At 36.6% G+C, this 424940-nt stretch overlaps 4 protein-coding genes and 1 long non-coding RNA gene across 7 annotated transcripts; 1 reads left to right on the top strand and 4 right to left on the bottom strand.

The window, feature by feature from the left end:
- Positions 1–1496: 1496 nt before the first annotated feature.
- Positions 1497–11669, bottom strand: GCG (glucagon). Its single transcript, XM_064718557.1, has 7 exons — positions 11635–11669; positions 7960–8058; positions 7400–7561; positions 6482–6535; positions 4799–4936; positions 2564–2707; positions 1497–1521 (listed from the first exon to the last, which is right to left on the bottom strand). The coding sequence occupies exons 1-7, from the start codon at positions 11667–11669 to the stop codon at positions 1497–1499; spliced, it is 657 nt and encodes a 218-aa protein (XP_064574627.1).
- A 5123-nt stretch (positions 11670–16792) lies between these two features.
- FAP (fibroblast activation protein alpha) lies at positions 16793–55952 on the bottom strand. Of its 2 annotated transcripts, none has more exons than XM_064718551.1 (26): positions 55769–55952; positions 54776–54860; positions 49309–49404; positions 47357–47451; positions 47175–47249; positions 46932–46984; positions 45903–45975; positions 45184–45304; positions 44519–44673; positions 43298–43401; positions 42827–42962; positions 39946–39990; positions 38140–38244; positions 37984–38054; positions 37330–37383; positions 36874–36998; positions 35630–35677; positions 32857–32955; positions 32070–32139; positions 30683–30877; positions 28259–28313; positions 25755–25854; positions 22714–22778; positions 20685–20757; positions 20354–20427; positions 16793–19025 (listed from the first exon to the last, which is right to left on the bottom strand). In XM_064718551.1, exons 2-26 carry the CDS (start codon positions 54801–54803, stop codon positions 18924–18926), a joined length of 2217 nt encoding a protein of 738 aa, XP_064574621.1. In that variant the 5' UTR covers positions 54804–54860; positions 55769–55952; the 3' UTR covers positions 16793–18923. The 2 variants fall into 2 exon arrangements, with proteins under 2 accessions (XP_064574621.1, XP_064574620.1); XM_064718550.1 differs by lacking the exon at positions 55769–55952 and adding an exon at positions 55127–55278.
- Positions 55953–58271: 2319 nt separating this feature from the next.
- On the bottom strand, positions 58272–84894 carry IFIH1 (interferon induced with helicase C domain 1). Its single transcript, XM_064718549.1, has 16 exons — positions 84339–84894; positions 82427–82583; positions 80528–80698; positions 76612–76692; positions 72981–73201; positions 72022–72232; positions 68784–69001; positions 67191–67307; positions 66586–66709; positions 66268–66498; positions 63989–64245; positions 62393–62542; positions 61522–61683; positions 61036–61226; positions 60170–60263; positions 58272–60072 (listed from the first exon to the last, which is right to left on the bottom strand). The coding sequence occupies exons 1-16, from the start codon at positions 84786–84788 to the stop codon at positions 59890–59892; spliced, it is 3018 nt and encodes a 1005-aa protein (XP_064574619.1). The 5' UTR covers positions 84789–84894; the 3' UTR covers positions 58272–59889.
- A 5623-nt stretch (positions 84895–90517) lies between these two features.
- KCNH7 (potassium voltage-gated channel subfamily H member 7) lies at positions 90518–297533 on the bottom strand. Of its 2 annotated transcripts, XM_064718538.1 has the most exons (16): positions 296602–297533; positions 294396–294626; positions 171559–171714; positions 156389–156817; positions 152747–152770; positions 149457–149671; positions 131847–132272; positions 126949–127348; positions 126281–126480; positions 116057–116309; positions 113093–113298; positions 110481–110580; positions 101247–101510; positions 96333–96498; positions 92749–92941; positions 90518–92095 (listed from the first exon to the last, which is right to left on the bottom strand). In XM_064718538.1, the coding sequence occupies exons 1-16, from the start codon at positions 296675–296677 to the stop codon at positions 91832–91834; spliced, it is 3603 nt and encodes a 1200-aa protein (XP_064574608.1). In that variant the 5' UTR covers positions 296678–297533; the 3' UTR covers positions 90518–91831. The 2 variants fall into 2 exon arrangements, with proteins under 2 accessions (XP_064574608.1, XP_064574609.1); XM_064718539.1 differs by lacking the exon at positions 152747–152770.
- A 36401-nt stretch (positions 297534–333934) lies between these two features.
- On the top strand, positions 333935–346649 carry LOC135450373 (uncharacterized). Its single transcript, XR_010441056.1, has 3 exons — positions 333935–334091; positions 335056–335107; positions 346474–346649. It is a non-coding gene; the product is annotated as an uncharacterized LOC135450373 (long non-coding RNA).
- The last annotated feature ends 78291 nt before the right edge of the window (positions 346650–424940 follow it).

The following is a 424940-nucleotide window of genomic DNA, read 5'->3' as shown; positions in this document are numbered from 1 at the left end:
GGAAGGAAGGAAGGAAGGAAGAAGGAAGGAAGGAAGGAAGGAAGGAAGGAAGGAAGGAAGGAAGGAAGGAAGGAAGGAAGGAAGGAAGGAAGGAAGGAAGGAAGGAAGGAAGGAAGGAAGGAAGGAAGGAAGGAAGGAAGGAAGGAAGGAAGGAAGGAAGGAAGGAAGGAAGGAAGGAAGGAAGGAAGGAAGGAAGGAAGGAAGGAAGGAAGGAAGGAAGGAAGGAAGGAAGGAAGGAAGGAAGGAAGGAAGGAAGGAAGGAAGGAAAGGAAGGAAGGAAGGAAGGAAGGAAGGAAGGAAGGAAGGAAGGAAGGAAGGAAGGAAGGAAGGAAGGAAGGAAGGAAGGAAGGAAGGAAGGAAGGAAGGAAGGAAGGAAGGAAGAAGGAAGGAAGGAAGGAAGGAAGGAAGGAAAGGAAGGAAGGAAGGAAGGAAGGAAGGAAGGAAGGAAGGAAGGAGAAGGAAGGAAGGAAGGAAGGAAGGAAGGAAGGAAGGAAGGAAGGAAGGAAGGAAGGAAGGAAGGAAGGGAAAGAAGGAAGGAAGGAAAGGAAGGAAGGAAGGAAGGAAGGAAGGAAGGAAGGAAGGAAGGAAGGAAGGAAGGAAGGAAGGAAGGAAGGAATATAACACAGATTAGAGGGCCTTGGCTTGGATTGGCAATCTTACAAAATTTGAAGGAGTTCTGGGGGCAGTTTCTACACTTTTGGAATATATTGCACTTAACGTTTTCCAAAGCTGTCCTCCTGTTCTGAGCCAGAATTTGTGATAATGAAGAATAATTGTCTCTTCAGTCATGTTTCCTCCTCTAGCTTCATCTTACATGATTTATTTTTCACCTAAAGATAGTTCAGAGTTCACACAGCTCTTTTCTGGGAATTATTGCAGAGAAAATGTGACCAAACAATGCTGAGTTTGTCATTCCAAACAAACCACTTCTAAGATCTCAGAGACACTAAAATATTAGAATAAAATGAAATGGAGTGCAAAGAGGAACATGTCATATACACAATGAGAAGTCAACAGAAAAGAAGCTTGAAAAAAATTTATTTAAGGCTATCATTTAATACCCTTAAAGCTTAGCCTTTTTATAACAAAGGTTTTAAGAGGGATATTTACTTCTCAGGCATTTGTAACTGCCAGCCCCTTATGAATAACACATATAATTGGTAATTGAATAATTTGTGTGTAGAAGTAAATTTTTTAGAAAAATAATTTTATCCTTAAATATAAATGGAGTTACTTTAGTCCTAATAAATGCAAAACATGAAGTTATAGAACTTTCACATTCTTAAAGCTGTTAAGAAAACCATCCCTTAGACAACAGGTTTTCCATATATAAACCTTTGGCAACACTAAACTATAATACAATTATTTCCTGGCATGCAAAGTGACATAGCTTTGTTACAACAAATGTAAATGACAGAATACAGATTTCAGAATCTCTTAACAACTGGCAGTTGATGAAATGAAGATCTTCATTTATCCCATTTTATTCTTCATTTTTACTGGTATTCTTCCAAAAGGTCTCTGGGGGAAAAAACAAAGAAAAAAAGCAGCAGCAATTAGGACAAATTCTAAGTCTCCCAAGATTTCTGAAATATGTGTGGAACATTTTTTTTCTGTTTAGGAGTGAGCAGATGTTAGTTTCACAGACCTCTCAATGCCTCTCTCTAATAACAGATTGAAAACAATTATTCCTAAAGGAAAAGCATTTTAGTAGTTTCTAATAGATTCTTTTCCTAAATTGTTTGTTTCAATGCTGAACTACAAACATAAAAATAGTAACATATTAATAAAAACTGTATTTTAACTACACCTTCTAAATTTTTTGTTAATTTTGTTTCAGCTTCCCAAAATCAACTATCTTTTTGGATGCTTTAATAATGCAATTGGGATATCTAAAATGTTAAAAAAATCTGGCCACTCACATGTGTCTTGTGTTGGCATTTAATTACTTCTTAAAATGCTTAGTCAATTTTAACAAATAATTCCCAAATATTAACCTGATCACAGCGCTCAGTTAGAAAATGTTAGTTTGCTTACACCCAGGCAAACTAAAGCAGGGCTCCCAAAGAGTCACCTGCCAGGAGCTCAGATTACAGCACTCTTCCCTAATGACAAGCCACAGATTAAAGCAGTGTTTTATATCACAGTCTTTAAAGAATAACCAATTTGGTGTAATTTTGCCAATAAATGTTTCTGATTTTATAATGTCCATGCAAAGCAAAGTTTTATTTTTCAGTAAGTTAATATGACCTTCCTTCTGGTAACATTCAGTGGCAGCACTACTTTCAAGTTAAATAGGAAAATATTAGAGAGGTTCACCATTCAAATAATATTTGGAAATAAATATTGGATATAAATTTGGAAATAAATTTGGATAAAAATTCAAATAATATTTGGAATGAGTTCCATTTAGTGTCTTATCCTTCTTCATCTGTCTGTAACAAAGTTTGCAACATACTACAGATATAACAACAGCTAACAGAAACATTAGTAGTATTTTCCCCAGGTGTGACAAATGCATATAAAATATCAGTATATTAAGAATAGTATAAAATTTAGTCACCTTTGGGTAACTTTTGTATTAATGAGCCATTTTAGGAACTCTTTGGCAGCCATGTCATCAAGGACTTTGTTGATATCACTGGTGAAAGTGCCATCTGCATGTCTCCGACCCATTTCTTCAGCCACAAGAGCTTTTTCTGGGAAACTTCAAAGGTAAGAAATTATCAACACTGTGCAGATCAAAACAGACAAACCATTTAAAAGGGCCTTGTTGCAGGGTTCTAATACACTGCACATTCCCTGTGATTTGAAGGAGTTGAGGGTTGAGCCTGATGTTATGGCTCTGTACAGCACGACGTGTGCCAGAACATCTTTTGAGGCATTATTTTCAAAACACACAGCCATTCCTTCCAGTGAGCCTAAACTCCTCTCCAGCAGTTTTCAAAAAGCCATACATGCAAAAAATATTTCTTAGTCAGCAGTGTCTATGCCATGTATATTAGGCACCAGTCATTTACTAAGAATTACTATTTAAGAAATACCACTATTAAAACATTACAGTCAAATTTTCATTCTTTTTTCTGTTTTATTTGGACATAAGGCCTATTTATTTACTTGAAATTATATTCCCTAAGAATGCTTATTCTTAATAAGAATTATTAAGGGCAACTTTTTTTGGGTTTTTTTTTTTTGTTGCAGAAGAGTTGTTGAAATAGGTCACTTAAAGCACCTGTATAAAACCTATGTGCTTGTTTGATGTAAAATCATAGAATGTTGCATTTTATACTTGGAATCGGATCCTGATTCTTTTTCCATTCTTTTTTTCACTGCTGGAAAACCAGTTTGTCAAAACCAGAGCTTGATTTAGAAAACTTTCCTCTTGTTTCATCCCATCAAATATAGGAAGATTTTGATGGATTTCATTAAGGTGGGCTGATGCTGAAGCAGCCTGGGTCCTGGATCCAATGACAGGCAGACTGGTTCATTTCAAGGAAGGCTATATACAAGTTCAACCACAAATAGTACTAAATGTTGGTTTCTAAGTTCAGTGAGGTTGTATTTCTCTCAAATGGATACAGAAATACTCTATTTCTGCTCATGAAAAGAAAACATGACAGAAAAACAAGTGGATGTCTGAACATAACTAGGAAGGGGAACCAGCTTTTCCCTTCTCTGTGTAGCTGACCTAATTTATTTAACTCTGTTTTTTTCAGGAAATTGTCAATATTCACAAAATTTACTTTTTCCTATTTAGTCTTCCTTAACTACAACACACAATCTTGTCTTACAGATTGTATTTTATTATTATTTATTATTATTATTTTTATGTAAAGTGAGAGACTTGCATACTTTACAGCTGGTAGAATATTTAATCAGAGGATGGACTGAAATCCCTGCCCCAAAGAGCTTACAGTCTAAAGGCACAAATAAGTACAGAACAGTTGAAAGGTGGGCAGTGGCAGCTGCATGGTGTAGCTCCTCACCATGCAGAGTTGGAAATAGATGAGCAGAGGATGCCTGCAGGAGGCTGAAGGCAATGCCACTCTAAGTGTAAGACCACCATGACAGAAGATGTAAAGTCATGAGGGGGTACATGAAGTGGATAGGACAGAGAAATCTGCAATGAGTATGTGGAGAACAAGGTAGAAATTAAAGAAATCATAGGTAGGCAAAACCATTGGTGGAGCTTTGTGTTCAGGGTACTGCAAACCGTGGCAAAAGAATCAGAGGCATCTTAGAAAGGAAGACAAGCTATAGCAAATGATAGTTATGGCAGCAGCAGCTTGGGGAGACTCTGAGAAGCATGGGAAGAGGAAAAGAAGTTTTTAGCTACTGCTGGGAATGATCATCAGCACACAGAGTACACCTGAAGACATTGGTAAAGATTTAATCTTGGAAATATTGCAGAGGAAAAGATGGACTGTACAAGGAAAAGAAGGCAATTTAAGATGATAGTGACTTGAATAATCTCAGTGACAGTTAAGGAGACTGTAAGCAATGTTATGTGAAGGGGAAGATCATAGTTAGAGGAAGAAAGTCTGGTTTAGTTTTAGATGTGTTGACCTTAAATAAAACTTGACCTTTTAGAGTGTAACAGCATACTGAACAGATTTTAATCTGTATTTGAACTTAATAATGTAAAGTGGTAGTCAATCACCAACAGAATATCTTCTAATACAAATGAAAGACGTAAGTACAGCGAGAATGATCAAAAGCGCATCAAAGTTTCATCAGACATGATTTCCAACCCCAAATACTAGGCAAAATTTAATAAGAGGAACAGATGGATTCTTACTCTCTTCTTCCTCGTCCATTCACTAACCAAGCAATGAACTCTTTGGCAGCTTGACCTTCCAAATAAGAGGTGATGTCACTGGTGTAGGTGCCCTCAGCATGTCTCTCATACTCAGCGTGGCGCTTGGAGATGGCATTGCTGGAAGGAGAGCAGTACCACAGGAGCAGACTGTAAGAATTGAACTTCTAAACAATCTTTATTGATTTCAATTTCCCCTGTGCCAGACTAATGTTTCTATAGGAGACAGGGGTTCTTTTTGTGCCTCAAATTGATCTTGACATATTTTTTTATTGCTAGGTTTCAGTTCTGAAAGTATGCCTGTACTATGCAATACAGTTTTGTGCAGAGATTCCTGAACTAGTTCTGAACAACTCACTTCAGGTGTGGAAAGCAATTACAGCTGTATTGGAATGGTCTTACTAATTAAGTATGAGCTAGAAACTGTATTGTATTATACAGACATGCTTTTTGTTGCCCTTTGTTAAATGCTTCCCCTACTTCACCTTCTTTATTTCTGAGCCAAACTATTCAGACTTAATTCCTTTCAAGTTTACATTTTGAGTTGTTGTATAAACACCTTTTAAATCATCTCTCTGGCCAAGTCATAATCTTGGAAAACTTTCAAGACTGATCAACTGCATCTTATTAAAGGCATTCTCCCTCCCTACACCTCATTGTGGTTATTTCTCTGATATAACACAAAATTATGTTGCAGTGGCTCCTGAGAAGGCAAACTGCACTAAGAAGTAGACATACTATGGAATATTTTCCATGAATAAATTCCCTAGCATTTCTGTTTCAAAATTTGCTAATTTCTGCCCAAATCTAGCTCTTTCTATTATTTTTTCTTCTTGGGATGTCACCATTCCTCCTAATTTAGTACCATCTGCACTTTTCATCAGCATGCTAACTAGAGTTGTTTGGAACATTTTTAATGAAATGCTAATTTTTTTTGAGATATGCTGTTACAATGAAGCGGAAACATTATTACAAATTTGTTATTAATATTGACAGTGTGAATGTAAGGGTCTTTGTGATCTGGGCTATCCTTTTTGGATTTTCTGATGAGAGAAAAATTCATATAGGTATTTCAATCTGTTTTGCGAAAACACTCAGTATCTCATTTATTTAAGATTTCCAATTTCTCTAACCTTTTCTCAAAAACACAGTCAAGAAACAGAATTCTGGCCTTCAGCAGGTCTTGTCCTTTCTGTAATAAGTGGTTTATGAAACATGGGACTGAGTGCAGAGGGCTGAAAATTACATCATGTTTAATCAGCTCTCAGCAAATTTTCCTGGCCACCTTCCTCTCACTAATCTTCTCACTGGTTTTTTGTTCCTCAACATAATGTGTTGGTTATTTTTTTTCTTCAGCCTTTCTCCATACCAAGTTTCTCTTTTTATGTTATTCTCTACTCTCCTTGATTACTTGAAAATGTAATCAAGCTTACATCATAATCAAGCTAAAACTTATTTTCATCCTGTTGCATTCCTTGCATCTATAGCTATAGAACACAGGTATAGGAATAAATAACAGAGATATATCTTATTTCCTTGTTAAAAACAGGTGTGAAATAATGTATCTGATTGATATTTCTTTGGTTGTTTTTATTCTTTGGTTCTTGTTTAACTGGAAATGAACTCAAACTGGTTTAGAATAACAAGTTGTGACAAATAGAATACCTTGAGAGCTGGTCAGGGACTTTGTTATTTTCTGTGTCCTCCTGAGCTTGTTGGCTGTAGTGAAATTGCACAATCATTAGATCATTAGTACCAGTACACTGCAGAGTCTGCATAAGCTTTATTGGTTATTATTTGAATATTATAGTGAATCCCCATGACTCATAGATGAATATTATATTCATTATATTTCAGACATATGAATTTAAATTAGTACAATGTGTAGAAATTGTTACTTTATACTATAAAGACTTCCACAGAGATTTAAAAGCATTAATGTAATAGATTCTTCTGGATATTTCTGGATTCTTTTTGGGCAGATTTTCTCTAGAACACGAGACTGACACACTTGGACATGATTCTTGCTCTCAGCTTGCTAGCTTGAGTTTAACCAAAGTATATTTGAAAAAAACATGCCAATTTATATTGATGATACTGGTAAATTATCCAGTGGTCAAAAAAACTTACACATCAGCTGCCTTTTCACAAATGAAACTTCAGGATTAGAGTATCCATAGATAGGAAAGTTTTGATGAGGCCTAATGGCCCAGAATTGTGCATTATATTTAAATATCTTATTCATATTGAACTTAATTGATTCACTGAGAAAATCTGCCTCAAAGGGGCTAGACAGTCTTTTTAGGTGGCATATAAGACAGTACATTTGGATTTAGCCAAATCCTTTTGATTGATTTTACATGTTTCTCATTTCTAATAATATATTAATATTCTGTTAATGGCTGGACTAGATCTTAGAGGTCCTTTCCAAACAAAATGATTCTATGATTGCATACATAAATTTACTTATTTGAGGTTTATCCATGGTCTGGGATGGGAAGCTGATACCAAGAAACTGAATTGGCTAGACTCTTGGCTGTTTTTTCTTGTGGAGATCTGTATCAATGTGACCAAAATGCTTACCCATTTCTTTTAGTGCTCATTAACCATTGCACAAAGTCCTGAGCTCGTCTGGTGTCCAGGTACTTGGTGTAATCACTGGTGAATGTGCCTTGTGAGTGACGTTTCACTTCATTCAGCGGTCTGGATTCCTCTATTGGCTCAGAATGGGAAGCTTTGAATGATCTGTGAAAAGTTCAGACCTTGTAAATCTGCACTGGTTGCAGTACAGTCTACAGGTGCATTGATTTTTCTTTCAACAATACTATTTTTTACTCCCACAAAGTGAAAGCAAGTGGCATATTGCTCAGTAGCTGTCTGTCAAAAGGAATCTGTACAGCAGATTGGACACTGCCCAGTTACACAGTCTTCTTGGATAAATAAGGTAGCCATTGTTTTAATACCCCAAATTTCTGTGCTAAGCTTTGCAATATTAAAAACCCTGTCAATTTCAATGGTAGATCAAGTATGCATGAAGGGGTCTTTAAATTATATATGTTTAAATTATAGTATGTTTGGCTTCAAAGTGTAAGAAAACAAAGTTCACGCCAAGTATTTCTTAAAGTTTGGTCTAAAGAATTTACCTTGATTTCTCCTCTGTATCTTGAAGAGGATTTTGCCAGCTGCCTTGAACTATCATTAAAAGGAGACCAGCAACAAAATAAATGCTTTTCATTTTCATTGCCTGTCGAAACAGAAATAAAGCAACAAAGAAAAATGTTATAATGTTTACATATGTCTGAATCAATTATACCAAAAAGAGACATTCTTAGTGCTGATTTAAACGTGAAGGTTAAATATAAGGAGCCTTCTAGGATGGGTTTAATGTCCAGGGGATGACATTTCAGGGCCTTGGGTAGGCATTCAGAAGAGGTAGTTTCTGTTCCAGTCTTTCAGCTCTAGTCTGTATTCTAGAATGCAAGGAGAGCTGAGAGCAGCTGCATCCTTGCTGTCTTATGCAATGTGAGGATAAAGGTCTGTTCTTTTCTCTGGGTTCTGCTGCTGGCAAGCATTAGATTTGTGATACTGTTCTATTGCAAAACTGGGGTAGTGATGTGGCTGTGATTCCTTTTCCCAGGTCATTCACTAGAGAAAAAACAAAGCAAATCTTTGTCAAGAATACTGTCACATTAGCAGCTCCCCATACTTTCTCACGGAAGTTGCAATGAGTTCGCATCAGCAAAATGTCATTGGAAATAATTTCGTCATGTATTGGGCTAATACTTGTGTATTTGAACAAGCCCTTCTGCCATCCATGGCATATAATAAACCTATGGAGGTTTATTATACAGTGTGGAAAACAAAGGGAGATAGTACACATGAGTGCCTTGACGCAAAGTGGTAGCAAAGTAAGTCCCAGTCCCAAAACACCCTCCCCAACAAATGTAATTTGTACCCTATTCCTGTGGCTCCACTGCAGGAATTTCTTACTGAAGCTGATTTACTTACTGCTTACTGATTTATAAAATAAGGCAGTCTGAGTGAAAATATATACCTTCTCTATTTTAATGCCTTGTCACAAGAGGCTGAATTTAAATATACTATGGGCTTGAGGAAGTTTTAGAAAATGATGAGGGAATGATGTGTAGTGAAGGTGCAGATTATTCCATTTTGAGATTGAGACTTGGCTCTGCACTGAGCAATGCAAACGAGGGGGCTATATGAACACCTCTGAAAAGGTGATCTCCTGCATCAAAAATCCTACTGCTGTAGGACCTCTACTCTGCCCCTGTAGTCTGCTCCTTCATAGCAGATTTTTTTTGAAACCTGTTTCTTCCATCTGTTTTAAAATAACTTATAGTTGGAGATGCAAAGCTTGACTATTGGCAGGCATTTTACCAATGGTTAGGAAGAATCTATTGGACTGGTACTTTGTGAGGCCTGATTTTTAAGAGAATCTTACTGAATAATATGAATATTTTACTATAATACCTCAGTATCTGCACCCAAATACTTGAGGCAATCAAAATCTTAATAAAATATTGATCAAGCTCAGGAAAATAAATGTGTAAGTATAATGTTTTCTGAAGTATTTTACTATTAGGCAATGGAGTCAGTTTTTCTCCCTCCACCAGAAGCCACTGCCAGTGTTACTCATTTTTTCATCAATGTCTGGTTATTCTGCCTTGTGCAATGTCCTGGTAAATAAGAGTTGACCCCTTCACTTGAACATACCCTGTTATAGTACCAACAGATACCACAGTGGTCATGTAGTCAGCCTTATTAAAACCCTACCTCTAGTGCTGAAATCTGTTTTCACTTTCATTTGGAGCTGTAATTTGGTGGTGCAACACTGACATCCAATGTTTATCTCAAGGAATGCATAATTCCACATTTCATAGTCTTCTAGCAATGGAACAAAAGCTCTGCCTGTTCTTTGGGAAATGACTCTGTTGTGGTTGTTTCAAAATGGTTTGACTGACCCCTCTGGTAGCTGATACAGCTGTAAATGAGTTAACCTGGACTTGGACACCAAAGTCTGGCTATTACAGCATACATAAGTGAATTTGCCCTGCTTGATAGTCTTAGTGTACAGCTGTCTGTAGCTTTATTAAACTGTGATCCAGATTAGCCATAAACCCAAGTCACTGAGGTGGAATGAAATATCGAACACCAAAAGCTTTTCTTTTATATAAAAGTTATTAAAAGATAATTCAAAGTCACTGTAGTCAGTAAAGAGATAATTTCAGTTTATCTTGGCTCTAACTCTAATGTCTCAGGCCTATAGAACTTTCAGATGTGAACAGTGCCATTGGCTACTTTATTCCTTAAGTATTAAGATAAAAGTTAAATCCTTTGTCAACTGCTTTGTAAAATTTTCAGAATCAAAATGGTGAGATTATTAAAAAAGAAATATGTATAAATGCAGGTTTTGAAATTTATAAAATTTTTGAGAATCCTTATTAATAAAATAAGCTTTTCCAAAAACTATTAACCTTCTGTCAAATATGTTCTTTAAAAAAAGAGCATCAGTTTTGTTTTTCAAAATTTAGTATTTGCTATTGGTAAGTTAAACCAGCGACAGAAGTTCTTGACAAGTTAAACAGGATACAGTTTCAAAAGAAGAAGTTGTAATTTTATTCTTGATAATATAGACATGTGTTATAGAGAAAAAGTGATAATCAGAAAAATGGTATTTTCTTAGTTTATGCTGGCTAATCAATTAATTTCTCAATCAGAAAAAAGGTTTTATTTGCTGTAAGCTATTTAGGTCACCAGTAGATACTGCTGAAAGCCATGGAAACCTATTGTCAAGGCACAGGAAAACTAAAGCTAATGTCACACAGAAAATTTTTATTCCTATGCATATTAGACTAATGAAAATATTTTCATATCTTTCTGATTAAAAATGAAAAAATTAAGACGTCTCAGTTTGAACCACCAGAAATAAGTAACAAATATACCTCTCAAATCTTGATCAGATATTTATTTGAATATTATTGCCCTGACCAACCTGATTTTTCTAGTTTTCTAATATATTCTGCTACAAGTGTAGAAGATTTTTTGGATCTATGTACAATTTTAACTGGCTTAATTTCACTGAGTTTTCAAAAAAACTTTCAAAAGTTACACTTGTATCTCTTTCCAGTTAAAAAATTATGTAACTTCATAAAAAATTATGAAGTTACATTAAAAAGGCAGTAGAAAAAGGAAATATTTTCATATGAACATGGATGAATGAACAAAATAGATTTCTATTGAAATGAAACTGTCTGCAAATAGCAATAATTTCTAGAAATAAATAAATTACTTTTTTAGGTAGGTGTGTTTTACATCTAATTTACCCACCACATTATAATGCCTTGTAGAAAGTTCTGTAAAATCCAACAGTTCTAGTCTTAGGAATTCCACAGTAGGATGGAAGATTAGATTAAATTTTATGCAATAATCCCAATAACTATTGAATGGCTTTAATTTTACTTCTGTGATATAAAATTTCCTTCTCTGATCTTACAGTGATAGGGAAATAGTGGTTGCTTGAGACAAACTAATCTAAAAGTGGGGCAGTGGAGTGACAGTCTGTAGGGTGACAGAGTGACAATCTGTCTTGGACAGTTTTAAATCAGTGTCTACATAAACCCACTGAATTTGTTTCCATGCTTCTAGCTTAATCCTCATTGATTCATATTTAGGCAGTATCTACAAGGAGTGAATAATTTTAAACTCACATAATCTATCGTAAATACCCCACATTAATTAAATATTTCTACAGAAGGTACTAAAGAAGATAAAAATATAAAAAACAATAATTGTGTATCTCATTTAAATTCTTACTACAATCCTTGTCTTTCATGTTCTCATGGTTAATCTTCCTTCTTTCAATTAATTCTGCAACGCAAAGTGTTGATTTCCATTTATCGGATCATTCTCTGTTGCAGTAATCAATACATCAAAATATTTAAATTATGATGTCATTAACTCCAAATATCAGTGAGTATAACCTCAGAAGAAAACACCAATTTGCTGAAAGATCTGCACCTCTATTGCAAACTTTGGGCAGCACAATGCAGATAATGCACACGGCTTTCTCAAACAAATAACTGGTAGTTCATATAAATCTTACCTTATTTTACTCAGAGGTGATATGTGGCAGCTGCAGAAAGAGCCACTCTCTCTTCTGCAACTATGGCAAGCCTTGAGGATCCTGAGCTCTGCCTAGCTGCCTCTTTTGCACAGACTTATATATATACTGTTCAGCTCTAGTAAGCATTACAGGAGTGCATCATTGCTGACAGTTTCCTTATTCAACTTTAAAAAAAAGTCATCATATTTGCTATTCATTTCATTTGATAATTTTACAAGCAATTTCACACGTTCATTCTGCTTACTTTATGACATCAATGCTAACATGGATTTGCAGAAGGACTGAGGTAGCAATGTCCAAAGTAGTAAATATCAAACAGAAGGGCATTAACATGACAAACAGTGGGCAAAAGGTGCCTGGGATCAAGGCAGCAATTTCTCCAATTTCTGATTTGCCACATTTAATAGTTAGAATCCTGATTCTATTGACATCAATAGCATTGTTTTCACTTACCAATTTTAAATCAGAGTTTATAAATTTAATTCATTGTTAAAAATAAGCACAACTTTTCCAAAGCCCTTGAATGATTCTTCAGGTAATCTTGTGCCAGTATAATGAATATGAAGAGATGTGAAATATTGCACAGAAGATGGCTACCCACTATGCTATGCCTAGCACAGGTGAAATTAAAAAAAAAAATGTTTTGATTAGCCCTGGATATAAAATTCTAAATTTGTAAATGCTACTGTAAGAAAATTCATACTCACTTGAGAACTATATGCCAAACATTCACTATACACTGAGTTTCACACCGTGGCCTATAGATTTATTTGCTCACATTTCCATTCCCTACAAGGAAAAAAATTAAACAAAATAAATTTGAGATGTGTACTAGTGCCTGTTCAATGCAATTACTCGTGTTCAGTGGAGACAATTTCATAGCTCTGGTGGAGCAGTATTGCCAAAGAAAGCCATGGTCATCCATGTGGTGACAACAGAGAGACTGAAACAGGTAGGGGAGATAGTCAGGTAGGAGGAAGGTTCTGGAATCACAGCAGACATCTCACTGAATGTTAATGACAGCCTGTGTTCCAATCTAGAGTGCCTCAGTGTCTGGTTTGTGGCACAAGGCACATACTTATTACAACAAACCTTATTTCCCTTAACACTGCTCCTCAAAGCCAGCAAAGAATGTGCTTCAGTGATGTAATTTTCTGCTGAATGACCAGATTGGCATCGCCCATAAGATACAACTGAGGTAATGTATAAACTTAATAACGACATTAGAGTGGCAAACAAAAATTACTGGATCCTTCCTAGTGCTCTATCCTAAATACCTGGCTGTGGTACCGTGGTATGGGTTCAGGGAAACATTAAGTCTCACCGCACAGTCCACATAATCAAGTTTAATTTTTGCTAAGTGTAATTTTTCTATGCTGTTGAATCAATCTGTGAGATTCATGATTTATTTTTTCCATTTCTGGTCCTGGGGGTGGGTGGCCCGCGGAGGCCAGCGGTGCGCCCTGCAGTACCCGGGCGGGGCAGCAGATGGGGACCAGAGGGCCCTTGCAGGGCTCCTGTACCGGGACTGACACACGCACGCTTGGCAGGGATCGCTGCAGTCATCGCTGTGCACGCTGAGTTACAGATACTCTGGAAAGAGGCAGTACGGAATGCGAGACAATATCCTCTCCGCCAGGAAACAGACAGATTTCTCTTTTTATCTCAGTTTATTTTCTTGTGTCATATAAAGTTCCTTGTTTACGGTAGGATGATTTCAGGAAAAAAAAAATAAAAAAGAGACAAAGCACCTCAGTGCACCTGGTTGGGCAGGTTGTCACAGAGCTGTATCATCTAGCAGGTCATCTAGCATCTAGAAGGTGACTGGTTACTTGTTTTTCAAGTTGTACACAGAAAATAAAATGTACAGGAAAGAAGTGAACTGCCATCAAGAACCAGGCAAGCTCAGTTGCCATAAGTGAGTCTATAGTATATATTTCAGGAGCACAGCAGAGTTTCCAAACAAAAGCAGAATATTATATCAAGTGTATGAGACATGCACATACACTCAGGTTTGTTCCTCTCACATTTTAAAATACACCAGTTAGATGGTACCTCTTGGCAAAATCAAAGGCAACCCCACTGTCCTCTATATCATTGCTCTCAAATGAGACAATACTTTGAGTCAGACTAAGAGACAGAAGCTGAAAAAGGCATGCCTTTGGGAAATTTTAATGTTTCTCGTGATTCAGTTGGAGTGGTTGAGTTCACTTTATCTGGAATTTATCAAAGTTTCCTGCACCATCATCTGATTAAAATTGTTAAGATGTGAACATTTTAATGAATTAGGAACTTCCTGGCTTTTGACAGTAAAAAGTAAAAAAAGCCTCATCAAATGCTTTCAAAAAAGTGACCTCCCCAAATTCTTCTGTGTATTCCTTCATTACATATTTATTGCTATTGTATTATTATCCATTACATGTCTAAAGGGAGGAGTATGTATCTTGGGGTATGACTACAGGCCCACACCCTTTACTTTCTTGTATTATACAGAAAGCATTCTCTCCTAACCTTGTCAGCTGTGAGTTCAGAGGTCTGGGCTCTGCAGCCCCTTTCGTTTTGCTATCTTTGTTACATGATAATCACAAAGAGCATCCCCTCCTGATAACGGGAACCAATAGAGGAGGAACATATGTGTAAACACAAGCACACATAACAAACCCACCATGCTGACCCATAAACCTGTGCTTGTACATAGCACACACAGTGTGTGCCTGTGTGTGTACACAACTCCACGGCCACCATTTGGGGAGCACAAATGCCTTTCTGAAATGGAGGGTGAGTTTGGGGTCTCCAGGCCTTTCCACAGCACCCAGCTCCGTGCTCTCTGCCAGGGTGATGAGAGGTTTGTACCTCAGCAGCCGCAGCCATTGTGGCTGAGCTGCAGCCCACACTGTCTGCTCAGGGAAGTTGGAATCGCTCCACTGCGAGTCAATGGAGCTGCATCAATTTGCGCAAGCAGAAGAGCTGGCCCAATATGTACTAGTTGTTTTACATTCTGAGAAGACAATGTTCATAATTGAAAGTAATACCAAATGCTCTTTGCAAATACTATGAATTATTCAGATTAAATATAGAGCCTTCAAATGACTCTATAAAATGTTCTAAACAGCTGTGCCTTGTAATTGGAACTGCCTGGCAAACTGGGAAGTATTGAATGCAGTCTGAATTGGACTTGATATCTGAATAAAATGAGTATAACAGCAACCATATTCAAGAACCTACTGGTTTTCTGCTAAATTTCTCTTCAGGACTTTTCTTCTTTACAGCTGCAGTAATCCTGTGTGAAACAAATCATGTAGGTCTGTGTTTGAAGTATAAGGATTGCAGGTTCTTTCATGTGCACAGCTCACATAGCATGAATAAGGTAAATGATGAGAACAGGTTTGGAGTGGAATCAGTGACTTTCTACTATTTATGTTTACTTCAGCCTCTAGAATAAAGCAATTTTTCCTTTTCAGCTCTAGTTTTAATTTTTAAAAGCTAGAAAGAATTCATAGTGGAAACTGACTTGTAAACAACTGTATTTGTGGCTATTTATCAAGGGCCTGTCTACCTAATTCAGAAAAAATATATTTTACCTTCAGAGGCTTGGATACCTTGTTTATATGACAGGTATTTGAAAACTCATGTTTCATTGTCTGAAGTGGTATGTTTGAGTATCTGAAGTGTGAGAGCACCATCTAAATGAGAAAAGAACACAAAGTGCTCAGTATTTTTTGAAAACCAGATCCTCTAAAACATTTGAAAGCGGGAAGCAAAACTTTGAGGATGTTCATTCTTGTCATAGGAACCTAGCTTAATTCAAATTGCATCCTAGTGTTGGCTCTTACACACCACATTCCGTGCTTGCAGTATAGTTATATATATTTTTATTCACATACTTTGTTAGTTTCACCTTGATACCTCAGGACAAGCCCGTTCACCTTGAACTACTGAAGATGTGTTACAACAGAGCCTATCCTGTAGCCTCTTAAGGCTCTTCTCTCTGACTGAAGTGTAGTGGGGCAAATACCTGCCCAGTGAATGCTTGGGGTAATGCTTGTAACATGGATTGTGTTTGTAGACAAGGCAGAATGGAACATGTTCTCTTTCTAGAGAAGAGAAGGCTTGGGAGAATCTCATCACCGTATACAAATATCTGAAGGGATGGCATCTTCCAAAGAAGACTGAGCCAAACTGCTTTAGTGGTGCCCAAGGACAGAATGAGAAGCACCAGGCACAAACTGAAACATAGGGAGTTCTGTCTGAGGAAAAGGAAGCACTTTTTTACCATGGGGTGACCAAGCACTGGCAGTGGTGGCCCAAGGACACTGTAGAGCCTTCAGATGGCTTTTAGTTATTCAAAAGCCATCTGGACAAAGTCCTGGGCTACGGGATGTAGGTAGGCCTGTGTGAACAGGGAAGTGAGATAAGTAGGCCTCCAAAGTTCCCCTCCAACCCCAAGCATTCTGTGATTCTGTTAGAGTACAAGGGCAGGTTTGCAGTACTCTGCACCCTTTCTAGTGACTGACTCTGATATTACCTGTTATAAGCACAAGCCAGCCAGCAATCTGATGCTGATGTATTTTTAAAAGGGTTTTTTGACACTCAGAACATCCTAGGACATTTTCTCCCAGGTCATCAAAACACATGGTTGCTCTATCATAAAGCTTTCAGGTTAGATATTATTTCAGCAATTCAGTGTAAATGTCACACTCTGCTGGAGACATATTCCCATTCTTTGGCAAGAACACTGTGTAAGGCAAAGAAATTAACAACATGAAAAACAATGAAGGAAAAATGTTGGCAGCAACTACACTTATTTTTAATTTTTTTTTTATCCCCACAACTGCTGCCTACAAGCCAAAGTAGATGGTGAACAGTTTGGAAGATGTGTACTATGATTGCCTGAGGAAACAAACAGACCTCAGGGCAGATTAATAATGAAATAGCTAATACACCACTTGAGAAAGAGGTACCTTCTGTTATTTTATTCAACTGATTTTCCTGAAATGCCCCTTATTTAAAATACTTCCAAAAGCTTCAGACAACAGACCTGTGGGCAGGGTGTGAACAACACATTGCATCATTTTATTACTTACAGTACCAACAAAGGGCCAATCTATCTGCCCAGATTTCCAGAACTTAGAGGATTTTCAATAGAATAAATAAAATAAAGGTGAGGAAATTGAAAGTGACCTTAATATATTGATATTTATGTGAGACTGATACCATGCTTTTTTGGGAATTACTTAGGTTCTCATTGAAATATTTAGGTATCTTAAACCTATTAGCATCTCAGATAAGAGCTTAATTTTTCTCTCTTTCACCACAAGATTACAATTATTTCCATGGTGTTGTATCAATATAACAAATTGAGAGTTAAATTTCATTATTTCAACTGAATTGTATTCCTTATTTGTAAGATAACCATATTTCTGAGACTACTGTTGTGTGCAGCAAATGCACATAGGACCATATAATCAACATCTAATTAGGCCCACTTCATGTTATATTTGCTTAATTTTAACTTTCTTACAGCTATAATTTTTTCCTTTAGCCATTATAGCAGTTGAATTTTAATTACATTACCAACAAAAAGCTCATTAACATCACGTAATTGGCAGCGTTTCCAAAAAAACCTGAACTAATTGAGTATTTTCTGAAGAGTTCCCATCAAAGTATAATTTAACCATTACAAACAGCTTGGCAACTACATTTGCATAAAGATGTATCTAAGGAATGTTCTCATGTGTGGAAAATCAGATTTGATATTGCCATTAACAAACGAAGGAAGCTGTTACATAGCAAATCACTTCCACATTTTAATTATTTTGGCCAAACCCCATGTTTTTGTCAAGAAAGTCAAATGAAACCCCTTGCTTTTCCACAAAGAAGCAGCAACTGGTCTCTGACTGAGAGTTATGAGGCAGCTTGCTTTGTGGGAAGGCAACACAATCTATTTTAGGTTATTTTGCACTCGCAACAGCTAATAGCAGAGATTGTGTCAGAAAGACCATGGTTCTTATGCAGTGGACTAATTAAACACATGACCAAGCAATTGTTTAATCTACAAAAGATCTCTTGCCAATTATCTTGTTAATATTCTTATATTGTGACAGGACTGATTTAATTACTAATGAAAATAATGCAAGTATTCCAATCATTTTTAGCTTCCACCATTTTTTAAAGACTCCCTAAAATTGTTGCACTAGAAACAAAGCAAAGAAAGCTTGCACAATCCTTTGATCCCTCCCCTCCAGTCTGAGATGAATGACACTGAGATCAGTTTGAATGCTGAGGTGATGATTAGAAATTAAAACAGCTCAATATGGCTCACATACTTTGAATACAGGTGAAAAACCCACTGATATATGATAGTTATTATGAGTGTCCTGCTTTCATGTTTAAACCTGAACACAGAGTTTTGCAGAATCAAGGTTTCAAATAAGAGTTGAATAAAATTTGAACACATTCAATACTGTCAATAGGTACCCAAACTTCAGGGTTAAATATTGTGTGTTCCTATCTCTTCTTGGATTCTTTACAAAAGGATGGAAATAAATTTTGAGAAACTGGTTATTGTTAGAATGCTAATTAGGTATGTGCACTGCTTCCTTTGTCCTTTCCCATTTTACAGTTCAAGTTAACAAATGCAACCATATTAATCTGACAGTGTGCATTTGCAATGAACCACCACTCTTAGACTGCAGAATGTAAATTTAAGCAAGTTTGCAATAGATGCACAAGACCCTTTACATTCTGATTTTATTTTTTATGTCAAAAGATATCAAATGTGTCAAAACATTTGTTACCGTAACATTTGCTAATATACAACATCAAAAGTGGATGTAAACATGAAGTTTAAAATTTCAAAGTTCCTGTGATCAATTCACCTGAACACCATACAACTTGGGCACTGCTGTCTTTTCATTCTCCCAAAGATGTCTCAGATGCCTTAGCATGCTCTGGGTAGCCTATTTATTCTGACAAAGAAAAGCATTGCTTGAGGAAGTGGGTCATATGTGTGTAGAGATGTTTGCTGGAAAGGCCTGGAATTCCATGGTTCTGATCAGTATACCACTGAAAGAAAAAGCAAAAACAAAACATAAACCCCTTATGTCATGTTTTCAATTCTGCAAGAGTCAAACAATACAAAAAATGTATTTTATTGCTACACATAAGAAAGTGGATGGGTCAAGAAAAATGAGGAACCTGATAATTTTCTTTTTCATCAGTTCCCAATATTTTCTTATTCTTGCTGAAAAAAAAAGTTTCTAAGCCTTCTGTTATTTAGGAGCAAGCATTACTGCCTCAGTACTTAGAGGCCAGTTGTATCAAGTCAGGTCCAAGAGCCTTGAGATGCTGTTAGGGATGAAATCCCCTTGGCCTGCTGCATGGCCTGGGTAATAAGGGTAAGGCTCTTGCTTAGGAATAAGTACTGAGCTCTAAGCAACAAAATTTCGGCTAAATGTTGTTTGAGTTCTATGCAAAATGAACCTTGTGATGATGTGGAAATAAAACACACATATGAATTATGCTAACTCAGAAATATCTGCCATTCCACTGTAGCTGAACCAGAATGACTACATCTGCATACAGTATTCCAGATACTTAAGATATAACCCAGATTTGCTAAAGATCAGCAAAGGAGGCAGAATATGTGTAACACACAAAAGGGCCTATAAACCCCTGTTATCCCTTTTTGGGGACTTCATGGCCCTGTGAAACCAGACTCGGGCAGGAGATCAGTATGTTTGATAGCAGGAAAACACTTTGGTTATTAGCCCTGAGGAAAAAGGTTTGGAAGCAGAGGTTAGCATACAAATCAGATCTACATTTCCCCTGTTTATTTATCCTTTATATCCTGCAACCTCTTTCCTATGTGTTTCTCTCTCTGCCTGTGCCTGCTATCCCATGCAAGTTTTTCAGAGAATATTTTTTTCCTGATTCTGGATATATATTTGGATACCTTACACCCTTTTTGCTTGTTTCACTTCTTGTCTGTGGCAGACAAGTCCAATTCAAGATAGACTCTCCCACAACTAGTGACAATTTGGCCCCAGAACTCGGCTCTTTCACCTTCCTCTTTTACCTGGTATCAAAAACACTCATAAGGAGGCTGAATTCTTATTCTTCTCCCTGGCTCATTTTAAAAGCCTCCAAGTTATTCTTGACAAGAAGAAAATCCTGCTAGCATGCAAAGGGCAAGGAAAAAAAAAAGAGCAGAAAAATCATTTGGGGAAGAAATTGAGAAGTTGTTTATGAAGGATAACAAATGCACTAGCAATTGCCAAATTTTGAAGCATGTTCAGTTGAACAGGGTAGTTAAAAACACTGCCAAATGTCAGATAAGCTTATTGATAAAGTTATGAACCACTTTTCAAAATGAAAAATAGTCTAATATTTACCATTGCCTGGAAATCCACCTGTGCATTAACCAGAGCTTTTGCAATTTGTGCTGAGTTCTGAAAATGTACATTATCTAAAAAGAAAAAAAAAAGAGATTGTCTGTTGAAACGTGTTAATACCACAAAGCATAAAGTTATAGTGCATTTAGCTGTGTCCACTAATTATCAAGTGATACAGTTGACATTACTAAGAACGAGTAAGCATCTTATGATAGGTCATATGGAAATCTACCAAAGATCTAAGTCCTGACCCAATCAAAGATAGATGCTTAATGTTTTTCAAACAAAGTGATTCTGGCTCTGTGTTTGTTCTGCCATTTGCAAACCTCACCATCTGCTGTTCCATGGATGAGAAGATACTCTACATTTTGGAAATTCTTTGCTCTTGCCATCACTGTTGAATTCTGTTGAGAGGAAAAAAGAACAGTTCAGCAACTTTAATTTAAACCACTTATTGATAGTGCTGAAAGGCTTTCATTACCTAGTAGAAAAACAATCAAACGGTTGAACTGACATGACAGCAGTGACTTCATATCAATCTGAGAACAGAAACCATGTACAAGGCTGTATATGTGTATATATATAGATATATACATATCAGTCTCTACAGCGGGATCTGAATGATCTGGATCAATGACCCAAAGCCAGTTGTCTCAGGTTCAACAAGGCAAAGTGCCATGTCCTGCTCTTGGGTCACAACTACCACTATGCAGCTCTGGGGGCCATGTGGAAGGGTGGCTGGAAAGATCTCTGGCAGAAAAGGACCTGTGGGTATTGGTTGAAAACAGCTGAACATAAGCCAATGCATCCCCAGGTGGCCAAGAAGGCCAGAGCCATCCTCACCTGTACCAAAAGTAGTGTGGCTAGCAGGACCAGAGAAGTGATCATCCCCCTTACTGGACACTGGTGAGGGCGCACCCCAAATCCTGTGCTAAGTTTTGGGCCCAAGACAGACACTGAGGTGCTGGAGTGTATCCTGAGAAGGGCAATGGAGCTGGGGAGGGTCTGAAGAGTGATTCTTCTGAGGAATGGCTGAGGGTGTTCAGCCTGGAGAAAAGAAGGGTCAGGAGGGACCTTAACATTTTCTATGACTCCCTGAAGGTATTTTTTAGCCAGGTGGGGGTTGGCCTCTTGTCCCAGGCAACAGTCAACCAGACAAGAGGAAATGACCTCAAATTATGCCAGAGGAGGTTTAGACTGGATATAAGGAAAAAATTCTTCATGGAAAGGGTTGTCAGGCATTGGAACAAGCTGCTCAGGGCAGTGGTTCAGTCACCATCTAGGAAGGTATTTTAAAGATGTGTAGATGTGGCACTTGGGGACATGGTTTTGTGGTGCACTTTGCAGTGTAAGGTTAATGGCTGGACCTGATGATCTCAGAAGTCTTTTCAAAATAAATTATTCTGTGCATCTGTGATCTGTGACTTTGGCTTCAGGACAGGAATACCTATAAATAAACACTGTTTTTTTCTTACATCATTTGCACGTGTTCTGAAAAGCACCAGCAGAAGAAAAAATATTAATCTGCACCATATTGACGATATCTGTCCATAGAAGGTGCCTGTGCAAGCTTGGCTTGCAGCAGGTAGCTTTCTGTGCTGTCACAAACGTCTCTACACTATCAGAAACAGATTTGATATTTAGTGTCTTTTCTATGGGCCAATTCAGACAAAGAACAGCACTAGTCATGTCATTCCCAGAATGCTCTAATTCCTGGCGACCCAGACAGCTCCACCAGGGCTGTTTGGTATTGAGTGTTTCTGTTCTTCGAGTTGGGATGGAAATACGTACCAGAACACGATCCAAATCTTTAACAGAAGTGTTTCCACTAAGTTCTTGGATGTTAACTCAGGCCTCTCTGTATCCAGGGCTGGTGTGTGCTGCTAGAGGAAACTAGACTTCCTATCAATGTGAAAAAACAATGGCAACCTGTTCTAGGTAGGGGAAGCTGCTCTGATCATTTAGTACGCTTATGATCTTATTATCAGAGAATTAAATTTGGATGAAGCAGTTTGCATATCTCAGCTAACAGTACCAAGCAAAACCTTACTAACATCAACATTTTAATCCCTCTCACGTCAGATCTTTTCTAGGGTAATGGTTAGCACTGGCAGAACAGTATGATTTGTCCAAGTAAGAAAATAAGGACTTCTGTTTAGCTTTTTCAGGATTTATAAATTAAAAACCTACAATTAAAACCTACAATTAATTATGGAGATAAGAATTTCATGGCAGTAGCTTTGCTACAAAAGGACTGTACCATGAGAGCTGGTGGGCCACTTTCTTTCATCACAGTTCCACTTACTCATAGAAGTGTTATTCAAATTTAAGGCAGAACGGCACAGAAACGGAATTCTCACCTTATAGTGCTCAAGATTATCGGACTTTATAGGAAGACCCATAAATCGTTCTGTGTAGATTGATGCTGAAATTAAAGAAGAAAAAAGCTACAGGTAAAGAAAGTGCAGATATTTTGTGGCTTCAGTGACACATAGGAAATTAAATGATGTTTAACTGTGTCTGTTCTTGGCTTCCTCATAACACATAAAATTTTCACATATTTTAAAAGTCAGCTATGAAGGCCAATTATTATTTACTGTTCTCCAAACCATCTTTGCAGAAATAGTGGTTTTATACTCATCTAGGTTTTGGGGATAAAGGCAGTTAATTTATATGACTTTATGCTGTTGGTTTGAACTCCAGAATGCAGCTGAATAAGGCAATGAGCCAATATGGGTGCATGGTGGAAAGATGACACAGACTAATTATGACACCTTAAAAAGAGGAGCTGAGGATTTGTATGTGTATTTACAGTAAATATGGATATGCATGTTGCCATTTTCCTATTGAATGCATATATGCAGCAACTAGAGAGAGCAGGAAAAGATGCAGGCATGAATGAAAAGGTGGCCCATTGCTTTCCACGTCTCTGTTCAATTTCTTTTTCTAACTGCAATAAAGAGTGGTAACAGATTTGACAAAATAAATGTGAATAACTGAACAGTATCCATCACCAAGAAATCAGTGGAAACATCTCTCTTTGAGCTGCCTTGATATTTGTACTTTAACTAGGAGCTGTTATGAAAATTTATGGAAAACTGACACAGCAGCTGCTACTACCAGAAGATTACTTTCTTTATGACCTTGCCTTGAAGGAGGAACTGACACATATTGAGCAGTCAAGCTGCAGAATTACAAGGACTTTATTTATTTAAGGAAGTCAGAGCCTTCTGACAAAGAAGAGTTGTCATCTTTTCCTCTCAAAAGACAGGTGATGGCCATTGTAATCATTAAGGAATTGGGATTGTCTATCTTGTTCAGTTTGATACACTGTATCAGAAAAACTTTGCTAAAAAATAGAAATGAGAATCCTCCCAGGAAAAGAAAATGAATCAATATACTCATGTTCCCATAGTTTATTATGTATCATTTACATGTGCTACCTCTGAGAGCTAAAGACATGTACTATGTCTCCCACATCAGCCAAGCAAGGCTTCTGAAGAGAATTTGTAATATAAGTACCAAAAAAATTAAAGTAGCCTATCTTTTATCAAAATCCTTTATCATTCCATGAAAACAGAAAATGTGCAATATCTGTTGTCAACACAGTGTCAAACAACCATATTGGGTTTAAGTTTTCAATAAAATAGACTCTTTCTGAATGGCTGGCATTTCTACAGTATTCTGAGCCAATTTTTCCACCCTCTTCTACCAGTATAGCTACAACAAGTCCACAAAGGTCAGCAGAATTGCATTATAATGACTAAGTGGAAGATTCAGCTTGTCAATTATTGAGGAAGGAAAAGCAGATGAATTTAAATAAATTTTAATAAAACAGTCACAGATATAATGCTTTTAACTATACATTGTCCCTGAATGGAATCTTCCTTTCCATCTTATAACTGTTCAGCTCTGACTCAAAATAGAGGAGGGTGGGACAGCTTCTGATGAAAGATTATGGCCCAGAATCTCTTCTGTGCATCTAAAAGAGGGTTGGACAGAATTTAGAAGCTCTAGGGGCCAGTACATCCTGTGACATACTGATACTGCTTGGAGCCTCAAGGAGGTAACATCCTGCAGTTTTACCCCTAACACAGTTCACCCTAATGCTAACTTGATGTGTTTGCCAAAACTTATGACTCATGACTTCCTTTTGTGTCCTTCCTTCCTTAGTGGAGGTACATTTGCCTGTTTGGATTTTACAGTGTGTTTTCAGCAAGATCCTTTAATTGCCATCTGAAAATTCAGCTGATGTAGAGATTGCAATGGTGCAGGTCTAATCTGCTTAAACTTAAAAACGTTGTTTGAATTTTGATACTGGGACAAATTTTTATAACACGTCTTTTATTAAGGGACTTCTGCGAAAGCAGTGCTTTATGCCTGCATTCTAGAAATAATTTTGTGATCATGAGTAAAAATGCCTTAAAAAAATCTTGATGCCAGCGAAAACACGAAGACTATGCTTCCTGTGTCATACAAATATTTTCCCCTTTGTTTGCAAAACACCATAAATACAAGGAATGTCTGTGCTAGCAGTCAGGGAAGGAATCTTTCCCATTTAACCAAAAATTTTTCTCATAACCAAGACTTTTCAGAAAACGACCATATGCTAAGTAAATGTGTTCAAAGTGCTACATTTTACTCATTGAAAATATTCATGCCATGATTTTTTTTTACACTAAGGTTCCTTAACACCATGCCAAAAGCTTAACAGGTCGGCAAGTATGAGTATGTGCCTGCTTTATTCACACAGGAAGGCCTTGGGAATATACACCCAGTGTTGTTTCCTCTCAACAGTTTGGAGCCTAATTCCATAAATATAAATAAGAATATGTGTTGTACATATTGTACAACAATACAGGCATGGCTGAGAAACATTTAGAGGGAAAAGTATTAAATTAAAAAATATTATATTGAACACAATAGTCTTTCACTTTTTCCACAGCTTTTTGGAAACAACTTTGCAGGCATCAGAAATACTGATTTCTGACACAGGTCATCTGTGGTTTCAGAAGTTGAAATGTACTATGATTCTGTTGCTGGCAGATAAATCAGTTCATCTGTTTCCGAATTCAGTGATAACGCTTTAATAGGACTTTAAGGCAGATCACTCCTTAATAGCAGTTTATTGAGAGGGCTTTATGCACTTACTGTTTTAGAAGTGCATATGGAATTATCCAGACATACCTTCTTTGTGACAAAATCAGTTCCAAACTGCCAGTTGCACTCAGTTATTTTCAGCAAGAAAAACATTAAACTTAAGGTCTTAAAAGTTTTAAATCTAGGTAATTTGAATGTCTTTATGTTTCAAATTGCCAGTCTCCTGCAATGATTTAATTTAAGAAGTCATTAAATGCTACATCTTGCTTTCCAAGTCAGTATTTATGACAAGTTTCCATACCGTAATATTCCCAGCTGGAAACAGGAGCCACAGCCATTCCACATTTAAATACTCCACTGCCAGATCCAAGTGCCAAAGAAGTTACATAGCCACCATAGGACTAGGAGGAAATCACAGACGGTTTAAAATTACTGGTGAAGTATCATTCTGTTTTCTGAATCAAACTCATATAAACTAATTCCAAATGAACTAATTTTGCTTTGCATGCATGGAGGACAAAATAACAAAAGGTTGAGGGTGTTTTGAAATTAATTTATTGATATCAAATGGATCTGATGTCATTTCTTGTGAGACAGATTAGACAAATTAATAAAATAATTTCTCTTTTTTTGCTGCTTCTTCAATGTTTATCACAAGTGGTTTTCATTACCACTTATAGTCACAGAGAAATTGAATTTTGTAGCGTCCTTCACAGTAATCTAATGCAGCCTATAGCTCAAAACAGGGCTAACTTCAGACAGAAATGACACTGATTGCAGTCTCATCCATAGTGCACATCCTCTCCACTCCATCTGCTTTAACAGTGATCAATTTTGTCATATTTTTTTTCCCTAAAACCAAACAGAAACTTTCCTTCTGGTGGCTTGTTTTCATTGCCTCTAATCCTTTCAAGGTGCACCTCCAAGAAAAGTTAGAGGTTTTTTTCCCTCCCTTAACAAACTACCTAGGTTTTGCTAAAGATCAGCGTGCTGAACTGACCCAGTCATCAGTACTAATATACTCATTACTTCAGGATGGAGCAATTCCTCCCTATGGCTGCCTGCCACTGTCCCTGGTATTTTCTGGCCTGATTCTTCAAACTGGGACCCAGAAAGGAAGAATAAGTTCCCGGCCATAAGAAGGATAAAGCAGTAAGTAAACCTGGATATAAGAATAGATCTGGGAAACTGAATGGGGCTAGTTGCTGAGACAGAAAAATAATGTAAATAAAAAGCCTTTGGTTTGGCTCTCCACAGGATGTGGAACTGAGGCTGGAAAAACTCATATAAGGTCTTTGCAAAATAATGGGTTTCTGTTTACTTTGGAATGGAGGAAGGGATAAAAATATGGTGTGTCACGAAAAATTCTGAAGATTACTTTAGTAGTATATGAAAAACTAAGGGAAATAAGCAGAATTTTTTTTTTTTTTTTGTACAGAAGTTAACTCAGTCCATCCTCTTGATTTTCCAGCTTGAAATGATAGTAAGGGATATAGTGGTAGAAACACTACTTAGTAGAATTTTTCCAACTCATCTGATTTGCTCATTTGATCTTTCAAAAAATCAGTCCACAAGGCTAAAAAGTAAGGGATTAGGATTGGGCAGATGTTGGGAATTTATATATGTTCAGTGTAACAGGCTGAGAGAGTTCACAACCCAAATTACTTCAATAGTTATTTAAGAGCTTTTGCCATTTTGAAGAGTTTCTTGAGTCTGAAAGCACGAGTTCATGCACACTCACCAATCTGCAGCCTACAAATAAGGAAACAGCTTTCAACTCCTTTTAAAGCTTACAGACTAGGAAATGGTATAATAAATTGGAAATAAATTGGGAAAAAAGGTTGATAGGTTTGGCAGTAGTGCCTTTATTTTAATATTATATCCCCTACTGGAATACAATGCGTCCAACCTCTTAGTTGGTTCTGGAAACACTGTGGTGAAAGAAAATATGATGTGACTTAAAAAAGAAAATATTTTCTTGAGACCCTAAATTACCTAATGTCACTTTAGAATTATTCACTTCTAAGCATCTGTGTCATTCAATTTCACCATATGATACCCATTTTATTCTGGTGTTACAGTAGTAACTCTACCAAAGTACCTTAAATATTGGTTTGGTAGAAGCTTCATAGAAAGATTTTTAGCAACTCTGCTCATGTGCTGTCTAAGATGAGGCAATGTATCTGGCTATTAAAGGTGCTGGGAGAATTACAAAGAGAAATACATGATAAAAGCAAACATGAAAAATAGACTGGCTAATAATTTGGAATGACTCCCATACTGCCCAATTTTTCCATGTCTTGGTGAAGCTGTCAATGTTGTAAAGCCCTCAGATCCAGATTCCTCCCAGATGACCATTGTAAAGCCAGCCAAGTATACAGTGAGTCAGGATGATGCAGGGGTCACATTTTCTGATGAGAGATAGTCATACGACTTTTCTCACTATGTTAAATTCAGATCAGAAAGGACAATACTTGAATTTTGGCAGTAAGTCCCTAAGTTAAAACTAAAGCCAAATAAAATGTCTTCATTTGGCTTGACTTCCAGTCCAAACAATGTATTAGACATGAGCTTTTCAAAATTCCCTCTTCAGCTGCCAAAGATTCATTTTTGGGGACTCGAACTGTTGCAATTGCATGTATATAAGTACCAGCAGGAACCACCCCTTTGGCAATACCATCATACATTTGCAGAAGAAATTTTATATATACTTAAGACAGAACCAGGAATAATAATAATAATAATAGTAAAAAAATTATACTGCAAGATTATTTAAAGATAGATCTAAAAACTCCAAATACTTACCCAGCCCCATATTGCTATTCGTTTCTCATCAATAAAGCCCATTTCTATAAATTTTCTGTGGAAAATAAAATCACAGAAATAAATGCATTATTACAAAAAATTGCTAGTACAATAACAAATTAGCAAAAAATAGTTTTTCTTGCACTTTTTTTTCCACACATGCCACCAATTTGAGCAAACTGACAATCAACATAGCATGTCTGATTTCTATGAAGAATCAACTATTCAATCAATAGGGGTTGAAAGGGAAGATTTCAGGAAGAATTTTTCCTGAAAGAAAATACTGAAATCAATACTTTCATAATAATAATTTTTATTCCACTGGATGAGGATAATTTTCTTTGCTTTAATGCCAGTAGTGCAGGATTACCATTAACATTCAGACTTTATCGTGCAAGATACACAACATACTGATGTCACAGTGAGTTAATACCTTCATTTCTTAACAGGAACAGTATTGACTTCTGAGGAGATTAGGGATTCCCTGCAGAAATAAGTGGTTTTTTTTATGGGCCTGAAAACTAAAAAGCTCTTATGGCTACTTTAATAAAAAATAATAATGAAGGAATCATCTACTAATGCTCCGAGTAGGTAATAAGTTTGAAATGTATAAAAGATGCAAAACTTCTTATGCTCTCAAGAGTCAAACAGGTCAAAGAGAACCATAAATATTATGTATCCTACAAATACCCTGAATCAGAATGTGGAGACTGTATTTCTAAGGAAATATTAGCAGCGGCAAAGAAAAGAGGATGAGGCAAAAGGATTGAGAGTGACAGATAAACACAGTAGGTTCGATACACATCAGAAACACAGTAGACTTATTTACCAGGACAAGGGCAAGTGATTGACAACACCCAAAACGTGGGATACTATCTGGGTGGGACAGAGTTAGAAAAGCCAAAAAATCATTTAATTTTGTTATATTATTGTGCAATCCCTGGGGCTCCACCTACAGTAAAAGCACCTCCAAGAACTTCCCACTAGAGTATAGAGGCTCTCTAAAAGTCATGCATCTTAATCCATGTGTTAGATCAGGAAGATGGAACGCACCACATTTAACTGAATAAAAATTTAGTCTAGGTGCTGACAGAAAACTGGGAAGTGTGAAGTCTGAGGTCATTTTTTGATGGCCTGTCTCAGCAGATTTTGCAACTGCAGAATCAGTTTAGGTTCCCTCTGATATTCTATGTCTGAGTAATGATTCAGAATAATATAGAAACATTCTTCTTATATTTTGAAGTATACCACTCCTCCTAAAATTTTCAAGATAGAAAATAAAAAAATAGAATAATAGAAAAACTTGACATGATATACTGTTCTGTTTCATTTACCACTGAAAAGGATAATGGTGCATTTATACTTATAACATTGAGGAAGAAATGAATTATCATAAAGCAGAAAGAGGAAGGAACAGATATCCTTCCCACACACACTTGTAAGTACAGGCAGCGCTCTCAAACAAGCAGAGAAAGCTGTGAAAACCTGGGTTGCTACATCCAATTTTCAGCTAAGATACTCGAGTATCTTCGTGGAGTCTGGAGGAAATAGGGTATTTACTGTTGCACCTGGAAATCTATCCATCCATCCATCTATCCATCCATCTATCTCTAATATCGCTGAAATCTATCCAATCTATCTCTGATGGACCAAATTCCATACCAAAGGCTAGGCCAAATTCCTGCCTTGCAGTCATCTCTGTGGGGTTCAAACTAACCCTTCAAATGCTCACTTTAGCAGTGCTAATGCATCTGTAAAATTAACAAGGCAATCTCTCTTTGCAATACTCATCTTTCACTTTCTCCCAAAAATCTCTGCATAGGGAATCAGTTTCCCCTGGAATACTTTCAAGTGTTTTCACGCAAAGGAGCAGCTGTTGGGGAACACTTATCAAGGGACGTCAGGTACTTTCTGTGCTTAACTATCCTACAACAGCACAGAATACAAGTTTGTGACTAATTGAGCTGCAGAACATTTGTGTCAGTTTCAGTTTCGCTTCAGAATTCTCATTTGACCTTCAGCTAATCAGTGAGGTAAATCCCTATGGATCTCTGGCTAATCTCTATGGCCACCGAGACAAGCTTGCCCTACAGGAAATAACTTCAGAAAAATGGATAATTGGCTTAACTTTCACCACTGACAATTGTATTTCTTTAGGCTTAGGAGTGAAGCCTCTGATGATTCTCTCATGCAATGCAAGTGGTGAGGTCCAAATGTGGACTGAGTGGTATAAGGACTTAATATACCAGACAAAACCTCACTGACATCAAGCAAACACTAATATTTTATTTTTACAAGTGTTTTTGGTTTATATCCTGGAGACCTCCAGTCTTCAGAAGAAAGGCTGAGAATTCAATATTTCTTTCACCATACTACTTCTTGGTATGCAAATACAACAGCTATACAGGGAGATAATCTACTTACTTAACTGCTGAGATTTGGTCCTCAACTTCATAGACTCCAAGTCTTCGATATACTGCATGCAAAATCTTGTCACCTTGATAAGCTGTCCCTCTGCCATCCACCAGAGCAACAATAATTCCCTCTTTGCTTGCAAGATAGGTTATCCAGCTAATGCTAAAGGTTGCCTTTACATTCTGAGTGCAAGGTCCTCCATACCTGAGGGTGAAAATTCACACGTTTTCAAATCACAAATTTATAAATGGTTATTGGACACTGGACAATAGCTATTGGCACTGACAACATTTCCTCCACATGTATTTTGCTACATGGTTCAGAGAGCTCAGTAGACAAACAGTTCTATTACTATTTTCAAGTAGTTATGAGATTTTGCTATCTAACATCCATTTTAATCATTTAGGTCTTATTCGTAAGGGAAATACTTAGTTTCAGCTCAGACTAAATGGTGCAGTTTCAGCTGCTTGTCCTAAGGGGAATCCTTGGAAAAGCCATCCCTGAAAGATTCAATTCGTTGCTCTCTCCAAATTCCTTAGGAGTAACATCCTTTTTTGGTGCTTTTCTGCTTTTTTGCATTTGATTTCCACATGCAGTCAGTAATGCCAAAAAAAGAGCAAGATTAAGAAGTACAGCTCCTTACACTTTTTGGCTATCCCCAGACCTTATTTGTTTCAGTAGGGAATATCATGTGCTGTTGAAAGGGAGGGTAGAACACACCCCACATAGCTGAGCAAATGGAGACACTCCTCATGAGAATGGCCTAATGCAAATTACACATTTGATCTCAAGGACAGGACTTTTCTACTCTAAACTTCAAACATACTTAGCATTCTCGGACATTCGGATCATCACTGGTTATAAAATAAAAAATGATGTAATTGTTTATTACACCCACTCAGCTCTCCTTTCTCCATATTTTTTCTTTTTTCACCACTGCAATTTTTATTGCTTTTCTGCCTGCAATAAATTATGTCAAGTGCTCTTAACAAGCAAGTCCACACAGCTTAGTTTTCTTTTCATCTTAAAAAATTAAGCAGGCTCTTGTATTTTTTCACTAGCAAAGCTGAAATCAATACTACTTCAGACTACCTCCTGATAAACAGAAGAAGCAACAGAGCTAAGATCTACAAGGAATAACCCACATGATTTTAGCCTTTCTCCTTCTCTGAGAAAGTAATCCTTACCATGCTAAGATTAACATTAAAATCCTCATCGATCTCCCTTGGGATGAATTTCTATTCCAGAAATACATTGAAAAAAACACAAAAAATGAAACAGAACTAAGTAATCTCGCTTTTACTTTATAAAATGCTGCAAATGTCCCAGGTTTGTTAAATTAGAAAAAGTATTTTTTCTAATGAAACAAGATTCAAAGAAAGGAAGAGTTACATACACCTGAATAAGCAGAGGGTACTTCTTGGATCTATCAAACTGTGGAGGTAGAAGCATTTTGTACCACAAAGCTAGAAAAGACAAATTAAAATTAGATTCTTAATGGTTGAAATGATTCCTCTAGGCACAATCCAGAGTCTGGGGTAACAGTATATGAACATGAATCAGCACACAGTAGACAACGCACAAACTGTGAATCACAGAACTGATGCAATTAACTGTTTATATTGAGCTGTTGAAGAACAGCTTTGAAGAAACCCACACTTTAATTTAGCTATGCTAAATTACTACTTCACAAAAAAGTCTAGGTTCTCAGTTTTTCCAGGTGCCTAGAAAGGTATAACCATTTTAAGATTATCAGATATTAGTTTTTGAAACTTTATACTGATTTATTACCATGGGATACTGTTGGTAAGTCACTACTGAAAAGAATAGTGCAAGCAAGTCAATATAATGCATAACACATGAACAGCATCTTACATTTCCCATTTTATTACCACCATATTATATTGTTTTTTACATGATATTGAAACTCTTTACCAGTAGTATTAAAGATTTTTTAAAAACGTGCGCTGTGAAACAAATGTATTTTAACTACTATTTTACTGAGAGATAACCTGAGGCATAGACAAACCAGCTGTTATTGAACAGGGCAGAACCAGGCCTCTTCCCGCTCCGACAGGCCAACAACCTTGTTCTACAGAAAGACAATATTTACTATAATAAAATTCAGGCAACATATTAAAATGGTAAGAATAAAAAGTACAATAAAGACGTGTAATTCTTACTTATACCATCCACTTCAAGCTTATTAATTTCTTCTTTTGGCAGTCTGACATCTTGCAAAGCAGACTGCAATTCCCAATTGTCTTCCAATACTTTGAGCTCTAAGTAAAAGAAATGCCTGAATTATTAACTGATTTATTGTTAATTTCTCTTCAGTAATTAAGATTCTTTTACTTTGTGTTATTAGAACAGAAAGGAAATCTGTGAATTTTACAAGCAGAGTAATGAAATCCACTCAGACACTTCTAATTGGGCTTGATCACATAGCTAAATGAAAGAAAAGCACTGGCATTGCAGTGCACAAATACTCGTTAGATTTTTATAGGATGTACATTTTGCAATGCAAATCATTTCACATGTTGCCTCTGAGTGTTAGAGTCCCGCATGTTAAGAGGAAACAGCTTTCTCCTGCAGATCCCTCATCCCAGTTTTGTAAAATGGGGGAGCTAGAAATGCAAAATTCATAGCTCTGTGCAAAACACAGTCCTGTGTCTCCGGTATCTCCTCTCTTGCCCACCAGACTAACATCAGTTTAACCTCCGAGACCCTTGGGCAGTGTGGTCAAGCACATGGTCCTCAGGGAGCATCTTGGTTCTGGGTAATGCAGGAAATTCAATTTCTCAAGGGGTTATGGCAAAGCTTCACTTAACCACTGTACATTCCTACACAAATACACCAGACTTACTATCTCACTGTCCTTATTACTGCTCACTTGGTAAACATTTTTTTCCTTTTTACTTGCTTTAGACCAAATTCAGTTACATAATTTAAAAATTACTGTTTAAAATTTAATTAACTTACAGGACAGATTGCAGAACTGTATATTATTAATAATTTGGTTCTTGTTTTTTTATGTGTTTTCCCGTGAATACTGTGGGATGAAGAATATTGAAAACATAAGGGAAATCTGTGACTTTTACCTTCACTTTCAGAATGAAAGAACCTTTTAAAATGGCAGGAGATTTTTCTTTTTTCCTTTACCTTTCCCTTCCACTTGTTTCTGGAAATGTTCAAAAAAGTACGAGAAGTATTCTTCTCTCAACATATATTGAGCTAGGTAGTGCTTAGGACATGCCAGAAATATAATACTGAAATTCGTTCTTTCAAAGTACTCTTGACAAGTTTTGCAGATTCAAGTGGGTTTTTTTATGGCTGAAAGATCATCCTGCTTTTGGATGCTCATGCAAACTCAGCTGAACCCTTTTCCAGCCTTCCCCTCAAAACTCCTGAAACTTTCCCATTACCACAACTGAATTGTAGGCATCGTGGAAGGAACTTCCAAACTGATCTATGTCAGTTTAACTGTCTCCTACTAAAATTCATGGGTGATATAGTTTCAAAATGCTGCCAACTGCAATGAAAATGGATTTACTAAAAATAGTTTTGCACCACAGAAGAGATTATGAAAGCAAGGAACTGAAGGAAAATTAATTCTAAAAACGTAATGAAGAATTTAAAGAGAAGCCTGAATTTGTTTTTGTTCCTGAGAATAACATCACAGAAGAGAGAGGCATGATGAAACCTCCATCCTTCAACCTCCAGTGGTGAAAATCCATTACAAGAAACTGTTCTCTGCTGCAGAGAGTTTAAGAAACACATAACTGCAGTTGGGCACTTTGTTGTATTTCAAGCAATGCATAGTTTGATAAGATAGTAGGGGCCCTTTACATAAAAGGTAACTGAATCAGAAAAAACAGAGAGGTATAAAAATGGATTAAATTAAAAAAAAACAACAAACATGCATGCATTGTATTTAAACCTTTAAATCTATTTAAACCTTCTGCAAAAGAAATACCAGCACACAGTGTTTCTATACTATAAGTGCAATTCATATGTTAACCTATCTTTTCCATTTGCAAAAATTTTTAAGTGGTTATAAAATAAGATTTTCCAACTGCTACTGGAGTCTAAATAATATGATGTTGCAATTCACTGACTTCTACATGAATCACCACAGATTAAGTTAGTTTAACAATATTGTAGCATTTGTCTTCCTTATGTTTTTGCGTGTCTTTTGGTCTGACAACACAGTTAACAGTGGGTTATCCACGCTGGCTGAACTGAGAAAGAGAGGATTCACTGCAGAACAATTTATATTTTCATAGTTAGAAAGTTCCTGCTTGGCTTGGTTGCAAACAGTCTTCACTAACAGGCTACTTAAAGAATAAGAGCTCTGAATATTTCTTGCTGAAGATCACACTTTGTATCAATAATTACACCTTGTCTGAAGCAGTTATTTGAACTGATCATCTGAAAGAGCTTCTGCTCTTCTCTGACATCTCTACTGTTGGCTGAAGAAGTCATTGATCCAAATTCTAATTAGTACAGCACAACAGGTCAAAGTGTAAACTAAATAGTACGCTATTGTCTTTTGTTTAAGGTAGTGTTGCCTTGTGAAAAAGAAAGTCTTGTGTTCATCCAAACGTGAAAAGGAATATTCTGGAAATCACAATAATGCTTTCTACAAAGTTTCACTCAAAATTTGGTAGACAAACTGTTGCCCATGTTACTTTTATCTATATTGTGTAAACAGGAAAAACAGCAGGATGCTATGAAAGTGCTGGACGGAGGAATTGAGATAAATGCATCAGTGCGTTCATTCCCAGTTGGGTTTTACTCATGAACATATCTAGAAAGACACTAGTTATTTTAATACCAAACAAGATGAAAGGTTTCTTGATCACAATCCTAAATATTGTACTAGAAGACCTTTATCTGTAAAGGAGGTAAAGGAGTAAACCAATTGCTCAGGAATAGGCATGACACTTGCAGTACCTCTATCACCACGGTTCTCAAAAAGAGTAGAAATGGGAATCCCAGGACCTGTTGAAAGAATGATAAAAAGTCACTTTACAGTTTGAAGCTGGAATTTGGTGATGCAGTGTGTGTTACATTAACATTGATAACTGACAGGAGTTAAAAAGCTCAAAGCTGATGCAAAAATCTGAATCTTCTCTGCTGTATAAGTCACTATCCCTGCTACAATACATAAGGTTCTGTGTGTACAAAGACTTGGCATTGCTCAGCAAACGTAATAGAAGCAACTTTAAATCTACTAACGCTTCCTCCCTAGAGATGGAGTGACATCTAGTTAATACCTGAGATGTGATTACATAAGGTGAACGCAAAACTACCAATGTGAAACATTCTTCTGAGAACATGTCGCATTGGATTTGTGAAGGTGAGTGCCTTTCACATGGTGATGACCTTACTGACTATTTTGTGCAAGAATGATTGAAAGGTGTTGTTATTTGCTACATTTGGTTCTCTCCTCCACAAAAGTTCTAAGGAACTTTTCAGCTGATCAGTCGGTGCAGAATCACAAGAATAGTAAACTTTATAAGAAGTACACAAAAGGAAAACCTTGGATCCTTTTCCTCTTTTTTTTAGATTGCGATGTCACTGTTTTTTGAGTACAGCAGTGGATGAAACCTCAGATCACTGAAATCACCTAATTTATTACAAAAGAGCTAAGACTTCCTTTAATACTTGTGTCTTGCAAGTGGATTCAATGATCACATATTTTGAACTGAATTTTTCTCAGATCATTTATTAAAAATGTCCTCAGGTGCTAAACAGCCAACATTTATGGCTGACACAGGTCTTTATTTTAACTGGGAAACAAAGTAAAGTAGTTTCTCACAGCTAACTTTGATCACATAAACTGGGAAACAGTATATGTTTCTAAATCCTGCTCTGGCTGATGTGAGAAAAAACATGGCTTTCATGAGCTGGATTAAAATCTGTTTTGTGACATGAAGGACATTCACAAATTCATTTTAAATTCTCAAAATCTCAAGCTTTTTTTTTTAAAAAGTAAAAAAAACCCCTGAATGTATCTGTATTTACTGAAACATCACAACATTTTTGAACATGGGAAGTCTCTTTCTGGAAATCTTTTCTGGTTATTGTGAAATTTCTGAGTCATACAAAAATCATTTGGGATAAGCAGCATAAACTACAGTGCTGATAAATTCAAAAGAACACTGATTATATGTTTAGTCCCATGCCATACATACCATAACAGATCAAAGCATAATACTTTGAATGTTCACTGAATCTTGCTGTATAATACTGACATCTCTCTTTCCTTAAATTGCAGGTAATGCATTGTTTTCTCATAGGTTTACTTCCAATGCTGATTCTAAGAGAAAAATCAAACAAAGCAATCATTATTTTGCTAAAATTAACTTTATATTTGTCTGTTTCATATTCTTGGATGCAGGCCCTGTACTTTCAGAACAATTAATTTAAAAATAAATGCTTTGGTTTTTTTATCAATTTTCCCCCAAGCATATATTTAAATGTTAGATGGCATTTCTCTCCATTGTCAGATAATATCTGAGGTTAAGTTTTAGTTAAAATAGCTTGTGAAATTACACATTAAACATCTTGAAATGAAATAGTTTTATTGACAAGTCCAGAGACATCTTCTATTAACCTACTATTACTAAGATAATGTTGATAAAACTTACTTGTAAATATTCCTTCTTCCAGGATAGCCTTCAAATTCATTGCTTGAATAAAAACTGCAAATTCATTTACATGTTAATAAATAATCCATAAAGTGATGACCTATGAATCAGCATCAAGATGAAAAGCTGTCTTGGAAGTTAATTAAGACTTTTTGAGATTTCTGCATGCAATGGAAGAATAGTTAAACTTATACACCTTTCATCTTAATAAATTTTTGCTTAGACTATGATTAAGTGACACATAAGCCATATAAATAGGACTTCTATCTTCATTCTCATGAGCTAATCTCTCCAATTATCTAAGCTGCCTCTATCTATACAGTAAGCTGATTGAGAGATCATAAAAAGACAAGTAACTGCAAGTTGTGTGAGGGTTAGCCACATGATTAAGTTAAGTGTTTTTAAATAAGCCTCTCTAAGATGGGTGATGTAAATAAATAGCAAAATTGAGGGCCATTTGCAAAGAATCCTTCATAAGTAAATAATTTTTACAAACCTATGCAGTACCTTAGCATACAAATTTGTTGTGGATGCATTCAGATAAAAAACTAATTACACCTAATTATAATCTGACAAGTTAAAAAATGGTGTTCAAATTATTAAGTGTTGCTTTTACTGACAACACTCCCAACCTTTTTACTCCATGACACTTACATTGCATCATTTGTTACTCTGAAAATGTATATTGCCTCCCATTCTCCACTTGTAACTTGGATTGCATTCTCCTGTGTAGGGAGACATTTAAGTTACTGAATATTGTAGAATTCCTTCAGGACAGTAGATCAATGTAGAACACTTGGCTTGACTTACCACAGAGCCATTGATGTAATGGATATGCTTATAACCATTTTTGTCACTAAAAATTTTGTAGTATGAACTGCTGTCTGATGTAAAATACGGTGCAGAAACAAAGAACTGAAACAATGGAAGAAAAACAGTAGATGAGACATAAGACTGTCCAAACTGTTCAGCAGATTATACCTCACATTACTAAAAGTAACAAGACCATTTAATCAGTTCAAACAGGACAAATTACTTTGCACAGGTTTGTACCTGTGATATTCAATCTTCCCGTGATCACATGTTACAATTAATTTCATTTAGTATTTCTTAAACCTATAATATAGATACCTCAAGAACACCACAAATATGAACTCTTCACTTGCAAGTGGAATAATTTGTATATTCTCAATTACCTTTCTTTAGTTATTTAAAAACAGGAAGAAATTATTTTTAACAAGTAACTTTCTGAATAATGCTGATGTTCATGAAAGGTGCCAGACTGAGGATCCTGTGAACCTCAGTTTGTCTGCTTCACTGAGCAAGCACAGCATCAAAGAAATGGATATCTGAAGTTTCCCATACTATTCCACTAATTTTAAAGAACAGATTATTCCAGATAAGATCTTTCAACTTTTACTTCCTTTCAAAGAATCACATCTTTACTAAAATTGTCAGTCAAGGTTGAATTACTGCAACTCTAAGTTTTATTTTCAAAACATAAAGATATGAAGATATAGGAATGACTTGCAACATTCCTGACTGAGTATACCTTTTGAATAATATTAACTCAAGCTCAACTAGGACTTGTGACCACAAGTTAAATTCCCCTGGAGACTGTATCTGTGATTCCCAACACTTGAAAGCCTATAAAGGCAAAATCTGGGATTTATGCATGTGTGCAAATTCTTTATCTCTAATAAAAACCTGTCATTAGAACCTCAAGTGAAGTGTCCAAAAAAAAAAAAAAAAAGGACCAAGTAAAATAACTAATTCTTGTAAATATATGATCTTCTCATTAAAACATCTCTTAAGGGACAGCACACTGAAAATTGAATCTCATTGTTAAATCCACTACAGGACATTTAGGCAGTGTGAGGTTCACACATTTAATTCTGTTAACTTCCCCTGCCTGAAAGTAAATATAAGCAACACTACATATTCACTGTTGGAATACAGTCTGTATGACTGTAAATACTGATCTCATGATCTTACAATTTCCTTGCAGGTTTGTTTTTACTGCAAGTTGCTGAAGGTATATGGTTGTCCAGGGTTACTGGGCAGAGAAAATATCTTTTGCTAAGAGGTAACTCCAAAGAAGTATCACCTGCCATTCTAAGGAGCATATCTTACCTTGAAGGTTCCCCCTTAGCTGAAGATGTGCAGCACCTGGCACTAAAACTGTTCTGAGTGGACACCTTTATTCTTAAGATTCTAGATAGCCCATTTTATCCCTTGCTCTAATGCCACCAGAGGAATTTTACATCTATTCTTAGGCTCCAGAATGCTTCTAAGGATTACACTGCACTGTAAATCTACCTCTTTTCATTAATTTCCTCCCTTCATTAAATTCTGTCTCAACCAACTTTCCTGTCTAGTCAGTTGGTCAGGACAGAAATAGGTTTTTAAATTTAGAAAGCAGATAGCCAGATACTTCGTCTAGCACAGCATTAAAAGCTTCAGTCCTACAGTGCAACAAGTCTGAGCAGTAGTGCTGTATGTCTCAGAAGGCTGCTTCATGTTTCAAAACACTGATGGCAAGATGCAGGAAGCTGTAGCTTGTAGCTGAATTCAGCTTGTTGCTGAATTAAAATAGAGTACAAGAAGAAAACCTACTCCGCCCGCCCATCCTGTTTGACTCTCTTCAATGTGCTGTTGATTCTGAAAAACAAAAGCAACATTACACTCTTTAAGAAGATTGAGTTTAAGGAGATTGAAAAACTTCAAATAAATCAGTAGCTGCCTGTAAAAGGGAATTTTAGAATATTTGCTATGAAGGTTCAGGCAGTTGGAGGCTGTCTAACTAAATAATTTTGCTGTATTAAGGTCATTATGTTAATTAAACTATTGTTTTTAACAGCTGACATCAGACCTAAACAAAATTTAAAGCAATTATGCAACTTTTTCACTGAAAACAAGAATGAACAACTACTTAATCTCATTAATTTTTTGGCAAAAATCCAAGTAAAATAGTATCAGGAATATTAATACTAAAATTTGGTTTAGATTTTCAGCTTGTTTGTATTTTCTTTGATTTCAGAGTTGAGATGTTGATTTAGAGCAGTGGTGATGTGACTATTAGGCATTCTGAGACTATGAATATAAATTTAGAACATCTTAACTCCTTGTTCTTAGAGCTGATTTGGAAACAGACTTATACCGAGCATGAATGATGCAGCTATAAGTGCTTTTATATTTGTACTTATGTTTTGCTTGTAAAGTTTCTAGGGATATATTTAAAAAATCTGCATTCAATCAATGTATTTCTTTTTTTATCTTGCAAACTTTTCTTTATACTCTTCATTCAATATAGCATTTCTTCACAGTTTGAAACAAATTTAACAAATTTGTTTTTTAAGGAATATGATTCGTATTTCTTACCCTCAACATAACTTCACTACTATTTAAAATCTCCCTTCTAATTTGTTCCCCACAAAGTAACTTGAGGAAAAGTTGCAGGTCCTTGCCCCTTAGAAGACTAGCACTTTGCAAGGGCTCCACTGAGCTACTAACTGAAAAGATAGATTTTATTTCTTTTTAAGGTGATAAAAATGGGATGTATTGTTTTATATCTGCATCCTTACATTATTTTGCTTTCTTTGAACTAAAACTCAGATCTTGATGACATAGTACATTAGGGATATACTTAAATTCTCTCATTTGAGTAGCCCCTATTTCACAAAGACATGCCTACCTTTTACTCATATGAATAGTTCCACTGCTCATATTGGTTTCTGTGGTCTAGTCACATGAGAAAGATTTGAACATGTGAACATTTCTGATGAATCCATATTTTGGGAACATCTTGTAGATTATATTTTGTTATTATTTTCAGATACATAAAACATGTACAAGTTTATTGTACATTAGAGACTCAATGCAATCTGAATTCAACAAGAGAACTATTTTTGCCAAAGGAAATGTTCAGAGATATACTTTCTGATGGCAAATAGAGCTAATGCAGCAGTCCCATCTGTTCACACTCCTTCGATTGGCCATTTGTGCAAACTTTAATGTGATAAAAGCATTGTATCACTGTTTAAATATAGAATTATAGAAACGTCAGTAGTGACTCCATAAATAAGGTTTCATGGAGAAATGCAATTAAACAAGGATCATGAACAAAGTCCTGAAAGATGTTAATTGGTCTGGTCTGGTCTGGTTCCAGCAAAGCAATTAAGCACATGCTTAATTTTAAACACATAAACAGATCTACTGAAGTAAATAAAACCGGCTATGTGCTAAAAGTTAAGCTTGTGTTAAAGTACTTCACTGGATTGTGGTAGAATCCGAGAAACCTTATATGTTCTTTCTTTCCATTAAAATATGCAATTATTTAAATACAGTTTACTTGCAGGCAAGGTAGAGATTCAGTATTAATGAACCTATAAAATGGAACAATTACTTAGGAAATATAGCAAATGCTGCATGGAACATGGCTTTTTCCCTACTAAATTATAGTATTTCTCTGTGGACTGCTACTTCAATGACAATGTTTTTGAAGTAACAGGACCTTAAATTTTCTTTAAATTTGCAACAGTTTTCATGTTAAAGAGGAGTAAAAATTATTTTCAACTTGAAAAGACTGTGTCAATAAACTCTGAATTTATAATTTATTCAGAATGCTTTAATAAATAATCTTGCCTTTTATTTCCAATTAATTCAAGGTTTCATCTAATGTTAGCCTTAATAGGTGTTCTGTACCACGAACCCTAAGAACAAGACAAGCCAAAAGCACCAATACCAAAAGACAACAAATGAGATCTCTGTACTAGAGTTACTGAAATTCAGGGTTGTCTTTCCTTCAGGATCTATATGAATTTATCTGTGTGTACACTTCTTAGGCTTTACAAATCTCTGTTCTGTTCAGCAGAGCACAGTCTTCCTTCCAACTGACTAAATCACAGAATGACATATTGAAACCAAATGTAGTTACTGCTGCAATTAGCCTGAAGTTTTCTTTTTCAGATCTGATCGTGTTTCTGAAAACTTGCCTACTGTCTAGAACTGTATGGTTTGATAAAACAGAAGAATTTCTTCTTCCAGAAAACTTGCCTTACAATTAATGTGTATGTTCTTTCAAATAATCTAACATTAATCTAAAAGAACATGGTTTAGTGAGACTTAGTATGGAATTTCAACACAGCATAATAAGATTTTCTTTAAAAAAAAACCAGATCCTATATGGCTTTACTTTTGAAGATGCTAACACAAGAAGGAAATAAAAAACATTACTGAAAGCCTCTCAACAGCATTTTAGGTGGTTGTTTTTGTTTTGGTTGTTACTTAAGTTTCACAAAGAAAAAATGCGGTGCTTTTATTTCCTGGAGTAATTAGTATTTTTCACCCCTCTTCCAGCAATTAAAATATTAAAAAATGTATCACTACAGTAAAATATTTTAGTGATAAAACACAGAAAAATATAATTATGGCAGGGATTAAAAAATGCTAATATCAGATTAGTAAAATTCTAGATTTATATTTCCAACTTCATTACCTCTGGACAGTCCCAAGTATTTGAATGCTCTTTGAAGTCACAAATAGCTAAGACTGAAAAATTCTGTATTCTCTTCAGCCACTGCACACAGACTCGAGTATCTGTTACCCAAGTAAGCCAAGTAAAATAGTGATCACTAAAATATAAAAAAAAATTAAAAGGGAGAAATGGCAGTTATTAAACAACAGGAGTATAGAAGCATTGCTACAGATTGCATTCCCCACATTTCTCTCTGAAAAACAACAGCAAAGCTTTCACTGTTTTAGGGCACTTTTTTATCCTCTGTAACAATGTATCATATGGACAGCCAAAAGAAAAATGCAGTATTTCTAGTTAGCTTCTGATCCTTCCAGGGGTTTAATATGGCAGTACACTGATAGATAAAGTACAACTCAGAGGTTCAAGCATTTAAAACAAATAGACAAAACCTTTTTTTTTAACCAAGAAAATATGTATTTCAGGGCACACTACCTGGATGCTATGATTGCAGGAACTGGCACCTCCTTAGGACCAAATGCTTCAGAGTTAATAGTGTCTACAATAAAGACTTTAACAGTAGGATTTTTAGCTCCAGCCTTCAAAGAAAATGTTTTAGGTTATTAAAACCAGGATCTGAATAATTCAAATTGAGGAAAATCAAAACACTTTTTACAGGAAAGTAGACAGGTAATAAAATATTAATTCAGTTATATATAAGAGCAAATAGTTATATATAAGAGCAAATAGTCTTATAAGATCTAAGAGTGACGCTGCAGCAGTAGTACATGCTTAGTTTTCCATCATTTATATTTCTATATATAAAGAAGAAAACCTTTTAAACATTTGATTTTAGTGCCTTTCTCTACAGGAATGTGCTTGGTGGTAACAATTGTTCTGTTTGCAGTGGGGGGTCTTTGCAGCACACATTACACTGACTTCAGCATAAAACTCCACTTTATTCACATGATTGCAAGGGCTGTTTGACATCCCAACTGGGAAATGGTTGCTTAAACTGATTTCATGGTTGCTTCTTCACTGCATACATTATCAGTTTTTTAATTCTTCTCCATGTGTGGCCTAAATCATCCAGTTTTACTTTAGAACTGTGACCCAGCTGACAGGTGAGCAAATTCTTTAAATACATTAGCATGATCCCTTGCAATCATGTGAACATGATAAGAGTCAGGAGAGCTCTCTAATGCATGCTGAAGAAATGCCAACCCCAAACCTTGTTGCCTTAGATCTCACACTTGAAAGCAATTAAAATCCAAAGCCCCTTCAGATCAAAAAGCACTATGAAGTGTGCAAATAAAGTGAAGCCTTTATTTTAAAAATATATATAGAAAACACCTTAGTCTCATAATTTATTTACTATAATGAAAAATAACAACTGCATTGTTTACACATGAATAAGTAAACTGAATTAAAAAAAATTAAGTACTTTTGCACATGCTTTTTACCTACATGAGTAATAACATTTATTTCACTGATATTATATTTAAAATATATAAAACATAGAATATATTTTAATATTATATTTAAAATTTTGTATGTACTTACAGCTGTTCCGAGCTTAGACCAAGCTTGTTGTCTTTTATTTAAGTCACAACGGATTTAACCACAGTAATACTTAAGGAATTAAGCACAGTTGATTTTCTCATTGTCATAACTAATTTCTCAACAGAAAGGAAATCAAAAATTGATAAAACATACCTTTGGGTAAGGGATAGTTATTTTTCTAGGATACTGGTCCTCACCAAAATATGAATATTCAATAACTGGTATGTCAGAATCATTAAATTGTACATATGCTAAATATCTTCCACTCGGAGACCACCACAGTGCATATTTTGTTGCTAGCATCTCCTCTGAGGAAGAAAAAAATTGTTTATAACTGTAAACTACCTTCCAATCTATTTTAGCACTCTAATCAGCAATCTGGACACATAAAGACAGTTGCACTAAATAAATAACATCAAACATCTCCAAACATGCACACAGATCCCACTTAATTCACTTGGGATTTTCCTGTGTGAATGTTTTTGTTTTTTTTAATTTTGTTTTGGATGCACTGAAGTGCCAAATTTTCACTGAAATTAAAAGTTTAAATCCTAATTCCCAGCCTCTGCCTTTGCATCAGAAGGAAGACAACTTTGTAGAGTTCTCATACAGTTTCAGTAACAAAGACTCAGAATTTTGGTTATGTGTTATGAATACAAAATTCATACATTGTACAGTAAATACAATATGGAAACAAAGTAATCCTTAGGGTTGAAAAAAAAAAAGTATCATCACAGACATTTTAAAATGGATTGTGAAAACCAGAACCAATCTAAACAAAGCATTTATCATGTTGCTGCCCTGCAAGATTTACTTACCTTCATAGACCCAGTCAGGAATCCCATTAAATATTTCATTCTGTTTTCCATCAGTAGTTATTTTAACTGGTGCCTCCCTAGGACTTTGTTTCAAATAGATATTATTCTGATATACATATACCTAAAGACAAGAAAGTTTTTCTTAAGAGTACAGGCAATAACAAGATTAGAGCAAGATCTTCGGCAGTCAATACTCCTACGTTACACTAGCAAGACCTAATGTATACAAAATGGGAAATGGTACACTAACAGCCCTTGTAAATTCTGCAGGAGCTGGCACCTCAGCAAATAAATGATGCATTGCAGGCCAAATTCTGTGTTCAGTAAAAATTTTAGAACAGATTTTAAATACTGCATCTGTGAATCTCCACTTTAAATTCATTTGTTACACAGCATCAAAAGGAAACCAATTGGTTTTCAGGCCTTGAAATTGCATTTAATCTTAAATAAAATTATGTTGGTCAATTCTGGATAGACTGGTGAGCAAACTGAAACACATAATGTACCTGAGAACATGGATCATTCTTCTCTTGAGACAGAGACAGTAAAATCTGAACAAGTTAAAACTGTTTTCTTTGTCATTATTTCTCATAACCAAGATTAATAAACAGGCCTGTCAAAAATATGGTCTAATATTAAAAAAAACCAGGCAAGCAAAGATAAATGTCTTTAAGCCATACAAAGCAAATTCATTCTAGGACTTAATTATCTTTACTAACCAATTTGTGTCCAACGGGTGACCAGGATATATACTGAATTTTATGTGGAAGCTGATTTTCTGTTACAAAACCACTAAAAAAAGGAAAGAAGTTGAAATGGCGTTTTGTACACAGTGCAAATGGATCATTATACTGCACATTAATAAAAAAGTCACAAAATCATTTTCTAACTGCTTATTGTTTCTCGAGCAATGCACAATTAAGGCAGGCAGAGACATGCAGTTAACAGGATGGTGTGCACCAGTGCTGGCAAAGGCTTAAACCTGCTCCTTTGAAAACCTATTCAACAGCCCAAGGAGCCAGCCTTATCTGTTTCCAAATGCTGCACAAGCACCTGCAGTCATTTGCTGTAGCTGCAGCGTGTGTTACAGTCTCAGCAGTTATTGGGAAATGTGAACTCAGCACGCACTGAGGCCGGGGCGACAGCAGCGCGTCCAGCACTGGGTGAGGATCCCAACTCCCATGCAGCGTCTCTCTACTCACAGCAGCTTGCAGCAACTTCTTCCTGTCACCTTGAGCCAGCAGTTGCCCAGGAATGATGCAGCTCAGTGCAGTCCCTGTCGCTCAGAACTAAGCACATTTGGTCACGCTGCTGCTTTCAGCATAAAAAGGGATTGCAGGGGCAGATGGCCTCCTTTGGATTTGGTTTGGGCAATCTTGAGAAAGAGACCAAATGCCATGGGACAAGCTATAGATCTTTGAGGAATGCAGGGTTGGCTGTTAAAAGAGTTTTAGGGAAGCTGAAGATTAGATCAATGATAAAAAGAATGAATTTGTAGAAGGGGATGGGGACAAAAGGGAACATTGAGCAGTGTAAGTTTCAGGGCATGAAACAGAAATCAATCCAGATGAAAAGAATGTATGGTTTTTCCTAGAGAACATTTTTTTTCTCAAGCAAGCAACTGACCTGACAGATTTAGGCAAAAGCAAAGCAAGTTGGTAGTTCATTACTACAGTTTTGGAGTGAATGCTTGCAAGCACATCACCAGTGCATGCACCACAGCTTTCTGTAAGAAATATCGGCCTTACCCATTTATGAGATCATAAATGTGATATGATGCTGTATAAGAGTATCTCCACAGCTGCATTAATGAAAAAAGATAATATTATTAACCTTGAAAAAGATAATCTAATTACAAATAATCAGCTGCCTCTTCACAGTCTATCCCTTTCTCAAGAAAGTACCAAGTAACATTTATCTATGGTAAACACAATTAACAAAATGCTACATAAAATTAAACATTACATTAAAAGGTATATTAAAATAATTACCTTTGAATAATTGCTTTCCAGAGCTATGAAATATTTGTCTGATGACATCACATAATTTGAAGCATTAACTTGTTTCTGAAAAATTAAGAAGTAGATTATATTCTAGTCTCACTCACTTTTAAACTATAACTTGAAATACAGCAGCACTTTTTTGCTTTTTTATTAATGAGAAAGGTACATACCATTGTGCTGTTTGTCATGATGGTGGTTGCGTAGTTAATTTCAACATTGTAAAGGACAATATCATCCTCTGCAGACTGGTGAAGATATTCATTATCTTCATAAATAAGATAAAGTGTTTGTTACCTTCACAGAAGATACTACACAACATATCTGTTTATCAACAAATTCACACTTCTTTCAACAAATAGGTTTTAAGCAAATATCTTTTGGCATCTACATAAATGTTTTCCTTCTAATGATGCTGAGGTACAGAGTTATCAAGAAATTGTCTTCAGGGTTCTTGAGTACATTTTTGAGACTATACACTGCACAGAGGATCAACTATTTAACATCACAAGTAAATGCCAGATTTTATTTTCATGTCTGATCAAGAATGCCAGTGACAGACCCATTAGAAAGTCAGTATCAAAATGTAAATGTTTTAAAGAAAAATATCTTTGCTTATAATTTTACAAGAACATTCTCATTTGTATATTCTGCAGATAGAAGCAGTACCACACAACTGACACTGCATGATTCTGCCCTTACTCACAAGAGTCCTACAAAATAAAGGTGAGTGGGCTTCATTGAAAATAAAATTTACCTGGCCTTTGCTCAAGATCTGAGCTATAGTTCAGTAGAGAATAAAGATCAGAATTTTAGTTTCAGATTATTATTTTCACTGCTATAAACAGGAAGATTGAATTACATATTTGGTACAGCTAGAAAACAAGACTAAAAGTTAAACAGGAGCCTGAAACATTGTGAAGATGTTCATTTTTAGGAAATTAGATCACCCTTGAATCTTCTGAGCACCCTTGTGTGATTTTTGTAACAGTATTTGTGTTTAAAATCATCCTTAGGATAAGATATACAATTTTGACTCCTTGTTTCAGAAGAGAAGCAGACATATGGAATGCTGTAGGCATGGCTATCTATGGAATCTATGGCATGACTTTTGTGTGAGTTTGTGACTGTTAAAAGGAAAGATAAGTCTAAGTGAGAAAGCTATAAAGAGAGAAGAAGAATATTAGGTTTAGGTGACATGCTGCCTACATTCTTCAGACATTCAGACAGAATTCTAACAAACAGTGACCTAATTTTAAAATCAAACAAGTGATATCTACGTACTTCAAACTGCTCATCGCAAAAGTAAAGCCCCATAAGGCTTTACTTCAGTTCTAAAATTGTGGGCTAAAACTAGCTTGGTGAGAGTCCATGTGCATGGGCACTGTGCTTGTTGCCACTGGCAGAGAACAGTGCTTGAGGCAGCACAGAGATGGGGTAGCATGTGTGCTAGAATGGAACCAGGCTAGCTCCAGCCTCCCTGGGCTGTGCAATTCAATGACAACAAGAGCAGCACTTCAGCCACACACACACAGACACATTTATATCAGCAGCAATCAACTTCATGTCTCCACCTTAAGGAACTTAGAAAGTCAGCTTTATTTTCTATGCAACATCCTGGAACTCAGGAATTTCAGCAGTGTCAGCACTTCCTTAAATGAAATTAGAACAGCTGGCCTCATGGCAGAGCCAGGTACTACTGAAAACAAAGCACAGAGCCTGTAAGACAGACTACCTCAATCTTTACAAGTGGTAACTGAAAAAGTGCTGTGAAAAGCATGAAAAGAAGATTGTTTAAGGAATGACTGACACATTGACAAATTTCTTTCACTTGCTGCAGTGAATATGACAGTAAAAGAAATAAAACACTGAAGGCCTCTGTAAAATTATAGTTTATACTTGACTCAGACATGTCTGTTGAAACATCAAATACCTGGATTTTCTAGAATGACTGACAGAACAGTAAATTTCAACCATAAGTTTTGACTAACACATTGTTTAATTTCATAGTTAGCATTCATTCAAAGTAAAGCTGGAAGGAAAATACATTTCTAAGTCTGTGTAAACCAGTCTGGAAATACATGTTAGAAAGTCTTATCTATGTTTGAGAAAAGGTTTTACTTACCTGACACCCAATATGGAAAAAATGTTTTATATTGGAAGTTTCCATTCAAATAATCTTCCAAGGTAAGAGCTCTAGGACCATCATCTGTATTGACAACTAAGCATAAGACAAACATTTTCTGTTAATGGCAAGAGGGAAAAAATTTTTAGTCCCGTGTTTTGTTTTTTCTTCATTTAGTGTCATGCGACAGTGAGGATACCATACTCCTGGAGATATGCAAATTGTGGGTACAGCAGAAAGGAAAGATCCCTGTTGTTGTTCTGATAAATTCCTTTACTCTCTGAAAGACTCACCTTTGGGAATGCAAAATTAACTAGACAAACCAATTTATTTCAACCATTTATTCATGCAGACACATTTACCTGAAGATCCTGTGAGTCCAAATAAGCCTTTTCCACACAAAAGACAAATTAAAGGCTGCTTAGGTTTTTAATTTTTTTTTTTTAAGCATGGGTTTCATGAACTTGTAGAGGGAACTATTTAATCAGGACCTTCACATGTCAAGCAAATGGTCAAACAACAGGATACAAACCCTAATTTAAATTTTGTACATGCCTCATTAACCACTGTTGGAAGATAGCTTGCAAAATAATCACTATCCACACATATTTCTTAGTAATCACATGAAAAACAATGATGAAGGAATCCAGGTAAAAATAATCCTGAAAAGTAATGAATGAGTGAACCCAAACTTGAACTTTTTATTTAATGCTGCAAATGAAAGTTGACAATGATTCTCATAAGAAGAGAGGTACTCAAATATTTGATTTCTAAGCAGGTCAGATAACTTTATTAAAATAATGCAAGTGGAGGCTGGTTTCCTGGATATTGTCTGGCTATATTTTTCCCCAAAGCTAAACAACTTAAGCTAGGGCAGATTGTAAAAAAAAAAAAAAATCAAGGTCAATCAACTGGATAAGGATTATGCTGCGCAGTTCCTGTGTAGAACCTATGCAATTCACAAGAGTCAGAATAATCAAAATATTTAATCCTCAAAAGACACATGAATTGTTCTGATAAAGGCCAATCTTTAAAGTTCAACAGCACAATGATGGCAGCTTTCAGGTCTCGGCATTCTGGATGCTATGCTTTCTCCTTTAAGATCCAAGGGACTTCTGCCAGGGTATTCAGAGGTAGTGGAGATGTCACGCTGCAGTTTAGAGATCTTTGCCACTTCCCCTGTTTGTTCCTTCGGAGCTCTCAGATGACAGACAGATAATCAAGATGACTCGTTGCTCTCAGGTTTCATATCATGCTCCATCACTTGCTCATTAGTTGCCCTCTCTGTTAAGATCACACTGACTTCCTGGGAAATGTTTCTTCATATTGCCTTCTATGGTGCTTTGTAATGACAACACATATTTTCTTCTGCTAAGTGACTATTATTCACTGTAGAATACACATGTCAGGTTGACTGTTGACACAAGCCTTGTCTGCACTAATGCAGAAGAAAGCTGTCACAAGGGATAAAACTGAATGCCAATCCAGAGGCAAAAACCTGCCCCTATAAACTCTGAGCTAGCAATATGTCCAGAAAATACCCCAAGAAGTTCAATAAGAAGTTAATCCCTCTTGCTAATACTATGACTGCATATTACAGATCTTTGATACATTAATGATAAACATAGAAGATGGCAGACTTAAAAAAAAAACCGCTTGGATGATAATTCCAAAGAATCCAGTTCTAGTTATGTTGAATGATGATTACTAAGCATTATCTCTCAGTTAAAATTCTCTAAGTGAACAAGCTTATTAGCAAAATTAATCAAGATCTATTTCCAAGGTTGTTTGTATAGAAAGCTTAAAATTTGCAGTCCTTTTTGATACCTTAATCTGTTAAAATTACCTGGTTTCTTCTCTCATCTTAAGAGACAAGCAGTATTACAAACTTCCATCACTGGTCTAATTTTCACAGTCTAATTCAAATCTTCCCTGTGTTAGATATTTCACCCTTACATACTTAATATTCCATAAGGATTTATTATGACTGCTTATTTTCAAAATGTGCCCACTAAGATCTGAACTTCTACCACTGTACTGCCAAAAAATTTGAAAACAACTATTTCTCACTGGAGTACTTACAATTCTGAATGCTTGTTTTTAGGTAACAGCTTTGTTTGTATTGCCAGGATTATTCAGTTTCAAAGACTGGATATGGGTAAACCAGCACCACTATACCAAAACCAACACACACACACCAGGCTATGAGACATAAAGCTTTGAGCTTTGTATCTCAAAGCTCTCCTGGCTTATGGCTTATTCCACATGTTCTAATGTGCATCCTTATAAATTGTGTCTAGTCTTGCCAATTACAGTAAGCATACATAATAATAAGAAGGTATTATTGTTGTTTCTGTATATGGTTATTTTTATATGTATATATATATATATATATGCATTTTATATGTATTTAACATATATGCATTTATATAAGTATTTTATTTAGCATCTACTGCTAAACATCAAGTAAAAAACATGACAAATGAAAACTGGTTAGCACAGTGTTATTGTCTGCTTCTGGACTAGAATTTCCATTCTCATCTCTGTGGGCTGATGCTGAACAGCTGAAGCACAAGCTCCTCCAAAATGAGGAAACATAAAACTCAATTTAGCACCAGAAATTAATTCAAATACTCCTGACCCTGCTCCAAAACTTTGGTCACACTCAGCATCAACTCACATCAACTGAACCTGCTTTTCCACTTTGTATTTGGCTGAGGTGTTGCAGAGAACACAACGTCTCAGTAATAAACTGGCTGCTCACCACTTTGTGGCTGAGCAGTCAGCTCTATGACCTCACCTGCGAAATCAGAGAAACAGGGATTGGGCCTCAGGCTTAGGCCAAGAGTACACAGGGAACAGGAACTTTGACAGACATGCCTTTGGACATTCATTAAAAATAGCAGAAGAGATTAATTCAAAGCCTAAGCAATGCATACAGTGAATTGTAACTCTGTCTGTGGTTCCACTATTGCTTCTCAACTGCAGAAAGGTATTTTCTTTCTTTATGCTGCAGAAGAAGAGGACTAGGTACACCAGTGTACAAGTGAAAAGCGCCTTTCTGAACCATTTGGAGTTGCAGTATCATAGCTGGGTTATCACTGTCAGGTAAATCCCACCACACATTCCTAGCTCAAAGATGTGTCAAAAAACGGTCAGAGATTTCTTAGGCATGGATGCCATTTGCTACACTGATATTGCCCACCTTGCTCTTCTGAGCCCCACAGAAATTGTCTAATACTTGCAGTTGCAAGTATTTGCCTCTTAATATCCTCTCAAAAAATTATTTTCCTGTTAACTTTTGAGAATTTTTTGACATTTTTATACACTTGCATGTGTAAATCAAAACCACCTACCACATTTTGAGAAGTCTGAAGAACATGAAATGGCTAGAAACTTAGCAGACAAAACCAGAACTAAATGCTCGTCCATTTTTCTTTGCAGATTTCTTAAGCAGAAATTTATTTGGTCTGTGTCTATACATTTCTCATATGCAATTAACTGTCCTAGATTGCCACATCCTTTCAGCTGAGCAGTGGTAAAGTCGGAATGTACAAACAACATTCCAGCTGTGTAGCCATTTCCTGTCTGTCTCCAGCTTGCAAAATTTGAAACTGCAAAATTAATTTATATTTCTTCTATTTACAACTGATCAGTAGACAACTTAGAATTCCAAAAGGTTAAGACATTTGAACAGGTAACTGCAGCACTTGCAGTTCTACCTGAGAATAAGAAGGCATAATCTGACACATCCAACATAATTGTCCAACATATGTGTTGGACATAACTGTGTGTTTGTCAGTTGTCTAAAATGCTCCTCCAAAAGCATCCTGTGAAGTAAGATAATTTCCTGATCATCCTACTGGATCTAAATATGATGTTTGGTATGACTGGTTATTGGTATGACTAGTGTCACTATTCCAAGAGACACTACAAGAGTGTGGTCAATAATTGCTGAGGTACTGAAGAGGCCAGAGAGCGGTATCTGACAACAAAAAGCATACATTCATTTTTTCTACAGTACCTTCCATCATCTTTATCAACTTCTTCAGGCTGCCAAACTGATCCTTGGTCTCCAATCTATTTGTTCCCTCACTGCTATTTTTTAAATTTAAATCTCATGAAAATATTCTGCCTTCCCTGTCATAAAATGCAGATCTGATGGGAGTAAGTCTGACTTGATACCATGCACTTACCTTGTAGTGAAAGCTCAGATTTGACCATGCTTAGCTAGACAAAAAATCTGGCACCCCACTATTGACAGTAAAAGTCAAATCTGTCACTCTGAGGTGCCATCTCTTCCAGCACTGCATAATATATATGCATATCTATATCTGTCTACAGATATATATAACTGATATGCATCTATCCTCATATTAAAATGCTGCATAACAAAATAATCCCTAACTGTTTCAGAAACCTTCAACCCTTCTCTCAACAGCCCAGGATAAACATTAGTCACAGAAATGTCAGATATGAAAGAGTTTCCACCTTTCACAAAACCTGCATATTAACTGCAGGACTTAACTTTCACCAGACTTAAGCAGATGGTTGATTTTATAACATTTAGTTGTAAATACAAAACTGTTTCTCCATCTCAGTCCCCCTGCCCACACACATAAAGAAGAATAATAACAGAAAAATATCCTTTAAATAGATAGTGCTACTGGAGTTTAAGCCTTTTATTTATTTTATTTAATATTTTATTTATTTTATTTAATATTTTAATTATTTCAGAGGCATTAATCTGCTATAGTGATAAGGTCATGTAAATACTTCTATTGCTCTTACTATCTTGTCATAGAAAAAAATAACCACCAAGTCAGTGCCACTCATGTTCAAAATTTCAAAACTCATTTCAAGCTTCACCAGAGCACTCAGCAGACCACACTGGGTTGATTTACCAACACCTGGCATTATAATACTGGAGCAAACTACCCATCCATTTTTTATACAATGCTGACTTTAATTTTCAAATGCAAGCTTGAATATATCCACAAGTAATTCATCATACTCTATCTACAAAAAAAGGGAGAAGTTTAACTTGTAATTGGATACAGAACTTCTGTAATTATTGCACAAGCATTTAAAACCAAATACAAGTTCACCAAGCTAATGAAAATTACTAACAGTTTGGGAAAGTCTCCTAACCCCTCAAACAGAAAAATAATACGGGAAGATCTGAGAGTTATTTTTGCAGCAGTGACTAAGAACATTATATATCATGCACAATGAAGTGAATTCAGGTGCTTTTCACTTCAAGGAGTTCCTTGTTTCAACATCTGCTGGCATTTCAATTCTACCTTCAGGATATTTCAGCTGTCAGTACATTTCTGTAAAGTGATAAAGCCATAACAATTCTGACAGGACAATCCTAAACATGATTTGATAAACTTTTGTGAACTTCAGAAGCCACAATAGCCAAAGATACTGCATTTTACACTACATTAGATCAGAAATACCTTACCTCTTGATGGTAGCAGTACAATACACATAAGTAATAAGGAAAGCAAAAGACATATAACCACGCCAAATATGATTTTTAGCCGGGTCTGCAGAAGAGAAACAAACAATAATTACATTTTTAATATTGTCTGAAGTTTGTTTCCATGGCTGGTAAATAATGAAATCCTCCTTCTCTCTAACTGCTGTAATCGGTTCTAGCAACAAGCACAAAACATCCCTGCAGTACATATGAAAAGACTTCCCTTTCCTTCTTTAAAGCAAATATTTTCACATCAGAGCCTTGTCTAGCAGCTGACAGTTTAAAACAAAGGATGTAAATGCTACCAAAAGCTGAATTCAGGAGCATACAGACCTTCATTTTCCTGTCGTATTCTAAAAGAAAGTGAATTCTCTCTTCTGGGTGTTGGTCAGTAGATCTAGGAGAGGAGTTCGAAAAGGCAGTGTCTGTTTTCACAGTTGGAGGCCAAACCTCTGGCAGACTTTTTTTTCCTACATACTTTTGGAAACTGTGCCAAATTTCAAAGGCTTTCCATAAAATTGAAACCACACTTTTGGGGAAGTTCTTGGACAAGAAATGGACAGTGGGAGGCTATCGGGGTGGTGATTATGTACTTCCCCTCAATGTGAGCTGTAGCCAACATCTGCTTACACTAACTTGAGGTTTTATGACTCATCAGATACTTGACATGCACTGTTTTTCTCTGAAAAGCATCTACTGTGTTTTTTGGCACTCCCCACTTTCTCAGGACATAGTCATGACCGTATTTCTACTGTCTACAGAGAAATTAAAAGAAAATCCCATAGCCTTAGTGCTTATGTGGAATTCACATATGTTTACTTTTAGAAATAATAAATGATGGCACAAGAATGCAAAACAAGCAGCAGAAACAGCGCTGTTTAATGTCTTCCACATGTGAGAAGAATTGCTGTTTTCCCCTGAAAACCATGCACATCTATAGGCTACGTAGGAGAGCTTACAGAAGTAAATACATACAAGCCCAGCGGAAATTCTGAAATAGTTCTCCAACCTCCAATTACACCTATTTTATTTAGCCCACTGAAATGAGGTCAGCTGAAAACTGGGAAAACTCCGGAGACCGCAGTGTCAGGTTACATAATCCATCCCTCCGGAGAGCGGAGCAAGGCTGGAAAAGGGAAGAACGAGCCCGCCGTGCGCGGCTCCCGACGTTACCCACACGGCGCGGCCGCCGCTGGCCCGGCCCGGCCTGAGGGAGCTGGGCCCGCCCCCACCGCCCGCCCGGCCCGGCCCCGCACCGCACCGCACCGCACCGCGCCCCCTGGCGGCACAGCGCGCACACACACGGCACGGGCACGGGGATGGGGACAGGGACACACACACGGGGACCGGGACACATACAGGGATAGAGACATGCACAGGGACAGGGACAAGGACAGGGACACACACGGGGACAGGGACACACACACAGGGACAGGGACACACACAGGGACAGGGACACACACGGGGACAGGGACACACACACAGGGACAGGAACATACACAGGGACAGAGACACACACGGGGGACAGAGACACACACGGGGACAGGGACAGGGAAACGCACGGGGACAGGGACATACACACGGGGACAGGGACACACACGGGGGCTGGGACACATACAGGGATAGAGACACGCACAGGGACAGGGACACACACACACGGGGACAGGGACACACACGGGGACAGGGACACACACGGGGACAGGGACACACATGGGGACAGGGACACATACAGGGATAGACACACACACGGGGACAGGGATACACATAGGGGCAGGGATACACACATGGGGACAGGGACACACACACGGGGACAGGGACACACACACGGACACACACGAAGACATAGACAAACACACAGGGACAGGGACAAACACACGGGGACAGGGACACACAGGGAGGGACACACCCGGACACAGACAATACATACACATGGGCATACACGCAGGAACACAGACACAGACACACCAAATTTTCCACCAGAACTTGGGCTAACTATGAAGAATTTATTACAGAGTATCATAATAAATAAATAAACATCTAATTTATTGCCCCTCAAGTGGCCAAGTTACCACCTCAGCTTAACACTATGGGCTGGAATTTGAATCCCAACTGTTACACCAGACTTGGTGAGGCAGAACTGATCTGGGCAGTATTTTGGCAATGTTCATTGCATTAGACTTGGAGAGAGAATTTCTTGAAAATATTAAAATTTATCGTGTGGAAAAAACAATGATATGAAACATGCCTCATTTTCTCATAAAAATTCAGTTCCCCTCTCTCTGCAGTTCTTGTCACAACAATAAATTACAAGTTAAACAAGATGAGGTTTCTGAACAAGATCCATGTTGGTCATGTAGGACATGCAGGACAAAAAGGCTGAGAAGGCTAAAATATATTCTTTATGTATATATTTGTTTATACAATGTTTGTATATACATTTTTTGCATATACATTGTTCATGTATATTGTTTGTTATGCTAAAATACACTGTCTAATAAGGGCAGAACTCAGCTCAAAACCAGTGGTTTTCTTAACAAGATAAAACTGCAGCTACTCAAAATTTCCATAACAGAAAAGAATTGTGACAAAAGAATTTTTCCCCTTGTAACTCGTGCTTCATATTCATATTTCCAAACTGCTACTTATTTCCTAGCATTCCATAATTAATGCTGTTTGTATTTTCAATAGCATGGTTTAGAGAAATACATTTTTTCCTACCAACATTGGTTATTTCTGACAACCAGAACATCACAAAATTGCAAATGGAGGTTTTTGATCAGGCTAGTTTTCCATTCCAAATATGCAGCTTCTTCTAATGAATGCATACTTAGAGAATGCTTCAAAGGAAATGATTCAATCTCACATGATCTAAAAGGCTTTACAAAATGACTTTATGCTGCATACCATGTATTTGTCTACTTCAGGAATCAAATTATTTAGGCGTGAGTTTAAATAAGATTCACAATGGCTGCAGATTGGAAGAAAAAAATTCCCTGTCAGAGAATGACATTTACAAGCTTTGCAGAACTGCTGCTAATTCCTGAACTCCCTTCTCTGGACTGTTTAGACCAGCACCAGTGAAGAAGCAAACAGCAATTCTTTCAAAAGCCGAACTCTTCCTAACTTCTGCAACATGAGGAACCCATAATGTAAGAGAAATAAAAGTATAGGAAGGGTAGGAAGAGGGTAAGTCACTTGGTGAAATGGACAAATTATGGAACAGAAAACACACTCAGTTTGGCCAGCAGCTATTCAAGCAGTTATGCAACTACTCGAAGGTTACTGAGGTATTTGCTGTTCACACGTGAGGAAATGCAGATTTACAGATGTAGGTCGTGCATGACACCAGACCAAAAGGAGACACAGCAATGAACATACAACTGAGGTTGATCCAGTTCTTAAGCAGCCATACACATAGCTAGACAAATCCCCAAATGACTTTCTTCTTTCCACATTTGTGAACTAATAAAAACTGTAAGTAGTAAATACAATCAGGATTTGTCACACTCCCTGGAGGACATTGGGTCCCTAAAGGCAATAAAAGCAGAGATAAGCAGAAGATAAAATACAGCAATTTAGCTTGTTTTTTACAAATTCACACTCTCTGGATGGGCAAAATGGGTGTCTTTTACAACCCCATTCAGAGAAAATAACTTGACTGGAAATTCATTACCCTACACACCAGCAGGATTGATTTGAGGTTCATTATGCATTAGCTGAAGTGAGATTGTGCAAACACTCTTTAAGCTCTAGTGACAATGTGGCAGTCACGCTAGGAACTGGGAGTGTAACAGCAGCACCCAGGTGAACTACAAGAAGTCCAGGTATGTTTGTCACACAGGTCTGTAGCACGTGTGCAGAAATTCATCTGCATCTACATTCATTGCTTCGGTAAAGGGAAGTATAAAAAGCTCAGATTTCAGAAAATCTACTCACCATGGAAATTTATTTGATTGAAGATGCAGCAGAAATCTGTGAAATGATGTAGTATTTTTACCAGTGTTTTACACTTATTTAAAAGTAGTGAATAAACTAATTCAGATACTTGAAAATGCTATGTACAGAGCATTATATTGCATTTATTTACCTGTAACAACTCATTAATAAAGAAATCCAGAGATGACTCAGAGGATGAATGATATCTGGATGATTTCCCATGAGGCTATTCTAATAATTAATTCAGTTACTGTTGTAACAACAAATAAAACTTCCTTCCACTCTTCAATATCTTACTTGCAAAATGGGAGGAGAAATCTATCCATGAGATAAATATGGAGAAACATGCTATTTTTACAGTCAGAATATTACCCTTTAAATTTCTAGGATGAGGCTATGGTATTATTACTGTCTAAATACTTCCAGTGGAAGAGAATGAACAGTATCACGGTTGGTAAATGTTAGTTATAGCAATTTATTGAAAAAAATACACACCTCATTATGTAGCCAGGCTAACATTCCCATGAAACCGACACACAGAGAGTCACTTTGGCAATGTGCTTCTTGGACAGTAAAATAATCAATTTCAGGTTGAGGGCTTGATTTCTGGAAATGTCTTCTAAGGGAAACCTAATTTTAGTCTGTCAAATTGTATGAGCTTTCAGCTGTATTTATGAAGGGAGGAATTCAGTCATGAAAACACTGATGTAGCAACAGTGATTCAGAAATAAGGGGTGACATCTTCTTTACGTGGCTCCTCTTTTGAGACCCTTTACCTTCAAAATGGTAATAGCATGAAGAAAATAATGACCATGGTATCTCTTAAGCTCTGTTTTCAATGTTCTGGGATTGACAACAGGTCATCTAACACACTTTTGACAGTGTTGTCATCCTGTAGTGAAAAGAGACAGGAGTTTGTTCCATAAATACACATGACTGCAATGCATTTGCCATCTTTGTCCAGGAGTACAAATCTGAGTGCAGATAGCAGCTGTGTGACTTTGTCCTTCTCCTTTCTTGTTTCGCTTTTTGTCTTCAGGACAGTTTCCTTATGTCCAGGAGCTTTCACAGTGCTTATGATGCAGCATGCTCTATAGGACACAGGAGCTTCTGATCAACAGAGGGAAGTTGAAAAGGGCTTTTATTTTCATTCCAAATCCTTAATCTTCATCACTTGAAGGACAATGAGCTGCATAATCAAAACTAGGAAACCTGATGGGCAGGTCTCCCCATTTCTTAAAAATATTGTTTGTTGTTTTCTTGTCTGCAAACACAACCACAAAATTTCTGATCTTTAGACAAGGCAGGTCAAGACCTCGGTGAACCATCATATTTCCCCAAGCCTGCAAGTAGAAGGAAAGTGCATTTCAGGTAAAAAAAGGCAAGATCATTAGACAGAAATAAATACAGACAAGAGTATGAAAATAAGATGTTCCTCACTTGTCCACAGTCTTTGCATATAATTTCCCCATTTGTCTGGTAATCAGCATGCTTATCTTGCAGTGTTTTATTTTCTCTTGTATGATAAAGACTTCTGAAAAACAGACAGCACACATCAGAATCCACTGGTTATTCCATGCTACATACAGACATATATAAACAGTGACTAAGACTGCTGAAATCAGGTACGAAACCCAAAAAGCCATAGACTCTGACTGTCTGAGAAAATGCAAGGTCATGCTTCATACTCCTAAGTAAGGATGAAATACACATGTACTCCCTGTCCCTCTTCATTGCCTATCAGGAGCTGCATCCTTCCTCACACATCTTGAAGTGGGAGTTGCAGGCTCTTGTTCTAATAACAGACAGATCTAGCTTGTTTTTTCAGGTGCCATGAAACTGTCAACGAAATAATACCTGAAAATTAAAGGATTTCTTTTTATTCCCTGTAGTTCAATCTTAACCCTTAAGAGAATCATTTGGCTCTGACTACCCAGACCTGCAGAGTATGTGTACATTCTTGAATCATTTATTTAGGGAGTACTTGATCCTGAAGGTTACTATTAGCCTGTGCAGAATGGAATATATACCATACTACATAGTAAGTGACCTAGTTAACAGTACCACAGAAGCTGCATCTCTTTTTTTGAAGTCTTAAACTCAATTCACCTTGAAATCAGGAATAAGAACAAACATTTTGTTCAAGCTCCTTAACTGTAAACTCCGTAGAGCCTAGGACCCAACAATATTGGAATAATCTATTTTTTTTCTCGCAGGGCCTAGAGGGTTACAGGCCCTGTTACAGCCTCGATGAAAGGAAAATCTGTTTCTGCCTGAAAGAGATAAAGTAGTTCATAAACACTTACTGGAAATCTTTTTTCACACTGACATGATGCATGTCTTCAATAACTTGTATGTCTTCTCCAGAACATATCGGCTTGGAGCAGTTTTTGCATAAGAATTTTATTAGTGAAGGATTTTTCTTGTATGTCTTGCGCTGATCTCTCACCACCTTCATTTGTTTTTCCACTATACTTTGCAACTGGAAAGTCTGAATCTAGAAACAGATCAGTAAGAGCACTGTAACATTCTGCTGGAATGACAGTTATAGTTTTCTTTCTCAGTTATTTTACTGAGTTCACTGTCAATATGACTTCTAGTCAATTTTCCCTTGCTCATGTGTTTTCCCCTTACCAATAGAAAACCAGACTTTTCTAAAGGACAAGAAAACAGATTATAAAACAAATATTGGCAAAAGAATTCAAAGCCATTTGTAGATTTCAAATAGAAAGTATTCCATACAATATAAATCAGTATTCTTTAAAGGGAAAGTGAAGAGTTGCAGTGAATACCTTATCTAAATACTCTTCCTGTGGCATCTTCTGGACACGCTGAATGGCCTTGTACATCATTTTCTCACGAAAAATATTAACATTCTCACGTTCAACAGCCCCTGAGCCATCTGAAGCCACAAGAGCATAGGTGCTTTCATCAGCTCGAGCTCTACCGCGAGCCTACAATTTGCAAGGAACACAAAAATAAACTCCACAATACTCCCTATTACATCATACAACAATTTTTTTCTAGTTTTGTAATGGAAGATATGCACTATTCCACTTGCACTATCCCCAAAATGCAGTTTTTTCCATTTAACTCAGACAGATAAAGAATCAGTGAATAACACATACTATTTCTGCAGTATCATCCATGATACCTGTGAGAACTGCTCAGGAGATTTGGGACTAGCCTGTTTTGCAATGCCAAAACTACATTTTGTTGCCAAAATATAAGCATGCATTTAAATATTAAATATATAAATATTTGTGTTCACAAGTTACATGAAAGCATGTATCAAAGTGGTATTCTGATATGTAATAATCTCTCTTTATCTGATGATGGTGTGGTGTCCAGACACTGGTGGCACAAATGCCTCTTGTATCAACTGGTCTGATGACCATATTCTTGTATCTCTTCTAATAAAAGAGCTTAACATTTGTGTAGAATTTTGAACTGATGCTACACCCTTACAGAGAGAGGCATATTTTATATTGCATATGGACTGAGGATGGAAATTGGAAATGAACCTTGTTGCAAGAGCATTTTCTCTTTTAGCATTCAAGTATTTAAAAATTATTTCCGAATGCCAGGTATATGATTCACCATTTGCCCACTGCAAAAAGAAAAGCATTATTAAAATAAGGTATGTATGCAGAAAACTCCTACCTGCACCATAGCAATTTCATTGGTGACAAGGCCGTAGCGAATAACGATGTTACACTCTTTGATGTCCAGGCCTTCCTCAGCTACAGTAGTAGCAATTAGTAAATTTACATTTCCACATCGAAATTTATCAATAACTTCCCTTTGCTCATTCTGCAAATTAAAATCATCAAATTAACTTTCAGTACTAGTTTCTGTTACCAGTTTATTCTAATTAACAAGTTTCAGGAATTAAAGTCCCATTATTTCTGAGCTGAGTGCCAAACATCAAGTGGCCTTAACAACCACATTTAAGCATCCTGCAAAAGAAGGAGCTTCTATTGAATATAACATGAGTTCAGCACCATATTTTGAGGGAGGAGGGAGCAGAATCCAATCCTTTTATGGTAACTGGGCTTGGAACTTCATAATCTATGTCATAGGTACTAGGAGATTGGATAATATAGTTGTTCTATTGTTTTCAAATTTTTAAAGTACTTACCCATAAGACAAGATTTTTATCACTTCAGTAATTTCTGATTAGAATACAGACTTCCAGCTCTAGTTCTAAAGCACTTAAAATTCTCCATAATAAATGGAGACTGTAACTCTGGTGATCTCAGTAGCACCAAAAAGAACAACAATGATACACTTAAAAAGAAAATATCTAAATCACAGACTTCTGAATCAACTGGATGTTTGTCACCAGCTTGAGCAGAGGAACAGAAACTTGCTATTTGCTATATTCAGTTTCAAAATACAGAAGATATTGGTTTTGTTTGTGTAATGTTTCACAGAAATTAAATTCCAAGTTTGATAGAAGTCAAGCAACTTTTGGAGAGAATTTTTTGGGAGAATTTTGCCTTGAAACTCAGGGCAGCAGACAAAAATGGACTCTGCCTTGCAGCAAAACACACCATTTTTGCTTAAATGCTGATATGGGGAGTAAGGACGAGAACAGAAGAGACACGAAGTACTTTGATTTGAAAACGTTTTTAGTGCAAGTGTAAATCACCAGAGAGATGTGGTGTATGGAATCAACGTAATGCTACACAGATGGACACAACTGAGTGATATTTCCAGTATCAATTTTGGCAAGTTTTCTTTCAATGGTTATGCATCAGTGTGAAGCATGCACATAAACTGGTGTAATTTGATTTAAGCAATGATAGTACAAAAAGACAGGAATAATCGCCTTTGTAATCTTATTTTTCAATTCAGCAGCTAAAATATAATGTGAATTACTGTTATCCTGATAAGCTTAAACTCATTTAATTGCATTTTTACTCTTTCCATTTTGTTTGCTTTTGCTTGCCATGCCTTGCTATAACTTGGGTCCTTCTTGACTACATACTACTCTAGGCAATGGACGCTGGCTACTCCTATTGCCATAGAATCCAAAGCCAAAAAAGCTTGCTGCTTGTGGAAATAAAATTATTCCAACATTATTATTCACTTTTAGTCAACATTATTATTCATTTATCTTTATGAAGATAAGTTGCTGGCTGGTATGAAATCAGAACTCTGGGCTCTGAACTTCAGTTCACTGGCCTAGGACTAAGACGAGCTGTTTTCCAGAATCATGTACAAGAGGTAATGTTGACATGCATTGTTCTATACCTGAGTCATGGGCTTTGTTTCGCTCTTATGTCCAGAGCCAATAAGATAATGGGCCTTAATTCCCACTTCTTCAAATTTTGGGTTGTCCTTAATCCACTGGCAAAGAGCAGAGGCACTTAGACGAGTCTTTGTGAAAATGATTCCTCGAGGTTCTTCAGTCTTCGTGAACTCCTCCATTAAAGTATTTCTCAACTTCGTTAGCTTTTCATTTTCATTTTCTGGATTTCTAGTCAACTCTTTCAGCTGTTTCTTTTTTGCTTTAAAAAGAAGAGATGTAAATTAAGAAAATGTAGCTATGTAAAACAAAAGCTCGAACCAAAATAAACCCTAAAACCTACAAAGCAAAGAGCAACTTTCTATATAATTCTCCCAGCATGGCTAATTCACATTCAGTTTGAAGAGCTGGGGCATACCAATTATTTCTGAAGTGGGTTTATAGTCACTAAATACATACTAATCAACCAAAATAAATCACCATCATCATACACTTTGCCTGTATGTCATAGTAAGAATCAGTCAAAGGAAAAAACCTGCCTATACACACAAAGTTGGTACAGAGTCAAATGCACGGTAAAAAGAATTAAATCACAGCTTATAATATTTACAAAACTATTTTAAAATAATAGAAAAATGTCTTACAAGGAGAAACAGATTAATATGTACAGCCTTGGAGCTGGTAATGGTTTTATAAATTTAGACATCAATTGTCCATAGGACATGAATTAAAGTAGGAATCCCCACTAGAAACATGCAGTAAAGCAGACACCAGCATGGGCATGTCATTGATATGCAGCTCCAAGACATTACAATGCACTCAGTGAACTGTCAAATGAATGACTCTCTTCAACTGGCTCTACTGACCAGAAGGAAGGAGGATTCCTCTGTGTTTTAAATTTTTAAAAACTTACCATATTTAAAAACCTATGTCATTATCAGATGATTATGAAACACAAGAACACTTCAAGGCAGGGACTCGGTGTGTTCGTACACTGATGTCATGACCCTGTGCAGACTATTGCAGTGTACCTAGTCCAAGGCAATCATACTCAATGTACCACAAACTGTTACTCTACCTAGATAGTGACTTTATGACTAGTCTTATTCATATTTTTGAATCCAATCAAACATAGAAACACATACAAAAAATAGATAAATGTAACAAACTCCCACAATTTTCCACCTTAGTTAAACCTACACTAAGTGCCCCATGGCACTTATCACCCAAAGATGAATTCTGCTCTTAAAGCTGAGAAATTTTAGACATTCTTCTATTAATCCTAGCACTTTCAGTGGTAAAATCCTAAAAAAATGGAATTTATTTTTCATTGGCAGGTTCTTTGGACTTCATTTACCTTCCAAAATAAAAGCAACCAGAAATTACACTTATAAAACTGAGTTTCATTTTTAGTTGTTTTAAATTTTTGGTTCTCAGCAACAGCTCACTACTGAAAATCTAAACAAGGAAGCATAGACATGTATGAAGAGTCATTAAAACCATGCTGACATTATCTAACTTATAGTTTTCATTCTTTTTTTTTTCATTTCTCAACAATAGTGAGAAAAATTTATAGTTCATTGAATACACGTAGCTGGGTCACATTCTGCAGTATAATCTATTTCTGTTTGTACCACCCAAGAGCCATGGGTGATGGGAGCAAACTTCTCTAGCTCTTTCTGCTTGCAAAGGCAGTAAAGGAAAAAATCTGAGTAAAAAAGATTAATGAATGAAGCCTAGTTCCAAAGTGACTGATCTGAAAAAAAACTGTGGTCTTTGCAGTTTGATCTTTTGTTTAATTCTCTAACTAAATGTTCTTTGCCTGAAACTAACTTAAAGTCAGCACTTTCCTTTCTTAGTACATAGACAAACGAACTTTGGCAGAAAGGGTTGGTTAAGAAATCATAAAGTCATTATTTTGTATTCCATTTGCTCAACCTTTTACGCCCCCAGAGTGTCTACTGAAATACATATTTTATGTATCTGCTAAGAGTGTCCTCAGGGACACTTCACTGGATAAAAGCAGAAAACAGCTTTTACTTACAGGCAGCAAAAACAAAGGTGGCATTGGGTGGGAGGTGAAGAACCATTGTTACTTATTATGACATGATCCCACTATGATGTTTAATGCATTCGAAAGTGTATGAACTGGGATATCAAGGCACTGTGATAATAAACAACACAGCAGTTTCCAGGAGGCAATAACTAATGGGCCCATGTAAACCATGTTAGTGCACAATTATGGATTTCAAATATTAAATATCACAATGTATTTCAAACTCACCATGAAATAAACCTATTAGAAATTCATCTGTTTCATCCTGTTTTGATACTGCTGGTTCATCATCATCATCATCACTCCTTACTGTCTTCTTACTTTTCTCCTCTTTATAGAAGTTATTTAGGTGATTGTAGGCATCCACCATTCGGATGGTGTCATTTATCTGGAGAGCATCATTGTATTTCTTCAAGTGCTCTGCACAGACACGTTCCCTCCGTTTTTCTTCTTTCGCAGCTAGAAGGGAACAAAAATACAAAAAAGGTCTTAATATAGAACGACAGAAAGAAATCCAAAGCTGGTGTATATTTGCGATGCAGTTACCTCTTCTCTCTTCTCTGATCACCCACTGTTCATATGTCTGAGTTCCAAACTCAGACTTCGGATGCAGCTGGCAATAGTTCTGAATTTCTGTCATGATCTCAGTGATTCTCTCTTTAAATGGATCCTAGAAATAAATTGATCAGGAAAAGTAAGTAAGCACACTCTGGCAACAAAAACACTGGCTAGTACCACACTGAGTAATTTTTTTATAACTTAAACCTTAAATTAAAGAAGTAAGGCTTTTTAAGTGCGTTTAGTGATATGGAAATATACAGTTCAGAATATCACAAAAATTGTACTGAGAAACAGCACTTAAAAAAAAAAACAACAACTGAATATAATATCATCACTTCAATACAAATATTTCAACTTTAGAAGGCCTTTTGACCAGATAACTCAAAATATAACTGACATGAGTAAAAATTTAGAGCTATTTAACTTTACTGTTACTTTTTGAAACAGAGGAAAGTAACAATATTCAAATTAGCACTCTGGATCATCTAAAGTCCATAGAAAAAGAGCATTAGGCAAAAGTTTTTGATACCGTACAAGACATATTTAAAGGAGAATATAACTTTAATACTGATTTTTTGTAAAAAACATACCCTTTTTTTATCATCTGCAATCACAGTCTTCTTAGATGGTTCCTTCACCTGATTCTTTAGCTGGGAGGCATGCTCTTCAACAGTCATAATCCTACATGCATCAAGATTGGCACAGATCTGGGAGAAGACAAAATGTTATTTCTTTAATATTGAATGAAATATTTCACATGAAAACTGAATTAATGCAACAGAGCTTCTTATTTAGATGTTGAGGTTTAGATAACTTGGCTTTCTTCCCACAAAAATTGGATAAAGGCAGTATCAGCACACGAAAGTCCAAGTCTTTGAAAAACATCTGAGATAAACTGCACAAGTTACTTTTTAGGCCAGAAGTGATTCTTGCATACAGGAAAAAAATTGTAGATCAGGATGCAAACCAAGTATTTTGAGAAGGAAAATAGAGCATCGATACTTTGGAAGAATAGATTTTAGAGCACAAAATAAATAAATATAATGGTGAAATAGAAAAAATAGAAGATAAATATTAGAGACTAATTATAATAGTAAGAGCTGTTATGAGCTAATTTGAGATAATCTTTTCTGGAATAGGAAAACATAGAGAGAATTTCTGTGCTAAGTACACAACTGAACTGGACCTTTTTGCTTTTGACCTCTTCCAAGGATAAAATATGTACATGTCATTAAGTAATAAGGGAAATGATAACATTATTCTGAGCAGAGAAAATGGTAAAGGAAGACTGACAGGGGAACTTTTTAATGTCTTCAGTGGTAATTGTATATTTCAGCTTGCGTATTCAGATTGATCTTCAGATGCAAATCCCAGAATCCTATTACTAGGAATTCAGAGTTGATGAAAAGGAATTTTCTTTTTCTTCTAAGTTTTTGTTTCAAAATTCTGTCTGCTTCAATACAGCATAAAACATTCTTGCAGGCCTCACTAATTCAATATCACATTCTGTTCTGGTACAATTTACCAGTCAGGAGTTTTCACTGCCATACTGGGCTAAATTCTACTTTTCTATTACTAATGCAAAACCATTTAATTTCAAGTAAAATATAGTTTCTTTAAGTATAGAATTTAACAGACTATCTTTAGTCAGGTGTTCATGCAACCTCAATGAGTAACTCCAACTGAATAAAACAGAACACATTTGTATGCTACCTGTATCTCACAAGTGGTTTCTGCTTTGTTTAAGTATTAAACATTGTTTTTCATTTTTTTTGGACTCACAAAAATGCTCATCTTAGTCACTCTAGAAATACAGATATAAAATATGTTGTGTCTCTAGTATTTAGAAATACACAGTAAATTATAAGCCATCAATGGAATAATAGGAATTTCAGTAACCTTAAAACCATACTACATTGTGGATTCCTTGCTTCTGATCTTGGGAATTTTTTTCAAGTGAGGCAACTATTTAACTTCCCTTTTCAGTAACCTTACTCCTCCTGTAACGTAACCTTTATTTGTATATGGATGTCCATTATTTTTTAATGGTTATGAGCTGGACTTCCATGTACACAAGAAAAAAAAAATCAGATTGTCTATTTGGAGCCTAAAACTGACTTTAGAAGTTTTACTTGAAGAAGACAATATCCCTTTGATGGTTTGTAAGTGTTAGGGCTATTTACTTTCAGAATATGCTCTTCAGCTTTTGAGTAGGATGTTGCACCTCCTACACCAGGTGAGGCTGTAAGTCCCAGAATCTGAGGCTGTGGGATCAGTGGCTTGTTTTCTTTTGCCAGCTTCCTGTTCTTCATCTTTTCTTTTAAGTAACGTCTCATTATGTTATTGTAGACACCTTCCTTTTGAGTATGATGACACTCATCGATGATGATGAGGGAAAAATCTGGAAAAAAAAAAGACTCCTAAAGTGAATAATTCTATTTCATATGCAGAATTTGCATGACTAAATCTTGTAACAAGTAAGGATGGTGTTGAAAAGAACCCATCAGTTTGTCTGAGAACTAATGTACTAGGAAATTGAAGTATTGGAGAAAGGTGTGGATGGATGCTGAATATATTTAATGGACTTTGGAACCTTTGCTACAGTCCTGATGTGCCAAGTAGTTTTACATTTCATGTAATGGAAAAAAGACTTTATGTTTTTGCAAAACCAATCTGATTATATAAAGAATTTCAGAGAAATATTGTTCATATCTTACCAGGGGTAAGAACATTTCATAGTTGAACTCAATACTATCTTTTATGTCCATAACTGTGTCTGACAAACTACATTTTGTTTGCTTTTGAGAAGATACATAATATGTTAGAAGCCTTTCAGACATTCTTGAAAGGCTTGCTGTGGTCAAAATATGCTTCATTTTGTAGCAACACAGAGATTTCCTCCCTATTAGTGTCCAGTTAAAAGATTTATATTACTTTATGGATGTGTTACTGGAAAGAACAAACAGATTAGTGGGAGCACTAATGCTCATCTCTCTCTTGTAGCGGAGGAAACTGATGGAAATTCAGACAGGTGTAATGTACTTTTTGGTCACAGTATATTTACATGCAAACAATATACGGTACAACGAAGAAAAATAAAATTATTTTTTGTTTCAAATTTCTCAAAAGATATAGAAAACATATCTTTAATCTTTCTGCACTTGCAGCCAGTGACATATATTTCAAGGTTCTGAGCTGAAAGAATCACGAACATTTTTCTGTTTCTCTAGCAGCAAAACTGGTTTATAGGAGCTCCCAGTCCTTCTGTAGCTGGCCAGTAACTCTCTAGTTTTACATTATTTCCAACAATTTGAATTCAGTTTGTGGACATGACTGTAAAGAAGATCACTGAAATGATCAGAGTTAAACTCTTCTACATAATTTTTTAATGTGGACAATTTCCATGGTCTTGTTTACACATTGTGTGTAAACATATTGATGTGCTCAAATTGTTGCACCACTATAAGTCAGTTCACAACAACTGGCAGCAGGAGCTGGAAATTAACAGAGAGCTAAATCAGTCTCAGCTGGTATTGAGGAACCTAAAGAAGGATGGAGACTAAACAAAGGAAATTATATTGGAAAGGCTACACCAAACACTTCTGCTAGCAAAGCCAATGCTCCATGTCACAGGGGAAAGCTGATTGCCTTCAGAGTGATTCAGGAAGCCAGTATGCACTGAAGTGATGTAGTTTCAAATCTAAATTCTTATTTATTTTCAAGATTTCTACACACTGCAAGATTTCAGAAACAGTGCTGGCAGTTGCTCAGTTCTTCTGCCAACATGAACTTACTGCCTCTGATTTTGACCATCATCTCCATCATGCATATTCTATAACTACTTGTGTAGAAACTAACCTACCAGAAAGGATGTGTTTCTTCTACTAAGGAAGTGATACACAGCTTTTAGAAAGTCCATACAGTGATTTCAGCCCTAGGTAAAGAGAGTAAACATTTGATAAAATGCAATTAAGAGAGCCCCCATCATTTCACTGAGGCTGGAATTCCATATCATGTGTAATGCAGACCTCTGTGGAAACAGATGAAAAAAGTATGCAGAGAAATCTGAACAAAAACTTGAAACTAATTAGGATGATTTATAAAGGCTGTGAGTTACCCAAGTCACAGCCACAGGAATGGAGCTGGCTGTGCTCATGCTTGCTTGGCTTTGGTCCAGCTGAACCTACGAGCACAGGTGTAATAGAACGGAAAAAAAACCCCTGAGGTGTAGGGCAGCCCGAGTTCTGGAAAAAATGTAGCTCCTTATGAAGGAAACTTCACAAAGTGTGAAACCCATTCAACCCACTTCATTACACAATCTGGTTGGGACTCAGCCCAGTTCCAAACAGGCCAGCAGTTCCAGTAGAAATGTTCAGATGACTCCATACAGCATTCCAAAATGATTCAGATGTAGGAAAGTTTATTAACTTAAGATGCAGTGGAAAGAAAATAAGTACAAGAAAATTGCTGGTACTCTGCCTAGGTTAATAACAAGGCATTCTGAAGGAGGGAATGCAATTCTGAGGTACCAAGTGGTTCTGCAGGAGTTAGTTTGGATCAAGCAGTACCCCAGTCAGCACCAGGCACTGACAGACCCCTCAGCTTTCTCTGCTGTCTGTGACATCCAGACCAATACTTTTATCTCAGGGCCGTTATTTTGAATATCACAGTACTCCCCTACATTCTTCACCATCTGAAAAGGAGCTGATTGCAGGCAAATAGAGGGAGAAGCTAACATCTCACAGAGGAAGGTCACTGCAGCCCAAGCCTGGAAGCTGACCTCATGGGCTGCTGTAATTGTACCTCTCTGACAGATTTGTGATCTTCCAGATCACTTGCCACTTCAGCATTCTGCGAAAACAATCTTTCCTTCTTTATCTTTTGCTTTCTTCAACTTCCTTCATGTGTTGTAGGAGAATTTTATATCTGCTGAGCTCAGAGAGACACAGTTATAAGCCATCATATTGCTGTATTTTAGCAAAATTACAAGAGTTTAAAGAATATAACTTTTACGACAGATTGGCTTTTATCTTTTGTTCCATTGTACTTCTCAAACTACCAAGTGCATTTGAGTTTTGACAGTTTTTTTTCTCATCCTGTATATGGCTTCTGTCTGACATGATTTAACGCTCTGCCAAGCTTGGAAAGTGGAACCAGTACAACTGCATGTGCACAAAGTTGTGCTTAAGAATTTATTTAGATAAAATAGGAAGCATGACAAGTATTTAGTACAAATAAAGCACAGAGTCTAATTTTGGCCTGCATGCTTGTTAATTGAGATATGATTTTACTACAACTTGTATTTATAAAACAAATAAATTGAAAAACCCTACTGATTGTGGCACATTTTTACTCTGCAACTTTCCAGAATAGAGACATACTTTTATACCCTCTGTAAAAATTTCAGATTAAAATACTTGCCTGATAAGTGGACACTTTCCTCATCTTCCTTGGATGCATTTAACAGTGAATTCTCAAGGATCTGTGCTGTACTGATGATGACATCATTTCTTCTGACAACTTCAGGAAATGAGATTTTCAGCTGAGAATCACCACTTAATCCAATAACCTGATACCAACGCTTCAGGAATGGACTAAACTCTCTTTTTAAATGCTGTTCTACCAATGGAACCTGAGAAAAAGTTTTCAAAGAGTTTAAAACATATTAAACACAGGATTAAAAATACATGGACGTTTGCCACAAATGTTGTTAGATGAACAAAAGAAAATTAGGCAGCAAAAATCCCCAAACCAATTTTCCCCTGCAACTTCTCCTGTGGAACCTTTTTGTCCCAAGAACTTTGGCTTAACTGAGCCTTTGAAAAAATGAACAAACCATGCATGCTCTGGCTATTTAACTGAGCTTATAAAGTGCTTTCACATTTATCTTATAAGATAATATGGACATTGTTTATAATTTCAGTAAAATTCTTTAATGTATTTCTATATTTTGATATTACAATAGAAGATTAATTTATAAATGCTAAATTTAACTGAAAAAAATAAAGCAACTATCAGAAAATCTGACAATATATTACTACTGTAAGACTCATCAGGTGGCCTTCATTAACAAACTGAAACTCAGAATGTGAAAAATATTTTTATTTTTCAAAATTCATTACAAAATGAAATTGTACTTTTCCCAATAATATGGTTATTACAGCACATTTAAATTTGCACTTGCACTGGGGTACACTAACGTAATTTGTGCTTACACAAGGCTAATAGCACAATGGAGATGACAGTCTAGATCTATACGTCTTTAAAACAAAATATACCTGGAGAAGCTGAGAATTGTCTTTATATTCATCTTACAATGTTTGTATTAACAATGCATGATGTTTGAAAAATATTATTCTTTAAAAAATGGACCAACTTACCTTATTAACAAGTACTATGACTTTTCCAGGCTCTGATGCTCTTCTCTTCTTATCCAAGTGATCTTTGGTAATGTAAACAGCCACTCTGGTCTTACCACTGCCTGTAGGGAGACATATGATAATATTCTCCCCATTCAATGCTGGCTTTGCAACTTCCATCTGGTAATCTCTCAGGGTCAGATCTGGCTCAGGTGAGGCTCTCCTCTCCACTTCATCTTCATCTAAGGGTACAATGAAATATAAGCTTCAAACAGGAGGCACAGAACATGTATTAGAGGAGTGAAAAAATGTCAAAGGGAAAAATATTAATTTACTCAGAGGCATCTTATGAATAGAAACAGCACATTAGCATAGACAGTGTTGCTCTGAGGACCTGTGCCACTCTGGATCAGAACTGCTTCCATCCAGTCAGCACTCAGGGCAGGAGGAATAAACCACAGTACAGTTTCCCCCATCTATGTTGAAATGACTGCTATTAGGTATAAATTCAATTGATACAGTTCAGTAGCACTGGGACCAACAAAGGTTGTGTTTGGAGCTGTGGTATTTATAACCTAGCCAAGCTTCTGTGACGTTCTCCTTTATAAATACTGAAATTTATTTGGTTACAAGGGAGTTACCTTTATAAATACTTCCCAGAGAATGAAAAATGGAGCCATAGAAAGAAAAATAGATATGGAACATTTAAAATGATCAAGGGAGTTATAAAGTATAGAGACCAAATAGATAAAAAAATTCAATTGCCCATACAAGATGGAGCTAACTGTAGAATGTGTCACACCTACTCATGGTAGATTGTGTTGCTTCTTAGTCTGACACACACATAATGCAACTGGATGTTCATTAAAAAGCCATTTATATCTGCCACCTAAGGCCAAAGCCTTCCATCTCTTATTGGAAATGCGGCTTGCAGAAGAAACCAACTATGTTCTAAATGTAAAAGTGAAAAAAAAACCTGTTGAATTATTTTGAGCCTTAAGAAAAGCATATCAAGTCTCTTGAGTTTACATATATTTAGGAAGTCAGAACTTGTATATACATCTCAATATCAGAAAGATGTATTTCAATTGAGTTCTCATGGGGGTTTTTTGCTACAAATAAATTTAGATCACTCTTCAAGTATTAACTTCCCTCAGTGAAGAAAATGCAAATTCATTCTATTAGATTAAAATTAGGGGAGAAAAACCCTAGTTTTGTTTCCTGATGATATCATTCAGTGCAGAATCATGAGGATTTTATTATCACTGATACATTACACACAAAGTAAGTATATTTTTCTAGTATTTCTTATTCCATTAAATAAAATTAAACTAACAAAAAGTAATGAAGCTTGATAAAACACTGCTGATGGAAACATCTGAATGCCATTCTAAAGTGTTTTTTGCTTGTTTTGCCTTTTAGTGTGAGTGCAGTGCTACCTGGACACAGGGACATTTGCACCAGAGAGTACTTGCTGTTATTTATCTGACTCTACTGCTCTCTTTTGAGGAAGAGCATTTGTTTGCTTTCTGGTTGGCTAAATTCAATAGCTCAATCATATTGAAACTAGCACTTTATCACCCATCTGTTTGGTTAAATTTCAGTTCCTTAACATCCTCAATTAACAGTCCAGGCCTGAAAAATATTTAACTTAGCTCTCTCCTAGCTTCTTCAGCCCTTGTTTAGATAAAGGCTAATACAGGAATCTTTTCACAGATTAAAGAATTAAATCCTTAAAGATTTTTCATCAAGCAGAGTGTAGCATTAGGGAAGTTGTCTGCCTTCATACAAGGCTCATGTGAATTGCTGCTCTGGGCTAAAAGAAACACGGTAATTATTCTATTGTCCTAACTACACAATTCTGTAAAATGTGAAATGAACCTTGCACATAAAAATGCAGCTGAATCCACATGATTCTTTGCATTAAAATCCAAATAATGTCAGTGTGTAATAATGAACTTCTTTGTTAATACAACAGCCTTACTGTAACATTTGAAATTACAAAAACCCATTAATAGTGCATCTGCATCTTCTTAGAAATTTTTTCTCATTATTGCTCTCACTGAGTTTACTAGACATGATTAAAAAGCATGGATGTTTTAAAAAACTTTTAAACTACTTGCTTTTAAAAACCACATGAATACAGAACATATAGCAAGTAAACACTGAAAAAATCTGTTCTCCATTCTTCACAAAACTGCAGTGTTTGGGTTTTTTTTCAGGATTACTGGACACAGCAAATGCCTGTTTTGCTTACTGAGAAATACTTCAGCAATCTCAAAGGATGAGGCCATACTCACATACATATGTTCTGCCAAATGTCATGAGCCTGGCTCAGCCTGAGCAACTGATACAGTGTGTCTGTCTGTCCACAGAACAGAGAAGTTCCAGTGCCCAGACATTTCATGTGACAGAGTGAGCAAAAAAATACAATGTGACTGATGAATTTCCTCAGTTGCTAAAGAAGTGCAAAGTAAATTCTCTTGAGTTGGCAACATACAGACTAAAATCTTAGCTGCAGTGTAGCAATTTAGATCTGAGCTATCCTGAATTTTCTGTGTACTTATAAAATATGTGGATTTTAATACTTTAAAGCTTCAAAGTATTTAAAAAGTGTTTATAACGAACACTTTGCAGGTATAAGAAATATAATATTTACAGTGACCTTACTGATGTGATACTAGGTTTATTAGGCCCAGCTGGCTTGAAAGGCATTTGGAATTTTTTCTAGCCCTTGTACAAGACATAGTCCCAGCACAAATGTTATAAAATCTAGATTCCAAAAAGTAGTTCTTGAATTCTGTATAGGCAAACAGGCTCATCACAATAGTGGACACCTCCCAGTTTGCTTTGCCTGAGGTTTGAAAAAAAAAAAAAAAGACAAAAAATACTGGGATGTCTTTTACAACAGCAATGTATAGTTTCACTCAGACTTCATACATAGCAAAATAATACCTGTCTGCTAAGTATCATTTAAACACAGTCCAATATCTAGTTTAAAACTGTATTTAGAACATGCACATGTGTTTAAATGTGAGGTTCACAAAGATCCTCAGATAGCAACCCCCACTACTCAGGTTGCTTTTACAAATAGGGCTACTAAAGTACTTGGGCTCAAAGTGGACCTTCATTATTGTTCTGCAGGCACCCAGGAGATGCTTCTGCTCACCTTCACTGCCTCTAAAACATTCCTATTCCCTCTCACCCTATGTGGGGGCCAGGCACAATCTAGCTCCTCTCTGAGAGCAAAAGAAACACGTCAGTGTGGCAGCGTTACGAATATCTGTCCAGGTGACTGCACTGGCTGACTTCTAGTCCCTTCAGCCTGTGTGATTTCATCATTCTGCCTCACTGACCAGTTAGTACGATGATGATGTCTAGAGCCCTGTTCAGATGATCTCAGTAAATTGACTGTTTTGGGGCTAGGACTTAGGTCCAGACCATTACCAGACGGTTGGGACCTAAAATGCCTAAAATGGCATCTGTTTTCCAACAAAGTAAATTAATTTGAACAAACTGGCATCTAAATATGGTGAACTAGAGTTTACAGTGAAAGAAAGCCCTTCACTGAGTTTCATTTTAGCCCATTCACAGAATACTTCCCCCAGAGCTTACTCTGCAATTACTAAATAATAACAGAAGGGAAACGTACCTGAATCACTGGTTGTGCAGCTCTGTTCCAAGTTTCCATTCAAGTTACTGACACTTCCATCTCCTATGGAGACATCTGACTCTAAATGAAAAACACAAAGAAATGTAGCATAATACATTTGCTGTACAAATATTAATGGCAATTGTGTATTGTTTGCTCTCCCCCTGAGTTGTTAAAGTAGGTTAGATGAATGTCAGGTGGGGATGGCTGAGATCTAACTTTCTCTATTTTTGGTAGAGATTAAAAAAATGAACAATATAATTCATTTTCTTGTGTAAGAAAATATGGAGTGGAAGATCAATATCCAAAGCATGGCAGAGGTAAGGCACTATGGGTCATGATTTCTTGCCTAAAACCAGGGGTTCCAGACATCACCACCTGCTTAATCCCCTTTAGTCCTATTTTACTGTATCTTTCCAGAAAGGTGAAAAGCCAAAAGAAAAAAGAGTTGCGGGCAAACGGAACTTTCTCTTTTACTCACTGCAAGCCATGAAAACTACACCTGCAGCAGAACAAAAACAAAACCAGAATTGCGATTTTTCTTTTTCTAAGTTTCTTGGTATTACATGGAAAGAGCAAAGCGCAGTTCCCGACAATTGCAAGCAGCGACGGCGGTATCGAATGGCGCGGAGCAGCAGCGGCGGCGCCGCTCGGGGATGGCCGCGCTCCGCTCGCCCTCTGCCGGGCCGGGCCCGCCTCGCACCAGCGCCGCTCGGGAATCCGCGCTTCCCAAAGCTCAGCCCTTCCATGGCATCTGAGGAGAGAGACACCCGGCTCTCCCGGGAAAACCTGCCGCCAACAGCATCACCCTGAGCTGCCAGCTTGCCCTCTGCAGCTGAGCCCACAGCGTCAGATGGAAACAGCCACAATAATAGTGTTGACCAATGTTTTGCTTAATTAGCAAGAGCAATTAACAATGGGCCTGTGTTTCCATCAAGTTATTTCCAGTGAATATCCTATTATGGTCCATAGACATTTTTCATAACTTATTGTCCCCAAAAAATATTCATAAGGCAAAATAGATTCTGTGAATGAGAATTTAGCACTGAATGGAATTCAGCACTTATGGAGTCCTAGAAGGGAATGCCTGAAATATACACTATAAAGTCTTGGTGAGTGAGGTGGAAATTGAACCTATTCTGCACTCAGTAAAGTTATGAAGCTATCTTAGCTACCACTAGGAGTCAGGCATTAGTAGTTTTTCTAACAAATGAATGCAATCAACTGAAAGGCACAGTTACAAGCCATGTTCAAAGATCTGTGACAAACTAATTAGTAGAATTAGTAAGAACTCCCAGCTATGAAGATGACACTGCTATCTCTTGCTTTCACTTTCCAGAAATCCACATAAAATAGGGAAAAAATAGGACAAAATTAAAATTCTCTGTATCTATTCCATATGGTGTCCCATCTAAAATGAATTTCTAAAAGTCCTGAGAATATGAATCTATAAAGTGTTTTGTACACAATTATCTGAATTACAATGTGCAGCATGCCTTATACAACAATCTCTCAACAGAAAACGTCAGTGATGATGTGAAATGCAAAATACTCATCTTCCAAAAGAAAGGTAAATAGAACAATGTTCTCCTTTTTCAACTGTAGCAACTTACTTGAATTATTTTAAAAGAAAATAAATTTTAAAAAACCCAAAGCAGTAAGCATTTTCAAAAAAATGAAAATAAAAGAGTTATTATCCTAACAGCTGTTTTTACCACTTCTGCTAATCTTCCCTTAGAGTCCTGCTTGCACATTGTAATGTGGAATTTCACAGGATGATTTCACAGGAAGATTTTCAGTCACTTTACACTGAGTACTAAATAAGTAGAGAGACAATGGAATGGAATGCAATGACAAGCAAGCCTTGAAAAAGAGAGCTGCTATTATTTAAATTGGTGTTTATATAGGTAACTGCAGCAACTTAATCCATGTTAACCTAGTGAATTTACTTGATTTTGTGTAATTTTGCGTGTGAAGTTTCTCATCTGCGTTTTTGCATGCTCAATTTTTCTCTAGTTATCTCTTAGGCTCAATGATCTATTTCTACTTGTTTTTATGGCCTTACTGCTCTCATACCTTCTGTTTCATCTACCTAAATAAGAGGGTTAGAGGAAGCTCCAGATACAATGCAAATGGCAGTAATTTCAAATTACCTGAAAAGCTTCTTCTTGAAATATGTCCTTTTCAGGACATAAAGGAATTGTAGGACTGTACTGCAAAACTGAGTACACTTGACAGCATCAAATTACAAACTAGGTGGGTTCCTAGCTCACTTGGAAGTAGAATCTGGGTTCCATTTGTATTTTAATCTTCCTGGTCTAAAATTACTCTCTCATGAAATCATGAGAAAGGATGGTCATAGGAAATGAAAAAAGACTGGAGCACTGTTAAGTCTGAGTGTACAAGTGCATTAATATCAAAGGCTGCTGCACTCGAGGATGGCTGAATGTGAGGCAGTTTCTCTGCAGAAATCTCCAAGCAGCGCTGCCTCATGGCAGCCCTTGTTACCCTGCATCTACACTGCTGCTTTGGTTCATCTCAGAACTGCATGTTTTCAGGTAATCTGTCAGTTGTCCCCACTTACACCACTTTGGTTCATAGCACAGAGCTGGTGTAGATCAGAAGGAATGAACTGTCAGCAGAAACCAAATGAGATTTGTTCTAATTACTTGCAGGTGCACAGTCCACATGAGACTGAAGTCAATCTGAACCAAACTGATGGAATACATGTACTCTGTATCCCCTTAGCCATTTCACTGCACAGATCTGCTCAAGTGCCCAGACTGCTAATACCCACTCTATTAATTCCAGTTCTGTGCTGAGAACAGTTTTTTATTCACAATTAGCTTGTGGCACACTAGTTAATAACTGATAGATCTCATTTTCTGTAATTCTCAACCCAACTAGTGGCAAGTAGAAGATCAGGCTAACAGCAATGAAAACCTACCCTTAGTAGGCCCAATAAGACCCTTAGCTTTATCCAGAAAGAATAATCCAGTCTCATCTACTCTGAATTATCATTAAATTTTTGGCACCTCTTCTTTATACTGACATATTATGTTCTAACCCAGGAAAACCAAGTTGATAATTTTGCTGTACTTGCTACAAAGCAGTGTGACATCCTGTTAATATCATGCAAAAAGAGAAATAGGCTACTACTGTTGCACATTGAAAGGCTCCAGCTTTTCAGAGACATTTTAAAAAAGTTATCCATGTTTGATAAAAACAGAGCAGCCTTAGCTGTCCTACTCCTTTGGCTGAGAAAGCCCACTATAATTTCAGGCAGGATTAACCTTAGCTGTAACTATTGTTTGAGCTCCATGAGAACCTGGAACACACACAGTTCCTGAATCATGCAGTGCATGTTTGAATCACTGGTTCACAGCTGTGTTTGGGCATTGTTGCTGTAATTGCTGTCACTCATAATCAACTCCCAAGGCATGTTTTTAAGAGTGGTCTAAATGAACAACAGGCCACACCCATTCCGAAACATTTTTACTAAAAATGTACTTCTGAGTGTGTATGTGACATGAGAAAGGTTGTCTGATATTCTGTAAGTTAAAAAACCTTAAAATGAACAGAAAAAATTACTCGTCGGACAACACTGAAGGACTTCTCAAAACAAAAATGCTTTTCTATACAGCATTTCCAGCCTTCTAGAAAGAAGTACTTAATACAGTTGCAGTTTTAGTGGCATAAAAACATTCCTCTTATCTTAAATTCAGTCAACACTGTACAGAGTTGATAATGTTAACCTAATGTTGTCACTGGATAGTATAGGCCTACTATGGATGGGTGTGAAATAAAATACTAACCTAATAATAGTAATATTTCTATCAAAAGTATTGAAATATATTTCAAAACTACTCATTTATTCACACAGGTACCAGATCATAATACCAGTTAGTGGACAAACCTGACATCACAGAATTCTTTTCTATGGATGTTTCCAACAGACTGTTCTCACTGCTGAAACTGTCATCCACATTTTCTTCCTGTTTCAAATTCTCCTCTGTGACGTATCCTGGTTGGCTTGTAACTTCTGTTTCTTCACTCGTAGTCTGCTCCATCCCATTTTGTTTATTCTCTGTTCCCAGAAAATACAGAGAAATTCTAAGGCAGTTCTACAAAACATTTCATTTCTTTTAGTGTGGAGCCTAGAAAACACAGAACTAACCTGTATTTATCAGGCACATAACAGTATAACATATGGTCTTGGTCTTGACTCAAATGTTATAATCTGGAATTTTGACCTTCATATAAATATTTGCTAAGAATTTACTATTAGAAATTACAATTAGAAACTAAATTTAAAGAGGTTAATAGATTTATTTTTATGAAATTCCCAATTTCTGTGCTAATAACAACATATCTTACTATAAGAAATCACAGGGGGTCAAGCTGCAATGACAAAATGTAGCAGCAGTGTTCTTCATCCACAATGCCTAATGAAGCTGTTTCTTCTCTAGGACCTTATGTCAGAGCATGCTCCTGCAACCATACATTTTACATTTCTAGACACATACAGGGCTGTGTACATGGAAAATTACTTATCCTCTGGTAAGAGCAACACCATTCATGCTTTACACATCAGTCTGTAGTTTGTTTTGGGGCCTACATCACCCAAGATTACAAAGAAATTGTGGAATAAATGTATTCATTCTGTAGTCCATCAAACAACTGAATTAAACTTCAGTCCGCACTATACTAAAAATTCAGAAATGCAAAATGTGAAAAGAATAGAAAAAAAAAGAATATTAATAATTTATATATTTGTTACTTTGTTTACTTTAGTGATGGCAAAGTAGTGAAAACAATAATTTAAACCTCACACAGCTGCAACACAGAATGAAAATTAGCTATTCCCAGCACCTAAGTTCCACTCAAAATGATCTCAGGTTCAGACTTGGCCTGCAGACTGCAACACTCAACCAACCATCTTTGAACTGCATCCTCAAATCTCACAGCTGCCTGTGTGTGTCTGGGAGAACACTGTCTGATTTCTGTCCAAAGCTGGAAGAGACACCCTCACGTGCCTCCTACCTCAGTCTTAATGCTCTGACCCATATGCAGCAACTAAAAGCACAGAGACAGCTCTGCTCCTCAAGTGAGCAGGCTGAAGCTGCTAAATGGGAAATCTGTTAAAGTAATTTAGTCACTAAAATTTTATAAAACATATGGGGACCAAAAATAACGGATAAATTATTTGGGGGCTGCTTTCTTTTTTATATTTAAGAATGGGATAACTTTACAGTATTATAAACATTATACAGGAATGAAAAGGAGTAGCCCCTTTACTAGTTTATTGCATTATTTTTAGTAAATTTTATAATGTTTTGAGACTTTTGAATGTCTTAACGTATGCAAAGTACTTTAAAATGACAAAAATATTTGTAAACTGTTCTGTAAAGAAACCACTTGTACTGAAGAAGAAATTCAGGTAAAGTCTGTTTTGTTTGTTCAAATTAATTTTTAAAGTATGTTTATGAATGATTATAAAAATCACACTGAAAACCAATGGTTTTAAAAGCAAGATTCAGTTTAATTTCAACTAAATCCATACTGTTGTAATTCTCATATTGCTTAATAAGGATTTTCAGTATTTAAAAATCTACCAATTAAACTGTTACATAACTTGATTTTGAAATCCCTGGACAAACAAAAGCATCAGTCCCAGTGTCTCATTAAAATAATATGGTAGGAATCCTGCACTGCTTCCTAAGTAACAGTACAAAAAAAAAAGAAAAAAAAAGAAGAAAAAAAAGAAGAGCTATTAAAAATCCACACATCTGTACCAGTGAAATAAGATGATTACCTCCTGTATTTCCACTTAAATCATCTGCAAGGTCTTCATGTTGGGTTTCACGGAGGGCAATCAAAAAAGAAGAGAACCAGTCTTTCTTCTGAACTATTCTGCTCAGTAGCTCCCTTGCACCATCTCTGTTCCCACGATTGTCAATAACAGTCTGGATCTGGCAAAAATAAAAGACCAGAAACAACCCTCACACAGACTTTGGAAATGGTCTGAGGACGTTCATAAGAATAGTATAGGTGCAAAAAGCATTCCCCTGTATAATTAAAGCATACTGAATAATAAAGATATAAGGTAGACCTGACACTCATCAGAAGAGAATTCTTGCCATTTTGTCCAACCTCATGCTCATCCCATCTGGTTTTGGGTAGGATATATGAAACCTACGAGATCTGGAACTTAATTGGAGAGACTGGTAGTACCAGACAATGGTTACAACAGTAACCACTATATAATAGTTATTAGTATTGTGGAATAACAACTAGTGTTTAGAACGGCTTAGGGAATAGGCAATCTTGATTAAGGAGAAATGGTGTCACACAGTTTATCAAAGCTCAGACTTAACCTGTAACATGACCTCATACATAAAATAGAACATTTTCCTTCTTAAACTCTGGCTTCATCATCTCAACTCCCACTTAAAAATACAATAGCTGAGCCTCTAGAAAGAGGCTACTGCCCTCAAAGAAGCTATGGAACTTGTCCCAAGGCTGTCACAAGCAGAATTTGACATGTGGTTGTATGAGGAACAAAACCACGACCCCAAGAGCAAAGCAGCTTGAGACAGGTGATCAGTCTCAAGGGCCATTTCCTCAAGGCTCAACAATGACCCATTCTGATATGCAAGGAAATGGGCAGGCATAGAAGTGGGAACACCTGACTGAGATACATGACCAAAAGGAAGTGTGTGGAAAGTGGGAGACATGAGAAAGCCTAAACTCCACTGGGGTTTAAACTGGCAGGATTGTGAAGGGTATTAAATTGTTTGATGGAAATACCAGCAGCAAAAAGGTGACCCAGGGGAACATGAGGACCTATTACCAGGGAACGGAGCCAGTAGCTTCCTAAAAACCTCTACATCTGCCTACTGTGTTACCACGCTTGGCTCCCTCATAACAAGGGTGCGTCTGATCATTGCTGCCACCTGATGGTCACAAGACAAAATTATGTATCTTACAGCCATTTAACTGAGATGGAGCATAAAACATCCTCAAAAGTGAATGCAAAGGCTCAGAGTGCAAATGTGACTAAGTTCCACCCTTAGTTTACCAGTTTTCCCCTTATTGCTATGGCAATTATTATTTTAATTTGTTCTAGCACTGTTTCAGGATATAAGTTTTTGGTTTTTTTAGTTTCAAGTAGGTTTCACATTCCAGGCAAGACATTCTTAGCCGAGTGGAATAAACACTGGACAATATTCTCATCAAAGGTTAACAACTGGTATTTCTGCAAACGTCATTGTCTAGTGTGATAGTCCTCAGTGAACCTATAGCAAAAAAGGGGACAGAAAATCTTGCTTTATTTTAACTCAGTATTATTTAGGACTTCACAGACCATCACTACTTCCTGGTATGATTCAAGGGCCAAAAGACAATGATCTTCTGAGCCTAAGGTCTGTGGTAAAATGATAAGTAAAGTAAAGTCTGACATATTTCTTCACTTAGACACTGTCTTGGTCCAGCCCTCTGTTCCTGGCATTTTTCTTTGCCAGGCTCTTAGCTGGCATGCCACCTGCTGGCCCACTGTCAACAATCTTCACCGGCTTACCTGGACCCATTATCTATTTTCCCCCAAGTCTGGGAACTCCCCTTTTATTTTTTGCATTTACTCTGCCATTTGTAGCTGTGGCTCCCTACCTGCCCCACAGCCCCTGTGGCTGGCCAGTGTCTGTGGCACTGCCTGCGCCCGTACTCACCCGCTCCACGTCCTCCTCCTGGAAGATCTCCATCTGCAGGCACTTCTCGGCCACCGGCCCGGCGCGCATCCTGTCCACCAGCGTGCCGTGCAGCAGCTGCACCAGGTGCACGCAGAGGTCGTGCTCGGCCTCCTCTGCCGGCGAGGGCAGCTGGCTCAGGCTGGGGTTGGCGTAGCAGGCGGCCAGGCTGCAGCCGCCGTACTCCAGCGCCTGCAGGAACTCGCGGATCGGGCCGCGGCCGCGGGGCCCCCGCTCCACGGCCTGCAGCAGCTCCTCGGCGCCCGCCGCCGCGCCCCGCTGCTCGGCGGCCGCACGGACCCTGTCCCGGTCCTCGGCGCTCAGCGAGGGCAGCCGGTCCAGCACGGGCTGCACCTGGATGAACTGCTTCAGCCGCGGCCTGAAGCAGGAGATCATGTAGAGGAACAGCTCGTCCCGGGTGCCCTCTGCCATGGCGGCGCCCGCCGCTGGTGGGGCTGCGCCTGGGCCCGGCGAGCAGCGCGGCCGCGGCCCCTCCGCGAACCCTCCGCTGGCACTGCCCGGCCCGGCCTGCCCAGCACCGGCGCCGCTTTCGGTTTCGCTGGGGAGGGCGGTGCGTGAGGGCTCGGCTCGCCGGGACCGGGCTGGCGGGGCCGGGCAGCTCCGCGCCGGGCACTGCTCAGTGCCACTCCTCAGTGTTGAAAACGAAACCTTTTGCCAGTAACGAAACCTTTGCCAGTAACCGTGGGCTGAAAAACACAGTCATAAACGGAAACATCTCTTTCACTTTCCACTCATGAGGGCTCACTTCCCGGGCTGCTCACAGCGTGTCAGGGTTTTGGGTGCTGGCTGCTGCCCCAGCACGCAGTGGCAGCAATGTGAGGTGCTTGGTTGGTGTCTGAAGCCATGGAAGACCTCTCCCTGAGATGAGGTTTCACCCATGTCGTACATGGCACTGAGCTTCAGAAGCAATCTTGGTTTCCATGGTGGGGGTTTGAGGAACCTCAGTGTGATTCTGGGGTAAAGCAAAATGATAAACAGAGAGTGTCTGGATTACTGTGTTCAGTTTTGGTCCGGGGCAGTTCAAGAGACTGAAACATTGTAAGTTCCAGAGGCCAACAGGATTGGACAGCCTGCCATACATTTGAAAGAAATACATTTACAAAGCCTGGAGAAAATAAGGGTCAGGGGAGATGCAACTGCAGTGATATTTGGGCGTTAGAAAGATAATTTATTTGTCGGTAAAATTGACTTGTTAAGGTCTAGGGCTTAGGCATGTTTCAATGATCTCAGACCTAGGGGGAGGTTAACAAAGCCTGGGAATAAGGATGTATCACTGATAGCAGAACCAAAGAACAATTTATGAGCCTCAAGGACATTTGGCAGAACTCCCAAGGTAAGGAAAAAAATAATGAAGACATTTCAGCAATTGTACTGAGATTGGCTCTGACTGCATAGAAGGTAATTCTGGCATGAAGAGGTTCTGACCACTGATTCACAGACCACCAATCCAGGAAACCACTGACTCAGAAGAAGGGAAAGGCTGGGGATGTGGACTAATCAGCATAAGAAGCGAGGGAATAGTTTAACCAATAGAAAAAAAAGAGTACTGATTAATGTGAAAAACTTTGTAACTTGTAGCCAATGAGTGTTAATGCCTTTTTCTGATAAAATGTAAAAAAATGTTGACAGTCATGTTGCTGACTTTGGGAATTTTCCACCAAGCACCTCCTTCTGTGCAAGGCAGAACTGTAAATAAATCAAATACCTTGATTCTCTCTGCAGATCAGTCTCTTGCAAACTGGGTGAAAGAACCTGTCTTGGGACACCAACAGTTCTTCAGCTCCTAAAAGTTGGATGTTTCTTCACTACATCTCCACTACTTGGGGTACATAGGACAAAGGGGAATTGGAATATGTTTCTCTAGAGGAAATTATCTCTAGGTGTCAGAAGAAAATATTATCCTCTCTAGAAACAATTAGACATTGGAATATATTGCTCAGAGAAGTAGCAAAAATTTCCTCAATAGAAGGAAGTGTTGAAGAAAATTCAACGCTTTGCTTGACAGTGTCCTTGATTAAATGTCTTGCTTTTAAAAGAAAGCCAGCTATCTCCAGAGGTCCTTTCCCAGCCTAAAGTATTCTGTAGTTCAAATTGTACCCTCAGCTGCTTGTCACGTTGAGATGTGCTGCAGTAGTCTGCTCTCAGAGGAGCTTCCTTTAGCTGGAGGCTTCTTTTGTAGAAGAACTTAATTTGTTTTTACTTTCATTTCATCATTCTTATGCTTATCTCTAGTTTCACTGTTATTTCATCATTACTTTTTCGTTTCTACTTTATGCAACTTTCCCTTGAAAGATTTCCTTCCCCCTAGTACTTTTTCTTCTGTCTCCAGCACCTTCACTGGAAGGCACATGAGCCTTTCTTGCTCAGTTTTGGGAGCCCGCAGGACATTCAGTGTGCAGATGGATTGTTTGTGTGTTTGCTTTTGTTGTGTACACTGTGGTGGTAAATCAGGCTGTATGTTAATTCCAAAACAATCCTTTACTGGCTCTAAGAGTTTGCAGACATTAAAAAGACATTTGAGACTTCCAGAGATAGAGAATGTTACATGTTTATTTCAGGTAGTGTGAGGTTGCACAGATGATGGCTGAGCTCCTGCTCTGACCATGAATAATGGAAATACCCTGACTATCGCTCTCCTGGACATTTACACCGATTTTTGAGACCTTTGTCCCTTTCAGATGTAATTGAAATTGGTGTCAGGGTTCATAGCAGTCGCTCTGGCAGTGCAGGGGAGGAGCACTCGGCTTTCCCCTCGGCTGTGACAAAGGCTGCGCAGTGCCACCGCCCGGCCCTGCTACAGACCCGACGCCGCCCTTCCCTGCTCGGCCGGAGCGCAGCGGGAAAGCCGGGACGTGGCCCAGCCGTCGCGGCTCAGCACCGCATCGCACCTCACCGCACATCAGCGCCCAGCGCCTCACTGCACTGCTCTGCACAGCACTGCACATCACTGCACAGCACCGCACTGCACATCAGCACACTGCACTGCACAGCACAGCACTGCCCATCAGCACAGCACTGGGACAGCACGCCATCAGCCACTGCACTGCACAGCACGCACAGCCACACTCAGCACACAGCACCGCACGACTGCCATCAGCACACGCACTGCACAGTGCCATCAGCACACTGCACATGCACGCAGCTCTGCACAGCACATCGCCGCACTGCACCATGCAGTGTACATGCTTCCACGCTGCTCACAGTGTGTGAATATTTATAAAGAATATTTAACAGAGAGGATGGGAAGATTAAGGGTGCTGATCTGCAGGTGTGGTATTAAGTACACCAGTCATGGGAGGAATCGTTCCTTCTGCTGTACTGGTGTTGCAGTCTCCTGAGGTTCTATTTGTGCTCAGCATTTTAGAGCTCAGCAGCTCCAATAAGAAGACTTACAATTTATCAGTGGGCAAGACTCCAGTTGCTTCACCTCAGCAGGCAGCCAGAGGCTCTGCCAAGCAGTGCATTTCAGTTTTTTGTATGTTACTTATGATGCTGGTGAATGAGACAGGAACTTTGATGAGTGCTCACCAGAGAGATGAAATTGCTAGGGCACAATTTACAGCAGGAAAAGGGAAGAGAGGTCCGTCTGTGGAGAGCCAGCAGCGAGGTGGGAGATCAGAAAATGCATTTGCAAAGTGAACAACAATGGAACATGGAAGAAAAGAGACATGCAGCTGGGTGTGTGCTTCCAGGAAACAGCAGTTGGGCCAAGACACATGACTGCTGTGTATTACAGTAAATCTAAATCTGTGCTCGTAGATGAATGTGCACATCCAAATAGTTCAGGTTGCTGCACAGCTTAACTATCGAAAAGCATCACAACCTCTCCTTTGCTTTAAATGTTGAACTACACCTGTAACTGGTAGGAGCCAATTAGCTAGCTCCATCAAGAGCTATGCTGATCTGTACAGTCTCACCTCTCACATTTGAAGTGATTGTCCACAAGTAGCTTTTGTACTTCAGCTACTTTAGCTATTCCTGAATTTTCAGGAGATTTCTCTATATTTACAGCTTATAATTTATATTTATTTTTAGCCACAAGTTTTTAATATACATAGCCAAATGTTCCTAAGCTCAAGCAAACCCAAAACTTGCTCCTAAAGTTCTGAAAGCTTCTATGGATCTGTTACAGCTGTGTTGGGTATACAACCCTTGACATTATTATTCTTAGTTTGATTTGGATAACACAGACCCATTTCTATTGAGTGAAAACCAGACCAGACTTATAGGGAGGCTCACCCTTCAAAAAACCCTCCCAAAAACTCCCAGGAAAATCACCTGCAAATAAAAGGGGCAATTTTTGCTGTTTAGAAAATTAATGAATTTCCATACTCACTGGTTTTTACCTGTTTCTGGAAGAAAAAAATGTTGAAGCAGTGGGTCTTCATTGAACCTCAACAAGAAGTTACCTGAGAAGCCAGATCTTTTGGTGGCAAGGAAGGGGTAGCTAGAATGTTGCAACTACACTTTAATCCACTTTTCTGGATTCCTTGGCAGGGAGCTTAGAATCTCCATAACTTTAAGAAGACTCCCTTATTTGCACCCATTTGAGATTTTTTTTTCCCTTGGTACAAGGACAAAGGAAGAAACAAAGTCTTTTTGAGCCAGAAAATGATGTGTAGCTTTTCCTTCACTTTGACTGACTGCAGTAGTTGTCACTCTTCCTCTTCCCTCCCCAATGCTCCTTCCTCAGGCCACCTGCTTTGCTCAATCTCTTTGCAGTAATGAGAAATACCAGGTGACAAAATTGGACAGAAGGCCTTTTGTAAAGCAATGCTCATGCATTATATTTTTTCATTAATTTTATTTTTATTCTATACCAGACTTTTTAGAAAGCAGCATAACAAATGCCTTTTTAGAAAATGTGCTAACTTGTTTCTTGCAACAGACATGAGTGTTACCAGGCTGAGATAGAGGAGAAGTCCTTAACACTTGCTATTTAAAAAAACCCAAACAACAAAACCTCACAGAAGGTATTTGTTATCCAACACTCGTTTCCACTGAAGTATATGCAGGTAAAGTTTCTGACTGGTCCCTAGTGGGAGGAAAGATGTGTGCTAATGTCTTCACAAACAATTCCACGGGTGAGGGTATGGGTGGTAAGGCCTTTGAAATGGGTCTCAATGTCTTTACTAACCTCAAGCAGCGAGTTTGTTGCAGAGCCCAGACAGCTTTGCTCCTGAAAGAGGCAAGGGTCTACACAAGCCTGAACATCAGGGTAAAATGACAGGTTCAAGGGGGGATATGTGGTAGGGAGTTTGGGAAGGCTGTACCTTTCTGGTACCTCAGCCAGCGGGGTAAGGAAGGGGGCAACGTGTGGCCGGGAGTCCAGGATAAAAGGAGGCTGCACCTCTGAAACGGAGAGAAAACCCCACGGGCGTGTGCCCCAGGGACTCTCCCTCCCTTTATTCTAATCAAGTTGCAGGAGTCCTCTGTCTCCTTTTTGGACATAAACCTCTGGTATTTCTGGATTAATTTTCCTGATACTAGGATCTGACCCTGCAAGGCACGGAGCAGTTCAGCCCTCCTGTCATCGCGGTAGAACAGTCAGCCTGTTTTACCATTTGCACCTTTCAACAAACAAGAGCAGTATGAGGCAGTAGAAAATTTGATCTTGCATGGGAAGGGTTGGTTTATCTTTTGAGTGACAAAGGTATTGACTTAATTTATTTTGGTATCCTTAAAAACAAAGGTAAAGCAGAGCCATGCTCAGTAGCTTAACACTCACACTAATTTTAAATGAGGAAAGATTTACCCGCCTTGGGTTTATCTACCAGCTGTGTATGACTGAAGTGTCACGTTTGATTCTGACCCCAACATACAAAGAATGTATCTATGTGAGGGACAGTCACTATTGCATCTCTCTGTAGCACTGATTTTGGACAGGGGGTTTAGCTTGGTTATAGGTAAAATTTATGTGCTCCCACTCTAACTGGATTACGTGCTTTTCTGTAAACAGTACTCATGCTAGAGGAATTTCACATTAGAACTATAAGATTAGAAAATCATAATGGATATGTAAAAATATTTGAAAGCAGTAATAAAAGCATAATTTCCTTCTAAAAGAAACACAACATTTGAAGCAGAATAATATTTTAATAAAATTAAATCTAAGTATTCACAAAGCATTATGCACATACAGTACATACTGTATTTAAAGCCTACAGACCTTAGATCATTTTATTCTAATGTAGTCAGCTTTGGACACAAGCTAAGCTTACTCATTTTGTAATAAGAAAGTTTACAATTGTTCCTGAAAGTGATTTTACATATATACATATATATATATATAGCTCTATATCTATACTCCTACATGTAAGTGTAGGTATATACACACACTTGTGTGTATGTGTGTATATAAATATATATACACATACACATACATACACACCTATGTACAGCTATAAAATACACACATGCACACGTCCACAGCACCTGTGGGGTGTGAGTGTGTGTGTGAGCATTGTAGAGGGGCCAGTCAGTACAAAGAGGTAACTGCAAACAGCCACCCTAATAATTATAAAACAAAAATGTGTAAAATATTTTTAAATTAAAACATTGTTAATAATTTGTATTGAACAAAAGGAACATAGTCTTCTGCATTACATAGAAATTAGGTTTATTGCATTTGATTATGTTTGTGTGACAGATGAAGAGCACCTGTCTGCTCATCACACCTGAATTCTATGATGCAATTTAAAAAATAACAGTACAAAAATCAAAACCCAAAATGTGATGAAAACAAATGATTCAATTTAATGCAGTTTGTGGATGTGACCTATGGTGATACTTTGCACCATATGGCAGTTTTCCTCTCTGTTAAAATACTACCCTACTTTAACTAGTTTGAAAGGAGGCTGTGTTCTCTGTCCTAATTGTTTCAAACTCAGAAGATTTGGTTACCCTATTCTTTCTTCAGATTCAGACTCATTATGATGTAGTAGAAAAAGCTCACTACAAGAAAGATAAATCAAGTTTCAAAAGTGAGCTAGAAGAGCGTTTTTCTTGAATTTTAGCTTGGTCAGGTAGGAGTTTTTCTATGTGAATTATTGTTATTGGTCTCCTATTTGCTCTGAAGACATATCCACAGTAAAATACTATTTCCATGACAGCAGTAAATGGTAATCTCCATGCAACGTAAACTGTAATTTCAGAACATGCATGTTATTAAAAAAAAATAAAAATATAAGGTGCCTTGAGAATGCTGGCAGTTTTACATTTGGAACATACAGTTAGTGTGTATATATATATATATATTTACATCAGAACTGCTCAACTTTACCTTACAAGCTTCAGATTTAGGAAAATATACAGTACTTTTGCATATAATGGTATATTCCTTGTAGCCCCTGAGTCAAGTATAGAGGATTTAAATACAAAAAAAAAAAAAAAAAAAAGGAGAAACAGCCATTAAAAGCACTTACATTTTTATGTGAAGTAATAGTATAAAAGTACTATTTCCCAGGAAGACCAGGATCAGAAACATGCCTATGAAGACTCAAGATTCCTACAGTGCTTAGTGAAGATTCTGGCAAGGAAGGGTGCCTAATTGGAGGGAGACAAGTTTTACAAGGCTGTGGGGGTGGCTCTACAGACTGGTCACGTTCTTGGTCTAAAAAAGAAGCCAGGTTGTCTTCTGAGGCTGTGCTCAGATGCACTCCGCTTGAGGATTCTTTGGATTTCAGTTTTGATTTTTCAACATCTGAAATTTCAGGACACTGTAAGGGAAGAGAAAAAACAAGATGGTAATAATTACATTGGTCTCTTCCAGGCCCCTGTTCTGTTCAAAATTAGCACATTCAGATGGTTGATGGAAAATAATTTTTGAAAATTAAACAGTGTAGAAATATTTTTTTACATGGTACTGCATTTGATTTAATGTAATTGAATGCAATTCTGCTGATTAATTGTAGAAGTCTGGATATCTTTTCCTCCTCTCAGACCTGCTAATATGACATCAAGATACACATATTAGCAGCCCTTTCTGAAGGACTGATTACTCTTGAGACCCAGTCTAAGAGTATGGAAATCAACATTCTGGAGTAGGAAGTTCTGTTTTAGAGCATAACTTCAGAATTGCTTAATTCTGAACATTCTAACCACTTGGATTCCTTTTCTGCTAACTTTTATTTAAAAAAAATTACAATTAAGTAAATCTGTCTGATTATAAGATCATTGTATGAATCTCTACAACCCTCATAGAAAATGTGGCCTCTGAAACTGTGGTGTTTAAGTCCACTGTGGAGGTGCTAGGTCAAAATAATAATTTCATATTCCTTAAACTAGTGTACCAGCACCAGATTGGTGCATTTCTTCCTCATAAGACAAGAAGACTAGGAAACCTCTTTTGATCTTATGGACATGTACTTACCTGAGATGAAGGACTGAAACTTCTGTCTGTTTTGATTGATGCTGCAGGCTGAAGCTTTTGTATGACCCGGACTGCTGGCTCTTGATACTCTGCACTTGCTGTCACCATGCTATAGGCAGGTGGAATGAGTGTTGACTGCCTTTGCAGAAGCTGCAGGATGGTTTGGATATCAGCAGTCATTTGGGATTCAAGCCTAGAGAGGGAACATGAAATCAGTTAGCTCATGGCCAGGAACAGGAGCATTTTATGCACTGAGAACAGAGATGTTCAAGAGGGACCTGCAGTTTCCCAGTAAAACCATTGCTTGTTGTGGCTTGAACATGTCTTAAATAGGAGAGAACAGTAGAGGGAGTACTGAGCCCTTCCAAAGCTTCTGGCTCTCCCTTTCCCTTGCAGAACATACCTGCAAGCTTTTCTCTGGTTTTTGCCATACTAAGAATGAGTTCATCACTGTGCCTTAGATTTGCAACAAGAAGCAACACAGGGGACTGCGTATCTGGTTGAAAATAACTGGAATAAATGTATTCTCTTCATTGTAACTAAAGTGATTTGTGCTGGCTGGGCATGGGACATTATTTTGATGCATCTGACAAGGAATTCTGACATGCTGATACAATGCACTGAACTAAGCAGAAACCGCATTTGTGTTTTTCCACAGTTAGAAAAAGAAAGATGCTTCCAAAACCATTAAAAATCCAACTGCCCAATTCTCATTACTGTGAAAATTTATTCAAACTTATGCAGGCCTCAGAATTAATGTCAGCATTTCTAATGTTCAAATTTTGTACATTTAAAAACATTTTTCATCTTTTTATAAATTTGTATATGACTTCTGAAACCCTCGAACTGATTATTTTGTTCATACTTACAACTTCATAGCACTGAAATGATTTTTAAATGGTCTTGCCAAAACCTATGACAAACTCAGGAAAAGGTAATGCCTTTTGTACCTTCCCAGCTGCTGGAAGGCTACAGCACATGCTGACAGATGGTAATGCAGATAATACAGCCTTCTGTACAGCAACTGAGCTTCTGACAGAGTAAACAAATCTTTGTCAGCAGCCTTTAATGTTGTGAATGTTACTACTTGGGCTCCCTACAGTAGCAGAATTGATCCCGTGCTGTCAGATTTTTGCTTTTACCATGTGCTGCACTGATGTTATTTTTTACCCTGTTGGAGTTGTCCATTGCCTGTATCATTTATTTATAAAGGCATCTGTGAAATGAATCCAAAAGGTATGACTGAAGTGTATTTGGGATGCTGTTTCTTCCTTCATCAGAAAAAGATGATTTTGTGGCATCAGCTCTCAGAAAAAAACAGTCCAAACCCAGACTTCTGACTGTTAGAGTCAGAGGTGCCCTACTTGCCCTCTTGGTCAGCGCCCTTGGGTTCTTTGCTACTTGCCAATGTGCTGCTCCCACACAAGCCCAGGGCTGATGCCACAGGGTGAAATGCTGCAGGAACATGCCACCATCCAGAGAACTTCCATCTGCTACACCTGGGCCTTAACCCGTCAGTGAATAAAAGGTAGCATTGGAGGATATCCATTCAAAATTATTTTTGGCTTTGAATTAACTCTAAAAGTGCTCCCCTCTTACTTTGTTAGTACATGAATGTTTCCTTGTACTTCAAATGAAAGAGTGTCTCTGGTAGTGTTAATTCATCATGATTGCATAAATCCATGCTACCTAAACAAATAGGAGAACTGGCCTAAATACTTGGCCCATAGTGTCCATGAAATTCCAATTGCTTAAAGACAAGAAACAGAGATAATTCTAGGGACATATTCCTTGTACATAGAGGGCTTTCTAGCCCTCTATGTCAATTCAATAATTGACTGTTATGCCAAGCCTCTAACTTGGCATGGAAAAATTCAGGGAGAAGTGACCATGCTTTTTAAGCCAGCAAGTCAGAAGTGACAAAGGCAGGAAAGGATATTGACTGTTATATTAGTAGAGAATCCAACAAGGCCCCAAATACCAAAAGCATGAAAAGCTTTTAAAACATGAGAATAGTTTAAAGAATAAAGTGATATAATAAAATACATAAAAATTTAATTCTTAGTTTATCAGCAAAAATTATATTTTCTGACAGAAGAAAATACTGACAACTTGCATGATAAAACAAGGGTAACTTTGAGGTATAACTTCAGCTTTGAGAGCTTAAGGTTTCAGAAAATGAATTGTTACCAAAAGACTATGTACTGTTGATGGGGATCCTTCAGGCATTTAGTTATGTGACATTTGCAGCTAATTAGATTACTTGATTTTAACTAGAAATTACAGCAGTTTAGGGTTAAGTGTTAAAAATGTCCTTTCAATGCATTATGCCATATTCAGGAATGTAAAATATTGTTGTTTGATTGGCTTCTGGTGGATGAAGGAATCAATATGCAGTTAACTTGGCTTTAAACTGATTGCTAAAATATTCAGTGCAGAATGCCATTGAATAGCTACTAAAGTATGATTAGGACTGAGTGTGTGTCATATTTGCCATGGAAAAATATTTAAAGTAATGAAATTACAGAGTGAAAATAATGAAAAAAAATCAATGGTCCTGAGCGTAGGGCAATTTAAGTGAAGTTACATGGTAAATTGCAGTGCAGGATGGATCAAAATTTCGTAACCATATTTTTAAGATGCTGTAAGCTGTGCTGCTTAGCTGCCAGTAAAGCAAGATATATTAAGCATAATATCTATTAATAATAATTTCTATTAATAATATAATAAGATATAATAATATCTATTAATAGGTAATAATTAATATATATTATGCTTAATATATATATATATTAAGCATAATATATATATTAAGTGCCATATATTAAGCAAAACTGATATTGGACTCTGATGAAGAAAGTATAATTTTTCTGTTGTAACAGGTATAAGTATTGTGCTTTTGCATATTCCCATGTATTACTTATTATAGAGTTGCAAAAAGAGTTAAAGCATCAAAAAGGGAATTCATCTGCAATACATTTTAAAAAGCAGGCAGCTGTTGTACTTTGAGTCTCCAAGAAAGAAAATGTACTTCAGATCTTGAAGGTACTGAAAACTGCTGTTTTGTGTCCCTGCCCGTGGCAGGGGGTTGGAACTAGGTGATCTTTAATGTCCTTTCTAACCCAAATTGTTAGATGGTTCTGTGATCTAGGAACAGCACTATTGATGAGGTGAGATTTAAATTTAACAATTCGAGGCGTCTCAGTACAACTTCTTGGTTAAAAAGATGGTCTAAAACAGTCAGCTGAGGAAAAGAGCTCTACTGCAAAGCCACTCAGAGAAGCTAATGTGCGTACCTAGAGGCAAAAGACATGAATATTCTGGCAACTTTTAAAAACTGTGTATCCAGATTTCCCAGAATTGGTTTTTCCAAGATTCTGGAAAGCCTAACTTAGCTGATATACAGCCTCCTCAGAATACATACACACAAAAAAGTGATATTCCCATTACACATATTTTTGAGCTTCTGACGATCTGAATGCTTTTGGAAACTTCCTGCACAAACTCATTCCTTCTGTAGCATCTTCAATATCAGTTGTATTATGTACTCTTTCACACATAGGCTATTTTCTATTTGTTTTTACCTGTTAAGTTGTTCTTGAAGTAAATCTAATCGATTCTCCACTTCCCCGTATATAAAATCACTTTCAGTTTCACAGATTCCCCATGTAACATGGGATAATGCTGGCTGAACTGGGGAGTCCTGGTACTCCTGGATGTTCTCCTGCTCCCAGTTTCTTTTGTTGATGTCTGATTAAAAAAACAAAAACAACATATAAAAGTATAGTTTTATGTACATAGATTTAGAGAGGTTGACACTTCTCAAGCATCCCATTTACTGAGTTTCTCAAAACATTGGAAGTTAAATTGGTACATTAGCCAGGGAGACTGAACATCTCTCTTTGTTCCTTAACACTCCTTAAGGAAACATAAAAGTGGTCACATACATGCTAACATTTTGAAACTGCAAATAAACAAGCAGCTTTTTCTAGTCAGCATCATCAGAGTTCTGCCACTGAATGGCTTCTCTTTAGTTTTGTTTGAATTATTTTACAAATGGATCCCAAATTTTCTCAGTGTATTCTTTAGGAATTTTTTTATTCACTGAAAATAGAAATTCTTGTTCTAACCTAAAGACTTTAAATTATGTCCTTGAATGTCTTTGATAGTGTGCTTCAGAGGCCTAAGATGCCTTCTCTTGCCCTTGAATGTGCCACTGAAGTGTATTCCCTGCTTAGTTCTTTGGTGTGAAAGAAGAATTCACTGCACTGAAATTGCAGCACTGAGCATGTGGTACAGTGCATTGGAATGTCCCCTCTAGAGAAAGGTGCCAGGCCTCAGGGAGCTGCCTTTCTTACCCATAACTGCAACACTTCTTAGGTTGGTGAAGTGTAATATGTTTTCTCTGAGACAAGGGCCATTTAATACAGCTCATGCTGCTAGCAAAAGAGTACTGCTTATTATTCTCATAAAGGAAATTGATTTTCATTGATGTTGCTTTTAGCATCCCTACTCTCCCACCCAATCCGTTCGCCTCTGTTTAAAGCACATCTCTGAAACTCCTACAGTACTGTGGGGTGAAAGGTGCCTGTTCATTTTGTTTAAGGATTTCAGACTCCTAAAAGAATAAAATATTCAGCATTTCTGGGTCAGCCAGAGATCACTTTGATATTAAATGAAGCCTCATGGTAAACATGATGTATCTAAAAATACTCCTTATGTGATGAATTTATATTTTTTTCTTTACCTCCAGCCCTTTGTAAAAAAAAATGATGATTATTCCAGGTCTTACCCTATACCTGCTGCACCCAAATTTCATCCCTCTTGACCCTCCCAGTTCTTGGATCTCTGTGACAAAGCACTACCAAACAGAGCTCAGGGACACTCTTTCCTTTTGCTTGGACTTCTGGTTTGGGCTTTTTCTCTTTCCTCTCTCAGTTTACTTAATTTATGCATCTGTGGATTTATTAATTAGTTATGTTCTTGGCTCTATGCCATTTATCCTGTTCACCAAGTTGTTGAAATCTTACACCTCAATTATCATGGGGATATACTTGTTGCATAGTATTATTGTATAGAATGAAGATCTTGCTGTCACCTTTGCAGAGGCTACAGGTGACATAGGTTGAACAGTGCTTTTTCTACAGCAAACCCTGCTCCCCACAGTCTTTGTTTACTCTGAGTTAATCAGTCAATCAAACAGTAAAAATGGTCAGAACCACTCATTCTTCTTTGATGTGCTAAAAAAAGTCTGTTTAAATTTTAACATCTGCTCAATACTATTCCCCTTAGAGTTGTACTTGTAATTATTTAAGTACAGGAAGTTATACAATAAATTAAACTTCTTGTTGCACCCAGGCTGCTGCTTCAGCATATAGCTGAGCAAAATCCTTGACTGCTTACAAGGCATCTGCAGTTGGATTTGAATCCCACATCAGTCCCTGAATGATTTGCTCAGAGCTTCTCCTTACACTTCTCTTGGCACTGCACGCTATTAACTCAGCATAGGTTACATTCATTTCACACTTGTGAAATTTTTCTAAGTAACCATAGCAGCTAGAGCCATGTTTCAAAGAGAAGAGAAAAAAATCCTCACAGTGTGGGTGACATGTAAGAGCTTTGTCCAAATGCTAATAGCTAATCCTTTTCAAACATGTCATTGAGCAGTGTTTCTCTAAGTAAAGAAAAAAAAAAAAAAAAAAAAAGAAGTTCCCGCTCAGATTTAGTATTTCAAGTAGATTTAGCCAGGAAGGGGAGCTCTCACTACATGATTCCAAGTGTAGGAGATTTTCTTCTCTCTCTTTTTTTTTTGTTGTTGTTTGTTTATTTGTTTGTTTGTTTTTATCAGACAAAGGTCATTATTGTATTATCTGATCTTTGGTTAGCAGGTGGTAGAAGGTTTCCTGGAGCTGTAGAGTGTTTGAATTTCATGTGACGATCAGTAACTGATTTCATGCACTGGGCAGAAGCAAGAGGAAAGAGATTGCATCTTGGCTACACAGAAACCTGTTCTGCTTCTCAGGAACTTAAGCCAATGGAAAGAAAGAGATAAAGGGTGTCACAGAAGCATTTGGCAATTTGGTTTTAGGAGGCACATGTGGTACAATGTGTAGTGTCCAAGGAAAAGCTGGAAATCTCTCATCAAACTGAATGAAGCATACTATGAAAAATTGAGGGATAAAGTTTCAAACTATGAGTTTAGGTGCAATGGGTTTTGTAGATCTAGTAGACTTATAAGCAGTGAATTTCAAGAGCATTTCACTGCTTTTTAATGTCCTGTAAAAACATCGATGTTGTAAAAAAAAGATGTTGATTATTTAAAACAATAAGTCATTCATTAAAATCACAGATTTTCAATGCCATGGATTATCCTGGGGAAATCACAGCTGTTTTTTCCCCAGAATATGTATTTGGAGACTATTGTAATAGATGCTTAATTTGTGACAAAGCAAATGATTTGGCACTGAAACAACAAAATAAGTTCACACACCGTAAGCACGTTAATACCCTATAAAATATGGTGTAACTCATCGAAGCGTCTTTTCAGGTATTACATATTTGTTAATAACCCCAGAAAACCCCATCAGCAGCTACAACTGTATAACCAACTCTGATCTTCCAGGGCTTGAAGAATCTTAGACTGAAAATGAAGTCAATAAATGTATCACTAGGTTCACCAGAAGAATTGAAGAATCAGTCTTTTAGCCCAAATAATGACCAAGTGAAAAATTTTTCTTTTACATAGAGCTAACAGCTACAGAAAAATCCTCAGATCTACACAAAAGAGCCATATGTTCAAAATTTAAAAGTTGCATTCTAAGATTATGAGTGAGACGTTTATACTGCTTCTGCCAAATTATACAATGCATTTTTCATTTTCTTTCCATTCATTGAAGTAATGACCAAGGATTAAAACAAAACAAAAAATAATTAAATACGTATCAGTCACAGTGGTAATGAATTAGACCAGCTTTATACAAGTGCATTTTTATCCAAGATTAATAAGACAATGAGGATACATAAAAGCAGAGTTTTTTTTCACAAGTTTGTTATGTTTGTAACTACTCTTATGGTAAGTTACAATCAATCTCTAATAGCAGAAATAAAAAATTTAGTTTAAAACATTTATCAGGAAAAGCTAATCTTATTGACCTTGAAGGTTTTATAAATGTTGCAAGAAAGCTCATTACATTGCATAACATTAACTATGCATAACATAGGGCTAAATTACAAAGTGGGGAAAAGAGTGTGGTCTTAATCAAAATTTGTAACCTTTAGATATGCTAAATTTATCTCAAATAAAATCTGCAATAGGTTGCCTTGGAAAATGTTGCCATAGCTGCAAGGACACATTTCTGGCTATTGGTGGGGGAAGGAAAGGTTTCCAATTGCAGTCTGTATGCAACAAGTTTATGTGGTGAGGATTTATAGGGCCTTAACTTGAAGAGATGACACTTCACACATTCATACCTCTGAGACGTTAAAATCATTGTTTGGTCTAATTAATCATTAGGCTTATTTAAAATGATAGCCTAGAAACCTAAAGTTTATTAAATGATGGTTAAATGGTTAAAGTGTCTCAATGGAAACTGCTGAGGAAAACAGCATTAAACAATAAATATGTAATTCTTCCCTTCAGACTGAAAGAATTACAAATGAACTTGCAGCAATATTTAAATTGTATATTAATACAGGGTTTTCCATTAATTTCCTTTCACATCACTGAGAAAATTAATATTTTAGTATATTAGATGTAATTTTAATTATGTGATTTAAGTCTATGTAAAAGTATCTGAGATTGTTGAATAGTTCCTGATCATTTGTCATATACAAAAGCTCATGTCTTTATTCTTGTGTGTTACTTATGGAAGTCATGATTTTCTTCTGCGTGGTGTAATGGCACTCCTTTAACCAACAGGTGCAGCAAGACAGGATAGCCTTCTTTCAAGCTATTATGATTTTTTTTCACTTCATTTTTGTTGTACCTTGTCAATGCAGTGAATAAAATTAGTTATCTGAAAACATATTTTTGGTGCATGTGCAACTATCACTAGGTTTATCTAGTTTGACTCTCACTATCTATAATTTTATACCGTCATCAACCCTGGCACATCAAATGTCCTTTGGGATATACTGTATTACTTTGAGGGCAGCTATCATCAATGGGCACTCATTGAAGTCCAACACTAGTGGACAATTTTGTAGTTTTTAAAAATTATTTATGTAGTTCAGTTACAAGATTATTTGTAGCAAAAGCTATAATGACTTTTTGGAGGCTGTACAAGCCAGTCCCACAGAACTGGAATCCAGTTCCCACTGAATTAAACTATATTAATCCTCTTGAGAAATAATATTTTTTGATCTAAGATATTTTTTCTTAAGATTTTTGGAATAAATATTATGTAAAGAATCAAGAGAACCATTCAGAAAGTTATTTTTGTTAATCAGACTAAAAAGATGTTTGCTAAAACTTTACTAAATAGAAACAGCTGGATTACCTTTGCAAGAAGTGCTTCTTTTGTCAATAAGAATTTCTTCTGTGTCATGATCCATTTCTTCAAAGTCCATCTCTGTGGTTTTCTCTGTTACAGATGGGTAATCAGCTATCCCAGAGAACAGGGGCTTTTGCTCATCTTCAATGGAGGACACAAAAGATGATGACCCGCTTTTTTTCTCCTCAAAATGTTTCTTAATAGACTGATAGTATCTGGTACTGTCTCCTGATGGTTCAGGATCACTCTGATCATTCTCTTTGAAATAATCTGTGAAAGAGAAATAATTGTATCCAAAAATAAGCAATTATTGAGAGTTTATTCTAGTTTATTATGATCTGAGGATGGACATGATTCTTATATCAAGTAGGAAGTTCACTGTCTAGTAGAAAAAAATACTTTAAAGCCTTTTTTAGATTCTTCTGTCAGAGGAGTTTTATGTTTCTTTTGAAGTCCTGGAAGACATTTGTATGTATGTATTCCTAGTCCATAAACCATAACTTGTCTTGCAAAACTTGTTTGTATCAAAACAACAAAGGCTTTATCCAACACAACTTTCCTGAATACTCTTTTTCTTTTTTTATAGTGAGGATGAAATTCAAAAATGTATTCCAAAGTTTACAAAATATGAAATATTTCATCCTGTCTTCTAATTACTCCCATTACTGGGCATTTATTACAGTCTTGACAGGCTAACAGTAATGTGTGTTAAACTTGGTATCAGAAATACTCATTTAAGTTATTCTCACATGAGAGAATATTTGTTGATATTCTTTTCCCATAAGAGGCATTAATCAATTACCTGTAATTAATACTAGAGGTATTAATCAACCACTCATCCCCAAAATATGCTCTCAGAGAGCATATTTCTCTATATTTATTACAGGGCTGATATGACCGGGAGAAATAAAAGGAGGGAGTTCCTAGTCTGACTTAGGGGATCACTTCAAAACACCTTTGCAAAGTAGCCCAAATTCCCTACTCTTTAGAGCTGGAATTCTCTGAACATCCAATCTTTTGAATAGCAAAAGTAAACAACATTCTGTGATACATATGGTAGCAGTATACCAGTCAAGTTGAGAATGAATCTTTCATTAATCATATTCAAGGTCTGTAGTGAGCAGGAGCAGATTTAGTCCTCTTAAGAAATGGCAAGTAAACCTAGATTTAAAGCAGATATCTTTAAAAACATATTGTAAAAATTAAATAGGAGTTAAACCCTGGAATAATTATTTATTAATATAAAGAAGTCTTGATCTCTTTTCAGCATAAACTTGAAGCTGATTTCCAATTCAATATTTGGTTTTACCTATTTTTAACTGAAATGTCAAGATAATTTCAGTTCTGCTATTTATTTAAAACACATTTTAGCAGGGTAGTCTCAACATCATATAAATACTGTAACTAGTTTGCATTAAGTTCCTGGGGAGACAGCATGATTTCCCATCTGCTTTGTGCTAATTACTAATCAACATAGTTCTAGAATATCTGGAGTCTTTATAGCCTACAGCAGTGGCTAATTCAACATTCTGTATATTCCCTAGGTTTCCTCTCTGTTTTCTGGTAACTATAAGGAAATGAAACTGTGGCTTCATCTAATTGTCTTTGTCTGCACCTAAGAAGAATGCAGTATCAGTAAAATAGCACCCTTCAAGTGTCCAGAAATCTGTGAGCAGCGAGGACAGGTAATGGTAAAGAAAATAAACCAAATAATAAAGCAAAATAAACCCAATAGCAAAGCAGGCCTTCTGTACCCGTACCCTCTAGAGTCTCCAAGGGCAATTAACACCACCCCAAGCAGAGATGACATTACTGGGCTTTTGTTAAGCAGGATCACTGGCTGTAAGTGATATTGGTGATGCTCAGTTGCTGCAAAATTGTCAAAACAACTTCAAATGGACTGGCACTGTAAAAGCTCTTGGGGGATACTCAGACTCAAGTGCCATGTTCTCAGCAATTCCATCTCCAAAACAGTACAAAAGCAAAAGAAAGCTTCATAAGAATACGTTATTATAGATGTCTCCCATGGCATTTCTTGTGGGAATATATTGAAAACATAGTCATGCTACAGTAAATTGCCTTAATTACTTAATGTTTGACTGACTTCAACCTGTGAAAAAGACCTCCTAATGAAAGCTTGAAATTATCAATTTTTAGGGTAATTTTATATGTTCATGGGATTTTGTGCACTAGCAGCAGCTGTAATGAGCACTCTGTGGAATACAAATCAAGCAATGGACTAATTTTAAGAAGGGGTCATTGAGACTCTAGTGAAAAAAATCTTTAGCAGCTGAAATATAGTAGACTGTGTTTTCTCTTATATTCATAAAATACTAAAATATTTAGAAACATGAAGCCAGATTCTGCTAATAATTACTCTGCTGTAAAACCAGGAAAATTCAGTTGATATCCCTCCATCTATATCAGAACAACAGAACACATTATTTTCCAATGCTGTCCAAGTATTATGAACTCACTGGCACGAGAAGGAAGGCAGAGATCTGTTGAATGTAGGCTCCTGCTTATTGAAATCAGATTTGTTCATCAGCTGACCTAATTCAAAATGGACATCTTTGGCTTTACTGCCATTGCTTTATCTTCTAGGCATCTGGCTATACTCAGTGAGTCAAAAGTTGTTTCCTCTTTTAAAGGCTCCTATTTAATGCTAAAAATTATTCTCTCTGGAAGATAATCTTGTGACACTTTGCACCTAGGGTATGAATTAAAATAGAAATGGCTCTATTTTATTGACTCTTCAGGACCTGATAACGGTACAAGTTCTGTACCTCAGCTCAACACCTTAGCAGTGCCTCTGCAGCTCAGTGGAAAGTAAGTTACAAATAATAGATAGGTAGGGCTTTTTTTCAGAATGTGAATTTCTCCAATTTCTCCTTCCTTTTGTAATGAAATTTAGTCATTGGTTTGGAATAGATTTTCCAGAAAAGAAGACTTATCTAACTGTGTATGTATGGATATGTTCACTTTCTGCCACACAGAAAAGTGTTTTAAAAGCTTTATTTATCCCTTTCTGTTCTTCTTCTGAATATAATCATTAAACCCCATCTTCCTCTCCTCCCCCTGTACCAGTTCTAGTGTTTTCTCTTTCCTTTTCCAGTAAGAAAAATTGCACTTTCTGATTCTGAAAGAGCTAGAAACTGTTTTACTGAAGATGATTATTTTCGTAACTTCCTGCTTTACCAAAATGTATAAACATTATTTACACTCTATGGAACTGTTTTGGCGTGCTATGTGTTTTGAGTGCTTGACAAGTTTACAGGCAGTGTCCTCTGACCTTTGCTGTCTGGAAATTCCAAAATCTTCAAAGTAATTATCAGAAGGTTTTGTGTCCTGCTTTTTGCACATACATGGTCAAAGGAAGGGAAGAAGTGAGGTTGTAACGAGTCTGGGTCAGAGAACTATGACAGTGACTCACAGATATACTGGCATTAAAATCCTACTTCTGCTTCATGGGATGGTGACCAGACATCAGACAGGTTTCCTTTGTGTGATATGGTTTGCATATGGAAATTTTGCATTACTCAGGTAGGGCCAGTCTGCATGATCTAGAGGTATTTTCTCTTCATATATTAGTCTGCTGCAAACAATATTGGTGAAAGTGTCAACAATACATTACCTATGGAGCAGCATTTTTAATACTGCTGTAATTTCATTAGCTGGAATTTGTCATCATTAATCAAGCCAGCTATATAGCCTAGTGTTTCAGAAGGTAGCAAATCTTTACTCCCTCTTCAGCTAACCAATAATTTGCCAGAAGTTCCACCAGGCCCTTGAATTTGTGTATCTAGATGTCCTGCTTCAGCACTTTCAATTTCATGTTTGTTGACCTGTCAGACCCCAAAATCTGAAACAATACCAAAGATTTACAGTGGCTTCTGAAACCTGAACTGTGAAAGTTCTTGGATTCTTTAGCACATGCTTGTTTTTCTCCTTCTTCCTCACTTCTACTCATTATGGTTCTCTTCAAATATCCCACCTATCTTTAGGACCCCCTACTTAGAAATGTACTGTCGGATATGTGTGTGGTATTTGACTGACACCAAGGAAAATGTTGTCTGTTTAGTAACTATGCAGGAATATCCCTAATCCTAAGAAAAGTGGGTTGCTGGAAGTATTTTGGGAAAGCTTAAACATTTTGTCTTTCAGTAGTAAAAAGGTTTATATGCTTTTTTGTGATTGTTTTTAATGATGGAAAATTTGTTTAATTCCAATTTCATTCATAATTTGGGAGATTCTAAGTCTACTATGGGTCGATATAATAGATTAAGCTAGATATAAATATAAATACAAACTAGTGAGATTCCATTGTTATAGAATTTCTAGCAATTTTGCTGAAAGTTTCCAGTAGATTCAATAGTGATGGTGGAGGAAATGAACTGTACTGCAGAGAGTTTGAATTACTGTTCTGTATCAGCACTGCTTGGGAGTGTTTGGTAAGTTAATCTGTCCTTTGCCATGTTTTGTCTCTGACCCATGAAAGTTTGGATGATTTTGGAAATAGGGAACAGCAGAGGGTACTGAAACCTCCCCATCATGATGAAGTCCTTATTGACTTTTCCATAAGGATCCATGTCCCTATTTTTACAAGGGCTTAGAAAAGAGCTAGGTTTTGAATAACCGAATTTGAGACACATTTAAAAACCCAAGAATTTCAAAGATCAAGGGAATATGAAGTCTTTCATTTATTCTTTTGTGCCATTTTCAGTACAATGAGATGTTACGGATGGAGTGACAGCCCTCCATCTCCATTTTCTTTGTTTTGTCTGTTTTTGTGTCAATGGTAACGAGATAACAATAGAAGGACAATTATTAGTTTGTATTTCAGGAAATAATGCTATGGGGAAAAAAAATCAGAAACAAATAATTCTAGCAATGCACCTCTCAGAATGGATTCAGGGCAGAGATCAAAACAATTCTCTTATCAAATTTAGAATTCTCTTATCTTTTACAAGGGATTCAGCTTTCACCATAGTACTATTATTACTATTTTTTTCAAAGGATAGCTATGGATATGTGTGACTGCACATAACATTTTGCAGATTTGGCCTTTGGAAACAGCCTCTTTGGGAGTAACTGGAAACAAGACTCTCCTGTGAAAGCTCCCTGAGGGGGCACCTAGGCAATGTGATAACAGCAGAAACACTAATAGGAGCAGATGAACACTGCACTGGGGGGCTCTCTGATGACTAGGCACTTTTTTGCTAGGGGTTTCATGATTAAGTAAGATTTTGGGGACATGAAGTCTTGTTTCCAGCCTTATGATGCCTGCCAACACGTTAGTTGTTTCCTGAGGGTTTAATGACCTAACACTCCAGGGAAATGTTAGAAACTCTTTGCTAATTAAGCCCAAGCCAACTTCATCAGCAAAATACTAACAGTTTAACACAGTTAAGTAAGAGCTTCAATTTTTCTCTACATTCTTACCTGACTTTCCTTCTGGGAACATGGCACAGTGCTTGTCTGAGCATCTATTAATAAAGTAAGCATTTAGATAAGTAAGCTGAGGAGGGGACAAGAATGGGAAAGAACAGGGCAGGGGGTGTTTCCCCATTCTCTTATTACACCATAGTTTCAGGCAGGAGAATCAGTTCCTGAAACGTTTTCTTGTCTTCTCTATCTAAATCAAGAGCCATGGGCTCTAGATACTTTGTGTAATAAAGCTGTGTTAATATGGCTTGGCTTCTTAGCCTGAAAAACACCTACAAGCAATGAACACTAAAGGTAGTTACATTAATCAAGATTCAGTTAGAAGTTTTTTAGAATTCTGGCTTTTGTGCTTACTTTGAGAATTCATGAGTAGACACTTTTTGAAAAGTCTGATCAGGAAACATAACTCTTCAAATTAAGCAATATATGAGTTTACTAGTTAATACTGGTTAATAATATTTTAAGTTAATAATATTTTAAGTATGAAACAAAATGTATTTTATATCCCACTTGGTTGTTACAGTCTGTGTCGACATGGACAAGTGCAAGCCCCAGGGTAACAAGAATCTGGGAGAAATTTGCTTAGTGACAACTTAACATCATATCCATGGAGCTAAAATTTTCTTGTTATAAGTTTCCTGGCCCAGCTAGAACAGTCACTAGAACAGTCCCAAGAAGACTAAGATTTTAGAGCCAGGATTAACAAAAAGTTAAGTTGCTAGCAAAAATGATAATGCTTGACCTTCAGAACAGTCTTTTCAAAGCCCCAGGTTTTCAGGCTTTCTGTGAGTCCCCTTACACTGTGCATTTTCATATATGGTGAAACGCATATATTGGATTTTATATTGATGTAAACAACTCTAGAAATGCCCTATTCATCATGGGATAATAGAACTGCACATGGGATAATAGAACTAGCAGAGCTAAAGAAAGTTCTTGCCTGAATGTGCTTCCCTTGAAATTAGCTAACTCACAGAGAACTGCTAGAAGTAAATGAGAAATGAGCAAGAAAAAATTGTATTCTGCACTGCTAAAAATGACAACTGAGTATAGATGGCACAGCTCATTGTCACAAAGTTTTCAGCAGGAGGCTAACTTGCCAACCCAGCTGAGAGCTTTGTTTGGAACTGCCAGGCTGGAATGCTGCTAATTTTAAGCAGTCTCGGAGACTTCCTTGGCTCACTGTCAGGGATCTATGGCAACTGGCTAAGTCTGCACCTGCACCTGTGCAAGAAGTACCATCCATTATTCTGAAAAACATGCAGTGAATTTCTTTAGGGTGGGAAGCAAGTGCAAGCTGCTACACAGTGTGTATGTTCATTTTTGCAGGGGACTTCTTCTGAGACTGCAACCGATTCTAGAAGCCAGAGAACAAGCTGGTCTCTCAAATAGTCTCGTAGCCTCGAAAAACACACTATGACAGAGCCCTTATAAGCCTTCCTAGTTAAGATCACAGGATAGAAAAGGTGGAATTATGTATATGTGGAGTGAGATCTTGTGTGAAAGTGGAGAACCAGGTACTAACTGCAGATGCATAAAAGAGAGCTGTGTTGATTTTGTTTAACCCCTGATAAAACTTGTGCAGGAAGAGTTACCATGGAAACAAGGTCCAAATCAGGCTAGCATGAACTAAAGGCTGAGATAACACAATCCCATTTTTAGCACTCCAAAACAGAGAAAACATCATGCTCACACTAAAGATGGAAAAAATGCAATTTCAAGCTGCATAATATGCTAGTAGGTCAACAACTGAAAGTAAAGAATGCCAGCAAGAAGAGCATTTACTAAGTGTGCCTCTAATAATTGCAAAATAAAATATCAAAATATAACAGTAAGAATTCTGGGAGTCTCTATCCTGTTTAAACTATAGTTCTGAAATCAAAATATGATTTTTATACAACAAGTATTTTTTTACCTTTTGACACACTGTGGCCAGAAATGCATTTTTCAGCTGTTTGTTCAGAAACTGTGTCTTTTCTCCTCCAGTTCTGAAAAACTCTGCAGGATCATCTCCAAATATTTATCATTATAAACTGACTATGCTGGATCAAAATAAGATGCCACTCCCTCCTACATATAAAGGGTTGAAATCAATAGAACATTACTTTAAAAACCAGCAGTACCTCTAGTAGAACCTACTTTACAACCTCAAAGAGGATGTGGGAAGGGACACAGAAAAGTAACACGGAAGATCTATGACTATGAGGTGTCTGCTGTGGCCATGGGAACACGTAGAGAATCTGAAAAGAGACCAGAGAGGGGCAGTAAGCCACTGGAACAAAAGTGCACTCAGTACTTGGCAAAGGACTCCTACTAGTTTTGTCTTCTCCTCAGATGGACTTCCAATGTACCTCACTTCTGCCTAACCCAGTTATTACCAGGTGCTGTACAATCATTGCCAGGGCTAAGGAGCCTGCCAGTCTTGCCTCTTCTTCCCCAACAATGAAAGTATTTTTTTCAAAGAGGAAACTGTGGGAAATTATATTCTTTCAAAAGTAATGCAAATAAATGTTTCAAAGAGGATGTTCAGTGTAATTGACTGGGCAAGAGCCATAAAAGCCTAGGGGTCTTGGAACCTCACTGACACCTGAGTAGCCTATTTGTAATTCTACAGCAGGCACAACATAAAAGATCACTTCCATCTTGTCTAGGTAGCAGCATATGTTTTTCTCATAAGGAATGTGAAGGTTAGTCAGGCAAAGTATCTCTGTCAACAGATTCTTTGTGAAGAGCAGATTGAATATTTCATGGGGACATTTTCCTGACAGATTTGTTGTCGGTCTTGGCTTCCTGCCCTAAAGATGCTTCTTTGATCGAACAGGGATGTCATTGTTCTGAATAGCCACACTCTGGATTAGAGTCTCTTCATTGAGCATTATACCTGCTATGGATATTTAAACTGTTCCCATTTATTATCAGCTACTCTGCTACTCCATAAATTGGTTATGCTGCATTTAGGACTGAGGTTTAACTGTGGAGTGTGAAAGACAGGCATAACAGAAACAGTAATTTGTCAGACAAACCATTCAACCATAAAAGTGCAATGGTATTCAAGGAATTGTGTTTTTCCTACATAAAAATGAAAATCCATGAGTATCAGTTTAGCTGTCTTCATGACTGTTGCTGTCTGACCAGATCTACTGTCTACAGTTTCCAGTATTGAGCAGTACTTAATAGTGGTAAAAAAGTTTAATGTTTCACTGAATTTTCGTTCATTAGGTTTACTCCCAAAAGCTGCTAATGTAAATGTAAGCACATGAAGTATTACATAAACTTTTGCCAGGACAACCTTTTACACATTATCATATGGATCCAAATCAGACTATGGTGAATCTATGGTGTCCTGAAATATTTTAAATTTTTAATTTTTAAAATATTTCAATTCCAGGGAGAAACACCACCTAGAATCAAGTACAACAAAGCACTTTGCTGAGGAGATAAAATAATCCACAGACTAGGTTGTCCACACAGTTTTAAACATGATGTCTCAGAAAATAGATATTAAGAGATAATTTACATATATATATATGCATGCCTCAATGGCAGTAAGGTGGCTTAATGTTGGAACAGCTCTTCATAGACAGATGTGAAGTCATAGAAATGTAAAACATACATGTTCTAGTTATACATAAGCATACAGGAGTTAATGCACAGAGAAGTTTTGCTGCCCAGCTGGGTTCTCAAGGGCTGCTCCAGTAACAGCCAACATGGACCACAATGTACCCAGCATTACCAAGTGAGATACCAATGAATAATGAGGCAGTGCTGTCTCATGTAAGAAATGAAGTTAATTACCTTTCTCTATTTCACTTTGGAAGGACAATTTCCGTCTCCGTATTTTGCAGTTATCTCCATCCGTATCATTGGTAGTTTGTGATCTTATTACGAGGTCAGACTTGATGAATGAAATATGAAACAAAATGACAGATTAGTCCCATCTAAAGAGGGCAGATTTGCAATAGGTGATTGACTGTTAATCATGTTCAAGCTTTAAAAAAGGCAATATTAAAGTCAGCCTGCATCAGCCTCTCCATCACCAGCTAATGAATGGAATTGCCCAAGGCTAACATGAGAAAAGTTTATGCAAATTGAGCAAAACCAACACTGTCATCACCTAATGGTGAAATAAAATTTTACTGATAATAAGTTTACATGGAAATACATGTGTTCATGTGTTATCAACTTCTCTGAACTTGCACAGACCTGGTTTATGTAACATTAGACAAATTAATGAAAAAAATTAAATAACCTCTGACAGAGAATGCATACTATTTCAAAAAGTAAAGTGGTAATTGATTGCAATTATATTTATATTTAACTGATTGTAATGATTATAAAAGTTACAGTTTGCAATGATTATAAAGGCTATATTTTACAATAAATATAAGCCTGACAAGCATCAGGCACTTTACCTCATTATTTTATCTTTCTAGACCCTCCCTTCCTCTTTATCAGATTTAGATCATTCAGATACTTATTTCTGTACCAGAACACAAGGTTGTTTTTTTAATCCATCTTAAGATGATTGCAGTGCTTTTTTTTTCTTTTTTTTTTCAGTAGGTAAAAGATGCATTTAAGTCTTGGTTTTTTTTACTTTAAGAAATTTACAAATTAGCAAATATAACACCGGTTTTGCTCTTTGTGTACATACCCATGGCATTGGCTTCAACCTACTTGCATTCCCTGTGCTAGTGAGGTTTCCCAAACCACTCAAGTAAGCAGATTTGCATGTGGCAGAAGGGCAGAGGGGAGCTGGGAAGCATTTACATCTTTCTCTATCCCTTCACTTTAAACCTAGTGAGTGATGAACTTCTGTGGTGGCCCACTGGTGGAATAACTGCAGGAAGAAAAAGGTACTTTCATACAAACAAGAGGGCAGGGGCAGAACTTGAGGCAGAAGCACCTATTATTCTGATAACAAATTTACATCTGACTGGTGTTTTGAAAATCAGAATGTGCTCAATGCTTCTTTTGGGGGCATGCATTTCTGGATTGCAATAGACAGTGGAAAGTAAGTGAAATTGTTAGAGAAAAACTGTGATTTTGCAAGCTCAGAAGCATGGTTAAGCCTCTCCTGATTTTCTTGTCTCTGATCTAAGGAAAAAAATAATGATAAAACATTGATGACAATGTAATTGCAAGAATAATTTCTCAGACTTAAATCATTAATGTGAAATTATCCTCAAGAAATTATTCAAAAACATTCTGTTTTAACTTAAATTTATCACTAGACCATACATTCATTTTGTTGTGTTTAACATGTAATTAATAATTATGACCTTTTCAATGCACCAAAGGGCATGACCGAAAAAAAAGATATAATTGGTTATTTATTTTTGGAATGATATTTTATTAAAAAATGGTCATAATAGAAAGAAGTGACATTCCTTGTTAGAAGTTGTATTTGTTATAATTTTTTTACAAATAAATCCACACCCAATTAGCAAAACTGTCCCTATGATTTGCAGCCCACAACTTTAGTGTTCTTTTTCTCATTTTTTCTTAGAAGGCCTGTGAGGCCAAATTATGTTAGTTCCTTCACACTGAACCTCTGTTTTTCTTTAAGGGAGCCAAAAAATGGCATTATCTCAGAAATAATGAAATACAAATCAGTCATTCTGTGGGCAGTCTAGTCCCTGCCTGGTGGCCAGAGCTGGAGTTCCTGCAATCTTCTGGGGGAGCCAATAGCCTCAGCAGCACAAACTGCGCAAGAGAATTTCCACTCCCCCTTTGGCCAAGTGCCCACTTCCTTTCCCAAGTCAGAGTAACCCTCTCAGTCTTAAATTGGGAAACATTGGTAATATTTTGACTTTTCCCGAAGATGTAATTTGTGCAAAAGGGGACACTTAGGACAGTCACGGTGGGAAAAGAGACCAAGAAATGCCTGCAAATCCAAAGACTGAGTGAAAGTTGAAAAGTCTCTTGTAAGATTTTAGTCCCCTAGGAGGTAGAGTGCATGCTAAGATAAGGGAATTAACAGTTCATATTTGAAAGGCAATTAAATATATTCTATTGCTAGACACAGAAGGAATGTGGATAATCTGATTTATCCTTATTTTATGGATGTACAACTACATTTAGTGTCAAAAGTACCCCTTGTGGTGACCTAGGCTATAGTCATCTAATAAAACCATATTTTCCATGGCTTTAACAAAATCCCCCTGGGTGAAGCCTTAATACTATTTAAATATAGAACCAAATCCTGTTAGATTAACATCATCTGAATAATTTCATTGACTTCTGCTGAGTTTAACTGACTTTAGTAGAAGCAATGAGGAGAGCATATTTTTTAATATAGGATTTTAGCTTTTCATTTTGTTAGTTTTTCAAATGCTATTTTCAAGTATTGTTACTGTGGGACAGATTTGGCCCAATATTAAGAAAGAAAAATCCCTTATTATATGTACCTTTGCAGTTTCATCTCTCAGGTTAAAAGTTAGCTCCAGATTGGTAAGGAAGAGATCAGAAAATTCAGGGTACATATCCAAAACTTCAAGTAGATCTTCTCTCTGGATCTTATGTAAGTCACAGTAAGTTAAAGCTCTCACATCTGCATTTGACTTTCCTGGTTTTGCATAAAGATGTACCATCTCTCCAAAAATATCATTTTTCCCTGCAGAAAAAAAAATTAAACAGAGATTATTATTTTAAACATGAATAAGCCTTTACATTGAATGACGTATTTCTTTATGACAGAGGCATAGAATACTTGGTTTTACATTAAGTGATACAGTCAGATTCCCATCGCACATATATTTAAAAAAAGCAGTATTATTACGTATTAAAAGTGAAATTATTAAGATCAATGATAATACATGAGCATATAACTGGACTAAGTGAACGTTTCATCACAACTTTTCTTCAGTTTCACCAAAACAACATGATTTGAGCAAGTTCCTTTTTCCTTTCTTCTAAAAGCATTATTTGGTAATTTCAATCATATTATGATGGCAAAGGTGTAATTTCTATTGTCCAGTCTAGTACAGGACTTGTCTGGTCTGTAATACCATTTTGTTAAGAATTACATGAAGGAACTGACTGTACTTGAAATATATTTTCGTAGAAAATTACTTAGGTTTTATATTTTTTGGAGGGAATGCAAAGCTCCTAAGATGCAGGAGTTCTTTTGAACAAGCTCTTCAAACACATCTGCCTCTGTTTTGATACCATTACGATTCTTCCAATCAGTGTTGACACATTTGCAATAGGGGTTTGTTAAGATTTTCATCTCTATTTAATTGCTCATTTTTGCCGAACTGCACCTAAACTTCATCCATGCAAAGCAGCTTCAGCCATAAAAAAAATGAAAATATGCTATACACTAAGGGTTTCAGGGTTACCTGCAAAATGGGGTTGGGAAGGCACTAAGAAAACAGTTGTGGAAAAAAATGGTGATCATGGCAAGGGAGAAACAGAAACTGGTAAAAAAGAATGCAGTGATGATTTTTTGGTCTCTGTTAAACATTTGTCCCTTTCACATTGGGTTACTAAGAGCAGTTCTGGTTTTTCTATTTTCTAAAAGGGAAGGTGAAAAGTGCAGCTTAAAAATGTAAAAGGTAATTTAAGGGCTGATTTATAGTGAGGATCTTGAACATGGGAAGATTAAGAGAAAACCTGATTATATTGCATCTATTCTTTAGAGAGGAAAAATGACTTGGTATTCAATGCCTCTAGAATATAAGAAGGAAAGCATAGGAACAACCAATGAAATTAAATTGAAGCAAAATAATTTTATGGAAATAAAGCAAACATTTTAAACAATAAAGGTGATTAAATATGGAAATTGCCATCAAAAGTGATCTTATTTTCATCTCATCACATCTTCAGAGCAAAACCTATAGTTTTTACTTCCTAAAACAGAGCTCATTAGATATAACGGATAGTCACAAAATATGAAATGCAACAGGAATCAGTGACAAAACAAGGGTTTGCCAATATACTCCTTCTGCCCTAAATGTTTATGAATTCAGAGGTCCCTATTTAAGGCACATAAAACATTCTCTGCAATAAGAATATTAATAAGAATATCGTGGGCTGATATTGATGGGAAGAGATATAGTGGCATGGCCCTGAAAATAGCTGATTTTCTGCTACAATGTGAGAGCACAGGGATCTCATGTGCATGATATGAAAATCTTGTCCAGTCTGCATCTTTGGCCCAGGAAAAAATTGGTGAATCCATATAATTGTCAGTTTGCCTTGATTGTAAGTGCAATAGAAATAGTACAGAAATGTACATGTTTTTGGTGTGAGAGATGAATTCTTTGATGAACCACACTGCTCCTAATCAGGGCAAGACTCTTACAGTTAAGTAAAAACCTCACAATGTTATACTTGCATGCTCCCTACTTTGTTTGTGCCTAAAGCTGGCCCAGCTGATGAGCTGCAACAGCAGGAGATGATAAATTATCTTGATAACACTATCTAAACCTAGGGAAGGATTGCTTTAGGCACACCTTTGTTCTGCTCACACATTCACCCTGCAAAGCATAAACAGAATAATCAGTCAAAGTATTGCAACATACTGCCCCCAGCCCACATCTTGCTTCAGCTGCTTTTCTGAGTATAACTTCCTACAGTGGCCAATTAACAGAAAGACAACATACGAATGATATTACAGCTGGTATATGCTTCTGTACATCAAAATCCTTACTCATCTACTCAATTATTCTCTGCATTCTTATTATCTAATACAAAATTGGGAAAATCGGTAGTCATGCCATGCAAGGTTTTAGTTATTTTACTTTCCGTACTGCTATAGCTAATCAGCTCTAGGTGAGCTCCCAGCTGGACTGAGCCAGCTTTTTGGGAAAGGAAATGAGTAACTCATCATGCTATACAAACAAGGATGTGTTAGTAAGACAGATCGGGGAAACACTGGTGTCATTACTTCTAGATAAAATTAATCTGTTATTCTCTTCTTTCCTTTATGCCTAGTGGGCAGAAACAGATATTTCTGAAACTCGCTAGAGGACATTTTGAATGCCCAGAGTAGATTGCTCCAGTTAGCAAAGAGAGGAGTCTATGTGTCTCAATACCTTAATCATTGTTTAAGAACAGAGTGGCCTTGAATTTTGATCTTGCAGCATAATCAGAACTGGAATAATTAGATATCTGCTTGCCTTAACTTGCAGCTGGTCCTTCACCTAGGGATTAATGTGACTAAAGACGAATCTTTAGAAATCCAGAGATCTGGGCGCTGGTGCATGTGAATTATTGCAGTAATGTAGATTTTTCTTCTTAAATTATTTCTTTGCTTGATTAAAAAAAAGTAGTTAGTAAATATTTACAAATTTTCTGTCCCAGGAGCAACAATAAAATGGTTTTTGAAAATCTAACTGTTTTAATATGCCTTGCAATAATGTACTTACCAAGAATGGCTACAACAATGTCACTCTTAAGGATTTCAATGGAGCCTCTTGACACAAAATAAAGAGCAGTGAGAACATCTCCACAGTGCACTAAAGTGTCTCCAGGAGGTGCATGTGTTGTCTTAAATTTCATAGCCAAAGCTCGAAGACAGCCTTTACTGGCCCCCCGGAAAGCTTTGCAATTCTGAAGCAAATTTTGGTTGAGGTGCAGACAAATGTCAGCTTGTAAGCATTCTGGAAATCCCTTCAGGACCTGGAAAGACAAGCATAAAGATTTCATGCGAATGCTATGGAAGTTCTTGATAGAATTTTTGTTTTCTTCCTGGACAAAAAGGAAGAAGTGACCTACAAATAGACATAAAAGGTGTAGGAGTATTAAAATTCAACAAATTCATAGTGTTATTTATATTGCAAAGCTTTTACAATGTCAGTACTCCTATAAATACTAACCTATATAGTGTTTACAAAATATGCTATTAAGATTTCTTTGATTGCAAGAAATGGTCTCAGGGTACACAAATTACTATACTGCAGGAAAATAACAAATAAGACAGTGAAAGGGAAAGCCTTGACCAAATTTCCTTTTCCATTATATATTTCCATATATCTATTTCCTTTTTATCAATTGTCAAAGTACTAAAGTTATTAAATGAGAGGTTTTTGCTGAAACAACCATGATATTTGTAAAATGAGAGCTATCTGAAGAAGATCAGATATTATTCAGAGTGAGGGCATTTTATTAGGATTTTCATGTTAAATATAACCCTCTTGCAAGTGTAGGACTTTGATTTTTATCAGAAAGAAAGCAACATGACCTATTGAAACAACAATGTTTGCAGATTTACATAGACAGATGATTTGCTCAGCAAACAACAGGGCTACTTGCTGTGGTTCTTGCTCATCTTTTACTCAGAACAATGGGAGCTTGCCTGAAGTAGAATCATGGGATTCCTCTTGGGTACCATGGCAACATGTTAATTTTGTTTAGAAGGAAAGGAGTTATTTACAACATGGTCATTATCTGTGATCTTTTCTAAATTCTCTAGGATAATACAACTCTGATTGTTTTAGAATCTATAAACATTTCTGCTACTGACTTCATGGGAGTACTGTGAGTGACTCTGCACATGCTGACACAGCATGACACACCACCTTTCTTTGTTATATCCTGTTACCTGCTGTCAGTGATGTGATTGGGTCAGAGGCTTTCCCTAGGGACAGCTACAACTGCTGCATGGTACTAAAGGCAAAATATGTACTGATGCTACAAGTCTTATGAATATGTGAACAGGATGTGTCTCTTTGTTATTAGATCAGTCTATTATTTCATCCTCGTTTATCCTCTGCACTGTTTTAAAATAAATTTGTAAACATTTCTGCAGTGAAAAGATATATCCAAAATCCATTCACTTGTTGCTATATTAATTTCTACTTCAGCACAAAAAATCCTGTGTACTCACTCTCATTGCAGAAATTATTCATAACTCATATCCCTTGCTGGTGAAAATGAACACATTTCTGATATGAGGCTTCTGTCTGCACAAGCCGAGTTATGTTGTAAAAGTGAGATATTAGAACCTTTAACAGTATTGAAATGTTTTTTTAATTGCTAATGGAAATCAATGCTGTGAAATAACAAACAATATTTTAACACACATATAAGAACAATTTTTTGAGTCTTATGGCATTACCATATGAAATCTATACATCATGAGAAAAAGCCAGCATTCAACAACAGTAAGCAAAATGAAATAGCATAAAATGAAAAGCTTCTGTGGCATCACTCTGTTTTCAGCATCTACTACATCACTAGAAATAGCTTAGTACCCAATTATGCTTTTTAGTATAATGTAATTATATTGAAATAAAAAAGCTGTAGTTTGTGGGAACTTATTTGCTCAATGATAGTGAAAAACTGAGAAACAAATATGTACAGCAGTGAAACAGGAGAAAAAGAATTGTGTTTATTTTGAAATTGTTCTCTAGTCGTGTGAGTGCAAAAGACCTATTTTGAATTAATTTGTTTGTTATGTATGTATCTGAATACAATTTAGAAGAGCTCTATTTTTTATAGGGTATGAAATAGGAAATGTATGTTGAATTCAGAACTACTTACAAGAAAAGTGTATTTGAATTGTTAGGAAGTCATGAGCAGTTAGATTACATTTAGAATAAATAGTTTTAATTTTTCACATCAGCTGTTTATCTGATTTTCAAGGGACTGTATTTTACCATTAAGCAAAACCCATGCAGACAATGCGTGTTAGTTTATATTTCTGAAGATACTTTGGATATTCCCTTATAGAAATAATTATTTTTACAATTAATTTATATTTGTCATGAAACTATCCTAAATCATTGCATATCAATTGACAGTTATTTAAGTGTCAATGACATCTGAAAGATACCAGCCTCTTTTCAAGCATCTGTGACTAAAAAGGTCCTGCTCCATGGAGCTTACACTCTAAAGTAGTTTTATACATCAGAGACAAAAACCATCTTCTCTTTAATATCACAGTTTTAAAATGCCTAAAAGGAAGACTAAATAACATTGGTTCCCAATTGAGATTATTCCATTAATACAAGCTTAGAAATTCAAGAAAGAAGCTGATTAGAAGATAAATTTGTTAAAACAATGGTAAAACCTACATTACCAAAAAGAGCTTACCATATTGCACGCATTGTGTGTGGTGAGGTGTTTAATCTAAGTCCAGTAGGTGACATAATAGAGAATTTGATGTTTCCAGATGAAGTTTTATGCTGTGCAGTACAGACATTTTGCCAGCCCAAACTCTCAAATATTTGTTACATTCACTCTCATATTCTGATTTCATTACTGAAATTCTATTGAAAATTATGTTATGCTGTGAGAATCAACATCAACATCAAATTTGTACATGCTCTGCCTATTCTAAATATTAGAAAACCATCCATGCAGTCTTCAAAATAAAAAATTGAAAATTATAAAATTAGAAGTGCTATTTAATAATATTATTATTAATGAAAACCCAAAACTAATAAATCATTTAAATACAGATTTGACTTTCAATTGTTCCATTCTTTCTTAGCATATTTCTATTGTTATACACAATATCTCCTCAGTTGTGATTCCACGGGGCCCTGGTGAGAAAAATCTTGGATTCTTACGGTTAGAATAATGTTTGGAATCAGAAGTCATGCATAATTCAAGAAATACACACAGATATTTTTAAAAAGATGCGTAATAAGACATAAAATCAGCTCTAGCTCTCCTGCCATGACAAAGCAAAAGTAAAGGAAAATCAGTTAAGATGCTGTGACCACAGGCTTCAGTTGTCTGTCATTGGTAGTTAACGAGTCCAAGTTCAGTTACTTCTTCCTGTTTGGAATGAAACTTACTCCACATCACATAACGTTGATTTATCTGCGTGGCATGCTTACAGATGAGGATAACGCCATCCAGAGAGATGTAAAATATTTTACACAGAATAAGTAATTGCTTGTGAGGACAGTAGGGACATGATTCATACTGCCTTGAAGAACGTGACCTTTTTATGAGGAGAGGGAGTCCAGCTTCATTAATTTCTTTTCTCCGGATGACAGCAAGATATCACACATTTATCAGGCACATTTGTGACAACGGATTTGGACATATCTTTGTGCCTTAATCTCAGGCAGCAAGCAAGTGTTTGGGCCAAAGATAACCTTGGGGTTTTTTGGATAAGTTATAAAATTCATGACATTTTTTAGATTTTTAATTCTCAGTTCCGGAACAGGTATTGATATAGGACTCACAGAAATATTTAGAAAGTATTTAACCTGAAGTAAACCATGATATTAGTTAGTTTTTATTAAACATGGAAATACCACATTCCATACCAACAAAACCACAGAATGATTGAGGATGGAAATGATCTTGTTGGAGAGATCATCTGGTCCATCCTCCCTGCTCAAGGAGGTCTACTTAGAGCTGGTAGCCAGGGTAATACCAAGGGCTTTCAAATACCTCCAACGATGGAGATGCCACCACCACTCTGGGCAACTTCTACCCGTGCTTAGTTATCCTCACAGTAAAAATGTGTTTCCTGGTGTTTGGTCAAATCCTCCAGTTTCAGTGTGTGATCATTACCTCTGGTCCTGTCACTGGGCACCACTGAAATTAAACTTTTTTCCACATTTTTTACACCCTCCCTTCAGGTATTTGCTCACATAGATGTGATCCTCTGTGAATCTTCATTTCTCCCATCTGGCTGAGCAGTCCCAGTTCTCTCAGCCTTTCCTAGTATGAGAGATTCTCCAGTGCATGTTGCCTTGCAATCAAACATACTCTTTAATTCTGCATATAATCTTCTGTCACACATTTTCTCTGCTGAAATATAGGTGGGATCATTAAATACCAAACAGCAGCTGAAGAGAGCACAAAAGTGCTCTTGTGTGTTGTGCTGTGTTTGGGATATGTTGAAACTAGTGACTAAGGCTTTCTTGTCCTAGAACCAGTTTAGACATGTTTATGAGTGGCAGGTGCCCAGCATATGGAGGGAAAGATAAAGGGATACTCCCAAGTTCCTCTGAGAATTTAAGATGGCATAAACTGAAAGAATATTCTGGTCTTCTCCACTTTGTCAGATTATTCCAGCCTTGTCATGATCTCTCCTTGTGAAATGGTTTGAGAAACTGATCCATACAAAAAATTAACACAGCAAAAAATTTGAGCAGCTGAAGGTACAAAGAGGCAAGAGTAAATTCACTTTGTGTCATGACCACACATACTTAATATGTATTTGGTTCTCACCCTCATTAGAGAGATCTCAGGCTATGTTGACATTGGCATCACTAAATGCTGAATAAGGTTCTCAAAATATTTGAATAATAAAAGTTGAACTTCATATTAAAACCTTTCATTTTTATTAACCTTTTGTCTTTGTTCAGAAAGAATTAGTAAAATTAATTAATATTAATTCATATATTTGGTGAAATAACCTATGTATTTAATTTTTATCTTTTTGCCAGCCACCTAATTTTAAGGCTAACCTGATGCTCTTTAACTGCACAAATTGCACTGCTTAGATTTTGAATTAGGATTTCTGTCCTCCAGCAGCTGTTTCCTCTGATGGAGAATAGTGTGGGATTTAGTTCCATCACAGACATTTGACTCTTGTAATTGAATAATATCATCCAGGCTAAACATTTCTGCAATTCAGCAATTTTATTTCTAGAAAGAATTTAGAATTTACTATTCAATATTCCTGTGATAATTAATTATAGAAATTAATTATTTCTGTAAGTAGAAGGTTGAAACATTTCCAAGCGTTTTCAGCATTTACAAAAGAAAGAACAGGCTCACAGCTGGCAACAATACCGCTCCAGAAGCTCTTGGGCTCCACATAGAAGAAAGAATATTTCTGAAAAATCCTCTTTGTAGAGAATGATTTTTTAATATGTTCAGTATGTTTCCTTTCAACAATTGAGAGAGAAGCAGTATGTGATAATGAGCTAATTCACCTTTCAATGGGATTGAAGCCTCACAACCTTATCAAGAATAGGATCTTTTGTTTTCAGTCATCACCACAACACAGATGTGTGACATCTTTATGCTGGACTTAGTGAAGCTGCAGTGGACCATTCTTCTACAGTCCTATTACAGTTTCTGAGTATATCTGAATAGTGATCTCTGTGATATGATACATTGATGAACAAGGCAGATGGAAAATTATTTCGGTTTCTTCAACTGTTGACTCCCTTACCTAGAGAAAAGTTTTAAGTCTATAGAAGTTGAAGATTGACCAGATCTGGGTATTTCAAAAAATATGATAGTTGAAAAATTAATTGCTCTTCTTTTGATATTTTAGACCACAAAATATAATGCACTGAGAAACTGATAAAGGATCATTTAGAAATAGGCGGACATCCTTGAAAATATTTTTTAATTTTTTACACTCAATTCATTGGAGGCGATCACGTTCTTAAAATTGCCTCTTTTAGAAAATGAAAGAACAGGTTTATGGCTAGTCATAAGGTACTTTGTGGCTGGTTTATATCTTGTGATTTATGCTCTAACATATAGGCAAGTAGCAGTGCCAAGTTCCAACACGATTACATATTCCCTTGGTTTAAGGATTTACTGCTAGATTTTGTTCCAAACACATCTAATTTGCACTAGTCTTTTGATGGTACAAAGAATTTCTCCTTGCTGTTTTTGAAATTCTAATTTACTTCTCTAATCCTCTGCTTTCAAATACATTAGTGGCACTGGTTCTATTGCTAAAACTGGTTTTGTTGTAAGAAGTGATCACAGTGGGAGGAAAAACAAGAATGAAAAAGTGTAGTGATGTAAACCAGGTGTCAATGGCCAATTTCTTACAAAAGAAGCCTGTTCAAGGCAATGGCGAATCTGGCCTTTATTTGCTACTATAGAATTACTGGTTCAAGATAGGTGTGTGTTCTACTGTACTTGTACGATCACAGTGGCCAAGACAGTTATCACAACAGTAAAATGAACCAATTGCTTGAATGCTTGCAGGAGAAATCATACACTCATTCATAAAAATTCCGATTTGTGCTCCCCTTTCATGCTATTGGACAAAACCCAAACCAAAAGGATATCTGTCCCACACCCAAAATTTTAATTAATGTTTACACTGGGCTAAACACTTTTCAACTAGTAACAAGAAGTAACACTTAGTTACTTCTTCGAACTCTTTTCAAATGTAAAACAAATCAATAAAGCTATTCAGATGCATGGAAGATCCATGGAAAGAAGGGATGGGACAGGATTGTAAAAAATACATGCATAACTTAAAAAAATATCTCAAACACTAAATAGCTAATCTTTTTAGGGTAAGCATCATAGGCATGCCATTATCAGTGCTGGACTGATAACATAGGAATAAATAGGGGAAAAGAGGGCAAAAAGAATTTAGAAAAACTAGAACAGAACAGTTAAAATGATTACAAGAATTGGATTCTTTGGGACTGGTGACATCTTTCATGAAACAATATGCAATGTAAACATTTTTTTTTTGTAATTTGACTTTGCCAGTGTATATCACAGGGACATAATTTAAATTATACTTATTCTATAGACTCAAGATTTTTTATCCAGATTAAAATAAATCCCAAATCCTGTTTATCCAGTCCATGCATAATTATGTGAAACTGTTTTTAACCAAAATACATTATGTAATGAAATATAATCAAAAATATGTAGAAATGGAGCAGAAGGGAGCAAATGAACAAATAAACAAGGTCTCAGCATATTTCACTTGCAGGTCTTTAAAGCTAATTTTAATTTTAACCATTTCAAGTAAGCATACAGTTCTGCTTTGCAATCTAAGATGTAGAATTTTGTTTAGAAAATCAAGTTTAGTCTTAGTGCACAATTACTCCTGAGATTAAAAGGGTTTCTGTTTAATCTCTTTTTTTGTATTTTGTTTTCCACTTTACCTGGATTCTTAAATATATTACTGAGGATAATTTAAAACATCTTTTGAAACATATTCTCCATGTTATTTATATATGTATATATATATATGAGTATGTGTGTATATGTTGCATGTACATATATATATATATATATATATACAAATTAAATTATTATGCACTTAATATTTCAAAGGAGATTTTTGATTTTTTTATCAGCTTTCAGTCATGAAATGAAGAAAAAAGATATCAGATGAAATTCTGTCTTCAGAATTCACAAAAAACTCCAAGTAGACATGGGCAGAAGTCAAACACATTTGTTTGAGGACAATATTAGTCCTTTATTCTAAATGCAAATATTTCATGCAAAATTAAGTAAAAACCACATGCAAGTCCAACTCATATGCACATGGCTAATAGCCAAGAAAATGTCATTGGTGCGTTTGTTAACATGCATATATGGTGTAAACCAAGAGCATTCACACAAAGGAAAATGCAGAATGATCAGCAGCATGACAACTTTGTCAGTGACATTCCTACAGAGCAACTATCTGATGCAAACCAATATGCACATGACCTTTTTTGGGCAAAGAAGCATGACTTGAGTTGTGGGGTAAAACAGTGATTAATAAACATGGTTAGATTGACATTTTTAATGTCTAATTTTTAGTAACCATTTTGCCCCACATCTGATTCTGCTTGGATTATTTCCCTTTGCTATCTACCCCTTCATCATGCAAAAAGTTACAATTAAAATTAGAAAGCACTGAACAAGCTCTAAACCCAACAGATAACATGGATATTCTTCACACTTTATACTGGAATTAAATTTGATATAAATACCTCCTGCTCTTACCAGTGGGTGGTGTTATTCCATGTATTTAGGTGTGAAGCAGACAGGAAAGAGATAAATCTTTCATAAGTACAATGTAAATCACACAACTCTTATATTATCCTTGTACTAAGTGTAATTCATTCTAACTCTTAAAGGAAATAAGCTGATTGACATAACATGAGGGATAGAACTGTGAATAGAATAAGGAATGAAATACAATGAAACAAGATATTAAACTTGAGAGTTTTTCCAGACTTTATTAAAAACAAATCCTCCATACTGCCTCACAATCATATTGCAGAATATGGGCTATTTAATCCATTTAATTGTTGTTTCACATTCATGACAAATCCAAGACTAATTTCCGTACACCAGTTTCCAAATTATGCAACTTTTCATGTGACAATATCCAGTTATAGTTACTATTTCATGTGAACCAGGGGGTTTTAGTACATCCATTAGTGGTAATGAATTACTTAAGGCACATATGATTTTGTAATATCTTCAGAAATAATTCAGTGAGCTGCTTTAGGCTTAGGTTGAACACACCTGCAGCTTAAGGGCCTGATCCTGCAGAGTGCTGAGTACCCCACAATTCCATTGCCATCAGAAGGAATTAGGGCTATTCAGTGCCACACAGGATGAAGCTATTGATGCTGCCTTCCACTGCAATAATCCCCAGCAGAGGTTTATACAATTGTCCTTGTCCTGCCCTGGACATATTATTCCTTTGGAGGGGACACATGGAAGTGGCAGGTGAAGACAAATATATTAATTTTCTATTGTATTTTCAAGATCTGCTTTACTTAATGGTAACCATAAAGTCAAATTGTCAGTGATTCACCTTAATAAAAGATTTTAATTGAGACCATTTTTTCTGTTTGCTGCATAAAAATGTTGTACTCTGACAGTCATTCAGAAATGTAGTTATAGATATCACATGAAAGCTGTTTGAATGTATGTCAAAATTTTGGAAGTTGATTTCTAGTTAAATTGTTACAAAAGTGTATAGATTTTCTTGTTCTTGACAGCTTTCTGGAGAGTTCTGCAATTTCTAATCTACAGCTCTGAATACCTCTGGAAAGGAAAGCATCCCTACAGAGACACAGATTCACAGGTCTTTAAGATGTATAATGCCCTCAGTGTCTTCAATCTGATGTTGACTTTTCAGAAAAAATGTTTCTATCTCCAGAAAATCAGAGAATGATATAGATGCTTACTTTTTGCTCACTAACAGATTGTTATTCCTTTTTAGCTAGCCATGTTTTATAGAAGGAGAGATTACAGGGGCTTTTTTTATCAAAACCAGAAAAAATGAGTGTTATTCCTTGTCAGAAATGAGTTTCTGTGGATGGCTAAATGGTTAGTAGTACTGTGTTGATTTTCTGTGCAGAATTACATGGCTGTGAATGCAAGAAAATTATTCAGACTATCGTGTGATTTGAAATTTGTGATTCTGCTCTTTGAAAAGAGCAGAAAAACCTGCCTGCTCCTCTCTTCAACCTGTTCCCAATATACCTGTTCTAGATTACATGGAAAGATGTGGAAAAAGAATTGATCTCCAATGGTTTTATAGAACAGTAGCTCTGTAGACATCAACAGAACACAGATTCTCTTGTTTGATACTGGAAGTGGAAAATCAGGGCGAAGAACAAACAAAATTCTGGAACACCTACTTCTGAAAGAAGAAACCTATATTTTTTTTCCTGTTTAAGCTTACAGAAGTAGCCTACAGTTCTCAAGCTTTCCTATACACAATGAGAATTCCGATTACTGATATACCTGGCAATAAGCTAGGCAGTGAAATGTTTGTATGCCAAACATGCAGTGGCTTGATTGTAAACAACTGAGATATATATGCACCTTCTTAAGTTTGTACTTTTACAGCTTACAAAAAATACTAGAAAATACTAAAGACTTAAAATGCCTTTCTAATTTCTCATGCATTTATCTATTGCTCAGCATCTTTGCCTGAAAACAGAAGATCATACCATGTTCATGTCAATGCCATTGGTGTATGTCCAAGCATGCTGGAAGTATTCCTCCAGGCGCTGCCGCAGAGGGTTTGGGATCTGATGGAAGCGGATGAACTCCTTCACTCGCAGCATCTGCATGTGGTACCGTGCAGTTCCCGAGTAGAGCCTTTGGATTATTGCGGATACGTTTCCAAAAATGCTAGCGTACATTAATGCTGGATTAAAGAGAAACAAAACTTAAGTCATATCACTGGGCTTTGCAGATGAGTATGGCTAAGCAAAAGTTAAGAAGAAAGGGAAGAGTTAAAAAGGTATGCATACATTTATGGGTTCAGTTTTAAAAAGAAAAATAAAATGTAATTATGATTATATAAATATGATGGGATAGAATTTCCTAAATCCACTCCAAACTCACCTTCTTACCTTATACAGGATTTGCTTACAGACACTGATATACAACACAGATATTCTGACAGTTTGGATAACAGATTTTGAGTAGTCAAGCAACTTGATTACTTCCTGACACTGGATGAGTCACAACATATTTTTGCATACAACATTCCTTTCCCTAGGAATTTGCCCTTCCGGCTGCATGCTTATAATCTTATTAGTTTAGAATGTTAAGCCATTTGCTCAAACACAGAGAGAAAAAAAAGGTTAAAATCCACGATAAAATTACTTACAGCCAATCAACATGACACAGATGGAAAAGATTTTCTCTGAGTTGGTGTTTGGAGACACATTTCCAAATCCTACACTTGTCAGACTGCTGAAGGTAAAATAAAGTGCTGTAACATATTTGTCCTTGATAGATGGTCCAGAGCTTGCATCACTCTTATTGTAATGCTTTCCTAGTTGTTCTCCTAAAGAATCCAACCAACCAATCTTGTGAGCCAAGTAAGGTCTTTCTACATTTCCAATGGCATACCAAATGCAAGCAAGCCAGTGTGCAATTAGTGCAAATATGCACATGAGGAGCATCAGAACTGCAGCACCATATTCGGAGTATCTGTCCAGTTTCCGTGCTACCCTCACCAAGCGCAGCAGTCTAGCTGTCTTCAGAAGGCCTATTAATGTGGTTGTCTGTAAAAATAAGATAGGAATTGATTTTCTCTGTTACCAAATGTATTCTCATAAATTGTAAGCATGAATAAACCACTACAAATTCAATTTTTTGGGGAATCAACATAAAGAGTAGAAGAACACATTTCAATGTAAATTTAATTTCATTATCTTTAAGCTATCAATTTCATTATAAAACCAGGGGAAAAAATAAGAAATGTACATTTAAAATCAAGATATATTGAAGTTGTCATTATGTGCTAAATACCCTTTCATCTGATCTGGACTCTTGAGTTGACCATAATGGATTTAATGATCCAACAGATTAATGATTTTTTAACATGATAAAGTGTGCAAATTATTAGAACTACTCATAATTATATGACTACATAGGTAATAAGTCCACACAGGTAATAAGTATTCTTGAAGAAAGCTGTGTGACTGTATTTGATCCTGACTTAGAAACTCCTTGAAATGCCCTGACACACACAGTCTAGAAAAGTGAAGTATTAGGGCAGAAATGCCTCAAAGAGTATATCTACAAGATTCCTCCTGTTTGTAATGATAAAAGCATTCATACAGGTGAAAGAAGATAAAGCATTGTGAACAGAATATCATGGAAAAGTTCCTTCAGACTAATCTTTTTGCATCTTGTAGGTGTAGTGGCAAAAGCCAGTAATAAAAGTACTACACCATTCTACAAGTAAATTGGAGAATTTTAGAGAAGGAATGTGTTTCAAGATTTTTAGTGCAGATGTGTGCTATTATCCATTGCAGCTTCTTTGAGGCTTTGACCTTTTTATAACAATGTAGAGGTGATTAATATAAGTTTTCATATTTAAATTAGTAAATATGCTAATTCCTTGTAGAAGGAATGGACAACATTGTTAAGAGGAACAGCTGGATTAAAAAAAACCCCTCAGCTACCTTTTTTCCTTGAATTAAGTCTGAACATATATTAAACTATTCAGTAAATGCCAAGACTGCACACATTTTAATGTTTTGTGTGTTTGTTTGTTTGGTTTGGGCTTTTGTTTTAACATGCATGTATATTACATGACGTTTAACAGGAAAAGTTTTCCAAGCCTCACAAACCACTCTGACAGTAGTATGCATAACAGTAAAGCTTTTTTTTTTGCAACAAGTACTAGACTAGTTTTTGTTTTATTAAATCCTTGCATTTACCATGTTTCTGAGTAAAACCCCAAAGCTCTTGGAACAAAACAAGCCTTTCTTGGCTGCATTTCTCAGTGGAAAATTCAATGAATTGTTCATATTTTCTGAGTAAATGAGCAAGAGGATAATGTATGGTAACATTCCTTAGTTCAGTTTAATACCCCAAATAATAACTTTACATAAAGAAGGTTAGCGACCTCAATAGTCTGAAAGACCACACTCTTCAAAATGTTATGCCTAGGCTGAGATTCAGAAACATGTAAATATTGTGATTAGGTTATTTTTTTCTTTGTAGGTAGATCAGGTTTATAGATTTATGATTCCTTAAGAAAAGCTAAGATTTGTTTTTAGTGGGGTGTTTGAAACATTCTATTACAGATGTAGTCATATCTCTACATCATGCAAGAGACCACATATTCTTACAGTGCCTCTTAAATAGATCAGACGATAGATTGTTAATCTACAATATGTCATCACTGTTCCACTGCATTCTTAAGATTAAACTTGCTAATAATATTCATACTCAGTGTCAATCCTATACTTAGGTACATCAATTTGAGCTCCGGAGTATGTGGAAGGTACATAACACAAGAAAACTTCTTCTCGTCAAGGGTAAAATCAGCATGAATGAGACTAGATATGCTTCAAGCATCAAAAAACTCATCCTCAGTTTTAATTTTCTTTAACACAGTGAAGAGGCTTTAACACTAAAACAGAGTTGGCAGCAGAAGTGAAAAGCATAGTCCACAAGTTTTGATGTGCCTAACATGCTGTCCACTTCTCAGCATAGATGTAGCCTTCACATAGTAACAGTACATCCTCCATGTGTCACTTGGCCAGGGACAGAAGTTCTTGGTTTCAGAACTACATCTAATGGAACATCATTTTGTTGCTGTGCTGGAATACTTTGATCAGCACAATGCCCAAGGAGGCAGGGTGCCTATTCTGTCAGTTACCTTACTCCATCTGGTGCCAGCCGTTAATATCTGCAAAGAACAACCTGATAGATGCTGCTCTCTTTTCTGGATTGCTTGCTTCTCTGTTTCCATCATACCTATCTGCTGGACTACAAGCTCAAGAGTGATTGGATAATCACTTAAGATTTTTTTTCTTTTCTCTTCTTTCCATCTACTCATTATTTTTATCTTCCCAAATATCAGGGAAGCCACCTAACTTTCACAACACACACACAAAAAAGAGAGAATTACTTACTACCAATCATCATCATTTTGAGTCATTAAGCAGAAAAAAAAAATTAAAATTACATTATTTCCCTATTTTAGAAATTGGAAAGTTAGCAGTCTAACTCTGTTGCTTTCTTATAGTTGAAAAAGTATGGCTCAAATAGAAGCATTTGGAGAGTGCTGTATGTGGTATTTGGATTATTATCTCCTGCCCTTTCAAGACTCCACTTGATATCAAGGTGTTTTAAAGCTGCATGAGCACACATGGAGCTCTCTTTAGAGCTTATGTTGTTTAACAAAAAGACTATTCAATACAATTTTTCACTAGGGATCTTCTTTGAAGAATCTCTAGATAACAAAAAAGAGCTATTTTACAAAAAAGATAGCTTTCATGACTTAAGAAATTCTATTAAATGAAAAATGCTCCATTCTGTCAATTTTACATTTGCCTCTTCTTGCTAAACTATGAAAAAGGGATCATTGGCGAAATATTATAGTTAGCAGTGTAGGAAGAAAAAGTGCAGTAAGTAGCAGCTTAGAAAAGTGATTGGCATGTTCAATACCATGAATGAGAGAGAGAAGCTATGATGGCATGGTGAATGGAACATAATCCATATAACATCATTGCTGCTTAGATAAACAAAGCCATTTTTTCCAGCTAGAGAAACTGGTCAATTACTAGATTTTGAGGAAATAATCAATTTACTTATATCTGCAATAGTGAAAAAGTCATTACATGGTCCAATAATTTCTGTTTCAATTTCCACATTTTTAAATTTGTCTACTTATCTGCAAGAATGCACTGGTTTGTTACTGTAATCTGCAATGTTATTTTATGTTAAAGTTATCCCTTTAGCAGGACTTTAGCACCTGGCACCTTACTCTTAAAAGCACCTGTACCAGGGGAGGTGGGGAAGAATGATGTTCAGGGGCACTCCTTCAATGAACTTTGGGACTGATCCCTGTTGTAACCCTTCGTGTTCCACACTTCTAATAATTGAAAATAATTTTTTGGCAATGACAAGGGATCAATGATCAGAAAGGAATGCAGACCATGCCTGGAGGGCAAAGTTGTAGTCTGAGTTAGAAGTGATGCCATTATGAAAATGTTGGTCTTTCATGTATATGGGCTTTCAAAACCACAGAAAAAGTTACCAGCAGAAAGATGGACACCTATCACAGATAATGAATGCAAAAGGTGATCAAATTTTCTCTTAAATCTCTGAGCTTTTTAATCACCTGCTGACTAAAAAAGTTCTCTTCTGGTAAGAGAACTATTAATATGTTCCCCTTGTCCTTTATATTACTCTCTGTCTTCTTATAGCTTTCCTTAGTAACATTTATTTTTAGTGCAAGGTTTAATCTCATGTTTCATTAGACTCATTTACGTTTTGCTTAGTTTGCTGCTTTAAAAAAAATTCTGTATTCTGTGCATCACAGAAAAGTCAAACCCAATTCTCTACTTTTCAGAGAAAATATTATGATTTTATCCCTTCTTAAATTAAATAATTTTTTTGGATGAGCTGGGTCAGGAATCCAGAATATAGCATATATTTTATATACCTTTAGGCCAGTTTTGGATGCATATATTGAACAATTTTTTACTCTGTTGTGTAGATAGATTATGCATGTCATGCTTCTTTTGGTAGTTCATATTATTCATAAAATTTACATCAGCCAAATCTCTTTGATAACTACTATAGTTTATGCTACAACTAACCTGTTTTCTGCTAAGTAAACATCTGACCTAAATATTTTGAGCAGAGAAAAATTATTTTAATGATTCAATGCCAACACAGTACTTACATGCATCATGGAAAGTTTTTAAAAAGTAAGTGACAAATCAAAGCAGCAGTTCCTATAAAAAACCATTTGACCAAGTTCTTCACACACAATATATTTATTATTTCTCAAGACAGTGTCAAATATGGTATAACTGAAAAATTCTAGCTGAATCATGCAATGTTTTCTCTTCTTAATGAAAGCTAACATTGTGCCTTATTCTACAAAGGAAGATTTAATTTTAGTTTAACTTTGAAAGATGGGATGGAAATACTAAGCAGCTATTAAATGACAAGCAAAAAGTACTTTAGGATACACAGAATACTATTGTGAAGTAATAAATTAAGATTTAAGGTTTCTTATTCATTTAAGCTTACCTCTTCAGAGCCAGAGCCAAAAATCAGCAGGTCAAAAGGTATTGCAGCAACCATGTCAATTAGGAACCAGCCTTTGAAGTAGTGAATTGCTATTTTTGCTGGATCACTTACCACTTCTTCATTCTGGTTTACATATGTTGTTCTGAAGTTTATTAGAATGTCAATGATAAACATAATATCCACAATTAAGTCTACAACATTCAGTGGGCTGCAGGAATATCCACACTCTCTCCTCTTCCGATCCTCACTGTCGTTCAGAAGGAAGGCAGCAGAGTAGGGGGTGAATATGGCAGTGTATATGACCAGCAACAAAATGAGCCAGTCCCAGACGGCTTTGAAAGGACTGTAGTGCAATATAGTAAACTTGTTGATGCGAGGTGTCTGGAGTTTATATTCTGGTAGAACATCGGCCCCTAAGGATAGAACCTAGAATAAGAAATATCCACATCAATAATCAGACAGTGTATCTACTCCCAGTAAACATAGCAAATACAGGACAAAAAGTACTTCATTGTAGTTTTGAGAATTAAGCTTCAATTATTTAGTGTTTTGGCAAACTAGATTTCTGTGAAATTCATGGTGTCTGCCAGGTCCAATAAATTCATTGATGATTTTGCACAGTCGGTTGATTCTTGTCCCCTGTAGCAAACATTAAGAAGCATATCTTATATCCATAAAATCTGCATTATTAAGCATGTCATGAAATTCATTTATCCACCACATGATAACCTTGCCAGCCTTCTCAGGGCCAGTGAATGACTTTTGTTGCAGTGATGCAGTGTTTTTCTCCCACAGCAAACCTATTATCATTGGCTTTCATTCCCTACAAAAGAGTTTACACTCATTAGAAAGTGTACACAACCAAAATTTTAAAAAAGTTAGTGTCCTTGACATCTATCTACATTTTGAGTTTTGTGGTGTTAGAAACCTTCATGCACAGAGAAATTACACTGAGGCTATAGTTCTAGTTCAGCTAAAGGTGTGACAAAGGATACCACAGGAGTATTGCCTTTTCCTCCACTTCTACTTTTGTCAATGCTTAAATCTTATTATTCTTTTAAAAGTATGGATTTGTTATCTGCTGGTGTTATCTGAGTTGGATTTCAGTTTTATTTGGAAGGATTATTTGTAAGCACTGTTTAATTTGCTGGCTCTGGAAGCTGAAATGTTTGCTTTGTTGCAAAGAGCAAGCATTGTGTGAGCACCAGATAAAACAAATTTCCTTTGGCTGCTCTTTCAGTCTGATTGAATTCTGTCAGAAAGGAACAAAACCTTTAAGGATCAAAAGGTAAATTATATTTTGTCTCTATTCAGTGTTTAGGATTGTCAGCAATGATGCTAATTATTGCCTTCTGTGCTGCAAATGATCTCCAAATCCTATGGGACTCAGAACACCATTTCATTTTACACAGGCTGGTGAACAAACATCAGATGGTGACAACCTTCAGTTATTACTCAGCTGGCCAATATTCATTGTTCATGAAATCTTATACCCCTTTTCCACCAATTACTTCTGCTTAGTCCTTATTCTCCTGCTATTTAAAAACAATTCTATTTAAAAAATAGGTCACTTCAAAAGCTATTAAAATGAATAATTCTACTCAAATGAAATGGTGATTGGACGGGGATATACCTTTTCAGTGATATTGCCTGCTTTTATTTGCTTTCTTTTTACAGTTAGAATTCTGGGATTTGAGAATTCAGCTTGTTCAAGACTGAGGGAATCCATGCTCCTTAAACATAATCTTAGAAAATTCTAAGGGTCAGTGCAGCATTTTCTGTCTAAAATTCCAATAGAAATAGTTGCATAAATCTTAGACCCTATCCTTAGTAATATAAGTGACACTAATCTTACCCAGTCAAATTCTACTCTGAAAATATTGTGAGAACATGAGGGTTAATAACCACTCTTCTTTGGTCTCTTTCACTTGAAGAAAGAAGTGATTAAGTCATCCAAAAGAATATGTGCTAGCTCCAAGCAGCCACCAAGCACTGGGCTGAGCACTCTGCTGAGGTAGAGGCTGTTCATCAATTTTTTGTATTGTAACTAAGACTTGCATTTAACTAATGGTGCCGGCTACTTTTTTATGCATTAAACACATTAGCTGACAGCAAGCTGAAGCATTGCTTAGTCTCTTAAGCAGTCTTAAAATTTTTAGTCCCCTACCTGATGAGTTGACAAGGTTTTCTTAGTATTTGAGAACAGTGAGTATATGTGCCAAGTGAACTGCTATTTATAAAATTTATATCACTGTTCTGCTGGATTTTCAGACAATGAAGAAAATGGATTAGGCAACAAGGACAATAAAGCTTACTTCACATGTTTCTTTCTGTTGCTTGAAAATTCCAGACACTCTGCTTCACTTCAGAGCAACACAGAATGTAAACTGGACTAATTCCCCTGAAATCTGACTCCAAATCTAATTTTAGTTACATTTATTCCTAAATTGGTTTAAATTGATTTAGGCAAAACTGGAGTTTAAAAATCCAAACAATTGGACAAAATGAGGGAATAGCAGCATTCCCTCATTTCAGGGAGAATTCAAGGCCGGGCTGGATGGGGTGTGAACAACCTGGAGTAGTGGAAGGTAGCCCTGCCCATGGCAGGGAGATTGGAAGGAGATAATCTTTAAGGTCTCTTCCAACCCACACCATTCTATCACTCAATGATTCTACTATTCAAACTTTAGTTTCAAGACAGTCTGAGAGACCCATGCTGCTATCACATGTATATTCATAAATTTCGTTCTGAGGCATTCTCATTCTAAATTTATTAAAGAATGCAAATGCACACAGTAAAAACCAAAGACCTAGAAACAAAGAAGCATAATAGCATATGAATAAATTATAGCAGAAATAATAAATGATTAATGTCACCATGAATTGTTAAATAAATATTTCTGTCAAACCATTGCATGGATTAACAGTATGGTTTCCTGGTTATTCTACCACTTGATGAGAGCAAGTCTAGGACAGGGCTGCATCCAGGCTCTTTAAGTGACTATAGAGCTAAGCAAAGCACATGAACATGGAAAAGAACCAGGAACCATTCCCAATGCATTCAAGAAGCACTGCACTCATCCCTCGAACATATTGCAATTGCATGGACCAAATGCAAAATGCAAGTTATTCAGAAAATATTGGACCTTTTTCACCTCTGCTAAGAAGTCACAATATTTTTTGTGCCGTGTATTTCCAAACAAACAGAAGATAGTTGACTAACGTACACTCACAGAAAGAATATGCAACATGTTTACAATCTAGGTAACACCTTTTATCTAAAACAGAAATACTGCACATCCAGAAAATTTGAACAAAGAACAATGTTTACAGGTGACAAAATATCAAAAAAGGTATCAGGGCTTGAGTGAAACTGAACAGATTTAAGGTAGATGGACACAGATATCTGTGTGAAGAGTAGATGTGAAAGTTTGATGGTTGCAATCATTAACAAATTAGATGGTACTTTGCTATGTCTCATGACCAAGTGTGCCTCATATGAAGTGTATGTATATTTAAATGGTGTAGTTATATTCAGTACTAAACACTGTTTTGTCACTGCTGCTTTTGCAACAGATGAATTAAAGTAAATCTTGTACTGACAAGGTTAGTCACGCATAGCACCTTTTATGTTAAGAGAATTTCATAAACATTTAATAAAGTTCAAACTATAAATATAGTCCCAAATTACTTTGGGAACTTTAAAATAAACATTTATCTCATCCATAAAACATCTTGTGTAAAACTATGTACCTGTTCAAATACAATGTTGAAATATTTATTTCTAAGAAATACTATATTACATGAAAAAAATATTATTTTGCCAATGTGTTGCTGCACTCACTCCAGTAGTAGTCCAATGCTAGGCACACAGCCCTGAGAACTGAGTGGATGATCACTCCTGCATCCTTAAGCCAGGAAGGATGTAGCAAATCTAGAAACACCTCAGCTCCTCATCTGCTGAGATACTTGAATAGCTACTATGATTTAAGGAGCTCATTGAATAAAGGATATTCAACACCAAAATATGAAATGACATGAAAATGTAAAGAAGAAGCTGAACCATGATAATTGTGTTGTAATCATTATCATAGCTAGTGGAAAAAAATGAAGGAATTTGGAATATCTGCCTCTTTAGATCTAACCCAAATACACAATACAATGTCTTCCTTTTTAAAGGTAGTTTTGAACTAATTTTCAGATCTTTATCAACAAGATTAATAACAGTATTGAACAGGAAAAACTTGGAAAGGAAAATAAATGAGAAGCATGAATCAGACTTGTAAGCAAAGGCCATATTCTTGTAATTGACGGCTTTTGTCCTGACCTTAAATCAGAATGATGGAGCACTCAAAATGAGGGAGTATTGCTTCAGCTTTAAAATGGTTTTAACAGATTTTATGGAAATTTCTTCTCTTGAAGCAACCTCTCCTGCCTCTCTTTTCTCCTGTGTATTAGTTCTATTGAAGCTGCCAAGCTATAACTAGCAAGTACTTTTCCTGTCTATTCATACCATTACCACGAGACATCTACAGACTCGACCTCCTAAGGAGATTTATGAATCTAAAACCAACTAAAAATAAATATTACACGAGTATTAATGAACAAATGGAATTTAAATTAACATTGACTTTCTGATAGTAGGCATTACCTAATTCCCCAAAAGACTTTAATGGATTTTCATATTTCAGTCATCTTGATGATTGTCTTCCTTATGCAGACATGAACAATTAAGAAGATTACACCAGTACTGAAAGAAAGCTGAAGTGCTCTTAATTTGGTGCAAACACAGTATTACATAAGGCTTTCACATACCAGCTTTACAAGATATTTTTACATGTAAAAGGTATTTTTCCATGTAAAAGATATTTTTACATGTCTTTCAAAGGACAGCTACCAAAGAACATCTCCTGAAATACTAATGGTAGGGAATGTTAATAGTACTTGCCTTCTTGTCTTACTCTCTTTGTCTTTATTAAAGGTTTTAAAATCATGTAATGTGACTGTTTGTATATAATGCTGAATGCTAAAACATTCTCTGTCAGACAGTTTCTGGTAAAGTAATGAGGTCTTATACAGAAGTTTTTATTTTTTCTTCCACTACATCCTCATATTCACCAAATGTAATTTTAGATAGATATTGAAACAGAACTTCTGCTAGTAGTGGTGGAACCTGAAAATTTAAAGATTATCTGAGTGTATTTTAATTTTTTTTTGTTCTAGATATCCATCTGTCACATAGAAGCTTGTTTGAGGGAAATGGGACTTCCTCAGTGTGCCAAGTGCCTTGCTGAGGCCATGAAGGGCTGAATTTTCATGAAGCTATCAAATAATTATATATCTTATTCAGCTAAACATATTTACATACACAGCAAGGTAAAATCTTCAAATGGTTAAAGAAACATGCATATCTTATGATCAAAACAGTAGAACAGCCTTTTTCTCCTGTTTGTTAAGTAAAATTGTTTGGGTTTCAGGGAAATAATATATATTGACTTACAAGTCTCTTTCACCAAAATTGAATACATGTAATATCTCTAACCTATAATTTATTTTTATTAAGCTAGATATTAAAAGAGAGTAGGTATTTTTATAGTTGATTTTCCATGAAAATTTTAAGAAATGGTATGTAATCTTAAACCTCAGGGGCCTTTTCCTGCCAGTCAGTATATAATTACTTTGACATTCGTCAGAGCAACACTTTGAAGCACATAGATTTACTAAGAGCACTTTACTCCTCTTTAAAACTGAAATTAGGGATGTACAGATTATTAAAGATATTTACAAAGAAGATATTGACTTTTTTTAGCAAAAGTTAATGACAGAATATGTATTAAAAGTTGCATAACCCTCTTATTTAAAATTCACTATGAGATAATATTTCAGAAGACAGAAAATGCTATCCTTCAACATTCTAGTGAGTTTGTGAGTTATTCAGTGCTCTTCTGGCAACACTAAGCTGCTGACAAGCATTTATATGTCTGAAAAAAAATATCAAGGGTCAAATTTCTTATAAGGGCTTAAATTATTGTGTGGTTTTTAGCAATCAAGAATATATTTTCTAGCATCTGTTCATAGTGTGACAAGAAAAGAAGCAGATTTTGAGATTTTGTGCTTGTTGATGTTATCTCATCCTTACAATATTTATGAAAAAACCATTTTTCATTATTATACATTTTGACTGGTTTGCTGGCTGTCAAATACTTTGATTGGATAAAGAAAAGAATAAAAGCTATAAGAATTTCTGAAGTGCATGGAGAGATAATGAAGTAACTGCATTCCTTGTCTGGTTCTATGATTACAGTACTTACTGACATAACTGCCAGGAGTACAGGAGAAAGGAAGAAAAGATCCTTATGTATATCTTCATATTTAAGTTTAACTTTCAGTTTCTTGGTAAATATTTTTCCCATAATATGCAAAAAAAAGCAAACTTTAGAGTCTAGAAAATCTGCATTTTGTAACTAGACCCCATAGTGTTTAAAAATATATGGACTGCAATAGAAACTGTTCTGGTAGGGAGAAAACCTTACTTTAAAAATTGCCATCTTCCCTGTGGCTCTCCTTGTTTGTGCCTAACGAGCACATCCCAGCCTTGTTCACTTAAAGGAGATATTTAGTCTTAGCATTCTGACCAGGTTGCCCAAGTACTGCTCTCAGCACTACTTTTAGGAAAGTTAAGTGCATTACCCAAACTTCTATACAATTTGGCCATCAATATTTTAACTAAAAAGCCATTTGGCAAGGCTAGATGGAGCAGATTGCATACATAGATACAGAAAATCTAATGATACAAATTACATTTCATTAGTAAAACCAACCCATATAAGCATGATCCAGATTTTTAGGGCCACCCATTCAATTAATGCTGGTTAGGCATAGAAAAAGGGTGGATTTGTGACCATGGAGAAATGAGCAGAAAAACTTGCCTTTGCTCAACCAGTAGCTGGATCTTATATTTTTGCACTGTAAATCTTTTATTGTTTTACAATGCAAGAACTTATTTTAGTTTTGAAGAATTGTGGCAAGACATGGTATGATCTTCATGGTGATTCTTCACTAAATACTCTGATATTCCATGAGAATCAATAACAAAACAAAAATAGCACAGAACCAGTGAGAAAAAAGTAAGTCCTTGAGAAGCTCTACCTTGCCCGTGCTATGCTAAATGAAGCTCATGTTTTGGAGAGAACAAGAGGTTTTATTTATGGATTTAACCAGTGTCCTGATTCTGGCTAAGGGAGAGTTAATTTTTGTTCTTAGTAGCTGACACACTGCTCTGTTTTGGATTTGGTATAGGAACAATGTTGAAAACACATTGATGCCTTGGCTGCTAAGTGATGTTTACCCTAAGTCATGCACTTTTCAGTTTCCCAGGCTCTCTCAGTGAGCAGGTGCACAAAAAACTGGCAGGAACCATCAGGGCAGTACAGCCGACCTGATCAGGCCAATGCATAGTCCACAGCATAGAATGTCATGGCCAGACTAAAAACTGAGGGGATCACCAGGAAGACAGACCTATCACGGCTTGGGAATGGGTTTGGCATCAGTCAGAAGGCTGGGAGCACTGTACTGTATAACTTGTTTTTCTTGGGTCTTCCCCTGTGTCTCTGTCTCTCCTTTTTTGTCTTCCCCTCTCCTTTTGTTTACACATTAGTACTAGTATCTCTCCTGACTTTCTCCTCCATCCCACTGAGGGTGCAGGAGCAGCCGGAGCAGCTGCTGTATGATAGTTTGTGGCCAGCTGGGGTTAAACTGTGACAACCAGGGAGATACAAGAATCTTTTTGGTGCTACTGCAGGCGCTGAAAGCTCAATCCAGTGGGGAAAAAAGCCTAGAATAGAAGCCTGTAAGCCTTAATGCTCATTGTTTTCTAGATATATTGACTAATTTATCACACAGTGCAAACTGCAGTTTCCTTTCCTTACTGGATATTGTGGGTGTAAAGAAGTGAGAAAACAGACAGCACAATATATCTGCAAATAACTATCCTAGACAAAACTTATTTTTCAAGCTTTTTTTGAAAATCTGTAAGGAGGCTAGAGTCTGCATCCTATCCTAACAAAATTTGTCAAAATAAATTAGCCGGCCTCTAACAAGTTCTGCAGAATGGCCATGAGCCACAGGCTCTGATTTTTTTCTCAATTCCAAACTCAACAACTAACAACATCAGACACTAAGATGTAGCAAAATGTGTTATTCTCCTTTGGTTATAGTCTTCCATTTGTAACTCATCTACAAACCCAGTGAAATGAAACTTCCTTGAACAGAACAAATTGGTACAAATATGAGCCCATATCATTCAGAAGTTATTTGGCTTCAAAAGAAAGGTTTCTTCATAATTGATAGAATTCATTTAGAAAGTAGAACATTTTCAAAGATGGATACTTAGAATAGAAAAAAAATGCAAAGCTGTGAAATGAAGAACTTTTCTTCCCATTTAATAAATGTTTCTCATTTATTAGTAGTAGTATACTCCACACTCTGTCTAAAGCTGAACGTACCATTTCATGCCAGCTTCCAAGATATTGAGTAGTTACTCGAATTTCCATATTTAAAAAGATACTTCCTTAATGTAAAACTGGAAATTCTTTGAGTAAAAAAAGAAATTTTTATGCTTGTAAATAAACCTAAAGTATCTTAAGGACAATTTTACCATGTGCTACAATGCAAGATTTATTCAATTGTCAAAGAAAACTAGACTTACCTAAGGTAAATAAAATATCAAGAAGAAACTCTGTGTTTTCTACGTATCAATATCAGGTAAATATTAATATAATTTCAATACTTTATTTCAGATAGATTTTTATTTTATAGTACAGTTTTACACTTTCAATGGTGTTGGAGATAGAATGTTATAATTTATGGCTTAAACATCTTCCTTAAGGACTTTTGCCTATTAGATTGGAACTGTACTAGCAAAGCTGCAGAGAAGACCACCACGCCCTGAACAGGCCTTCTGACTGAGGCCCAGAACTACTCCTTGATGAAGACAGTGACTCAGGCCTGGGCTAGAAGAATACATTCACAGCTGGATCATCCTTAGCACCTTCAGGGTGGACACCACAGCCTCAGGGCTATCAGCTGCCAGGCTCGAACAGACCCTCGAACGGAAGGGTGGGGGGAAAGAGGCATTGGGTGCGTAGTGAAAAAGCCTCTGGTCAGAGGCGGTGAACACCCATCCTCCACTGTGCAGAGCTCAGATGTGGGGCTGCTTCACCCTGGGAAGGACAGCAGAAGGGTGTCATGGCCCATCAAAGCCTCCTCCAAAGAGGTCCCCAGACTGCACCAGAGCACTGCAACATGATACAACATATCCAAAGTGCTGCAAGGGACAGTGTCAAACTGGTCCCCTTAGGGGAGGCGCCTTGAGTGTTCCCACCTGGTCTAACATAGATCAGTCCACTGCATTCTGCACTTTTTGGTGCAGTGCTGCGGGGCACAGAGAGGGGAGACTCACTGCCAAGAAGACCAGATGGAGTGGGACAATGAGATATAGTTGGGACCCCAGGAAGGGTGATATGTTTCACTCTCTCCCTGTCCCCCCACTCCCCATGCACAACTCTTTCTCTCTTTCCTTCTCTCTTCTCTCCCTCTCTCTCCCCTTCTGCCTCTTTTACTATTAAATGAAATATCCCATTTTTTTTGGTGCCAACATCTAACCTCATCTGGTTTTAATCATGTTTTTTGGGTATATTTCAAACCTCCCTGGGTCTGATCTGTGTTATTCACAGACACTTCATTTCCCCCACTCTTCTGTGTTTAAACTGGTTCATAACAGATGGCTTGAACTAGCCACTTTTAATAAATACTTCCTAGAGATTTTCGTTGTGCTATGCTTATTGATTTTATGCTCAGTAACACCAACATCATCCATAAATATAATTTAAGGAGTGTTTCTCCTTTTTACTCCCTTCCTCTTTTTTTTTTTTTTTTTTTGAAAAGCAATAACTCTGAACTATTCTGGGTTTGCCCTTCTCTATTGATTCTGTTACCAGTTACAAGCTGAAAGCATTATCCAAGTTCTAACACATGACAGGGAATAGATGAGAAAAATGACCTTCTCATTCGACTTATTAATTTTGAGGGCATTCAGAATTCATCAAACAACACACTGTGCTGACTGGGGTTAATGGTCTTTGCTTTTTCTTACTATTTCTACTACTTTGAAAAAATGCTAAACCTTATCAGGCCCTAACTAGAAAACATTTTCCTCAGTTGCCACTACATCAAAAACAACTAATCCACATGCTTTTTTCCTCCCCTCTGCCCAAGACAAAAAAATAATAACCTAATTGCTATCTCTTGCTAATATGCTTAAGGATCTCATTTATAATTAATGTTAGAACATAATTGCTTTATAATAATCATCATAACACCTGCAAATTGCAGGAACTTTCTTTTTAAAATTTAGTTTATTCATCAATTTATTTCATTAATGATGTGTGGGAGAGTAAAAATTTCCTTGAAAAAACTAATCTTTAGATTACCCACAAAAATTTCAGTTTGTATACTAGCTAGTATTACATGAAAAGAGAAAAGAATTTAAATTGTTAGCTGATCACACTTGCCTTTTTTTTTCCTGAGGAAAACACTTTTAAAAGGTGGGACTACATAATTTCAGGTAAATGCTAAACATTGCCTGTCCAGCTTATCGCATTTTGTGACTAGATCCAACATTGGTCCTACAGTATGTACATGTGAGTTGCCTGGCACTAGAGCAGAGTTCAGAATCCAGACCATTTGAGGGTAAGGGCACTTAGAGAGGGAGGGAGTCCTGAGTCTGAATCCGTGGTGCCCAGGGTTATTTTTGTGCCTTTTTTAACAGATGGTCATTTATGTAAGATAAGTAACAGTCAAATTACTCTGGAACTACAATCCAGGATTGCCTCTTTCTAAGAGGTTGTCCTGAATGTTAGCTACACCAGCAGTGTTCTTGAAAAATAGCAGCTTTTTGTGACCCATGATATCCACAGCATTCTGCTCTCCTCCCTTCCTCTTTCCCCATGTCAGCTGCTATTGCAGTCTATCTCTGGGAAATTATATACTTATGCTCTCCTAAAGATAGAAACTGTCCTGGGTTAACACAGTAACTACTGGACCCTGATCTAACTTTGCAGTCGTGCTGTTTTGCATAGGAGGCTGGGTTAGATGGCCTCTAGAGGTCTCTTCCACACTACATTTTTGTACAGTTCTAAGGTTAAGTGAAAGATAGACTATGACTTTCACAGCTGTTTTAAGGCAACTCTAACTGCATATGTGAAAGCTATTATTCCAGACTGCCCATGCCAAATGCATCAGAGGATCTCACAGCACTTTGCATTTTAGTGGGGCTTGACTTGCTGTTTGTGGTGAGACTGTTCTGGTGAGTGTCAAAACTGTTGATTTCAGCAGAGTAACCTACCAAGTTTAGAAACTTCCAAGGTCAATCCTCATGAAGTGGGAGTTTGGGTGTTTATAGCTCTAGACCAGAGAAATGAGGCTTGCCTAAATGCTGCCAACACCCTCATTTCTATAAGCTTTGCTTGCTTTGTAGAGTATTAGTTCTTGCACTCAACTCCTTATTATCAGAACAAATTACAATGCCATCTGAAAGTCTATTTTCTCCTAGTCCTTAACATTAGAAGAGGAATGTTGCTTTGGCAAATAAGCTAATATAAACAAAGGTCATATGCTTTATTCCATGTTAGCATCACGACAGTAAACACAGAGATCACACAAAGCTTTGATTACTCAAAACTGTAATTCATAGAAGATAGTGGATACTTTTTCCCAACTCAGCAAGATCAGGTAATAGAAGAGCAAATCTTGGGGGAAGGACATGGACTAATTAAGGATGCATCCAGGTTACATGCTGCAAAGCAGCTGGGCTTTCTGACTGCTCCATTTCTACCATATGTTGTGAAATCTTCTTGAAACACTGCAGCAGTTCAGATGCCTAAACCTATTCAGCTGTCACAAAAAGAAGAGGCTCTACTGTAAGGAAGGAATATTTTATCTTTCACAATTGTTTTGAATCTCATTTTTATTACTTGATGCAACAGCAAATAATTATAATGAAGATACAATGCTTTCTTCTGAAACTGATCAAAACAGTGGGCTTTAATTTCCGCTTCCACACACTTGGAATAGCTGTTAGTTCTGGTGAAAAAGATACTACTTTACAGTTGTGGTGACACCTTGGCACAGGTTTAAATGGCTACAGTGGGACTGAGGTATTTTTACTGGTTTTAACCATGGCCTTTGCTTTTCTTGGTTTCACAGTGTGTCACACTTTCTAAATTACAATGAAATTACTCACATTTATACTATTTCTATAATTACATCTATAGTAATTACAAAGCCTAATTATGTAATGACAATAAAAGATGAAAATTTTTTGCATGAGGGCGCTAACTATTATTGTAAAGAAAGGGAATACTCCTGTATAAGATGTGTCAATTCCCAAATAACAGGAAAAAGAAGCATCTCATTTCAGAGTAAATTTAAACTTTCCATACATTAGGAAATGTGGGCCCTGCTTACCCCCTAATTTCACTATTATATGTATCTCTTGCTGTGTAATTGGAAGGCATCAAAATTGTTTCCCCTTTATTCAGTTTTCTGCATTATGCAGAATGCAAAATGAACAGCCTTGAAATGTTGTGTGTATGTGAGTTATTGCAGGATGTAAACAGCACAGTGCATCAGCTGAATCAGACTGCTGAAAACGTATAGATCAATAATTTGGTTTATTTTTAGGTTTTATATTGCCCCCCTCTGTCCTAGATGCTGGTAGTCTTCTTTTAGCCTGAAAACCTGAAGGTCAGTTTGAAGTCATGATCATATAATAGTTCTTTTTATATCAGCAGCTTTATTGGCCTTGGGAGGATATTGTTACTTATTTCTTAATCTTTTGGGGAACAAAATAGAGTCTGGCCAGATTACAAAAACATGCAGTGAAACTACAAGGTCTATCACTTCATACATGGTCCCCAGCCTCCCCCCCACCCCCCTCACCAGCAGCTCTATTTTCGGAAGATTTGTGGGTGTTCAGCATGTCTGCAAATCAGATCACAATATTCTGTGTAGCCTGTCAAGGTATATATTTGTCATTTCATAAGCCATATGACCAGTTTGGGTATATATATGTTTTCTAGAGGTGGGTGGATAATGAAACTGTTCTGAAATCTATTATTACAAGAAGTTAAAATATTACAGAGTTTTACTTTCCTGTAAGTCATTTATTGAGATAAATAATGAACAACAGATATATATTGGGCCTTTCAACCACATTCTGTATTCCTTCAGACGGATGAATTGCAAGGAGATAAATGTTCCCTGGACACTAGTGACCAAAGCGACAAAACAGTTTTTCTTAAACAACACAATAAAGAGATCAGTAATTTGCAGTTTATTAGCTGGGACAATTATTTGTAGACAGTATTAAGTTATGGGAATTCAGGAATTCTCTCTTTTCTTTAAAGATAAAGCACAGACACTGACTATTCTAGTCTTCATGAGTCTGTTTACAATGGAGTTCACAACTTTGCAGCTGTACATCAGTGGAAACTGGATGTCTAAAAACCTTTAAAATAAATCAGTATTTAAGCAAAAGATAAAATCAGTTCCTGTTGTGTCTTTGTACCTTGAAATTTTAAGGCCAGAAGTCCCCTTTATGAATTCATAAAAAATGTTAAGGGACAGATGTCAGACTTTTGCCCTACTGCTTTCTTTAATAAAAGTCTACTTTTGTGCCTCTAGGAAGACTTGTCTCTTTCTAACCATCAGTGTCAGGACCCCAACTGAACCTGTCAGTACAAAAGAGTGCAGAAATTGCACTGTCCTCCTGAACAGACTGTAAAAAAGAAATAATGGAAAAAAGGAAGCTGAGATTCTTCTAGCAGAGAGTGACATTAACACCTCTGGAAATTATAAGGAAAAACATTTTAAAAATCAATTTTTTCTTAAGTGGAATGGAAATGTAAATATAATTTAGTCACAAAAATCTGCACTAGGATATAACAATGCCAATTTATCAATCAGGGTTATCTGGCAGCTACACCTGGACTAATTCTCTGACTAAAAGTCAGTTATGCAGAAAGTGTCCAGAAGATGTTATGCTTCTTGGCATTACACAAGGAGTTATGATCAGTGAAGCCCCAGGTGAAAATCCAGGCAAAGCAATCAGGGAATCTACTTATTCAGGACCATCACATGTGCAGCACTTCACTGCAAGCTGTATCTTAAGGCAATTTTCATCTCTACATAATGTCCTGAACCCTCCTGTTAAGTAGAAAAACAGTATTGGAAGGTTTCTTGCTGTAGAATGTATAACCCAGGTTTTTCTCTCAAAGTATAAACTACTGTCCCACAGCATCTCCTCTTTCTTCTAAAATAATTGTCTAAACTTTATTCTACTTTCTATTTCTAATTTATTCCACTAAAATCTTTTTACTAAAGTATCTTACTCCTCTTTAAATGTTTTCTCAAAGTGCAGCACTTCCTCTAAACACAGTGGCCAACGACTCATTTATTTATTTTATTCATTATTCTTCCTCTTCCCTCTGAAGGTGGCTATGTGCCATCCTTTCCTTTTTCACTCTCTTAAAGACCCAAATTACATCCCCAGCTTGCGGATATTAAAGAAGTTATACAGCTGTTGTCTTTGGAAAGAACTTTTTGCCTTCTGTGATGCTGATACTTGATTTATAACTGTTGAGAGAGAATGAAAGAGAATCCAGGCTGCATATCCAACAGAAAAGCTCACTGGTATATTTTGCATTCCACCATGAGGAGCCACAGTAGTTGAATTGTCAGATTTTAACATCAGGATCACATTTCTCAGCAAAACTTAGGAAAGGGAGAAAGATAGAAAATATGACTACAAAGGGAGAGATGGATGGATGTATATTTGAATGGTACAATATGTGACCTTTCATGTCATCAAGTCCTGCAATCCCAGAAAATGCAGCATCTTATGTACCCCTCCACTACATCCTCAGGGTCTTTCTAGCAACACTTAGAATTGCTGCCCTAACTTCTTTCATTAGAAGACTGTTTCAGAATGTCACAGCTCTAATTAAGGGTGATCTTTGAACTTACCATGGCTGTTTTATACTCATTTGCTCTTTTACTGATATTGCCCCATAGATTAAATAGGTCATATTGCCCTCTGTGTATTTTTGATGCTGTTTGGCAGATTTCCTTATCAGAGACTGTGCCAGCATGAGCATATTTTTACTACCTCCTTTAACATTTCCTAACATTTCCACCATATTATATTCTCAACACTCTGCTCATATCTTCCAAGCCCACTTTTGCACTGTTCTGCAGATAGATTCCTGATGGATCTATGGCCCAAGAACAGACTTACAAATAAATTTATATTCAGACATGAAGCAGAAGCTTCAAAGAGCTGACTCTAACAAAATATATTAAAATCACTGAGAATAGAAACATAAACAGGACTAAAACTAGCCACTTAAATCTTCTAAATGTCTATTTCTAATCTAATTAATGAATCTCTAGTTAACTAGATCCTTGACCACTGTAACACTATAGACCTACATTTATTTATACCTCCTAAGAGCTTCTACCTGTACCTAATTCTACCATTTAGAATGCAGCAGCAACTAAAAATATTGATAAGTGAATGTAATAACAGAAAAAGCAGCAGCTGCAGGGAACTATTTCCAATTATAATGAATGATATGGCATCAAAGTTTGCTATGCAAATTGTGCTCTGCACAGTGGCTGAGATTGTTCTACAGAAGGACATAAACCAATGTCAAATTAAATTGGAAGGCTTTTTTGAAGTGTAAAGATTTTATAGAGCATTTCAAATTTAATTTTGAATTTAGTAGGTATCAATTTTCATTGATAGATTAGCTGATCCATGCCATTTCCATTGGATTTTTTATAAAATCTAAATTATTTGGAGAATAAACATAGATTTAAAAAAAAACCTTCTGCCCTACCTTCCACCCTCAACAGCATCAGTAGAACGTAGAAGCTCAGCACTCTGGCACTAATTAGCCAGTCAGAATTCAAAAAACAAAAAAAAAACCAAAAAAACCCCAAAAAAAAAACCCCAAAAAACAAAAAAACCAAAAAACCAAAAAAACCACAAACAAACAAAAAAAAAAAAAACCAAAAAACCCAAACAAACAAACAAAAAACAAAAAAAAAACCAAAAAAACCCCAAAAAAACAACCCCAAAAAACAAAGAAAAAACACCCCTGAAAAACCTACCTTGTCTCATGCTTATATAACTTATAAAAATTAGTCTTTTTTATGTAACTTGACTTTTTGCTGTATTATCTATGAAAAGATTTCTATATATAACTATTATGAATAATTTAAAACATATCAAAATGGATCCAGAAGAGATTATATCTTTCAAAACTGACCACAGAAGAAAGGACAATGGTTGCGGATTCAAGCTAGCTATTAAAGACAAAATATATGAAAGATAAAAATCCAATTACTTTTTAGGCACTAACTGATCTCAAAATAGAAATGATAGAACTTTTATCTCTATTTCTTTAGGAGGGTGTACAATACATCCCTTTTTATACTGACAAAGGGAGTAGGAACATGGACTCTGTCTGGCAAAGCACCAATGTAGGGAAGCTGCAGTCTGGTCAGCACTTGGGGACATGATTTAGTCGTGGACTTGTCCATGCTGGGTTAATGATTGGACATGTTGGTCTTAATTTCTATCATTCTATGATTCTACGTCCAAATATACTCTTGGCAAGATCTTCCTTATGGAATATCTATCTGCATTCTACTGCAAAGCACTTTTTACCTCTTTTAGTCCGTCTAGGCATTTAAGGGCCAACCCTCTGCCTACTAACCTTATAAATGTTATTTGGGATACTGTCATCTCTCGGTATTTTTTCAGTATGTTCCACATTCCTTGCCTGTCCCTGTCACTCTCCATATAAGATTGTAACACAAATGAAATAATATTGAAATTAGCTGAAAATTTCCTTTGACTTCAGAGGGCACTGCATCTGTTTTAGAGTGAAGAAACCGCTATTTAAAATTATTTTAAATTTTGCTTCAATTATAGGCCTTGTTCACAAGATATATTGTACATCCAGTCCAAAGGTATGTGCTTTTCATTTTGACAGCCTTATGGAAGCACAGATATGGAAAAATATACCAATAAGAAAGAGCATTACAAAAAGCCAAAGAACTTGAACAGAAATTATGAGATATAATTATGATACAGTGGCACAATCACCTACCATTTGTTATCATGTTGTACCCTAACTAATCAGCAATTCATAATGTTGAGAAAAAATTATGAAGAATGAAACTAACATTTATGAATGACAGGAATCACTGAAATTAATGGTCTTATTTGGGACACGTGGTGCATACTAGATTTCTTTTCCATTAAAAAATAGGGAGCAGAAGAGTTTTGTTTGTTAGCAGTATCATCTGATGTTGTAGACTACCTCATAAACAACTGAATGGAAGGTAAATTACATAATGTTTTAAAGCCTTCAAATTATTCTGGAGATAGCCAAGCCACTCATTAAAAGAGTAAGAATCTCTCGAATACAGTGGAAAAAAAAAAAAAAAGAAAATGAGCTAAAATAGCATGTATTACCTTACCTGTGTAACTTTTTCTGTTACATTGTGCGTTCGGTCTTTCACCTTAGGTGCAATAATTGCTTTCTCTGAAGAAGGAGGAGATGAAGATTTTTTTTCACTTTTGATATCTGAAAAGTTCAGTGTGAGTTGAGGAATTTTGTTGATTGTACTGTATTTGTTGAGATTTGAATCCGATGTGGATCCCAACAGACTTGACTTGATATGATTAAAAGGCCCTGAAAAATCAGAACATATATTTAGTATCTGGGAAATTGAAGGAAATAAATTATCATTAATATTTAGGTGGGATATGTTAAAAGGGTGATTAAAAACTAATTTTCTGTATACTAGTTGTTAATAATAAAATTTATTTACATTTTAAAAATAACTCTTTTACTAATAAGATTGAAATCTAATATTGGCTATGAATATGACATTTTCTTTACATATAACCCTCTATATTTTTTAGAAAGTTGATGGATTCCAAATTGCATAATGCATCTATCCTTAATTATTTTCATTTTACTAGGAATTCTGGTGAGCTCTTATTATAGTTCTGGCTGAATATAAAGTCTATATGCTCATTTGTTTATGAGAGCGGAAATAGGGCACATGATTATGTAAGAGTGCCTGGAATTAGCAAAGGCTCTATTATCACATCTCTACCTTGCTCACGCTCACATGATAGTTCAAAGAAACTGGAAAATTGAAATGAAAACATGTTTCTTCAATTGTCATTGCAAATAAAATATAGGAAACTATAGGGATGCTGTATATACTTATATAACCTATATAAAGTATAGGTAGAATATCAACAAAGTATATAAAACCTTCTTATACTATTTTAGTGTATCATTAAAACTATATAGAATTTGCATACTTATGAGGTACATATTATTTATAATTATTCTTTTCATTACAGACAGAGTTGTTTGAACAAAAAAGCAATATGAATGATCAGAATACTTGTTTTGTACTGTCATCATAAGTCATTGGGAAGACAAAAGTATTCATTGCAAGGAAAAGTTGCTTTTCCTTGCAATGAATAATATTGGAAAAAGTACTATAAAGATGTTTAGACAGTGAGAACTAAATCCTCTTAGGTATTTAGGAAAAAAAATCCAGGTCTTGCAGTTGGTAGTAATGTACATAAAGAGTGAGATTGAAGGGTATTTCTTAGATCCGCCTGAGAATTTTATTTAAGGTTGCCTTAATTCTATTAAAGGCAACAGTCTGATGCTTTTCTCTTTTTCTTCTTTTTGAGGTTTTCTTTTGTCTTCCTGAGAGGAAAACAAGAATGTGTATGTTGATTCAGGGACAGTCAATGGGTTGGATTAGGCCTATGGGGTAAATTGCAAAGTCAACAGTGGAAGAGTTGATTTTATTTGCAATGTGAGAAAAAATGAAATTCAAAGCAACCAGCTGCTTGGGGATGGCTGCAGCGAAATGCTTTATGCTGTGTTGAATTTTTTTTTCAAAATTCTTTAAGTGGGGGCTGATTTTCCATCACACCTGGCTTCAAATGCTTGTTGAAGAAGAAGACATTTCATTTTCTTTTGAAGCTTTTAAGGATCTATACATGTTTTCTTTCTCCTAAACTCATAATAATTGCATGCTAATCTGGACCACAGATAGAAAATCTCTATTACTCCATTTCAAATTTTGCCACTGTGCAGAAAGGAATTTAAGATGACAAGGGAGGGCATGATGCTCTAAACTAAAATTTTGGGTACAAAAAAGAGTTTGTGCCTGAGTTCTCTAACCATTAAACTGCAAAACAGTCCTTCTTTTTCTCCTAGTATATTTTTTTGTGGAACAGATTCACAGGAAAAGGGAAGAAAGCGCTACCTTTCATCTGCAAGGAATGGTAAAAAAGCCTGCTACTGAGGGCACCACCAAGGGACTGTGATACTATATTTAAATGCCTTTTTGCCCAGGTGGGACCTGACTCTATCACATCATCTATATGAGTCTACTAAAAATTAGTGCTCAAAATATATCAGGGCACACAATCTCCTCACTAACCAGTGAAGTGACTAATCTGGCTGGTGTGTGCTAATGGACATGTGGTCACACTAGAGTTTTCCAGCCCTGCTTCCCTGTTAGCTTGAGCAACAGTTTCTGAGTATTGAATCAGTTTAGATGTAAGCAGGATTTCAAGTTAAAACCTTGAATCAGTTGGTCAGATTAGCACGATTCTTCATACCTTAGGAATTCAAATGTAAGAGGAAACTAAAATAGCTTAGGCAAATCTGCGATTAGATAGTAGGCAAGATTTTGTTTTATTAGTAACTTTGTAGATACTTAAATTGCATTGAACTTTTGGTTTCTGGGATTTACATCTTTTATCACTTCCATTCCAAAGGGGATTATTCTCTCTTTTGCTACCTAATACTCATGCTCTAGAGCATGATATTAGGCTTAAGCTCATTGCACAAGAGAATAGAACCTTGCTTCTTTTCCCCCACCATCTGTTGCTCTAGAAAGTGGTGAAAAGCATAATGCACCTCATTGTCAATGGTAATTGATTGAAAGACAGTATTAGTTTAAGAACAGCCCAGGCTGCCAGAAATTGAGCTGATACTTGATAGCCAGTGGACCATTGCTATATTGTCATAGCAGGGCACAGGAAAAGGGGGCCATAACAAATCACAATCACAATTGATACTAATTGGCACCCTGATTGACAGTTTCAACAGACAGGCAGAGAACTGAATAAGCCGGGAGAAGGACTTGCTTCTGCCTAGCCAAAAAGGAGAATCAGGTTAAGCTTGAATTCCCCATTTTGATGGTAGGACTTCACTGTCCGTGCTTACACAATGCATTGAGAAATTATTTCACTCTCCTGAGCTGCCAATTCATCATCTTTCACCAGCAGTAAATACATTTAGAAAAATTATTGAACAGCACAGAAACTGCATCTTTTCCCCCCAAGATTTTGCCAACATACACATGAAGCAAATGCAATGATTTTTGTAGTCCACAAATTGTTTTACAGAACCTATGTCATGCACTGCATGCAGTTTGGAGAGATTTTACCAGGTACACACACTTTTTGCATCATGCATGAAGTCACAAACCAGTCCTCCCACAAATACAAATATGGCAATTAAACTGAACACTTTAGTAAGTGATCTTCAGAAATGGAGGAAGTAATTTACAGATTATGTTCAAATTGCTTCTAAAACATATAGCTCAATGCTGGTGAAAAGAAACAGTTTTCAAATTGCACTAAATATTATTTAAACATGAAATTGGCAATGAAGTTCATGCATGCACATTTTGATGCTACAGGAAGCTTGAAACCATACCCCCTGCCATCCAGGAACGTGAAACTAGTTTTAAAGAGACAAAAGAGGAATAAGTGAAGATACTTCCACAAGTGTCCTGATTATCAGTTATTTATTTTTGAGAGAGTTAACTGAAAACTGAGTACCTTGTAACAATGGATCTTTTGCTAATGTCCTCATACAATCACACATCCTTTTGCAGGTAAAACTCCTGGTAGCTTCAACAGAAGTTTTGACTGCTTAAGGACAACAGCACTGAGTTAAGTAACTAAGATATGTTCTACCTCCCTCCCTTTCTTTTTTTAAATTAGCAGATAATGAAATCAAAAGGCTGTTTAACTGTTAAAGGCCTTCACTTTTTCCAGTGATTTATAGTTAGTGTTTTGAGACAAGAGTTACATGAGTAACTATGTGTTTAACAAACATAATTTATGTAGTAGAGCTAGCACTTGGTCACATGAGAGTGTTGCATTTGAACATTTCATACAGCAGGCAAAGTAACATGCCAAAAAGTGTGGCTGATTGAAACACTGGAAGGTACAGTCTAGATGTATACTTTACCTTTGACATTGCGACCATTGTCTGGTTTTCAGCATATTAAAAGTGGAGAAAAAGACAAGAAAAGACAACTAAAATCTACACCAGAAAAATCAGAAAATACAGCTTCAAAGTGTGCATGATTTGAATTGAAATATTGTTGCACCTCCTTGACTGTATTACGAAGACTTCCAGTGAAGGTGAAATCACTCCAATGATTGAGATAATGTGTCAAAGTGTCTGGAGTAGATCATCAGGCAGTAGGACTGGCTTTATCTAACTTGCCTTAATAGAAACGTGACAAAATTCTTTCTCCACATGTCTGGCAGTGGGCTGCAAGAAAAAATTATTTCTTGGCAAAAGTGCCAGGAAGAAATAAGTAGTCCCACATAACTGAGAGAAGCTGAGGCAGGAGTGCAGGGTTGGTGCATGGCATGGGGGGCTGCACAGGAGGCCCAGCACAGACCCCCGGGCCCCCCATGTCTGCCTACACTCATATGAGGAAATGCTTTTGCCATGGCAGCAGCCTAAGCCATGCCCCTCTGAGCAAGTGCTGGAGAAAGATACACCTTAAACCTTTCTTCAGCTCTTAGGTGCCTTTTCACAAGGAAACATTGGCTAAGCTTTCTGTCCTCACAGGCTCACCTGGCCCTGAATCCTCTTGTGAGATCAAACCTTTTCAGGAGAATATTATAATTGCTGCTGTTATCACTATTTTAAAGGAGCCACACAGGTGCAGAGGTAGGTGCCACGCTGGTTCACATGATAATAATGTGATCCACAAGGCACCATCCCCTTGTGTTGTGCCCTGCGGCTCTGAGGGTGTGAGGCGGGTCTGGCAGGGAATGATGCCTTCCTCCTGGTGCCACCTGCTGTGCCCAGGTTACCAGCTCTCAGATGTGCTTTGGGCTCACACAGACATTCACCTCCTTTGGCTGGGCTCACAGGCCACCTCTGAGCTGAGGCTGTGCCACAGCAGCCTGTGGAGAGTGGTCAGCGCTGCTCTGGACAGAGGCCGTGGCCTGCATGGGGGATCGGTCATGGTGCTGGGCCTTGCCAGACCTGCGGCCTCGCCGGCTTCTCCTCAGCTTCCCGAGCACCGGGCAGCACAGCACATCAGCCTGGGCCCTCCGGACCGTAGCTGTTTAGTTCCTCCCAGCCCAGTGCCTTCCTGGGACAGGCATCTGTAGCAGTGCTGGAGATTAGGCTAAGCTGGGCTCTTAAGCCTGCTGCTGTTTCAGAAGGCTGCATTGATCTTGCTGAGTCCACTTTCTGAAGACAATAACATTTCTGAACTTGCACCTGTCTGCAGAATCTGGATTGCTGGTGTTTCAGATGAGGCTGGCTTGGCTGCATTTTGGATGGTGAGTGTAGGACACAGTTCCTGCCCTGTTGCTTTTGCTGTCATATAGGCAAATTTATAATGGAATTTGATCCAGTACACTCAAATGAATTTAAAGTGCTAAGCTGTCATTTTTACTGTAATATCTCTTGGCATATAATGAGCACAGTGAAGATAATTTTAAAGCGATAGACAACAAGGCTACATAAATTAATTTAACACATGAAATAATTTCTATTCTCAATTGCATTATCTTAAAATTTGACTGCAGGTAAATTACTGTAGTTAGTATTAAGCTAAGTAATGTTATTCTCTTCTTTCAGAATTCTGCTTTACTGATTCAATTAATATTTTTTGAACTGGAAGGGGTAGGAAAAAATTGAATCCTGACTTGCATTTTCAGGTAGAGTAGTAGTTTTTGAATGATTTAGAAAAACTCAAAATAAAAATGGAATGGGAAAATAAGTTAACCGTATGTTTCCTTTGGTAAGAGTTGAGCCATTTGGGACTGTAGTTTACTTTTACTTGTTGTATTTAGGGTTTTGCATTCTCCCTGTTCAGAAACTGCAAGCCTGGAGCAGATGATTTAAGCTGAATCTTGGTTGCCTAACTTGCATGGATAATTTTATAACAATAATAGGGTTTTGTGGCTCACTGTTGAGTTAGGCAATTAGGACTTGCTTGATAAATTTAAGCATCTTTTCAGCATACGGTGTCCAATTCTAACATGATTGTAAGCAGATGGTATCAAGGATGGTTACTAATCCTAATGCCTTTCTGAGAGCCATCCTCTCTTCTGCTGAATTTTTCTAGAATGACTATGTATGACATAAGTTAGGGCCTGATTCTCTACTATTTTGTAGTTTATGCAAAGTGAAATCAGAGTAAGAGTGTTTTATCTATTTACACTGTAAATGATCACATCGCAGGAGAGGCCTTAGGAGTTCAATTGAATTATTGACTCCTCATAGTAGAAATTATTTTCATTAGTACTTAACATTTGAAAAAAGCTTTTCCATAAAATGGAGATAGAAAATTTTGCTCCTCCATTTGGCAAGTATTAAAATTATGTGGTAATTTATGCATTAGCTTTCTATTACTGTAATAAAAGATACTTAATAGTCAAACTGATTTTTACACCTTTCCACAGATGTATAACTGGATGAAGAATGACCATTTGGGAACTACTACAATGAAAAATTAATATAATAGCACAAGGAGAAAATCACACTTAAATGAAGTTTACACTAAGCATTTCACCATTTCACTAAGGATTTCACTATTCATTACACAAAGCATGGAGTTGCTGAGGATACTTTCTTTGGCATGAGAGAAAAAGCATGTCTCAGTGTTGGATCAGTGAATGTAAAATCTGCACATTACAGATTTAAGAGAAATAAACTTATCAGTCTCTGAAGTAGGATTTCATACAATCAAAGACAATCTAATACCTGTAAGTATAGGAGAGAACAGTATATGCAATTATAATTTGATCACCTGATTTTTTTTCTCCCCAAACCCCAATATTAGCTTTAGGAATGCTGGCCCCAATATTTGCTATATCCCTATAGAGAAGATCAACACCATGATTCCATTAGTCTCCTTGAAAATGGAAAACAATATTTAGTGTACATAAGCCTGGCATATTTGAGCCCTTAATATTTTCAATGCACCATGGATTCATTCTGTTTAGCTTTGTTTACAAAGTGATGATTATTACTATGAAATATTGAAAATATTCCATTTTTAGTACATCAGAGAATAGTGATTACTTTCTACCATACCTTCACTTGCATGACGGTCCCTAAAAACGTTCTTGGGATGGACATTAAAGCCTTCTATGTCATGTACTGAAGAGGCTCTCCGTATACTACAAATACTTTCCTTTGATCTGGAATGGGTTAGTGGATTGCTTGTCTGTATCATGTCAGGGTAAAGTCTGTCCCACTGCTGCTTGGGTGATGAGTGGTCAAGAGGTCCAGATATATTAACCAAAGGTGAAAATTTACTGTGTTGAATCAGTGCTTTTGTATCATCCACTTCTGAGGGACTGCAGCTTTCTTTTGTAGGTGATTTAAAGTGCTTCATTGCCACTGAGTCGTCGCTGTGCTTGGATGAATCGATTATGACTGCATCGGGGTCTTCCTGGGGTAAGGACTGCTTTCTGTAGGTCAGAAGTCTCAATCCAGGTAGCCGGAGCCCAAAAAGTCTGCCTACATGTAAGTACACAGAAACAGAAGAAAATGTTACACATTGGTGTCTGGTCACTAAAATCAGCTTTTTTTCACTTGCAATGAATGATAGTAGCCATTTCTAATAAATTAAAATGCTTAGTAATGAAATGTGTAAATATACAAATACAATATAACTCCAAGTTTGTTAGAGTTGGGATGTTAAAAGATTTCATAATTCAATTAGACCTAAGTTTTTGAACTTAGAATGGGAATAGCAGCATTAATTCTACAGCCTATTTTAAAAGCTATGAGGTACAGATGATCCTTTCTAAATTAAAAATCTATCTATCTATAAAAGACTGCCAGAATATATCTAACACTTTACTTGGTAGTTGTTATCCTGAAATAGATATTTGTGGATTCTAATACTAGTGGAACTCCATGTGCTTATAAATGTACTGCTGATATATGCATTTATTTGCTACAGGTTAAACAGGAAGATACCAAGGCTAATTTCTTAGGACAGAGAAATAAGCTGTATATCACTTTTGTTACAATCATCTCCAATACCTACAACTGATGATTAGGTGAAACAGTTTTAACAAGTTTAAAATGAAAAGTAAAGGAGCAAAGCGAAGAAAAAAGAGTGACACAGCTCTCAAGCTTTAGTTGCACCTCTACAATTATTGTTTACATTCGCATGGGATGGGCTGAGTTAGGTTTGATGTGTTGAATGGCAGGAGAGACTACCCTGAGTGTGTGGAAAATTAACACTTTGTGTAATGGAAAGAAATGTCAGTACCTGAGAGGAGGAGTATAACATGGTGCATAGAAAGAAACTGTAGAGGAAAAATTGCAAAATTTACAGAATGCCCTTCTAAAAAAACAAACCTAAATAACAAATATTGTAAGGTTTTGTGTAATACAACTCACAGATGGAGGTGTGGGGACCTCAGAAGTACAGAAAACATATTAAACAGTTTAGGAAAAACAATGTTAAAGAAAGTTTAACAAAATAAAATAATTTAAAATTTGCAATGATCAGGTATGATTGTATAAACAGTTTGACTTATTTAATAACTTTTGTATCTCATTTCTTTGCTACATAAATGTTTTCAACAGTGAATCAATAGTGAAATGATTTATTGGAGAATATTTCAAAGTATATTCTTATCCTCTCTTTCTGGGATAAGAAGTTCAGTTCGGGAAAAGGTTTTTTTGTCAGTCAGTTTAAATTGCCAGAATTTGTAGCTACCTAACATTTATTAATATTTACCACTGTAATCTATCATTTGATACTGACAGGTTTTGAAATAGTCTTTCTTTTATGCCTATGGCAGACAGTAATTGTAAAACAATAGATGACCCAGATCAATCATTTAATGTTTTAAAATGGATGTCCTATATATTTAGTATTGAATATGGAATTGTATTTTGAATTCTAAATGAATGAAAGTGAGAGTACCCTGCTCAGGAAAACCTATCTAAGACCTAAAGCTGCTGTACTAGATGACACCAAAGGTCCATCTAGCGCACTGTTGGACCTTGATACTTTCCAGTAGTGGATACACGAAGAGTCACTACATTGTGTTATTTAGAGTCACTACATTGTATTATTTCTCTCAATAAATTTACTCAGTTTCTAGCTATCTGAATTTCAGAAAATTCCTAAGCTAGAAGTTTTTTGCTCAAACCACAAACTGAATTTTTGGTGTACCTTTCTTCTATGAATTTGTCTCAGTGTTTTTAAAAAATGGTTGTAGTTTGATCTTCAAAGCATTCTATACAATTGAACTCCATAATTTTAGCATATGTTTGTGAAAAATACTTTCCCTTACTTGCTATACATTTGATGCCTTTGGGAGGGTTCTAGTTCCTATAGAAACCAGCTAATAATTATTCCCTTTTTACAGTCTCAATATAGTCTTAATATATTTACAGCTTTTCATGCATCAGCTGAATTGCTCTCTGTATACCTGTTCTGCAAGCTGAAGAATGCCTGTGTAACTGTATTGTGTACCTCTGAGCATCCTTCTCACTCTTCTCAGTTACTTTTTATTTCTAATGTAATCCTTTTGGACAATGGATTACACTACTGAGCTACTCCCAGACTTAGGGATCAATGCACTGAAAGAATGGCTTTTTGTTTTGACCTTAGTTCACTTCCTTACAATTACCAATATTTAATTGCATTTTTGAATTATTTTTCTAACTGTGCTAATTGAAGATATTTTTGCAACAGCTAAGAAATTTTTTGTTGTTTGATAATAGATAATTTAGTCTCTAATATTGTGTCTGCAAAAAATTTGCTTTTGCTGTTTTATCACTTGGCCACTCAGCATCCTTGGATAAGTCTTTGAATCTCATGTAATAGTCTGAATAATTTTTTTACATTCTCACCTCATTGTTAGAACCCTTTTTATCAAAGTAATTAAAAATGTACTCTAAAATAAAAACCTGTGAGACTATTGATAATATCCTAGTGTTTAGAAATCAGGTGATTTATTTCCAACTTTTTTCCCTACTTTAAAATATAAATCTATGTAATGATAGTACTTTTTTTCCTCGACAATTTTTGAAAAAATTTGTTGAATTCCAAATATTTAGCATTGAATTTATCACTCCAAGCATATACACTCAACAGTAAAATAGACAGAAATCTCTGTTACATAAACCAGAGTCATGCATCTTTAAAACAGCAGTTAAAAGTGCCAATTGTCAGTCTACACAGTGATATTCACCAGAGTGAATCTTGGGAGTGTGTAGATTTCTTCTAACTTACTAAGCAAGCTTGAACACTACAACTGCTCACAGTTAAAATTAGTGAAGAATGCTAAAAAAAAATTTTTTTAATCCATGTAGAATTGAGCTGTAAAGGTGCTTATAAATAAATTTTGAAAGCTTATTGCATCCCAAGTGAAAAAAAATACTATAATTCTCTTTTTTATCAATTACGCTGAAATTCTTAAAAACACCATTCATAACGATTTCTGGCATTAGACACTATTCAGGGCTTTTTGTTGGCACTCTATTTTAGTCATATTCATGGTGCTGCAGATGGTCTTTTCTGCCTCACCACGTTAATATGACCACGTTATACTGCATTACTGATTTAGCTGTCTAACTGCAGTTCAGCTGGAAAGAATACTCAGTGAGAATTTTGCTTCTTGTTAAGACTTTTGTGCATAAAATAGAAAACTTAGATGAGCAGTTTTTTGCTTTTCTTCTATATACTGTAACAAATAGTCTCAAACCCTATTTCCTGCTTTTTAATTTGTATATTCCTAAGAGAAGGAGTATTGCTATTCTTCAGTGAACAGGTAATGAGCTACATGGTGTGTTGAACATTCATCTCTCTCCTGTAGCTAAAGTTATCAGGGGGCCCATTCAGAATTTGTGTAGTTTACTGATCTGAGCTGAGCAAGGAAGTGTAATAACACAATTTGTCACAAAGCAAAATTCATTCAGGCCTCAGGCCTGCTGTCCCAGTATAAAATAAAAGTGCCAGTGGAAGCTTTCCTGGCCTCCTGCCTATTGGATAAGATCTTTTGTTTTGTAATCGACAGCCCCTGCTTTGTCTAAGTATGATGTCAGAGCAGATGAATCTCGGGTTACAATTCTCAAACACGTTTCAGATGCAACTGGCTATTTACTATGAATTCAGAGATAATATTACATCAAAATCCTATGTTTATTAAAGACTAGATTGCCAAATTCTTTCTAATGCTGAGTCAGAGATTTGTATGATTGTGTCTTCCTAAGATCAATTAAGGAAAGCAGTTGGGTCTGAGTCACAATTCCAGGCGTAATTCCACCTCCTCCTTTATACCTCACTTTACTGAATAAGTTATTTGAAAATTAGTTAATCTGTTGGTTGCACTTATACTCTGTGCCATCTCAGCTGTTAAAGTTTCTAAATAGTAGAACTCTGTCCAAAAATATCACTATAGGGCTCTTCTAAACTGTTTGCAGATAGAATTGTCTCCAAAGTCTCAAACACAAATCAACTTTTTTTGTGTTTGGGAACCCTTTTTTAATTCTGTCTCATATTTTGGGAGATCAAAGGAGAAGACTTAGTATTCATGGAAAGACAATGTTTAGATTAATAGTTTCAGGGAAAAAATGCAGGGAAAAATCCTATCTTGATAAGAAAAATTAATATCCTTGGTTTTCCATATGTATTGCAATAAGAAGTGCTAACATTAGTAGAAAATTGTTATTCTTAGACACTGAATACAACCATATGGAATTTTGTGTCAGGAAAAATTAATTCCCAAAGGACCTCATCAACAGCTACAATCATGATTGCAAATTTTCTGCCCCATCAATACAGGACGATTCCAGCAAAAATATCTGAACAAGGATTTCTTTTGTAACATAATACACTTGCATGGCTAGTTATTCTTGTGCCTGTTCTGTGAAAATATTTCATAAAAAGAAAAGGAAATTATATTTGGCCTGATCGTTGCATTGATATAGTGAAGGTATTCCCCAAATTTCTAGTGATGAAAATGTATATTTATATACAAGACACAGTGGCTAAGTCAGAGAAATGCCTGCAACTGAGAGAGTTTTACCTTCTCTGTAATTTCTTTAGTGGTCTCTGGGTAGTGGTAGATGCTGTGTTATGTCCCAAAGTTTGTTTAGCCCATGTCAATGGGATTCCTGCAACACTATCCCAAGCACTGAAGAAGGGTAATCCTAAGAGATGGCTGCTGAAAAATTGGGATGGCTCCTCAAAGAATTGCTCAGCCAGCTTTTGTAGCACCACTAGTAGTATTGTTATTTTCATGCTGATGCAAAGCAGTTATCCAAACCCCAGAATGTGAAAGCAAAAGGAAAAATATTGGCTGGTCTAGCTGGCAGCTAGATTTAGTGTATTTGTCTCAACCTTCTCTAGATTTAGACTTTCCAAAATCAAATCAAAGGAGCTCAAATACACAAAGAGTTTGCAGAAGGTTGTCTATGTGAGGTGTAGAAACTGTCAGAACTGTTTTCTGATGTGATATGCCACTTCTCCTAGGCTGAGAGCTTAACCAAAGTGAGCTGCTCATGTTTCTGTACAACCTGTTGTCTGTGGTAGGATGTTGAAGAAAATCAGATCTTGGATAGTTGTACAATATTGAATGACTGGTCTGGTTATAATATGAAACACATGTTGCTTTTTCAATATCTAAGACTAAAGAATAGAACATACATATCCACAATGATCAACCTATTATAAACAGATTTCCTGGACAGGGGTAGGTAAGATAGGTCAATTATGACAGATTGTCCTCCAGAGCATGGGCTAATTCCATAATACTTTTATTCTGAAACCTTCCCCAAAGAATAAGCAAAATTACTCTCACAATAGTAGCACAAGTCAGACCTTTGCTGAAATATTTTCTCATAATTGAATGTCACAGAATTCCAGGATTTAGGTTATCAGAAATATGTCACAGATAGTTATTGAATTGCTGCTCAAAGGCTTGGAAATACCATCTAGCAACTCATGTGATAATGCCTTATTTTCTGTCTGGGCACAGCAGGCCTTGGGACAAAGAATTACAGAAAGAGACAATTAGGGGTTTTTTCAGTTCTTTTTCCCAAAACGTATTGAAGTGTACTTAAGTGGATAATTTTCTTGCTCTGCTCATTAAATAATTTTTTTCAGAAGGAAAAAACAAGGCATATGCAATTATTAACATTAGAAGCTAGAACTCATAATCCTCAGACACTGAATACCCTTATATTTTTTATCCTCCGGTGTGGTCTCCTTTAATTTTGGCACTTCTTTTAGTTTTCTGTAAAATTTAAGGTTGCATGTGTTTTCTACCAGTATAAGAAACCAGCAATCTTTATGATCTCTTGTAAGTGAGAAAGATTTTACTTTGATATCTGCACATAGGATTCTGTCAGAATATGAAAGGAAGGGAATGAAGCCTCTGACTGCTTGTGAGGCTCTGCTGTGTGTGGTTGATGAGTGAATTTAGTCAGAACAACTGAAACAGGGTGTCCCTCAAAAGTCATAATCTTGATATCCTTGAATGTTAATACTAATTGGTACATTTACATGTTTTTCTTCCACTTGTCCATAGAAATGTCATTTTACTTTATCTTACACATTAACCTACAGGAGTTGAAGTGCTTTTGCAAAAAAGCTGTATGAAAAAATAATTTTTTGTCCTCTCAGAAAGAGATTTTACTTCTTGCATTTTTATTTCTTAAATATGATTAGAAGTATGAAAGAAAAAAAAAGTAAATAACTGCAATGAAATAAAAGAGCAAACTTCACAGAAAATACTATATCTAAATTATTTATTACCTAGCACAATATTTAGCTGTCTTGGTATGACTATGGTGGTTTTTTCGGCAGCTGGGAAAAAGAATTTATTCTGTCTATTAAACCAAGCTCTCAAGAAGTTCTCAGCCCTTCATCACCTTGGCTGCCAGGCTTCATAGGATAAAAAATATTGCTTTTCTCTGAGACAGGAAGCCTGAAGATGTTTTCTATGTTTTAACACTGAATTCATAAACCACTATCCATTTCTGCAATGTGTTTTGTCTCATATATTGATTGAAGTTTTTTATGCTCTGCATACTGCAACTTTCAGTAATAACAGGAAGAGAAGTACCATTAAATTTGGATTTTATATGTCATATAATTATACTAAATTTAATAGTTTACCTTTTATATCTATATTTTTGCAGAAATAAATATTCAGACAGTGAGAGCAAGAGCCATATTATGACTTGCACTCTTCTAGAAATATATAAAATGTAATGAGATCTTGAAATAATATAGCCAGAACAAAGCAATAAAAGGACTTCTGTAGACAGAATTTTAGAAGATAGATTTACCTGAAGAAGAGCCACTTGAAAGGTTGTTACCATCTGAAATACAATTAAACTAAATTTACAAAAAGCTTTTGCTTGAAACAGATTCAAAACAATAAGCAGACTATTAAGAAAAGAAGGCAGAATATCAAATTTCCACATATTTTAGAAGGAAATTCAGGTAGCTTAAATTCAATATATGTAATACGCAGAATAATTGTTCTGAAAATCCATTGACTTTTTATTTAGAAAATTTAAGAAGTATTCAATTCAAATTTAAGAAGTATTCAATTAAGAAATATTTAATAATTACTAAATCAATATATGTTTCCAATTACCAAGTTTTGAAGTTAGCTAAGGTTCCAGACAGAAAACTAAAGCAGGTGTACTAATATGCCATTTCTCATGGAAAGGAACTTCTAATTAATGGTAAATTTTTTGCTTGACAATGACAATTTTATTTGGATGAAACTTACTGAAAGTTGAAGAATTCATATTTTTCGTCAGAAGAATAGACTTTATTCACTAACACTTGCTCAGAATATGAGCTTAGTTTAATTTTCCTGATAGGCCTCACTTATTTCATCTCTTCATGGCAAGAGCTCTTCAGACTATGTGTCCTTGCCAGTTGGTCTCAGGTTTTTGAAATGCCCAACTTGCCTGGATGCTTAAAACAATCAAGTAATAATGATAGGATTCTATACTTGAGAAGTAAGACATGGTGGAGGTAAACTCCCTTATTTTTATCTATGGATCTACTTTGTTTGCTTATTCTAAAGCAAGGCTTTTCAGGTTGAAGGCTATAAATAAAAAACCATATTCCTTGTAAATATCCATCTAAAATCTTCTCAAATCCATTGGAAATCTTTCCTGCTTTCTAGTAGAGTCATTTTTGGCTAAGCTTGATATACGTTGATATTCTGATTTTTTTCCTCTTCAAGGTCAAAAACTGTAATTCAATTTGGCAAGTGCACAGATGTCTTAAGCTCTCTGTGCTAATTCTTATTATGAATAATAGAGACGTGTCTCTTTCTCTCATCAGAGAAGGAAGTAAAACTCACTACCTTTATACTTTCCTGAGGGTATGTATTATAATGTGGGATGACTTCAGAAAATCATTATCTTAGCCTTCAAATTACCTCACAGAACTCTCCTGTTTTAAATGTCTTGAAAGGAACAGCTAGATAGGAGACCAGTTAAAAATTGATAAAAATATATCATTGGAAGACCTGTGTGGCATGCATAAGTTGCCTCCACTGAAAGCTGTGTCACTCTCTCATTTTCAATCTCTTTAAGCAGAGATTGGTTTTTTTTACTGAATGTTTGTACAAGACATAGCAAAATAGCTCTGTGATCGTAGCTGGGTGAGGCTGTAATTTAAACAGCTGATTACAGTATATGGAATCCAGGGAGGCTTCCTTTCTGAGCTGAGCCCCAACAGCAGCCATCATGAGGAAACAGAAGTAGAGCTATCCCACTCATAATTCTCTGCAGAAGAAGACTAAGAAAAATTATTTATCTCAGTGGCTGTTCTATTAATTTAGGCAGTTAGGCATTTGTGGAGCATTGAAGATGGTAATAGCAGAGGTTCTTCTTGTCTTTTACTGGTGATTGGCATGTGGCCATATTTCTTTGCTAAGAGTTCAACACTGTTTCAATTTGCCTAATATTTACTGTAAGTTAACTTGGAGACAAATACACATAATTGGCACTGGGGTTTTCAGAACCATGTTGCTGGTTGGCTAAATAGAAACCTCTGTCCTCCTGAACACAATTTTTCTGGACTAGCCCTCACTGAAGATGAATTTGTTTCCAGTGGTGCAGCTAAAAATAAGATCCTGGGCAAATTTCTCATTACATTTTGGGCAAAGTCAGAGGCTTACTCTTACTTATACATGCTATATTCTACAAGGCAAAATTGCATGCATCAAGCAGTATGCAGTATTTCATGACAACATGGCAGTCCTAATATTTCTAGGACTAAAAATATGTGTTTACCTTTCACTAAACTGCATCATTTACTTATATAGCAAAGTGCTCTGCACAGAGGAAAGCAAATACTGTGTTTTTAAGCTAGGTGTTTTACTGGTAGGAAAATTTAAATTGCAATTGTGTTTGTTTACATCAGTGTATAGCGTGTTCTCTGCTTCTCAGATGTAATTCCATGGCTAGGGCCAGGAAAGAGGAAAACTTGCAGAAGAGTAAGCACCTTGAATAAGTTGTTTCAGAGGTTTTCTGATTATAGTTTTGGCTATTTTAAGAATATTAGTAGCCTCTTCATTTTATTTGAACCTTCTCCAAAAAAGGTTATTTTCCATTTATCGGACGCATAACAGATCCTCTCATTTCCTTCACAGAAAGAAAGCCAAGGAATTATTCTAGAGTGTCTTTATGAGGCTTATAGATTTTGAAATGATAAAATGATAAGACAATCCTGAAATATCTCTCTTTGGCAGAATGCAAAGTTTAATCAAATAACTTTTAGGGCTTTCTCCCATGAAGTAATAAACATGGTGTTTGGGAACCAATATTTAACTTATAAGTTAGTAGTTCTAGCTAGTCAAACTGTTTTGAAATAAAAAGTATAAAACTTGTGATAAAGTTACCTCATCTGACTGGCTATTTTAGCCTACTGATTAATAGAAGTTGTGATCTAGACAGGACTGGATTAAATGTTAGAAAAAGCATTATCGGTCAGTAAAAAGGCAGAATGCTCTAGGTGGAGCAGAAAATGAAGACAACTCAGAATTAATTTCTGAAAGGTTTTTCTCATTGCAATCCCACAAATGGTCTCTTTTGAGTAGAAAATTGTAGCAACATTCTTCATATTGAATTCAGGATCCTCAAACTATGGATTTCTTCAGTTTGAACTGGCTGTTGATTTTCTGAGTTCAGTATATGTCATGGTTGATTTTGATATCTTGTAGTCATTAGTTTTACAGACAAGAAGTGTTTCACAGCTTTGAGGAATAGAATCAGGTGCCATGAGCAAATAGTAATTTATGCCACTACTTCTGTAAATTGCTGTAAAAACTCCTCATAAAATAATGGAGTGGATGGACATGCCACAGTGGAATGTTTGAGAGATTTGGGAATAAAACTGGACACTAAGGGTCCCTTTCCTCAATCTTTCATATAAAAGACGTATTTACACCCAGAAGTGATAGCTTAACACTTTATAATAAGGATTTTAATGAAGTTTGTACAACACACTGAATGGGAATTCATATATTATTTTGGTTAACAACTGTTACTAGTTGATAAATTTAAATTATAATTTGCTAGTGTTCAAAGAAGTTTTTTGCTAAGGTGGTATAAAATCACATCTTTTCTTCATTTAGTTCATTGTAGAAAATCTACTCAAAGCTCTGTGCTCATTTTTACAGTGAATCTAACAGAAAGGAGTTCTCTTTTACCACGAGTATCTTGCTAAATATACATTATTTATGCATTATTTCAGTTGGAGTTCAAAATTTTGTACAGCTTTGCAAATGGGTAGATTCACGAAAATTTATGAACTACATTTTTGGGAATAATTTTTTATCATTATAGTGATAATCAAGCAACTGTTAGTGTCTTAGAAGGTGTAAGAGAGAACAGTCCATAAGAACAGTTAGAGATGAGTAAAATCCATTTTTAGGGCTTATGTAGCTCAAAACTATCAGTCTTAACACTTCAATGCACTACGCAAATATTGCTTCATTGACAAAGCAGGTATTTATGTCTTCAAATGTTCCACATGAAGTGGAGTAAAGTTATTAAATGCTTTCATCTTTGGGTATAGATGTTAATTTCCGGAACTCTAAAATGTTTACATGATCAAAGAAAAGGCAACACAAAAGCCAAGCAAACTTATCAGAAAATAACTGAAGTAATAAAAAGTAGAATTCTCAAATACGGAAATGAGACAAAGCTTAGAAAGATTGAATGATGAATGGGCATCTCTAGCAGAAATCAGTTTCTCTAAGTTTCTCCTTAAGTGCACATTGTACAAATATATTCTTACTGGAAAAGAGGATGTTATCCAGTTGTGGGGTAAGTAAGAACAGACAAAATTTCTACATGTCTCTGAACACAAAGATGGAACAGGGGTAGTATTAAATTAAGTTTGATTAGAAGTTTAAAAGAAAAGATGTGGCGAAAGTTTTGGGCTATACCCTTTTTTCCTCAAAAAAGAGAAGAATTATATATGAACAAAGGCTTCCTTAGTTTTGCTAGGGAACTGGCATACACTGGAAAATAGAATTGCTGCAAACTGCAGAAACAAAACAGAAAAGAGTGAAAAATCAGTTGGCTGTGATTTTTTTTACAGGGGAAGTGCATGCTAAGATCTTCTGAAATTTCACTATTTGGTTATGCAAAAACTGTTCCAGCTGCCAATGAGAACTGGTGATAAATTCTTGCCAGCAAATATAAGGGGAAGAAAAGGACCAACTGAAAGAACTTTTACACTGCTATTGTGAAGCCACTATCTTCACTTTTCACACTCCTGTCTATTCAGACATTTGCTGCATATAAGACAGGAACTCTCGAGCACCAGATGAAAAAGAATTCTATTTATACTCAAATGTGCTCATCAAACTCCTGCAATATACCTTTTCTTTTTAATCTATTATTATCATCATCTGCCAAGCCCAGTGCTGAATCAGAACCTAACTGTGTTAGCCATCATCCTGGCACATAACAAAAGACAGGATCCTTGTACTAGAGAACTTACAAACACTGTTGGAAATATCTGTCAGTATTCAGCTGATAAATTTTTAAATTTTTGCCTATCTAGAGCTAAATGCAGTCATTGAGCTAAACCTAAAAAATGCTACTTGTCTTCCATAGGTCTTAATTTTTTCAGAGGGTCCTCAGACCTTAAACAGATTAAAATCCCTATTTTCTTCACAGCATGAGATGCTTTTTTATTACATTGAATTATGTTATACAGAATCACAGAATGTTCTGAAATGGAAGTATCGCTGAGTCTAACTCCTAAGTGAATGACCCATACAGGGATCAACAACCATCCACAACCTTGATGTTATTAGCACTCTGCTGCAATCAACCGAGCTCACCTCAGTGGCAATTTCTGTCATGAGAAACCCTATGGAAAGTGGTAGCATTCAAAACTGTTGGCTGCAGCTTGCAGAATAGATGCTTTTAGAAAAAAGGAAAGGCTTTTCAAAGTTACACTTGATAAATTTGATCAACTCTTGATTAATCCATTAGAGGAAATCCATTAGAGGAAGGTTGAGAATATGAAAAGTTATCTTATTTTCTAGGGACTGGAAAATAGCTGCAATCTATTTGCTCCCTAATAACTTTTACTTCTTTCCTGCAACCTGACTCAGTCATTTTTTTTCTTTTTTTTTCTCCCCTCTCATGTTGAAAAGGCATTCTAATTTGAGAAATCTCAATCTGAGGAGCTCTGGAAAGAAATCTCTCATGATATGTGTGCTTCTGGGTAGTAGATGTTAATGTAATCTGAAATCTTTTGTCTTTTGTCATTAGCTGTTGCTTTTCCTGGTTGTCAGAGATGCATTGCACTTGCTATGTTTCTGGTTCCCTCTCTATTTTTATTCTCTAAATTGGTTGCTGGCATTTGAAGGGATTTTGTTGCTCCCCCCTCCCCCTGAACCAGTACCTATTACTGTCCATTTTGTATGTGATCCAGTGAAAAGAGATCACCTGATTTACCTGTTTTAAATAAAGTATGGCGATGAAAAACTGTCTCCTGGAGAATCTGCTGTGTACCTTTCTTACGCTGGGAACACGACTTTAAAAATATGTTTTCACTGGTAAACAATCCACCTTTTTTGACTTTTTTTTCTGGCTTACTGGTCTCTCTCTGCCTTTTCTGTATCTCAAGGCTTTTTTCTGTTTTAGTTTAAAACAGCTATTGAACTGTACACAATATCTTGCAGTTATTTCTGGATGTTTTGCATAGCTTGGCCTCTTTCTTGCCAAGAGGAATTTTTGGCTATGTAGCATATTTTGTATCCCCATCCATCCCATCCGGCCCACATAACAGTCTGCTCTGAAACCATAAGCAACTCGGGAGAAGACGAAGCAGCCATGTGCCTGCTCTAGTTTCTGCCAGTTTCTGGCATCTGGCTGTATCCACTAGCAGGAAAATGGTTCAAGTCACCTTTCCTTGCCTCCTTTTGCACCTTGATCTCTCTCTGAGAGAGATCAGTTATGTACTGAGCTTGGAGGTCTGCTTATTTTTTTCAAGAACTCTCAGCCAGGAAATCCCCTGTGTACATGAGGTGTAAATACCATAAAACAAGAGAAGAATGTTTTGACGAAGTGAGGGTATTTTTTGCAGATTTCCTCTTTAGTGGCTTTTCACATTAAAATGCGTCAAGTGATAACACTTGAAAGGGTACTGTGATGTGTCACAGATATGAGAACAAAATGTTCTTTTTCAAGACATGAAGCTCTGTTTTTTCTACCCAATTGGTATTTTACCTTCTATTTTGTCCATAAAACCAAAGTAAGCATGGCCAAGCTGAACAATTTTATCTATGTTATAAAATTGCCTTCTAAATAAAGGAAGGAAGATGTTTCAATCTCAAAAAAACATGGTATACTAAAACATAACCAGAATATGGGTAGGGTTTACGTAATGTATTTATAATAATTTTTTTCTGATGTAATTTTTAAATTTTTCTGATACTCTTTAATAGGATTTTAACAGTATCATTAGCAGAAAAAAAGTGTTATCTTGGTATCCCAAAAAAATCCCAACAAAAGCTGCTGTATTGGTTATTAAAAAGCCGCCACCTCAATACAAAACAGAATAAACAAAGAAAGCATAAAAGCACAAGGCTTTAAATATGTTCTGTATAGACTATTTACAAAGGCTTTTTTAAAAATTTAATATTTGGGGAACAATGATTATTTGCAGGCTGCAAGGTTCCAGTAATGGAAATTTCCTTTGCTACATTCTTATACACCCTGTCATTGTAGGTTTCTATGGATGCTTCAGACACTGTGTTTGCATCAAGAAAGTTCTCTCCTTGCTTCTCACAGTGAGAATTGTACCAGTCTTTATTTCTTAAATAGAGAATTCTGAAGTGTTGATTTAACAATTAGAATACTTATGTTTCTTTATTGTACTAATGTTAAAGATTATCTCACTGTGAAAAGGTATTTTCCAAGTGTTAATGCTCACTGTTAGAGCATGCTGTGCTTGACTAAGAGCTTGTACATGCTCTGTGTACAGATGTGTTCTCGCAGCTCTTGTAGTAAGAGTAGATTACGTGAGTGGCGACGTAAAGCAGAAGGATTGTGTGCTGTTGCTGAACACAGTGAAGGTCAGCAAACGAGCACATGTTCTGCAGATAGTGGGGCAGAAAGCTACACAGTGCAATTGTATAAGAAGTGGACATTTATGTTGAGTTGTCTGATTTTGACAACACTTATGCTCCAGAGTGGAATGAAAGCAAAAGCATTTCCTGTGTATCCACCCATCTACCCTCCATCTTCCAAGTCAATCTAAATACTTCAGTTTGATAAAATCAGAATATTTAATTATGTTTTAACTGATATATTTTCTTATCACATTTCACCAACTATTAATCAAATGACACCATTTAAAAAAATAAAATATAATTATTCAATTTCAAATAAGCTAAGATGAAATATCTGGGCTATATCACAATGCTTTTTTAAGTTTTCCATTTGTAATTGATTTTTGTGAGGGATAATGCATTTCTGTGAAAGATTCTAGTTTTTATGAAGTTATTTGTCCTAGTACTATTCACGAGATCTAGGCTGTTAGTACTACCAAAGATCTGATAGATTATTCTACTGTCATCTTGTAGTAGGTTTGCTACATTTAGCTTCTTATGATTTTGGATTATTGAGTCAGTCAGTGGGATTGCATCCTTTGCTAACCTATTGCCCATGTTGATTATTTTGCCAGATAAAAATAGAAGTAAGCAAAAAAATTTCATTGTGTAACTTACGATTTACAAGTTTCGATGGTAATATTGGCTTGCACTTCTCAGGAGATGTCACATTCTCTTCATCTGTTACATACTCAAAATTAATAATAAACATCATTGCTACTCCCTCTTGATTTTTCACTGGAATTATGTGGGTGTTGCAAATGAAGGTAGATCCTGCAGATGGATTAAAAAAAGAGAACAATATATAAATGGAAGGAAACATAATTTTTTTTCACTTCAGTAAGTCTAGTTACACAAAGAGACAGTGAAGAGTATTTATTTGAATTCAATAATTGAGCATCAAACATATTATTCTTTGATTTAAACAGTAATGTTTTCATAGAAAGAAATACCACTGTTCATAAATTCTTGGAACCTTACCTTTACCAAAAAGCATCTCCTTTGAAATGCCAACTTTACTTTTTGGTTTCTTTTGTTCACTGGAAGTGCCTATATAGATGGACTTGTAATATGGAGACATTTAAACACCAAAAGTAGAAAACTGAACACTGTTCCAACCACAGTCCTTGCGAAGAAAGCAGATCCTGATTCTTCTAAATGTTGAACATTCTTCAAGCATTTGGTTCTATTACACAGGATGAGTCATGCATTAAGTATTTATGGATGTAAATATACCAGTATTCTTATTTTAGCTCTCAGTCTTTTGGGGACATTGGAGAAATGCTTAGACTTGTGTTAAAAATTTTATTTGTTAGTTGTTTTATACTTCATCACAAATATCTTCTAAACTGTGCTAATAATTTTCAATAATTTTCAGAAGGGTTTGAATTAAGTGTTATATACAATTTGAAATATAAATTCAAAAATACCCTAGATTTCACATGTGTGAAGCATACTCTGCCTATACTAAAAGTAGTAGAGAGTGTAAACTTTCAATCCCTCTGGTGCCCTGAATGTTCTTGTTTAAAAACCTAATTACAGATTTAAGGAGTTCTTTGTGTTAACTCTTCCACTAAGGCTTTAGAAGTTTCAGTTGACAAGGTCATTAGTTATGATTTAATTCTTTCTATTAATGTTACAGAACATAGAGGTTCCAAAAATAATGCGATTGCTGTAAGCAATACAATAATGTGCTAAAAACTTCATGCAGACACAACTGTGAGACGGGGTCTTTCTATGATAACTAACGACTGGTTTATTGTACATCATCTGCAATTTAGGCACTCAAATGCAGTAATCACTGAAACTTGACAGCCTGTGCAGTTTGACAAAAACAGATCTTGATCTAGATTGTACACGAGTTTTTTTTGTTTGTTTGTTTCCATTGAGGAGAGAGATAGTATAATTTATATCATTACAACCAAGACCAGATTCTGGCCTCTAATATTTAATGCAGTACTTGCCATAATGTGGTATATATGGCAATTCGAGTTATGCATAAAATTGACATGCTGGCCTTTCAAGTTTTGCAGCTGTAACTTCCATCCATTTAATAAAACAGTTAAGCTGTGGCACTTGCCACAGTTTCCATGGTTACAAGCTCAATGTCTTTAGTAAACAGAAAATAAGCAATTTAAGACCGTTCCATTAGAGCTAAAAATAGAAATGCTGCAGGCCAACCATTGCAACATAGACTGGTTAAACAGAGGGACTGGAGAGAATTCAGAATAATCTTTGTGGTTTTAGTTAACAAATAAAATACATACCAAGTTCAAAAAGTCAAAATTATATTTATTGATTTACTTGGAAGGAAATTATATGTACGGTTTTGGCATGAAAATTTATAGGCTGAGCAGGTATCCCCCAATATCTGGAGGGGGGGCTTGGCTGAGGCGTGCATGGCTTTGAATAACACTGCAGTGGATCAAAGGTTTGTCAGCATTTGCAAAGGATGATGATAAGGACACTTTAAAAACTTTTCTGCTTTTGAAGGCAAGGGTGTTTCAGCTTTTGAAATGCTTCCCACAGTGCTAAGTAATGACACTATTTCCCATTTGTGTAGAACATTCCTCCGTAAAGAATTCACAAACCTCATTTGTACTGTATCTAGGGATTTGCATCTCTGGGGAGATGCAGGAGTTGTTTAACAGTCCACAGCTTAAGAACATGGCAAAAAGAGCAGATGATTGAAAATTTAAGCTGTATGTAGATATATTTCAGGAACAAAATATAGGAAAATATAGTTCATGTGGGGTTTAATTTAGCATGGTTCCTTTGAAGACCAAATACGCCACAGACTAGGCAAGTCCACTGTAGTTCATTAGTCTGAATTTTTCCAAGAAACCCAGGCTTTTTTAGAGGAAAGGAATATTTACATTTTTTGTAATACTGAAAGTGGAATGCTGAAGTTAACCAAAATATGTGTCACAGACACTGTTCCTGACATTGTTAGTGTTTTTCTTTAGTACAGCCACTTCTATGTGCTATACACTTCTCAGTATCTAATTCTGTTAAACGGACAATAAGGAAATACAAAAATCAAAATAGCAAGAATATTCTAACATGATTTAAAAAGAAGAGATGGGTACAAAGAAATAACATTGACAAACCCAAAAGATAAGCTTTGAGTTGTTAGAGTTGATAGCAATAAAGAAATAATAATAAGATTGTTTAGAAACAATCTTATTCAGTATTTGCAGTCTGGCATCCCACTGCTCTTCATTGCACTCAGCATGTTTTTCCTGTGTTGTCTCTATGCTGAATATTTCAAAAGTAATACATGCTTCCAACTGAGCAATAAAAATGGTAATGTAGTTTTTGGAATTTGCATTTCTTATCTAACAGCACCGGGCAAGTGGATGATTCAATGAGAACAACTAAGAAAAAAATACCTTCATAATTAATAAATTCAATAGCCAGCAATATATCTGAATTTTCTCATGATTACTCCTGAGGAGTAATCATGAAATATACCTGTTTTGCTCTCTTGTTATCATCATTGGAGATGATAGAGAACAAGTTAGACATTTTCTTATCAGCTTGAATTCTATAGTTATAGGGACTTGTTTACTTTTATTTAAGACATTGCAAAGCCCACTGTTTCACCTAGTTAAATTAGTGGAAAAAGAATCATATGGGAAGAACAGATTTCACTCCCCTACTTGCTGGATGGATGTGATGTATGATTCCATGGTTATGTATTCAATAGTATGATTTCACAAGACCACACAGCCTTGTGTGAAACAAGTAATTACTAAAATGCATACACAAATGACAATAAATATTTCAGAAATAACGATGTAGGGTATAGTAGAGTTATAGAAGGATCTATCGCACCATTTGAGCAATTCTGATGAAGGAAAACCAATATATCTATCTGTCTGCATGGTGTTCAAAGCTGACTTGCTTCAGAAGATCAGTACAAGGCAGGCAAATCAAGTCAATTAATCTGGTTCATAAACATTTTTTACATTTTCAGTGATCTTGTATGGAAGAATTTTGGGCAGATTTTTATCAGACTGCATCTTCTAGATACAACTGCATTCATTTATTAGAATTTTGGTAGTTCCACTCATAAACAATTTGGAGAAGACAGTGCAGCTAATACAACAGTGAAGACACTCCAAATTCTCATATGAAAAACTCTGACAAGTAAACTTTGAAAAATGAAAAACCCAAACAACTAATTCAATTCAGTCTTCCTGGGAACAAAATCTTCACAGGCCATTTTATAAGCCAAGCTCAAAGGATCTCTGAAAAATGAGGCATTTAGGTAATTGTCCTAATTCTGCAGAATTGCCATGGTTCACACAACAAGAACTTTTCAAAATTCATCATGGTTCTACAGGATGGCTCTGGAATCCTCTTGCCCTGAATGGGTTTTACAGGTGCTATCTGCATTTCACCATATAAAAATTTAGACTCCTGCACTCAGTACAAATTTGAGGACAGCCTCAAGAAGGCGGAGACTGGTTTCAATATATTTTGGAACCAATCTTGGCTCTGTCTGCCATAGAATTTATGACTTCTCAGATATTTTTTGTTACTAGAGCTGCTGTAGACAACTGACTAGGGCTATAGAAAGAAAAATATTGAATGTGTCCTCTGAATGCATGTAGAAATTTCTGGGCAGAGTGACCTCATACCCAAGTTTCCTGGGATTGTGATAATTTTTTACTTCTATGACCTACCAGTCCAGTATAGGTATCTCTACAATCCACAGCCACTTCTGCTCATTTAAAACTGAAGATAACAAAGAATAAATCAAAACATAGCAAAGAAAGAGCCAACAACAGCTTGCCTACTAAACAAGACCAAACACAGTCAAAAAATAGAGGCAGAGACACTCTGCATTTCCAGATCTCGACCGTCCTGTTTCCTGTTTGTCAGCTCTTAATGAAACATGTCTGCAGACCACAATTTTATGGTAATACAGGGACAAGAGAAAGATACTGGATATTCTTTGCACTTTTATAAAATAATCACTCTTTTTATTTTGGAAATAAATACCCTCCAGTTCCCTCAATAGGATTCTCACTTTGTCATCAAAACAAATGCTCAAAATGCCTTCTCTCAGACGCATAAACTTAAAACTACAAAGTATAGTAGAAATGCAATTAAATATATTTCATATTCGATTGTGTATTCAGCTTTGTCTTAATTCTATCACCATTTTATTGAAACGGGGCACAGAAAAGTCCACATAGTTCCTGTTTTGTTAGTAATGTAGTGAAATGTTGTTTTCATAGATTCTTTTTTGACTAGTTACTGTGAAATTATTAGAGTGTGATAGCTATTATAATGCATAGAAACTTATATTGCTGTGTTAAGCAATGTTGACTTCTGTAAATGCAAAGAATGCTATGCATTCCAAAACATAACCAATCTTATTTTGCTGTCCTATGTCCATGTTTATAGCCTTCTTTGTCCTTTCATCATAGCATGGCTTTTGGGTTTTGCCCAGTGTTAATAAGAACTACTCTGGGGAAAGAAAAGAGAGATAATCTGAGGGTGAGTTAATGTGGAAGATCAGAAAACCTTCTCTGTCTTTGCCTGTTCATAATGTAATCTTCATCTTTGGGATGAGGAGCCAAAGCATGGCTTTCTACTGACACCTAGACTTCACAAATTCAATATCCTCTTCCTTCCTAATGGCCAAAAAATGCCATCACTTTCTACTTCTTTCAGCATGGGAATGGTCTTGGAAAAGTGTAATACTTTTCTAGGCAGAACATAAAGGGAATTTAATGAAATTAAATTTATGTGCTAGTCTTGGAAAAGGAGATACTGTCCTGCTTTGTGCAGACATTCAGGAAGTCTGAGACGGGGAGCTTTATCCACCATTCTCAGCATACAAGTAGTAACAAGCCCCTTAGGACCATATGAAATGCAGTTAATGAAAGTCTTGTTCTCTAGCCTAAACTGCTGTTTATAATCCATTTTGTCACTAAATGCTGGCAGATAAAGGACATAGACAAGCTTTTAATATGGAGTGAGGAAGTCACAGGAACTGTGAGGTAGAGGAATTACTTGGAAGGCAAGGTGGGAAGGGAGATACAATATCTTGTGAAATAAAGCTGCTGCTTGCACAGAGCTGCTAAGACTTTAACATTCCTGAAATGCCCTAAAAATTGGGAGAATATTCATATTTTATACAGCTTTGTGTGAGATGTAATTCTGGCTTTGTTTCCTGCTGTTCCATAGCTACTTTCAGCCAAACTTTAGAAAAATTAATAGAAGCCAAAACCTTTGTTTTTCCAATGTGTTGTCAAGGTTCTAGTAAAATTTTAAAGACTTCTTTTAGAAAATAAATACTGTGAATGGTGCAGAAGAATGCACCTGAAATTGACTGGTTGTAATTTATTAATGAGACCAGTATAGCAAATAATTTTTTATTCTTGAAAGATTACAGACAAAGAAAAAGAAATTGAAAGAAAAACAGTGCCCAGGGAATATTTGCTCTGCTTTGTGTGGTTTTTGTGACTTATCCGTGAAGAAAGTTCTTTCTTTTATGCTTAAAATTCAGAAGCCTATTTACCCCCACTTTGAAGTCCACTCTAAGCAAACACTGTGTTAGGTGATGTTTAGTTGGCATTTAAGGACAATTGCACTGGGGATGTCTATTGAATATTCAAGCAAAGCCAGTTTGTCAAATAATGAGGCATGATGTGTGTTGTGATGTGAGGACTCAACATGACCAATCAAGGACTGAAAATCCAATTCTTTCTCTTTCTATTCAAGCATAAGCCAGGAACAATGCAGTATGTCATAAGGAATATTGTTTTAAACAATGCAAACTTTCATGCTCTTTCTAAAATTATGCTAAGAAGTCTATTCCTGTAATGCTGTGTTGGAAAGAGTCATGCAAAATTTCACATGGTTTTATGTTAAAGGGCTCCTTTAACAGCAAATACCTTTGCAAATCTATTTTTATGTTAACTAAAACTAGGATTTATTAACAGATTTTCACAGCTTAGTCTTCTTGTTTATACAATACAAATGAGTGGAAGAAGGACTGAATCTGCCCTGAGAATATTTCCCAGCACTTTGTGATGTAGAACTATGTCTCTGGAGACAGATACCACATAATTACTTGTTCAATTCAGTAACAAACCCATGAGAAAGATATTGGACAAACGCTTTTGTCTGTTTGTACCTGCAGCTTTTTGAATCTTTGCAATTGATGTAATTTATTTAGACCTTTGGAGACATCTGATTTGTAAATACCCCATTTAAATTTTGTCACAACTTTGGCTTATAGGAAAGAATTACCTTTGGATGCTCCTTTCTTTCCTGCCCATCATTTGTTTTGTAGCTGCACACATAAGGAATAGAAGAAAACTTGATGCTAAGACTAAAGATGACTATATTGCTAAGACTAAAGATGACTATATTGGTAGCCACAAAAAGCATCCAATTGGTAGTACTGGTGTAATGGTGTTATTGGTGTATATATATATATATATATATACTGGTAATTGGTGGTACTGGTACAATTTTACTTTCTTCTAAAGGTGTTAAGACTGAAACATGAAAAGGATTTTAATCAAACCAGCATTAAAAATGAATGAAGAAATTAAGGATAACTCAAAGAAACTCTTGATCCCATTTTCAAAATTGAATTAGTAGATAGCAGCCCCATAATATTAAACTGTGTCTCATAAATTTCCATACAGAACTTTGGGCAATGGGTTATACAATTCTCTTTATCTTTCAACTGTATCTTCTGAGCTGTATGTCACCATTTTCCAATTCCATCTGACTGAAAATGAGCCACCATGAGTAGCAAGGATGGGAAATTCACATGCTTCCTATATCTGTGTGATTGTCTATTCTGAAAGACTCAATGCAGAGAACAATTAAAAATAGATGTTAGATTGAAATGTATTGTATCCCTTTTCAATTGAATAGCTATGTTTAAGGGGGATGGGTAGAGACAAGAAGAATGTATTTGGCTGACATTTATTAGGGACCTTACAGTGATTAAATGAGACCTACTTCCTCTGACATTTCACTCCACCCTCCTTAGCAAATATTCATTCTGTCACTGAAATTGTTGCTGATACTAAGATTTGATTTATAGGACCATTTAGATTTTGTAAGGTATTAAGTTACACTGTTTAAAGGTGAGGGAAGAATTGTTAAAGTAATAAACTAAGAAAAAAATTGACCTCTGGAAACTGTGGACATGTTCATTACTGGACTGGCAAATATGAATATCTTATTTGCTTTCCTTTTAATCCCATTTGTAATATAATATAAATTGACAGATAAATACTGTTCAGGAAATGCTCATTCCAGCATTTCTTAGGCTACTGGGTTGCTAAAATTGTTGCTAACATCCTAATTATAATATCTACACCTACACTAATAAGCTATAGTGATTAATTGAAATGTTGAAAACATTTTGTATGGGAGGAAAATTTCCTGCTTTGTTGTTTAAGCTTATCTATAAACATGTACAGAAGATACAGAGCAGTTAAATATTTGGCAAGGAAAGAAAAAATGAAATTAAGTGAAAAATACATAAGCAGTGGCACATGCATAAAGAAAAGACCAACAAAAAAAGCATAGAGTGAAAAATGTTGAAAACTGTACATGGAAGGTAAAGATTTGTTGAGATTCCAGGCTGCCTGTAGAATAACTCTATTGAAATCACAGCTGGGCCAGAAATTGCAAGTTAGGCTTTCTTCTTTCTGACTCTGCTCACCTTAAAAACTACATTTGAGTTTTGTCAGAGGGGTTTTGTCAGGAGCTTGGAATGAAGTCAGGAGGCCTGGTTCTGACAGCCAGTCTTGAACACTCAAGCTGTTCTTTCTCAGAGGTGCACTCTTTGTACATACATAGTGGGGGGAAAGCTGGATCTGAAATAGTTTTCTGGATGAGTTCTCATTACTGGAAGTTTGGAAAGAGGGTATGCAAAAACATGAGTGACACTTGGAATTTTCCAGCCCCTAAACCTAATCTAAAATCTCTTACATGTTGTCTTTTTCTTCCAAAAGTATGTAGTGTTACTTTTAAAAAGCAATGTCTCTGAGTTGTTAATGGGGATATTTCTGTCTCTGCATATACAGTTGAACATTTTGGGCCCAGATCCTTGCACCTGTGTAAGGTTTCTGAGTGCACTGCACACTGTATTACCTGACTAAGAAGTCAGACATGGAAGGTCAGGGCAGATTGCACAAAGGAGTACATCTATAAAAAGAACTTATTTAGTAAGCCTGTAAACGCTTTGCAAATCAATTGTCAAATAACTGAGGAAGATTTTTCATTCTTTTGTGTTGTATATGTGGAAGAAGCAAATCCAAGGCTTTGTGTCTTATTTGTTTTGCAGACAACTTAATGAATTTCACAACTGAAGATTTTAACAGGGAAACATTGCAAACGGTGCTATTTTAGAAAGAAAGAAACTGAAATATTTCACTGAGAAATTTTCAAAATTAATTATTCATTCTTTTTAAAGGACAATATTAAAAAGTGATTTTTTTCTACATCACACATGATTCCTGTGAGAGAAAATTTTTTAAATGTGTGTTTTACTGAAAATATATTAAGAAGTAATTTTCAGGATTAACAGTGAATAGCAAATCCCACTTTCTCAATGGTGTGATGCACTTAAACTGAGGTCTTTTTAAAAGAAGACTTTTTTTTAGATACCACAGTGTGGATATACTTGACTAGTGTTTTTGGACTAGTCATGTCATTGGACTTCGGTCAGTACCAATTGAGAAGGGTCAGTGATGATAGATCAGATTCATCTCTAAAATTGAAGACGTGGGTTGAAAAAAAATATTTACTTGGCTCAAATAATAATAATGTGCAGTATGTTTTTAGGGGTACCAATAGGCATTTGTATTAGTTTAATCAATTTTCAATAATTTTTCAGTCTTTGTCAAGACAATTTTATTTAGGGAAGGTCATAGTAGGAATTGCATTATTCAGCAGAACTATGTGCAATTAGAATAGGTTTGAAAACAACTGGACTTCATTATGAAAATGCTTTGATTTTTTTTAATTTACATTTTCAGTAAGATTATTTAAATCATTGCACCAAACAAATACCAGAGGTATAGTTCAAGGTGAAAAACATTGGTAGGACACATTTTCTCTCACATTTTTCAACAGAAAAACAAAGAATTGCAGAATTGTAAAGCCTGTTTAAATACATTTTGTGAAAATTTCAAATTTAAATATACCTTAAACATAAATCTTTGCAAAAACAATGAGGTGAGAAATAATGGCTCTAACATCTAGCATCTTATTTTTAGTTAGTTGGCCAAGAGTTAGCAAATATTTAATTACATGTGGTAAAATTAAAGATGTCTTTTTTTTTTACTTTTCCCTCTCAATTTTTCTCTATTTCCACCTCTCTAGTCCTTTTTTTCCCCCCTAGATATTCTTTTCTAAACCCTCATTAAAAGCTATGCACCTCTGGGCATTCAACTGAGAAATGTCTTATTATGTTCATGAGAAATGGAATCTCAGGTTTGTTGAATATTGCCCATTTTGCAGAAAATGTGCAGACTAAGACTTTTTTTGTTAAAGTAACCTCATTTATTTTCCCAAATTAAACTACATAAACTATTTTAAGAACTAACTGAATAATGTTGAAAAGCAGAATGCAACAGAAAAAAAAAAAAACAAAAAACCAACACCAAACCACAAAATGAAACCCACAAAATCCCACCAATAACTCCATTTTTGTAATATGTTTCATTTATTCAAGGTGTTGGTCCAGAATACAATATGAAGTAAAAGAGTGATCCAGATTCTGTCCTCACTGACACTCTGCCATTTCAGGGAGAGTATGGGGTTTTTTTGTAATACAGTTATTAAAATATATCAAAAAGAAGAAATCATTAAATGGTCATACAGTACGAAGGGTGATACAGAAAAACAGATCAACAGCAGGTCCCCTGAGGCAAAAGGGAAATGCTGTCATTTCTGCAAATTTTCACAAGTGCAATGTACATTCAGTTCCATTGGCCAGGTGAAAGGAGTACCTAAATATAGGTGCTTTTCTTATTGAAATCATACCCCTGGAAAATCACACTCATGGAAACATATCTTTCCTGATAGTTTCTAAGTGAATTGATCATGAGTAGGTTGAAATACACAACCCCAAGCTTGTAGAAAAAAAAATTATGTCATTGTATACAGGGCTAGATTAAAAGTCATTGTGTGCCTTACAGTGCTTTACTGCAATCCAGTAAAATGTATCTAAAGGGGAAGAACGGCCAGACACAAAATGAGGGATTCTTATTGCATGCAGTAGCTATTGTAAGGTCATGATAACAGGGACAATGTAGAAACTCTCTTCAGTGGGAAAGTCAACCCAGACATCTGGTGGAAGTAGTCAAGATACTTGGATCATAAAACAAATGGATAAAACCTCCCAGGACAAAAAAGTAGTGATATTTGGGAGTTCTTTTCAACACAAAATCATGGGATTTTGAATGCATATTAATAAATGTGGTGGGAGGTCTATGTACAGAAGGTTTGTGAAACACACTAGCAAAATATTAAACTTCTTGTAAAAAGAAAAAGAACCTGTTTCCTGGTGCAAAATTTCCAAGCCAAACATAATGTATTTTTAATTCAAGTTCTCATTAGAACGGATAAATATGAATAACTTACTGGACTAGAAATTCACGGCTGCCCTAGGGGTGGTTTTCATGACCTGATTGCAATCAGTTTAGACAAAGAACAATCCCAAGCAGCAAAATAGTGGTCCTTCTAAATGGGTAATTTTCTATGGTTGAGAAAAATGTAAGCAGAAATAATTGGGAGGAGAAGTCAGACAAATACATGAATGAAAAACTGCAATTCTTAATGAGAATGTTAAATAACTAAAGAGTAGCAGTTCAAAAGTGCTGAAGATCTTAGCAAGTCCACCTGCACTGAGTGCAAAAGTAAGGGTAACAAATAGGGATTAAAAGCTATATAGTGAATGGAGAATAGAGGAAGTAAAGACACATCTGTGGAAACTGAGAGGTATGGAATGTCTCAAGTGGACAGAGGAATGATACAACTAAGAGACTAATGAGAGTAAGTGGATACTCTCATTAAGGAATACAAGAAGCAAAAAAATAGCTCCAGTAATGGGAAGAAATTCTTTACTGTGAGTGTACTGAGGTTCCATAACAGGTTGCCCAGAAAAGCAATGGATGCCCCATCCCTGGGGTGTTCAAGGCCAGGCTAGATCGGGCTCTGAGTAACCTGTTCTAGTGGAAGGTGCCCCTGCCCATGTCAGGGGGATTAGAAGGAGAATCTCTCTAAGGTCCTTTCCAACCCAAGCCTTTCTATGGATCTATGATTGTGCCAACATCCATAAAAGGGATACTGTGGGGATGAAACGACTGCATGGTAGTGAGAATGACATCAGTTGTAAGCAAAATAAGGAAGGCAACCTGTGATGTTAGATTAATTTAAGAAAGAATACCTGACAGGAATGTAATTAATGTCACCCTGTGTGGTGATGCAGACATTCTTAATGGACAAGAAATCTCATTTTATATTTATATTCTTTGTATAAAAACTCCAACCAAGTAGTCATTACAGACAAATGCATTTGTAAGGTAGTCTACTGATTTTTATGCAATATTCTAATAAAGTAATAGAACTAAAATTGTAAAAAAGCTCATTGCATGTTTTACAAATTGTCAGAGAGCTTCTGAAAAGTCATTAATGGAGAATGACAATTCAGTGCCAGTTTCTACTGGAAGTCCACAGAAATGACCACATAGCATTAATTTGCTTTGCAAAGATCTGAAGAAAATATAAAATCCTTCTATGAAATGCATGGATGCTTCATAAACCAGTTGTGAAGTGGCTAATGATGTTCTAATGAGTCAAAATAGAAGCATTTAAATTATTCTGTAAGTGGGACATAAAATGCAAAAAATGCAATATTAAATGGTAGATTTAGTCAGACAGTTAAAGAACCAGGGCATGTAGGCTGAAATGTAAAAAGATAGCTATAGCCTGGAATGTTCTATCTCACAAAAGAAATAATAGGATAATATCTAAGAATGGTGAACAGAGCCTGAATAAAGAAATAGAATAAGAAGTCAACCTTTCCCTATATATATGGCACTTAGGGGACTAAAACTGGATTGCTGCATACATTTTCTGGCATCTGAATTCTAAAAGTCCATTGAAAAAATGGAAGGGGGCATAAAAATGACCAGAGGAATAGCATTCTTCAGAATGGTGCCACTGACATCTTTGAGATGTCAATCTTTGTTGTTTAGTGAAAAGTGGTTTGAGAAGTGACTTGCATTAAAATCAGTAGCTTCATGGAAGGAGTACTGAATACTGAAGAGATGTTGAGTCTAGCAGAAAGAACCTGAACGTTTAGAAGTTAAAGCAGATAGTTCAAGCTGTGTCCTCTGGATACACAGGGTAAGAGGAAGCAGCTCTTATGTCTCTCTTTTAATTCTTAAATCAAGACTGGAAGAAACAGAAAAGTCCTTTCATTCAACAAAACCACCTATGTAACATTCATCTTCATAAAATTCTAATGTTTCTTCTCAATATCTCATTTCAATCAAGGAGGAATTTAAAGCTTCCTGTCTCAATTTTGCTCTGAATACATAGTGCTCCACACAGCAAGATGCTGCTTCTGTCCATCCTGTACTTGGAATTAAAATTTCATATGCTCTGATTATTCAATTGGTAACATTTCAAAAGCTGTTCATGATTTTGTCAGATTTCAGCGTTCTGATCTAAGTAAGATGTGGAATCCCAGTGGAAGCAATGCCAAGTGACATGGGAAGAATATAGAGAATACACTTGGCACTGTAGGAAGACATTTTGTGTGGTCAAACTTCAACTGGAGATTTGACCAGTCCTGATAGATCCCTTCCTATGCATCATTCTGTGTTCAATGATTCCATGGGATCCCATTTGAGCATGTTTTGGCACATCCATTTGTAATTGTGGTGTAGCAGTGGATTAAATTCACAAAGCATGATTCCTAATCTCTTCCTCGCTCCTGCTCATGGACATAGCAGCAGATGGCTGTGGATACACATGCCTGTTTTTCCCTCAGATACATCAGCAGTGCTAAGTCAGTACTCTCCAGGGCAATGTGTGTGGAGGTGCTGTGCCTGTTTTTCTCATTTTCTCCTCATCAGCAAAGGGCAGCAGCTCCCAATACTGGCCCTCCCAATAATGGTTGCTGGAGAATGTGTTTGACTGTCTGGGCTGCATTCATTGCTCAAATAGCAGTTTCCTGTCTCCTTTAGGAAAAAGGCACAGGACAGATGGTGATGCAGGGTGAAAGCACTGCCAGTGCAAAATCGTTATCATTAAATACATCTCCCCACAAATAATACATATTTATCTGTGAAAATGAAATCTCCCCTGTGAAATGTTAGAACTTTCCTTTGCAATAATTCTTTTAGAATAAAAGCTCTTTTTATCTACTAGCAACTCCACCTGATTAACTATGAGCGTAACTGTTCCTGGACATGGCAGTGGAATTTATTCTTTATTTTTGAAAGTAAATCCAGCTTAACATCCCCTAACCTTCACAGAAAGCTCATGTTCTTAGGTTGGAATCGTGCCCTTAGTATCCATACTTGATGGCTTCACATGATGTCCTGACTACCCATATGTATGTCCATCTGTTAGGCTGGCATGGTGCCCTCCCACAAGTTGCTGGACTTTGGCCCTAGGACACGGCTGAGGACTCAATGCTTACTTAAATACTTATGTGACTTCCTGTCTGCGTGGGCGTGTGCGTGTGTGTGCTGTAACCCTCCTGCTTCTAATGGACAGGATGGAAGGTATTTGCTTAATTTGCTTCAGGCAAAACAGTCTAAATGTAACCCAGAAGGACTTTAGATAGGGATGTTTTTGATCGAAAAATGGTAAGCAATTCCATGGAGTGAGTTGGATTTTCCAAGCTGGGTATGTAAATCTAAACAGTTTACTAGCAAAGCATTACTTTTTCTGAGGAAGAAATGCAAATCCTACAGAGGGGGAAAAAAAAAGTCAGTGGTAAATAGTAATTTTGAGACAGACCATTAACAGAAACAAGAATGAAGTTTTCATGTGCTAAACACTAAATGGAGGTGGGTTTAGAAAGGTATCCTTCCTGAAAGAGCCAGAATTTTGAAAGTTTTCACATAGTGTTTCATCTTGCTTATCATGATTTTGCTTTGCTAGCTTTGTTTTACAAGTTGAAAAATTGTGCTTTTCTTATCAACTGCTTCTGGGAGGCATCCAGTTGGTAGCACACAGCCAGGCTCAATCCACATAAGGAAAATGTGTAATTCCAAAGTCCTGTCTCTGCAAACCCTAGAGCTATTGACTCAGGCTCTCCTCCAGGAGGTGTTCTGCCTGCTGTATTTCCTTTGTATCACACATGCATGCCTCCTCAGAGATCCTATTAGGCTGTAGATCCCTTAGCATCTCTTGTCAAATTTACTACACAGCATACACAGTTTTGACTTCTGATTTACCACTGGGACAACAGAGGAAAGGAAAAATATAGATGCCGTAGAGGATTTTCTGGGGCAAAATCACTTAAAACCCAAATGAATATTTTTGCAAACGAACACAATTTTTCCTGAGATATATTTTCTAATGTTTCCTGGAAGATGAAACTTTGGTTACTGCTGACAGAAAGACTGTGCTCTGCCTCATAAACTCTTGTGGGAGGTTGTGGCACATTCACCCCACTCACAAACCTTTCTGTGGGAAAATGAATGAATAACACTCAGAGTTTAAGGTCTTTTGTTTGTCATCTTGACTTTCAATTTCCTGTAACAGTCCATCAACTTTGCCTGGACATCTGTTTCAAATGCCTTACAGTAACTTGCTTAAGACATAACATGCTTCAGGTACAGTGCAAAGTGGAATTCATAACACTAAATGATGCAGCGTTCACAGCCACAGCCCACTCTTGTCAATCTGCATGTTCCATGTGCTGGTTCTTAAGACAACTTTTAGTTTGTTTAGGAATCTGTGTAAGGAATTAATTCCGCTTATAATTTTGTTCTTTTTTAAATGGGCTAAATTGTAATGAAATCCTGGCTAATAATCAAGAATAAAAATAGTTGATGCTAAGTCATCATGTGTCCAGTTTTGAAAATAGCCTTTTAGCAGAAACTTGTCAAATATAAGTCAAAGCATATTTATCTCACAATAGAATTTAAACCTTGTTGATTTGGAAGTTTAATAACTCTAGACATTGGTTATCTTTCAGCTTGCTGAAATGACGACCCTTAGCAACTGAGCAATGCTTACTAGTATTTTCCAAGCATCTCCACTTTAGATTTGCTGCTTCTATTGAACATCATAAAAAGTAGGGATGTGTGACTTACATGAAACTACTTAACTCATGTAAATTAGTGCCTGGCAATAAAATAAAATAAAAATTAAGGACTTCAGTGTTTTACCTGTACAGTGCCCTTGAACTTACACATATTGAAATAAATGCCCAGCACACATACTATACACAAAGCACTGTAAGGCCAAGATTATCTGATGCCTTTTATTGTGTAACTGTCCTGTTTTCTGCTGCATTGTTCAGCTCGAATTTTTAGATTGGTTTTTTTTCTTCCAAAACTCTACCTTTGTCGGAGTGTTGTGTAGAATCAGTAAGTTATTAATCATAACAAGACACGAGGGCATTTATGATGAGGAACTGGAAACAAAACTTAACTTCAGGTATTCTGAATTATCTTCTACAGGTTATGGATGTATCTCAGGGAAAATGGTCCTAATAGGCAATAATTAAATACCCTATATGAATTACTGAATAATTCATTCATGATATGCAAGACAGAGCAGTTAAAAAGAAAAGAATAGTAAAATAATAATAAGAAACATGAGTGCAGAAAATAAGAGTCAAAACTTCACATTAGAGCTTCATCATAACATTAAAGTTTGGTAGATGAACTCCAGATTTATTTTCTTAAATGACTGAGATTACTTTATTTTTTTAAGATTTAATGAGTTGCATAGATTTTATGTCCTAATTGAGTCACCTTTACCACAAGAAATAAAAATGTGTAAATTACATTCTATTCATGTAATTTCTGACAATTTTTAAACGGTCTATTTATTTTAAGGTAATAATTTTTTAATATACACAATATGCATTTTTCTGTGGGGTGAAAGCATTACAGTCTATTGTAAGCTCATCCTTTTCAAATTGCAGTAGATAAATCTGTGGTAATCTCCTTTGCAAGTATGCCATAGAACATGTTATAAATACCACAAGAAGGGCAAAATTTACTGTGCAGTAAAGGTCAAAGTGATAAAACCAATAAAGGGTATAATGAAGCCCATTGGCTGTGATTCAGCTGGACACTTAAGTAGATGACAATTTTTTAGCTTGTGAGAAGTCCCATTGACTTAAGTGTCCTGCTGAATATGTCAACAATTTAGCATTTGTGCAGTACTTTGTTTATCTTTATATTATTTAAATATTACAATTAAAATCTTAGCTTTGTCCAAATATCTGAAATGACAGTGGCAGAACTGAAGTTTTTACTAAGCCCCTTGAGAATATGAGAAATTAATGAAGATTTTAAAAAAAATATTTATGAAAAAAATCCATCCATATAAACATGTAATTTGAAGTCAAATTTGTATTCTTGCCCTGGCTTCTTTCTACTATTGAAAAACTTGTAGTTAGGAGTTTGCTCCTCATATTTAATTTTTACTTTCATCAGGCGTTGCCTTCAGGAAAGGCAGAGGCAGGCGGGCGAAGCCCTGTCTGTTTGCAGGGCAGCCCCAGAGATGGTGGGGCTCAGTGTCTGCGGCAGGATGGTGGCCATGCCCTCCCCGAGTGCGGCTGTGCCATGGGGATCAGCAGAGTGTCTGTGCTTGGGCACTCAGCTCTCAGTCTGTGCTTGGGCAGACAGCTCTCTGGGCTTACTCCAGTCTCTCTGCTTCTCTTTACGGCTCATTCCATATGTCCCTATAAATCTGGATATGAGGAAACTGTAGCAATCCCTTAACTCAGAAAAAAGTCATGCTTTGTGCCCCAGGGCAAAGTGATATCAAATCAAGTCTACTGGTGTCCATGCAGCAGAAAATTTAATTCAGTTGAAGGTTTTTTGAAATCAATTTCAGTATCCAAATGATGAGCTTATTTTCTTTTTGTTATAACAGATCTTGAATGATTTGCTTTTGGTCTGTGTAAATGTGAGACAGGATTTCATACCTATGCTGTGCATTTTCAAAACCAATGTCACAATTGCTTTGTGTCCCTCTCAAGATTCTAAACTAGGCTAAAGACTGGCTGAAAGTTATTACAGAAATATTTTCATTTGAGAGAAATGAAATTTCATTCATCTTCATTTTTGATTAATGTAGAAATTTCATGACATTATCTAAGGAGAACTTCTTACTTTTTCTCGGAAATAGAACCAAATAAAAGTAACAAATAATTTTTTTGGGGGGCAGATTCTTTTAAATGGGAATTACTAAACTGCTACAGGGCCAGGTGTAAGTTGTTCACAATTTATCCCTTCCTTGTATTTGCTGGATTCTTTGATTGTGCTTCATCTCTCATAGTACCTTATAATGTAGTAATTCGTGAATTGGCAAAGTACTGTACAAATGTTTCAAAAAACCGTAAATCATCCAAACTTACTATGGCCGAGGAAACAAAATAATTCTCTATGCATTGTTTTGATACAAATCTAAATAAATGTTTCCATTTCTTCTGAATGGGAAAGTATAAATTTGGACTGTCTTTATTAAACATTAATATTTTTCCATTACTTTTCTCCTCTCCAAGAAATTTTACATTAGCTTCTTTTAGACAGGCTATATATATAGTCTATATGTATTTTGTATATATAGTATAAATGTATTTGTGTATGTTTGGGCTTCCTTTGGTTTTATTATGCTTGTGTACCTGAGAATGACAGCAAAATACTGATTTTAGTAGATTGTACCTGTGCTGTACAGTTGTAAATAATGTCGAAATTTGCATCCCTCAGCTAGGGCAAAAGTTCTGGTGAAAATCTGTCACTGTAAAAGTCAGGCTGTTTTCTTTTCTTGAGCAACTCTGAAGTCAGAAGGCTCAAGTGCAGGATGACTCTAGAATAAGTATACAAACGCTTTTGAAGAAACATTATGTCACATTAGAAAATGCAAGTCTATGTACTTTTGGAGTAGCACATCATTACTCTTCCCTTGTTCAAGTTTATTGTGTGGTCTGGCTAATCTAGTGCTGCTACTGCAATGGACGTCTAAAATTCCCTTTCAACCCTGTGCTGCCATTTGACACCCAAGAAGAGCAGAGAGAATAATTTCACTAAGTCATAACTAGTAAGGGAAGCAAAGACGTGGATGAAAGTAGAAATCAATCTTACATGAGAAAAAAGATTAGGAACACAGCATGTTCTGCAAGCCAGCAGTTCTCAGGCTCTGAGGGAAGTCTAGCAAGCATTACAGATTGAGTTGTCTGGAAAAGTCAATGGAAAAGAAAAGAAAATCCTCTCTCTTCCTTGCCAAAGTCTATTGCCTAAACCAAGGTAAGCATTAATCAAAATTAAAGTGTGCCTGCAAAGAAAAAAGTCAGTTCAGATCCAACTCAAAATATATTCTGCTAATCCATCCATTACTCATGTTAGCATGCTAGCATGCCCAACTCAATTTTTATGCTTTGCTGGAATTTGCTATTACAGATTGATATTAATTTAACAAAAATACTTTGTAGGTTATTATTTTACCTTGTTTAAATTCCCATTAAATAAATATTTGAGGGATGGTGCAACAGACCATAGAAACACTTTCATGGTAATTCCTCCCCAAAGAATCTAAAAATTATATTATTTGCCCATGAGGCTTCCTTTAAGTGGTAGTAAAATGCATGCAACAAAAACCCTATTTAGGCATTTGCTGGCATTCCATCATTGCTAAAATGTATTTTAGAATAATAATTGTCATGGCAAGGTTTTAATCAGCAGTATTTTAGACTATGTTATATACATCTTAGTCTTAAAAATTTCTGTCATTGGATCACACCAGTGACAGTACTTCATGAGTTTTGTTGCAATGTAAAATATGTGCCTTGTTTTAAGTTGTTACCACCACAAATGATATTTGAAGTGATATTCTGTGTCAAATTTTGACAAAGACTGAAGTTCTGCTCCTTTCAGTGGTATTACAGATGTGGAATTACAATTGAATTTTGCCTGTAATGCTCTCCTAAAACAGGAGTCTTTAAGTGGCAGAACTGTGCAACTCCTTGAGTAGCATAAGCCCACGAACAGATACTGGCATGCAAGAAAGCTTCATTCTTTTCACCTTCTATCTGACTTTTTTGTAATATGAAAATAAATATTCATTTGTTAATATAAAAATTCATAAAAGACATAAATATGCCTTTTAATGACAGTGATATATAACATTTAAAGTCAAAGTACATCAGAGGACCAAAAGCAGTAAATGCTGCCCGAAGTATAGACTAAATTTACTCTAATGAGTGAGGTGATGTGGATGGGTAGAGTGGATCTTTATTTCCATTTGTTGTCTGTATGAACTAAGCTTTTGGAATATGTTTGCAGTTGAAAATCTTTAAGTTGGTATAAAAGTTGGCAGAAGCCAAAGACTAGCACTACAAACCTATACATTGAGAAGCTGGATTACTTGAACAGTCTAAATTAGCATATGTAGTCTAAAGTAACATATGTGCATATATTGTTGGTGGAAATTTTGGAGATCTATTAAAATTTTAAAAAAGGGAATATTTATAAATACCTCATGAAATATAATAGAGATAACTTTATCTAATGGTTTGCTACATCAGAAATGCAAAGACTAGTACTAGTACACTTGAGGACTAATTTTTTACTTGACTGATCTTCAGACCTGTTCCTACAGAAATATCATGTGGGTTATATCTTGATGCAATACTCAGAAGGCAGGGAAATGAAGGTAGGAATACAATACTTTGCTAAAGGATGTTTGTATTCTTTCTATTCACTAATCCTATCCTTTTGCCTGACACAAAATTAATAATTTTGGGTTTTTTTCTGTTTTGTTGTTGCCTGTATTTACCATCCACATGAAGAGTAAATATGACTGTTTTATCAGCTGTAAATCAAGTGTCACTTTACAGCTCGAGTCCAGTCCAGTGTATGGGCTCTGTTCCAGTTTGAGCTAGGATGCCCTGGACTAATATCATCCAATACGTATTTCTTTTCACATGGCAGAGGCAGCATTCTTCCTAGTTTCTTAGAATGCTGTGGGTGGGAAGTCAAAATGTGCTCTTCAAATGTCTTAGGCCTAATTTTATAAGCTGACATGGTATTTAATGCAGAGAAAGACAAATTTATATTTTTATAGTAAACATTCAATTATGTCTAATTCCTTCTAGTCCTGAACTCTTCATACTTTTGTGCCTGCATTGGAACACAATATTGAACATCAGCAATTGTCATGCACTAAGGTACAAAATGTGAATAACTGTCTACATTATTTTTCTGACTCACACAGGGTTGTTTTAAGTTGTCCAACACTATTTAATACATCATTATTTAAAATTTTCCCTTTGCAACTTCATCTGCCAGAAATATTCAGCTTTATTCACACCCTCAGGAAACACAAGGAGAATCTTCTACACAGTCAAGATATATTGAAATTTTGCCTCTACCACAGACAGAATATTCCCTAAGGGGCAGCATAACATCTGTGCTTTCTGCCAATGTGAGAAAACTGGTCATGCCACTGAAAAGCAACGGTGGTGGCACATGCAATGTACCTTGTCCACCAACCTTTTTCTTTCCACTGAATAAAAGAAATGAAAATTATCTTGCAAATCAGCTTTCACAAATAAAGTTTCTCATCTGTTTGATGAGATGGAGTAAGAAATAATTTCCTTGATAATTTTCTAGGTGAGAGACTAAGTCCTGAAAGAAGAATCTTAAAACAAAAGAATATATTGGTTCCTCTCCTAGAAAAGTTGGGGCCATGTTAGGAACTAAAATAATAACAACACTTATCCTCTCATAACCAATATATGCTGGTATGAAATATAAGGTACTAGCTAAAACTTTAAAATTACTTCCCTGTTACCTTTATAGATAGTTTTAAAAGTTAAAAATTAGTTCCTCAGAGTAAAGGACTCAGAGTACAGTGCCTAAAACTCAGATGTGCTTTTGAAGTGGTATTTTCACAAATGATGCAGATAGCTAAGTCTGCCTGAATATCTCATTGCAATTAAATGACAGTTCAGTGAATGGAAGTTAACTGGTAAATTCCCCTGTCTGCTCTTGTACCCTTCTGTTGTCTCAGATTCCTAAATTTATTGTGGATTATTTTTTCTTTATCTGCTATATAGCGTGGTCCTCTTCTGACAGGTTGATCTTGAACAGTCATTATCCTGCCCCCAAGAACTTCTGCTATGATGCAATATCATATTTACTAACTTCCACACATGAACAGCAGATGGTTGGAGCTGAATACACATAAACATGTGTGACTGTATGTTTCCAGCCTTTAGCTCTGTTTAACCCTTCAGCAGCTCTTTGCCTTTGCCATTTAACAGTCTTGTTTTGAAATGGGAAGGAATTCAGACTATGAAAACATTAATATTTTTCCTGCTTACACTAGTGGTTGAGGGGTTTTTCTTTATTATTGTGCTACCTAAGAACACTTTGTCGAACTGTTCAGTAGATATGAAAGTCTGTTTTAATTCCAGCTGCTTACATTGTGACTGTGTTTAACATCACACAGATGGGAAAGCACGGTTTGGTAAAAGCCACAACACATAGCTTGCAAGACAGTGTTTCCAGACACTACTATCAACAATAATTTATTAAATTTTAGGATTCGGCCCCACTTTACTTTGTTAATATTTTCTCTTTCTGTTTTATGCAATAATAGAAAAGCCTACTGCTCTGGTTGTTGATAAACTAGCATTTTTTTTAACACAAAGTCATTTTACATAGAAATATAGAAGTGCTCTACATTCTTCTCAAAATACTTATGTTGGATGGTTTTGACATAGGTTCATGTCTCAGGCAATTATTTAAAATGTCAGAGTCACACAGTCATAACTTATATGAGTACGGGCTATGCTGAGTGCTTAGCAACAGAAATCTGAGTATATATCCAAAAGACACTGGCATGGCCAAAAGGAGTTGCCTGGCAGCCTTGTGGTGCTTCAGTGGCTGGGGTGCCAACAGCAGCATTCCCATGGAATATGGGACGTGGTGCAGGCTCACGACATCTCTGTAACTACAGTGTAAACTGGAATGTGCAGTTTGACTCCTCTTTTTGAACTCTACATGTTTAACCCACAGCAGAACTTGGCTTGAAAACATTTCTAAAATTTATTTGCTATTACTGCTGACTTTCTAGGCGGATACTTAACTTGACTGAAATTTTTTCCTTTATTTTAGGATGAGACACAGCTGTACAGTATCATGTTCTTCCTCTGTACCAACGCTTTGGCTTCCACAGGTCAAGAAGGAGACCACGTTACTTTTGACCCATGACTGGTAGTGCCCTGACTGACTGCCTAAATTAGAGCCTAAATTTAAATAGCTACTGATGTAGTAAGAATAAAATAAAAGTGTAGTTTTTTGTGAAAAAATTTCCACTGTTAGTTGTTCTGTCTACACCTGCAACACCTCAGACTTGCAGTAACTCTGAAAGAGTTGCATTGCACAAAGACTTTGTACGGCATATGTAGCAATTTTACATATGTACATATTGGAATTGCCTCCCAATGTATGTTTTCCTGTAACTATATCTTTGCATTACCTTGTTTTGATTACAATATTTGAGAAAGTAATAAGCACTTGCTAAGTATTTGTTTGTAATATTGTTAAAAAATACAAGAAGCTTTTACCAAAGCAATTGCCTTTAGTCCCTAATGCACAGATCATGGATGAAGTCTAGCTAAACAGCTATGTTTTTTTCAGCTGAAAAGATTTTTAATCATCATTAGGTGCTTGCATCTGGTAGCTGCTGCTTCAAAATAACACTTTGCACACTTTGCACTTTTCTGGACTATATCTGACTCAGTTTACATAGTTTATTTCTTTAAAAGCCTGTAAAGAAAGACAACAACACTACAAGATTTTAAAAATCCATTCTAGTAGTGTTAGTACATTAAAAGGCATTTATAATCCTTTTAGGCTATCCATGTATCTCCTCAGAAACCTTTGGATCTGCATGATGGAAAAAAATCTCATTTTGCATCTACCTGTCACTGTCACACCTTCACACCTAACCTGATACCTAAATACAACTCCACAAGCATATTGAAGGAGGCATTAAATTTCAAAAATGGAAATTAGATGTTGGAACTTCAATTATTTTGCTACAGAAGCTGAAAAAATTAGACACCAAACTACTATATATTTATAAATTTTCCTGCTGATTAGTATACTCAGTAAAAACACATGCTCAATCATGCTAACAAATTAAATGCCAGACTTCTTTTAATATATACTAGTGTTATTGAGCTATTGTAATATGGTATTATTAATCAAAAGATTACTTAATTCTATATACAGACTATTGGTTATAACATCTTCAAATAAAACTAAAGATATTTTCAACAGAAAGCAATTAGAGGGGTTCTTGGGGGAAGGAGGTTTACAAAATTCAGCACAACACTGAACAAAAGAATTAAATTCTTGCCACAAGAAAATTAATGTAAATGGACTTTTTTTATTTCAGTGTTGTACAAAAACATGGTAAGAGCAATTATTTTGTCATCAAATGAAGGATAACAAAAATAACTACCCAATTCAAATATATTAATTTTTATTTCAAAATAAACACAGCAGATATTGTGCAAGAAAGAATAAAGTCATTGAAAGTAGTCGTAATGTTGTTGTGATTCTAACATGAAGTTACGTAATATTCTATCTGGAATGGAAATGAATGATTTTTCTTCCCAAACCTAAAAATAAGCCAAATCACATAGTTGGGAGAAAGGTATTTCTTTAACATTTTTTCTAACTGTTTAACCTTTGCTCTAGTGCTGGAGCATCTCCATCTATGAGAGGCTACAGAAGAGCAGTAGCCTGCATCTTATCACTCTGATTTATCTCAGTGCTCAGAACTGCTCTATATAGCGAATTGAGAAACCCCATGCCTACAATTGCAACACCAGCTAAAGCTGGCAAGTTGCTAGGTTGGTGGGAATTTTCAGAGAAAAAATTATGATTGAGGGAGCCTCTGATGAAGCTGATGCTGCAGGACTAAGAGGGAGAGAGGTGTCTGTAAGACAGATGTGCAGACATACACAAAAGGAGATTGTAAGCATTTTTTTTAATCAAGATTTTGTTCCCTAGTTAACATTTTTATTTCATGCTGTTGCCTCCACATCTTAGCCTGGATGTGCATTTTTTTCAATCCAGTGCAATTTGTGCTTTCTTTAAAATATGTTTTCATCTCAGTTTTGAACTACAAGACATCAGGGCCACTCAGATAGTCTGTTTGTCTCTACTACATTTGAAAGTGGAGGAAGGATTCTAAATACAGATGAATGAAACCAGTACCCAGCATCAGCCAGTACAAACTGCAGTCATTCAAGAGTAGACAGACTGGTGACAGTGAAAGGATGACAGAAGCTTCAGGTGGCTTGTATCCACAAGCTGTTATTCTTTTATACCAACAAAGCATAGGAATAATCAGTGGTCAAATTTACTCAAAAATGTATACAATTATTATACATGAGTATGTGTTTAGAAATTACTGGTATGTAATCATTGCTCATCTTTAGAAGTATCTTCTTTATTATGGATTTTCCATAAATATTTTTTGGCATAAGTTTATAGTGTTAGCAATTTCAAGGATTAGTCACTATCTACGTGAGTAAAAGTTTTGGTCAGTGCAGCTAAAGGCTAAATTTTCATAAATTTTATATCAATGTAAGCCAGTGTTTCTGCAAACAGAAGCAGTCCTGGCCAGTCTTGGGCTGCTCATTTTCACTTCATTCAGCTCCTTTCTTTATGCAAATACAGATGATTGTGTGACTGTGAAACCATAGGGAACTAAAATTAAACTGGTTTTTGGCTGGCTAGTATTTACTCAGATCTCCTCCCTATTCCAGATCCCTAGGGAGATGCACATCCCACTGTGTAAGTGGGAAACCTGGGGTCAAGAATAAGCACCTGAAGCAGACTGAGCACAAGGCTCTTTGTCCCAGTATGGCTGACAAGCTGTTTATGGTTAAAGATACATTTTCAGAAACAGCTAGTCCTAATTACCTTATTAAATAGATTATACAGGGTCAATTGCTTTTGCCAGCACTGAGCGTTTCTTTGGCAATATCAGAAACTCCAGCTTAAGTTTTGCCTCTGCTGTGTATCTGTTGTTCCTATAATGTGATTACCTTTTGTTTGTGAAAGCAGAGTGGATTATTCCTTAAATGATAATACTAACACATGTCAGAACTCAACTGCTTTCTAGGCATACATAAAACTTTCATTTTGTAACACAGTTGTTGACATCAGTCATATTCCACTAACAGCAGAAAAGCGTAAATTTTGAATTAGTCTTTGATTGCTTTCATTGATACCCACAGGGTTTATGCAGGCCTGGTTGTAAAACAATGCTGCCTACTGTAATACAACACAATTTTCAAACAGAACACTTACTTTAGACTTAAAAGCAGCTCACACTGTGACACTCTTTCAAGATGATTGACTGTAATAGTTACAGATTAGTAGAAATGCATTACAGGATATGCATTATATATCAAGACATTATAAGTTATGAGAAACTACTGTCAAGGAAGCAATTATGATAGTTCATCTTGCAATGCTAATTACAAAATGTCTGGAAAATATGTTATCTACATTTATGAAGCTTCCTGCATTGATCAATGAAGTAGATATGACAGTGTAAAGAGGAGTACTATGATTGCTAAAACCTCAGTCAAGTAGGTATCTAAATGGCACTGGAGAACTATTCACAAATGCATGTTGGTGCAACACTATTCTATGGAATAAGTGATGTTTGGAAATGATTTTGTAACCTTACTTCCATAAAGCAGTTTTGCTCAAGTTGTCCAGTATGTGTAATATCCTCCTACATAACTAAAGATGATGATATGCAAATCTAGCAGCTAACGAGGAAACAAGCTGTATAATAGACAAATGAGATCCTAAAATGTGTTTCACTTACAAAGCACTCCTGACACTTACTATGAAATGCTAAATACCATTCTGGACATTCTAGTTCAGGAAAATGAAACAGAAATCTGTATAGATGCAGAGAAAGGTAGGCAAGAGAATGAGAGCCTTATCTTGCTAAGAAAAGGTTTTATGTAGCCTTAGCCTACATTAGTCCTATATGGAAGCACAATGGTCATAAGATAAGAAATATTTGAGCCAAAGTCATCATCAACAGCAAAAGGAATGGTTATTAACAGCTCAGATACACACCTCATCTGAAAATTAAATAAATGTACGTAGTGATAGCAACAATCAAATTCTGAAACAGCCTTTCAAGCAGTTGATTTAAAACCCCTAATTTTGTTTAAACTGAAATTATGAAAGTTTAGTAAACACCTTATTTAGTGTGATTCTCTGCAATAGAAGCAGGTTGGACTTCATAGAATCATAGAATCACAGAATAAGGAAGGGAGTTGGAAGAGGGCCATTAGGATCATGGAGTTCAACTCCTGGCCCTGTGCAGGATGCACCAAGACTCGCACCAAGACTCACACTATGTGCCCAAAAGCATTGTCCAAAGGCTTCTTGAACTCTATCAGGCTTGGTGCTGTGGCCACTTCCCTGGGGAGACTATTCCAGTGCCCAGCCAGCCTCTGGGTGAGAAATCTTTTCCTGATACCCAACCTAAACCTGCCCTGACTCAGCTTCCTCCATTCCTTGAGTCCTGGCACTGGTGGGATCAAAGTTCTTTAAGCCTTAACATTCCTGTTGCAACCGAAATGCCCTCTAAAATCTGCTTTTGAGTTAGCTTTCCCATCCCTTCAAACACTTTTTATAAAGTAACAGGATTGCTTTTATCCTTTGCAATAGTATTAATACCAAGTCAATGGTTATTTCCTTCTACCTCCTCATCACTGTCTCAATGATAATTAGTATATCTGCATTACATTATATCTGTCATTACTACAAGAATGGAGTATTCTTTCCTGCTGCAACAATTTGACTAAAAATGAAAATAACTGAAAAATGGAGAAGTTCTTTCCATGTCTACCATCTTTGGGAATATGATGGAAAATCTGCTGTTATTTAGAAGCTTCAGGTTATACATTATTAGAAGAGCAGCCTCTGTAAGTCCACAAATGCCCTTTACATAAATAAAGGCATATGAGTAGCTAAAACCATGGAACCATCTAGAAGAGAATAAAGAGATGTGAGCCAGTCCTGTCTCCAACTGTGGAACTGTAAGATAATATGGTATGAGGGTCCTGATTAGTGGGATCACAGAATGATTATATATTAATTAGAAATTTTGAAATATGTAAAATTATTTAATGGCTTTAGATCTATTTTTCCTCAGAATAGATAATATTGAATTTCTAGCCACATCTTCACTAATTTGAAATGCCTTTTTTAGTTAAAAAATGGTTCCTTAGTCACATAATCATACCTATGGAATATGGAATAATTGTATAAAATAATCTTTGAAAAAGTGGATAATTGAGTACTTGAGACCATCTGCAGTCAAAATTATTAACAAATCATTCACAAATAGTACTGTCAAATTTTAAAAAAAAAATGTTTCTGTAGAATTTTGCATTATGCATTAAGAATATTTGCTAGCAGAAGTTGCTAGTGGGCAAGAGAGTCATCAACCATAAGCTGTGTCCTCTACTGAAAACTTGTCAAGAACTGTAACAGTACCTATGTGTCATTGGAGTAATTCTGCCATATCCTAAATTACCAGTAATGTTAAGTGAAGCTAGGAAGGTCATTCTGCAGAGAAATAGACTCATGCACCTGTATGTGTGTTATTTTGATGCTAGTTTGAATGTGTCTGATTGACACTTTTAGGTAAGCATTTGAACACAACTATTTTCCAGTATACACACATTTTGTTCTCTAATGTTAGGATACTAAATAAAGATTTCTTGATTTGAAGCAAAAATCACAGGTTCCCAAGACATAAATGAATATCATGATTGAAAATCTATTCTGTCACTTGGGGTTGGTTGTATTTTTAGCTTTGGGAGGAAAGCCAGAAGATAGTTCAAAGCCTGACCTTTACTCCTCAATAACCAGACCTATATATAGTGTTTTACTGGACATGCCTTCATAAAAGAGCTTCAGATCCTTGGTCTCCCTATTCTGCTCATTAAACAAAAAGGTTGCAGCTATGGAAAAGGTTACTTTGCTACCAAGTAGATGGGGTAAATGTCTTTCTAAAAGGAATAGACTCCTCATCTCAGATTCCATACACTTCTTGGATTTAAGAAGAGGGCATTTTCACATAAGCACCTATTTTGCGGCTTCTCTCCAAACAGTATTTGCCTGCTTGGGTGTATAATTTTTTGCATATTCTCTACAGTAAATGAATATCACTCTCCTTCAGCTATGCAGCATTGTTCTAATTGAGAAAGGCAAGAAGCATTAATCATCAAAAAGGCTCCAAACATATTTGCTTAGATTTAGTACATTATAAGCAGCAACATATACTTGCCTCTAGGGCTGACTTGACCTATGTGCAAAGCTTGCTTGCTGTATATGTGTCATATTTCCATAACTGTTTAAAACTTCAGAAGGAAGAGAAACAAAGATCTATGGGAAGAGTTGAATATAAATTATCACTTTCCTATCAGTAGCTTCATCACATGGTTATCATTTTGTGACAATCGTTTAAACTTTTAACAGTGACTCAGTACAGAATATATTTGCTTTAAAATTATTCCAAAATTTTCTAGGTAAAATCCCTATCTTAACTTGTAGCTCTTTCATTTAGCATTTTGATGGTAATGTGATAGAAAATAAGTTGAAGATAGTCCTGAGCCAGGTTCTGGATTCAGAGTTATAAATTTAGAAAAAAGAGATTATAAGATTATTTAATTAATTATAAATTAGGAGTAAACTCTTGATGTCTTTCAAATGCTCAAAACCAGATTAAAAATCTGAATTTTGTTGTGATTGGATATTTTATAAGAATAAAACCATTTTTGCAATACACAGAGTGGCTTATATGTGAAAAATATAAGAAAACAGAAAATGAAAATACAGGCTTGACTACTAAAAAGATTTTCTCTGTCTTCTGAAAATGCTTCTCTTGTCAAAGCAAAATATCTTTCATTGAAAAGATGTTACTTGAATATAAGATAGGCAGACACCACACTTTCCTGACCCTGTACATAAAAGAATTTTGCATTTCCATTAAAAATATATGACTTGTAGGACTCAGCTGACAAACGTGGCCATCTTCAAAGCCTGAGGATTTGCCTCTATGGCCAACCTGGTTTGTGTGTTCTTTGGCAGCTCCTTCCTTTGTTAATAATTTACAGTAGTTCTCAAATAGTTTCAGTCAGCCTCAGTACAGAGTTCCAATTATACCTTAAGGAGAATCATGTAACAATTATGGCCAGATTCTAGTACAGTTTGAAATGAAAACGCTTAGAGGTGATTAAATATTTTCATGATCTAACCACATGCAGATTTTCTTGGAAGGAAATTTGTGTCTAATCATCTTGAAAGTTCCATGGCAAATTAATATTAATATATATGAAAGCACTATTTAAACAATTGAACTAACATAAAGCATGCTTTGTGGCAGGATCCAGACCCCAGCTTCTCCAAGAGACAGTGATATCTTAATCAAAAATGTCTGTTTCCTGAAGATCAGTAGAGATAAGTCTGACTACTCTCCTAATTGATATATGTATTTTACCAATAAGGTAAAAAATAGAGTACACAGGATAGAAAACACAAAATTCTCATTTCATCTGGGTAAGGAGAAATTTTGATGCTTCTATCAGACTTCTCTTTGCAATACTGCTAGGCTTTTTTAAATATTTGATTTTTTTAAAAAATAATTCATCTTGGTTTGTGATGCCATTCTCTTATTTTTAGCTAAAGTGGCAGAATTAAAAAAGACCCAGAACTAAATGCCCTCTGGTAGTCTTTGAAAAATTGACGAGTGTGTAAGAAACAAATATCTGGTGGTTTAGTAAAGTAAAATACAATGAAATGTGAGTAAAATTAAATGAAAAGTGGAATGAAATAAAATTTTGAATTAAGGTTTTCTTCAATTAAAATTTTCATGCTAACAGTTATTAGGAAGTATCTGAGTTTAAAAGAAAGTCTTGTGTCTATTATCTGTGAAATCTGGCTCCAGTGAAGAGACTGATCCAAAATGAACTACAAGTCAGAAATTCAAACAACATCCCAGCACAAAAGATACATTCTGAACTAAAGTTCTTCTTTAAACTTCAAAACAGCATTTATCATCTGTATTCTGTGGAAAACAAGCTGAGTGTTCAAAGTCAAAAGTGCAATCAGTAATATTTGCTCTTGGAATGGTATATTCATATGTTTTATTTTGAATTTATGTAGGCTGAGTACTCACCTGGCTTTTATGATACTCAAAAATTCCTTGTACAAGAGGAAAGCTACAGCTTCCCTGCTAATCTGATTCATTTCCTGCCAGCTACAAGAGCCCAAAAATTCATTTTGTGGCTGAGGACTGCCCCCAAGAACTCTTGATGTAATACTACATCGGGATGGATACAAGAGAAATGCAGAAATAGAGAGCATGATGAAAATATTCTGAAATAGTGATGAAACAGCAGTCCACAGCTCAGTCTACCCCTCTTGTGCATATCAAGAGTCATAGTAGGAATACAGTAGTTTATATCATGTTTTATCATATTGAGGCAAATAAGGCAGACTCCTTTGGTTCTGGAGACTGACACGAAAATATCAGGGGTACAATTTCTCCTGGAGAGTCTCTTTAGGAATGTAACCTCAGTATGTTTTTGGCTGAAGGTTATTTTGATGTCTCTTTATAAATACATTCCTACTCCGATCATCAGTCTTCATATGCAAGTCAGTCTTGAGTTAAATTTTCTTTTTCTACTTTTTCCATTGAAAAAAAAGAATTATATTCTCAAATGCTCTAATCCACCAAAGACTTTTAATTTTTTTTGCAAATATATAAAACATAAACCTTTCTCCTGCTATGTGATGTATTGATATTCTTGGTTCACTGTTTGTTTGTAGCAAGCAGTCTAAATTCTTCATCTTAGAAAGGCCTTTGCAATTGGATGCACTTTTTTATCCCCAGAAAAAAAAACCAAAAAAGCTATGTGTCTTCCAGCTGCATTTTATCTAGATGGTTAAAAAAAGACACCATTACACAGTAGTGACCTCTCTGACCACAAAAGAGAATAAAAAGGATTAGTCAAAAATGACAAATGCACATTCTAAAAATGGTTACAGGATACTATCCATAATTGTGTCTCAGGACTAGATGTAAAAGACAAGGCATTCAGACACTGGTACTATGTCTTGTCACCTTAAAAAGACAACACTATGAGCAGGGGAACATTAAATTACAAAGATGATGCCCTCAGTTTCCAAGTTAACTTGGCAAACTAAAACTTCAATTTAATTTAGTCTTCTCAAATGGGGAAATTTGTGACTGAAGAAAAAGAGAAGATACTTTTAAATCCCAGTGCTCTGATTTTACTTTTGAAGATATTTTTATAATTGCTATTTACATTATATTTGATTGTGACAGTTGCAGAGAATCAGCTCAATATTAAGATCTATTTAGATATGTATGCAGCATTTTAGCGCATTAAAAGCAGCTCATGTTTTTTAACTTTTCTTGTCATAGTTCAATACCTCTTTGACATGCATTAAAGACATCACCAAAGATTTCAAAATGTTTTGACAAATCTTGTCTCTATATGCACTTTATGGTAACTTGAATGTAAAGCCATTTTGGCACTGTGTTCCAATTGAATATAGTGTAAATTTTTCAAAATTTTATTTCAGAAAAAAACCCTACTCCACCAAAGGCAATTGCAGTAAAAAATACCACAATTAGTTCATTTCCATTCAGATCTACTGCCCCAAATCGGGCAACCTGTTTTGTCCTTCAGAAAGACAAACCCATTATGCCATTTTACTACATGCATGATAAATTAGATTATATTAAAAAGCTGCTCAAAATGGATTTATCTGTATTTTTTTGTATTAATAGTCAGCACTGGATGTATTTTTCAATCATAGCTCATTTGAGTTAGCTTAATCTGATGGAATATGATTAATCAATATTCAGGCTGACAAATCTGGTGTTTTCTGTGTTTTCATCTAGGATGATCTTTAGCTTTTGTGTAGTTCTCTGCAATATTTTCTCTATTTTGCAATATGTTCTTGGATGAATAATGACAACTAAATTTTCTCTGGCCTCTGCATCAGTACTTGCTGAAGTAATTGGGAGTAGTTTACTCTCTTGGCTATTACTTTATACTTCTCTGGATTTAGGAATACAGTCACATAATTTACAGTCCAGAGGGTCAACCATTCTTTTCCATTCTACTCAACTGTATAGATCTCTGTTCTTCAAACCTTGGAATTGATATTGAATAAGAGAAAGTTTTCAAAATTTTCTCATAGATAAATTAGTTTCAAAGGGCTCATATAAAACTAAAAATTTTTTCTAATTATTAAATCCCATGAATGATTTGTAAATGAGGTAACCATTCAACTGGGGCTGTATCAGACAATTTGTCAGAGTTCAACTAAAGGTGGGTTTGTGTTGAAAGTTAGGCAAAAGCAACTGATACTGATATGTGGGGGCATGTGCTGGCTTTGGATACTAAGAGACCTTCTGTCATTAGTTCTGTTTTACCTAAATCATAAGGATAATCCATAGCACCTATCCTGTCTGGAGCTGGAGATTATTAAATACAAATGTCGGAATTGATTAATCCACAGGCATAAAAGAAATTCAGTGTGATAGAGTTCTGCAATAGGCACATATAACTTACCCTGTTGACCCTGTACCATTGGCACCAGCTCTTTATATGTGAAGGGTGAACATACCATATTCAAAGACAACAAAAGAAGCCTCCATTTTCTTTAATCAATGTGCAAATTAGAGCAAGAATATAAAATATTTCATGTATTATATGTATATACACTAAAATTGATAACTACACATTAATAACTATTTTGAATGAAATAAAGGTAGTTTTATGCAATTAAGATATTTAAGTTAAGATAAACACATTTAAGACAGATTTGGAAGGGCCTCTTGCATCATCATTGCTACTTTCTGGGTCTGCAGGAAGTCATGTGCTATGATTCTTTTTATTGCTTATGTTCACCTTTGCAAATGGGGTTCCAGACCTATTTAATAAAGTGGGTTGGAGTTTTACTACTGCAACAAAAAAATAGACTAACAATATTATTCTCTATGCCTACTCCCTCTTAAATTAGGAAAAAAAGAATAAAAAGAGCATAAATTAATTAGCCCAATTAACTGTATTCTTGGCCAAAGTTTTCTATATGCAGTTCCTTTGTGTCCATTATTTGAAAGATTTGATTCAATGTTGGTTGCAGGAATGTGCTGTATTCAGGTATTTCATCACAATGGAAGTTTGGATGATCACGAGAAATTCGGGAAAATCATTTAATTAAATAACATTTCAGAGCTTGCACTGCTTCAGAGCCAAGTCTGACATGCTAAACATTTTTATTGACAGGAATATCATTGTGAATTAAAAGTGATGATTATTAATTAGAAATAAATCTGTAAGTAATTGTTTTTATATTCCCTTGATACACATTTAAAATTTGAATAAAATGTTTTCTTAAGATTACTGGGTTTTTTGAAAATTCAGCTTCAGGTCACCTTTCACCCACACATTAAATCATCAAATCTTCTAGATAAAGATAAGCTTATGTAAGTGTATCAACACTGGTTGATCAGTGTTAGTTGCCTGAATCACTGAGGTTACTGGTCTGCTAAAATTCTTAGCTAAAACCCAAGATATTTTATTTCAAGCTTAAAAAGTTGTATTTTAACAAAGGCTTAGTTCAGCCTTGCAGTATATGTGCAACTGGAATACTGATAATGAGAAAGGAGTAACTTTAGAAAACATTTTCTTTAGGCGTAGGGACTGCAGTGATAGTTCATGGACCAGTGAATCACAGGGCCAGGGCCTGTTGCATACTTAGAACAGAATCAGTTACATCTTCTAAAAGATTTTGTGCACAAAAGTCTTTTCTCTTTTTTTTTTTTTTTTTAATCTCCAGCTACAGCAGTTGTTCTAATACATGGAATTTCCTTTCTTTGCAAACCATTATTTTCTTGTATCTTTAGGTGAAGTTTCTGTGACAGAAATTGTATTAGTTGTTCATGAAATGTTTTTGCCCAACCTTTTTGCAAAAAATTCCTAGCACTTTACTTTCTGCTCTATTCATTCAGGGAGTCAACTGAATCAACATGAATTTCTTGCATGTAGAAAATAGTTTTGAAAACTCTCAACTAGACTAAATGGGAGAAGTTTTTGCACTAATTGCTTGAATTTCCCTCAGACTAAGGGTCATTCCACTGATTGAAGGGGCTTTGTAAGCCATCCCTAAGGTTAACTTGACTTCCTGTAAGTAGTGGTGCAGCTCCCTGAAATATTCTTTTACTCCAGCCATATGTTCAGGATTAGTAACTGAAAGGTTGTTGTCATGGGAACCACAAGAAGACTTTTTGTTGTCCAGAGTTATCCTAAATAAAATGGATAAACTCTGAAATGTAGTTCTCATTAGAAGTCAGGAAGACCCTTGCTCCAGTGGGGAAATACATGAAAGAAAAGATATGCTGCAGTATAAAACTCTCTCCAGTTATGTTGAAATGTTGAAGAAAAGAGTTTTTGCTAAGGATCTAGAGCTCACAAAAAAACCCTATTAAAGTTCAACAATGAGAGATTGTATTTGTACAGCAGAAGCTTCAGAGCTGATGAATATGGAGACTGGGCAAGTGGCCTGCAGAGCTAGTTGAATGCTCGGCTTTCACTGCAGGCTTCTGATTTGTTTGTCAAACTTACAGCACTTTAGCTGGTGGAAATTGCTTTTTGCTTTCGGCTAAATAAACTGACCCAAACAGATGGAGCATGAGAAAAGCAAACCAATGTCATCGTCTAATTTATATCTGCTTATAGAATTCTTATGTACAGTCAGTCATGTCTCCACACAGGGAGTCTCTTTGCTATTAATTCATAGGCAAAAGATGCATGGAGGCCAGTCAGCACTGGCTGAGTAATTGATGAATTCCAGGGAAGGTAAGGTACAAATATTCAGTAGGAGTGGAGGGAGTAGCAGGGCTCAGAGAAGTTCTGAGTAGACAATTTATTTTTATTGTGTTTGTTTCTTCTAGCTTCCAATTTGGTTTGCTGAAAAGGACTTGGTATAGAGAAATGTATGTATAAACTATAAAATGATTGTTGAACAGGAAAATAAATTAAAAATATAACTATTTAAAGCACTTAAATGCTAGGTCTTGATCAACATCTGAAAATTAAGTCATCAAGTTAAATAACCTGCCTTTTTTTCTCTAACTTTTTTTAACCCATGTGGAATGTTTATTCAAAACAAATTAAAAAATTATTGAACTTCTTACATTTATTTCTGCCTCAAAAGTTTACCTTTTTTAAACACTTCCTCTTTATTCTTCTGTAATCTAAATTTTGGAATTTGAAGAGAAACCTCTTTCTCAGTTTGTCATCTCAGTTGATATCACAGCAGATCTAGGAAGAAGAATCAATTCCCTTTTTTTCTTAGTGCATGAACTTCTGATTTTACTTTTATTTCAGTTTTATTTTTTTGAAGATGCATGTTTAGCTGTTTATTATTGACAGGTAAATTATCTCTAAATTAATAGATGATGAACTGCTTGTTTAACCTATTGAATAATTCTTATTTCTCACAAGCGAATGATGTTGTATAGTATTACACTTTCCCTTCCTGCTTAAATGAAAGTAATCAGCTTTAAAGAATAATGAATTTCAAACAGCAAATAACGATTAATGAACAATGAGTAATATTATGTTCTTATCTGAAACCAAATATCAGTATTGGCTTATATTAGTGCAATTATTTGTAGAAAACATAAATTTTCCAAATGTTACTTGAGAATAAAGCAACTTTGCTTATTATTAGGAAATAAAAAAACCTACTCTTAACACTCCCTGTATATTTGAATGGCACTTCTGCTTAATTACTCCCTTTGAAGAATGATTATGATCATCCTTAAAGGTTTACGATAAATAAACAAATAATAAACACAGCAGTGTTTCAGGTGCTTAGCTACTCAGCCAGATATTTGTACTTCTGTACAAATGGCAAGTTTTTCTGAACCACATAGTATGATAAATGTATTCCCTTTGCCATACTATTTAAACAGATAAGGAGGATAAACTGACAAATTACTTTAAAAATAACTTTGAAATTGCAAAACATGTCAGTTTTGATTTTATTCTGTCATACTTCACATTCTGTGAACTTTAAATATACTGTTAAAATTCCTTTTAAATACAAGACTGGAATTTTGCACTTTATATTTAAAGATTAAACATCCCTTTTTATTTAACTTCCATATAAAAGATATTATTTTGAAATTTGAGAGAACTTGGTAAGGGAAATAATAAAAATATTTCTCATAGAGTTGTTTTCAGTGAGGAATTTTGAAATTTCCACCATGTTTTCTGATTTCTTCTCCATACCTTGAATTTTAGGGGCTAAACTAACAAAATACTCTGAGTGCAAACCTATATTAAGAGTGCCATTGCTAACAAATCAGATATTAAAACAATGTTTATAAAGGGCTAGCCATATTTTTTCTAGTACAGTTCTCTGTAAGAAGTGCTAGGAAACTATTGGTTTTGGTGGTGAAATCAGTGTTTATTCACATAATCTGAGACCAGGAAATTATCCTTGCTCAGGATATAAACACAGGATTAGGATTCGCAATGTATGATTGATCTGAGTGCTATATAGTCAAAATTACTGCATATAATTAAAGCTGTTAGTAGGTCTTTATCTATGTAAATTTTTTATAATTTTTGGCTAAATATAAAAAAAGTGGTTTTGAAAATTTGATTTAAATGATGTTATAGTAAGATTGTATATCCATTGTTACACCTTCTATAAGAATCATATAAAACAGTAGACCGTTTATTATTTCATTTAAGTTTCGTACCAGCATAAACTGCTTAATCTTCATGCTGTTTTAACTAGCATTCTTAGCTGAAATTTCTGCCCTGGATAACTTCAAATCTCTGTAGATTCTATTGCCATTTTTAGACTTTCATTTAACCTCAATCACTTAGTTTGGCAACTGTTAACTCCAATTCCTACCAGTCCATTCAAGCATCTGAATGTGATTCACACTTTCTTGGATATAAAGACGTATCTATACTGAGCTGATACTTTATTTTTAGCATCACCTTTCCTGATCTAGTGAAATGCAACCAAATAGCTCCTGAATAGGTTCCTGGCTCTGCCTTTTTCTTTGTCATGATATCATCAGTGGGAGCTGTGAGTTAAGCCTAGGTTTGTTCTGCTTGTTTTTATTTGAGAAAAATGTATCTACTTTCTTTTCCTTCCTTTTGGGGAGTGAATTGTTTCCTATTCATCCTCTCTGGCCTTTTAGCTGCTACTAAATATTGACAAACATATTCTGCTTGCCTATACTTTTGGCCAAAAGGCTGTCTGGTTTTATCAGCTTCTGAACATTTGGTTAATTCCTGTTTTACTGCAGGTTCTGCCTTGTTTCTGAGGCTGCAGATCCTGTCCTGTGCCTAAGTATTTCCGAAGTGTACAGACTTTTGTGACTTTACCAACAAATTGAAAGTATTTGCAATGGTTTCCTTATGCTCAGTAACACTCAGAGATTGGCTGTCATGCTACGAGACAAAATCCAGCTACACAGAGGCAGTCAATGCCAAGTGGAGAGCCTTGGCTGGCAAAATCCACAATGAGTGTGCCTTACAGACTGTTCAGAAACTTAACCCTATTTCCATAAAAGCGTGTCACAGTGTTCACCACTCTCTATATGTATTCTTGACAGATAGCTGGCTTGTCAGCTGAGTGGTTATGATTTGAAAAGAGAAATAAATATAGTCCTGAAAATGGATATGCACCAACCAGAGGTATGTAACTACTACTTCTGTGTTCTTCACTGTAATTCCTCACTCCTGTTACACTGCACAGAGAATCTCAGAGCATCTGCAGACATGCAGATAGTTTCACATGTGGGATCTGGAAGTCCTGGAACCACTCAGTCATGCTTATTTCCAAGGAAACAGATTATTTTACTAGTATTTTCAAATATTCAAAGCATCAGTCTCTTGACAAGTAAATCATTATAATGCCATTATTATCAGTGGAGGTAATCTGGCTTATACTGACAGAACTCCTGATTAAATAAAGATTTCCAATTAGTAGTGACAATAAGGGACAGAACTTGTCTGTGCCTGAAGTCCTCTTATCTCGTACTTAGTGAAGATTCAGTGACTCCAAAATGTATTTGCCTAGTGTGAAAATAAAATGTTTATGCTGTGCATTCTGAACTTCATTTGCCACTGGCTACAGAATAATTCTAAAATATTCACTGAAAATAAGTTTGCTAACACTTCTATTTATGCTTAAGTTTCCTGTATTTTGTGTTCCCTTCTGATTTTCTTCTTCTGTTTTGCTGAGAGCATTGCCTGAATTAAATGCTCCATTGAAGTGTGGAAAATTTCACCTGGCTCATACTCTCAGCTTGTAGGATATCTGTTGCATCTGCTGCTGAGTGTCGGTCCCTTGCAAATCCACTTGTACATTGACGGCTGCTGTCTCCTCCGTCAATCAAACACTCTGTTTGCTCAACCTTCAGTTATTTTTCCTGATCTTCATGATACCATGCTTTGATGAGCCTTGCATTCCACCTTCAAAATGTCTAGCTCACCTATGTTTGCTTTGTGTGCGTCTTTACCTTTCAGTATCATATCCAAATTATACATCTTTCAAAGAGTAATAAAGTATCAGAGCTGTTGCATATACGACAAAATATTTGTAATAATCTTGATATCTAGGATACTACAAGGTTGAAGAGAAGTAGACAAAAATTTCTATAGGGCAAAGTTTCTCTTCACTTCAGAGAAAAAGCATAATACCCTTAGCAGAGTGCTCACTTTTTCATGTCCTGTTCCACTTTTACTCTGTGCTATCAGTGCTAATAGATTTCATAATTTTATTCCTTGTAGATCAGAATAATTGTTCTTATCACATTTTATTTGAAATGATTAAAAATTGGTATGTACAAGGAAAAAATGAGATATTTCTGTCTTCAGTCTGTAACATTTTTAATAATTAAAACATTCCTTAAAGGCTTTTAAAGGAAGACAATCAGATCAACAACTATTTTTTTAATATATAGAGATTATTAAATTATTTTTGTTTTGACTGTAGTTCTATTTCTTTAATGCATTACTAAGTTTTTTAATTTTCTTTTGTGTTCATTATTCTCAAATTTTCAGTTTGCCCACTTTGCTTCTGAGCTCAAGGTGCTTGCTATCAATCTGATATATTGCAGTGTATGCAAAGTGTATTTTTGCACGGAATGCTCCTCTAGGGATCCTAATTATAGTTTAAGAATTTTTCATATTCCCCAGAGCCTTCTGAACTTAGGAGCTCTTAAAAGTGCTTCCAAAGCATTATTTAAATAGACTGAATGATTAGAGATTAACAAAAGTATAATTTTATGAGTTTGTACATGCACATGTACAAGTTGCTGACATACAAAAGTATGTCAACAAGACATATAAAAGTTACAGTAACGAGCTGAGGTATTTGACAGTATAAATATTAGAGTAGACCATTAATTACTGAGTGTAATAGGTGGAGAAGTATTTTAATAGCAACCTTGTGCAGTGGGCCATGGAAGAGCTTTGCTGCATGGAAAATTAAACTAAGCCCTGAAACCTCTATGACTAAGGATATGTATAAGGCTTGGATTGAACACCTGCTGGCAGAGAATAAAATATTCACCATAAATTAGGTATTTGTAGTCACAGATGCATGTTTTAAGCCTCATAAAATTACTTATTGTATGACAAAGCTGATACAAATTTATTTTTAGACAGTCTTTTGCAGGTATTTGATGTGACTGCTTTGTAAGATCTGGTTCTGGAGACACCTGGAGAAGTTTAGTTCTACTGAAACCAAAGAGGAAATCTGTGTAAGTAGTAAGAAGATTACATCTTTGAGGCTTGAAATTAGATGAAAAATACTTTATAAGAAAACAATAGATTTGTTTTTCTACTTTGCACATTTTAGTTTAACTATTTATAATAAGATGGGACAGTCATGAAATGCTGAGATAAGAAATATTTGATTAAAAGAAAAACTAGTGGTAATAATTTTTTATTATTATTTTAGCAAAATATTGTCTATTGTGCAATTTTCATCTCTTTTAATTGTGGAAAGATTGGAAGTCTAAGAATTTTAAACATAGCCAAATAGGAAATTTAAGACCAGTGTTTCTTGTAAAATATGTTTCAGTAGGCAGCCATTAAGTATCAGGTAGTATCATTGTCTCCAAATATTTTGGCTCTTTACAGTCAGAAGCATATATTTTTCATCTTTCTCATGGCAAATATATAATATGTGAACTTTTATTCACTGGAAGTTATATACATATTAAAGCTATATGAAAATATAGCACTTAATACCTACACAGTGCTTGTTGGTGTCTTAAGAAGTCACAGCAGCTACAGACTTTGCAACTGATACAAAAAGACCAAAGTATGGGTACTATGGAGAAATTGTTTTGCCATCATAAGTTAGGAGTTTCTCAGCATATCCACTTTCCAGCCCACAAATCTTCCATGTGTAAATAATAGGGGCTAAAAGGACTTGAAATCTGGACTGGAAAAAGGACTGGGTTCACTGTTTGTCTGGAGAGTCCTCTGTTAGCTCCAACCCATAAAGTATTTACAGAGAAATAGATAAATAAACTTTGAAACATTCAGGTTCATCTCTATAATGTGGCTTCTCTTGCAACTTTGTGCTTCTGTGGGGGTGCACAGCCTCTAAAGATACAGCCCTAAGAGTTCACCGGTTCCCTTGAGATCTGAAGAGCTTTATCATAGGAGAAGTGGGTTGGCTGTTTGTATCCAAGTAGGGAATTCAAGGAAGCTGCCAAGTCAGCTATTAGCCAACAAATGAATGACAATATATATGAAGTAGAGTTCATGTTTCTGGATGATGGAAATTTCATTAGAGTCTATTTCCACTATCAATTATTAAATAAATTCACTGGAGTCTTTTCCTTTCTTGTCTTACTGAAGACAAATATACTCTGAGGAAGTGTATGCTAACCCTGGTTATGCATGAGCAGATTTGGAAATAAGAGGTATTATATCCCTTTTGTGCCAAGAGGATTTCCTGGAGTACCTCACTAAAATTCTGTGTCAGATGCTTATGCTTTTCAGGAATGAACTGATGTCAAAGAAATAAAAAACTGTATTAAACATATAAAAAAAAAGTTGCAAAATGGATAGCAGGGAGTAGCAAATTCTTAAACCCTCAGGCAGACATCTGGAAAAATTGAAACTGAGTAAAGAGCGTAAAATTGGGGGTTTTAAAAATAAATCTGTCTCTGGTAGTGGGTGTTCTAGCAATTTATCTGCCTAATTGAAAGGAGAATAAACATAAACACACAAACATAAAACTTTCTGATATTTTCTGTGTAATATGCAGAACCTACATCCTTTAATTTCTGTTTTTCTTTATCTGGGTCCATACACAAAGTCTGAGCCTTGTTCTGACTGAAAATCTATTCTCAACTGAAGTATATAAACCTACACATTTTTACCTGGGATAACTCACTACTTTCAAAGACAGCTCACATTGTTCCAAGTTATTTTCTCATCAAAGGTTGTCATTCTGTTTCTTAATTTTCGGGTTTTGGTTCTTTTTGTGGGTTTTTGTTGTAGTAGACTTGTTTGAATATAGAGAGAGATAACTGTATAGCTGATATAACTGTAAAGAAAAACAGCTATGAAAGAAAGAAGGGTTGCTTTGGGATTGAACTCATTGCTTACAGTGAGAACCTAATCTCAAGGCTGTGATTTACACATGAGCCATGCTCTTCTTTACAACACCATAAAGCTAAAAACATAGAAAGTTTTCTCGTAAATAGTCTACAAAACAGCTTTGATTTCCCCATATTATTTGGTTTCCAGAATAATAAGAGAACTTTCAGTACTCTAGGAAGAGTATTCTCCTGGGAAGCATCAGTGTGGTCCTTAGAAGGCAATAGAACCATTCAGTTTTAGACCAACCTAATTTGTAATTACTGAGTAAAAGTGTTGAGTAGAATTAAAATCAACTAGGCTGGATAGCAGCAGACTATCCTCCACAGGATGTAGTTCAAAGCAATCCATTTCAATCCTTTAGTAAGCCAATACATTGCACAGAGTTTAAATAGGAATACAGTATAATTTCACTATGAGAATAAATCCATACAAGGATTCCAAACATTTAGTGCTGAAAAGATTATTGTATTCTACAGGGAAATGGAATATGCATTAACCTTTATTGAAAAAAACCCCTGAAAAATATAAAGTAAGTACCAGGCCCATTGTCTACACAATGAATCCCTAGGAATTACAAGAAAACAAGAGATGTTGAGAGGGTTCTCATCATTTCTGTTTTCTTAATGTGTTAATATCTTAATGCAGTCTACAAGCACATAAACCTTTACCCACTTGGAATTTTGAAAACTGAAACTTAAGACTTTGGGGCCTAGACACACTCTGGAAGACCAACAAGTCAAGTAATGTCTGTGGCTACCAAGTACTCTGTGTGGCTAACAAACTAATCTTGAAAAAATCCAGCCAATGCCACATCTGCCAGACACGGCTGTCAGTTGACTAGAGCAGTCTGAATCTAGAGTACTATCAATGCTTTTTTCACTGCAGCCTGTGCCAGCTCATGTTCTAATTTGTTGTACTAAAAAAACCTCTCAAAGTCCCTTGTTGTTAGTGATACTGGCCACTTTGTAGATCTGGGTCAATAAGATGCCAAATTGCTATATGGAAGCCAGAGGAGGGGAAAAATCAATGTAGTCCCAAAAGACAGAAAGACTGTTGCCAAAGGTCACTAATACTACTGAGACTGTTGCTGTTTGGGAATAGAGCTTTAACAGGCAATCTAGAAAAAAAGCCATAGATGGGAAAAGAAATGTCCAGTTTGCTGCTCCTTCTCTGACAAACTGATCATATGCTTATGTCAATAGATAAATTTCCTTGGTGACCTTTCTTTCCTCTCCCTCTCTCCTTAAAAAAAATGACTGACTGAAACTAGTAGAAACCAGTGGAACCAGCTACATCAACTAGAACTAGACGTAGATAGATTTGGGATGAGGAAGTGAACACAGCCCTGTGCAGGTACACAGTTTGTGGTAATTGGGAGTGGGGCTGCAGCCAAGCCTCATCCCTAATGGGCTACAGCTGGGAAAAGCAGGTGACCAGTATGGAAGGTAATGAGCCAGGGAGTGCCAAGATGCACTGAACCAATCACAAAAAGGTAGAGAGGACACACAGGTGCAGTGCATGAACATGGGGGGTATAAAAAGTTGGGCTAAAGAGCAAAAAGGGCAGAGGTCTGAAGCCTTCTGATGTGGTATGGTCTTACTCTGGGTTGAAACTTTCTGAAGTTGTTTGGTGATACTCTGTATGGAGGCTATCTCAACTGAGACCTATGCTGTGAAAATTCTACTCCTATGTTTGCTCTTGTGCTGCAGGATTCTACTTTGTTTGAGCTTTGTGGGCTAAGGGGTTAAAAGTTCATATAAAAGAGTGGGAAATCCTGCAACTGTAAAACCTTTTGAGTTATCTGTGCAGTTGCTAAAAAATGTGAGTGGTGACAGATGGAGAGCTACATTTGCAGAACCTCACCAGTCACATTGAGGATCTTTTCAGCTGGAAGTAACAGGGATGGGACTTCCATTTTAGGATTGCCCTCTATTATAGCATTAATCAAATACTTCAGTTGGAACTGTCTCAGCTTTTCTCCATAGTAGCTAGTGCAGTGCTGTGTTTTGGATTTGTGCTGGAAACTGTGTTAACAGTGCAGGGATTTTTTTGTTATTACCAAGCAGGGTTTACAAAGCATCCAGGCCTTTTCTGTGCCTCAGGTGGCCCTACCAGTGAGGAGGCTGGGGGTGCCCAAGGAACTGGCAGGAGACATCTGCTACAGCTGATCCCAACTGATCATAGGGGTGTTTGAGACCACGTGGCAGCAGGCTCAGCAGTAAAGGGGGCAGCTTTTCCGGGGGGCAACTGCTCAGGGACAGGCTGGGCACCAGTTGGATGGTGGTGAGAAATTTTTGTTTGCATGACTTGCCTTTTCTGAGTTTTATTTTTATTTGTTACTTTCCCTCTCATTTCTCTTTATTATTGTTTTTACTATTATTTTATTTCAGTTATTTATCTATTCATATCTTAACCCAATAGCTTTCTCTCTTTTACCCTTCCAGTTCTCTTCCCCCTATCCTGCTGCTGAGGAGAGAGAGCAAGCAGCTGTATGGTGCAGAGTTGTCAGCTGGGGTTAAACCATGACTCTGTCTTTTTGAGGAACTCCAATGTAATCTTTAGATAATTTTCAATTTTATCATGAAATGAGCTGGGAACGTATTGAAACATTCTGATATGAGTGCTATAATGAATTGATAAGATGATCTTTAAGTTGTGATTAATAAATGTGGCAGACATTTCTGGTCTTATATCTTTAACTGCAAAAATCAAATCCCTATTTGCCAAGCAGGTAAAGGCTTATATTTAGTAATACAATCCCACCTACTATTCATAAATTTACATCCACTATTCAATTTTCTCAATAACACTACTCATTGTAAGATTATTTAGGGGTGCTAGAAGGTTGTCTTTATCTCACATCTCTTCTATTGGCTGGAAAATGGTAAGCATCAGACATTTCATGACCATAGTCACATCTGAAGAAGTCAATGGGTGAATTATCTTGCTTCCTCTCCCATTTCATCATTATGTTATGCATTGTTAGTATGTTGATGTGATTTAGCAATGAAAGGTAGTCATTCATCAAATGTGTTCTGTTCTGGATTTAGCCTCCATCCATACTTCTCTGAGTTTGTCTGAGAAGAAATGTGTTGGTTCTTTTCTGTACTTTTACTGAAGGAAAGTGAGGAGAATTGTGTTATCAAGCCACTCTAGGAGAAAGATACTATCACTGTTGAGTGAACAGAGCACTCATGTTAAAGAAAACATAGTAACAACTCAAGGAACATGACTTATAATTGAGCTAGCCTGTATGCTCTTTGTGGAAATTTGTGATTTTGCTTTAAAAAATGGTTATTTTCAGCCTCTTGGTTAACCTTAACTGCTTATGGAAAACCTGAATTCTGAGCTTAATAGGCTAAGTTACCTATTCAAGAAAAAAAAGGTGATACAAACAAAAATAATGTTAAGTGTACTTTTAATGCAATTGGCTTCAGTTTATAAAGAAGGTAACTTCAGGAATGCTCTGCTGTTACATCAGTTTATGCACCAAGGGAAAACAGGAGTGTCTACTTAGCAGCTTCCTGAAGTACTTGGTGTTTGCTGTAATAAAGCAACATACTCAGTTTTTACTTTCGTTTTTCCTTCTCCAAGCACTTATGGATTAGAAAATGGTGAATGACTTATTTTCTCTTTGTAAAATGAGAAGTTTTCAAAAGAACTAGAAAATTAACTGTAAGATTTCTGTCTCCTTTTAACAGCATGCCAGATGAAAAGTCTGGCAAAGTTCTGTTTTGACAGGGACGATTGCTGATTATTTGGGAATGACGTATTGTTTCTAAATGATTCATTAAGCTGGAATTTAACTCTCAATTATTCTGCAATTCTTTATCCTCATGTCTCTGAATGCATATCACAATTTTAGCTGCTGATAACTTAAAGGCAGATTTAACTATCAAAAGTGATTCCTTTACAGGAGGACAATGAAAGATCAGTTTCTGCACTTCCACTGTTAAGTGGCAAATTATTGGTACAGCTTGGAAAATCTTGAAGGCTATTAAAAGACCAATTTTCAGAATATAAATTTCAAGAAAATGAAAAGAACATTGATATGTATCTGTCAGAGAACCCACTGAACAAAGGAAGACATGTAGAAACAGGAATACTTTCTGCATTAAAGAAAATCAAAACAGATGCTAGGGACCAGAAAATAATGTTAAATCAATGCTCAAGCAAATAAAGTGAAATAAGCCCTAGCAATTTTCTGTTCTGCAGTTAAACAGAAAATTGTCAATGAAACAAATGACAATTTTCCTATAGTTATGCAAACATATGCAGGAAGAAAAGACCAGAGAAATGGAAAGACCTGAAAAAAAATGAGAGTACTTCAGCTGCTAAAGCCAAGCTAAATTAAAAAAAATCCTCAGTCATCCCAATACTTTCCTGTGTTATTCAAGATTTAGAATTCTTGATTCTCTATATTCTTAATGATATTTAATAACCACTGGATAGTGGTTTGTATATGCATACATAAAAACCTCTGTTTTGAGAAGAAAAGAATGAGCGTTCATACCCAAACATCTGTTTTTTACTGGGGAATGTTTTATAATTTATCACTTAACATTTATAACATTTAAAACATTTATAAACAACTAATTCTTATAAGCATGTGCAATTATGAGTATCTCAGCAAAGGATTTTCCTGAGATAAGTACTTACTAATGTGGGATTCCATGAGCCCATAAGTTTCTAAAATTGGACATTGTAAAAATGGAAGATCCCAAGCTGCTAGTTCGTTTAGAAAACATTGTAAACTGGCAAATTCTTGGCCTTGAGTTTGTAAATATGTGAAGAAGAGGGTTCTCCTTTCAACACTTCCTACATAAGCCCATAGAGGTTTACTATTTTATGTAATTTTCCTGGTAAACCCCTCATTGAGTGGTGAATTTTCATAAAAAAATACTGATTACCTATGAATGCTACTTCTTTCCCAAAGGGAAGATGGAAGTTTTGAGGCTTCAATACTATGTGCAATTTTGCTGAGGTAAACAAAACCAGTTTATAATGAAGTTTAGTAAACAATGCTTGAATTGCACTGTCTGCCCTTTTTTTTTTTTTTTGCTTGTATACATCCAAAAATCTCATGTCTGTTGGGTGTAATGTGACTAAATGTCATACATAAAAAGAAAAAGACACAGAATTTGTAATTAAATCAGAAGTTTGCTGTAAAGCAAGAAGTCAGGTTTTTAGAAAGAAATTAAAAACAGGTCCAGAACTATTTTTGTATGCAGCCTAATGTTACTTTTCAGTCATATGTGTTTTTGAAGTTTCCCAATGAAATGCAATATATCAGTACTTCCCTCTTTAATATCTAGCTTTTCTGTTTCTAGTGCAAACTTTTTCTTTACAAAAATACCAAAGTCCAGTTATACGGAATTTACCTCATAATTTAAAGAAAGAAATTAATTAGGTAACTGTGTGCTGAAAAGATTGAAAATTACAGTTACTTTGTTGTGTTTTGTTTTATTTTTAAAGAAGACCGCTCTATTCATGCCAGGAAATCAGCTATAGCCTCTGATTTAGTTTAGGTTACATTTTATTTTGAAGGGAATTGTCAATTTATTGTTTTGCATGATGTTTCAATTTTTCTATATCCTATTAAAATATTCAGACAGGAATTATTGCCTCATACAGCAGACATGAGCATGTCCTTCTTTAAACCACTGATTAGACAGAATAGGCAGTAAAGGTTTTCCATGCATGGTGAGAACAATTAAGCTCTCTCTTTATGACTAGAAAGTACATTTTAAATTGAAAGTCAACATCACTGACCAGAGACAGTCATATTTCACGGACATGGTATGTCTTGTGTTTTTTGTTGTGTTTTTTTTTCTTTTTTTGCTGTGGAGTTCTCTTGCTGAATATATGGCGACAACAACTAAAATCTTGGGAAAACGAAAATTTTATTTTTCAACCCAGAAGAGAGTATTTAAGGTTAGGAAGTATTTAATAAGGTTAGCAACATAGATATTAAAAAAAAAAAAAAAAAAAAACCTGAAAAGGTAGGTTTGCAAACCGCAAACCAAATAGCTATTTAGAACATTCCCCTTTTAGGATTTTATGGATAAATCCTGACTCTTTGTAGACATTTTGAGAAAAAGGGGAGTCCAATCACAACAAATATTGAAGAGTCAAAAAGAAAACTGTCTTAATGATGAAAGATAAATTGTTATTGAATCTAAGAAAATATTTTGAGGTTATTTCATGTGATAAAGTTAAAACAATGTGAAATTTGAAATGAAATGCTGTTGCTAACTGGAGGAACGAAGCATTTGGTTTCAAAGATGAAACCGAGACTTTCAGATTTGGAGGAACATTGAAGAATGTTTCTCTCTTTTCTCAAATGAAGAGTTTCTGCAAATTGATTTGTGAATCCTTCCTAGCTGAACTCAAAATATACTACTGAAAAAATATTTTTTTGTGAAAAATTAGCTACCTTCATAAGGATTGTTTAAGGCTGAAAAGCATCACATCAGGCTATTTATTTCCTTATTTATTAAACTGAAGGCTCATTATCTCAAACCAAGGCCTTAATAGAAAACAGAGAACAGAGTAGACATGTCTGGTTTTTTTCTTATGTTCTTTCTCTAATTTTGGTAGAAAAAATGAAAATACTGCTTTTAGGCTTACATGCTCTTTTCTGCCTTGGGTGAAATGAGACAAAGGTTTCTATAACCATATTAAAATAGGCCTTATAAAAAATGTAAGTTCAATGATAAGGGTAGAGTTTCAAATCAAACACAATAATCATCAAATTGTCATCACTTCAGGACATATCATACCCTTCATCTGCATCCTTAGTAACTGAATAGAGCTGCCCACATACTCTGAGGGCAGAATACAGCTGTGAAATACTGAAAAACTTGCATATTATTCTCTGGAGATTTATGGGCAATTCAAGAATTGATTGTCCCTTAGCAAAACTAATGGTTATATTACTAGATTTTTTTTTAAAAGTTCCTCTGCTCATTTGTGTCAATCCTTCTTTGGATCTAACACCAAACAGGACACCATTACTGAATTTGTTTACTCCAGGAGGTACCTACTTGCTCCCTATTTTCACCAGCTACACTAATGCACATTGAATATGTTAAGCAGATGATCTGCAATATCTTGAAACTGATATTCCCCTGTCCCTTCACTGCTAGAGAGAAAAAAAGGCTACCTGAGGAAACCAAGGTAATAGAGCTGCTTGGAGAAGAGTGGCATCAACATAATCCACCGTAAGAAGTAAGGAAGGCATAGCCAGCAGTTATCTGTAATGACAGTATGCTTTCCAGAGGCTGGGCAAAACTTTCTTCAAATAGTAATTATGGACACTGAAACTAGCTAAGTGAACAAGAGCTCTTACTCTCCATATCAATTTTGCTTAAAGGAATGAAATCAAGAGGGATAGTGGCACCATATGTGGGAATAATTCTTATGGTTAGGCAGGTTGAAAGAAACACTTCTGGTTCACCCACCCTTCTTTCACTGTAGATGTACCAGTTGAAACTGCAGAGTTCATCTGTAATTTGGATGGCCTTAAAGATTAGCTGTGTTTAGCATCCAAGCTGTACCTTGACACTGAACAAAGAAACCAAAAAATCTCCTTTTCAAACCATCAGGAGTAATATTAGTGTGAGGGCCTACCTGCACACTACAAATACTAGGCCATGACTACTGTCTAAAATGCTTTGAAGCTTTCTAATTAAGAATTAACTTTTAAAGAATATATGTTTTATGATGTATGGTGACATCAGCAGCTTGACTGTTAGGAGTTAAGGAGAGCTGCAGTGCAGTGATGCAGTATTTCACTTGCAGATCTTCTTGACATTTATCTTGATCCAAAGGGAATGATATCCCGCTTCCATCAACATTAAAAGTTTTTCAGTTTATAATTTTTTCTGATGATAGAATTTACAAATAAATAATGTTTTTGTGATATAAGCAACTGTTTTTCTAGATTAATTTTGGATCAGATTATTTTCAAGGTTGTCTGGAAATAAAACATTTAAATGAACATCATTCTTAGCAGTAATTAGTGCTGTGGTTTATTTCTGTGGCAGGTTGACCTCTCTGGCCTCTAAGATTTCTTTCGGTATTGATTAGGATTGTTTACACAGTGGCAAGTCCAGGACAGGAAATAGCTTTAACCTAGAGGAGAATTGATATTAAGGCAGGATTACACTCACTGTCAAGAAGATTTTATTCTAAATTACATCCTTATAGTTACTTGATGTATACTCAGGAGATAATAGAGGCACTTTAGTAAGAAGAAATAAGAATGGTAAAGTCTTCATTAACACTAAAAGGCATATAGCTTTAGCTAAGGTTTTAATTTGTCAAATTTTTGCAGTTGATTCTTCAGCTGCAAAAATAACAATGTTAGCGTTCCAGACAAGGTTATGTAGGTTATGCTCATCTGAGTCATTGCTATATTCTTATTTAATCAGATTGATTTAAACTAGGTTGTAAACAAATGCAAATTTGCTAGAGTTGGGGGGAAAAAAAGGCTTTAATTTTGAGTGTTTGTCTTTAGTTTTGAGTGCTCTGCCCCGCCATTTTATAGATTTATGTTCAACTTCTACTTTGTGGAAGCTCAGTTTCCCTGCTGGAAAGTCTTGAGTTGTGAGATACAGGCAGAGCTGGAGTTCAGAAACTGATATGCCTTATGACAGGCAAATCCATCAAAAAGAACCAAAACCAACCAAACAAAAAACCCCAACAACAACAAAAAGAAACAAACAAACCTCCCCCCCAAAAAAAGGAAAAGTTCCTTGCCTTCAAAAACACCCTAGCAGCAAAAAAGCAAGGTTGTTGCCAAAAGAAATTTGCTTTGAGTTTTTCTGATTTGATGCACTTTTCTCAGAGAATCTCTTTTTGCTTCCTTTTAAATCAGTGCTGTTTTCCTCCTACAGGTGTCAAATTAAAAACTGGGGACCTGAGCTGTTTAGATGGGTAATTTAAATTTTATTTTTTTTTTTTGAGATAGGTCAACCAATAGAAACAGCTTTTATCAGACAATCTTGGTTACAACTAGTTTCACATGCTGTAGGTGGTACGTGATATCTGTGGTCTCTTGTTTACGTTTTGAATCAGAATTTCTTCTTAAATTGATGCATTTTTTTTCTCTTCACTTTGAAGATAATTGTGGGATCTCAGCACCTCAGGACTGAGGTGCCGAGTCACCGAGACCACCCTTGGGGGGCTCGGGAGTCCTGGAATGTTGCCAGAAGTGTCTGGTGGCTGGACTTTGATCCTACACAGGAGACGACACCTGTATGAGGATAGGAGGGTTTCACCGGGGTGAATGGTGAAGGGATAAGTTAATTAGAGAGTGAAACACAGGGTTTAGGATTTCTGTACAGGGGGGTTTAGAGAAGTAAGATGGAGGAATTGGGGCGTGTCCTGTCCTTCTTCTTCTTCTTCTTCTCCTCCATCTTCTGTGGAGATGGTGGCACTTTAGGATTGGTTATTACTAAAAGTGCACTGGTTAATAAGGGTAAAATGTATTGGGGAAAAATGATAAATATTGTATATGTAACTTTGAGTATAAAGATAGGTGACCGCCCCGGAGGGCAAGGAGTGTGCTCATGGCTGGCTGCTGAGCAGACCTCTGTTGGGCCGAGAGAAAATCTTTTAGATAAGCAATTAATAAACACCGAGACCGAGAAAAGATTTGAAGCCTCTTCTCGTCCTTTGAAGCGCGGGCTGCACCAAGGCCACCCCGGGCCTTTCCAGGCCATCCAAACAGCCGGGAATCTGACAGATAATCATATCCTAAGTTCCCCATACAACTGCTTTTTTTTCCTAGCAAATTTATTTTCACAGTTTGGGTGAGCTAAACTGGAAAAACCATTGCTTGATTGTCAAGTGGATTGCTGGACTTCTTTTGTCACTTTCAAAGCGGAGCCTTAGAATTAACCAAGCTTCTTACTAGTAACATTATACCACTGCATATATATAAATGCTTGCCATATAAAAGAAAATTAATATATTTATCTCACAGAAACTTTGGCAGCACTAAAGATATACTTCAGTTTGGGATTATTGCTACATAACAAACCATGAAGATAACTTTATTCTTCAAATAATACAAGAATAAGATGTGTTTGCATTTTTGTCTTCTTGATCCCAGGAAAGTGATGGATAACTGATGGTGTGGAAGTCTCCAGCAGAACTTAACCTTTCTCTTAGCAATGTAATTGAGATAAAAGACACATTATTTACATTGGAGAGGGAACAGATTGCCCCTTTTTCTCACTTTCTACTACAAATTGACTCAGGGCTCTAAGATGAATGTAGTTCTTTCTGATTATTTCTCATGGTTTGAGCAATTTAGCATTTCACCTTGCTGGAAAACAGCAGTCTTGAAAAATAAAGAATCTGACATAGTAATGGCAGCAAATGAATGAAAGAGGAAACTGCTGTGTCTGCTCTTTTCCTCTTTTCTTTACTTATTAATCTGTTTTCTAAACTGAGAAAAGGTTACAAATTGTATAATGACTGTGCTTTTACCTATGCACTGCCATTGTGCATATTGCAGGGTTGGGGGACTATAAGCACGATTCTGATGCATGGTTTGTCATAAATCTTTAAAGAGCTTAAAAGTATTTTCTCCAAGTCTATGTTAATAGCATTATACAGCATAAAGAAAAAAGAGGAAAGAAGGAGGAGTCATATTGTGACTCAGTGCATCAGTTTAGTTTCAAATACAGCACAGTCAACACTTTGTATCTGAAACTAAGTTGATGCACTGGACAAAGGAATTGAAGTATGATTTTCATTCTGATTGAGAATTCTCTTTGCATCATTGGCAATCATATCTTATTTTTGTTGAGTTAATTATATTTAGGTATATGCACTCTATACCTTGCTTCTGAATTTGTTGCTCAAGCTGACTATAGAAACAAATGTAGAGCTGGAGGGAAAAGTAAACTGCATATGTGATTTGAGGACAACAGATGGTCCAGAATGGGGAAGTCAGTACAAAGATTTTTTTAGATCTTTAAACTATTGATAGGTTAACACATACCACACAGGATAACACCAGGAAGTAGAGAGAACTCACTGCAATAGAGGTCTGCAATCCTGGCATTATGTGGAGTCCTGGATTCACTCCAGACGTAGCTCTATTAAATTCATTTCCGATGACCAAGGTTATCAATTAAGGATTAAACAGATCAACTAATTATATTTGATGTTCTCTCTCCAGCAATGCTACATTATAAAGAATGTTTATGTAATCTATGAAATTTCATGTGCTAAATTTATATTATATTCATATTATTTATAGATTTATAGTATGCTCATGTCAAGAAAAATTTGTTTTTTTAATTATGGAGAAGTTTTTTGTCTTTAATATCATGTTATGAAGTTAGAAGACATTTTCTTTCCAATGACCATAGTTAACTATCAGCAAAAAATCAAAATAAAGTTCATTACATTGTCTGGAACAAGCCTAAAAGAAATTGTGAAACAGACATAGAGTCATGGAAATGTAAGAAAAAATTATACATTTTTTATGAAAAGGCCACATATTCTGTGTAGTCACTATTATCAAAATACTGGAGTTAGAGGCTGTGAGTCAGGGGAGGCCAATGTGTTTTCCTGCAAGGAAATCTTGCCATAAACACACATTCATACTCAATCAAATCTACATCAACTTGACTTTCAAATGGACCTGTTGTGTGTTCCTGCAGTGGTGCAATGTATTTGAAACCAGAGAAACACAATGTAGAGCCTTCCCAACATATGGTAAACTTACTGTGTAATTTCACTTGCATCACTGAGAAAATGATCCCAAGTGATGATTTCTTCTAATCTTTCTGCCATAATGTTCAGAGGGGTAAAAAGGAGCAGGTATTATTCTAAGTCCTTCCTAGAAAAGCCTTAAATTCCATTGTCATTGCAGCAGAAAGGATGAGAGAGTCTGTACTGGCTCATTTAAACACCCTTTAATTGAAATATTCTAGTTTTTAGAGTCCACTGAGCTTTTGGCTGATCATCATATGCCACAACTCACATACAGCATAAATAGGCCCACCCTTTGCTCTGACAGTCTTCCCTGGTTTGATATATACAGTTTATGTCATCATGTATAAAACAGGGAGGCATGGGCGTCCTTTTTTAACTTTGTCAGAGGGATATACAAAGTCTAGCTTTTCTGTTTAATTAAAGTGCTCAAATGTTGACTTTTGCAAAATAATTTTCTAGATCTATACAGTCTCATAAAAACCATAGAAGCACTTCTAAGACTGCAGTATATGCCCAAATCCCTTATCAAACACTCATGCATCTAAAATCCTCGGTTAGATGCTTCATTTAAAAATTTAAATGAAGACAGTGGCTTGCTAAGTGCTTTAGAGATGTTATGATAACATGGAAATAATTGCTAATAACATGACACTTTGCCATTGGCAAATCTATCAGACAGCTGTAGGGAAAACAGTTTGCTTTACTCTGCTGAAGTACTTGCATAAAATATCTGATCAGCCTGCCAAGCAAACAAAGCATTTCAGAGGTGTTAAGCAGTAGGAAAACACATGCCCAAATAGACATTTAAAGGAGCTGCAAATAAGAGTAACAGAATATTAATCTCCTTGACTATAACTTTGGTAGATCAGATTTTCAAATATTCTTCCTAGAATCTGTTACACAAGTCCCCAAAGGATTGCTGTAGGCTAGCCAATGAAAATAGGCTCAAATCCTATCAAGCATCCCTAAGAAAGCATCAGAGAAAGTAAAAAATAAGTGTCTAATTATGCATTATAGCTATATTTAAAATGACCATTTTTTTCTCTTTAAATCTAGACACACTGTAAATTTCTTTTGTTATCTGGTAGGGCTGAACTACAGATTCTTAAAATTTTACCTGCTTCCAGCTGACACATGCTTATTTTATTTTTTGGAGAGTTTGTACAGGGTGTAATTGTTCTTCAGTTCAAAGAGAGGAATAATGTTGTCATCCTCTTTATTTTTCCAAGTTACTACTATTCTGGATCAATAGACTAATTTCAGCATTTCTATGTAATTAGCTACCTTTTCTATGATAATGTTCTGGTGGAAGGACACATTACTTTGAATGTTATATACCTCTGGACTACCATTTCTTTAGATATAATTTTCCACATATGCTTTCATTTTTCTTTTTCACATTCAATCAGTAATAAGTAGGTCTTAATTTATCAATAAAACTCTGTTCAACTCACTTTTATTGCCAGATTAACTGATCAGCTTTCAAAAATATTCAGCTCCCAGGCGGAGTGAGACTTTTTGAAAACCCGAACCAGATTTATGTGCCCAAGCCAAGTATGAAGATTTGAAATTGACTCTAAAGTTTGAGCAGTTAATCGCTTGATTCTTTATTTTGTGATGAAATATATTAAAATACAGCATGACCAAACAGATCAAAGGGTCACTGACTCTTAGACAGCCAAGGTACATTGAATCATCTCTCTGGTATTATTATAGAAACTGTGAGTGTGGCCTCTCCTGTTGCTGAACTTGCAGCAGTCTCAGTATAATATCCTCTCTGCTTATTCTCACAAAACATTTGGTGTAATTTAGGTCATTGCTGTGGCCATCTAAGCTACTTAGGCCAATTTAAGAACCATATGTGTACTTCTGTGTTAGACACATACTTCTGGCTTTTTTCATGATTGTCCCTATGCAAATGCTTTATAAGCACCATTCACTGGGCTCTGTGTAGCACGTTTAGATCCTCACACAGGGAACGAGGGCTAAAAATAGCTTTTCATGCTCTCAGCCCTAGCCTCCTGGTTCAAGTCAGCATTTGGAGAACAGAACAAGATTTATCAAAACATAGATGGAACTTCCATACCTACATACCAGAATTACTTAGGCAGCCTCAGTGGTTTTTAGCTCTAATTATCAGCTTCACAGCAGCTAACCTTTATTTTATTAAGGATTAAATATTTCCAAGTTGTAAATATCCTCAGCCAAAATATTTTTCTTACCCAGAAACTGTCCATCTTTTACTGCTATTTTGGGCTTTGGAGAGCTCACAAATGGAATTGAATGTGATCTATTATGAAACATGCTGTTAAAAATAAAACGTTAGAAATAGCACGTTTCTCTCTAGCAGGGAATGATTGATTATTGCAGAATATAAAACCCAGGATGTTAGCAAAATACAGTAAAGAACCATGTTAGAGTTGCTGCATATAAAGGCAGAATATTTTGCTTAAAACAGCCTATAATTTTCAAGGCAAGGAGATAGATGCCTAGAAAATATTTTAAGATGTAAGGAAAGAAATGATATTTCTTATACATTGGATTCACTTGTCTTTTCTCAGATATATTTACAGCTATCAGTTTTTAAATGAATTATGCTGAAGAATATCTGTTGCTTATCATCTGCTGCTGTGAAACTGTCATCTTCAAAATGTCTAATGGCAAAATGTTCAGAATATGATTTTTAAAAAGAAGATTTCTCACCCTCATATTATACTAAGCCTATCTGTTTTCCTTTCCTGAACACAAAAGAAAAGAAATAGTACCAAAAATGAGGCAGCATGTTTTATTTTGGCTGGTTTAAGAAATACCTACCTTTGAATTTATGGGGGTAATTTTACTCTTGATTTCAACTTGTTTGCTCTAACTCTATTCTTGGCATCATAACCACATTCTCAGGGCAAAAAATCAAGTTAAAACTGGAACACACACCTTGTCAATCCTAGCACCACTGAAAGCTGAGTTAGGGTGTCCTGCTGTGCTGTTCTTCCAGTGGAATTACAAAGAGCTAGAGAAATGTAAACAAGATTCATCATAGAACTGGAAAACACATCACCAGACTTGAAAGCAAGTTACAATTTCTGCCATAAGGCCATCCTGTCTTGACAATGGAACACTGTTGCCTGGCTAAACACATTGTTGTTGAATGTACCTCTCATAAATATCTGTGGGGTACTGGAAGAACAACATAGAAACTGCAGAAACTACAAACCTTGAGTTTTAGAGCATCTGTTTTTTTTTCTATTACGTGGAAGTGCATGAAGTGAGAGTTTAGTTTTACCACTACTATAGGTGACCATAACCTATTGATCTCAGTTAAGTTTTTCCTCCAATGTCACAGGTGAATCTGGCCTTGCATTCAGTGTGTGACATTGCACAGCCAAAGAAATAATCATGAAATGCATCTAGACAGCCATACTGAGTTTTTGTTAGACAGCTTTCAGAACTTGGTTTTTTTTTTTGAATGGAAGTTGTTTTATTTATATGGATTTTTTACTCAAAGTTTCAAAGCTGCCTAACACAGAAAGTGAAGCTTATGGGGAAGTACTCACCTATACTATGGGATTAATATGATATCTGATTCAGTGAAGCGAAATTCTTCACATTCCTGCATTTACAAACATATTTTGAAGGTGACGTTTTTTTCCAGTCTCTCACAGGCTTTGTATTATATTGTACCTCTCTTTGAAGCTGAAAAGCAGGCATACAAACCTATACAGTCTTGACCTGTTAGTTCAGTGGCTTTATCAAGGAATTGGAGTTCAAAATACTGAAGATTCTGCTATTGGTCTTTCTGAACTCAAATCTGCACCATTTCGGGAGTCTATAATTTCATGACTGATTTCTGTGAGCAAGCAGATAAAATTAAAGGGAAGAGGAAATGAGAACTCTGAATTTGATGCCCTGAAGAAATGTAGATGGTGTTTACTAATATATTTATCCTTCATGGTAATTATTAATAAGTATAATTTTAAGGGCAATGTTTTCACCCATTACTTTCTCCTAGTCTGTTTTCTACCATGTGTGTATCTTCTGAATACTTTTTCCAAATTTGATTACTTTTCATCGCATACTCTTAATGGTTTGTAATTAGCCAAATCGTTTATCTATTGATTTCCACTGATTTCCAATTTGCAGATTTTGTGGACATTTGGCTTTTAGTCCCGATTAACAGTAGAAAGACTTTTTCTTTTCTTAATTTCAAAAGTGTTCCCAGATTGGGAAAATTATTTCCCACCTGGTTCTAATAATAGCATGTTTGAGTGGGTTGTGCTTTCAAACCTACTGTGTCTGAGTGCTTTGCCAACAGTAAAATCAGAGTAACCTACCTTAAGTTCCTAAAATTCCTGGCTCTTGTATAAGTGCACCAGAAAACCATGAGAATAAACTCCCAGCCAGTAAACCCCATGGACCAGAGAGGACGGAAGTTTCCTTTGTCCCTTGGGTTGAGTTAGGTGCTTTCTAAAATGATAAAGCAAGCAGACCCCTAGCCTAGCTCCTCTCTGAAGCTTCTGGAATTGCCTTTACACCTTGGCAAGAAAGGCAGAGAATCACTTCACTGGTGAACTGAAGAAGTTGCTGAGCATCTTCAGTCAGGGCTGTATGGTTGAGACACAACGGGGCTCTTATACTACAGTAGTTGTTCTGGGTTTTGTGGCTGTAGTTGTGGGTACTGAGAGCTTAAAAAGAGCATGTGTGAAATAGATTTTACTCTTGTACCTCCATCAGTCCAGTCAGATTCAGCATCACTTCCTGCTTCAGAGAGTTAGGAGGTATTTACTTGTGGCAGAATTAAGAAATTAAAAAATTGGTTGGGGAATGTAAAACATTAAATGCAAACTCTGGCTCTTTTAAATGTTGGTGTCTCTTTGTGTATCTGAGTGACAGAGTAAGCAAATCTTTCCAGCTTCTCTTTTTAAGCTAGAGAAATCTGTTTCCTGGTTGTATCTGAAATATTTAAGCATAAAAAAAGATAACTGTTGCTTTCATTTTTTCTCCTAACATTTAAAAGTCTGCTTCTTTTTTAATTCTGTCAAAGACTTTGGGGAAGAAAATAAAATTAAACTTCTGCTCATCTAAGCAGGTTTCATTTTTTATGGGTTGTATAAATTCAAACAAATCTGTTCCTCTCTTTCAGGATGGTGGGTTTCCTTGTCAAAATGCTCAAAGATCTGTTGCTCTCTTTAAGCTGAGAAAACTGCCTAAGAGATTTAGAACTTTATATGATCATGTATTAGTACATTTTTTTTTCTAAGATACAGGGACCCTATCATTTTTGTACTGAGGTATTATACCTACTTTTACTGGACAAAGCCACTGAAAGAAAATCTCATCAAAATATTTGCATCTCTGATAATCACTTGTGTACATCAGAGTTTGAACAAAGTTAATTTTTGGAGTACAAATCACTCAGTGCATTTCTGTAAAGAATAATCCAGTGCAGTAGCTTTAATATAAAATTTGCTTTTAAATGCCATGAAGTTGTTTTTAACAGGATTTGGGTTTCTGTTTACTCAGCAGAAACCCCATCTATTTCATAAATATATTAAGACCATCTATAAAAATACTCAATTTACTAGCTAGTGCACATGGTAATATTATTTTGAGGCTCAAAATTCCTCTCTTTGTAAAGAATAAAGTGTTCAAATTTACTCTTGAATTTATCCAAAAAGCTTGTACTGGAAGAAAAACCTTGAAGAGAGTTCACAAATAAAACCATATATACCCATACGAAAACCAAGTGAAATGCTGGTTATCAAACTCATACACTTCATGTGACAGCACTTTCTTTTTCCAGTATTTGTTTCTAATTTCTATTTTAAAATGTGCTGACTTTCTTTACATGTGTAAGAAACTGCAATACACCAGGGAAACCTAGACCAGATGAATAAAACCCGTTCTTTCAGAATATGCTTGGTCAGGCTTGTCTCACTTAGCTAAGCTGATCATTCAAGAATGAATGTCAAGAATCTTTTTTAAGTCAAGCATCTTTCAAGTCAAGCATCTTTGACTTCCAGGAAGTAAACTGGATGTGCCTCTCTTCCATTTTTTACGGAGACATAATCCAAGATGGGCTCCAGGAGGGGTGCAGACCACAGTGTACCACCAGCAAGTTCCTTCTCACTGCCTGCCATGTCTCTTAACTGGAACAGTTTTCTCGTTATGAGAAACACTGATATCAAATGAAGAGTAGAATCAAGAAGAAGGATTTAGGGAGCAACATTCCAATGTCAGTCATGCTGAAATCTTTGAGAGTTTTGACACTGCTATACTCTAGAAGTATACAGGAGACTGGATTTCATTCTTAGTACTGCACTAGTTGTTAAAATTTTTAAAAACACTCTAATGAATGGGTCTTCAGTCTTAATTAGAAGCTTTATCTATTATTGAGCAAGTCATTATGGCAAAAGCCCATGACAGAAGAACTTCAAATATTTGTAGGCTCAGATAAGCACTTAAGGCCCCCCTGTGACACTAAATCTTCAGTACCCTAGATTACTGGCCTACTACGAGAAATAAACCTCATTCCTTTAATTTTAAAGTGAACTTACATACTCTCCCCCTTCCTCCTCCCCACCCCTGATGTGTCCCTGTCTCCTAATTACTGAGTAGGAATTTAGCGTAGTTTGGAGTTCAGTGTCATTTTTCTAATTAATTCAATTTGGTTTTGGAAGCTGATAATTTCTGATTTGTTCCTCCACTGAAATGACAGTGACTTGCTTCAAACCATGAAAGCCCAGAGATTTCCCCTGTAATTATTTAAGACACATTGCTGGGAATCATACCCTATGAAATTAAAATCACTTATGCTACCCTTATAAGCAGTGCTAAGATCCTGTTAAGTTTAAGCTTCATGTTGGTAAGGATTAATGCTGGAAATTGAATCATCCTCCATTGAAATGGACTTAGTCTCTAGTAATTGTATTTTTCAAGGTCTCAAGTCCAATAAATTGGCTTCAGATTTTCAGAAGGCTCATTGCTCATCCCATATTCTACCAAATTCCAGCTGTTTCTAGTAGGAGAAAAAGCATTTTTAAAAACTTGCCTTATTTTTATGTGGGCCTATACACTAAACCAGCAGACATTATGTAAATATTTTTGTCCCTGTTTTCACATGTGATTCAGAAAAGTATAGTCTAAGGGTATGTAATAGCTTGTCTAGTCAACTCCCTGATGAGGGCAGAATCACATGTATCAAATAATTCCTGACAATTGTTTGTATACTTGTTTTTGAGATGCACCAGTGATGAGGGATTCATAGTCTCACAAGGAGTTTCTTTCACAGAGTAATCTATCACTAACTGTGTTGTTAGAGGTTTGGGTATTTTTTTCTGGTTGGTTGGTTTTTTTTTGTTTTTTTTTTTTTAATGTGTGACTTAATTCTTCCTTACTCCTATTGTATCTTCTATTACATATTAGACTACTTCAGTATTTCTCTTTGTAACAGCCTTTTATTTATCTGAAGAGTGTGATAATAGATTTTGAGTCAGGGAGAAGAATCAGCCCTCCTTGTCTTTCTCATGGAGGGTGTCAAGCTGTTATAATTTAATGGTTTAATTTCTGTGTTTGTTTTTCCTGCTGATTTCATTTTTACATTCACTGAAGTTTCACCACTGAAACATTGATAACGTGTGCAGAGTTTTGAGGTTTAAATAGCTCTGAATCTTGAGATTTTATTATGGTGCTTCCTAGAAATGCTCTGTTTCTGGTGACAGTTACAAACATTTGCTGTGGGATCAATAGATCATCACAATAGATGTCGTGTGATCTATTCTGCAATTTTAAAATAAAAATCCAACTTGTATTAAAATGCTTTCAAATTATGATTTTTAAAAATTTTTTCCCCAGTAGTCATACAAATGACAAGCTGTGGAAAGACAGACTGATACGTCTATGTATGGGTCTGTGGTCCTGAGTACAGACAATTGTCATTGGTAAGAAATTTTTAGACCAAAAGAACATACTGAAGTTTGTCTTAGAATCTGTCAAAACACCAAATAGTGGTTTTGGACAGGGATTGCTGGAATAATGAATTATTTGCATATCATTTGCCCAGGACCAGCTAAAAGAGATCACTTTGTTTCTGTTTGACTAGAACAGATGACAGTGTATTTCCACTTATTGTGGCTTATAGAAAAAAGATATTTTCAACTATGGTATCTTATTCTTCAGGCCACTGTGTTGATTCTTGACTTGTAAAAGTGAAAATAAAAAAATTAACACTGTTGTAATCAGTTAAAATACCCTGGTGTAGACACTGCAAATAAGAATCAGTTCTGATTTCTTATTTGTCCTCTTAATTTGTTCTTAATCTATGCCTCTACTTTCCAAAACATTTCTTTAATTGCATTTTTATCTACTTCAGAATGCATGTTTTCTGCTTGGATATAAGTATTATTTCTTTAAATCTCTACTGGAAAATGGAATGTCTAATGGGAAAATTTCAACAGCTACCTAGGGAGGAAAAGAAAACAATTTCCATGTTCTAGTAAAGTTCACCATTCAGTTTTTGAAGAAATTATCTTTGTTTTTCTCTAGCACAGCATTTATATAAAATTAAAATTTCTATATTTAAAATACTAAGAAGAGATAAAAATAATATTTTCATTGACACTTTAGTAAAGTAGGTGTTTCTAATCTAACAACTGGACCCATAAATTAGATAACAGTATTTTAGGTAAAGTCTCGGTGACGAGTCAAACACTTGCCAAAGCAGCAGATGACAATTACATGTTTCAAGAGGTCTTCATCCATCACCTATGGATCATGCTTAGCCTTCTTATCAAGTCTGGAGTCACACTGGAGCTAGGCAGAACAATAGAAGAACAAAGCTGCCTCGTGAGAGCTCCTTGAAGCTCACACTGCCCTTTAGATTCTGGTACAAATAGAATTACCCAGTGACAGGTGCCTTGGAAGAGACCTCATGCGCTTTGCTGAGCCACAGAATTGCTGACGTTGGAAGGAAACTCACGACGGCATTTAAGCCAAGGCCTCTGCTCCAGCTGGGTCGGCTAAAGCAGGTTCCCAGTGACTGTGTCCAGGTACATTTTCAGTATCTCCAGGGATCTGAGTGTCTTGGGTAACTTTACCACCTCTCTAAGACACACCCAAGCCTTCTCTCTTGCAGGCTAAGCAGTCAACTTTCTCAGCCCCTCCTTGTACGTTAGTTACTGCAGTCCCTTAATTGGCTCTGAGCCATTGCTGGACTGGCACCAGTTAGCTGCTATCTTCCTTTTACTGGGGAGGCCAGAACTTAGAGACAGCACTGCAAATTTGTCTCACCAACACTGAGTGGAGGGAAAGGATCACCCACCTTGACCTGTCAGCAAATGTTTTTCCTAATGCAGGCGGGCTTTTAATGCAGAGGATGCATTACTGACTCATTTTCAGCTTGTTCTTCCTCAGGATCCTTCTCCACAGGGCCATTTTCAAGTTGATCAGACCCCAGCGTGTACTGGTGCCTGGGATTAGTCATACCGAAGTTCTTCACGGTGTGCTCACTGCTTTGAGTACAAGGGCATGAATAGATCACATATTCCTGGTAGAGCTGGACAGATGTTTTGACCAAAACTTTTCTAACATTTACAGAATATTGACATAGACATAATATCTTTCAATACAGCCTTCCCACAAATCAGATAAAACATTATCCAAGCATCATGGCTTGTTTGTTGGCTTTGGCACATGTTGAAACTTTAAAAAAAACTAAATTAAAGGGAAGGAGGGTTACTCTTTTGCCACTCTGTTCTCCCTTGTAAATTTCCTTAGTTTCTCCCAGACTCTGAGTCCAGGTTTCTGCTGAGTGAAGACCAGTGTTGACTTACTACACAGCTGCCTTTAGAAATGGAGAATAAAAGGTTTTGTGATGACAATGGTATCTACCATTTGTAAGGCAGTTGTGTCTGGAAAAAATCAAATCCTACTTGTTAGTCTGCAAAATATTCCTTAGAGATATCATGAGTATCTTGAAATGTGTCAATCCAGCTTTTCTTGGCTGAGACTGCTGAGGACTTTGACAGCTGCCAAATGAGTACAGCTCAGCCAGAAAAAAGAGGAAAAGAGCCAAGGCCTGGGCCCTAACAAGAAGTCTGTACCTACACACTGGTTGCAGGGCTGATCTCTTTGGCATTGCAGGAAACAACACGAGTAGAGAGAGATTAAGGGTTTAATGGTAGGACTGATAGCATTGCAGCTACATGGATTCAGTCTGCTGTGAAAGAAAAAAAATACACAGAGGCAGAGTAATTATTGACTTAGTTTCTTATATTTGAGAACAGGAAGAGCATACTGAACAATCCCAAATCTGTGATGCCCTCTTTGTTAGCTGGTGATAGGTAGACAGGTTGGGTATGTGATTCACTTCATGCCCTGGAATAGATAGTGTTCAAAGGCAAAATAGGTTTTTTGTCCTTTTTTTTGTTCCTCAACCTTTAAGATGTTCTCAGTTCTGTTTCTCAGATCTTATATAATGAGTTTGGGATTTGCTTATTATTTCTCTTTTTCTAATTAACCCTGCAAATCTCCAGTGTATCTAATAGCCCACTGACTCTTTAGGATCTGACTCCTCATGGGAAATTTTGTAGGATGCTTTTAAGAATTCATATTAGCTGTAGCCAAAGTCCATTTTTACTGACTTAGGATCTTTGTCTTTATCCTACAGCTGAGAACTTTCCCTTCTTTTTACAAGTACATTGACAAAGGAAACACAGACATGTCCCATGAACCTCATCTGACTGAGTTATGGAGTGCAGCTCCATGAGTTTAACTTTTCTAGTGATCTTGGCAGCACAAAAGTAGATGGTACAGGAACATAGGCAAATGTCTTCTACATGTTATGGTGAGAGTGATTCAGGTGCAAGTGATTTAACATTCAGGCAGACTCAGAAAGAACACTGCAGAGACCATAGAAAGATGAAGCAATCAGAGCTGCTTCAGCCTTTTGTTCTCTTCGGTGCAACCTTATAATTGAATAGCACATATTATCAGAAATGAATCCAAGCTGAAGAAAATAACCTGAGAGAAAGAATGGAAGAGATAAACACTCCCAAGAAACTCTAAATGTAGGAGATCACATTTGAACTCTAGATATGGGAAACCAACGTAAAGAGATTCAGACAGCGCTGTCATTCTTTATTTGCAGACTGAGTGTACCAGAAAAACTGAAGGTAGTCTTAGCTTGTAATAGAGTTTAATGAGTTTCATGTTTTTAAGTTAGCCTTGGCAAGGAAGATGACTGTAAACTTATATTGTTATAAAAACACAGTCTGCATGAAATGATAATACACAAGAGACACCTTGCTCATTATCCTAATTTCCTGGGCATACAAAGTGAAAATGAGTTTATACAAACACTCTAATGAAAAATCTAAGGATGTCTGGTAAGATTTCAGTCTTACTGGGACAGGAGTGAGAAACTGGCAGATAACTGGAAGATTCTGACTTGAAGCTTTATAATGAAACAACAATTTTGAATTTTCAGTTTGAAATAAAATGTTATTCTTTTTAAAAGATTCTGAAAATAGTAATAGCTACTGATGTCTTCAGAATCTGAAAGACACTGACAGAATAAATTTATGCATAAATAGGAAAATAGCAAGTATAGTAACTAGTAAAAAAATTGTTGAAGTATGGAAATTAGGGTACAAATTAAATTGTAATAAGGGTAGGCATATGTCCAGCTGTGATTTTATTAGGGGTATGCATTCATTTGCTCATTCAGCGAGGTAAAAAAGTGTGGGCAGAGAACCACACTAAAACAGTGACCCTGCTCCTAATTACAGAAGTGCCTCATTCAGTGATAATGTGTGCATCTTTGAATATTATACTGACTGAACTGGAATACAAAAGATGCTTACTAGAGAAAAAGGTGAAAGAATCTTCAGGTATTTGTGGAAAAGAATTAAATAAGTATGTTATAAAAATTAGTATTTTCTGCTGCTACAAAACAGAAGTTTTGAATCCTAAAGGGTGGTGCATATTTGAAATGCTTCTCTTTCCCTAAAGTCTATTCTAAAAGTAAAACAAACATTTTGACAGTGACTTGACTGAAAAAAAGCAGTAATGTTACCAGTTTAAATAGAATGCTGTGTTCCTCCTATGTTTTCTGTTTTCAAAGCAACAATTAAAGAAAGCTCTCAACCTTCATCTCTCAAACTTTATACTGGTATTACCTTAAAAAAAAACAAATGAACAAAATGGTCCTTAATGTCAAGTTACAGCTTAGGCTGTATTTAGGTTCAGTATCATTAAGATATTTCTGTCTTATACTGCTCCTGTAATTTTAATCTTTCTTGATGCATCATTTCATCAATAACTGGTCACATAACAGCTTAGCCAGAAGCAAGATACAGTTGAATTGAAACAGTAGCTTGACAAATAGAAATCTTATTGTAAAATTATGTAGATTAGAGCTCTCTCTTACCATGAACTATCATGGTCAGATGATAGCAGGGCACTCTAGCCCTGCTAATAATAATATTAAGAATATGCATGATGGTGAATAACTTGAAGTTTTTTACTGTACTTCATTCTTCTTTGTAAAAGTAATATTTTATAGCATTAAAAATCTATGTGTGATATTTCTCTGTTTTCCTCCTGGCAAGTTCTTTAGGTGTTGATGAGAAGGTCCAGTATTTTATTGCATAAATCATATTGACAGCAGAAAGTAGTTTTGTCTCTGGCTCTAAGTTATTATAGAAAATTAGGCAGATTATCTGGTGGTTAAATTTCTGCAATCAGTGATGGGAGCTTCTTATCACTGCAGTGGGTTCCTTTCATGAGATTGGATCAATTGCTGAAATCAAACCTCCCACAGTGTCTTGAACAGTGTCCAGAGTAAAACCAGGCTTCTTATAAAACTCTTAGCTCATTTTATCACCTGACAAGAGCTAGATGTTCAGAGCTGTTCAAAAGCCAGAGACACAGATTTTTATGAAGGAACATAAAAAATGCTTGGGATGAAATGCAGTGCTAGTCCTTTTAATATATGAGGTCTTTAACTATGCGCATATTCACCCTTTAGTCTTATTTCCCCACCTTTCATATGGGCACAATATTTAATGTGTCTGCACAGAGGATAAAAGGAGTGAAGATGAAGTGATTTGACTTTAATGTAATTCTTAAGTGTTATGCTGGTAAAAAACTAATAAAATTTCATGTGGAGAATAAATTGAAAAACAAAGAAAATAGACTTTTTTTTCCCAAATATCTCCTTATTCTTTATTTTACAGGAAATTTTCATTGTCAACTGCCCTTTAGTGTTTGTATTTTTTGGGAGACTGCAGCAGAAAGAGTTTTTGACTGCATTTTGCCCCACATTCTCAGATTTTGTACTATGCCAATACCAGGGATGAATCTTACATAGTTTGTTCTTGATTGCAGTATATACACCAATATTGCTATTTTAGTCTTCCCAAGCTTCAGGAATATAAATTAAATGTGCATCTTTCTTGTCCTAATTGCAAACTCCTGGGATCCCTTTTTGTATGAGATATTGTAATCTAAGACTAGTTTCAGAAAGCAAAATGTTAACCAAGGTATGAAACTCACTGTGGATACTGGGAACCTTTTCTTGTTTCCTTGTAAAATCTTCAAATGAGGTGAATATGAGTATGCTTTCTTTCTGATTTATATGAAAGACTAAACTCTCCCTAATTAAGAGACTGTAGAATTGCAGTGAAAGTTTTTAAAATAAATCTTTCCTGACAATTATAGCTAAGCATACACTGTAAAGAGACAAGCAGAATTGTCCAGAGGACAGCTATTAACCAAATGTTTGTAGGTTTTTTTTTTTTAAATAGGAAACTGTGGGTTTTTTACTTAATTAGAAAACATTAAGGCAGTCGGCTATTTTTAATCATTTGCTTATTGATAACTGAGTTTGCAGATATATCTTTCCTAAATTTGCTTTCAGTGCTTCCCCTCTATACCTGCTGGTGATAAATAATGTTGCCTTATGTGGTCTATTGCAAGGCCATTTATATCATTCTCTGAATTGGTGGATATTTTTAGTCATGTTTAAAATACTAAGAGCTGTTGGCTACTGCCAAGATAAGTAAGCAGAGAATACTGTCACTGTAGGGTTTGCTTTGTCTGCTGCTGCTTAGGAAACAGTCACAAGTCATGCACTGATTGACAGCGCCTCACTGCTGCTCTTGACAACTATCAGGAAGGTTGTCATGTCGTTTAAATTACTTGTATAAGAATGGGGGAAAAAAAAAGAATGGAGATTCATTATTCACAGTACTTTCACAGTAATCATAACCCCTGGGCTTTTCAGAAAAACGGATATATAAGCTATGAAATCTTTTCTGTGCTTATCCAAACATATTCAGAGTATACCAATCTGCAGAGCAATGAACAGGCAACTACTCTAGAAACAGTACTACTGTTCTTAGGAAAGCGGATCAATAATGGTAGTAATAAGAGCATGATCATAGGCACTGGACCAAATAATTGAAAGATTATCCTGCCCAAATTTATGCTTATCCCAATTTCCAAACTAAAATCATATCTAGCCTAGAGCAATTGAAGTTATTGCTTACTCAAGAGTTATGCCCTATAGAATATTTCTCTTTGTCTTGTAGGGGAGACACTCTTGAGTGTTCAAAAATAAAACCTAACACTCAGCAGCCTTCTTGGCCATGAGATCTATCCAGTCCCACAACTGGCAACACAAGCTTGCCAGAGGCATGTGCTGCTCATTTTTGGAGGGATATAACAGCATAGCCCATAATGTCTCCAGTGATTCCCCATGGAGCCCAGTCCAGTCTAACAGTTTCTGTACAAGAAGAAAGCTTTCCTAGTCTCCATGGAAGAAAATAATCTGAAAGGAATGGCATGCAGGTGATTCCCTTGATTAAATTACTTTTAATCAAGGCTGTTAGTACAGATTTTGTAATAGGAAACAGATGTATACCAGCAAATAGAACATAAAGAAATAGACCTGGAGCTTAAATTTCAAGCTCATAAACTGCCAAGAAAGGGTAAGATTTTTTTCTTGTTGTAGTTCATAAAATGACATTAGAAAGGTGAGGTGCAAACTGAAAATTCTCTGTAATGCACAGAATTGCTGTATTGGAATGAAACACTGTGAATGAGGCAAAACCCAGCAGAGTTGAGCCAGTTTTACTTTTGTAGACCAGTAGACCCAAGATAGACCTTAGAAAGAAATAAAAAAGTAATTTAATCAAAATTTTGGATCATTTAAATCATACTAGCATTTCACTACTCTTGACACACTGATGAAAGCTTCTCTTATGAGTATTTTAAAGCAGATATGTTCTGACAAGCCTTTATTCCACATTGAGAATCTATGGAAACCATTTGAAAGCAGTTGGCTTCCAGATCACCCTAGATACATAAAATGTCTGGAAGCCAACTAACTGATTTAAAATCAGTTAACTAGTTAATTCTCATTCACCAAGCATGATTATATTCTGCAAAGTTAGATCTGAAAGCAAATGCCTTCTGATCTTGATAGCAAAAAATGTGGTTCCAGTACCAAAATAGAACTAAAGACATAGAATCTTATAAAGTGTCCCTTCCAGTGTCCCAGGAACTACCTTTTTTTCCCCATATTTCTTAAAATATCTGAACATCAAACCCTTCACGCTCTATGTATCTGTAAATTAATTTTCACTTCTATTTTGGCCTATACACTGACAGGAAAATGCAAAGCAGTTCTGTCAAGAAACAAAGTCTTTTTAGCTCATTTTCTTATTGAAATCACTAGTATCATCATTGTCTCACCATCTCTCACACACCTCATCACTCACAATATCCCATTTTATGAGACCCTTAATCCCACCTCAAATACTTAATAGGCATTGGCAGTTGCAGTGAGTTTTAGGTTACTAAGTTAGGTTGCATAATAAATTTAGTATCTAAACAAAGCATTCTTGCATTATAGAACTAGTAATATTTATAGGCACTGCATTTATAGGCTTTATGTCTTTCTTTTTGGCAACTTCTCTTTAGTTGTTATCTCCCATCTTCATTATTCTAGAGGCAGTGAAAATCAGCAGGTTATGAGATCAGTAGGTTAATGTATGATTAAACTATTTGGGTGTCATAAGAAATGACAGTGTTTTAGGTCAACAGAAGATACTGCATTTCAATAGTTGTATTTCATTTTTTCTTCTACCTCATGCACCTCACTCTACCAATTTACTTATTTTAAAGCACTGTTATTATTTTCATAATTATATCATATATGTCACAGAGCAACCCTTGAAATAGAAGTAGTGCAATGATTACAAAGGCTGCTTTGCAGAGAGTTTGAAGAATTTCTCATTCTCTTAACACTTTCTCTGGCCATGTATAGTAGTCATTTGTATGCTTTTAAAAGATTTTTCTTATTTCTGAAAAAAAACTTGCTGGATTCAAATCAAATTATTTCAGTGGACTATGGATCAGTGACTTTTTTGCCAGTCAGACTAAGGCAATTAAAAGTTTGGCTCAAAATGGATTACTAAAATGCCTTTGAATCCTTTGGAAAATAGGTTCTTTTGTTTGAAGCTATATTGAATTGCATGTGAGATGCTTATATTTATTATATATTTATTATATATTATCTGATGGACATGAATGTTGTTTTGGTTAGATACAGTGTTTTTATTTAAATTTCACATAAGTGCATAGGTATGACAAGAAAAGAGAAGATATTGGAATAAATGCATCAACACGAATTTCCAATAGCTCACTGCTTTTCTTGTTGCTGTAATCGCGGTAGTCCACAAGCTTATCTCACACACGAGTCTCTGGTGCTCCTGTGGATGATCCAGTAGCTTGCTTGAAATGGCAGCAGAAACAGTGCCAGCACCGTGAAGAACTAGATAATGTGTACATGTTTAGTCACTGAGTGAAAAGTGATTATATTTAGAAGAAAAGCTTGGAAGGGCTATAAACCCTCCACAGCCTCTCAGTGTTTGGTCATACATGATCAGAGAGTGACAAAGCCACAGAATCACAGAACAATTAAGGCTGGAATGGAGCACATGGGATAATCTAGTCCCACTCCTCTGCTTGAGCAGGGTCACTAAGAGCAGGTTACTCAGGACACTGCCCAGTTCTCCAAAGGAGAAGAAAACTCCACAGTGGCTGTGCTTGATGACCTTTACTCCATCTGTCAGGTAGACATTGATATGTATACACATTAATACACATTAACATATGTTTTATGAAAATGAAATAATTGTCATGCTATAATGGCCTAATTAAAAAAAAAAAAAGTTATACCATGCACTGTGTGCAAACTGACAAGTTGAGATCACTAGTAGATCACTAATTTTTACTACTTTACTGCTTCATTCCTTTTCTAATTCTTTCCTGCCTCTCATTTTTAGGGAGCCAATAGTGTTTCTAAATATCAATTTCAGTAGTAAGATGAATAAATCTCCACTTAAAACTAGAGAATACAAGGAACCAAAAGACTTATTAGGTCTTGATAAGTGCACCTGGGTCTCTGCCAGTAATTTGGTTATTGGGATGACATAGAAAAGAGGCTTTTGTTTAAAAGACCACAAAAAGATCCTATTTGACTTTTGAGCAGGCAGAAGTTTTAGTGAGACCTTCCTGGAGACGACAGCGTGTAAGGGAGTGAGCTTTGTTGCTCTTGCAGAGTGTCAGCAAGTTTGGGAAATATTCAAGATGAAAGTCATTCAAGACGAGAGGCAAGAGGTCAAAATTTATTGAGTAACTAGAAATTTGTTTGGATTTCACACTTATGGATGTATAGCACTGGAATATCCATTGGCAAGTGCTTTCAGGGAGAGGCCCCCACAGATAATGGGAGATTTCAAGGGAAAAAGGAATCAAGAAAAGCGGGGAAGTCTGTATTAATTATGGGGGCTCAACAGTCACTATAATATTTATTTGCTTCTTAGTTTTGTTGGGCAGAAAGCTCTGAGTGCTGCACAATGCTTATTCATAGGGCAACATTATGTCTACTGCATTTCAACTTCTAGAGCTACTTATTGTTAACCATACTTTACTGCAGTTGTTCATTTTATTGTCTAGAAATCAATTGAAATATGAATTTAATTTCTGTGTTGTGTCTGTAGCCCACTAATGAAGTCTTAGAGTGGCAGTTTTTCATATGCTTTTGTAAATCTCCAGGAAATGTCTTTCTTAATGCTCTTGGCTCATACTTGTCTCTTTCAATCAAGATTGAAAGATTAAATGTTAAAAAAAGGGAAAGCTCAAACCATAAATACTGTGAGTGCCTTAGTTCCCTGACTCATCAATTGATTTTCATACGGAAAGTCTGAGATGTGAAGTGTGATGCTATTACATATTTGTCCCTGAAGAATTAAGCAGCTTACAGAAAAGCCTTCACCAAGGTGACCTCCCATTCTGAGCTAACAGAAGCAAAAGCTCTTGCTTAATGTCACTAAACTCTCACTCTTTTCTGTCTTCTCCATAGTGATGACAGACACTATGTAATAAGAACATATTTTAGGTTCAGTGTGTGAAATATGCTTGTGTTGCAATATTTAAAGAGAATTTTTATTATTATGATGGTGGCAATTCAAGGAAAATTAGCTCAAATTAGTCATACAAGTAGAAATAAAGAATAATGCAAGTTGCCTTAGCACTGTGATAATAACACTTTATGAATTCTTCATAATCAAACAATGCTTCATTACCTGACCCTGTGAACACCTCGCTGCATGACAGTCTCCTACATAACAAACATAATCAAACATCTGTATGCCCTGAATTAACCAGACCTGCAGCTGGTTAGCCATCTGCAGTGGCTGTCCTCATGGAACTGTCTGCCTGTTCACTTATTTGTTTCTCTGTTGAACTCTAATGTTTGTAGATTTTTAATGTCTACCTCTAAGTCTATATTCTGTTTAATCTTTTTTGGTGGAGATATGTATAGGCTTTCTATCAAAGTGGTAGAAATCCCTAGTGGTGCTGGGGACTGATGGTTGGACTTCATGATTTTGAAGGTCTCTTCCAACCTGGACAATTCTATGGTTCTGTAACTGAAATCCTGAAATGAGTATGGGAAGAATGATGAACTTAAAGCCTTGTCTTCAAGGTGAATTTTGTGATTCACAAATACTATATGCAGCTTATGTTTTGTGCAAGTATTGTGACCAGATTTATAGACAGATTTCTAATTGGGAAGTTAATGAAATACTGATGAATATTTGGACTCTGGTATATCACAATTATCTTAAACATTACACTAGTTAATCTTTGTGTATAAATCTAATTTCCATCTACCCTACCACATTTCTGACAGTTACAGAATATTACAGGTCATGTTTCAATGCTTTCAATTCTTGAAAAGAAGTGAATAAACATTTTAATTACCTGTAGCCTGCATCACTGGCAATGGAATAAAATCATATAAGACCTCCAGAGAGCCATGCTTTGCAAGTCATCAAAATCAATTCCAACACCCATGAACTGAGAGTTAGCGCTGCCTTTCATTTTACAGTTGGCTTCCATTCTAGTATATAAAGCATCATCTCAAGACAGTAACTGCCTGGGGTTTCTGTTCTCTTGTTTGTGGACAAGAAACTTTGGAGTTGAAGAAAATTATCAGTGTACCTTTAGAACAGGCTAGAAGAAAAATCCCACAGAGAACAGTGGCAGCATTACAGTTACAAACAGCTGCTTTCTCTAATATTTACATGGAGGGGAAGTTTCTTGTTGTGCCCATTTTCTCATACTTTCTAGTTAAGCTCTTCCTAGGTCACCAGTGCTCTCTTATGAGTCACTTATTCTGAATTTCACATATTCATGATATTTTTTCTTTTGGAAATTCTTCCTTCTACACCTAACATGCATTTGAATTTTAAGAATTTTCACTCTTTTTCAACTCCCACTATGATTTTATTATTTACACATGATGTTGTAAGCACTGTGAACATAAGTCTTAAGACTTTCTTTTGAATCAACTCTGATTTATTTTTAGATGTGTTCAATATAACTTCAGCACATCTAAGTTATTCTTAGTCTCAATGACTTTTGTTGGCTCTTTACATAAATTTTTCTGCATTTCCTAATTCTGCAGTTCCCTTAGGCAAATGTATGAATTTTGCAATTTTTCAGATTTCCTAATATACCAATACTGACCTGCATTTTTATCTTCATTTCTTGACAGATCTACATTTTACATTTGGGGGCAGGGAGAAAAATGGTTTAGACCACCTTGCCAATCTAAAGTCTTACATGTAGGACACATGAATCTAATCTAAATAACTGAAAATAAATCTGAGACTAGTGGATGCTAATATTATGTTGGCAATATAGATTTTTCAAACTGTCATTCATAGACTAGCAAAGAGAAGCTGATAAAGCAGCCCTAGCTAACCCAGCATCAAAATCAAGTTCCCAGTCAAGTGACAATTCTTAGCCCTGTGTTTCTGAGCCTGTATGGAAGGACTAAGGGTTAAATATGTACTGTCTGGATTGTTGTGCAATTTCCTCACTAAGTAAATACCTAAGGACTCACTAGAAACAAATATCATCTGCCCATTTCTCCTCTGCATGCCAAGAACTGGCAAAGGTGGTGGTGGAGGTAGTGAATGACAGCTTAGGTCTCCTACATGCCTTCCCCCATTCTGATCACAGCTCAGTAGTCCAAACTGGCGCTGATCAGCTTATTCATCTCATGCATGTTTGAAGGAATATATGGTAATGTACCAGACTGACATCTTGGGATTGGTTTATTGGAATCTTATCTTCCAATTTATAGAAAATTTAAATCACTCTGCCTCCTGTTCTTGAGAACACGAACTTGATGTTTTTCTTAGTTCAAACCTGCGTTCGATTTCTTTTACTATGAGAATTTTAGGGTAGACTTTTGATTGCATAATTCTGTACTGGCAGAAGACCTTGTATAACTGCACCTACAGGGCTCAAAAGAGTTTTGCTGTGTTACCTTTTGTTTATTTGTGACACTGCCTATAACTACTTTGTGGGAAACAGTCTTTGTCAGGAGAAAGGGTATCTGCACTTCAGGATATAAAGCTACAGTTGTAGGTATTTTCTACCTTGCAGCAGGATTGTCTAGTATGGTACCTGGAGTAGAAGAGGCTTCCTGCACAAAGCTTGAATACCTCTGTAAGTAGAGTGAGTACATAAAAAATGAGTTCACTTGAGTAAATCCACAGTGACTTGCTGACTAAGAGCTGCAGACTGAGATAATTCCTTTATCACTAGCTCTATTGCTGATATGTCAGCATATATATGTTGATAAGAACCCAAATGACTTGTAGGCTCCATGTAATTCACGTAGGCAAAATCTGACTTCTACCAATGCTATTACTAATGGCTATAACTTCTTTTGTTTTCCCTGTTTTGAGCAACATTATAGTTTGACTATGTGTTTTCAAATGCTAACACATTTAAGAGTTATGTGGAAATTTGAAAAAAAAATTCTAGTAAGCTTTCTTTTCTTACAAACGCTGATTGTCTTTTTTACATTTTGTGATTTAGTATTAGGAACCAATGGTTCAGACTGACCTTCTGCAACTTTTAATAAAGCAAGTGAAATGCCTTGTAAGTAAGGAAGCTGTTGAAAAGCCAAGTGATTTATTACAAAAACAGTAGGACCCAGTAAGCTGGAAAGGTCAGTCTGACAAAAATCTAGACTCAGAAATGCTGCTACAATATAAGAAGACATTATCAGGAGGAAAGCAAAAACTGAATGAGAGTAGTCTTGGGAAAAAACATAGATCTGTTAGCTAAGGAAGCAATGTATTTGTCCAGCAATGTTCTCATTTTGAAAAGCTCCCTGTGGAGGCCCTTTTCTATAGAGTAGGAACTTGAACACAGTTGATGCTTCTGAAAGAAAATATGGGGGAAGGCTTGAACCAAGGGAAACCCACTGCAGAAAAACTAATAACAGTAGTTAAGATATTCAGTATCATAGAATACCATATTTAGGATTTTCTTCTAGGCTAGGCATGGTAGAAATTAGGACCTTCTATAACCAGCTATAAGGTGTGCATTTTTGCTAATGAAGAAAGAGGGACCTGGGAGGGTGGGAAACTTGTAAATTACCCTTTTTAGATCCTTAAATGATCAAAAACGGTCCTGGGCAGATGACAAATACAAATCAAATCAAATACTTCAGTGAACATATTGATATTTCTGATGATGTTTTTGTGTGTTTGTTTATTTTACTCATGTCAATCGTCCTGGAATTCATCCTGGGGGAATTGGTGGGATAACACAAGCCAAGAAGAAAAGGAGTGTCAGAGTATGTTGTAGTTTTACAGAGACTGTATTTATGGCAAGAAGTTAGGTGGTATGAATGGCTATTGCATCTGTTTCCATTTTAGTAACTTTACATGCAGGATATTTGAGAATTTCCAGATAAAACTCTTCTTTGGAAATGAGTTTTCTGGTTTTAAATGTAATATACTTAAGATAAAGTCTTTCTTTTGCATTTCAGTCAAGGTTTATCACAAATAACTTTCAGTTTGGTTAAACAATGCCATACAACTCCTGATCTTTACAGGAGTTAAAAAGTGAAGATGGGACTTGGAAGTCATCATCCTTAAGTTTTTTACAATAAACAATGGACTGTAATTTGACAAATCTGTGCAGCATCAAGGTGATTCTCTTAAGAGGAATCTATCCTGGCTTGGCAAACTGAAGTGTATCACATGACAGACCATGTTCCAGAAGACATTATACATTACTGCAAGAATAATCAAAATATTCCTTTTTATGATGGAAAAGATGATTGTCAAAAACAGATGAAAAAACTGCATTTATGTCACTAGTATTTGCACCCGAAGACCCCAGTGGAAAACTTCAATCGTCTGTAATATAGTCGTCAATAGATTTGCCTTCATTTCTTTTAATATATGGTTTCACTAGAGCAGTATCTTTGCCTTATTATTGTGTAAGGAAAAGTGCTATGTGCTCAGCTGCTCAGAGTATGTGCTTAGATTTGAGATCTGAACAAGTTACCCTATTACTTAAGAAAATGCACCAGAAAGTCTGGGGTAATTGTGTAAATCAGGAAAATATATGAGGAACTAGGCTGTGCATCTTCCTTGGTTATTTAAACACAAAGGCTTGTCCTTGCATTTGCACTAATGCTAATGATCCAGTCAAATATTTGAGTCAAACACAGCAAATCTTGCTGAAACAAACTATGCTTTGTGGATTGTCCTCTAACTACATCTGACCTTTCAGGGTGGCTGTGTACTCAATTATGTGAGCATCTGAACAGCATTCCATTGTTTTAGGCTGTTTTACAGATAGTTACTTTTCACACATTCATGTTATTATTCAGTTTTAACTTAAAAAAATGCTCCAAGTGGATAAATAGTATCATGGGTTTTAACCACAAAGTGCTGTGCTTTTATTGAATGAAATTATTCATGTAGGCCTTTACAGTGCTGAAGTTAGTTAAGTATGAGTTTGAACATGTCCTATAAACTTGTACATGCAATTGCAGAACATTATTTAGCTAGCAGTAGTTTTCAGTGCCTTCTGTCTCACTAACAATATTTTGCTCCTTCTGAGATCAGTGGGAACTGTGTTAAGGATATAATGAACTATCGTGGCTCATTCTGTGAAAATGTGAAAATGAAAATATTCACTTTGTTTCAATATATGGATAGAATTTTCATTTTAAAAATAAGCAAAGTTTGTGTTGATAGCTGGAGAAAATATGTGATATTCTAGATTTTCACTTTTGTTTCTCTGAGGAAAATAATGATCCTCCACCAATGACTGATGGAGATCTGGTTAGACCTGTTCAGGGACAGACACAGTCTTTCTATGTAAAAAGATTAAGTGATGCATGAGTGCTATGTACCTAAGAGTATGAAATCACCTCTTTAATTTTGCCATATCATTTTAAGGGCATGGGGAGGTTCATAATCCTCATTGATCTTTTGTCCTTGTTCAGAAACAAGCTACAAATTCTTAATACAGAGAGTAATATTTTTTTTTCTTGGCAATTGCAGTCCACTGGATAATTATGTCACATTAACCAGCAGAATAATCCACACCATTAGACAAACACAACTTTTTCATCATCAGCTACTAAAAGCCATTTGAACTAATGACTGATCTTTAAGCCAACCTTCCTGCTGCCCCATGACACACTCATAATCCCACTGGAAACTCATTTCTGGTTCATTCCCAAAAGTAGCTAAAATTACACTGCCACAGATGTCTTCTAAGATTTTGGAGGTTTTTTTCTTTTTTCTTGTGTTTTTTTTTTTTTTGTTTTTTTTTGGGTTTTTTTTGGTTTTTTTTTTTGTTTGTTTTTTTTTTTTTTTTTGTTATTTGTTTTGTTGGGGGTTTTGTTATTATTCCATTCAGAATGTCATGTACCTTGATCTAAATACCTTGGCTTTCTTTTACAAATCCAGTTCTCTAACAGAGCCCTGTTAAAATGGATTAAGGATGCCTTTATAGCTCTGTAATAACTAAACACTGTGCAGTGAAAGTACTATTTTGGCATATATTACTACAATAATTAAATATATTATTCCTGAAAATGTATTCCTTAAGCTGAGAAATATATTATCCATGAAAGTGTTTTACTTAAACCAAACCCGTGCATTCTTTTTGTGTTCCAATTAACATAGTTGCATCTTGCTCTGCTGCCTTTTACAGTCACTATATTTTTAGATCTGTTTTCAATGGAATAAACATACCATAAAAATAATGTGCAGGCATAGAGCTGAATTCTTGCTGTGTTTGATGGGAAAATGTAGTCATGAAGTCTGTTTTGTATTTAAAACATTATTTCACACATTACTAAAACTTAAAACTTAAAAAAATTGTATCAGTTTGCATTGAATATCATGAAGTACCCAACTGTGGAGACAGCTTTTTTGTTTAGCAAAAGTTTTAAAGACTCCACTTCTCAGATAATCAGCCTCATGATAAGGAATCCCAAATTACTATTTGCTGGCAAATAGCAATTACTTTCTTCTTTGCCTTGGATCATCTCTTCTGAATTTGCAAAGGACTGAAATTATACAACAGAAAGGACAATGACAACTCTTCATACTTGGAGCAAAGAGAAATCAGAGGAACTCTGAGTTTACTTTTTTCACCCCACTCTGACTGTGTTGCCTGGAGCATGCTATAAATTCTCTATCTAAATAGACAGGCAATGTTGCAAAAAATTATATGCTTTGGTATTCATGAATGCCTGGAATTCTCTATTGAATTTCATCTTCAACAAAGATTTCATAAAATAAGAACTGCTTTCTTGTTTCCCATGCATAAGTTCTCCCTTATGGGATTTTAAAGTTTATGCAGACTGTTTGTTTATGGGAATATTTCATTAATTTTTATTCATCCTGCTATGTGTTTCTATTTCTAACATCCAGTATATTTTATCACTTATCTTTTTCACTAAAATCTGCTTTTCTCAACTCTCATGCTCTGGGATGTTCTTTTCCCATCACTTTATTCCAACAGTGGATCAGTCTAGAAGTGTTCATTGACATCTGCTAGACCACAATATAAGTTTTAGGCAATCTGAAATTCCCATTACATGAGAAATCTAGAACAATTCAAAGCAAACAACCAATGTGTATGCAGCAGCACCTGTATCAACAAGGTCTCGACCTGACAACTTTTAACATTCTTTTTAAACCCTGACCTCATTTGGCTAATTTTTGAATGAATGACTTACCCCCGGGAGCAGGGTTATAGAAAAGAGAGGAAGATTTAACTTTTTTGTTATATATGTATGTTATACATGCACACACACACACATATATATTTTTTTAATTATTATTATTATTTTTTCTTTCTGGTTATAAAACTAGAAGGTAAGTCTAACTATTTTTCAAAATAGCTTTGAAGTTTTGCTCAGTACAATTCTGTCCTTAGATGTGACTTATTGTCTGTCTGCCAGCAAAGATTAAAATACAAAAATGTTTAGCTCCCCTGTATTGTACAGGGTATGAAATAAAGAAGCTTATCATGAGACAAAAATTACAACTTAATCCCCAGCCAAAAATCACTGTGTCTGATACTTATTTAATGTATTCCTCAGAGTATTCTGAGAGTGGTGAGTTTTGTGGAATTTGTAGTGGTATTTTTTCTCTTTCTTCTAGTTGGTCTGAGTGACATTTGCAAAAAAAAAGTGGGTCTGTTCCTGTACCTGTAAAACTTAACAAGAGTTTTGTCACCCTCACTAAAGTGAGTAGATGCAAGCTAAGGTGTAGGAGAAAAAAAAAGTGAAATCCATTATTATACTTGTCTGGAATGCTAGAATATTCATTTTAACCTTCTTTCCTATGAGTAATGGGAAGAGTATACTTAGAATTTAGGTCTTCTTGCTGGAACACTACCTTTACGTTTTTTTCATACTGGCTCCTTATTCCCAATAAAGTATTATATGCATAGCTAGCTAGTAAATTTTCATGGCAATCTTTTAGTTGTTCAAACTTAAAGAACCAGATTCTGATTGTGATAGCTGGATTGGTATTTGAACTTTCATCAGAAACTCAGAAGGCTGGGAGTAGTATGTTTCAGTTACTTTCTTGATGAATTTTTCTAAATTTATATTTAGAAAATAAAAATTGTTTATTTACCTATGTATTTCTAATTACCTACTCATTCACTTACTAAAGCAGCTGCAATACTTTTTAAAACCTAAAGTTTTTTAATATTCATAGCCCAGGTGTTAGGTCTTAGAGCTAGGGAAAGCTGGTTGAAGGTTACTACTTGCAAGTATAAATTCAAAATCCAACTGGCTGGATGGCTCAGTCATGATATTTTACCTCTGGGCTTGTATTATTTTCATTTAGTCACCAAAAGATATTTGTAGCAATACTATAAAAATAGCTAGCCCTTAGGAATTCCCACATTAGTTTCAAATGCATCATATTTATGGAATAATTCAGCAGGTCCTCATTCATCAGCATTCCCTGCTGGTTATTCATTACTTGCCTTTTTTCAAAGTTGATGTCATGTGGCTAATGGGAGAAATTACTTGCATCAAGACTGAATAACTAATAAAGAAGGAAAATTAACTAAAATACACAAATAGTTCAATAAATCTTTACAGAAACTAGTATGCATATAGAAGAATACTTTAAACAAGTCTGATTCTTTAGCTGTCGTTGGGAGAATTGTCATTTGATTAATAACACATTATTGCCTCAGAGAGGCAAGTATATGCATATATCACATGGGAACTCAAAAGTGAATATGTGTTTAAATACAGAGGAAAATTACCAAATCCTACAAAATTTGAAACTCAGCTAAGATGTCATTTGAACATAAATTTATATTGCCATTCAAGAGCTGAAAAAGGGGGAAAAAGATCTCGTTATGGTAGATGTTTTTCACATGAAGCTTTTTAAACTGCAACAGAATATTAGAATTTGCACAATCTCAAGGTCATTGAAAATGACAAAAATTTTCAAATTAATTACAGAGGAAAATTTTGGTTATATGCACTGTGACCTGTTATCTAGTCAGATGAGCAGTTAACATGCCTTATCATTAATAATATATGAATAGACTATCTAATTTAGTTCATTAATGGTTTGAAAAGTCCACTTCAATTTGCAGATGATAGCAGGCTGGTAAGGGCTGCAGAATGTGGATGAGCTGAAGATAGTTGAGATGAGACAGGTTAAAGATAATTAGAGGTAGAGAAGCATGACTTCTGAAGATATAGCTGAGTTTGTTAATCTAGAGCAATAAAAGGAAACCAAATTGCTAACACATGTGACATTCGATGGAACAAAAGAAATGAATAGACCCATCCTTATGTCCAAAAAGACAAGATCTGCAGCTTGAAAGATTCAGCTTAGCTGTGGTAGGAAAAGCTTTTGAAGATGAGGATAGTTATATAATGGAAGAACTGCACAGGGGAACACATGTAATCACTATTTTTCATTTGAATCACATTCTGCTGTATTTGTTCACCTAAAAGGCAAGTGGAGATGATAATGAAAATAAAACATAAATGTAGAAAACTAACATCTATTTGGAATCAAAATATTGGATCACAGAAATGATTCAAAGAAAAGTAAATAAGATCATTCTGAAAAAACTCAGCCACCTCCTTGGAAGAGCAGACTGAGGGTGCTCTAACTTCTCAGGATTGTCTATACTCTGTACATACAAAACTGAACCCTAGAATGAAGGCTATTGACTGGAAGGCAGTTCAGAAAGCATCTGCTGGAATCAGTAAGACTTAAATTGAAGTCAGTGATACTTGTGGATTGAGAAACAGCAAACAGAAACCTGCCAATGGCCAAGGAATGCAATCTTTGAAGGAAATTCTTAGGATGCTTTGACTATGCTTGAGTAATAATAGACAGAATATCATTCCTACACATGTTTGAGTGTCAGCATAAAGAGATTTCTGAGAGTTCGTTGGCTGCTACTTGACTTGTATACTATAAGGATTTTTGTATTATATAAAATATTCTGTGGTAAGTTTTTAAATTCTCTGCTATTACATTGAGAGTTTGAGTTGGGTATATTTAGGGGTTTCTTGCTAGGCTCAGTCAAGTGTTAGGATTCCCTTGAGACAGCATTTTAAAAGATTATACTCTTTTTCAATACAATGGAAAAAAAAAAGATCAGTCATGTAAAAGAAATTATTTGAGATCAAAACTTGTGTAGATCATGACTCATAAAAATGAATAAACCTGATTTTCCTTTTACTTTGAAGTTTTTCTCAAAGTAACAATAACTGCAAAATGACCTGAGTACTCAGATAATAAACACAATTGAAACCAGGAAAAAGACAGTAAAGAAGTGCATTATTATACAGCAAAACTACTAGCAATTTAACAAGAGGCTAGGCCTTATTTCTCTTCCCATGTCTTAAAAGAAAACAAAAATCCTAAACTGGTGAGTTCACTGAGTGTAAGTAAAAGATGGACTAACTCTTAAGCTGTGTAGGATCTGCACAATTGGAGAGGATCAGTTTCAGAGAAAAGAATAAAGTCAGTCTCTGCAATATGGATTGATACATATTTCTGCCATGGGTAGCAAAGACTCCTACAGAATATATAAGATAAGAATCTGGTTCTTTTAGTGCCAGAATGGTTTGTCTTCTGCTCCTTTGGAAAAAAAGAAGAGTACGAGCATACTATATTGGACTGAAAACAGCATCAGATATTGAAGGATATGGTACCTAATTATCTGCTAAAAATGGAGTGTGTTGATGTGAACCTGTAATGAAACAAAGGTCCCTTTCCATAGAGACAGCATAAAGTAAGTATTTAAGGACTTTTCACTGGCAATCTAGCAACCACCTTCATTTTGTGGCTTACAAAGGCAAAGTAATGTTGGTATTTGAACTGGCCAGAAATATTTTGTTTAGTTAGAGGCAGCTTTATTTTTTATGATAGATCCTACAAATTAATAACTTGAGCTGTTGATAAATATAGAGTTGTGGTGGAGGACAAAAATGCAATCATATAAACCTCTAAGAAGAGGGTATCCACTGCCTCAAATAAGGATGAGCTTACAATGCTCTTTATAGGAGTTATTCTATAGATAACTAGAGTTTGGCTTTAAGATTTAAATTGGTGTTCTGTAGAGTATGAGTATATCTTTTCCCTGCTCTTCTGTGAATTTTGTTCCAATACTGTTGTGTCATCTTTCAGGAACATGTTAAGGAATGGTGGCCATTTGGCAAAAGTTGACTCTTTCATATTCATGTGCAGGCTCACAGAACTGAAGGGTCGTGTGAGAAATGTATCTTGATGAAACTGGAAAGAATAATTTATTCTCTTTAATACAGCCACATATTTTTCCCATGGAGTAATGGTGCTTCACACTTTTTCTATATATAAACTGTATGTTAAAGGCACTGTCCAGCTTTAAATTATGGAATATAGCTCCCTCATCTGTCCAACTCAGTGCATAAAAATATGCCAAATATTCAAAAGCCAAATAAGTTCATGCTCAGTAGTGTATTTTCCCTTTTTTAACCAAACGTTTTGCTTGCTTTTAGAACCTATTTTCAATGTACACAGGTAGAATAATTTAATTTCTATGTTTCTTATTGAATATTCTCAATTTTTCTGCAAGATATTCATAATTATAAGGTTAAAGGTGAGCATCACAGAAATCAGACTGACATGAAAGTTTCTACAATGTGTTTCACAGTTTAAAAAACAAAGAAATTTGGCACACATAGTGCTTAACTTGTCCTGTTTCCTATATGTTCTCTGATTACACCTTATTTACTTTATTTTCTTATTTACTTCTGAGTACTACCAGCTGAACTAATGAGCTTGGCAGCCTTGACTCTCTGTAGAGGAATTTCAGTGGAAATAACTGAAGTACAAACTTATGTGTCAGTGTCATTATAGCTTAGTCCTTGTCCTTCAGTATTTACCCACAGTACCCATTTCATTGTTTGGTATGTAATTGAAAAGGGTCAATAATTGTCCTAAAAGGTATCTCCTGTGAAGATGTTCTGGTCTGTGAATTGCTGACTTGGATATACACCATCAAAACAATTTCATGGGCCAATAAAAGTCATTTTGCTGTCATCTATGTTGCTACTGTAGTATTTATGACTTTTTATTAGAAATAAAAATGACTTTAATATGACTCTTTTGTTGGAATAGAAATACTGAGAATGTCTTTTTCTAGCCATTATTCTTTCTATTTCATACATTGTAAAATAGAGCACATATATTTTCTATACTATATATGTTCTTTTTTAATCTTCGTGTCAAATTTAACACAATCGTCTCAGTTTTTGTCAGTGCTGCTTCTGGACATAGTCCTGTGAAAAATTTTACTATATGCCACTCAAGAAAACAAAACCATCAGGTAGCATCATGCTAAAGTATGCAAACTTAATTTACTTACACAGCACTGACATCTAAAGAGAGAAAATTAATCTCATGTTTTATGATGCACTATAGCAATATCACAAGTGACTTCCATTCTGAAAAGCCAGAAAGATGTTTTGGTAGAGAAGCTGAGACTTTATTAAATAATGAATAGAGGACCCATGATCCAAACTGTTTGCAGTGTTCGTGTATTAGAAGTATGTATTCTGAAGACTTCCTCATGTTGAGTTGAAGTAGCACAGGAGAGGTAATGAGATGTATTGTTATGCCAAATAATGACTTTTGGATGACCCAGTGTTCTCAAAGCTGTTTACTCAGTTATCATCAGTTCTGTGATCTTTGAGGGCTGACAGTCCTGGCTGTCCTTGCCACTGTAAAGACTCTTGCAATATAACTATGACTTAAATGTTAAGTGTCAGTTTGGCCCTTTGTACTTCACCTGTGGGCAAATCAAAAACATAAACTCCAGATTTTTGTCTTTGTTTAGATTACTAAAAAAATAAAGCATCAGCCGCCTATACAGCTAGGGTGTGACGAATGATGACAGAATAATAAAAACAATCTCCTCTCCCTCTATCTCATCGATGAAGAAAAGGCCATTCAAAAGTCCAGGAACGGGGATAGGAAGTTTAGAGCAGGTGCTCTGACCTAAATATGAGCTACATGGTTCTACATAGTTTACAGTGATCAATCTAATATGTTGATTGGTGTTAATGTTTAACAGTTTTTCTCCATTGGGTAAACATGAGACTCACTCTGAGCTGGTAGTGGCTGCGTAGGTCTTTCTGTCTCAGGTCTTCTGGACTCAGTGAACCCTACATGTTATTTTCACTTCTCCTGTCACTGAAGTGAAACCTGTGCGGCTGCAACTCTGCAAAGTCTTGCTGATGTTATCCATGGGGCTTGTTTTGTGGCAAACACTTCTTTTCACCTTGTTTTTTCTTCATTCTTCCCTTACCCCAAAATAGTCTCAAAAAGATCACAGATCTTGGAATTTGGGTATAAACCTGCTCTTACCATTGACCATCTAAGTGCAAATACAATACAAGAAAATACAAATACAAGAAACCTGGATTTTGTTGGTTGTTTGGTTAGTTGGTTAGTAGTGTGGCTTTTTTTTATTTGTTTGTTGTTGGGTTGTTTGGTTTGGCTTTTAGCTAGCCATTACCAATAGGTGTGTCCAGAATATCTGAAAAATGATTGATTGACGAAATTCAGAAATTTACAACTTATATTAAACTCTAACATGGAATTTACCTTCTTTTCAGGCATTGGAGTCTAATGGGTCATTTTTGTCTCCAAGAGTGAAGGGTCCAAGAGCCTGTCATGCAGTATGAGATGTAACATTAGATTATCTGAGCACATTAGTGACATGTTAGCATTTTGCATTTAATTCATGTGTACCTTAAACTCCAACAGCAGAGTCCCCACTGCCCTGTAGGCCATGCTAGCTGAATGAATGTGATTGATTATTCTAGTTATTTCGAAAAAAAGTATAGTTGCATGACATTTAACATAGGTGGAATGTTGGTGTGTGCCATTGGATAGTAAGTTTAAATATAGTTTGCTGAACCAGCATTTGGAGGAGCTTTTAAAAGCTGTCATTGACCAGCAAAAATATAATGTCAATTACTACATTCTTAATGTTTTCATAATGCAGCACAGGGGTGTAAAGAGGCATGCATATTTTATCCTTTTATTCTCTCATTCTGTTCTTTTAATTCTAGTTACATGATAAATGTTCACGCTCTAGTTTGCATAAAACAAAGCTTGGTTTCAATCTTTTAGCCAATTGCAACATCTGCCTTACAAGGTTTTTCCATTTTGTATACAGGCTTCCCTGAAGATATAAATATGGTCTTCCTAATAAACACATTTCAAATGTCTCCAGAGAGAGAAGCTTTCATAGAGGGATTAGGATGTGGTATTACGAGACTCACTAAAAATGTTTGATTTACCTTAGCATGAGTGATGGAGCTCACCATGACTTTGATATAAACCTAGCACCAAAAAGGAGTATAAATAAGAGCAGAATGTGGTTCCTGGTCTTTTCATAGTAATAGTGCCTTAAGACTAGAAATGCAAGAGATTCTCCTTAATGTAATGAAGCATACTTGTGAGCAATGCTTCCATGGACCCAGGGAGTGGGTGCACAGACAAGCCATTCTGTCTCTTGGTATAACAAGGGGACATCCCGTCTTTTCAGCTGAACTGATCCTTTATGACACTTACTATGGAAGTAAAATATGTGAATGTAAACTGTAAAAAGTACTAGGTCTCTTGATTTTTAAAAATAAATGTATCCTTGGTAGTGCAGACTGCTATAGTGTGTCAGGGCAAGTGTTAGGAAGCTCTTTAGAAGCTCAGTTAATCCATCTAAGAATCCTTACTACCTTTAGTTTAGAATGACAGAAATGCCTTAGTGGTTTGGATCTGTTTCACACTTGACTTCAAGTGAACACTTGGCCACAGTCAAACTTCCTGACCCAGCCAAAGCACTGTAAAAGCATCTGCGACCTGTTTGGTTTGCCAGTTACAGAGTGTGAATGGGAGGGTGACTCTAGTCCCCTGTACACTGTAAGTTTTGCTGTAGGAAGCTGTTGTGTATTTTGTAAGTTTGGACAAGAAGGTATTAGAATAATAAATAAGAATAAATGACATATTAGTCTTTTGGGGGGAAAGTACAGTCTTGGGGCCATAAGACACCTAAATTTGGTAAAGTTTACAGCAAGGCTTAAGATTTTTACTTTATGATTATGTTACTTTTCTATATGCACTTTACACTTCTTTATTCATACTCTGTGCGTTTGAAATATGTCATATTTTTAGAGAACTTGCTGATATAGAGTCTAAAGTTAGAAATGTATCTCACTGAAAAGCAAGAGATGCCACCGCTGATGTCATGCTCAAAAGAGGTGACTGGTGGTTGTGTATTCGCAGATCCCAAAGCTGAGGCCACACATTGAATCTGGGAAGTGTTTTTGAGGTGTGTCGCCCAGGAGGCTTCAGAACGTTAGTGTTCTCTAAAATTACATTTCCATAATTTAGAACAGATTCAGATCTGTTCTAAATTCAAGGCAGTGACAGAGAATGTAATATTCTGTAGTTAATAAGGTCATTAAAATAATGGTCTCTATTTTATTTTTTTCTATATAGGTACATATGTTACTTATGTATCAGTCATAGTTTAGTGCAAAGTCAATGATTATCACTATTTCTAGGTGAAAATACTGTTTGATAGTATTTGACCTCAATGCAAATGCTATATCTAATTCCACTTTGCCATTGAATCCTGTTCTAACTGAAATTTGGAAAAGTTTTTCAGTCTACAAAGATTTCTCTGAAAAGCAATATTGGAAAGCCTTAGCATGAAATTAATTTCATCAGGTCCCCACAGTTTTATACATTAATAATGTGGTCACTTAATTCAGAAGAAGAGTAATAATGGAAAATTGGTGCATTCACTTCTAGTTCATTGGTTTACATCTAGTCAGGGTGGTAATAGCACTTTTTCTGTATAATTTGGTGATTATTTGATAATCTATGTTAAAGATTTCTTTGGTCCTGAGTATCTGTTTCATCCAGGTCTTCAAATGCACTGAATGAATTTGAACTCAGTGTCATTTTCCATAAGCACTGTAAAATTTTTTTTAAGGAAATAGGTCAGTGACCCCCTAGATTAAATGTACTGATGCATACTAATACTAATCTAAAAATAATAATGAATCTTCTATGGTGTCTCTTTTTTTTTTTTTTTTTTGGCAGAAAGGCTGTGTGTTATATATCTTGATTTTAAGAACAAACTCTTCTCTTCGATGTAAGGCATTAGTAGAGCTGAATGCTTTCTAGTGATGCAGAGAGACAGGCTAGGATATTGTTTGTTACACAATTGAGAACATTTTGGTTACAGGAGCTCAAATTGCTGAAACTGATCCTGATGGGAAGGATACTCAATTATCTAAATTTTATCTTACTGTTTGTTGAGAAGAAATGTCAAAGGGTTGATGGAAATTTTTGATGAGAAATTCATGTTAAAAATTTAACTGTGGAAGCATTTGCTGTTGAACTGAGTACTATTTAAATAAATTGGAACTAATTACATTTGAGGATGTATTTTATAAGTTCCAGCAAAGGCTGGTACTTAAAAGTCCATCTACTGTTGCCTTTCATTAGAGATTAGGCATCTAATTTCTAGCTCAAGATATCAGAGACAATGAATGTCTAAAAAAATCATGACTGAATATATGAGAACTTTTCAAACAATGTTGGTTTCACTAGAGAAGGTCTCACCAGTACTCAATGAAAAATAGCCATCTTTATTTTGGGCCTTCCTGATAAGCAGAGCCAGCTATCAGAACCAGTCCAAATAAGCATAATGAAAATTAGTACATTGTCCAGAGTATCAGTTTTCCTGTATGCCAAGTTTTAATGTGGTATTAGCATTCTTCCTACCAATAGCTGTCTCATGACAGGCTGGACAAACTTTCAAATATCAGTGAAAGTGTTGCTACATTTTTTTTTCTTTTCTTTTTCTTTTTTTTTTTTTTTTAGTCAGTGCAGTGTTTCTATCTTGATATGTTGTGAAAAAAATGGATCAGTAAAAGCCACAATTCCTCCCGTTATAATGAACTAGCATAGGGTGACCATGGATTCTGAACATTTTTATATGAGTTTGTCACTGATAGGAGCCATCAACTGAAAGAAGACCATGAATTAAAATTCTCCTTGTCAGAGACATGAAAAGATTATCTGTTCACAATGAACTAAAAGTATAATGTGATATTTCCATGCAGCTGTGAGTATCCAATTCAGCACATGAAATCTCTCTTGATCATCTTCCTTAAAGCATCATGTTCCAAGCTCATCAAAATGAGGGACATTTTAATATGATTCATGCAAACATACATTTTAAGTTTGAAATACCTAATGCTAATTATAATAACAACCTAAGTAATGCCATTGTAATAAGTCTAGTGATTTTTTTTTAATTTGGTCTGTTATTTAGGTCCTATATATTTTTCAAAGAGAAAACAAAAAAAAAAGGTGTCTTTCTTTATTCTGGATTCTTGTTTCTTGCAAAAACTGACATAAATATTAGGTATTGTGGATCTAGGAATGCTGTCTTGATAACTGAGGAATGAAACAAGCTTGCTGACAGAACCTAATTTATAGATGCTGAATTTTAGAAAGAAAGCATTAAAATTCACATCATGCTGTTGTATACAGTCCATCTCTTTTTTCAAAGGCTATGTATTTTTTAAAATTCAGTTTCACCAAACAGATTACCCTTTACCTTACCAATGCACACGCACAATATAGATATTTAAGCACGTCCTATCGGTAGGTATTGCAGAGCTGGGCCCGTGACAAGCCCGCAGAGCCGTGCGCATTCATCACCCGCCAGAGCTGAAGCGCGTCGGGCGCCGTTCACCTCAGCGGGCTGGATGGGCGCGGATCCCGGAGCGCGTTGTCCAAAAGGGGATGAAGCGTGCGAGGAGCCCCGCGGGCGGCGCGGGGGAGGATGCTGGGCCGCGCCGCGCCGGGGAGCTCGCTCCGGGCTGCCGGGTTGCTACAGCAACCGGGGCTTTGTTTGTACATAGCGGGAGCAGCTGCCTCCCCCCCCCGGCTCGGCTGCGGCAGGGCCGGCCCGGCCGCTCCCTCGGCCCGGGGCTGCTGCGGCCTCCGGGCTCTGCATGGGAGATCTGACCGCGAGGACATGAATGGTGCTTGGAGACATCAAGTCCTACCGAAAGAAAAAGGCTGCCATCTGAAAAACAGTAGCACTCTCTCTGGTGTTGTGCTATCTTGCTATGTTGTCTTTAGTATCAGTAATTTGTTTGGGTCTTTGTGAACCAGAAGGTTTGGGTTAGGGGCCCTCTGAATTCAAGGCAGAAGAATCTAACTTGTGCTTGAGGACCAGTAGTATTACAGGTTAACAGCAGAATATAATGGGAAATTTCCTTGTTCTATAAACATCTCTGAAGATAGTGTCCTTAATTCAGTCCTTTTTTGCCTTACCATTCACATAATTTAAGAACAGATAAATAGGAAGCAAAATCCACTAATATTTGTTCATGAAAAATGAATAGTCATCACATTTATATTAGTGTAGGCCTTGGAGAGCTGTTCTTCAAAGCAGATTTGCAGATGGCCATCACAAAGCTGAGTGCCCTTTCATAGCATGCAAACCTGCATCAGTGGCCAGAACATTCTCTTCAGAAAATGTGACTAGATAAACATAGATTAGAAGGAGCAATGAAAATCACAGCAAATTAGTTCTCAGACAACACTGTCTTTTTCATGTAACAATTGTTGTATGTCAAAGCCAGTAGGGTTAGCTCAGCAGCCCTCAGAGGGCTGATAGTAATTGAATAACCAGATTGAAAATTTGTTGACTATTTGCATGCACAACATTTGCATGTACAAAAATTGCATAGCATTTGCATGTACAGAATTTGCACAACTTAAAAAAGAGTTTCCCTAGAGACATAACCTCCATGTGACCTTCAGATATTTTTACCTTTTCTTCAATGTATGAAGCACCAAAAAAAAGGAGAAATTTTGTTGAGGTTTTTCAGGTTTAAGAGCTGGAGACAGCAATAGGAAATTATGAGGATATGACTCCAAGAGAAATACAGATTATGAATGTTTCTGCAAATAAAAGGCTTTCAAAACAATGGTAATTCAGCAGTAAACAAAAAGCCTAACTGATAACTCCTGGGATTCTGATAATTTTCAAAAAAAACCTAAACCAGGTTAAAATTACAGTGAATGTTCCTGATTATGATTTCATTACAATTATGTATGGAGACGATAGTGTACTTCTCTACTGAAGTGATACTGTTCCAGATATAAACATGCTTGAGATCTTACAAATATGAAGGTAACAGCACAGCAAAAGATGATAATTTAGCTGACGTTTCACTTGAAAATCCCAACTTTTATGAGTAACACATTGACTCAGATGCCTAGTCTACTCACAGATGAGATCATTTCAGCCTTAAATTCTAGCCAGCTGAGACTGGCTGAGAATGATGCTTAAAATGTATTGAGGATCTCATAGGGAGCTCTGTCTCAAGGGGAGGAATTGAGACTGTGAAAGTTAAAACTAGTAAGCTACCACTCAGATGTATTTGGCTTTTGTCCCGCTCTCAGTTCTTTGATGGTGCTTGCTGCCTTTGAGATTACTGGTTTCCCTGAATCTGACTGACCAATCTTTGGTTTTGTTTCTGGTTTTTTTTGTTTTTTTTTTTTTTTCATAGAAGATGCTGGACTTCAATAGTACAAGATATTTATCTATTTACCCTCACAAGAAGTGAAATATTATATATTTTAAATGGAAGTGTTGTAAATGGTATGATTATACTCACTTCACTCGCTTCATCAACCTGCCCTATACCTTACTTGTGATATACCTCCTACAGTGACTTCCTAAGATATCTAAAGGTGACACTATCCCAAATTTTTGTTTCTGTTAAAAGTCCTTAAAGTACAACAACTGCATAGCAGGTGTTTTGTGTCAATAGTGGTGCTTTATCTATGAAAACAGAAACCCATATCAACTAATCTGAGCAGAAAGTGGATAGAATCAACAGGCTTGTAATTTTACTTGTACAAGAATTTGCTCCTAAGAGACAATCTTTTCCTATAAACATTTAGAGTGAAATATTAATGATATTTTTAGTAATGTAACAGCCATGCCTAAAGAAAGCAACAGTGAACAGTCAATCAGGAGAAGATTGGTTTGAGGAATAAAGGCTGTCTTTTCCTGCAGATATTCTATGGGGTTTAAATAATTTCTCTGTATTTCTTTTTTATTTTAATTATTACTATACTTGGCTTCATGTTTTAGAAATTTACATTTAAAAGTTGCTGACTGTGCCCTGGATGTTGAAAACCAGTTAGGGAAAAAAAGCATTTCATTTAAAACCAGAGAAAATACATTCTTCATTAGAAGTTCAGCCTCAGGACAAAAATTACAGTGAGGTTTCAGATTAATATTACCTCATTATTTTTTAGCAAAGGTATCATAGAACAACTTCATCTATGATCTGCAATATTCTAAATTATTAAAACCCAACAACAAGTACTATAGTAAATGAACAAAGTTCACATCATCATCCATTATTCTTTAGTTTTAATCACACAGGTGAAACTCATTACCCTGTGAAGGGAAACACAAAGCTCACTTCAGTGGTGTACAACTGAAATGGAACCTAATCTGTACATTAGTGGTGGTTTCTCTGGGCCATCATCCTACATCAAACTGAACTTGAAATAATTTGTTAGTTCATGGTATTCTGTAATTCCTGAGGGAGTGGGGGGGACAGATTTAGTTATTCTTACTGGAACTAAAATAATTCTTGCATTAGAAGCTGTTGTTGGGGTATGCTTTAGACTGGAGGAGAAGCCCCTTTAATAAAATATGGATTCTGGTGTTCAGCCTTGTTTTTAAACCCCATTCCCTGTATTAATTATTAATTAGCCATACCGAAGTGGATGCAGTTATATTTAGATCACAGCTGCCAGTAACCAAATTTCAAATGGTCTTCTGGTTTCATATTTTTATAGGATAAAATGCTGCATTCAGAGGGGTAAAAAAAAGTTAAAAAAACCCCACTGCGCTTAAAATTAATTATCATACTGAAATATTAAAGCAGAAAACAGGTACAGCAATTGTCTGAATCCCTCTTCACCTCTGAGAGAGAAATAATAGGAAAACGGGGAGACCTCCACCCTTTAATGGGGAAAGGGGAAATAAAGAAGAAAAAAACCCCAAACCACTGCTTTAGGAAGAGAAAAGAATCGTCATCATGAGTAAGAATAGCAAAGGGATTCCCTCCCTGCTCAGAGAGGGGACAGAAGGGGAAGGGAATTCCCTCTCTCCATTGGGAAAGAACAGAAGGGAAGGGAATTCCCTTTGTTGCATTTATGCTTTGAGCTCTAATTAATCTTGAATGTTTTGTACTCCTGCTAACATCAAAGCAGTTCTGTATATCAGGCAAAACTTGCTTTCTTTGAGCTGAAGAAAGTCAGTCTTGAAATTCTTATGGAACGTATGGATTTATGTCATTGCTGTCATGTGGCCAGATGCAGTCCATAACTTTTAAATACAATCTAAAAGGGATCTTGGTTGCTTTAGCCTCAGGCTTGGAGAGATTTTGGTTACAGCTTAAGATTTGTTTTTCTATGATTTAATTGTCGCTTCAGTTAAAGGGCAAGCAGCAGAGGTGCCAGTAGAGCAGCAAAAAGCGCCAGGAGCAACATATGGGACTGAAATTCCTTATAAAGTAAGGATCCCATGAACACAGTTGCCTGCAGGGGGAAGGTTGCATAAACAAATATTTAACAAGGAAAAACAGTGAGATCTTTGCAGTAATCATACAAATACCCAAAAATAGATAATGAAGACATATAAAGCCCACAATTTCCCTGGCGTGCACCAGCCCATGCGCACATGCTTGAAATAGTGTTGATAATGACTCTGTTGTAAAGAGGTTTCAAGCTTTGTAATTCCAGTTTAGGATGAGGAAGGGGCCATGCTGGCTGCTGTGACCTTCTAGAAATCCACTTGGCATCCCCACTTCTAAGCAAGGTTAGCTCTGACTAATTTTCTGAATGGTTTGATGACTGGAAAAAGTAGGAACTGATCAGATGCCATTGTGATCATGTCGCAAGGGAAAGGTTACAATGTTCAAAGACTGTTTTATACATATTTCATTGGTTAAAAGGTTGAATTTCTTATCCTGAAGGAACATCAGGACTTGGTTATTTCTCTTGCCTTTATCTCCTTACTGTATGTGCAAAGGCAATGCTAATTAATGCCTGGATGGAAAAATCAGATAGTATATCGCCATAGAGAAAAGAAAACTTGCATTGGTAATTTATCAGATTTCTGCCCAATTTTGATTTAAGTATGTGCATACCACAATCACCAGTTGATTTGGGACTTGGTACAGTGAGCTGGGGAAACAATTTTAGATGTACATAATTTGCTGTACAGTTCCCAGAAGATAAGGGTGTTATCTCCACCCACAATGGACAATATCTTAAATAACACTTAGCATAGGCAGAAGAGCTTGTTTTACACAGCTGGCTGCATCTAGGCTGTGGTTCTAGCAATCCTTATAAAAGGACAGTAGGAGGTGAAGACTAAGTGTTTGCTTACAAAAAACAAGTTTCAAGTATAGGTAGATGTGAACAGTATAAGTATTTTGACCTATTTTAATTTGTTTCACCTGTGTTTGAAGAAATGTGGGGAAACCACCTGCCCACATTGCCTTTCCTCAAAGTGAAGGCTTGAGATAAATATATCACCCAAGTATATCACCCTTCTATAATTTATCAAAATGCTTTTTCTTTCCTCCTGATTCTGCCTGCAGAGCAACCTCTGTCTGAAAAGCTGTTCCCAGGGTAAATAAGGAAATGCATGAAAAAAATCTGGGGGAGTTACCAAGTCTGATCTTATCTGTGTGTCGCTATGTTTTAAGGCGCTGAAGTTGTAGAGAAGAAAGCACTTGAAAATTAAATTGTAACATTGTTTTTGTCCCCTTGACATATAACAAACATAGTTGTGTTTGGGGTGTTTTACTTGACGATTTGCAGGGTGTTTATACCCGATCATAGTTGTAGAGTGTGACAAGATCACTGAAAGGACTCTTTTTTTGTAATTTATCAATCATAAACTCAAATACATGAGAAAGAGCTTTCAAGAGTTTCATTAAACATTTAGAAGTGCCGCAGCATTTGCCTGAATTAAATTTATTTTTACGCAAGGAAGTATATTTCACCACTGTATTTGTAAAATAAACTAGTGGCCCGTTGAAGAGATCATATCTTACATATTTTAAACAGTACTCCTCCTACTCTCCTAACTTCCACTTGGCTCAAAACAAACATAAAAAACTGAGCTAAAACAGGGAAATGGCTGACAGTGTTACAGCAGGTTCAGGGAAGAATAGATGGGAGAGGAAAAGAGAAAATAACCTCTGTGACCAAAAATAACATCCAATAATGCTGAAGCTGGGGATAAGTAAGTATTCAAAAATTTTCTAAATGTCACCAAAGTGACCCTTACTAGGTAGTTCAACTGTTACTATAATCAGTCACAAATTTAAGTTTTGCAATTAAGGCAAGATAATATTAAGACTATGGGATGAATACCTATAATCTTGCTAGGGAAAAATGGGTGACAGGGAAAAAGAAACAGTAATACTGGAGCAACAAATATATAGAGGAAATTTTAGGAAGAGCAACACAGTTTCAAAGTGCAATGTGTGCACCTTCAACAGGAAAGCAATGACAGGCAGAGGGATAGCTCTTGTGCCACTTCATTTATGGAAAGTCACTTGCTGTGAAGTAGTTGGGATCTGAAAGGTGAAGTTTGCTACATGTAGATACCAAAAAGCTGTCTGCAAGGAAACAGTATGGCACAACAGCCTGGAACCAATCTTCTCACGCCCACCCCAAAATGCTATTTACAAGCAATTCACCCACTGCAATATGGTTATTTGAATGCAACAGAGGACATGGGAAATGTGTATTTTGCTAGAGAAAAGTGACATTGCCAGGTCCCTTTAAAAATCTGTTAATGGCACAGAAGGCAGGTCAGAGCAGCCCTCTGAATTTGAGTGAAAATAGTCCAAACTCTGAGAACAATCCAGCTGGCTGGCCCTATATTGTTCCAAGAAGTTGTAGTAACCATTGGTGCTGGCACAGCTCAAATCATTCATTAACACTTGTGGTATCTCAGTTGACTGTGTCATAGACCAAGTTCTTGGGAAGCTGGACTGTGACACAAGACAGCTGTTACTCAGGATAAAGGCGGTACATGGGCTGAATTCATCAGTGTTAAACTATTATGGGAAAAGGCAAACTGTCTCATGGAATGATACACAGATGAGAGGGGAAAACATTGCAGACACAGTTTATGGTTCCCCAAAATCATCAGCTGTTACTGAGAAAATGCATTTGGTTAACTTACTCTTCATGAACATTTGGAAAAACAGTTATATTTTGCATTCCTGAGTTTCATTGTGTTTATACAGCCACAAATTGTGGCTTCCCACCCAGGGTCTCTGTCTTGAGCTGATTATTATTGATGCTGGTGTTGAAAAAGAAAATTATCATGCCTGTTCATTAAAATGTTCTCAGTGACTCTAGCAAAGACCACAGGCTGTTATGCCAGTTGTTAAATGTAGAATTATTCACCCATTTTCCAATAATTTATTAAAGCTCCATAATAAAGAGAAGAGAGAGGAAAAAAGAGAGAGTAAATTTTTGAAAGCACACAGATCTAAGGAATAATCTTGACTTCATATTGCTAGAAAGAGAAGTTTTATGCGTGCAAAGCTACTGCTGGATAATCAGGGAATATCATTAATACTTGGTTAAGGCAGTTAATTAATATCATTAATACTTTGTTAAGGGAGAAGAATTTTTGAGAGTAAGAATACTTTGGCTATATTTTTCCATCTGGTTAAGGCTAGTCAGGCAATATTAAAATGTCAGGGTAATATGAAAAATTAACCAAGATTCTTGGATGGCAGGTATCAAGCAGTTGAATACATGTTCTATAGTTAATAGTCTTTATGCTTCTGGATGCTTTTAACAAGTTTGTCCTGAGGCCCTTTCCACATGATTTCAAATGTGCTAAAAGGTGTCAGACTTTTCCTTACAATTTTGTCTGTGCAACTCCACCATCACATAGAGGACTGAGGAGCTGAGCAATGTACTGCTGTTATCCTGTCCAATTTTTTGCATTGTTCTTTGATTTTAAGAGCCAACCTCCCAAAATATCAGGAAAATTGAAAAATGCCTTATTTCTAATTTCTTCTCAGCTAATCCTTGTGCTTGGCTATGCCCAATCATATCCTGAAGCGAAAGCTGAGAAAAGCATTCCTGTGCTACAGAAACCATGTCCCTTGACACAGACATAAACGAGTTGCAAGAATCATTTAGATACCTCTTAAATACCCAGACAGAGAAATACTGGCAACATTGCCATATTATGAAACATACAGTTAGGTAGTAATCTGCTTTTCATATGATTTTTTATGTGGCACAGAAACAGTAATCCTCTGGCTGTAACAGAGTATTTGGTGTCTGTTGTGCTTGATGTTGCATAATGTGAAAGGGAAAATATAAAAGATCGGAATGTGGCCAAGATTAAGGTGTGTGAGAATAATGTTTCAGATCCTAGACCTCATAAAGAATTAAAATTAACTGGTATAGTTAAGCTGGCAAATGAGGAAAAGCATGCTTAAAAGTAAGTCTTATTTATAATTTGACTGAATTAAACACTACTTGAGAGTTAGAGGAATAATTTTTTTTAAAATAAATTATTTAAAGAATATTCTCCCTATTCTCTGACTCAAATGTTTTCAGTCCTTTCCAAATGGATTAATGAAGACTGTCAGGGAGAAATAGAAATTGCCATTAAAATTTAACAGTGAAGGTTCACCCCCATTATTTAGTCCACTATTTAGTCCACTTCAAGTGGTTTCATAGTAAACAATAAAAATTATAATAATTAATATAATTTTTAAAAATTATAATAATTAATATAATTTAAGAGAGACAGATTTTGATAGAAAGTTTGATACTGCACTGCATGGCAAGATTTTAGCCAAAGGTAAATTTCATAGCCATGGAAATGTCTTTCTAACGTACCTTGGGATTAAAAAAAAAAAATAGGACTACTGAAAATAAAAAACTAAAATCATTATCCAAAAGCAAGCTATAGTTTAAAAAAATATAAATAGAATCCACATATATTAACATGATTTTTAGTCAAAGACTTAAAACGACCTTGTTTATTATATTCCCCTCCTGTTAGTGCTGTTTCTGATGATGGTAGCACAGATGAGAAGTTATGTAGCAATATCCTTATGACATGACAGAGAACCCTCAGAAAATGCCTGTTGTGATACATCATTAATTCAGTAACATCAAATTTCTAACTTGCCACTTTTCCAGACATGATGTTTTATTTCAAATCAGTCTGCCTATTTGTTTTGATTTTTGTTTTTGATGTTGGTTTTTGTTGGTTTGTTGTTTTTCGTTTGGTTGGGGTTTTTTCCATTCCAGCTACCTGATATTTTGACTAAATTTTAAAAAAAGTCAATGTCATAAGTAACATTTGGATGGGGATTATCTGGCACTCCAGTCAGCAAGGAGACGCAAAAAGTGACTAAGCAAATACCTGGTCTTTTAATCTTGTGTGCGTCCTGCTGTTCACGGCTGAGTGGCTGCACCCCATTTCCCCATGTCATTATAATTCACCATCAGCCGTCCTTAACTTATCCTGTGCTGCACGCCAGTAATGGCAGCTGATAGCAGCTCTCTCTGGGACTCCAGTTGTGTTCAATTGCTTTGCTGCATTTGTTTTACTAATGGATTTCTTTCCTGCTAAATTTGTCTGCGGCTTTAAATGTGGAAGTTCCAGAGAAACTGTGTATTGAAAAGGCTTTTATTGTGGTTTTGCTTGCTGGTCAGTAATCTATGCATTCCCTGAAACAGATCCTCACCAGTGCCTTCCTCTCTGGCTGTTTTCTCAGATAGATTCAATTTCATATCTGAGTTTCCTCACTGTATTTATTTTACTTTTGATACTTTAAATTATCTAAAGTTAAACAGAATACAATTTAGGAGAACAGAATCACATTTGAAGTCATAACATTGTAGAAAACTGTATTTTACTTGCACATTCCTATTAACGTCAAGGACACTACACAAACAGAAGACAGTTCAGAACAGGCTTTGATCCATAACTACTGCTATTGTGCAAGGGGATTTATAACTCTTTTAGCTGCTTGGCGTAAGGACACACGACACTTGCTTCAGTGGGAGATATCTGGTTCATTAAACTTAACAATTAGCCTCAAGAAAATCTATACATTGGATTAGTTAAATCATCTTTTGCAGATACAGAAGTGCTCATTAATTAGTAGCAGGAATAATTTGAGCTTTACTGAAATATCAATCAGGATTAAATGTGTTATATAATTTATTCATTAGGCAACACAATTATGCTGCAGTTAAAAAAAAAAGAAAAATTCTCTGACCGAGCAACATAAAGGAAAATCTACAGGTATGCTTTATACAACAGCAAAATAAATTATTACAGATGATACAACTAGGAACTTATGCCATTAAAAGGGAAGGTGCATTAGGGGTTTCCTACTACAATTTTGTTGAATTGAAACTGTCTTGAATATTTGAGTATCTCCATCAACATGTTTATTTTCTTTCATATGTGCAGAGGCTAAAAGATTACTAAGGCAATTTATTTTCTTTGTCCCACAAATCCCCAACTGCAAAGTAAAGCAGAATTCTTTCAAAAAAAAGAATATGGGGTAAATATTTCAACAGTGCACTATACTGGAAACTTATACAAGGATACAAGTAATGACTGCTCTAGTTCAGGATCATCCACAACATCAGCAAAGTAAAGCAGATAGGTATTGTAAGACGCTGAAGTACATTTTGATCTTAACTAATAAGCAAAAGCAAATAAGCTAATTTCCAAAGCAAAGCATCTCTTTCATTTTTCTAATCCTAAAGTTACAAGCAAGGAAGAAATGCATCAGTCTTGGTTCTGATAAACCCTCTCCTGGCCTGTCTTTTTGACTTTTAAATACCACTCCAAGTTAGCTTAAAATGTTCTTGCATGCAGTTTTTAACCCCAGTTAAACTGATGCACACATCTGGGACAATTTTAGTGACGTGGAGTTACTGCAAAGATACATTCAAATCAGAGAATTGCTGACCGAAAAAGGACAAAATACATTTGGGTATCTTTAGTTTTGGGGTCAGATTTCAGAATAATATTTTAAAGTCCTTTATACTATTTGCAAGAAAGAGATCAGAACTATACAGGCTTTGATTGGAGCTGCTAGAAAGGGCTTTTGAGCTCTTGCCTAACAGCTTGAAAGGCATTAAGTTTTAGTCTCAGTTTATCCTGTCACAGTAAAAGGCCTAAGTGACTTCAATCTGTGCTGTATGAGACTAATCCTTTCATCAGGTCTCAGCCGCATGTTTCCGCACCTAACAAAGTCTGATATGAAACAGTTTTTCTAGGAAATTTGAAAGAATAAATGTGAATAGACTTCTTCAAAACAAGTAATTTCAATCACAGTTGTAGTTAATTAGTAAGGAACCAAACTTCTCTATCAATGTGGGTTTTGCTGTCTGTTATTCCTCTGATCTTCCTGACTGCCTGCTGGCATAACATCCTGAACACTTTGCATTTACAATCCTCATATCCAAAGACCTACTTAAGAAGTATTGATATGGATTAGCAAGAAAACAAAGACATTTAAGCCAGGAATTGAACTACGTGTTTTTGTGCATGTGTACAAATGCGTTATACCCACAGACCTTTGAAGTACAGCTTTAGTCTTGGATCAGGGCTATATCAGAGACTGCTTGACACTCAGAGCTGCCAGAAACCTGGTACCCAGCTGTAAACTGTAACTCTTTACACCTCTCCTTTTGGCCAGCACTTTCTACATACATGATACAAGGTCCTTATAGAGAATCTAGCCAGTTGTGTTGTCCTAAGGGATCCTATCAATTATAACAGCACTATAAATGGTTTTATAATTTTATTTTTACCAAATACATTGGAGGAGAAGGCTACTGCATTGATCTTTCTTGCACACAGGCCTTCAAAAGCAGGAATAGTATCAAGCTGTTTGCTTTGGTACTATTACATATATATAAAATTTAAAAGAGTGATTATATATATAATTTTAGCCAAAAATGTTTCTGAAGTTCAGTATAAGAAGCCTTTAGATTAAATTTATGACATTTATTATTTTCAACAAAAATAAATAGTAAATGCAGAATGAACCCAGAAACTATTTATGATTCTGAATTTATTTGGGGAAATTTTCAGTCAAGGAAAGTGGATGTAAATTTTAAAAGGTTAGTACATTTTCTTGAGACAGCTTCATGCTATGAAATTGTAAATTGCACCACTGATGAGGCATTTTGGAGCTAGCAGATTCCTTTTGACAACTTTCCCACCTCATAGTACTGGATTTTTTTTTCTCATTGACTTTATCTTTCTTTATCACTCACTATCTCTTTTCCCCAGCCCAACTCTGCTCTTTTGTTTGACTTGGAGCATCTTTTTTTTCCTCTCCAGTTTTCAGTTCACCAAATAAAAGAACCACCAAATTGTGGTTCACATCAATCTCACATTTGTTCATAATATGAGTAGTTCACACTAGTTCATTCCCAATCTGAGTGATTAACACTTAACTGGAATGCCAAGGTGCTATGGCCTTTCTCTCTAATAATCCTGCATTTATCAGTGAGCTTTTGTCTGTGGCTTCTGCTTCTGGGGCAGCTTTCAAAAAAGGATGATGATGAGAGTTGCCAGTGGTAGCTTTTGATAGAAACTGCACTAATTTTGGCTGCTCCCTGTATATTCAAACACTATGGTGAAATAAGCCATTATGGTATCTGTAGCCTTAGTAAAAATTTTATTCCTCAGTTGTGTTGTCTTCTCTTACTTTAATTTGGATGCTGGGATGCAGAGCTAAATTGTACCTCTGGATTAAAGCAGCTGTTAGCAGTTATAATGATCTCTGTAGAATTCAAACCAGTCACCTTTACTACAAATAGAAAGCCACAGTTTAGCCACACGCTACAAGCAAAGTCCTAAGATAACATATTGTGCCATCCACATGAATATTTAGCTCTTGAAGGAGGGCTGCTACATTTTAAAAGAAGTATTAAATTAAATATTAGTAATGCAGTTTCAGAAAGATGATTAAATTAATAGGTCTAGTCCTATTTTTGCAATAGGCTGGAAGAAATTACTCAAGTGATGTAACAACACTGCACTGTAATTTAGTATCTATCTTACTGTAGCAATACAACAAAAATTCTTAAGAGAAATAAAAGTACTTAATGTGGTATATGTTAGTCTTTTAAACTCTTTCTAATATTTAGGGGCTTGTTTATTTTTATATTTTATGATTATTTCTATAAAATATCAATTATTCGTATCAGACTCCTACTATTTGTGCAACAACAGTATTTTGCTGCATAATTCAAAGTAGGGTGAATGCCTTTATGGTTGAGATCACAGTAGGTTTTTAAGCTCACCAGAAAACTGTGAGTTCAAGCCCCACACCAAGACTTGGACAGAAACCCAGAAGTGATACTGCAATGCAGTATTAGAGATAATACTGCCTTTGATGTTCAGTCTTTAGGATGAAATAATAAGTTTGTGTTTGCTTCATTAACCTTGAGTAGTGGTTTTGTGGAAATGGTTCAAAATGATGCTTTTAAAAGAGAACATATAATAACCCTATTTCCTGGTCAGCTGTCATTTCTCCTCCTACTCAGTATTCAAAAATTCTCCTACAAGCTGTTAGTGAGCACACAGTAGTTGTTCTTTTACACATCCGATAGGTATGTCCCTATTTTGGGAAGTACTCAGAGATGAAGATAAATGTATCAGGTCACATTCTTGTTTTTCACTTCCAACACTCTCTTTGGGCTGTGCAGGTTTTAAGAAAAAAACGTGCACTGAAGTGACTGTTCAAAGAACTCTGGTGATCTAGGGCATGGCAGTAAAAGTCCTGCCATCTTTGAAATTGGTAAAACATGTAGCACTGTGTTGATAAATAGGAAAGCTTGTAATACCATCCACCAACTCTTGCATAAGGGTACAAAGGATAAAGATTCTTGAATTTTCCATCTACTCATTTTACATGAGTGGAAGACTGGAAAATCAATTAACATACATATGGGTACCTAGTTAGATTTTGCCCTTGCTCCTAAAGTATCTGGATGCTTCATACAGATCTTGTTCTTAAGCTGCTGTCTGCTCAACTTCCACCACCTGCTTGTTTGCCTAAGTATGGCATGAAATGCTTTTATTCAATTAAATAATTTAAGGATAATGGACAGATATTTTCTAAGTAAATTTATATCTGGAACAACAGTTTACCTTGTAGTAGTTGTTAGTGAAAAAATGTATTTTCTGAAATTTTCTGAAATTTAGTATTAGGAAGGATATGCACAAATATTGGCTGTTATATGTTTTCCAAAAAATGACTGTTCTTGTAAATTCTGATGAGAAGCATTTCCATAGGGATATGTGCTCAGTCTTTGGTTTCTGTATATAACCTTGAAACAAGTACTACTGGTGATCGTGACATAATTGCTGGTCTTTACCGGTTCTGGTTTTGTGCTCATTCATAAAGCTCTGCAATGACCAATTGGTGTCTTCAGTATTTAATAAAAGGTCAGAGATTTGTCCTGAGATGATGTTTCGCTTGTAGACTAATGTGTTTTGTGCCTGGGAGCATAGAGTTCAGGGGCAAAAGTAGTGCTTTAAGGAATAAAAACTAGTTTCATAATGGGAATTGTAATCCAGTTTCCCCATGAGACTATAAAATATCTTTTTACCCTGTGCTAGCCTGTATGGCTCTACAATTAGCAAAATCTTGTTTTATCTGGCTGGATTAAAATGAAATGCAACTAAACAAATGACAACAATAAGTGACAGGTTGGAGAGGAGAGCATTAAGCAGAGAGAGGGAACTAGAAAAGATGGTTGGAAATTGGTCTGCTGTTTGCAGCATGAAAAATACCTTTAGAAATATTAGGTATCAGTACTTTCATTTAGATAAACAGAAATTTAAAGTATGGCCTAGACAACAAGGAATTATAAAATAAGCATGGTGTCTGGTGAAATAAGGCAGACATTTCAGATTTCTAAAATTTTCAAGAAGTACTTATAAATTTTTTAGAATTATTTAATAACATAATGATGGGTATGTAAATAATTTTGTGTTTGCCTCATTTATAATATATGTATTAAATGAAAGCACCATCGATTTTTTTTTCTTGATTTCTATGTAGTATAAAGGATAGTACAGGATCTTACAATAAGCATATCATAGACCTACTTTATAAGATTTTTAAAGATATATTAAAAACCATATGATGATATTATGTGTAAAAACTAAAGATGAAAATGTAAATTTTATCTCTAATTGCATATCTGCTATTAAAATTTACTGAATTTCAGAGAATCTGAGGCTAAACATTTTAGGTCAAAAGCTTTTTTACCAGTTTTCATCAAAAATGCTTCAATTGCTATAGAGTGAACATTTTAAGAATATAACGTAAATTGTGAAGAGAACTCACTTTCAACAACATTCCCAATTTGAAAATTATTATACGTTTTAGACTTGAAACTTTTTAAGAATATTTTGTAAAATAAACTCTGTGCCCTTTTTTTTGGTTATAGGATGTTTGGGATTAGCGTTTGAGCTATTTATACCCCTCTTTGCAGATTTCATAAAGCCTCATTAATTGTTGATATTAATGACACTTATACAATGGGACTAGTCACATTTTTTCATTAATAGTTAATGAAATTAAAGTGATATTTTAATTATATATACGTCTGTCTTTCTCCCTTGTTTGTTTGATTGGTTTTTTCCTGCCCAGAAGATCAAATTTTAAGTAAAAGCTTTCATCCTAAATTTTTAAAATTTTAATCATATTTAATTCTTGTTTTGGCAGTTTGAAGCCAAGCGTTTGGGCTTAGTAGATATTGCAATCTTTCCTGTGTGGTGCAATAATACTCACCTAAGCTCTCAAGCTTTCACAGAGAAATTCAACATTTGCAAAAATGACTGAGTTGAATCATGACCTGAGAAGTTATTAGGGTGGAGCTTAAAAGAAATTATTTCTGTTGTGTTTATTCCTCAGTTTGGCCAAGAACCAAATTATTTCATGCACTCTTGTACAGTAATTTATGCATAAGTTTTCTTATTGTGTTTATATATTTCTTAGAGAACCTAAATTTGATTTCTTTCCTTTTGGAGTGGCCTGTAATAAACATCTTCTCCAGAGGATCCTCACTCCTGAAGTCTGACCAGGGCTCCAATTCGATTGGTACATCAAGCTTTCTGTTTTAATTTTTCACTTTAATACAGAGCCAAACCAATTTCATGTGTAATATTGACTATATCTTTGGTAAACAGTGTTAGGCATCCAATTATATAATTATGAGTGATTACAACCACCACAGTAAATATATCTGAAGCTATTTACTGTACTTCACATAAACTGTATTAAAGTTAAAAACATTGCTACCAAAACCAATGAATATTCAGTGCTAGATTTTGCTAGCTGCTCTGAAGAAAAAAGTGGAAAAGCAGCGAGTTTGTAATTTGCCCCTTCTGTGTTTCACCATACTCTGATATTTATTTTAGAGGTAAAATGAAAAATAAGTGCAAATAAGCATAAGTAGAAGCAATGAAAAAGATATCAATAGTACTTTTATATTATTATTCTATATTTTTATATATATATTTATATTATTTTTATATAATTATATATATATTTGTATTATTATTATTATTATATATTATTGTTTGAAGATATTACTGGATGCAGTATATTATTGCTAAATTTTACAATTGCAGAAGATAGATCCTCTATGATATAATAAAGCATCAGAGAGCTATTCAACAAATCAGTTATCACTTTCCTAAATTTGTAGCTCACACTATATATTTCTTATATAGAGACAGAATGCAGGCCATTATTTTCATACCCAATAAATAATCAAAATCCTCACAAAGAGCTAAATCAGTAAAATTGTCTTGAAAATCTGAAGGAAAGGTGAAGATATCTAATAATTTGAAAAAATTTACAGGGCTAAAATTGTGGGCACCCTTGTAAAGAAAGACAGTGTGATTCTTGATACTGGCAAAGATTACCACAGAACTGAGGAAACAGCTACTTGCTAGGTGTGCTCATCCCATTCATGTCCAGCCTGTGGCTATACCAGATGCTTTACTTGAGCTGAATGATAATTTGAATAGAAGAAAAAATGTAATTCTAGGTATTCTTGAGAATTCACATTTCCCTTCTCCCCACTGAAAGGTATAGTAATGTTAAAGGTGAAATGAACTTTATGCATGTAAATAACTGGAGAATTCTTTGTCAGGTTTTCTGCTTAAACTTCTGGCTTAAACTTCTCAATAACTCTAGGACTGTAGCCCTGAGAGCCTAAACTTTATCAAAATAGTTTTGATTTGACCATCACTGATTGAAGGCTGATACACTCGGCAAAACTAAAACAGATTTTAACTTGATTCAATCCTAGCAAAATTTTCCTTTCTACACTTCTGTTACATAATAACACTATCAATTTGCTGAAAGTATCGGTAGCACAGAACAAACAGACTTAAAAACCTTTCATTTTGTTTTTGGGTTCTTTCTTTTTTCTCGTTTGTTTTTTTTCTTTAGTCATTTTCTTTTCTTCTGCAATATATAGATGATATGTCCATGGCAGGTAATAATGAACTTTCTTTACAATTCTTCAAACCATTTTGGAAAGTTTCGTTTACAGATAATATCTCAGAGGTAAAATGTTAACTTTGATTCCTGATCTCATTCCAACACCACAGTCTTGGTGTTTTATTCCCATAAAACGTAAAAAAAATATCAAACCCCAACAAAGATATGCATGAAGGTCTCTATATCCCCTAAAATATCAAAAGGAAACCTGAATTTACCATTGCAGGATTTGGAAAAAGCATTTTGAGGTGATGCAAGGTACCTACTTAGCCAGAGGTTCTGCTTACCCTTTTTGTTGCACTTCAGAAAGGCTGGTTAGGTAGACTTAATAGAACTGTCAATCCTGTACTGAAAAAAGGTTTCTATTTAGCACTAACACTTTAAAATAAGACCCCATTTTTTCCCAGCAAATAGACCAGGTCAGAATGGTCCAACTCACTACCCTGATCTCTAAAATTTCTTATGATTATCCTGGGTACCAGGATAAGAAAATAACTTCAAAGAACAAATATGCCATAATTCTAAAGATTAGGTCTGAAGTGAGTAGGAAAATACTTCAGTTTTAAAATACTTGCATGTTATTTTGCTCTCATAATTGCTTGCAAACTGTACATTTTAATATATTGTGTATCTAAAAACAATGATTTGCTGATCATTAAAAGGGTGATGTGTTCAACTGAGTCACAAAAATGCACATATTTGTAAAGCCTTTATCAAATACGTAACTATTGAATAATTTCAAGCACTTCAAATCCATATAAAAACATTATTCAAAAACCATAGAAATGAAACTATATTTCTTTGGGACATTTGGTTTACAATTCTTTTGCTTTAGATAAAGACCATAAAAAAAAGGGATGTAAACACAATTTTGAAAGTTATGTTAATCAAGGGAAAGTTGTTTTGTAATAACTGTGTGTAAAGATAACTGTGTTTCTCTGCAAAGCACAGTATCAGAAACAAGGCTAGAAAAGCCATCTTTTTGGCTCCTGCTCACATTCTGACTTTACTCAAGCCTTGTAGGGCCAACTATCTTTAACTGTTCTTGACAAAAACAAGTCAACATTTGCAATCAGCTTGTCATGGGCAATCTGACAGGGAATATTTGGTCCAGTCCAAGAATGAGAAATGATTTGTACAATCTCATTCCTTTAAATTAAAAATAAGACACATGTCTCAGTACTATGCACACTAAATTAATCCTATGCAGAAATAAAGCACATACAAGCTGCTATCCTGAGCACTGTACTATATCTGTTGCTTGCAGAAATGGGTGCATTTGAAACCTCAATGTGTGAATCTCTCACTATCTTAGATGCAGGAATGGGTTTGCATCTGAACTGAAATAAAAATACAATTAAATAAAAAGTTACAAATTGAAAAATCCTTGCATAATACTATATTTAATGCATATGCTAAATGTGTTCTCTTCTGTATCATCAAATTAACTGATGTAAGAGCAACCAGCATTTCTAATGTAATGCCAGGAACTGCTGCTGTACACCCTCAAGATACTTTTACCTGTCACACAGGCAGAGAGCATTTCCTTTCAGGCAGTCAATAAAGCAGGTTTTATCTACAAACTTTCCAACATCACATTAGGATTACTAAAAATAAAATCCAGCATGAAACAGAGAGATCTGTAACTGTTAAATATGCATGCAATATGGAGAGAAATTATTTTAATAATAATATTAAAATATTGTCAGTGCTGGTTTAGTCAGTGGAAGTATATTTGATTAAGCATATCAACACCTTCAAGAAGCAGTTGAACTCATCACTAATAATATTCATTAAATATGCTTTGTCATATTGTGTTTCAACAGTCTTTGTCTACAGGTAAAGAACTGAGAGAAAATATGAAATGGGTTGCAAATTGGAATTGTCAGGCCCCCCACCTGGGGTGTCTTAAATCAGCAGGATTATGCCTCAACTTTCTATTTTAATATCCTCACATGGAATCAGATCCCTAAATTATGGGTATTTGAAGAGGTACTGCTTAAACCCATGGCTCTGACATCACTGCAGTGGCACACAAGGTGCAGGATCCCTGATGCTGTGCTGCTGAGGTCTGAGTTAGGGGCCAGCTCCAGCAGGATGCTGAGTGCCATCACTGCCAGCAGGCACATGTCGGGAGGTACAACATGATTGTGGTGTTCCACAGGGTAGGGGAAGGGGAGCTGACATTGTCCTAAAGGAAAAAGCTGGTATTAACCCTTGAAGAAGAGAGACTTCTATCTCTCCTAGTCACTAACCTGGCAAAAAGCATATAGGACAAATCTATAATTTTTAGAAGGAAGCATGAAATTACAAATTTCAGAAGAGAAATGGAGAGGAAAATGTTGTCTTTTGCATGACCTGGCTAAGGAAATGTTAGCAATAAACTTTTTCTTTTGAGATGAGACAGTTTTTCAGTAATGTTACCTCGCTTCTGAAAGTCACTGAAAGAATTTGACAGTGTAAAAAATACTTCTCTCTTAGAAGACCTGATTTTTTCATATCTTTAGTGACGAGAATGAAATGCTCAATAATTTGTATCAGAGATGCTCTGGTTAGTTGCCAGCGCAGTTGCATTTATCTTCTAGTGTAAGACAATTGATTAGCTGTTCTAAAACTTAGTAGTCCATCACAACTTTCTTTAGCATTAAATTGGTTTGGATGACTGTAATCCACAGCAAAATAAGCATTAGGATTTTTTTTCCTCTAAACTCAAACACTTTTGTATGAAAAATATACCAAAAAAACCCTAGGCAGCTGCCTAACAGCCAGGTGAATTGATCTCTATTACAGGAAAACACTGATTTCTTCATAATAAAATATGTACCAACAGAGAATTTATACCGTGTATGACATTAGTAATGATATTTGGAAAAGGTTGCAATTTCAGCCTTCTTGTATGTGTAATATAAAATGTTTTCCTAATGCATGAGTAAGTGTATCTAAATTATGTAAAATACAAGGTCTAAAACTTGACATCATACTGAAACATTGAAGAAAGAATAATACATAAAAGTAGCATAGGTGCCACTTGGTATAATCAAACATAAGTAAAATACCCCAAATATGGGTTACTGAATAGAGAGGAAAAATAAAAGAAGTATGGTATCTATCTCATTAGCTCTTCAAACATTGCAGAGGGTATTGCTCAAATGCTTTCTCAAGCACCATATCAGTCCATTCAAATACTCAGAAAAATGAATAAGAGAACTCATGACTGAGCTCCAGTGGAAAAAAAACCCCAAAACAACAAACAAAAAACAACAGCAAAACACCCCCAATAAAAACAGTATTTAAAAGAGGTAGGAGCAAGGACAGGCTGCAAAAGAGAAATACCAAAACACTGCCCAGGCATGCTGGGATGGTTTTGGAAAAGGAAAAACTGAGCTCGATTTGAAATTCTTGGGATATCAAGGGCAACAAGAAGAGTTTGTGTTGCCAGTATGTTAGCAGCAAAAGAATGAACAAGTACACAACTCAAGTTGTATACTTGCACACAACTAGTACACAAGCTGTATAGTCAAGTATACAACTGGAGTCTGCTAATGAGAGGGGAGAGTGATTTAGTGACTGGGTGCAGATAAAGTTGAGGTACTTTAAACATTCACTGCCTCAGTCTGGGAAAGGCTTGAATCTCAAGGTTGTGAAACAGGACTCAGATGGTGATCTGTTGAGGAATTTGAGTCCAGCTGTGTGCAGGATAAAACATACTGGGCTGTATAATCAGAAGCTTTGCCAGTAGATTGAGGAAGTGATACTTCCCTTTACTCAGTGCTCAGTTGACCACATCTGGAATAGTGAATCCAACTTTGGAACTCTAATACAAGAAAAATTCTGATAAACTTGAATGAGGCTAGCAGAGGCCACCAAGATGGATGTGGATTTGGTGCACATGTCCTTTGTGGAGTGGTTGAGGAAACTGGCGTTGGCTGTGAGCCTAGAGGAGAGAGAGCTCCAAGTGACTTAATAAAAGTCTTTCAATAGGTGTGAGGAAATTACCAGGAGATGGAGGAAGGTCTTCAACTGAGATGCATGGCAAAAGAATGATAGACAATGCTTTAAATTGGTGTAAAGAAAAACCAGTTTCAATATGATGGTACTGGAACAGGTTGCACAGAGAGGCTCCATCCTGGAATCCAATTGGACAAGTCCTGAGCAACCTACTCTGAATTCTGTGTAGCTCTTGCTTTTGGCAGAAGACTGAAGAGGATGACCTCCCAATTTTTCTCCTGACCTAAATGCTTCTGGATTCTATGAAAATACAATGGTTATAAAAGAGCAATCTAAGAAAAGGATTCTTTGCTATACCAGAATGGTGAAATGCTATATAGTAGAGTATGTGCCATGATAACAGAATGCTTTCTGAAAGCAAATACATCTGAGTGATTGCTATTTAATGATGCCCATGTGAAACAAAGCATTACTTGTTATGTAGGTTGTGCCAGTTTCTAAAAAACAAGATACAAAGAAAGGGTGAAGTCCAAGAAGGGAATAGGTTACAATCTAAACTAGGTTATGAGGATATCCCTGGTTAATAATAAATTTTAGAGATATGCTAGTCAAATCTAATCAGATATATTATATCCTGTGGAAATCTCTTATTTCCCCCCACTTTTAACTTTATGTAGATCTCACAATTATTCAGGATCAGACTCCATTATGGACACCTAAAAAGATGAATCAAGCTAGAGTCTTATGAAATTTCAGTTCTTTAGAAGTCTGAAAAGTGGAAGGGGTTTTTTTTTAGGGAGGAGGAAATAAAGCCCCATTTGTTGCATAATACATTTAGCACCAGTTAAACACAAATAATACTCAGTTAAGTTTTGCTTTTTTTTGAAGTATTGATGCACAGGCCCTTTGTGACTGATTAGTTGTAACACCTGAATAAGGGCTACAAATATCACAACAAAGTTCAATGTGAGACTGGCAAATGATTATTTTTTTCTGTTTGAAAAAAGCATGAGTTTAGCAGCCACTGAACTTTCTCAATCATGCCTCCTGTATTTTTACTTGCCATTTATTTGGCAGTTCTATTTTCTATATCAAATTTGGAAAGAATGAGGGCTGAAGATGACACAGGAGTTGATTCCACCTTTGTGTTCTTTTAACCCTATGTCAAGAGAAGGAAACAGTTTGGAGACTTTTACCATTCAGTTTGGACACTTTTGCCCCAGCTATCTCTAACCCATTCTGGCACTGCAGGGTCATTTGTGATCCCTGTAAGACAAGAATGAATTTCTCTGGAAATTATTGTTTATTATGACAGGAGAGAGACATGTACACAACTGCATTACCTAGGATGTCATCTTGGACCTGACCTGTGGTCTGAGATACTCATATTACAATAATCCCTATTAAGTACAATTCCTATTAAAGGTATTTTGACAGAACAATCCCCTGCAATATAATTTTCTATTCTCACTCTGTTATCCCTTTTTTAGACTTGATCATGTTGGGGACTTTTTGTGGCATTTATATATATATACACTGGGAAATGTTACAATGCAACTTTGGTGTACTGCATTAGAAAAGAGAAGAGGATAGAGCAAAAATGCAGTAGAGAAGGATGTTTTGGAACTGTGAGCTTTTCCAGAATAATACATCTTTTGAGATAAAAGACTCACTGCATTAGCCAATCAGTTCATTAGGAGCCTCTCTAATTTGCTGTTCAGTTCAAACTTCCTGTGATTTAATATATTTAATAAGAAAAGTGCTTTATTAGCAAAAGTGTTGTGAACTATAGAATATCAGTTTGCATTCTATGATGGGGTAGGAAGTAATATTGGCAGCCCCTCAAAGTGGTTCTTAAACCTTCTGAGAAGGAGAAATGCACTTTTATAATATATACATATAATTGGAAATTAACTCCTTAATTTGATTTTACATGTAGAACTTCAGGTTGGTAATTTCTCTTGCAGTAATTCAACCTCAGCATGCTCTTTATAGTTATGATAACTTAGTTAAATCTGATCTTTTAGTGCCTATGGGATCTATGGGGCAACAGCCTCCCCCCTCCCCCCCTCGAACATTATCTACTTTCCAGGTAATAATCGAGACTAAATATGTAGACTTGTTTCTCCATCATTTCAAAAAAAAGTTGGCATCTTTCTTCAGATATTCCTCAGAAAGTGGAAATAAAGTCCTTCATAATTTATTTTTATTTACCGAAAAATTATCCCAAGGTGAAAAGGGATTCAGAATAAAATTTTATTTAAAAGGGAAACAATTAGATTAATTCCCATGAAGCAGGGACAAATGCTCTTGCACACTTAAATGTTAAAGAGATTATGTTTGAAATTCAGGCAGCCACACACAATGTATTTGTCTGGCTAATAATTATGTTTTGCGTATGTCGAGTTCTGCAGAGACAATGATGCTACTGGTAATTCTGCTACTGCAGGATCTGCTTTTTTTACAAATGAGGTCAAAAGACAATCAAAAATGAATGTAAATAGATCTGCATGGTAGCCTTGCCTACCCATCAGCTAGGAAGAAGAGTGGTCTGTGAACCATGCATTCCTTCCTCTTTTCTGCTTCTAAATAACCGTGAGCACAGGAGGGGAAAGCCACCCACACCCAGCTCCTGATCTACAAACATCACACAAATCAGACACTAATTCTGCTTGTGGCTGCAGCAGAAGTGAGTAGTTTTTAATTAACTTTTTAGGCATTTGGGAGCAGGTCCTTAGATCCAATTTCTAATCCTGACACAAGAAGGGATTTGCAAGTTGCAGAATAAGGATGAAAGAGGTTTTATTACAATTTTGTGGTCATCCACAAACAGCACTCAAACTCTGCTTTATTGCAAAAACTACAAAACTTTTCTTTAAAACTCTGTGGGTAAAACACTAAATACGCTTCTGTGCATTAGGTGCTCACATTTTTGTTGCAATAAACAATGTGTACCTTATAGAAAGGCTAAGGATGTTCTGTAAAGGATGCTCTGAACAGCGACCCAGCATGGACTGGCTCAGGATTGACATTATACAAAAGCTTTCACACCAGTTACTGAGCTGCTCCATTAATCCACAGAGAAGGCTCACATGTTGATTTATAGATACCTGGTTTTGTACTCCAAGGCTGTTGCCACTCTCTCATGTAATATGGTTATGTTGTCCATGACCCTAGAAATAGTCCTTCTGGGAAGAGTTGTTCTTTCAGTTGAATAGACTTTGGTGTTAAATTGATTCCTGGTATATTTTATCAAGCAAAAATAACACTGGGCACTTAAAATGGAAAAATGGAACACATTTTCCTTTCTTTTATTGTTATTATTTAAAATGGCATGGACTTTAGGTTTTTTCTTTCTTTCTTTCTTTACACTTTTTAAGCAAGTAGACAGAATTGCAACATTATTTTAACTTAACTGCCATGACAATAGGATTTATGGACTACTGAGTTTCATGTCCTTTTGAAAGTATAAAAAGAAATGCCATAAACGTGCAAAATACTAATGAGATTATCTGGCAATTTTTTCCAGAGAGGAAGGAGTAAAGCAGATTGACATAAATGAGTTTTGAAAGGAGGAAATTTGCAAGCTATTTTCAGAGATCCACTTGCATTGATTTGAATGAAAATCAGCAAAGAATGCTCTAAGAAATAATCTCAAAAGGGTACAGACTCCAAAGTCTGACAACAGCTGGGAGTAAGTGCTTTAGTACATGCATGTTAGTGATGAAACACATTTACATGATGATTAACAGCTTTTCAAGTAGCCTAGGTATAAGACAAAGACAAAACCCCCTAATATGTCCTTGTTCTGAAGTTGTCTCTGCCTGTTTATCCTATGGATAAAAATGTAGGAAAGTGTGGTCTGTGATTTGCGTGTTTCTTTAATAATTTGCTGTCTCTTTATGCAGCAATAGAGATTCAGCTAATACTAGTTAGCAAAGTTATACTGTACAAGCAGTGCTCCAAGGCCGAAAGATCAGGATTTCTTAGTCTTACAAAAATTAAACTTTGCAATTTAATTCTATGAAAGCTATTGGTGTGCAAGCTAATTCCTGTGTCAGTAGGCATGGATATCTTGCTCTCAGGCCTTTATGAGTGCTTCTGGCCACAGAAACAACCAGTTGCCAAATAGTCCTGTGCATTTGCTCAAAAAAGGCCAGGACAAGCTGTCAAGGATCAGTATTCAGATGTTGTGGTAAATCCTAATTTCCAAGTATTTTAAGTAAATTCTTGTTGTGTTTCTCTGAACTGGCTGTTGAGGCAAGACCTGGTTTCCACTGCAGTCTCATTTGGCAAATCAGAGGTTTAAATGAGGTAATGTGTTATTATGGAGGAACAAGGATAGGAAAGCAAGAAATTTCACCATGTAGTCAAGTACTAAATGCAGCTGTGATTTCTGGCCTAAGCTTTCTTCTGGTCATTTCCACTCACTATCTGTAATGAAATAGTTAAAAATGTGGATACTTAAATACCATTTGTAGATTTTGATTATATGATGGCTCTTTGTTAACAAATAAGCTAGAATAAATACTTTGTGTGGATAACACTTCAATGCTATAATTGAAGGCAGTATCAAAACTAGGTATAATAAGATCTATAATTGGAATCTGGTTAATGAAATAAAAAAAAACAAAGGACCTTCCCTTTACACTGTTTACTCTGACTTTTTCTCAGATTGAATTTTGGTGTTTGTGGTGATCTTTCCTGATGAGATTTCACAGTGATTTCAGTATTAAAGAATTAACAAAATGAGAAATGCAGAGGCTATACCGAGAAAATTGGTGAGGAAGCTTAAAATTGTATATCTGTGGAAATTCTGGAGGTCAAAAAGCATTTTGTGACTAGTTATGGCTATAATTCTGCTTTCAAGTTCAGTTTCCAAGAAATTATTCAAATATGCATGTTGTTGCCTTTTAAAATATCCAGTATACTAGAATAAAAAGTTCAAGCTGTACAAAATCATAAGGCAAGTGGTTCCCACCTCAGAGACATGAACTTTCAGAGTTGCAGACAATGTGAAACGAGCAAGTAACTATAGAGCCACAATACCCTGCTGTCATTGTCATTTATCCGCTCTGCCTGGACTGAGGTTCACAGCTACAGTTCTGATTGCTTTTGAGATATGCAGTTTCCAGAGTCAATTAGCAATTTCCATAGTCAGCTTTGTCTTCCAACTCTGAATCCTATACTGCCTGATTAAGCTTTTTCCATACTTAGCAGGGAAGAGCAGGGACTGCCTAGTACACAGACTGAGTCATACACTAAGTCAGGCATGTAGGAAACACTTTAAAGCTGGACTGGAAAGCACTAACATAAAATCTAACCCACACCACTGTCCTCTTCCCATTGCTTGGAACAAGAGGGAACAGCACTCATGTCAACACTGGTGTTACTCGAAGTGCCATGTTTTGAAGTTTGTTTCATATCAAATATGCAAAAGGCTGCTATTAGAAAAGCAGTGGCTCTTCCTCCGTGTCTATTGCAAGGTATGATGTCTGATTTGCTCTCAGCATTTCTTTTTGATATATGGGCCAAGTCGGTGGAGAAGGGAAAGAACTAATCAATAACATGAATTAGGAGTATGTAATGACTTTCTTATCATAATGTAACGTTAGAAAGGATGCACGATAAAGATGGAAAGAGGACACAATAAATCATGTGAAATGACACCAAAAATAGACTGACAGCATCTGTTCTTTTTGTCTCATAACCCAAAACCAAAATAGCTTTCACTACAACTAAAATGAGCATATTCAAAGCGAATAAAAAATGTTGTCAGCAATGCCTAATTAAAAAATGAAGCTCTTTTGAGGATGTGCATCACATCATAACCTTATATTACCATTTCACTCTAGAATGTGTCACCTTTCTTACTGCTACAGCATACATTTTGAAAGTCAGCAATCATTTTTTCTTTTTAGCTTAACTAGAGAAATTTGGGCCCCTTGATTGGTGTAAATTGGCCCTGTGACATTCTGAATCCTGACATAAAATTATCCTATGGAAGCCCAGTGTAAGAAGAGTTCTGTCTTAACATTGTACTGAAATGAAAGACTCCTGAACCAGTAGCCTGCAGGTTTTTTATTTGTGCCATAGAGGAACTCAAAACTGTCAGAAAGGATTTTTCCAAATTAAGATTTTTTTTTCCTGTTAAAGATGCAGTACCTAAAATATTGGCAATTTTATTATTAATTACTTATTAAAATTATATATATATATTCATACCTTTCTGACCCTAAACACTGAGAAAGAGAATAATTTAGAAATCAATTTAATTGTTGCTCTGTTTATTCAGATACTATCTCTTTCTATAAAAGTTCCCTCCTTATTTAAAATCAATTCTTCTTTACCTGGAAAGAGAAAGAATATATTGGAAAGTCAAGCAGTTGAAAAATAAGGTTGAAATTGACCTATAAATAAGCTTTCTTAGGGTTTCTAAGAGGTGCTTTATCATAATCATTAGATATCCTACATGAAATGTGAATCAGAAGAGACCTACAGTTCTGAGCAGACATAGGAGCAGTATCTGAATGGGGATGGGTAAATGAGATATTTGGACAGTGGATATTTTGGATCACTGAGGTATTCTCACTGCTGATGGGTCTCCTTGCTGTAAAATCAGCAATACTGAATGGGGATGTTTTTTTCTTGACAAGTATTAAAGCCTAAGGTAGAAACACAGCACTACAGACACAAGAATGGATATCCTCATTTGTTTCCAAAAGTCCAACACTTTCAGTAACAGTTTGGATTTCAGCCAAGAGGTATTTGAAGAATGCCTGGGAAAAAAAACCCCTGGATTAAGAAAGGGTTTTTGACGGGTTTTTTTGGGGGGGAAACACTTTATCGAAATGCAGTCAGATAGTATTTCTTCTGTCAAGGAGTCCTACAGCAGCAGGGTATCAGAGAGATTGGATTCATTGGCCTATCTCAACAGCTCCGGATAAGGCACTGAAACTGTGGTCAGGACTGCAATTACTGACCCTCATGCTAAAACAAATCTAAGGGGATTTGTTGACACATATGTAAGCAGCTTTCTTTTCAGTTGTGTTTTTTATTGATTGGTAAGTTCATACAAACAGGTAGTACAACGCCTATGCTGGCTGAAGTCTAGACGATGAGTTTCTAAATGAAGTCCTTATCTTTCTTAAGAACTCTTAATACCATTTTCACTTTATTTCATTACCATGTTTGCACAACTTTTATTCTCCTATCCTCAAAAAAAGAGCAGAAAGGGCCTTAAGATATTCGTTTGGAAATGTGCTTTGAAAATGCAAGTATGTTTAATTTGTAGTCAGTTGTGGCAAATTGTTTTCTGAAACTGGTAAATGGCAAGTAGTTTATGAGGTTTGTACACATTCTGCAAATTGCTTGATCTTATCTTTGCTCAAACCTATACTCTACCTTAGTTCTTCTCAACACTAGAATATATGATGGCTAAGCTTAAATTTAAGCTGAACTTAAATGATCCTACCTTCCTTTAATAGATATCATCTGCAAGCTTAGACAAATCTCATTATTGCCTACAAAGCATACAGTAAAAATGTATTCTGTGTAGTACAGTATTTTCTGATTATTATATATATCCATTCTCAATCCCAAAATAATTATACTTTTTATCTCAAAAGTTTTACAGCTTTACCACCTCAAGCAATATTTTACATCTGTCAAGAATGATTTATGCAATAACGACTTAAACTGCAAAATGGAGTCCTCAAAGGAAGAGCTGTCAAATATTTTCACCATTAATAACTTTATTAAAATAAGAACTGATATCCTGTATAAACAATATCTTGCCTTCAAGTATAATTCAGATCATATAGCTATAAGACTAGTGAAAAAAATTTTGAGATAGTAAGGAATTTATGATATTGCTGCTTTGATATCAGAGTACAATTTTTTAATTAAGCAGATGCTAATACCTAATGGGCAATCCTTGGAAAAAAAAATCTGTTTCAAAATAATACTTCTTGTGACTTGTATTTATCTACTGCTCTTTTTAAAAAGGGATATTTACATTAAAAAAGAAATTTTATGTGTCTTTAATCCCAGGAGTACACCCAGCGACAACTATGGAGCTACTTGTGCCATGAGAACCTGTAAATTTGGACCTTTAGTTTTGGCACCATCTGTTCCCATTGATGATTTTTCTCAGTAATTAACTCTTTCAGTAGATATGTAATTGCCTACTGTGGCACTACTTGAAGAGGACAGAGGACTAGAACTTTGCTTGGACTGTGTTAATACCTTTCTAAAAGGAAAAAGCGAGAGGAGAAATTCAAACCAAAAGCAAACTACACTCTGATAGAAGTACTATGAGAAAAGCTAGTAAGGATTTTAGCTGCAAATGTCAAAAAACTGCTGTGAAGGCAGCACTGGTGTGGCTGGGACAGGGCCTGCTGGGTGCCCAGATCATGCTGGGCACCCAAGTGTGGGCCACCTAAACAATTACACAAAGCCATCACAAGCATTTGATGCTTCTCTGCACCCTCCCCACACTGCACAGTGAAAAGGGAAACAGGGTCCATCCAGGTTACTCATTTATTAAACCCTCATGCATAAAATTTTTTTCTCCTTTGACCACTCTTATCTTTTGTCTGTCATGTTTAACACAGTGTAGATTCAAGTAATTGCCATTTTTTTAATATGAACTTGCAATATTTGTTTTCCCATCCTTCTGTCCCATCTTCTTTGAGTGAGTAATCTGGCCAAAAATTAAAGCAGTGAACAAACAGCAGCTTTCAGTCTTGCATCATCACGATGTTTAAAACTTGAGATCCTGCACTTTCATCTAGAAAAGTGGACTATAGACCAGTAGAGAACATCAGAATCCTAATTCCCGTGTGTGTGTGCAATACCACTTTTCTATAACAAGAATTTTCTTTTAAGCTGAGCTTCAAAGCTGTGACATTTTAAAATTATATGAGGTGGTATTTAGAATCAAAAAGAAAAAGCATTATTTATAGAGTGATTCCCTTTCTGATATCTGCATTGCTGGAATTCTGATGACAGATTAGCTTTAAAAGTGATCCCATTGACATTTGCTTTACTTCAAAATATTAGAACAATTTTTAATATAATCAGTGGCTTTTGGAGAGTAAATGATAGTGTGATGTGGAATAAGATTTTATTTGCAATTCACTGGGCTTTTAGTCAGGAGTGTGTAATATGGTCCTCAGAACCTCTGGTCAGTGGAACCTCCAGCAATTCACAGGTTCTTGAGGTGTCTTCCTCCTCCGTATGTTTAGAATTATGTTTAATATTATACAGTGGCTTGCCATGAAATAAAACATCAAATTTAGCTTTTAAGCAGTGGATAGTTCATTGGAGTAACTTGGGTTACTCACATGTAGAAAGTTACATTTCTGACTGTGCTAGAATTGACCTCTGAAAATTGAAAATTGCTGAAATTGACCTCAAGCCTCATACTCAGAGCACAAATGCAAAATAAGCCACTAACCAGGCACTAAACTCTGACATTTTTAGAAAACTCTTGAAATTTACTTTGTTTCACAACCTGGAGGAAGTCCTTGTTAGGTATCATTATTCTGTATATTGTTACAATATACAGACTATGTTATATATAGGTGTATGTATATATGCTATATATTGAAAAATCAAATTTGAAAATTTGAAAAAGTGAAGATGAAAAGTGAGGTGTTATCTTTTTGAGTTATTTAGAAGAGCTATAGGATATGTTTACTAACATTCATTACATTCATCATACAGGTAATTTCAATTTCATGACACCACACAGACTTAAGGCTTTCTAACACATTTTAAAAGAAATTGAACATTATGTGGATCAAAACAAAAAAAATGTATATACAGACAATCAAGCTGACAGATAGCCATGCATTTGAGTGTCAGACCTATCTTGTATTTTCAAAATTTTTGCCTGATTCACCTGCTTAAATTTAGCAGATCATACAGTCCACATGCTTAAATTTAGACAAGTGAAATATTGAGACAATTAAAGTAACTATTCATAGAAGTGATGTTACTGAAAACCCTTATGCATAAGATTGTTTACAATGAATAATCTCTAACTCTGCTTTCAAAACTATTTATGAAAGATATGGCAACTTTTATGGACAGGATTTCTTTGGTATGTCTCAAAGAGATTATGGTGTGTTGCATGATTTCAGAATTCAGCATTTTAGAAAAGGATATATTCTATCAATCTATCTATCTATCTATCTATCTAATCTTCCTCTGGTAATTGGCAGATAAGCAGTACTTTTAAAGGCCTTTTTCTCCTTCCTAATGTTTTGGGAGACTTTAGGACTTTTAAACTACCACATCTCCAAACAGTGCTCCAGGCTGATGGCTGTGAAAGTTAGCAATAACATTCTCCTTTTGCAATATTATTTTTAACACATGCCAAGTTAACACAAACACAGGGTAGATGTGTAAAAGACACACAGTGTCAGTTCTCCTGGGAAATCTACATCCAAGGCACAGCTACAAAAAATCTTAACCGAAATCTGCTCCCGACCACCAAACCGGATCTAAGAATAAAGGGCTCTACTGAGAATCTCCTACCAGGAGTATGTTTAAATACTGGTAGCGTGGGCAGAATGGCTGGCCTGAGTCCTATCTGAATTATACCAGCCTAAGCTAAAAATAATATTCCTTAAGTCTCTCCATGATAACAACAGAATTATTGAGAACAGGATTTAACTCTGTGACTTTAAAATGAGAGAGCACATTGCATGTGATTCTAAAATTGATGTAAACAACACACTGGCACTTCTCCAGAACTAATTTAAGCTCACCATTTGAATATGAATTTCCTTTTCCTTCTCCCAAGAGTGTACACAGCAAGAGACAAAATAAGGTACACCACAATTATCAATTATTTGAATTCATTTGAAAGATGGGTGTTTCTGTAAATAACTCTGGGTAATTAAAAAAAAACCAATCAACAACAAAACTCTACATATAACTAATATGTATCATAATTACTTCTTATGTATGTGCATTTTAAAAACTGCAAATACATTTATTAATTTTTTGCTCTTAACAAGAAAATAATATCAGCAGATTCAGCCATTCTGCATGTATTGACTTTTTACTGAATAACAGGGAATAGTTCATAGTCTAGGCAAACCCAAGTTTTGATTCTGGCAATACTAGGACAATATCGGTAGTTCAATTGCAGGTACTTCACAATATCTCAGCTTGGAAAAAGGCTTGTCCCTTTCTTTATAAGCTAATGCTTTCTTTATGATGGGCTGTTTTTTTCTACTTTTAACTTTGTGGTAAAATATTGAATTTCAGTCAAGGTACGTTTCCTCTATGCTGATTACTTTAAGTGATTTACATCTTCTTTAAACCAACTGAGAGAAGAACTTCTGTTCCAGAGTTGCAAACACTGTGCTGGCTTCATTCAGCTGCTAGAGTGAGTGTGCAGTGACATACTCCATACACCCACTACTCTCAGGGCAGATTTCCTTACTGACACGCACAAACGTATTTCACTGGACTTCAGAGAAATTACAACACCTCCAGCAAAGGGGCCGGCCAATACAACATACACACTTCTTTTACCGATCAACTGCTAACCAAACATGCAAAAATAATTTTGAAAATAAAACCAGACTTTACCATCTTTGTGATAATAGGTGACTTCTACTTTCCTCTCCTCTGACCCCAGCAGGGCTTGAGCAATTTGGGCAATATGATGTCTTTTGGTCTCTGGCCCATGAAGAAAATCACAGGTGCAAGGTTTCTGCATGATATCTGGCCTGGAGAACCCGGTCATCTCACAGAACCCATCATTGCAGTAGATGATAGCACAATTCTGCACTCTTGCATTAGCAATGATGAATTTTTTATCTGCAATAAAAGAAAGTGATGCATTTTTTAGTGCTCTTTCAACATTTCTTATAGGGTCGATTGCAGAGATGAATGCTGAACAACCCTTCTTTTCACAGAACGCCTGAAATACAGAGATTTTCAGTCATTTAATGAAGATCATTTGATCCATAACTTTTAAAGAAACTTCAATTAATTTAGAATAAATTAGAGATTAATATAATTCCTTTTATAAGGAAATAAAACCAGACTATATAAGTCTCTGTAAATCTCCTTTTGACTTCAAAATTTTGTCTGTTTCAGGCATCACTGCAGCCCAAGCCATGAGTGTGGGCCCGTCAGTCACAACTCCAGGAAAGTCCTTGAAAAGTTAGCAGCTTCTTTTGGGGAAAAGTAGAGCCTCGGGAAGGGGGTCCTACTTTAGGGAAGGGCTTCCTGATGTAAGGTCCATCTCAATCTACTCTATAGGGGTTTTTATTGAGGTGAATGACAATAAATTTATATTATTTTAATAAATCTATCTAGGATGTACCTGAAGAAAAGTTCCTAAAAACAAAAAAACATGAAACAATTGTTATGTTGGGAACATTTTGCAAATTTCACTGAAGTTCTGTGTTAACATCCATTTTCCTTTCCCAAACTCTCATCTCAGACATGTTCAAAAGTTTTCAACTCTTACTAGTTTGTTTCTGTTTACCTTTTAAACACACTATTCCCATTGTAATTATAAATGTGACTGTGATACACTTACTGCTAATAACATTAATTTTTAGCTACTCAAATTCACAAGGCGATTGCTTGCTTTCTAAAAGATTTTTACATGACACCAAGTGTAAACAGTGCATGTCTTCAAAATTTTAAATATGTCTATCTTTGAACACAGCGACATATCTGCAGATTTCATTCTTACTTTTGCTGCTATCTTTCAATCATGTTGAACTTTCACTATCACTTATCTATTTAGTAGCTAGTGCATTATTACTGTCAAAAAATCTACACTTCACTACGTGAAAACTTGGAGTAGCAACACCAACTTAATATAGATATATAAGGAGTAGCACTGTCTTTATTTTTTTCTCAAAAAATGTAAATATTACACATGCTAATATGGGTTTAAGTATATGGAAGTATATGAACTGGAATTACCTGTAAGGGCTCACACCAGGCTGATACTAAAATTATGCTAAATATTTAAATCAATGTACATATATCAGACTACTGTTTCTAAATTAAATTCATTTTAAGCATCAAGTGACCTTTCTTACAGCTAATAGGAAACCAGAATTCTGGCCAGGAAAAAAAGCACTTAAGCTTCAGCCTCCTCGACAGGTAGTAAACTGCTGCATTGGAAAAGATCTCACAGACTCTCCCTGAGGATGCATTTGCACTGCTTTGATAGATATTTCAGACTTACATAAAAAAAAAGAGAGAAATTTGACAGCTATATCTAAATGCAGTCATGACAACAAGGTAAGAGAGTATTTCCTCTTTAATAACTCTTCTGCATATTTTCTGTTTCCTCTAAATCAAAGTCTGAACTTCTGCTTTATTTTGAAAATGCAATTATTATTAACAGCATTAACAATCATAATAATAAATCTAGCCTATTTTTTAGACATTGCAAAGACAGCAAGATTCTACATTCTGCCTTTAGAGACATCTCAGTGGTTCAGAAGAAGGTAAGAGATATAACTTCTATAGCTGTACAATATGGATACAATCAACGATAAAAACTATTCCTTGAAATAGGATGGGGAAATAGCCCCAACCCCCCTCCCAAAAAAACCCAAACCCAAACAAGCCCACTAGCCAATAATTCAAGTTAGTAATCTGCATTCTAGATCAAAAACATTGCTACTTCTGCCAGGGATCCCCTCCTTACCTCCGGGGTTTTCTTTGCAAGCTACAAACTTAAAAATAGTCTGGAGCTACTGTCCATTTAGTCGCAAGCAGAATAAAACTACTATAGCAAAATAGATAGAAAGCGAGAACTTACTTTGCCCTTCAAATTTTCGTATAATTGTACCCAAAAATGTATTTTGTGGTGCCACATGACCTCTGCGAACAGGCATGTTTGTATAGGTCTTCGGTTTTCTGTGCACAATGACTTCTCCAAGGATCTCCTACACGGCTCCAGCCCAAAGCACCGAGCCAGCTACCCTTTGTGACAAATCATCGTCCTCTGGAGCTCGGAAATCTCTTCCCATTAGCACCACTTCTAGAGACACGCTTTTCCTATTGGAGTCAGATTCATCCCCCAGTTTCTTTCTTTTTCTTTCTTTCTCTCTTGCTTTCTTTTCTATTTTTTTCCCGGAGGAGCTCGGACGCTATTGTCTGGGGCGGGTAGGGGTGGGGTAAGCAGGAGGAGGTGGCGGGTGGGGAAAGATTACAAGGGTAATCGATCTCTAGCACCAAACATCGCCAATTTTCCAAAGCAAATGGCTGTGACCCGGCAGTTTCCGACGCTGTAGTGGTGGTTTGAGGGCTGGAAGACTAATGTTTCTCCGCTGCCAGAGGGAGTGACGTTCCCCCCCTCCGGGCTTCACCACGGCGCGCAGCAGCTCGGATTACTCAAGCGTGGTTTAGCAAGAGCCAGCCAATAAATCTCTTCAAAACTCGGCGACAAACAGCGGCATCAGGAATAAGCTACACCCCAGCGGCACCGCGACGTGCCACATCCCCCACCGCGGCGGCTGCAGGGGTCAGCGGGGACCGAGGGCGCTGGCAGCGGGGGGGCCCCGCCACCTCCGGTAGCCCCGGCGTCCCCGCCCTCCCGGCACCGCCGGCCCCTCCGCGGCCCCTGAGCGTGGCCCGCCGGGGAGCCCCAGGCGCTGGCAGGGCCGGGGGAGGGAGGGAAGCTGGTACACGCCCCGTCTGGGGCGGGGGGCGGCGCGAGTAGGGGTCGATGTTGAGCGATGGGGGAGCGGGGGAAGGGACCACCGGAGCCCTCGGCATCCTTCCTGGATGGCAGGGATTGCCGCCTCCTACGCAGCGTGACCCAGGCGAGGGCTTCCCCTCGCCACACGACCCCCTCTTGGGAGGAAGGGGGATTCCCCCGGCGCCGAACGCCGCTCCCGGGCTGCCGAGCAGGTGCCGGTCCCCGTTCGGGGCCGAGCGAGCGGCGCGGAGGGCGCGCCGGGTCCCGCGGGTGCGGGGGCTGAGCTCGGCACGGAGCCCTCGCCCGGCCCGCGGCGGCACCGAGCGGGTGCCGAGGCCGCCCCGTCGCTGAGCCGCGGCCCGGGAGGGACCGCGCTCCGCCCCGGGGCCGGGGCCGCGTCGGGGCGCGGCGGCGCTCGGAGCTGGCCGTGGTGCTGGGGCCGCCTCGCCGGCGCGCACGGAGGCGCCGCTGCCCGCGCTCGGGCCCGGGGAGCGCCGGCCTCCCCCACCTGGCTCCTCTCCGCTTCTCCCATCCCACAGGAATAGCTAGGGAGGCTCCCGGGGGAAGCGGGTATTATTTTCAGGCTGTAATTAAGGCTTCCTGCCCTACCCAGCAGCCAAAACGGTGTGCTTTCAGCACGGCTCGGCGAGGTGACACGGGGAGGGAGATGGGGGCAGCCATGCGATGCTGGAAAGGCATCTCTAGGGTAGTGTAAAGCACCGGCGGCTTCTTAATAAACTCATAGGGCAAAAAGAGAGAGGCACCTGAGCACCGTTCTTTGTAATCTCAAGCACAGGATATTGAGCCGGCAAACCACCGCTTCCCACCTGTTCTTCCACAGCACAAACAGGTGTTTCCTTATTCCCGTGAGCTTTGCAGAGGTGTGGCCCTTTGTGTCACTGTTACCGTGTGTCATCCTCTATATTTATCAGAGGTGGGGCACAGTCTGTTGAGGATGCATTTCAGGACTAATTTAATTTAATCTCAGCGGAATCATCCCGGATTTGCACAACTGTGAATGGTGTCTGAAAATAAAATTTATACATACATTAACTGTATTAAGATGGCTTCATAGTAATTGACTGAGTACTAATTACAAAGCCTCAGCTACATTAAGGGATACATAATCAGTAACCAATCTTAGGAAGTGGGCATTGCTTATTTGCAGAAACAAATGTTAAAATCTCTATATACAGAGGTATGAACGAAAGGAAAAACATCCATATATGTGTTTGTAATAATATTTGGAGAACTCATTTTTTTTATTCTAATAAACACTAGAGAAAGAAAATATCTTAAAATATTTTTGAATACTTTGCCTTTGGACAGTGGATGAGCCTTCAAGTTGAATTTTTCTCTTATTGCTCTTTGTCTTTATGAAAAACATATATTTCTCTGAAAATGTATTCAAGTTCCCAAACACAGTAGTAGAAAGAGTGAAGAGGAACATTTATTTTAACACTTTCTTTAATACCTAACATCTAGCTAAGTTATAATGGCCAGCAGTGACATAATTCTCATTTTTACATTAAAAACTTCACTTTGAAATATCTGTAACAGCAAAAGAAAATAATCACAATAAAACTGTGACCTTTATGAAACAATCAGTGTTTGCTTCTAGTATTGAACAATTAGTAGCAAACCAGATCAACTACAGGCCAGTAGGGTCCAGAGTCCATTGCTTTAGCTGCCTGTCTGGAAAGAAAACAAGAAAAATTAAAATATAAAAATACATTTAAGAATTCAAATTTCACTGAAGCACCATCTTTATGTTAAATTTGAGAGTCACACTATGCTTGCCTGAAAACTGAAGGCACCAGAACTGCATGACTCTGGAAAACCTTTTTTGTTCTGTCTCTCAATGGTAGCTTGAACTTTGATGTTGATGATGTGAATGTATATTATAGTCATCTTTTTTTTTTTTTTCCTTTTTATCCACCTTAGTTGGTTGGTTTAGAACTGATCAAGATAACCCCAGTGAAAGCAAGATAACTGCTGCTGAAAGACAAGATCTGAGATGTGGTATTTAGAAGGGAATGAATTCACAAGAATGATGGGTTGTAATAACTACAGGAGCAATAGGTCACATCAGAAAATCTTTTATTGTGGTGATTTGCACTCCTGCAGTCTTGTAGATGATCTATTGCTCCTGGAGTGCTTAATGCTCGTTGTGCTTATTGCTTGATAATTTTCTGTAGCAAGAAAGCAAAGAAGTGTGAGAGGAAAATATATTAAAATTGGACAGCTAACAACAAGCGCAAAGTAATGTGGAAGAATTTGCATTTGATTGGGAAAACATGAATGCAAGTGGGAAAGTTTGAATTCATAATAAATATGCGTCCTTACTGTGATTAGAGAAATGGAGAATGCCATAGAGATATGTGTTTTATCTATAAAGCTGTACAGTTTCTAACGTCGCAAGGACCGGAATACCGGGGGAGGGTGTCTCCGGAGCTGCCGCCCGTCCTGCGTGGCCGATGCCGTGTCCTCTGCCCCCTTGTGGCCCTGGTCCCTGCGGCGCCACCCTCGCCACAGCCCGAGGACAGCTCTCCTGTGCGCGGCTGCTCCTCAGCAGAACAGTGTTTGGCATTTCCTGGCCTCAAGGAGAGCAGCTGATTTTGAAATAGTGGTTACAAGGTTTTCACTGGCATTTTAACTACTTCCTTTTCAAGTTCCTTACCAGGATTTAGAGGACTATATGCCTAAAGATGTAATACTGATGTGTTGCCACAGCTTGGCAGTTAGCAATTAAACCTGGTATTGTCAGGAAAAGATGGCTCTGGGGAAATGACTCTAATCATATTTCCCATCATATTTTTGGTGGGAAAAAACCCCCAAACAACAGGACTCAGATTTAGTCCAGCATTCCTATCATATTTGACTTTTCAAAAGTCTTAGGTTTGCCCTCCTTTACACAGAAGTTTAAGTGCATTCCTATTTGAATTAACACCTTTTGTACTGGAGCAAAATACAGTTAGTTCTTGATAGCTTTCTTTCTTTCTTTCTTTCTTTCTTTCTTTCTTTCTTTCTTTCTTTCTTTCTTTCTTTCTTTCTTTCTTTCTTTTTCTTTCTTTCTTTCTTTCTTTCTTTCTTTCTTTCTTTCTTTCTTCTTTCTCTTCCTTCCTTCTTCTTCCTTCCTTCCTTCCTTCCTTCCTTCCTTCCTTCCTTCCTTCCTTCCTTCCTTCCTTCCTTCCTTCCTTCCTTCCTTCCTTCCTTCCTTCCTTCCTTCCTTCCTTCCTTCCTTCCTTCCTTCCTTCCTTCCTTCCTTCCTTCCTTCCTTCCTTCCTTCCTTCCTTCCTTCCTTTCCTTCCTTCCTTCCTTCCTTCCTTCCTTCCTTCCTTCCTTCCTTCCTTCCTTCCTTCCTTCCTTCCTTCCTTCCTTCCTTCCTTCCTTCCTTCCTTCCTTCCTTCCTTCCTTCCTTCCTTCCTTCCTTCCTTCCTTCCTTCCTTCCTTCCTTCCTTCCTTCCTTCCTTCCTTCCTTCCTTCCTTTCCTTCCTTCCTTCCTTCTTTCTTTTCCTTTCCTTTCTTTCTTTCTTTCTTTCTTTCTTTCTTCATCCACTTATGTTACATATGCTTACAATTTTAAATATGGCTGGAATTGTCTTCAGAGCTGTCAAAAGCAATATTGAAACTTTATTTTTAACCCCATTTTAGGCTAAGATAGAATTTCTGATTGTCTGACAGGTCATGTCTTTTATTATCACCTTTAGTTTATATCAGTCTTGTTTTCTCATCTCTTTACTCGTTTATGTCTTTCCAGAACTTCAAGTTATAGCTCTAGATTTTGTTTTGGTCCTTCACAATAATAATGATCATCATTTAGATTATGACTGTCTGCACTTGAGGCTCAGGCAAAGTATGCAGTTGCTGGGGACAGCAGACTGCCAAATTACTTCTGTTGGAGAAGATAGAAATCAACTACTTGAACATCATGAGCATCCAAATAGCAAATCTCTGCTGATGCTACTGAGAAAGGCACTAGGTGAGTGTGGTGGCAATTGCTGCTGCCAGAGCTGGCTTCTTCAAGCAATACTTTGTATTTTCTTGCACTGTGCTGATGCCTTGGACACCAGGTCATTCTTAATCCTAAAGCCACATGGTCTACACAGAAAAATGGGAATGCCTTATTTTTGGTGCTACAAAAGTCACCTTGAATTAGATCTGATTATGGTTATTTTGTGTTTCACTTTTTCCATCTAAAATAAAGGCTCCTATTCCTGGCAAGACCACTAAAGTCAATGGGATTACACAGAGGCAATTATTATATTTGGCCTTAAGGCATTCGTCATCATTGTGTCTGCACATGGGTCTTATTAGTATTCAAGACTTCAGATATATACATGGGAGGAAAGACTATCAGGTTTTTAGGATGACAAAAGAAGTGTCTGCATGAAATTGCAGTCTAAAAAGTGATTAAAAATTTCTATTTAATTTTACAGCTAGTTTAATCAGTAATAAAAAAGTTATATTTTGGATTTCATTCAATGTATATTTTACATGTAATTCACTCTGAGACAGTAATTTGATGACAAGAATTTGAATTATAAATGCAAAATCCATAAGGCAGAACTTATGTGTGCTAAATTTCCTAGTCTATTAAAGGTAACATCACATGGGAAAAGAGTAAGACAGCAAGTAACTTTACTTTTTCTGTAAGAATTCACAAAAAGTTGTTAGCTATTCTACAGTATCCATTGTTATTATTGTATGCTACATTAGAATGCTTAGGTATTCAGAACCTCATGACTAAGGATCATTTTGGAATTAGCAGGTACAGGTATGAAAAGAGAATTACAAAAACCATCAATATATCCATTTACTCAAGGCCCTGCCAGTGGATAGTTCCCTTTAGTATATTTGCATTTGTATTATTCATTTAGGATTTAAATTATTCAAGCAATGAGGCTTGCACTTCTTCCTCTGAGAGACTCTTTCAATATCTCTCTGTCTCACCACAGGGCTTCATTCCCTCGTATTAAGCCGCAGTTTTGGTGTGGGCTCTTGCCTTGGGGGTTACAGCATTTAGATGCACGCTGTGTTTCCCTGGGCTCTTGGCCTGGAACAGGCGCTTCAGGCTATTCTGTGCTGACCTTCTCTGGCCAATTTAGAGCATCAGGAATGATCCCAGCATGTGCTGTTCCTCTGCAAGATTTTCTAGCTGGATTACAGTGCTATGAGTCTATGATTCTGACAGCTGTCAGTCCATAAAGAATGCTGATTGTAATTAGGAAAGACATGAAACATATTTCTATTAATTTATGTGTTTCCTCCTACCATATATAGAGGAATTTTAATGGTATACAAATCCAGTACCTTGCTCCATATAATTGTGAGTAATTCTGTACCACAGGGAAATGTAATTGAAGATAAATATATGCATTCTCCATAATTTTTCTTCCACTATAACATATACCAGGTATGATCTTTGATAATAATAATTTGTGCAAATTCATGTAAGAACGATTATGCTTATTATATCAAAAATCTTAAGTTTTAATCTCTTTAGAAGTATATGCCTACAAAATATCATATGAGCTAGGAAAGGGAAAAAATTCATTGCTAAAGCATGAAAAATTAAGTTATTGTCTGTAAGTTACTAACTAAACTAGATCCTTGCATTTCTAAAATTAATTATCTTTGTACCAAATTCCAGTTGCCTTCTCCACAGTGCATTCTAATATTAAGTGTTAGGACTGCCATCTGTCAGGTGAGGCACATTACTTTTCTTAGCTTCTCACTTGAATAAACTGTGGTTAGAATTCCTTCTTCTACATCTGCATATTCTGAATGTATTTTTATAAATAATAATGAGAGAGTGCACCTTGCATTTGGATCAGATTTTTAGTGAATTCCAGCTCTCACCCTACTGCCAATGAAAAGTACAGCAATGGCCTAGACCTTCCTGAGGTTGCAAGGTTGGTGGTTTTGCCTCAAGTTCCTCCTAGTTTAGCTGCAGCAGGGTTCTGTGGTGTGTGTCCTCAGGGGAAGGTAGCCTGAACTAGGACCCAGCACAATCTGTGCTTGCACAATTTCCTTTCATAATTTTAAAATGGTTTAGTTTCTAAACAATAATAATAAAAATAGGCTGTATCAAAATATTTTACAAAATGAAATTACTGTTCTGACCCAGTTTTGTAGATAACCCTCTCTACTGGTGGGGTTAACTCAGAGAGGTCACAGGACAAAGATGATTATTTCTACTCTTCAGCCTTTTACCTTAGATCAGGGTATAGGAGCTGAATTCCTGCTTGGATGATATTTCCATAGCTAGTTTAGCAAGCAGTAAATAGCCAGAACTCCTCTTTTCCTTTCCTCTGCCCTGCAGCAGCTGGCAGTGTGGCAATGCTGAGCAGCTGTAGGGGAGGAAAAGGACAGCAGCTGCTCTGAACTTGGTTCATGGTGACATTTTTCTTGAGAGTGACCAGGAGGCAGTGAGACCTTTTTCTGCTTTGGACAGTATCAGATTGGATATGCTCTCAAAGCGTGCATATACAAATCATATACAAATACCTTTCCAGCACAGATAGATATTAAGATGAAAAAAATATAGTTTTGAAGCATATAAGTGGTTCTTTTTGGACACTGGTATCCTGGTAGTACAAATAATATAAGAAGATTTTTTAAAAATTATCTCAGTAGATAAATATGGGGTTTGTTTTGTTCCTTTTCCTTGGGCTGATCTGATATGTTATTATTTTGGATAAATTTTGTTCCCTTTTTCCCTTTATGTCGTGTTTCCTACTGTTTTCAGATTTCTGTCTTCACTGTTTGACTACTGTCAATACTACTACTGTATTTACTAGTTATAGTCAGTTGTTTGTGCTTTTCAGCCTCAAAGGAATAGAAGGAACAGGGAGATGGAAGTACAAATGGACCAGAAACTGACCTCAAACTGGCCAGAAATTATAACATGCACTGAACTTTAGAGCCAAAATCAAATATAATTTGAAACAGTTTAGGGGGGAAAAATAACATCCATCAACTTTAAATGCAATTTCAGATGTGTATTCCAGCTTGAGGATGTTTTTGCTGTTCCTAAGGATGTTTGTTATATATCCCCAAAGACCTTGTAGACCTCAGTCAGACTGCAGTAAGCTTGAGAAATTTGTATAAATGTTACAGAACACAGTAAAGCAAATAAATCCCTATTTCACTCATAAGAAACAAACCCTACTAAAATAGTATGAGGCTTTAGTGTCAACGGCTTCATACAATCTTGATCAAGGTGAATTTAATTTTCCTAAATATCTCAGTAGTAGTACATTGTGTTTCTATGTTAATTTTTTAGTGTTTCATACCTTCTTTGCTCTTTCTGCATTCTGTTAACATATTTTACACAGTCACTTCATCTAAATAAAGTAACTGCAGTTCTACACTGTGCTCACTTAGTCATTAACGATTTTATTATTAGCATATTCTAACACTCAGTTCTGTAGGCGAAGCTTTCTCCACCTGCCATGTATATTTTCTCCCTACAACTGTATTTTTTCCACAATTATTTTTCAGTATTATTCTCACAGTAATAATATTTCTCTGTAACTGTGTAGAGTCCAGAATTGTATAGACTAATTCTTCCTGACAGTGTACTTATCAGTGCTTTTGTTCACATTGCTGTCAAAAATAGTCTGCAAATATCCAGTTCGCATATTTCTTTTTTCAATATTTCTACTCTTCTTTCATAATACCATAGCATGAGGTCATGTCTAATTATATGACAAAAATTGGCATTTGTCTATATTAATTTGAAGAGATGCTCATATCCTGAAACAGCATTTTCCTCCTCAAAAGTAGTGTGACCTGTCTGTGCAGGTAGAATAGATGCATTATGGGCTAAATATACAAACCCAGGTGCCTGTCTGGAGCTAACATCTCCAGAGTTATATCAATACAGCTGCAAATGAATGGGGAGATTTTTCATCTGTGCTAAGTACTGTATTCAATAACCCTGCTGAAGCCAATATGAAATATGAATGGCAGGTATTTGACAAGTGAGAGTTTTGCTCATTATCTGTGATGACAGAGAGAGATAATCAAACGACATATGTTGTTTTGTGAAAGTCTTCTGCTGCCTAAGATAGGATTTATTTAAATAATCTCTCCTGTATTTCCGATCTCTACCATTATGTATATTTGGTTGCAATACTAATAAGATCTATTTTCAGTTTATTTTTCCCAGTACTTGTCTTCCATACAGTTCAATTTATTTGGCAGGATGAATAATAACTTCAGGTTAAAGTCAACTTTTCTGCAAGAGTAATAAAACCACTGCTATGCTAAAATACATATTCTGAAGCAACAAGATTATCTCATCATAACACATTCATTTATTTTGCATTTTTCTTTTTATTGTCCTTTGTTCAGTTATTTAAGATAGGCACATATTAGATCATAGTAGAAATACTAATTTGGTTGATGATTATAATTTAAACTATTTTTATACTTTATATTTATTTTCACAATATTATAGCCAAACTATCCGGATATGCTTTTTGAAAGAGGACTTCCTCTGTACATGCTGTACATCACTCAGAAATTGTGCTTTAGCTCAGTATTCAGGCTGCTCACAGGTGATTTTGAAAGTCTGATTTCACAAGTCTTGAAAAAAATCAATATAGACATACATTAATGCTGTTTGAGCTAGATAAATATTCATTTACTCATTTTCCTCATATGCTGTGTCAACAGCTTGAAAGAAAGCACATCTAAGATTTTAAATCCACCATGGTTTTGTGTCAGGTTAGAGAAATAATGCACAACTTAGATGACTTCCTATCCAATCTTGCCTCCAGACTTTCACATCCTGACAGATCCATGGGCAGATTCAGACTGTACTGCTGAAAACATAGGCCTTGTTTTTATTCCAATTTATCATGAAAAAAATGAACTGATAAAGTCAAATTGAGTATGAGTGAAAATATTTCCTAAAGACATTTTTAATTTTTCTTAGGACTTTTTTTCCCAGGAAATACTGACATTTTGGGAAGTGAACATTCCAAATCAAAGGACTGTACTGAAAGAGAATTTGTGATAATCTCAAATAGAGATTTCATCATACTGGCACTCAAAAGCTCAAGACTGCTGTGATTCACCTGACAGTAAATATCAATCAGACCTTGTCAACTAACCCAATTTAGGGCTATACATCCCTTCAGGGTAAGGGGTACAAAATAAATCTTCAGTTTAGGACAAAACTATAATCCTGTTTAGTGCTTCAGTAGTCCTTTTTCTGCTAGACTCACCTAGCCACATGATTGCCCAGAGCCATGCATTCCCCTTCCCTGGACATTCTCAGGACTGAGCTACAAAACGCCCTAAACCACCTGGTCTCACAGTTTCCCTGACACTGCTTTAGGCAGGACATTGCACCTTCTGAGTTTGCTCACAATCATATCATCATATGATTCCATGATGGTATGTTTGATAATTTCAGATATACTGAGACTTGGTTTCTGATTATCCAGAATATGCAGATGAGGTTTCAATTATGCCACTTCTTTCCCTCTATAATATCTATGTGCTGGCCTCATAGGGCTCCCTGAAGAGTGTGGTTCCATTTCTACCATTAGCTGAAATCATCAATGGTATGAATAGGATTCCCCAGGCTTGAGATGTTCCATAAGTGATACATAATTGATTTACATTTTAAAAGACATCACACATACACGTGTATACTAGCAGGATACTTGTCTCTGATATCTGAAACCTTTTCAGATGGAACATTAAATATAAATCCCCAGTATTTGCTTGTACCCTTTGTTCTTCTTTCTTAACTGTCTGAACAGAAGCAGCATTTCCCCTGACTCTCAGAGCTCCTTTGCATCAGCGCTGCTTTTCTCTCATGAGAGTTCCATGTCTTCTAGTAATATTTGTTAATCTGCCATAAAGTACTTCCAGTTCTATAATTATTTCTTTAAGTTCAGGGATGAGACTTTAATTTCTTCCACTGCTCCCTTGTGCTGACGGAGCACAGGAACTTTGCTGATCCTTCTCACAGATGCAAGCTCATGACTCCATTGCTTGGTTACCAGATTTCCCTCTTCCTCTTTATTGTATCTCTCTATCCTCAGCACTGACATGTTTGCCTTTTCAGTAGTCAGGTGAACAAGGTAATTTGAATAACTGCTATAGAAGTAAAGACTCAAGGGGTTTGATTTAATTTTGTTTAAATGTTAGTATATGAAATGTGATCTGTTAGGGAGTAGTAGAATCACTGTGCAGATGACAAGTGTCAGGCAGATCTTATTACCTGGAATAATTGAAAACTGTCTGCTTTTTATAGTTTTACTTGCCCTTCCTCATCTAAGAGTTTAAAAAATTATGCACTGCTCTTGAGGAATTCTAAAAAAGGACCATAAACTAACTTAGTTCTAGTTCAGTTTCCATGAGAAGTAGTGAAGGCAGGTGCACCAGCCAATGCTCAAAGGACACAGGTGTGTGGATAAATATTAGCCAAAGTGTTCATGTCAGAATAATTTGGATTGGAATAATCATGTTCAAAAGAATAAATATTTATAAGAGAACAATTTATTCATCTGAGTTCTCCTAAACTAACTTGAGATCCATGTTTTCTCATCCAGAAGATTCTGAGATTGGTGTCCCATTTGTGTCATTTGCTTTAGACATGAATAACCTCAGGATTCTGTTTTATATGTTTTAGTCTCTCCTGTTGATCTTCTAAGTGAACATTTTACTGCCAGAAAGAATTCCTGAAAGTCAAAAAGAAAAAGAAAAACAGGAATTATCAATATTCTGTTTAATATAAATATAATTACATCTACTGCTTGAAGACATTTATGGGTGCTCACGCACATTTATGGGTGAATTTCACACAAGCCAGTAGGTATCAGTAGGTAGAACATACATGATAAGCCAAAAATATTGCATGTATTTTTAACCCACAAGAATGTGAACAGCTGTGGGTCTTGGAACACTTTATCAATTTATGAATCTAAGAAACTATAGAGCGTTGAAATCCTTCCAAAATAGTTCACACTTGAGACAGATCATGGCATATGATAATCTGGTAGCAGAGCCCTGGCTATAATGCCATCTGCTTTTCTTATGTGAAAATACCTCAGGAAGGTTGGGAGCATAATAGTGATATGTGACAATCACTACCTAAAAGCACATCTAGTTCAAGCCAAGAGGAAGTTAGATTAGGGGGGAAAATAATAGTTATTTTTGCCTAAAATATGTATAGAATTACACATGTCTAGCATTATATATAACCAATTATTTCAATAATTGTATTTTACACCTTATTTAGTTTTAAAAATTCTACATTTCTGGATAAATAACAACTTGTCAATCACTTCTGTGTTTAGTGATTAAAAGACTTTCTTGACATCTGCTATCTTTAACAACTGCTAGCCAATTTTACCAATTTGCTCTCTATGCTATATAATGTCTCTGTAGAGTTGCTATGTTTCCTATTTATTTGGATAGCTGGGATTCAGATGTATACTTAGGATATTCTTCAATAGCTGTAAATTTCTGAAAGGTAGCAAGTGATTCAGTTTTTAAGAAAGATTTTTTCCTTTGTTTGATTAGGCAAATTACTGAGGGAGTGATTCAGTAAAACAGAAGAAAATTATAGGACTTGGACTTCTATAAAAGAGGAGGAAAGAGATACTTTCTTTTAGGGGGTCTTAGTCTATTATAGATCTCTCCAGAACTCTTAACTTTCCATGGACAACTGTCCCTCCTCTTCCTCTCTTCCCACTGGTTGCTCTATCAGTCAGATTCTAATAGGCACCATTCCAGCCTGTGTTCATGAAACATTTTGCAGACTGTGTTTTAGATAGGAGGGATTTATATTATTTTCTTGCTAGCAATTTTTTCTCTTTTTTTTTTATTAAACACTGTCCTGTTTTTTATAGTTATATATATATTTTGAGTAAATTATACTTCCCTAGTAACAACATCCACAGCAAATATGCATTTTAGCAGAATCATGCCTAAAACATAGGCTGCAAATGACAATAGACTTCCCTGCAACCTACTGCTACTAAAGCGTTTCAATATGGAAACACACCTACTTTAAGGCTTGTTTTACTCTCTCACTTCTAATAATTTTAAGGGATCTAATTATACTCTTTCTCTCCAGAGAATTTGCTGAATGAAGGGTTATTCCACTGAAGTCAGTACTGCCATATAGTACAGAATTAGAGTCATAAAGGGGAACAGTTGCTTCCTGATCCTCTGGTAAAAAAAAAAAAAAAAAAAAGAAAAGGTGCCATGGGATTAGAAGTTAACTGGTTTATACATATGCATACCCAAGTTAATAAAAGGATAGCAAAAACGTTTTCCTTCAGTCTACAGCTGTAATTAGGCAGCTAAGTTTACACAAAGCAAGATTTCTGATACCCAGCCCAATTTCTAAAACTTTGCCTTTTACAGGTAAAGCACCACACTGCTTTATCCAAGGTCTTTGTAGCTGGGTTTAGATGCCTGTTTGTTAGGTGTTGAGCAAATGAAGCAAAATCCATTTGAATTCTATTTCTATCTTTAAAATAAAACTTCCAAGGGAATTCTATTTCTGTCTTTACAATGAGATGGAGGAAAAAGTGAAAGAATCCAGTAAGTGGCTCATTAAAATGTGTAATAGGACTTGAAAATTCTGGTTTAATTTTTTTCTTATAAATTAGGTGTAAGTTCCACTTGCTGCTATTGGGATATTTTCTTTTACAAATAGTTTAAACAAAGAAGTAGGTTATTGGAAGCAGGGGTGGTCTCCTACCTTCATAACCCAAACCATTAACCTTATAATTAGATACAGATGTCTGCCTCAATGACAGTATTTTTTGTGAAAATACTGCCAACTTTTGGTCATAGAATCACATGACTCTTCAACGTCCCTGTGCTCACAATGTCACTTTCATATTTGTATTTGCTTCCAAGCTAAATATGTTATGAAAGCAAAAAATCTACAAGTTACACAGTAGTTGGTCCTTGAAAGAGAGTGTACCTATAATTATGATCACAGGAACAGGCAATCTACAAGAGTGTGTTTACTCTGGGCTGTGTTCATCAGAAATCATCCATGAAAGCCCGTGGCAGGTACTGAAGGCCCTGGATCATGGCTCTGCCAGGCTATTCATTTAAGCTTAACTCTTGAGATAGTGTGAAGGATGCATTGTTTTAATCAATCAGCCAAGAATGTCAGGAAGCAGAATATGAAGTCTTATCAGGGAAATTGAGTTGCACTCCAGCATATTTATGATAATTATTGCACTTTATATGTGTTTTATGGAAAGCTTCCGTTTCACAAGTTAGCAACTGTAGCAGGTTTCTGTATTCTCACTGAGAAACAGCAGAAAACTGCATAATAGCATTAGCCAGGTGTGATGGTAGCTTTTTGGGAATCATATACTCTTTCTTCAATTTCATTGGATGAAAATTTACTTTCTTATAAAAGTTTCCTTCATTTTCTGAGTTTGATACCAGCTCATGCTTGATTAATTTGCTGTCGTACTGTTATCTATGTGGCCATACCTGTTAACCAGTTTAACTGAGTTGTTTTTTTTTTTTTGTTTTATTTTTAATCAGAGAACACAAGGACAAAGTGGGAGAATAAGAAAGTGGAATGTAATGGAAGATCCTTGTATTCTAAAGGTACGGTGGGGATGACTCTCTCCTTGGACACCAGTTAAACCAACAGTGTTGGTGCCAACAGCATTCCTGTAGACATGTAATGTCTACAGGAATGGTCAGAGAATATGGTCAGAGAATATGGTCTACATATGGTCAGAGAATAGAGCTGGCTTTAGGTGAAGATATGAACTCTCACCTGCAGAGCAATGGACATTTAAAGGAAAAGACTTAGTGCCAGGTTATCCTTGATTTTTAGGCTTGGCCCTACTGAACTAACAGAAATGATGAATTATGTACAGGTACACTGACTCCCTTTCGAAAAGAGAGCATGTACCTTCAGTACTGATTTTGAATCCTCTTCTTTAAATAGAAATGCTATTGATGGAGGGAAAAGCTGCTGTCAGATTGCTATGTTCTGTCTATAATCTATTTGCTGTAAAATGGAAAATGACCCAGGGAAATAAATCTGTTATGCAAGTCTGGGTAAGAAATCTCTAATAGAAAATGTTTATTTAAAGAGAAACATAGTTTTCCTGCATATGTGTTACCGATTTTAAAAGATCTAAACACCTGGAGCTGATAGTTGTCTGTGTTGTCTGTGCTGTCCTTGCTAATGTGAGAGGAATCCAACCAGTGTGTTGACTAAAATCTTTGCATGTTTACATCATGTCTGCTGGGTGTTTACATTTTTAAATGGCACGCTCCCAGGAATCTGAAAAGAAACCAAGCAGTGATAATTTAGCACTTTGAAATTAAGTACCTAAGATCTACACTTTAAAGCAAGGCTATTGCCAATTTAGTCAGTCACCAAACAAAGGCATTAGAAAGAAGTAGGAATAAATAAATAGCATATGTGAAGAATTTGATTTTAAATTAATCTTAAAATCATGGAATCATTTAGTTTGGAAAAAAACCCTTTAAGATCATGGAATCCAGCTGTTAACCTGCCAAGTTCACCATTAAATCATGTCTCTAAGTGGTACAACCACATGTCCTTTAAATGCCTCCAGGGATGGTGACTCAACCACATCCCTTGCCAGCCCATTCCAATGCCTGACAATTTCTTCAATGCAGAAATTTTCCCAATATCGAACGTTAAACTCTTCTGGAGCAACTTGCTGCCTTTTTATGGACAAGCTCCAGAATCCCAGTGTCTTTCTAGGAGAGAGAGGCCTAAAACTGACTGAGTTCAGGAAGTGTTTGGACAATGCTCTCGGGCACATGGTGTGACACTTGGCAATGGTGCTGGGCAGGGCAGGGAGTGCAAATCAATGATCCATGTGGGTCCCTTCCAACTCAGAATATTTTGTGATTCTGTGAAATGGCAGCAAGAAAAAGGGGGTGGCTCTGTAGGATGTGTACATTTTAGATTTAATGTCATTATTTTAATTATGTAAACTGCCAATGGCAAAAAATTCCAGAAAACTGATAGGGATAGCCAGGTTATTTCTACTATTTACTTGGATGAACATAAATTAAATTTTCAGGTACTTGTTGCTGTATATTTATGTATGACCCAAATTTCTTCTCTTTATGTTAGTACTGCTTTGGTTCTTGATTCACATTATCATAGAGCGAATGAGAAAATAGTTATTTTTCTAAAATTTATTTCTCAATAAAGAAATTATTTGGTATTTAAATAGGCAAGAATTTGGAAAGGTATTGTTACACATTTTACATAGAGAGTAGCATTACATCTATGAAAATATTCTCTGACATCAATCATGATTTATTTTTAAAGAAATGGACCAAATACTCAATTTTAGTTAGATAACTATGAGCTCACAAAGAGCTGCCAGTTAAATCATGCCGACCATTATGAAAATACTATGGTGAATTGCAAACTGGACTATAAATATGACACAGCTTATAAATGTCTAGTTCCTAATCATCATCTGAACTTTTTCATAGTGAGACAACATTAAACAGGAAAGTTTCACCTGACCTGTAGAGTTAAATATTAGCTAACTTTAGGTTAAAAATATAGGCAAAATAAAGACTTCAACTTTGATCAAAATGGGGCAATTGAATAAGTGAAATCTAAACTGTGCAATTTGACTGTTTCACACAGAGGAAGCGTAGCAACAATGGATAAAAATTAACAAAGTGGTAATTCCCTGGATACATGCAAAGACTATGGGGAAAAACAAGAATAAAAATTGCCAGAATGAACCTCTTATACCTAGTCAGGTAAGCAAATTAATGACATTTTGTATCTGCTTGGCATAAGTTCTGAGCAATTCACTGTTATTCAGTTGTGTCAGATATCACTGAAACATCCGAGAATAAAAACAGCAATTGAAAATTGTGACCAATTAAGGATATGAAGGGGTTATAAGCATTATGCATGCTTTTTTCACTTCTATGGCCCCTCAATTTGATGGAAAATCTATTTCTTTCTATGTTAAATCCCTAAGTGTCACAGGATATTTAAAGAATATTTTTATAAAGTGCATCTGTCTCTGGAATAAAAAATCAGTAATGTGCTGATTTCATCAAGTCAGAGCTGTACCATTTTGTGTTATTCAGATACCTGCCTAAATTCTTTAATTTTTATTGAAAAATAAAACTTGGGAAATATGACCACATGAAAGTTCATATTGACCTTAAGAAAGACACTAAAACAAGTTGGTGGACTAAAATACATAAGAATACACCCCCTATATAAAGCATCAGAAGATAGAAATCTATGACTGTATTGACACTGAAACACAGCAGTTTCCATGTTGTTTGCTATCAATAACCTTACAGGTATTTTCAGTCTTAATGATTATATGATTCTATAAGTGATTCCACTTAGATCATTAGAATAGTCCCATCATAATATCCAGTTTTTTATTAAGGCAAAACAAGTTTAGACTTTTTGCATGGCCATCAGATTTTGGAATTATCTAACAGGACTCAAGTGCCTCATTCTTCATAAATCAGCAGAAATATTTCTTTATTGTGATAGCTAAACAAATCTCAGTTATTGAGTTAGTTGACATCTTATCTAGTAGTTTTAAGAGAGAGGATTCTGCTGTATTAGGGTGCTGATTTTAACATCACAGCTTCAGAAGCTGGCACTAAGTATATATGTTTCCAAAAAGTCCACCCTTTCCCATCTCTGTCTTCTTGTTTTGCTCCTGTGCCGCCTACTCCCGTATGCCAGAGCAAGTGTTCATGTACTCACAGCTCAGGTTGAAATCAACCTAGAAAAAGAATTGGTAGAGGGCAAAACTTTCTCTTTTAGCAGGAACCCAAATTATGTACGCTTAAAATAATGATGCTACTTAAGAAATCTGAGTAAAGCACTGGGGGAACCCTGCTATTACCAGCCCAACAGAGGGTCCCCTATGCTGCACTTCAAGAACAGGAAATGTCATCACCTGTCCTCCTGTTTCTCTGAGTCCCTGAGCTGCTGTAGCTGCTTAGGGTAAGTGTTGAAACTAGAAACACTTGTTTCTTCCACCAATTACTTAAAAAAGAAGGTTTCATATTCTTTTAGAAGGAATAAAAATACCTATGTATTTATGGCAAATGATGAAGTCTTTCTGCCTGTACAGGCACTCCAATAGGGCAAAGACATGCTGCCAAGGTTAGGAGTTGGAAATATCCTGAGCTAACTCAACCCAGCCCTGATTGTCTTAGGCTTGAAAATAGATTTTAGGATATTCTATTTAAAGATCAACATATAAGATACCCATACTACTGGTTAGAAAACACTTTTAAACACTTTTGAGCAGAGAAAGTAGAAAATTCATCAGACAGAAATTAATTAAACAGATTGGGCATTTTCTGGTTGTGTTTTTTTTTTTTTTTATTATTGTACAAGGCATATGTACAGCAGTATTTTTAATCTGAATGAAGCTGGAAGAGAACTAAGGAAAGAAAAAAAATATACTTTGGTCATGGTTGGAGAAACTTTATTTGGATGACAGTAAAGACTTGTGACTGGACATCATTCACTCTCAACTGGTACCTGGCCACCGGTAAGAAAGTGAGGTTAAAATCATATTACTGTGGCACACACACAAAAAAAGTGTGTAACCAGATATTAATTTACTTAGGAAATGAGTTATGGGAATACTTAACATCTGCTGGGAGACATGGCAGGTAAAAGAGTTGGTTAATAAAACAAATATTTACTGATAATTTATCTGAGGTTTTCAGAAACAGATCTTGATTCTTTTTTGGTTTGGTGACTATTATGTACAGAAAATTTATGGAACAGGGACAAATGTTGAGTAGTTTGCTTGGTGATTGATGTAGGATATAATTACTGATTGTAGTAATGGACTTTTTTATTTGACTAGTTCTTACAGATAATAAGGAATAATTCAGTGGTCTTGGTTATCACTAACATTGAATTAAACACTTGTAGCCTTGAAAACAAAAATAAAAACATGCATGCAGGTGTAAACCACAAATATTTGAGTTTTAATCTAAAGAAGTCTGTGACTGACTCTTTCTCCATAGGGCATTAGTTCAAATAATGTATGTTTTAGGCAGAATAATATATGTTATGAGATGTGTGACGATTAAGTGAACAGAAAGCCCTAAGATTTGCTAGAGTTCATGTATATTTGTGCAATGCATGCAAAACTGATTAGAAATCACATTTATCCAGCAATGAAGTTGAATGTGTCATGTGCTTTTGATGACAACAGTCCTCTAGAGGACATAAATTGTTCTCCTGGTGGAAGTTTATGTTTTCATTGCCTGGAACTGTTCCAACTCCAACTGCCCTGGGCCTCTGAGCACAGAAGCACCTGAGCAGAGGTTCTGTAGCCATGCATGTTCTGATAGTTCATAAGAAGCTTGCTGTATTTTCTTGTATTTTAAGAATGAAGGAGGGAAAATATAAAGTTAGCTATACCAGGACTTTGCCATCTTATATTTTGTTGGGAAATTGCTATTTCTGAATAGCATGGCAGAACAGAAAGCAACACTCTAGGCACACATCTCAATCCTCCTCCTGTTATTACTGATAAAGAAGCGTTATGAATACAAGAAACAGGCTTAATTCCTTTATATGGTAACTTGTTTACTGTGTTTCCTGAGAGTTCTGCCTGTCACCTTTGTGTCAAAAGTTCTGCCTCTGTGGAGCAGGACACTGCTTAGGATAACCACTGCCTTGAGAAGGAGAAAGATGGTGTGGCATGGATGAAGAAGATGCAGCCCCTCATACCTAAAGTTTACCAACAAAACACACAATGCAGAATGTGGGGAGAGGGGCTGTGTTGCTGTGCATCCTCACACTTGCATTGCAGATTTTTCCTGGCCTTTTAAGGTGTTGGCTTGGATTTGACAGAAGTGCACTTGGCAGTCTGCAGCCAATGAATCCAAAAGCCACTTATGTTTCTATGAGGCTCTATTTCCTCTTAGTAAAACAGAAGTATTTAAAAATAAGAAGGCATCCAGGTATCCTTGTTAAAAAGGCTGTGTGAACCCTGGAGATTATTTGAATATTTCTTCCTAAAAGCTTGGTAATTAATAGGAAAATTATTAAAGTAGCTTTTAAGGGAAATATTGCCTGTTTGAAAGCAAAAGTGTATTGCTTTCAGGAAGTTATTCTGATGTGTTTGAGTGGTCTCTAAGAAAGGAAATACCTTCCTTTACACTGCTTAGTAAACCATTAATAGAATAGATATAGAAGAACAGAGAATCAACATTTCAACACAAAAGCCTTTGCTGTGAATGAATAGAGACTTTAAAATGCTCCTGTGTAGGTTTATATTCACCAGATTCCTAAGATCTCCTGTAAATGGAAGCAATTTTCCTTTAAATAATTTATTATCAGATTTACAGTGCACTCTACAACTTAAATGCTAACTGACTACGGCATCTGTAAGGATTCAAAACTACTTAGGATGCAAGAAAAGGTAAGTTTGGCTTAAAAAAAAAGAAATTAAGAGGAAAAAAGGTTATTGTTTCTTTTGTTTGCTAATCTTGGAAGTCTATACAGTGAATTTTTCACTACTGATACGTTTATATTTACTGTCAAAATGCATGTGATGTTCTGAAATTTTAAAACTCTTTCCATTTAACAGAGTTCAAGATTGACCCATTTGCTATTTTTATTTCCATTTTATATTTTATCAATATAGATTTCACATTTTTCATTTTATAAAAATCTATGTATTTCAGTAAAAAGGTAATGCTTTAATAAATAAAAATTTTATAGGTAGTGTGTTGAAGAAAATGTAGAAAAAAGAGGTCAATTGGAAAAAATGTTAATAACAGGAATAACTTCTAAAACTGGTTTGGTTTTGTTGTTTTTTTTAGTATTATTTGTTAGGGAGTATATTTTGGGTGAAATAGCTTATCCAAGTTTGTGTATAATGACTGCCAATTATGTGGGTTTAATTTTTTTTTTTATTTTTACTATTTGTACTGAAATATATTAATAAATTTTTTGAAAAGTTGTGTGCTTTGCTGGAAAAACTGGCCAGTGGATAACTCCCTTAATCAAAGAAGTTACCTGAAGGAAAGATTATGTATCTCCAGAGGTCAGTGACTTTCTCTATTCGCATGATAATTTTTCTGTCCTTTTTTTTCATAGAACCATAGAAGTATAGAAAGTCCCTCTCCATCTTTCTTGTAGGCTCTCTCCAGGTATTGGAAGGTGAATGAGATCTGTCCAGAGCTTTCTCTTCTCCAGGCTGAAATATCCCAACTTTCTCAGCCTGTCTGCACAGGAGAGGTATTCTAGAGCCCTGCTCATCATCATGACCTCCTCTGGACTTGCTCCAACAGTAATACATAATATTAACTGCTGTAATAAATACAACAGTTCTGTGTATTTATGTTGGGGACCCCAGAGCTGGATGCAATGATACAGGTGGGGTCTCACCAGAGTAGATCAGAGGGGCAGAATCATTTCCCTTATCCTACTGCCCATGCTGCTTTGGATGCAGTCCAGCAATGGTTGGCTTTTTGGGGCCAACCCAATCTTACAGAGAAATAAGGAAGATGAGATTCCACAGTGGACCAGAATTCAATGATTTGCTTTTCATGAGGTGTGGCTCTGATCCTTACCTTCTGAGCAAAGATCAGTGCTCAGAGTTTTGTACTTGTTGGTCAACCTTCTGTATCATAAAATGTTCCCAAAGTGTTCCTCTCCCTTGGATCTTGGGAGAGGATAATGGATACTCACTTTTAAAGCATTTGTGCTATTGATTTTGTGGCTTTATCACTTTTACGAAAAGTGTTACCTCACCTAGTTCTATGTTCATTACTTTATTTACTTCTGAGAAAAATATTATCTTCACAAAGTCCCAGGCAGGGATTTACCATCCTGGACTAAATGAGTAAAACCTGATAATTGTGAAATTATTGGCAAGAAAATTGCAGCCCCATGACAGGTCATGTTCCCATAGGTTTCTCTGATAATCACTAATTGCTTAAAAATCACATATTCAAAATGGAAAAGAGAGCTAATTCCATCAGGTCACATCATTAAGAGGAAGAGATGACACCAAACATCAGCTGCTTAGCAATATAATGTTCCTTCTACTTATTAGTGATATGTTTATTCACTTTTAAAATAACAGAAATGAAGAAGTTCCTGCTATTTTTATAAGTCCATAGTAGTTCCTCATCTGAATACAAGAATTTCTCAGTAGTTCCTACATACATGAATTTTCTTCTGATTTTCATACTCTTCTACAAAACAAAATAATTGTGTTTTCCTCCTTGTTAAGGGCCTCCAATATCTTTAAGCATTTATAATGTGTCCAATTAGTTGTATAATGGCAAGCTATACAAATGCTGGGGGAGGATCTTCTAAATGAAAATATGGTAGATTGGCATTGATTTTCTGTAAAAGCGGAGCACTTAATAGCACAATGGTGTGCTCTCTCCTGGTTCAGTTCCAGGAAAGGATTTAGGCACCTAAGACAACAGCTGAGTAGATACAAATTATCTAAATCAGTTCAGTCACTATTTAACGTTTGTGGAGCCTAAATTCAACAAGGAGCTCCCTGTTCTGCCTTAAAATCCCTAAGCACATAGGCTTGTGCTTCTGTAGATGCTCAAAGCAGATGATGTCTATGTAGCCATCTTATTACTTATTTTCCTTCTAAATATGGCTGGAACCCCAGAAGCAGACATTCCTCCACTTTAATTGACTCTGAGACTTAACCTAAGAAGTTCCTTTGCAGTGTGCCAAAAGCATATCAGCAGAAACATGCTGCATTTTTCTGCAGTTTCCCTTTCTTTAAGTTAATGGAGAAAATGACAGTGCTGTTCACCTTTTCTATCCTATTCTAGGGTTCACCAGCTCAAAAATTAGGGTCTGAGTTCAGTTTCTTCCACAGAAAGCATTAAACACACAGACTCTGTCTCAAAGGAAAGTGCTTTCATCACTCTTCATGCCTTCAGGTGCATTTTTGAGAAAAAACCCTTTGGTTGCCCCTGTGCTGGCCCCATGGCAGGGAGTGCCAGGGTCTCTGGCCACCAAGGCTCTGCAGTGCTGTAGCCCACAGTGTTTCAGATGAAGCACCTACAAATCATCCTGACCTGATTAAGTGCAGCAGTTAAGGGATGTAGTATTGGATGTGGGGGTCCATTATTAGTTTCTGGTATTCAAAATGTACATTTGATACCCATGTGGTCAGTCTCTACACTCACGTTAGTCTGTCTCCTTACCCATACTTATTTTACTTTTCCTCTGGAAATATCTCAGATTTTAAGAACTTATCTGTAATGCTGGGGGAAAATTCATATGAGAAGCATCTTGTTCTTTTCTTTTTAATTTCTTCTCTGCATTTATTTCTTTCCCTGATCATTTCTGTTACATATTTGTTATTTCTTTTTGAGTCTTTGTTCATGGTATAGATCTTTTTCTGGCCCAGTTCTTGTTTTGTACATCTATCTAGTATTGAGTTTTAACATTGCTTGAGAAATTGAGCAACACACACCCATTTAATTTGTCCTTATATTAGACCAAATATTTATGTTTGCATTGTTATGCAGGTTTGTCAAAAATGTCTGTCCTCAAGGTTTTCTGCCTTTTCTTATGTATGTGTATATATGTAACTATTTTTCTTGAAGTTATGATCTTTACATTTTTTAATTTCACCATAAATGTTTTACTATTGATTCCTCTTTCTAGCTAGCCTCTTGCTCTATTCTGATGCATTTACACATATTGATACCCCTCAGTTCTGATTTTAATCTGTCAAAATCCTTTCATGCAAGCCACTCTTTAAAGTTTAATTTTAAAATTTAAATGTAAATAATTATAAATTTAAATATATTGCATCTACTGTCTAACTTTTGCCTATTGATTTTGCAATTCTATCAAGAAAATAATCAATGTTGATAAAAGCTGTTATTTGCAAACACATGATTAATACTGCTTATAACATAGATCCTTGCTAAGCTAACGTGTTTTGAAAGAAATGTATTGAATAGGATCTTAGACTTAAGCACTGGGGCTCTGCTGGATAGAGCAGAATATTAGCTAACTTACAAGGCTGAATTCTGATTTTACAATACTGTGTTTATCCCAGAAAACTTGTCGGGGCTAGTTAAAAAAATATCTTGAAAAAAATCTTGAATAAAATAGGATGTCTGGGTTATTTCCAGAAATAAGTCTGACTATCTGTCAACTCGTGATTATATCTGTCAACTCATATTGTAACTCATGATATATGCTCATTTATATAAGCAGGAGGCATTTTTTGCTCACGTAGAAAATTTCAGAAATTAAGCTCAATACCAGCAGATACCACCATTACAGTATGATGTCAATTTTCTTAGGAATACCTTATGCACTACATTCTGGAAAGGGAATTTTGCAGGAGCTGAGGGTCAGCTGTGTACTTTCAGACCCCAGATAATATGCTGAAGATTAAGAAATGTGATTATTGTGAGAATGAGTTTTTGAAGGTTTTGTTCTTTATGGCAAAAATCCCCTGTGGTGACTTCTTGCTAAATTATTATTTTTTAGTAGATAGCAGAAAATTAAAATTTCTATTCCAGCAGAGGCATAAATTATGCTTATAATGGGGGAAGAATTAGTATTTATTAGATTTTTTTTCACACTGAATCCTTTCACTACTTGTTTTGCTTTTTGTCCTTTCTCAGCCATTTTTGTTCTCATGTTAAGAATCCTGATCTGACTTCAGCAGAGGTCAATGAAATCTTGCCATTAACCATGAAGAAAATGAAAAAACATCCTCTCAGAAATCATTGCAGCCTATTCTTTTTTTTCTCTGCTGCTTCAGTCTTAGGCTTTTATCTTTCATAACTCTTTTGTTCATTGTTTCAATTTGCAATTGTTCCCTCATGTTTTGGCTCATTGATTTTGTTTCCTTGGTACTCAAACACTCTGTTTTCCCTTCTACAAAGGAAATAGGTAATTTGCTGTACAAACAGATTGGTTGTTGGATTTGGTTCCAAAGCAATAGTCAGCCCTCCATTCAGAAAGGTTAATGTCCTGTGAGCCCCAGCTTTAGTCTGTCATTCTCTCTGATGTTTGTGGTTTATGAGGGGATCAGTTTTTATTTGCTGGACTTATCGGTGTTTTTTCTTTTTGTGATAATTGCCTGACCTGCTATGATTGTTGTTTGCTGTATTTACTGACTCACAGATCTTTCTGTCCACTTTATCTCAGCTTGTTCTTATCAGTAGAGGCTCATTGACATTTTATTTGGTCAGACTGCTCAGTAAAAGTTCCCCTATTCTAATGATGTGCACTTTGAGATCTGAAATATTTGTATAGCATTCAGGGGAATAAACCCTCTAAAATTAATGGTTTGTTTTATGTGATAGTGTACTAGTTTTTACTACATATTTGAAACAGAAAACATTTACTTTCTTTTATACCCCATAACAATCATATGCTTTTGCTACTGAAATCCCAAAACAACCAAACAAAATTCCCACTCCCCCTGCAACTGAAATAATTAAAAAAAAAAAAAGAGGTTTAAAAATTTGTTTGGAATGACTTCTCCCTGCAACTTGGAATTTTGTTTCAGATTATATTTTTGAATATCCTTGTACTGCAAAATGCAAAGTAAATGCCATTAATGCCTTTACACCCTGTGCTCTGTGCAATTTATGCTGAGCAGCAGCAGACTCCAGCAGTAAGTGGCCACATAGTGAGATGAGCAGTTACATAACCACAGACAGTAATTGGATGCTATTAATGAGAATTTGGGATAGCACAGTTTTTTAGCCCCAGATGTAGTTAGCTTTTTATAATCTCGATTAATGCCATATACACTCTTTTTTTGCAGTGAATAATTATTTTCCTAATCTCCAGTTGTGCTCTGCAGAGTCACTGAAACAAGGAACTCTGCATTAGCCAGATTTGTCCAAGTGCCTCAGAATATGTAGCACAAGTATGGATTTATAGAAGGTGCCTCTGCATATGGAGAGGTGGAAAGCTGTGTCACCTTGTTGGCAGCTCTAAGAAATTGTACTTTTCAGAGTCCTAATTCTTTTACCTTTTTCATCTCAGTTCTCTTGTTCCTGTGAATAAATATCTGTACCTTTAGAAAGCAGCAGCTGCTTGTATTACACCTTTTCAAATAGTCTGTCTGGCCAGAATCCAGAGCAGGGCAGAAGCAAGCATCTGTTCATAATTTATTTTTCCTTGCCATTGGCATACAGAATGGAATAAGTAGGGAGCTGGGTCTAGGCCCTGCACAAGACCCCTATTTTTAAGGTACTTTCCAGCATGACAATTCTTGCTCTTTAAATAGATGAGCTTGGAAACAGAATCTGGGATTTTGGCAGCTTAAAAGGACAGGGCTCCAGCATCTGCTGTGGAAAAATAGACACTTCTTATTTGAAGGTGTAGCAAAATAAAAAATGCCCTAGTCTTCAAAATGCATAGTTTTCCACTGAAAACTGGGGCTATGCCACGTGAGTACAAGTGTGCTCTGAACTGATTTCCTGGGTAACTGTGGTTACTGTGAAAATGAAGTCATTGGGAGCTGCAGGTGCTCAGAATTTTGGAAAATCAGGTGTCAAGTAACAAAGCTGAACTTGCAAAGAATGTTTTTTAAGAAGAATACTGGTTGATCAACATTCAGTTAAGCACCTAAAATTTTGCTGTATGGGATATTTAAATGAAGTAATACTTAAGCAGTCTAATAGAGCACTGAAATTGAAAGAAGGCAATTCAAGGTATTATTTTTTACTGATTTTTGTTTCTCATTTTCTGCTTACAGTCACTGAAATCTACCCACTTGACTGACCTTTTATCTTTAACCAGAGTCTGGGGTCATAGCAATTAGTTTTTACAGGTAGGTTATTACTAGGTTGAAATGCCAGAATTTTGCATAAAATGCTTTGTATTAGGACCTTGTGGAAAATTATGCTGTTGATCCTGTGACGACTCTGAAAGAATCTGGTTTTACTTCATTTACTATTACTCAAGCTTTCTAGCTCAGGATATCTTCTGTAAGCAAGCATCCTCACTTTTCCTGTGATTCAGCACATTTCAAAAAGGTTGACAAGTTCACTAGCACTCCACCTCCATGAGCACTTTAAATGAAGTGTGAATTTGAACAAAGCAATTAAAAATATGGCGAAAAGCCTGCTCCTTTGGAGATGATTTTGTGCAGTTTCCATCCTTGGAGAGTATCAAAACCAGACTGCATAAAGCCCTGAGCAAGATTCTTGCTTTTAAAAGTCTTTGTGCATCTGGAATGACAGCAGGATTTGGTGGGAAGTGCTTCTCTTGCTGGGTTCTTCCTCATGTGCCAAAGAGGTCCTGATTCAGAAGTTCCAGCTTTACAAGAGGGAGGATTCTCTTGGTTTTGAACTTATTAAGCAAGGGAAGATGCCAGGGAAGATGCAAGACCTAAACTACAAGTTACATAAGACCTCCAGTACTATAAATATGCTAATTTGTATACTAATTTCCTAGAATTTCTTCATACTTCAGCTGTATGTAACATATTTGAATAGCCCATGTTAACACGACATATATTTTTCAAGAAAAATATCTCATACCATTACCCTTGAAATCAGAACAAACTGAAAAGAGTGTAATTCAGCTTATGGAGAATTGGCATTTTAGAAAAAAACACAAGAATATTACACAGCAGTTTTTTAAGACTCTGGTCACTAAGACTCTCAGAATTAAGATGACTGAATGCTTCTTTACATTAAAATTTTTGAACTGAGGCTCTCAGAATTAAGATGACTGAATGCTTCTCTGCGTTAAAAGTTACCATAAAGAAAAAAAAATTGGAGTGTGAATTCAAGCTCATAAACTACTCCACACTAGCTCCTTTTGCAAATTCTCTTAGCCAGCAATGTGTGAAGTAATTTACTCCACTTCCGAAAAGCATCAGTGAGTTCACACCTTATCTTTGACAAGGAGGAGGTTATCTCATATTCACTGTGCATTGCATGCCTTACATGAGTAACTTGTGCATTGCAGATCCAAAAACTCTGATCAGAGTTGCTGCATGAAAACCCCCTCATGTGCAGTTTTGAATATTCATCTATGATCAGGGCCAAGGTAAAGGAATGACCAAACATCTCAAATATATTCCAGTCGGTGCTCCTGAGACATGAAGAAAGTCTTTCTGACATTCATTATTGCTCCTGCTTCAAGACATCAGCGAACCTAAAACAATTTGTACAGAGAAACAACAGAAAATTGGGACATTTTGGTCATTTGACATCTAACCCTGGTCCTCCACTCCTTCTAGTATGTGCTTTTCTTCCATCCCATGGCTCCCTAGAGGAAATGTTCTGGTATTACAGGTTGCTTCTTTGCAACCTGGCCTAGGATGCAGATGCCTTCAGATGGAGTGAAGCCTGACCACTCTGGCAGCCTCTGCCCCCCCAAGAGCTACAGATAGAGCCTGACCTGCGTGGAAAATATCTCAAATTGTTGGCACTCTCCTGTGTAATTCTAGGAGCTTCTTAATAAGATAAAAAATGAAGAGCTAACCTGAACAATGGCAAGATTCAGTCATCAACATACACATTCTCTGTATTTTCATATTTACCCAATAGCAGTGGTCAGGTTTAGGTAGGTTTAGGCTTTAGGCTATCTCTTTTAAAATATATATGAGGCCCACCTGAATATTAAAAATGATCACATGTAAGACAATATTCAGTAAGTTTACCAAATTGATCAGCAAAATTCTGATTATTTATGGCATCAATTCTGCTTGAAAACCTTCCCAAAACCTCCAGTGCTTAATCAGCCTTTTTGATCAAAAAGCTGAGTGGTAATTCTCATTATGGCTTCTCTTTTTATAAAATTTCCAGCACTTTCAGTCTCTCACTAAGCTGAAAGTATTTAGAAAATAATCTTTCTTTGTGGCATTTTGGCACTTTAGTTGGGACCACAATGTACATAAAGCTTAAAAACTCTAGCAAAAAGCTAGCTGTGTTTTATGAATTTCTAAAAATAGCCTTTTTTCAGGTGAAATGATGATTGACTTCATAAAACAGCTTGTCCTTTCCAATTTAAAAATTGTGTGATGGCTTCGCTAGAAGAAAACAGAAGAAGTTATAACATTTATTTAGAATTTAATGTTGATAGACTTTTTTAATTTATGCATATGTCAGAATGTGTAAAAAAGTGTGATCTTTGTCATGAGTTTACAAATTACAAATTTAGTCTTCACAATGAAGTGTTTTAGCATAGCTAATTCCAATTGCAAATGATCTAGAACAGAATATGCCAAAATTGTTAGAATGACTGAAAAATCAGGAAAAACTTACAAACAAGAAAAGGTGATTTCCTCTCTCTATGAATTCGGATTTTTTGAACATACTTCTTTAAATTTTAAAGAGTTTTTCTTCAAATGAAAACTGGAACTGTCACATAATCCCACCACTTCAGGATTAAGAGCTTTCAAACACACGACCACAGTAAAATTAGAAGAGATAAGACATTTTATATACTTTTTAGCCAGGTAAATGCATGCCTAAGACTACACAGGATGGAGACCTGCCTCAGAATAACTATGGCTGTCTGTACTGCACCAGTGAAGGAGTGGAGACAACAAGTTGTGAGTGGTGGTTGGTGTGGAAAGGGAAACAATCTGTGCCAGCTCATATGAAGCCGAGACACAGGATTGATTAGCTGAGGCGTGGCAGATGGGGGGACTCCCTCTGCAAAAGCACTGTATTATGGGATCTTTCTAATCTGTTATCCAGACAGTTCTATGTACCACAATGTGGTCATGTATACATGCTCTGTAATTGCTCAAATATTGGTTCTTCCCCAACACTGGCCACCTTTTCCAGCACTGGACACTTCTAAGATTCAGCTGAACAGAGTGCAGAGCCATCTTGTCTTGGCTAAGCTTTTACCAAGAAAGTGCCTACTTAATGAGTCTGTGACAGTCAAATATCAGATGTAGTGCCTGAAATATTTTCTGGGTTTAATTCTGAAATATTTGTCTTTGAATTGAATTTTTCTGATCCATCTAGCACAGAGGGGTTCCTGCAAAACAACATAAGTGGAGTGAGAGAGCAGTTTCAGGTCTGAGAATCACCATAAAAGGAAGACATGAAAATGAGAATGGAAGAAGGATAAGTGAGGAAGGTACTCTAAATATAGAAATGGAGATAAAGGTACTGGGACCTGAGTGTCTATATAGATTTAAAAGTCCAGAATCAAGAAGAGGGGAAATTTAAAAAGTATCTATTTGATCTTGACAACAACTACTGAAAACAAAAAATCAATTTATCTATATAACAAAAGTTGTGACACAAATCAGAAATGCTGGACTAACTAGGCAATAGTTATAGCAATATAAATGGTATCAAGAGTTTCACTATTAAATACAGTAGTTAACATTACTGCTATTTATTGTACTTAGTGTATTACAACTATACCAAAGAATTTAATATTTATGTGTGAAGATAAGTGCCATTCAGTCAACAGATGGGAAGGGCACAAGCAAACAGTAAATGCTGATCAGTATGGCAGGCACCACTCAAATGGGCTACTTCACTTTTGTGACTAATATTTTACAGGTGTCACAGGGGACAATTTTGCAGGTGATTAACCAGTGAAATTTGCAGGTATTTGTGGGTGAGTTACAGGGCAAGTGAGAGCAGGATTCTTGGCTGTGCCAGAGGGACAGCTTCTGTGAGAGGATGGCTGCAGGAAGGACTGCAGAAGGCACTATGCATCTCGAGAGGAGAGTGGCAGACAGCTTTCCACTGGCACTTTTGAAGACTAACAATCCCCAGCCAATGCAGCCAATGCATCTCTAATGTACAGCAGCACCAGGAGAACTTCTCAGTTAAGCCCATGTGATTAATGCTCAGCCTGAAAGCCCCTGTTAGCCACACTGACAGCTTCTTGCTGATAAACAGCCCTTACATCATCACATCACCACTAATTTTGCAGTCACACAGGGTTATCTCTGTGAACATCACTTTATGTTTTTATTGCACTGCTGTTCCTTGTCCCTCCCAAAGAGCTGCACTTGCAGGAGAGTTGCTGTAGGGACATAGAGGTTTCATAGGAATCACTAGAGAAGATAGATATTTCTGTTTCTTCCATCCAGGTGGATTGCAATTGCTTCCAAAAGCAACATCAATATATCATGAAAAGTTTTGTGTGGGGGCTATCAAAAGGCTTGGGCTAAAACCAAGAGAAGAGCCTGACTTTTCCTTATATTCCCCTGCTGGCTGGTAGCCTTTTGCATATTTCCCTAGTCTTTCAAGCTAAATATTTTCCTTCTTGATGCTCCTTTCAGGATTTTTTCTCTCCAGGAAGCCACTAAGTCTTCCCTTTCCCTCCAGCAAGGTAGCAGCCTCAATTTCCTTCCTGCCACCTCTGCTGACAGTGTCCCCTCCGTGTCCCTCTATGCTGCCTGCTCTGGGAGGTGTCTGGCTGTTAGCCTCTCACCATAACCTACATTCCCATGGGATTTCACCCTGCAGGGCAGCTTGGGAGCCTGTAAGCACCAGCTAGTGATATTTGGACAGGCTGGGAAGATGTCGAGTGTGAAGAATGTTAAGTACAGTGCAAGACTGTATGAACAGTATGGATGCACAGCTCTCAAAAAGGAAGTCTCCCAACAGATTTTTGGAAATTTACTTTCAACATCAAAAAAAAATCATAGTGAAAGGGGACTAAATTGTTGTCAGTGAAGATAATATAACTGTCTTATTGTTTGATTTGAAAGCAATTGAACTTCTAATGAAATTAGAAAATTCTTTCAGCTGAAAGCTCACTTTATCTGTGATTTTTGTAGGGACACATTGCACACTTCAGGTTTTTTCCATTCATTTGCTCCCAGATAAGCAGTATGCTATTACTCTCTAGTGGTGCTGTCTTCAGGGACTATTTCTGTCCGGCACTTGGGAGAATGCATTATGAGATGTCAGCATGTGTGAGCAGAGATAGTATGGCTTGTCATGTACCGATAGGCCATATTCTGCTATAAAATGATGGCTTTGTCTTTTATCACTGTCACAGTCTTACTTAACAAGCTGTGACTCTGTGGTTCATCACAAAGAAAACTGTCATCCCTTGATACGTGCCTTGAATGTCCTTTCATCTTCCATGCAGGTAGGATCTGCCGTGTGACATCAAGCAGAACAGTAACTCCAGATGGACTCTGGTAGTGCAGCAGTATATTAACAAAGGGGTTCACTGGCACAAGTCCAGATTTTGCACCTTAGATTAGATTATAGGGATAAGGAAAACATATGCAAGCTTTTAAAAGAAGGAAGACATGGTAATATGTCACAAATATAATTAGAAAGGGAAATGTTAGTAATCCATTGTGTTTAAGTGATAATTTATTTATCGTGGTGTTATTCCAAGTAACAGATAAATCAATTAGCTTTCCTTTAGAAAGCAAATAAATAGTGTTGGTTCAATGGGGTGATGACAGATGAAGTGTTTTGAGGAACCCGTAAGTTCTGTAGATAGATTTCTCCACATAATTGAGTTTAGGATGAAATTTGGAGGATCACTGGCCTTCACTAATGACTGTGATGCTGCTAGCAATTTATCTGGCTCTTAGTACTTCTATTCATAAGGTCACTGAACAAAGAAACAGTGTCCGTTGCTAGGATCAGAGACAGACACCTAAGGAGAAAGGCCTTCAGCATTTCCAGAGGGCACATATATTAAATAGCTTTACCGGGTGTTTAGTGAGTGCTTTGTACCAGAGCCTGCAGGTCAGAATTTTTCTGGCCGCCGAAAATGGGCGTATTCTGCTCACTTCAGCATTTTGTATGGCCATGGGACATATTATACTGCCAGTGTTGTGATTCTGCAGATCAGATTAAACTACTTTGTGGACATTAAAGTATGAATATTTCATGTGAGCTTTTACAGGGCTGAATTTAAACTAAGATGCTGAAATACTTCTCCATATTCGTCTTTCCTGGGACTTTGTATTTTAAAACCTGACCTGCCTTGCACAAACTTGTTCTTCCATGTGACTTCTCTTTAATTGTATAAGAAAGAAAGTCAGGAATATTAACTGTTATGAGGCACAGGCTTCCAATCCCAGTGCAGCAATAGGAAGAAGAAGGTGATGTCTGTCAGTCAACAGAAGTGTCTTCTGAAGGTGTAAAATTACAGGGAGTGGAAACAGAGTAGTTTCTCCATTGATGGAAAATTGCAGCATTCACATATAATAGCGCTGTGAGGATTTGAGGCATGCCAAGGAAACCTGTGTGGATGTGTTACCAGTAAAAGTGCCTGCCTGCCTGGTGCATGAAAATAGAAAAGAGGGTGTTGAGTACATGGAAATTGATGTTGAAGAATTTCTGACCTCTTTTTTTGAAAGAGTCTCATCTCACTCTGCCTGACTCTGGGTGTTCTCACCCTTATCAGTATTCAAAGATTTGAAACAAATTATAACTCTGTGGAAATGAGGCTACAGATAATGGCTACTTGGACAGTGTTTCTCCATTGATTCTGGATGCAAACTTTCATCCAGTGTTAACTTTTAGCTATACTGAAAATCGGTACCACTTACACACGAACATGGACCATGCAGATCATTTGGACCTCTTACCTGTGTGGAAGAGAAATTGAATCACTGGTTTTGTTTCACCTTAAAATCTATGCTTAGGTGAGTATGAATGGGCAGCAAATTCATCTTTCCTGTGGCTGGTATTTTACCAGAGGGATAACCAGTGCCAAGAGTCCCATTAAAGTTGCTTTGTGATAAATTTAAACCCCATTGTAAATTCTGGATAACTTTTCTGCATCTCTCTGTCTCAAAAGCCAGTGTTATGCATGTGCACTAAAAAACTCTAAGAGTGAGCCCAGAATCATCTCTAGGCAAAACACATATATGCTAAGATTAGGCAGCATTAAGTATAAGTTTTTTCACTTGCCTCATGATAAGGTTAATTTGTCATGGCAGTTCCATCCTCTTGGGCCTTTCTACTAACTAATGGTTCCAGCTCTTGGACCTACCTCTTATCAAAAATAGATTTGGTTTTCATTCTGAATGCAATATGACTCCCGTGGACATTACAGTGATGAAAGTATATGGTGGTGAAGTCCCATTGCAATGACCAAAGGCTGAAATGAAATCTCTTGTGTCTTCCCAATGAAAGGCTCAAGTAATGCCCACTGAAGGTTTTGTTTTCATCTTTTATGGTTTTACCTCTGCCTTTTCCTAAGTAGCAGCAAAGCTTTTACAAACCAGCTGGTGGTACTGCAGCCCATTTCTTTAGTAACTCAGTGAGATTCTAATCATTGGGGCACTAGCCATGCCTGCTAATTGTTGTATTTTCTTTTTCCATCTCAGAGTAGATTGCATTTCTGTGTGCACAAGTATATGATGGACAAAACATTAGTGCTATTGCAATAAATCTTTCATGTGTGTGCATGCACACTCATTTATTTTATCTGATTCAATATTGTACATGCTTTGAATCATTCACTGGATGTTTTTTGAGTAAAATATGGTGTGCAACATATCAGTTATCATTTTTATTTCTCTCCTTTTCCTGTGTTACAGTAAGTCGGTGTACATAATGTCTTTAGACCATGATAATTCAGGCAGAAGAATGTTGATTTCGATCTGTCATAAATTATGACTCCGACATGATGAAGATATGTCTTCATATTTTAAGAATACTTCCTGAAAGTGATGGTCTATGATGTCATTTGCTATACCTTTCTTTTTTTTCTCTATTTGTTCTAAAGGTCTAGAAAACAAATAGAAAACAAAACTGTTTTACCTCTATATGCCAATTTTTCATCTCAACACATTATGTAATAGTTCAAATGGGAGCACAAAACAACACAAAAACAGCTGGTGGGAAACTTTCTTCAACATTAGGCACTTTCAAGCCTGAACCGCTGTTCAATGTAATGTGCATGGCTTAATGCATCATATGTCTTTATTAATTTAAGCTGACTGTGCAAAAAGGTCTTTGTAGGGACACAAGTGGACAGCTTCAGTTATGGAGTCATGCTGAAGATAAAGGTCTGCCTACATTTGCTGCATAATGTAGGAAAGGTTATTTTTACTTTCCATTTTGTTTTAAAAATAATGCTAAAACATACATGTGGAAAAATTGGAAAACTGGTTTATATTCACAAAATATCTGTGCAAGTAAAAGAATAGGAAAAGAGTATTATTCTCTTGCTTAGCATTCTGAATGTAGATATTAGCATCAGCTTTTGAGTGTTTGGACTTTTGGTGTTTGAATGGACAACCCTCAAGAGATTTGGAGTTGCAAGTAGATTTTTTTTCTGTACAGTGCCTTTTGTGAGACCATTCATTTCTCTGCTAATGCCTTTATGATCCTTTTGCAATTTAAGGATTACTGAATAGGGAATTGCTGACAATATTGGCAAAGATACCTCAAAGATACCTTTAAATATTGTATAAATGATCAAGAAAACACCCTGATTAATTATATTAATTCATATTATATTAATAATTATTAATATTATTAACTTCATGATGCATTTACTAGAATTTCAGGACAACTAGAACTAAACATAAATACATTCATGTGTAAACTGCTGTTCAGAAAGGAAAATATGGATTTCATTCAACAGGCAGGGCCTTGAATGTAATAATATGTAACAAATATAATTAAAAGTACTGGTTAAGTATATAAAAGGATATATATTTATTTGAGATGAGAAAGGTAATTTCAGGAACATAAAGTCATCAGAGTAATTTACTTCCTCAAAATGCCTGCAGGATAACTATTGATTTATTATAAATTACATCAGTAAACATGACTTTTGTGAGAAATTCCATCTCCATTGGAGATGCAACTATTGCAGCATCCTCCACACTTTGATCTGGCCATAGATCCAGCTGGGTCCCAGACACAGGTCCTGAACAAGGGACATGGGACAGATATGCAGAAATATTGCAGTTATAATTGTAGGTTGACTGGTTGCTACAAGTTTTTGTTGGGCAGGTGTTTTACAGAAATGTACCCCATGGTATAGTGGGTGTGTTTTGAGAACTCATGCTACTTTTTAGCTGAATTTATAGCTACTCTTCATATGCTGGAAAGGCATGAGAGTGCACTAGGCATCTCTGCTCTGCACTTGATGTGTTTTCTCAGACTCCTAAGAGACCATCTTTTTCTATGTTTATTCATTCCCCAGGGTAATAAAATCCCCATGACTCAGCTGGGGTTTGTAGACACAAGTACACAAGTAAATAAAACCTGTCATATACAAATGCTGAACACAAAATAACGGCATTCTCAGGATACTGATCCATTTAGTTGAGTGAATATTAATGATTAAAATTCATTTATAATTTATCTGTTTACTGCCATTTTGTTTTATATAACTATTATATAAATATCTATTAAAATATCATTCTTTTTAAATAGAAGACAGTTTGGGGTCAGTGCAAACAAAATAAATGTGCTGCACATTCCTTAAAACCAACAGGTAAAGGTAAGCAGTAAAGTTCTTGCTTCTAAAAATAACGTTTTGTTACAGCACAGCAGTGAAAATTCGTTTCACATAAAGGTAAGGAGTAAAAATCTGGCTTCCAAAAATAACTTTTTGTTACAGCTCAACAGTGAAAAACCAATACAAAGTGCTGACGGACCAATCCTCTTCTGGTGGCTCTACTCTTTAGCAGGCTGCCCATTATCTGAATAATAGATAGGACTGCTGCTTCCAGACTGGGAGCAGCTTCTGCAGAGCAATCTCTGGGCCACGTTCCCCTGCTTATCCAGCACAGGGAGCCCTACCAGCAGTGGGTGAAGCACAGAACTGGCTTGGCAGGGCCAGTGTCACCCACCAGACTCCAAGCTCTGGGAAGCCCACGCTGCCAGGCCTGCCCACCTCTGCACTCAAGTCACCCTTCTCTCCTTATCCCTGATCATGAACTGAGGAACTTATTTGGTACTGATTGGACTGATTTATTTGGTTTCCAGAAAATTATTCCATAGGACTTGTGAAAGCTTGGAAAAAATTATGACTTTTATAAAGTATGTGGGAGAGGTTAACCAGATTAACCTGCTTTGCACATAATGAGAAAAAATAATTCCTGAGGCATGGCTTTGGTGCGTTTTATTTTCCATTTTTATTCACCCACACAGTGATATGGGTTTACTTACTTGTTCTCTACTTTCTATAGTCATAAGGAGTTTATTCCAGCAAAGAAAATAACTTCATTCAACCTCCAAAGCTGTACCTTATTAGTAAGACCATATAAATAATTTTTAGCATTTTCCATTCCTGTATATGAAACTCCTTGTTGTAAAGCCTACATGAGCTATGCCTTTCCCTCTGTTCTTCACGTGATTTTCAAACGAGTTTAGCTGCCCTGGAAAATAGGTCAGGACTGTGTTGAGTGCTGTGCCTCTGCTCAGGTGTTAGTCTTTGCAGGGTGAAGAAAAGCTGATCTGCAGAGCCAGCCTGCTTTAAACAGGAGGTGAAGGACATGGGCCTCATTATCTGTAACCCCAGTGTCAAAGTATTTCTGTGTGTGTCTTGGGCAGAGGCAAGGCAACCTCAGAAAAAGCGTGGACAAAAGTTTCTCTTTTGCCATGTAAGTAATCAGTGAATGGCCCAGCCAGGCTGCATAGCTAGACCTCCTGGTATCTATAGATCTTCTCCTGTGAGTATTTAATGTACAAATTCAGTTTTTGGCAACTGATTTCTTAATGAAGTTTCTATAAAATAGCTTGAGAAGTTAAAATTTCTTTTCCAACTTTTCCTTCCTGTTCCTTATTTAAGCTCCAGATCATAGAAGATTTTTATATGATTTTATACCTTGCTTAGATTGAAATGCTTTAATATTTCTACAAGTGGCAAAACTGTATTTTTTTTCCTTTCAAGGCATTCTAATATACTCAAGGTTTGTGTAAAAGAGAGTGAAAAAATCTCTTGAAATAAAAAGAAAATGAATGTTTCATTTTCATAACAATGAAGCCATCTCTTTTTTTTTTTTTTTTTTTTTTTTTTTTGTAGAGATGGAATTTTTATGGAATTTTTATTTTTTTCCTTTTATGGTTGCAATTTTGTTGTTCTGCTCTAAGGAAAGGCTGAAGTGGTTCTGGAGAGCACCTGGTCTATGGGCAAGAGCAGCCTGGGGCTGAGGGCTCCCTTTGCAGGCAGTACATGGGAAAGATGGAATCAAAGTCCCAGGTGTGGTGGAGAGGAAGCCTTGGGAAGGTTTGCCTAGATCCCAACAGTCACTGGGGCTGGGCAAAACCCAGTAGAGAGGCCAGGACAGCGTGTGAGGGAGTGGCAGACAGGTGTTCCTTGTTAGCTTGTTATTGCTCAATAACTCCTTTATCCAATGATGAAGCAATTAGAGCTCCTACTCTGAAGAAAATCTGATTTCTTGGTTTCTTTTTTTGCTTTTCAGCTTCTTGATCTTACTGGGAGGCTCCTTAAAAAGTAGGTTAAATAGACATTTTGCAACACTACTGATAAATTTTTGATCCTCTCATCTGTCTGTAAAAACTCTATAGGAGTAAGTTTGGGGGTTTTAGTATCTTTTTAGATAGAAATGAGTACTATATTCTTAGTTTTAAAAACAGGTAAAATTTCAAAGTCCTGTTTTACTTATTTTACAGGTGAAACAATTTGATGAATACCTCAGAATACTGCCTGACAGACCTGCATGGGGTAAGTCAGGGATTAAATCTATGCTTGAGGCAAACTGTTTTGATTTCTGTCTCACATCAAGATGACTTTGTGACTTGAGCAAAAGAAAAACAGTGTGTGTGTCTTGTTACTCTAATCAACTAAATAATGAATACTCTATATGATCTGTAGAAAGTTCTTCCAGATTTTTTTGCAGTTTCTGCAACTGTAGAGAGTGCATAAGGAATGCTTCAAACACTGAATGCAAATTTGTTGATGCTATTTTGACTTCAGATCGTTGTTTTAGCAGAGTTCTGTGGGTTTATAGAATAAGAAGAAAATTGGCTCGGGGAAGTAAAAAATAGGAAAGAAAGTAAGGGAAAAATAAAAATCACAGATGGATGATACTATAAATGGATGAAACTGTAAGTAATGAAGAACACAATTGCTATCTATTTACAGACTTAGTTAAAATCAATAGAGGACAATGACACTTCAATACAGACAAATATAGAACAAGGTTGGCTTTTCAGAGATATGCACTTGGCAGTGATTGTTGGGGATGGGGCATAAAAGGGATAAGTGTAGTGGGACAGGTACAGAACTGGTGTAGGTGGGCAAGGTACAGCTTTTCCTGGTTATTCAGCTTTATTACAGTAAACACACTTCAAAAACAGTGTGTTCAGAGTCAGCTACCTGGTACAAACCACTAGGCGTCTATTAAAGGAAGGGAGAATTAAAAAATAGAACTGTGTGGAAAAAGCAGCAGTTGAACTTATTTCTGCTTGGACTTTTTGATGTAGGCTGTTTTCCTTGGAATGTGAACTGTTGTTTGCACTTGTCTAAACCTGGCCTAATCTCAGTCTTAGGTTGTATGTCTCTGGCTTTGGTGGAGGAAAAGAGAGGCTGAAAATCTGTTTTACTGATCTTGTTATGGATTTTGGCAATAGGAATTATCCTGATGTTGCAGGCTTTCAGAGATGCATTACAGAAGCAAGATTAAAGTGTTCTATGTAATACCTCTCCCACCTGACAGCCCCAAAGCCTTGGCTCTCCTCATAAACTCATGACATGCTGGGGTAACAGGAGTTTTACTGTCTTTTTAGTTTTGCATCTTGCTGTGTTCCTGCTTTAAAACGAGATAAAAATCTTCATTTGTCTCTCTCTTTACTCTGGTACCCAACAAAAAGGACTTATAGATGCCGCCAATCTCATGGAACAGTGTTTTGTACTCAGTCTACACAAGTGAGAATGATCACACAAGATCATGGTTACTGGAGGGAAGGTCAATAACTGAAAGGATTATAAAACAAAAAATTGAAGGAGCAACAAGTAATGCATTTAGGAGGCAGAAACAATAAATTATGAGTGCACACTCTGTCTAGAACAACTTTCTGCTGTTGCAGCAGCTGAGCTCAGCAGGATGGAAGCTGCTTTTTATCTCCAAGCCCAAATTCACAGAACAGGGAGACTGCTTTCCCCTTCCTTCTCATCAACACACTGCAGTAGGATACAGTCTCTGCAATTTTCTGGGCTGCATTTTTAGGCGATAACAAAGTGATTAATTAAAAACATATATTTTATCTTATGTTTAAATTTATAGATGAGAATTCCAGTGATTGTCTTGTTTCTCTTTCATCTACCATCATGATTTAGTGGAGTTCTGGCAATGAACAGTGGTTTTTTTGTTCTTTTATCTCTACTTAGCAGTCAGGCCTAGCTATTTCATGACTGGAGTTACTGACTTTGGGGAAAAGGAGCCCATGATCTGTGCAGAGCTCTGTTCCCTTGAACTCTGCTTCTTGAAGGAAAGGGTGCTCAGCCTTCATTCACTGAATGTTATTATTATTATTATTATTATTAGCCTTCAAGCATTAGGAATACATTACTCTCATTATATGAAGAGAATTTTTGAAAACTTTGACTTTGCAGTAGATTTAGGCTATTCATTACCAGTATCTGAATAGCACTGGGGAATCTAATTCCTAAAGCATTGTTGAGCATCTTCTTAACTGCCACTGAAATTCCATCCTCCAAAAGTATGAAAGAGTTTCTGACATTGCCTGGTGGATTTGAAAGGCAAATCTATACAGGAAATATTCATTTAAAATTACCACAAGTATATGTCAGACTTCATTCTTATATGAGCTCAGCAAATCTGTCCCCATGGGTCAGTTATATATTTATAATACCAAGGTCCAAGGACTGAGCATTGTAAGTCCCCATGATATAAACTTGACTATATGTGGATACCAAATTGTATCAAGGGCATCTGGCAAGTGAATATCTCTACAGAAAGCCCATGTTTGTACAGATAAAAATATCTTTCCAGGAGAACCCCTGGAAAAGAACTCCAGGATCAGTTGGATCACATGTACTCCCTCGAGAAGTCTAAACTATAGAAGGAATTTGGATTCAGCGATCTGTCCTTGAGGTTTCTCTGGTGATTTCTCCCAAAGCACTGCTGTTATGTGGCCTCTATGCCAAAAATAATGTATCAGGGTGTAAGAGAGCTTGTCTCATGATAGTCATCAGGACAAACCGTTTTAGAGACTAAGGAGACAAACCCTATTGTTGTAACTAGCAGCCCATGCAAGCAGTAAGTGATGACTTAGAAGAAACAAGCAAAAGTGTGCCACAAGACCCAGAGGCTGTCCATGTGGGACTAGTAGCAAAAAAAAATTTAAAAAATTTGCAGGCTTGGTTGAGGGTAATCAACAGAGAGTAAAAAGAAAACTTGTTTCAGCTGACTGAAATTTCTGCCAGCCTTCAGTGTCCATTAGCAATATAAATAGTGCACAGACTGATAGGAGCCATCACAAATATTCTCTCCCACTGGGAGGCTTAATAAGTATTGGAAGTAGTATTGGAATAAGTATTTAGTAGCTCCTAAAAATGGCTATAATGTTTATTGATTTAAGCCTTTGAGATTCTACTAAGGAATAATCTGACTTTGACAATGTAAATTATATGACTGTCTATATATAGTTTTAGAACACAAAGTCACTGCTGTAAATCTAGATGCATTATTTGTACATATATCTTTGAGGTGAATTTTAATAACTGCACTTAGGATTGTTTAGGTTTTGTGTATTTTTTGTGGGATAAAACTACTGTTCACTTCTAAGTTTATTTCCCTTCAAGTTTGTCTATAACCCACCACCTGCATATAAAAAAAATTAATAAGTCCCAGGTTTAAAATTTAAGGTTATCTTTCTAACATGATCTTTAGCAACACAAAGCAATAATATTGGGTTTTGTAGGGCTTTTTTTGTTTGGATTTTGAGAATAAGCCTAGAAATGTGATTTTTGTCTGATTTAGTCTCTTCACTCAGGGACTATGTTTCCTGTGGAAAGCCAGCAGAAACTTCTACATTTTTTTAGCCCAGCTGGCATTTGGGTAGCATGCAATGAGTGACACTCAGCCTTTCAGTGGCACTGAAAGAAATGGTGAACAGTGATGACCTGAATAAAGTACTTTGTACTGTAAAACTGTTGTAAAACCAGCATGCACTCAGTTAGAGACTGTATCATAAAGAGAAGCATGAGAATTAAAGTTATGTTGGTAACTTCAGGTTTGCCAATCTCTCCTTTGGGGCACTGCAACTCAATAAACCTCAGCCTCATTAGTCTTTATTCTGTGTTTGAATAAATGAATGTGTAATTATAAATTCACCTATATTGATATGGAAATCTACAGCAGGGTTAATATAAGTGTATAATTATTATTACAATGAAATTTTGTTTTTTTTTTATTATATAAAAGCCTGAAAAATATGAAAAAACTACAGTTCTCATAACTGCTAAGAAAATTTCAGTTCCAGTGTGAACAAATGAGCTATACTACTGTGTCACCCAATGTGGCCACACATGCTGGGTAGCTGATGATAGAGAGCTCAGCTCTCTACTCTTATGTCTCAGCAAATTTTTACAAGGTAATATTAGGCTTTTTGTGCTGTTCACACGACCTGCTTTTATCTTCAGCTACACCCAAAGGCCTTCACTAAAATGCATAATAGCACTGCAGATTTGTCTGAGCACAGACTGTACGGGCTAAGAGACCTAATCAGACACCTAATTATCCTGGTTCTCCACAAAAAAATGATACTGATGGAAAACATATTTAGCCTCAAAATACAAATAATATCAGTTTTTTTAGAAAAAAAGAATGGTAATTCTAAAAGGCAGAAAACATATTTGTTACAATAAGCTGCACAAAATACCCTAACCTACTGTAATGGGAAAAATTCCTCAGAGCTGTATCTGTGCTTTTGTGGCAGTTCTTATCCAGGAGGTGGAATGATCTGTCTTCACCAGAACTTTGAAACCTCTCTCAATTGCTTCTACTCTTTTCTGTCTTACTCTGTTGTGAGGTGGCAAACAGCAATGCTGTTCACCTCTGCTCAGTTACAGACTTCCTGCAAACTTGTAGCAGGGCACTAACTTTCTAGAGTTTTGGGGTTTTTTTCTCTCTTTTCCTCATCAGAGTTTAAATGTGCCACAGAGTCCTTGTGCACACGTGGCCCTTTGCTGCAGCCAGGAGCAGGGATGTGGCTGTCCCTGCCACCCTCCCAGAAGAATCCCAAGGGCAGCTCAGGCTGACTGCAAAGGGAGAACATAAAGAATGTTACAGTTAAAAGCACAAAGGCTACTCTCCCCCTCTCATAAATACAAGTGCTAAATGCTGTGACTGGCTGACAGTGATGCTTGAGTTGATTAAATTTGAATTAGAAATAGTTTTACTACTTCTAGACCTTCTTTCTCTGCTTCATTTTCTCAATCGTGTGACTTGCAAAAATGTTTGCTAAGTGTCATTATATCTCTCTCCTCAGGACACACATCCTTTTAAACAGAGAATCCTGGCTGTAATATTAGTTAGAGACAATCAAGTCCTTGCCATTATACTGGAACTAGTTAGTGTTTAGGCAAAATTAAATTACTTTTGCTTTCTGAGTTGATAAACCCATTAAGTACTTTGTCTTTTTAAATAACTTTGTCTTTTAAACGTAAACAACATGGTAAACTTGTTAAATCATAACACTCCAAAGGTCACACACAATATCTTGACAAATGGAACAGTAAGTAGTGCAAGTACTGTTGAATTGTAATAATCAGTAGCTAATTGAAGTGTGTGTCTGATTATAGAACAATTGAATAATTGCACCTCTTAGCTTTACCAAGAAGTTGCCATCTGGGGTAGGAGCAGTGTTGTGCTGGCAGATGGTCTTCACATGAAGAAACAACCTGCTTTTCATTAGTAGCATGACTGCACTGCTAATTAGAGAAGAGTGAAGAAGGCATAAGTCGAGGAGGAAATTCCAAATCTAGATTAAGTTTGAGAGATCCATTAAGATAATTTCAGGGCCTGGATTTGAAATCATATTTGTTGATGCCAAAAACATAATTACTTTTAAATGATTTCATAGTCTGAAAAGGATGTAGGCCCTTAAAACAAGATACAAATGGAGTTTAGGTGTTTAAGCTTCAAAACTATGAGAATTCTTGATCCATATTGTCTTCTGCATGCTGGAATCTCTCTAAATTCATGATTTTCAGATCCCCATCTCACCCTCACATAACGCAAAAATCTAGAAATGCTGCCTGGAAAGGGACTGGGTGCCTCTCTGCTAATAGTATTAGACAAATGCTAATACTCCCAAAACACTGCTAGCAAAAAGGATGCCTGCACACTGGGCCTATTGATTGCAAAATTCAACCCTGTCCCAGCTCTATTCCTTTTTGCCTCAAAAGGGAGGAAAAAAAAAAACCTACCTAAAACACCAAACCCAGGCAACCAAGCAAAAAATCACCATGGGAGAAGTAAGGGATGAATTTGCTTAGTAAATAGTCATATATGAGTAGTTCTGCAAGTCTCCTCCTGAGTGAAGGTATTTTGTAGGATTGTCCTCCTGGCGGCTTGTCAATCTAATTGAGTCCTCTTTCCACCAGAAGCTTTCTCCAAACAGAAAATAGAAGACTTTGTCTGTTTGTTTGGTACCTCCAGAAATTTTGAGCACAAGGGCAAATGACTGTTTCTGCACGTCAGTGGTTTGTTCTGCATGGTCTGGATTCACTGTCCTTGTGTAATACAGTGTTTTGAGTTGCCCTTCTAATGCAGATGGTTGTCTCAGAAATCTCGAACAGAAATGCATTATTCTCTCCATTAATTTTAGAAGGCAAGAAGCTAAATACAAATATTTCAATACCTTATGAACATGCCTCTCTTACTAGTTTGGTTGGTTGGTTAACTTTTTGTTTGTTTTTTTTTAACTTTATTTTTTGGCATTCAAACTCTTCAAGGTTTTAGAAGAAATCACAAAGAACTACATATCTTTCTAAGCAATGTCCTCAAATACATTGTCCTTAAAATCTCAAAGGTGCAGACAAGAATATCCATTTAATTTCTGAAAGACACTGGATTTTTTGAAGTGGAGATTTGTGGTCCAGATAAGCTGCTATTCTTCTTGTATATGTGCCTTATCTTTTTACAGATCTTTAGGGAAAGAAAAAAATTAAATAGCACTTTAACTCTCCAAAAACTGGACTGGCAGTTATCTGATAATTTCCTTCTTACAAAGTTTCACTGGTTTTATAATGTAGCTTTGTGCCAGTTGTTCTCATAGAGTTATCTCAAAGTAGCTCTTATTTTTCTTCTGACGTTAGAAACGAGTCTCTGCCTTCAAAAACTAAGGGTTGATATCCCTTAGGAATCTTTAATTTGTCTATGAGCTATAAATTCCTTGCTTATTTCAACACCTATCCATTGTTTGATTCTAAAACCCATAGATTATGGATTCCTTTGGAAATTAGCTCCATGTATTTCCTTTAGTTATTGATAAATAATATCATGTTTGAAATGTGATAGATACATATTTAATATAAGAAAACTAAACCTTGGTGCTGGATGTTTTGTTATTTAATGCAAATGCTATTTTATTTGAGTGTACTTTTCCTAAATTGAATTGTAGTGGTCAAACCTCATAAGCTCCAGAACACACTTAACTGAGTCTCACCCTTACCTTCTTGCCCCTGGGACAGAAAGTTAAAGGAAAAATCAAGGTTAAAATACCAAATGTGGAATGTGATCTCAGCTAAGAAATGAGAAGCAAAATACTGGCAGTAACTAAAGGCCGCCTTTTTATTCACTTTTGGTTATACGGAAGCCAGTAGAATATAAATCCCTGTCTATGCATACTGACTTGCAGAAGTGATGCAGTGTGGATGATGTGTACAAAGCCTCTAAGAGTAACCTCTGGTTTGTTTAAATGTGTCAGTCTCTTTCATCCACTTTGACACAGCACTCTGAGAGTTTCATGTATGATGGGCTGTGGATAACAGTAATATTCCTAAGGTTAAAAGGCTGTGTTTTCATTTTGTATCAGAGAGTAGACAGAGAAGGGAAAACAATAAAAGAAAAAATTAAAATTTCTCCTTCCTATTGACATATCTCAGTAACCGAACAACTTTGAAACAAGATGCTTTTAACTCATTGTCAAAGCAAATATTGATGTTATTTATCAGTAGTATTTACTGAGCTGCTGTATAACTAGGGTCTATACAGCCTGGGACATAAATTGATCTCTTTCTTTCTCCTTATTCTTGACCAAACCTCAAAAGAGGTTGCACAGTAAAGTAATCTCAGGTGTTTTCTATCTTTATGTTCTGGAAAGTGGGTGGTATTAATATAATGGGCTGAGAAGGGTTCTTGAATCAGCAACATGCATTGAAAGTTTTGCCAGATTGATTTGGTTTTTTTGGTTTTTTGGGTTTTTTTTTGTTTCTGATGTTTCAAGGATGTTGTGGAAGAAAATAACTTTCTATCAGAAAGAAAATTATTATGGGGTTTATTTAACTCCCTTTGTAAGAGAGAAAAAAGCCTATACTTAAGTGGGTGCATCTAACAGCACACATACATGTGCACTCACCTAAGTTCTAATCAAAGAACAATTATAAGAATGCAGAACTGAGCTCTGGGAGCATCCTGTGCTGTTTTGATCTGGCCTCTAATTTTATGGGTATCTGACATCAGCCAGGCCACAGGCAGGATGGTGCCTGTGAAAGCAGCTGCTAAATGGTATTTTGTTTCCTCCCACACTGTCCGCTCTGTGTCGGCATTCTTTGTGAACTCAAACCCTGCTCTGATGACTGGGTCATTCAATACATTTTAAGTTCTAGCTCCAAATCACAACTGATTCCTCAGTTAAACTTAAAGTGGCCTGAGGATCCTCCTGCAGCCCCTGGAACTCTGGTCCTTTCTCCGGTACCATGGTTTTTTTGCCCCAGTAACTTTCAGTTCTTTTGCACATGAGTGTCTTATCTGATATATCTCTTCTAATGCCTCCTGCTTTTTGCGTTTTTGGTCTTTTCCTTCTCTTCTCCCAGGGCTAGCCCCAGTCTGTATGCTGCACATCAACCTCAATTCTCTTTTTAAGGGATTCTTATCCCATTTCTCTGTAGTCTCATCTTCTTTCCCCTTTCTCTTGTCTTTTCTGTATCTGGTTAAAACAATAGCTCTCTGAGATCCATGGAGACACAGGGCATGTGCTCCTAAACTCCTACATCTGACATGTAGTGCTGCAGGAGGCATCTTCCATGGACAACTTTACTAAAACTGAAGAAATCTCTACTGAACAGGAGCAGAATTTATCAAGCCTTTTCTTAGGAAATTTCAAGGCACTCTTCAAAATCTTGGAGACACCAGAATGTTTCTTAGACAAGTACATCAAGTAGGGCGATGGTGAGTTAATTTTTTAAACATAGGTAGAAGGGTTTACCTCGCTTTTTGAGGCAGGGAAATGATTATGATATTTCTGCAGAGTACTTAGGATGGAAAATTCCAGTCAGTCTACAGAAAACTTCCAGAGTTATGAGCAACTAAAACATTAAAGACAGGATCTTAAAATAGGAACTGTTAAGCAATCTTACTAATAGCTGATATTACCAGCCCCACCTATATAAAATATAAGTATTGCTGTTCTAATAGCCTAAATGCAATAAATACCACTAATATAACCTCAGTAATTGCTACCAGAAAGATGTGGCTGCTGTTTTCTTGACTTTATTGATTTGCCAAAATTATAAAGTGGCAGTACTTTATGTAAGCCTTATTTAAAAGCATAAAAGGAGAGTGATGACAGAATAGTTTTATATATTAATGTGGTAAATATAGCTAGAGCTCTATTCAGCATGCCAAGGACAGAACAAGCCCCTGAAAATGCTATTTATTTTCTAGAAATAAAGAAAAGTTTGAGGGTTTGGAGGGTATTTTGTTCTGGTTTTAAATGGTGTCCCTTAAAGAAGAAATCTATATTTTAGGCCCAGAAATGTGAATAAAATAGCTTACTGACTGATCCACAGTGAGTTTTGAACATATTCAGCTTAGCCTATGGTGCAGGAAAAGCAGGGAAAGAAATAATACTTCCTTTTATTTTTTTGAGGGGTACAGGCAGGCACTTGAACATTTTCTAATTTTACTAACTTGCTATCCTTAGTATTTTTTTTTATCTGACATATAGTTAGAACTAAGACTCCAACCACAGTGTTAAAACACTCAGACATAAGGCTACAAGAGAAACATATTTGTGAGTACTAGGTCAAGCAATTCTGTTGATCTTGTATGGATGAATTTCTTTGTTATAAAATGAATAAACTTGAGAAAGATGTATTTCCATACTGCCTTTCTGAGTTCATCTTTATATCAAAATTCCCCTCCCCCATTTTGCACAGAAGATTTTTAGCTGCTCCTGTTATCCAAACCTTGAAAGAAGAAATTGGGTCACTGTTCAGCTGGAGTTCAAAACTTTATGCTGTTTATTTGTTGCTTTTGTTTTGTAGAAGGTGTTGTTCACAGCATAGATCTTTTTTCATAGTAATTGTATTTTTGCTTTCCTTTGTGTTTTGAATAATGTGTATTCTCCAAGATTTTCTATCTAAGTAAGAGTTTAGACAATGTAAAAAGAGAATTTCAGTGATGAGGAATCTTGATACAGGGCAAACCATGCATGGAGATATTAGGAAGTCCACTAAAAATGTCAATATGTTATACAACACCCTATGCCATCGGTACATAGGTGTATGCTTATGCTTGTTTTCATTCTTCTGCAGTCAAAAATATGGTTCGGGGACTCGTAAGTTATTGGAGAGCTGAACAATAATAAGTGTGTAGAAGAATGCAGTGCACACCTAATTTAATTGAGTGTGGAGGACAGTGAATCTCCATTTACACTTGCATCAGTCATTGACAGTGGTGGTTGAGCTACCAGACACAGAGCTGGGCTATGTTCTTTTCCATTCACAGCAGAAACACGCCAAGAAGTTTTTCAGATACTCACCATGAGAGTTAGACTCCTAGCCCATGCCTAACAAACCTATAATGAGAGTGTTAATGAGTGAAAGCCCTGCTGCTTTTTCTCCCATTCCAGCTATCTGTGTAGCTCCTGTTGATGCCAATGAACCTTTCTTAGTGTTCCTGATAGCACAACATTGATGAAGAATTTCAGTTTCAGTACAAAATCTATATAATTCTTTGCAATTAAATTATGGGATTTTTGTGTGAAATGAGCTCCTTTTAGTGTCCTATTCAATTGTCTTGTGGATCATCTCCTTAAAATGGTACATGTGGATTCAACAAAAACATGATTTTCAGGCATTTAAAGAGTCATAGGATAAGAAGAAAGATAATTTTGTGGATTTATTCACAGATAAAAGCTAGAAAATAGAAGGTGGGAATAAATGGTTGGTTTTTTATAAAAGAGAGATTATCTAGGTGATCCCATTGAAAATGATGTCGTATGTTCAGTGTTTTCATACAGTCCATTTACAATATAGAAAGAATAAGCAGAAGTCTAATAGGAGAGCCTAACTCTAAAGTATTGCAGAAAACTCTTATAATTGATGATAAGCTGGGGGGAGAGATCAATTTTGGTAAATGCAAAGTAAGACCATGGAAAATAAGATTTATGAATGATAGGCTCTAACCTGACATTGCAGGAAATATTTTAGTGTTAATGTGGCTGCTTCTCAATAAAAATTAGGTCATTGTTCATAGCAGAAAAAAAAATTGAATGCCAAGAATTATTAGAAAGGGGGTTGGTACCAAGATATAGAAAGACCATTATGCAACAGAACAAATCTATGGTGCTCCCACATCTTGATAACTACAAACAATTCTGATGTCCTTATCTGAAGAGGCTAAACAGAGCTGAATTGTAAAAAAACCCCAAACATTGTTGATAAAAGATGTGGAATGAAGCCTGTGTAAGGAAAGGCTAAATAAGCATTTCACCTTTAAAAAAAGATGATTGAAGGAGGAGAGTGGTGTTTAAAACTGTGAATGTCCTAGAGAAGATGGGGCATTGGGGATGGAGGAAGGAAATGTTCACCTTTTTTTTTTTTTTTTTTTTTGACAGAAACAGAATAAAAGTATCCAGCAACAACTTTAAAAGTAATTTCAGTACTAGTCACGAAACACAGAATCAAATTGGAATATCCTTTTACAGGAAGCTGTAGGATATAAGCTCAGGATAGCCAAGAGCATTAGTGGGTTGAAAAAGAATTTGGATGAATTCATAAAGGATACACAAATTAGTGGCTGCTAAAATTATGGTTTAGATGTGATTCTTGCATTCAATGTACTGAAGCACTAATTGATTATTTTTACACTCTTTGAGCATGTGCTTGTAGCCAGTAGGAGCAATTAAATTGTGGGCTAGATGGACTTTAGGACTGACACAGCTTGATCATGGTCATGAGGCTTACGGTCTTCCTCTGGGGATGGTAAATCTTGAGGGACAGAGCTCTTTGATGAAGACAGTTTGTAAAGACTTTGTGCATCACTTTAATTTCACTGTCCTTTGATAATTGGAGAGATAAAACATTATGCAAATCATTAGCTAATAAATAATTACTGACTATAATGAGAGAGTGAGAAATGAACCTGTTTTGATGTTTCTGCTGCAGTTGATCAGTTTTATCAGTTTTTTATTCTAACAAGTGCAGATACACACTGTCCTGCGCTTTGAAAATTTCTTCTTATAAAGTACTGTGTCTTCATGGGAAGCATTCATTCTTTTAGGTGCAGTTGCTGTCTTTATTTCACAGTCAAGAATCCTCAGGAAGCTGTTTTGCAGTAGCACTCTCCCAGCTCTGTAGTCTCATTTCTATCTGCAGTGAGGAGAAATAGATATTTACTTTTCTTGTGTTCATGTGCTGTAATGATAAACTGGGTAGTTTCACCCAAAACCGCCCACTGTGCGACAGGTATTTGAAACTGCATCTAGACATTGACCAGGTGCTGGAAAGACTTCAGCAGCTGTAAATTTAGGGAGAAAGGAGCAGAAAAGTTTGCACTAAGGAGTCCCTTGTGCTTTCAAGAAAAATATGTTCAGGCTTTATATTTCTCTAATCTGGAACATCTTTCAGCACATATAGAATGGTATTGCTGTAAATGTTACTGCTATTTTGGGTTTTTTGGCCCTCCTAGCAGCATTCTCCAGGTGGAATTAATTTATTTAGTGTATAATCTTCCTCTCTTTGCTTGTTCTTTTTACTCAGATGGACAAAGTAATCTGTGCCTGATTAGACACTGAATTTAAACACTTCTAAAAGTCACCGGTGTGAGCATTTCTATAACAAACTGTTATTCAGGACACATTAGTGGAAAAATTTTTTAGGCTTGTAGGAAGAGATGTAAGGAAAGATTTAAACATCTAAGTTACATGGTGCAGCAAACTTCACACAGTGTGTGGGGAGAAGCAAAATATGCAGTCTAGCTAGGCAGAACTCCCCTCCTAAGCTTGGTTTAGGAGAGAACATTGCCTGTGTCTGAGCTATTGCCACATTGCTGCTGCCAGGTTACCTTATCTCAAGCACAGACCACAACAGCTGCCTTGCATCCAGCACAGCAGTTAGCAAGGACAGGGGATTTCAGATAACCTCCTGTCTGTGTGAGGTAATAGTGCATACCTAGAAATGAAGCCTGAAAATCTTCAGCATGGGAGACAGGGAGCTCTTAGTGCTAGCCAGTATAAAGATTTGGCCATCCTGGGAATCCTGCACTGCTTTCCAGCAGAGGGTTACCTTGCCCGGGGTCAGTGTGAAGGATCCTATAAGAATGAAATTTATCTATGTTTCTGGAAGGAACCCCCTGCAACTTCTCACCCAGGACACCGGGTGGAGGTAGGGGCAGCAGCAGCTTCTGTCAGTTATTAAAGACCCCAAATTGGGATGAACAACCCTAGTCCATGCAGGAGTGAGTGACTGAACTGAGCACAGCATTAAGGCTTGTGAGCAGTGCTGATGGTGCCAAAAGCTAAGTCAAGCTTGTTTGGATGCTTAACCAAGTCTGAAAGGCTTAACTGGAAGGCATAAAGGCAGCAAATCTGGTGCCTCTGAATGTCACAGACTGTGGCCATGGGAACCTACCTCGGGTTTGCAGATAAATATGCTGTATGCAGCAGTTCATAAGGTATGGACTGAAGTTTTCATGCATTCAGGAAATTCATTGCTGGATCTTTCTAAAACAGTTTTCAGATGAAGTGCCAATAACCTCAAGTATAACATTAGAAGATCTTAATTTCTAGGCATGTAGAAAATTAATTCTTTATCTAGAAAACTTAAAATGTGGTTAATTTAGTAGAAGAGAACCCTTTGGGATATCCATAATAAATGCATTAAGCCCCTTCATGAAGATCTCTGTCTAAACTACTAAATGTAGCAATGCTTCCATCTGGGAAGTACAGGACTCTGGCTCATGTTGAAAAAATACTCTGCATATTTATACCACCCTTTTAATTGCAAGGTTTTAATGCACTTTTATAAACTGCACCTACACTCTAGGAGACTACAGGAAACACCACAGAATAATGCAACAGCTGCTTGGGAGACTGTACAACAGTCTCCCTATGGACTGGAGATTACTTCATTTTAGTTCAGGCTTCTACAACTCTTTGTCTATGACTTGGCCATGGAAACCATGGTGCCTCACAGTTAGCATTAGCCACTACTGTTGCATCTGCTGAACTTGAAATTCAAGGGCTCAGGACAAGATCCGGAGACATTCAGGTCAGTGTAACTTGAGGGTTGGACAAGGTTTAAGCTCCTAAGTTATGGGGAGCTCTGTAACTGAGCCCTGAGCATGGCCTTCCACTGACACTCGAGGTTGCATGTGCATTCCTACTTAGGAAGGGGAGTGAGAGCATCTAGGCCCTTTTGCAAATAGGGACGAAACAGATACTTCTAAGTTCTAGAAGCACCAATCAAATCCCCTATTTATATATGTGCCTATTGGTGGCCTTAGCAATAAGCATGGGAGAATGGAAAGGAATTTGCTTCTACCTTTGTCATAGCTCAGTGCCATTCAGAGAATGAGCTGAGAAAAAAGAAAGCCTGCTTTAATTTGCCCTGAACTCTGGGCAATAAAAATGGAGGAATTTGCAAAAATTGAAAAACAGTCAAAGTGCAGCAAGGAAGAGAGAGAGTGAGATAAAGTGAAAAGACACATGGCCTTCTACTCTATTGCTTAAAGTATTTCACAGGCAGAAAACACCCAGTTCCAAAGTCATCTTCTGGTTTTTAGCTGATGGTTTACTGCAAAATACATGTAAAATTTAATATTTCCTAGGGATTCTGATTGTTCCTTGAATCGGATATGAGTACATATCAATGCAGGGTGCAGACAATCTCCATGTCAGAAGAAAGATAACAGGAAACTGATGCCTTGGAATCAAAATCTCTAGGATTCATTGCAATGAAAACTGAACAAAAAGAAAATGCATGTAATTTATGTATTTCAAAGTTAGTTCTTGGAAGATCTCTGAAGAAAGAGGAAAGTAAATTGTGCTCTGTAAATCACAAGAGATCTGTAGACTCCTGCAAAAGTTGGTAGCAGAATTTTTTAGTGTTAAAGAATTTGGAATAAACTGCAGAAAATGACCATGCATTAACTGAATTTACAGCCTATGCTGTATGTGTCTTCAGATGTGTTTAGAAAGGATTTGGAGCAGACAGAGAAATACAGCCCTACTCCAACTCCATGCAGGCTGGAAAGGTATCCATTGTTCCTGTGCATTGTAACCATTGATTTACACCAAGTAGTCTGCTAGAATCTCTCCAAATCAGTGAGTGGTTTCCAAGTTGAGCTGTGGCAGCTCTATTTTAAGGGGTCAAATTACCATGGGAATGTCTCTTGTTGTGACATATCTCATGTAGTTGTGTGGTTTTGTTTGTTTTGTCCTTGGAAGATGTGTGCCAGTAATTTTGAACATGAAAATTATGTATTTCTGTCCCTGTTTAAGTGGAAATGCACTCAGCTCTAAAGACTTCCTGGGTCAGATTGCCAAGGCTTTCCATTTGACACTGGGTTGACACATCTTTGTTTTTTCCATCGGTGCAACAAATTCTGAGTGCTGAAGAACACTTTTTCTAGTGATCCTTGGGCTCTCCTACACCAACACACAGTCACTATCAGTGTGATTTGAATAATATTGGAAAATAACTTTGAGTGTCTAAGATTGACTTGCAGCTGGTAAAAGGAAATGTAATTACAACTCTTGCTCTACTTAGTCTGCGTCTCTAAACAATTAACTTCTTTAGAATATTTGACTGTCAATTCCTTGATGCTCCAGCATTTGTTGGCTCATCTGTTGGTTGATTTGAGGACTACTGTTCCCACGTGCAGGTCTATTATTTATATATATATTGATAAATCAAAAAAAATTTAATTGCACTCAATATAAGATGAAGTGGGAAACATTTGCATTCATTCTTAGGTGGTGGAACTGTGCATTCAGGAAAAAATCAACTTCCTGTGAAGTCAAAACCATCATCGGTAAGGGCATAATAGGCATGTAAAAGTGAAAATAACCAGCTGGTAATTTGCTTCAGTGAATCTGTAGAAATAGGATGGAAAAAGATCTAACTTTAGAGATGAGAATAGGGAAGTCTTGAATTAGTTTTCTCTCCTCAAGGCAATGTACAGACCCTGAACTGCTGCCTGCAGTAAGTTAAGGCTTCCATCAGTAAACAGACCGGCCTGCTGCCTTTTGTGATGAAATTCTGCCTTTAGTATCTTTCTACTCCTATCAGGTTTGTGTAAAGAATAAATAATTTTCTGTGAAAAGTATGAGTGATTCTGGCCTAAAGTATGATACTTCTGACTCCTGTTTTGCACACAGCAAATAGCAAAATTATGTGCAGTATATACTGGTGATTATTATAAATTATTGCTGCTAAGAACTGCAGATCCCATTGCAAATGAAGTTTTGGAAAGAGTAGGCTATCATGCAATGTGTTTTACATTTATAGCATGGCTGCTCTGTTCAATAAAATACAGATTATTAATTATAAATTAATAATGGGATTATACATTCAGTTAAAGAGGTTTTTTTCTAATTATCTGCAACTTGTCATCCAAAGAGTCTATGATAGCTCATCTGAGCGTGATAGCAATGTTTCTGCTGCTCAGCACAGAAAAAAAGCTGACCCTCCCCCTTCATTTTAATGTGTTATGACTTAAGTGTTCCTGTCTCTTTTCCACTGACTGAAGGACAAAAAAAAGTTCTTGAGATTTTTAGACCTGGTTTTACCTCTGGTATGAAAATAGCTCTTGAAGATACTGTACCTGAAAATAGGCTGAAATGGGCTGTCCCTATTGTTTAGTTCAACTCCTCAACGAAGGCAAAGGGAAATGAGATCTGCATTATGTTCCCAGTTCTTCTGCTGACTCTATTTCTGTCTGACTCTTATTCTGTCTCTGTGCATCTACAAAATGTCACCCTAGAAGCTGAAACGGAGCAATTTTAATTGTGGTTTCGAGAAACACTGATATTCAGTACTTCTGCTTAGTTCATCATGTCAAGTGAGCATCTCTGGGGATAAAACTGAAAAAAAAGGGGAGGAGTAGAGATGGTAAAAGGATGGTGGTTGTCTTATCTCCAGGGACATATTTTGGAGGTCTCAAAGAATACCAATGGGTGAAGATAAACAGCTGATAAAAATAATTTGTTAAAATAAACTTGCAGATGCAGCAGAAATACCAAAGAGAGGATGAGAAGGGAAAGTTGAGTGTCAGGAATAATTTTTGTCACTGCATGTCACAGTCTTAGATGTTAGACATGGGCCAATAGCTAACCTCCAGGTTCGTAGTGGGAGAGCCCAACTATTTTCCCAAGCTTTTTCTTAGGAAAAAGACTATGTGATAGTTACTGGGTTCAAAAGGTGGGATTCTTTTTTGAGAACGGTTAGGGTCAGGGTTCTGGGAAGGTTTTTTATTTTGACCATTGGTTTAGCTGGAATTTTTTGTGTAATTTTAAATGATCTGTATATTTTTCCTAGACCTTTGGAGAGGCAGATTTTAAAATCTAAAGAAATAAATAGAAGGAGTAGAATATATGTTAAATTCTTCAACTGAAGACTTTTTTTAGTGAAACCGCTTAACATATTTTGGTCTGGAAACAGTGATTAAAGGTTAAACTCTGTTGTAATATTACTTTTGTGTTTGCTTGAGTATTTTTAGGATATTAATTGTCTTGGTGTCTATTATGCGTGTCTTGTGCCTACACAGCTTGTGACTGAAATTTTTGGTTGATAGTTGCTTTCTTATAGGCATTCCTATTGATATGCCACTCCTGGCTATTTGCCAAGAGCTATTTGTCCCCTTTGAAACATGCCATTTTGTTCCCATTGATCCACTCCTTTGTGTTTCTGTGTGTCCCCTGTGTCACCTCTGTGATGTGGGTGCATCCATCAGTTTTGTGTCATGTGGAACTCATGACGTTGCTTCCTCATAGATAAGATTTTCCATGCTGGATTCCTGAATATGACATCTAGGTATTCACATACCAAAGCTGTGTTCACAGCATTGGGACGCAAATAGAACAAAGTAAACCTGGTTTTGATGACAGTTACAAATGATGAATTTGTATGAATTTGTGCCTTTGATGTATTTGTTCCACAACTTCTCAAAGTCTTTCAAGTGCTGTTAGCAGTACTTTTATCCCACCTAAATACACATTTTTCTCTGATATGAGTTTTGCCCAACAAATTTGTAGCTGTGTTTTTGCAGTGCTTCAGAAGCGCCGCTGAAAATGTAGGCAAACATCATGCTGAGTCACAAAACAAGATTTTAACCAGGACTCTGAGTAAGAGCATCCTTAGTTGTGTGTCTAAGGTGCCTTTGCTTCAGATATCATGACATTGTGAGCTTGTCCCTGGGAAAGTCATTTGGGTGAGCAGTTTTAAGGATTGCACTTGAGGACTTTGGGGAGGATCTTGAATAGTTTGCGGCTGAGATGGGGCAGTTAAGTGCTCCTTATTGCTGTCCAGGCTGCATGCAGCTATCTTTAAACCTATAACGGATGAAGGAGAGATGCAAACCCTGCATAATCTTTTCCTGAATAAGCCGGCTCAGGAAGCTTTTTGTGGGCTATTGTGGGTTTTGTTTTGTGGGTCTGTTTGGTGTCTTTTTCAAAAAAAGCCTAATGCATCTTTGTCCAAATCCATCACATTAAGAGATTTCAAGGGCAAATAACTCTATGTGCTTTCCTTCTATTTCTCTCTTCACTTTTGACAAGCCAGAACAATGTTTGTCACCTCAGTACTCTGTTTTTTCTCTTCTCTAAAAATTACCTTGTTTTCTAGAGAATCAGCAAGGATGAGCATGGCAATATTTGAGAGAGGTAAAAGGTAGTATATCATCAGTCAACTACGCAAAATCCACAAAAAAACCCACAAATGCCCCTATTATAAAACTTTGCTGACAAAAGGTCAAATTTTTAAAACATGGGGCTGGGATTTTTTAAATTTTGTTATTTAGTTGTTGGTTGGAGGGTTTTTTGTTTGTTTTTGGTTTTTTTTTACACCTGTAACTTACTGGCACAGCTGATGTCATTTAGGCTCTGATTCAGCAAAGCACTTAACCATGCTACTTAGTCCCGTTGACTTTAATGGGAAGTAATTACATGTTCCAACAATGCACATACAGAAGTGCTTGGCTGAATCAAGGTTTCAGACGACATAATGAGAACCTGATTGGGAAGGAGGGGAAAACTGAATAAATGCTGTGCTCAAAATCAAGCCCATGCTCTCCAAAAATATACAGTAGGAACCCATTTGTGGCAGTGCTTTCCCTATGTTGTGGCACACATTGATCTCATTGCTATACAAAAATAAAAAATATTCTAATCACTGTATCCATGTTATTGCCCATGAAGTCCACATTTGGATTGTCAGACTGTAGCTGTGCATAGTGATTCAACTCCAAATGATACTGGTTCTTTCTTCCTTTAGTATTTTTCCTCTTTTCAGTGTTTCATCTCTTTGCTTTATTTTTCATTTTCAAATGAGGACAATATTCCTATCTTGTACTTGAATGTACTGCCATTTTGATTATGTTTGTCAGTGCTACTGTTGATGTGAGCTGTATTAAAATAGCAATTTGAAGTAGCACTGGCACCAGACAGTCACTGCTCATTATCATCATCTCCAGAAAAATTGTACAACAGATCTACTACCTACTTTATAGTCCTCGAAGAGTAGTGTGGTACAGACTGTCCACACAGTGCCACTGTGGCTTCCAGTCACTCCTGTTACATTACACTGAGTCTGATTTCATCTCCTTGAGAAGGCTTTATTACTGAGCATGGAGCCAATCCTCCTCACTTTGAATCCCTACTGACATTAATGGTCCTTATCACATAACAGATTTGGCTCAAGGGATGTAAGGGTATTTTCTCTAAATTCTTATGGAAAGATGCTGCTTGAGATATTGTGGTAGAATTTGCACAGGTGATATTCTGGTGGGGCAAGAGCTTGGCTTTTGTTTGGTTTTCCGTTTGTTTGTTTTATTTGGAGGAGAGGGTTGGGGCAAGGTCTTTGTTTTGTTTTGCTTTTTCTAGATGCAACTAAGTCTCTTGCTAATAAATCACAAGGAAAAACTATTTCTTTGGTGTGTGTCTGTCTGTGTAGATGGTGCAGCACAGTGTGAGCTAGTAACCAAGCTGACTCTTCTACTGTGAATTTAAACAGGTTATTTGGGCCAATGGGCTTATTAGTGTTTTGAAATGTCACCAAAGTTCAGTGGAAGAATTCAGTCTAATCCCCATATACTCGTTTACTAGGGTGGACCTGAGTAGCCGGATAAGTAGGGCTACTGTGTGTATTTATGGAGGTTTGCAATTATAAAATATTGTTGAGGGAGTCATTCCTAATCAGTGATGTTGTCTGTTAGACCACCCTGTTGAGATAGACACAGCCTTCCTACAAGCTTAAAGAGAAAACCAGCTCACATGCTGCTCCTGTCCATTAGCACAGAAATAATTTGTGTCACCCAGAGAGGGCAGATGTGCCCATCAAGGCTGGCCCTGGCCCTGCTGTCCCTCATGGGGAGCTGTGTGGGGGCTGCTCTCAGTGGCCCTGACAGGGGCAGCAGGAGGTGCTGGAAGCTGTCACACATCCCTGGTCCCTGCCAGGTGCGTGAGCTCAGAGGGAGCTTGGCCCAGTAAAGAGCTCTGTGTGTGGCAAGTCCAGCGCTGCTGGCTGCTCCCAGAGTGAGGGCCAAGTCTGGACTGTTCTTTGCTTCTCCTGTCAATCTATAGTTCTGATAACATCCTGCCTGTGTTTTGTAGTGCCCTGCAATATCTTTTGAAGTCTTCCAGTATTTACTTTTTTTTTTTTTTTTTTTCCCATTTTATGGGGGTGTGACAGCCACGGGCAATCCTTTACTGTTAGTGCAGCAAGGACATCTTCATCTCACTGTGACCAGGATGGGTGTAGTGCTGCAGTGATTTTTCTCAGTGGAAAAGTCCTTGCTTGGTTTTTCAGGGTATACCATGCTAACCTGTGGAGTGCTGGAGGCACTGGAGAGGAGCTTGATTTTCCTTGAGGAAAATTAAAAGGGAGAAAATGTGAGATTCATCGATTTAATTGGTGGAATGGGAAAAAAAATCGCCAAATCTCTGCTTTTATTTTTAGAAGGGTGTTTGTTTTTTAAGGATAAAACACCTTGGGAGAAAGAAATAACTAACTTCAAAGGTATTTTAGGGAATCTGGCACTTGGCTGCCTTCCTTGCCTCCAGGATTAAGCTATGTCCTGCATTCTCAGCTGGGCTGGAATTTGTGGGAAGCTGTGGGCAACCTCATGGAACTGGGGGTATTTTTCAGCAGAGATTTAAGACAGAGAAATAAATCTCAGTGACATTGAAAGAATGACTCTATCAGCATATTCAGACAATCACGCAGGGCCATCTGTGCTGGGCTTTACATCCTTAGGCAATGCCAGCATGATGGGGGAGCACAGGGATCAGGCACAGGGTTGCTGCCCTTGTGCAGTTATGGTCTCTTTATGCTCTCTTCAACCTGAAGTTACCAGGTTCTTGTATCACTTCCAACAAGACAGTGAAGAAGCAAGGATGTGAGTTATTTTACTTCATTCCACCAGAAAACATTTTGTTTAATGAAGGGTGCTGTGCTCAGCTTCTGCGTGATGCTAAGGATGCAGATGCTGCTGCTTTGCTAAATGGGCACTGGCTTGCATTTGTTCCTTTCTTCCCTGGTACTTATGGCTCTGCATAGGTAAACATTGCTGAGGGCTCGCTATAGACGTAAGCTTCTTGAAACAAGGATGGTGGCTCTTATTTTGGATCGTATTTTCAAAGCTGTTAAACATATTATGCCTTAGCTATTAAGTGACATGAAAATAAAGGAGTGACATGTTAGCAAGTGTGTGTGAAGCATCGGTATTCTGATTACAATGCTATTCTTTGGGTTTTTTTATAATTGGTGCAAAGCCTGAGTCTTTATCTTGATGGGTGTTTGCTGTGGTGTGTGAGAGTTTGGGGCTTTCCCTTTCTGTCACATACTGTTGCCTTGCTGCTGCAATAGATCAGAATGAAAGGACAGGCAGCTGGTGCCCTTCCCTGACTGCTCTGGCTGACATTCCTGAAAGTTGAATTAGGGACAGTGTTATTTACTCTATCTTTTGCTACACTGAGAGAATAAATTCCAGAGTCTCTACCATATGTGTTGTCTTCACACACTGGAAAAAGAGGCTGTGTCCTTCTGAGACAGATTCTTTACCATTGATGGGAAATTAATGATAGCAAGTAAACTATTGCTTGTTAGGATTAACTACAGTGATCGAAGCCTGAATGTTGTTTGGTCCCATATTTCTAGTCTGTTGTGAGCCTCTGGATAAGTAAATAATTTCTTTTTATTTCAAGAGATCATTTTGCAAGGGGAAAATGGTATCATGTTCCACTACAAAGTACTCTGTTACCTATTGATAAAAACTACTATTTCAGAATCCGTTTGTTTTTGCTTACAGTTCTGTATTTGTAGAATCAATTAAGCTCTGTGATTTGAAAAGAAAATAAAAAAACAAGCTCTATCTTTGTACACCATTATTTCCCCAGCAATTTAGAAAAAAAAATCTTTTCATGCCAAATGGTAAAATCTGCCCTTGCTGTGTTTTTAGCTCTGACATGCAAACTTCCCACTTAGTTAAATGAAGTTTTGTGTAACTGCTGAGCATGACAAGGTCTGATGTTTTTTAAAATGCTCATATGAGAGCTGAGGCTGCTGCAGTGCCCATCAGCAGGAGCAGAATCACATCTACTAACAAGGCAAAAATAAACCTCAGTTTAATGAGTTGCAAAAGGCCTGGTCTCTTCGCCCTCTGAAGTAGTCTATTTTAGAATGGCTGTTGGCATTGTCAGGAGGGTACAGCACAGGAGACTTATATGGTTAAATTTTATAGTAGTCTAATAATGAAAAAAGCATGTGTAAGGCCTCTTGGCAAACAGTCCATAGTCGTGGCAGTATTCCTACAAATAAAGCTGCAAAAGTGGAGAGAGAGATATAATTAATGGGGATCTGCTTTATTTGCCAGGAGAGATTATTCTTATGCAGGGAGCAAAGGGTATGTGCCTGAGAAAAATATAGAGAAAGTAGACTTGTTTTGTGGTGCCCTAAAATGCAGTTTAATGAAAATGAGAAAATAATGGGAGGAAAGTCACTTGTGTAGTCTCTGGCCAGCTGCCCAAATATGAGTGGAGATGCACTGGCCCTGGGCTGTGCTTCCAGCACAACTCACAGAAAGCTCGTTGTTCTTGCACACATTTGCTCTATTTTCAGACACATGCTATTTGAAACCACGTTTTCTCTTTTGCTCTTTGCTCCTTTCTTGCTCTCAGCTGGTGGTGAATTTCCACCTCAGAATGTTACTTCTTGGAATGTTTTCTCTTTGCAGAGCTGTATCTGTTGTTTTCCATTCTCCCTGGGGGGACAGTAGGAGTCTGATGAAGCTTGAAGGTACCTGGAGTTATCTCTGATTTCCTGCTCCTCAGGCGAACTTTGGCAGGGCTTACCTGAGCTGCAAAGATCCAGCTCTGAGCTGTGTCTCATGCAACCAAATCATGCCAAGCCTCATTTTATTTATCCATACCTTGAAAATATTTAATTTCTTGATCTGGTGTATTAAACTCACGTTGTCTGTGCGACCACCCCTTCTATTTTTTCCCTTTTTCATTTGTCCCTCCTGGACATTTGTACAAAGGGGAAAGGACAGTATAAATACATATTGTACATCAGCTCTCTGACCCCTCTTCCCCCCATACTATGTGTAGTCATTATCCAAGAGTTTGCTCAGTGAGTGTTTTTGCTTTTCACTGGACATTTCTTTCTGGAAAGCTACTTCTGGTGATTCCTAGCTTTTCCTCTTTCAGAATTTGATCTACCCTTGTCTTTCACAAATAATATGACTGCTGTCTGGAATCTAATTTATGTTATTATTAAGCCCATTTCAGAGAATTAATGTTGGAAATATTGCAAATCTGTTTGGCTTTCCCTGCTCCATGGTTAACTGTACTTTAATATCAAGGCTTTCAAGAGATTTATTACTGAGACTTCAAATTCACTTTATATCTCCTTGCATGTATTGTTCAAGACAAAACTTATTCATCTTTTGCTATAGCAATAGAGAAATACCTCCTAATGTTATTTTCTGAATAATGGTACTGCATTAATGGCTATTGGTTCAAGGAGAATTAGCTGTAAAAATATTATGAAGTACCATTGATAAATGTTATAAGTAACATTTTGCCTGGCATTTCACTTGCTGGGCTTCTACTCAAATTTTTTAATTTTTATTAAATGTTCATAAAGAAAAGATGCAAAGTTTTGATTCAAAAAATAATATCAAAAAGAGAAATAAAGCTTTCTATAGGAAAGAATTATGTAAAAAATATCCTCTTAGATATTTTTTGTTTGTGTGGGGTGAACTGTGTTGTTGCTAGATAAATGAGTTCTTCAAATGGCAGAGCCACAGAAGACACATCTATGATGGCTCATACTTCTTGCTCTATCCCCACATGAAACTTCCATGACAGGTAAAGTGTTAAATATGAGCTAAAATAGTTTTAAAATATTCATATGCAAGTATTTTGTACTATAAAATCTGGGATGTGGAAGACCTATTCAGGCACTTCAGCAACCCAGTTACCACCACAAGGTAGTTTCCTTGAGATTTGGTCTCAGAAAGTTATCTGGCCCTGTTTCCTGGGGGATGTGGTCTCACTCCCAACTACTGAGGCAGCATGATTCTACTTAATGTGGATGAACGTAGTAAAAATCTGATTTTACTGAGTATATGCTTGCACATGTAGGGATTTTCTAACTTAGTTTCTTCTGACTGAGATATGCATGTTCCCATGTGTGTGAATCACTTTGCAAATATCACGCAGCACTTACAGGATGGCCAGGGTCACAGACCCAGCCAGCAGGGGTTTAGCAGGGGTAGATTGTGTTTGACCATCCTGGTCTCCTTTTATGACCAGGTGACCCACCTGTGGATGTTGTCCATTTGAACTTCAGCAAGGCTTTGAGGCTGTCTCCCACAGAACACTCCTGGAAAAGCTGCAGCCCAGGGCTGGGACAGGAGCACTCTGTGCTGGGTTAGGAACTGGATGGCCAGCCCAGAGAGTGGTGGTGAGCAGTGCTGCATCCAGCTGGGGCCAGTCACCAGTGGTGTCCCCCAGGGGTCTGTGCTGGGGCCAGTTCTCTTCAATATTTTTATTGAAGACATGGATGAGGGTATTGAGTCTTTCATTAGTAAGTTTGTGGACGACACTAAGCTGGGAGCATGCGTTGGTCTGTTGGAAGGCAGGAGGGCTCTGCAGAGAGATCTGGAATTGTTGGATAGGTGGGCAGAATCCAATAAGATGAAGTTTAATAAATCCAAGTGCCCAGTCCTGCATTTTGGCCACAATAACCCCCTGCAATGCTCTAGGCTGGGGATGGTGTGGCTGGACAGTGCCCAGGCAGAAAGGGACCTGGGGGCACTGGTGACAGCTGACTCAACATGAGCCAGCAGTGTGCCCTGGTGGCCAAGAGGGCAAATGGAATCCTGGACTGTATCAGGAACAGTGTGGCCAGCAGCAGCAGGAAGGTCATCTGTCCCCTGTACTCAGCACTAGTGAGGCCACACCTTGAGTGCTGTGTTCAGCTTGGGAAGGACCTTGAGACTCTTGATCACATCCAGAGAAGGGCAAAGAGGCTGGTGAGGGGCTGGGAACACAAACCCTGTGAGAAAAAACTGAGGCAGCTGGGGGTGTTTAGCCTGGAGAAAAGATGACTCAGAGGTGACCTTATCACTCTCTACAACTCCTGAAAGGTGATTGTAGTCAGGTGGGGCTTGGTCTCTTCCTCCAGGCAGCAGCTGACATAACATGAGGACACAGTCTCAAGCTGCGTCAAGGGAAATATAGGTTGGATATTAGGAGAAAGTTTTTTATTGAAAGAGTGATATAGTACTGGAATGATCTGCCCAAAAGATGGTGGAGTCACCATCCCTGGATGTATTTAAAGAAAGACTGGATGTGGCAATTGGTCTTGGGGCATACGGGTTGGACTTGATGATCTTGAATGTCTCCTCCAACCCAGTGATTCTGTGATTCCGTGAAATGAAACTCTCCTGGATTTTATGCATATTTCTTTGTAAGAGATTTGTGTTAGTTCTTTGAAGGATCAAATTGACAGTCTGATTCCTGGGCCCAGTCTGATTCCAGAAAAGGTATTCTAGGAATCAAGATCAGAAGGCTAATGGAAGATATCCAAGAATTGTGTACCTGAGGGCTGAGAAAGCTTTTATTTAGGGCAATTTATATGATTTATATTAAGAACATAACTTGACCCAAAAGTGGTTTTATCAGGATATCTGGGACTTTGACTTTAAACACAGTTACAGCAGACTTCAGCTTAAATGTGGAGCCATTCTCACTTTATTCTATTTCTGTACACGTTAACAGAGATGTGGAAAGGTTGTTTGGTATTGCCACTGTTTTGTTTAGGTTTTTTTCATGGTTTTCTGCATTGTGCCATATCGACCTGCTGTTCAAAATTGTCAACTTAAGTTTTGGTCTGATATAGTTATGCCAAGGTGCGATCTGCACAAGACCAAATTTTCTTTTTATATCCTCTATCTGGGTCATTACACTTACTTGTTCTAGATGTTCCTAGGAGGGCTTACAGTTTACCATACTTTGTCTTTTTTTATGTATTTAAAACTACTGAAAATTAATATATTGTCTAGAGAGGACTGGGTTACATGCCTGTGAGAAGGCATTCAGTCTGAATGTGACTCTTAACCATAAAATGGAGTTATAATGGTTCCCAACCTAACAGTAAAACAAAATTTCCAAATATTTGGAGTCTGTATGAGCACTAAGGTAACAAAGGACATAAATGCTTCAATGAATAGATGCAAATTGAATGAGAACATTTACTTCTGCCTTGTCTTATATTTGTTTAATTAAAAGTCCAAAGGAATTTCAAAGTCTATGAGGCAGTAAGTGGCTCTCTTGCTGGTTCTATTGTCAAAATCACCGGGAGCTTTTCAGGCCACCTGCTGAATAATCTGATGTAGAGATTAAAGCGCTCTATCCCAAGAGCTTCTTTTTTGGTTTTATTTTGAAGGTTCTGTGTCTTTACTTCACTGTGGTAATGGCTCTGTGCTTTCTCATAGCAATGAAGTATTACTGAACTAAGGGCTGCACTTCATGGTATTCTCAGCAGAGATTCTGTAAAAAATGTCCTAGGTGAGTTGCATGAATTCCAATTAATAGGCTTTCTGCTTGTGCACAAGCCAATGAAAAAAAAAATAGGACCCTATTTCCTATGCTTTGATATTTGATAGTCATTGTACTGGACACTTCAGAGAGCTGATTTAATAAGCCATGTTAAGCAGTCACATCATAGCATATGAGTCATTTGAATTCCTACTGTACATAAGCTTGCTATCTTAGGGAAATGCAAGACATATGTTTGGCAAACGTCATTAATTGTTTGAAATATTTGAATGACAAAGTGAATAATTAATTGTCTCTTTCTGAGTTAGCATTTACTGTTCTTTGGTATGTACCCCCAATTTGGCTAGTGTGTTTTGTGGGATGTCTTTGTTCTTGGTCATATGCTAACATTGCCATAGCTACTATTATTATTTCAACTGCAGGCCACAGCTGAGATCATCAGTGTACTTGGTGCTCTACTCATGACAGCAAATGTCAGCAGGTCTTTAGCTCATTGAAGGCAGAAGTTATGCTTGAAAAGATGAGAGAAAATAGTGTATGTTTCACTGGTAGAGCTGAAACTGAAGCAAAGAGCATAAAGTGATGCAGAAAGGCTGGATTTTCTGGATCCTCTCAGGGAGGAGGAGGCTTCATATTAATATTTTAATTATCAGGTGTTTTGAATACATGACATAGATCCTTAGTCCTTGCATTCTCAAGGATTTATAAAGGAGCCTTTTCACAAAAAGAAAACCAAAACACAACCACCTAATTCTGGTGGGAAATGCATTTTTGTGGCTCAACATTCCTTGATTTTAGTCAAAACTATGAAATGAAGAGCAAGATCAAAGTGTAAAACAAAAACAAGCAAACAAAACAAAAACATCAATCATCATCTTGGTTTTGAATTTGGCTCTTTATAGGAAGAAAGTAAAATTCAGTTGGAGCTCCAAGCTGTTTCTACATTCAGTGCTACAAAGAGAAAAGATGTTGGTTTGAAACAAGGTCTAATTTAACCTTAACTTCTTTACTAATACCTGCTTTTTAGGTGCAATTCTGTGACTTGTGAAATATTTTTCCTCTGGCACTTTTCTATGATTGCTTTGATTTTGTTTGTTCATGCTGTGTAGATTTCAAGTAGTAGATTTCAAGTAAGCAGTCAAACAAAGTAATTTGTAACTGAAAGATAAAAGATGCCAGAACAGTTTACTCAGGACCTAAGGCAGGCAATGATAGATATTTGGAAAAAAACATGCAAGGGAAGTGGGTAAAAAAATCTGAAACCCAGACTGCAAAACACAGAACTTAAAGGTACTTCCAGATGATGAAAAAAAATGCAAAAGTAAATAAATTAATGAGGCCAAGCAGAAACTATAAATTCTGCAAATGGAGCAGGATACTAAGTGTGAGTCAGCTGAACCAAAACTATGGTGGAATCAGTGGATGTCAGGAGAGGGAAGACACATTTTCTTAAGTACCAGGTACTTGAAAGAGTGATAAGATTTTAAGGGTGAAAGTGAGTGTTTCCAGGCCACGTACTCGTCATATATATTGGCTGAAATAAGGCAATTAAAAAAAGGTGTTTGTACATCTATATATAGCATTATCTTGACAACCTTTTTCTGGACAATAAGCCAGAGAATGAAGTTGGTCAGTTAGTTCTGATAAGTATTTTAAAGCTCAAAAAAAGAAAGCCAATAATTTTTATTTCCCTATTCCAGAAATATCACTTTCTTCCCCAGTGACTGGAAGAAAGATGTTACCTTTTGAACTGGTGAATAATGGTAGAAAAGACTTAAACATGGTGCTAGATATCTTCAGATCCACTGACTTTTAAATTTGCTTTTGTATATTTCTTTTACTGTGAAAAGAGTTTGAGGAGAGTGGCAGTATCATTTTGATATCCTGAAAGTGTTTTGCACAGTAGCATAACATAGAAACAGGAGGTTACTAAAGGTTTTCCAAGCTGCAATAAATTGTAACAACTAAGAGAGAAATGGTTTAAGAACAAACTCAGGGGAAGAATTTCCTTTAATAGTGGGATGATAAAAGGTAACACAAGAGCAATTGTTACTTAGGCGTGCTTTGTTATTAGGACACTTTGAGGAAATGTCCTGTGGCATTTCTATTTGGTCCCAATCCTGAATTTCCCCATTCTGAAGGGAATAGGAATAAGAGAAGTGATTCTTCTCATCTTCTGAATTCCTGATTTCTGCTCCTGTTTGAGACTTACTTTGTAAAGGAGAAAACTCTCTTGGCTTAGTCACTTGAAAGTGGCTTAGCCACACTTCAAATCAGTTAATTCTCTCAATTAATACCTAAAAGGTAGAGTATGTAGTAGAATCAAACTTTGTAAAGTAGTTAAGCTATTTATTTCATAACATAGGAAGAAGACAGAGAAAATATTTTTATTGGCAAATGTTTATGGGTATACTTCAGTATTTGCATCTCCCCAGATTAAACAGAGAATGGAAAGGAAATTTTATCAAAATTATCAGGGTAAGAATTTGTGTTCAGATGGAGTCAATGTTACATGATCAATGGGAAAAGTTTCCAGGCTTGATGCTGCAGAATGGATTAACCCTGCCAAGGTGCAGGGTTTCCTTCGTGTGAACTGCACAGCCCCACTCAGGTCATCTGTGCGCAGCGGTTTGCAACAATGGCTCCTCTCCAGACAGGTGCAGGTGTGTTCACACAGCATTCTCTGGAGCTCTGAGCCCTCCTGCAGCCTGGATAGCGCTGCAGGTCTCAAGCTGTCTCTGCCACTGCTCTCTAACCTTTGGAGAATACAGCTTTGTTCAAACTTACCAATTTTCAAGGTTAATTAGCTCCATCAGTTATTCAAGTGGTTAAAGTCACCAGTTTCTCTAGAAACCATTTGCACCAACTCTTCCAGTGTATCTACTACAGAGATTCCCAAGGTGTAGTGCCCTGTTTCAAACACCTAACTCTGAAGCCACAAGCCTAAAGGTGATACTGGCCTTGGAGACTCATGCTTGATGGCACAGTGGTGGTGCTGTGCTTCTTACAAACTAACGTGTTCAGAGGGAGCTTGTGTTATCCTTAGCACACAGGCATGGAGTCATAGAATAAATTGGGAAGGGACATTTAAAGGTCTGTTTTTCAGTGTGGGTATATCCTTCTTCCTAATGACAGAAATTAATAGTGTCAAAAGAATAGTGGTTTATTTAAAATTAAATATATTCAGTTAATATTTTTTTCACACATTTGTGCTTAATATTTTTATTATAATTTCCTGCACTTCTAGGGATTTGTTGACTACGGTAGGGTTTGGGGGTTTTTTTTTGTTTGTTTTGTTGAGGGGTTTTGTTGTTTTTCAGTATTTTTTTTTGGTACCCTCTTTCCCCACCCAGATATGCCGTAGGAAAATTGGCGTGGTTTAAGTGTACCTATTTTTTAAATGGGGTTGATCAAATGCAGAAATACATAGTGGAGAAAGCAGACACTTTAAAGACAGTTTATTTTAGGGAACTTGACATTTTCATTATGGAGGAGGTGTATCCTGAAACGGTTACAGAATTAAACACCAGGGTAAATGTAGAGTAATTTTTTTCAGTGAGGTGGTATTCAGTATAAGAAGTGGGGATCTGTTTCTGTTTTAAAGGCACCTTAATTCTCAAAATATTTATGAATTCAAAAGCAGCCACTCTGGGGACAAAAGTTCATAAAATACAAGGGTATCTGAAGGATAACTGAATCCTTTTTCCTACTTACAAGGTAATATTTTTTAACCAACACGAGAAAATGCTATCATAACATCAATTAGCTAGAAACCTAAATCTAAGCCCATTGCAATGGCCAAAAGAACGCTATGGCCAGAAGAGCGCTTGCCCACGAGGCCTAAACAGCCCTTGCACAAAATAAAGGACATTTGATGCCATCTAGTGGCACTGCGGGAAGGCGGCACCGCTTCGGAGCAGCCAGAGCCTGCTCCTTGCCAGTGCTCATTGCGTCCTTAACCCTCCGTCCCATCACTAACGCGGATGAGGAACTCCAGCTATGGCAGCATTATTTAGGAAACTCCGCAGTTTAATTTCCTAAATGCTCTGATTGAATATACATGGAGCTTTTCAGTATTTTTGCCTTCTTGACCGCTTTGCCCCAGGCCTGCCACGCGTAGTAATGATTCTAATTTAGATTGTGGTTTAGACTCCTAGAAAGCCTGCAAAATTTCTAGCTTTAAGAATTGCATAAAATATCAGATAGTGAAAGTAGCAAGCAATTTGAAGGCAGGGAGTGACTCTGGTAAGCCTAACCACACTTGCTGAAAGATTAAATCTATTACATTTAAATTAATTAGACCAATTAAGTATTAATAATATACAATTGCCTTTTTAGGATAAAATACTAATATAATAGTCGAAGAAGCTGACATTTCCAATTTTATCTATGTGATAGAATGCTGTGAGCCTATTGACCATTTCTGTTCATAAATCATGTACATTCCTTGGAAAAAAGGTAACATCCAATTTTACAATTTCTAGAGCAAATTAAGTAGTAAGTTCTCCTGCAGCCAAGTGTGAAGACACCACATACAAACCACCAACCACTGCCAATGTCAAACCTCGTGTGTATGTGTGTGAATGGCAGCGAGAGAGTGCTAAAGAATTATTGCACTTTACTATGTGCTGTTTTAAGGGCTTTATATGGAAGTGTCTTTCTGGAGTGCCACAGCCCAATTTCAAAGGAGCCTAATTCATTTTTACCTATGAAATCAGCCTGAAGACCTTCAGACACTGCATTGTTAAAAGGAATAGTGCTAAATCAAGCAGCAACTTCCAAGAGGGACTGCCTCTCTCCTTGCTGAAAAATGCCAAATTCCAATTATTCTAGTCTGACCAGATAAAAGTTAAATAAAAATAAAATGAAAGAAACAAACAAAATCTAAGAACTAAATTTAAAAAACCCAAAACTAACTTCATAGGGTTTTTTCACCTGAGATTTCAGTTTTCATTTTTAAAATACAAAGTATATGAGTATCTTCTGGAATGAGAGGTGAATTAGAAAGTCTTTTCTTTTTGAGGCTGATAGGCTTGAATATAATTCTCTGCTTTGTACTTCTCTGTGTGAAATTTGTCCAAAATAGCACAGGGAAGTCACTATCAAAACTGGAAACTGGCCCTGCAATTTGAGACTATGGGTTGAGAACATCCAACATAAATGGATGTATTTATTCAGTCATATAGATATTTATCACTTATTTATGATCACTTCATCTAACAACTGCAGCAATTCACTGCTGCTCCTGCTATTTGGCATAAGGATTTTAGTCACTTTCCAGCTTGGGTAAATTGTGTATCTCTGTACATGTTCTAGGGAGTGTGTTCTATATGCAAGGATGGATATAGAAAATACACTCAGCCTGGAAACTAGAAGATGAATTTCACTGGAAGGTAATATGAAGTCAAAATGCAGTAGGTAGCTATGCATTATCTGTAGTGGGAACAAAACAGAAAATGGTTTTCAAGTGAAGATCTATGACCTTCCAAAGGTCATTACATGGTATGGTGGCCTGCAGTAGCAATGACTTGATTTCATGGGCAGAATATCCTAAATTGCTAGATAAAGCACTAGATGATGATGTAGTAGAGTACCCAGGTTTCATTGCATGTGTCAGGAGAGGCCTGTTACTTCCAAATGGCAAATCTGACTCTCATTTCAAAGCCTCACTGTACACTGCATAGTTTAATTTGATGACCCATGCATTCTTAGGGGGGAACTGTTTTATACATTTTTGAGATAGCATAAATTCAAGCTTTCATTTCTTTATGAAGTCAATTGATTCAGAGGAAGAAAATGCTGTTAAACCTAAAGGCCTCAAAAGTCATCCAAGCAGATCCTTGCTCTTTCTGGAAGCAGCTCATAGAACAACATCTTACTGCTCATTTTTAAGACTTTCAATCCTCAGGGATTTTTGTTTGTTTGTTTGTTTTCTTCAATGCTACTAGAAATCCCCTGAGGTGGTTTCTCTATTAATTGAAAGAGAAGCTAAAAACAGCTCCTTTCAGTGCCAGTTACCTAGGATATATCAAGCAATGTATTTGTTTTTCAGGCAGACAGCTTTCTTCCACTGGATACATATTAGGGGATGCTAAACCTTTTTCTCACATACTCCAGACTGCAGGTCAGCTCTGTAGTGGCAAAAAGTGAGAATAATGGAAAAAGAAATTCCAACATATACGCACACCAAAAAAAATCTGATGCATAAGTGCAAAGGTAAATGCTACTGATTTACATGAGAAGTTACTTGAGGGTAAATTTTTATTGATTTCTACAGGGCAGCAAACGTGACACACTTCCCTTGGCTCCAAACGTAAGTCACTAGAAAGGAACTCATGATTTACTAATTTTTAGGGTGTGATTTTGGATTATTCAAACCCCTCAAATTTGGTTTAATGACTAGGATTGTGTCAGCTATGGTTCATCTATGTGGGTATGAGAACATAATGTGTGCTCTTATTTTTCTTGTATATACTTTTCCTGCTGATTTCTGAGAAACTAGTCCTTTAACCTTTTATCTGTCAGGCATAAAATCTCTCTCTATCTCCTCTTTTTATTCATGAAGCTGAGTACTAGCTTACAGAAATCAACACTTTCCTGCCAACTTCCAAATGCATCCTAGCCTTCAGACTCATTTTCTCCTATCCAAGCCTACTTTTATTGCAGGAGAATTTGAGTGGGCTTCACTGAGCATATGTCTGTTAGATCTAGCTGAGACACAAGCCCTAGTAAACCAAGTTACTTAACCACCCAGCGAGTTTCTTGTGGTATTGCCTGTGGCTGTGAGAAAGACTGAAAAGATCTGACTGCCCACTGTGAAAAACACTTCTTTCTAAAAGAGGAAATTGAAAAACTTCCTAGCTTTCACATCTGCCTATAAGATACCCTTCTGAGTACTAGGAGGAGCAAGGAAAAAAGCCAAGGGTTAAGGGACTAGTCTCTGTGCAACTTCTGTGGGAATTTATACCACCAGTTGCAGAAATCTGTCAGTCATCTAGTTAATAGACAAGCAGCTGCAGATGGTACCTGCTTTTTTACCTAGAGATTCCTTACATCCCCTCTGATGCATCTCAGGGAAACATTGAAAAGGACCAGGAAGCAGATCCGTAATAACATCATCTAAGTGCAATGAGAAACAGAGCTGTGAGTTGAACCTGAAGATCCCATAGAGAAACTCGAAAAGAGGGTTAAGGGTTCACCAATTACAGACTTAATTCCCTTCTCATTTGAGTTTATCTGTCAATAGTTTGAGCACACCTGCAACTCTAAGTGACATAGCATTGCACTGAGACCAGCTGAAGTGTTGGACATGTCACAGAATCAGGCTGGGCAATGAGATACAGGATGCCAATAGGCTCAGGTCTAACAGGAAGCCAGTCTGACAGGAGTTCTGTAAGTAGTTAGATGTGCCTGTTCAGTGCAGAGCGTGGCTGCAAGCTCAAGTGGGAGATGTTGTAACTGGAGCTGTCTGAAGAGCAGCTCCTGGAACTGGTGCCTGCAGTGCTAGTCACTGGAGCTAGCAGTGGTTCCCAGACCTCTCTTCACCTGCATGTTCTGTGTCTGGTTTTGATAATACCTTGAGACACATGGGCATTGCACAGACTGATCCTGCAGGTGGTGGAGAATGGTGCAGAAATTGAGGTAGCTGGATCTCAGTTCATCAGGACAAGGAGTTTTCAACCTTTCTTACAGTAGAAAAAGCCATTTTCTGCCAAATGCTGGCAGTGTAGGACAGGGATACAAATCCAGGTCTGCACAGAGACATGCAGATATAGGGCTGCTGGTTTTGTTCACACTCTAAAAGAAGGGACATGTGAGCTAAAATAATAGTAATAAGTAATAGTTGGAGAAATTCCAACTAATGTGCTGAGAATCCTTTCTGAAAATGGGGTGAGAAATATGCATTCTCAGTCTTGGGCATAGAGACGGAGATGTAGCAGATGAAGCAAGCCAACATGTATAAGCATGGGCAAAAATTGTCCTTTCCTGCATCCCAAAGTGGGGCAGACATTGTCTGCAGCAAGTATACTCTCTTCCAAAAACTTCAAATCCAAATCAGAGCAAAATGCTTTATGAAATTAAGTGAAGAGGCTTTGACATGCAGATAATATACAGGACCCACTGACTGTACTTTCATGTGATGTTTATTTTAAATCCCATATATAGGACACATGGCTTATTCATCCATTTAAAAATAGTTAAACTCTGTTTGGGAAGTAGGATATGCTGAGACTAGCTTGAACAGTACATGCTTGAAGCTAGGTTGTATGTTACCTCTCATTTTTAGCAGCTTGAAAGGTTTTTGCAGTTAAAGAGATTTTTCTTCATTATGTTTCTGTGGAATAACAATGACATCCAGTGGCTGGTTACTTTAATAATACATATGTATCTTCTGCAGGTATGATAGGCAATGATAAAATTTCTGTGAGGTCTTTTTGTTGTGGTGGTGGAGAGTTTTTTCTTGCCAGATTTGTCAGCAAGGGATTTGGGGTGGGGAACCTAAGGGATTGGGGCTGGCTATGAAGTGCTTTAGTAAGGCCCTACAATGAGAAAGTCAATTCCACTTTACTGGTGCCTTAATGCCAGTTTAACTTCAGGGAAGAACAAGATACTGCAGTTTTTTCGTTCTCAAACTCTTTTAAAGAGATTTAAACCCAGATTTCTTTTGTAATAATTGGAACCCACAGTGGCCTAGGCAGCTGTTCTATCCTATACCCCCTTCTTTTATTTTAAAGTGTAAATCTAAAACGTACATGTCCTGATATCATCATTTTTCACTTGCTTTCGATTTTTAAATGCTTTTTTGCTGGCCCATAGATGTTCTTTAGGCTGCCCTGAGGCACCCTTAACTTACATACCAACGAAGTATATTTTTTAGGTTTTTTTCTACTTAATAGGTTACCATGGCAACTACCACTCACATGATACTTATTGCCATGGGATTTAGTTGCATTTCCTTTTAATAACAAGAGCCTTAAAACTGTTGCGCATTGTGCAATTTTCTTTTATTTTGTAACACAAAATTATATACCTTCATATCTTTCTTGCAGTGACTGCTCCATTTGTGTATCAAGATGCAGTTTGTCTTTTTCCTTTTAAATCAAGTTCACATAAAGTCTTCAGCAAGAACTTCAGCAGGGCAAAGATATGGGGTGGAAAATAATTTCTCAGACGAAAAGGCTTAGGTAAACAATGTAAAAAAGAAAATTGGATGTCTGAGGAGTGAGAACTTATTTGAATATCAAACATGGGGACTTGGTAGTTGGTATTAGGTATGATCACTCCACTCCCACCTGCTTCCTTTGGCTCTCCTGGTGTAAAGCCATGACTCCAGTAAAGCAAGAACTAAAATTCCCCCTCTTTTGTGATAGGCCGGGTAGACTAGTTTTATGAACAGTTCCAGAGTTTGAATATGGATGAAGGCTGAAAGAAGGTAAATGATCTCCAATACATTATTTTGCCTACTCTTTAGACAATGCAAAAAGAGCAAGTCTATGTAGCCTAACAATGCATTTTCATATAAATACTGAGATGAGATCTTTGGAGCAAAAATGCTTTTATCTGTTATTAATTCATTCCTTGTCTCTATAGGAGTTAGTATTGCTTGAGTACATAATCTAGAAGAATGTAAAATCAACCTGGTATAGACTTATGGCCAGAACCTTCAGCTCTTGGCTATTTAACAAACTTGAATCTTATTTTAGTCAGGAGAGCTTATGAATGAGCTTTTTTGGTTGAACAGGTCTATCTGCACAGTGAGATACAGTTACACAGAGATTACTGCTTCTTTTGCTACACAAATGCAATTCATTGCATGCAATATGATGTGCAATAACCAGTAGCAGTGTAGTGTGCTGAAAATATTCACAGAAATCAAAGAAATTTTGTTGAGAGTAAACAGGAGACATTAGCTGATCTAACTCACTTGAGATGAACTAGGATACTTGAGGGTCATTGCTCACAGATAACTTTATAGCATTCTTGTATAGCTCCCATAACAAGGATGTAAAATCAGTTTTCTCGTCTCTGTAAGAATAATTTAATGTTGCATGCTAACAAATATATCTACAAATTAATCTCATTAAGCCATCATCCTCAACACTACTTTGTTTACCTGGAGATGGCTGATATCAGCCCTTCTATCACACCTTGGTTATCAAAGCTAATCCTTTCAGTCATTCCTCTAAACAACCTCTTGTTACAGTTTCCTTGTGGATTATCTCTACCCTCCTTAACATTTTCTTTCATGTGTAGTGTCCAAAACTGGACACAGGATTCCAGCTGTGATCTCCCAGTGGTGAGTAGATTTGAATAATCACCCACTCAGTCTTGTTTCTAGCAGTCTGACTAATGCTTCTCCTAATTACATTTTCTTTCTGGGTTTCCATTCATTTTGTGGTCTGCTGCAGTCACTCCATTTATTTTTCTTCAGTGCAGCATTTTGCATCAATCTTTACTAAATTATCTCATGCATTTCAAATAATTTCTTCAATTTCTCAAAAATGATCTTTCATTCTAGTTACATCCTCCAAGTACTGACAGCCCATCCTGTTGGTGCTACCTTCAGTGAGTATTTGCTGAGTGTAATTTACAAGGATTCCTTGCAGTGCTAGAGACAGGGTAGATGTAGTGATAATAACATTTTGATTGAAGCTTTTCCAACCAGCTGAGGACCCACGTGACAGTAATTTCAGTGAGACAGCATTTCCCTGGTGTGTCAAGGTGTATCACAGGAGATTCTTCTGTCAGAGCACACTGACTTGATTAAATCAAACTCGTGTCAGCTTACTTGGAACCATTGGTAGGAAGTAAGCAGCAGACACTCAGAATCTACTCAGTCACTGCTGGAAGTTCCAATTCTCATAGTGTCTTTTTTTTTTTCAATTTAGCTGTCAACCAAGGAAACATTGAAACCTGGAGTGTTGGGTTGGATTCTGAAAAAAGAAATTAAAAGTAAAAAAGTTTTCAAATGATCTGAAATGAATTTTTTTAGAGAAAAAAACCTACTAAAATTTTGGTTTTGTGAAATCTGCTAGTCCAGCAAAGGAACAAGTGCCCTCGTCAAAAGGAAATATCCCTGAGATTCTTCATTATGTCTCAGTCTTTCTCGTCAATTTTTTATTTATAGATATATGAACCATTCCCTTTTCTTTTGAACAATAATAATATTTATTCATTTACTTCTCTGTTACTTCATGCACCCCTGTTATATTTAGCACTGACCTCTGAGGGTGGAAGAGTTTAAGAGATGCCACAGTATGACAGAAATGACAGTGATGTACCCCCAATATGAGGTGTTTGGAGGGGAGTTACAGCAGACATGCAGTTTACAGAGGTCTAAAGGATGTCTTTGCTATTTTATGTATCAGACAATGGAGGACGGATCTGGGGCTTAGAGCAGTCATTTGAGTAGAAATTTAGGAAGCTCCAAAATGAAAAGGAAGTGTAGAAAATTGGTGGAACTATGACTAGGGCTTCATTTGAATAGGATGAACTGCAAGAAAATTATTCATGTCTGTAGTAGTGAGACTACAATTAAGTACCTTACTACAACCTGCTTTGAGATAGATGGATGCCAAATACTGGGAGATGTGGGGTTCCCACGTTTAGAGGAATAAGCTGTGGTCCCAATTCCACCCTGGCGTTGGAGATTGTGTTGGATGAAACTGTCAAACCAGGACAGCTTTTTTGCCTAGATTTTTTTTTTTTTTGCCAGTGTTTAACTGTATTTTGGGTATGCTTTTTCACCATTGCTTATTTTTTAAGAAATCTGAAATCTGTTATATTTCTATGGTGAAAGGTCTTCACATAGTACTGAAAAAACTTCGTCAGTGGTTTTCTTTTTATATTAAGATTAATTTTGGCTGTCAGAACCAAGTATTTGTATGGAATACTTCTACAGTAATTTACAGCTATTTGGAACCAGTCCACCAAAATTTGAAAAATTGAAAGACATTAATAAGAGATTAAATATAACCAGAAACAAAAGTATTTCACTGGGATAAAAATTATCTAAGCAGATTAGAAGTATCTTTATTTTCTCCTGAAATTTAAAAGGATCTGCAGTTATTTTCTGTATTCAATTACACAAGTGGAAGTACAGAAAAAGTTTATTGACCATTGAATGAAATATCCTTGGGGCTGTCACCAAGTGCGAGAGGAGGCCCTCAAGGCCATTCAGGTGGTGTTTGGAGGAGCCTTATTGTACAATTGCATCAGCCAGGGTCTCCCAGTTACTTACCCTGATCCATGAGGTTTGAGGGTCACATTACTTTTCACGTTTCCAGCAAGACAGTTTCTGGGAATGGGAACATTTGGGACATTCTCTCCTTTGGCTTTTGATGCTTTGTTTGCTGCAGTGGGACAGTGTTGGATCATGCATTGCATGTAGAGGAAGGAGCAATATGTTGTATCTGCGTGAGATTCTGTCATAATTTGCTGTGCTTTGTTTTATGTTTATGATTTTCTTATTTACTAGAGTAAACAATGTTTGATACAGAAGTTTCAGTGATGATTTCAAAATTCATTTACTATTATAGATTTGGTCCCATGTTCTTGTTCTCACTGTCTTCTTACTTTCCATGATTTTTTTAATCCCATAACATGGTTACCATAGCAATTGTTCCTGCTCCTTTCAGCTTTCACAGCTGCATTTGAGAGCATTTATTTTACAGAATGCATTTTATTTCTTTTTAACTCTCTGGAAATACAGCAGCTAATTTAAAATCTTGATAATTAATTTACTGTCTGATATTTCATACAAATTATCACAACGATCTCTGAGGTGTGTGTATATATAATACACAGACACACAAACAGAGGATAGCATGGAAAGGCAGCTTAAATGTAGAGACTTGGAACCTCCTATAGATGTCACTATACTCCATGCATTTAATTGAGAAAAACTACAACTTGCTGTAAAATGTGAAAGTAGTTTTTCTAACTGACAGTCGTGATAACTACTATGTCTCTTAGAGCAAACTGTCTTGCTGAAAACAAGATTTCACCCTTGAGCAAACTGAGCCTCATCATGAATGAGGGAACAAGGAGTAGGTATCTAGTAGTAGGTCACTGATAGCATCGAAAGAACCTAAAAATTATTAATAGAAAGAGTAGTTTGTGCCCTTGCTTTTATAGACCAAAAAACCTGAGGGTTTCAGTTGTTTTTTTTGGTTGGCTTGAGGAACACAGAATTGGATCCTATATTAATAATTTGCATTGTTCCTTTGACCTCCAATCTAAAATCCTGAGAAAATAAGCAGTTCACTAGAGGAGAAAGATGTAGCTTCGGTAAACAGTATCTTTCATCTTGAAAAAAAATGTATTTTAGGAGAATTAATTTTTTTACTTTGTTCCGCAAAAGTATTCCAATATAAGAGATGATGATAGCAAGTTGACACTTTCAGAATGCTTTTCTTTCTCTTTTTTTCCCCCACCCATTTGTTTGTTTTTTAAACACATAGGAAGAATTGAACAGCAACAATTAAAGCCCAGGCTTTTCAAAACAGGCCCACACTGATGTTGCTAGTAAATCTGACTTTTACTCTGCTATTAGGAATAATAATTCTCCATCTTTGTTCAATACATAGAATTGGCTTTTTGGTTGTCTAGTCTGACTGTCATCAGTTAAATGCTATTGGTTCCACACTTCTGCTGCATCAAAAGCATGCTTCTGAATAATCTATTTTAGCTGCAACTGTCCTTTATTCTTCTTTTGATTTCTTTTAAATTCAGATTGTTTTTTCCATGCAAACACCATGAGATCTAAACCATCTGTAATACAATAATGAACAGTTTTAAGAAGTTACAGTATAGAAAATTTCCAAAAGATGATCTTGTCTCCTCTTCAGATTCATATAGAAACCATTACAGCCAAGAGTAACTTTTCCTTTTGGTTAGGGAACACCTGAATCCCTTTTCAGAATGGAATAGGCTATACTGCACCAACTTTGTTGGAAGCCAAGACGGTCATAATAGACTTCCTTTTGTTTCACTGTGCCCACACCAGCTTTAATTTCCAAAACTTACACCAAAGCTGAGACATGAATACAGGTTAGGTAATTCCTAAGGAAAAAGAGCACTGGCCAAGACTTTTCTGTATGTTGTTTTGGATATAAAAATCCAGAACCATGTGTATTAACCAGTCTTGTAGTACAAATATGCTTTCTTAGTTTGACCATTTAAATTTGAGCCTTAATATTTTGAGTGCTTAAAGGATGGAAAAAGGAGGTCAATGGTATCACAGTGTAAGAGAGCATTGTAATTTGTTATGTGAATATTTTTATTAATATTTCTGTCACATTTCCCAAGGTGATCACAATTAAGGATTCAAAGATTTTGTGTTTGCTTCTATAGCTGAAAATGGCCACGATCTGCTGTGATGTTGTGGACATAGCTGCTGAACTGATTTTTCATCTCGTTTGCAAAAAAGGCCATTTTCCTCATGAGCTGCTAATGTGCTGCAGTTGCATATGGCCATAACCTTTCCCTGGACCCCAGCCCTGTGCAGCAGGTTGCAGAGGCCCAGAGTGGCCAGGTGACATACAGTGCCATCTGCACTGCTATACTGGTCATCTGGCCAGAGCTCTGACCTTTCTGAACATGATACAGCGAAATCTAACTCCTGAAAGCAGCTCGGAGGCAAAATCTGTTCTTCTCCGTCAGTTGCGCTACTCAGTCACTTAATTGTCCACTGCAACTGATAAAGTAACCATTAGACTCAGGTCATGAACTACAGTTTATCATTCACATGCAATAATACACCCTGGCTAAATCATAGCAACACAGGCTTACTCAATAAAAGAGATTTAAAGTACCTGGAGCTTAGTCCTGAGCCACAAAGCAACAGCTGAAAATAGATTGTTTTGTGTAGGGAGAAGCTGCTGTGATCGATGCGTTCTATGGTTTGCACTGTGTGCCAGATAAAGACTGATACCATTAAACAAAACTGTAAAAAATGTTTTAGATGGACAATAAGGCCTGCTTCTACTTGCAGTCTCACTGCTGTCACTCAGGGTAGCTCTGTGGTGATGCTGAGCTGCGTGGGCAGAGGGGTGATGGTGAGAGCAGCCTGAGAATGGGACTTTGGAGAAGGGACACGCTCCTGCCAAAATACATTTTCCTGTTTAGTTGTGAATGGGAAATGAAGTTATTCTAGGATCAACTTCTGACCTCTGGTTTTAGAGTTGGTATTACAGAAATGCAAACTTCTATCACTCTGTGAGTTATACAAATCCCTTGTCATTTTGAAAAGCCTTTCATCTGAAGATCATAGCTTCATAAACATTAATTAAGACTTAAGTTGAGGGTACTGTCCCCATCATATAGACAGTCAATTTGAATTTAACAGAAGTACAAAACACCCAAATTCCTTCTATATCTATTCTTTGTCCTTCTGCTCTCCTCCTTTCCTTCTTCCATCCTCAACCTGCCTGGCTTTCCCAGCACAGGAGCCGCATCATCCTTCAAGGCTGTGGGGCTGGGAAGGCTGAGGAGGCTGCTGTGCAGTTAACAGGCAGCCTGGGACCCCACAAAGGGCCCAGTAGTACCAGATATTTGTCTACAGTGGGGAGAATCCTCTCCCTGTTAAAGTTAATCAGGGCTTTCCAATCATTTCTGTAAGAAAAAAGGTCTCATTTATGATTCTGGGAGATTGAGGTGTACAAGATGTCTCTGACACACCTTTAAAAGATAAAAGATCTATTTTATTGCTACAGTGAGTATCACAGAGTCTATGGAGAGCCACAACAGCGTTATTTTTTCCCAAAAGTCTTGTATTTAGTAGCACTGGAGTTCCTCCTTCTTTGCAGACTTTCAAAGAAAAGGAATTATATTCATAGGATGTATCATCACTTCCTTTGTAAATTCTTTCCTGTGTTAGAAACTTGCCATGAAATTAAAGACTTTCAGTTAAAATAAAGAGCAATATAAAAATATAGGTAAAGAGGGATTATTTAGTTCAACTTAAATTCTTCAGAATTATCTCATGAAAAGAGTTTAAATTAATAATTTCCTGTAGAAGTGACAGGAAAATTGTAATAGCAGAAAAAGAAAGCACTATTTCTAGGGAATAAAAAAAATCTCATTAAATGAGAGTAACTAAGATTCAAAAACTTGAACTCTGAGGGTGGTTCATTCCTCATTTTCTGCTCTCCAAGGGAGAGACCTCCCATCTCTGGTATCTGCTGTTTTGAGCAATAGAAACCTTTATAAATAAATGTCTCAAATGTAAGTTCTTTTGAAGATGTTTGTGAAGTCTTCCCCTGTATGATGCTTTTGGCAAATTATTCTGTGTGTATCTATAAACATACACATGTGGTTGCCCAGAGAATGAAAAGCAGGTTAAACCTTCAAAGGGATCAGTTATATATGCCTGAAAATTCTCATAATTTGAGATCCTTATTAATTGATCCATTACTACAAGTAAAAAAAAAGATTTCCTCTATTGTAGTCTGGAATTTCTATCACTAATCTTCTGTCTTCTATCACTAAACTTCTATAACTTGTATCTCTTTTGAAAAATGTATATCTAAGAGCTACTGGTGAACTGCTACCTGAATGTAAGAGAAGCCAAAGTCAGTTTTTGCACCCCCTGAGCTACCAGACCAGGAGATTTATGTTGTGATCCTCTTCTGTAAAGTCTGTGCTGTGTCCAGACAACAGATCATAGAAACTCACAAGCCTACATTTAACTTCATGAAGTGTTGCTTTGCAGCACTGGACACTGATTGGAAATGTACTGTAAATGTCAGTGAAATACAAGACCTTAAGGCATCTTCACAGATCATTTACATGTCCTTCAGATTAAACATTTTGTAAGTATTCCTCACATGAATATTTGGCAACATCAGATTTTTATTTGTAAATTATTTCCAGATTTTTTTTCTGAACATTTCTGTTGTCTCATTATTCTGTTAATCATATTATTCTATATGGTCACAGGGGATTTAAGATTTTTTTAAATTGGTATGAAGGGGATTGTTTGATCTCCCACAGCAAACTGGGATTTTTAAGGGGAAAAAAAACCCCCAAACCAAAGTCCAAAAAATCACACAGGCAAATCTTAAAAACAATTTCAGACATGGTTAACTTCTTAACTTCCTTAAAAGTGAACAAGTCTTCCAAATTACCAATCATTTTATTATCTTGTAAATCACTGCTTATTTCTTTTAGTTGGTGGAATTGAGCAAGATGGAACAAGTTTCTTAGTGAAGTGTCAAGAGACCATGCTGATAAGTTTTTCCCTCATGAGTCATCACCAAATATTTTGCATTTTAGAATCCTACTAAATTCAGCAAGTAATATATCTGGGAATAAAGTCTAGGTACTTTCACCTTTTTAAGACAGTAGACAAGAAGATGTAAGTGATTGAAATGTGGCCAAAGAGCAAAGTAGATTCAGCAGAGAGACCTTACCAAATATAAAGCAGAAAGAAATTTAAATTTGTATTTTACCTCACATCAAAGCAGTAACAAAGCTTAAAATGTTTTGGTTTTCTACAAAATCAGGTGAATGGATTCATTTCTCTGCATCTTTTTATCAGTGCTTGAGGAACAGCATGTAATTGTTTGTATTTCATCTGTGTGCTCTTAAAAGTATGGCCTTATGTCTACATATTCATCAGCGCCGCACAAATAACGCAGGAACTTCATCTTCTCTACGTGAGATGTAGTTAGAAAACAAGACAATGTGCAAGAACAAATAGCCAAGTCTATGTCCTCAGATTTGTGCAAGAGTGATTTATTTGTAGTCTTTCTGCACATAATTCTTTAAAATACTTAACTACTTAAACTTTTGACCGTAGGCATTTTATTCACTGTATAGAAGCCTGTACCAACCCAGAAGATTATTTTTTGTTCAATAGCCTCTCTGTAAGTTGCTCAATTTTGTTTCTGTGTCAAGCATCTCTGGGTAAAATCATTACCCTTCATTGTGTAAATTAAGCTGTGACTCACACAGACAGAACCTCCAACATGATGGGGCTGTGCCCAGGCTGGGTAATTCATGGAGAGGGTTAAAAAATCAGAATCAAATGCTGGCTGTGAGTTAAAGAGAATAGGGGATAAGAGCTTAGGCTTAACCTATAGGGGGACCTAAGGAATAAAGCAAACCAGAGTCCAGTGTGAGGAAGAAAGGAAAAAAAGCAAAAAGGCTAAAAGAGATCAGGCCTAATGAGCCTTTCGAGGAAAATGGGAGACTGGAGCCTCAGAACGAAACAGTGGCCCAGCAAAGCAAGGATAAAATGGATCAGCCACAATGTCACCAAATTGATCCAGAGTTCAAAAACCATCAAATCAACGTATACAATAAAATAAATTAAAAAAGAAGTTCAAACAGTGTCAGGTTCCTTAAAGCTCACTTGCTGACATCAAACATAATAAGATAAAGACCTGTTTGTAACATAATGTGACTCTTTTCTAAACAGAGCCTTTGAAATGTATGTACCGGTCTGTCATTTTTGTTGCATAGTTCTTGCATCATACATGTCTGTCAGAATTTTTATATGATATGAAAAAGAGAAATAATCATGGAAGAATTAGAGAGATATATTTAGACTACAGGGGTTTTATCCTGCTGTGTTAAGGTGCCATGCTACCATCAAGACTGATGGCTTGAGAAATGAGCCAGAGAGTGAACAGAGGGAAATTCTGGAGTGCAAATTAAACCAAATAAATTCTGTATATAAAAACACAGTAAATAGCTATAACAAATGCACACTAAAGGAGCAGAAGGTATTAATTCCTATCAAGACCATTTCTAATGTACCTATTACTCTAATGTGTAAGTGACAAACAAGACAAAGAAAAGACCCTGTGTGTCAAAGCCTATATATCTCTTCATGACGTAAAGAGGTGGTGCTACCCATATTTAGCAGGTTTTATTTAGCCACCTACGCACCTCTGACTTGGTAGACTTATTTTTGATAAGTGGTGCTTAAAAGTGTTGGTATGAAGCATAAGTAGCTAATGCAAATATGTTACCGACCCCTACCAGAGCCAGCAATTATGTAAATTTTCAAAGCCTTCATCTTTTATAATTAGATGTGGCTGGCTTAGAGTGAAGGACTTCCATTGCTGGCCAGCTCAGTCTGTATTCCAGTATTTCACCAGAAATCATATATTTGAAATCAGAGCAATGTTATATTCTTTGCTATGATTTAGGATATAACTTGGAATAGTTGAAAGACCTTTGGTAATTAATTTCCTGTTTGCTATGCTTGAAAGATGAATAAAAGCATGGAAACACTTGGTGAATAACATCTTGTAACTGATTATAATTAAACGTACTTTCAGTTTCTTCTAAGTGTATGAAATGCTAATTACTTTTCATAAAATGCAGAATGCAAGCTTTCTTAGCTTAGTTAAATGAAAAAAGCACAGGTTTATGTGCAAGGCTAGAAATCTCTCTATATGTAAATCCTGGTGATATTCCTCATTAGAAAGATGCTTTCCCTATAGGTCAGTTATTGTTGAACAGCTTCAGGGGCTGATCCAAAGTACACTGAAGCAAGCAGAGAGATTATGGTGATTTCAGTTTGGTTTGAATCGGGCCCTAAAGGGCTCCTCAGGCTACAGGGCAAAAGCAGAGTCTATAACACCTCACACAAATTTCATTGTCTTAAACATCATGGATTTTTCTCAGAACTTTGTATCTAGGAGTAGTGTTAGGGTACCCCTGTGTCCTTGTGTATATCTTTGCATATTTGGGATTTGCTGTGAGAATCAGAGGCCCTGGTAGATCTGATGTTGTCTCTTGGTGGCATAAGTATTGATGCCAGCTCCAGTATACAAATACTGTGTGTGGCTGAATGCATCTTATCAGCTGCTAAACTATTTCCAGCAATGTAGTGTTAGAGTTCTCAGACCCCTCTGGATAAACTCAAACTTGGGCAGAGGGGCAGCGCCTCACTGCAATGCTGCACACCTGGACTTAGAGCTGTCCCCCACGGTGCCCTAGGGCTCTCTTCTCACCTGCCCACCCACAGGGTTAGGGAATATTTTATGAGACCAGAGAAATTCCCCTGACTTAGTCACTCAAATGGCAGGAACAGAAGGGGGAGAAAATCCTCTCTGATACTTCCACTGCTTTACCCTTTCATCTAGTCATTATTGCCTCTGCAGAGTGTGAAATCCTGCCATTCAGGCTCAGTTGTGATTTATGCCCATTTTGTAGTGGTTTAAATAACTCCTGCAGGTGCAAGACAGTGAAGAATCAGGGCACTGGGATGCACTAGGCACAAGGGTGTACTTACTGCCTTCTGCTGCAATGGGATTGTGAAGAGCACCGTAATGACTCTCTACATTCAATCCCAGCTGCACTTAAGTGTGTACGTGTATGTAACAGCTTCAGAAGTGTATAGCAAAGAGCCTGGAAAGATAAAGAATAATTCAGAAAACTTCTCTAGGTTAATATGCCAAAACTTGCTAGACATACCCTCACATAAAGGAAGTGCTTACTAGAAAACCTCAGTGAAATTCAGGGTGGATGTGGTATAAAGTTGTTCACCTCAGACACTGCAGCTGAGGTGAATGGATACATGCTTATAGTCACAGCAAAGTAGGCAGGTGTGAGCACATCTCTTCTTCCAGACTTAGGGGAGAAGTCAATATACTAAATACTGGGATTGATGCACAGTCAGTTAGGATCTGAATAATTTTTGTTATATTCCGAGGCAGCAGGTTTATTTTCACTGTATTATTTGGCACTGATTTTCCTATACCCAAGGCACCTATGTCTGAACAGGTACAATCTCTGGTTTGCACTAAGCTCACTGCAGGTGATGTAGTTTAGGGACTCATTTATTCCATTGATGCACGTATTGCACTTGTCCTTTCAATAAAGGGAAGACTTTAGTTTCCTGCCCCATCAATGTAACACCATGAACAGCCAATGTGATTAAAAACAAAGCAATGCAACTAAATTAGAGGTGAACCACAGCTATATGTTCAAAAAAGGAAAAAAATAGGATTAATAACTGATGCAGTGAGAGAGGTGAAGCATGCTTGCAGGGAGTAGAAGTAGTAAATATTATAGATGGTACTATATACTGTGAATGAACATCAAAAGCCTTGGAGGCTGGGTTCAGAAGCTTATCAGAAGTTACCTTGGCCTATTTGATTAAGAATTCATGCTGGTAATTTCCAAAAATTGGATTTCCTTGTGAGATCTTTAGTAGTTTCTCGTCTGGGTCAGATTAAAGACAAGAAGAACAGCTCTGCTGGCACTACAGTGCTTCTGCTTGCTAGCCTAGTTAAAACTAGGAGGTACATAGATATTAGAAACACATAGATATAAAATACTCAAAGGCACATTTTTATGCTTTAGAAAAGTGCTGCATATAGTATAATCACTTCAAGTACACAAAGAAAATCCAAAACCACTATTTTATCATTTTACTGGTTCCTAACTGGGTCAGGCAGAGTCCCATTTTCATGGAAAACTCCATGCCTTAAAAAGCATGTGGCCAAAGTTAGGTATCTAAATTCATAAAACCTAAATAAGTTCTGGTATTTTTATATGCGTATGCTGGGAGGTTTTTTTAGCATCATAGCACTCAGAATGCTCCCAGGAAACACTCAGCACCTTTGTAAGAAAGCAAATTAAATAACTGGTTTTAAATACATCAAATTTCAAGTGATTGGCAGGTATGTGGCATTGATTTTTTTTTTCCTGGTGTGTGTTTTTGCTACAGAAAGGATATATATTTCTCAGTTGTGACCTGTATTACATAGTAGTGGGCTCTTAAGCCTTGTCCTCTAAACAGCCTCAAAGGACAATGATAAGAATTCAACTGACCACTGACTCACACATTGAAAGGAATGCTACAAATTTGGGCTTGTCACTTGAGCCAATATCACTTTGATGATATTACCAGAGTAATTTAGGGAAAGAGAATATTCACATTGCCTATTATTTAATTAAAATATTTTAAAAAGCCAATTTTTATCTCTGAACCTTGAGTTCAGTGATAGATCTCGCAGAACAGTGGCAGCAGAGATACATCCTGTATCAACCAGCCAGTCAGTATTAACCCTTGAAGGCATGGAGATATTTTGGGGTTGGAGGGGAGGAGATGCAGCTGCAGTGGAGCCAGAGCTTTGCCACCAGCCTCTCAGGGCTGGGGATGATACGGTCTCGACACAAGATGGCACCAGGGACCAGCCTCTCAGGGAAGCCGACCAAACCTTTTGCCTCACGGCCTGCAGCAAGCACAGGTGTTACAAATCTGTTCTTTTCTTCAAGCTACCAAAAATAGTTAGTGAAACATATTTTCAGATGAACAAGTTTTTGTCTTAGTGATACTGCCAGCCCTGGTTGTTCTTGTGAGCACACTCTGCTGACAAGGGCTCCTTGTTTTGTACCACGGTGCTGGCTTTTCTCCTAAAGAAATGCTCTCAGAGGAAGTCCTGCATCTTACAGCCTCTTTAAACACCAATGTGAGAGCCTTTCCTTTTGCTCTAAACCACAAATCCTTAAGATATCCTTTTTTAATCTCACAGACCTCCTAGCAAAACATTGACATTATTTAGCTTTTTGTATTTAAAATTCAGGGAAGGGTGTCTGATTTCCAGTGCAGAGGCTGGGAGTGTATTTTACTTAAATATGTGCTGTAATGATTGTAATGCAAATGTGAGAGTACGCAACAGTGTATAATAAGACCTCACTGAAAAAAAAAATCTCTTTCTGTTACTGCCTTATAGAAATTAAATTAGCTTAAAAGGGAAATTTGGATATTGCAGCATGAAGAGCACACATGTGTTTTAGAAGCTTTGTTCATAATCACTGCTCTGTGGAAAAAAATCATGCACTGGAAAAAAAATGGACAAGGTTCAACTGCTTAGCTGTTAAAATTCACATCAGAAAGGGTACTAAAAATCCATAGTTTCCCTAAGTAATTTCTTCTATGTGAATAACTGTTGGAAACACTGACAAGAGAGTGTAAACAAGAAAGATCACAGTTTAAAAACGGTCCCTTCATTAGTCCCTGGCCTGCAGTCCAGGTGTGTTTGGGATCCCCACTTATCTGTCTGGCAGTGTAACCTTGCTGCTGGGCTGTGCGTTCCACAGCAATCACACAATTAAGTAGCAATGACTGGCAACACTATTGCTCAATTAGTCTCATATAGTATGTCAAGCTAGAAGATATTTCACAAATAGATCTTTCAGAGATACTTGCCTTGGCAAATTCACTTGAAGACGAGGCAGCGTAAAGAGTACTTTTAGCTGAAATGCATTATACCATAGCATCCAATTTTGTTTTTCTGGTGGCTAAAAGCAATGGGTCAAAATCTGTGAGTTACACTGATAAAGACCATAGAAGTCGGTACATTTGGACAGATAAGACTGAGAGAAGCACTGAGCCCTGTCTCACAGTCAGTGTTTATAATAATCTGCAGACGCGGACCATGCAAGAAGGACTATCACCCTACTAGCAGCTTGTCATGAATTGTCATTTGAAATGATAACATAATTGTGCGCATGTACCATCATGAGGTGGCCTGGAGCCAGAGCCTGAAGCAGCCAGATGAGCTGTTAAAGGGAGGTGATGTCTTCCAAGTCTGAGCAGGTGGAAACAAGATACACATCTCACTCTCCCTAGCCCATAAACATGCTACTGCTTTTCTAGGTGCCCTTTAAGGGTCAACACTTTTGATGAAAAAAGACTTGGCTGTTCTGTCCTGAGTGTCAGACTGCTGGGAGATCACAGGTTGCCATTATCTGAGCAACCACATGGCAAATTCACAAGGCATTCATGCAGCTCTGCTGGTAGACCAAAGATGTCCTGTGGCAGCGAAATGGAGCTGGGTTGGTGCAGTGACCTTTATTGGGACCAGGTTCCTCTCTGTCCTAGTGTGCTGGCTCACTGCAGCTCTTTATTTCAATATCTTTGGTATCCTTTTCATTTTTGCTCAAAATCTGGAGAGGTTGCAAGAGCAGATTGGGAACGTAGCACATCTTTTTTTTTTTTTTTTTTAGGTAAAATGAGAGATGATAATCCCAATCTTCTGAGAAGGTATGGGAAGTACATTTAGGACACTGTTTTCTGGAAAACAAGAGGAAGAATTGCCCAATTCTGTCGTTCACCATCCTACTAAGACATTACAACTTTGTCATGATACCATAGCAGACTCCAACTCCTGCCCTCCTGCCACCAGCTATTGTCTTTCATCCCCTCTGTCCTTGCTTCTGTTACAATTGTGTGTGCTTCATTCCTAAGGGCTGAAAGTGGATTTCTTTCTATGAATACCTCCTCTAATCTGTGTTGGAAACAACACAAGAGCTCTCTGTGCAGTGGTCTGTGGCTCAAGAACTACCTGGGCAAGTTCTGAACCATGCCTGTCCATGGCTGTGCATTTGGCTTTATCTTTAGGCAAGCCCATCAAGATGACTGTTGTGCACTGAAGCTAGTCCTATGTGCCGCATCTTGCTGCATTTTGGACTTTGTATTACTAGGAAGTGCTGATCAGGACTAGTTGCTCCATTTTAAAAGAAACAGGATTTTGGAGAGTCATGGTGAGTACATAGAGACAGCTAGTTGGAAGGCTGCAGTTGAGAAAAGGCTGTGCCAGAATATATAGAAATAAGACAAAAGGGAAACTTATCACAGAAAAAGAAAAAAATAGAAGTTATAAATTAGTAGTTGAGAGAACACATTCAAGAAGAAAAAAACAGTGTTTATTATAGCCAGTGAGAGGGAAAATCTAATCAGGATGGATTACTTGATGAGAGAACTTCAGATAAATACATCTTTTATTAGGGAAAGCTAATTAGATAATAAATTAAGAGATTATATAATACAAATCAGAGCAAATATTCCTGTCATCAGAATTTCTGACAAATAATATCCTAATAGAGATTTTAAATCTTTCCTCAGCATACACATTTTCTAGCACATATTTTCTAAATATACAGTCATATGACATCTAATTCTCTAATGTGTGTAAATTATGCCTTCATAGATTTAAAGACCCTTCGTTAATCTAACAGGACTGAGTTTAACACGCAGTGGAGTCTGAACTCCAATTTGCTAACTTTAGTGACACCAGCCTGCTTTTATGCATATAGTGTAAAGAAACTTTCTATACTTGGGAAAAGAGAGGCGTCATAACTTGTTCATTGGATCCACCTAAATCTTCCTCATTCACTCCTCAACTGCTTTGCATGTTCTGTGCTCTGCAAATATAAAATCTGCACTTATATGAAGGAGAAGAATATCTAAGTAGAAACCACTTAAAGTATGAGCCAGCTCTATTTAAAACACATTTACATTGATCTTGTGTGTTCACCAAATGGCAGAAAAGTGGGGTCCAGAGCATGTCCTTTTCCCATTTTCTTACTTTTACCAGTCTGACCTAATGCTCTTTTGAAAAACAAAGCATTTGGTTTCTGGTAATCAAACTTTTCTGGACTCATTGAATGGTGGTTCACATAGCAGTCATTGCTTACTCATTAGGTTTGCCAGTCTTTATCAATGTTATCTCATGCCTTTGGGTAGCACCTAAAAATGGCCTGTGCCATATTAGTAATAAAAAACTATACATTTTAATGTTACACTTCAGATCTACAAGGAATTAAATACATACAAGAAACAGTGTTATATGCGAAGTCACAAGTCATATGCCAAGTTCACCTGTGGTTTTGTCCTGAGTGGCATTTAAATCTATTCACAAACACAAGGCAGACTGCATAACTGAGCCCTGCTGAGGGATCTACAGGCTGGCTGAGTCAGTATCCAAATAAGGGAGGGAGGTTTATGTCATGTATGTTTTTACACAACCAATTGAGCTCTGAGAACTTGACTAATCACTTTGAGTTATAAACTGAAGATGAGGGAAAGTCACATGAGTTAGAAATAAATGCCACTACACCCCAAGACACCATGCAGCAGCCCTGTCTAGCTGAGAAACTGTCCCAAAGGAGGTCAGAGTCCCTTGAAAAGCCCTTAGGAATGTCTAAAAATATAATGTCTAAGAACACTCTTTTCTCACTAAGAAAATAGAGAATGACTTTTGGGTACAAGTACTCTTGTACCTAGTAGAAACCTGCAGCCCTTTTTCTGTAAGAGGTGTGTTTCTATCATTACAGCTGTGAGGAGGTACATCTGACTGTGGTAGAACTTATTCATAGCTCATCCATTTAAATTTTTTCTTTTCAACTTCAAATTTACTCCCCTTGCTTCCTCACCACAGCATTTGATCAGAGATTTATAGATAAATTAACACTACTGACAGCCATTCCCTGCCAGCCTTGCTGTCATTAAGTGGTAGTTACTTGTTAAGAGTTCAGGAACAGAGACAACAGTGTGGTGGGACAGAGGGAAAAATAAAGTCAGTTCAGTGTTACCCTGCTGAAGTACACCATCTGAGGTTCTAATGTGGCAGGGAGTGGAAAGAGTGCGTGGTACTGGTCTTAGAGAAATCATTGCATCAAGGGTTTGTCCAAAGAGCTTCTTATAGTTCATTTGAGCTTCCTGTTTTCCTGGTCTCTCACTGTGTGAAGAGGCCCAGGTGGGACCCAGAGATGGAACAGACCCACACAAGATAGTGCAATTCTGGATCCTGTCAGAATATGGATGTTCCTTATAATATCTGCTCAGTACTTTGTCCAGATTCAGAAATCAATTATCTCAAAATTACCTTCTTCTTTTGGTGTTTACTCAGTTTGAATTCAGTTTGTTACTTTAACCAGCCAGCACGCGTTAACCAGCCTGTTGTGCGCATACCAAATATGACCTGGATCCCTCTAGGTTCAGATAGAAAGACCTAAGATATTTTTAATCTTAACTTAACTCAGAGGGAAGCTTGAGTTCGGCTCCTTCGTCTCCTCCTTTCACCGCACCATAACAATGCCTGAAAAGTTTGAGTTATTTCATGGAAGTTAGAAATGTGAATGTGTTACGAGTCAGCTTTGAATATGGCCTCGATTCCAAAAGGTGTTATCATCAAATCAAAATTATTCACACATGTCAAGTTAACATTTTATTTTTATTCCTTACTCAATTTTTGGCAAGCTTACAGGAGCTGTCAGTGTTTCAGTATTTTGAGAAGAATATTTTAATAAAACAGTGATGTGCTGAAAGGGGTTCACAAGAACTCACTAGAGGCCCTTGTTAAAATTCTGCCACCCTTCAAAAAATTATTCCCTTGCCTCTCAAGGAGTTCACCCCCTCTCTGGATACTGCTAAATCATTTCTGCCAGGGATGAGTTTCATCCCTTGGGGCTCATAAAGATACTTCTGAAGAGCAAATTGTTTGCCTTTGAAATAGACCAGATTGCATGAAATAGCAGACACTTTAAAAATAAATTCCTGGGGTAGCAACACTTCCCCGCTCCCCCCGCCCAAGCATCCGATCCGATCTCCACCACCCGTACCTCTCATTGTGTTATACTATCAAGTACTCAATCTATTTCTCAGGAACAAAGTATAAACAGTTCCAGCAAGTGCACTTAATATAACTTTTTTTTTGCCAAGAGGCTTTGCCTCCCTGCTAGGCTGTGGTTATAGGAAAGCATTAATATTTAAAGGTAAAAAACAAAAAAAGCCAAGTTCTTCCTGTGAGCATACAGGGCTTGAGTTTATTTCAGTTTAAAAGGGGAAATTTTTGTAGGACTTTTTTCAAAAGTGTTTTAGCATATGACTGTAATAAAATGAAAAACCTATTAGGTGCTATTTAAAAGATGCAGTACTTAAAAATGTGAATTCTGGTAGTCTTGCTAAAATGGGCTAATTCTTTATTTCTATTGCTTAATTTGATGTGATTGAATGTTTAAATTATTACTGTTTAGACCTAGATGAGTTTGCCCTGAAGAACTGGAGGAATTGGTGTGCTGGCCATGCCAGATATTTTTTAATTGCTGAATGGAGATAAGACATCTGAGTAAAATCTTTCTACTGAATGCAGTCTTGCCAATCACTGAAAAGTAGGGTCTTATCTGTATAGGATATGCATGATTCACATTTCATTACCATTAAAAAATTTTTCTAAGAGGATGCTCTTTGTTTTGAAACAAGCGTAAAACCTTGCTTATGTGTTCCAAGTGTAAATTAACGCTGTTGCATTTCATTAGCCAAACAAAACCTGGAAACTCTGAATGGCTCTTTTTTTCCTCATTGGCTTCTAAATTATAAAACTCACAGATGATTACTGAAATGGGAATATTATTAATTTCTTTCACAGCAAAAATTTAAATGACCCATCTGATACATGGTCTAGCTTTGTTTGGATTGTTTCTTCCAATTCAATGGTTGTGGAAGAAGAATATAAGATCATCATTTAAAATGAATGGGCCATAAGACCCTGCTATATTCGTATAAGAGCTAACAAGTATTGCAGCTATTTCCACTGCTGCATTCTTTGGTTTCACATCTAAAATATTCAATAAAATACCTTTTATTTTTCCTAAGCTGCTGTAAAACTAAGCTTGCTGCTGACTTGAAAGGGTAAAATCCTATTTAGTGGAACATTGCTCCCGAGCTACTGATGTTCACTGCTTTACTGATGTTTGTTCTGCTTTTAGGGCCAGTGCTAGAAAATAGTACCAATGGGTGCTTGTGTGCTTTAGGTGATGTGTTATCACTGTATGAAAAATGAACCAACCAAGCAAGATGTTAGGAACTAATACTTAAAACCTGTCTCAAGAAAGTGTTGATTGCCTCTGCAGCTCTGACGGTATTATAGTTTTACTGGTTTCTTAGCAAGGAATAAGACATGAATATCATGGCGTGGCATTATTTGGGCAGACCACCAAGAAAGCTAGGCTGCACTGCTGCTGCTCATCCACTGAAAAACTTTGGGGAAAATACTCAGCCTCCTTATATCTTCATTTTTCTCTCTCTCTTAAATGCGGTAAAACATTTACCTCCTCTGTGAAGCATTCACACATGAGTTTTGATGAAAAAGGTTATGGGAAAGATAGATACTAACAACATTTCAATGGCCTTGCAAGAAAAGTGGCTGAACTAAGAAAATGAACATGCTCCTGAGTAGTTGACAGTCATAATCACAGCAACTTTTGCTGACTGGCAAATGACTAAAGCCTGGAATTTCTGGCTTATTCTGAAGATTTGAATTGTGTAATTCTCCCTTAGAAGAGTTTAAGTTGAAGGGAAATGTATGATGTATAAACACATATCAGAAGATGCAGCTTTATATGCAGTTTAGAGTAAGAAGGAAAAACTTTTCCAAAGGAAAGTAATTGAATGTGCTGATACTCATAAACCCATAGGTCATGTAATTTAGTGGAGCAAAAACATAGAAAGATAATCCCTGCTGGTTTTGTACAAACCTTTTTTGGGTTTGTTGTTGTTAAGATTATCTTTGGAGCTGTAGCTGAAAGCCTGTGTCTAGCACTTCTTGAATATAGAAGTCTGAAGTCGTATGCACAGCAGGATCCAGAGGGTGCACATTGCCTTGTAGAGGAGACAGTGGGCTGGTGCTCTATTAGAATATGTATCCCAATATAACCAGTTAGATGGTGCCTAGGCCAGTTCTGACCTTCGCTGCTGGGCCAGAGGCAGCGCTGCGGTGTTTAACCGCAGAGATACCTTGGCTGGCGGCAGAGTGCAGTGGGGCACAAGACAGGACTCCGTTCTCCTCAGGAGAGAGCTTCTGGCGATGGTGGAGAGAAAGGGAATGGATTCTGCTAGAAGGTAGCCAGATGTTTATTCCATGAGTACAGATACGTCTGCACTGGGCCACTGCTGGTAACAGAATAAGGGGCCGCATGGTCTCATTCACATTTTAAGCTCAGGACAGGGGAAGGGGAGGGGACAGGTGAGTCACCAACCAGGTGAAGGGGCAGGGTCTCCAGGTACTAGGGTCACCTATCACACGACGCCTTGCTGGTATGTTAGCCTGATTGACAGGGCACACTCAGCGAGGGGCGAGGGGGAAGGGAGAAGGTAAAACAGGATATTGCAACACACCACAACAGTGCTCCAGCACCACATTAGGAAAAAATGTATTGGGCAGAAATACCTGCAAACTTTCTTTTCAGTTGAACATTTACCTTTTTTGTCTTCCACTATGATGGCGTGGTTTTTTGCAAACAATTTTTTCCAGTACTAGATGTGATCTTCAATTAATCAACAGTTGCACTGATTTGGCAACAGTAGCAGTAGATCTTGAAGTGTGAAAATTACTAGTACAACATCCAAGCAGACACCCAAAATCCTAGACAATTCCAGAAGTGCTGATTTCCATGAACTTAAGTAGCTGGAAATATTTGTGATGTGTAATAGCCTGGCACAGAGCTTTATCACTGAAAACAGGTGCATCATGTGACCCTGGTGAGCAAAGCATCCTTTCTGGGAGGAAGTGCAAGAGTAGGATTTGGGAAGAGGAGAATCTGTGGATGTCGCAGATTAACCTGGCATGAGAATCAGGCAAATCCTGACTGGGGATGTCTGAACATCCATTTGAACAGAATACTTAGTTATTAATACTTAGTTATCTCAGAAGAAGCTGTTGAGAAAAAGAGGGGACTGTGCCAAGGATCTCCATGGACCACTCACTTTGATGGCAGTTAGAGACCCATTTTTTGTTGTTTTGGCAGTACTTCTATTGAATTAACTTTATCTTGACTTTCATATTTCCCGGGACATATTAAACAGAATGGGCAAGCAGTAGATCTGTCTTCTGAGTCAACAAAGATTTTAAGGAAAATTGAAATGTATTGTTAATTTGCATTGCTTTGGAATCTATTGTGCAAAATCCCTAAAACACAAAACAGAATATATAAAAAAAGTCAACATAAAAAAGCTCAGTAAATAAACTTTCCCATTTAGAACTTCATAGTCCATTTGCTCAGAGTACAACTTCTATTTTGGAAGAACAATTTCTGATCAATCCTAGTAGATTTAAAGTCTATATTTCTTCAAAATGTGGCTGTGTGCATGTTCAGTTGGGCATATATATTTTTTTTTCATTTGTGATCTGCATTAAGATCACTTGCAGAAATCTTGAGATTCGTTAGAGTTGTTCAAAAAATACTTACACTACTGAGTGCCGAGTGGAACAATTTTTGTTGCTCTATAGTACAAATGCTACAGAAATAATATAATGTTATGTGGAGATTTTTGCACTGATGATGCAGAACATACATTTGCCAGCTTTTCAGATGATGGAAATACAGAGAATATTATCAGGGCTCTAATAATGAATTTGGAGATTAGTTTGTTCCTTTGATATTATATATCACATAACAGACGATGCACAGTCCCATTCTGAAGACAGACATCAGAATAAACAATAAAATAGAAATTCTTATGTGTATTTTATTGTTTAGATGATGTGTTCAAAAAGTATTGCTTTACACTAGCAAATTGAAGAAGCACATTTTGATAGAGACATACTTAACTAGATTTCTTTTTATGTTTTAATTGTTGCTGTCCTGCATAAGGCTCTGCTATTAGAGTCCATTAGCAGGGTGACTCTACAACTTGGTGAGGGATTTATGGGTCAGTTTGACTCCGCAGACATGGTGGTTAAGGTGTGAAGTAGACACAGGAAATTCAGTCTTAAACAACAATTTGTACTGCCAAAACCCAGGAAGAGACTACAGTGGCCTTCAGCAGAGGTTGTTACAACAGTTCCTTCTTGAAGCAGAGAAAGAAACTGTAAGGAAAGTGTCAAATCATGACTGATTATTGTTTGCAAATTCTGGCCATCCAAGAGGGCATAGTCAAATAACTTAGATATAAACAGTTACTTTATAATTGAAAGGGTGTATAGGTATCCTGGATTTATAAGCCTTTAACTACAGTACAAGAAGCGCATGCAGAAAAGACTGAGATGACATGTGAAAGAATCATTGCTAAAATACCTGTCTTACTCTGCTGCAAGGGGAGAGTCCTTAGGCAAAGATCTTGTTTTCTTATCTGCACTGTGCGATGCTTTACTCTCTTCTGCTTTCTTTTTATACCTTGAAACACTTTCCTTTACAGGTTTGAAGTAATTGATTTCTTGTAACTGTAGTCTCTTCTAAACCTAGTGCTTTTCTGAAAGAGGCTGCTAATTCTCAAAAAAAGAAAAAAGAGTGAGACACAAAGATTAAGAAATCTGCAGTACTATGGATTACATTGCTACCTGTGGCCCAATATTTCCAGTCATACTTTATTCCAAGAAGAAGCAGTCTGTGTCTGTGCTTTGCCTGTGCTAACTGAAGCAGAGGCCAGGCATGGGAGAGACCGTTGGTTACCCTGCATGATTCCCAGCCCACTTATGGACTATGCTGAATTAGCTTTCCAAGAAAATATCTGAGCAGTGTTTGAGGGATTTGATGCGCCATAAATCATTCCCAATGGGAAGTGTGGGGAACAGTGATCAGAGCAGCCTCTCTTCTCTGTACATTATCCTGCAGCCCAAGTGGCTAGACAGGGAGAGTGAGCAGACATGAAGTTACCTTTCCAGTAGTGCAGGCTGGTCAAGAGGAATTCTTTTAAACACTGATGAGGCATGCTCCTGTAGAGCCATAATTATATATATGGCTGAAGAAAGAAATTACCAATAGCAGGTAAAGAGATATCGCAAATGTAGCTGCAAGTAACTGGGAGGCTATGTAGATGGGAATACTTAGGGGTCAGGAACTGGAATCAGCATAATTCAATATATTCATTAGTGACCTTGAGGACAAAATGAATTCCATACTAATTAAAATTTTTAGACAACATGCCTTAAAGGAAGAGTAAATAGAGAAGATGGCAAATTAAAAATCCAAAAGGGTCTGAATGCTTTGAGGGTGGATCAAAAAGAGATGAAGATTATGTAACGAAATCAAGGCAAAACATCAGAAGAACTATTTGAAGTTCTTTTTTGTTGTAAGCACAGAGAGTTTTGGTGAATTTTTGCACCATCTGTTCTTTCATTTTTTGACATGAAACCACTCTTTGCCCTTGAGTCCCCTGAAGTCACACATACAGAACAACAGGACATGAGGGTGCAATGGCATAATTTAAAGGTCTGAGTAGCCCAGATACCTTAGGGGTGTCTAGGGATGTTTAGTCCCAGATGCCTCCCACCTGACTGCAAGCACTTCACTGGAGTGCCCAGATTGGGTGTCCCATTATAGAGATAGTAGGAATTATCCAGGCCTCAAAGGTGACCATTAGAACAGCACAGACAAGGTGACTGTCGTCATCGTCTGCTCTCATGCACACCCATGCACACTCTTGCACACTACTCACACCCGCTCACACTCACTCACACTCTTGCACACTCACACTCTTGCACACTCACACACTCTCGCACACCCGCTCACACCCATGCACACCCGCTCACACTCTTTATAAGTAGGCGAAAATAAAAAGGAAGGGTTCACAGTGAAAACTGGAAGGAATGGGAGCACCGTTCCCATTTAATAATAAGAAATAAATGCAATAGCACCAATTTCTTTTGTGGTCCAAGTGTCCAAATGAATTGGATCATCAAAGGTTATACTGCGTATGCTTTAAGCAGAATATGGTTTGAAAGAAATCAGTGTCTTGTAATAACTGTAAGGATAAAAGAATCTAAAATATCCAACTATATATAATATCGATGAAATTAAGCTGCATAATGTAATGACATGTTATGCTACCATTAACACATTATAACTATGTAATTTGGAAGGCTAATTTTTTTTTGTAAAACCACTTAACTACATAAAATTGAAAATAATGATTATTGTAACTACTTCCATTTTTTTGTCTTTGGAAGTTCAAAATTAAATATGCCATATACAGTTATTTTATGGTGATGTGTAATTTTATGAAATGGTCGTATAACATGTACAGTAATTATTGACATAAAAATCCTAAATACATAAATCATCACGTATAAAATCTGCTATAACACATTAACTTTACCAGCAGCCAAGGTAAGTCATTCAGCATCTCATTGACTTAACACCCAGAGCTGACCAAGGAACCCAGATAAGATGACAGGAAATTGCAAATCTCAGCTAAGATATAAAATAATAATATCAAGGCAGCCTTGGATCTGAAACTTCTCCGTTCTGTTTTCTTCTGACTTTCTAGTACTTCAGTTCTTTGAAGACCAGCATGGAAAAACGTAAATTCTGGCAGGTCACCCCAATGGCCCTCTTAGTCTGGTTGTAATGTATCTTGCAGTTGGGTTCCCATCAGTCCTTTGGAGACTATTCAACTGCCTAACTCAGCTCATTTTCAGGAAATTTTTTTTAATATTCAGTCTAATTTTTTCTCTATCGCTCTTGCTAATATGCTTTAAAAATTTAGACTGTTATCATTCTCCCCATATGTCTTACTTATGACTCTGTGAAATTATATGTATACATGTCTTCCAGCCTCATAACCATTTCTATTAGTCTTCTCGGAACACTCTGTAAATTGTTGCTATCTTTTACAGAGGTCTCCTGCTCTGACTCATAAATCCACATATATTTCAGCTACTTTGGGGAAACCAACCTTTCCTGCTAATGAATCAAAATTATTAAAAGCAGTATTTATTTCATGTCAGGATTATGTGAGAGGGAAAACTCAATTGTCAAACCACCAGCAAAAGTGTGAGCTTATGATAAATCAGAGTTTATTAAACAATATCAATTCTTGAATTTTAAAATTTTCTTTCATTCTGAAGAAGTAAGAAATTCTTTTTTAAAAAGTCTTCCCTGTAGCTAAAAGCTTAGAGAGATAAAAGAAATATTTTGAAAGATAATATTTTCTGATAACGAACTCTGTTCTGGGTATGTAATGTTATCATATTTTTTTTTCAAATAAATCAAATAATAAAAAATATTTATCACAGTACAGTAATAGATTTTTATCCCACACTTTGAAGTTTTCCATTTGAAATTCTGAAAAATCTGGGTATTCAGAGGGAAAAAATTTCACAGAAATTTTTGATAAACTAATTTTTGAGGAGATAGAGCTAGAAAAGCCCCGTTCTTTCACGTGTCCCCTTCACTGCACAGACTGAAAGATGATTGGCAATTTCAAAGCACTTTTAATTCTATTATACAGTATATCCTCAGAGAATAGGGCTGATGCACTAATAGGCACAGAACACTTTACAGGAAAATACAGCAAAAGAGTTTGTATGAGTTATCTCAGAGCTAGGCTTTGCAGTTTAAAAAGAGGGGTAGATTTTACATGTTCTTTGTAACCTAATGTTCCTAGGAAATGAAATGAGTTGTGTTAGATATGGGCAACTTTGTTCATCCTGGGAGTTTGGAAGACCAGAATAGGATAGAAGAAGGATAGAGGAGAAGGAATATTCCTCCCTTCCCTGGACCTTGTCTGAAGGTGTGTGTTACCAGAAACTGTACCCAATTTCCTTTATGTGCCTGATTTCCTTCCACTGAGTGTTCTGGTCTGTAAGCTGTGCCTCGCCACAGAGCAGATCTGTCTCAGGCTCATTCAGAGTGCAAAGCTGAATGATACCAAGTGTTAAAGAGCTCCCCAAAGAGAGGGTGATAGTGCCAAGCCAACATCACCAATTCAGCATAACAAGGTCACTGTTTCTCACTGATCTGAGAGGAGTTTGCATTATGGTAGAAACATCAAGGATGAGAGTTCCATGCTGAAAAATTTCTTTAGCAGCCACAGAGTGTTTACAGAAGCACTGGAGGCCCCAGCATTTCCCCCTAGAAGATGGGTTTTTGCTGTTTAGGAGCCTCTGTCAGTACTTTTTTTCCCCATACATCTAGTGACTCTCTCCAGCATCTTTAAAGGATGGCCTTACCAGGCACCATTTAGGTATTTATTAAGGCCTAATATAAGATTAGTGAAGCATTTATATGAGATTTTTCATTAAACGCACTACACATATTCAGAAAAATCTGACCCAAGCAAGTTTACTGGAATTCTCAGACTTCTATGCACCTGAATAATTTATTTCTTCATGCATGAAATTTACTCCCAACATTTATTTTTTCAAGACTTCATATTCAACATGTCCCTGTAAATTCAGCTGAAATGGTGGAAATCAGGAAAGTTTTAAAAATCGTTAAGTTCTCTTTTCAGCAAAGAAGTAGCAATCTTCTAAGAATGGGAAGCTGAGGTGAACGCTGAGGTGTTATGGGAAAAAGATATTAAAAAATAAAATTAAATATTTCTAAAATATTGTCAGAAAGAGAACTCACTGAGTTGAAAATTAAAGCTCCTACTCAGAATGACTACCGACAGGTGCGGAGGTGTGTGCTTACAGTACTACTGTATTTTAATACTAGATTTTCCAAGTATTAATCCTGAACATCAGTAGTGTGTTTTCTTTTCCCTATGCAGTGTGCACACTCAAATCCCATTAATGTCAGTGAGAATTTGTATCAACAGGAGACTATAGATCCCTGAGATACTTTTTCATAATGGTGAAGATTTAGTTGAAGAAACTATGGGAGATCAATAATGCACTGAGGACATATTTTTTTTCCTAGGTGTCACATACTAGAGGTTTTCTAATGTCAAAACTCAGACAGGAAGCAGAGGCAAACAAGAAGTGGAAATAGCAAATCATTTGGCTGGCTTGAATAGCTTTTCCCATTGACAATCTGGAGCATAATGCAGGAAATTTATCACCGATTCCCATTGCTACATTTTTGTATTTCTTTCAGAGTAATTGTGACATCCTACTGCTAACTGGCAATGTTAACTAGTGTCTGTTCTGCAAACCTGTCTCTTTGGCTAACAAAATATTAAATGGCAGGGTAACTTCAAGAAATGCCCAAAGGGAGCTAGGTATGGTCATGTGCTATGTGAACAGCTTGGGGTTGAAAGGTATCCTGTGGTAACTATTCCATTCATACAGAATTTCTGCAAACGGAGTTAAGTAAATGTTTCATACCAGTATCCTGCTGGCTTTTGACTGTAGATAAAGATGTTGAGTGTGGTGCCTTTGAAATGTGGGCTCTAATTTATGCAATTTGCACTATTTTTAGTGTCTGGCAGCTGTTACATCTTTTTTGTTTTTCCTCTTCAAATAAAGGATATTTGGGTTTTTTTTTTTACAAGTTGTTAATATTGGTTTACCATTTTTGTAATATCAAGCTAAGGATGCATGATTATGTTATAGGAGGAATAAACCTGAAATTCTGGAGAGCAATATGTGCTATAACAGCACTGTTTTCCTTAGATCAAATCAAATAGTAGTTATGGAGGGAAAACCTGCATTTGAAACTTGCTACTTTCTTCCTAAGACAGTGAGAGTTGCTACTGAGAGCAAGGTCAATGCAAAAAAAATAAGCCAAACCAAACCAAAACAATAAGAAAAAAAGCCCCAAAATAAAAATGTGAAGAAAATCAATAAATACCTAAATTATTTAAGGCAAAAATACAACGGGGTGTCTTACTGTCATGCACCATACCCTGCATTGGAGAGCAGACAGGTGGATTGTCTCTAGCCGGAGCTGGGCTGGACACTCTCTCCAGCATGCTCATTAGCAGCTCCGCGCCTGGGCTCCCTGTTAGTAGAAAGGCAGGGATCACAGCAGGGAAGTTAGATCTCAGGCTTCTCACATTCCTGCTCTATCTTAGCAAAGCTTTGCAAAGCCTTTTCTGGCAGCTCATTAGTAGGCGCACTGATGCATAAGAGAAAGTCATTAGAAGTGTTTTTCAACATTGGCTTTTGATCAGGTGACTAGTAGCTTCGTAGAGACATTTACTTACATTGTTTTCTATATGAGATTCTGTTGCTATATTGAGAATGACACACATATAAAATGTGGAAAACTAGCTTGACCTTTCTATGACAAAAGGAAAAAAGCTCCATTAGTTCCCTGAATCTTGTCTTTATATTGTCAACTATGACGTAACAGAAGCACGGAATACTCTTTTAGCTTTAATAATCTATGCCAAGTTCAACTGTAGTGTTTGATTTAAGGTTATGACAAAAAGGATACTGCTATGAAATAATACAGCTGGCGTGCCTTAAACTTTATGATTTACTTTTAGCAATAAGCATTAGATACTTTCTTTTTCCATGCAGACTGGCATTTTTAACATTTTAAGACTAAATTTATCTGTAGGGTGAAGTAAAACGCACAGTAAAATTTTATTGGATCGGATGGGGTGGACTGCTTAAGTGCCCTGAGTAGTATCTCTGCTGGAAGGATTCCTTGTTGCATGGGAATCATTTTACTAAACCCCAAGAAAACTCTGCAAGTTTAATTGGAAATAGCTCCAACAAAACTTTAACTAGCATCTTGTTTTCTCAAACCTGCTTAAATAGGCTGTAGAAAATGAAGTTGTGAACAGAAACCAAAGTAAGTTTGGTGGAAGAATTATGCTTCGATAATGAACTTGCTTCTTTAGTTACTGGCTCTTTCTAGAGGCTCGATTGTTATGTAATATTATGCATTCCAGTATGATAATACTTCTCCAATCCAAAATGCCTGTGGTGACTGCCTAGTGCCTTTGCTCTGCAGAAAAATGTCATGTTAAGTACATGCTATGACGTGCAACCAAACAAGAGGAGGTAAAGTGGCTTTTGTAAAAGTTTACTGAAACAAAATACATCAGCTTAATCAGGCCTGCTTCTGGCTATGTACGGACATGACATGCCAATTACATAAAGTTCCAGCTCAGCTAAGACTCCTGCTGACTAATTCAGTGTTGATTGTTTTCCGCTACATGGCTTTGAGTGCTTGTTAAGGCTGAGGAAAAAAAGGGAGAGGGGCAACAATTGTAGGAATTCTTTGCTTCCATCAAACTGTCTTATGATTGCCAGCAATTAGTTAAGCTCCTTGGCAGTAAAATGACAAGATGGGACTTGACCAAATACAATGTGTGGAGCGCATAGGCATCTGCCCCAGCTGAAAGACATTACAATGTTTGTTAACCTTAAGGGTCATTCCTGATTCACTTCTGCAGACAGAAAACAAGATTTATATAACACAGATCAATACAGCCCTAAGACTTTCGCCATTGAGGATGCTAGATTGAGGCACTTCTCTTTATCAGTTTACCATGACACTAATGTATTTTGCCTGTTTTGCCTGGGCAGTGATGAATCTGTTGGCAAGAGAAAACAAATAAGTTCTGTTGTTGAGAGACATGTTGTCTATGATTTGTCTCAGCAGACATGCCAACTTGCTGGCCAATTCATTTCCTATTTAATTTAAGTGGCATATCTGTCTTCCCCTTTCTGGTATGTCTTTTGTCTGCTGCACAACCATACTGGCATGGCAAGAGGCGCCTGCAGTAGATCTTTTCAGGTAAGACTGATATATCTGAGGCACAAGCAAAGTAAAGAATCAGAATCCCTGACTCTTAGTATGGGATTTTTTGTAAACGATATTTTTCTCTCTATTTGCACTCTGAGGAAATCACTTTAATCATCTATTTCTGACAGATCACAGGGATTTATTTTGCATGCACTCAAAACCCAGTACCCTTTGAAAATATGCCCTGTAATGTGCTGTACTGATGGGGGGTGGTATATGATACAGCAAAAGTTAACAATATTTTTTATTTGCAAGAGCAAGTTTTTAAAGATGTTACTTGCTTGGAAAATGAAATATGCATTTAGGGTAGTCTTTACTGGGCAGAGAGAAGCCTACGGACTGCAAAATGAGTTCTGCTGATTGTGAACCCAAATATTATCTGCAGCAGAAAATCCTTTCTCTTGCTTCAGAATGACAAATGCAATTCTGCCTGTCCCAGGTTTGTCCTTCCTTCTTCAAAGCAATTAATTACACAGGAAGCTCATTGTTTCTGGAAATAGGACAATATATAAATTATATGTAAAAAGAATATATTTTCTTAAAAAACCCTCTAAAGTGAATGTATGTTGAATGAGCATTTCCCTTAAGAGGCCCTACATCTGGAGGGGTAGGAGCTTGTATCAGAGAGGGCCTTCTCAGCTGAATCCCCTTCAGCCCTGGAATTTTCTTACCCAGTTTGTTAACCTCTAGGGCAGGGTGCAGAGCCCATGTGCTCATTCAGGGCCAGATCCTGCCAGTCTTATTTATTTTGAGTGGTAGCATACTCCAAAGGCAGTTAGATCAACTCCAATGGGACCATATGGTTCTACTCAATGCAAGGAACAGTGGCAGAATCAGGGCCTTGGGCTTTTTCCAAAAATGCGTTAAATGTAACAGGCATTTTGTTTTGAGAACAATAATCTTCTTATAACTCTATCCTTGTTATTGTTGTGGTAATAGATTTTAGTAATTTTCATACCATGGGTAAGATAATCTTTTATGATTCAAGAGACTATGGCTGTGAGCACAAGTCTTCATAAACTGAATGATTAAATAAATAGAATATTTGAAACGCTAAAAAAGGGAGGGAGAGGAAAGGCAATCTTCAAGTGGTTCAAGCCTGACAACTTTTGCTAGCAAGTTTAACACATATTGCCAAGTACATCTACATCAGCACGTCTATTGTCCACCTACCACTGCAGTACTGCAAGCTTCTGTTTTACAGGATCATATGCTAGATGAAGAAAAACTTTACTGAAGACAGGAAAGCATCGTAACTTAAAACTGTCAAACAGTACCATCATTTAGCAAGGACAGAATTCAAGCAGTGGAATAGTTAACATAAACCACACTTCTCAAATGTGTCAGCTAAATATCTGTGGCAGAACACATTAATTATAGCAGTCAGTTTACCTTTATCCTTCACAACATTTCTGATTAAAATTTCACACATTACAATGATATGTGTCTTTTCTACAAGCTATGAAATCTACTCAACGTCAATAAGTTCTTATTTTGTTATTGAAAGAGTTGATGTATGTATAAAAAAAAAAGACTTTTGATCCCTGACAGTGAAATCAAAAACTTGACTTCTGTTTTGGATATAGTCATGCTACCTGCATGTATTATATGCCTGTGCAAAGCAATCATTAGTAGGACTGGATAAAAAGGAATGAAAAAAGTCCCTAACTTTGCTGCCAATAGAGGGTATGTGATTTCAAATTTTATATTTGCTGAGCTTAATTAACCCATAGATTATGTTTTGAAAGGTATGTTCAATTAACTGAATCCCTCATGAGGAATTATATACAGGAAGAAATAATCACAACATTTATCTGGTTTACAAATGTATATGCTTAGGTTAAAAATGTTCTGGTTTTTTATTCCATAGAGATATAAAGATTGATAGAAAAATAATGTAAACCAATAATTGCAAATACTTACACAGTAATGTGCATAAAAAATTCCAATTATATTCATTATTAAGCATATAAAACTATTTTTATTGGTAGATAATTACTGATAAAAATCTCTTATTTAACATTTTATTTGCATCTAATTCAGGAATTCCTATTTTAAATAAAGTTGCATGTTTACAACAAGATGATCCACTGAGGCACATAAAGTATCTAAATCACTCTACAGAAATGTATCTCAGTGGAAAGAGGAGAGGCAGAGTGAAGGTCCAGTGTAAACCTTTTAATTAAAGCACAAGCACTGCTTGAATTTGGTTCATGTGTATTCTCCAAGCCAGCTGGATAAGCCTAGAAATACATTAAGCCAATCCAAAGGCAAATACATGCTGTGATGTACTGGTAATCTCCTGCATCGTCATGTACTTGTTGAAAATGAGAGTGTGATTCCATGTGTAATAAGAGAAGTTTGACAAGGGAGCAAAATCATACACTGTCAAAACAAGTGTCTGGACTTTGCCTACACATATATTTTTTGTTAATATACTTGCTTCCAAAGTGACATTTATTTGGTAGGGCAGCACCACTCTTCCCTGACAATGCATTGACTATTTTGATTTCACTGAGAATAGTTTTGACTGCGAACATTTTCTTTTACTGAGACCGTTTCTCACTGACATAAATGAAATCTGATAGCCAAGGCAGGCTCTTGGCTTGGCAACAAGCCACTGGCTTGATTGTTGGAAGGATAGAGCAAAATGTTACAGAAGTAGTCCCGTAGGGAGAAATCACTCTCTCAACGGCGCGCTCTGAGGAGTGGCTGTGAGTGCCCCTCTCTGGCACGTCCCTCCCTCGCTGGATGGGCACTGGAGGGAAAGCTGTGCTTGGGCTGTGCCCCTTGCTGGAGGACACAGCCCTCGGACACAGCACAGCTGGAAGGGAAGATGGCACCTACCACCTAAGAAAAATGCAGAGGTTGGAGAGCACTTGCTTTATGGAATTTTCAGGTTGAAGAGTCTCATTGGGGTTAGAGTATCTAAGATGGCATACGAACATATTTCAGTGTGGATGTCTACATCACTGCATTATAGGCAAGGCTGAACCTGGACAGCAGGCTAGTCCAGTGCTGTACTTATGCTACTGTAATACAAAATTTATGTGTTACAAAACAAAAGAAGTAAGGTAAAACAAGCTCTAACATTGTGTAAAGGCAGCTCTAAAGGGGATGCAACAGGATCGTGTCCCAGTCAGAGACTGATTATTACTCTATTTTACATAGAGTTTCATGGTCTGCAAAGTGAGGAAATAAAGGCCAAATCTTTGCCAGAAGAGCTGGAGAATGCCCTGGTCTAGTAATTACCAATATAGTGACTCCATCTCAGTCTCAAGGGCAGCTAAAGTACTATTCAGCTGATAAATAAACAAGGTAGTTCTTAATCTTGCTGAAAGATAAAATGTCGCTTTCCTCTGTTCTACTATTGTCCCACTGATTGCTTCCAAGAAAATGCACAGGTTTTTGAAAGCACTTTAAGACTTTCATTTATAATGAGCTGAAGAAGGCCAGTAAGGTAAACTCTCTTGTACAAACGATTCTTAAATAAAAATAGTTTAGGTAGAGTTCTTCATTCAGATCTCCTGGGAGTAATGTGTCCAAAGTAAATACCCTAAAGGCCCACCTTTTACCAAGTTCACAGTCTGTATTATCATCTCTCTATAAGGCATTGATGTTCTAAATGCTTCTGAGTTTCAAATTAGGAATTTCATAGTGCAAATAATAAAGAATTTAGGTATAGAGTGATCCTCTGTTTCCCCACCTAATCAAGCCCAAACAGCTGAAGGGGTTGCTTTTGAGTTTTGCTGGATAAACCAATGTACGTTAAAACCTCTGCTTATGTGATCTTATAAATAAGAGTACTAGAGAAAAACTTGATGTAACCTGGCGGTATCAGCACACAAAACTAAAATAAGCACTTCCTTTTTGTCTCATCACAATAGAAGGCATTTTCTGACAGGCAAATGAAGTCATAGCATCCCAAGTCTACCCTGTTCATAATGTGTAAGAGCGTGCTTCCTAAAGAGATTAAAATTTCATGCAGAAAGATGAGCATTTTATTATGATAATATTTTTTCCACAATAAGTGTCTCTGTACATTCCTGACATTCACCCTGTGAGTCTACAAAAGTTGGAGATAATCTGAACTAATTTTAAAGAGGAATATGGTTTCATCTCCCTGGGAGTACTACCCTTCCCAAATTATTCAAATGCTTTACATAACCCATAGCAATAGGAGCCATAAGTATTAGGTGCTCTTGTGCACCAGCATGACATCATCCAAACTTTCAACACCTATTTAAACTTAGAATAAATCCAAACATTTTCAACATGCAAAACACATTGGTCGGGGATTTTAAAACAGCCATTGTATTTGTGAAATTATAAGGCCCTGAGGGCACTTTTGGAGCACCAACAGAGAGGCTGTTTTGGGGACTCCCCTTCTTGTCTCCCTTCAGGGAGGATCCCCCTCCTAAAACCCCTGATCCCTCTAGTGTCTCTGCCACATACTGGGGAGTCAGAGTAGAGTTCAAAACTGGACCTGCTATGTTCATGTTTTGAACACCATTTATGTCTACCTCGTTTCAGAGTGCATGTGTTTATTTTTACAAGAGAAGATGATCATGAAATAGAGGTGTGAAAATTTAGATAGCAGCTGATTAGTTTTAGTCAGACTGTTACAGAGCATAATGGATTTTCAGCTTTCTCTATTCTTTATCCTCTGACTTCAGGCAATTATTTAGTGCTGGAAGAACGAGTTCTTGGTCACAATTTCACGATGTAGAATGCACACGTAGGACCACACCAATTAATTGAATTTATATAAAAATGTTTATTCAATTTTAATTAGATTGAGCTATGTTGTGGCCATATTGAATTAACTTAAGCAGTGGCTTCTCAGTTTCATTGTTTTATTACAGTGCATACATTGCTGCCTACTTGCCCCAATTCTTATAAAAAAGGAAAATATGCCTCATGCTCCAGATAGCTTATAATAAACTCAAAAGGCCAGGTTGATTTTGGTTTAATGTGTGTGATGTCAAAGGGAAATGTGGAAGTGATATTTGGTATCCTGCCCACTGGGTTAAGCTGGAAAATGGAGGAGCAGCCCCTAAATTCTCCATCCCACTGAAAAATGACCCTTTCTGGAGCTCAGTGACTACAGCTGCAGCAATGCCCCTTCTCTATTTATGCTGAGCAGTGGAACTACATAAAAGCTTCCCCCCAGGTTTTTCCTGTGTCTCTCCTACCTTCTGCCTCCCAGAGCAGGATTCCTCTGGCAATGCTACCTAAAGTGTAGGTCGCAGTTTACAGCAACTGCCTAATTGTTATAAGTCTTACTCTAATCTGGGGAAACCTGGGCTGGAAGAGAGTTTCTGCAGATCTAATATGCAGGTTTCTTGTTGTGCATTTGCCAGGGTGGATCATGGCATAGGGAATAATAGGAGTCCAATTTGAAAGTGATTCTCTCCAAAGAATGACATACGCTAACACATTTGTATGTTCTGTGAAACAGTTTTTTACTCTTCATTTAAATTTGGAATATTGCTGTATGCACTATTAGTCTTCAGCCAGTAAAAAATTATTGTCTACCTTTCTTAACTCTTACTCAGAACTCTCATTTTAATGGGAAAAAGATCTATTGCAATCTGTTATGTTGATTAGATTTACTGTCAAGGCAACTAAAGTGCACAATTGTTTATTTGTTTGTTCTTTCAGTGTAAACATTGACTGGGTTGTTAGCTCTGTTTCTTATTAAGGTTTCCCAGCAAATCCCTTTCTAAAACTCTGTTTCCCAAGTGTTTGCCAAATTTGAACCATCTGAGGTGCATTTAGCTATGACAACGTCTCAGAAGATTTGGATGTTTCAAGAATATTGTTAGGAGGAAAAAAAAAAAAAGAACAAAAATGCTGGTGAAATCTGGCAAGTTCTTTCCTTGCAGATCCATCAACCTCATATTTCAGAATAGCAACTTGAAATTTGGCAGGGAGGCCGCCTTCCCTATCCCTGTGAAAATCTGGCCGCGCTGTAAGCCTCGAAGAGTCACAGTCGCACATGGTGGGACTCCGTGCCTTGCAGCGGCGGAGTCCCGGTGCCGCGCTGCCCGCCCGCGCTGCCCACCCGCGGTCCCCGCTGCCCCCGCAGAGCGCCCGGCACGGGAGCAGGGCCGGCCCCGGGGCTGGGAGCCACCAGCCTGTGAGGGCTGCGTTCGCACACCGCGACATGCGGCGCTGAGCGGCACCCGGGCAGCGCGGAGGAAGCTGTCTAATTAAAATTCAAAGGTAACAAAGCCAAAGCAGAGAGGGAAATAAAGTATGGGACTGGTACGGGGAAGCTGGTGAAACTGGGAGGGACTGGACAAGGAAATTATGTTCACTGTTGGTGATTTAGATTTAATTAGCTGATTTCCCCCCCTCCAATTCCAATTCCCAGCACCTCCTGTCAGTTATAAAAACAAGTCCATTTGGTTCATTAAAAATGTGTGTTTCTGTACATTGAGGCATTTGGGAGTTCTTAGAATAAAAGATCATGGAGAATATATTTTGAATTTTTAATAATGAGATCCCTTTCAACATGTTCAGTGATGGACTGAAATCATTCTAAAGTTGAAATTAAATGTGAAGGCGGGGGGCTACAAATTGTTTCCTACTTGGCTACCATTGCACTTATGGTTGGGTATTACTTCACTCATGAAACGTCTTTCAGTGCTACAGTGTTTCAGAAACAAGGAACTCAATTCACCAATTTAGTGGACGGCATGAATTTTCTTTATTTCTGAGAGGAATTTCTGTTTCTTTGATGAACACAGACTTTCCTGCCTTTCAGATATATGAAAAATAGGCTTTAATTTTCCATGGGTTGCTCTGCAAAACACCTGGGGTTTGTTTCTCAAACAAAAAGAAAGCACCATAAGTGCCACATATTTAGTTATTTAAAATCATGCTACAGCATGTCATTCAGATTCACTAACTTCAGCCTGATTTAACAGTGCTTGAATAACATGAATTTCACTTCAACTTAATTAAACAGAGGCATAAGCATTTCAGGAATGATTTTGATGCAGTCTGGACACTTGAAGCCTCATTGTAATCTTACACACAAATGAGCATACAAAATGTCACTTGAAAGGCAGAGATTTAGATACCTAAGTTGTAGAGGCAATTATCCATTTGTGTACATCAGTGCTATGTTTAAGAATACAAAATATTTGTGTGTATTCACTGAAGACCCATTGGGAGAAAAGAGCTCTTCAAAGTAATTTTCAAGCCTTTATTTAAAATGCAGAACAATTAATTTGAAACTCAGGATTTTGAAATGCTGATAGCAGAAAATCAACATTTTCTATTAGTTAAATAGGACAATAGGAATCAGAAAATCAGAGTGCAGCATTGTGTGTATGTTTGCATGATTAACTTATTTATTCAGTTTGAAATAAAGAGGGGAAAAGGGTGTCAGATAATATGCCGAATTACATTGTAAAGAAGTTTTTATCATATGATTTTCTAAGCTCTTGATGGCTCTTTGGATTCATTTTACTGCTGCCATTAATACAGCTAGAGGAGATAAAAATGAAAGATGTTCCTATTATAAATAGAGCTATTTTGCAAACACAGTCCCCCCAGCCACACTTTCAGCCACACCTGGGGAAGATGCAACACGATAGTGATGGGACAAACTCAGTTATGTTACAGACATCTGAAAATTACACTGGCTTTTTCCACATATTACCATGTAGCTCTGCCTCTGTTACCTGGACCAGAAATATTTTGTTTCACTAGATCCCAATCTTGTAAGACAGCCCTGTCATTTTAATTTGTCACTCTTTGTATACTGCATCACACAGGAGTCTCGTTGCCCCAGCCGAGTGCCATAGGCCACTGCTCAGAAGAGAAACCTGTCATGGGGGATAGCAAAGGTAAACACCACAAAACAGAGAGTTTATGGCTGAAATCACTACCCCGGGCTCCATGCCCACAGGCCTCACAGGTGGTGTAATCACCTATGGCTGGGTTGGAAAGATCCATGATTTCAGCTGAGAGGTAGGCACATGTCCCTCCCACTGTCCCCTGCCTCCGCCACGGTCACTGTGCAGCCATGTCACTCAAGGGAGGTAGCAGGAGGGGACTGAAAATGAAATTAAAGTATTGGTGGTAGGAAGAGAAGTCGTGATTGACATGATGCCTGAAAATAGCTCCAGGATCTCTGAAGTAGAGTTGACAGCAAAAGAAAAGGTCTGGGAGAAAAACCAAACAGACTAGGGATGATCACACATCTCTGAAACAACCAAGTGATCACAGATCACTGGTGACAGAAGTTTCAAGCCTTTCTCCAAAGCAGGAGCCAGCACAAAACTAACACCACCATGGTTCTTTCAGGTTTTTCCTGTTACTCTTAACAGTAAATTGTGGAAGTTAAAGGAAGTCAAGAAAGCAAAATTTCATAGCATGTTTGCTTCTTAAAAACTGAGAGGGTGAAACACAGATCTTCTTTCCCTGTCGTGGATTTTTGGTTTACCCTTTAGTCCACCCCCATTGAAACAATTAATCAAAATAAATGAGGCAGTAAATGTCTGATATTAGCTGACTTCAGACTGCAACATACTAACTGTCTTCAGGAATTCCATTAACCACGCTGTGCAGACCACACTGTGGGTTGTACTCCCATTTCTTCAGGAGTCTAAACAGTATTTTGAAGTCTGTTTTATTGGCAAACTACTGATTAGAAAAAGAGAATAGCTTATCTTTGTTTTTATTGGTTAGGATTTGTGGAATCTCTATGTACCTATGCAGATGTAATAAGATTCAAGGCGGTGTTATCAATTGCCATCTGTACCGAGCCTTTCCTTACATTTTGTGAGAGGAGGGCCATCCTGTAAACAGATGTAAATCAAAGAATCAGAGTGAAAACACCTCAAACCTAGGGATTAGTAAGTTCTTGATTGTAAACATTGTGAATTTACTGTGAACCCAACATAAGAAATATAAGAATATATTTCTTATATAAGAAAATATAAGATAAGAAAATAATATAATATAAGAAATATATAAGAAATATAAGAAAACGCACCATATTCCAATAGATAAACCAAAGCACCTTATCAAGGGCAATGGCTAACACAAATTTGGAAAGATGAAACTTGGAGGGAAAGGGGTTCTATTTTGGAGACATTCCAAAAAACTGGAGACAGGATTTTCTGTGAATAATATAAAAGAGCTATGCTAGTTAGGCGTGGTCATTTAATTTTGAGATAATTTGGCTAGATTTGACTAAAACTCTTCATTGCTAAAGTGTGCAGGTGGGATTTCTGCCTACCTGTCCTCAAATCATCTTTTGTATGTCATATGGTTCTCTCAGAGCAATGTAAGCAGGAGATAGCTACAAAGTACCTACAATGGCTTCAGCTGTCAGAGAGTTGATCTCAGCCTTCTGAGAAAGCCCACAGCATGAGCACAGGCTATTTTCTCCTGCCTGTTCATGGGTGGTTTGGCTTTATTAGATACTCATCCCAGAAAAGAAAAGGGGAAAAAAAAGAGGCATCAAACAAACAAGATTTTTTCTTTATTTCTTCTCCAAAATTGATCCCTGGACTTTTGCTATAAGCTTTGTCCTCCAGAAGAGCCTTCAAATCCTTAAAGCAGTTAATAAGATCTCCCTGCTAATATGACTTCAAAGTTATTAAAGAGAATTTCTGTGCAAGGTTTAAAAGCCTGGTATAAGGATGACTCAGCAGTGTCCTTATGCAGATTCCTAGGATCACTGTCCTTTTATAGCAACTAATTATGGAAAAATTTCTGAGATTTACTGAGTGTTTAGGAGTTTTCAGTATCCATTCAAAGGGGTAATTTGGCAAATTTTGCCAAACAAATTATAGCATTAGGAAAGGCATGAAAATTAGTGAAGAACTGGTGAACACCAAGTTTGGAAATGGATTAAGTAGATGTTGAAATAAGAATTTCAACTCCTATTTTACAAATAGGGGAAAAGAAGCAAATAATTTTAGTGATTTCATTGAGGTTACAAACGAAGTTACTAGCAGGACGAAGATTCGTAGCCAGGGGGAGTTTGACATGAAATGATATTTCATTTCAATAAGAATTAGCTAATCAATTAACACACCCCATGGCCCTTGTGGCACACTGTGGCCATGGACACCATGGCCATGGCAGCTTGTCTGCTGCTGCCAGCCCATTGCAGCCTCTGCCAGCTTGTGTCCCAGGGAACAGTGATGTGCTGGCTGCCATCTGTAAAGCATTACCCGAACAGGAAAGGCACTGTGCTATGTGACATCCCAGTAAAGCCAAGTCTCTCGTGCCAGGATACAGGGAACCTGCATGACCAGCTAGTCCACCTGCACAGGGATGGTGTGGGTCACTCCATTGGAAACAGGGAGCTCCAAGCAGAGACTGAGTGAAGCTGCCCAGGGACTCAGTAGCTCATTTGTCTTTCACGTGTGTGCCATGGTGTCCATGGGGGCCATGGTGGGCTACAGACCACGCACTGCTCTGTGCACCTTTCAGAGCCAGCACCAAGCCTGGATCCACTGCTTCTCCTCCCTGCACATCCCAGCTCTTTGGCTCCCCTGTAATTCCATCATTGATGAAACCATCCTGTGCTGCACCGTTCCTCTGCCCCAAGTGCAGCACGTGCTGCCAGCACCAGCTCTCATTTAACTCATTTGTAGATGTCCTCCCAGTGCTTGGAGGATTTTCTTCATCTGGCTTAGTTTGCTTTTTAACTCTGAGTGCGAGATCTAAAAGACAGAAAAGAAATACCCTCTTTCAAAGAGGTTGAGTGTATCCTACCTCCCATTCCCACAGATCCATGTCCCTCTCCCGTGCTGCCGGTGGCCAGAGGGGTGCTCTGCTAGCTGCATCTGGCTCTCAGCAGCAGCCTGAGCAGGGCTGGCTGTGACTGACACAGCCCTCCTGGGTCATGTCCCTTCAGACCCTGGATATAAATATCCCTACCAGAGGTTTAATAACTTCTCTACTGGAGAAAAAGCAAAAGAAATGCCCTATCTTCATATCCATCCTCCCTGTCCAAAGACTTTTTGAAAAGCAGACCAGGAGCTGTCCTGAACACCTCCTGGGTTTCCATCTCCATTCACCTCTCTTACATTTCATGCACTGTAACTATTAGGCATTGATGCTGCTTTTTGTTTGTTTTTTTTTTTTTTTGCAATTGAGAACTATATTATATAAATATAATGAACATGGCGAAATACTAAATGATTAACTGTTTATTTGTACACCTATGAAACATTCTGTAATGGAATTAGGCTGAATCCCTAAAGAGTCATTAACTTGCATTATATTGAAGTATTTATTATTGTGGCATATGTAATGGATAATATTTGTTTACATTTTTAATTACTCACATTTTCAGCCAAGAAAATCTCCAAGGATAATGTCTCATTTACAAGTGTCCTGGCAAAAGACAGCATAATGTAGTCACACATTACCAACAATTCCACGACAACTACACATTGGTTTAAATATGAATTTCAAGTACAGACATAATTATGGTAAACAATAAAAAAAAATGATGACACCATATATCTGTGTATAAAAAAAATTAAAAAAAAAACCAGAAAAACTTTAATTAAGCAAACTTTTCTATAGCTGCTGTGGATATTGAGCTTGTTCCATGGCCCAGTGAAGTCAAAAGAAAAAAATTCCATTTTTATCCACAGTGTCCAAGCTGAGACTACAAATAATGTAACAAGTATGTGGCAATTTGTACCTTCAAAATTTCACAATTAATTGAGTTCTATGATTAGGCTGAGGAAAACATTTTTTTTTCACAGAAAGTGAATAACTAAATAAAAAGAAAGAAAATTTAATTGAAAACCTTCAATTTTTCAAAGTTTCTTCAGGAGCTTTCAGTAAAGTGTGCTTGGATGATAACCTCTCCTTATCAGAATCAGCCAAGGGATGAGCTATATTAGCCTGAGACTTAGATCAGCCATGATGTATTTTTGGTGAGATTCTCAGAAATATTCTTCACAAAGCTTAATGTCAGTTAGAAAATTGGTCCAGCAGTAGTGAATGACCCATTGTCTCCATCCTTGTTCACTGCAATTCCAATTTGTATAATTTCAATATTCTTCAAGCAGACTATTTGCAATAATCTGTAGAAAAAAACCCTTCGGGTTCTTACATAGAAAATAATTATTTCTGGTTTTTATGGAGACCCATCAAGAATGAAACAGAGAATTTCATCCTAAAACCAGTAAGAATATATGCATTTTAGTAGAAGCATCATGAGGATTAGAATTTTGGAATACATCCTGCAAGTGAGCTGAGCAACAGCTTCACTTCTTCTTGGTAGATCTTTCTAGACTTTGTAGAAGATTCAGTCTCATTTATATTATTCTGCTTGAGGGGTGTTGCCATATGACAATAAGACAATATTTTGTTCTTAGCACTGTGTTAAACATACAACCAAAACCAAGAAGGTAAACTATATATTTGACCTTTGCAAAGCTCTTTTTAGGCAGTAGAAGCCCTTAAATCCTTCTCAAGGCATCATCAGAACTTAGAAAAATTCAGCCTAGCAAGCAAAAATTGTTAGCTGTTTACAATCTTTTCAATTCTTCTTGCAATAAAGATTTTCTGATTTCTCACAATGTCTTTCTTTGCAGCTAAACCTCATAATATTTGATTGAAAATGTTGTTGCTGTCCTTTAAACCTTTCATAGATTGGCAACCTTCTTTGAAAGTCCCATTTCAGTTATTGGAACAGGCTTCCTAGGGAAGTGATTGAGTCACCATCTCATTTTTTCTTCTGGTGACAAAATGTACTTTGTTATTTATCTGGGCTACCAAGCCAGTCAGTTATTTAGCATTTTTATAATGTATTTTTGGTCTTTACATAGAGAAGTGGACCTGTGTAACTGAAATATATTTGCAGGAAACCCTTTCTTCATTAACTGGTTGCAGTTTTTGAAATAAAATAGCCTGGCAGAACAAAACACAAAGCATTCCTATCATGGTTTGAATAAAAAAATCCATGCGCCAAGTTTGAATCATAGTGACTGTAGTGGAAGGAGTACATGCCATGCTACTTAATATCTTTGAAACCATACTCATGTCTTTAAAAGAATGTGTAAATCTCTCTCTAATTAATTGTAACGGAGTTTAGTTTGCCCATTGAGAGGAGCATAAACCCTTTAATTGCTACATTCTAGAAGTCTCCGAGTCCCCAGCCAGCAGTAACCATTTGATGTGTATCATGTCAAATGTGATGCTTCAAAATTAGTTTGATTAAAAATACGTAAAGTTAATGAATTGTCAAAAACCCAATGTTCTTTAGAAGGCACAGTTTTAAAAAGATGTCTATTTTAATCTTCATAATATAACTGTCTCTGGTATTTCTGTAATTTGGTAATGCTTCCAGACACATTCACGGTGGTCATCTTTGATCATATAAATTCAAGAGATTCCAAGGCTTTTTCAATTTGCATAAAAAACAAAGAAAGCATTGTCAGAAATCCCCAAATATGCATTTTGAATCAAGTTTCACCTAAGTGCTATACAAAGACTCAGTGTCTTGATGCTAATTTATTGAAAATGCCTTGGCCTTTAGGAATTTCCCATTGGCACTTAGTAGAGCTGAGCTCAAAGTGGCAATGGCAAAAAACAGCCATCAAAACTGTGTTCATGCTGACATCTAAGCTCTAGTGCTCAAATTATGAGTGCCCTGAAACAAAATACTGCAGAAGGAAAAATAAAGCATAAATGCTTTAGGTGCCAAGATTTCACTTGAAAAGGGGAGAGGGGAAAATAAGTTTGGGGCTTTTAGTGAAATCAAATGTACTAAAGACTTAACACCAAAAAAGGATTTAATGATAGATATAAAAGTTTTGATGTTTTATGCACAGCTCTAAAGTCAGTGTTTTATATCTATAATTTTTGCATATACATAACCATATTTAGATTTGGACATATGGTCTGTAAATAACATATGTAAGCTGGATCGTTGAGTGAGATGATTTTTTTTCCTGCTGAATGTACGTGTTTATTTTATGAGCAGAGACGTGAAAAGTTCATTCATGTCAAAATGTGTTGCTAAGTATAAACATGCTGCTTCACTTTAGGCAGGATCAGGAAAGACCCTGGGTGTGTAATCTCTGAATTGACTCTATGCTGATGTTGCCCAGGTTTTGTATTACTAAACTATGGCTCACAACAACAACAAAAATTTAACCTTTAAATAGAGGCACCAAAATAATTTAAAACAGATTGGAGGGTTTAAAGGGCTCCAAGAATAAGCAGCTCATATTTCAGTTCCTCCCCTCTAGGGCCTACCTATTTGGTGTTCAGAGTTCATCTCATATTGCAGCTGCTTATGTTCACATTTTCTGCACTGTGTGGATGAAATTTCCAAGGAAAAGAAATAAAAACAACAAAAAACCTAAAATATACAACATTAAAAATATCTTCCCTAAAACAATGGTTTGGCTGTTATTGGGCAGGGAATAGGACAAATCACCCAGAGGCTTTTAAGTAAGAGCAGGGGAAAGAAAATACCCAGAAAAGGGTGAGAAAATGTGGAGATTTTAAAGGGACTTTTGGTTTCAGGGGACATTTTTTATTCAAAGTTCTTCCAGGTTATGGAGCCCATTACTTTTTTTTTCTTTTATTAAAAATTTCTTTGTAATTCATTTAGACTTTCTTGCCACTGGGCACAGACAGATAACAACAACAAACAACGGCACTCTGTATTTATCACTTTATTCTGTTTTACAGTGTATCTCTGATTATGGAAACAATACATTTTTTGCACCTTCCTTTGGTTACTATTTGTCAAGAGTACCCTTTATAAACAATATATTTTCCCATTTTAATAAAAGGCTAGAGCTGCACTAAATGCATAAGATGGGATTTGAAACAAAAACCCATCAGACTGCGAAAATAAGGTTACAAGGCCTTCATTTCTACAACACCATCTTATGAGTTAAAAAGCCTTCCATCCACTACATTTTCCAGCCCTGCTATTCAAATGTAAAAGCCATATATCTATTTAATTAATGAACGAATTTCACTCCTTTCACCAGAATGTCTTGCCATGTAGTCCTGCAACCAAAGTGATTGCTGTTGCAAATGTCCCACTCATACCAAACAATTTGTACTAAATAACCAGGCTCTGAGGACACTTTCTTCCTTGTGAATAATCTATTCCATTTTTCTTTAGCCAGTACTTATGCATATGTAAAGGTATTATTATGAAGGACCCAACATCCTTTGATGACTGAGGAAAATCTGCCCCCTTTGAAGTCTATGTGAATTTTCTTTTTCAGCTGCAGCAGGGGGAACCTCACCCCATCTGTCTAAGTCTCCCTAAGTAATTCACATGGCTTGGGTCCAAAAAGAGGTGAGCACTGTGAGCATTCAACAGTGAATGGTAACCTCACTGGTTGCTATAACTGGATCCAGCTGTAAATCCCAAAAGGTCAATATGGTCGTAGCTTCTCATATGGTCCTTTCCTCTAGCCTGTCTAGAGACCTCTATATTTCTCTTCTGCTGTACCTCCCACACTCTTCTTGAAGTAGGGAAGAATTTTCATTATTTGAGGAAACAATCTTTCTGACTCCTTTCCAGGCTCACCCAACCAGGCATTCATTACTGAGGTACCCAGAACCTGTCCTGTGGATTTAACAGTGAAAACACCAAGGACTTGCTTTCCTTTTCAACTCTTCTACTCATTTCTTCAGAAATGTCCTCCTTCTGACTTGCATTAATAGAGTGAAACCTACAGACCAGGAAAACTAATCTACAGTAATAATGTTTTAATTAATAATTAGATACAGCTTGTTCTCTCAAGATGAAAATATTTCCATTATGACTAAATCTTTATTCTAGAGAAGGACTAAAATATCATTAATTGTGTTCTGAACCATCAAGAGAGTACAAAAATCAGGTGTTTAACAGAGTAAGTCTTCTAACAAAGCAAAAGTGTACTTCTGCAGTGTGTCAGTGGGAAGGGAGTACAAATTCTCATGACACACAATAAGGCCAGTTCAGTTGTTCCAGCTCTTCTTCCAGGGCCAGATATCTCCAGACATCAAAACTGGCTTGCTTACATATTCCCCTGAAACTTGTATGTAGTGTGTCTAATATTTCCTAGATCATGTCTATGCTATGTCAGCTCTTAGCAACTGACTTCAAATATGATTTGCTACCATATGAAACTGGGATTTGCATCTGACTTTAAATTCAGCACTAGTTTCAGAGGAGTATCATATGAGAGTCAGCTAATCTCATTTCACTTTCAGTGTTTCTAGATGTCTGGCTGAAGACTAAAACACTCATGAAAGCAGCTGCAGAACGAAGCAATCACAATAGCACTAACCGAGTTTATTCTTCATTTGCAATATCATTAGAAAATTTGGGGGATTAGTGTTCATTACATATGGTACATATTTGTTTTTATTTTCTACATACTTATCTGAAAGGTTAATGAAAATGCAGATGCAATGGTTCCTTTATATGGGTTTACCTTCCACGAGTGCCAGTTTTCAGACTAATTGATTATGTCAGAAGCTCTATAAATATCAATAGCATATGGAAAGGTTAAGCCGAGGTCTCCACATAACTGGATTCATACTCTTTATTGATGGTACAACCATTATCCAACCATAATGGAAGTGCTTTGAGTGTGAAATAGAGTAGAACATTGGATAATTTTCACCAACGACTGACTGGAGGAATCAAACTGAATGACTGACTTCTGCAAACTAATGAACAAATGTATGATGTACAATGTGTAAACTAAAACCAGAATTTAAAAAAATCAAGAAAAAAATATAATTAAATGTATGTAATCATTGCTTTGTCAGTGGGAGTTTAATACTATTTAGTATGCTCTTCAATCTCCTCTGAGATAAACAGTAGGAGACTGTATTAGAATGACATCTTGCAAATAAGAGAAAGTAGTTGACAACATGTTAGTTTTCCCTAACAGACCTAAAGATCCTTTCTAGGTTGGAAGAATATTAGGAGTCTAAATCTAGTTCTAAATCAGAATTTGATTGTACTATCTTTTTTGGGATGTTAAAAGCAATTTTTCTGAATGGCTTTATTGTTCTGTTAGTTTTGTTCCTTTATTACCTCTGATGGGGTTTTTTGGTACAATACAGAGGAGTCAATCCAATGTCTAAGTGTCATTTCCCTGATAGCTCTGGATAACAAAGAGAGCCCTAAAACAGCGTGGCATTGTGGCATTCCCACTGCCATCCCTCCATGTGGTGGTAGTGCAGGAGGGATAATGCAGGTTCACCAGTTGTTACCAAGAAAGCTGGATTGGTTTATTAGAAGTTTGAGTAGTTACTGATGTGTGTATGTTCTACATGCTGTGGAACAACTGGGGAGTCATATTCAGTCTGCCACGTGGAGCCATAACCCCATTTTCACACTCAAGGCTAGATTGCACTTGGACTGTTCACCTGCCACACTTTTCTTTCCTCCTCAGAAATGATCCCTTTGTCCAGCAGGTTTTGCAGGAAGTTCCAAGACTGTGCTTCATTGCAAATAATAATTTTAAAACTACAGAGTAGTGCTTTGAAAATAAAATCACTGTAAACATGCCAAAGTTTTTTAACCAGCTGAAAAATGCAGCTGAAAATCCTGTATATTTTCACATCTGGACTGCTTATTTCAGTAAGAGGTATGGGACAGTGGTTCAGCTGTTTGCATTAGAAATGAAAAGATCTGCTCTTTTCTCAGTAGTCAGTACATTTTCTTCTCATAGAAAAAATATATGACATCAATTGCAATTCATTTTACTGTGTTTTTCTCTGATAATGAGTGTGCTTAGACCTCAGATTGTATCCCTTTGCCATATAAATTTCCCTTAAATTTAGTACATAGCAGCATTAGGAAATGCTGCCTTCTTTTGGTTTTGAAATATTGCTAGAGAGAATTTAGGGGAAAACTAGGTATAATCAATTCCATCTTTAACATATGTTTCTAACTGCATGAAGCTTCGTGTGCGAGTAAAATTCTCCCATACTGGTGAAAGCAACAGTAAAACTCCTTTTGAGTTTATCCCAATTGATCAGGCTATTCCTGTAGGACTAGACTTCTCCACCTTCACTTGATCATGATACACACTCCACGTGATCTGACCCAAATCAATGTGCAGGAAGATATACTTCACTCTGACCCCTGATTCTCAAAAATCTACTGTGCCATCCAATTGATACAGAGTTTATCTCTATCTTGGAGAGATTGGTTTCTCCTACAGTTGAGAAGTCATGAGTGACTTTATGCCAGATTTACTTTTATCACTTGCTAAGCATTGTCTACATCAGCCTTTGAGCTTTATCAGCTAAGCACCAATGAGGTGACCCTGGCTGGACTATTTGCATGAGCAGGACAAACTGCTGCAAGCTGTGATATGTGCAGCCCGTTAGCCTGTCTGGGCAGGAGGTGACCCACATCAGCTGGGAGCAGCTTTGGCCACACTGTTGAGTAGAAGCAGCAAATCACGGGCTGGTTCCAATAGAGAAAATGCAGGAAAATCTTGATGAAAAGCATGGCTACAGATGCTTCAACATTCCTTGTGTCCAAATTTTCACTGGCTCTTTACAACCGTTAAGGTGAGAATTTACAGCGGACACATGGGGAAAAATAAAGAGAGCTGTCTTGCCTACTGCTAAGAGTGAGGTGGGGGGAATATCTTTTAGCTTTTGACATGAATATAATATGATATTCTTGATGATTGTCATCCAGACCAGTCGAAAATGAAAGGTCAAATCCAATTCATTTTAGTCATGTAAAGAACCCTACAAAGTCAGTTTGACTAATGTTCTTCAGGGAGAGAAATTTAGCTTTGAGCATTATCTGGAGCAAAAGGAAGTGTAAAGCCCTTGCTTTCTCAGAATTGCTGTTAAGGACGCTAAAAAAAGCTCTGAAAATGACTTTGAATTGCTTCAGTTAAAAAAGTGCTAGAGTTTGACTGAAGTAGCTGAAGAGTACATTAAGACCCAGATTTTCCTGAGGTCCAGCAAAGACTTAATCCCAGTAGAACACCACGCACTCTCAAGACAAATGGTATGGTCCTGTGTAGACTGGTGCTTCATCCACCCTCTAAATGGAAGGAAGCTGCTGAAAATTACCTCTAAGTCACAAAACTACACAAATTATCTCTAAAAAACCCAGCATAAATAAAATGCTGCTTTATTAAATGCACTACTTTTTTTCCAGTGAGAAATGTGAAGGTGATGTGAATAGTAAATTTTTTTTTCAAATTTTGAAAATAACATAAAGCTATTGCTGTGACATGAGTCACTTGATTTCTGGAATCACCTCCAAATCCTCATAAATAGATAATACAGTGCCTATGTTGTTGTGAGAATATCCCTGCTTATGAACTGTGCTTAAATTACCTTGTTCTACCCCAATTAGATTCACAACATACCTATATTGCAAAAGGCTGTTTTCTCTCTCAATTAGTTGAAAAGGATTAGACACACTGATAGATAGTACTAAATGCTAATGGGTTAGATCCTCAAGCCATTACATTGTTTTCATGCTGCATTCTGCTGGCATTGATTTCACTGGAGTGCTGAGGAAAACCCGAATATGAACATCAGTATGCAGCTCAATATTTTATGGGTTTTCTTGTCTTGGCTTTTAAAAATATTCTCCCTCTGCTATTCTTTAGCCAGAAGAGCAAAAAGAGCTAGTTCCAGCCCTGACTTCAAAAAAAAGGCTGAGTGACAGTACAGAGGCTTGAGGAAATCACAAGTTTATATGTGGGCTTTTTTATCGTATCTAATGGCAAAATTAAAATTAGTTCCCAATTAAAAGAGAAAAGTACAAGTACAATCTGAGAACAGAAGATAAAGGGTGCCATGAAGAGAGGATTATTAAGCAGCATAGTATAACAGGACCCCAGGTGCAGAAGGGCCTCATTATACTCACATTCTTGTGCTGCAACATACGGATGTACAGTAAACCAAGAAAAAAAATATTCCAAAGGACAGTTTTACACAGTGGCTACATTTGAGATGAGTACATGTTTTTTGAAGACAGACCATAACAACTTGGTTTTTACTTCCAAAATACAGTGGCACATTAATTGCTTGATCAGCCAAATGAAACTAAATGTAATTAAGACTAGTGTGGGGTTAATTTGGTCCATAATTATGTTATATAAAGTAAATGAAAATTGTTTCCTTCCTAAATTGCAATTCATTACAATTACAGATATTAAAATAAGATACTATAAAATTACATGAAGCATGTACACATTAATAGCCATTAGTAATAGCTTGATATTTCTATCCAAGCAACAGTTTATTAGAATGCCAAAAGGTTATATTTGACAACTCACACGACTGATTTTTTTACTCATCCTTTCTCTTCCTCTAAGAAATTCAGTCTTCTTACACACAAAACATATGCCATGTCATATTTGTGCATGTTAGGCATATTAGTTTTAGTCTAAGATCTGTTTTAACAATATTGCTTACTGTTCATTAAAATACTCAGGTTTGACAGCTGTCTCTCTGGAACAAGCCACACCAGTCTTGGTGGAGAGGAGCTGCCTCTCCCAGCACAATACAGTGCTTTGTTTCAGGCACAAGAACTTCTTGGTAGTAGGCAAATGCAGACTTAGATCCTTTTGCCTCCCATTTAACTTAAGCATAAATTTAAAGCTAATCCCATGCTTAATGGTTTTGCTATGCTTTAGTAGCTTTTTACAAGGACTTGAGTATTTTGTAGAATTGGAGCCACTGGCTCTATACACTGAAATCAATGGCAATGGTCATGGTGTGCAGGGTCTGACCTGTACCTCTTATGAGACGAAATATCCCTAGGTATTGCTAAAAAGAATTGTAAACTTCAGGGTATCACATTTTGACCACTCTTGTGAATTGATTTCCCACTGTTTCTTTTTCTGAATTTTTTTCCTTTCAGGGACAGAAAATGTCTAGCAACAACATTTTAATATCAGACAAAAAGAGTGACAAAGCAGTGCTTTTGAAATCATAACATCCATGTGATTTTTGAGCTGGTGCTGAATGATGGACACTAGAAATATATGTGGTATTTTAAGTTCTTGTGCACATCAGATAAAAAGCTACAGGAAAAATAATAATTTTTATGCACCTAGGAGACTGACTGAAATGAGAGGACAAATAGGAAATGCAGGATGAATCTTGTTGTTAAGGTCCTTCAACTCCAACATGACCACATTTAGTGTCAAAGACATGAAATCTTTAATTGCATTGCACAGCTGGGTATCACATTTAACCACAAGGATTAGGATGTAATCCTGTGATTTCTGAACATCCTGAATTTCTGAAGTACTTCATACTTGCAGACTCAGGATTTTATGTTCCTTGAAAAGCGGTGAGCAGATAAGTTTGATTCAAATGTTCTACAATTGTTTTCTTCCTTACATGAAATAGTAAGACATCCTTTGTTAAAGGGAGAGACCACAACTATTGAAGTGCCTTGATTTCTTTCACAATTGTTTTGTACATACTGCTCCTAGATTTGCAAGCTTAAAGTAAAATGTATTTTTAAAATAAACTCACTGTCTCTCTTCTCTTTATAGCAACTCAGACTCAGGATATTAGTTGCTAGAATCAGGTTATTCCCACTGACAGTAAATATATTTTTCTCTTAACCATTAATTCTGCTAATTGAGCATTTCATAAAAGTGGTTTATAAACTGATGATAAGAGATCAGCACCCTACAGTGTTGGTTATACCTGTACATAACATTAATACTCATTTAATAAGCTGACCAATAAAAACATTAGGTAGAATATCTTAATGATGATATCTTACTTTCAACAAACTGAGAGATATGTTTTGCAATATTTAATTGAGCAAAACTCCCAGTGGCTTCAGTGAAAGGTGTTCTTGATTAAGGACTATAGAATTTCACCTTAATAATATTTATCATTTATGCATGGAAATGTAGGGTGATAACAGTTATTAGCATCCCAGGTAAAGCAGCTCGTGCAAATTATTCTGCTATTAAGTAGTCAGCCACATTGTATTTAATACCCCCAAATAGTTATGTATATTTAACAGGAAAATGACAATAGGAAAAAACAGATTTAGTTCAGATGTGGAGCTGCTATGTAAACCAATTATCTATCCTGAGGGAAACAGCTCTGTCTACAACTACTTAGGCTCTAGGGCCTATTACAAATCCTGGAGTGGGCTGTTGTTTCAGTTCTCAAGGGAATCTACCACGTCATACTGGAAATGGTTGACAATAATTAGAAAGCCTGCTCCTGCCAGTACTGAGCACATTTTTAATACCTTTCTAAGTGTTATGGGAGATAATATATAAGGCTTTTAGAATTCCAGTCAGGCTAAGGTGAACCATGGAAAGGACAACTACACAATAGCCCCAAACTGGACTGTGACAGGCTAATTATTGTGGCTTCATTATAAAACCTCTTTTTGCATAGGTCACCTGGGAAGTGTAATTAAAAATGCATTATTGGTGTATATTTTTATTGAAGCAATTAAATTAAAAAGAAAAAAAAATATTTGACGAGCAAATAATAATGTTGGTCAACAGCATTTATCCAAGAAAGAAAGAACAAGTTAGTGGTTCATTAGCAGTAAATGTGTTAACTGGAATGCCGTTTGAAAAATGAGCCATAGAACAGCGTTTAAATACTCAGATTAAAGGATTTATAATGTCAAGTTTAACACAGAAATTATAGATAGTATTACATTGCCATGAGTAACAGCACCTTTAATCTGACTTTGCAAAAGGATTTACTGCACATGGTATGATTTTCACAATTAGACAACTATAAATCTATCTGGTATCAAACGTCTCTATCGGCCATGTAAGGGTGTCAACACACATGTGGGCTGTGTGAGCACTCCTAGCTGGACATGCTCACGTACATGTAGGAAGATGTAGAATTGGATTCTGTAAAACTGCACAGCATCTGCTGCAGAAAAGCTTTTTAGCAATTCCTGCCTTGAGCCAACAGATCTTAGGGAGTCCACTGCAGCCACTGTTAAAATTTCCCTGACATGGAGCCATGAGGATGTCCTGGAAGCATGAGGAGATGCAAGGGAATCCCCCTAGAAACTTGGCAGGATCACCATGCTGACAGCCTAATTTTCCTGGAGAGCAGTGTGTAGTTACACACTGCTCAACAAAGCATAGCTCTGCTTGCACAAACCACCCATACAACACACACATAGTAAAGCCAGCTCTTCCCAGAAAGGATTAGTTGATAGAGCACACACTTGATGGTTATTCCTCATGGGAGCAGATACATCCTGAGCATATCATGTTGTCTGTGCTGCTCAGAATCTCTACAGGAAGTATAAGATGGGTGGCTTTACAACAGGCTCAGTTTGCAGGCTGTGGTGTTATCAGCAGTTGCACAAAAGACATATTTGAGACTCTCCAAGTTATGTTAGTCTTTCTCTCTCAGAAACCATTTGGTGTTCCTTAATGCTGTTCACCCAGCTGCACATGGAATTCTGGTTTTGCATGTACCAGAGACTTATACACAAGCACAATTATATTTTCTTTCTTTTATTCTTCTTCTGGTAACTCCCTCCTTGCCTTTTGTTGTCTATAGCATTGTTCTGTCACTGCCAATAGTCTCACGGTCATCTAAAATATCCTGAGATGAAAATATCTCCTCCTGTATATATTAAGGCTCTTTACCTC

The sequence above is a fragment of the Zonotrichia leucophrys genome, chromosome 7 (assembly GCF_028769735.1).
Source record: "Zonotrichia leucophrys gambelii isolate GWCS_2022_RI chromosome 7, RI_Zleu_2.0, whole genome shotgun sequence".
NCBI lineage: Eukaryota > Metazoa > Chordata > Aves > Passeriformes > Passerellidae > Zonotrichia > Zonotrichia leucophrys.
The sequence above is the reverse complement of the archived record's forward strand: the minus strand, read 5'-3'. Positions and strand labels throughout refer to the sequence as shown.

Excerpts from the sequence above, each read along its gene's own strand:
- GCG (XM_064718557.1), bottom strand. The coding sequence starts at position 11,669 with ATGAAAGACAAGGATTGTAGTAAGAATTTAAATGA. Across the intron at positions 8,059-11,634 it reads TGTAGTAAGAATTTAAATGA|AATGAAAATGAAAAGCATTT; the intron begins GATACACAATTA and ends GTTTCGACAGGC. Across the intron at positions 2,708-4,798 it reads AATGGACGAGGAAGAAGAGA|TTTCCCAGAAAAAGCTCTTG; the intron begins GTAAGAATCCAT and ends TTACCTTTGAAG.
- FAP (XM_064718550.1), bottom strand. Across the intron at positions 38,245-39,945 it reads AAACAGGATGGGCGGGCGGA|TTCTTTGTTTCTGCACCGTA; the intron begins GTAGGTTTTCTT and ends CCATTGTTTCAG. Across the intron at positions 36,999-37,329 it reads GGAAGAAGGAATATTTACAA|AATCAGCATTGGAAGTAAAC; the intron begins GTAAGTTTTATC and ends TTTTTCTCTTAG.
- IFIH1 (XM_064718549.1), bottom strand. The coding sequence starts at position 84,788 with ATGGCAGAGGGCACCCGGGACGAGCTGTTCCTCTACATGATCTCCTGC. Across the intron at positions 61,684-62,392 it reads ATGAAATTGCTATGGTGCAG|GCTCGCGGTAGAGCTCGAGC; the intron begins GTAGGAGTTTTC and ends TGCAAATTGTAG. Across the intron at positions 60,073-60,169 it reads TATGCAAAGACTGTGGACAA|GCTTGGGGAAATATGATGGT; the intron begins GTGAGGAACATC and ends TTCTACTTGCAG.
- KCNH7 (XM_064718538.1), bottom strand. The coding sequence starts at position 296,677 with ATGCCTGTTCGCAGAGGTCATGTGGCACCACAAAATACATTTTTGGGT. Across the intron at positions 110,581-113,092 it reads TGAGAGATGAAACTGCAAAG|TCTGACCTCGTAATAAGATC; the intron begins GTACATATAATA and ends TCATTCATCAAG. Across the intron at positions 92,096-92,748 it reads GTTTCAGTCCTTCATCTCAG|TGTCCTGAAATTTCAGATGT; the intron begins GTAAGTACATGT and ends CTTCCCTTACAG.